Here is a 451235-nt window from a genome sequence, read left to right on the forward strand (position 1 = left end):
TCTGCTCCCATGGTGAATGTGAATTGTCTACAATGTCCAGCAGACTATGAGCACCATCAGGCTGTGGCATTGTTTTTGTTGATTCTTGAGGACACGACACCTAGCATGATGCCTTAGGCAAGTTAGATGCTTGACAAATGTTTGTTAGATGAGGATCCAGAGAATCAGCATCATTGCTAGGTCAGAGGCAGACCAGTGTGGACCAGCCAGATAACTTCTCAGACCACCAGTCTTTTGGAGTATTTGGACATTGTTGTGGAGCCAAAGCACCCTTGGAAATGTACGGTGTTTGTTCATTTTTCATCACTGTCACCAAAATACCTGATGAGAACAACTCAGAGGAGGAAAGGTTTATATTGGCTTATGATTTTAGAAGTTTCAGTCCATGGCTGGCTGACTTTATTGCTGTGAGCCCAAGATGAGGCAGAACATCATGGCCAAAAAGCATGTCAAAGAGCATGTCAGAGGAAAGCCACTCAGCACGTGGAAGCCAGAAAGGGGTGGGGGAGGGGGAGGGGGAGGGACGGAGAGAAAGGGGACCAGGCATAAGACATATTCCCGGAGGGCATACCCCAGGGAGCTACTTCCTCCAACCATGCCCCACCTGCCTGCAGTCCCCACCACTTACCCGTAGTCCACTGAAATGATTAATCCATGGACTAATCCATGGATGAGGTCAGAGCCCTCATGATCCAATCACTTCCCCAAAGTCCCACCTCTGAACGTTGCTCACTGGGGACCAAGCCCTCAACACATGAGCTTTTGGGGAATGTTCCAGATTTAAACCCTAACACATGCCAACATGGAACTAACTCTATTTGTCAGAATTCCCCGCTAGGGAATGGTATATAACATGGTGAGGGGAAATCATCTGATATTCTCCGGGAAATATTTGAGTAACGAGGGTACTAATCCAGCTCTTTATAAAGTACTATTTTGCGAGGTGGCTGTGCAAGTTTGGGGTCAGATCAGAGTTTTGGAGGATCTGGGATAAGACATATTCCCTGAGGGCAGGTTGTGCTGCTCCTAATAGCCCCATTCTCCCCACTGGCTCAAAGCACTGTCATTGTCTTCTATATAGCACAACCTCCTTTGCAGCTAGGTGCAGTCATGTGTCTGAGCTCTCACTATTGAAAAGTAAGCAGATTTGATGTGGGACTTCTGAGAAGGTTCTATAAAGGGGAGAGTGTGAATCCTCTTTGCTCTTCCTTGGTTGCCTGGAATATGAATGCAGTGGCTGGAGCTCCTGGCAACCATATTAGATCACGAGGAAACCATGAAGAATGGAAGCAATAAACCAAGACAATGAACCAGAGAGAAGAAAGAAGCCTAGGTCCCTAATGAGTTTATGGAGCCACTCTAGGAACTCCCTGGACCTCTGTTTGTGTGAGAGAGAAATAAGCCACTTACTGAAGCTAGGTTTCTTACATAGCAAAAAAAAAAAAAAAAAAAAAAAAAAAAAATTCAATTCCTCATTCAGTCTAGTACCAAATGATTAGCTTGCCCTGGGATCCCACAATTCTCAGTTCTGCTCCTGGCCCTTGGTCCAGGACTCTCCCCCGCCTCCCACCCTCTGCTTCCCTTTTCCCATTTTGGCACAGCTCTAGGCACCCAGTGTCTCCTAGGAGCTTTCCATGACCAGCTCCCTCCACCTTGGCAAGATGCCCCCAGTCCTGCCCAACAGTGATCAGCAGAGCAAATTCAAACATAAGCAAGACCCTGCAGAGGCAAACAGAGAGACTTTCTCAGAAGTTTGGATCTTTTTGTTTGTTATGAAAATTGTTTCCTGGAACAAATTGGTGAAATGTGATGGTTTCCTTGAAACTGCAGACACAGACTACCCAGCATGCTCAGAGCACCCTGTACAGTTCTTCCAGGGATCCAGGGTGCGAGGCAGAAGTGGGGAGCGGAGGAACATCATTCTTCCTGGGGGAAAGGGGACATGGGGAGCCAGAGGCACAGAGGTGTAATTTCCCCCCCTGACATCTCACTTCTGATGGCACCATTCTATTTCCCATCATGTGACCTCAATCTTTGTCCGTGGCTGTGGCCTCTTGAAGTGCTCCCATGGATTCTGTGGCCAGTCTGGGAGCCAGGAATGGGGTTCAATTCACTGACTTCCAAGGAAAGGAGAGCATCTCTGAGGGCAGGAGCCAGGAGGCCTTTAGAACAAATATTGCCCAAGGTCACTCAGCTAGGTGGCCCAGAGTCTACTCTGTCATAGTAATTCATAATAATAACAGCAGCAGCTAAGAACTTTATTATTACCATGCCATACAGTATATTAACTTATTTCCTGACACATACTCTGTTTTGTGCCTTACACATTTCAACTCCTTTAATCCTCAGGACAATCTCAGGGCCATTCTGATCTCCAGTTGAGAGATAAGGAGACCAAGGCATCAGCAGATTACACACACCCCTAAACTATGGAAGAATGTTAAGTGTAGGATTCCCCCAGTTAAGAGGTGTGTGTGTGTGTGTGTGTGTGTGTGTGCGCCATATCTCACATGCTTTAGAAAAGGTATCATAGTCTGAGTTCCTACTGAAGGACACGCCTTTTCTTTAGTGTCTTCTGGGAGGGTGTACCCCATCTGCATGGGACCAGAGAGAGGGCTCAGTGTCAGGCTGGAGTCACGTGTAGGGTTGAGGGACAGAATCCCAGAAGTGGAGAGAGCTTCACTTCCTTCCCCCTGCTTTGTCTTTGTCTCCTCTTCCAGGAGGACCTGGAGGGGCAATTCAGCCAGTGACATCCCCAGGGGGTGGTTTGGGTAGATGACCTTTGACCACAGAAACATGGGGACAGGTGAAACTTTAAGCAACAGGTGCACTGATAAAAATCTGGTGCCCCATTTTTACAAACAGAATCCTATTTGAAAGGCACAAGAGGTGTGTGTGTGTGTAGCTTGACTGTGGCGGGTCTTGGTGACTCATTTACAAAACCTGTTATTAGCCCTTTGCTCTATTTTCCTTGAAAATGTTGAGTTTTGATACAAGTATTGTTTAAATCTGAATGTCTCTGTTTTTATGACTCTGAAATATAATCTGATGTTCTGAGGTGGAGAGCTTCTGGAAATTATGACACTACCTGTGATCCCACCACAGGTAAGTGCTCAGGGGCTGAGGAAAGGGATCTGGGCTGGACCATTGGGACCATGGCTAGTGGGGTGGCCAGAGTCCAGCCATGCTTCACTGGACAGGCATTTTGAACTAACTCTCTCTCTCTCTCTCTCTTAAAATCCTTACTCTCAGTGTGATCTTGGATCTTTGAGTGACATCTTTTCACATAGTTCCCCCTGGGAACTTGGATGTCCACTGGGCATCACGAACTCAGTGTGTCCAAAATAGAACCTCTAATTGCCTCCTTGACATGCCTCATCCCTGCTTCCCCATCTCAGTTCTTGGAAACCATCTTTCTCCATTGCAGGACCCAAGCCCTGGAACTATCCTTGACTTCTTTCTCCCCTGCTCAACATTCAGACTTCCAGAATCCTTAGGGCTCCAGATTCCATATTTTCAGAATTTGGCCTGTCTTCTCCACTCTCACTGCCACTGTTCTGGAGCAGGTCACCATCTCTCCCGGGGCCATTGCAATCACCCATGTCCACTCTTGGCTCCATTGGTCTACTTGCAACATGGTAGCTAGAGTAAACCTGCCAAACAGAAGTGAGGTCACGTGGTTTCTCAAATCTCAGAGGAAAGCCATGGTCCTGGCTGCAAGAGCCCTTATGATCAGCTCCCCTCTCCTCCCAGTGCATTGCAGACTCCATCTTCTGCTCTGTCCCCAGCCAAGGCTCTGCTCCAGCCTCCTTGCTGTTTGTTGAGCATGCCAGATCAAGTTCCATGGCAGAGTTTTCACACTTGCCATTTTCCACTTCCTGAAACTCCCTCCTCTCCATGTTCTCTCCCTGCCCTTAGCCACAAGGAAGCTCCCTCGCTTCCTTTAGATTATTTTTCAAAAGCCACCTTCTCAGTGAGGTCTCCCTGCCATTCTATCAAACATTTATCTTCCACCAGCACGACCTCCATTCCTTCTGAAGTAGATGCTGCTGTTGCCCCTTCTAGATTCTTTTCCAGCCAGTGCACCCAGCCCACTGAATCACCCCACTTCTGTCTCAGTGACGTGATAAAGTAAGCAAAAGGAATGTATTCATTTGCATCCAGGTATGATTTGAAAACCAGGCAAGTGAGGGAAGGTAAGAGGTGGAAGGTAGCAGGTGAGGCTGTTCTTCCTTGTTGGAGCAGAGATCAGAAAGTGTGATAGAGGTGGGAATGGCCACAGGCAAAAGGCAAAGCTCTTTTCTGGGTTATAACCCTGCCAAAGCAAGCTGGGAGCCTGACTCATGCTAATGGTTAATTTTGGCACAGTGTCCAGCAGGTGTCTTAGGGCTGTGCTCCAGCCAGCCATACTACCATCTCCTAGGAGTGATTCAGGGCTGGAGATACAGAATCAGACAATCCAAGTGAGGCCCAAATATTGGAGGTTCTGCACTATTGACTAGTCAATGACCTAGTTACTTTTCTGGGCTTGGTTTCTGATCTGTGAACATTCTGTGCTTTTCAATGATAGCCGGCTTTTGAATACTTCTCATGTTCCAAAACCCAGTAAGGTACCAGGATGTTACACGGGCACACACACTTTTACAGAGGAGGAAATAAAGGTTCAGAGGCTTCAGCAACTCACCCAAGATTGCAGAATGAGTTGGTGGGAAACAAGAGCTGGGAAAGAAGAGCAATAGGAAAGGTCTTTAGCAGAAAGGATGTCCATCAGGATGGACAAGCCCCAGCCATTTCCACTCTGCTTAAATTCCAACCATCAAGTGCTGATTGGTCGGGCTCAGGTCAGGTGTCTGCCCCATGGACCAAACGAAGAAAAATGACTTCTCACATTTATCTTTTGTCTTACAAACAATCATCCCCAAACTTAATTGCTTAAGAAAGTAGTGAACATTTATTATGTGATGGTTTCTGTGGGCCAGGAATTTAGGAGCAGCTTGACAGGGTGATTCTGGACTAGGGTTTCCCATGAGTTGGCAAACTGTCAACCAGGATTGCTGTCATCTGAAGTCTTGACTGGGGTTCCTCACACGTCTCTAATCATCCTCTGCTTCAAATAGAGTTTGCTTCAAAGAATATCTCACTCACACAGCTGAGCAGTTGGTGCTGGCTTTTGGCTGGAGGCCTCAGTTCCTTACCGTTTGGCTCTCTCCATGGGGCTTCTTGAGATCTTCATGACATTGGAGCTAGCTCCCCAGAGTGAGCGATCCAGGAAAGAAGAAAGTGGACACTGCCTGTCTTTTATGACATATGCCACTATTTCACAATTTCTCTCTGGTTATGCAGGTCACATCTATACAAGGTGGATGGGGTGTATAAGGTGTGTCGATACAGAAGGTTTCATTTGTGGTGTCCTGAAAACCACTTAACACATTTCTTAAAAGGAAAGAAACCAGAGTATGCTTAGGAGGAGGGAAAAATATTGTAAAACTAAGCCAAAACAAAACACACACACACACACACACACTTGCAGAAAACACTTGTTTCTTACAAGTAACAATGGGAAAATAATAGTGTCTACTTTGTAGTGTTGTCCAGAGAATTAATAGTTGGCTGGATCCTTGGCACCTCGTAGGCAGTAACACATTCTAGCTGTGGTTGTTACAGTTATCCATTTGTTAGTCCCTTCTGGACTCATAACATTCACCCCATCAGGTTCCATCTGTGCTTTGCCCTAATTGGCATCCGTGATTCACTTGTCACTGACTACACTCACTCAGAGCTCGGCCCTCCCTACACTCATGGTCTCTAGCTTGCACCCCCTTCCTCCTACCTGTCCCACTTTGCTTCCTTTTTTCCTGACAATATGCGAGCTACTCCATGTTGTCTTTACTCTGTTTGAGTCTTTGTCTCCATATGATTTCTCTGAATCACCCCATGTCCACTCTTGGCTCCATTGGACTACTTACCTGTAACTAAATTGCTTATATTGTCACCTGGAATTTTATCTGTGCCCAGATGGTAACAGGTCTTAAAAGGAGGCACCCTAAAATTCTTCCCTGCCACTCTAGTGGATGCAGAAGGCAGGCCCGCCCAGGGAAAGCATAATAGTTGTTACCCTAATCTCTACCACTAAAACATCATTTTATAGTTTACAAAAATAATCTCATCTTTTATCAAGTGGCAAAATCTTGTCTGGTAAATGAAGTAAAATCTGTTTAAATTCTAAAATCTTGCTCGAGTGCATAAAGTTGAATTCTTAGAAGTGTATGCCAAGGGGCTGTCTGCTCTAGGCCTATGGAATTTGCTCTCCCTCTAGATCTATTTTTTTAATTAATTAATTTATTATTTATTTGGTACCAAGGATTGAACCCAGGGGCACTTAGCCACTGAGCCCCAGCCCCGGCCCTTTTTTGAAATTATTTTTTATTTTGAAACAGGGTCTTGCTAAGTTGCTGAGGCTGGCTTTGAATTTGTAATCCTCCTGTGAGCCACTGGGATTACAGGCATGCACCAGTGCTCCTAGCTTAGATCTAAAATCTTGACTGGGGTTCCTCACACATCTCTAATCATCCCCTGCTTCAAATAGCATTTGCTTCAAAGATGCAACTTTGCTTGTCCCTTCATAGGGACTGTATGTAACTGTAATAACCACAACTAAAATGTGTTATTGCCTATAATATGCCAGAATCAGTTGTTTGCAAGATAGGCAGAACACACTATTCACTCATTCAACTATTTTCAACGAATATTGCTAAAGAATCTCCTGGGACAATGTTCTGTGCTAGATGCTGGGGATGAATCTGAATTCAGCAGACTCCCTCCCTGTCCTCACAGAGCCTAGACTTTGCAAGTCTAAGGGATGGTGAGGGGGAGGTGAAAGAAACATTAAACCAATAATTACCCAAATATTTCATTCTGTGGTTTAATTCTGACTGTAGCAGAGGAAAGTGCAGAGGGTGACAGCGGAGTGTTTACAGAATATCTGACCTGCTCTCTCTGCCCGCTGGCCCCAACTTGCCCTGGACCAGGCCTGGACTGACCCCTGCCCTCTGTTTCCCACACTCCAGGCCAGCTCACTTCCTGCTTGGTTCAGCCAATGGCAGGCACCTCCAGGAGGCTGGAGGGCAGAGCAAAGGGACAAAAGCTTTGGTCCCCTTCTGCCCTGCCTTGAATGGTGGCTTCTTCAGGGTCACAGCTCCCACTGGGCAGGTCTGCTTCTTAGTTTCTACATAGCTCTGCTTGTCCCTTCTCCTTTTGTCCCCTGCATTAGAGTACAGACAACTCCTGCCGCTGCCAATTTCAGGTTGTCCCACCGACCTGTCTTGACTCCTCTATCACCTATGTAATACATTCCCTGGAGTAAGTTCCTGCATTAGATACAAAGTGGTTTGTTTTCCTAGTTGAACTCAGACTGATGTAATTACCCTTTGTATTTTTAAACCCCAGCCAGGCCTTTGCAGCAGGGCGGGTGTCTGGTGTAGAGCAGGGATGTGACCTTCTCACAGACAGTGCCTGGCTGTGCCCTGTCTTAGGTCACTGCAAAAGTATGCAGCCCAGGGCTGTAGGCAGGAACGGTTGGCACACGGAACAGAAAGCACTCAGGTGGGACAGAGGCAGGGAGAGCTACGTGAATGCCTTCGCTTTCTAGATGAGGAACCTAACCCACAACCCCAAGTTTCCTGACTCTGAGCCCTATATCCTCTCAAAACTCACCTGGCACCTTCAGAGTCCCACCTGTTATGCAAACCTGTGAAATCATTCCAAGCTCTCCTGGCTTCATGGTGAATTCATCAAGAACTATTTGTCCACCACAATCTATAACACCTACCCTGAATGTGTTGTGGTTTTTTTAAGTGTCCAGAGTGGGGTAAGGGGAGAAAAGGTGCTGTTATTTCAGCAGAGCAGATTTCCCAAGTCCAAAGGATCAACTAGCGGTGTGATCAGAAAGCAAACTGGGACTGAGACTGAGGGGCAGGAAAGGGTGACAGTCCTAGATTCTTCCCCCCAGCAGCGATTGTTTCCATCTTTGAGTGACACCGTGCATTTCCATCCAATGTGTTCCCCTGGTCTGCAATCACTGCTGGAGCCCAAGGGAGGATTTTCATCTATCCAAACACAAATGTTTCTCTCATTTAGCTCTGTGCATAGAAAACCTGACCTCCTTAGAAATGGCAGCCAGAAAAACCTACCCTCCTCATAATCCTACAATTTCCCACTAATCAGATGTCTAGACAAGCATAGTCTCTGCCCCCTTTCCTGTTCGCAAATCTGCCTTGACAAGTCATATCCTCTGACAATACCATTAAAATGTTCTTTATTTGCTCTGGGAGCCTTCGGAGACTTGGTTGCTGGAAATGCTATCAGTTCCTGGATCAACTCAATTCTCTTAAAATCACGCTTTGATATTCCTCTGCTTAAATTTCGTTCTCTGGAGAGGAGCTCTGTTAACAAGGCAATTAGCATTGCTTTGAATATAGTAGGGTACTGTGGGTTTTGAGACCAGATGGCCCTGTGAGCCAAACCTGACTCAGGGTTACAGTGACTGGAGAGAAAGTCATTCTGTCTGTAGTTTGAGCCTGTTTAGACAACACAATGTGCTCCTTTAATCTGGTGAGGAAAATGTGTGAGAGAAGTTTGAATTTTCATCTATCCGTTAGAGAGCGGGAGAGACTACTGTTGGTTTCTCCTCCTTGATAGGCGAATTATATCTACCAAGGGTTGCAAAACCACATAATGAGGCTTAAAGCAAGATCTAACTTATATACTTTAAAAATACCACAAGAATAATGGAAATCAAGAGCTTCCAGAGGATGAACACCCTGGCTTCTTGTTTGAGGGGCTGGGCAATCCAGACACTGGTTAGACAGACCTTACCACTTCCACCTTCTTCCAACTCCGCCCAACCCACTCTCAGGTAACACCACCAAGAACTGGACTCAACAATCACAGACCCAAGGATGGTGTAGCTCTCATGGTGAAAAACAGCTGCAGCAACTTCCTTCCACACTGAAAAAAGAGTGTATTCTGTAAAAGTAATATATGCATATGATACAGTAAGCCCCATTCCATCTGAGGTTTTGCTTTCCGCAGTTTTACTTACCCATGGTCAAGTGCAATCTGAAAAGATTAAATGGAAAATTCCAGAAATAAGCAACTCATAAATTTTAAATAACTTAAAATTATATGTTTGTTAAAGTGTTCTGTTTTTATTATTAGTTATTGTTGTTAATCTCTTACTGTGCCTAATTCATAAATTAAACTTAATAACAGGTGTGTATATGGGAAGAAAGCATAGTAGAGGGTTCAATATGATCCATGATTTGGGGCATTCCCTGTTATCTTGAAAAGTATCTCTCACACATAAGAGAGGACTAATATTATAACCTGGTCTACATTGAAAAGATTTGCTGTAAATTTTAAAAAAAATTACAATGAAAAGATCACTCCTCGTCAATCCCACCTATTCTTCTTGGCGCTTTAGCTGTGGACGAGTGACTCATTTGTCCAGCTCCTGCTGAAGGTTGGTGAGGGTGTCCTGCCCCTTTTACCTGGGCTGCTTCAGTCCCTCACTGTGTTTTTTGCCTTCCCTTATTTCCCATGCCCCAGGGGGAGACCCCTTCATGAGGCTCCTCAGGAAAAAGTTGAGGCAGATCCTTGTCTCCAACTAAAGTAAGTGACCAGACGCCCTCCTGCAGCAGGCTCCACCCCTGAAGTCCAGGAGAGAGGAAATCAAGACCCCCTGAGTCCTAGGCAGGGAGGAGAGTGTCACACAGAAGTCATCAAGTTTGCAAATGCATTTAAATGATCTTTGGGCTATTTTTAGAAATCATCCCAAGAGGATATGTTCTGAAGTAGATTATAGACAGATCATAGACTGCACATGTACTTTCAAGTTAATTTTTTTTTTCTTCTGGGATTTGGGTACCAAATACCAATTATTTAAAAATAATTTTTATTTATTTATTTTATTGGTGCATTATAGTTGAATATATCGATGGCATTTGTTGTTACATATTCATACATGCACACAACATAATCATACAATTTGGCCAGCATCACTCCCCAGCATTTCCCCCTCCCTCCCTGCTTCTCTCTCTTTGGTCCCTTTTCTCTACACAGCCCTTTATTTTTTTACATTCTAATTTAGCTTTTTTTTTTTTTTTAATGCTCTAAACTAACACTTAATTTCAGCACCTCAGTGATGATACACCCAGCGGGGCTTTGAACTATAGTGATTTTAGATATAAATAACAATGACATGTTAGAGCATTGTCCAAAGGTTCAATAGCATCACAAAGGACAAGCTATGTCTCAATTTCTCTCTAGATTGGGAAATGCCTTTTTCTGAAGGTTTAGCCTTTAGGCAAATTTTGTATGTTGGTAAATTTGGTTGGAATAATCAAACGCCATCTGGGAGGCAGCTCTGGAATAATCAAGGTCCTGGCTTTCAGCCAGAGAGTCTTCATTTGAACCCCGTCTGGCTGTCTTACCATTTTACAATAGTAGGACCTGGGCTGCCTGACCTCCATCAGCCTCAGTGACCCTCACCTTTGAAGTGGAGAGAAGGTCCACAGTGAGAAAGGAGAGCCACTGTGAGGAGCCTCTGCCTGGAGTCATTCACTGGGGCTCTTCTCCATAGACAGACAACATGACCTGCCTGAACTTCAAGGCCTGTCTCCTCCCTCCAATGCCCTATTAGCAGATCCATGCAGGAGCCGCAGTCAAGAGGAACCCCAAAATAAAAATAGGAATTATTAATTTATAAATAAAATAATCAATAAAATAAATATAAATATTTATTTATGGAATTTTCCATTTAATCTTTTCAGACTTCCCTTGGCCGTGGGTAACTACAGGCACTCAATACATGTAGCTCAGCTCCCTGTTTCTGATCTCTCTGAAGCACACGGTGATGGAGAAGACTGGCTGCATTCCTTGTTTCTCTTTCCCTTTTAATTTTGTCTCAGTAAAATGGGAACGAGGGAGGGAGCCAGGGCCCCCCCGACCTCACAAAGGGCCAGTGTCTGTGGGCTTGGCGATGTCTGGGAGGCCCATTAGGCTGAAAGGGGGTCCTGCCAAGTTTTCATATGGTTTTCATATCAGCCGGCTTGTTTTGACTCCTGCAAGCTTTCTCGCCACAATCCTTCTGGCAGGAAGGAAGCAGAGGATTCTGGAGCAATGGCTGCAATCGCACAGGCAACCCAGAGACAAAGAGAAGAAAACATCTCCAAGGCTGTGCAGGATCCCCCAAAGCTGTCCCCTCCAGGGGCTGTCTCCTCACTCCCCTTCCAAGGCGCCCAGACTCGGGCATGTGTTGGCCTCCAAAGAACTCAGTCATGTCTGCTCCTCCTTCCCAGAGGACAGGCAGGAGAATTTGGCAGACAAACAAAAGCCATTAGCAGTGTCTGGTCTGGCGGAGGCGGCAACAGTTGGGGCAGTCTTCAGGCTCTGGTGGGACCAAGTGGGCTGGTCCCTTCATCAGCTACCCCTGGACAACTGCACCCAGGTCATTTCCAATTTGGGCAACTGGTTTCCAGACATCAAGATGGGTCAATCAGTCCAGGCTGATTCTAGGGGCTGTGTGAATGGAGTAGACTCTAGATGGAGCTTGAGGGTACTTTGCAGGAAAAATAATAATGATGACAATTAATTATTAAGTCAACAAATATTTTTGAGCTCCTACTTTGTGCCCAGTACTTTAGTAGTTCCAAATGAAACAAATAGTCCCTGCCAAGGCTCACTGTGTTGGCACTGACACCAAGCATTTTCGAGTTATATTAATGGATTCGCTGATGTGCCTTGTGAAGTAGATACCGTAATTACTCCCATTCCTCCAATGAGGAAAGATAAGTATCTTGCCCAAAATAACATTACTAGAATGGGAGTCACAATTGGGCGGTGGGCAAGAAAATGAAGCTAGGACCTTGCCAACATGAATGTCTGCCTGAGTCACCTACCAAGACTTCTGCTCCCTGAAGCTGCATCTCATCTTAGAAGAAGAGCAGGAGAGGCCTGTGAAATCCTGACTCCATACACACAATGTCGTGCTGAGCTCTCAGGCCTTTGCACTATAACCTGCACAGCTTTCACTTCTACCAAGTGAAGGTGCACGGGGCCGGGGGTGGAGGGAATGGGGGTGTGGGGGGATTCTCAGCCCAAAGCACATCACCTGGGTCCAGGAGAGCCTGGGCCCCACTCCCATCTTGCAACCTCATCTTGTTCTGAGACTGTCTTCAATGACCCCAAGCTCCTTCTCCCCTAAGGTCCTGGCTTGCACCTCATCTGGACCTGGAGTTCCTCTTGACTGGGGCTCCGGCATGGATCTGCTAATAGGGATGGGGAGGGAGCAGAGAGGCCCTGAGGTTCAGGCAGCCCATGTCATCTGTTCATGGAAAAGAACAGATGACCCAGTGAATGACCCAATGGGTCTATGTGGTGGGAAATGGGAGGAAACTACTTTTCGGCTTTCCGTCCTTAGGGCAATTATCCAACTTCAAGGAAGGGGGAAAGCATTATCTCTGTTGCCCTCATTGTCCACTCTGGACACTGCATCTTTATCATAATCTGGATGTGACCAACAACTCTAGTCTCAGTTTTAACCCTTCCCCCTTCTGACTGACACCTTCCGCTTTCCCAGAACACAATCTCTAAAGCTCAACTCAAACCATCTTCAGCCTCAGTGAGTAGAGGACCCAACAAGATCACTGCCCCCACCCGCCTCCTTTCTCACATCCCTCTGTCCCAAGCTTAGTGACCACAGTCTACGTCTAGAATTACTTACTTGCAAAGACCTGCCAGTCACCTCTTTCTCTTTCTTGTTCTTTCCTGGCAGATCATGAGTTCATTACACCTTCACCTATGCCTGTCTGTAGGCTGCTGTACAAGATTGGAGAGAAACACTGCTATGCTGTTGACCACTGATCTCAAATAGGTCTTGAGACTGCCTGAAAATCCTAATATTCACCTCCCAATTTCTCCTTCCTCGTCCTTATCTCAACTGCTGGCCTTGCTTTCCATGTCACTGAGATGAGGAAGCCCTTGGATAAGAATTTCCACACACTCCCACCATGCCCACCCTCCTGCCTACATCAGTGTGATGCTCTCCCACTCCCCAAGAGGGACAGTGCTGGCTACAGCCCAGGCAAAGATTTCCCTGAAGCTCTAAAGAAACTTCCACTTCCTCTATTTTGTTGACCAGAACTTTGATGCAATCCTTACTGCAGTGGACACTGGGAAATGAGAATTCAGTCCTTTGTCATCTGTTTCAGAAGCAGCAAGGGCCAGGATTGGCCGTTAGATCAGACAGCAACAGTGTTTGCCACAGATAGCCATGTTCATTCATGGCAGCGAGGTGGTTGCCTGTATTTTATGATGTTCTCCTAAGGTTCCCTCCCTCATTGAAGTATGGGGCCCTCATGGTCCTGTTATCCAAGGTGGGGGTACATTTTTTACCCAAGTTAAGAGGAAAGATTTGGCCATTGCAAGCCTGTTGATCCTTGCTCCAGCTCTTAACATTAGTTGACCCTTTATCACTTTATTAAAAGGATCAGATTCAATCTCACAACCTAAACACGGAGGCGTGGTCTGCTTTTTATGTTTCTGTCTTTACGATCCATAGATATTTCTTCTTCATTCCCTCAACTACTCACTTATGTTGGGAACTGAGATGGGTTTATATATTGAAAAAAAGTGTAATGATGCTGTACAGCAAACAATGATAAAGGAACAAAGGCCTAGCAATGAAGATAAGGAAAAGTTACTCCAGAATATTTAAGATATGCATTCAGTTAAGCATGAATCTTAGCTGCAAGTCTTCCAGGAAATGTAAGGAATATTGATTGTTAGTGAAGAATGAAAGGATACCTCATCATTCCATTAACTTGGTTTCAAAACTAAGCAGGTTTTGAGATCTGTGTCTTAATCAGCTCTTTTCTGTCCAGGCCCCCCCTTGGGAAGTCTCAGAGATGGCTTCTCTGGCTGCTGCCATGTTGAAATCATACCCGTGGAGACTCCTCGTTGGACGCTTGAGCTTAGAGATGACCAATGAGAGCCTGAGGAGCCATTTTGAACAATGGGGAATGTTCACCAAGTGCGAAAAGCAAATTGGGAGAAGCAAACACCAAGCGCTCCAGGAACAATTCAGACATAGCCACAGATGCAAAGTCACAAGAAAACCCTGCAAGTGAGCTAAAGGGTCCTGTCTCAAGAGAAGACTCCCAAAGGCCTGCTTAACTGGGCAAGAGCCATTGATTAAGGAAGATACTAAAGAATGCCTCTTTTAAAGAAATTTTTTAGAGCATTATAATTATAGTATTTGGGTTCATTTTGACAAAATAATACATGCAGGGGATTTGATTTCAATCTCCCTCCCCTCTCCCCTTTCCCTTCCCCCCTTCCTCCCCCTGATCCCTCTGCTATCCTTTATTGATAAAAATGTTTCTTTTTATTTTGAGTTTATTTTGAGTGGTAAAAAAGGCTCAAAAGGATTAAAGTAGTGAGCAAGAATAGTTTGGGTAACTTTGAGAAATGATGACTCTGTGGTTACAACGGTTGCTCAGGAGGTCCACCCTGTGAATGGCCACCACGGTACCACAGCCATGGAGCATCGGGAATGTCAGGAGTGTCATGGAGCTCAGGGTTGGCAGTGCATCCACCAGTCCAAGAGAGTCCATGCTTATCCTCCTGGAAATCCACTTATCTGCATGATAAAATGAAAATGTCTCCAGGCAGTTTCGCCACCCCTCCCCCCTTTAGCTGAACAGGTTCTTCTCCCTAAGCTAGAGGCACCAAGAGTTAGTGCTGAGCATTTGAGGAGGATACTTTGGGTGAAACTGTCTCCAAAGATGATCTAAGGACAATAGGTTTAAGTGAGGGCAGGAGGCAGCAAAGAGCAAATTGCTGAATCAGGTTTTCTGTGGAAATTTCTTTTCTTTTTATGTTCCTAAGTAATTAGACATTCTGCTGTGACATCACGGCCAGCTTAATGCCATAAAGCTATCAACATGATGCTAGTCTCAACTTACCCAGAGCATCTTTGTGCTCCCCTGGTGCCCAGTTTGTGACTGTTAGCTTATGTTCAGTAAATCCTGCAGCCAACGAGAAGGAAAAGTCATGGTTTTGCAGAAATTAGGGCAAGGCAGTCCATAAATTTTTACTGACTTCACCTTTCTCACTCAAGTAAGTGTTTAATGAAGTCAAGAGAAAGGTGTCATCACAGGTTGGAAAATATTTCCCACCGTCAGCCTTCCAGAGGGAGCAGGGCCGTTTCATTATCCATTTTCATCACACAGGCTGGAGAATCCTGCTCCCAGCCTCTTCAGATGTCTGGTCTCTCTCCAAATGGGCTGAGCTCTCCTCCAGGGAAGGAGGGCTGCCCACCTGGAGGCTTGGTAGAGGAATCCACCATCTGTCTATAAATGTGTTTTAACCTCCCCCCTGCCGAAGTGGAAGAGCTGCCTTCAACTTTTCTCACATCTACTATAAGTGGAAGGATGAACACAAACAAGCGCTGGCCCAGTCCTGGGGCCTTGTGCATGCATGTCTCATGCTCTATAGCCATCCTATGTTCTTTAACCTGCAGTCTTGGCTGGCTGGCAGGTTCCTTTCTCTGAACCTCTATTCAGCTGCACTACAACACATATTAAGCAGGCAGTTCAGGCCACACTGATGAACAGCTTCAAGAACTTTGTTCGTATTTATTCTACATGGTGTTCTAGAGGTGCCCCTTATACAGAAAATTATATAAATGGGGTCCCCTGAATGACAACTAAGTGGCTGCACCTTATATATTTTGTTGATGAGAATAGATGAATGACTGAATGAATGAAATTCTGGCTGAACATGCTTTCTTGGGCACACAAGGTTCTCCTTTTCTTTCTTTTTTTGAAAAAATATATTTTATTTATGATTGCCTTCTTCTTTTTCTTTTTTTATTTTTTTAATCCTGATAACATAGTTCAAGTTTACTTTATTTTTTTATTTTTTTTTAATTTTTTATTGTTGGCTGTTCAAAACATTACATAGTTCTTGATATATCATAAACAAATAGCCCATTATATATTATATAGAGTTTTTTTCTATGACTCATTCCCAATATTTTACAGGAGTTTAATGGCATGTCTTTTGTATCAGGTGGAAAAAGGTGATGTCACAATCCCCGATTGCAGTTAAGATATTAATTGATACTAGTACATATTCACTATGTGCATCTTCTGGAAATAGGTGGAAGGCAGCCAAAAGGTACCAGCTTAGAAATAAATTATATCTCATTTCTAAGACCAAAAGGAGCCAGTATATTGCAACTCTGAAGATATTTATGTTTGCATCAGCAATTGTGCAAAAACCTTTCACCTGAAATATAGAAACTGCCAATAAAAAAATATATATATATATATTTTTTATTTTTTAGTTTTAGTTGGACACAAGACCTTTATTTTGTTTATTTATTTTTATGTGGTGCTGAGGATTGAACCCAGGGCCTTGCACGTGCTAGGCGAGCTCTCTACTGCTGAGCCACAACCCCAGCCCAAGGTTCTCCTTTTCATTATGTTGTCTATTCTAGCTTGCCTTTTCCTAATACAAACCTAACACATAGTAGATACTCCATAAATATTGCCTGGAGAGTATCAGCTTCTAGATCAAATCTATTCCTATGATCATCTGCTTTCCATTTAGGCAATTTGACTGCTTATCGGAGCTTCTGGACAAGATCTGCTCAAGCAGACAGTTCTTTAGGATTGTTCATGCCCTCACCATCCTTCTTCTCCAGATTAGTGGTTACCCAGGGTTGCTCTTTCTCCTCATCCCATCACTCCTTTACTCCTGCTTGATCCTACAGGTAGATGTCTGCTCCTGGATCACTGCTGTGGTGAGTATTGTTTGTACCTTCTGAGACTCGTGATTCCCAGCATAAGGGCATCGAGAGGTGGCAGGACCCTAAAGATGCAGTTGGGTGGTTAAAGGGATTAGTGCCTTTTTCACAAGGGTTCCCACTCTCTCCAGACTGGATGAGTTATAGCAAGAGCAAGTTGTAATGAAGTAAGGCTGCCTTTTTTGTGTGTTGTCTCAGCCTTGTGGGCCTGCCTGACCTTCCACTTTTCTATCATGTTCTGTTGCAGCATGAGGCCCTCATCAAAAGCTGCCACCAGGCCCTGGGACTTCCCAGCCTCCAGAACCATGTACTTTTCTTTATAAATTCCCCAGTCTCAGGCATTCTATTACAACAACAGAAAACAGATTAAGACAAAAGGGACTAAGCTCCGTGGTTATAGTTTCCTTGTTTTCCAAGAACAAACATCAAAGATGGTCCACAGTTAAGTCAGTCTTTGAATAGTGGCCTATTTCTGAGGTTAGCCAAAGGCGCCATGTTTCTTCTCCTAATTCCTCACTTCCTTCAATCCCTGTGCTTCTAGTGTAATCTGGAGTGCACCTGTCTTGCCAATGGATTACGGAAGGGATGTCTTTTAGTCAGCTTTTGTGTTGCTGTGACCAAAAGATTTGACAAGAACAATTAGTGGAGGAAAGTTTATTTGGGGGCTATAGTTTCAGAGGTCTCAGTCCATAGACGCCATTCTTTGGGGCCCAAGGTGAGGCAGAACATCATGATGGAAGAGTGTGGTGGAGGAGATCAGCTCAAAACATGGCCACCAAGAAGCAGAGAGAGATCTCCTTCAACAAGGACAAAGGCTTGCCCCCAGTGACCCACCTCTTCTAGCCACACCCTATCTCCTACAGTTCCCACACATTAATCCTTATCAGGGGATTAATGCACTGATGGGGTTCAGGCCCGCATAACCCAGTCATTCCACCCCTGCACTGTCTTGCATTGTCTCACACATGAGTTTTTGGAGGATACCTTGTGTCTGAACCATGACAGGTGGCTAACTGCTATGAGAGCTTTTCCTGCATGTTGCAGTCTTGGTTCACACTGAGTCTGGGTGGTAGCAGCCACTAACGAACCGTCAAGTCTGAACATGCCAGCTCCCAGCTTCCAAGTCCTTCGATTATTTGGTTACATCTTATATATTGGGTTTGAGTGCCCTCTCTGTCCTCACACAATTCCTTCTGTCTTCACAGCCTTTCCCCCACCACCACCACAATACCACCTCCATTCCTCCCTCCTTCAATTGCACATTCTCATCAAATCTCATCCACCCTACAGAGTCCAGCTGGATTTCCAGCTCCTCCGAGAAGCTTCCTGCAGCCACTCCAGCACTTATCGATCTTCCTTTTCCTCCTTAAATACAGTCTGACATTTTTATGGCATAATATATAATTCATTCTTTCCTCTGTGGATTATTTTGCCTTCCTCAGTAGATTATAAATTTCCTGAGGACAAGGATTATGTCAAATTACTTCAGTGACTTTCACATTGGCACAAATGCACATCGTGATTTAACAAAAAACCGGACTGATCCTATATTATAGTTAAAAACCTAATATTTATGGGGTATCTCTCCTGGGAAATTTTTATTTTTTTTAACATTTGAAAAATCCTTAACTTTTTCAAATTTTCAGCATCATGGTGATGAGGATAGTATTTGTTAGGGAATAAACTTTCTGCCCAAGTCAGAAGAATGAGCCATCTGCCCATGACAGAAACAGAATCTTTTCCTCCAAACCAGCTGGAGCCCGTTACCTGAACATAATTGTCACATGGGCAGGACATATGAAGCAATCGAAGGTTCTGTTGATGATTAAACAAACACTCAAGTGGAGCAGTGGCATTTGTCAACAGCCACCAGTGTTTGGCAAATGCGTTCCACGTCATTGAGCACTGGCCCTATTGTGAAGCATTATTCCAGTTTTGAATGGCACTGGCATTATGTAATAGAAGGACAGAAAGTGGAAAAAGCAAAACACCAAGACATAGATAAATGCCACTTTTCCTTTTCTAAGCACCTTACAGAATGTCTGGCTTATGGTTGGAGATGATTGAATTGGGACTTTGATGAAAATAAAGAGGTGCTTGGACTGAATGCTTAAATTAAATTCAAAAAGTGACCCTCTTTCCCCCCTCCTCCACTAGGAATAGGCAGAGTCTTGGTTTAGTGGCTTTTTTAGGCAACTGGTCCTAAACTTTCTATGCTCCGACTCGGAATTACATCAGGGTCCTGCTGCTGTCCTGTAGCAGTGATCCACTCAGGTCTAGGGGGAAATACATAAAAAGTGATTTTTAACAACTGCAGGGCCTTTTAGAGTGTGTGTGTGTGTGTACGTGTGCACACACACACACGCGCACAGAGGCTCCTGGACTCCAGCCTCCTTCTCAACCTGCTCTTGCATTGCACACATTCCATTCCAAATACAAACCTCCTCCAACCTGCAAGTCTCAGAAAAGATAAAAAGGGGAGATCAAGGCTGACGATAAAGGGCACCCTGCTGGGTGGTTGCTAGACAGTGGGGCCTATTGAAAAGTGGGCAGCACATTCTGAATTGTGGGTCTCTAGAGCCAGAATGTCTGGGTTCAGATGTTGTCTTTCTCACCTTCTTTCTGCGTCTTCCTAAGCAAATGGCCTGATGTGTCTGGACCTGGACTCTGTCTCTGTAAACAGGGATGACAACAGCATCTAACAGTCTTGGTTTGTTGTGACAATTAAATGAGTCAGCTCGCTTGGAGCACTTACAATAGTACCAGGCACACGTTCTGTGCTCAGTTGGTATTAGTTAGCATTGCAGGGTAAGTTGTGCAAGTCCCAAACAGGTTAGGAAGGGCCCACAGGAGAAAGTGAGTGATAGAAAACTGTATCTGCCAGTTCTTGCATTGACCCTGCCGTCGTGGATGAATTCATCTGCAAGTGGAAGTAAGTGGGAAGTGCCTGCCCCATGCAGTTACAGTCCAGCGTGTGGGCTCAGTCGCAGATGCTCTAATGGGGAGATGCCTCGCCCTGGATGCTTGGTGAGCAGCACAGTGCCTGGCTCTCAGGAAGGAATTGGTACCATCCTCCCCCTGCAGGAAGGCCTCCCATGGAAGCCCTTGACTGACCTCCCACTTCCATTCCACAATCAGCCACTCACCAAGATCCCGGGCAGACCCACCCACTTGGCTCCTTGTGATGCACCTTCTCTCTCTGCTTCCCTCCAGAGAACATTGCTGCCTGAACCATGAGCTCCAGACTCCCAGTTTTTCACTTCAGTTGCTCCTTTGGTTCTTGCTGAAGCATCTTTGGCAGATGTCTTCGCCTGCTCTGTTCTCACACCTTCCGCACCACCGCCCTGCCATTCCCTGTCTCACCTCCCATTCTGAGCCAATGACCTTACTTCTCTTTGTCTGAGACCCAGCTGGCCATCAGCAGCAATCTTTCCAAGCTCTCCACTTGGCAATCAACTCAAACCATGCAGTTCCTCCTTCTGCAGTCAGTGGAGAGTGGGTCAAGGCCAAGCAAGTGCTAGGGCAACCTGAGAACCCTCACCTCCAAAGCTTGTGTTTCATCCCTTCCTCTAACCCCTCTAACCTCCACTCCTGCAGTTCTAGCTTTCTCAGACTCTCTCCAATGCCTCTTTTCTCAATGCCCACAAAATGCACAGATTCATTCATTCATTCACTCACAAATGCCCATGAAGTGCTCACCTGTGTGCTATGGGTTATCAGTTATCCTAGGTTCTTGGGATAGAGTTGTGAACAAAATAAAATCTGTACCTACATGGAGCTCGCAGTATAGTGTGGAGAGCTGGAAATAAAATACCAAGCAAATGATGTGGCATATTGCATGGTAAACGATCAGCCTCTGTGTCTGTGGTTCTGTATCTGAGGATTAAACCAACTGAGAGTCCTAAATATTAGGGAAAATTTTGTATTTGTACTGAACATGTCCAGACTTTTTTCTTGAAATTATTTCTTTAACATTGTAGAATGAGAACTATTTACATAGTTTTTGCATTGTATAACTTATTATAAGTTATATAGAGGTGTTTAAAATATATGGGAGGATGTTTAAAATATATGGGAGGTTAGATGCAACCACTGCACGATTTTATAGAAGGGAGTTGAGCATCCGTGGATTTGAGTATCTTTGGGGGGTCCTGGAATCCATGAATACTAAGGGGCAATTGTGCAACAATTTGCGTCAAGTGGCACTGGGCCTATGTGAGCTGGTGACCAAAGATGGAGGGAAAGAAAGAGGGAGCTTATGCAGAAAAGTGGCCTGTCATAGTTGCGCCAGTTCATGATGGTGAAGGAGAAGTTGTTCAATCTCCTGCTACTTGAACGAATATTTAAGACACTTCTGGAGTCAGCTGCCTTGGACAGTACAACAATCTAAATATTGCTCTCCAGAGTGTTCTGAGGCCTGGTGTGTGCTGTGACCACAAGGAGCCTGCCCTAAAGACACAGTGGGTCTGTTGATAGCACAATGCAATAGCTTGTCCAAAAGGAATCATTCCATCTCTTGCTTGGGGATAGGGAGCAGAGGAATGCCCTGGCTCTTGACTCCCCTGCATGTCTTTGGCAAATGAATGCAAGAAATTCTTCAGCACGGGTCTTTCCTCCTATCTCCTCATCTAGGCCCAGGTAATGAGGAATTTGAGAGAGAACTTGATGAGCTGTAAATACACTGCCTCCCAACCACTGATTAAAGGACAATGCAGGCTGGAAAAATAGCTCTTGGCTTCACTCTCATCACAAAGATGTAAATGTATTAAACTTGTATGACTTACTGGCTCTTTCATATGACAGGTCTCATTGGATATTGAATGTATTGTGTGATAAAAAAAAATCTGTCATAATTTATTTACCATTGAGTTAAATAGATCTTTCTGTTAGCATGGGGGACACATTAAACTGCAAAAAATAAACAAATTCTGTTGTTGTTGCTTGCTTTTAGGGTCTGTTAAGAATTATCTCAAACGATACTGAAGTTTTCCTATCTTGTAATACTTAAGGTCCTGAGGTAGATAGCTTTACATTCCAGATGAATTAATAATAATTACTAATGGGCTTCACACAACGTTCCCACAGAGATGTCCCTGCATACCAGCTTTCATACTCCTGATGCTTGGCATATGTGATTCCTCTGCCAGCTGCATTGTGCCATGTGCAATTTCTATCTTGGGGCCAACTTGTTTCTTTATATAGAAACCAGTGCCTTGTCAAATTAAGTAAGTACATGAGTCATTTGTGCATTTCCTAAAAACCATTACATCAAATTTTTTTCTCATCCACTACCTATTTTATTAATTTTTTCATCAGAAGGAAAATGTACTAACAATGCAAATATGGTGAAAATTCCTAAACACTGGTGGTCTACTGTTAAAAAAAAAAGAGTTTCTGGGTGGTGACTGAATTTCATACTTGTTTAAAAAATGATCGCACCTTCCTTTGCATCATCACCAACCAAGTAACTAACACACCTCTGTCAACTTGAGGCTCAACTTCTATAACTTCACACTATGACCATGATAATTTGGACACTAGTGAATGGCCTGAGATAGTAGCATTAATTAGAGTTTGGAAAGGTTCTGATTTACTGTAATTCTGAGAGCCAGGAAAAGCAATCACGATCATGGATTTGGTGCAAAACAAGACTCGATTTCTCGTTTTCTAGATGAAGTGTGAAACGGGGGAAGTGACACTTGTTCTTTCCCTGGATCGTGGGTGGATATTTATGAAAAGTTCTGATTTCCTTTTACTTTAGATCCTTATGTTAAAGGAGCTAAAGCTCTGGGAAGAGGACACCTACCAAAACAATAAGAATTCCTAAAGTGTCCTTAGATGGCTTTTTCTACATTCGGAGGGGCAGTAAGAGGGCAAATATTAGGTGTGTCCAATCTACTTAGGAATTTGAGACCCAAGGGGTTGGCCAAACAATTGGCTTAATTGTTGGGATTCTTTTATGAACCTTTTCTGCCTGTGCATAGCTTCTGATCACAAAATCAAGTATACCAAGAGTGCCTGTTCCTGTGGACCCAAGGCCAAAATTCATTGCTTTCTGCTCCTTTGTTTTCTGGACAAATCATGGGTTAGTGAGAAAAAGAGCAGGTGAACATGTTTGTACTGTTCTTCTTGCTGGACAAAAAAAAAAAAGATAACGACCCAAAAGAATATTCTCACTGTCTACTTGCAATATTATTAGACTTTTCATTTAACTAAGGGAACTCCTAAAAATGGCTTTATTAATAATGAAGTCATGTCAATTCCTCACATCTTTCAGTGTTCCAAAAGCTATGGGAAAATAGGCACTGAGATTTCTACTCCTAAGTGAAAACATGGGGGAAACTCATTAGTTGTCCCAAGTAATGTTGAAAACTTGAGTTTATTCTGAAATATTGTCATCAGATTGCTTACAAATGGGAGATCTGTGTTCCTAGGAAAATGACTTGGGCTATTAAGACTCAAGTCATTAGAGTAGAAGAAAACCTCAGATTTTGCCCTAAATGAAAAAAGAGAATTACTTTCATCTTTTCTTCATTATTACATTGAAATAGAGCAAGAGGGCAGAGTCAACCTTCCAGAAGAGGACAGATAAAATCTGATTGAATAGCAGGGGAATATAACTGTGCAACACTAGTTCTTCTTTCTTTCTAAGCCTGGAAGGAGGAATTGTGACCTGTTTTGCTACCATAGAAACCCACCAAGGTATGTGAAGGAGGAGGGAGGGTCCATTCAAGGCCCATCCCCCCACCTTGGAACTTAGGATCCCATTAAGTTAAAGTTTTGTAGTCAAGAGGTGATCTTTCTAGTGGCAAGAGGTATGTATGTGTATGTTCCCTTTTATTTGAGTTCCTTCATGTCTACTTTGCCTTTTAAACCTAAAGATTCTGGCTGACTTTCAGTCTAGACTTGACCATAAGGAAGGTTGGCAATTTAAAGCAACCCCCCGCTGAGCACGCTACACGTCCCCCCCGGAGCTCTCTGGTGTGGAATGTGCAGGCCTGTAGGATGTCTAACACACATTTCATGCAGTCACTGCATGACAGCTCTCTGCCATGCCTCATTATATCTGTCCTGTTCCTATTTGTATACTCAGAGATCTCTTTGAAGATAAGTTTTCTAAAGTGAAATTCCTCCCCTCTTTAATTCACAGGCTGTTTCCAAGCCATGTTTTCCCTGAATTAAAAAAAAAATCTGAATGTTAAAAGCTTTCATTGCAAATATTTCCCAACACAGATGCAGGGGCCATGCCTCCCATGCAGCCCATGTCCAGGCAGCTACTGTCCCCATGTCCCTTCCCCACTACTTTCCAAATGCTGTAAAAAGCAAAGCAAAAATGCACCAGGCTTGGGAAGCTGGGAGCACGCCAAAGTCTGTCTTTCTGGAAGGAGGCTGGGGAGAGACAATGTGCTGCCGTGGGTGGTAGGGGTCCCACCCCAGGAAGTGTTCTAGATGAGGTGGGCAATCTCATGGTAGGGATATTGTATGAGAGTTCAAAACCTCAGGGGAGAAGTTGGACTAGATACTCTACTCTCTCTCTCTCTCTCTCTCTCTCTCTCTCTCTCTCTCTCTATATATATATATATATATATATATATTACTAAAAAAGAAAAAAAAAGAATCAGACTACATTTTTTTAAAGAAGTTTTTGATTTACAGCAAAAATGAGAGAAAGGGGCAGAGAATTCCCACACACCTCCCCTCAACTTCCCCCACAATGGTATATTTGTCATAGTTAGCTGGAACCTTATCAACACATCATTATTACTCAAAGTCTATGGTCTATATTAAGGTTCAGTCTCAAGTGCTGTATATTCCATGTTTTTGAAAAAATGTGAAGTGTGTCCACCATTACGGTGTCACATGGAGTAACTTCACTGCCCTAAAGGTCCTCTGTGCTCCACCTGTTTGTCCCTCCTTCCCCTTCACCAGGGCCAACCACCGATCTTTTTACTGACTTTATAGTTATGCCTTTCCCAGAATGTCACATGTAGGGTCATCTCTACGTAGCCTTTTTAGACCAGCTTCTTTCACTTGGAGAATATTGCTCGTCTGGATGGACTAATGGCCTCAATTGTAGGTTTTTATCGACAAACATGAAATAAGAAGGATGTGATGGCCTAATGTCTGTAACGTCTACTGAAGAGAGATGGCGGAGCTGCCGAGTTCTGAGTGACGGGTGTGGCTGATGCTGCAGACCCATCCTAGTATGGCAGCAGGGAGACCATGGCTCCAGGACAATAGGAAGTGTGGGGACTTATTCAGTACAAGTGACAACGACTCAGTGATAACCAGTTGGTTCTAAAAAGGGACTGTGTTGACTCCTGTAACTGGATTTTCAGACATGACTGGATGTAGAGCCAGAAAAGATGCCACTTGGGGTTCTGGCTCTTTCTGTCTCTCAATTTTTGCCACCTTCTAGGCTGGCTTCATTCTCAGACACACTCACACATGAGGCAGCCAAGATGGTTCCCTGGAGCTGCAAATTCACCTTCTACCAGCTCCTTTGGCTTCCATGGGGCATGTTCCATGAAAGAAAGGAGGACCACACAAACCTCTCGGACCTCTTCTGTCAATATGCATGTCTCTCCTTAAAATTCACCAGGGCTCTTCTTTCCGTTCGCCTGCTGGGAACTATTCTTTGTTTCTTGAATTTGTTTTTGTGATGTGAGTGAGCTCTTTGCTTTATTCACTTATTCTTTCATTTCACAGTCTACAGATATTACTGAGTACCTTCTGTCTTTTGGCAGGGAATGTTTCCTCTATTAAGTGCTACCAGACCACCTTCCTCGACTCCTGCCCCTGCTATATCTTTGCATATCCATGTGTATTTGTACATCATACACAACTTTGCAACCTCTCAGACACTCTTTCACACATGCTTTAATCCAGGATGCTGTATCCAGGCTTATAGTCCTGTAACTCCTGAATTTCTCCTATCAAAATCATTTCCTCACACTCTATTGAAATTGCTTGGTCACTTGTTTCTCAGCTAATTGTAATTGCCATAATGGCAAAGATTTGTCTCTCTTGTTGCCTGTGTAGACCCAAGACTCATGGGCATACCTATGGCCCAGAGGTTCAACAAATATTTATTGAGTTTATATTTTGGTATCGTAAGGGCTTCCGGATACTGAATTATCTTTGGGAGCTCTTAGGAAAAAGGTCAGCTCTGAATATCCAAGGAGGTGATAGAAACTTCACATGCTGAATTTTGTTTTTGAGACAAAATCAAAACCTGGGAAAACATTTATTTTTATTCCTCCTGAAATCACTCATATTTTAATCCCCTATCCTTATCTCTTTTAGTTCCACCAGAGACACAGAGAGACAGAAAAAGAAAAAGAGAGACGTTTAAACCTCTTTATAGCATACGATGTAGCAAACCTCTATTGTACCATAGCATACCATCTCATTGTGAATATCCTGGATATTTTAAATATTTTTGATGGAACATGTTAACATGCAGAACCATGAGCCACTAAGGTTTGCTAAGCAGCAGTGGATAACAGCCACTGGAAGAAATGATAGGAGTGTTGTGAAAGCAAAATGAGATTTTAAAATGCAATATCCTTTTCCTACAGCCCTCAATAAATACCAGTTCTCCTCTCCTGTCTCTTTCCTTTTCTTTTATTAATTCTTTGAATTTATAAGAAGGAATAGCTCTGGGTCATCATCTGAGATAGGTGGACTATATGGTAGATGCTTGGCATTTGAATTGCACTCTTTTCTTTTTTCCATCTTTCTTTCCTCCTTTCTTTTTTGTGTTCTTTAAAGTACAGCCAGATCATTTAGGTCCAAAATAAGAATACCAAATTCAGTCTTTGTGATGCAGACAGAAAAATCATAGGTTTGGTATAGCTTCATGGTAGTGAAAATCAAGCCCCAGAAGCTAAAATGATTCAAAGCAAAATTCTTCCCGACGACTTTTGTCATGCCTGTGTGTGTAGGGAAGGGGGGGGTGAAAAGCAGTTAAACAAATACTGTAGACTACATAATTATTTTACCATGTAAACATGATAGAATTGCAAGCTTTTTGGGAGGTGGGGTTTAAAAGTACAAGGTTACCTGTAATTATAGTCTTGCTAAGTTTGATTTTATAGACCAGCAAAACTCAAGTTTGATTTAAACCACACAGAAAGACATGAAGCATATTGGAAATGTTCTTTTTCTTTCTGACTCAAATGGCTGATCTTATTTCATTCTAGTGATCTCCCTAGAAGTGAACCTTTTATTATGGTTATTGCTAAAGTTGTGTCTTGGTAATTAAATTGCCCATCCTAGAAGGCTTGCTACCAAAGCAGTTTGAGATTATCTTTTTTCCCCAAAGGCATAGACAGAGGTTTATTTAGGAAGTAGATACACATTCAATGGAGAATGTGGGCTATCTTGAGAATGAGAAACCTTTGGAATAAAGCAACGGATACACATTTAAGGGACAATGAGTGCTATCGAGAGAGAGAGAGAGAGAGAGAGAGAGAGAGAGAGAGAGAGAGAGAGAAAATTATTATCTTTTTATTTCCCCTTAAATTCCTTCAAACTTCTAAGCTTGGAGACAAGAGAGTGCATCACAGTCTTCACTGGATCAGGTTTAGCAGGTAAATTCTGCTAAATATCTGGTCAGTTAAACCCAGCGTGGAATAGGGTCAAATTGATGCCTGATGTGAAGATAAGGGAATTGGTTTATCATACGTTTACATTTAAATCTTTAATGTGGATATCCACAAGTCACAGAATTTGTTGGAATATTCCACAGGATAAAAGACTCGGGGAAGTCTGAGGTCCAGAAAAGCTGGAAGGAGGGTGCCGGGTGTATGGAGGTGATCAGCTTGAGAGAAGGGTGATGTATTTTGCAGTCAGTTCCAGCTACATAGGGTTGCTTGGAGGAGGAATTTGGCTTGCCACTGAGGATGCATTTCCCTGATGAGAATGTAAGGCTTGGAGCTCGAAATTTTATGAGTGCAGGGCCTACACCTCCCTTGGCATTAAGCCACTTTCAATTAACTCTTCTGGTATCTTGTGCCCAGAGACTAAGTACAGATCCTTTCGGGTTTCTGCCTCCCAATAGAGTCGGCATCCACAGACACTGCATTTGGGGTAACTGTTTTCTTACCATTTCATAGTTCCCCGGAGGAGGTGTGATGTGTGTGAGGCGCTAGAAAGCTTGTTCTATAATTACTTCTTGATTTGCCTCTTGGGGGCAGTACATGTGCTCTGCCGTGTGTGTGTGTGTGTGTGTGTGTGTGTGTGTGTGTGTGTGTTTTCATACCAGCCTGCGCTGTCAACAGAGAACGTGGATCTAGAGCAAAATGGGTGATACTATTTTGCCCCCAAGTCAAACATTACATTTTAGGGGAGTAGGTATGGGGACCAATTATTGTAATTGTAACTAAAATTTATGATCCAGGATGCCACTGCGGATGCATCCAAGTCAGTGCAATCACTCCCTAAATTAGGGAGCCCAGCAGCAGAATGCGAGGGAGCTCCAGTCCCCCCAAAAGCTCATCACACCCATGAGGTCCTGCACTGCGCTGAGCAGGTTCCCTAGGTAGGAGCAGCTGTCCAGAAGTCAGCAGGATTCTGGGACGGGTGGGTTCGTGGGCTCTGGGCAGATGCCTGGGAATGCCCTTCGAAGCCTGGGGCCGCGCTCCCCCCAGGAAGACAGAGAACAGGATACCCTCACTCAGCCGCGGGGCCAGGACATTTCCCAGGGTCTGAGACGCCCGCTACCCCGCGGCCACAGCAGCTGCCCACTGCGGGCGCCGCTGGACCCAGCCCGGCGCTCGCCATTGGCTGAGCGGTGGGCTCCGACCTACACGTTGCTCTCCTCGCGCCCGCGGCCCGGCTTTGCCCTCGCCTCACGGGGCCCAGGCACAGGCTCCAGGCACTCGCGGGGGCGCCGGGAGCGCGGAGCAGCCTTGTGGGCGGAGCTGCGAGCAGAGGGCCCTGGGATTGGCCGCGGGGGGCGAGGGCGGGGCCGGCCTTGGAGAAAACCAGGCGCGCGCCGCCGTTGTGTAGTCCTAGCCCAGAGCTTCTGCTCTCTCGGTTCTGTGCCCGGTTCCTTGCATTTCTTACTTTTTAATTTGTTTTCTTTACCGCGGAGCGCCCCGTCCGCGCCCACTCCTGCATTGCGCCGACCTCCTCCCGCCCCGCAAGTCCCGTCCCGCGCGCGTGGTGCAGCCCCGGCTGGAGCGGCGATGCGCCTCATCCAGAACATGTGCACCATAGCCGAGTACCCTGCCCCCGGCAGCGCCTCCGCCGCCGATTGTTGCCTAGGGGCCGCCGGCCGCAGGCTGGTCAAGATCGCCGTGGTGGGAGCCAGCGGCGTGGGCAAGACCGGTGAGTCCCCGCGCTCAGGAGTTGGCGGGCACGCAGTCCAGGGCAGGACGTGGGAGACCCGTTCCGAGATTTGTGGCTTAACCAGGCGTGGGGAAAGGTGGGAGCTGCAACTGGACCGCTCTCCCGCAGTCCCGCCGGGATTGCTTCAGCAGATGAGGGTGACTGGGATCCAGATTGGCCAGATGATTTCCCGGCCACTACCAGCACAACGGGGGTTAGATCTTTGGGGTTTAGAGCCTTGGGCGATGTCTAGCAGAGAAAGGGAAGTTAGTGAACATAATCCCTCCCAGAGGTCTCTAAAATTAGGGGAACGTTCACTGCTGGAAGGCTTAGGTGTGGCTGGCTGGACTTAGAGGAGGGGGTGGGCCACAAGACCCAGCTGGCAGAGCCATAATTCATCAGGCATGTAACCCCTTCGTCCTGTCTGTCTGGAAGAAGGGTCAAGGAGGTACAGGGTAGGAATTTCCTTCGGTGGCCGGCTGTGGCTTTTTCCAGGAAAGTTGTTTTCCAGATGGGGGGTGGGGTGGAGAGTCATCCAATTCCCGGGGTTAACCCTCTTTCCTCTCTCTGACCTGCAGCTCTGGTGGTCCGGTTCCTCACCAAACGATTCATTGGTGACTACGAAAGAAACGCAGGTGAGGAAATGTGTTGAGGAAGATGCTGTCAGGAGTACTGCCATTCCCATTTCTCAGTGCCTCCCAGGCAGGTTCCTTCAGAGTGACAGTCTGAGAGCATCAGGATTCTGGCACTTACAATTCTACATGTCCCTTTATACGACCCCCCCCCCCAAAAAAAAAAAAAAAAAAAAAAAACAACCCTGCCATCTGCCTCATTCCATTCCAGGCCCATTCATCATTTTATCAAGTGCCTGAAAGTATTCTCCTTGGTATGTTTTAACTATAGGGACCCCAGTTGGAAGCACCCTTTGTACTCCAGGGCCTCTCCCTTCAAAACAGGCCTGCAAAAGTCATAAAAAACATTGGCCAGCTCCTCCCCCTCCCCTCTTCCTCTCTGCTGGCTGCCTTTCAGAAGTGACCTTTTAAAGCAAAGGCCAAAGGACATCAGTTGTAAACCTAAAGTTCTCTTAACAAAGAAAATAACTGGATGGTAGAGTTTTAGAAGGAGAGTTCCTGAATAAATGAGAGGACAAATATTTCAATCCCTGTGATTAAGAATAGCCACTGGGAGGCTTAAGGGCTTTCTACCTATGCTCTTTTAGCAAATTGCTTAAGTCCATAGAGCCTATGAATTACCTATAGGGGATTATTTGAAATGAACTATGCAGGCCATCCCAAGATAAGATATGGTAGCCTTCTGCTTTGATGGAGAGTTGATAATTGTTGTGCCACATTTTTATTACATTTGATGTTAGCTGGGCATTACTAACCATATTTGCTTACTGAGCCATTATATCTCATGGCCCAAATATAAACTTCTTGTCAAAGAATGGTAACATATTAAAACAGAAACCCCACACAGGCTGAGCAACAAAATGTTCTTCAAGGAAACATTCTAGGGTTGAGTATATAATTCAGTGGTAAACTACTTGCCTAGCATGTGTAAGGCTCTAGGTTCTTCTCCTCAGCAACATACATTCACCCCCACCACACACACATGTTTTAAAAGTTTTAAAAGTTGCACATGAAGGAAGATCATAATCTCTTTTTTTGTCTGTTTGTTTGTCTTCATAGGTAATCTCTATACCAGACAAGTCCAGATAGAAGGTGAAACCCTGGCGATTCAAGTTCAGGATACTCCAGGTATTCAGGTGAGAAGCATTGAGACTTACTAGGTCAAAGGGGAGCTTAACTGTAGAATTGTTCAGTTGTTCAGTTGTTCTCAAACTGGAGGGGGAAAAGACTTGAGGAGTCAGGTCTAGACTTTTACATGTTGTTTGACACATTAATTGTATCTGGCTGTTGGTCAATCTTAGCCTGGCCTAATTTGGGAGATTTGGCTAAGAGGCAGAATCCTTCTCTTAGGAAGATTCAACACAGCAGGAAAGACTAAACCAAGCACTTGGAATTGGCGGTGATTCCTTGCTATGGTTAAAAAGGTCAGTTTTTACATATGTGTTTTTGGCATTAAAAACCAAATATCTAGGTATAGTCTCAAATACTTGGAATCACTTTTATGTTATGGAAAGTTACTCTATAGACAAAAGAGCCATGCTAGTGGTTTTTTTTTTTTTTTTTTTTTTTTCTTTTCTCCCTCTCCAGAACTGGGCAGTTATCCAGGTTTAAATGCTTCCAGCTCCTATCTTTACTTCCCCAGACTTACTGTCTAGCCAGTTAATTTCCCATTTTGTGCAACTACAAAGTCTCTCTGCATGGAGTTCTCTGCAGGTCAATTTTCCACTTGAGTGTGGTGAGCTGCACTGTTATTTATTCCAACTCTGTGCAGCTGGATCAACATATTGTCAAGAAAGCTGGAGTGTGTGGGGATCTAACTTGTTTATGACCTGCAGCCCGGCACTACTGTGAAGGGCTCTTTTGAATTTGCCAGCCACCCAAGCCAGGGTACTGTGCGGCACTGGCACTCCAATTCACCCTGGAACTGCCCTTCTCTTCCAGGTCCACGAGAATGGCCTGAGTTGCAGTGAACAGCTGAATCGGTGCATTCGCTGGGCAGACGCCGTGGTGATTGTTTTCTCTATTACTGACCACAAGAGCTATGAACTCATTGGCCAGCTCCACCAGCATGTCCAGCAGCTCCACCTGGGCACCCGGCTGCCTGTGGTGGTCGTGGCCAACAAAGCTGACCTATTGCACATCAAGCAGGTTGACCCTCAGCTTGGACTTCAGCTGGCCAGTGTGCTGGGCTGTTCCTTCTATGAAGTGTCTGTCAGTGAAAATTACAATGATGTCTACAATGCTTTCCATGTCCTATGCAAAGAAGTGAGTCACAAACAGCAGCCTAGCAGCACACCGGAGAAGCGAAGAACCTCTCTCATTCCCAGGCCCAAGTCACCAAACATGCAGGACCTGAAGAGGAGGTTCAAGCAAGCTCTCTCTGCCAAAGTGAGAACTGTCACCTCTGTCTGAAGCAGGCCACTCAAGGGGATTTGGTCTTCCCGGGAAGAGGGCCTGAGGTTCTTCCAGTGCAGGAATGTTGGATGTTGGATGTAGTTCATGGTTCCAGAGAGGGCTGGAGCAGAGGTGCCCAGAGGGCCTAAGGAACTGCTACAGAAAAGGAAGTGTTGTTTGGAGCAGGGGACAGGAGGACAGATGGATGAGGCTTGAGTGAGCCCATTGAGCCGCTCTGAATTATGTGACATATACTGTGTCTTTTCCTTTCGAGTGAAGAGGGGAGCAGACTGGCTTTGGCTTTTGTTCTTTGCCTTGTAAATGATGGTCAGTTGTAGTTTCACCAAATATACTGATGTGATTAATAGTGGGAAGGAAAGAAAAAATTAAGCATTCACAGCCCCCTTTTTTTCTTTCTCCCCCTCCCCCTTTCCTGTTGGATCAGTATGATTTGCATTTTTGGAACACCGTTCCTTATAGAATACCTTTCAAACCTGAAGGATACCCAGATTTCTTTAAGAACAAGGAGGAAGCTCCCCCCCCACCACACACACAAAAGGTGGAGTTTATGGGCCAAAATATTCTGTATACAGACAGCATAAGCTGTGGTTTTCAGGAAGGCGCTGGCTCTCCTGACACAGAATGGGCATGCCTGGTTGGACATGTGTGAATAGCTGTGAACTCAAAACAACTGAAACCCAGACAGACTAATTGTGAGACTGTGTAGTTTTTTTTTTTTTGTTTGTTTTTTTTAACTGTTGCTTGAAGTACACAGAAACAAAACTTGTCAATTAATTTTGGTGTGATTCAATTCAATGGCTCACGGCAATGACGTTAGGTTGATTCCTCAGCCTGGCTGAATCGTGGCTTTGGGTGGCTAACATACAAAACACTATGTAGCAGAAAGTGACCTGATGCCGTGGCTACCCACCAAATCCCCTACCACAGATGCACTTTAAAAAGCCACTCATGTTTTGGCTGAAACTGTAATTAATTTATTTCATGTACAATAAATCTGATTTTAAAAGAGCAGACATCTGACTTAGTCTTTATTGAAATTTTAACCCTCTGCCCTTCAGATAAAACATCACTCAGTATCTTCTATTTCTTGGGCATGTTGAGTCAGGCATTATATACCTTTCGGGGTTATCTCTTAAGTCTCCCAATGAACCATTGAGGTCGTTTGTTGGGGTGTCTTTTATTAGCATCTCCATTTTATAGATGATGAAATTTAGACTTACGGAGCAAGTTGAAGACCTGAAGGGCCACAACCTGTGAGTGTTGTGGACTGCGATTTGTTTGGCACTTTATTTATTCTCCAGAGTAGCTTATGTCTATTCATTTCCTTCATGGTCTTCCAGGTAAACCTAAGACGAATGTCTTACTATGTGAATCTCGCAGCAAATCCTCGAGGGCAGAAATGCTTCTATACAAGATCAGTGCTTCTCTATGTGATTTATTTGGTAAGCCTCTTTGGGTGCGCAGTTCTAAAAATACACTTTATTCTCACTGGAAAGCTCACAGCCACCAATGTATGGCTGCTCAGAGGTACTTCCACAGAGCTTTCTGCCAGTGTGTGTGCGATGACCGCTGGGCCTCTTATCTGCTCCCACCTGGGCCTGGAAGCCTTTTTCATGCAAGCTAAGTGAGTCACCATCTTTGTGGGCAAATAATCGCACCTTCTATTTGAGTAGGGTTTTCACATACCTGATCTTGTTCAATCCTGGGGTAACCCTGTGAGAAGGGCGGGGGAGGTGATAACACCAATTTGCAAATGAGAAAAATGCACTCTGAGTTTTGAGTGGTGTCCTCAGGTTCATAACAGAGGACCTGAATCCGTGTTTTCTGAATATATTCAATGTTCTCATGATATTGCTGCATAGGTTGGGTGGTAGTGTCGGGGGAGCAGCCACTGTGACTAGCTATTGGGGTCTACTATCATGTGGACCCAGATTTTCAAATCTGTTTTCCTGGAGGAAAAATCTGACTGTTCTTGACATTGATGCTCAGGTGATGCTCCAAAGCTTCCTCATATGCACTTGGAGTCTCACCTCACCTCAAGGGTGCATATGTTGGGGACAGGGAGAGGAAAAGTTTCCAAGAGGAGACTAAAAACATCTCAGTACAAAGGCAGAGCCAACAATCTCTGACTGGAGTCCTCTCCCTTCATTTATTCTCATTCTGCGTGGTTGTGTTAACAGTGACCAGTGAGTGGGAGGTTAATCTGTATATTTTTTCACAGGGTCTCTTCCCCAGGTTCTAGAATGAAAGGAGGTAAAAGCTTCCCTGTGGGTGGCTTTCTGTGGCAAAGGTGCCTTTGCATTTGTCACTGCCATGCTGCTTCCCCTTCCTTTCCATCAGCTCCACACCTCTGTTTGCATTTTGCTGGCCTCTGCTCCTCACTTCCTCACCCCTGCACAGAACTGGGTCTCACATGTCATCTCCATGTTCCAGCTTTAGTCCATTTAGAGGGATACAGGGGTTTGTTTCAGGCTATTGGGGGTGGGGAATGGGGAACAGAGGTAGACACAGAAGCAGAGTCCCAGCCAGGAACCACCCAGGGCCTAGTTCTGCCACCATCTCAGGCTGACTCCACTATTTATAAGTGCAGAATACACCATGTTTTCTTTTCTGAATTCAACCTCATGTTTCATTATTTTTCTTATCTCTTTTATGATTAGTATTGTTTCTCATCATTTCATCCCTTCCATTTCTAAAATTTTCTAAACTATAATCAGCTGGCTCTGAAAATCAGCCCTTTCCCTCCTGGGGCAGGGAAATCTCTCCTTTGCCACCTGGCAAGGGAAGGCAGGGGTGTGGATGTGTCTGGGTGTGGGGCAGTGGAGAAGGGGAAGGAATTCAAATTCAAATTTATTGAATGTTTACAACATGCCACATTACACATGCTCTCTTGTAATTTTTTGAAGAATCCTTAGAAAGGTACTATCACTTCCATTTTAAAGATGAGAAAATTGAGGCTCAGAGATGGCCCACTTAGGGCCACATAGATGGTGACAATGATTGCTTCCACTGTGTTTACTGAACATCTAGGTGCTGGGCATGGTGGGAGGTTTGAAATAACAGACATTTTCTACAACTCTACCATGCATCTTTAGTTTCTTCTCCTAAAAAGAAAATGGGAGGTTCACAAGAACCAAGTAGCCAGCCAGGCTCTGAAGTGGCAGATCCAGGACTCCATCCCAGGTTCTTCTGATGCCACAGTTTAAAACTCTGGGGCCCGCTGGTCCCCGTTCCTTGAATTAGACTCCACCAGGGACCTGCCTTCCCCACTCTGTTCTGGCCTGGGCCTGCTTCCTTCTGCTCCTGGCTCCTCCCTGGCCAGTCCCCCTTTGGGGCTAGGCCACATCTGCTCTTGCCATCAGCCAGCTGCTGCTGGCCTCCAGCCCCCTCGGTAATAAAGATGTCCAGGCAGGAGGGGCGGCCACGCAGCCCGTCTGTCTAAGAACCAGCCGGACCCATGTCTGTCGTGATGTCTGGCTTTCGAGTTTCCTCCCTGCCTCAAATCAAAACCATTTGCAGCCTCTGCAGTAGGCCAAGCAGGGGCTGTGCAGATACAGGGATGGCTGATTTGCCAGCCTGGCCAGCTCTTAACCCCAAGGCTTAGGAGCTATGGATGTGTTTATAGAGACATCCTTGTTTAGGAGAAAAATGGGATTTCAACATTCATCTTACACCCCAAGAGGGAAAAAAAGAAATCTATTTTCTGGGCAAATGAACAAGCTTGTGGGCAAATCCCCACAAAGGAGTAGTTGGGAAACTGTTATCTAGACTTGGCTTAGGGGGGATGGGATGGTTCAGAAGTCTCTGTAGAGAAAACTCACGACAGGCCCAGAGCAAGAAGGGGTGGGGGTGGGGGGGGACACAGCCCAGAAGGAATCATGGAGCTTGTCTGGTTACAATAAATAATCCAGGAAAACTGGTGTTGTTGGCACTCCCTTGAAAGTCTAAAGAGAAGATTCCAGAAAGTTCTTATTGTCCTCATTACTCCCGAATTTGAGAAGAGAACTGGATTACAGTTATTGCTGATGATGGCAAGACCCCAGCCACCCAATGCCTTCTTCTCACAGTCTGCAAATCTCCCATCGTCTTGTTTGGTCTCCTTAAATTCCTTTGAAAACAGAGATGGAGTTTCTTGATGTTTCTTGAGCAGGATGAAGACAATGTTTATAATACTGGATTATTTGTTGTTAAGATTTGGTTTCTGGTAACCAGGGTAAAATAAATAATAGTGGTCTCGGGGGCGGGGAGCTTGATGGAATTCTTTGTTATTTAAATGTGGCTGTAAGTAGGGGCCCTAGGAGAAGCAGAATATTTGCATAGGCCTGGCCCTGGGGACCATGCTGGGCTGAGTAGTTCTGGAGCTCTGCCAGACTCTGTTTGCAGAGGAGCTCCAGAAAGAGGCTTACAAAAGTACAAGTCAATTGCTACAAAGTATTTACACCTTTATCTACTGTTGTTTATAAAAAGTGGCCTCTGAGGTTCTTGGCAGGAGATTTGCATGTTGGCATTGACTCTGGCCAGCCAGTTCAGGTGGTAAACACTCACACCAGGCCTGAGACAGAAGGAACAGCACTACCACTCAGCTCTGCATTTCATGTCACCTTTGGGTGGCTGACATGGGGTGGGTGATCCCCTCAGAATGTCACATAGGACACAGGATAGAGGCATGAGGATGGTTAGAAAGGAGACAGGTGGGACAACACAAGAGTAACATAATTTGAAGTTCAGATTTACAAGTCACTTTCACATGCCCTGATCACAAACAGCACTATTAAATCAATTATTAGACCTTGTCCACAGGTACACTAATACTATGCTGCGTTTACAAAAGCATAACAAGGAAGAAAAAGAATACCCTGTCCTGATAATGGTCAAATGGCAGTAAATTACCCCCGACTGGCAGCAGTCATGCCCAGTTACCAACCCAAAGGAGAAATAAAAACACCCTCTTAGGTCATGTCCCTGTACTGTTGATCTCACATGTGGAATGCGCCTGGTTAAGATGGTGCCATCACTTGTGCTCTACTCTGTCTCTCAGTGTGGACTTCTTTCTTTTTCTCAATGAGTTCAGTATGTGCTTCACTTTGACCTGTCCTTAAATTCCTTTCTGTGACAACTTCAAGAACCCTAATGGCTAAGTTCAAGTCCACCTGCCTTTTGGGGATCTCCTTGGAACCCTCATCCCAATGACAAATGGACACATTTGGATAAGGGTGAAATGGTAAATCAGGATGTCAATCTCAGATTCTCTATAACTATTTCTGAGTAATGTTAGTGATGGAGAAAGGACTCTTGGAGACAGATGGCCCTGCACAAGTAATCAGACATTAATCACCTACGGTGGTGACTCCAGTGAATGAGCTTACCTCATGCTATATTCCTGCTACATGTGCATCAGCTCTTTTAATTCTTGCCACAACCCAGTGTAGTAGGCCCATTGTCCTCCGATGTCATTGTCAGCTAAGACCAGGAAAAGTGAACCACTAAGTGAAAGAAGTGGAATTGGAATGTAGCCATGAGACTGGGCTACCAATACTGCTGTCAGGGTTATCTCGTCTTGGAAATGTACTGGACCAAGATATTCTCCATTTTTCATCCAGAGTGCCTTCAAACTTTTTCTTCATTTATTTTTGCTCTCCTCCTGACACTTTAGCATTTTGTAAAGTAATTTCATCGGTGACTTCAGCAGTAAAGACAGACATTGCTCGGGGGGTCACATGCTAAGCCATTGTGTTAGCAATGGCTCCATAGCATGCCTCCCAAGAGGTGGTACTATTATTATCTGTATTTTACAGATGCAGAAACAGGCTTGGAGGGATCCATATTGCTCTTAGTGGCAGAACTGACCCTGAGAAGGCTTCGGAGTTCTGTTCTGTACTCTGTTCCTTTGTAGTAGGTGAAGAAGGTAAATGGCAGCCCCTCCCTTGCCTGAGAAATGAGCACAGAAACAGTAGCAGAGAACTTCCAAGAGGGACAGTGGTTCCAAGAGGTTCCAAGATGTGCCAAGGGGACAGTGCTCCATTTCCTGAACCATCATCTTTTCCCTTATTTACTGAAGGCCCTTTGTGGGATTTATACCAAGTTTCTATGATGTTCCTGCTTTTTAACCAATCAGCTGTGTCCAGTCCTGTGCCTCCTGCCTTCTTATTCAAGGCAAACTGGCTAAGACTCACTTCCTCCAGTTCACCTTCCCTCCAAAGCCTTCTGCTGTCTGCTGGTTCGCTGGCTCAGTTCCTCCAATCAGTGACCACAGTGATGGAAACAGATTATAAACAGCACTTTCTCCCCACCACTGAGAGACTAGGCCATGTTTAATGTGGCCATGTTTAATGCAGTATTGAGACCATTTTCAGGACGTGGTAACTACTACATAGTAACACTTATAATTAGTCACTTTCTCCTATTATTATATAAAAGTAGAAGATTTTGAATGTTCTTCTGTAATATAAAAAAAATTAACTTGTAAAAATACAATTGAAGTCACAAAAGTGTCAGGCGCAGTGGCACACACCTGTAATCCCAGCTACTAGGGCAGCTGAGGCAGGAGGATCACAAGTTCAAGGCCAGCGTCAGCAATTTTGCAAGATCCTGTCTCAATAAAAAAAATATAAAAGACTGGGGATGTAGCTCAGTGGGAAAGTGCCCCTGGGTTCAATCCTCTTCACTGACTACACTCCAAATTTAAATTTTAATACCAAACAAAAATACAAGTTTGGTATTAAAAAAGAAAAAAAAAATACAGAAGTATACAGAAAGCGAGACTCCCTCTTTTCATAGCCCTCCCATTGGATATTTTCCCCTAGAGGTAACCTTGTTAGGAGTTTGGTTCTATATTTCTAGAAAGCTTCCTTTGCCTGTAAGCATATGATTTGCAACTTAACCTTGAGAAGATACTCACATAGGGCCCAGGCACAAAGGAAGCACTAGTTGCTTGTTCTGGGAGTGCCACCGAGTCAGGGATGTGTCTCCTCATGCATAACCATGTTTTGGAACCTAATAGAGGGCCTGGAATGTTATTGCAGGTGCTCACTCAACATGTGAGAATGAATTCAGATTTGAATTATATTACAGGTTTCTTCTAATTATACCGTTTTATAAAATACTAGCCTCTGCTAACATCATAATGTCTTTGGGGCTACTGCCACTTTCTTCCTCATTCTGATAACTTTTAGACTAGCATGATAAAAAATAAATAAGTATATGAAGTCTCTGATTTTTTTTAAATATTTGTTTTTTAGTTTTTGGTGGACACAACATCTTTATTTTTATTTTTATGTGGTGTTGAGTAACGAACCCAGCGTCCTGTGCATGCCAGGCAAGCGCGCTACCGCTTGAGCCACATCCCCAGCCTGAGGTCTCCGATATTTTGCACCAACAAAGCACTAGAGTGAGGGGCAAGAAAATGAATGTCCATTTCTATAAAAAAATCTTCACAGTTTTTTAAAAAAATTTTTGTAATTAAATACTTTTTAGAGAACTAAAATCAGATAAATGAGTGTTGTGGTTTAGTTTTATTTCCTCCACCTGTTCAATTCATGTTAGAAACTTTTTCAGCTTTATTCCCTTGTTTCAAACATCTTTTAGAGATGCCAGAAATTTCCACCAATTGTACACCTATAAATGTCTGGGTTCCAAGCAGGATTTTTTTTTTTTTTTGGTCTTTCTTTTCTTTTTCCCTAGGGTTCTCATATAATTTCACTAGGTGGGTCTGGGTTTTTCTACTTCAGCCAGAAAGAAATTTTAAACTTGCAGAAAAGATATATATTTCAATAGGAACTTGAAATCACAAAGGCCGTGGGGGTCGAGGTCCTGATCTAGACTCCCTGGGACAAGATCTCTTCTACTGGGCCTTCCTCTGTGGGGGAGGAAACCTCTAGGCAAGGACAGCGCTCCCCTCGCCCTCTCTCCCACTGCTGTTCTAAGGAGCCTGGCAGCTCTGCTTAGCCAGCAGGCTGGAACAATGTGGCCCTTTGTTAGGCAGCATGATTTACAGCACACAGAGGCTGCCCCAGCGCCACCCCTCCCCTTGCTCGCCTTTTCAGAATTGTTTCAGATCAAGGGAGAAACAGAGCCTCAGATGCATCTGCAGCATGCCCTCCTTGGTTATGTAATCTTAAAGAAAAGCAAACTTTCCTCACACTCATAATTCTAAAGCATGCCTAAATTTTTCTTGGCCAATTCAGATCAAAAGACTCATTGTCATCTACCCACACTTACCAACAGGCTTTTATTTCGAATTAATGAACTTACAGGAAGAATCACAAATAAAGAGTGAAATTATCACTATTAGGTCAGCTAAAGAGAACTTGACACTTTTAGAAAAATGAAAAAAACAACTTAAAAAAATATACGAGCAATCCAAACAGAGTACCTCGCTGCTCAGTTATCAAGACTCTTCCGGCAGAATGTGGTCATACCCACAATTAGCAACAGGGACACTGGTTTTGGAGGCATATCTGGAATGGGGACAGATGACGGTATTGGTATTCCAGCTTGGGCAGGTCTTATCTTCTTAGCAGTTGTCAGAAACCAAGGTCTGGATGTAGTCGATCAGTTGCAAATAACAGCTCGGGAATGTTAAGTGGCTTCAGGAGCCGTGTGGACAGTAGGATCACCTAACAACAGGAAGGGCAAACACACAGCAGAAATTAGGAAGGTCAATGCTGGGTTATTAGATGATGAGAAATAAAAATGCAATGCGTGTCTTTGGAGGGGTGTGGAGGGAACCTCAATGAAAAAAGCAAAAGGTACAGGTTGAATATTACCTGGTGCCAGTGTCCTGGATGGAAGGAGGGATGCAGTCTGGGGAAGGTGGCCTGAGGGACAGCTGGGATGTTTACCAGACGTTTAACCAATGGTGTACATAGAACAGCTAAGAAGAACCCTGGGTGCACTGGAGCGGCTGGGCCCAGCCACCACCTTGCTGCTGAATTGAATGGTGGCCTTCCCATACAGTAATTTGACCTCAATATTGAGGTTTCTTCCACTTTCAGGAAGTCTTTGCTCCTTGAAGGGAGCAAATGGAGGCGAACCCAAGGTGGGGAATGCTGTTGTTGGGGATGACGATGATGACTTTATTAGTTTCTCCATATCATAAGCCAAATGGCTTAAATAACAGTTCTGGAGATGAGAAGTCCAAGATCAGCCCATAAGGTTGGTTGCTTCTAAGGGCTGCAGGAAGAATTCGGTCCACACCTTTTTCTCACTTCCCTGTGTTTTCCCTTCTACTCATGTTTGCCACTATGTCCAAATTTCTCCTTTCTATCTGGACACACTCATATTGAATTGGAGTCCATGTGAATGATCTCATTTTAACTCAATCATCTGCAAAGACCACATTTCCAAATAAGGTCACATTCACAGGTCTTAGAGGATGGGGTTAGAACTTCAACATCTCTTTTTTAGGGGGAAACATAATTCAATCTGTGATAATCTTGCTGATGATTGCAGCTGATGTTCACTAGTTCTTATGCTACACCAGGTTCTGAGGACTTTCTCTAATCTCCATTTAATTCCTCAGCATACCCTTATGGAATAGTTGTTATTATTCCTATTTTGTAGACAGAAAAACAAAGTACAGAAAGGTTAAGTAGCTTTTCCAGGACAAATGTAAGTGGGTAAGTCAGGAGCCGCTGAGGCTCCAGGATCACCTATCTATCACCAAGGTTCTGGGCATGGCTGCTCTGCTCCTCTAGTCCACATGGACCTTTGGGCTCTCTGGCCCCTTGTTGGGTGATGCTTCCAGCTCCCTTAGCCTGGACTTCACTCTGGGCTGGATTTCTCTCTGGAACACTGGGAGAACCTGATCCTAGGGCTGGGTGTGTGTGTGTGGTATGCTTGGTAAGTGTCCAGTGAGGTTCTGCCCATGCAGGTGCTGTAACCCCCTCAGCAAGGAGGTGACTACAGGAAATGGGGGAGGTGGTACAAGAGTTGGAATTTCCCAAGCCAGCGTCTGAGTGAAGGGGATTCCAGGGTGGCAGCATGACTGGGCTTCACCTGGCGATACTGCCTGGCCCTGCTACTTTGGAGGGGAGCAAGTTGGCCTGGACACATCCCATCCTCCTCTTCCCATCCCCTAAAGTAGTCCTCAGTCCACTGTTCAAAACAATAAAGTAACCAGCTCCCATTTCAGCTGGTTCACTGATGAAAACAAAGTCTACATTCCTGCATGGAGGAAAAGTGGAAGAAACTAAAAAAGGAGAAAAGGAGGTCTTTCATCATTTTCTTTTTTTTATTTTCTCTTTTTTTTTTTTTAATTTTTTATTGTGGGTTGTTCAAAACATTACAAATTTCTTGACATATCATATTCCACACTTTGATTCAAGTGGGTTATGAACTCCCACCTTCACCCCATACACAGATTGCAGAATCACATCAGTTACACATCCATTGATTTACAAATTGCCATACTAGTGTCTGTTGTGCTCCACTGCCTTTCCCATCCTCCACCCTCCCCCCTCCCCACCTCTCCCCTTCCCTCCCCTCCTCTCACTCTACCTCCTCCACTGTATAACCCTGAGGGTCTCCTTCCATTACCATGCAATTTCCCTTCTCTCTCCCTTTCCCTCCCACCTCTCATCCCTGTTAAATGTTAATCTTCTTCTCCTGTTCTTCGTCCCTACACTGTTCTTAGTTACTCTCCTTATATCAAAGAAGACATTTGGCATTTGTTTTTTAGGGATTGGCTAGCTTCACTTAGCATAATCTGCTCTAATGCCATCCATTTCCCTGTAAATTCTATGATTTTGTCATTTTTTAATGCAGAGTAATACTCCATTGTGTATAAATGCCACATTTTTTTTATCCATTCGTCTATTGAAGGGCATCTAGGTTGGTTCCACAGTCTTGCTATTGTGAACTGTGCTGCTATGAACATCGACGTAGCAGTGTCCCAGTAGCATGCTCTTTTTAGGTCTTTAGGGAATAGACCAAGAAGGGGAATAGCTGGGTCAAATGGTGGCTCCATTCCCAGCTTTCCAAGAAATCTCCATACTGCTTTCCAAATTGGCTGCACCAATCTGCAGTCCCACCAGCAATGTACAAGTGTACCCTTTTCCCCACATCCTCGCCAGCACTTGTTGTTGTTTGACTTCCTAATGGCTGCCAATCTTACTGGAGTGAGATGGTATCTTAGGGTGGTTTTGATTTGCATTTCTCTGACAGCTAGAGATGTTGAGCATTTTTTCATGTACTTGTTGATTGACTGTATGTCCTCCTCTGAGAAGTGTCTGTTCAGGTCCTTGGCCCATTTGTTGATTGGGTTGTTTGTTTTCTTATTGTCTAATTTTTTGAGTTCTTTGTATACTCTGGATATTAGGGCTCTATCTGAAGTGTGAGGAGTAAAGATTTGTTCCCAGGGTGTAGGCTCCCTATTTACCTCTCTTATTGTTTCTTTTGCTGAGAAAAAACTTTTTAGTTTGAGTAAGTCCCATTTGTTGATTCTAGTTATTAACTTTTGTGCTATGGGTGTCCTATTGAGGAATTTGGAGCCCGACCCCACCGACTGTAGATCGTAGCCAATTTTTTCTTCTATCAGACGGCGTGTCTCTGATTTGATATCAAGCTCCTTGATCCATTTTGAATTCACTTTTGTGCATGGCGAGAGAAAGGGATTCAGTTTCATTTTGTTGCATATGGATTTCCAGTTTTCCCAGCACCATTTGTTGAAGATGCTATCCTTCCTCCATTGCATGCTTTTAGCCCCTTTATCAAATATAAGATAGTTGTAGTTTTGTGGATTGGTTTCTGTGTCCTCTATTCTGTACCATTGGTCCACCCGCCTGTTTTGGTACCAGTACCATGCTGTTTTTGTTACTATTGCTCTGTAGTATAGTTTGAAGTCTGGTATCGCTATACCGCCTGATTCACACTTCCTGCTTAGCATTGTTTTTGCTATTCTGGGTCTTTTATTTTTCCATATGAATTTCATGATTGCTTTCTCTATTTCTACAAGAAATGCCGTTGGGATTTTGATTGGCATTGCATTAAACCTATAGAGAACTTTTGGTAATATCGCCATTTTGATGATGTTAGTTCTGCCTATCCATGAACAGGGTATATTTTTCCATCTTCTAAGATCTTCTTCTATTTCTCTCTTTAGGGTTCTGTAGTTTTCATTGTATAAGTCTTTCACCTCTTTTGTTAGGTTGATTCCCAAGTATTTTATTTTTTTTGAAGATATTTTGAATGGAGTGGTTGTCCTCATTTCCAATTCAGAGGATTTGTCGCTGATATACAGGAATGCCTTTGATTTATGCGTGTTGATTTTATATCCTGCCACTTTGCTGAATTCATTTATTAGCTCTAATAGTTTCTTTGTAGAGCCTTTTGGGTCTGCTAGGTATAGAATCATATCATCTGCAAATAGTGATAATTTAAGTTCTTCTTTTCCTATTTTTATGCCTTTAATTTCTTTCGTCTGTCTAATTGCTCTGGCCAGTGTTTCGAGAACTATGTTGAACAGAAGTGGAGAGAGAGGGCATCCCTGTCTAGTTCCAGATTTTAGAGGGAATGCCTTCAGTTTTTCTCCATTCAGAATGATGCTAGCCTGAGGCTTAGCATAGATTGCTTTTACAATATTGAGGTATGTTCCTGTTATCCCTAGTTTTTCTAGAGTTTTGAACATAAAGGGATGCTGTACTTTGTCAAATGCTTTTTCCGCATCTATCGAGATGATCATATGGTTCTTATTTTTAAGTCTATTGATGTGGTGAATAACATTTATTGATTTCCGTATATTGAACCAGCCTTGCATCCCAGGGATGAATCCTACTTGATCATGGTGTACAATTTTTTTGATATGTTTTTGTATCCGATTCGCCAGAATTTTATTGAGGATTTTTGCATCTAGGTTCATTAGAGATATTGGTCTGTAGTTTTCTTTCTTTGAAGTGTCTTTGTCTGGTTTAGGTATCAGGGTGATGTTGGCCTCATAGAATGAATTTGGAAGTTCTCCCTCCTTTTCTATTTCCTGAAGTAGCTTGAAAAGTATTGGTATTAGTTCTTCTTTAAAGGTTTTGTAAAATTCTGCTGTATACCCATCTGGACCTGGGCTTTTCTTAGTTGGTAGTCTTTTTATGGTTTCTTCTATTTCCTCAATTGATATTGGTCTGTTTAGGTTTTCTATATCCTCCTGACTCAATCTGGGCAGATCATATGACTTAAGAAATTTATCGATGCCTTCACTATCTTCTAATTTGTTGGAGTATAAGGATTCAAAATAGTTTTTGATTATCTTCTGTATTTCTGAAGTGTCTGTTGTGATGTTGCCTTTTTCATCCCGTATGCTAGTAATTTGAGTTCTCTCTCTTCTTCTCTTCGCTAGCATCGCTAAGGGTCTGTCGATTTTGTTTATTTTTTCAAAGAACCAACTTTTAGTTTTGTCAATTTTTTCAATTGTTTCTTTTGTTTCGATTTCATTAATTTCAGCTCTGATTTTAATAATTTCTTGCCTTCTACTTCTTTTGCTGTTGTTTTGCTCTTCTTTTTCAAGGATTTTGAGATGAAGTATGAGATCATTTATTTGTTGGTTTTTTCTTTTTTTAAGGAATGAACTCCAAGCAATGAATTTTCCTCTTAGAACTGCTTTCAATGTGTCCCATAGATTCCGATATGTTGTGTCTGTGTTTTCATTTATCTCTAAGAATTTTTTAATTTCCTTCTTGATGTCTTCTATAACCCATTGATCATTCAGTAACCTATTGTTCATTCTCCAAGTGATGTATGCTTTTTCCTTCCTTCTTTTATCGTTGATTTTCAGTTTCATTCCATTATGATCAGATAAGATGCATGGTATTATCTCTACTCCTTTATATTGTCTAAGAGTTGCCCTGTGACATAATATATGATCTATTTTTGAGAAGGATCCATGTGCTGCTGAGAAAAAAGTGTAACTGCTTGATGTTGGGTGGTATATTCTATATATGTCCATTAGGTCTAGGTTATTAATAGTGTTATTGAGTTCTATAGTTTCCTTATTCAACTTTTGTTTGGAAGATCTGTCCAGTGGCGAGAGAGGTGTGTTGAAGTCTCCCATGATTATGGTATGGTGGTCTATTAGACTCTTGAACTTGAGAAGAGTTTGTTTGACGAACATAGCTGCACCATTGTTTGGGGCATAAATATTTATGATTGTTATGTCTTGTTGGTGTATGGTTCCCTTAAGCAGTATGTAGTGTCCCTCTTTATCTCTTTTGATTAACTTTGGCTTGAAATCTATTTTATTTGATATGAGTATGGACACTCCTGCTTGTTTCCGAAGTCCATATGAGTGATATGATTTTTCCCAACCTTTCACCTTCAGCCTATGTAAGTCTTTTCCTATCAAATGCGTCTCCTGTAGGCAGCATATTGTTGGGTCTTGTTTTGTGATCCATTCTACTAGCCTGTGTCTCTTAATTGGTGAGTTTAAGCCATTAACATTTAGGGTTATTATTGAGATATGGGTTGTTCTTCCAGCCATATTTGTTTATTTCTGTTACTAAACATGGTTTGTTTTCCTCTTTGATTATTCCCCCCCCCCTTTACTGTCCTACCTCCCACTGTTGGTTTTCATTGTTATTTTCTATTTCCTCTTCCTGTAATGCTTTGGCGAGGATGCTTTGAAGAGATGGTTTTCTAGCTGCGAATTCTTTAAACTTTTGTTTATCGTGGAAGGTTTTAATTTCATCCTCCATCCTGAAGCTTAATTTCGCTGGATACACAATTCTTGGTTGGAACCCATTTTCTTTCAGTGTTTGAAATATGTTATTCCAGGATCTTCTAGCTTTCAGAGTCTGTGTTGAAAGATCAGCTGTTATCCTGATTGGCTTACCCCTAAATGTAATCTGCTTCCTTTCTCTTGTAGCTTTTAAAATTCTCTCCTTATTCTGTATGTTGGGCATCTTCATTATAATGTGTCTAGGTGTGGATCTCTTATGATTTTGCACATTCGGCGTCCTGTAGGCTTCTAGGATTTGGGATTCTGTCTCATTCTTCAAGTCTGGGAAGTTTTCTTGTATTATTTCATTGAATAGACTTCTCATTCCTTTGGTTTGGAGCTCTGTACCTTCCTGTATCCCAATGACTCTTAAGTTTGGTCTCTTAATGTTATCCCATATTTCTTGGATGTTCTGCTCATGGTTTCTTAACAGTCTTGCTGAGCTGTCTATGTTCTTTTCCAGTTGAAATACTTTGTCTTCATTGTCTGATGTTCTATCTTCTAAGTGTTCTACTCTGCTGGTAGTATTCTCCATTGAGTTTTTAAGTTGGTTTATTGCTTCCTGCATTTCTAGGATTTCTGTTTGTTTGTTTTTTATAACCTCTATCTCCCTGTATAGTTGATCCTTTGCTTCCTGGATTTGTTTGCGTAATTCGTTGTCGAAGTGATCTTTCATTGTCTGATTTTGCTGTTTAATGTCTTCCTTGATACTCCAGATCATCTGAAGCATGTATATCCTGAATTCTTTATCTGACATTCCATCTGCTGCAGCTGTTACCTCTTCTAAAGTTGCGTTGACCTGCATTGCTTGTGGTCCTTTCTTTCCTTGTCTTTTCATACTGCTTGCGTATCTTTCCTGCAGGTGCGGGCGGCGGCTCTGCTCTCTCCTTATTCCAATTGGGGTGTCGTGGCTACCACGCCGGCAGGTCACTGGGCCTGTTCTGGGAGCTGGCGGCGGCTCTGTTCTGCCCCTACTCCAATTGGGGTGACGAGTGTACCACGCCGGCAGGCCACCGGGCCTGATCCGCCGGTCGGTTGCAGGTTTGCCTACCCTGCAGGCGCGGGCGGCGGCTCTACCCTGCCCCTACTGCAAATGGGGTGACGTGTCTGTCGTACCGGCAGGCCACTGGGCCTGTCCCGCTGGTCGGTCGCAGATCTGCCCACCTTTTGGGCACGGGTGGAGGCTCTGCTCTGCCCCTACTCCAATTGGGGTGTCGTGACTACCCCGCCTGCAGGACGCTGGGCCTGTTCCTGGCACGGGCGGCGACTCTGCTCTGCCACTACTCCAATTAGGGTGGTGTTTGTACCACGCCGGCAGGCTCCTGGGCCTGATCTGCAGGTTGATCACTGGTCTGCTCACCCTGCGGGCACGGGTGGCGGTTCCGCTCCACCCCCACTCCAATTGGGGTCACGTGACCACCACACCGGCAGGGCCTGGTCCGGGCGTGGGAGAAGGATCTGCTCTGCCCCTACTCCAGTTGGGGTGACGTGTGTACCACACTGGCAGGCCACTGGGCCTGACCCACCAGGCTGTCACAGGTCTGTTTACCTTGCAAGCGCGAACCGCGGCTCTGCCCTGCCCCTCCTACCACGCCCATGTACCACTGGGTCGCGGGTCTGCCCACCTTGCGGTTGCGGGTGGCGGCTCCGCTCCGCCCCCTCTCCAATTGGGGTCACGCGGTCACCACGCTGGCGAGCCACTGGGCCTGCTCCGGGCGCTGGCGGCGGCCCGGCTCCTTCCCTCTGGCTCGACGACAAATTGAGGAGACTCGGGTGACTGTGCCTCACCCCCCCTACCAGGAGACCAACTGCTTATGTCACCACTGGTATTGATGAAGTTCCCTCCTCCGCCGCTTTCTGCAGACATCAGATCTCTGCCATGTTGGTATCCTATGCGAATGGCAGCATTTCGTTCCCCTTGCCGGGCAACCAAAGCACCAGGTGAGTCCTGACCGGCCCTCAGCAGGACCCCTCATCATTTTCTTTTAAAGAAACAACTTTTAACAGTTTAATAAAATTTTGTCTTTTTTTTTTTTTTTAAGAAAAAACACTAGTTATTGGAAACATACAGTTTACTTGTTCTTGAAAGATAATCATTTAAAAAAATAGATGGCTAATGTCTTACGGCTGAATGGTATTTTGGCAGAAAAAAACCCATGGAATTTGTGCTTGAAAGCAGACAAAGAGTATTTGAGGACACTGAGCAAATATTAGCATCCCCTTATCACCCACGCGTGTGGCTTAGACACTGTGGGCCTGGAGAGGGTCTCTTCTCATCCCAGGTCTGCACCAGGCCTAGCAGGTGAGTGGTGATGGTGGCTACTAGGCCAGAGCCCACTGCAGACCCTGAGTGATCCCAACTTCACTGCTGATAGGCTACTGTAGCCTAACTTCAAGTCTCCTCGCCTCAGCTATCACAGAAGGAAAAGAATGGCCTGAGCTCCCAGGATTGTCATGAGGATTACATAAGCTCCCGTGTGGAGACCACAGAAAGTGCTCAGCAAGCGTCAGCTGCTGTTTTACTGTGATGTTTTGTTTTTGTTTGATTGGGTCACAGGCCTCCTTTTGAATATTATGTAAGTTAAGAACTCTCTAGAAAAATACACATACGTTCATATATAACTTTTCAAATGCAGTTTTAGGAGAGGTTGGTGGACTCCTAGGGATTCACAGAACACAATTAGGAAGCCCATTTAAAAACGCACACATAAAGGCAAAAATTCTTTGCACACTCTCTGGAAGCAGAGTCTTCTGAGGTAAGAGAGGCCATTAATGGTTAATATACCAAAGGGCCCAGCAAGGCAGCACCCCCTGTGACTTGCCAGTCCCCATCATACAGCCAGCCCCTGCTGTCCTGATGTCCTTGGTTCTAATATAAAGCTAGTGGATTCCTCATGGGTGTGAGAGCTGCAGCGAGTCTCCAAGGTGGTAAAGTTTGCTGGCAGAAATGAGGAACTGGAGATTCAGTTAATGTCAACATTTCAAGAGCAGCAATAACTGAACACCTGAGAGTGAAGAATCTATCACTCTTAGGTGGCACGCTGGGCTCCTGACCATGGCGGACAGAGACTGTGGATTCACTGTCCACCACTGAGCTGGCACCCAAAGACCAGGTGCCTCACATCTAAACAAGCAAGTATTTACACACACCCCAGGCAACAGCTTAGTGAGAGCTAAACCAGAGTGTCTGTGGCCCACTCTGTGGAGAAGTGAAAAGAAACAGATGGAAAACAGAGGCAGCTCATAAAGTCGGTTAGGTGGCCTTTGAGGATGGGAGAAAGCCAGGCTTTCTCAGATTCTTCCCAGGAGTAAGAGGTTAAGAGTAAAGGTTCAGGAGCACCCAACTGGAGCCGGAACCCAGCTGACCCTGAAGAAGTTGTTTAATCACACAGATCCTCAGTTTCCTCATCTGTTAGGTATAATTTTCATGAGGATCAAATGGGAACATCTGTGTAAAACAATGAACACAGTAGGCTCCAGAGGGGCCCAAGATGGCGGTTCTATCACCGTCTTGATCACCATCACCACCATCGCCACCCTCACTATTTGCTTCCTCTGCTGCACTCCTCTTGCTGCCCTTCCTCTGCTGTGTAGCCCCTGCTGTCACTAGGGCGGTGCAGGGGAGGTGGAGTTGCCAGAACCTTCTTCTCCACCAAGTGTAAATCTGAGGGTATTACTCACAGGCTTCAAATCCTCCGCCTCCTCACTGCCCTTTGATAAGCCCAGCTCTCTGGAGAGTCTTCCAGGCTTCAGAATCGGCTCCTAGCTCAGCTCTTCACACCCCACCCCCTGCCTTCATACCCCTCACCATCAGTCAATGCTCCAGACACCCCAAATTATTAGCAGTTTTGTAACTGGCTTTTCAGGGACAATTTAAAAAGTCTGGAAGAAGTTTCCCCTACTCTTTGGCTGAAGACATCTCAGTTGTCCTTCACTCTGCTCAGGTGTCACCGCCTCCAGAAAGTCTTCCCAGACTACCCTCCCCCAAGACTGTGTCCTCATGGTGGTTTATAATTCACAGCTTTCTCCATTTCCTCCACTGGGCTTCTTAGCACAGTTCCTGATACAGAGCAGGTCCCTGATTTAGTGAGTTCATAAAGAATTGATGAACAGAAACTGTACAGCGAAGGAGGCAGGGAGTTTAGCAATGGTCAACAGGAAGGTTTTCACTCAGAGAAGCTCTGGGAAATGATGCTCCAATGGCTCTGGTTTTCACATGAATTCAACAAAAATCTACTCGTCTAAAATTCCTATTAAAGAGCAAGTGGGGTCCCCCAGCTAAGTTCACACACAGTAAGACAGTGACCCTTAAGTATTTTTTCATCTTAGGCATTTTTGACATTCAGACTGCTTTTGAGTATTTCGGGTTTTTTCTAGTTGGTTCAACTAAAGCCATTTCTGCACAAATGGACTCCAAATGGGGAAGGAAAAAAGACACTCAAAAATGAAAAAGAAAATGCTCAGAAGAGCCTGAGACAGGCCTATCAGATGATGCTTAGGTTTTTAAAACTCAGCCATCAAGTGGGTGACAGGAGACAAATTAAATATTATCTCTAATGTCCTTTTAGAGAATGGCCTGCTATCAGGCAGTGAGAGTACTAACCCAGGGCGGCCCCTGTCCTGGCCACCAGGCCACGCCTGGTCTCTGAGCTGTCTACTCCTTTGTCTCCCTTTTGTGTCTTTGCCCTTCTTCTCCGCCTCTCCTGCAGGGCGACTGCAGGGCGTCACTAAGTGTGGCTAGCAGTTCCATGGCGGAGTGTTGGGGACGTAGAGATCCTTCATTAACAACAGGCATCTGGGACATAGCAGAAATTTGACATGAAAAAAAACTGTGCTGGCTGACTGAGTCAGGGGCAAGGACATTACGTTACCCAGAGCCAGGGAACTGATTCCCCACTCCAGCAGCCTCCGGGCCCCATGCTGGTGGCGTTCTGCTCTAAGATGCCCTGCTCTCAGCACCAGGAACAGCCCAGCCCCCAGAGACACCCAGCCTACTCTCTTGCTCAACTCTCCTCATCTGATATAATTTGTAGGTGCCAGCATCTTGCTGTTCTATTTCTGCTGAATGTGGAGGAAGCAGGAAAGTCTAGGATTTGGATGCTCATAACCCTCTGATTTCTAACACTGGGAATCAAAAGAAGCAGGAAATAATTTTGTTTTCTTCCTTTCTCTTTCTTGAGAGATTTTTTCCCCCACCAAAAGTAACCCACATAAGCACAGGCACCACTATGCATATTCATTGACTTTTTTAAGAACTATTTTTTGAGCACATATCATATTGGAGGCATCATCTAATTCTTGTGTGTGCATACACACCCACGTACACACTCACATACCTGTCTTAATTGTAAAAGGGTTTGATCTTACACCAATGGGACAATAGATTTTCTTTTTTTGGAAAATTCCTCGTAAGCCATTTGACCTGCTTTCACCTTGTCCCAATCTCGGTGTGCTGTGCTTCAGGCTCCCCAAGAGCCTGGAAGTGTGAGATTCAGGTCATCTTCTGTCCCTTCTGATTTTTTGTAGGTAGAGTTGGTGTTTTTAAATTTACTCACCTCCCTCCCTGGGGCTTCTCATCGATTTAAAAATAACCTGGAAGCAGGTTTTAGAGCAGGATTTAGTTCTCCTTGAACCCCAGAAGTTGTGTGCAAAATTGTGTATTTGCATTTTTTGTCTTCCCCTAGTATTGAGGATTGAACTTAGGGGCATTTGAGTACTGAGCCACATCTCCAGCCCTTTTTATTATTATTATTATTGTTTTACTTTGAGACAGGGTCTCACTAAGTTGCCTGGGCTGTCTTCATATTGGTGATCCTTTTGCCTCAGAGACCTGAGTAGCTGGGATTCTAGGGGTGAATCACTATATCTAACCTTGTGAACTTGTATGCCTGACCATACTTTGAATTGCAGAACTGCATGAAAGTAGGGTGGGTGACGAGCACAAGCCACCTCTGAAGAATAGCAGGAGCAGGGTCTGCCTGCCAGCCTAGCCCTCCTCTCTCTTCCTCAGCTGGCTCCTCCCTGTTATTTTCTTCTCACAATCACAGGCTTCTGGACTTGCTGCCACCACCCGGCTGCAGATCTCAGGTGACCAGAGCTGTCTGGCCACAAATCCCACACCAGGCAGCCAGTGAGTGAGGGCACAGGGGCTGGTGCTTGGCTGGGGAGGACTCCCACCTGGTTCTTATGGCTGTCTGGGGTGTGTTGGGGAGTTGCTCTCCTCGATGAAGTCAAGGGAAGAGGGCTTTTTTTGTGGCCAGGAAAAAGGACTTTTCCCAACTTGCCTCCTTCTCTTACCAGCATGTGTCCTGTGACCATAGACAGTGAGAGCAAAGCAAGCATCCCGTGTGAGTCCCACAGTCCTGGGGCCTAGAGGAGGGAATATGTTTCTGGTTCCCCATGTTTCATGCTATTCTTGTCACTCTTTGTGAGAGAAAGTTTGTTCCTGCAGGTGCCTTAAAAGACTCCTATAGGCTTCCTTTGAATAGCTGATCCCTTATGTGCTTTCGCATCTCAGATCCAAAATGCTCTCCTCCCAGGGGAACCTGTGCCATCTGAAGGAAGCTTCTCCTCTGGTTTGCCCACCACAGCCCCCACCTGTATCCTCTGCATGTTCACCATGAGCTGCAGATACTGCCTCTTATCAGTCACTCCCAGTTTTGAGAAAGCAGAAACGTATCTAGCTTGACTACTGCTCACCCTCTGCACAAATAGTGCTTGGCACAGAGTAGATGCTCAATAAATGTATTGTTGAGCGATCAGTTAATTCAATTTAGTAGAAATGATCTTAAGTGTCTCTACTTAGGTCTAAAAAGCACCCACAAATATATAGGATAGGGAAGATATAGATTAGTAGCAATAGATACAGAGATTAAGTGATTTTAGTTGTTCATATTCTCAATATGAATCAATAGGTTGGCATGATCTGTGTGGTCCAGAAAATCTACTTCTCTCTTATGCTACAATAATATAATAAATTTCTAATATTTAGTATCTGACATTCAATGAACATGGATGAATATCCACTAAGTGGCAGACCCTCTTCGAGGTACTGGGAAACGATAGTTAAGAAAGGCAAAGTCCTGAGGCTGGAAGGGAAGAGGTGCATAATAGAAAAGAAGCCCCAAAGGGAGGAGGATGAGACCCTGTGGGGTCTTGTGAGCCATGGCCAGGATGGGAGGAGGTGGCCTAATGTCCTCTGCACTGATCAGTCCACACAAGGGGATGTTTTTTTTCAGTTCCAATTGTGTGTGTATGTGTGTGTGTGTGTGTGTGTGTGTGTGTGAGAGAGAGAGAGAGAGAGAGAGAGAGAGACAAAATGAGGCTGATGACAACAGCCAGGATCACCAGGGACCTCAGGTCTGTGTCACTGGGTGCAAGTGAGGTGGCTATAGGAACTGAAGAGGAGCCCTGGGCGAGGAGAGGCACCAGCTTGGTAGGTCTGCAGGACTGCCGGGAAGACGGAAGAGCCTCATTTGCTTTGAAGTTCTGTGTGGCCCCAGAGCTGAGTGAGTGAGGGCTCTCAGGAGGCTGACTGGGGCTGCGTCTAGCAGAGGTGGCCTCTCCTCAGGCCAGCAGTGCATGGTGTGTGGATCCTGCAGAACGCCCCCTTCAGTTAGGTTACACATATTCTTGACAGAAGTCTGAGTCCCCACAGATAATTGAGCTGGTGCACATGTCATTGTGTAGATGGCTCAGCCACCAGGCCTGATTCCCAAGGTGCCTCTAAAAGCAGGAAACTGAACTCTTAGCTTAGCCGCCAGCCATGGCAGCTGTGAGTCTGTCAGGTGTAGGAGAGGAAAATGCCAACACGCGTGATCCCCCTGCTTTACCGAACTTGGAGAGGACACTGTGATAAATGACCCACTTCCCTTAATGCCTTGGGAATCTTCCCAGGGCCTGTTAGCTCTTTGGGGAGCTTTGGGCACAAAGGACAAGTGGCAAACCATTGAGGCTGCTCCTTACGCCCAAAATTCTCTAAGAAGCTCTCTGGGCAGAAGACTGGGCACAGGATCAGATTGTGGCAAAGCCCTTGGAGGTTGGGGCTGTGTTGTCAAACTCAGGTCACAGGGCTTTGAAGACGCCTGCATTTATCCTTTTACAGCGAGGACTGCCATGTCTGCAGGCTGTTACAATGCATCCTTGTTTTGAAGAGCTAAGAATTGGGTTTACCGAGTTAGGGACAGTGAGAAGGGTACTTTCTAATTTTTTTTTAATGTGTTTTTCAAAAAAGGCAACTGCTTATTAAATAGATCTTTAACATTGCTGACAGAGAAGGTCCTAAATGCAGCAGAATTTACCAATTTATCAGAAGTTTCACCAGCTATGACCGTAATAGGGTATAGTAATGACAGCAGGAATGGTCACAGCTAATGCCTGGTCACTCCTCTATTCAAGTACCTGTTGTAGCTCCCAAGTACCCAGTTCCAAGCTTCTCTAGTTGATTTTCTGGACACCAATAGAGACCAGGCTTGCTTGACTTCACCAGGTGGCCCAATCACTTAACACAGACTAGTCAAAGGCAGAGGCAGGACTAGAACCCAGGCCTATCAAATCAAAACTGCTTCGTCAAACCAGTTCTCATGGAGTCAATAAATACACCAAACTACTGAGTTCCTGCTACATGCTCAGGCCTAGAGAGCCCCAGTTTGTCCTCAGGGAATTCCTGAGGTTGAGGACACCAGGCCAGCAAAGAGAAAGCAGGTATGAGCAGGGCTTCACTGCACAGTATGGATTTGGGATGCCAGGAGAGACGCAGGAAGGGCCTGGCTCAACAGCAGGACATCACAGAAGGGAAAACAGGGGCTCCCATCGCTGGCTGTGTGGACCCTGATGGCAGTGGGTTGATGCAGCACACAAAGATGACAGTAGGTCTCAGGCAGCCATCCCTGGGCTGGAATCCCACGGCCCCATCCAGCTGGTTTCTGTGCAGCTTGGCGGACAGTCCCCAGCACCAGCTGGCATCCTGCCTGAAGCACTGCACCTCTGTTTGGTGTTCTGCAAGCTACAAAGCACCGCCCAGCTGTGTGTAGAGGTGGCTTGAGGCTATGACCTCCAAATGTCAGGAAGATAACACCCTGGAACCAAGTCCCAATCAGGGGTGGGAGTCAAGGGGAGATATCCAGGTGATGCTGAGGCATGTCATACACCATCCCTCAGGGCCCCCAGCAGGACTGGACCTCAGTTGTACATAGTATAACCAGCCCAGTGGTGCACCTTGTTCTGGATTTCGTCCTCTCACTGATCTCTGTTTCTCATCCCTCACTGTTGTTTCTTGGGATCATCTCCTAAGTAAACCAGCAGCTCTCGTGGCCCTGTCCCAGGGAAAGACACAGGGTGAGGGTTTAAATCTTACCAAGGTACTGACTCTGGGTCCCCAGTCAGATTGGAGCATACAGAGGCTGAGGCACTCCTTTTCTGGAAGGCTCTTCACTGGTCCATGAGCCTCAAACCCTCCTCCAAAGCAGGGTGGTGACTACTCGGAAAGGGTGGATAATCACCGTAGCCACCAGTGCTGCCAGCCACCAGTCAGGCACCGTGTCAGAGGCACATTCTCAAACCGGATCTGATTTACAGCCAACCCACCCAGTTTCCTAAGTGAGAAAACAGGACCTTTCTCCCACAGAGTCCTAGGATAGTCAAAGGCAGAGGCAGGACTAGAATCCAGGCCTATAGAACCAAAAGTTCTGTGTTCTGAACCTAGGTCTGCAGGGCAGGCTTCCTGTTTGGGAAATGGGATGGGACCTCACAGGAGAAAGCTACACACTAGTTATTGTCTCGGCGATATCTGTCCCCTAATGGGCACAGTTGGGAGGAGATCTCTGAGTTGTCCCTCAACTATAGAGAGCCTAGAAAGCAGGGTAAACTCTTGAGTGACTAAGCACAGGTTGAATAATCAATGCACTAAGGAGTGATGATAGCGACACCTTGGCCTTGGAACCCAGACGTAGGAAAGGACGGGGTGAGGAGAGCTCTCCTCCCTCTGCTCACATCACCCACCCACCGTCACCCACCTGAGAGCAATTTACTTTGCAAGCAACACAGATTCAATTTAGGGTTAATTTGCTTGATGTGGGAATTAACCTGTCATAATGGACTCTATCTGTGGGGAACGAAGGCCATTCAGAGGGTGCTAGGTTGGATCTGGACAGGAGGCTGGCGGATTCTGGGGCAGGCAGGGGACTGTGCTGGGGGCAGTAGCAGGTGGGAGAGAGAGAAATCCAGGACAGAGAGGGACACCAGGACACCTGCTGGCCCCTCCCACTCCTGCCTCTGGACTCTTGTTCTCATCACCCATGACTTCGTACCTGGGCTCCTGGCTTCAGGGAAGCCACAAGGTCTTTGACCATTTTGGCTTCAGAGACTGTGATGCCACCCACCACGAAGAGGATCAGGAGCGGGTGGTCGCTGGGATGAGGCCGGCTCACCTGCAAAACAGAAGACCACCAGCGTCAGAGGTGGGCCCAGGGCCGCCACCTCATCATGCACTGGGACTTTGAGAGACTGTGATTTATCAGCCATCAGGTGTGTCAGTGCTTAGTGACTGAATTGACCAGGAAAATAACATGGTCCCTTATTACACACATTTAAAGACTTTACCAAAAGAAAGGTCTCAGGAGCTGGTGGCTACCAGACAAAAATGAAGGCGGAGGACAGCACGTTATATTCCTCAGAATTGTTCAGGTCCCAGCGCAAACTTGCTTCCCTTTGTTGTTGCAGTGGTTAGTTCCTTCAGAGCAGGTCCCACAGCCTGCGGCCACCATATTCTCTTATTTGTTTCCTGTTGGCTGTCTCCTGTACTAGAACAGAAACCCACCAGGGTAGGCACCTTATCTACCTGCTCTCTGCAACTCCCAGGATATCTAGTGTTTGGCCCAGAACAGGTGCTCTGCAAATGTGGGTGGAACTAATGAGCAGTCAGAACTCACAGCAGGCGGGGGCAGGGGAGGTGTACAAAGATGGAGACTGGGCCACCCTGGGGAGAGCAGACTCTAGCACAGACCTCGACTTCTTCAAACAGTCTTAGTGGAGAACCCCCACTGCCTGGAACCTACAGCAGATCCTGTAGAGAATTCTTCATGATTACAAATGATTTCACCAATGAGACCAAGTATTATTTTATCCCTAAAATCAAAATGACTCTTTATAACCACTCAGGAAATGCAAAATAACCCGTGAACAGACTTAGCAAAATGACACCAGCCGGACAATAGGGTTTCTAAGAATTATGTTTTGAGTTATTTTTGGAGGCCGGAGTTGAATTGGTAAGGAGTGGGTAGGAGGGAGGGTGGAGCCAGGGTCTGGAGATAAGTGGTCGCCAGCTGCGGGGAGCAGCTCAGGGCCTGGCCAGGATGGAGCACACCTGGGGGCGCGACAGAGGGGCTCCTGTGTTCACTCACTCTGCTCACAGATGCACAAGCCTCTGCAGGCCTTGGAGTGTCCCAGGAGCAGCAGGGTGGGCAGTGGGGCACCAGGAAGTCTTTCTCTCCCTGTCCCAGCTCCTTTCTCAGCTGGGTTCTGCTGTCCCTTGCCTAAAGATACCCATTTCTCAGTCTCTTATTTTAAAAACTCTTAAAGGGATAACACATTAAATATTCCAAGTTTTATAACTTATTGAATTCTGCAGAGAAACTCACAGTAGGAAGGAAGAAAGAAAGGAAGTTGAAAAAAGGAAGGGAGGGAGGGAGGAAAGAAAGGGTGGAAGAAATTCTAAAGGTCTTCAAAATTAGTAATGGTGAATATTGGAAAAAGTTACAAAGCCCTTTCACCTTTAGAATAAGATTGTCGCCAGGCATGGTGACACACGCTGTAATCCCAGAAGCTCGGGAGGCTGGGGCAGGAGGTTCAAAGCCAACCTCAGCAAGAGCAAGACACTAAGCAACTCAGTGAGTCCCTGTCTCTATGTACAATACAAAAAAGGGCTGGGGATGTGGATCAGTGGTCAAGTGCCCCTGAGTTCAGTCCCCAGTACGCCCCTCACCCCAAAAGAGAAAAAGATTGTCAACTCCTCACCCACCTCTAGCATCCTGCTCTGTCTCTCTCCTTCCCTTTGACCTCTTTTCCATTTGTTGACTTCTTTCTTCCAACCCACCATCCATAACACCCACTGAGACCCTGCTATTGTCACACTATCCCCAGGAATCGTTCACACTGAAGTCACTAATGGCCATTATATTGTAGGAGTCAAAGGATACTTCTTTGACTTTATTTAACAGGACATTTCTGTGGCATTTGTCACAATTAATGACACCCTTTTTGGTTACCATGATGATACTCTCTTGGTCTTTCCTCTTTCTTCCTTTCCTTCCCCTCCCTCCTTTTTCTTTCTTTCTTTCTCTCTCTCCCCCTTCCTCCCTCCTTCTATCCTCCCTCCTGTTTCTCTTTCTTTCTTCTCTTTTTTGTTGGAGAGGGCACCCAGGCCCTCATGCACACTAGGCAATTGCTCTACCACTGAGCAACACCCCCAGCCCCGGTTTCTGTTTCTTCTCAGATAAATGGCCCTGCTTAGGGCTCCATGCTTGGTCTCTTACTCTTCTCCCTCAACACACCATCCCAAGGGACCTCATCTTCTCATCTGCCTTTGACAATTTTTTAAATACTTCCCAAGTTTGTCTTCAGCTCAGACATCTCTACGATCCTTGGACATTGCCACCTGGATGCCTCCATGGATTCTAAACTCAGCTAGCTTCAAATTTGATGTGCAACCTTCCTTTGATTCTACCCTTCGCTTGAAACTCGAACCACATGCCATCTTCACAGTCACTTGAGCCAGACGTAGGAGAGCCACCTCAGACTTTGCTGCCTCTTTTGTCTCTCAGGTTGAGTCCTGCCCTTTCTGCCCCTCACGGTCATCAGTATCTTCTGGACTCCCACATCCCCAACTTCTTCACTAGGTTACTGCTACAGCTTTCTGCTTCATCTCTCAGTCCCTGGTCTGGATATTCTGCATCCATTCCCTTCATTTCTACCTAGTAATCTTTCTTTTCTTTTTTTTTGTGGTGCTGGGGATTGAACCAAGGGCCTTGTGCATGTGAGGCAGGCACTCTAGTAACTGAGCTACATCCCCAGCCTATAGTAATCTTTCTAATATACCAATATTTAGAACTGATTATAGTGAGCACAATGCTACTTGTGTGCATTTTCTTTTTTTAATTCTGAAAATATCTTTAGAAGGCAAGTGCAACTATTAATGTATTTACAGATGAAAAGATTGAAGTAATGAAATTATAGAGCTAGGGGCTACAGTCCTACCTACTGCTCAGCTCTGTTATATGTGCAGATTCTCTGCATAGAGTTTCATGGCCACGAAGATGAAGTTCAAACTCCTCTATATACTTCAGTATATATACTTCAGTATATAAGGCTCATATTGCATAGCTTTGGGTTAAGTCTTCATTTCCTCTCCACATTTTTTTTTTTTCTGGAGTCATTCACAATGACTTGTGCATGCCTCAATGCTTGGTTATTTGCATTTTTTGGGAAATTCTGTTGAATATGTGACATTTTATTGAATATAGGCCCCAGAAAGTGCATTCATCACAAGTGTACAATTTCATTTATTTTCACAAAGTAAATAAACCTGCATGCCCAACACCCAGATCAAGAAGTAAAAACTTGTACTTCAAGCCCCCTCCTGTCACCTCTTCTAGGATAACCACCACCCTGACTTCTACTGCTCTACATGGTACTTTGCTTCTTTTGCTTAACTATAAGCCTGGGAGGTTCTCTTCTTCTCTTCTCTTCTCTTCTCTTCTCTTCTCTTCTCTCTTCTCTTCTCTTCTCTTCTCTTCTCTTCTCTCTTAAAAGCACGCCCTTCTCTGAGAAGTTCTCCCCAGATATCTTTCAACCTCTGCACATGATTCCAGCCTGATAGCCCCCTCTGTCTTTGCCTTGGAAAACCAAACTGCTACCCTGATATACCATCTCCTCCAGACTCTGAGTTCCTGACAGGAAGGGACTGCATACATTTGCCTTGAAATTATGGGGCTGAGCATAGTACCTAGTACACAGGAAATGGTCAGAAACTGTTACATAAATAAAACAGAGGAATGAACAAGTGAATGGGTTGCACAGGTTAATGGAGATGCCCTTCTTATCTTAGACAGCTTCTAGAAAGTGCTTTGCTCATGGTTTGTCTGGCTGAATAACTGACCCTGGGATTTCTCCCAGCCCCACAAACAACTGTCGTTTCTCAATCCTGGAACAGAAACACAATTGACTCCAGAGCTTCAGCATGGTACAATATGTTCCCTGTGACATATGCTTTCCATAAGAGAGTCTGGAATCTGTAGTACATGGCAAGAATCTTGGAAAGATGTATTGAAAGATGAAAAGGGGAAAAAGAAACGAACAGCAACAACAAAGAGCAATTCCCTGGAGGAGTGGAGGGAATGCTGGTTTTGTACAAATAAATGGGTCTAATTAATGCATGTTGCTGTTTGCTGTTTGGGTTTTAGTTTAGATTTATGTTTTGATACCAGACTTTCCCTTCAGACCATGTAAGGTCAGCAGGCTGTTGGGAACTGGAGCCTCTTCCACCCAAATAACGCAATCTTTATTAGCAGCCATACATGGCTGGGTCCCATTTGTAAGTTAATTCATGGTGAGACACTTTGAAGATGAAAGATTTGAGCATCATTTCTGCCATCACACATGCACAGATTAATAAAGCAAGTCAGTGTCTCTGCTCTTTCATTTTCAAAACCTTTGCCAGCTGTGACTTTAAGACAGCAGTTCTGGTCACAGAAGATGGTTTCCCTCCATATTGCGTTGCTGCCTTTCCAGCAGAGGCTGTGGGTCCTTTTTGCAGGTGTGGACCCTAAGGGAGCCCTTTGATGTCTAAGTGGCTTCCAGGATGGGGTTGTCAAAAGGCTTTCTGTTGCTTCTGGTTTCTGGGTGCTTTCTAAGAGCCCTGGGAATCCTGTGGTCACTTCCCTCACATGGTGTTCCTTTACTCAATTTCTCTCCCTCTGTGGCACACTTGTCCCTAGAACAAGGAAGGTCAGGTCCCCGATTCTCCATCAGTGGGCAGTGCCTTGTAGAGGCAGAAACCGGAGCATGGGCCTTAAAGAGTACTAAACTCTGGAAAGACCCAGGCTGACTTTGAAGATGGCCCAACAAGGGCTTTTCTTCCACGGGAGTTGGTAACATTGCCACCACTGTCACCAGATATTTAATGTCTAATGCTGTGCTTCTTATTCAGTTTTTTTGTCCATTCAACAAATATTTATTGAGGGTCAGATGCTGCTTGAAGCATCTGGGATTCAGCAATGCACCAAACAGAGAAGAATTGGGGTGTTAGTTAGTTTTAGTGGTAGAACTTAGTTTTAGTGGTAGGGTGGAGGGTGGGGTAAAAATAAATAAGTAAGCTGGTAAGTGCAGAAGGTGGTAAGTGCTATGGAGGAAAACTGGGGAGAGGGGAGCCATTACTCTAGGCAATACTTAGAATCTATGAAGTAGGAAGACGCCCCATTTTATAGAGACACTGAAGCTTAAAGGGTAAGATAATTCAAAGTCACCAAACTAATATGCTGTAGGATTGAGACTAAAATTCAAGACTATCTCCCTGAAGAGATATAAATGTCCTCCTTTGCAATCCACACACTGCCATTGATAAACCAATTCTTCAAACTGAAAGTTCTTTAGAAACATCATTCAATTACCAGATTCCTGTGGACTTGCCCATTCAGTCACATTGCAAAAGGCTGCCATGCCACTACGCCACTCTGCTGTTGAGCTTGACCTCCCTGCTGCATTTGCTGCAGTAGATGGCTTCCTCCTTCCTGAAACTTCTCCCACGCTCCCTCCTCCCTGAGCCCTCCTAAGATGCTGTTCTCTTGCTCCACTTGCTCCATTACATATTGTGCTCCCATCTGGTCTGGTCTCCTATATTAGTCAGGTTTTTCTTGTCATTGTGATCAACATACCTGATAAGAACAACTTAGAAGTGGAAAAGTTTATTTGGTTCACAGTTTCAGAGGTTCAGTTCATGTTCAGCCAACTTCATTGTTCTGGGTCCAAGGAGCATTGTGACAGAAAGGCATAGTGAAGGAAAGCTGTTGAACTCACGGTAGCCAGAAATCAAAGGAGGGTGGGGTGCACTGAGAACATACCCCCAGTGACCTATTTCCTCCAACTATGCCCCATCTGCCTACAGTTTCTACCTAATAATCTATTCAAATCACAAATCCATCAAATGGAAATAATCATCTAATTAGGTCACAGCTGCCATAATCTAATCATTTAACCTCCTGCATTAGCACAGGAGCTTTTGGGGGACACCTCATATCCGAATCATAATACCTCCAGTTCCTGCTCTTTTCCCCACATCCTCCCTAGGCACCCCTCCCCCACTCACAGTTCAATGCCTCACACATTCCAAGGGCTCCAGCTTGCTACTGTTGGACCAGGTTCTGCCAAGCCTAAGGGCTGTCTCCCAAGCCCCTAAGCTGTTCACGCCAAAATAGAAGTTACCTTCTCCATTTCCTGCTTCCCAATAAGAGATAATGTCAACCACATCCATCTAGTCATTCCAGACCAAGCAAATGGCCCTAGACAACTTCCTCTCACTGCCACATTCAATCAATGCCTCCTCATTCCCTGAACCCTGAGCTTAGATTCTCACCTTCTCCCTTTCCCTCCCTGCCTGATGCCAGGTGGGCCCTTGTTTTCCCTTCTCTTAATGCCGCTGGGACTATCTTCATGAAATGTAAACTTGTGTATTCTTAAAAAAACTTTCAATGCCACTTCATTGTTTTGGGTCACATTCCAAACCTCCAGCCCTTATTAATCTAGCTTCTGCTTACCTCTGTCTTAATATTCTTCTACTGCCTGCATGCCACCTTAGCTCCTCACTTGGAACTAAAGCAATTCCCCCCATACCACAACAGTTCATTACTTTGTTCCTGATTCCTATTAGTCTGACAAAATTCAGTGTCTCTGGGAAACTTCCTCTGATCCTGGTTGAGCTACTCCTCTGTGCTCTCATATCACCTTTCCTGCACCACTCCTCTGTCTTGCAATCCTCAGTTTTCTTGGGAATCTCCCCAACAAGCTATAAGAAACATGACCTAGCTGTGCTGTGGTGTCTAATTCACCCTGATCTAGTTCATCTTATGTCTGCCTTCCATACAGCAGAAGATCTCAAGAATTATTCACTTCCAGACAAAGCAAAGCAGCAAGTTCTTGTTTTTTTTGCTTAATGGGTTGTACCAAATGTCCATTTCACTAGAACTTATGGAACACATTTAGCTAGTGTTAGACATCAATCAAACCCCACCTCATAAAAAGGAACTCCAGAACTTGTACTCATTTAATCAACAACTTGAATGCTGAGATGGTTTCCTCTTGTCAGAAACGCTGTTAAGTATGATAGACCTAAGCCAACAGTTTCTCTCTGACTCTTGTTTCTCTTGTGTGACTAAGAAGGAGCTGGACTAGATGATATCCAAGGTATATCTACCTCTCAAGTTCAAGGATCTAACATCAAAATTCACTTGAAGCCCAGTATTTATTTCACTCTTCATTCCAAAATGGGTATTCATTCCAAAATTGGGTATTTCACTGCTGACACCTGCGGTAGATTCCTCTGTAGGTCTCTCTCCAGTCCACAAGCCAGTAGTCCCCCATGCACATGTTTGGAGCCATGTAGTTACAATGTGATCCTGCTGCCCAGCTACAGTTGATTGGTCATGGAATGGAGTCCAGAACTAGGCTAGGCCAACTACAGACCTTTTCCTCTGAATCAAAATTTGAACTAAGACAGATGAGGCTCCAAGCTAGGCTCTCAAAAAGAACCAAGCCATGGACTGGCTACTCAGCCATTCATTCAGCTAGAACTATTGAGCACCTAACAGAGGCTGGGCACTAGCCAGCTCCATACCTCCCTCATGGCTTTCCAGTTCTTAGTCCTAGTCCTTCCTGAGGTCCACTGCATTGCTGTGCTTGAATTCTCTGGGACACCCCTTGGTCCTCATAATTGCCCTTTCTTGGATTAAGTTGTCACAATGTGTTGACATATTAATTGCAAATGAAAAAGTTTCAAATGTTATCTTCTCACTGTGCCCAGTTTTTCAGGGCCTGCTGAGCAGTCGTTCATTTCTCCTTGTGGGTCTTTTTCTGTCACCACCTTGGGCGATGGGGCTTTTGTATCAACTCAAAGACAAAGCTCAGAGGTAAGCCTTGGTAGCTTTCATGAGCTTTTTCACAAATCTCTTATTTTTTCCAATTAAACATGGCCACATAACAACAAAGAACACTACTTAAAAAGCACACAGGATAGGAGGTGAAAGGGCCTCATGCAATTTCGTTAGATAAAACCCACCCTCCTCCTCATGCCGATTCCAGCAGAGAACACATCTTGACAAATCATGTCCTCTAGTCAAAACAAGCCGAGGTCCAAACACATGGAGTAGATATAAAATACATTATTTTCAGGAGACTGAACTCCAACCCACAAATTCCAGAAACGCACTTTAAAATTGCTGCTTATTAGACATGCCAGTTTTAAATTAAATTAATGTGGGGGTGAGGAATGTTTTGATTTATTTATTAGATTGCTATCAAGCTTTCCTCTAAGGAGCTCAAGGTGCTCTGTGCAGAAGAACTACAGAGAGGGAGCTGGGCTGTTTCAGGAATGTCAGGGTTGGCCCTTCACAGTTCTTCCGAGTCCCACAGGAACCCAGTGGGCTTCCTGGCTGCCCTTGGAAGCTGGCAGTCGAATGGGTGAGCCACAAGTGCATCAGGCCAAATTGGAACAGTTTCTTAGAGGTACAGAAGAGTGACCTGGTGGACGTGCTAGCCCTTCTACCCAGCTGGTCTGGTTTACCTTACAGGATTCCATAGAAATTGAGGAAAGTTCTGCACCTCCATTTCTTCGCAGGAAGTTGATTTTGTACTTTTTTCCCCCCTCCTTTTCCTTTAGATTATATTAAAAAACATCCTGGATAAATAGCAAGTTAGCCTTCATCATGAAAGCCTTTCTGGGCTCACTTATTTTGAGGCCAGGTCGGTAGTATGTATGATTTTCATGTCTTCAAGATTGGAGGGAAAACTCCTAGCTTCAGCCCAACACTGCCCTTACCCAGCCGGAGAGTCAAGCATGTATTTAGCGGAGTGCAGACTGCATTTCTCAAGAGTGATCCTGACAATGTTTTCTGTTCCTCATGCTCTTGGTCCTTTTTCAGTCTCTTCTTAAACCTGGGTGTGCATTGGTGTCTGTCTCTCTACTATGGAAGTGATGCTGCGTGACTTTGAAGACTGCATCGTAAAACACAATACAGCTTCCACCTGGCTGTTCCTCTTTGGATGCTTGCCCCTAAAACACAGCTGCCGCGTGTGAGAAAGTTCATTCAAGAGGTCTATGTGGAGAGGGACTGGGGCCCCAGCCCATGTGCATGGTCAAGCTACCAGGAGCTGCTCAGCATAACTTAGTGTCCATGAGAATGAGCCACTCTCCCTGGGGGGTGCACCCTGAGCTCTACCCAGACTGCAGAGTCATGAACATAATGGGGGGTTCGTATTATTAGTCAATGTTTTGGGATAACTTCTTAAGAGACAACAAATAATCAGAACAAGTGGGATGAAAGACTTCTCTTGACACTCTGATTTACACAAGAAGGCTTTGCAAAGAGAGGTTCAATGAATCGTAATATGATATAAATGAAGTTCTGTCACTAGTGAGGGTGGAATCCAGCTACCTTGACTTCCCTGCTCATGTGGAATTTGTTTGATGCAGAGAATCTTAGACACCCAGGCATTTTCATAAAATGCTGCCTATAAAAATGTATATAAATAGACTGGTTTTGGGAGCCACTTCCAAGTGCCTGGAATGGAGGCCTTCATTTGCCTAGCGAGCTGAGGCTGGCCCAAGAGCAGCAGCAAATCTGGTGGACAGCTCCTGCCCTCTCCCAGCGCACAGCAACTATGCTACTGAAGCCTTCTGGGGAGTCAGGGTCCTAAGCCATCTTGGGCTGGGCCTCTGTGTTCTGCATGGCCAGGGTCTACCGCTGTAGGCCTCTAGGCCTTGAACCCTCCTGTGTGGTACCTGTACAGTATTTCGTGGGCTCATCACAATTTGCCATAGGAGGAATAGTGTCCCCCAAGACTGAGGAGCTTGACAAGCTGGACCATAGTGAAGAAAGAAATGAGTCTGGAAAACCACATCACAGCCTTATGAGGGTGACTTCTGACAGACGCAATAAAGGAGGGCACTAAATCACATGTCTTTCTGTCAAGAGAAAATTGCTAGTAAAATCTGCAATGTCTGTGTCTTCTTTGGGGATGGGGTGTCAATTCTATTCTATTCTAGGCATTGAACTCAGGAGTGCTTTGCCACGGAGATACATCCCTGTTCTTTTTAATTTTTTTTTTTTTTTTTTTTTTATTTTGAGACAGGGCATGCTAAGTTGCCCAAGCTGGCCTCAAACTTGTGAACTTTCTGCCTCATTCTCCCAAGTCACTGGGATCATAGGCATGCACTTACTGTGCCCAGCTCTTCTCTTTTATTGAATCACTTATGCACCCAACAGTTTGGCTGTGTATGCCAAATGCCTGAGTACCAGCTGTGTTCAGGGATACAAAGATGCTCTAGGTGGCTGCTTTCTCAAGAGTCACAATTCTAGAAAAGATCAGCAAACGCTTACATAGCACTTACTACAGGCTGTGTACTGTTCTGAGTTCTGTGTATGTAGTCACTCATTTAATTCTCATAACTGCCCTATAAAGTTGGTGCTATTACCATCCCCATTTTATAATTAGGAAAGTCAAGAAAAAAGAGGCTAAATGATGTGCCCAAGGTCACATAGTTGGTGGGGCCCAAGTTCTAAGGCATGGGTGTGACTTCAGATGTGTCACATGACTCTATTGTAAACAGAAGGCAGAAGGAAGTTAGTACAGAATGTATGAGATTGGTGGGAAAGGAATGTGCAAAACAGATAGCCATCTATTATTTACAGAAACTAAAAAAAAAGGAGGCTAATAGAAAAGAGATTTCTCAATTTCTCAGATCTCCCCTGGTATCACTCATCTTCTATCTGACCACTCTTAGGATCTTTCTCTCTCAATTCACTTAATTTCCCTAGCAAATAAGCCCTTTTGCTTCTGTCCTTTTCTCCAAGGAGACAAAGAAGTTGGAAGAAACAGGTTTCTATGCTGTTTGTGTGGAAAGGGGATGAGACTATCATTTGTTTTTGACAGAGGTGGAGGTGGCCTTGCCTCTGCTGTGCACGTGGTGGGAGTGTGATGAGCTCTGCTTTGGGGATTATGTAATGATGACCCAGTGGTCAGCTTCACCTTGCCTAGTAGCCACTAGAAAGGAGGACAGGGACTCCACTGAGGGTCACTGGAGTTGATCGATAAGGCTGCTACCTTCTATACATAGCTTGTGAAATTACCGAAATGAAGCTTGGATTCAGAGCTATATAGTACGCCCCACTTAACTGATCTTTTGCTTTCCAGTTCCACTTACCTATGGTCAATTGCAGTCTGAAAATATAAAATGGAAAATTTCAGAAGCAAACAATTTGGAAATTTAAAACTGCATGCTGTTTTGAGCAGTGTGATGAAATCTTATACTGTCCTGCTTGCACACATTGTTCCTTTGTTCAGAGTATCTATACTGCAGATGCTACCCACACATTAGTCACTTAGCAGCCATACTGGTTATCAGACCAACTGTGGCAATACCACACTGTTTGTGTTCAGAACCCTTATTTTACATAATTATAGCCCAAAGCAGAAGAATAATGATGCTGGCAATTCCAATATGCCAAAGAGAAGCTTAGAAGTGCTTCCCTCAACTGAAAAAGTGAAAGTTCTTGACTTAATAAGAAAAAAATAATTGTATGCTGACTTTGCTAAGACAAATGGTAAGAGCCAATCTACCCATGAAATTGTGAAGAAAAAGAAATCAGTTCTAGTTTTATTGTCACACTACAAACTGCAAAAGGTATGTCTACAGTGCATGATATGTGTTTAGTTAAGATGGCAAAGGCATTAAATTCATGTATGTGTGTATAGAAAAAAAACAGTCCACCAAGGGTTTGGCACTATCTGTGGTTTTGGGCATCCACAGTAGTCTTGGAATATATCCCCCATGAACTGATAGAGTTGGAAAAAGGAATCAGTGAGTTAAAACTGCTGCTTTCTGAGAGAACACTATAATAGGTCCACTCTTAACCTCCCTCCCATCTTTGGTGAGCACCAGTTACGGTTTAGGTATGAGGTGTCCTCCAAAAGCTCACATGTGAGACAATGCAAGACTGTTCAAAGGCAAAATGATTAGGTTCTGAGAGATGTCACCTAATGGGGCATTAATCCTCTGATAGGGATGAGCTGGGAAGTAACTGTCAAATGCCTCCACCATGATTTTGTGTCTCACTTTCAGTTCAAATTTAGGGGGTTGGCCACTTATGGACTGAGACCTCTGAAACTATGTTTCCTTCTCTGAAATTGTTCTGGTTGGGTCTTCAGGTCACAGTGGTGAGAAAGCTGACTAAAACACAAGGCTTATCCAGATGCCAAGTACTGAGAATACAGAAGAGAATCTGACCTAGATCGCCTTCCGCTCTCACAGCCATAGCTGTTAGAAACACAGTTAAATCACACATGGGTGTGTGTGTGTGTGTGTGTGTGTGTGTGTGTGTGTGTGTATATATATATCAGCTCCTAGGGCGTGCTGTTTTACCTCACTAAATGCAATGAATTCTGATCTAGTGTATTCTACTCGTGTCTTTAAAATAAAATGTTGATTACAACCCATTGAAACAATGTCTCTTTCCCCTAATGTGCAATGGACCGAGTTGTGCTAATCTGAAGAAAAACATTAATCTGCAGAAAGAAAGTTAACAAGTGTGATTACAGCATACTGTGTAAGGGTAGCCACAGGAGTGTGTACAAGGCATAGAGCTCTGAGGAGGACAGGAGCCTGGACAACTCTTTCCTGTGCTCTGTTACTGGCCATGAGGGCAGACACAGTGCACCCCGTGGGAATCACTGAGGTCCTATTTCCAAGCACATCTCTCACTGGTTTCCCAATCTTCCCTTGTCTTCTGCACAGTCTACAGATACTGCCTCTGGGTGACCTCAAGCAAACATGGTTCATGAGACCATCTCTATGTACAGAGAAAGAGCAGGACTGGGCCAGCAACTTGGCTCCCTTCCAGCTGATGCTGCACTTCTAGAATCTCCCATTTGTACATAGTGCCCCAGGCAGGGGAAGGGCTCCACATGGATGGTTTTGTTTCATCAGCTCTGCCTATTTATTTCCTCCTGGCTCAGCACTGGGGAGTCTTGAGTGAGAAGTGAGGAGCAGAGGCACAGAATAGGGCAGCAAGTGGCAAGAAAGGCACGAGTGATATGTAGGCTGCTGATCCAGAAAGAAGAGGCCATGTGCAGAGGCAGTTCAATAGCAATGCACACATTTATCCTCCTGGGGTGCACCACCCAAGAGCCTGCGGCCAAGTCCCAGAGGAAAAGACAGGGTGCCAGCAGAACTGGCTGTCTGAGGGACCAACTCAGGCATAGACTTTATTCACAGCTACAAAGATATTGGAAAGGGAAAGCATTTGTGCTTGTGAGTAATTCTGAAGAAAACCAGAATTAATAACATACGAATATTTAACTTCCAAAAAAATGCCTGGCAGTATCTCAGAGCCAAGACATGTGGCCAGGAGCCTGGGGTTTGGATAAATCCTGGTGTCACCACTATGTTGCCCTCTGGAGAGCACCTGAGGACAGAGGAAAGTGAGACACAATCCAGCCTTCTGGAGCTCACTTCCACTGCTCAGCTTTTCTGACTCAGTTTCCTCACTGGGGAGACAGGGATAATGACAGGACCTACCCCTTAGGGTGGTCACGAGGCTTAATACAAGAAAGGATGGAAACACACTGATCACAGGTTATTTCTCAAAGGAGACTGGTAAACCACCATAACCAGGTGAGACAGTGTCTTCCACACCCCTCTCTCCAAGGGCCTTAGAGTGGAATGGAATCTCTTCTTGATGGGTTCACCTCCATCTCAAAGAAGTGTCTTTGGGAAATTAGGGGTTCCTCAAAACCCCTATTGGCTGCAAGTTTATCACAATTATGTCCAAATCCTGAACACATAGGCCACACATAGCTTTCTTTGCCGAGCTCTATGAAATGTCAGGAAAATCCCACCATAGAGATTCAATCAGAAATAAAACAAAATGATTCTTCTTTGGGGGTACTGGGGTAGCAAGGGCTTTCCTACCAGCCTAGGGAGAGTCTCTCTAGCCCAGATGGACAGATGAGATGCCCTGCCCAGAGTTGAGGACCGAGCAGTGGATACTGACAGCTATTGGTAGAACAGGGTGGTCTTCCTCCTCCTGCTTTTTTTTTTTTAATCATTTATGCGGATAGAACTCAGGGCCTCACACATGCTAGGCAAGAACTCTTCCACTGAGCTACAACCCAAGTCCTTTCTATTTTATTTTGAGATGAGGTCTGACTAAGTTTCTGTGGTTGGTCTCAAAAATGTGATCCTGGGCTGGGGATACAGCTCAGTTGGTAGAGTTCTTGCCTTGCATGCACAAGGCCCTGGGTTCAACCCAACACCAACACACACACAAACAAAAAAGTGATCCTCCTGCCTCAGTCTCCTGAGTAGCTGAGATTACAGGTGTGTGCCACTGTGCCCAGCTCTGATTCCTTTTTCTTAATTCACTTTGTGGAAACCTACCTCTGATATCATCTTCCAGCTGCCAGAGTGTTTCTTCATGAGCCCTCACAATGGGGTTTGGAATGGGGAACTTGGGAAAGAGGGAAGTGCAGTTTCCCAGTGCTGGCCCAGGATGGTTCTAAGATTCCTCCTAGGCCAAGTGCATTTAGCATAATGGAGCTTCTGATCTCAGGAAGATGCAGAGTTTAAAGGGTAGCATTAAAATGTGACATCTCCTAGATGTTCCATGTCATGGAACAGTGGTGGGAAATGCCTGTGCGTGGTCCTCCCACAGTACAACTGTGCAGCCTGTCATGCTCCATGGTCACCTCTGAAAGGCACAGGGTCCATTAGCAGGTAAAGCCTGGATGCTGAATGACACAGGTAAGTTGTTTTTTGACCCAGCTTTTTACAAACCTATGTGATCGTGGAACCCTTTTTGCTAATAAACTGTTCTTCCTGTCCAAGGGACATCATTGGACAAGGAATAGAGTCAAGGTCCCCTCTCACCCAAAACTCACCTCTTAGAGTGCAGCAAACTGCCATTTGCACCCTTGGTCAGACCCCTTCCTTCAGGGCCCAACTTTACACAGAGGAGAAGCCTGTCTGGGAAAGGACAGAGAGGCCACTGTGCCATTCTCAGTCCTTACTGACCTGGACCTGAAACTCCACACTTGTTATTTAGTGTCTCTTCAGGAGTGAATGTGAGAATGAGAGAGGTCAAGTGGAGAAGGTTGGAAACTATGCTCAACCTGGAAGTGTTTGAACAAATTAGCAACCACAAAGGGCTAGTTAGGAAGAGGAGCTGCTCAGCGATTCTGGACTTACTGACACTCAATGCAGAAGCCCACAGGTGCTTTTAAGAAGTGGATCTGGGGGCTGGGGTTGTAGCTCAGTAGAAGAGCGCTCACCTAGCATGTGTGAGGCACTGTGTCTGCATCTCAGCACCGCATATGAATAAATAAAATAAAGGTCTGTCAACAACTTAAAAAATAATAATAATAAAAGAAGCCGATCTGCATTGCTTCATTAAAGAAAGAGAAGAAAAGAAAGAGGAGGAGGGGGACCTGTAGGAGTTGGAAAATGCAGCAGCCAGGCATTGCAACAGAAGTTGCTGGTAATTGGGACCAGCAGAACTGAGCCCTGTGTGTCTGCTCCAGCCGTTTACTGCTTGGTTGAGAGTCTGATTGTCTGGCGTCTGTCCTCGGGCTTTGGAATAAGCTGTTTTTCTGGAATATGCATTTATTGAATTCTGAAAGGCCAGATCTTCTATGGAGATTAATTCACGATTTCAAAGACTTTTTGAAACTGGCAAAACATTCTGTTATTTCCAAAAGTTATGACCACTGAAATCCTGGCATAGCCTGGGAGGTCAGCCTGTAATCTTGTTTAGATTCTTTTAAATTTAGAAACTTTATAGTAGGTTAAAAATAGAAGCCACTTGTGTACTTTTCCTCCTTTCATCCCTGCTTCAAGGGCTGTTCAATCATTCTGACCCACCCCAGATATGAGCCAGAGAAGTTCTAGCACTTGTCACTTAGAAGCCTCCTGGACCTAAACCCAAGTCATTCATTTCCAAATGGATTTTAGGTTGATGTTAGTCACAGGACTGTGCAGAATTGCTTGTTATCCTATAACATAAGTTCTAGAGTTAAGAGCAAAGGATTATCACTAGGCCTGGTGAATAGTATATGGATTCATGGTTAAGTGAAATGAGGGTCACAAGGAGAGAAGTTTCCAGTGCTGTTCCCCATGTGGGAGTGGGTTGGTGTATGCCACCTTAGGCTGCACTAGGGGGTGGGAAATGACAGTGCTCAGGTCAGAAGAAGCTGTATGAGGCTGCAAGGTCAGGCTACTCATAACCAAAAGGTAAACAAAGACTGTCCTGATTTTAGAAGAGCTAAAATACAGACAGTTATCTGTGTGGCTCTGGCCAGGGATATCATAGCACCACATTTTCATGCCCAGCCAAGGGAATGTCATTCTCCTCAGGATTACCTCTTCAAGGCTGCTTACCTTCATGAACATGCTAAATCCAGTTTTAAGGAGATCAGTGAGGCCTGAAGACATGTGCTCAATATCAACAGGATCTGGCTTCTCAGGATTAAATATTTCTTCCACAACCTGCTTCAACAATGGCTTATAGATTGCCTGGAAAGACAAAATATTGTGCTGTAAGTGAAAGCACTTGTTGGTTGTGTCTGGAGAAAGGACATCTTATCTGCATAAAGGAAAATAAAGCAAGTTTATTTTGATACTGAGCAATGGCTGTGCTTTGTGTGTGTATGTCTCTGGTTGTGTGTGTGTGTGTGTGTGTGTAAAGAAAATGAAACAATATGGAGTTTCTTTGATACTCTCATCCTAATTCTTTAACACTATGTTCCGCCTCTTACATCCCTTTCTATAAGCAAATCTCTTTTACCAGAGTTATAATTATAGTTTGACTAATTGTTCAATTTTTTTTAAGTACAGGAATTGAACCTAGAGGTGCTTAACCACTGAGCCACATTCCAGCCTTTTTTATTTTTTATTTTGAGACATGGTCTCGCTAAGTTGCTTAGGGTCTCACTAAGTGGCTGAGGCTAGCCTCGAACTTGTAATCATGTTGCCTCAGACTGGCTTCCATCTAGATTTAAAGTGACAATTTTATGTGTGAAGTATGCTGGAAAGCAAAGTCCGGGCCTTTGATGGTCTCCATTTTTTTTCCTAAATATTTTTAGAATTACATTCCCCTCTGCTAGGAACTTGAATGTTTACTGATGATGTGTCATCAACATCCAAGTTTGAACCAGTCCCCCTTCATCTAAAGAGCACAACTCCAAGCTCTGGCCAGAAAAAGCAGCTCAAGATGACAAAACAAATCTGACCGAGGTCAGGGCAGAAAGCAGGCCACAGAGCACTACAGGAATTTCAGCAGAATTAGGGTAATGTTAGTTTACAACAAATCCTAGAGTTTAATAAACGACGCTTTCCTCTTCTCTGACTTGAATAACCCGTCCATCTTTAGGTTGCACTGGGAGGCCGCTGTCTCATTGACTGCTGTGCTTTCCGAGCAGCTCTTTCCTAAGATTTTCCCCATCTCTCTCATTTTTCATTTTCATTTTTTATTTATTTGTTGATTTCGTGGGTGGTGCAGAGCTGGGGATGGAATCCAGGGTCTCAGGCATACTAGGCAAGCACTCTACCATTGAGCTACACAGAACTGATTGATTGACTGATTTTCTTTGCCATACTGTACCCCACCCCTTTTTAAGTTCTCACTGGAAGTTCTTCTGCGTCTTTGCTTCCCCTTAGCTGGGCCACCTTCCTCCCAATGTTGTTGTTGCTCCTGTTGATCAGCTCACATCTGGCACAGTATCTGGCAAATGCAGATACAGGGCAAAGGCAGAAGAAAAGTCTCCCCTCCATGCACTCTCTGATCCACAAAGAGCCGTGGTCTAATGGTCTAACAGGGCACTGTGGGGTGCAGCGGACTTGAACTCTGTTTCTCTCTTTGCGTTGGCCAAATATGTGGCTGCCTGTAGCCGTGGTCACAGGTATTTAGTACACTGACCTCATCCCTGTCTTCACCTTGCTTTTTTAACAGACATATTAAATTTATTTTTCCTTTATTCCAATTCTCTGGAAATATCTTAGAAATAAAGCAATACCGAGCTAATTAACATTAAAAATGTCCATTTATCCGGAATATAGCTGGTCTATTCCTCAGGGATATGATGTAGGGAGAACCAGTATCCGCTCAGTTGAAGATACCACCTTCTACCTTTTGATATTTATTAGTCAAGCAGACCATTGTGTGCCCAAAGATTTCATGATTAAATAAATGATCATGAAGGGCATGCACTGAAAAAGGAACATTGATAGGATAGCAATCTATATAAAGCTATCAATCACCCTTGCTAATAATAAGAGACATTTGAATTAACGCTATAACAAGATTTTTTTTTTTCAACTTAGGCAAGTATCCAAAAGTTAGAAAATACACACTTTTGATGAGGCCCAGGGGTCACAGGCACTCTCTGATGTGGCTGTTTGGAATGTGAATTGTTGCAACCAACATGAAGAACAATTTGTCAATACCCATCAAAACGACGATGCATCTGATGTAGCAATTCCACTTTTTAGAAGTTTATTCCTTGGATATGTTCATGGATGCAAATGAGATCCAAAAAAGGCTGTTTATTGTTTGAAATAGCAAAACCAGAGAAACCACCCCAGTCCTCATCACTAGGAGCTGTTGAATGAGTGAGGTGGATCTACAGGGAGGAAATTCACGCAAGTGAATGGGGGGTGGGGGGGTGGGGGGTGGTGGGAGGCTTCTGCGTTGATGTGGCAGAAAATGGGTGCAGAATCATGCGTGATGGAAAAGGGCAAGATGAGCCACAGGGTATGGTGGGCTGCCATTTGTGTAAAGAGTGGGAGGAAGAACACGACAGTTTCTATTTGCTAAATACACAAAAATAAACTGCTGTGATTTAGGCAAACTACAATCAGCAGAGATCAAGGGAACCAGACAAAGGGAGGAGGGAAGACTTTCCATTGTATCATTTTTATTTTTTTAAGTACATTTTAAGATACCACTATAAATAATAATAAAAAACTACCTCCTATTTGTTATAAATTAATAAATTATTTATGCTTGGGAAAGAGATTAGGGTAAAGCACACTGACATGTTAATCAGGGCTATTTTATTTCTGTGCTCAGGAAGTAGGAGGTATTTATTTCTTATTTTTCCAAATTAAAAGGTCTACTTCTGGATTCATAAAACAATCCAACAAATAGCATGCTAAATGTTAACGCCCACAGAGCGGCCTCTGGTTCTGCAAATACTCTTCCTGGAGTAAGTTGTCTTTGGAGCACTTCTATCATCTTAATCCTTCAGGATATTTATTCTCCTTAACTTCAATTTTAATCTCTTTAAACCTTCTCCAAGAAGAAAGAATCATCAGACATTAAGTTCTTCTTTCTTAGCAATAGATTCCAATTTTCAGTCAGCTGACTAAAAGACTATCTCCTCCAGCCTTCTTTGCAGTGCAGTGTGGCTGTGTCCCTAAATTCTGCGCAATGAGATGTAAGTAGGAGAATCATAAGGGACTTTCAGAAGTCTTCTTTTTAAAATGGAAACACATGCTTTTCTCTTCATTCTCTGTTCTGCTGCCTGGAATGTGGAAGTGATACCTGGAGCTCCAGCAGCCATCTTGGAAGACAGGGCTATTCCTTAGAGATGGAGCAGAGAACTGGGGAAACCTTGGGCAGGGATGATCTGTAGCGCGTCCATAATCGAACACAGATAGGCTAAATAAGGACCTATTCTACGTGACAAAACTTTGTGGGTTTGAGCTACTGTTTTTCAGATTCCTGCCACTGAACTGAATGAATTTCTGATACGAAGCATAAAGGGAATATAGAGTCATAAGAGGCCATTCTTTACTTCTAGGAGCTTACAGTTACTTGTTTTATTAGCGTATATAAAATTTGTTCTTAAACAGCAACTTGACGTGAAAACAGAGAAATACACATAGGCTTCATATTTTAGAAAAAAGATATATACTTCCCAATGAACACACCCACAAAAAGGTTGCTGCTTTTCATTGATTCTGAGGGCTGGGGCTGAGGCTCAGTGGTAGAGTGCTAACCTAGCATGGGTGAGGGAGGCACTGGGTTCAATCCTCAGCACCGCATAAAAATAAATAAAGGTACTGTGTCCATCTACAACTAAAAAATTAAAAAAAAAAAAGAAAGAAAAGAAAAAGAAAAGCAATTCTGACCTAAGCTCAGACCATGGACAAAGGTGGCTCTGTAAACCAAGCTAAAACACTACTCTGTTCTCCTCTGTGCTAGACACAGTATGTTCAGGGTGACAGGATTGTTCTCAGAGTTCCAGAGACTCCAAGGTAGACTGGAATAACAGGCAAGAGGAGGCAGGGGGATTAGGGAAAGCAGGGATTCTGGGACCTTTCTCTCTGCATCTGCCTCTTTCCCTCACTCTTGCTCCACTCTGGGCTGGACTTTGGGGAACAAAGCACCCCTGAGCACATCATACGGGGTGAGCAGAGATTTAGAAGTGCTGCTCCTTTAACACTTTTATTCTTGAGATTTTTGTGGAGAATGTTGGAAGTCTTTTTTATGTTATTTTTTAAGATAGTAGGTGAACAGTTATTTAGAATGAGAAAATAAATAAAATTTAAAATACAAAAAAAGTAATAGATAAAAAAACACATCACATAATCCAAAAAAATAAATGTTTTTATTAACTGCTTGACATGCCCCTAGAATACTCGTTTCTTATGCTTTTAGCTGCATTCTCTCTGGTTATTTATTTATTTATTTTGTGTTGGGGATTTAATTTAAGGTCTTGCTAAGTTGCTGAGGCTGGCTTCAACTTGTGATCCTCTGGCCTCAGCCTCCAGTGTTGCTGGGATTATAGGTGTGTTGAGCTCTTGTCTCTCCATTTTTAAAGTTCCCTTTTAGACTGAGTTCTGTGATGCTGGTCTTTGCAAACCACATATGTGCATAGCCAATTGGGTATGTTAGGCCCTGCCTATAGGGGTCACTAGAGGGAGGCTGGAAGGCAGAAAGAGCAAGCATGATTTCTCCTCCCTGGGGCTGTTCTTCCTGTCAGCATCACCCTGGCAATGGCCTCTCACCAGCAGAGGCTGACCTTCTTCTGGACTTTCGTCATAGGCTCCAGCAAATTACCATTCTTGTTTAAGCCATTTAGAGCTTTTTTTCTTTTTTCTATTTTTACTTATAACCCAAAGATAGTAAGTAATAGAAGTATTACTCATTTAAAGAGAAGTCGATAGCTTTTGTCATCTCATACTTAGAAAAAAAAAAAAAACCACTAAATTTTCTATTAAAACAACTAGACACAAAATGACTAAGCAATATTTAAAAGTACAATTTGGGAAAGACTTTCTCGGGTACAAAGCATTGCTTGTCTTATGCCTTCTTAGGAACTACATCTGAACTTTTTCCAATTAGGGTTTTAATGATGAGAACCTTTGACTCCTTAATTTCAGCCACTTAATTTGAATTGTTCTGATCCCCAAATCATGTTTGAAATCTGAAAAAAAACTGCCTTGCCCATGGCTTTTTCAGAGATGAGATGAGAACCTGATTGTCACAAAATTGTCTACTTAGCCAGGAGCCACCCACTTCTCAACAAAGGACCCTGCGGAGGATGAAAAGGAAGTGGGTATCATTTCTCTGGAACCCTACCAAAAGTTTTTCTCACATGTTCGAAATGGCCAGAGGGTAGATCAGTCATGTTGTTTGCTTCAACTTTAAGAGGGTCAACCACAGTAATTTAAACTTTCCTAATCAAACACTGCCTAGCAGTTCACCTTTTTGCGGGGGAAGGAGAGGAATTAAAAATTCAGACAATTTGCTCTTTCCTTTTCTCATTGGTCATTTATTTCTTGCTTATTTCACATGCTGTAGGAGTGGGTTGGGGTGGTCTGTGTTCTAGACAACCATTCAGAGACCAGGTTCCTGCCACTGAGTGAGGCACAGGAATTCCACACTGGAGACTTCACATTTCCTCAGCAGATGATGAGAGAGAGAGAGATGCTATGGGCCTGGCTTGAAAATGTGTCACTTCTAGCCATAATTCATTGGCCAGAATTAGTCACCCCTCCATATTTACCTACTAGAGAATCTGGAAAATGTACTCTCACTGCATGCTCAGGACAAGTAAATGGAGTTTGGGGAACACACAGTATTGTCTCTGCCACAGACACACTGTAAATTTTGAAGCAATATTAATATAATTATTCCCTTAACAATTGGCATGGTGCATGTGTGAGCAAAGGATCATTAAACCCTTTTTCTCTTCTGCCTAGGAATTTGACCTTTGGTTAACTTTCTAGCTGTTTCCCTGGAAACCTGATAAAGAAAGAATGTCAAACTATGTAGCCAGGCAAGAGTGCTTATGACAAAATGACCCCGGCTTAGTGCACTGCATTAGACTGGGAGAACTACAAATATTTGATAGAAAGCTAGAGCTCTGGGCTCCTAAGTACGATGACTTGAATAATACCTGGGCGTGTCCCTGGGAGGAGCACTGGAAGCTATGCCCACGGAGTTGCTGCTGAGAAATGAGCTCCTGTAAGACATAAAGCTTTAAAACCAGGGACTCCTGCACCCACCCAATGAGCAGCTAGTCCTCTCACTCCTGAACGTCCCCTCAGGACCAAGATGCATTACTCCTTCCTTGATAGCTGCATGGGCTGCTTCATGCTTTATGGGTGATCACGAGGACGACTGCAGGGAAGCCAACCCCTGGTGCTCCTCTGATGGCAAGCTCTGTTCCTGTCCTGGGGACTGCTGTCAGTGGGGTTATGACTACAGAGCCAACTTATCTGGAAGGCACAGGACACATAGACCTCGGGCCCACATTACTTTTCAGGGTCCATGACAATGTCTTAATTTTTTATATCAGAAGGAAAAAAAGAAGAAGCTTTAAGTCAAAATCATGTTTTGAAATGAAATATTAATATGTTTTCCTTTACATCAGTAATAATTATACTGAATGTTTTAACATTTCTTGTTTTTATGGGAAGGAGCCTACAAAGGCAAGAGTGGTCATCACTCGGCTGGCCCTGTCTGCTGGTCTCATGGGGCTGAAGGTTTAGTGGAGCCTGAAGAGATGCCCTGATAGCAGCACACGTGAAACAGCCAAAGCGCCACAGAGCTGATCTCATATCAGAAACTCCTTGCCTTCCATTCTTTAAATGCCTAGTATCTTCTTAAGAACAATCTGGACTTTTAAAAATGCCGTATTTAGGGCTGGGGATACAGCTCAGTGGTTCTGTGGTAGAGTGCCTCCCTGGTATGCACAAGGCCTGGGTACTAATCCCCAGGATCACAAAAAATATATAAAAAATAAAAATAAAAAATCATAAAAATAAAAACTGAAAAGCAAACAAGAGATGCCATATTTAAACAAAATATGAAAAATAAAATACTCATGCCAGTGTCCCCGGTTAATCTTGTGGTGGAGATAAGCAAAGTGTGGTTATGTCTAGAAGACTTTCATTGCCTGAGAAAAGGAACCGGGTACAGCAGCAGTGTCCAACATTATCCATAACAGTCTAACTCCAGCCACTTCTAGAATTTGGTGCACTTTAAACACGGTCCAGGATATCCATTTCCAAGGAAACCTGAACTGTCACCCCAAGCTTGTTTCTCCCTCTTCCACAGAACTGACTCCAAACACCAACTTCTCATGAAACTAGACTTGTAGAGGGTATTCATTTTGTTTCAGTCCAAGATGGCAGAGATAAACATCTGCTTGAAACTGTGGCTTTACTTGACTATTCCACGGCTTATTTATTTTTATTTTTTGCTATACTATGACCTATTATTTTCTCCTTTCATCTTCTTAATGGAAATTGTTTGCAGATTAAATCAACGTTTCATTTGTTTATCTATTCACTCATCCATCCATCCATCCCATCCTTCTATATAGAAGATTATTTTTAAAAAATTTGAACGTAGTCCCTCAACTTCAATATGAGGCAATCAAAACCAAAAGATAGTAAAGAAATTTGCTTGAGTTTACATGGCCATTTAGAAGTAGATGTCAGGACAGGGCCACGTTTCCTGGCTTTCAGTTTTAGTCATGTCCCATGCTGATTCTTTCCATAAGGCCACTTAGCAGGTCTGGGTTTAGGTAGACAGAATCAGGAGAAGGAATCAAACTTAGTCTGGGAACAGCTGGCAGCCAGGGCTGGGGCTCGCTGAAGAAAGAGAGGGGCCTGGAGATGTTCAGAGATCTATTTTTCACTGGGCACAAGATGAATCAAACTTCCTGGGCACTGTTGGGTCTAATGCTCCCGTTCAGCATGCCAGAGGCACAAGAGAAAGCACACATCTGTGCAGAGTTTCTCGGCACAGCTCTGCTCTTGGAGACTTATGCCAAGGCCATGAAAGAGCCATCGACATTTGTCAGAAACACCTCTTGAGCTCCTTGCCCTGAGACCTCTGCTGATATGCTCCTGATGCCACCACTGAGGAACAGGAGCACATCAAACACTGGCACCAACGAAGGTGCCCACGCCTCCATTGAACCGGGACGTGTGCAATAAGAAAAGGAAGTTGGGGCTGGGGATGTGCCTCAAGCAGTAGCGCTCGCCTGGCATGCGTGGGGTGCTGGGTTCAATCCTCAGCACCACATACAAATAAAGATGTTGTGTCCACCGAAAACTGAAAAATAAATATTAAAAAATTCTCTCTTTCTCTTAAAAAAAAAGAAAAAGAAAAGGAAGCACTAAAAATTCTGCAGCACAGGCACCATGGGAGCCGGGGCTTCGCTGGCCGTGGTGGACCCACAAACACAACCTTTTCAGACAGGAGGTAGCACTAAACAGCAGTAATGGCCAGTTTCAGAAGGTCCTCCTGCATAGCTCTCACTCAGTCAAAGGAAAGGATGGATGCTGCAGAAGACGACCAAGGGACCGGCTCTCTGCTCTGCATTTCTTCATGGCTGTCATTGCAAATATTTATGTGATGGTGATTATGTGTCAGATGCTGTCCAGAGAGTTTTATAAGTATTAACTTACCAAATCCTTAAAGCATCTTTGTGAGAGAGTCACAATTATAAGTTCCTTTTTATAGAGGGGAAACCAGGAATAGACAGGGAAGTGAGTTGCCCAAAGTCACTTTGTTAGTGAGGGTTCAGCTGGTCTGTGAACACAGGTACCCTGGCTCTACAATCTTCTGTTAACCTCTGTGCTAGCCTCCTTCTCAAAGAATGAAGAGCACAGGAAATGCCATTCTGGGTGGGGCCCACACTCTGGCATCCCTCCACCTACCTCCCTGCTCACCCATAAGCGGCAAGCACTGGGCCCGACCCTACAGATCCATGGTGAGCAGCACAGAGGCTGCTTCCAGCTGTGCGGCATGTTCTTTACATCAGGATCTTCAGCAGGAGCCTCCTCGACCCTACCATCCCAGTCCCTGACTGTGGCGAGGTCCTGGCTCCCCTGGAGTGCCAGATCTGGTGATGTTCGAAACTTATTTCTGGAGGTCCAGTGCAGATCTCTCTCCTCTGGGTCTTCCAGAGGTTTGATAATCCCTTGTATGAACCACATTCTCCTTCAAAGGCAGGAGTGGGGTCTTCTTTCTGCATCTGAACCATGATGGACACATGCAGGATAATACATGCAGATACAATAAGAAGCACCTCCAGCACCAGTGGGGAAACATGCGTACCTCTGAGAGTTAGCACGTGTGCACCAGAGCAGGAGAGAGGGCACTAGAGAGGGACCTGAGGTGGCAGGGGTCCCAAGACCCAGGGCAGAGAGCCAGAGCACAGCACAGGGCAGATCTGGAATAGGAGCTGATGGCCCGACCAGGTGTAGTGCTTTCCTGGGTGTGATGGGGAGCCCAGGATATCTCTTTTGCAGAGAGATAGCACAGCACTGGACAGAAAGCACAGATTTCTCCTGGAGCCATGGGTTGAGGACCAAACTGGGAGAAGAGATGGATAGAAAATTGCCCAGCCAAGTCCTATCTTCAAAAGTAGAACCAGCACTTTCTATACCAATTCATCCTGTGATCTGTAATAAAGACGTAAGTATTCTACAGAGGATGCATGTAGCAAGTATTTATTAAGCACCCGCTATGTGTAGGACACCTCTTTAGGCACTGAGGATATGGCAGCGAGCAAAACAGATCAGAAGCCCTGTGCTCACAAGGCTTACATCTGTAATTTAAAATTTTTTGAAATTTCAAAATACTTGAAAAGCCAAACAGGTAAGAACGATCCCTAATCCCATCAAAAGGTTTTCCTCTAGATATTAAATATAAAGCAGGAAGTCAGTGTTCCTCCCTGTCCATCCAACTCTCCTCGTCCTCTAGAAGGTCTCTATTTTATATATATATATATTTTTATCTCCATATTGCTTTGCAGATTGGTTGCACGAATTTGCAGTCCTACCAGCAATGTATGAATGTGCCTTTTCCCCCACATCCTCGCCAACATTTATTTTTGTCTGTATTCTTTTTTTTTTTAAATTTTTTATTGTTGGTTGTTCAAAACATTACAAATTTCTTGGCATATCATATTCCACACTTTGATTCAAGTGGGTTATGAACTCCCACCTTCACCCCATACACAGATTGCAGAATCACATCAGTTACACATCCATTGATTTACATATTGCCATACTAGTGTCTGTTGTGCTCCGCTGCCTTTCCCATCCTCCACCATCCCCCTCCCCACCTCTCCCCTCCCCTCCCCTCCTCTCTCTCTACCCCCTCCACTGTATAACCCTGAGGGTCTCCTTCCATTTCCAAGCAATTTCCCTTCTCTCTCCCTTTCCCTCCCACTTCTCATCCCTGTTAAATGTTAATCTTCTTCTCATGCTCTTCGTCCCTACTCTGTTCTTAGTTACTCTCCTTATATCAAAGAAGACATTTGGCATTTGTATTTTAGGGATTGGCTAGCTTCACTTAGCATAATCTGCTCTAATGCCATCCATTTCCCTGCAAATTCTATGATTTTGTCATTTTTTAATGCAGAGTAATACTCTATTGTGTATAAATGCCACATTTTTTTTATCCATTCGTCTATTGAAGGGCATCTAGGTTGGTTCCACAGTCTTGCTATTGTGAATTGTGCTGCTATGAACATCGATGTAGCAGTGTCCCTGTAGCATGCTCTTTTTAGGTCTTTAGGGAATAGCCCAAGAAGGGGAATAGCTGGGTCAAATGGTGGCTCCATTCCCAGCTTTCCAAGAAATCTCCATACTGCTTTCCAAATTGGCTGCACCAATTTGCAGTCCCACCAGCAATGTACAAGTGTACCCTTTTCCCCACATCCTCGCCAGCACTTGTTGTTGTTTGACTTCCTAATGGCTGCCAATCTTACTGGAGTGAGATGGTATCTTAGGGTGGTTTTGATTTGCATTTCTCTGACTGCTAGAGATGGTGAGCATTTTTTCATGTACTTGTTGATTGACTGTATGTCCTCCTCTGAGAAGTGTCTGTTCAGGTCCTTGGCCCATTTGTTGATTGGGTTGTTTGTTCTCTTATTGTCTAATTTTTTGAGTTCTTTGTATACTCTGGATATTAGGGCTCTATCTGAAGTGTGAGGAGTAAAGATTTGTTCCCAGGGTGTAGGCTCCCTATTTACCTCTCTTATTGTTTCTTTTGCTGAGAAAAAACTTTTTAGTTTGAGTAAGTCCCATTTGTTGATTCTAGTTATTAACTTTTGTGCTATGGGTGTCCTATTGAGGAATTTGGAGCCCTACCCCACCGAATGTAGATCGTAGCCAACTTTTTCTTCTATCAGACGGCGTGTCTCTGATTTGATATCAAGCTCCTTGATCCATTTTGAATTCACTTTTGTGCATGGCGAGAGAAAGGGATTCAGTTTCATTTTGTTGCATATGGATTTCCAGTTTTCCCAGCATCATTTGTTGAAGATGCTATCCTTCCTCCATTGCATGCTTTTAGCCCCTTTATCAAATATAAGATAGTTGTAGTTTTGTGGATTGTTTTCTGTGTCCTCTATTCTGTACCATTGGTCCACCCGCCTGTTTTGGTACCAGTACCATGCTGTTTTTGTTACTATTGCTCTGTAGTATAGTTTGAAGTCTGGTATAGCTATACCGCCTGATTCACACTTCCTGCTTAGCATTGTTTTTGCTATTCTGGGTCTTTTATTTTTCCATATGAATTTCATGATTGCTTTCTCTATTTCTACAAGAAATGCCGTTGGGATTTTGATTGGCATTGCATTAAACCTATAGAGAACTTTTGGTAATATCGCCATTTTGATGATGTTGGTTCTGCCTATCCATGAACAGGGTATATTTTTCCATCTTCTAAGATCTTCTTCTATTTCTCTCTTTAGGGTTCTGTAGTTTTCACTGTATAAGTCTTTCACCTCTTTTGTTAGGTTGATTCCCAAGTATTTTATTTTTTTTGAAGATATTGTGAATGGAGTGGTTGTCCTCATTTCCATTTCAGAGGATTTGTTGCTGATATACAGGAATGCCTTTGATTTATGCGTGTTGATTTTATATCCTGCCACTTTGCTGAATTCATTTATTAGCTCTAATAATTTCTTTGTAGAGCCTTTTGGGTCTGCTAGGTATAGAATCATATCATCTGCAAATAGTGATAATTTAAGTTCTTCTTTTCCTATTTTTATGCCTTTAATTTCTTTCGTCTGTCTAATTGCTCTGGCCAGTGTTTCGAGAACTATGTTGAACAGAAGTGGAGAGAGAGGGCACCCCTGTCTTGTTCCAGATTTTAGAGGGAATGCCTTCAGTTTTTCTCCATTCAGAATGATGCTAGCCTGAGGCTTAGCATAGATTGCTTTTACAATATTGAGGTATGTTCCTGTTATCCCTAGTTTTTCTAGAGTTTTGAACATAAAGGGATGCTGTACTTTGTCGAATGCTTTTTCCGCATCTATCGAGATGATCATATGGTTCTTATTTTTAAGTCTGTTGATGTGGTGAATAACATTTATTGATTTCCGTATATTGAACCAGCCTTGCATCCCAGGGATGAATCCTACTTGATCATGGTGCACAATTTTTTTGATATGTTTTTGTATCCGATTCGCCAGAATTTTATTGAGGATTTTTGCATCTAGGTTCATTAGAGATATTGGTCTGTAGTTTTCTTTCTTTGAAGTGTCTTTGTCTGGTTTAGGTATCAGGGTGATGTTGGCCTCATAGAATGAATTTGGAAGTTCTCCCTGTTTTTCTATTTCCTGAAGTAGCTTGAAAAGTATTGGTATTAGTTCTTCTTTAAAGGTTTTGTAAAACTCTGCTGTATACCCATCCGGTCCTGGGCTTTTCTTAGTTGGTAGTCTTTTGATGGTTTCTTCTATTTCCTCAATTGATATTGGTCTGTTTAGGTTGTCTATATCCTCCTGACTCAATCTGGGCAGATCATATGACTTAAGAAATTTATCGATGCCTTCACTATCTTCTAATTTATTGGAGTATAAGGATTCAAAATAGTTTTTGATTATCTTCTGTATTTCTGAAGTGTCTGTTGTGATATTGCTTTTTTCATCCCGTATGCTAGTAATTTTGAGTTCTCTCTCTTCTTCTCTTCGCTAGCATGGCTAAGGGTCTGTCGATTTTGTTTATTTTTTGAAAGAACCAACTTTTAGTTTTGTCAATTTTTTCAATTGTTTCTTTTGTTTCGATTTCATTAATTTCAGCTCTGATTTTCATTATTTGTTGCCTTCTACTTCTTTTGCTGTTGTTTTGCTCTTCTTTTTCAAGGATTTTGAGATGAATTGTGAGATCATTTATTTGTTGGTTTTTTCTTTTTTTAAGGAATGAACTCCAAGCAATGAATTTTCCTCTTAGAACTGCTTTCAATGTGTCCCATAGATTCCGATATGTTGTGTCTGTGTTTTCATTTATCTCTAAGAATTTTTTAATTTCCTCCTTGATGTCTTCTATAACCCATTGATCATTCAGTAACCTATTGTTCATTCTCCAAGTGATGTATGCTTTTTCCTTCCTTCTTTTATTGTTGATTTTCAGTTTCATTCCATTATGATCAGATAAGATGCATGGTATTATCTCTACTCCTTTATATTGTCTAAGAGTTGCCCTGTGACATAATATATGATCTATTTTTGAGAAGGATCCATGTGCTGCTGAGAAAAAAGTGTAACTGCTTGATGTTGGGTGGTATATTCTATATATGTCAATTAAGTCTAGGTTATTAATTGTGTTATTGAGTTCTATAGTTTCCTTATTCAACTTTTGTTTGGAAGATCTGTTCAGTGGCGAGAGAGGTGTGTTGAAGTCTCCCATGATTATTGTATGGTGGTCTATTAGACTCTTGAACTTGAGAAGAGTTTGTTTGACGAACATAGCTGCACCATTGTTTGGGGCATAAATATTTATGATTGTTATGTCTTGTTGGTGTATGGTTCCCTTAAGCAGTATGTAGTGTCCCTCTTTATCTCTTTTGATTAACTTTGGCTTGAAATCTATTTTATTTGATATGAGTATGGACACTCCTGCTTGTTTCCGAAGTCCATATGAGTGATATGATTTTAACCAACCTTTCACCTTCAGCCTATGTATGTCTTTTCCTATCAAATGCGTCTCCTGTAGGCAGCATATTGTTGGGTCTTGTTTTGTGATCCATTCTACTAGCCTGTGTCTCTTAATTGGTGAGTTTAAGCCATTAACATTTATGGTTATTATTGAGATATGGGTTGTTCTTCCAGCCATATTTGTTTATTTCTGTTACTAAACATGGTTTGTTTTCCTCTTTGATTATTTTCCCCCCCTTTACTGTCCTACCTCCCACTGTTGGTTTTCATTGTTATTTTCCATTTCCTCTTCCTGTAATGTTTTGGCGAGGATGTTTTGAAGAGATGGTTTTCTAGCTGCGAATTCTTTAAACTTTTGTTTATTGTGGAAGGTTTTAATTTCATCCTCCATCCTGAAGCTTAATTTCGCTGGATACACAATTCTTGGTTGGAACCCATTTTCTTTCAGTGTTTGAAATATGTTATTCCAGGATCTTCTAGCTTTCAGAGTCTGTGTTGAAAGATCAGCTGTTATCCTGATTGGTTTACCCCTAAATGTAATCTGCTTCCTTTCTCTTGTAGCTTTTAAAATTCTCTCCTTATTCTGTATGTTGGGCATCTTCATTATAATGTGTCTAGGTGTGGATCTCTTATGATTTTGCACATTCGGCGTCCTGGAGGCTTCTAGGATTTGGGATTCTGTCTCATTCTTCAAGTCTGGGAAGTTTTCTCGTATTATTTCATTGAATAGACTGCTCATTCCTTTGGTTTGGAGCTCTGTACCTTCCTGTATCCCAATGACTCTTAAGTTTGGTCTCTTAATGTTATCCCATATTTCTTGGATGTTCTGCTCATGGTTCCTTAACAGTCTTGCTGAGCTGTCTATGTTCTTTTCCAGTTGAAATACTTTGTCTTCATTGTCTGATGGTCTATCTTCTAAGTGTTCTACTCTGCTGGTAGTATTCTCCATTGAGTTTTTAAGTTGGTTTATTGCTTCCTGCATTTCTAGGATTTCTGTTTGTTTGTTTTTTATAACCTCTATCTCCCTGTAAAGTTGATCCTTTGCTTCCTGGATTTGTTTGCGTAATTCATTGTCGAAGTGATCTTTCATTGTCTGATTTTGCTGTCTAATGTCTTCCTTGATACTCCAGATCATCTGAATCATGTATATCCTGAATTCTTTATCTGACATTCCATCTGCTGCAGCTCTTACCTCTTCTAAAGTTGCGTTGACCTGCATTGCTTGTGGTCCTTTCTTTCCTTGTCTTTTCATACTGCTTGCGTTTCTTTCCTGCAGGCGCGGGCGGCGGCTCTGCTCTCTCCTTATTCCAATTGGGGTGTCGTGACTACCACGCCAGCAGGTCACTGGGCCTGTTCTGGGCGCTGGCGGCGGCTCTGTTCTGCCCCTACTCCAATTGGGGTGACGAGTGTACTACGCCGGCAGGCCACCGGGCCTGATCCGCCGGTCGGTTGCAGGTTTGCCTACCCTGCAGGCGCGGGCGGCAGCTCTACTCTGCCCCTACTCCAAATGGGGTGACGTGTCTGTCGTACTGGCAGGCCCCTGGGCCTGTCCCGCTGGTCGGTCGCAGATCTGCCCACCTTTCGGGCACGGGTTGTGGCTCTGCTGTACCCCTACTCCAATTGGGGTGTCGTGACTACCCCGCCGGCAGGTCGCTGGGCCTATTCCTGGCACGGGCGGCGACTCTGCTACCACGCCGGCAGGCTCCTGGGCCTGATCCGCCGGTCTGTCGCAGGTCTGCCTACCTTGCAGGTGCGGGTGGCGGCTCTGCCCTGCCCCTCCTACCACGCCTGCGGACCGCTGTGCCTGATCTGCAGGTTGGTCACAGGTCTGCTCACCCTGCGGGCAGGGGTGGCGGTTTCGCTCCGCCCCCACTCCAATTGGGGTCACGTGACCACCACACCGGCAGGGCCTGATCCGGGCATGGGCGAAGGATCTTCTCTGCCCCTACTCCAGCTGGCAGGCCGCTGGGCCTGACCCGCCAGTCTGTCACAGGTCTGCTTACCTTGCAAGTGCGGGCGGTGGCTCTGCCCTGCCCTTCCTACCACGCCCGTGTACCACTGGGTCGCGGGTCTGCCCACCTTGCGGGCGCGGGTGGCGGCTCCACTCCACCCCCTCTCCAATTGGGGTCACGCGGTCACCACACCAGCGAGCCACTGGGCCTGCTCAGGGCGCTGGCAGCGGCCTGGCTCCTCCCCTCTGGCTCGACGACAAATCGAGAGAGACTCGGGTGTCTGTGCCTCACCCCCCCTACCAGGAGACCATCTATTATATTTTTTTCCCAAAATTTTAAAGACTTATTAAACATACATACTCATATATATTTTTATTTTATTATATCTTTATGAAGTAGGATAATGCTTTACAGAATGATCTGTAATGTTTTTCTCCACCTAATGAATCATGAACCTATTGTAGTTGGACTTTCCCAAGAAGCAGACCTTGGGACAGAGATTCCATATGGCCCTTGCCAGCATACCCAGCTTAAGCCCATTTGTTTTATGGCTGTGCAGTATTTCACTATGTGTTCGTAGCACACTTTATCCCGCCCCACCCCCCACTTCCTGATAGTGGCCATCTAGGGTCTTTGGTGAGTGTATTGATGTTACTGATTCCCTATAAGGGGAGGTACATGCAACAGGCTATGACAGAGGACAGAGTTCTGAGGCCTGGAGGACTGGCAGCAAGGAATCCATCTGGACTGCTCATCATTGTCCACATGATGCTCAAGGTTTATAGCTAATGCATGTGTATGTGAATTAAGCAGGCCAAATCACTTACCACGATGATCAGAAAACGGAAAAGACCTCATTAAATTAGTGGTTTATTTCCTCTTTCTAACTATAGCAGTTATTTGCTTCTTGACTTCTTTGGCCTAAACTTTATCGTACATCACCAGTTCTATCATTCTTTTGGAACTAATCCATACGGCAATATTTAAATTGCTGATTTTTTTTTAAATGACAAAACTGCATGTGATTAGTGATCTGAGTGATTGTATTTTGTGGCAGTGCTATCCTTAGATCTTTGTTTCTAAGTCAGGTGCCAGTTTCTATGGTCTTCAGTATAGTGGCAAGTGATTTTGGATGACCATCAGCACCATCAATCAATACTTCTAGAACCTCCATGAGAACCATAGTACAGAGGAGCAGGAGGTTTTGTGTTGGCTGCAAAGACCCAGAATCTGCCGCTGGTCACTGTGTGCCCGTGGTAGGTCAGTTGACTTTCCCGGGTCTCGGATGATGCCTCTTTGGCTTACTTATTGGAATCCAAGGAAAAACTAAGTGCAGAGTGCTGTACTTAGGAACTTCAGCTGCTATAGGAACACACGGGGGAGAATCAGGATGTGCTAGCTGTCATGGGGAACGTTAGCTTGTCTATACACCCCCTTATAGAGCAGACTTTCTGAAGCTTAGCTTCTCACTGTGACACAGTCCTCATTAAGAGCACATTCAGCACTCTAAGAAGTTTTATCAAATGCAGTGGATTTTACTAAAGATTTCATGGGAAGATGAGAAGATTCCCACAGTCAAAATTCATGATATTTTCCATCAGAAACATCTCTCCTTCCCTGGAAGCTCAGGCTTGGTCACCAGGAACCTTAGAGAGACTCCCCATGCTCCATGGCTACAGCTTTTTTTCACTCCTTGAGCTCCCCTCTGGCTTCTTCTGTGCATTCCCCACACTGAGTTTCATTTTAATATTGGTTTCTCATACTATCTTCCTACTCAATGGTCAAAACATTCTTTGATGTTCTCTTACTCTCCTCAGACAGCCCTGAGGGGGTTTTAATAATAAGTGTTTGCCCCTCACAAACTTCTTTTTCCTTATTATATAATTTTTAAGTATTTTTATTATTCTGATTGTTCAAAATGTTTATAGACTGTTTAGATCCAGAAACTTAGGACTCATCTAGGGGCAGTCCTTCATTTGGCACCTCCCAAAGAAACCAAAACACTTGCCTAGGGCTATAAAATAAGCCTATGACAGACCCACAGTCAATAAACTATGGATGTGCTGGGTGCAGTGGTGCATGCTTGTAATCCCAGGTGCTCTGGAAGCTGAGGCAGGAGGATTATGAGTTCAAAGCCAGCCTCAGCAAAAGCAAGGTGCTAAGCAACTCAGTGAGACTCTGTATTTAAATAAAATACAAAATAGGGTTGGGAATTTGGCTCAGTGGTTGAGTGCCCCCGAGTTCAATTCCTGGTTACCCTCCACCAAAAAAAAAAAAAAAAAACCAAAACAAAAAACAACAAACTATGAGTGAGTCCCAATCCAGTGCTCATCCTACTGCATCCCTCCTAGGGTACAAGTGAATTGAGAGGCTTTCAGAGTCAGTGGAACCCAAGCCCAGAACTAAAAGGGAATAGGCGTTCATCTAGAAAGAACCCCTCATCTTAGGAATTAAAATGAAGGCTTTCCGTACGTATAGTTGTAGCCTTTGAATCCTCAAAGTACAACCAATTAGTCACTTTAGGGCACATGCACTTGCCTGGTGGCCGTGATTCCCAGGGACACACACAGACTTGAACTGTTTCATGAGACTCCGAGCTCCGGCAATGTCCCGAAGAGTACTGAAGAGCTCATCCACGGCAATTTTGGATTTGTGAGATGTCAGGTTAATTGAAGAGTCACAGCCTGAAACAATCCAGAAATATTTTCTTAGGTGAGCAAATTCTTAAATTAAGTTTTCTTCATGACAACTTGAGCTTGATAATACAGTTGGGAATTTTTTAAAAACCCCATTTTGCCCTGGCTGTTTACCAACTGGGTTGTTTCAATCACCCATGAGCAACAAAACATATTGAGTCTAAATGCCTCTGACAGAAGTGGTGCTCAGAATGCTTGGGGTCACAGCCACTGGCTTAGACCCCTACACTGCAGACGGTTCATAGAAAGAAACTCCCTAGGGGCTGCACTCTTCAGAATACAGCTTTGGGAACGTCTAAGGAGCCTCAAAGGAAAATATAAGAGACCCCTTATGAAGCTCCCTTGCTTGAATCCCACTAACTGTTTCCATAAAGTCAGACAGAAAGACTGAAAAAAGATAATAGAGTTGCTCCAATAGCAGAACTTGCTGGGATGGGTATCTGTCTGATGTACTAACAAAGCATAAGGATATTTCAAAAGGCAGCCATTCAGAGCTGAGGAGACACAAAGGGGCCTCACAGAGTGTTCTCGGCATTCATTCTATTTCCTTTTGAATTAGATGGACTCACTCTCTATTTTGTTAGAAGCTCATTCAGGAGAGAAAAGATCAAGAATAAGACAGAAGTTTTTAAAATGGAGAAAGATTAAAATGTGTATTCTTGACCCTCTTATTTACATCAGATGAGCATTGACTCATTACTTCTCACATCGCCCTGGTGAGGTAGGAGCAATTATGTTCTTCATCTTGAGGATGCAGGAACTGAGGTGTAGGTTAGATAACACTCCCATAAGTGGACATTATCAAAATCCTGTCCATATCTGCAGTGTCACCCCTCATGTCACCTGTAGGTTTGCTGAACAGTTCTTGGGCACTTTGAGTGCTTTCTAGCTCAAGTTCCTGCATGTCTGTCTGTCTCCGTCTCTGTCCCTCATCTTTGTCTCTAGTTCTCCTCATCTGGAGTTTTCTCTGGTTGTAAGAGTGTCAAACCTGCACAGGTGCAGACTGGAAGTGCTGGACAGTCCATATACATAGAAATAACTCTACTTTCTCACCCCTTGCAGGGACACTTTTGAGTTGTGGTCTCCATAGCCTTTCTGAGGGGATCAGCCACCCACAGCAGAAACTCATTCATGAACGTCCCCTTGATCAGCCTTCCTTCCTTCCCTGCTGGCTCATTGTGATCAGGGGCTACCTTTACAAATGCAGTAACTGCACTCAAATCCTTGTCTCAAATCCTTGACTCCAGAGCTGCCACTGCAATTGAACCTAGGCAGGCTGCACCCAGAGCTGTCCTCTCCTTTGTCATTGTTGTTTGGTAATAGCTTTATTAATATGTAAATCATTCCCCATTTAAAGTGCACAATCCAATAAGCTTTTAGTATAAGACCATTACCCTCACAATCAATTTTAGAATAGCTTCTATTGTCCCAACAAGAAACTACACAACTGTCAGTAATAAATCCCAATTTTTCCCTTACACTACACCCTGGCAACCACCAAAGTGCTTTCTGTCTATGGATTTACCAATTCTGAACATTTCATGTAAATAGAATCATAGAATATGTGACATTTTGTGACTGGCTTATTTCATTTACCATGTTTTCAGGGTTCATCCAAGTTGTACTGTGTATCAGTGCGTCATTCCTTTTTATTGCCTACCATATTTCATTGAATATACTCATTCTACATTTTATATACCCATTCTTCAATTAAGGGATACAGGGCTCCTGTATCATGCCCACCCTCCCTGATCTCCCCTCCCACCCTTCTCCATTTACTCAAGTCCATTGCCTTTAGCCGAGGCAGAATGGTGGTTTCCATGGCTCTACCAAATGTTAGTTTTGCATGTACAATTTTTTGAGTGGATACACATTTTTCTCTTGGGTATTTACCTAGAAAAAAATTGCTGGGTCATATGACAACTCTGTGTTGAAATTTTTGAAGAACTGCAGACTGTTTTCGAAAGTGACTGCACTATTTGACATTCCCAACAGGAGTATAAGAGGGTTTAGCTTTATCTGTTTGTTATCCAAATTATCCATTTTCTTGATTATAGCTATCCTACTTAGTATAAAGTGAAGAGACACTTGTTGATTTTGATTAGAGAACTTGTTTTTTAGGGAGAAATTATAGAATCAAACAAGCTTAAACTTAAAAAGGAATTTATCTAACATTTATAGAAGCATTCAAAAGAACCCAACTCTATCAAGTAGCAAGGTAACACACAGGTAGCTGAGTCCATGCTCTTAATGACTGTGTGACATTTTATATAATAACTCTCAAAGGGCGGACAAAAATCCTGTGTCTAATCTTTGTCTTCTTGCTTCCAGAAACATCTGACTCATTACCATTAAGAAAAAAAAAATCAAAGTATAGTTGTGCTAATCCATTTTTTATTGTCATAATGAAATACTGGAGACTGGAAACTTTATAAAGAAAAAGGGTTTATTTAGCTCATAGGTTTGGGCTGGAAATCTAATATTTGGAGAATCTCTCTGTTCAGCCTCTGACAAGGGGCTCTTTAGCTATACCACAACATGGCAGATGGCATCATGGTGGGAGAATGTATGAGAGGAAAAGATCACATGTTGAGAGGAGAAGCCAGAGAATGAGGAGAGACCAGTATTTTTCCTTTAATAACAACTTGCTATTTTGAGAACTCTCTCTCTGTAAAACCAGTATTAATCCCTTCCAAGGTCAATGCCCCTAATGACCTAATAACCTTCCACTGGGTCTTACCTCTTTACAGTTTTACCCCTAGTTATATCACCACATTGGAGACCAAACTTCTAACACATGACCCTGGAGGACAACCCACACCCAAATCATAGCCCAGTGAGAAAAAAACATCCCTGTGTTCAATAGACCCTACACACACGGATCTATGAACTGCAGGGGCTGGAAGGGAGCCAGCTGATGGAGAGGATTCAGGGGTCACATGTTCTTACTCCCTGGAACCCAATGCCAAACTTTGTGAGAAGGAGCACGTGTGCAGTTTTCTAAGGGACACATTCATAACTTCCTCCTGATTCCTAAAGAGGTTCATCACCAAGAAAAGCTCAGATCCACAGGTACAGACCATTGAATGACATCACACCATCCTTGTCCTTGGTAAGACACAATAGTCTGTGCATCAGGCACCAATCAACCAGAAGAAGTCCTGGAAGGGAATGGCTTCTCACTAAATCAAGAGCTTTCTTCTTACAAATTCTCAGACTGAACCATTTAAGATGTCAGAAATTATATCAATGATATCTAAAGATCTAGAGTATGTATTGCTATTTCAAATAAAAAAGGCACAAAACTAAGGAGAAAGAAAATGATACTAGTTCTAATACTATGTAAAGTGTTTTATTTCTCTAAAAGACAACCTATCTAACAGAGTGACATTTTTTATTTAAATCAATTCACTTTCTATAGAATTGAGAAATTTATCCAATTTTTTTATATGGCTTAATTTTTTGGAAAGTGAGGAGTATATTTACTCATTAAGCTGAGTGTAATAGAATCATCAGCTAGACTAAAGATTATTTACTAAAAATTCTAGATTATACATGGAAGTTGTTGATTGTACACTGAAGTTAAGCAAAAGCAACAATTAAAGTCAACAGTGAAGCAGGTTGTTTGAAAGAAGTGTTTATAGGTTCTGGTGAATTGAGCTCAAATGATTTCAGCAGGAAAATAAAACTGTCAAATTGCTGGAAGGAAAACAAAAAGTCCAAAATTGACTAATAAAGTAAAAGTCCCCTGAAAAATAGCCAATTACGTCCATTGTTCAAACCAGCCGTACCAGGGCAACTTCCATCCAAATCATTAACTCTAATTCATCTGTTATCCCCAAAGAAGTGTGCAAGGATGTGCATGCTTTGGCGACACTAGGTGAAGGGGATTTGTTTTTTTCAGTCTTTAGGCATTTTTCCTAATTAATCTTCACTAGAAAATCTATTTACCCAAATTGAAAGTTAAACGTGCAAACTCTTTAGAAATATGGTCAGAGAAGATAAATATCTTGTGGGAGATCACATATTGCTACCACCAGCAGGGCCAGGGTCCAAAATGTCCCTGTCTACAGACCTGAACTGTCCATGTACATGGCCTCCCACCATTCAAAGTCTCATCCTTGAAGGCTGCTCATTTCAAGTTCACGTTGAAATTAACAGATAAGAGGGGATGTGGATACAAAAGCTATTAAGTGGGGTGAGTTATTTTCTGAGAGGATAGTAATCCCTATAATCATGGAATGCTCACTCTATGCTAGGAACTATTCTAAGAAATTTATTCATATTAGCATGTTTAACCTCCACAGAAACCCATCAGATACTGCTGTCATTCCCATTTTGTAGATGGAGAAAGTGAGCCATAGAGAAGTTCCACAAGGTCGTTTCTCGAGTCAATGGTAAACCTGAGATTCAAATCCTTGCAGGCCCTCTCCAAAGGTGGTTCTGTGAATTCCCAGTACTGACTGCTGTCTCAGATGTGTTAAGATCATACATATAAAAAATCGATAGTACCCCCCCAACACACTTTTTTTTTTTTTAATAAAATACTTAATTCACTACCAAGCTAAAGAAACACTTTTAAAATGGAGGGAATGGTAAATGCCTCTCTTCCTGGGAAGACCTGGGCCTGTCCTGGGAGCAGATGCTAATTGGTGGTTCAGGTCTAGACCCTGGCCCTTCTCCCTTGGCCACACAAGGTGTGAGGTTTCCCAGGACTGGCTGTGTGGGCTCTTTTGAATCTTTGCTCTGTAAGGTGCTGTATTCAGTTACTTCTAATAAGCCCCTGACAGCCTGCTTTATTAAGCCAGTTCCTGAGATAACAGCATTTTGTAAGGGAACTCTTAAGTGTACAATTCCAGTGAACTCCATTTAATCCACTTAGTTAAATAGGTAATAAAACAGAAGCTGATCCTAGCCTTTAGCTAAGCATAGTCTGTGTACTTTAGTTGCCTACCTCTTGATAAGGGAGGCCCCTGTTTTCTTCCCAAATGGGGGAGGGGATGACTCATTCTTGCAGTTTCTTTCTCTGTGGCCTGGCATCTCTTGGGCAGGGGTCCAGTTACTCCTCAGAGTAACAAAGCAGGGCTCCTGTGTCATGCCCACCTCCCTGCCCTCCCCTCCCACCCTTCTCCATTTACTCAAGTCCATTGCCTTCAGCAGAGGCAGAACGGTGGTTTCCATGGCTCTGTACACGGTGGGCCACATTTTCAGCCACAACAAGGTTAAAATGGAAAGCAGGCTGAATCACTTAGCGATCCTCTTGGGATGGCTGGAATGAAGCTCTGCTCCTTCCTCTATGTGGCTGAGATATTCTATTCTGTACAAAATGGTCTTGAAGGTTTGTGGTTCTTGGGACATCTTTTCATCGTTTCCATGGTTTGATTTTATTCCTTGTGAATTCAAGAAAATAAAGCAAATAAAGCATCTTGTATGGGAGACTTGTCTCAGTCTGGACTGGAACTGAAGTAGCTCTTATCTAAGGCCTTACACACATACACATTCACATACACACACACACACACACACGCAGATTAAACGATTAAACACAGGGCACAGTTACTTGTGTGGCTACATGTGCTGAAAAGCAGGGAGCGTGGCTAGATTAGGATTTGAAATGTTTCCCTATTTACTGATATTATTCTCCTCATAGTTCTAAAAGTTTTTCTGGCCCCTCATAACTTTGGAAAAAGGTAGGGTCAAGAGGCCTGGTCATGAGGCCATTTTTTCTTCTGGCCCAAGGATGTTCTTCTTGTCCTTCTAACTGGTCTGGAATTGAAAGCACAGGCCACTTTCTTGTTTGTCCCCTGCTGGCTGCTTCTCTGCAAGCTGCAGGAGGCCCACCTCGAAGGACCAGTCAGAGAAAAGATCTGCTAGGGGGTTTGACATGGCTGGATAGGGCAGAGCATTGGGAGGTCACAACCTACCTCATCCATCCAGCAGTGTGACAATGCCTATTCTCTCTTTTGAAATGATTGTTTGTAAAAATGGAGTTTTGTTTCTCAGGGCTTTCATTAAATGAGAAAATAAATAAACAAAATAAAAACCAAGAAGTCTTTAGCAAGTGGTGTCACATCTAAAATCTTCTAATGATGTGACTACATAAAATGACTCCTGAGTCAGGTGGCCCTGCCAAGTACATAAGGCAAACAATAGAAACTCTCTTTTCAAGTGTGACTGGGAAAGACAGGAGACTGGGAAAGTTATTTAAAGAGAGGAGCACGAAAAATCAATATCTCATGCACATATCCATATCCATCCATCCATCCATCCTTATACACATATAAATAAATGTATTTTTTAAATTAAAACATAAATGTTGGGGCTGTGGCTGTGGCTCAATGGTAGTGCCCTTGCCTGGCATGTGTGAGTCACTGGGTTCGATTCACAGCACCACGTATAAAGAAATAAAATAAAGATCTATCAACAACTAAAAAAAAATTAAAAAAAAACATAAATATACTCTCATTTAGTAATCCTTTGATGAAAGGCCAAGGTCTATTTTTTTGAGCATTGTCTGCTGGTCACAGTTCTTTCTTAACAACATGCAGGATGCACCTTGTATGATTTCTGATATACCATTTACTCCATTTAAAATGGAACTGGCAGTTAAAGAGAACTTCAGCATAATCTGAGGGCAGAATTCTTTTACAATTTATTGCCTTTGATCCTTTATAGTTGCCTTATTTACACCTAATCTGAAAGGTTTATTTTGTTTGTTTGTTTGTTTGTTTGTGTGGTGCTGGGGATGGAGCCTAGGGCCTCATACATGATAGGCAAGTGCTCTACCACTGAGCTACGTCCCCAGCCCACAAATGCATTTTTAAAAAGTGACTTATCTTTATTTTCAAAAGCATTCAGTTAAGTTTGTCACTAAAACAGTTTTCTTTCTGAATTTCTATTTTATCACTACATGAAAACATTTAATCAAATTTTGCAATTTAGTTAACAAGTATAACTGGCATAAGTAGGTTTGGGGACAAACGTAGCCGACTATTGAGAAGTACCTAACTGGGAAGAGCAAATGTGCATGGGCACACAGAGATGGCTTTAGAACTACGAGGGGGTGAGTGTTTTGGCATTAGTCATATTTTACAGAAGGATTACCAACATTATTTTGGTGACTGGGTCATGTGAAGGCAGGTGAGGAATACAAGAAATGTGTGTAAGTATACAAAAATCTATATTCATTATATATATTATTACAAATGAGAAAAAATCTAAACACATTCCTGAAGTTCCAGTTATACTACCCAGACAGTCTCAGCTACATCATCAATCTCATCTAAATGACCTGGTGTGACTTTTGAGTCCTCTAATAAAAAGAATCATAATCTAGGTTGTCAGATTTCGGGTGTCACAGAGCCCATTTTCTCCTTCATTGTAGAGGCCCTGAGCTACACCACACAGCAGGGGCTTCTCAGCAGGGGTAGAGTAATGTTATGGTTTAGATAACATTTTGAAGTGCCCCCAAAAGCTCACCTGGGAGACAATGCAAGAGGATTTAGAGGTGAAATGATTGGTTCATGAGAGCCTTAACCTAATCAGTGCATTAACCTGCTGATAGTTAATCCGGTAACTGGGTGGTAACTGTCAGCAGATAGGGGGTGGCTAGAGGAGGTGGGTCCTTGGGGGCGTGCCTTCAGAGTATATATTTTGTCCATGGTGAAAGAAGTCTCTCTCTTTGCTTCCTAGTGCCATGTTCCCAGTTGCTTTCCTCCACCACACTCTTCTGCCATGATGTCCTGCCTCACCTCAGACCCCGAGGAATGGAGTTGGCCATCTATGGACTGAGACCTCTGAAACCATGAACGCCCCCAAAACTTTTCCTTCTCTAATTGTTCTTGTCAGGTCTTTTGGTCACAGCAGAAAAAAAAAAAAAAAAAAAAGCTGACTAAAACAAGCAATGACATGAATATGTTTAAGTGTATGAGGTATTCTAACAAAATCTGTGCCAGAAATACCAAAGTGAGGCCACAAAGGGTCCAAGAGAGGTAGGCACCCACGAAGGCTATTTCCTGAAGTCTCTTCATAAGCCTCCCTCTGGCTCCTGCCCATACTGGTTGGACAGTCCTATTGGTTTGCTGACTCTTGCTCTGTATCCTATAATCTCTTATCCTGCAACTACAGTTGTTGCCTAAGTAACAATGGAGGGAAGCAGACAGAAGGACAAGCTTCAATGGGAGCAAGACTCTGAACTCTCCTCTGCTGAACTCTCACTGCTGGTCCCTAGCACCGTACCTGGCCCACTAAATATTTCTTAAATAAATGAATGGGGAAAATAGAGAGGTTATAGGAAAAATAGTGGAATCAGAGTAAATATTCTGTACAGCAAAAGCACTGATTTTCTTGATAATAAACTTTATCTCAAAGATAAACTACCTCTGCAGGAAATTTCAAACAAAGAGCTCCCAGATGGTTTTGAGCAACTGCAGCCTATACTGGGAAAGAGATCAACTCCCAAAAAGGCGACCAGAGAAGAGCAACCTCTGTGGTTGCTCTGATGAATTCTATGCAATGATGAATTCTGTTTGTCTATTTAACACACAAAACTAAACCACACATGGTTTAGGAATATATACATATATGACAAAACTGTTTTTAAAAGAAGCGAGAATGACAAATACACACTTCAGAGCAGTGGTTACCTCTGGACAGAGTGGAGTAGGGACGTGTGTAAGCAAAGGGACAGGACAGGGTGGTGGGTCCATGGGTGTTTATTATATAATTATGCTTCTTAATGTATGTCACCTAATCTTTTATAGATAACAGCTATCTTCGTAAAAATATAAGAAAAAACAGTTCCACTGCTTTCTAAGCCTCCAGCAAATTCAGCTTTTTAAAATAGATGATTAAAGGAACAAATGACAGCTGAATTCTATTATCATCAGGCAGGTTTGGGATGAGTGGAAGACATGGGAAGACTTGTACAGTCAAGAGAGAATGTGACATGCTGCATGTGGATGCCCAAGCTCTGAGGCTTTTGAGGAGAACTCATGTAGGAGGAAGAAGGAAAGAAACTGTTAGGAACATGCTTTGAAATACACCCATTTTTAAGGGTAGCTTTGCCTGGCAGGGTTCAAGGTCAAGTTGTCAGGCCCAGAAAGCAGAAATCCTATCTGAGGTGCAAGCAGAAGTGCCAAGGAGGCAGCAAATCAGATGATACTAGATTATCACAAAGCCATGAAATAACCCCAACTATTTCTAAAAATCCCCTCTAAGATGATTCTGAGAAATATCTCCAAGGTGGCTCTTCTGATTACCATAACTGAAAGATAGAGAATTTCTTTATCTTAAGAATGTATGTGGCTAACTAAGGGAATCCTTGAGAACTTAATAGATGATATGATACTGTATCATATGAATTAATACAATTTCATGTTCGTCATGATGTTGTCTATCAAACCAATCTAAATATATTATAGGCAAAGAGATCCTGAAGTTCACCATTCAGAGTAACTGAAACAGATACAATGTTTGAGGATATTTCTCAAAAAATGTAGGCATTGGATTTTTGATTAGTTACATAATCTTCTATTATTGGGCTTTTACCATGGAAAAATCAGATCTCTTTCATATCAATTTTGACTTTGGGCTGCTTTCCCAGTCATGAAACCTGCCATACAGCCACTTACAGAGCATGTGTTCACAAATCTCACCATCCCCGAGGAGTATGGGCTCCTACTAGTCACAGCCAAGGGCTCAAAGTGGCAGATCTCACTATAAGTGCTTCCTAAAAAGTTGCTTGTTTTTGTTCAGTTAAATTAATTCTACTGAATTACAAGCTTGCCATTTATACTATAATAAGTCCCCTTTCAAAGTGTGGTGACATTTCTGCTGGGTCTGAAGAGCTCAATATGGTTTGCCCACTCTCAGAGCTGCCTTGACAGGTTACCTGGATCTGTTTTTTTTTTTTTTTTAAGAGGGGGGGGGGGGGAGAGAGAGAGAGAGAGAGAGAGAGAGAGAGAGAGAGAGAGAGAGAAAATGAATGAGAGAATTTTAATATTTATTTTTTAGTTTTCGGCAGACACAACATCTTTGTTTGTATGTGGTGCTGAGGATCGAACCCGGGCGGCACGCATGCCAGGCAAGCGCGCTACCACTTGAGCCACCTCCCCAGCCCAGGATCTGGTTGTTTTCAAAAGCTTCCAGGTGGCAGAGCCCTGGGAGCTAGGCTGCACCTTAAGACCACCTGAAGGCCACCCAGTAGAGGAACACTATGACAAACTGTTACTGTGACTTCTCCTCTGAACCAGAAGAAAACAAGGTACACAGAGCAATCATCACACCCTGCTCACAAGTTAAGCACTGCTGGTGATATTTATGTTAAATTTTGCTTACTTTTTTTTTGGTGGGTGGGGCAGTAGCTACAAAAGATGAACTGCAACAAAGATAACACAGGATGGATGAGAACAGGGTTGGAAAAATGTGATCTGCTTATTTTATTGTTCTCTGAATTGGAGAAAGCCTGCCAATCCTTCCATTACAGCTGAGAATAATATTTCCCTGGTGCAAAGTTTCAGCACCCATGGGCCAGGCCAGCATGTCAAAGAGAGGGAAAGGGAGTCCAGATACTCCTTCCATCGATGGTCTTTCCCAGACCCACTGGTGGCTGATCCCACCTGCCCTACAGGAAGCATGTCTGATGTACCCCTTCTTGCAACTAGCTTGTTGCTGTGTTACCCTCCATACCCTGTCCCGCCCTGTTCTCCATCGTCGCAAGGGTATTTGTGTGTATTGGTGGAAGAGGACAAGGGGGCATATTTGGGGACCTGAACAGATACAGCTGCAGCAGAGACTCCAGAGCTCCCCCAAAAGACCACATGGAAGTCTTCCTGCAGGTGCAGGTCAAAAAAGAAGCTGTGAAGAACCACAGTGTGAGGACTGTTTGTGTTCCAGTCTGATTCTTAGCCCATTTCCAGTCTAATTGCTGGTTTGAAAAATACTACCAAAAGCCCAATGCACATGAGGAAAAAGAGATAAGATTGTACTTCACTTTAGAAATGCCAATGAAAGTGGGCTTAAGAGTGTGCAAATAATACAGTGTCATTTCTGGCTATGACATGCTGCTGGGAAATGCTTTCTTACCCAGGTTGCCATGAATGCTGCCCTCTGTAATGCCTGTTAATTACACAAACCTGCACTACGCTAATTGTCCATTTGTAGAAAAGGGTGAAATCAGAAGTTCAAATCATGGCATATTTAAAAGCTTTTCAAATTACTGTCTGGCTGTCTCCAGGCTCTTGTTCCCACTGTCATTTGGAAGATTTCTTTAAACCCTTTGTTTTCCATTTTGTTTTTTGAGCTGCGGCTCCACTGGGCTTGTTATGAGATTCTGGAAGCACAGGGGGACAGCAGTGTCTTCTTACCCTCATATTTTTGGGGGAAGATGAAGTGGTTAAAAATAAGGGATCATTTTCTGATCTCTTTGGGGAATAAGGAAGAATAAAAGGGAAGCTTACTGGCCTAAAGTTTCTTTCATCCCTTTTGTTTCTTAAAAGAATAGAAGAGCAAATGGCGTTTATTTTTCTTCCAATAGCAGACAGATCAAGTGAGGCCCCTCCCTCTCCCCACCCCCATGGGCACACAGCTCCGGGCCTCACTCTAGGTCCCCTGCACCTGTTGTTGTAAATCTCCATTGAACCGAGCCAGCATTGCTGGGCCTGAAATTTAAGCTCTCACTAAATGAGGCCCCTTATCTATCACTTTTCTGTATTTTCTTTTGGAGTGGCGTGGATTAGTGTGTGGGTCAGCCATTCCTGATTCAGAGATGGGATGCAATCCAGAAAGGGCTGCCAATGTGCCTGTGGCAAGAGAGGAGGACAAAAATATCTCCCTGAAACCAGGAAGACGCTTGAGACAGACCCTGGAAACAAAGGCAGAGAAATCAAGGAAAGCTCACAGGCTCAAAGCCACTCAGGTGACACCCCAGTGGTTAGGGTTTGGAAGGGGCAGGACAGAGAGCAGCAGTTCTCTGCCTTGAGGAGTGAGTGAGGGTTTCTTGTCTGCAGCCTTCAAGGGACTCCTTACCTGCCTAACTACCGTCTAGACAGGCTCCACACAGCTTTTACCCCTTTCCTTCAACCTTTGCTGGAGATAACTGAGCTGAATCCCCTGGTCGACAGGTGACTCAAATTCTGTGTACAAAAAGAACTCATCACAAAGATGTAGGACATCCACTCTTCCGCTGGCTTCTGAGCAGGGACATTGTGAAGCCCACAGCTATTTTCACCATCACTCTATAAAGGTGAGGGAGGGTGATTTTAGGCAAGATGGCTGGGCAGAGCTCTTCCCTCAGTAGGATGGGGACCGGAGGGGTTAAAGCACAGAACCAGCTCTGTGATCTGAGGGCAGAAGACACAGCAGCCCAGAGAGGGCTCGACATCTCATGGGCCTTGAAAGAGCCAGTTGGAGTGAATTAGTTGAGAAATAAAGACTGCGAAAAGGTTAGAATTTCTTTTGGCCTCCACTGTGCAGAGAAAACCCCCACTAACCCAGAAGGGCCACCTAGATGACACAGGAATTCCCTCCACACCAGCATATCACTGCCTTCCTTTCTGGGCCCAGCACTCGCCTCCATCCCAGTGAAACTGTGCCTAGGGCTCGGGACCAGCCTTAACGAACAGCCACATCCCCTTTACCCATGGTTGCCACAACAGCTCCATTGTGAGCTCATAAAACGAGCCCGTCTCAGGCCTGCAACAGGTTTGGCGCCTCGTGCAGGGCCAGGCACCCAGGAGGTGGTCCATAAACGTAACATGTGGTGAGATTCAAAATGTGTAATTATTCTGGAAACAAAACAAGACGAAAAAGCCCTGCATGGAAGTTGCTGGCTATAGCTTCAGGCTCCAGATTTTCAGAGGCCATTGCACCGTCTGGTTTGCTTTGGGGCCAGGGGGACATGAAGGTCTGGAAGGTACACGAACTCCAAATGCACCTCCGGGAACTTCTGCAAAGCTTCCCACAGGCATAGTCAACAGGTACTGAGTGCCTACTGTATGCTGAGCTACTTGGCCATATGTGGCTAGTGGCTACTGAATCTCACTGTATGTCACAGAATGCAGATTAAGAAAGAGCTAGAGAAGTGGTGCACACCTATAATGCAGTGACTCAGGAGACTGAGGTAAGTTTGAGGCCCTGTCTCAAAATAAAAAAAAATTCAAAAAGGCTGAGGATGTAGCTCAGTGTTAAAGTGCCCCTGGGTTCAATCTCCAGTACCCCCCACCCCAAAAAAAAGGACTAGAGAAATAAGATAAGGTAAAAGTTCCAAGGGATTTCATAGTAATATTGTTTATAATAGTAAAAACTTGGAATTAATTAAATACCCATCAGTGGGAGGATAAAAATTAATGTGTCTGATCTATTATTGATTAATAAGAGATGCTAGATTAACTGACAAGAGTAGGTTGTTGAGCAGAACTACAGTACCTATGTTATATAGCATATGTCCTATCTTGTACACACACACACACACACACACACACACACACATGTACCCATTTGTATGTACATATACAAAATAATGTATTACAAACTGTTTCACTTATTATTCCTCTGGACTTTCTGCTTTGATAGAAATATCCTGTATCTGTGTTGCCTAATACAGTAACCACTAGTCACATATAGCCACTGAGCTCTTGAAATGTGGCTGGTGTTTCTGGTGAAACATTTAGCTAGTGGCTACTGTGACATACAACACAACAGTAGAACATAAACCCAGAGAGGATAAGGACCTTTGTTTAAATACTGATGTATTTGAACCTTTTAAAATAGTGCCTGTGCTTGAAATGTGGTAGGTGCATAATAAATCACTGTAAGCAGTTACCTCCTAAGGGTTCTTACTTGTGAATTATAAGAGGTTTCTACTTTCTTCTTTATGGGCCTCTGTTCCATTTTGATTTTTTAAGAAGCATATAATTTAAGCATTAAGAAAAATAAAGATATGCTACCTCTGAAAAGCAATCCACATCAATCTCCTTTTACTTTTCATGGCTGACCCAAGTACTACTCGCTTTGGAGGGCGGGGAGGGCGGCTGGCTCTGGGTAGTGGTGTGATTCATTGCTGGGTGCCCAGACTGACTCGCTCCCAGTGAACATTCCTGTGTGTCACAGCTTCACTCACTTAACCCCAGCCCCCTGTCCCTGATGCCTAGCAGAAGCCTGGGCTTCAGATTCATCTTTCACTCCTCAGTGCGGGCTCTCAGCAAGGTCAACAGCAGAGGCTCTATTTCCAGTGGGTAAGAAACCCTGACAGAAAATACTGTCTCTGTCGTTAAGATGCAGGGTCAGGCACATTCCTCTTGGTTATTCACAAGGCCAGTCTTGGACCTGATTTATCACCTTTCGAAGTCAGCGAGTGTCTAAGTGGTAGGATCCTAAGGTAGCTCTCCTCTTCGCCCGCACACCTGTCTAGTCTGTCTGTTCATGAGTCCCCAAGGCACAGTGAATGCCACTGCTTGACTTTCAGCATCAGGCCGGGCCCTTGGGCTCTTCTCCTTCCAAGTCTGATGCGGGAAGCTGACTCAAGACTATTCTGCCCCTCTGCCTCCTTCAGCTTGTGCACCTGTCTGCCACATCCACGTTCCTAAACTTGAGTCACTTCTCAGTCACCTTCCCTTCGGCAATTCCTATGTACTGTCTGTCCCATTACTTACTCGGTCTTTTCCTGTGAGTTAAACCAACTCGTCTATTCGTTAGTTGTAAGCTGATCTTCCTTCCTTTCAATACACCGAGTTACCGAGTGCTCAGTACACACTAGGCACTGGAGGCTCAGTGCCTCCGCTCATCTTATATTATGGGGAGGGAGAACAGACATTTGCACATCAATACACAAACCAATGAATCATAAGGTTATTGGAAAGAAATGCCCAGAAGAAAAATGGAGGTAGATATTTAAGAAATGGCAAAAAATTGGGCCTATTGGAGGAGGTGGTATCTTAGCAGAGACCTTCAAAAGAGTAGGCAAAAAGCTAAGCACTGAAAAAACAACCCAATCAACAAATGGGCTAAGGACCTGAACAGACACTTCTCAGAAGAGGATGCACAATCAATCAACAAATATATGAAAAAACGCTCATCATCTCTAGCAATCAGAGAAATGCAAATCAAAACTACTCTAAGATATCATCTCACTCCAGTCAGAATGGCAGCTATTATGAAGTTTAAGTGTTGGCAAGGATGTGGGGGAAAAGGCACACTCATACATTGTTGGTGGGACTGCAAATTGGTGCAGCCAATATGGAAATAAGTATGGAGAATTCTTGGAATGGAACCACCATTTGACCCAGCTGTCCATCTCCTCAGTCTATACCCAAAGGACTTAAAAACAGCACACTACAGGGACACAGCCACATCAATGTTTATAGCAGCACAATTCACAATAGCTAAACTGGGGAGTCAACCTAGATGCCCTTCAGTAGATGAATGGATAAAAAAAAAGTGGCATATATACACAATGGAATTTTACTCAGCAATAGAAGAGAATAAAATCATGGCATTTGCAGGTAAATGGAAGGAGTTGGAGAAGATAATGCTAAGTGAAGTTAGCCAATCCCCAAAAAACAAATGCCGAATGTTTCCTCTGATATAAGGAGGCTGACTCATACTGGGGTAGGGAGGGGGAACAAGGGACGAATAGATGAATTCTAGATAGGAAAGAGGGGAGGGAGGCAGCATGAGATTAGCAAGGATGGTGGAATGTGATGGACATCATTATCCAAGTACATGTATAAAGATATGAATTGGGTGTCAACCTACTTTATATACAAACAGAGATATGAAAAATTGTGGTATATGTGTGTAATAAGAATTGTATGCAAAAAAAACAAGCACATGGATAAAGACAAGAATTGGCATGAACATACTTTATACAAAGATATGAAAACTGTGCTCTATATGTGTAATAAGAATTGTAATACATTCTGCTGTTGTATATTTAAAAAAAAAAAATCAATAAAAAAATAAGCAGAAAAAAAAAGAGTAGGTAAACACTGCATATACCTAGGAAAAAGCTTTCCAGGCAGAGAGAAAGCAGTGCAAAGGCCCTGAGCTAAGAATATGGAGGAGCTCAGAGATGCAGGCAGGGCCTCATCAGCCACTATAGAAGGGGAGGGGAGAGCACACACATGAAGATGAAGATGGGAAGGACGGAATGCCCACAAGTCTGGCACCTCCACAGGATGCTGAGTGGAGGCGCAGCCGAGGACGCATGGCCTGGAGAGTGGCAGGCCCTCTGCAAGAGGCTGCTGTGGAGACACAAGCTCTGAGTCACAGGTGCCCAGACCAGTCCAACACCCCCTCTCTCCCTCTGACAGTAAGGACACAGTGAAACTTAGTGAGTAAAGCCACATTAAATTACATGACAATCACCCAAACTGCCACAGGAGAAAGCTGCACATGAGCTGGTTTTATCATCACCAGCCTCTGCTCTGAGAGGCTCATATTGCAATGGCAGAGTCACCAACTGAGGGTGTGAAGAGACGGGAAGTCAGGGAAGCCCAAGGCTGGCTGGCATTGCTGCCAGAAGTTGCTTGAAAGTGAGCTGGCGAGGGAGGGGAGGAAGCCCTCAGCTAGAAGGGTTGGGCTGGTTCACTCTGGATCCTGAAAATTCAAGATTGGTCAAGTAGCTTTAAAAGAAGGAAAGACTCTTATTACACACACAGAATCAAGGGTTAGGCTGCTCTTTAAACTGCACAAGGTGGGGGCTCATGCACTGATTCACTCAACACCTGCTTACTGAGCACCTCCTGGCCCATGGCACTGAACACAGCACAGACCAGCAAACAAAACATAAAAAGTTACACTTGCACCAAACTCTCTTTGCATTTCTCCATTGAGCCTGAGAATGATGATAACAGGTAACGTTTATTGAGTACTTGCTATGCACAAAGTACTATTCTAAGTTCTTGATATATGTGAATTCATTTAATCCTCAGAACTGTCCTATGAAACAGGTGCTATCATAATCCCCATTACACAGAAGAGAAAAATGAGGCACAGAGAGATTGATTAACTTACTCAAGGCCACACAGCCAATTTATGGGCAGACTATTATTTGAACTGGAGCCATCTAGACCCAGTGACCAGACTCTAAAATTCTATGTATTTATCACAGCAGGAAATCGATAAACAAACACCTGAAGGATTAAGATAACAAGTATAGCATAAACATAACAAAACAGTTCAAATTTAAACAAATAGTTAGGAGAAAGATCAGTCTAAGCTATGACAGACCTAAATTATGGATTATTTAGAAAGATATCATCTTTATTACCTGCAACTGATACTAGGGCTCATCTGTAAGATACTAACAAGCACAGGAGTCTACTTCTTGTTGCCATGAACATTTAAGACTGGATTTCTACAAAGTGCCCAACACTAACCACACACCCCTCATATCATTAATGTGCTTCATTCTCTCCAAAAAGCTAACAATGCCATTACCATTTTCTTGATTTTACTCACTTATGCAACAACCCTCACTTGATCTAGGTGAAAGGAATTTAAATTAAGATTTCATTGTATAAAATTAGATTTCGCTCCCAGGTTTACTCATCTCCAATGCCCCCGGGGTAGTCACTGGTGTTGAACAGCAGCCGGGGTCCCCTCTTCCCAGTGTGTGGTAGAATTTCATGCTTTCCCATGTGAGGAGGAGCATGGATTGGCAGTGATAGGTGCCATATCTCAGTAGAAGCCTTTAAAAGCCAGTGTGTAGTTCACTTACTTCCTCTTCTACCTGCCTCTGTGCCCACGGAAGCCAGGAGGCCTCTGGCTGCCTGCAGGGCCCCTACAAACCAAGGGGGACACAGGATACAGAGAAATTGTTATCATTTAGATATAAGGTGTCCCCAAAAGTTCACGTGTGAAATAGTGCAAGAATTTTCTGAGGTGCAATGATTAGAATATGAGAGGTGTGACCTAATAGGTGGATTAACCCACTGACAGGTTAACTGGGTGATAACCATAGGCAGGTAGGTATGGCTGGAGGAGGTTATTGGGGGCGTGCCTTTGGGGTTGATATTTTGTCACCGGTGAACAGAGCTCTCTACTTCCTTGTAGCCATGTCCCAAGTGGCCTTCTTGCTCTGCATCCTCTGCCATGACTTCCCACCTCAATGTGGTCCCAGAGCTATGGAGTTGGCTGACCATGGCTGAACCTCTGCGACCATGAGCCCAAATAAACCTTCCTCTTCTACATTGTCCTTGCCAGGTCTTTTGGTCACAGCAATGAAAAAGCTGAATAAAACACCAGTCTGCGTTGTTGTACACCACAACAACATGGCTCTCTGTAACTGGAGGTTCTGCAGGCCTGGGTTCAACCACTGCAGAGAGAAAATTCTTGGGGAAAAAACTGCATCCATATTGAGCATTACAGACTTTTTTCTTGTCCTTATTTCCTAATAATGTAGTGTAGCTACCAACTACATAACATTTATATTGTATTTGGTATTTTAATAATCCAGAGATAAAGTATATAGGAAAATGTGTGTAGGTTATATGCAAATACTATGTACCATTTTATATCAGGGACTTACTTGGACGTTTGAGTATTCTGGTACCTGTGGGAGTCCTGGATATCAAGAGATGACTGTACTGAGATTCTAGGGTTGTTTGTTATTAGCTCAACCTAACCTACACAGATACCAGCACTCTAAATTCTAGATGAAAGTAGAAGAAAATGAATAAAGAATCTAGCTAGTCAACTGAAAAGAAAAATGAAAACATTAAGTGACCATTACTGTATTTTAGATATGTACATGTTACGCACACCTAACCTCAGTAACACTGAGAAGTAGGTATTATCTCCATTTTATATTGAGGAAACTGAGGTTCAGAGAAGGAGGAGAACTTAGTCCAAGTTACATAGCGAGTTAAGTGACAGAGATGAGTTTGAATCCGGGTCTGCATGAATCTGGTGATTACACTATGCTGTCTATAAAAAAGCATGACAACTAGATTGCTCCAAGGGCCAAACATGGGAACGCTGGGAGGAAGGGGCACCCAGGGCAGCTATGCTGCTGAACTGGTGGTGCTCTAGGCTACAGTAAGTTTCAGGATGGCACAAGAAGAGCTGTCTTGCTTGGGTAGGGATTGGGTGGGACTTAGGGACACACTCAGAGGCAAAGAAAGAAGGATAAGGGAACAAAAGAGGGGAGAAGGGAAACCAGGAAAGCAACGAGAAATAATGGCCAAATACAGAAGTCCTTCTCCTCCTGCCCAGATTTGCACACATTTGGTAAGAATATGCCACATGCCTTGCCCTGACACACACAGCTATGGTGGCATGCTGCTACTGCTTGGTGATATCCAAGCCACCTGTGAAAGACAAGTGTTAGCCCCACCCTGTCGTCCACAGCAGCCCCCAGCCCAGCTGGCTTAGGAATTCCCACCAGGCAGGGAGCTCACTCCCTGAGGCACCGACGGGCCTTTGTCTGTCCGTCTTCCTGCTCATTTATAAACTTATCGTATCCACCACACCTTGGACAGTGCCACTGGGCAGACAGCGCAGAGCAGTGGAGTTAGAAAAGTGTCCCAGGAAGCTGAGGGGCTGTGGAGCAATAGTAGGTTTGACATCCCTGACAACCCAGTAACAGATCCCCAGAGTGGCTCATGTTTGTTCCAATTACCTTCAGTGAGGGTGGGCTGGGGGCACCATGGGGATGTTGGTGTGAAAGCAGTTGAGAGGGCTGATTCCAGTGTCAATAGAACCTGAGGAACAGGGAGCTGATTCGGAGAGACATGACCATCTCGGTTGGAGGTTCTGATTTGAAGAGATGGGATCTTGTGGTTGTTAGAAGCAAGGCCTCTGGAACCAAGGAGACTGGAACAATTCCTATCCTCTCTAGCACTGGCTATGTGGGGCTGGACAAGTTGCCTAACTCCTTGGGCTTCATCAATGCATTATGGGAGATAACAGTACTTTTTTCCTAGAGGTGTTAGGGGAGCAGATAAGTTACATGGGAAGACCTTGAAGTGGTGCCTGACCCTCAGGGAAAGCAGCTTGGTCAGGTTACCTTTAGATGGCACTTTCAATGAGTTACACCTTGGTTTGGAACAGAAGGTAGGGGGACTAAGGGACCAGGAGAAAGCATAAACAAGTGGATTAGTGTGTTGATATTCAAAATGTTTAAGCCATCCTGAGCATGTCGACATGAGAATGTCCTCATCAAGATGGGATTTGCCTCTGTAACAAAACATATAGATGCTGAAGACTTGACCTATATAAATCTACCCTGCAAGAAAAAAAAAAGCACATAAAACAAGTATTAAGAGAAAGAGAACTGGGCATTATCTGAATATGCATTACCCTGCTGCTACTAGAGAAAAATCTTCTAAAATGCTTCAGGATGATTAAAATGAAAGAAACGTGTGGGAGTAGCCCACCAATTCAAGATGGTGTCCCTGGCACAGGAGGCTGGCAGCAGTTCCCAGCTCCTCCACACTAGCAATCAAGACTATGCCTCACGGAATGTACTGAATTCTAAATATCTCACTTGAAAGAAATCCTGTTAGTAACTCATGTTTTTTTTTTTTTTTAAATCCCTGTTGAAGGTAGGCATTAAGCTTATGGCTCAGTCCATTCCATAGGACTATAACAGAATACTTGGGACCAGGTAGTTTATAAAGAATAGAAACACATTTCCTCATAGCTCTGAAGGGCAGGAAGTCCAAGATGAAGGTGCCAGTATCTGGTGTGGACCTTCTTGCTATGTCCTCCTGTGGCAGGGGTCAGAAGGGCAAGAGAACTACCTGCCTCCCTCAGGCCCCTTTATAAGGACCTTCTGCTCAGGAAAGAGATGTTCTCCTGGCCTCATCACCTCTGACAGGTTTGGCCCCTAACACTGTCCCACTGGCAACCCCCGAACTTTGGAGGGTCAGATCACAACAACTATATGATGGCTCTGGGTGACCAGCTGCATTTCCTGTCCTCCCAACCCTTCAATGCACCTAAAATAGAACCACATTCAATCACATGGTCTCCTTTTATTTTTAGCCCACTGAGAACATTTTATTTACAAAAGACTCTAATAAAATGAAAGCCTAAAACATAAAAGCACCTGGATATCTAAATGTCAATGGTGCAAACAATTTTCAGCAGATAAACCCTTAGAAATTGACAAGGATAATAAGAACTAAAAATATTCTCAATGGACTTCACTGAATGATAGATAACACTTGTAAATTTAAACCCATCCTGTCTCATCGAGTTGTGTCTGAATTTATACAGTTTTGCATAATTACTATAAGTATTATCTCTTACTACTTATTTTATGTCAATTTGGAACAAGACTGAGAATTCTCATTTCTTTAATCATACAAATGACATATTAGTACTTATTTTTAAAAAAGATTTTCATACTTCCACAATATTATTAAGTTTCACTCCAGGAGCCCTGTGGTTGGGGGAGAGAAAAAGTGTGCTGTTTTTGTAACAACCACGTCTTAGAGATCATGTCTTAAGCTTCATGTCCTCAATACTTAAGGAAGAGACCACAGGATGAAAAAGAATCATAACTACATCATTCTATGCCTCAGAGTTCATGTCAGAGAACTGTGCAATACTGCAAAGAGATGGGTGGCGTGGCCTATATCTGCTGTTTCAGTGACACATTTATCATCTAAAGTTTACGCTCGAGAACAAAATTGACTGGCCTTTCTTATATGTCTTATGTGAATATTATGCAGCCAACAAAAATATCTATATGGGAAGATCTGAAAAAAACTCTTAAGATATATTAAATCAGAAAAGCAAGCTGCAGAACAATATGTTGAATATGATGCTCATATATGCTTTAAAAAGACTTATATACTTTTAAGCATCCCTTTGCATATACATTTGTTATGTGCATACTTAAAAAAGAATGTGGAAGACTGTATCCAAACTAATGATAGAGGTTATTCAGGGAAAGAGGAATGGAATAAGAAAAGAGGAGACACTGAGAGGGACTTGTACTTTCATCTATATTGTCTAAATGTTGGTCAAGGAGAAAAAATCCACACATTCAAGCATCATGAGTCTGACTTAACTACACACTTATTTTTCTTTAAGGAACTTATCCCAGTAACTCTGGCTGCCTTCTTATTTCTAGAGCTCTGTCCCCCATTTAAGATTTTCTACTGTCAAATAATCTCTACGTAAATACATACATTTGGAGTCTAAACTGGCTAAATCATCCTGTATCCTCCTTGTCATGGAAAAAAGTGGGGCTAGAACACTGATCTTTTTACAAATGTTTCTTTTTTCATCAGCACTCAGTGTTGATCCATGGGAAATGTGTTCTGCTTCTGCTAAGTCAAGAATAAAAAACTCCAAATCAGAAAAAACAGCATCTCCACAATAAACAAAAGCAAAAAGATAGGATTCCTTATCAGCAGAAAGCCACAGCTCCCACTAGAACATGACCTTCTCACAGCCCCTGGTGACCAGAGGTCTCTAGATGTACTTTCCAAGAGCACATTTCAAACGGAATGATTCTTTTACTGACTTTAGATTTAACTCTTTTTTTTTTTCCTCTCCAAACTTTAAGTTATGGAAGGATTCAAGAGAACTGTAATACTCCTTTCTCTTCTTTAAGAACAAAGAGGGTGAGTTTTATACATCAAACTTCTGTGTGTGGGGGGATCTGATTCTTATTCTTAAATTAATGGTATTTTAAAAGCAAATCCTGCATCCTTTAAAAAATCATCTTCTAGTTCTTATAGTCTTAGGAGAAAATAAAAGTTGTGAACTTGGAATAATTCACAACAATAGAAAAAGGAAATAGGTTACTTGTAAAAGGTTCATAGAATAAGACGCTTACATCAAAAACTGAATCTCTTGGATTGGTACGCAGGATCTGCATTTTTAGCACCGACGGTCAGTCCTGACGGGTAGCCTGCTATCTTTTCCTTCTTGGTGTAAATGCATCTTCTGAAGCTGTGATTAGCAGCCATAGATAGTCTCAAAAGGCCAAAAATATCCTCAAATTCTCACAGTAAAAGATTTTAAAGTTTCTATTTAAAAATAAGTATATCCCATTGAGTGATTTTAAAAGGAGGAAGAATGCCATATTTCAAAATTACCAGAGCATTCCAACTCTAAAAGAGTTGAGGTCATTTCCGCCCCCTTACTGTTTGATGTCTATACCTCAAATTCATTATTATTTCTTAAACAAGGAGGAGTATTAAGTTCTCATAAAACTTTCTAGAGTTGGAAATACAAATGCTTTACCATGACAATGACTCTGCTGAAGGTCATGAACCAGCATTACCATTCCTGTATCCTCAACTAAAAATATTATTTATGTTTCTATTGTTTTTCATAACACAGCTACATAGTTTAATTTCCATAAAATCTTCAGAGTTAAAATAAAATCGGTTCTCATCCTTTAAAAATTCTCATTTTCCAGTGTTGGAGCCATTGAGAATAAAGGATTGGCATTATTACCCAGGGATTGTTTTTCTTTAGATCTCAGGTATTTATGGTTGGAAAGCTGGGAGAGGCAGGAAAGTACACATCAGAAGAAAAGGGTAATAATCTTTGGAATGAAATTGGCTGGCCTGTCAAACTCAGCGGGCTTGAAGACACTATTGTTGTTTTCCCCTGATGCTATTTTTGAACCTCTTGTCTTGCTCATGCTTCCCAGCTGCTGGCGCCTGTGCACGGTGCCTGGGTGAGTGTGAGTGCGCTCATTCAGGCCACCTTGGGGTTCCAGCTATCAGAGTGGTGCTGGTCCTCGCCCTATTCTTACAGTTTTTTTTCCCCTCTACCTAATTATATATATTTGATAACTCAGCTTGAAAAAACATCTTGGCAAATCACACTACAATCATTTCTCCTTTTGGCTCACCATTGAGAAAACTACATACTGTAATGAACCCGAGATTCAGTCACAAACAGCTATTCCAGGGAGCTTCAATTCACAGAGAAACTGCCAGACAGAAGCCAGGAGTCGATTCATTGTTCAGAGCAAGCTCTGGCTTTCACACACCTGTGACAGATGAAACTCAAGTTCCATCAGGGATTACTACTGTAAAGAAGTATCAGTTCTCCTCAAATTAATCTATTAATGCAGAAGAATTCAATGAAAGTCACAAAGTAAGGGGCATATGTGTAATTTAAAAAGTTGATTCTAAACATCTATGGGAGAGTTTAGGGCTAACAATAACCAATGCATATATGAAGATTAACAGTCATTAAACACATATGGTAATTAAGACAGTATGGTACTGACATAGAGATAGACAAAGAGACAAATAAAACCAAATAGAGGGCTGGGGTTGTGGCTCAGCGTTAGAGCACTCGTCTAGCATGTGAGAGGTGCACCACATAAAAACAAATAAACAAAATAAAGGCATTGTGTTCAACTACAACTGAAAAAAATGTTTTTTTTTTTTTTTTAAAAACAAACAAACCAAATAGAGGGTCTATGAACAGTTCCAGGCATATATGGAAACTTGATATTCAGCCAAGATGGCACTGAAATTCCACAGCAAAAGGGTGAACTACTACTGATCAAGTGGTATTTAGACAAAAACACTACAAAATCTCATCCCTACAATACAAAGTACATGGGGGAAAACTCAGATGCATTAAGACCTACAAGTGAATAACCCGAAACTTGAAAATTTTTTAAAAGAATTTAAGGATACCACAAACCAAGTGAAAAGACAAACCTAAGCTAGTCTAAGATACTTGTAACATATAGAACCAACAAAGGGTTGTCTAAACAAATGAAGAACTCGGTAAGAAAATCAATAGAAAAATGATAAACTTCTGAGTGGATAAGCAAAGAATTCAAACAGGCAAATCACAGAATAAACGAAGTGAACTACAAGAAACACATACATTTTTTTTTTTTTAACACAGATTCAGGAAAATGAGAATGATACACATGTAAAGCCCCTGAGGGATACAGCAATGGCTGGAAACCTCAGGTGATGATGCTGTATTGAAGATAAAAACTGTAAGAGGAAATGGGACAAGGAGCATTATGTCCTTAGAACATGGCAGGGCTTTGCTGACGACACACTTTCTCTTCCTTCTTTACTCCCTGGAACAAGGTTCCTAATACAAGATCAAGACATGACATACACCTGTGGTGCCACAGAAGAAAAGGGAGGTGGGGTGAGAAGACCTGGACTTATAGCAGCAAACTGTGGACAGACTTACAAACTTCGAGCCTCAGTTTTCCCTGAAAGAGCGACAGTGGCAATGAGCTAATGAACTGCAGCATAGACTCTGCACAGCTCCACAATGTAACTCAGGGCCAATATCTGCTACTAGTGGTGACATGCCAAGTCTCTTCACTGCAACCAGTGGCTCACACATGGAAATATCATGATAATTTCCAGCTCCTACTTCTGTGTATGAAGTATGCATCCCAGAGGATGTAGCACCAGCCTAAGCAGCCAACAGAACAGGCTGGAGCCTTTCTGTTTCCTGCCAGTGTGTAACTTCATGGGGGTGGACAGGCTGGATTTAAATCAACAGGCGGGTTGATTCTTTTTGTGTCTATTTCCAGAGTGATAATATACATTCTCTTTCTTCCACATCCTGCCTTCTATTTTCTTCTCCCTATACAGGCACTTTGAATACCAATTTATTAAAAGTGGGCATCTTAAGGGATGGCTTAAAAAGACTCTTGCATCATCAGACTGAATTAGAATCTGAGCATAAAGGCTTCTTATGAAACAGCATGGACAGCCACATGACAAGATCTGGACTTTGACAGATGTTGCAGGGCCACCAACTCTCTGTGCAACTGGGACCACGTGACCTTGCTGGTGCTCCATGTCCCTATCATAAGTCATAATAGGACAGTAAAATATCCTCAGAATACTAGTCTACAACAAACACACATCTAATGCTTCTCTTCATATGTTCGTAATTTAACAGTGAGATCTTTCCCAATATGTACATTATGAAAATCTGGTTCTAGGTTCAGAACCAGGAGCCCAGGGAGAAGGCAGGGCTGCTCTTCATGGGTAGGTTGTGTTAGTCTCTGACAACCATTTGTATCTGCAGCTGTCTCTGAAAGCTGCCACATTCCTTTTTGATGTCCAAGGTTCACCACTTTCCTTTTTGACTTAACCAACAGGTGTTCACTCGTGCATTGCTTTTCTGCATGAGCCATCTTTCTTCAGGGTTCCTTGCAGACAGAGTTTTTTCTACAAGATTACTGACAAGCATGGATAAATAAATCCCCCCAGCCACTGGCTCTGCTCTGAGAGCCGCAGCCTGTTATGTTCACCCTAATCTCCTCCTTCCTCACTTCTTGGAAGATGCCTGGTTATAGGAGTGATCTGAAAGGGCCAGACCCAAATGCTCCATGGAAACAGTGGCACCCCAAATTTTTTATCCTTTGATTTAGGATATTAAAAAATCCAGACCTATACCCCCAAACCACAGGAGTAGGCAAGATATTTGAACCTTGGTGCAGAATCCAGGAGGGTAAAGGGAAGCAGAGCCTGGAATTGTGGCACATGATGGATTGCTATGGAAAGCTGCTCTGGGCACAACGGATGGGCAGATGGGACAGCAGACACATGTGTATGCCCAACAGGACAGCAGACAGGGGATGAGGCAGATGAAGATGCCTTTAGATTAAATTTGGGGCACAGAACAAATAAGTTACCTTGAGAGCATGAGCATGGCGGATGATATTTAAAGTATTAATGGACCACACACACGTGCATGGACTCACCTTTCTTTTGACCTTACGACCCATAACTTCTCTTAGATGTTGAGTTACTAAGTGAGGTCCTGAGGATATTGAGGAGTGTGAAAGAGACAAGTCAGGCTTCTTACCCCGAGACTAGAGAAATGTCCCTGGGTTGTGGATGGTGTGGAATTGGGTGTGGTTGTGATGTAAGGAGAGGAAAAATGTTGGGAACACAAAGTGTAACAAATGTTACAGGATCCTAAAAAAGGGGCCATACTCTACTCTTTATATACCTTTTCAGTAAAGGCTTGGGAGGAGGGAGAGAGTCCTTGGATAGACATATTTGTAGGTCTATAGAACAAAGCGGTCTATGCTTCACCTCTTGGTGATTCAGAGAAGAATTGGCTATGACATGTGTCATATGAGGTCACAGTGTTTTCCATGGCCCAGCACTGTCTGTGGCTCAGGGTGGCAGGGCTGCAGATGAAACCTAATAAAGACTCTGAGGACCCTGGGACTCCCTTGCTCAAAGATTGCAGAACCCAATGGAATTCAAAGAGACTCTGAGAGACAGTGAACTGGCTTCCAAACAGGAGCCAGGGACACCCACCAGGACCCTGTAGACTGACAATGGAAGACCAGTGGGACAAAGGCTGTCTTGGGGATACTGTCAGAAACAGATACCAGCTCTTTATAGCCTTGGCTTTCAGAATATATTAAAAAATGGTTGGGGCCCTAGACTTGCCAGAGAGTAAGTTTCTGCAACCCAGGAGAATGGTAACACAATATATAAATTAAAGAAGTTAGAGGAAAAATATTTAATGTTGCATTTGCTATATACCTAAACATTTATCCTGACACCAGTGCTCACCACAGTGGTAAAAATCAACCTATAAAAGATGAGTCTAGTTTATGATTAACCCACTCCAAGAAGTGGTTTTGACTAACTGATTCTTCTCTTTGTCATTCTCTCCTCTCCTTCCTTTCTTCCCTTCTTCCTTGACTCACCAAATAGCCAGACACCCTGTTGAGTACTAGCAGTACTTTTCCCCTAAACATCTGTTTTCTTCCCTCAAGATTTAGGAATTGAGCTTGGAGTGGGAGAAGCAGAGAGGGGCAGGAACAGGATTCTGAAATTAGATCTAATGCCATATAGTAAGATGTGGCAACATGGATACTGTGGCCTAGGAGCAGAGGAGGGCTCATTAATTTGAGACTGGAAGGTCTTTGAAAATGGGTATCTCTTGCCTGGTCAATAAGAATCCCTAGGAAGACTAACTAACAATCTGAAAACCATAATCTACCCTGTAGTTCTGAAAATTCAAGGAGATTTACTATGGTGGAGACATCATCTGCAGAAAGACTATCCATGTGACCCATCTTGTCCTGTCCCCACTTCCACCCCAGCCATTTCCTTCCCCAGATGGGTACCCCATGGTGGGGCACAGGCAGTGACACATGCCACAGCCAGGGATCTCTCTAGGGGTGATCTGAAAGCAGCTGCTCCCCCCTGCAGCCCTCTGCAGTCTGCTCCCAGGCAATAAGCAGCTAAGGTTTGCACCTTTGGAAAAGGTCGGCAGCTGCTGAGAGAGAAATACTGCAAGCACATTAAATAAGGCCAGTTAATACTACTCTGGAATGAAATTTGTCTTCTCCCTCTCACAAAAAAAGACTTTAAAAGCACTGCCATTATGACTTCAAAGGCTATTTCAACAATATTTTTTATTTTATTTGTTCCAATCAGTTATACATGACAGCAGAATGCTCTTCAATTCATTGTACACAGATGGAGCACAGTTTTTCACTTCTCTGGTTGTACATAAAGTAGGGCCACACCATTTGTACAATCATATATGTGCCTAGGGTAATGATGTCCGTCTCATTCCACCATCTTACCTATTCCCACAGCCCCTACCCTTCCTCGCTTTAGGCCAATCCAAAGTTCCACTCATCCACTCCCCCGAAAGTAGAATTAATCAACAATATCTTTTGAATGCATGGCAGCCACATATAGAACCAGGGAGGTGACTCAAGCAACAGGTTGCTGAAGATGTTTTTCTTTCCTGATATATAACTCCCAATTTAGGAGGAACAGGGTGGATGAGAACTTTGTAATTTGTTGGTGACAAGGGGACACTTGCTGGAAACAGTCCAACAGAAAACTGACAGTATTTCACTCTCCCCAACATTAAATCCCCCCTATATTTTCTCAGATAAATATACAACTCTTCATGGAACCTAACTATTCCCTGGGAGTAGGGCACTGGTAATAAAATTACAACCAGCATCTTGAAATCTGTGGAAGTATCTTTTTAATTGCTACAGAAGAGGGGAGTGGTGTCAATAGCTTTACTGTCCCACAGGACCAACAGCTTACTCTACTGGTGAGGTTGAGTGCAAAGGCCTGTTCAAAAGTAACAGCAAGCAAATAAGAATGACAACCAGGCCAGGATGACAACCACAACCACTGCATTAGCTGAGCATTTACAAAGTATTGGGTGCAATATAAAAATAAAGATGTCTTTAGAATTAAACAACAATAACAAAACCACAGAATGCTGGGTGTGCTCCACGTATTTCCATCCTCAGTCCTCACAGGAGCCTTTGAAGGACTTACTATTATGGTCTCCACCCAAAATTTATCTATAGAAATTTCCAATGCTGCACTCCAAAGAACATGCGTCCAGTTGAGTTTTACACCTGCAGCCTGACTGTCAGTTGATGCCATTGACCACGACTTGGAGTAAGAGGACAACCAGCTTCAAGCAGAACAAACAGAAGGGAGGAATGTCTACTATGTCCACTACGTGAAGAGGTTCAGAGGCAGTGCTGACCACAGTCCTGCCAAGTCAAGTGCCTCCAAGCTGAGAGTGAGCAACATCGGGGGAGGCTAGTGCATCTCACCATGCCACGGTGCCCTGAGCACTAGAGCAGGGCCAGGCAGCTGCTCAGCAATGCTACGTGATTTCTGGGGTGAGCCTCCCTGGTAATCATGGCCATTTGCTCATCTGTAGGTGGCAGCTGCATATCTTGTGGTCTGGGAAAGTCTTTTCCCCTGTTAGAGCTTGGAAATTAATGATTTTCAGCCATTTCTGAACCACCAAAACAATTTCATATGGTTCAAATGAATATTTTCAAGTTTAGATTATAAAGATAAGTTCCCAGAAGAGCAGGAAAATAGCCACCTGCTCTGAGTCCCTGCCACTGAAGAGTACTGTCTGATGGTGACAGAAGCCTGGTTGGCTGTCAGGACATGAGAGCAGCTCCCACCCAGATCATAGTGTTCCGTACCTGCTGCTGCTCTGAGTGCTCCTCATAAGCCTCACACCAACCCCCACAGCACTGGGATTTAGATGTCTCCTGCCATTAGGGAGCAGAGGCATGGAGAGGTAAGGCATCTTGCCCAGGATAACACAGCTAGTAGGTAGCACAGACCAGCTGGGCGCAGGTCTCAGCCACTAGACCACAGGCAAACACTTGAGTAGGTAGTTAAGTGCTCACCTGTCCTTCGTTGTAGACTGCTAATAGCATCAATCAAATATACCTGATATTTGATTCTCATTTGGGGGGTATCTTGGTTGTGTTCATGAATTGGTTTTTCTGGAGAAACTCTAACATAGGTCCATTAGTCATTCTCTACTCGACAATGAACTTCCCCAGGTATGTTAACGACTCCCTCCTCAAACTCATGTAGCTCCTCACGTTTTCAAAATCTTCTTCATATTCATCTTTGCATTTGTTCCTTACAGTCCCTGCCTCCTCCAATTTCCTGTATTTTACCCTAATACCCATGGGCAAACACATCTAAGGCCCAGAAAAGCAGCACGAAAGAGGAACACGCAGTCTAGCAAAAACCAGAAGGGAGAGTCTGAAGGAAAACAAATAAAATAACCATGACTCACGCAGCTGCATCAGCATCAAAGAAATGCATAAATTAAGTCCAGGATCTAATCATGTCCTCCAAGCACAAATACTGGCTCAAGGGTTGGCAGGCTTGCAGATGAACACACTGACTAGGACGTGGGACAAGGAGGGATTCTTCAGGGCCATGAAAGATAGAAGGAAGGGGCTCTGCCCCTGACCCCCACCCCAGGCGACGACCTCTCTCTGCATGGTGCAGACTCTCTTTCATCTGTTGCTTTTCTGCCTGCTCCATTTGATCCCTAAAGGAACCTCACCCACCCACCCTCCTGCTCCTGACGTCAAGCCTTCTCCCACGCTCTACCCTATTCTTGAGACTTTTCTCACTCCATCTGGTGGCTACTTTCCTCCCACCCTTCGAGCTTCACCTTTCATCTCCTCTTGCACAAAGGCAACCCTGGGAAGGTAGCAATACTGGTTGACTTTCTGCCTTGAGTACTATTGTTCCAGAGTGTTCCCTCTGATCTTTGATGAAGTGGGAGGGCTCTGGAGAGGGGTTTCCAGGACTTCTCTCTGCTTAGGTAACTAAGGCACAAAGAGGATCAATGATTTGTTTTAGGGACAGCATTGGTAAGCCACAGAGCTACAAGTCCAAACAGGAAGTCAGACTCCAGAAACCTGCTCTTAGTTTTCCTCTAGAAGACTCTTGAAAATTGCCTCATTTTCCCATAACTTTGTAGCACATTCATATAAAGACCCTGGCAAGTTGGTCATGATGGAGCACACCTATAATCCAGCAACTTGGGATGCTCTCTGGCCATATGAATATTTTCCAGGACCATATCACCCTGGATTGCTGTAGCAAGCTGAGGTGCCTGCTGCTGTGGTTGGCAGTACCATGGGGACTTCATTACAGGCACTGACATTTGTTGGTGAAGTGAAGGCTATAGTGGGCTCAAGTCTTCCTTCCAGTTTCGGGTCTGAGATGCCACAGGAAGGGCACTGGGATAATCTTCCACAGCAGGAAGTATGGAAGAAGCCCACGGTCACTTCTGGAGCTTAAAGAACTGTCCTCTTTGCAGCAGTGGCCACCTCCCTACAGCAGGCCAGAATCGCCTGACACATTTAGAAGGAAAACCTCCTTCTGCTTGGAGACTGGAAGGGGCATGTGGTTGAAGGGCCAGAGGATAGTGCAGTGGCTTCATAACAGAGACCATAGCAGAAGTCAAGGGTTCTACACTAGGATTCTTATTGCAGGTGACCGAAATCTAGCTTAAATCATATTTTATGGCAAACAGTGGAATGAATTGGTTCAAGCAATGAAAAGCCAAGGGAAGGACAGGTGACCAGGCAGGTCCTAGAACACTGAAGTAAGACCCTAAATCCTCCCAGGCCCTTTCATCTCTTTTCTCTTCTCTCTGAGGATCAGCTTTCTTCTCCTACATACTGGTGTCTTCCATGCAGTATAAAACATGGCTGCCAGCAGCTTTCATGAGCATATCTTCTCAGCTTCATGGTTAGGAAATAATGTGCTTCCTTTCATGTCAATTAGTAAAGTCCTAAACAAGAAATCCAGATGGCCCAGTTCAGTGGCAAAAAGGGTGGGGTAGTGTGATAGACAGCGCACTAAAATCTAATGGCTGGAGACAAAGAGTGTTTCCCCATGAAGAATTCTCAGGAGGCTGGGTGCATGGCAGGTGACATCACGATGCCCAACAAAGGATTTTCTAGTACAGAGCCCTCAAGTCTCTGCAGTATGGTGGAACACTGCCCCAGGGTGAGTAGCCAGAGGTTGGCCAAGGTGGAAGACACGATGGGCTAGAGTTGCTGAAATTTTAGCAAAATTCAGCTGGAGGTCAGAATGAATATGTCTTTATAACCCAGGTCTTCAGTGTTTTGGGGAACTCCTATGGCCTGGGAGATTGAAGTCACAGGAGAGAGGAGGGAAGTGGATCAGAGATACCCCAAAAGTCTCAAAACTACTCTGGGCTGTATATTCAAAGGTTGCATTCCAGAGGAGTAGGCTTGCAAACACAGCATTGTAAATGTAAGGGACAGGTGGGGGCACAGCACCTCCACCTGAGCCCTGAAGAGCGGCTCTGACAGCTGGCGTGGGATGCACAGCTGGGTCCACAAGTGCTGGGTGTGTGGTTCTACTTACATCAATAACCGGGGCACACAGTATAAACATCAGATGAACATGAAAGCTGTAACATCTGGAGAACTGTCACCATCTGCCACTCTGAGAGGCAGATTTAAAGAATCAGCAGGAGAGGAGCAGTATGTGGTCTGAGTTAAAAAAAAAAAAAAATGTTGGCAGCTGCTGCCAGCTATCAGTTGCTGAGAATAGCAGTGGTTCTTCCTGACATGGCAGTTTATGGGCTCTCACAAATCCCGGGTGACCCCTCACAAAGGCTGAGGCCCACATACCACACGGCTCCAACAGCCATCACTCACCAAGCGCATTCACCAGGTTTTGTTCTCATCTCTTCCGTTGCTTCACAATGGCAAACGCACACCAGGCCCCAAAACCAGAGAAAAAGAGAGGGGAGGCTACTCATGGAGATGTCAGCAAAAGAATTCTCTCTGCTGTCTGACTTCGACTCAATCCTCATTTGATTTTGTCCACAGAGATGGGACTTAAACCTGCAGTCCCAAGTCCTGGGCCAGGTGGCCCGGGTTTAGATGAAAATCTAACCTGCTGGAGGAATGGGTTTACATCAGACCGAGGTTATATTTATGTCTTAATTTGGTAGTATAAATCTCAGCTAGCCACTGCAAGCAGGACTCGGAGGGCTGTTTTTATTAACTGGCTGGTTGGTGCTGTTTTTAAGGGAGTCCCATTAAACCCCCGCACACAGCTTCCTTGTGCAGCAGAACAGTGAAGGTGATTATGATCCAATGGCCATCTCCAGGCACTCCTCAGAACACAGGCTCATTGTACACAGAAATCAAGTCAGACACAAAGGAAGAAAGGTTCATTTTCTCTCATTGCATTCAAATTGTTCCTTTAGACTAGGCACAGCTACTTTTATTCCCCAAGGTAGGGAGGAAAAACAATGACACTTTAGGTCCAGTTAGAAAGTACACCCAGCATACACATTTGATCCGAGTCTTTATAACAAGGTCATGAACTTGGGCTTACATACTAAAATCTGACTAGGCTAAGAGACCCTTTTGTCAATACAGTAAAGTGGGCTTTATGTGTGTGTTTATTTATGGTTAGGAAGGAGACTAATTGGTCTCTTATTCCAGTTCTGTCACCAACCAGGTACTTTTCTCACTTCTCAATGGAGGAAGGGAAGGTGCTGGACAAGGTAGTTTCCTGAGGTTCCTTTTAGAACTAATATTCTAGAACATGATAGCATTTAAAACAATTCATTTAAAATTATATTGTTATATCATGTACATGTACAAATATATAACAACAAAACACACTATTATGTATAATTATAAGGTACCAATAAAAAACATGAAAAAATAATGCCTAATACAGCATAAATTCTATGTAAAAAAAATTGGTCAATATAATTCCCCAGAGTTTTTCCTTTCCCTCCCTTTGGTCCTTTTCCTCTATTCTATGATCTCCCTTTGATTTTCTTGAGATTCCCCTGCCCTACACCTTACATTTCCTTGTTCCTGTTTAGTTTCCACATGCGAGAGAAAACACACAACCCTTGACTTTCTGAATTTGGCCTATTTTGCTTAGCATAATGTTCTCAAGTTTCTTCCATTTTCCTGCAAATGGCATAATTTCATTATTCTTTATGGTTAACAAAACTCCACTGTGTATATATACCACATTTTCTTTACCCTTCATTCACTTATTAATACCTAGGCTGGTTCCACAATTTGACTATTGTGAATTGTGCTGCTATAAACACAAGTTATGATCATGTACCACTACAGCATGCTTTCCTTTTCTTTTCCATATTTTTATTGGTGCATTATAGTTGTACATAATGGTGGGATTTGTTGTTATATATTCACACATGCACGTAATACAATGATATAATCTGGCTAATATAATTCCCCAGTATCTCCCCTTTCCTTCTCCTCTTCCTTCCCTCAGTCCCTTTCCTCTACTCTACTGATTTCCCTTGGATTTTTGTGAGATCCCTACCCTTCACTTTTCTTTTCCTTTTTCGCTTCCACATATGAGAGAAAACATATGACCCTTGACCTTTTTAGTTTGGCTTATTTTGCTTAACATAATTTCTTCAAGTTCCATCCATTTTCCTAAAAATGACACAATTTCATTTTTTCTATATGTCCGAATAAAACTCCATTGTGTACATATACCACATTTTCTTTCCACGCATCCATTGGTGGACAACTAGGCTTGCTCCATAGTTTAACTATTGTGAATTGTTCTGCCAAACACATGGGTGTGCATGTATCACTATAGTATGATGACTTTAGTTCTTCAGGATAAACACCGAGGGGTGGTAGAGCTGGGTCATATGGTGGCTCCATCTTTTGAGGAGCCTCCAAACTGATTTCCACAGTGGTTGTACTATTTATAATCCCACATGGTGACCTTTTCTTTTTCTTTTTTTAATTTATTTTTTAGTTATAGGTGGACACAATACCTTTATTTTATTTTTATTGAGCCCCGTGCTCACGCATGCTAGGCGAGCTCTCTGAGCCACACCCAGCCGCCATGGTGGTCTTTTCTATGTGCTTGAGGAACACTCATAACTGGTCTTTCACTGCAGTTTCTCCTCCACTCCCAAAACTGACTTTAGTCTCTTACCACCAATCTAACATCTCTGTGTCTCAAACAGATGGACTTCCTCATAGTCACCACAGGCTCAAGAACAAAGTAAAAATTTTCCAAAAGGGAGTTTCTAACTTGGGACCAGTTGAATCCCACATCAGTCACCCACTACTAGCATGGCAGGAGGAGATGTGTGGTCAGGGCTGAGAAAAGGGGTTTTTGTACTTCTTGCTCCCAGAAACACTTTGCCATTCCATCCCAAATAGTATTGATGCCTTCTGGAAAACTACAGGTAAGTACAGTTCAAGCAGGGAGGTAATTTACCATATATAACAATAAGCTGATAATCATACTTGGGTACTAGCTGAATTCATTTATTAGGTAACATGCAAAGTACTTTACATGTATGATATGTAATCCTCTTGGAGATAGGAAACATTATTCTGATGTTACAGAGTAAAACACTAAGGACTAGAGAGGTAAAGTAATTTGGAAGAGGTCTCAGGGTTTGGTGGTGGTCAAGTTGGCATTGGGATCCAGACATTCTGACTTGAGTCCACGTTCTTAATCACTATATAAGATACCTCTTAAGAGAGGCAAAAGAGCAAAGCTTTGGGTGGGGTGTCAGGAGCCCTCCATAGTATTCTAGTCTAATGGCTGTGTGATGTTCAACAGGCCACTTCACAACTGTTGGCTGCAGTTGCTTGGTGCCTGATAACATGATATTGGGCTGAGTCAGTGTTTCCCAGAGCTTGGCAAACCAACCACTCCTGCCAGAATCACCAGATCTGAGCTCCACTCCAGATCTACAAAGTCAGAATCCCTGGGGTAAAGGGATTGTTGAACAAGAACCCAGGTGATTTTTAAGCATTAAAACCTGAGATAACATTGTCTGTGATTCATAAATCCACCTTTATTGTAATGGCCCAAAGTTTCCTTTGGTAAGAGACTTTTCAAGAAAGCAAGTTTTACTCTTTCATTGAGTCCAAAGTTAACCCTGAAATATCTGGAATATTCTTTAGATCAGTTGTATACAACACCAAGATCTTGCTTCTTACAGGAGAGGCAAATTCTTTATCCTTTGAAAGGTTGAAACCATACCAAACAAATTCCTCCCATTTAAAAGGAATGCAAAAACAAGATGACATGACCTTAGCTGAAAGAATTTTCTTAAAGTTGTTTCTCAAATAGAAGTGAATAAACATATGGAACTAGTTACTGAGGAAAGGGTCACTAGATCAGGGACTATTGACAGCACATATGAGAGAGGAGGTGGATTCCAAACTGAAACACTCACACACGAAAACAGGTAAAATTAGGCTGTAAGTGAACAATGTGAGAGCAAATAGGTCTTGTCACCTTTGACCATGGTCTTAACTTTTTCTCCTAATTTATGTTGCTGCTGTGTCCTGAAAATTTCCCCTTCACCCCATTGTCTTCAGTCTTTCCTTTTGGGTCTACTGATTTTTGTCCCTCCCTGCTGAAACTTAGGTCAAGAGAGACCAAATAACCTGCTCTCTATGTTCCCTGTAATTCCATCATCATGCTGCCTGACTTGTAAGGATGTAAATCTCCTCAGCTGAGGCCTTGACCCTGGCCACGGATGGTCAAAGACCTACATCAATTCAGCAGCCACCAGACCCAGGGGCTGCCTGCTGATCCATTTCCACAGAGATGCACTTCTCCTTTACCCATGCACTCATCCCTCTTTCTCAAACACACACACACACACACACACACACACACACACGGGCACACACCAGCAAAAGTCATCCTCAATCTCAAAAATTTATCATGTATCAATGATGCAAAATAAGTTCCAGGGTCTATGAGCAAAACAAAATTGTAAATATGAATAAGATATGGTGTCCACCTTTAAGGATCTTAGCCTTCAGTTTTAGAGTAGGAGGGCTGCAGAAAGTAAGTGTGGTTGGAGTTCATGGTCATAATGAGTAGTCTGGTTATAAAATGGTCTCCTGAGGGACATGGGACCTGAGGCTGGCCTTGGAGGAGAGACCGAGGAATCAGAAAGAGGCAATGTCTGCATCTATTTCCATTTATATTGATAACAGCACATTGATTGTCATTAAACTTACCCTTGGCCCTTGTGGTTCACTTGAAGGATTCAAAACAAGCCATATTTGCTTAAACCATGGGCAAAGAAAAGCTCTCCTTTATCTGGGTTTCCCATTCAGAGGAAGTAGCCTCAGAGCTATTGGTGGTCATTTTGCTACTACCTTGAGAGGGGAGACCAGAGAGGGAAACCAACATAAAGGAAAGCAGAGCCAAGTTGGAGATAGACTCATAAGGACAAAGACAGAGGGAACCAGATGTATCCTTTTCATAAGAGCTGTTTGTTTTACCTTAACTTTTTATTGTGCTGAAATGGGCTTCCACATAAATTTGATGGGTGTAAGTGAGATGAAGGTGACATGATTAAGAAAAAGCACAGATGGACTATGACATGATTAAGAAAAAGCACAGTGGAAGAGGTCATTCTCCTTGGTCACCTCTCAAAACGTGCTGTCCCCCACCCATTGTTTTCTTATTTGAAGTAATATGTTTAAAGGATAGTTGTGTAAATACTCTGATGAGAACAGCTTAGGGGACACAGTATGACTGTCTCCCCCCTAGCCTCCTTCAATCAGCCACAGGAAACCTGCCTCACCTTGATGGCTCTACCTGGCCACGGAATCTGGCTGCCTCTGAAAGAAGTCTAATCCCTTTTACTCAGGACCACTTATCCAATATTTTACTATCTGGGTCAATGTGAATCTTTCTTTTCCAAATTAATTATCTCCATGCATGGCACAGCTGAAGTTCTGAGCTTGGATGAGATCCCAAAAGGACAGAAGAGGAGGAAGGGTCGAGGCCTGAATCCACACAGAGGTGACTTGTTTACACATGGCTCATTGATTGCCTTCTTTCTCCTGCCCCAGCCCAACATGCACAAATACTGGCTTCGTTTAGATCAAGAAGTTCCTAAACAAACACAAGTTTTACTAAGTTGACTGAGACTCTAGAAGTACTCCATTACTACACTAGGGCACTTTAATTACTCTTTTTAAAAAGAACAAATGATTTTCTCTAAATTAGCAACTTGCGAGAAATGTCCTGGTTGCTAATAAAAACCAAAACCAAAAAACAAATGAGATTACTCTGGAACTATTTTTAAATGATACTTGCGTTAATATTCTGATAAGAACAGATAACTTGCTTTTTAATTGAAAAAAAATTCTACCCACTGTCATTTTTCCTGCTGTTATTGTTTTCTTCTGATGCAACATGAGATTGGAGGAATAGTGACACTATGTTGGGTCACTCACCCTTCCTGTTTTAAAAACGTTTATATGTACTTAATTCTTTTGCATTAAGAATTTGCTAAAAGGTCCTTGAACTGCCTTCTCTTCCCTGTTTCTTGGAGCAGGTTCTCAAAGCAATCCCATCTATCTTTCTCAGAGCACCCATGTCCTTGATTTGTCTTCCTCTTCCTCCTGCCCCCCTCCTTCCTCCTTCCTTTCTCCTCTTCCTCCTCCTCCTTTTCTTCTACTTCTCCTCCTCCTCCTTCTTCATCTCCTCCTCCTCCTCCTTTTTCTCCTCATCCCTCATGTTCCTTATGCAAAACTGAACTACTGCAAATAAATATAAGTATCTAAGGCAAACTTACAAAATTTAACTGTCTTCAAGGTCTCCCCATCAGAGCCTGGGGGTGTAGCTCTAATGATCTATTTGGTTTTCTCAGACAGAGGGGGAAGAGAACTTCTGAGACAGGTGTATCTTCTGCAAGTCCAATTAGTAGCAATCAGTCTCCCTCTCTGTCTCAGATCTGGGGCAAGAGGGGGTAGAAGGGATATGGACATGATCCAGTCACAATATATGTATGTATGGAAATGACACAGTAAAAGCCATCAATCTGTACAATTACTATGTGCTAATAATCATAATAAAATTAAACATTTTATAGGCAAATAGAATAATGTGCAATAACAACAAAAAACAGATGTGGAATGAGAAAATTTTGCATTCTGATCTCATCTAAATTGGTCAAGACAAGCATCAGTAAGTGGAACTTGAAAGTTCCATGTTGAGTAGCTATCTGAATAATTAATCAAATACATGAAAATCAAGAGATGTTTAAGAAAAATTAAAACTGGGTGTGAACGATTGGTCATATATTTGTCCTTCACACATTACATTATTCCTCTGTGATTGAGAGAAAGAATAATATAGAGATTTTTATTGAATTATTTCTACTAAAAAGCTCAATGTTGAATTAACTAAAATCAACATATCTTTCCCTAGATTAGGTCACTTAGCAATATTCTGGGCACCAGTTTTAGAAATGGAAAGCCTCCAAGTTGTTATGTTCCAAGATTTTTAAGTTAATTAGTACAGAGAAATTATTTTTATCTATGCATCATGTAAAGATTCAAAAACTAGGTCAGGCTTTTTTCTGTCAGTTGTTTAAGTTCTAGACTGGTTAAAGGCACAGGAGCTTAGCAGAAGGGTGAACAAGTATATATCACCAGGTTGGATTTGGTTCAGAGTTAATTCAGTAGTGATTGCTGACTGCTTTAACCATGATGTTCAATATTTTCTAATTAGAAAAGAGAAATCTTTTATTATATTATGAGGGGCCTCATTTTCTGGAAACCAATATCTTTTTCAAAGGCCTCTGCAGTCCCCTGGTTATCTCCATTCACACTCCCAGGCACAATCTATGAGTTGTAGGCTTGAGTTTTCATTTCACTTAATGAATGGTTCAAAGCTAAACATAATCATTTTGCAATATGAAGACAATATACTCAGCTACTATAATCTACCTCAGACTGTCATGAGAATATGGACCTTCAAGGATTCAGAGGTCACAAAAAAATGAACTCAGAATCAGAAGGGATCCCTGAATCTTTTAATCCCAAACTTCCATCCAGATTAGTTAGTGGTCCAGCCTTCACTTGATTACTTCTAAGGATGGGACAGATTGAAATAGGATGGTCTCGGATAAGCATTTGAAATAACCCATGTTAACTTGGTCTGTAATTTAGAAAATGTACCACTGGAGATTCTATCCCACAATGGAAAAAACCTCACAGAAGCTGAGAAGAGTTACAGAGATGACATTAATCATATTATTCCTGACCACAAATGTCAATGATCAATGTGTCCTGCAATTCACATTAATTCTCACAGCTAGCTGCGTTCTTCATCGACACAATATTTACTTCAAGAAGAAATAGACATATTAATGGATTCCTCTGCTTTAAGCTGCTTGCGGAACTTACCTGGACTGTGTATCACTTATATGCATTATGAACTGATACAACAAATTGTAACAGTACCAGGGTATCTTTGCTGACAGTGTCATCGGTGGTACAATTTTTCCAAGGGCTTCTTACTTGGAGCCATCAATGGCTTGATATCGTGGCATTTTATATCCTCCTCCTTCTGCTTGTAGCAGGTTGTTTATGGTGGATGGCTAAGTGTGTTGGGTCGGTAGTCAAAGACGGGTAAGATCCAATTACAATGGTACCAACCTAAGACAGGAGGCTGACGATTTGAGGTCAGACCATCCAATGACGGGTAAGGACCATATGTAGTATTGGACAACCTAAAACAGGCATGGTCCCTAAGCCATATACTTGTTGTTTAATAAAACAAAAGGGAGGAGATGTTGGGGATGCAAATCAAGTCAAGATGGCGCCTGGCACTTTGCCAGGAGGAGTGGTTTGTGAAGCAACGCCAGTGAGCCATTAAGAAGATGAGGATTCCTTAATGACTGACTGCTGTATCTAGATGATGTTAATTAAGTTAAGCTGTGTGTAATTAGTTGGGTATATGTACCTCTGCTGTCTCGCAGAGAAGGGGCTCCTGCTACCTTGGGTGCCTGCTACTTTGAGTTCTCACTCAGTTCCCACTGAGTTCACTTGCAATAAAGTAGTTCCCGCTTCAACCTTCAAGTTGCTTGTCACCTCTCGGTTATTTTGCCCAGCCCGACTACGGCACACAAATGCAGAATTAATTGTGATTCATGGACATAGAAGATTCACAATAATAACCAAACCTGCACAAAGACACACATATAAGTGTTATTCCCTGATAGAACCTTTGCTCAAAATGCATTTATTGAAAACTAAAAACCTTTTTCTCAGCAAACAACAAACAAACAAAAACAATCAGTGACGTGAATAGAGAGCCTACTAATTGGGAACAAATTCTTACCATACATATGTCAGATAGAGCACTAATCTCTAGAATATATAAAGAACTCAAAATATCTTAACCAAAGGGAAAAAACCCCAAATAACCCAATCAATAAATGGGCCAAGAAACTGAATAGATAATTCTCAGAAGAAGACATATAATCAATCAACAAATATATGAAAAATGTTCAACATCTCCAGCAATTAGAGAAATGCAAATCAAAACCACTCTAAGATAGCATCTCACTCCAGTCAGAATGGCAGCTATGATGAAGACAAACAACAATAAGTGTTGGCGAGAATGTGGGGTAAAAGGGACATACAGAGATTTTTATTGAATTATTTCCACAGAAAAGCTCAATGTTGAATTAACTAAAACCAACATATCTTTCCCTAGATTAGGTCACTTAGCAATATTCTGGGCACTAATTTTAGAAATGGAAAGCCTACACTGCTGGTGGGACTGCAAATTGGTGCAGTCAATCTGGAAAGCAGTATGGAGAATCCTTGGAAAACTTGGAATGGAACCACCATTTGACCCAGCTATCCCACTCCTCGGTCTATACCCAAAGGACTTAAAAACAGCATACTACAGGGACACGGCCACATCAATGTTTATAGCAGCACAATTCATAATAGCTAAACTGTAGAACTGACCTAGATGCCATGCCCTTCAGTAGATACATGGATAAAGAAAATGTGGTATATATACACAATGGAAAGAGAATATAATCATGGCATTTGCTGGTAAATGGATGGAGCTGAAGCATATAATGCTAAGTGAAATTAGCCAATCCACAAAAACCAAATGCCGAATGATTTCTCTGATTTAGGATCCTGATCCATAATATGCTGGGGGGGGTAGGGGGATGGGAGGATTAAAAGAATTCTAACTAGAGCAAAGGGGAAAAGGGAATGGAGGGGAAGGGCAGGGTCATAGGGGTAGGAAAAATGGTGGAATGCGATGGTCATCATTACCCTAAGTACATATATGAAGACACAAAGGATGCGACTCTACTTTGTGTACAGCCAGAGATATGAAAAATTGTGTTCTATATGTGTAATATGAATTGTAATGCATTCTGTTGTAATACATAACAAATTAAAAATTTTAAAAAGCATTTATTGAATACAACTACCAGCTATACACAACATGGCTACTGAAGGCTGAGCTGGAGAATATCAGAAATTTTCATGCTTCTATCCATGCCATTTCTGCAACCTGGTGTATGCCTTTGTTTTTCTGGGAGCTATATTGAAAACATCCTAATCACTTAAGTAGATTATAGAGGCTCAAGAAGGCCCTAATATTGATAGCTTCCTTAGCATATTACCAAACTTCTTAGATTTCCTAACATTAGGGCACACTATTTACTGATTTCTTGCCTTAGCCCAGGCCACATGGCTGTCTGGCAGTCCCACCCCAATGCTCACTTTTCTTCATGCATAATCTCTTTAATTCTGTCCCTGTCAAGCTAGTCATGCTAGTGTTTGTTCTGCCCACACTGTGCCATATTTTCCTACATCCACAATTTCCTTGCCTTCTTCTCCCATCAATAGGTCAGAACCTATGCATGCCCAATTTCTATACTACTGCATAGATTTCAAAATGGTGTCAACATTACTTATAGGTCAGCTCCCAGAAGGAGTGCAACAGGACACACATTGGGCTGTTCTCTGCCCATTCTGTTTTTCCATACTTCCTCTAGTGCCCTCTGCTGTAGCCAGTATGCCTGGCTGGATCAGGCCTGTAAGCAAACACCTCACCACCATTTATGTGGCCAAAACCTGCTCAGATTTGATTTCATCTGGTTTGACAGCTATTATAAAAAGACCATAGAAACTCACAATTCATTCTTCCGTAGTTATGGCAGGAATATCATAATTTGATTCCTTCTTCTGTCATGCACTACTCACAATATTTGATTCTAGTTTCTCCATATGATATTCTGCAGTAATAATGTTACAGCTATTGGGATTAAAACAACATGGATAAACATGCCAAATATAGAACTCTGTGAATGCTAAAAATGTGTTAAACTTGAATCTAATTTATAAAGGCTCTCTAGGGACTTTTAGGGATGAGAATTCAAAATGGCACAATCCTATTAAAATGAATGACTTATAGCATCAGCAATTAACATTTCCGTTCTGACATATTTGGGTACCCAAGTCTTCATGGACATACCAGATCACCAGGATTCTGGAGCCTAGGCCTCATGCCCTGCTTGGTGCCATTTTGTCCATCCCTAAATTGTCAGAGTTGTTTTGCTTTAAGTAAATGCCCAAAGATGCCGGTTTTGTAATTTCCCCCATTTGAAATTTGAAACAACCTAGAGTGATGATGTCTGCTTTTGTGCCTTCCTTCTACAAAGGTGCAAAGGAGGATGAGTGTGAGCACAGGTCCATGACCACCTGGGTCTTTTTCCAGCCAGGCCAGTGATCATCCATTTCCTTGCCACTGTCACCAATCTTCTAAATCTTCAAGTCCCTTTCTTCTTTGTCACATTACTATACAAATCACATTTATAGTCTGTTTTCAGGCTTATAATGATTTCTCCAGAAATCACAACTATCCTTTATTCTAGCTAAAGTAGTTCCAAGGCTTTCTATCTTCTGCATATTTATTTTTTAAAATAAATTTGATTTTGTAGAATTGTTTCAGATTCATAAAAAATATAAATGAGGGAACTGGAGAGATGTCGATCAAAGAAAGCAACATTTCAGTTAGGAGGAGTAAATACAAGGGATCTATTGTACAACATGTTGACTACAATTAATAACAATGAATTGTACTTGAATATTACTGAGTGTAGATCTCCATATTTTCTCACCACACACACATAAGTGTTAACTATGCAAGATAATGGATATGTCAGTTAGCTTAATTTAATAATTTCATAACATATATACCATATATATGTATATACTATATATACATGTACACTACAAATATATACACTTTTTATATCAGTTAAAATAATTGTAAATTGAGAGTTTTGCTGCATGCCTTTACTCCCAGCTATTTAGGAAGCTGAGGTGGGAAGACCACAAGTTCAAGGTCAGCTTGAACTTGTCTCAAAATAAAAAAGGAATGAGATGTAGCTCAGCAGTAAAGTGACCCTGAGTTCAATCCCTAGTACTTGCTCCAAATTTAAAAATTGTAAAGATATACAGTGGTGCATGCCTGTAATCCCAGCAGCTGAGGTAAGAGGATAGCAACTCCATGAGGCCCTAAGCAACTCAGGGAGACCCTGTCTCTAAATAAAATATAAAAAAGGGATGGGGATGTGGCTCAGTGGGTGAGCGCCCCTGGATTCAATCCCTGGTACAAAAAAATAAAACTGTTACAGAGACTTCTCATATTCCTCTGTATGCAGTTTCTCCGGCTGTGGTAATTTGTTACTATTAATGAATGATATAATTTTGTTGCATAATTGTAACTAAAGTCTACACTTCATACAGATTTCCTTAATTTAAAAAAAGTGGTGAAAATATGTAACATAAAAATCTACCATTTAAAAATTCTAAGTGTGTATTCAGTGCATTCAGCATACCCATAGTGCTGTGCAACTATTACTGCCATTCCATCTCCATAATTATTTTCATCTTGCAAAATTAAAATTCTGCCCTTGAACAATGATCCCTGGCAACCCCTGACCCCATCCTCGTGGCAGCCATCATTCTAATTTCTGTCTCTATGGGTTTGAGTACTATAGGTACCTTATGTAAATGCAGTCATACAGTATTTTGTCTTTTTATGAATGGCATGTGTTCAAAATTCACCCATGTTGTCCATATTCTGCATCTTCAACCCACTTTGAAAAGGCATGTTCTTCACATTTCCCATCTTCTACTATGGCTTTAATCTTCCTTCTAACTGATTCTCCACACTGGAGTCAGGCCTCTTCTACATGGAAATCCATCTAGCTTCTAGTTCTGGGACCTTTGCCTAAATCTCATTTAGTAACTGAGTCCTAAGAATGCCTCCTAGATAATAGTTTTGTTTTATTTTATTGTGATTATTTTTTGAGATGAGATTCTCACTAAGTTGTCCAGACTTTACTGGAACTTGTGATCTTCCTGCCTCAGTCTTCCAAATGGCTGGAATTATGGGTGTGTACCACTGTGCTCAGCCTAAACCACATCTTTAGAGTGCTAACTAATGGCAGTCCTTGCTCTAAGCAATTTTACATATACTGTTTTATTTAATCTTCACAACATCCTTGAGAGGTAGGGACCACCTTATGTAATCCCATTTCACAGATAAGGAATCACAAGCAGAGGGAGGGTCAAGAATTTATGAAAGGAATACAGGACAGTCCTGGAATCCCAGCCCAGCAGCTCCAAGCATCCTGTGGTGTCTGTTAGTCCTGGCTGGTCCTGGCTGTCCTTCCACCAGGGAAGAGGTTCGGCTCTCTGTACTCCTCACATATCTCCAAATAAACTCACTTCTTCACCCAATTACAGCTGCGTCTGATTCCTCTTGGAATCCCTTTCTGTTATTTTTTGTCAGTTTGGGCCTGGGGGTGCCAGGTTTTCCTGAGCCATGCCTGAGCTTGCACAGCCTACTAAACCCTGCCTTGACCACCTGGGCTCTGCATGATTCCGCCCCTTGCCCCTCCCCCTCTCTTCCCTATTCCACTTCTGTCAGTGTTGCGTCCCTTCCCAGCTCCAGCATACCTTTAGCCATAGTCCACTAGGTCATTCATTTCTTAATGTAATTATTTAACTACAGGACAGGTGGCTTCTTATGTCCCATCAACACTTTACTGAATAATCTAGAAGGCTGGCAATACACAATATTCAATCCAAAAGCCAAAGTGGTCCTATGACCTGGACATGGACCACAGTGTGCCAGGGACAGTGCTAGGCTGAACGTACAGGTACATCACCCAGCTGTGTAGAGGGCTGCTGCTTGGCATTTTAGATGCTGGGCACAGCATTCTCAGTAAAAGGCATGAAGTCAGAAGTGGCAGCAGGGAGGAGATGGGGTGCTTAGGATGACACCCTGCATTTAAAAGGGAGCAAATCAGAACATGCAGGTACATTAGGTTGTACTATGGAGCTGGGCTTTGTTAGTGCCTGATTTTCTGATCTGTGGCCAGAGGGCAAACAGGTGATCAGATCTGCCTGCCTGTGTGTGGTCAGCATTGATGCAGTTGCAGCTGGCTGACACGGAACAGAGTCTATGATAAATTCTTCACTGCAACAGAGGAGTGCTGAGTAGAGATGGTTGAGAACCTAGCCACAGGACAATGGGCGTGACACAGCTCTGAGTTACACTTCCAATACCGCAAGGCAGAATTGGACAGGGCAAGAAGGAAGCTGCTAGTTTGGGAACTGGTAGCACACTGTGTGTGTGTGTGTGTGTGTGTGTGTGTGTGTGTGTGTGTAAGAGAGGGAGAAGGGGAGCAGGGGAAGGAGGGCATGTGCACATAAGAGATTTCATGTGCAGGCAACCAAACGTTACTTGGGGGTGGTGCCATAAGACACATTCACATACCTGTTCTAGAATCACACACACACACACTGCTTCTGTGAGGAGGAAAATGGTTGAGTAATTAGGGTTCCTGATAGAATATGACACATTGAGGGGATCATAAAGGGCATTCTCAAACACCCATCTCATCCTTCCAGGCACACGGGAGACGTACAACTCTATTCCCTGCAGGTGACCTGGCGGGTGACTCCTGTGGCTGGTGGAAAGCGAGCTGAGATCATGGGTGTTGTTCCAGGCAGAGCTTTAAACCGCATGTCTGTGATCTGCTGTTTCTTCTTCCCTGCTGCAGTGATGGCAGAAGTGCGTGTGGGGACGGGGCCTGGGCTGGGGAGTGAGGGAGTGACTGACAAGCAGAGCCCTCTGCCGACCTGAGCTGGAGATGCAGAGTGAATGTAGGTGGGGTAAGCCCCTCAGATTTGAGGGTTAGCCACTACCATGAGCCGTGAGCGTGATTTGGAAAACATGAATATCGTGAGCCTGGACGAGAAGACAACATGCACAAGTGAAAAGCACTGTTAAGCCGAACCAGGTGATGCACACCTGTAATCCCAGAAACTCAGGGGGCTGAGCAGAAGGATCTTGAGTTCAAGTGGAGCCTTAATAAACTAGCAAGGCTCTAAGCAGCTTAGACTCTGTCTCAAAATAAAAATAAAAAGAGGTTGGGATATAGTTGAGAGACAGAGCATCCCTGGATTCAAGCCCCAGCTCTGGAGAAAAAAAAAAATCAGAATCTCTAAAATATGCACTTTCCTTTAATATGGCTATATTTTCCACTTAAAGTATTTTTAAAGGATAGAGAGCTATAGGGATATAAAAGACAACCAGTAGTTACTAAGATTCTATTCAGGTGCAAATTTGAACTTAAGGCAGAGGCTTTGGTAAAGAAAGCTTCCAGCTATGGCTGTAGAAGTGTACTGCTGTTGAGATGAAGAAACTCCGACCTGGCGGGAAAGTGTCACTTTGATAAACAGAATTTGTTAGGGGAGGTATTTCCCTTGTCTTTCAGAGCCAAGCAGAAAATTTCTTCCTCGGAAGTCTCAAGAAATTGTAGCTCTCCCTTCTCTGGCTCCTGTTTTAATCAGAAGTGTCATCCAAATTCAGACAGCCACTTCCCAGGACTTCACCTCCTCCTGAAATCACAGAAAGTCCAGCAGAGAGTAAAGGCAGCTGGACCACAAACTTAAAAGACAAAGCTTGATGACACTCAGAGAAAGCTGGGCTCAGAGGAGCCACTGTGCCAATGCACCCATAGCATATAAGGAACTGGCATTCCTAAGGACCAAACACTCGGATGCCTCACTGTGGCTATCAGGTGAATCCAGAGTCTACAGCTCATCCCAGCTTTGTTGTTTACTCCCACTGAGAGGGATGACATTTGAGATTTTAGCATTAATCCTAACAGGCAGACTTGATTTGAATCCTGGCTCCACCACTTACTAGTTGGGTAACCTTGGGTAAGTTACTTTACCTCTCTGTGTTTAATTTTCTGATGTGAAAAATTGAGGTAATATAAGTCCTACTTCTTAAGGTTGCTGAAGGACTGAAGAGTCCTATTTGTAAAGTCCCAGCATGGAGCCTCACACACATAAGCTCTGTGGCAGGCCAGCTCCTATTGCTGCTATTATTCTTATCCAAGTCCCTGGAACTCCCTTGAAATGTGAACTTTACTTTGAACTGTTGTCCCCATAGGAGAGTTAATTTTGCCATGTGCCCTTGGCAGCAGAGAGAAACTTTAGGGCCTGTACATAACTGACGATTCTTGGAAGAAATTCAACTATTTTTGTACAATATTCATAGCATTATTAAGTGTCTGAAGGGGCCACTTACACTTGACTGCATTCTGTGGGAGAAATTATGTGCTATTATAGGACCATTTAGGAAACTGAACAGCTGCTAGGGAATCCTTCCCAACAGGGTGAAGGGTCTACCACATTCCAGGCTCAGGTAGAGAGGGTCAGATACAGAGGTCACATCCCTTTCCCTTTCTTAGGGCTGGGAGGTGAGAGCTTTGTGGGAAGAGGCAACACAGCATTATCAGGGAATCATGGCTGCGGCCAGCTGGGGTACTTTGGGATCCACTGATCTCACAGGCCAGACTACAGACCAGAAAAAAGACAGGCTGTCTGGTAGGGAAAGACTAAAAAAGAGGGCATCAGCTTTGCTTCTAGATTATTCCATCCAGTTAAAGATGGAAGGATTGGGGCAGACCCTGTTCAGGAATGATGACTGCAGGACTGGCTGGTTTCTCTTGTTCTGTGTTATGGGGAAGATGAATAGAAGGTGAAGAGAAAACAGACACCGAGAGGCTGTTGGGACCTCCAGAGCCCTGCTCCTGCTTCAGGTGTATGAGTCGGAAGCACAGAAGCCAGCGCCCTCCAAGAATTCTTCCAGCCTGCCAAGGATACACAGGCACACACGCTGTGTCTGGCAGATGAGAAAACGCTCAAGCAAGGGTGTTGGATGTGTTGTTGGTCAGAAGTCTGAAGTGACACAGAAGATGAAAGGGGCTTGATTCTAAACTCAGATTCAGGATGATTTCTTTACCTGCCTGTTTTCTGTCTGTACTCAATGGCTCTATGGAACCGAGAGCTGCACTAAATGGACCACTTGGTTCACTGCTCTACCTCCAGCCTTAGAGCAGTGGTTGGCACACAGGTAGTGCTCAATAACTCCTCATGGGAAGGGTGAACAAAGGACTGAAAGAAGTATTATGGGGAGGGAAGCAGGAAAGCCAATGGCCATGTTCACCAAGGGAGAAATGCAATCAGGAGTCTTGGGGCCAAGGCCTAAAGTGGAGGCTGATTCCAGAAGGTGTGAAGGGTCAAGGCTGAGGCAATGCTAAAAGTACTGTGGGGCAAGAGAGCGTCCTCTTAGGCAGAATAACTGCACGGGAGCCCTGGCCATTGCTCTCCCTGGCCTCTGGTCTTATTCCCAAACGACCCTCTAGGCACTGCTAAGGAACATTCTCATCAGAGTCTGGGAGAAGGGCCAGATTATGTATATCTGAGCCCAACCTTCCATGTGGAAAATTGCAGTGATACATCTTTCAGGGAGGATCAAAAGCAAGAATGTATGTAAAACACCTGGCACAACACTTGGTGTACCATTAGCTCTCAAAAAAGGTAGCTATTATTGTTGTTTTGAAGATATCAAATTGTACCGATGGTTTATTTCTTTAAAATTTGTTTTTAGATTATTTTTGTAATCATTGGATGCTTATTTGGATTCATTTTTTTATAAAAATAAAAGGGCATATTTTGCTTTAAAACAAGAAAACAAACAGAAGGAAGCAGCAGCAGTGGATAAACATGGTTGGGACATGAATCGTGGGGAGCATGTGTGTTTATGAAGAGGGTCTTGGAATATCACCAAGGCATCCACAGCTCTCTGGTTCTAGTAAAACAACACTAAAAATGTGGCATTTTTTTTTTATAAGTATCACACTCAGGGTTAAGCAGGAGCAATCATTAGATTCCCAAGAAATATGTGTTTCCAGACTCTATAAACTATTGAACTATTTTTCTTTGAAAGTAGTAAAAAGTATAAAGTAGAAAAATGGATTATTCAAAGGACTAAGGAAATCCTCTTGCAACACACCACCTGCCTGATCCTGGAGATGAGACTTCTCCCAAGCTGGCGGGTGTGACCCACACCCCCAGAGTGTAGGCTTGCCAGGGACATATGCAATGACACAATCCATATTCCCTTTTGTCTCTTCAATTTTCAGGATGTTCAGAAGTTGTCTTTACAAAAAGATAGATACATGGATTTTTTTTTCTTCTATGTCATTAAAACTTTACACTCACACGCCCTAAAATGAGGTATTTAAAATATACAATAGCACAATGAAGTACTTTCCCATAATCAATAGATCTCATTTATATGCACTTAAAGGTGCATCCAAATTCACTTAAAAGGTCTCCTGAGTGACAAAAAACATCAGTTCAGAAATAACAAGGTCAGTCTTGCCAGACAGAAAATTGCCATAGTAAAAAAAACCGGAACAGGTTTATAAAACCTGTCCTGGCACCGAACCTCACATGCCTCAGGGTATGTTGTTATTGGCAACATAGTCAAACCCAATTATTTGCACTCATAAGACGAAGAGACATATACTTAATAGAAAGAAAATGGCAAATCTAAAATCGTGTTTGTTTTTCCTTTGAAAAGAAGTTAGAGACACTTATTTAGAAACAGAATAATCTGGGTTGGTTCCCATACCCCATGTCTCCCTCAACCCACCCGAGAGCAGAAACCTGAGAGTGGATCAGAACTTCTCCCTTCCCTTTGTTGTGCTTACCCCCTCACTCTTGGTTCCTCAGTACCAATCACGGCTCTATCTGCTCTCCACATCTAGGTTTTCAGATCCCCAGATTACTCCTTGTTGTGCCCTGCTCAGATCTATGGCACACCACAGATCCCAGGGCACCGTTTATATAGACTACAAGGTGGAGGGCATCTCCTGGAGTTGGGAATACCACAGACTTCTCTCACCCCATTGTCATCTTTTAACATGCAAATATGGTTATGGTGTTCTATTTCTTAAATCCTCAAAAAGGGATTAAAACCACGATGTTGAAGATGATAATAGAGCAGGTCCCTGTCCTAATTAAACATTTAACTTGTTTAGTTTTCACAATAGCCCAGTGTGTCAGGCACTATGATTATTCCCATTTTACAGATGACAAATAAGGTTCAGAGGTGTTAGGTAATTTGCCAAGATCATGTGGTTTCTATGGCTCCTTTTCTCTTAGAGGTAGAAGAGCATGGAGCAGGACTTAGGAGGGGGTCAAACTGGGCTGGTGTCTCCCAGGACTGCAGGAGTTATACCATGTAAAGAGGATTTAGTGAGGTCTCAATAAAGTTAGCTAACAATGTTATTATTTGTTTTTTAGGACACTGTTCAAATTTTATGGAGCACATGTGGAACATACCAGGAGCTTCATGACATGGCACCTGTCTTTTTACAATTTTGTCTCTGGCTACAGACGCTCTTAAACTCCAGCTATTTCCAGAGGACACTACTACTTCCTGTTTCTCTGCATACCTGACTCCTTTTCTTGAAATGCTTTCTTCTTTGGCAGGTAAATATCATTCACCCATCATGCTTCGCTTGGTCCTCCATACTGATGGAAGTACTTAGTTGCCCCAGAGCTCACAGAACCTTTCTTTATTACTTCACCCAGTTTCTGACATGATTTATTGATTTATTGATTTTGCATATGAATATTCCTGCTAGACATAGTCTGTACTTGGTATGGTGCCTGGCATCTGGTGGATACTCAGCAAAGTGCAGAAACTGGATGGGATTGATATGCAGAGGGCTCAGTTACTAAATAAACCTATTTCAAAATTCACCTTTGTTTTTCTGGTACACTGATTTAAGAACATCTAATTAGTTATTATCTGCTATAGGCAATGGAAGAATTCTGGTTTGGGACCCTGGGAATCTAAGATTGGAATCTTAACAACACCGTCCTGCTAATGAGAACAGTATAAATTATGAAAATGCACTTTTAATAAAGGATGGTTAGAATTCCAATTTGGATACAAACCCACATGTAAATGCTGCATTTGGATAGAAAAGAGTGAGAGAGCAGTACATTTACTTTCTATGGAAGATGGAGTCTCCTGCCTGTTATAATTGAAGGCTTTAAGGCTTCTTGTATGGTATAAACATCCCTCTATTAATTGAAAACATACATCTCAATTAAAATATACATCTCAGTTTCAAAGTACTGTATATTCCTGTAATATACTTGGAAAATATTTTTCCAATGGCTTGTGGCTAACCTCTTGTATTGTTTCAGGATCAGTGCATGGTAGAGGTTTATTAAAAGACAAATTCAAGAGAACAGCTATCTTTTCAAGGGAAATGGGAAGGTCATTGCTGGAAAGGAATAGCTCTCTATTTCATAGAGGAAGAAATCAAGGCTCAGATGATTAATTTAATTTACTTCTCCAAATCACATCACCTTTAGGCAGAGGCGATAGCATGTAAGAAGGCCCTGAATGAGAACGAATGTGAGTGGGTGCAGGGTGAAGAAGGGGAGATGGTCAGGTTTGGTGGGCTGCCACCAGGGGTATGGGATGCATTCTGATGAAGTTGAAGGGCTTCCCACAAGGAAACAGTAGGTTCTGATCTATGTTTTCAAATACAAATATAGTATCACACTGCTGCTAGGAGGGGAAAGACCAGCTGGAGACTCTTAAAGTTGTGCAGGTATGAGATTATGGTAGTCCAGCTGAGAGTGTGATGATTGAATTGGAAAGAAGGGGTGGATTTGAGATACATTTTGGAATTGGAATCAAAAGGATTTGTGGGAGGTAAGAAGAAGGAAAGATCAAAGACGACTTTGAGGTTTCTGGTTTGGGCAGATGGTGTTCCTGTTTATGAGACTGGAAGATACAAGTACAAGGAATGAAGAAACTGGCTTTGGACATGGTTATGTGAAGCTAGAAATGGAAACAGTGCAACAGAGGTTGCAATGCATGGTACCTAGCACTGAGCAGGCATGATGGTGGTGATGTTATTACCACCAGTGCCCCCATCACTACCACCCAAGGAGAGTTACAAAGGCCCAGGGGACAGATCTGAAAGATGATACAGTTTGGACAAAAGTCAGTTTAACTACACTGTGAGTGACAGGCAACTTTCTTAGTAAACTCATGCAAATGCCTCAAACTTTTGGTATAAAATGGCATTCATTGAAATGACATGATTTTGATGACTCTTCTATATAAGTAGTCAAAAGCATGCTCTGGATTATAACTAGTACTGATCTAAAGTTTGAACAGAATTTGTTACTGAACTTTTCCACTCTTCCAAAGTAAACAGCTTTAATTCATAATAAAGAAAAAATAGCATAAATACTACCATTCCTATTTGATTGGTCCATTCTCTAAAAATGGATATATCTACAACATAGTTCCAAAGTGTCCCTCACTGTCAGTGGAAAAGTGTCTTCCATTGTCATCTTAGGAGAGCACACCTTTCCTGCCTGCCCCCCATTCCTTTCCTGAACATCTTGATTTGGGCAGGCTGAGTGCTTGGCATTCCTCTACTGCTCTCTACTGTTCAAAATCATTCAGCAGCTGGATACATGTCCACACATGGCAATGCACTGGGGAAAAAGTAGCAACCTTTATTTTCTCTATCTATACTTCATCCAAATTTATTTTAGAGAGACATACATGACAGAAATAGTCAAAATAATGGTCCACACGGGACAACAAATACTTTTAAGAAAATCCAGCCTCATGGAATTCCATTGGGCATTATTTATGGTCACTATTCCCTACTCTCTCAGAGAAGGTATTTTTATTGAGCTCCAGTGTGAACTATTTGATCCCTTGCTTTATTGTGATAGCTTTTGACAGTGTTACAACTTGAAACACTTACACAAGGCATTGTTCAACTTACATAGGCATTGTTTCAATCCTTCAACCTAAGGCCTGGATGTTTGCCAGAGAACAGAGTCTATGAAAGTTCACGAATAAAGGGATAGAAGGACATGATAATTCTTTATACAGCCACATAAGGACACCAGATCCTAGAAAACCAAATTCAAATGTTCAATATATACATCTGCCATTTTTGATGCTTATAGAATGGGTTTTAATAATGGACACACCTAAAAGCACCATATGGCAGAGATTTGTGATAATATTTATAACTCTTCTTTCGTGTTAAATGATTTAAAGGGGGGGAAGAGTCACATTTTAAAGCTGCCAAAATAGTTTCAAAACTGTAGTTGTGTGTGTGTGTGTACCTGTTTACACAAATGTTCAAAGGCAATTTATTTATTTTAGCTTAGTGGAAATTTATCTCAAATGCCAAGATCTAAATTAAACTTCTTCGACAACCTACATATTCCAGACAATTATTATTTTTTTAATTTAAATAAAACACAGTGGCTCATAGAGGGTCTGTGCTCAGTTCCAAGAGCTAAGTGCTCAATTTCCTTGATCCTTTCAATAATTTGTCTATTTTACATTACAGAACCTAATAGTTTCTATGTTTTAGACTTTGAAACCCATCTAGATCATGAAAATGGTGACCTCTGCTGGAAAAAATCAAACGAAACTACAGGCACAAACTCTGTCCTTTGTTTCTAGTTTGGTTTCATTATCTGGGATATGAAAAAAAGAACTATTTGCTTGCTTTAGGAGTAAGTCTAGTATCCTTGCTTGCCAGAAGCAGACTCTCATTAAGACAGATGCTCCACCTGGTCTCCTCTGTCCTGGGGAATTTAGACTGTTTTGTGGGACATCTCTTTTCCTAAGTCTCACCTCAATTATTGATTCCTCATAGCTTTCTTCCCTTCCTCCATCTCTCCCTCTCTCTCTCCCTTTCTTCTTCCTTGGTGAATATGGATCATAGGAATTTAAAACTAAAACATGTCACAGAGTTTGATTTTAATCTGGAAAGACATGCTACACTCCAGCAATCAGATTCTGGGATAATCCCTGTATCCTTACTATCCACTTTTAATCTGAGTTGCTTTCAATGGGTTTCTCTTCTTTAATATCAAATATTCTCTAAGACAAGGCATGTTTAAAATTGTCATTTTGATAAATAAATTCTGGGGAAAAAGATACCTTACATAAAATACCCTATCATATTCTGCTAGCATTTTAAATTCTCTTAAAAGAAGTACCATCTATTGTATTTTATTTTGCTTGGTCAATTTTAGAAAAGTTGGTTATTTTTCTTTTTTAAAATTATTATTTTAATTGTACAAATTTATGTGGTACAATGTGATAATGTAATACATGTATCCAGTGTATAATGATCAAGACAGAGTAGTTAACATTTCCATCTTTTTATACATTTGAAATTTTTTTCATTAACATAAAATTATAGATATTCATGGGGTTCAGGGTGACAGTTCAATACATATATACAGTATGTACTGATTGCTTCAGGGTAATTAATGTTCTCCTCTTCTTATCATTACTTTGTGTTTGGAGACTTTAAGTCTGTCTCTTCTAGTTATTCAGAAAATACATAATATGTCATTATAAACTCTAATCCCCAACTGTTCTGGAGAGCACTGGAATCTATCATTTCTATCTAGCTATGTTGGGATGCCTATTGTTCAAGTTCCCACTCTGCTTCCTCCCCACCTTCCCAGCCACCAGTAGTCACTATTATACGTTTTGGTTGATTTTAAAAAAAACAACATATCCACATGGGAGAGAACATCAAGTATTAGTCTCTCTGCTTCTGACTTATTTTACTTAGTATAATGTCCTCCAATTTCATCCATTTTGCTATAAATGACAGAATATTACTCCTTTTATGGCTGAATAATATTCTTTTCTCTCTTTCCATTTCCTTTATCTATTCATCCATTGAAGGACATTTAGGTTGATTTCCCATCTTAGCTATTGTGTTGCAGTGAACATGGGCATACAGGTATCTCTTCGGTAGACTGATTTAAACATCTTTGGATATATGACCTGTTGGGAGTCACCCTGGCTCCAAAGACTAACTTCCCCATCCCCCGAGAAGAGACGTCCAATGGTGAGCCCTGCTGGCTCACATGATCCTAACCCACCAATCAGACTAGCCCTACTGGCTCACATGATCCTTACTCACCAATCAGACTAGCCCTGCTGGCTCACATGATCCTTACCCACCAATCAGACTAGCCCTGCTGGCTCACATGGTCCTTACCCACCAATCAGAAAGCACCTCATGCCAACTGTCAAACCGTTCAACCATAAAACTGTCATAACTGTCAAACCACCCCTGGCTCTATAAATATGCAGAGCTGTTCCTCAATAAATGGGCATTTTCTCTTACGACAAGCCTTGATCGTTCTTTCGTGACCAGAAGTGGGATACCTGGATCAAATGTAAACCTAATTTTTAGTTTCTTGAGGAGGCTCCATCCTGTTCTCCATAGTGCCTATACCAATTTATATTCTCATCAACAATGTATGAGACTTTCCTTTTCCCCACATCCTTACCAGATTTATTTTTTATCTTTCTGATGGAGTGAATAGGGTTATCTCTTTACTGCTTCTGTGCAAAGCAGCTGTAGTGCTTGAGTCCATGGAAGAGAATGTAAGTGAGTGGTAGAGCATTCAAAACGCATGCTTCAGTCCCACTGGGCTAGGTTGCCAAACAGGAAGCCAGTGACATGTGTCATAAATATGACCCCCTGAATGAATTACTCCAAAGGCACTTTTTTGTAAGACTCTAACTTTGGAAAGGCAGAGACTGTGTCATATATGTCCATATTGAAATAAAAGGAAGGAACATATATAATACTAGAATCACTGATAAAACAAGGTGAAGAATTTGAATGTTGGCTTGTCTTAAAAAGTAACTTTTCCTGCTGCTTTATAAAATAGTGATCTCAGCACTCTGTCTCAAAGACACCATTGTTATGAGTGCTGCTCAAACACTCCTATGAGTATCCAACGCCCTTTTATTTCTTTGTCAGAGAAACAAAAAGTGCCTGGCTGATTGACACTGGAATCAAATGCTTCCCAATGGAACTAAACTTGTAAAAGAGCTCCCAAGGGTTCAAATTGCTCTGAAACCAGGGTCTCTTGAGGACATATATGACCTAAGAGTGACTATTATATGATAGAATGAATGGGAAATAGTTTATCAGTTGTGATTCCTAAACAAGTCTAAGTAGTTCTTCTTGTGGTTGATCACCAGTGACAAACCCTTAGGTCAGCAGAGGCCTAAAGTCATCTATCATTCTGATATAAAGGGAGAGGGGCTTGTGCAATGTTTAACCTCAGCTTCCAAGTATTTGAATTTGAGTCCTCTTTTCTTCAGGGACTGTCTTCAACTTTCCAAAACAACTTTAATGAAATGCAGCTGGATTTTGTACCTTTCCCAATAATGTAGGAGATGGGGAAAATTATTTTGCTTACTTGCCCACACCTTTTATAAGGCAAAGTGCAAATGAACTATCAAAACCTTCTGAAACTTATTAAGCTGATTTCTGTCACCAGTAACACATTTTATAACTTAAAAAAAAAAAGCTATGAGGAATTTTGAGCAGGACATGGGTACTTAAAAACACAACTCACTCATTTAATTGGGAACCATACAGCTAAGCCTCAGACAATTTAAGTTTTAAAATTTCTCCTGGGGTTTTAAGAGTATTGATCATAAAATATTTACTTAATATTGTTGGACGGTGTGACTGTTTCCTGGCATTAGGAGTAATCCTTGCCCTGCTCTTATTCAGCTCAGAGAGCTGCACAGAATATTCAGCATGCATTAGTGAAAACCAGATGAACACCCAGCATTCTTTAAAATTTTGGGGACCTTCCTAATGTAGCAAAGTCATTTTAGTTATTTCCAGTAAATATTTATTTCACTTGGCATGGTGCTTAGCTCCATATTTTATTAATTAGCCTTATGTTTCATCCTAAATATTAAAATAGAAGGCTTTCAAGTTACTAAGGATCCTGAATGCATTTCTAATGAAATGCTCATTTCAAATTGGTGACTTTGGGGATTTGGGTGTTGATAAATTTGAGGGTTTGTTGGAGAGGTGTCTACTGCCATGTTGCAGCATGTTATAAAACCATGACAGTTTTATTCTATTAAGAAATTACACCCCCAAAGGTGTTTGGAAAACTTCCTTTAGAAGATTGCAAAATGCCAGATGTAAATGTTTTTATTTAAAAAATTAGTTTAGGAACACAAACATCAAATGTTTGTGGTTTTAGAAGACACAAGTAGCTGTCTGGAATTCTGGGTCAAAGACAGCAGGTTAGGGTCACATTAGGTTTAAAACAGTTTCTCCAAATATGCAACAGATGATGCTCTGCACATCCAGCTATGTTCCCCCATTCTAGAACAAAGCCCTAAACACACTCAGGGGTTTCCAATCAGATAAGCAAAATGCCAAGGAGAGGTGGGGCTATATGTGGAGATTTTTAAAGGTGCTGAAGAGATCTCCAAGGAGTAACTTCTAAGACACCGAAAGGACATAAATGGTGTGCAATTCCATATATTCTGCTCTTGCTCTTGTCCCTCTTGACATTGTGGTGGTGGAGACACATCTGAGCAGATCTTATTCTAGCCACCTCCCTTGTAGCTGACCCTCTCTGCAACCCTGGAGGGAGGATACTGCTGCACTTCTTCCTCTTCTCTCCCTTCCCTGGGCTATAGAAAGGAAAATGGTATAAGGTTTTCTTAAGGTTGCTGATCATATGTAAAGTTTGAAGCTTCTTTATCTTCTATTTTGCATATCAGGGGCAAGTTGTATGCTATGAATCTCACTCTGCGACTTCCATGACTAACAGTGAAGGCCCTGAGTGTAGAATGAGTGAATAAGTATTTTCTCAGCTACCATCGTGTGCTGGGTGCTGCAGGGAATGAGCCCATGAGTAAGACTGCATTCCTTGACTCATGCAGTTTAGGATCCAGTCATGGGATTGCAAAAATACCTAATTTAAAAATTTATATCTCTACAAGGAAGAATTAAGTATTTATGAGAAGAGAAGTAAAATCAAAAGTCTAAACCATATGAAATTATCAACATTTGGACATTTTTTAATCTATGAAATGGAAATTTCATATAGCTCAACCTAATGTTTTGTGAAAATTCCGAGTTTGATATATAATGTCTTGAAATGTTTAGTTGCAAACTAACCAAAGTTTGAAAGGATTTTTAAATGAGTGATCTCTGTATCGCTCCCTCTCCCCCTTCATTGTGCTTTAACAATACAGTTGAGGAAACTCCCATTTCCTATCAGCCATTCCTTTCCTCTTCATGACAATGATTTTTTAGATCTTGCTCTCTTTTTCCTCTCCCTTTTCTTGGAGTCTCTAGAGCATAGGTTCCTATAGAGTTTCTTCTTCAAGAGAGTTCACAGGAAGGTGAGCCATCTATTCTGAGATGGAGAGCACTTGAGACTGGCAATCTGCCATCATTATCAGCACCTTTTGAAAATTAGAATAACTGATAAATTTGTTACTGAACTAACTTTAAGCCTGCTTGGATTCTTTTACCTTTATCTTTCATTTATTTGAATTATTTTTTGTGCTTATTATACTGTTAACTGAGAAGGTGATGGTATATGCAACTAGCCGTCACCCACAAAGACAAACAACAGACAAAACACACAATGCAATGCCCTCTCATCAAATTGACCAATGGCAATAGCCGGAATATTTCTCCATGCAGAGGGACATACATACAGGCAAGAAATCAGGAGCATTGGGGTAACTCAGAAGATCCTCCCAAGGTTTGCCTAGAGAAAGAGCCGAGTACAACATCTGACCAGAGAGCTCACCACAGCATCAGACACCCTGCCCTCCCTCCCCTTTGGCTTTCTGAACTCTAGCTTTGCAGAAATTAGATGCTGCAGTTTTCTCAGCTGTGGGAGGAAGAAGAGAACCCTTAAGGGTAGGAAGAGAGAAGCAGCCAGCCACAACTCCGTCTTCACCTGTGGTAGGCAGAAACTTGAAAACTGAACTGTAATGCATCTTCAAATCCCTGACTACCACATGAGGTTGGACGTACATACTACTAACTCAAGATTACATTTTCTAAGTGTGACCAGGAAAGCATAGTTCAAGACATTATATATCAAAAGAAAACATAGTTCAGTATGATTGTGGACTTTCTCAAATATTCAGTCTAGGCTAAGGAAAGAATCAGGCCCATTGAATAATTTAAAGTAATAGGGAGAAACCAAGTAAGATTGCTTTATGATTTGACCTCATGAGCCACATTTGTCACAGGTTCCATAATTTAGGAGGCTTCTAGGAAGGGTGTAAGTTCAGAGGATCAAGTCCAGGGGGAAATGGCTGCTGCTAATTCTCAGGTTTTTGAACATTATAAAATCAGACTTCAACCTATGTAATACTTTATTGTTTTGTAAAAGCTGACTTGCCCTAATTTTCATCTTAATGTTGAGATACAGATTATGACATTTTTGAGGGATGCCAAACCTTCATTTTAATAACCTTTCATGAAGTCTGTGGCTGGATTTATTCTATTTCTGTCAGTATTTCCATTTAGGTACACACTCAGAGGCGATAGAGGATACATTTCCACTTTGTTATATGATAAATTCACTCCAGAATACTTTCTCATTTATTCTCCTTGAATTAATCATGCTCTCTCCCCCTCCTGCCCCTTTTTTCTAATACATTAATACATTTTCTTTTCTTCTTTTCTTGTTGGAGTAGGGAGCATGTACTAGGGATTGAACACATGGTGCTTTACCACTAAGCCACATCCCTAGCTCTTTTTATCTTTTTTAAAAAATTTTTAGTTGTTGTTGGACACAATACCTTTATTTATTTGTTTATATGTGGTGCTGAGGATCGAACCCAGCACTGCCCACTAGACCAGCACTCTACTGTTGAGCCACAACTCCAGCCCATTATTTTTTATCTTGAGATAGGATCTCTTGCTAAGTTGCTGAGGCTGGCCTCAAACTTGTCATCCTCCTGAGTTGCTGGGATTACAGGTGTTACAATGATGCCTGGAAATACTTTTTCTTGATTATAAGACTGCTGTTCATTACTATTCAACTATTTTCTATAATACAAAATAACAACCACATTTGACCACTCACTTGTTCTGAATACAGGTGGTCCCTGACTTACTATGATTTGATTTACTATTTTTCAACTTTATGAGGTACAAAAGTGAAACATGTTCAGTAGTGATTGCACTTTGCATTTTGGTCTTTTCCTGGACTGGTGATGCTCAGTCTGATACTGTCTTGAGATGGGCAGTGGCAGTGAGCTGCAGCTCCCAGGCAGCCATGGGATCATAAGGGAAAAGTATAGAAACTCTACAAGGGGCTGATTTACTAAATGATGATGTTTGATAGGCTAATTGCAAAACCATTTTTCCACTTAGGATATCTTCAATTTATGAGATGTTCACCAGGATGTAACCCCATTGTAAGTTGAGGAGCACTAATATTTAATATTTTTTATCTCTAATAATCACGATAATCCCAGGGGTAAAGGAGCAATATGTTACAGGAGAAATTGGGACCTTAGAGAGGCCAAGTTAGTTGCTCCAGTTGGTAAAGTTAACACATCAGGAAGCCCAACCTCTGCCTAGTGTGTCCAATACTTATTCTGTTTGTTTCTGAAAGATGCACTGAATGGGCAGGCATTTTAAGAAAGGAAGAGAAATTTTGAATGACACTCCTAGTAATGCAAATGATTCAAGGATTATTTGGTTAGTCTTTTAATGTCTTTTTGTGAAATCAACACCTATTTATTGATTTTAAAGGGATGTTATGAGATCAATATGGCACTATTGATAATGTACACTGAGGAGAGATGATATAAATAGTCTCATTAACAGGCTAACTTCCATTTTGTCTTAATCCACACTGTGATCTCTAATATCATATATGATACATATTACACAATATAATATCATACTATAGTGTTTCAGCATCTGAAACATTTGAAATGTTCTAATTTAGGAATTCAATTATGATAAAGACACTGTAAGTTTCCCTAGTGTGCATGCTTCAAATATAATGCAAAAAAAAAAGATAAAAATGCCATGGAATGGTTCTGGAAGTGCCTGCAGCAGCATAATTTCTATCAGAGAAACCCTTTGCTTCTTTGTTAGATGTAATCTAGTGATGCATATTTTCCATTTTTGGCATTGAATTATATGCACCCTGATTTCTCTCTTCATTTTTAAAATTCTACTTTCTTCCCAATCTGCCCAGTGCATTTTGTTTTCTCAAAACCCTGGCTTTTCTGTTGGGTGATTCATGATCTCTCCCTCTGGGTACTCTGTGCCCTCCAGACACCCCCTCCCTGTGCTCTCTGCTCCGTGTCTCAGGCGGGTGCTCACCTCCCCTGTTTTCCTTCTCTGACTCTCCACCTCTGCCTTGGCTCCCTCCTCCCCTCCCTCTCATCCTTCATGCCTGCTTCAACTTTTGCTCGTTATTGCTGCATGCATAAATAGGCTGAGGTGATCTATCATTTATCTGAACACTCTGAGATAATCTCCTGTGGCATTGCATAGACAGTAGTTAATCTAACGTGCTCATTTATTATCCTCCTAGAATGAGTGCTGAAGCAGGGGTCAAAAATGAAAGAGACATCTTAACATGATTCAGGGGCTCCTGAAGGACAACCAGCTATAATACGAAAGCTGTCTTCTTACATTTAAGGTTGACTGCAAACATGCTTCTAATGAGACAAAGCTGCTGCAAAGATTAGTGAGGACCTGGCAGATTCCAGCACCTCCCCACCCCACACACATGCCCAATGTGTTTTATTAGCCTTGTTTCACCATTACAATGAATAATAACTTGTTACTGTGCACTTCCAGTGTGCCAACCTGTTACTATTCCTTTTTAATTATTCAAAGCAAATTATCAAGAATACAAGTAATAATAAATGTTGGTGAGGATGTGGGGAAAAAGGTACACTTATACATTGCTGGTGGGACTGTAAATTGGTGCAACCACTCTGGAAAGCAGTGTGGAGATTCCTCAGAAAACTTGGAATGGAACCACGATTTGATCCAGTTTTCCCACTCCTTGGTATATACCCAAAGGACTCAAAATCAGCATACTACAGTGATGCAGCCACATCAATGTTTATAGCAGCTCAATTCACAATAGTTAAGCTATGGAGCCAACCTAGGTGCCCTTCAACAGATGAATGAATAAAGAAAATGTGGTATATATATACACACACAATGAAATATCTCTCAGCCATAGAGAAGAATGAAGTTATGGTATTTGCCAGTAAATGGATGCAACTGGAGACTATCATGCTAAGTGAAATAAGCCAGTACTAAAAAACCAAAGACCAAATGTTCTCTTTGATATGTGGATGCTAACACACAATAAGTGGTAGTGGTGGTGGAGAGAACAGAACTACTTTGAACTAGAAAAAGGGGAATTAAGGGAAGGGAGTGGAGCTGGGAATAGGGAAGACAGTAGAATGAATCAGACATAACTAATTATGTTCATATATGAATACATGACAAGTGTAACTCACATCATGTACAACCACAAAAATGGAAAGTTTTACTCCATGTATGTATAATATGTCAAAATATACTCTACTGTCATGTCTAACTAAAAAAAAACAATTTAAAAAAATTTTTAAAAATAAAGTGAATTATTAGTTGAAGGTTCTTCATATAGTTGCACAGTTTGTACAATGCATTAAGGAGTCCTGGCAAGGAAGAGAGCTGATGTGGCCTGCCAACCTGTAGGCACAGACTATCATTTATTCCCACTGTTCAGATGTAAAACATGGGGCACAGATGAATTAGGTAATTTGTCTAGATGGAAGAACCATGCAAATTACCAAGTTTAAACAGTCTATTTGAACACAAATGACAATGACAAATGTATAGTATATTGACCTCTCTCAGCAAAGCATGAACTGAGAGCAGATACTGTGTCTATGTTATGCATTTTTGTAGGCAAGGTTATCTTAGAATAAATGACAAAAGTAAAGAGTAGAAGTCATGAAACATCTAAAGGATTGGTTTTTCTAACAAAAGAGAAATACAGGATCCCAAAGAAACTGGCTACAATTGTAGCTCTTAAGCATTAGCTTCATCTTTAGTTCCATCAGAATGAGGGCTGAGGGGGAGGGAGTAAGCAAGCCTGGGCAGACCCACCTGAACTTGGAGCAGACTGGGCTATAGGTGGGCATGCAGGGAGGGTCACTGGTGTGCACAATTGGGAGATCATGCTGATTAGGAGTGAGCAGGGTAGGAAAGGGGCGAGAGAGTTAACTGAGGGCTACTAGAGAGCATCTTGCAGGGCTAAAGAGGGACTGAGGAGATGTGGCCTGCCAGAAAGCTTGTTTACAGAAGTACAGGGACGCTCAGGAGCTAGGTGGTTGGTGTCTGGAATGCTTGGGAGAGGTGAGTTTAATAACAATAGTGGCTTCGCAGTAATTATTTATGTGTCAGGTCCTGTCTGAAACACTTTGTGAGCATTATCTGGCTTCATCCTCACCAAAACCTCTAGGATTGTACTATGATTCCTCCTGTTTAAACATAAGGAATTGTAGCTAAGTAAACTGTCAAGGTCATAAGGACAGTAGAAGGCAAACTATGGATTCATTTCAAGATCTGCTGATTTCAAAGTCCATATTCTTGCCTTTTCCCCTTAGGCAGAGAGTTTGGGGTCCAGGGGGAGACCTCCCACCACCAAGAAGTACGGGCAAAGGATGGAAGGCTCCTGAACTTGGAGGTTCAGGGAAATCACATGGTTTTTGAGGAGGGGCTCAACTTTGGGGACAGCAAGATTGGCACCTCAGGACAAAGCCTAGTGAAGGTCAGGGGAGAGGGGGGATCATCAGAGACAAAGAAAGCCTAGTTACAAGCTCCACATAGAACAGCTCAAGGTGTTTGGATGCTGCTCCACTCGACTACCCAGAGAGGGAAGTGCTTTTAATTCTAAGGGCAGAATAAATTACGGAACCTGCGGTGGAACCTAACTATGGAAAGCAGGGTGCCCTGTGCAGGCAGAAATCATTTTGTCATTAAATTTTTGAGTTCCGATTGTTCTGTCTGCCAATATTTTTCCCAAAGCTATCTCCAAACTTTTTTGGAATGAGTTGGAGTCTAAACCTAAAAAAACGTACATCTGCATAGTGAATACATTTCCCCAGGCAACCTTAAAAAGTGTTTTTTTTTTTTTCTTTAATTTGACATTGTATGTATGTGCTGCGGCTAAGTCATCCAAATACCTACCGTGGTTCACTAGATGCATATCTAAATGCAGCTCTATGTTTTGGTCTCCAGTGTGTTTGTAGGCTCCATGTTAGTTTTTTTTATTAACTTGTGCTTTTCTCTCCTCCAGATGACTACTTTAAGAATGAAGGAACAGACAGTGGCAAGGAGCTGGCACACAGGGACTGTCTGATGAAAACAAAATGCCACTGCACAGATGCTGGGGGAAGTTGGCAATATTGTTGGAGTTCCACCCCAAGTTTCCAGACAGTGAAGATAAAAATGTCTATAAAATTAATTGAAATCACTGTAACTGTCTAGGACAGGTACTTTTTTTTGACACTGAAATTATTCATAGACTGCTATGTATTTGGCAATCATTGCCCTCAGGAAAAAGAACTGGAGATAGAACTGTGGGAAGTAATTGGGAATGTCAGAAAGATGACAGGCATGGGGTTAGGAACTGCAGGCCTTGGTGGCTGTGCCATGGTGAGGGAACGTGGCACATGTGCACCTTGCCTGCCCTGCGTGTATCTTCCTGAGGCTGCTCCAACCCTGGACAGGTGCAGTGGAGCAGGGCTGCACTAGAGGCCACTGTGGTCAAGAGGGGCAGCTTCCCAAAGCCAGGAGTGGACCACTCAGGGGCCATTCCCGGGGCATTCTTGGACCAGCATCTCTTCTGAATGGTGGGCAGAAAAGATGAAAAAATACCTTGAGGCCTGTGGATCACAGATGGGGGTGCCTGAGGAAGCCCAAGGGTTCTAGACCAGTTTCACATGAACTGTGACTAAATCTGGAGAATTCTCTATATCTTTTTCACATTGCTTTTGTCTTTCACCTTTCTACCAAGCCCTCACATTTCACTAGCAGCTTACGTTATGACCATCCTGGAATTATAAGGGAACGTGGAAAGAATAAAGGACTTAGTGCTAGAGACCTAGATTGTACCTCTGGTTCTGCTAGCACTTCAGGTAAGTGCATTGGACTTTCTGGTATCAGTGTTTTCCTTGGTAAAAGGTAGAGAGTGGACTGCAAGAGCCAGTGCTCAATGAGGAATCTGGAGATCATCTAGCCCACTGGACACAAGACAAGGACCACCTTTTAGAGATGAGGAGAGAAAGGCACCAAGTAGTCACATGCTCCCCTGACATATCAGGAGGTAGAGGTCCTGCACTTAGACTTCAAAGCTTGTGACCAGTGAAGTCCTGTTTGCTGTGAAATGCCACAGAACAGTCTGGCTTGACACAGCTTCTGCTATCATTGCTTATGATACAAAGAAGCTCACTCATTAACAATAGGAAAGAATGAGAGTGTCTATATCTGTATAATATCATAAAGTATATTTACTGTCATCATCATCATCTCATAAAAATAAAACCTTTACAAACACCTACGGTGTTAATAATACCACTAACATATGTTGCTTAGGAAGTTCCTTAAGAAAGGAAGGAAACTGATGCCGTAGTGTCATTACAGTGTTGATTTGGTTTCTTTCTTTCTTTTTTATTTTATTTTATCTTTTTAGATTTGGTTTCTTAAGAGTAAGAACTAACTCCTAACTCCTTTTGTTTGACTAGCACTCAGCAACATGCCTGGCCTTGGTAAGACAGAAAGAGAAATAAAGTTCAGAGATGGTCCTGAAACCTTCCATCTCTTTTTCTTACCACTTCCCAAAAGATCTTTGTTGAAACACTATTGAAGCTCTGCTTGTTTTGAGGAAGTAGTATCTCTTTTGACCCCATCTCCAAGGAAAGGGGCAAGGAGCAGGTAGCAAAGGGGAAAGGAAAGAGGGAAGGGGCTTAAGGAAGTCTGAGCCGAGAAGGCAAGTGGTTGTAGGTGACTATTGGGTTCCATGAGCATCCCCTGTAGTGTCATCTCCCATGCACCAGCTCTGAGGTTGCCATTCCCGCCCAACATGGGAGGCCTTGATGGTCTGGCAGTAAGGGGACTGAGCTAGATTCTCGCTCAATGCCACTTCTTGCCAGAGTGATATCTGTTCCCAAATAGCATTAAATAATGACTGGAATCCTGGTACTGCCTTTGAGTCACTATCTTCCTCTGTCTCTAGTTTAAAGAGAATAAGGCCACTTATTCTCACATCACAAGTCAGACAAGGACCAAACTTTTAATTTGAAATTTTCATGCTAAAGGAGATAGAGGGACCCATTCCAAGCCTCTCTAGCCATTAGGACCCGTTCCCTTCTGGAACTAAAGCAAGGTCTTAGACACTTGATATGCAGACGATAACGGAGTAATGATAAAAACCCTCCAGCTGGAGCGGGCTCCCCTCATCACCTTTGAAGCCCCCATCCCCGTTTCCTGTGTGGTGCATATTGGAAACACATTGGAGCTATTTTCCTCTTTTAAAATGCTGTTTTATGTTTCAGCTTTCAAGATGTCCCAGCTTCTGCCGCGCAGCATCTTCACAGACCGACTCCATGTGCTTCATGTTCACACGCAGAGGGCTTTCCCTCCCTGCCCCTTCTAAGGAATACAAGAAAGATGCTGGCTTCAGGGACAAGCAGTTCTAGGGGTATCAGGGTATGGGGTGGGAAGAGGGATGAAAAAATGAAATTCTACTGCAGCCCTTCTCATCTTGGAAAACCAAAACTTTGTGAATTATTTATGATTCTCCTGACCCTCACAGCAATGCAGGCTGTGGTTCTTGCCAAGAACAAATTAGGCTGTCTGCATCTATTGCTCCTCCCAATCCAGAAGATTTTGTGTGAGGAAGGAGCAAGGTCAGCAGCCAGGACAGAGGATCAGCCCAAGAAAGGGGGAAGATAAGGCCGCATTCCAAGGCTTCTACTGGAAACATACTCTTTGGAAGCACAGCAAATTTTTTTTTCAAAATCCAGAATGAGTACTTGGTTGCATTTTTAAGTCTATAATGCTCAGAATGCCAGTGTCATCAAGCACATTTCAAATGCTGACTTTTGTCTTGCTTTGGGGTCATGCATGATTCCAGGCAGGTCCTGGGATAGGTTTGGCTTCAGGGACGTTGACCTTCCCCCAAAGCCAGGGTCCCTCTCTATCCTGCAATGCTGGAAATCTTTAGACTGCGTCCCACTGAGCCCACCTCAGAACCTTCCCCTGGGCTCTCACCTGTGTACAGCCAGTCATTATTATTGGCTCCATATGCAGATTTGAAGGGAGCTCCAGGCTTCCCTCCTCCCACTCAGCCCCTTAGAGGACGCTCTGGAGTTGGATGAAGGGATAAAAGCTCTTGGGGAAACACAGGTGGGCCCTGATGGTAGGGACTATTGGAACTTTCTGTGGCAGGAATAAATAGGCAAAAGGCCTTTTATAGTGGATTCTCTCATCCTTCCCAGGGGCAGGAAGGCAGGCCTCCTGCTTAAGTAGGGCTCAGTTTGAAGCAGAACCTGGGGACAGGAGGTCTGCAGTAGAGAAGGAGGCGAATGCTAGTCCAGCCCTCAGAGAAAGGCCTTTCTCTATCTCAGAGCACTTATCATTCTCTTTGGGGCCTTAGGAATGGTAAAATATCACAAAGGCCAACCCCAGGGCTTGGGAAAGAGGTCCCTTTTCCTGGTTGGGAAAAAGGCCTTAAGTTACAAGAAACCTCAAGGCATCTGTGTCGTGTAACCCATTCACAAGCGTAGACCAGTGGGGGGGACACTGCATCTTCCATCCACATTCTGGGTGGTCCCTGAGTTACAGGTGGTAGAGAAAGGTATCACACGGATGAACCCTCATTTGGGCAAAAAAAAAAAAAAAATACCAACCAAATATACACTTTCTATAATTTCCCTCTGAAATTTGATATGAGAGTGTTTGAATTATCAATAGAGTTAATACATGGAATTAATTCTTAAGGAATTGAATATTACTTTCCAGAACATAAGATGATCCTTGAGAGTGATGGTGAGTAAGACCCTTGGGGACCTGCTCTCATGAATTGACCAAGATGACACAGAATTATCCCAGCTCTCTGATCCTGAAGTCTATTTGCACTTTGCATTTGCTTTGATGATCTCATTTCAGAGTCAGGACAACAGAGAATTCAATCCAATGTAAGCATGAATTACCATGATTTCAAAATTAATAAAGGATGAATTAATGCCATTATATTCCATTTAATATTTTTTATCAGATTTCAGGATTTTGAAAGGACAGAAGAAAGTTATCTGACCCAAGACATCAGAAATACAATTGAGTCCTCTTGATTTAGTTCATTGCTGGTTAAACCTGGAAAAGTCTATATTTCATATCCTTGCAGCTTTATATTTCCGGCCTGCCTTTAGGATGCAATCTTGGGTAAGCTATGACTTTCTGAAATCACCCGAATAGAGGTCCATGTACTACCTCATGAACAGCATGGTTCAAAGTCAGGTCATTGTGGAGGGGTTCAAGAAGTGTCCACGGGGAATTCCTTGTTGTCCTCTCTGATCCCTCCTGGACTACGCTGGGCAGTGAGAGAGACAGCAGTCTCTGAGCTCCTGGGACACTGGGTAGTCTATTTACCTGTGTGTTTCTGTAAACACCAGAGACTGCATTTTCCTAACCTCTGCATTCCTCCCCCCGCCTCCCCCGCAGCCTCTAGCACAATCCTTGGGGCATAGCAGATGCCCAAGAAGTGCTGATGGGATGCTGGAGGAGACAGCAACTGTGGGGGCAGAGCTTTCACAGGGGGCTCCCTTTGGTGGTCAGGCTGAAGAGATCCCAGGATGGGCAAGGCTAGAAGAGCCTGTCTAGATGGCCCTTGGGCAGTCAGGTGGTGGCATGTGCTTGACTTCTGTCAGAGGCCCCAAACAAGATTTTGCCCCCAATTTCTAAATACCAAAAGATTTTTCCATGCATAGGGATTTCCAGCATCTCTTAAGAAAGCAGATCAAGATGGAATGGAGCCCTCATTCCATCTTGGCAACAACTGGCAGGAGCTTAGCAGGAATGACTCCCTTTAGATGGAACACAGTCTCCAATCCGCAAATCTCTTGTGTTTATACTCTCCATATGGTTCTCTGTGCCATCTGAATTTGCCTCTGTTCCACTGAAGGACAGGTTAGAAAGCCAGCCAGACGTGTATGGAGGAGCCCTAAGTCTCAAAGTTTCTAGGACACAGCACTGAACTTCTCAACGTCAAGTCTTGGCCTGTTTTTCAGGCAGCCTGCTGCTCCTGGTCCTGGCAGTATGTATTCTCTAAGCAGGGATGGATTTTGCCAGCCGAGAAAAGCTAGGGTCCCTCATGGGAAGGGAAATAGCTGTTGCAGAACTGCTATGTGAATATAGTGACCATTTGACGTATGTTTGCTAAATGATAAATTTCTCCTTACATACTAAAACAGACAAAATATTCATATTGAATCATATTATAATTGACTTTCTTTGCATTGGCGAGATGTTACTATATTGGGACAATAATATTAAGATTTAATTATGTTGCACTAGAAGGCTCTGAAGAGATAATGTTCCTTCTTGAGTTGCATAATTAAAGCACTAAAAACTGAGGAGTATAAATGCTAAAAAGGAAAGTTCCACTGGCTAGTAGGCCTTGGTATCTAATCAGGTCACTTCTTGAGTTCAAAGCCTTCTGGAGTTACCCCCTACTTCCAGAATAAAGTCCTAGATTTGACATATAAGACCTTTTGGGATCAGTCCCAGCTTACCTTCCAAGTTACCCCTCCCATCTGTCTGTCTATCTATCTATCTGTCTCTCTCTCTCTCTCTCTCTCTCTCTCTCTCTCTCACACACACACACACACACACACAATCTGAGAACCCCACCCCCACCCCAACTCAGCAATCTGAAGCCTTGAATGTCCCATATTCTCTGATACCTCTACATCTTGTCCACCTGGAAAACTACTCATTCCTCAAGAAACCATTCCTCCAGGGACCATCATAGATGTTAAGGAAGAGGGAGGTGGTTGAGTACCTATGAGCATTTTGTTGACTTCTTGCTCTGACCTTTGAGTCCTCTGAGTTCAGGGCTATGCTCTAACCTTCTTAAATTCTCCACCATGGGGCATTCTGTTAGTTCACAGTGGGAATATAATATGTATTTATATCATATGAGTAAATTCTGCAATGCCAATAAGGTGAAAGAGCAATGGAAAAGAGAAACATGAAAGTAATTCTCTATCCCAAGATGAGTTTGTTTATTCTTTATTTTCTATCTGTGGAAACCAACTATGATTCCTAAGCTACATTTCATTCCAAAGGCTGAGATTACCCAGTAATGGGTATCAGTTAAAAATATCTCTATCAGTTAAAAGTATCATAAAAAGGGTCTTCAGGGTTTTCCCACATATTTAACATATGCCATAACTGCAAATGGGCATGTATAGTCTCCCCTTATCCTTGGTTTTACTTTGCAGTTTTAGTTACCATAGTTCCATCCAACTATGGTCCAAAAAATTCCAGAAATAAACAATACATAAGTTTTAAGTTGTATACTGTTCCTGTTGGTATGATGAAATCTCACTTAATCTTGTTCCATCCCATTTGGGATGTGAATCATCCATTTGTGCAGTGTATCCATGCAGTATACAGTACCTGCCCAGAAGTCACTTCATAGCCATTTCAGTATTCAGATCAACTGAATATCTGTGTGATATCTCACAGAATCACAAGAAAGGTGAGTAGAGTACAGTATTTTGAGAAACACAGACCACATGCACATAATTTTATCACAGTTCATTGTTATAACTGTTCTACTTTATTATTGTTGTTAATCTATTACTGTACCTAATTATCATTAAACTTTATTATAGGTATATAGCTCTATATAAGAAAACATAGTTTGGTACTACTTGCTGTTTCAGGCATCCACTGGGGATCTTGTAACATATCCCCATGGGTAAAGGGAGACTACTATCATATAGTACCACAGATATACATAAGAGATTATATAATAAAACATTTTGTACCTCCTTAGTTGATAGATAAGCAAATTGAATCCTTAAGAACAAGTCTGAAGGACTGAGGACACAGCCCAACATGCACAGGGGCCTGGGTTCAATCCCCAGCACCACACAAACACACACAAAAAAGAAGATGAAAATACAAAAAAAAATTAATAATAAAGAAAAGAACAGGTTTGAGGTCATGCAGCTAGCTGATGGCAGAGACCAAAACTGAGCCCTAAAATTGAGTGTTCTAGAAAGATCTAGAATTCTTCTATCATTGCAGTACTTAATCAAGAACAGTGAATTACACATTATAATAAATACTACAACACTGGCTGTTTTCTTTGTTTTAAATAAATGAGCATTCTTGATACTTCTCAAATATAATCCCTTGCTATAGTAATCAACCTAACTGCAGTTGTGCAGTTGGTGCTGTGGCCACCTTCTGAAGGACATACTCTTTTGCTGGGAGGGAGCACAGGGTGGCGGAGGAGTCTGTAGCTGCCTCCCTCAAAGGCCTGTCCTACAGTGGTAATTTATGTGTGTAAATTGTTGTTTTCTCTACCAGGACAGCCAAAAGCATGCACAGGGGAGGGGGAATTATCCCTAATTACTCTAAAGAGTTTACTCTAAAGTCATTCTACTTTCCTGCCTATTACTGAATTGTGGTTCTAAATTATTATTACTCTTTCTTTATTTGGCTTAAGTTTTGCTTGATTTGCAATGTACAAAAAAAAAAAAAAAAGATAAAAAACCAACCTTTATTTTCTTGTAGGAGGGGTAAAGAATATAAATATGCCCTTTATTACAATAATAGAAACAAACTAGTTTTTCAGAGGGAGGGTAAATTAGTAAGATTACTAGTTTAATAATTTAAACTTTTAATGATGAGACAGGTTTGTGGGGGCAATAATATAATAAAAATTGTATAACATATAATTAAAAGCCAAACACCACAAATTGACTTAAATTCACATGTATTTATGTGTATGGCAATAGTATATGTAGGTATATTCAAGGAGAGAAGAGAGCTAACCTTTATAGGGCAACAAACACTGTGCCAAATACTTCACAACATCTCACATAATTCTCAGTAAATTTATGAGAAACGTTTATGTTATTTTATAGATGAGGAAACTGAGGGTATAAGTGGTTATGTAATTGAGTATACAGTACCTGAGAAGCAAGCTTAGCTAAAACTTGAATCCAAGGTATCAGCTGATGAAATCAATAACTGGACTTGCAATTAAGAAGACCATGGAATAATCTGAGAGCTCGGTTGTGGCTGTCAAGAAGGACAGGAGGGGAAAAGAAAGGCCAGAATGTTGTGGTTCAACAAAAGAAGCATCAGAGAGGCACTGAAAGACCATTTGTGAGAAATCCATGTTTAACAGGAAGTTGGGAGGGGTGATATAACAAGAAATTCTGTCTTTTGGCAGGCAGGGGTGGGAACCTGGGATTGAAATCAGGGATACTTGTCCACTGAACCACATCCCCAACCCTATTTTGTATTTTATTTAGAGACAGGGTTTAGCACATTGATTTTTACTGAGGCTGGCTTTGAACTTGAGATCCTCCTGCCTCAGCCTCTAGAGCCACTGGGATTACAGGCATGCACTATGGTGCCCAGCTGGAATTCTGACTCTTCAAGTGTAAGAAGCTGTATTTCCAAGTCAAGCAGGGAGCCAGAGGTGGGGACATGTCAGGAAAGGCAGATTTTCCTAAAGGAGTTAGAATGCATGCAAGGGATGCCACAGCTGGGCAGTGCCACTCTGCTGCTCTGACATGGAGCACTAGGCAGTGTAACTGATTACCATCACCCATCTTGCATTTATTTAGCATCTGATTCGATTCAACACTTCTTAAGTATCTCCTCTGAGCCTCAATTTGGCTTTAGACAATGGGTCTAAAGGTACAGGCAGAAAGAGAATTCATGACTTCTGGGACTTACAGATACATAAACAAATATATGAACAGATAAATCCCTGCCATTAGGACTTAAAGACTGGTTAAACACACACACACACACACACACACACACACACACACACACACATCCTAAGATGTCCCCTTGGCTTCCCTTCCCTTCCCTTCCTGTGGGCAGGCGCCATCATTAGTGCTGGGAGTACAGCAAGAGAGATCTCTCTCCTCAGAGGCTTAGGTTCTAGAGGTGGCTAACCATGTATAGGTGTTTGCATGTAAATTCAAATTCATAAAATTACAAAATTTGTTCCTCAACTGCACTAGCTACATTTTAATTACTCCACAGGCACATCTGGATAGTGCTACATCGTAGATAATGTAGATATAGCACATTTCCATTACCACAGAAGGTACTATTAACTGTTTTGGAGTGTTATTTTTATTTTTTGTCAGTTCTTCAGAATCTAGCACTGAGCCTGGTAATAAGCACTATTACATAGTTGTCAAATGTTACAATAGTGTGATAAGTACTGATAACAACAAAGGATGTCCCAGTATGGAAACAGCACAGAGGAAGAAGTACTTTGTTTAAGTACTCAAGATAAGTACTTAAATAAGAGAGAGGATTGGTGCTAGGGTTTGAAATAGAATTAAAAGTTCTAGCATGACCAATGTCTGCAACCTGTATACTCAGGAAAATGAAAAATTATATCCCATCTGATTCAAATGTATGATATGTCAAGATCACTGTACTGTCGTGTGTAACTAAGTAAAACAAATTTTAAAAAGATTCAACAGAAAACAATGAAAAAAAATTCTGATATACATTTGGTCAACAGAGGCAGCTTGGAACGATTCTAAGGAGACCATAGTAGCAAAGGATTCCTTTCAAAGCTCAATCACAACTTTAATGATAGCACTAGTCAGATGCTTCTGGATGAGTGAGCTGGAAAGTGAGGAAAGAGAAAGCACACAATGACAGCTTTCAAATCCCTGAGGAATTCTCGTTAGAAGGAAGTCAACAAAACGCATGCCTCCTTATTTTAGGAAATAAACACTTTGCAATAAATGTCTGAATCCATCCTGGTTCTAAATATTACTATGCTCTTCCAAATGACTGCTCTGTGAGGCCTCCCTTTTAATCAGCAAATATGCTAGTCAGAGCCATCTATAAAAAGAAGTGGTACTTAGGCGGCCATTTCTCAGCCACAGAAGGAAGCCGGTAACAACACATGCACGCTATGTGGTCTGTGGGAGACCTCTGGGCCCTGATTCAGAACAGCTCTTGTCTAAAGCTGTCCAATCTGGTGGCTATCCCAGCAACACGAGATCAAGAAGATTGGCGAGTGTGCAAAGGAGACGTAAACAAGTGCCGCCGGGAGGCCAGGTTAGGCTGACTTCAGTGACCAATGTCTGCTGACCAGAGACATGCAGGCAATTATCTTGCATAAAGAGGACCTGGTGGACGGCCAGATACCCACCCACTGACATTGTAGTCAGAATATGTCCCGTAACTAACATTTAGATACTACATACCAGATATCATTTAGTTCATTAAATCCCTACAATGACCTTACAACAGGGGTACAATTATGACCCTTCTGACAGGTGAAAGAACTGTCACAGAAGGTAAGTGAATTGCCCATGGTCATACAACTACGTTGGTAGTCAATCTGGAATTCGAGAGCATTGGCCATGTGCCATGTGTGGTTGGGGACAGACCAGCCAAAGGAAGGAGGGTAAGGTGGTGGGAGGATTCAATGCACAGATACATTGTCAGAGGCATTCTAGAAACTTTCCAGGGTGATTTCCCTGCCTGGCACCATGAGGACAAGCTGTGTACCATGGAAGTGAGGGGAGTGGAGAGGCGGGGAAGCTCTTACAGTTGGGTGGGTAGTTTAAGGGGTTAAGTGCCTCCCTCCCTCACTCTCTGGAAAGCTCTCTATTCTTAAGAGAAATGGGCTTTCTACTCTTAACTTTGGCCAGGACTCCACTCCCCAAGTCCATGGAGGCTAGGGCAATAGATGTTGAAGAGATTGGCCAATTCTGTACTTTTCCATGAACTCCTGAGAGGGATGAGCACCACTTACCCACCATTGCTGATCTCTGCAGATGGGAAAGTCCCTGGCATGCCTCCTGGAGGTCAGGCACCTGAGCCTGCTCAGCAAGGACTGAGAGCTCCAAGTGTTGGCCAACTCTGTACCCCAGTCACTGGCAGTCATTCATGAGGAGGAGTCTGTGAGGTCTCCCTAAGCTCCTCATGTTCCAGCTGTAGGTTTGTATATTACCCACTACAAATATACTTAGTCACCTGGCTTGGGAAAGGTGATTCACTTTCTTAATTGCATATATTTCCTGAGGTCCTTTGGTTCCATAGGAAATGGTAAAGCTATAAAAAGATGGAATAATAAAAGTTGCCATCAAAGAGACCCAAAGAATAGCACATTAAAAAAATAAGGCTTATGTGTGCTTATCAGAGCAGAAGCAAGTTTCCTTGTGTTGAGTTATGAAAACATCCAGTTTCTGATGAAGCTTCTCAAATATGTGTGCATATGCAAATATAAAAGGCAGAGCATTCTGCTGTCCACTTCACAGTAACGATGGTGGCACCTGCCTTTGAATGTTCTCTACTTTGTGCCATATGCTCCATCCCACACTCCAGAAGAAAGTGGGGTGGGCAGAGCTCTGTGTTCCTGAAACAACTTACCCTCCCCGATCCCTGCCTCTTCTTCAAACTCACTGCCTCATGCCATGATCTGCCTCCGGGCATAAGGTCTACCCCCACGTGCCTGCAGCCCGTGTACATCTAACACCTAAGCCTCCCCATCACTCCTCACCACACCTGTTCCCAGTTTGGCTTTGCACATCCCTACTTGCCTTCATCTACCCCTGCACAAGTTCCAGATCTTTGTGCCTGCTGGGATTCATGCCCATGAGGACACTCTCTGTGTCTTCAACTTCTTTGAAACTTCCCTTCACCTTCTTGCTCACCCCAAAAGCAGCCTTTCCACTCTCCTGCAGCCTTCCCAAGCAATGGATCTTCTCTCCCCCAAGATGTGGATCTTCTCTTCTCCAAGTTTCACACCACTGTGACTGGAGTGAGAGAATAGTCTCTTTCAGTGAGCAGCAGAAGCAGCACTGCCAACGGCAATGAGGGTTCAGGAATGTTCCTGGATTTTACATTTGGCTTTATAAGCAGGCTGTTTTAAGGACAAGGAAACCTCTTATGTCCTTATGGAGTTACCTAACCTACCTTAGCTAACTTCAGCAAATCATATTCTTTAATCCATTGTTGTTTTTTTTTTTTTTTTTTTTTACCAATTATAATCTTATCTGTGCTAGGTATCGAGGCAGTTTAAAAATATACACTGTGGGGCTGGGGATGTGGCTCAAGCGGTAGCGTGCTCGCCTGGCATGCGTGCGGCCCAGGTTTGATCCTCAGCACCACATACAAACAAAGATGTTGTGTCCGCCAAAAACTAAAAAATAAATAAATAAATAAATAAATATTAAAAAAATTCTCTCTCTCTCTAACTCCAATGTGGGGAATGATTAAGGGCATGTGAGTGGTTTCCAAAAGACCATATGTAAAAATTATTTTCATGCACAAATCTCAGACTTGATGCCACTAGAAGTCAGGAAGGAGCGTGGATGGAAGGACAAGCTGGGTGAGCCCTTCATTAGAGACAGCATGAATCCCACTTGAACAGGGCAGTGTTTGCATACCTCTGGCCAATTGTGCTATGGCCTCTGGATGCCAACAGCCAGATTTGCCTTTTTTTTCCCCCAAGGGATGCTAGAAATGCAGATTTTAAAGTAAAACATAAATTTTTAGTGGTAACTGGTAATTTGAAAATTTAAAAACAGTGAGAAGTAGTTTGGTATTGGGTTAAGAGCATGGATTCTGGAGTTAGACTGTCTGTATTTAAATTCTAGCTCTAGTGTGTAGGGAGCAATCCATCTAACTATTCTCTGTGTCAGTATTTGTATCTGTAAAATGGAGATATAATAGTTCACACCTCCCAACTCTACAACTTGCTAGCCAGGGCCTGGAGATACTCCATGAAAGTTTGACAATTATAATCATCTACCAAATGTCAGGATGACAACTGGCAACCTCCACTCATTAGCCACCCTTCCTACACAACAGGGAAACACCAGCTGTAAGCACCAGGAGCATTGGTCTTAGTGCATTTAAGTCAATATACAAGAGAACACTTTGGGATGCAAATAAGAAGGGCAGTTTGTAAGGCTTAAGAGATCCCCAAAATAGATTCATGTGGAACAGAGTAACTTCCTTAAGAAGGTGAACTTGAGCTGCCCTCTAATGGAGTTATTGGCTAGAAAGCAAAAACAAAAAAAAACAAAAACAAAAACAAAACAAACCAAAAAACAGAAGTTAGAGGAAGGTGGGTACATCAGTCAAAGCCTCTGCAGGAAACAGATGACATATTCAAACTGGGTAATTTGAGGAGAATTTAATAAAGGTTTATTTACAAATATGTGTGCTGGGTTGAAGGAAACTAACAAGTGGAGGTCCAGTACTCCTGGGCTAGTCACAGGCCAGGCATAGGTCTGAAGAGCCAATGGAAAGAAGAGTCCAAAACAAAAAGAAAGAAGCTCAAAGGAATGGGTGGCCTCATTCTCCCACTAAAGTCTATAGCTAAAACTCTCCATTAACTAATCCCAACCAGAAGCCATAGGGCAAGGGAGCTTCTGTTGTAGTCCACATAGGATTTGTTTCCTCCCCTTCCCATCCCAGAACAAAGCAGAGTGGAGAAGAGTGGGGAGAGGAGGAGAATCAGCACAAAGGGAGAGATGAAGCAAAATGTGAGCAAGAAAGCTATTCTGAACCTCAATTATTTAATCTACCATATTCATTTGCTTTCCCTAAAGTCCAGTAAATAACAGGAAACTTTACAATGTTGGAAGGACATTGTGGCCATCTACACTCTCATGTAAACATGTTTGGTAAGGTAGCGAAGTAAGAGAAAGATGGAAGTCAGCCAACAGGTCAGGAAACAGGGGTGCATGTATAAGACATTTTCCAAATATTAGTGAACAGTGTCTGGGGGTGTTTGTAGGAGGCCCAACACAAGTTAAAAAAACTTGAACTTGAATGCCTAGCCAGGTTTTTGGAGACAAGCTATAGAAAGCAGCTGACACTGTTTTAACGGGCATGAACTCAAACTTAATGGAATATGACTGGCTTCAAAGTCCAAGAGAAGTATTTTCCAATTCTGTATCTCTCTCTCATGCAGAACTGTATACTTGATTTAGCCAAAACTTAAATAAGTCATTTATGTACTTTTTCCTTCAATGGTGCAAAACAGATATGTGATCCTGACAGAATAATCTACACTCTCATGTAAAGAGCTGGGTCTAACAGCAATCCAAAAGCACTATGTATGTGCATGATCATGTTTTTTCTTTGGATTGTCAGCTTCTCCTCCCAATTACCTTTGATAAACCTGTCATCATCCATAAATGGGTATAAACTCCCACTCTTTTTCTGCTAGTATCAGCTCTAGAGCAACACATTTCACAGTGTTAGGCAGTGTTTCCTCTATCCTGAACTAACTTCCTTCAAGGGATCTTAAAGAACTTGGAGTCCAATTTTTCCAAAAGCACTGTCAAAGTCCTCACAGAAACTAAATGAACAAAGGATTCCATGGTCAAACAAGCTGGGGAAATGCTGGCTGAGACCCATCAAGGTGACCAGGTTATATTTAAGGATAACCTTTTGAGAGCTTTTCATATCAAATGTGAATGGTTGGGTGTACTGGAAAACATGGTATGCAGACATCTTCAAACTTGCTTTTTTTTCAGCAAGCACCTTGTAGGAGAGGTGTGTTGGAATCTGGATTACTAAAGAAGAAAGTGGGGTCCAAAGAACTGGAAATGTTTGGCTGAAGACTTCACAACTAATTGTGGCTTTCCCCTGACTGTAGTGGTACTGAGATTTAATATTGACCTTATTCATAAGCTTCATTTACAGACCCAAGTAGGTTCAACCTCCAGTCCTACAGACTGAAGAATCCCAGCTGTTTTGTTTTTTCCCAATATGGCAGCTGTTCTCACTCACCATCCATCCCTGCTCCCCATTTTACTTGCATTTCTCAGAATCTTGCCTGATTCTATCTTTTCTGAGGAACAAGGCCAGGAACAGCATACACATTCCAGGTGGGAACACGGGATGACTCTGTACATGTTTTCGGTCTGGGGTCCTGCACCTTTCCCAAGGACCCCAGCATTCCATTGCCCTGCAGGACCTCAGTGTTCAGTGTGATTTCTTAGGCTGCAAGGAGAGCTTGGAGAGCATCATTTTCTAAGTCCATAGCTTATGTTTCATTTCCTCCCCTAGATTAGGATGCAGACTATCTTATCCTACCTTGTATCTCCCACAGTATCCAGCCTCCCCCATGAGTATGAGTTTCCCAAAGTTTTACCCTTATTTTGCTAAGTTGATATTTTAGAAGTTTCTTCCCTAGGTCTGATCCTGCTCTGGCCTTAAAGAAAACACATTTGTTACATTTCTGTAGCCTTCACAAGATCTTCTTATTGTTTATATCTGACAGTTAACTTTACAATACCTCCAAATTTACAGTTACCTTGTTTAAATTACTTAAAGTTGTTTTGTATAAATTGGGGTTTTTTTTGGGGGGGGGAGGGGGGCTTGTATTGTTACCTAAGTATGACAGATTTATATCCAATCAGAGATTGTCTTTAAAATGAATGCTGGCTTTTATACAATAGCAAAGATGCTGGCAATGAAAGGCACAATCAAGAGAACACACAGACTTCTGCTCACTGTCGAGGCTGACTGCGGAGTCCAGCTGCTCCTTACACACAGCAACAAGGACAGAACATTCTTGGCAGGAATACCTGTCCTTGTGGGCAAGTTGCCTCTATTCAGACCTCCCAGTGCCCAGCACAGTTCTGGGCTCACAGTAGATGCTCAATAAACATACTTTGTGGAATGCATGAGTAAATAAAGGAATGAACAAGAGAACAAAGAAACAATATGGAAAAGAAACATCTTCCGTGTGGGACTGGTCTCTGCTCCCAAGCAAAATTTTTGGTTTTGTTTGTTCCTTTTCATGTTCTTTGGGATCCAACCCCTTCAACACATGTTTTTATACTCTGAGGCCATTCCTCAGATCCCAAACACAGCAGGGGGTAGTCTAGTCAGTCATGTCCTTAGAAAAATGAAAATTTAACATTTTTGCACCTCTTTTGTTCCAAGGAGAATTGATGCCATAAAAACATTAATGAAAAACCCTGAAAAAATGCCTTTAGGAAATAAAGGTTCCTAGAGAGTACCTGGAAAGAGTATTCAGTTCAAACACTGTTCTAAAGCATGAAATATGTCTGCTTTAACATTTGTACTTGAACTCTATTTTTCAAAAAGCAAAAAAAAAAAAAAAACAACAAAACCCAAATAAACAAAAAACCAACAACAGGCAAAAAGACAGCAGAAAACTGCTTGCCAATTCATGGAACAATTGTTATATTCTGTATCTGTTTCTATGAGGATACTGTTATGGGGCTGTGTTCATAATAAAACCTTCATCCTAAATCTCTGTGCACCTTATGAATTTCACTCCATCTTGGCTTTTTTTTCCTAAAAAAAAGTCCCTCAGGTTCCTTTAATAACACCAGTAAAAAGCTCCAGGCTCCCCCAGCTGCAGAGGTTTACTGTCCTGAGAGATTTTCAATGTTACAATTCAAGCTTCCAATCAAAACAGTGACAGAGTTGACATGATTTACCCAAAAGAAGGACTTGATTAGGGAGCAGCACACTACCAAGCAAATATTAAGCAACTACAGGGAATTTTTCATATGCAATATTCTCTCTGTTCACAACAAAAACAAGCCAGAAAGAATTTCCTGTGCTACGGCTAAGTGAGATGGAAGCTTATTTCCAAGGGTCCTCGGGAGCACTGCTCATAGTCGAGTGAAGCGGCCTTCACCTACGAGAAGCACGGGCTCCTTAAATGATTCCATCCTTCTCCATTCAAATGGAAACCAGCTGTACTTCTCAACTGTAACAAGAACACCTATCCAGGAGGTCAAAACTGGGCTGGGAGTCACCTCACTGAGAAATGTTTCAAGCTTCTTTCTCTGTGTTACAAGTTTGATCTGCTGTGTATTGTCAGTGACAACCTGTTGCTGGGAATTTAATCCCTTGATGCTTTCATAACATTATCTTTCTTCCTCTCTAGAAGGACAAATAAGCAAATAATATGCTGTGAATTAAAGACCGAAATGAACGTTGACTTCCAGAGAGAGAAAAAGATTCTGGGAAGACAAATTTAGGGATTTTCCACAGAGAATAATTAATTTTGGAAAGCCAGTTTTAGACTTTTTTAAAAAAAATCTTTTAATTTAAATGGCTTGACTCTTTCTTTAGGATAATTTGAGAAGAATCCATCCCCCACTCACTGCCTACAAATTTCCAAAAACAACAGTAAGAAAAAGGTCCTGGCAGAAGTCAAAGGGTCAATGGACCCTAAATAGCTTTCAGGTTCAAGTATGCAGCATAAACAATGAGAAAAGCCCAGCCCTGTTATCATGAGTCACCCCTTGACAAGAGATTTCAAACCATAAAATTGAACAACTGCGTATGTAGCCCTCTGAACTGCCTGACTTACAAATCTCAGGGGGGTAAGTTTGAAATCTGGAGAGGCTGGGATGTCTCATTAGCATAAACACACACACACACACACACAGAGCAGAGATGGGAGGTGGATGCCAAGGCTGTGCTGGGACGCCCATCAAGCAGGCTGGTCCTCTGTGAAGTGCTCCCCACTTCCAGGAGAACCCAGGGCTATCTGTCTGGTCTGGGCAGAGGCCACATTAATGGACTGTTTGATGCAATTCTCCTTAAAACAAGATTTGAAAAAAATCTTTCCTTGCTCTTTTTCTTTCATTTCTTTGTTTGCATGGGATAAAACCCATGTCCCTCTCTACCCTGCTTCATTTTCTTAGCATTTTAAAAGAGACGAACTTGTGTTTTTCTAATACTGCTCACAAGCACCTTCCATCCAATTGGCAAAAAAGGTATATGCATTTAGGGAGTTAATTGACATCTTATTAATTTTGCTTAGATTCTCTCTTCTACCTCCCTCTCTATTCTTTTTCTCTCTCTGTTTCTTTTTTTTAAGAGAGAAAAAGCTAATGAAAACCATGTTTATGTGCTCAAAGGCACAGAGGAAATTCATTACTCTGAGGAATAGCACACTCCACAAGTGAAATGAAAGTAATCTTATTTATGACAGGAAGGGGCCCCCACTAGACTGCACTGCGCCACACTGAGATGGCTGCATAGGAGGAGGCTGCGGGGCTCCCGCACCACTTCCAAACAGCAGCCTCGCTGAGAACACGTGTTGCCTCTGCCTTTGAGAACTGTTGGAAACTCTAGAAAAATAGCCATCCTAGACACGGGGAAAGAAAACCTGTTCAGAATGGATTCTTCTTCCCACCTTTCACTATCTTCTTGGGACTCCTTTTCACTAAATTTCAAAAAGAAGCCACATCAAACTGTTAATCCACAACATTTGTCCATGTATGGCCTGTAAACACAGCAGTGCTGGTCTCGTGGCCTTCATTCTCTTATTAGACAAGTTTTTCCCTGCACATTCATGGGCCCTAACCTGTGTGAACTCCTTAAATAATGCTTTTACTTCAAATGTCCACTTGTACCCTTGTGGCCAAGTCTCCCTTTCCTTCTTAAAAATTCCGACAACAGTGTATATATTTCCCTTTTTATTATTTGAGCTTCTTCCATATGGCTTTTTAAAAATCTAATTCTTTCAGTTACTCAACAAAATTCTTGTGTACTTGGGGCTGGGGTTGTGGTTCAGTGGTAGAGCACATGCCTGGCATGTGTGAGGCCCTGGGTTCAATCCTCAGTACTGCATATAAACAAATAAATAATAAAAGAGCCATTGACAACTAAAAAATTTAAAAAAAATTCTTGTGCACTAAAGTCTGCTTGGGAGACAGTTTCTTCACTTTTTTTTCTAGAGAGTTTGAGTCCTCTATGAATCTTAATTAACATTAGTGGGGTCTTGGCAGTGATAAGATGGTTTTGTAGTGTTTGTCATTTGGCTCCAGAGGATGACTTTTGCTGGAGGATCCTCTATTATCATCAGACCTAACCCTCAATTATAGATAGGAAACAGGCTCCAGGGAAGATCCTGGACTATATAGCTTCCTTTTTATTTCAGAGAATACACTTCTTTATACTCTAAGAAAGTTTCGATTTTTACCACCAAAGAAAAGATATTGTGAGTTCTACAGAGTGAATATTCCTCTCATCTATATGAGAAGTGTTTTCTCTTCCTTCAGTATAAAATTAAAAAGCTCAATAAAAAATATCTGGTATTTTGAAGTGACATACAGAGATGCTATATCCCAGAGCCAGTGGCAAATACATTAATTACCTAATTTGACCAACACATCTTTGCTAAGCTCTGAGGTACCAAGCAAGGGTGAGGAGAAAGGCCCTGGAGAAACACCACACACCCCCTTGTCCATGTGTAGGGGAGATTAGGCACACACTCTGCCACATTATGGTGTGGTAAATGCCATGATGCAGAAGCACAGGCCACCGTGAGAGAAAAGGCTTCCTCCAGGATGAAAGGAGGAGTGGGTCTGTGGACAGACTGGCAGTGATGCTGCAGGCAGAGGGAAAAGCTTGTTAAAGATCTGGAGAAGAAAGTTTCAGAATTTAAAAAGTCAATATCAGTAATCCACAGTAGAGGAGGTAAGAAAGGAATTACAGTCAGAGCCTGGTTTCTACGGGCCACACCTAAAATCCAAGCGTTCTTTCCTGGCCTTGCCCAAGTTAACATTTTTAGTTTGGTATGTAACATTATTTTGTAGCTATTCTTCTGTAACCCCAGGGACTATTCTCAGTTCAGCTTCACAGCACACAGGTGATACACTTTGTTTGGGAAGGCCCCAAATCAAGCATGTATCAAGCACCTCACACAACTGCTCTCCCCATGTATACGCTCAGCCCTGTGTGTGTATGTTCTTCCACTAAGGCACAGATCACATTGCAGGAGGGCACCCTTGGGTCTCTTAGAGGTGCAGGAAGGACTATTTTATCCACTTTCAAAATCCTGAAACAATGCCAAGCATAGAGTAGGAGATGAATAAATGTTTATTGAAATAATACATGAGTTTGGTGAGTACAGTTCAATTTTCAAAACATAGGTCAATGAGCCTTTTAAAAAAAAGTATCGTGAGGACAGAAAGAGGAGATACTACAGACTGAAATGGAGTGAATTAAATTCTATGCATGAATATGCCAAAGTGAACCCAACTATTATGTATAGTCATATAGACCATAATTCACTAATAAAATCATTTTTAAAAACCATAAAAAAATTTTAAAAGTATCCTACACAATGTATCTTATGTGGATGGTACAGGGGCAATCAAACATGGTCAAGGATCCCTATTCTGTGAAAATGAGCATAACTCAGACTCCCTGCTATTTGGGTACAGGCCTATTTTTTCTCTGAGCCAATGGTATCCACTAGAAAATGTTACTGGTGCATTACTGGATGGCAGATGTTTTGAATAAAAAGTAGACATTACAGGCTAATGATTTAGCAAAATAAACCAAAAGTCAGCAAGTCAGGAGGGAGAAGAGAAGAACTATGTTAAAATGTCCAGCTTTGTTACAGGGTCTGCTATTTGCTACCTCAGTTTCTCATTAAGCAAAGTTCACTATATTTAAGGCAATTTTAAGAGTAAACACAGAAAAACACAGTATAAAAACTAACCATATACTCAGATGGTCAGAACACAGGCCACGATTATGGATGTTAGGTCTGTGATCTACCACTGTTGGTCCTTAAACACCCATAATTCATCCAGCATTTGATGGGGACCTAGTTTGCACCAGGCACTGGGATGTGCATTGGGAATACAGAGGTAAGAAGACAACAGTTCTTCCCTGAAGGAATTTACAGTAAGGGAATTTATCAAAAAGTCAAAACTAGCCCAACCTTTGGAAGAGGCAGTAGGAGAGCCAGGTGGGCATTCCCAGAGTGGCCACATCTCTCAGGTGCATGTGGTTAACATGGGGTGGATCAGATAAGATGCAGACAGATTAGCATGTGTCTCCCATCACTACTAGAAAAATAGCCCCCAAGCACTGGGTATGATCCAGAGTCATAAAAGAGCTCGACGTGCTCCACACTTGGTGTTCAGACTACATTGTCAAGCAGAACATTTATTAAAAATGTATTCATTTGCTTTAAAAAAATCATTAAGGTTGGTGAGGGGAGGAATGGAGAGTAAATTAAATTGGTGAACAGTTTGGAAGCTTTGAGTTCCTTGTGCAGTAACCTATTCTGGCCACAAAGAGGCACTCTGGATTAAAGAATGAGCCTGCTTCTCTCTCCCAGTACGTCCTGTGAGGGACTTTAAAAGAAAACAAGGGTTTATCTAACATCAGAAGGCCAGCAGCTCTTGTTGGAAGGCAGATGTTTGTCCAGCACAAAGTACAGATGTTTTTGACTGAAGTTCCAACATAAGTCTTATTTATGAAAGAAGAATTAAATGAAGGTGAAGACTGAATTTTTTTTTCTAAAGCTAAAAATAACCATTTTTTTTTTAACCCAGTTACCTGGGGTGGGGAAACAAATAAACAAAACTAAAACATGAAACAACAATAACAAACAACAAAAAACCCTCACAAGCTAAGACAAAGTTCTGGAAACAATGAGGACTTTTTTGAAGAGGACACACTGCTGGAAGCCGCTCTGATAATATTCCCCTTGGCATTGGTTTTGGATGATCCTATTCTAATAGGAATCTTCCTTAACCTTCATGTTGAACGAGCCAATAATCTCATGTTTGTAACATTACAGTCAGTTGCCATGGAAATAAATCTGCTGTCACAAATTCAGCTTTTTGGTTACAACTTCTGGATCATACAGAAGCAGAAAGCAAGAAAATCCTATCTATCCTGTGAGAACATTTTCATTTTTTAAGATTTCAAGCAGATTCAGAAAAACTGAAAAAAACTGCATAGTATGAATTTTTAAAGTCTTCCAAATCTATTTGCAAATTTTCAAAACTCTAGCACATTAAAATTTTTATTTAGCTGCAATTCCTGAGCTCTTTAAAACTACGAGTGAGCACTCTGAATATTCTTTGTACTAGACAAAATAAATGAATTGTGCTAAAGATGAGTAAGAGAATATAATCAGAAGATAAATGAAAGAAAACTTATATTTTTCATTTTTAGTTTTAAACTGGATTTGTATGAAGTTTTTGAAAAGTCTCCTAGAGCACTTGAAAAAACAAGAATCCTAAGATTTTCCAAGTATTTCTGGACATTAAAAAATGACCAAAATATCCTTCCTCCTGCTTTCTATCCTCATTCCTTCCCCTAAAAGAGAGAAGCAAAAGTTCTTGCTATAACAATCATATTTGGGTGGGCACCATTGACTAATTATAACACAATAGGCTATTTTCTGCTTCCTAAAAATAAGGAGAGCAATTATCCAGGGGTGGGGGTGTTGTGCAATGGTACCACATGGACCACACTTTACCCACTAAAAATAAACATGGAAAACATTTAAATCACATATGAAAAATAAGGAAAGAGACAGGATGAATAAAAACAAGTTAAGTAAAAACACACTGTGTGAGAGTGAGGTAACTTGCCCAAATTTTTGATGATGGTGATGTGATCTGTTTTATATCTATATTTAACTTGAAAGATGAAACAGTAAGTGCTGTATGGGTTTTACAAACCTAAATAAAATCCTCAAAACACTTGATGGAACTTCATCTTTGAAACCATTTAGATTAACCATTTAGATTCCATCAGAATATGGCACTTTAAAATAACCAACATTAGTACGATGATCTTCTTTTAAGATAGATTTTTGGAAAAAAATAGTGAGCTATTTGTTGTAGTATAAAGAGCAGTGGGCTGGGAATCAGGAGATGATTGAGATCAGCTGTATAAGCCATGAGTTATGTCCTCTGGGGAGGTCACTTTATCTCCCTGGTGGGTGTCTGACTGACCCTTATCTGTAAAATGAAGGGGTAGAACTGATGATTTCTAAGGCCCTTTCTGGCTCCAGTGGTCCAAGATTTTAGTTGTTACAATCAAACTCTTATTAAAGTTGTAAGTATCAACATTGGCAAAGAAAGTCAGCTAAGAGTTACAGGTTGAAGGCTGAGGAGGGTAAAGGAAAACTTAAAAGTAATTTCAAGAATAAATTTTATATACAATTGATCTTCTACTCAAATCACTAGTGACCCTATCAATTCTCATTCCTCCTGCATTTCTCTGTCCAGGTAGCCTCCCAACATTACACAGGCCCTCTCCTCAACACTTCTCCCCTCCTCTACAACCTCATTCCAGCGGGTGCCTTGGCTTTCTGCTTCTCCAAGAAGCAGAAGTCTATCAGATGGGGCCTTCGTGTGCGCCTATCTCTCCTCTTCCTACCTCTGCACCTGTGCCCACATGCTCATCCTTCCCTCCTGTGTCTAAGGATGAACTACTGCCTCTGCTGCCAGTGAAAATCAAAGTCAGATGATGTCAATACTCTGCTGAAAAGCCTCTGTGACCTACTTTTCATGAAGAGTCAAAGCAAAAGTCCCTGTGAAGGCCAACCAGTCCTGCCTACCCTAAGCACCGCCACCTCTCCTCCCGATCCTGCTCACTCATTCTGACCTCCTGGCTGTTGTTCCTGGAGGAGGCCTAGGGAGCTTAAGGGCCTGGGCATTTGTTTTTCCCCAGACCTGGTAGGGCATTCACCCCCAAATCCCAAAGCCTCATGGTCCTGCTCCCTTCAGGTTTGTTCAGATGTAACCTTCAAGGAGACCCCTCCTGATCTTGCCATGTAAAATAGTACCCCCTATCCCACTCCATATCCTCCCTGACAATCTCCCCTGTTTTTCCTCCAAAGCTATCATTAGATGGGAGTTACTATAGACTTCATTACTATATTCCACACCAGAATGTAAGCTCCATGATGGCAAAACTTCATTGGTTTTATTTACTGGTCTAGCCCCATAAGTAAATGATCTGATTAATTTCTATGACATTATTAAGCATATAAGAAAAGTTGATGAAAATCTGATACTCTAGCAAAATAAAACAAGCATTATTAACTATTATAAATTTGTTGTCCGTGGATTACTAAAATGGAAAAGGAAATAGGTAGCACATGTATAGCTAGAGAAAGGTAGGTCTAAATCTCAGAGCAACTCAGTGTTGCTCTGAACAACATTCGATCCAAAATGAGGTAAAAACAACACTTCTGACAAGCATCGCTCCTGACGGCAATAATCCAATGCTCTCACACTTCAGAGGCCAATTTCCTTCTGGTGATTTCTCCTCAATTCATCCTAAGTAGACAGAATCACTCAAGTCAGAGTGATTTATATTCAGTCAATCAATTTTCTGTCAGCAGGAAAACTGCACTCGGCCTATGAAGTGCAGTTTTCACGCTTGGAGTTCCCTTTATTGTTAGACATTTCTGGGAAAGAGACCCAACATATCAACCCTGAGGACCAAAAGAGCATCATCTGGGATGCTGAGGATGTCTAAACATAACAAACTCATATCAGCCTGACTTTGTTCATTAAGAACAATGTAAGGCACGTGCTCATGCAGGGCACATTTTAGATAGCTATGTCTGCTCTTGTTAGCCTTTAGACTGAGCATGATCACAATGAAGTTTGTTATAATAGCCACAGTACGTATTTGAGGTGAGCAGGTACTAAGAAGAATACTCCATGTAGCTACATAGAGACCAGAGAACATCCAATTTCTACTTGGTGAGTAAAGAATCATACTCAATGCTAAAATGATTTCGGTAAGTCAGGCCCTCTTACATCCAGATGGTGGGAATAAACGGCAGCAAATGTCCTGAGGTAAAATGGGACCCACAGTCATCAGGAGCCTTAAGAAGGATTGTAACCTTTGACCTCATAGTTCCATTTCCAGGACTTTATCCTAAGGAAGTAATCTAAGATAAGGACAAATATTTATGCACAAGGATATTCAAAAGCTAGAAACAACTGAAATGTACAAAAATAGAAAAATGCTTAAATAAATAATAGTAAATCTTAGAATATAATGCAACTATTAAAAATAAATTTTTGAAAAACAAAAAACCCCTGATATAAAGATTAATTTTTATTTAAAGCCTGTTTGCGTGTATGTATATACATATGTGTATATATTTTTATATTTACATATATTTATGTATACATTCCTATGAACTAAGAAACTTACCAAAATATTTAGAGTAATTATCTGTAGATGATGGGATTAAAGTTAATTTAAAATTTTTGTCTTCATAATCTTCCACCATATATAGATATTGCTTAATTGTCATTGGCCTGATTATAAAAGGACACTCTGCTTTCATGATCAGGAGAAGAAAGAAATAGTAAAAATTCTACTTGGATTCAAGGGGATTGGACAACTTCAACCCTTGAAAAATATATGCTTATATTGGTGTTGCTAAAATCCTCTTACTCTATCAGGCATATTACTTTTGTCAAAAAAGTCACTTCCAAACATAAGATATACAAAATTATTCAGCTATGCTACTTGGCTGCTTGCCCCCACCTTCCGGTGGGTTCTCTGGTGGCCACTCTTTGATTTAATTTAGATTAATATGGTGGGTCTTAGGTGACTGCTCTGCTGTGGATCCTAAGCAATGCTAATTATTATCATAAAGAACATGCTAGTCAGGAGGTTTAAGGTTTAGGTGCAGAAAGCTCTGCCTACATTTCTGCCACTTGGCTCACCAAATTACAAGAGTCTGGCGAGTCAGTAGGAAAGACTCCAAACACAAAGGTCGTCTCTGGGCTACTGATCTTGTTGACCCCACCTCAGAGCCAAGAATTGCAGAGCCGTTTTCTCCTCCCACGCCAAAAACCATTAGCAACCAGCTTGTCCTGGCTGATTCTTTTACAACTATCTTTGAATAGGTAATAGCTCTTCCGGTGCCCACACACTAAATTAGCATGTCATTTCATGATTTTCTTCATTGTAAAGGCCTTTAATGTATCAGTACAATACTGTATTTGCTAATGTTAATTCATATTAATTAGATGGTATTCTCTTTCAAATCAGACCTCCGAAAGTCATATGGTAGAGAGTGGAAGTGAAAGCCAGTTACATACATCTGGTGACTAAATGGGTCACTGTTTCAAAACAGTTTTGTGATAGGACAAATTATTCAGAGCCTATTCATTCATTTATAATAATTTTCAGACAGCTTAAAAAGAAAGCCCAGATATGGAGAAAGGAGAGGGTACTGTCTATCCTTTGTGTATTTTTTGCCTGCCTGCCCCCGCCCCCCATCTAGTCAGTCACTAAATCCTAGTGATTAAACATTGCTACTGTGGGCTGGGGTATGGCTCAGTACTTGCCTAGTATGCATGAGGACCTGGGTTTAGTCACCAGCCCTGCAACAAAACAAAACATCTCTAGTATCTGTATCTTCCAGTTCACTTCCATACTGTGGTGCCTAGAACAAGGTTTCCTGAAAGATGATTCCAGATCTTAAAGACTAAGTAGCTCATTCACTGGGGTACTTTCCTCTTTCCATGAGGAATCCCATGTTTCCAGCCTCCCCTGTCAGTGGGAAGGTCCTTGTGACTGACTATGGGTGCCACTGACATGAGCACTGCCACACCTGGCCCTAAAAACCTCCCCAGTACTGTAGTAGGAACCAGGTATCAGAGAAGATGAAGGCAGGTATCTGGGTTATGCTTGCATGAGGTTGATCCTGAGGACCTGCCTTAGCCCTTTCATGAAAATGTGGTGCGAGGGTCTTAATGCCAGGGCAGATGGTTTGCTTTAGTACAAGTCAAAATTCTGTCCCAGACATTCCTTCCAGAATTGCTGCTGCAGCCGCCTCATCATTTCTCCCTAAATTGTCTAAGCCAGCCTCAAAGTGGTAGCTCTTTTAAAAGTCTTATATTCTTTTCGAAATAATTTCTACCATGACTAAGCATATGCATCTCTCACATGATATACTTATGTAGTGAAATTTTTAATTAAAGCAGAAAGCCATTTTAGAATGACAAGCATGAATTCAGGTCATTTAATTAATGATGGTCAGCTGTTAAACGTCTGAAGCCAATTTTAAATGATACTGAAGAGTTTCAAATAAAAATTTCAATTGTTTTAAAGTTTTTTCTTTAAAAAGATATCCTAAAATCCCAAACACTGAAATTTCTAATCCTAACTTTTTACAAAACATCTCTAACTATCGTGTTTTTTATAAAAACTTTCAACATATTTTATTTCTCTAGGCTTATTTTCAAACTAATGGAGAACCCTAATATTTTTCTAAACTTGCAAATCACTTCCTGAACGGAAACATGCTGTATGTTATGAACTTTAAAAGATGCAATGGCTTTTCTCCTTTGAAGCCTTTATAGTCTAGTGGGAGAGGGAAATACAAATAAATAACAGCAATACAACATGGGATGAAGTAAGTTCTCCAGGGGCACCTAGAGGGTGAAGGTGTTGGGAAAAGCTCCTTAGAGTAGGTGACATTTGAGATCTGTCAGGATTTGAAGATGTGGGGGAAGAACAAAGGTAGAGAAAAGCCTTGCTGGACTTTTTGACCAGAATTTTCTCCCAATATTTTTTTCTTTTATATACTTCAGCAAAATCTTGTTTTGCTCATATAAACAGTGCCGACAGATGAACACGATAGTTATTTTTCTGTAGTGCCTCTATACTTGGCCCTAGAGGCCATAAGACAGAATCCAGGTGACATTCTATGATGACTGGTGCCAAGCCAGCAGATGGAAAACATTACTTAGCCCATTCTACCCCAATGACTGGATGCCAGCATCCCCATGTGAAAAATGAGGAGGGGGTCACAGGTCCATGTATCAGAAAGCATGATGGTTAATGCCACTGGGGATGTTGTCAAGTGATTTGTGGGATTGTCGGAAGCCCTTCTACTATACTCTTTTGTTATTTAAACTTTGGGAGTAGGGAAAATATTATCTCTAGTAGGTTGGAAAAGGAAACTGAACTATGTAAGGATGTCAAGTGCAGGTTAACTATTGAGAGATGCATGTAAAAAGGAAGAAACTTTGAAAAAAATATTTTTCTTGCTGGGGCATGGCTTTTTAAAAGTTGATAGTGATGAGGAATACGAGCACAGTATCTTTCTGTTCTTCTCCTCCCATAAGTCAGTCCTGAAAACATGCTGGGGCCCACAAGGTCAGGGTCTCAAAGGTCACTAGAGACCTACATTAAATCAGATAGCAGGTATAGAAAAACCCCTATGTTCTGATTGTTCTTCTCTATTTTCTGAAAGATATGTATATGGCATACACATATAATGTATGTCATTATAAACTATTATGTCATAAATAGCTCATATAATGTTATATTAATATAATGTCATAAATAGCTCTTTATCTTTTTTGATCTAGCAAATTGGAAGTCAGAAAAAAAATAAAAATCATAATTGTGAGAATGGTTTAATAGAGAAAGGTTAGGCCTTAGAGTTAGTGGCTAGGTTTTGAATCCCAACTCTGCATAACCTTGGCAAGTTTAAACTTTTTCCTTGTCTCCAGAGAGGGGATTAATTCCTGTAAAACTACCTCATAGGGAATTTAGAGATCAAAATAGAAATGAGATAGTACTTAAGAGACTCACTGGTCAGCTAGAAAAAAGTGCAAGGAGAGTTAAGTTTTTCTTCTTAATGTCAAGTAATAACAGCAAAATAATAATTGTAATGTACGTAGAGATTTTGACATTTTTATTTATTGCTTTATCCCCAGTGCCTGGCACAGTGCCTGGCAAAGAGCTAGAGTGTAAGAATTATTTATCGAACAAATAAACGAGTGGGCCCAAGGTAAATCTACAGATTAAGCAGTGCTTTCACAGGCTTTTTTTTTTTTTTTTTTTTTTTAGAAGTATCCAAAAGGCTAAAGAAAGCCACATTAAACCTCTAAGTATATCAGTCAACTGGTTTAATTTATGGTGCCCATGGGTAGTTGTATCTTCTTGAGACCTTTGTACATAGAGAGCTCAATAAATATTTAGACTCAGGGGTCAGGGGTTTAAATGTAGAGTTAGACTCCAGGGAGGGAAAACCCTTTCCTGAGAAACTACACCTAATTTTGAATTGCTAGTTCACTTCCCTAAACCTCATTCCTTCCTTCTGATTTGAATTTTCCCGCTAAAAGATGAATATTGCCGGGATGAAAAGTTGAAATTTGTAATTGAATTATGATTCAAATTCTAACACTGTACTTGGAAAAACTAGGACATCACCTTCCAAAAGTACACTTTGGGAAAATGAACCATGGATCCATGTGAACTCTAAAAAATATTGCTATAGCCACAGGAAGTACCAATAATCTAGGAAGCACAGGGTCTATTTTGAGGGGTATAGTCTAGGTGGGCATGATGCTATGACATTAATCACTTCTTTTCTAAGATCCCAAATTCTAACCAATCTTAGTTCCTCATTTTTTTTAGCTCCTAGGAAGCTCTGTGATGAATCTAAACCAATTTCAATCATATAGGACTTTATGGCTTTTGCTTTATGGCTTTTATCTTATGCTTTATAATTATACTCAGTGGTTTTCTTTATCATGCCTTTAGCTTAATTTTATTTTATGTTTTTATTTTTTCTTTCCCTGGTATTATCACTTATTTTATAGTATGTTTCTCTATAGCCACTTTGGCTCTCTTTTGAAAAGAGAGGTATTATTAATAAATGCAACTTCCAGTGCCAGCAGCCCTGAGTGTGAGCTCTGCCCCACTGGTTGTGGCATCTTCTTACCATGTGAGGGTGATCATTTAAGGGGCAACTTCATCCCACATTGGAAAGGCCTATTTGCATGAAAGATTGAGGGTGAGAGGGAATCCCTATTGATGGAAATCCAGAGTTCTAGAGACACTGTAAATTAAATAAATCTGAAGCTGGCTTGGAATGTAAATGCCACAATCAGCTCTGGCCTTTTTGAAGGGCCTCCAGAACCAACCAACCAATGGAAACCTGCTACTCTCCGTGTGTCTGCTGCCATTGAATTGTGGCTGTGTTTCTAAAACTCTAATGGCAAGTCAGCAGTCATAAGGAAGGCTGAAGATTCACATATCTCCCCAACATGAAGGATTCTAGGCTAAATTGTGGCCACAGAAAAGTCCTCTAAAGAGTTGATGGCTGGTCAGTCTTTTCTTATTTAACACAAACTGGACAACAAATGCTGAAAACCCAATATTCTCTATTTAACTTGTTCCACGTAACAGGTAAGCAGGATTTAAAGCTCTGTTTTTAAAAACAGCATGATTGACTTGGAGGAAGATACTGAAGGAAAGGTCTGGGGGAGGGGAACAACATAGAGGAGGCAATCAGTAAATATTTGATGTATGAATGGTTAAATGAATAAACAACAGGCCAGGACACTATCAATTGTTTACTATCAGTTGTTTGGTTTGGCCTATTTCGAAGACTAGCTATGTAATATCAAATTGGGGACTTTACTTTTTGCTGAAATAAAATAAACAAATAAATAAACAAATAAAATAATCATTTTTTTCAGAAATCACTGGTAGCATTTTCATTAAAAGTTTATTTTAAATATCTCCAGCCATTTCCTTTGGCATCAGAAACTCCAAATAAGTTTTTAGCTGCCCCTAGGGATAATGTTACTATGAAAGAGTTCCATTGTCCCTTTAACTCTGTCCTGTCACCAACTCAATAAACACACATGGCCCAGATTATCCCAGGGCCCAAACAGTTTGAAGAAAGCAGTCCTTGGTAACTTGGAGACTGGTACAGCTTCTGAACTTCTTCTCCAGAGTTTCATCTTAGACTCTGCTAATATGCACTACCCTTAGCCCACTAGTTATTATTCTATGCCTTAATCTGGTTATTGCTGAATGGGAAACATTGTGATTAATTTCACCCTGTGAGCCTCTCCACAGCCCTACTGTGGACTTTGCTGAAAGCTTCTATTATTATAACCTGGAATAAAGAGAATGGAATGGAAGAAGAGGATAGAATGGAGGGAAGGTGGCTTAGCCCTTCTGGGTGGTCACCTCTGAAAGAGAAAACTATACTTGCAAAAATCCTCAAATCATATTTATATACTTAAAAATGTCTTTTTTCCAAGTTGTAGATGAAGCACAGATGGGAATATCCATTTTACAACAAAATGAGAAAAATCAACACTAAAGCAAACATTTCTGTTAATCCATAAAACTTTTTTTAGTTTAATTGATACCAAATAGCATAGATACTTCCAAACCAAGAAACACATCAAAGAAAACTGAATATCCTCTGTGTTATTAAGGAAGAATGCCTAGTAAGTACAATTTCAAGATGATCGTTAGAGTACTGGGAGACAGCCCTTCCCCAATTTCCATCATTTTAGTTAAAGCACAAATTTCCCTACCAAAGTCAATCACTTTTATGCTTTCTCAATATATTCTATCATGATACTGCCCATTATCCACGAGCAAAATATCTCCATTGCAAACGCAAAAGACTCAAGTCAAAAAGAGAAATAAAAAGCTACTCAACTCATGCAGGAGAAACAACCATACTGAAAGTTCTTTGAAGACAAGAACCTTGTCTTACTCACCTCTGATGGCCCATGTGGCCTGCAGCTGGGCACCATAGTAGACCCAAAACTCTTATTTAATGGGAGGCATGTCACTTGTCTTCTGGATTGAATTTGAAATAAAATTTCTCTAAATCTAACTTTTGTTAAATATATGCACAAAGCTGATATACTTGATTTGTACAAGGCCAGTTTCACAGATTAAAATTTTCAAGAAATCTTTTTACTTAGACTGAATTATGTTCTTAAAAATCTACTTTAAATAAAATAGATGGAATAAATGACTACCGTTTTAGTTTTCTTATTTCCCCTTCACAGAAAAAAATTCCACATTTTACAAAAATGATTCCATCATTTGGAAAAAAAAATCAAAAAACCAAAAACCAGAATTCCTTCTTGTAAACTGTTACTTTTTATTACAATGTCCCCTCGCCACCCCCCACAAACTGTTTTAAGTTAAGTTACTCCTGGTCCCCCTTAGAGATACCAGGAAATTCTCTGCTTTGGGGAATAGAATATTCCAGTTTTAAGCCCCTTTCAAGAACATCCAGTCTAAGTTCTTCACTTATAGAAAAAGGAAACTTGTCCAGAGCCCATTGCCAATCAGAGGCATAACTGAAGTTTTACAGTGCTGGAACTGTCACTGTGCTTCCAAAGACTAGCATGACACTTGGTGCACAGCAGTCATTCAGTAGATACAGCTGGATAAATGGATGATTTAACAGGAGCTAAAAAGGCTGCCTCAGTTTCTAGTCAGGTCTCCACAGCACTATGGACAAGTCACCAGACCAGTTTTGCAGTGGTGCACTGAATGAAAAATGATAACCTGGTCCATTTACGGAGTTAAATTAACCTCTTGTCAGTTGGTAGACACTGGGATTAAGTTATAGTGAAAACTCTACAAGTCCATACTAGCTTATCATTGTGTTGCTGTTGCTAACCTCTAAGTTCTAAGTGATCACACTAGTAGCCAGATCCTTTTAGATGTCTGAAATACTTTAAACTTCTAGGCAACCAGAGTAGTCACAACTGCTACTACTTGAAGGTTGTTGGAATAGGGTGTACTACAGGCTGGGTGAAAGAACCAATGAGAAGCAAACTTTTAAACTTAAATCACTGTGCAGGGGGAAAAGCAAGAAATGGAAAATACAAATTCCAAAGCTGAAAATGATTACTAAGCCCTTCCAGATTTTTCCTACTAGTAAAAGTGTGAAGTTTCAAAATAATTCCTCTGGTCAAATTAGATGTGTGTGTTTTGAAATAGCAATGAATTAACTGTCACCCTAATAATCTGACAGAATTAACATAGACCAATGTAATAGATCCCCTTAAGTTCCTAACTAACTACACCACCAGTGAGAGAACCAGTTTCTAACTGAGTCAGGATCATCCAGAACCATAGACTTATTTCACTGGAGTGTTCTAAACTCAAGAGCTCTGAAAATACATTCTCTCAGCCCACTGTGTTCTTCCCATCCTTCTAGGTCTTGTTTGTCTGCCCTCTCCACACAGCTGCCCGGTCCCACACATCTTTCTTTTGCAACTGAGCCCTCAGAAGTCATTCACAGAAAAGGTCTGGTCCAGTTCTGAAATGTCCTGGGCAGTGATGTTGGAAAAGTGGGCCAGCTTGCCTGTGCTGGTCTCCTGATAGGCATGGGTAGGATGATTAAAGAAGTCACCCCCAGCCCCAAAATCTATAGTTCCATGTACTCTCTTAGTATGTGTCACTTGGTAATTCTATAAATTCCTCACTTGGAAGTCTCAGGTGTTGGGGTGATTTGTTGAAGAATATGAGTAATGGATATACATATATTGAATGCAAAGTAAGTAAATTTTTGTGCTAATTCAGATTTCATTATTTTCTTCTTTCTAGACAGACTAGAGGTAGCAAGCATTAAAATGTTAAGAAAAACATGAGAGAAATGCTTGAAGTTTTATCCATTAACTTCTTTTTTGGCAAATTAGACAAAAAGGCTATTACTATTTTTATTTGATTGATAAAAATATCAATAAAAAGTAAAATAAAGTTAGCACCTTGGTAAAGTTAGCAATTGCAGAATAATTTTTTGTGAATCATATTATAGTATTATTTACCTGACTTGTGGATATATATTCTCAATATATGTTGTCCAACACAGAGAGGGATTGTGTCACATTCCTTCTGTGACTCCCTCATAACATGGCTCAGTGATACATGCTGAATATAGAGGAAACAGAAGAGAGGGAAGGAGGGGGAAAGTATAAGGAAGAAAGCTCTTTCCCAGGGTTCTAAGTTTTCCCTCCTCAAGCATTTAATGAGGTAAAGGGGGAGTGATTGCTTGACTCTTTTCTAGTTTGCTGAAGTAACTTTTTTCCTGAATTCTACCACAGAGTTGATTCAGTCACTTGATGAAATGTCCTTAGGGCTTATGAGGGTTGGAAAGGTCCAGTGTATTATAAATTGGCAAACTGGAGAGGTTTTCTGAACATTTCATTGATAAATGCATGTTACATGTAATTTACACCTTGCTTTGACATTCAGTTCTTTGAAACAAACAAAAAAAAAAATGTCAGTTTATAATACTCTATTCCAATACAAGAAAAAAGGCAAGCAATAGTAATAAAAAGAATTCTATTATTCAGGGCTCAAACAAATATCAAATGTTTTTGAGTTATAAAATTTTCCTTTTAATGTGGTGTGTGTGTTTGTATGTATAAAGGAAAATCATTCTATAATTTTACACTTTACCTATTAGGAAGAATCTGGAAAAGTTTAACACCAATCTTCATCTTTGGAAAAATCCTACCAAAAATATTTAACCTCAAGTGTGCACACGTTGCTTTTCATTAGCTTTGTTCTTCTGCCTATTCAATTTCATCGAGTACCAAGTCCTATTCAATTGCTGAAAATGGCAAGAAGGGAACAAGGCAAAGCCTTTTGGTAAGCATGTAGTCAGAGGCCCAGAGAACAGGATAGAAGCCCTAGTATTTTCTTCTGCACTCTTTTGGAACATCTTATGTGTGCACTGTACTTTGGAGACCTGCTCCTTAATTCAAGTTTTTATTACTTGAGTTTAATTACAAAATGCCTTCACTATAACTTTATTATTCTATAAACAAGAACATGGTCTGAATGGAGTTTGGTAGCTTCCTTTCTTGGAAAAAAATTAGAAGCAATATGGTAGATCTTTAAAATTCATAACTCTGGAACAGAATAAAGTATTCAGAAATATACCCATACATATATGAAGAACTGATTTTGATAAATATGCAAAAGCAGTGCAATGGAAGAAGGAACATCTTTACGACAAATGGTGCTGATATTATTGGATGTCTGTAAGCAAAAAAAAAAAAAATCTAATTAATACTTTATACCTTACATAAAAATTAACTCTAAATTGATCAACTCTATGGTAGAATTCAGGAAAAAAGTTACTTCAGCAAACTAGAAAAGAGTCAAGCAGTCACTCCCCTTTAATATTTATCTCATTAAATGCTTGAGGAGGGAAAACTTAGAACCCTGGGAAAGAGATCTGGATATAAGAGATAAAATTATAAAACTTCTAGAAGAAAGTATAGGAGAAAAATATTGGAGGTTTTATGTTATGCAAAAATTTCTTAACTGATATCAGAGCCATAATTCATTTAAAAATGATGAATTAGATATCATCAAATTTAGAAGATGCAGTTGAGAGAACAAAATTACAAATGCAGTATGAGAGAAAATATTTGCAAAACAATATCTGATAAAGAACTTGTATCCAAAAAAAATACAAAATACATAAAACTCAATAAGAAAACAATCAGTGATAAAAAAAAATGGTCTATAAGATGGTATAGATTAAAAAAATCTGACAGTTTTTAAAAATCAAATATATTTACTACATGACTCAGTAATCCCAATCTTGTGCATTTACACAAATGAAATTAAAGCTTGTGTTCACACAAAAGCCTTTATAACGAATTTATTCCATAATTTCAACAACTGGAAACAACTCAAATATCCTTCATTAGTATTGGGTAAATTAACTGGCATCTCTATACAATGGAAGACTTCTCAACAATAAAAATAAATGAACAACTGACACATACAACGTTGGTGGATCTCAAATGCATTATGCTTAGTGAAGGAAGCCATATTCAAAAGACTATATTCTGTAAGATTCCATTTTATGAAATTATGAAAAAGGCAAGATTATAAGAACAGAAAACAAAATAGTGGCAAGGGTGATAGTGGGAGAAGGGCTTGACTACAAAGAGACAGTATGGGGAGACTTTTGAAGTGATGGGACAGTGCTGTATCTGGATTGTGGTGGTCACATGACTGTGTTCATTCCTAGAACTTTACACCAAAAAGTAAAGTTTATTATACTTAAACTAAAATGAACAACAATATTTCATGTAAATACCTAACAGCTGAGGGCCATTCAAATGAATTATGAGAAAAATGAATGAAATATTCCTGTCCAGGTATAAGATAGATTTGTATGCACTTGCAAGAAAAGTTGTCTAAGAGAAAAGAAAGTTATAGAAGTTTAGACATATGGTTATTCCATCTTAAGGAACACATGCACATGTATGTTAGTAATTGTATAGGAAAAAATAGACGAACATATTCTCCAAATAGGGAGAAATTTTCTAAGAAATTGGATGATAAGAGACTTTCAAATTTTCCATGATTTACCTATTATTATAGAGTTTTTTAAAAAAGATTTTTCATAATATAAAAATATAAAGATCTAACATGTCTCAAGCTGAAGATATGCATGGATATTCCAATAAAAACAGAATTTAACTGATATCATGCCAGCCACTTAAAAATGTGTTTTACCTATAATTCAAAATGGAATCTTGATTTTTATTTAAAGAGTCAGATTTGAGAGTAAGACTGGCAGTTTCTCCTTGAGCCAGAATTTGTATGTCATTTAATGAAACCCAATCTGATAATATATTATGGAAACATTTGGGTTGCCAATCAGTAAATGCCTGCCAAGTTTAAAAGAATGTTTTATGAAACCAATGACAAACACAAACACAAACTAATCTGAGACCTATTCTGTAAGCACAGGTGTATGTAAAAGCACAGCTTGCACAGCCCCTAAACTTAAATCTTTTTGGACACTTATGTTCTCTTGGATTTGAAGTTGTCTTTTCACAGAAAATGTCTAATCTTTTAAAATTGTATCCATCCACTATAGGCCAGAGAACTCATCTGCTCAAGGCCTAGGAAAAAAAAATCTACAATAAACATGACAACAATCCAACAATGAATGTAATGTCATGGTCCAACCAAACCCTGGGAAATATAGATCTTGGATATTTTCTTGGAACACTACACTTTATTGTAAGCCAGAATATGGAAGTTTTTATTAAGACTGCATTCAATGAAAATAAAATGGTGGTGCTACAGATCTTTTTAAGAGTGTTGGCCAATGTTAGGCTGTAAATGTAATATTTTTGAAAATTAATTGAAAACACAAATTGACACTAGAAGAGCCACATGGTTCCCAGAATTTTTCTTAATAAGAACAGCATGTTGAAGAGATACTTCTGAAAAGAAAAAAATGAATACAAGTCTAGAAAAAGTCATGTTTCCTGATTTACTAAGCTATTTATTGGCATTCACTGGAATCCAGTAAGAGAACCCCGCCTCCCTACAGTTGACAAATCCTCTCATGAGTCTCAAGAAGGTTCCATGGACCAGAGAACCTTCCCAAATGCAATCACCTTTCCCTGGCCCAGCCTCAACTATAAAGGCAACTCCATCTTCTTGGATATAATTTTTCAGATTGATTACTGGGCTTCTTTATGGTTCCTTACAAATGTTCAAATGTTCACTGAAGAGTTTGTTTAAAACTGCTCTCATTAGACAGTCTGGTTTTGATGAAAATAGAACTGCAAGGAGAGTTTCATGTAGCAAATGTGCCTTCTGTCTGAAGCCTCTAAGCCACGGCCATTACGAGTTTACCTCTAAGTACAACAGCATACACAGAAAGAACCCAGAAAAACACCAGATTCTTCACCAAAATGTAAATATACTTTAATATTAACAAATATCTTCTTAGATTCTCTCTCAAGATGGTAGTTTGATTGGAATTTGACATTTTTTTTCCTCTAATCATACCTTAATTTTATAAGATGGGGTAATTCAACCCAAAATTTAATTACTATAATGCAATGAAATGAAATAATCATTATTACTTTATGTATGTATGTGGCTGTATGACCAATGTGATTCTACAATATGTATACTCTTCTGAGAAATTATATCCCATCTATGTATGATATATCAAAGTATATAGTGCATTCACTGTCATGTATAACTAATTAAAAGAAATAAAAAATTTAAAAAAATCTCTCAATTGTACAATATTAACAATCCCTATTCTTTAGGTTTCCTCTATTCTCTGCAAACCTCAGCCATAAGTGTTCTTACGTGGGGCTGGGGTTGTGGCTCAGCTGCAGAGCCTAGCACGTGTGAGGCTCTGGGCTCGATCCTCAACACCACATAAAAATAAATAAATAAATAAAATAAAGGTATTGTGTCCAACTACAACTAAAAAATAAACATAAAAAAGTGGGTTTTTTTTTTTAAAGTTCTTATGCCTCTTAGGAGCAGGTTCATGAATCTTCAATATTGCCAATAAACACTGTAATTTTTAATTATTTAAAACTTACTGATAAATTTTATAAAAGATCTTTATCAAGAGTGAAAATGATAATTTTGAAAACAGATTAAGACATTTTAAACTTGTTGGTATTAAATCTTTTGTGAGCGAGATAAAACCCTTGCTGAACTTAAATAATTGCTCAGGTTTTGGGAGTTTACTCATTTCCCTTATTTGGTGAAGGGAAGTTAAAAAAAAAAAAAAAAGGAAACCACAGGGTCTACTCAGTCTATAAATCTGCTATTAGACATATGCTGTGCGTATTTTCATAAAGACTTTTATTATGTGGTCTGCAAGCAGCATAGCCATGCCAGATGGGTGGACTGAAATATAAAGCACATCTCTCAGAAGAAGCTATTATTGGGTCAGTAATGTGCTAATTAAAAGGGCTTATGCAACCATCTGTGGGATCCCCAATGGCAGAGGCTTATTTCTAGAATCGTCCATGCTGTTGCATCCTATGTTGCCTCCTATAGTTTTTGGATGCCTGAGACGTTCTCACTGATGGGAACAAAAGTGTTGGAGAATCTGGTGGATTTATAAGGTGTTCTTACACTTGACTAGTATTTCTAATCATTGCACAAGACTTGGTAGACTTTAAGAGTTTTTATGTGTTTTGTTGTTGTTGCTCTAAAAACAATTCTATGCAGAATACATCAACATCCCATTACAGTTATTGAAATAGCATTTAAATCAGGAGATGAGCTGCCTCGTGTAAGTAAACAAGTGAATAACTTGCATATCACAGTCTCCAGGTCTAAATGTAAGAATTTAGTTTTACAAGAGTATTGGGTGAAGATAAGAGCAACAAAGAAAATGAGCCACATTGTATTTGCCTTTGAAAATAAAAAAGGCCACTTGGTACATGTGGTTTAAGGTTTGGTTGATATAACTCTTAAGAAGTACATACATTGTTGCTTAAAAATCCCTGTTTTGGGCTGCAGCTGTAGCTCAGTGGCAGAGCGCTTGCCTAGCATGTGAGAGGCATTGGGTTCAATCCTTAGGACCACCTAAAAATAAATAAATAAAAGAAAGGCATGCTATTTATCTACAACTATTTTTTTTTAAACCCCTGTTTCACTATTTCAGTGGTAGTACAATTACTTAGAACTGTTGGTGCTGAAATTCTTAGTTTTTGTCCTTGTCTGACATTCTGTAGCATAGCCCAGGGTCTACTCAGTTCTTCAATTTTATTATCCACTATCCTTAGGAGTTTCCTTAATTTTTATATATGTCCAATTTTCAGTATAACAGCATGATGCATAAATGTTCCACTTTGTTAAGATAAGCTGCAGGACAAATAGGCTCTGTCAAAAAGATAAAGCATATCTCAACATACTTAAGAGCCCATACCTGGTCTCCTGGGTCTAATTAAAGCATGGATACACTTCTTTCAGCAGAGCTCGACTATGCTTCTGACAGATGACTTCTGGGCCCTTTAGTCATTCACAACTCTGATGTGGCTTGCAAAGCCATTCTTGATGGGGACCACTACATGGCTTTTCTCTAATTCTCAAAACATCATGGTGGTAGAAGTACCAATTTCCCAACCCAAATGTGGAAGTGCATGAAGCCATTACATTGGTTTCACCAACCTGACATCACATTTATTTTTATGTGAGTAAATAAGGTTTCTTTTTTTAAAAAAAATAAAAAGCTGCAACAACAGTGTGCCCTCATTCCCACCAGGCCACAATAAGCCAGAGTGGAGGAAGGGCCAGTGCTTGTGTTATAGCCCGGCATGGTTCAACACACCATGTTCTTTGCCTTTCTTGATCCAACAGAAAATAAAAGGAGGTATGTACTAGAATTCCTGAAACTTTGAAGCAGGGTCTAAATATCTTCATAAATAAATAAAATAATGTGTACAGGAAAACATATATGGGAAATTTCTGGTATCAGACAAAAGTTCTTGCACATATTAAAAATTGAAAATACTTGCACATATTAAACTACTCTCCTTTTTGTTTTGTCTCAGTCCATATTTTCCATCTGAGTGTCAATCCCCTGTATTCTACTTTCCTCTATTTATGCAAATGTTAGATTTCCAAAAATAGCAATACAATGGAGCTCCAGAATCCTTGGAGCCTATCCCCTTTCTTGGAGCAGCCTCTTGTGGTTTCTTCTTGGTACCATGCTGCTGCCATCCAACTGGGATCCCTGGTTTATCATGGAGCAAGGTTGGGCTCAACAGTCAAAGCCAGAGGTGGCATGTCTTCCTCTGTCTTTTGTGACAGAAAAACCAGAAAGCACCTAGACTTTATAAGTTAGAACAATAAGGGACCACAGGCACTGTTTCTAAAAGTAAGTCCCACTTTACCATTTCTAACCATGGCAGTGGATTTGGAAACCAACAAAACACAATTATGTTAAACATTAATCAAGAGGCTTCTTATTAAACAGAGCAGGAGTGAGAGGAAAGGAGGCTAGGAAAACATCTCCATAAAGCTCTGCTTCAAAGTGCTGTAGGCAACCCCAGATCAGATGGAAGCAGGAAAGGCGCTGTGGGGAATCAGATGAAGCCCACATCAGGGAAGAGTGGAGCAAAAGTGATGGCGATGAGCCAAAAGGAGGCAGGAAGCAGATGGCAGTGAAATTAAAGTGTCATGATTAGGCTGGAGATCTTAGGTGGCTGTCAACTAACAAACATAAATGAGTTAGGGAGATTTGTCATGAAAGAAACTGTATTGAAAAGAGAAAACAGCCATGTATAACTCTAAATGATTGTTGACTGAAATTTCATGCATTTGTAAATAAGAATTAGTTAAATAGCAGAAATATAAAGAAAAGATAATTATTTGGAAAACAATGTTTGGATAATCATATCAAAACATGAGGATTAGAATAGGAGAAACATGTTAATAAGTGTTCAAGGTCTCATCTTGTTAAACACAAAACAATTGGCAAAAAGTATTATTTTTAATATTGTTCCACTTTTGTATTTAACATGTTACACATATGATATATATGTTGTACATATATAATATGTACTTATATATGAAAAAGCTGTGTGAGAACACATACCATATATTTCAAGTAGTAAAGGGAAATAGAAAACATCTGTATACTTCTGTATTATTGGAAAACTTTAAAAAAGACACCTTTTAAAGTTCTTCTTCAAATAAAAACATAAAATATTAAAAAATAATAAATTTCCCAAAATATATTTGCAAAATAAGGAATCTCTATTATTTTTGGACATTGATATGCAGATGGGGAAGGCACTGGACTTGGCCATTTCCTCCTAAATCTCCTTTAACAGGCAATCTTCACTCCTGAATTCCCCTGTGGCTGTTCTCATCTTGTCAGACCTGCACCAGGGTCTGAGGTCCTCCCTCCCTGATCAGTCTTTCACTGTTGTAAGATGGACATCACTGAAGGTATCCCTGCTCCACTCTGCTCTGCCCCATTAGACACACCCCACAGGCACTCTTCCTCCTCCTCTTGGAGAGCTCCTCTCTACCCCAGATTCCATTGCAAAGGCTTTTTTACTTCTCTCTCTTTTTTAAATTTTTTAAAATTTGTTTTAATTAGTTATGTATGACAGTAGAATGCATTCATGCACTTTGATATATCATACATAGATGGGATATAATTTCCCATTTTTTCTGAGGATACATGTTGCAGAATCATATTGGTCATTTAGTCACATATATACATACAGTAATAATGTCTGTTTCATTCTGCTATCTCTTCTGTCCTCACATCCCCTCCACTCCCCTCCCATCACTCTCTCCAAGGTAACACTATTCTTCTCTAGTTCCCCCTGCCTTATTGTGAATTACCATCCACATATTAGAGAAAACATGTGGCCTTTGGTTTTGTGGGATTGGCTTATTTCATTTAGCATGATATTCTCCAACTCCAACCATTGACTGGCAAATGCCATAATTTCCCTCTTATTTAAAGCGGACTAGTATTCCATTGAGTATATATACCACATTTTCTTTATCCATTCATCTATTGAGGGACACCTAGGTTGGTTCCATAGTCTAGCTAATGTGAATTGAGCTGCTATAAACATTGATATGGCTGTGTCACTATAGCATGCTGATATTAAGTCCTTTGGGTATAAACCAAGGAATGAGATAGCTGGGTCAAATGGTGGTTGCATACACAAAAATCAACTCAAAGTGGATCAAAGACTTAGGCACTAGAACAGAGACCCTGTGCCTAATAGAAGAAAAAGTAGGCCCAAATATGCACCACGTTGGTCTACGATCTGACTTTCTTAACAAGACTCCTAAAGCGCAAGAAGTAAAATCAAGAATCAATAAATGTGATAGATTCAAATTTAAAAGTTTCTTCTCAGCAAAGGAAACAATTGATAATATGAGGAGAGAGCCTACAGATTGGGAGAAAGTCTTTACCATGTCCACTTCCAATAAAGCATTAATATCTAGGATATATAAAGAACTTAACACTAAAAAACACAAATAACCAATCAATAAATGGGCTAAGGAACTGAACAGACACTTCACAGAAGAAGAAATATAGTCAATCAACAAATATATGAAAAAGTGTTCAACATCTCCAGCAATTAGAGAAATACAAATCAAAATTACTTTAAAATTTCAGCTTTTTTACTTTTTTTTTTTTTATTTTTTATTGTTGGCTGTTCAAAACATTACATAGTTCTTGATATATCATATTTCACAATTTGATTCAAGTGGGTTATGAGCTCCCATTTTTACCCCATATACAGATTGCAGAATCACATCAGTTACACATCCATTGATTTACATATTGCCATACTAGTGTCTGTTGTATTCTGCTGCCTTTCCTATCCTCTACTATCACCCCTCCCCTCCCCTCCCCTCCCCTCTTCTCTCTCTGCCCCCTCTACTGACATTCGTTTGTCCCCCTTGTATTATTTTTCCCCTTCCCCTCACTTCCTCTTGTATGTACTTTTGTATAACTCTGAGGGTCTCCTTCCGTTTCCATGCTTTTTCCCTTCTCTCTCCCTTCCCCTCCCACCTCTCATCCCTGTTTAATGTTAATCTTCTTCTCATGCTCTTCGACCCTACTCTGTTCTTAGTTACTCTCCTTATATCAAAGAAGACATTTGGCATTTGTTTTTTAGGGATTGGCTAGCTTCACTTAGCATAATCTGCTCTAATGCCATCCATTTCCCTGTAAATTCTATGATTTTGTCATTTTTTAATGCAGAGTAATACTCCATTGTGTATAAATGCCACTTTTTTTTTATCCATTCATCCATTGAAGGGCATCTAGGTTGGTTCCACAGTCTAGCTATTGTGAATTGTGCTGCTATGAACATCGATGTAGCAGTGTCCCTATAGCATGCTCTTTTTAGGTCTTTAGGGAATAGACCGAGAAGGGGAATAGCTGGGTCAAATGGTGGCTCCATTCCCAGCTTTCCAAGAAATCTCCATACTGCTTTCCAAATTGGCTGCACCAATTTGCAGTCCCACCAGCAATGTACAAGTGTACCCTTTTCCCCACATCCTCGCCAGCACTTGTTGTTGTTTGACTTCATAATGGCTGCCAATCTAACTGGAGTGAGATGGTATCTTAGGGTGGTTTTGATTTGCATTTCTCTGACTGCTAGAGATGGTGAGCATTTTTTCATGTACTTGTTGATTGATTGTATGTCCTCCTCTGAGAAGTGTCTGTTCAGGTCCTTGGCCCATTTGTTGATTGGGTTGTTTGTTCTCTTATTGTCTAATTTTTTGAGTTCTTTGTATACTCTGGATATTAGGGCTCTATCTGAAGTGTGAGGAGTAAAGATTTGTTCCCAGGATGTGGGCTCTCTATTTACCTCTCTTATTGTATCTTTTGCTGAGAAAAAACTTTTTAGTTTGAGTAAGTCCCATTTGTTGATTCTAGTTATTAACTTTTGTGCTATGGGTGTCCTATTGAGGAATTTGGAGCCCGACCCCACCGTATGTAGATCGTAGCCAACTTTTTCTTCTATCAGACGGCGTGTCTCTGATTTGATATCAAGCTCCTTGATCCATTTTGAATTAACTTTTGTGCATGGCGAGAGAAAGGGATTCAGTTTCATTTTGTTGCATATGGATTTCCAGTTTTCCCAGCACCATTTGTTGAAGATGCTATCCTTCCTCCATTGCATGCTTTTAGACCCTTTATCAAATATAAGATAGTTGTAGTTTTGTGGATTGGTTTCTGTGTCCTCTATTCTGTACCATTGGTCCACCCGCCTGTTTTGGTTTTTTTACTTCTTAAACCATGAATCTCTCCTGATATTATGGATTGTATAGGAAGCAGGTATGTGATCCATCCTGCACCAATAAGCATTGTAGCATATCATAAATTATCCCCATCCCCTTTTATTTTTGAGATTATAGCTGTTTATTAAAAAAAATTGTTATTGGTGCCCATCCCCTCTTTATGCTGTGTGTGCTAGCTCAAGTAGGGTTCTAAGACTTGTAACCACATCTCCTAACTACTACATTTAATGACCAATTTTCTCACTTCTAGTACATTTGTATGACATGAACATCACAGCTGAAGGTGTCCCTAAAACTTTATGGGAATTCCTGAAAGGCACATTGAAAATAAAGTATCTATAAAGAAAGTACTACTTCCCAGTGATTTTCATCATGAAAATACAAGTTTACACCTTTAAAAAGTTTGAGACCTATAAACAAGGACAGTGTGAGGTTTGGGAATGAACACTGAAGGAGCCTAAAGACCTGGTTTAGAATATGAACACTGAAGGAGCCTGAAGTCCCGGGTTATATGACACTGGGAAAGCCAATTTACTATTCTGGGGCCTAACTTTGTGATTTTTTAAAAGTGTGGATTTTAGACAAATTTATTTCTAAGGTCCCTCATAATCTTATAATTCTAGATCTGCTTAGGACTGTTTTGCCAAAGATTATGACAGTGAATAAAATGTACAATGTGCTCAATAAATAATTTAGTTTGAATAAATTAATAAGCCATTAGAAACTTTGAGCATAGTTTTGAGGACTTAGAAGCAACTAAATTAAAATATTTAATCTTGTAGACAAAGGAAATATGATTCATTTTTTTTTTTTTTTTGTCTCCTTAAACTCTTATGAAGTTTCTGGGATTCTGTTTTCTTCCCCTTCTAGCATTTTAGCTCCTCTTAGAAGCACCCTCATCCTTTTCACTAATTCCTCCTGCCAAACCCAAGCTCAAGATAAGCTCCTTTCCTTACCTTCCTGTCCTGTGTCAGATTCGCTGAGTGACAGGCGTTAAAAAGTACTATGCAGTAATAATATATTTTGTCTGTATTTATTTGTGTTCATCTCCACCAGCTATAACACAGGCCTGCAAAGCCACGGAGATTTGTTTCATTCACATCTATATCTCCAGTGCTTAGCACACGGTGCTTCACAGGTACTTAATGAAAGCTTGTTGACTGAATGAAAGAAAGATCATTGTGAATATGGGTTTGAGTTATTTGGGCTAGAGACATAAATGTGTGGACTTCGAATGGGAAATAAGGAATGTCAGAAGAGGGGAGGGGCAGTTGTCATTTTAAAAAGGGCAGGAAGCCATCTAGCAAAGACCTGAACAGGTGACAGAAAGAGCCATTCTTTTTCTTACTAAGGTCCATGGGTTTGGCTCTTGGCTTGAACACAGGCCAAAGCTACTACCACACCACCAGCTCCACTACCCCTACCGGAGGCAGAGACCGGAAGGTGCGGAGGTCCTGAGGAAGGAGCAGTCCTGGCAGGTTTGGGGGATGTAGAGAAGCTAATGTAGCTCAAGTGGAATGAACGAGGTAAGACAAGGAGGAAGCGAGGTCTGAGAGGTTACACATCTCATGGGCTCCTAAGGCCACTGGGAGACTTTGGTTTTTATGCTGAATGAGGTGGTAAGTTACTGAGGGCTTTTCAAATAGAAGACTGATAAGTTTCAATATATGTTTTGAAAGGACAATTTTGGTTGCTATGATAAGAAAAGATTATAGGAGAGCAATAGCAGGAGCAGGGAGACCAGTCTGGATATAACATAGTGACTCCAGTTAGACAAATGCTCCACAGCCTGTCCAAAGCCACTGAGCCAAAGTCGAACCCACACTGTCCTTCCCAAACTTGCTTCTTCATCTATGTGTTCCACCTTTAAAAAAACAGCATCACTCAACACCCTGTTGCTTAAACCAGAAGCCATTTACAACTGACACATATTCCAATGGCTCTCCCCCAGGCACCTCTTAGAAGCCATTCCCTCCTCTCCACCAATGCAAGGGCTCTCATCAGCACTGGCTTGAACCCAGCAGTATCCTCCTAACAGGGTCTTCTTTCCAGTGTTGCTCTTAGCATAGTAACTTTTGAAAACCCAAATGTGACCACATTAGTCTCCATCTTCGATGACTCCCTACCACTTAAAGAATAAAATCTGTTCCGCAGGGCACGCAAGGCCTTTCAGGAAGTAGTTTTTGCCTAGCTGCGCAGACTCTGCACTCACTTCCTGCTCTCATGTACCCTACTGTCTAGCCTGAGTAGAAAAGTTATTGTTCAAAATACCCTAACCAGAGAAGTTGTGACACAGTAGGTCCTAGATTTCATTCTTCCTCTTCCTCCTCCTCTTTGCTCATCTGAGTTTTGCAAAGTTCTCTCAGTGATTCAAATGCAGCAATGATTAAAGTCAGAAGGTCCTATAGTATCATGCTATAGTTCTGTCTCTGTTTTTACATAGTGAGTCTACTGGGAGGCAAGAGTATTTCTGCTTCTTTTTGCCAGCTCTTATTTGCATTCACTGCCTCCTTATCCAATTCCCACCTCCATTCGCCTCAAAAGAAAAACTGCCTTGAGTCTTGGCTGAGCTGTAGAACATACAGTCACCTAATACAATCGTTGATAAAAATGTACTAAAACTAAACAATGCTATTGCAATTTTAAAAAGTCAATAAATCTGTACCTGCATTCAGTGGACAATGGCAGGAGAAGCGCCACTCTGCTCTAGGAGACAGCATGGTGCCCCAATACACCACAGCACCGAGTGAGCTTCACAAAGACTCAGGCTACCCAAAGAAGAATTCAGGCACATTTTTAGCATTTTATTTTTTTCTCTGTACTAAGTTTTACCAATATTGTTGTTTTGACTTCATGGACTCAACTGGAATTCATTAACATTTGTTTTATATTACAGACTTTCAGTTATTAGTATTCAATGAAATATGGTAGTGGTATTTGCTTTTCTAACCCTACAGGAACATCACTGGCAGGGGCACTTCATTTGTCAAAGTAATTTGTGTTTTCTTGCTATGTACTATTATGCCAAGGCCAACACATTTCTTATTAGATATCTAAGTCAGCCTTAAAAGTGTAATTTTGAGTGTCTGTAAAACATATTACTATATCTAGAACTTAGGTATATATAAAAATATGTTATATATGTGAATACCTTTTTCGCTCTCTGCCTAATGAAACATTTAAAATTTTATTTTCTCTCAAATTTCTTTATAAAATTAGATTGATTCTTATATATATGCATATCTTATATCCTTCCAAATAATGTATTTTTCTTTGAATGTTTATCATAAAACTTTTGGCGTACACACACACATATATATATATCAGTGTTCAAAATGCTTAGTGGAAAAGTGAATAAATTAGTCTATCTACCAGTTATTTACATATTTTGGAAAATCAAAAATAGTCTGTGGCTATATGGATAAGTTCCTGTCAACTTAGAAAAAATTTAATATGCCCTAAAATGCTCTTCATAGAGAATTCTTTCATAGTTATCCAACTCCTTAAAATGTAGAGATTTGCTAACTATCCATGGAATTAAAAAACTTCATAGCTTCATATATCTGAAAGGTACCCCAGATCATTTAGCTGAACACTCATTTTAAAGATGAAGGAATCAAAGATCAGAGATGTCAAGTATATTCCCAAAGGCTACACAGGTACAGAGGCTGGACCAGAATCCAGCTCGCTGCATCTTTAGTTTAGTTTTTATTTTTCTTCTACTGTGAGGTTGAAAAGTTAATACTTAAAAGTATTTTCAGTACAAATCTTCAATGTTAAGATGATAAATTTGGGTATGGGCACACATTATTCTAAAACATGTATCTTTTTTTTAAACAGCACAGGTTGTTTATTATTTTGATACCCTGAAAAATCACTAAAAGAGAACAAGTTCCAGAAAATAATGTTTCAACTAGAAAGTTCTGGTTTCAGTGATACTTTACAGTCCCATTTTAACAATGTCATGTATTACAGCAAAAATGTATATAGTAATTATTTCCCCAAGTTTTTATTTTTCATATTTCATTCGATAATCACTTACTGAGTGCCTACAACATTTTAAGAATTTTTCTACAACTTGGAGAAAGAGAATAAAAAGAGAAAGAGAAATTTCCTGCTCCCCTGTTATTCTTGCAAGTATAAAACACAATTCTTCTCATGGATTGCTTCCTCTTGCCCATTAACTGTCTGTTCATAACCATATCCACCCCACCCCCAGCCCAATCTGCACACATCCACAACTAGTGCACACGCACATGCACACGCAGGCCAATACTTCTACCTTCTCACAATTTTGAAATTCAAAAATCTCCCTACTTTTGGCCTTGAGGTTCTACTTAGGTTGTTTCTACCCAAAGAAGGCCATTAAGGACACATTTATTTCTCCCCAAGAACCCCATAAAGCTTGCTTTGCTATTTTGTTTACCTTGGCATAATGAATGAAGTTAAAACCTTTCTGAACAGGAATTTCCAAGTGGGTAACTCCCGGGATCTCAAATGATGATATTTTGCAGAGGTTTTAGTTCTGAAAAAGTGACTGGCTGCAGGCCTGACAGGCCTCCTGCCCCACATAGTCGCAGAGGCGAGGAGTTTGCCTTATGTTTGGTGATGGCTGAATATGGCTCAGGCATTCATTCAGCCTTTCCACAAGACCCAGGAGCATCTGGGGTAAGGTAACTTGAAGATACTTTAAATACTCTAAAACTTAGTGGCTCACTTTAACCCTTACAGTATTGTTTTGACCTAAAAAAGAAAAAAGATAAAAATACACTATTAAAACATCAATTCGGGGAGTGATTTTGTAGCTTGCAGAGCGAATCAAATGAATAGTAAATGAGAATTAGAAAACATGTCCCAAAGACTAAGTACAATAAAATGGTGTATTTGCTTTTAACCCAGGTCAGTTTATTTAACACAGAATACATCACAGACTTATTTCCATGTGGAAAAGCATTTTCTTCTTGGGAACAAATTTAAACCTTTAAGAATCTGGAATTTATCAAAAAGGGCAAAAAGCATAATTATGATGCCAAGGGCTGGAACTTTGTCTGACATGCATAATCTTAAGGTGGGTGGGTGAGGAGAAGAAATGTACAATGACCCGGGGGGAGGTTAGTAGTAACAGTAACAACAGCAATAATGCAAACACTGCACAGCGCATTCCATGTACCAGGCGCTGTGCAGAGCTCTTTTCATATCCTGAACTGAATCATTTCACCCTCAGAACGTCTTGAGGGTAGGTCTACAGACTGCAGACGCCCACAGGAGAGCACCAAGAGCCCTAAACCATGATGCTGACCCCTCACTGCCATCACACACCCCTACTGCCCAAATAACAAAGTGACATATAAACGTGAGCAGAGAGGCAGCGGGGTATGGGGTTCGGGGAACGCAGCAGTTGAAATCATGGATCTTGCCTGACTCTGCCCCTTGCACCAAGCTGTCTCATCTCAGTTTTCTAATAATAAGATCTACACGGACCTCATGCCAGGTAATTTCATAAAATATTTTAGAAAACAACCATAAAATATTTCTTTAGAAAAGTAGCATACAAAATGATCTATACAAACTATGTAAAAATGCACAGGCAAAATGTTCTCCTTCAGTGGAGGGATTATGGGTCATTTCATAGTTTTCTTTTAGGTCTGTTTTTTCTGTTTTCTTCTTTTGGATTTTCAATACTTTAAAACTTTCTTCAGCTGACATGTTTTCATTCATGTACTTACTCACTCAGCAAATGTTTATTCCTGCCATAAAAGTCTATAGAGATTAAAAAATAAAATGGAAAAAAGAAACAATAGAAGATATTCTGATAAGTGTATGAAAGTCCATAAATACTCTAATATGACATGTAAACATAGTTGTATAAAGTAGGTAAAAAAATTTTCCCTTTAAAATTCTATCTTTACTTTTTTTTTTTCCTATGGCTACCTTTAAAAGCAGAAAATTTTAAACTATTGATTATTTAAGAGAAGCAAGACCTTACCGGAGATACTTCACCCTCCCCAATAATGGTTAACAAATGAGATGTCAATTCAACATTTTCATAATGGCGTGTGAGGCAGTCAGAGGCACTGCTTTCTACTAGCTCCAGATTAAGTGGCGGCAACCCTTGCCAGCAATAGTCTGGCTAAATAGCTGACGTGATTAACTGGATTGAGACAGATAGTAGAGAGGCCATGAGGAACATTTCAAGATGACAAAGAATTCAGAATTGGATTAGATTATTCTACTTCAATAATACAGATAACATCTCCATGTCTGGAACTGAAAATCACTGTCCATCCACTGGAGCCTGAGAGTTTTACATACAGTGGTAGGAGGTTCAGAGGGAAGAACAAGAACCAGGAAACGCCACACAGATAAAGCACCTGACTGCTGACACCATCCCTGGCCTCACTCCAATCCACTCTCAGCAGTGAGATCAACGTTTCATAAAACACAGATGTGGTCATGTGACTCCTAGGCTGAAACTCCTTCAATGGCTTTACCTGCTTTAGTACCCCAAATGTTTTATTTTCATGGCCCACCAGGCCCTGGGTTGTCTGGCTGCAGCCCCCTTCTCTTTGGGCTTCGGCTGTGCTTCCTTCAGTTTCTAGAAGCCCAATGCACCTTCTCTTGCTCACTCTGAAAGCTGCCTAATACTGTCTCAATTCTCTGTCATCTCTTAGTGACAGCTTATCCACATTTGCCTTAGAGGGACCTTCTCTGAACACTTCTTTACTACGTCAGGTCTCCTGATACATGCGTGCTCATACCTTCTGGCCTTTAGAGCCCTAATTTCAAATTTACAATTAAATTTTTATTTGTGTGATTGCTATATAAATTTCTGTCTCCTGGCTAACCTGTCAGATCCTTGAAGGCAGAGATCGCATCCATCTATTCCTCATGCCTGGTTCAGCAAAGGCACTAATGAAGACTTATTGGATAAAAGACTGAATATAAATAATTGCAAAAAGTAAGACCAGCTTTAGCACACTTTATGTCATTGTGGTCAACTGGTGAGATGAAGACTCCTTCTTATTTTTTTTTCTTCCTGGTACTTGGAAGACATTCGTCAGCCTCCCTTCCAGTGACGCTCTAGGGCATGCAGCTGTGCTCTGGCCTACCAAATACAGGAGTGATGAGAGCTCCTCCCAGACCTAGCAACAGAACACCCTGTCCAATCTTCTATACCACTCTGATCCCCAGCAGTATGGTGGGAGGCTGAAGATTCCAAGCTGTGAGACCGCTTAGGGCCAGGAGAGGTATCACCTGAACACACCATGTTTTGCTTAAGTGAGAAAATAAAAATTTTATTAGGGCAAGCTGCTTTAATTTGGGTTTTCATTACAGTAGCTAGGGTAAGTTATGCTTACTAGGATAATTGCTGGGATCACTAATGTGCTGCTCCACCTGAATGTAAAGCCAAGCTCATGCACTAGGATAAACCACTGAGGCTTCCGTGCTCACCTGCCTAAAGTTAAAATCCTGACATTTATCCCGAAGAAGCCTGTTTAAAGAAGAAAGTAAGGGGCTGCGGCTATAGCGCAGTGGTAGAGCACTTGCCTAGCATACATGAGGCACTGGGATCGATCCTCAGCACTACATAAAAATAAACAAATAAAATAAAGGTATTCTGTCTGTCTACAAGTACCAGAAAGAAGAAGAAAGAAAGGTTTTAAAATTTGTTCTCCTGGGTGCCTCCTTCACATCTTAGTCAAAGGGGAGAAAGTTCTCGAAGTAAGGAAGGTAAAATATACAGAAAATATCTAAACACATCAATAAATGAGATGAGGATGGAGAGAAGAATGGTCCCAGCTTGCTGTTCTGGTGGGCCCAAATCTGGGGCTCGAATACTCAACACCAGGCCCCCTCTCCTTTAATCAAAGCACAACAGGGAATCTAGTTTTAAAAGGTAAAATTGGGGGGGCTAGGGTTATGGCTCAGTGGCAGAGCACTTGCCTACCATGTGTGAGGCACTGGGTTTGATTCTCAGCACCACATATGAACAAATGAATATTTAAATGTTCATCAAAATCTAATAATTTTTTTTTTTTTTAAAAAGGCAAAATTGGGCTGGGGTTGTGGGCCAGTGGGAGAACACTTGCCTAGCATGTGTGAGGTACTGGGTTCGATTCTCAGCACCACATATAACTAAATGAATAAAGTAAAGAAGCCCATCAATAACTAAAAAAATAATAATAATAAATTATAAAAAGTAAAAATGCATCATATAACTTTCCTTATTGAGTCTTTCAGAGGTTTTCCTTGGCCTTCATAAGAAAATCCAAGATCCTCACAAGATCATATCCTGTCTCTGTCCCCACCCTCAACTCTGTCTCATCTTCCTCCTCATTCCACACAACCAACTGTTTCAGCTTCTGGAACTTCAAGGGTTTTCTCCAACTTTACAGCCTCTGAATATGCTGTTCCTTCTGGTTAATTCCCACTCAGCCTTTGGTTCTCGGCTCAGCTGGCACTTCTTTGAGAAAGGATTTCCTAACCTCTAGAATAGGACAGAAATTTGATTGATTGCTCACTACAATTTTTTTGTCACATGTCCCTATGTCTGCCACCTAGTAAGTTTTCAAAAGTCATTTAATTGATGGGATGGAATCAAACTTAAAAGCTTCTTCACAGCAAAGAAAACAATCAAAAATGTGAAGAGAGAGCCTACAGAATGGGAAAAAATCTTTAATGTTTTATCTGAGGTACATGTGGTAATCTCCAGGATATATAAAGAACTCAAAAAACCTAACATCAAAAAGTCAAATAAACCAATCAATAAATGGGCAAAGGAACTGAACAGACACTTCAGAGAAGAAGAAATATAATCAATCAACAAATACATGAAAAAAAATGTTCAACATCTCTAGTAATTAGAGAAATTCAAATCAAAACTATACAAAGATTCCATCTCACTCCAGTCAGAATGGTAATTATCAAGAATACAAGCAACAATAAATGTTGGCAAAGATGTGGGGAAAAAGCTATACTCACATTGCTGGTGGGACTGCAAATTGGTACAACCACTTTGGATAGCAGTATGGTGATTCCTCAGAAAATTTGGAATGGAACCACCATTTGACCCAGTTATCCCACTCCTTGGTTTATACCCAAAGGACTTAAAATCAGCATACTATAATGATGCAGCCTCATCAAGATTTATAGCAGCTCAATTCATAATAGCTAACCTATGGAACCAACCTACATGCCCTTCAAAAGATGAATGAGTAAAGACAATGTGGTATACCTTAAACTCTACTACAGAGCAAAGATAAAAACTGCATGGTATTGGCACCAAAATATATATATGAAAGTCAATGTTACAAAATAGAAGACACAGAGACAAACTCATATACATACCGTTATCTCATACTTGATAAAGGTGCCAAAAACACATTGGAGAAAAGATAGCCTATTTGACAAATGGTGCTGGGAAAACTGGAAATCCATATGTAGCAAAATAAAATTAAACCTTTATCTTTCACCCTGCACAAAAATCAATTCAAAGTGGATCAAAGACTTAGGTATTAGAACAGAGACTCTATGCCTAATGGAAGAAAAAGTAGGCCCGAATCTTCTTCATGCCAGGTTAGGACCTGACTTCCTTTACAAGATGACTAAAGTAATGGAAGCAAAATTAAAAATCAATTAATGGGATGGATTCAAACTAAAAAGTTTCTTCTCAGCAAAGGAAACAATCAATAATGTGAAGAGAGAGCCTACAGAATGGGAAAAAATCTTTACCACATGTACCTCAGATAGAGCATTAATCTCTAGGATATATAAAAACTCAAGAAACACAACACAAAGAAAACAAAGAACCCAATCGATAAATGGGCTAAGGAACTGAACAGAAACTGAACAGAAGAAGAAATACAATCAATAAACAAACATAGAAAAATGTTTACCATTTCCAACAATTAGAGAAATGCAAATCAAAACTACTCGAAGATTTCATCTCACTCTGGTTAGAATGGCAATTATTAAGAATAAAAGCAATTAAATTGTAAACCTCTTCATGTTAATGGTTACTTTCTATTTACCTTTGAAGTATATGAAGTTTTAGTGTGGCTTTTTGGGAACCCAATATTTATAAAGGGCCAAAAATATTTCATGAGTATAACTTAGGAGAGAGAAAACTACACCTATCATAATGCTGGGTACACAGTCATAGAAATTTTCAATATATTCTCTTGCTACACATAAATACAATAAATAAGTGAAATAATACTAAGTAGCCTAGTATTAATATGGATAATTAATAAAGGTTACATTCATAGAATAAAGTTTGTTTCACATTTTTATTTGCCTTTATTTTAAATGAGCTACGTGAAATTTCTACTTTATCTAGGTAAAATGAATATTGTAGTTTCTTATTGCTCAACTCAATATATTCTTATTTTTTATATTTTTCTAATTTAATAAATAAAAATTAACTTTTCCTTCTAAAAAAAGAATAAAAGCAATAATAGTGTTGTGAGGATATGGGGAAAAAGGTACACTCATACATTGCTGGTGGGACTGCAAATTGGTACAACCACTTTGGAAAGCAATATGGAGATTCCTCAGAAAACTTGGAATGGAATCACCATTTGACCCAGCTCTCCCACTCCTTGGTTTATACCCAAAGGACTTAAAATCAGCATACTACAGTGATGTAGCCACATCAATGTTTATAGCAGCTCAATTCACAACAGCTAAACTATGGACCAACCTAGATGGCCTTCAACAGAAGAATGGATAAACCAGATGTGGTACATATATACAATGGAATATTACTCAGGCTTAAAGAAGAATGAAATTATGGCATTTTTAGGTAAATAGATGGAACTAGAGAACATCATGCTAAGTGAAATAAGCCAATCCCAAAAAACCAAAGGCCAAAGTTTCCTCTGATAAGCAAAAAAAAAAAAAAAAAAAAAAAAAACTGGTCCATAGTAGTGGGTAGGGGGGCTGTAAGAAAGAATGAAGGATCTTTGGACTGTGCAGAGGTTAGTGAGGGGAGGGGTGAGGCTGTGGGGAGGGGTGGGGCTATGGGGATAGGAAGGATGGTAAAATGAGAGACATTATTGCCCTATATGTATGCATGATTACACTACTGGTGTGACTCTGCACCATGTACAGCCAGAGGAATGAGAACTTGTGCTCCATTTGTGAACAATGTGTCAAAAAATGCATTCTAATTGAAAGCCGGCAGTTTGGGGACTCACTAGACCAAATAGTCTGAATCAGGCTCTTGACTGAGTTAGGAAAATGCAATGCCTAATACCAGAACTACATCGAATTTCCCTTCATGTCCTGAAACCAGGAACGATTCTGTCTGCTCTTGTAAAAAAAAAAATGGTGCTTTAATAAACACTTTTAATGATAAAAAAAATGCATTCTACTGTCATGTATAACTAATTAGAACAAATAAAAAAAATAAGTAGAAGGGAGGTCAGTAGAATAGAAGAAGGGGATGAGGAGGAGGGAGGGAAGGGATAGGAAAGGTAATAGGGAATTAAATTGATCAAATTATACTGTTTTATTGTGTGCACATATGAATATATTACAACAAATCCCACTGTTATGTATAATTATAATGCACCAATAAAAAGGGGAAAAATGTGGTATATATGTAAACAATGGAGTATTACTCAGCCATAAAAAGAATGAAATTATAGCATTTGCTAGCAAATGGATGAAGCTGGAGAATATTATGCTAAATGAAATAAGCCCAACCCAAAGAATAAAAGGCCAAATGTTTTCTCTGATATGTGGATGCTGGTTCACAATAAGTGGGGGGGGGGGTCTAGGGAAAAATAGAGGTACTATGTATTAGACCGAGGGGAGTGAAGGAAGGGGAGGGAGTATGGAGATAGGAAGGAAAGTAGAATGAATCAGACATTATTACCCTATGAGCATATATGATTACAGGACAGGTGTAACTCTACATCATGTACAACCAGAAGAATGAGAGTTACACTCCATTTAGGTATGATGTGTCAAAATGTATTCTACTGTCATGTATAACTAATTAGCACAAATAAAAAATCGTGTAATTGATGAGTTAGAAGGCCATGGGAGGCTAAAGAGTAATGAGATAACTGAAACACTCTTGAACAGAACTTCATGGTCTTCAATGTTCCAACTACTGACAGATCCGTACTCCCTCAGGTGGGAACATGTGACAATTCCCAGCTATGTACCACATGATGACTGGGGCTTATACTATGAGCATTTTGTAAAGAGGGTTAAAATGAAAGTGGATAAAAAGTCCATTCTAAGTTTGTTTTCAGGTAACTAAAGGTCAACATGTGAAGGAAAAAATTAGTCACAAGTGGCCGCAGAGGTATCTTCATAGGATGCAAGTTACAAAACAAAGGTACTGCTACACACAACAATAGAAATGGATCTCACAGATGAAATAAAGACGGAAAGAAGCCAGAAATGAAAGAGCACGTATTGTATGATTCCAGTTATCTGAAGCTCAAAACTGGCAAATTAACATATGGTGACAGAGGTCGGAAGGTGGTTGCCTCTAGGATGTGGAAGAGGGCTGCTGTGGTGTTGGGAAAGTTGTCTGCACAGGTGAGTGCTCACTATGGAAACTTCATCAGGCTGCACACTTAGGATCTGCATTACCGTATGGGAAGTAGAAGCTGCAATGGCTCTCTCACAGCTGGGGACAGCAAGCCTTGCTCAGCAAGGCTTATAAAGCTCTTATTACCCAGACCCTCAATGGTCTCTTCTCAATTCCTGACACCCCACACTCACACACTATGCTCCAGTCACACCGCTCCTACTCCACAGCTCACCTTCATGCTTTGGGGTTCATTCTTCCCTCTGACTAGAGAGGACAGGCCTGCCATCCTCCTGACACCTTCCTACCCACCAGGTGTGTCAGTCAGCCTCACATTACAATAACAAAATACTTGAGATGATTTAAAAGGAGGAAAGGCTTATTTTGGGTTATGGTTTCAGAGTTTTCAGTCCATGGTTGGTCAGCCCAGTTGCTTTGGGGCCTGTGGAGAGATGTACCTCATGGAGGGAGTGTGTGGCATAAGAAGCTGCTCACTTCATGGTGGACAAAAGAGGAGGGGAGGGAAGGGAATTCAGGATCCCAATGACAACTTCAAGTGCACACCCCCATATGATCAGGAAACTTCCAACTAGGCCCACCTCTTAAAGATCCCACCCTCCCCCAGGTTGGTGACCAAGCCTTTACACACAGGCTACTACAGGACACTTATCCAAACCATAGCACAAGGGAAGAATGTCCTCATAATTCCCTTGGTGAAGACTCCCCTGCTTCCCTGGGCTGGATCAGGAGTCTGCTCTTGTTCCCCTGTGTATTTTTCATTCCTTTTCTAATGACAACTAGCACTCTGTATTGTAGTTGAATTTTTAGGTATTTGCTTTTCCCAAGCTTCTATAGGGCAGAATCTTACACAAGTCATCTCTGTGTCCTTAGCTCCTGGCATGGTGCCCACTAAACAGAAGGTGCCTGACAAATATTTGTTGAACTCAAATAGAAAATAAAAAAATAATACAGAGATATAATGGGTAACAAAGATCAAAAGTACAGTTTAAACAATTTTTGATTTAAAAAAAACTAAAATGTTTTAGAGCACAAGAAGCTGAAGACAGATGAAGAATCAGCATGAATAGCTTAATTATCAAAAATAAGTTTGTTTAAAAAAATTAAATTCCAACTTTAAAAATATAAATTAAATAGGTTAAATTTAACAGGAAGAGAAACAATGACAGCAATTATGGGTGGGTTTAGGGCACAGGATAGGACATTCACAGCAATAACAGTGATAACAGCAAAACTGTGGTGTCTAACATTGATTGTTTACTATTAACTAGGAAATTTGCATTCATTATCTGATTTAATCTTCATAATAACCCATTGAAGGTCTGCATTATTCTCTATTTTACCATATTAGAAAAATGATCCAAAAGGGTAACTTGCTGGAGGTCACACACAGAGGATGTGGTAGAGTTCAAATCTAAGCCAGGCCCATGAGACTCCAGAGCCTGAGGAAGAGGGACTATGGCCAGGATCCCTCTCACAAGGGCCCTTAGAGCCCATCATGGTGGATGACAGGTAGAAAAAGGACCCAGCCTGTCTCCCCTGTGTCTACCCACAGCATTTAAACCTTCACAGCTGCTAGAGAGCTACCCCTGAGAAAGAGTGCCTCAGAGTCCCAGGGGTTTAGAAAGCAGACTCAAAACAGGCCCATTACGAAATCACACGTGGCACAGTGTAGTGATTTCCTGTAAGGTATTCATCCCAGTAAATATTAGGGCAAAACAGAACCACCCTGGAGGAACCCACAGGATGAAAGATCTGAAGAAATAGCTACTGGTGTCCACGTACAAGGAAATAAAAAGAGGAAAAAAAACCCACCAGAACTCACCAGTCTTATGACAGATATATGGGTCCTACAGCAACCCACAACAAACATTCTGGTAAACGCCCTGGCACACCAAATGCCATCTGGTTCATTTGGGGCAGATCTTGGGTATAGTATATTTAGTGTGGCTTCCTAGGGTTTTGGGTATTGGAGCATGTGTCTACTTCTGGGTCTCCCTCCTGACTAGCTGAAGTGAAAATCATCTCTCTGGCCAAAGCAGACTACCATCATGAGAACCACCAGCCTCGTGGTGGCTCTTCATGTGGTTTACTCCTAGCCCCGACACTTAACTAAAAAGGAGGGATAATGACATACCCCAAAATGAACATGTGTATCCCTGGCACTTTTACCAAATCATGTTGCCATATTTTTTTTATATGTTATTCCTCAAGGTACCTTCCAAAACCAACATTTCCAGGGTGTCCTGCTACTCTGTAATATAACTAAATTTTTTTTTTCAGGTCATAGGGGAAGGCAAACAGACACATTTTTTACATTGACAGGCCTAAAAAAAACAACAATGCACAGCCTGTATTATACAATAGGAGCCTTGTATTTTTACAGCTAAGCTGCATTAAAATACAGCGAGTGGATCTAGACTAAATCAATTTAATGACCCTCAGGTGAAGACCCAGGGGGATGTCCATTCTTACAGCAAGTCCTAACCATTCAACCTCAGCCATGGTTTAGCACTAGGCCCCATCAACATCTCTAAAATGCTAATGTGAAATGTATATGTTTTACCTCTCAGAGAAAGGACAGCTCCTGAACTTAGAGAAAGAGTAGATTTTATAAGCAAATGCTAATTCTATTTTATCCACAACAAATGGATTCACATCAAACATTTTCTAAGCATTATTCAATCAGAATGCAGAATCATGCATGATGTACATTTTGGACAATAACAAGTAGTATAAACCACCATGACACCAACTTCAAGATTGGATTTTCTGTAATATACTATTTCTTTTAAACTTAGCTTCTCTAGTAACCATTTTTAGCCACCAATAAATTATGTTTCTATACTTTCCCCATCTCCTGCAGCTTTAGAATCTTATATACACTACAATACAGTAATGATGGGGAAGGAGAGGGGACACCTAGTGGGAAGACTATAAAGAATGGAGAAGGAAGAGTAATGAAGACATGGAAAGAAATACTGGGAAAGAGACCAAAGTCAGGTACAGTTAACCAACAATATCAGGGACAGGGTACTTGCTATCAAGGCAGGGGGTAGGTGTGATGTGTCTTCAAGGTTTAGGGGGAAGGTCACTAGAGGCTTTTCATTAGTTTTCCAAATATGGTAGAACATAAAACTTAAGCCATATATACCTTGTGCTGTGTTAGCTTTTAAAAATAAAGTTATCAGCACTAATATTTAGCAGCTGCTGGGCAACACAAAGACTAGCAAGAACTTGATGTCAGCTTACAGAGTGAAGATTTCTAATGGCTAGAAAATTACTCAGCACTCCCTATATAAACCATCCCAGAATTTGACAAGAGGAAAGTTATTCTTCCTCAGCAGAAAATTTTCCAGTATAAATAGTGCTATCAAATAAAACCTGACCAACCAACAGGCAGCTGAATTTGTTATTAGCTAATTACAAATATATTTCATTTTAACGTTCTATCATAAACAATGCTCAGTCAGGAAGATATAGGTGGTAATTTTAGTACCATTATAGTGCTATTATATTTAGTGCTACTACAGAGATTATTTAAAAAAGAATCCTATTTGACTTATACGTAATACTTCATGAGTATATTTCCATATAATTGTGAGGAGCACAGTAGGAGATTCATTTGTGTTAAGAAAAGTATTGATGTCATATTTAGCAAAATATGTTGAAAAATATTTGTTTGATTGCCATAATTTTTTATTTTGATCAAATTATTTTTGTGGCACTGGAGAACCCAGAGCCTTGCACACAGTAGGCAAGTGCTCTACCATTGAGCTACACCTCCAGCCCAACAATGTTTTTAATAGACGAACCAATCATACATAGACAGTTCAAATACATACAGTATCCCAAGAAAAATGACAGAAGTTTAGGATAAAAGTCTTCATAGCAGTGGTGTCACTTGGGGAGCTTCAAAAATTACTATTCCTAGGTCACACTCCAGGTTAAGGACATCAGAGACTCTGGGGTTGAGACCAGGCACCAACAGCTGTAAAGCTCCCCACATGATTCCAATTTGCAGTCAAAGTTCACAACAATAATTACCAAAAAGGAAAGCAAAATCACCCCAACAATTTGCCCTTAACTGGATCTTTTTGTTTGGATCTTTAAGTCTGGATCAACTTAAAAGGAAATAACAGTGAGAACTTTTAGTTAAGTGTAGAAGAATAAATTCATAAGCTCATATCTGTTTATTTCCCAACCCCTAAAACTACCAGTAAAGTATATTTAAAAAAAGTTACTAACCTACAAGGACAAAGAAATTGGGAAGGAGGTGAATTTGATTCAAGGTAGACTTGGAAGATAGCACGCAGAAAGTGGTAAATGACTTAGAGCTAAGGAAGCCACCATGTGGCATGCCATTCAGTGCCACAGCATCTCAGAAATGCCCAGGACCACTGTGGGCCAGGGTACAGAGTAGAGCTCAGTAGAAAAAGTGGTTTAAAGTCTGTATAGGAAAATCCTGAATAAAATGAAACACAGAACTCCCAAAACCAAGGACACCAGAAACAGAGAAAGTTTGTGCTTGTTAAATCCCCCTACAACTGTGCGAGGGAGGTGTCTTAACCCCTTCTTACAGGTGAAGATGCCTCTTTATACTAAAAAAAAAAAGTAAAGAACTTTTTTATACTAAAAATAATGAGAAATCTCCAAAAACTTTTGTTTATGTGGGTTTTATCTACTGTTGGTTAGAAATTAAACCTGAAAATAATAACCCATTACATGTTAACAAAGTTACTTATTTTTATATCTTTAAAAACTATATTTCCAAAAGCAACAAATATAGTGAATATATTTCAAATTTTTGCAAATTTCCTAAATCTCTTGCTCAAAAGAAGGCAGATAGCATCTTTTATTTCCTTTTAGATTCAGTCTGTTGTGATATCACCCCTCAAGCAGCCACTATGAGCTCATGAAAACAAAAACCAGAAAGGCAGACAATGTATAGTCTTGTCACTTAACTATGGGGATGCATTCTGAGAATGTGTCATTAGGTGTTTTGTCATTATGGGTGTATCATAAGTATATTTACATCTAGATGGTTCAGGTCCATCTCTCGATGCGACCTCTTGATACATACAAGAGGCGGGGTGACATGGTGTTTGTGAAGCTGCTGTCAGTGTAACACAGTATGCTATCATATGGTCAACAACTTGTATTAAGTATAGTATAGTAAATACCTAAACCAGAAGTCTCAATGATCATATGAACAGTTCAAGAACTGCTGCTATACTGGCTCATACACATAGAAGGAACTGAGAATTCAGAATTTATCCCATGATTACTTTTGAATAGCAAAAATATGTTGCACTATATTTTTGGTTAAAAGCATTAACCAAGTACTTCTATAGATAGCATATAATATAAATTTATATTAAACTATACAAATAGAAAATATAAATATCTAAAATATACCATCATTTTTATAAGCCTGTTTCATCATTTCTTTATTAGATGTGCTAAGAACTTTAAAAGAATCAAATCTTTCTTGAGTTCTATAACTATTAGCAGAGAAAAACACAAAATTGAACATTTTGTCATTTCCAATTCTAATGGCTAATATTTACTGCAACCTTCCTTGAGCCTGGTCTGTTTCTAAATGCTTTCCACTCGTTCACAACTGAGTCCTCACAATGGTGCTCAGGGAGGGGACTGAAGCCCAGAGAGGTTCAATTAACTTGTCCAAGGCAGGATAGTTGGTATATGGACCCAGGCAGTGTCTAACCAATGCCCATGCTTCAAACCACTGAGAGAAGTGTTACAGAATAATCCTGCTTGGCAGAATACAATGCAAATGAGGAGAGGGAAAACACAAATCAGAGAGGCTTTTAAGATTATGTCAGGCCCATAATGTAGCTGGGGGTCTATGGTTCTGCCTTCTGTTGCTTTTACATTGTGGGTTCCTTTAGGGCAGAGTTCTGCTTACTGCAGTTGTGTTATTTATTCATTTGGAAAATAACACCCTATGTGTGAAGTGCTTCAGGGCTGGGAGATCAGATGGTAGTTTTTAAGGACTTTTTCCCTGGGGAGGTGTGTCACAAGAAATTCTCATAAAGGCAATATGTCCCCCGTCTCCATTATGCAAATCTGATTGCCTTAGTCTTCCTTCAGCAACTTACAAAGAACTGTGACACTAGTATACAAGTTGGTACAAAAGGGACAATAGGTCACTTTTCCCAAACCCACAGCAGGACAGAGGGCTGATGTTATTATATCCAGATGTGATGCCAGCCTTTAGTTCAGGGAGGTAGCAAGATGCTATTAGGTGATTTAAAATATATATTATTACCATTATAATTATATGAGATAGTATGCAAAAGCATAATAGTAACAGTAGTAGTAGTAGTAGTAATGGAGGAGGAGGAGGAGGAGGAGGAGGAGGAGTCGCGCGTGGAAAACTTATGCTCAAACTCTCATCCTAGTTATCAGAGAAGCAAATGAAGAATTAGAGGTACTTTTGCTGAAGCATCACAACATGCCTACTAGCCAAACATCATTTTTCTTCAGCTGGAAAATTCAGGAGCGGAGAGACCAGTACTCCGATGAACAAAATCAAGAGCTCTTTGTACTTGTGCAAACGTTTTAAAGCTTGCTCAAACTTTAAGCTTTATCCTGTCATAATATAAATATAATATAAGGGTAAAATTATGACTTAACACACAAAAAAAGTATTTTTACTTCAAGTGAGAGGTTATGCAAATCACATCTGTGATTTAACATAAGAAAACCTGGATTTTTGAGTATCTTCCTGGGACTTAGTCTCTCAGGTAACAAGGCTGGCATTAGTACATGGAACCCATATAATTTAACAGGTACATGATGACATGAAAACACTAAAATGTGAAATGACCTTGCCCTACCAAAAAAATCATTGTCTTGCAATTTCCTGAGTTCTTTTGACATTGAGATGTCGAAGTTGAAGTTTCAATTTTAAAATATATGTTCACAGCTAAATACCTAAGATAAGGTCCTGCTCATAAAAATAATTGTTTACCATATACTTGTTAATAACATGGTAAAGATTAATTTAGCAATTTCATATCCTTCACTATTGGAAATATGATTGGGAATAATTCCTTTTTGGGCTTTAATCTTTATAAATCTGATCTCATGGCACTCAACTTCAAATATGAAAAACTGTTTTATCTATCTTTACATTAGAAATTCTAACCCTCCATCCCTTTAGAGAGAGAGAGAGAGAGAGAGAGAGAGAGAGAGAGAGAGAGAGAGAGAGAAAGCAATTTTTCTGTATACAATTCATCTTTCAATGTAACAGTCCTCCAAAAGCAGTAAGAGAAGCATATTTCCTTAGAGGAAATGTATCCTAAAATACATTTAAAATAAAAATTCTGATTTTAGAATGAGATAAAAAGGGAAGGGAGAGGCCTGATTTCACTATCAAATAATTCAAATAATATAATTATCTCCTTTAACAGGTAAGAAGAGTGAAGCCCAGAGAGGCAATGCCACTTGCCCAAAGTCTCAAGTCTGCTCAACAGGAAGTTAGGGTTCAATCTCGATCTCAAATCTGTCTTGAGTCCAGTACAATAGTGATGATAATAATAATCTTTCATTAAATGAGAAAAGTGAGAGAACATTACATCACCTGAATATGATGTTTTTTTTTTTTGTTTTTTTTTTTTGGTTTTGGGGATAGAACCCAGGGGCACTTAACTACTCCCACATCCTCAGCCCTTTTTAAAATTTTATTTAGAGACAGGGTCTCACTGATTTGCTTAGCACCTCGCCACTGCTGAGGCTGGCTTTGAACTTGTGATCCTCTTGCCTCAGCCTCCAGAGCCGCTAGATTGCAGGCATGCACCACTGTACCCTGGCACGATTCACTTTTGAATGATGATATTCAGAATTTATTCTCTTCATTGAAAGTGAGTTCATCACTAAAACTAGAGTCACTTGATTAAAGTAACCCTCTGGGGGAAACCCCAGATAAGCATGATCAGCTTTTGGAAAAGGGTATCTTTGGCAGTTTCTATGCTTATCAGAACTTGTTGTTATTACATTGTATACTTCTATTTTTTAAAAATTTTTAATTTGTTCTTTAGATATACATGACAGTAGAATATATTTTGACTTAGTATTCATACTTGGAGTCTAACTTCTCATTCTTGTGGTCGTACATGATGTGGAGTAACACTGGTTATGTATTTACATATGAACATAGAAAAGTTATGTACAATTCATTCTACTGTCTTTCCTATTCCCATCCCCTCTCCTTTCCCATCATTTTCCTTTGTCTAATCCAATGAACTTCTATTCTTCTTCCCTTCTCCTTATTGTGTGTTAGCATCCTCATATCAGAGAGAACATTTGGCCATTGGTGTTTGGGGATTGGCTTATTTCACTTAGCATGATAGTCTCTAGTTCTGTCTATTTACTGGCAATAACCATGATTTCATTCTTTATGGCCGGGGGTTTTAGTCAGCTTTTTTGCTGCTGTGAAAAAAAGATATGACCAGAACAATTTTAAAGGAGGTGAAGTTTATTTGAGGGCTCACAGTTTCAGAGGTCTTAGTCCATAGAAGGCTGGCGCCATTCCTCAGGGCTTGGGGTGAGGCTGAACATCATGGTGGGAGAGGGTGGCAGAGGGAAGCAGCTCACATCATGGTGACTAGGAGGCAGAGAGAGAGACTCCACTCTCCAGATACAAATACATACACCAAAGCCACGCCATCCAGCCACACCCCAACTGCCTTTAGTTACCACTCAGTTAATCTCATCAGAGATTAATTCACTGATTGGGTTAAGACTCTCACAATCCAATCATTTTTCCTCTGAAACTTCTTACATTGTCTCACACATGAGCTTTTGGGGGACACCTCATATCCAAACCATAACACTGAGTAATATTCCATTATGTATAGATAGCATATTTTCTTTATCCTGTTGAAGGGCATCTAGGTTGGTTCCACAGTTTAGCTATTGTGAATTGAGCTGCTATAAACATTGGTGTGGCTGCATCACTGCAGTATGTTGATTTTTAAGTCCTTTGGGTATAAACCAAGGAGTGGGATAGCTGGGTCAAATGGTGATTCCATTCCAAGTTTTCTGAGGAATCTCCATACTGCTTTCCAAAGTGGTTGCAGTAATTTGCAGTCCCACCAGCAATGTTCTCACCAACATTGTTGCTTGTATTCTTGATAATTGCCATTCTGATTGGAGTGAGATGAAATCTCAGTGTAGTCTTAATTTTCTTTTCTCCAATTGCTAGAGATGTTGAACATTTTTTCATATATTTGTTGACTGGATCATCAGAATTTATTCCAGTTAAGCTCAAGGCATCGGGCATTTACCCTGGATTTTCTATTGTTTGTGGCTAACTTTGAAGAAAACTGGTCTCATGTCCCCTTTCCATCTTCCCTCTCTCCCTTCTTTCCTTTCTCCTCCCTCTTTTCTTCAATCTCCCTCTCTCCCTTCCTACAGAAGTTTGCTCTTTATATGAAATATCCGTGTCAACTCAAGTGTACTTTCTTTCTTTGGTAATGGCTCCCAGCACATCCATTTTTGATCAAACACCTGAATGCAACAAGAAAGCCACACTTTGGAGAAGATTCTAACAATATCCTGTTACTGCAAATGGTCTTTTGGAAATCGAAAATGGGGGAGCACTGAATTTATTACTAGGGTGAGTGTCCTGAAGACACTCACTTGTGCCTCATTTTCAAAACTACAAGCCACATTATTAACTTTCTGAATATATATAAATATATAACAAAGATTGTTATAAATAACAATCTTTGAAAATCCTGACAACAATCCAAGTAACAGTCCCAGATCTCTGAGAAAGAGAGAAGGGACAGGAAGGCCTGATGTTTGACAGTGATGCTCTGTTACTCAGTAAGCCCCATCAGAAGATATACACTAATGCAATGGAATTATCTGGAAAAAAATATAATCACAGTCTTAAAATATGTCCTTTCAAAGTCTGGATTCCAGCTCCACCACTTACTATTTATGAGCCTTTGGACAAGTTTACTAACTTACTTGAGCTTCAATTTCCTCATTGGAAAACAGGCATAAAAAAGGGAATGATTTCATAGGGTTCAGTGAGGTGATTCATGTAAGGTGTTCAGCTTAGTGTCTGTCATGTAGAAATGATTCAATCAATCATGATTTATAATTAATAATGCTCTTAGTGTTTTTCTTTGGGGACATCCATAATTTTCCAATAGAATGCACACTTCTACAAGTTTACTTATGAAAGCATGTATCTTTTTAGAAAAGATTCAATTTGTTTTTCCAACAGTCCCAGAAATTAAAATTTAATCAGAACATACCTTGAGAGTGACAAGGACACTTTCAGCAGAAGCTCATCCTGGTAGAATAATTACTACACAAATGAAAGGCACGTAACTAGAAGTGGTCACAGATTACTTATAGTAATTAGCACAATAAATTTAATACAGCTTTTATGTGTTAAGAATAGTTATACTGCAGGATTTTAATGCAAAAAAAAAAAAAAAGAATAGTTATACTGCATATAAATTACTTCAAGGATATAGACCAGGGAAGTAACCTGGGGAAAAGGATAAGAGAGAAAAACTTTCATATAAATTTAAAAGGAAATCTGTAAAAAGTAATGAATACTTATACTGTAAGAACACTCACTACACAAATAATAAGTCAGATGTCAGATTACGAGAGAGCATGGAAACCTCCTCAATACTACTGAGAAACTATCATAGCAAACCATCAATAATACTCTGCTTTATCTAATAGAATATATTATTTTTCTTAAACTACAGTCATATTTCAAGACATTAAATGCTTATTGTTTTTAAATTATTATCACACCTCAAAGTACAGTCATAGTATATTTTAGATTAACATTATTCAATAGCATTACTATTCTAGTTCAGAAAATTTTATTTTTAAAGAAAGAATATATGATAATTTTCTATTTGGTTTCTGTTACCATATCAAAGTAAGAGTTTTCTTTTTAACTTAAAAAAACTCAATATATATAATGCTTCCTGTAATGAACTATAGTTCATTTAAAAAAAAAAAAAAAAACGCACAGTATAATCCTCAATTTGCAGAAGTGAAACACATTGTGAACTGAAAGTTTCAAAGAGGAAATATCCAGCAGAGCCCTTGAATAACAATACCATATATTTCACAAGTTTTTACTACTGTATTCACTGAACAACTCTCACAGAATAAAACTTTAAGAAACATAAACTGTGGCAAGAGCAGACAGAATATTCTGGAATTATGCTTTGAAATAAAATAATTCCTTTAACATCAGGAGATTTAACACTACCATTTCACCATGAAAATAATCACAGGTGAATGTTCTGACCAGGACTAATATTGTCTTTGAAGTTCTCTAAGTTCAAGAAAAATGGTGCTTGACAAAACTTTCACCTTACCAAAAGGTTACAAAGAAAACAATTTGTGGGTAAGGCCTAATCTTTTTTGGCTAATAGCTAAAATCAAAGCTGTAACCTTAAGCAAATTTTAAAAGTATATAAAAATCATGTTATTGTGATGACCTAAACTTGAGAGCCTGACCTTTCATCCTTATTTTACAGTTATCAGGATGATGGAATAACTGCAGGGTGACAGCAGGCTCTTAGTAATCAAAATCAGAATAGTCATTGTGTGTGCTTTTTCCTTGTGATTGTTTATGATATGTGTTCAAATTCTATAGCAAAAATCGCAGCTGTAAAAACAAATTTTATAGCTGATACAGAACACCCAAAATAAATATAATAGGCTCAGAAGAACATTTGCTTGCACCTGGATGAGTCCTGTGGGGCTGTTTGGAAGTTGAAACATTAAAAATTGAAGGCTGTTCAGTGATCTGGGAGCCTCCATCCAATCAACAATATTAAAAAGAGCTTTAGCACATGCTGTTCCTTCTGCCTAGAAAAACTTTTGCTCCCTCTCCCTGGTTCACGCCAATTCTTCCTTCAGGTCTTGGCTGATGTGCTATTTCCTTGGGGGCCAGATATCTGACCTGCCAGATTCAGACCTTCCCAATACTGTATGTACCTTTCCTCCACAGCACTTGCCCCAGTTCCAACTTTACATTATAAAGTGTGTTTACTGGCTCAGTTCTCTCCCATTCAACCGCAAGCCTCAGGAGGGAAAGGGGCCACAGATGTTTGTTCTCACCATTGCAGCCCCAGAACCTAGGGCAAAGCCGGGCATATACTTTGACATGTGTTTATGAAGGATGAAAGAGAAAAGGGGAGTCATTACCACTTAGCTAGTTATTACTGGTCGGTTAGGTAGTAATAATGATTAGCATTCTACCTGAGAGCCAAGCACAGAAGAGTAGTGTACCATCCACCAATCATCCTTTATTTCCTTCCAACTTCTATCTTCTCCTTCCCCCTGTCTTGCTGCAGGGAACACGGGTGGAGAAAGAGAAGTCGGGACTGGCATGGAGGTCTCAGTCCCATCTGTCTGACCTCTAGCTCTTGCATTTATCCCAAACATGCTGTACTCATCCTGGACCTCACACCTTGATTTGGGGTAGTACAATTAGTATTCATATTTACATTTCAATAAGGGCTCTCTGGGGGCTGGGTCATAACCCAAACAGTGGTGTCATAGCACTGCGCAGCTTTACCGAATGGGCCTGTGCACTGGGCACAACAGAACCTCGGAGGACCGTGTCCTCACCAGTACGCAGACATCCAGGGTAAAGAGACAGCTTGGTCCTTAACCAGGAAAAAGGCAAGGGCTGATAGAGTCTGGGCTTCAAAAGGCCAGAGGAGCCAGCCAGGAGAACCAGCAGGAAGAAACGGCCCTCAGAGTGCGCAGCCAGTCCTGTTCTTTCCTGACTGTGAAGAAATTAAAGATGGCCAAAGCAGTGCAACGGAAAGGGTCTTTTAGACTTTTCATAATAGGCTTTTTTTAAAAAGAGAAGTTTTAGCTTCACAGAAAAAATTCAGCAGAAACCACAGAGAATTCCCATATCCTGTCCCTCTATCTGCTTCACCGTGTCTAAAATATTTTTTTTAAAAGATAAAAAATGTAACTATTAGAAGTAAGATGTTCTGAACTATGTCCTTTTTTCAATTAACTAGTAAATGTCCTATTTTACACAAGTATAATTGCTAACTTATTTTAAATGACTTAATTTTTAGTTTATTTTGAAAATTCAATAAATAGTGATGAAGTGGGGAGAAAGAGAAAGAGCATAATTCCCTAATGAAAGGTAACTACAAAAAGTGTGTTGGAGTATATCTTTCAATGTAATATTTTTTTCCTGTGTATTTTTTAAATTTTAAGCACAAAATAAGATAACGTTCTACATTGCATTTTGGTTAAATAGATGATAGTTATCATTATCCATATAACAGAATATTCTGACAACCTTTGCACTTCATTAATTAATTCTTCAGTGCTATTTTTAAAGGCAGCATAATATTCCAGCTTGGAGGCCCATAGTCTTTAAAAACCTGTAACTCTGAGCTTACGACATTCAATATTTATGTGTGAAACTACAAGTATCTATTTTCCCCAATTCATTCTCTTACACCTCTTTAAAGAACAGCACTTGTAGGGTGGGAAAATGAGCACAGAGAAACACTATATAATTTATTTCAATCTTTATACAAGATCCTAGTGTTGGCAAGACAGGAGAAAAGAACAGCTCTTCCTATGACCCTCGTTTAACTTAAGACGGATGTACATGGTCCAAGGCCAGCAAAGCAATAAATAGGTTTTGGCAGCTCACTCTCTCTACCTTGAGTAGTATTACAGTGTGCCATTGGAGTGGGTCATTTAGAACAGGAAGCCAGGGACACTGTGTGGTGTTCTCCCAGGGTGAATTCACAGATACCTCATAGAAGGCTTTGGCAGGATTCTCAGTGGGCACAGAGAAGCATAGAAGTGGCTTTATCTTTGAGTCTCCAACTCAGCTGAAGGATTCGCTAGGGAATCCAGTAAAAGGGAAGGCCTGGGCTTGGGTTAAAAGAGCTGGTTTATTCTTGCTTGTACAGTGCACAAAAGCTTTACTGATTTGCCCAGCAGTCATCTGCTAATCTCACACCTTAGGATAAGTAATACCCACACATCCTCATTAACACTGAGTCCTCGACTCTAAAGGGAAGGATATTCAGGAGACCGAATTTCTAATTCACATTGAATTGAGTTTCTATATTTTCACATCTTAAGGCAATTCAGCGTAGCTATTGCCATTCAGCCCACACAGGCAAAGCAAAGAAGCCTCATCAACAGAAGCAGCTGTATATCACAGTACTCACTTGGGAGGTGTTTGATTTTACCTAAGTGGCTATTTCATTTTTAGAAAATAAAACTGTGTGGTGGGGAAAAACTGCTACCTTTATTTATAGATTTCTTATTACTTTTCTCCAAAATGAAAAAAGCTTGTGAGTTTTTCTCCCTAGTAATAAAAGTACTGCAACATGATACTGTAAAAATCCATAGAATATAGAAAAGAAACTCCCCAAAGTAAAAAAAAAAAAAAAAAAATCACCTCTAACCCCATCACCCAAAGATAGCTGCTATTAAAAGATTGGATAGCTGGTGTATACTGTGAGAGATTGTTTTCTCCCTGACACTTAAATATTTGAAAAAACACATTAGAAACACTTTTTAACCTTTTCTACTTTAACAATTTACATATATATGTTTCTGTGTCAATCAACATTGATTTTTTACAGCTGCAAAATTAACTATTCTTAATACTTGTAAAAGGCCTGACATATTTTTATTTCAGCAATTAAACTAGTAAGACCATTTGAGGGGAGTTATGTGTTTCATGTTGACATCTGACTTTTTCTAAAGAGGGAAATTTCTTAGTAGACATTAATTAAAATAAATAACCCAATCATTTATAGCTACAAAGTTATGCATAGCAAAGAAGACTGTATTATAAAAACAAAAATAAAACAATTAAAATGTCCAAAAAATTTATTTTCTTAGAATGGGTTTTTATCAGTTGCTTACTTTTGAATGAATTAAATAAAATTTTTGAGATTTTATGTATTGCCCAACATGTGTTACTTAAAACATGAAAATAAAAAGATCAGATTCTTTGTACAAAGCAAAAGCATTAAAAGCAAAAATTCAATTAAACTAAGAAAAATGTTCACTGGACTTTATTAATTTGAAATTAAATTATTATGAAAAGCAAAAGTCAATTAATTCTCAAAAGAAACCTTGATTAGTGTCCAAAATGATGAAGGGTGTAAATAAATTTTAAAATGAAAAGGGTGTAAATAAATTTTAAAATTGTTTAAGAATCTTTTAAGTAATATATCATAAGCAGAGTGCATGAAAAAGAAGTCTTTGGCTTATGATGTGTGAAGCAATTGATTTAACAGGGCAAATTAAAATAATCAGCAATTATTATCAAATTTTATCCATGCTGTGTACATGGCAGCACCATATCTGGGTTTGAGAGTGGGGGAGCATGGGGAGGAATAGACAGACAAAGGCAAAGCGGGGGAGGGGAAGTGAGAGGGAGGAGGGGAGGAAAGGAAGTGGAATGAGATGAACATCAAGTGCATGTATGAAGACATGAATGGTGTGACCCTACACTGTGTACAACCAGAGATATGAAAAATTGTGCTATATATGTGTAAAATAAATTGAAATGCATTCTGCTGTCATATAGAACTAATTAGAATACATTAAAAAAAAAAACTACCTTTCTTAGTTGAGCGTTTGGCTAGAATAGCCATGTGACTAACTTTCAGCCAATGAGATATAAGCATAAGTGCTGTTACTTCCAGGAAATGTTCTTAAACATGGTCTTCTTTCACTCCCTCCTCTGTGACTTCTTCTTCTTCTTTTTTTCTGTTACAGCATGTTTTTGTAAAATTTTTTCCCATTTTTTAAAATTTGTTCTTGTTAGTCATATATGAGTAGAGTGTATTTTGACCTATTATACACACATGGAATATAACTTCACATTCTTGTGGTTGTACATGATGTGGAGTTAAACTGGCTGTGTATTCATATATGAACATGGAAAAGTTGTGTCTGATTCATTCTACTGTCTTTCCTATTCCCATCCTCCTCCCTTCCCTTCATTCCCATTTTTCTAATCCAATAAACTTCTGTGTCCTCTTTATTGCTGGACTGAATGTAATGATAACTTGGAGCTTGAGCTATTTTGGAATATAAGAAGGAAGTCATAAACTTAATAAAGCAAAACAAGACAGAAGGAGCCTGAGTCCCTAATTACTGAACCAACATGCTTGGTCTAGAGGCTTATCTTGAGTTTGTAGGTTTGAAAGGGAAATGAACTTAACATTTCATGAAGCCACAGTTACTTTTAAGTGTTCTGTCACTCATAGCTGAACTGCTTATTAACAGATACAGATGTAAACACATGTAAGTTTGCATATAATTTTAGGGTGTGTGTGTCTGTGGACCCCAAATTTAGAATATTACTTTAGGGATATGCATAGGATACACTGAGCGCCACTAGTGTCTGCTCTTTAATTAGCAATTTTTTCATGTCCATTTTATTCCTTGATCTTCACAATCACCAATGAAGTAAATATTGTTTTAAATCTCATTTGTTTATTGATTTAAAAACAAAAAATCCTGAAGCTCAGCGTGTATCGCTTGTACAAAGTTAAAAATGGGGTGAAAACTATAATCAAGGTGAAGGATTCCAAATCCCATGCTCTATCATTTCTAATAACTGCAGTACATTTACAGGCATGCCCTACTTTCACAAAAACTAATTCTTAAAAACAAGTAAGAAAGGCAAATGCATACAACTTAAGTGTAGGGATTATGTTCTAAAAGAGAGTTTCTATTCCCATATAACTAAAAAAAAGTGTAGAGATTATAAAGCTTTTTTTTTTTTTTGGTGGTGCTGGGGATTGAACCCAGGGCCTAGTGCATGGAAGGCAAGCACTCTATCAACTGAGCTATATCCCCAGCCCCAAAAAAGCTTTTGATTATTTAAAATTGTTTTTAGTTTTCTGTATCAGATAGTAATAGAATTTTCACATTATTAAAAACATAAAAAGCAATTAAATTTTTGCTTAACATACAATGCTGTAATATCACCACCAAAATCCTTTCTAAGAGTGCCATAGGCTGACAAACAAGCCTTCAGCATGTGGGCTCTTGGGCAATATTTAAGATCCAAACCATAACAAGAATGCCAAGAATTACATGATAGTACATGTAGTATGTTAACCAGGACCTGTCACAGAGTGAGTAAATACTGAAATTTTTTTGTGTTCATTGATCCAAGACCAACTAATCCAGAGGCTGGGCTGAGTTAGTCAGACTTTTTTTCTTGAGAATTTGAAATTGGGATGCAAATGAGTTGGTTAGCTGTGGAGAAGTGAAGTGTAAGATTATGTAGAATACAGACAACTCTATGTGATACACCAACACCCTGAGTGAGTGGGCTAATGAAGAAGCAGAAACCAAGAAAGAAGATGATCCTGGTCTGTAAAGGGGACAAGCACATACAAAATTGTGTGTGTACTACCCAGAGAGAGACTGCCTGAATGAGACTAAAAGCCCAAAGGTTAGAGCTCCCCTGAAGATTGGCTGCATTCTGCAACGGGACTCCAGATGGTTCTCCATTCTTTATAATCAGTACCCTTTCTCTTGATCTGGTTTGGGTTTCTGACCTTTGTTATCAATACTTCCTTTTCCTCATATTATTGCAACTTACTCTCTACTGCTGGTTAGTATTCTAGTTCATCCAGCACAGTATCCCCAGCATAGAACATGCATTAAACACTTCCTTAGGACTTAGCCTTCTCATCCCTTCTGCTAAATTTCAGACATGAAAGGAAGCAAAATTCACATCTGAGGTGACTACCAACACCTTCCATAATTACTTCCTGGTAAAAGTCAGTGCTACTGGGGCTCCTTTTAGGCAAATTTGTCAGGTATAACGGATCAAGTTGGATTTTTCTGGTGGTCATCAGAATACTAGTGGAAAGGGATATTTCTTTGCTTCAAAAATATTACTTTAGGAATATGCATAGGATACACTGAGTGCCACTAGTGTCTGCTCTTTAATTATCAAAAATTACACTTGATATCACATTTTACTTAATGGGGTTATGTTTTTCTTCACATTTATTTTGTCTTGAAATCAGTTTCTTTCTGATGGTGCTCTGCATTCTTAGTACATAATGCAAAATCATTTCTTAAACTTTTGTAAATGGAATTATCTCTATTGACTCTAGCAGCTTGCCAGTTATTCTCATTGTCAAGTAATAATAATCTGAATATAAATGCAGAAGGGTATATAATCACTTCCTACATTGTATGCTTATAATGATTCTATTTTTACATATTAGGGATTCTTAAAGTAGGATACAAGTGTGTGTACATACCATGACAGAATACATGTATTATTTTTCCTTCTATAAATGTACAAAGCTTTGAAAGTTATTCATTTTCTATTGCTTAGATAAAGCTAATTTCATGGGTCTAATAAGGCTGATTGGGTCCCTATAATTTACCTGTGCTTTGTTTTGTTCCTAGTGGTAAATACTGGCTGAATGAGGCTGGCATACCAAGCATTCCAAACCTTCTCACCCTATGAACTACATTTGGATTGTCCCTCTGAAAATGAGATCCAGATGCTAAAAAAAGGAGAAGACATTATTTTTCTTGCCAAAGGGTTTATAGATATTCATGAATAAAATGACATATATGTGCAGAGATTATTTACAAGAAAAAAATAAGAGAAGCAGTTATACAGCAAATGGTAAAATTTCTTAATGACATTTAATGAAGCCTGAGCCTCAACAGCATTGTTCTCTTCAGTCTTAATTTTCTTGTATTACAAAAGAAAGCCTCTAGGATAGTTATAACTTTTCACATGGACAACTGGACTAGTTATTCCAACCCCTTACATTCTTTTCTAAAGAAATCTTTGATACAACAAAAACATTCAGTTATTTTCTTTTAGTTGAAAAAACAACACCCCATCTTATAAAGTAGGTGTTCTCTACAGCATCAAGGTTGATGAAAAGCATTCCCTTGAACAGGAAGTGTGGAAGACAGAATGGCAGACAAGAGCTGACCCATCTGTGTGGAAACATGTCACCATCCTGCGAGGCCAAAACCACTGACAAGAGCATACCATTATTTACGAGAAGCCTCTGCTCCCTGGCTCTTGTCAGGCTCATTCCCAAGCCGCTGTGGGGCTGAGTGAGCGTGCTGATATCTGCCTGGCCTTGTGTCCTCGTTACTGTCAGGAGCAGAGGTGCTAGTGAAATGTTAAGGGGAAAATGAGGTGGATGGACCAATCACTGGCAGAAGAAGGCATTTAAAAAGCTGTGAGTTAAAAAGGACCTGCCAACTCTGAGCATTTAAATACAGTTCTCCATCCAATTTAATGAACCTTCAAATGGTGATGAGCAAGGGGTTCGGGCTTCTCAGCAGCATTTCACTAAACTGGCCCAGAGGAGGCTGCTGGCCACACTTGGATTTAGCCAATGTTTTATCTCATTTCCTTTTTTTTTTTTTTTTAAGAACAAATTATTTCCTCATTCAGCACCAGAATAGAACCTGGAAACAATAGGCTTGGTAATGGCACTAATTTTAATACATAAGAAGTCATTTTATATATTGCTCAAAGTTTGCCAAGAAAAGATTGAAGAGTCAGTTCAGTTGTAAAGACATATCTCATCTGAGCATCCAGTGGCATCTCATAAAACTTACACTGTTCTTCTTATGAGGAAGAATCTCCCTTTGTTCTTCTAAATGAATCCAGTTCTAGGGTTAAGGCTACATGCATAGGTAATCAGCCTAAGATTTAATTTTAGATTGCACAGTGTAGCAGGAAAATAACAACAAAACTAGAAAAGATAAATGGATGGATAGGTAGATAGATAGATAGATACATACATAGATACATAGATAGACAGACAGATAGATAAAGGTTAAGGAGGCTGAGAAGTCCTATGATCTGCCATATAAAAGTGAAAGAACCAGAACATCAGGTAGTGTCATTCCATCTGAGTTTGAAGGCCTGAAAATACTGGGATGAGGGGGTGGGGTGAGGAGAGGCGAAAGGACTGACCATATGAGTCTTAGTCTCAAAGTCCACGGAACTAGAAGCTGGAACATTCATTTCAAACAAGGAGCAATTTTGTTCTATTCAGGTCCTTTGTGAATTGGCAGGTGCCTACCCTCACTGGTGAAGGAAATATTCATTTCTTATTCTTTCAATTCAAATGCCATTCTCATCTGCAAACAACTGCACAGGCACATCCAGAAATAATGTTTTATCACCTCCCTGGGCATCTTTAGCCCATCAAGTTAACACATAAAATGAACCATCACACTGAATTAAGATGGAACAGAATAAGGTGCAAATCAAGCAAGAACACAGCATTGCCATGGATCTGAAGCAGGTTTCCACAGGTATCCTACAATTAGGCACCACCACAGGCTATAATACCTAGATAGAGGGATCTAGATAGATGTAGCACTGAGAGTTTATCGACCTCTATGGTGCCCCTGCTTTCTAAAAGTTACTCCTCTTTCATCAGGAGGGATTCTGATCTGGACTGGAAACAAAGCGAAGGGGAGAGATTGTCACAGGCATGTGATAAATCTAATGTGAAAGGATTTTCAAATAACAGGGATTCAGATTGAAATTAATGTTAGAGTATTCAAAGTACCTAATAATCATTACTATATGGCTCTCGGCACAAGAATCATTAGATTCTTACTCATGTTGATACTCCATTTATATCTTGTTTCATCACTTGTATTTATTATCCAATTTCAAATCCTCAACCAAAAAGATGAGAAAGTCATTCTCTCCATTACAAATCACCCTTAGGCTAGGACCCTAAGGAATAGTTGATGGATATATGGCAATATACAGATACATATCCGTGCTATACAGAAAACATATATAAGACGATTTATATGCATAAATATACATTTTAATATATACATAAAGAAATTCCTTTCTTCACATGGGAATAGTTAGGTATTCCTGTTGTGTAGCACATATGGACAGATGGTAAGGATTAACATATTTGTTTAAAGGTAATACCAGTGACGCTTTGCCTTTGGAGAAAAAGACCATCACATAGACCAAGTGTTTTAAGAATGCAGATTTTCCCTCCCTACCCCTTCCCCTTGACAATATCTTCTCAGCCTGCTAATTCTGAGTTCTCATTTCATGTTTAGATTTATAAGAAGTATGAACATTTTTAATAACCAGGTTCAGTCTGTCTTTAAGGGTAAAACAAATATTTTGTAAACAATGGATTAATAATATCATCTCAGTCTCCACTCAGGAACCTAAGATTTTTTCTGGTTTAAAAGTCCTTAGAGAAGACACTCAAGCAAAACTTTAACTTTCTTGTATTATAGGATATTTTAGCACAATTAGAATATGTTATGGCAACAAAAACAATTAAATTATGCTGTAAAATAAAAACACTGAAGAAATTCAAGATTTCAATTGAAAATAACATATGTAGAAACAGAAATTTTAAATGTCAGGGTAAGTTTCCACTTACTCCTTCAAACCACCCAAAGTAACAGAAAAGAATCTACCAGTAGGAACTGTGATAGGACTTTCTCTGGCCCACAAAGAAACTAAGTCAATCATTCTCAATATTCACTGTGCAAAAAGGACAGGGAAGGGGTGTGGGAAGCCTTCCTTTAACCTCTGAGAATTATTATTATGCAATTAGGAGATATGTCAACAACCGGATTTTAAAACCTCAAAATAAACACAACACTGGAGGAGCACTAACAATGATATTTCAATATAAATAGCTCTTTAGGGAACAGAAAAGCTAATCTGGTATGGCTGACCACTCTACAAAGGCACTGGAAGCAAACACACAATACAAAACCACACTTTTCACCACATTCAAGGCACCATCAATTCTATGTTCCATCTCAAAGACATTAAAATTTGAAAAAAAAATGCATATTAAAGTAGACAAAATACAGCAAGTATGTGATAATTCTAGCTTCCGGGATTATCTAGTGTATTATTTCAATTACTTGTTGCAAACTATAGTCTACTTCCTAATGTTCTATAAATGCAAGACATAATTAAGTCTACACTTGAGCACACTTGAAGCAGAATTTCAGGCAATTACCTTACTGGCTGGGTTAAAAAAGTCTAGGTGATCTCTATATAACCTACCATATAAACCCTAAGAGGAACATTTTTTTTGTCATACATAACTTATTAATAGGTAAAAATACTTAAGAATATAAGACTTTAGGAGGAAACTCTGGGTGAGTGATTATTCGTTGGAGTATCTGGATGATTTGTTGTTGTTGTTGTTAATTGATTTTTATAGGCTTCCTATGCTGATTTTTCTTTTCTTTTAAAAATGTATTTAACTTCTTTTTTCTTTTGTTTTCCTTTGTTCTATACTGATTTTTTAAAAATGGGACAATTTACATATTAAAATTTACCACTTTAAATTATGAAATTCAGTGGATTTTATCATATTCACAAAGTTGTACAGCTGTCACCACTATCTAATTCCAAAACACTTAAATCATCCTTTAAAGAAACCCAGACCCATCAGGAGTCATTCCTTTCCCCCTTCCTCCTCCCTCCCCTTCTCTCCAGTCCTCTGCCAGGCTCTGGCAAACACTAATCTTTCTGTCTCTATAGATTTTCCCATTCTGGACATTTAATATAAACGAAATCATACAATATGTGGTTTTCTTGTGTGTCTGGCTTCTTTCATTTAGCATAATGTTTTCAAGGTTCATCTATGTTTTAGCATGTGTTGATATTTTATCTATTTTCTTACATTGTATAGATATAATACATTTTGCTAAACTGTTCATGAGCTGATGAACATTTGTGTTGTCACCAATTTGGGGTTATTTTGATTAATAAAAATGGAATACTCATTAGTAAGACTTCTGAAGCTTGAGAAAGAATAGAAAGAATTAATAAATGGAGTGGCATCATATTAAAAAGTGTCTGCACAGCAAAGGAAACAATTAAGAATGTGAAGAGCTCCTACAGAATGGGAGAAAACCTACTTTTCTGAGAGAGGATTTATATCTTGGGTAAAGAGCTTGAAAAAAAAACTACCCCTAAAACCCCAATTAATAAATGGGCAAATGAATTTTTTCTCAAAAAAAAAAAAAGAAATACAAATGATCTATATCTTGAGCAATTAGAAAAATACAAATGAAAACTACACTGAGATTTCATCTTACTCTAGTTAGAATGACAGCCATCAAGAATTTGAGAGAGAGAGAGAGAATATACAAACAATAATAAATGCTTCAGAGGATGTGGAGAAAAAGAAACACTTTTACACTGTTGGTGGGATTATAAATTAGTAGAATTACTTTGGAAATCAGTATGGAGGTTCCTCAAAAGACTAGAAATGGAACCTCCATATCCCCCAGCTATACCACTCCTTGGTATTTATCCTAAAGAACTAAAGTCAGCATACTATAGCGATATGTGCACACCTATGTTTATAGCAACACAATTCACAGTAGCTAAACTATGGAATCAGCTTAGGTGTCTGTCAATGAATGAATAGACTTTTAAAAATATGGTTTACACATACAGTGGAGTTGTATTCAGCCATAAAGAAGCATGAACTTATGTTAGTTGCAGGAAAATGGATGGAAGTTAAAAATTATACTAAATAAAATAAACCAAACTCAAAAGTCAAGGATCATATATTTTCTCTAATATGTGGGAGTTAGAGAGGAAAAAGGAAAAAGAAAAAGTGGGGTGGGGAATCTCATGGAAATCTAAGGGAGATCAGGAGAGTACAGGAAAGGGACCAGGGAGGAGGGGAGGCAAAGAGCAAATAACTGGGAATGATATTGGTCAGATTATATTATTAGATTGTATGCATGTATGAATATATAACAATGCAGACCACCATTATGTTTAATTATAGTGCACCAAAAATACGAAAAAAAGAATGTACAGGGTTGGGGATGTGGCTCAAGCGGTAACACGCTCGCCTGGCATGCGTGCAGCCCGGGTTCGATCCTCAGCACCACACACAAACAAAGATGTTGTGTCTGCCGAAAACTAAAAAATAAATATTAAAATTCTCTCTTTCTCTCTCTCTCTCTCCCCCTCCCTCTCTCCCTCTCTCTTTAGAAAAAAAAAAAAAAGAATGTACAAGCTTTGAGTGTGCATACATCCTCGATGCTCTTGGGAGTGGGTTGCTGGATTAACTTCTTGGAATACAATTGCTAGGTCAGATGATAATTCCAAGTTCAAATTTTCTGAGGATTGCCAAAACATTTTCCAAAGTGGTTGCACTATTTTATATTCCCACCAATGGTGCACAAAGGTTCTAATTTCTCCAAATCCTCATCAATATTCCTTCCCCTACCCAAATTACTATAGCTATTGCCATGGGTATGAAATGATACTTTTTTATTGGGGGGGGGGCACCAGGGATTGAATTCAGGGATACTCCCCAGCCATATTTTGCATTTTATTTAGAGACAGGGTCTCACTGAGTTGCTTAGCACCTCACTTTTGCTGACGCTGGCCCCAAACTTGCAATCCTCCTGCCTCAGCATTTCAAGCCACTGGGATTACAGGCATGTGCCATGGTGCCTGGCTTAATCTGATTCTTATTGTGATTTTAACTTACATTTACCTATAGGTTAATGAAGCTGATCACTTTTTCATGTATTTACTGGTCATCATCTTTGAAAAATTGATGCATCTCACTTGTATGCATGTATGAATATATAACAATGCAGTGTAGAATGAGAAACCTTATGTTGAAGATGTCCACGTAGGGCTTTCATAGATAGACAAGCTAAGGGATGCCCAGAAAACTGAGGAAACATTTGTTTGAGGTTACTTGCAGAAGACATAAGCATTTGAATTAGTAGACTGAGTAGAAAGATCATCTGAACAGTGAGGTAGGCCATGATCACAGCCACTGAGGGCCTGAACAAAACAAAAACACAGGAAGACCAAATTTAGTCTGTGCTTGAAAGGGGACATCCATCCTCTACCCGGGGACAACAGTGCTCCTGGTTCTAAGGCCTTCAAACTCAGGTTAGTTGGCTCACTTGTTTCTAGGACTTCAGATTTAGATAGACTCATTCTCCTGGCTTTCCTGGACCTCCAGCTTATAGAACGTGGGGTATGGGATTCCTCAGCCTTTATAATTGCATGAGTCAATTCTTCATAATCTCTGTCTGTCTCTGTACATTCTATTGGTTCTATTTCTCTGGAGAACCCCCTGACTAGTAACAGATGTTAATACAGGGAGTGGAGTGCTGCTATAATAAATACCTAAAAAAGTAGAAGCAACTTTGGAACCAGGTAATGGACAGAACCTGGAAAAATTTCAAGGTGCATGCTAAAAAAGGCTAGTTTATCATGATAAAAACTACAAAAGTGATTCTTAGGAGGGCCCAGAAAGGAAAAGAGAAGGGCTATAGAGAAAGTCTCAATCTCCTTAGAAAATACTGAATGAATTGTGAACAGAATGTTGGTAGAAATATATGGATATGTAGAGCTGTTCTGGTGAGGTCTCAGATCAAAATGAAGAAGTTATTAACATCTGTAGGAAAGTCCGTCCTTACAAAATGGCAAAATTTGTGGGAATGATGTTCATGTCCCAGTATTGTATGGAGAGTGGAACTTTGGAGCAATGTACATTACAGGCACACCTCATTGTATTGCACTTCACAGATACTCTGTTTTTTACAGACTGAAAGCTGTGGCAAATCAATATTGAGCCAGTCTATCAGTACCAATGCTGTTTTTCCAATATCATTTGTTCATTCTCGTCTTTGTGATACATTTTTGTGACCTTCACAATATTTCAAACTTTTCATAATTATTATATCTGTTATGGTGATCCCTAATGTTAGCCTTGTAATTGTTTTGTGGCGCCACAAATCATACCCACATAAAATAGAGAATTTTATTGATAAATGTGTGTGTTCTGCCTACTTAGCCCACCAGCCATTCCGGTCTCTTTCCCTCTTCTAGGCCTTCCTAGTCCCTGAGACAAAGCACTATTGAAATTAGGTCATTTAACCCTGCATAACCTCTAAATGTCCAAGTGAAAGAAAGAGCAATGTATCTCTCATTTAAGTCAAAAGCCAGAAATGATTTAGCTTGGCAAGAAAGACATACTGAAAGCCAAGATAGGCTAAAAACTGGACCTTGTATGCCAGAAAATTAGCCAAATTGTTAATGCACAGGAAAAGTTCTTGAAGAAAATTAAAAATGCTATTCCAGTGAACAAATGAGTGATAAAAAAGCAAAATAATCCTATTGCTGATAGGGAGAAAGTTGTAGCAGTCTGGAAGAAAGATCAAACCAGGCACAATATTCCCTTAAGCCAAAGCCTAATTCAGGTAAAGGTCCTAACTGTCTTCAGTTCTATAACGGTTGAGAGAAGTGAAGAAGCTGCATAAGAAAAGTTTGAAACTAGTAGAGATTGGATCATGAGATTTAAGAAAAGAAGCCACCTCCATAACATTAAAGTGCAATGTAAAGCCGCAAGTGCTCATGTAAAAGCTGCAGTAAAATTTCCGGAAGATCCAAATAAAATAATTCATGAAGGTGGCTACACTAACCAACAAATTTTCAGTGTAGAATGAGAAACCTTATGTTGAAGATGTCAGGTAGGGCTTTCATAGATAGACAGGAAAAGTCAATGCCTGGCTTTAAAGTTTCAAAGACAGGCTGGCTCCCTTCTTAAGGGCTAATGCAGCTAGTGATTTTACGTTGAAGGCAGTCTCCATATACCATTCTAAAACTCTTGGGGCCTTAGGAATTATACTAACTCTACTCTGCCTGTGTGCTATAGATGGAACAGCAAAGCCTGATGGCAGCACATCTGCTCACAATATGACTTACTGGATATTTTAAGCCCACTGCTCAGGAACAAAAAAAAAAAAGATTCCTTTCAAAATATCACTGCTCATTGACAATGCACCTGGTCTCCCAAGAGCTCTGACAGAGATGTACAATGATGTCATGTTGTCATAAGGTGGACAGCTACTGTGGGTAGTTATTTTTCTGATAGATCTGGGAAAAATGAATTGAAAACTTTCTAGAGAAGATTGGCCTTTCCAAATGCCATTAAGAACTTTGGTAATTCATGGGAGGAGGTCAAAATATCAACATGAACAGGAGTTTGCAAGAAGGTGATTCCAAAACTCATGGAGTACTTTGAGGGGTTTAAACTACAGCTGTGTTAGGAATAGCAAAAGAATTAGAATTTGTATTAGTCAGCTTTCATCATTGTTAAAAAAAATACCTAACAAAAACAACTTAAAAAAGGAAAGATTTATTTTGGCTCACAGTTCCAGAGGCTTCATTCAGTCCATGGTCAGATGGCTCATTGCTTGGGGCCTGAAGTGAGGCAGAACCTCAAAGCAGAAGGGTGGGAAAAATAGAAGGGTATGGTGGAGGAAAGCTGCTCAGCTGATGGCAGCTGGGAGCAGGTGTGAGGCGGGCGAAGGGAAGGGAGAGAAGGGGCCAAGAAAAAGATACAGTACCTGAAGACATGCCCCCAAGGACCCACTCCTTCTAACTAGGTTCCACCTCCTACAGTTCCCAACATCTTCCAATAGTCCATTCATCTATGAATACTTTGATTGATTCATCCATTTATGAGGTCAGAGCCCTCATAATCCAATCACTTCCCTAAATCTCCACTTCTGGTCATTGCTGCACACTGGGGACCAAGGCTTCAGTGCATGAAACTCTGAGGGACACAACATATCCAAAACATAAGAAAATTAGAAGTAGAGGCTGAAGATATGACTGAATTGCTATAATCACATATAAATTTTTAATGCATCTTTTAATGCTGCTTCTTATGGATGAAAAAGAAAATAGTTTCTGGAGAGGGAATCCAATGGAACCTGTGAAGACACTATTGAAATGACAACAAAGGATTTAAAATAGCTCATAAAGTTAACTTATAAAGCAGTGGTAGGGTTTGAGAGGTTTGATTCCAATTTTGAAATAGTTCTATTCTGGATAAACTGCCATCAAACACTATCACATGATACACAGAAATCTTTCATGAAAGGAAAAGTCAATCAAAGTGGCATACTTCATGATTTTCTTATTTTACAAAATTGTCACAGCCACCCCAACCTTCAATAACCATTACCTTGCTCAGATAGCAACCAACAACACTGAGGCAAAACCCCACACCAGCAAAAAGACTGTGACTAGCAGAAGAGTCAGATGATTGTTAGCAATTTTTTTTTGTAATAAGCATTCTTGAATTAAGATATATACATTTAAGACAGTAGTATTGCATTCTTAATAGACTACTATATAGTGTAAGCATAACTTTGATATGTCCTGGGAAACAAATCCATGTGACTCACATTATTGCAATATTCACTTTATTGTGGTGGTCTGGAACTGAACCTGTGATATCTCCAAAGTATGTTTGTTTTTAGCAAAAGCTGTTTCAAAGCAAAGTACTGAAAATGAGGTTTGGCTCCTTCTCATTGTTTATGGTAAAACGAGAGAAAATGGAAATGTTTAAAGATGAAAAGTAAAAAAGGAAGTGGAACATTAAGATTTGCAAGATTCTCAACCTATTTTACTGAAAAAAAAGAAAAAAAAAAAACAGAAAAGTAAGGGTATGTCCAAGGAACCACTTGACAAAATTATGGATCAGACATCTCAACAGAAGCCAAGAGTAACCACAAAAGAATGATACTGAAGTAGATTCAGAGATCATTAGGCTGCTTCCTTTATTTCAAAAGTGTGGGATAGGGGGCAGGAGTCCACCCCACCTTCCAAAGGCCCGATGACCTCCATGCAAAATTGTGAGGGCAGGGCTGCCCAAAACAATGAGGGCAGGTACACTTAACCCTTGGGGTCCCAAGCCCTTTCTGGCAAGGCTGCAGAGACAGGACCCCCACCCAGTAGCTTTGCTCTAGTTGGTCTGGAAGACAGAGCATCGAGCCAAAGAAAATGATTGTTGAGCCCTATGATCTCAAGGAGTTTGAACTTATTTAGGATCCATCACCCCTTTCTTCTTTCCTATTTCTCCCTTTTGGGATGGAAATGTCTATTATATGCCTTTCCCACCATTTTATTTTAGAAGCATATAAGTTGTTTGGTTTCACAAGCTTATTGCTTAAGAGAAATTTGCTTCAAAATGAAGCATACCTTGAATGTTGTCCCTACCTGATTTAGATATTTAGATGACAACTTGGATTTCAGATTTTAGAGTTGGAGCTGGAATGAATTAAGACTTGTGGGTCTGTTGAGATGTAATGAAAGTCTTTTTTACATGTAAGGACATGAAGGAGGGGGGCGGGGCAATGGTGGATGCTATAGATTCAATGTTTGTGTCCTCCCAAAATTCATATAAGGAGGAGCCTTTGGTACGTGATTAACTAGGTGAATGGGATAAGTGTCCTTATAAAAGAAACTCTGGAGAGCTTCTACCATGTGATGATTCAGCAAGCAGATTCCATGTATGAACCTGAGAGCTGGCCCTCAGTGGACATTGAATCTGCCAGAAGTGTGACCTAGGACTTCCCAGCCTCCAGAACTGTGAGAAAAAAATTTCTGCTATGTTTATACCACCTAGTCTTTGGCTTGCTCATGCTTAAGTTGTATTATTTACCTCTTTAATTTTTGAATAATAAGAATTCTTTATATATTTTGAATGCTAGATTATTATCACATATATGATTGAAATATTTTATCCAATTCTTTTGAGTTGTCTTTTCACCCTCTTTCCATTGTCCTTTGAAGCAAAAAAGTTTTTAATTTTGATGAAATGAAATTGTGCTTCCCCATCCCACCCCTGGTACTGAGGGTTGAACCCAGGGGAGCTCTACGACTTTGAGGCACACCCCCAGCACTTTTTATTTTTTATATTGAGACAGGCCTTGCTAAATTGCTGAGGCTGGCTTGGAACTTGCAATCCTCCTTATTTAACCTCCCAAGCCACTGGGATTATAGGTGTGTGCCACCATGCCCAGCAAATTATGCTTATTTTTAAAATCATAAAATTCTTTATAAAATGTGTCATTATGAAAATAGTAAGATTAAAATATAGGGCTTTTAAGTTATTTATGACAAATAACTAATGAAGCAGCCTACAATTTCTCTACTGGCACAAAAGTGAAATTTTTTTCTGTTTAATTCTCTAGTTATAAAAGAGATATCTATGAAATAACAAGTTAAAAATTTCTTATTCAGATGACACTGATTCATTTTGTCATAAGGTCATAAGACATTTATAACAAAAGTATGTATATATATATTTGTGTGTTATGTTTGTGTATGGATATATATATTTGTGTGTATGTGTATAAATTGTTTAGAAAAGCATTAAAATAAATCCTATAGGGCCATCTTTAGATAGCCTATCTGCTTAAAGAATTTCCATATTTTTAAATTAGCTTTATAATTTAATCAGCATTTGAACTAAATGCTAATATTAATCCACAGAAATATTTGCTTGGCATCATTTCTGAAGTTGTAAAGATATACAAATATTTCCCCTGTGACATTCCAAAACATGCTTAACCATTAAAATAAAATTAATTTAAAGACATCTGTGCCAATATGTGTGATATATTTGTTTCTTCTACAGAGAGCTCCACACCAGAGTTTCGCTCTGGTAGTTATAAAGTATGCTATAGCGACTTCCAAGCACTGTACTGTTTTGCAATGAAAAACAAGTTGGAGAAGCTTTGAAGGTTTGTCAAGAAACTGTGATGTCTGGGTGGCAAGTGGGATTTTGCTAGGCCCAAGGGACTTTGTGAAACCCTCTTCCAGGCCATCTGTTGCTTTGTATGTACAGTTATGCTGGAAGCCAGTCAAAAAAAGGATGACAAGTGAAAACTATTTTGGCAACAAAACAAAAAATAAAAAACTGAAAACAAACATCTTCCCATAAACATTTGGGCTTTCTGTTGGATCCAAATTATACGTGGCAATGCTTTCTAGAAGGTACACATGTTGAACTCACTGACAATGCTGTAAAAGAGAGGATGGAGAATGAAAAGGAACCAGCAGGGGGGCCTCATCCAGAAGCCGGAAGCAGCAGGTCTGTTTTTCTTTCCAAGACAAAAATATGGGGATAGGAAGGATAGTCGAATAAAACAGACAGTATTACCTTATGTACATATATGACTGCATGATCAATGTGACTCTATAACATGTACAATCAGAAAAATAAGAAATTATACCCCATTTATGTATGATATATCAATGTGCATAAACAGATTCTTTAGCCATGTTTACTAATTAAAACAAATTTTAGAATTTTTTAAAAACCTCCTTGAGGGCAGAGATGAAAACCTTTACACTAGGTATTTTTAGGAGCTCAATGCTAGCTAAATAAATATGTGAACATAGGGTATAGGAAAGAATCATAAGATCTGGATAGAAAAGAAAGAAGCTTCCATGAAAAGCTTCTACAGTTTGTGATTTGGAATGAGAAAGAGTCCAACTGATTACATAGTAGTATTCCTGAGTAAGGTCTTTAATAACAATTCATTCACTTACTCATTGTTTGTGAATCTACTATGAATAGTCTTAGATAATGAGAATACAGCTATCAACAAAACAGACCAAATCTCTGCCCTCATGAAGCTTACAATTAAAGGCTAGTAACTATGGAACACTGATATGTGCTAAGCATTGTACTCAGGGCTTTATATGTCTTATCTCCTTTGATCATCACATCAGCCCTATGAGATATACACTATCACTTCCCATTTTACAGGTGGACAATCGAAGTTCAGGAACCAGTGACTCAGACACAGGCCTGTCTAGGCATTCAGTCCCTGTTCTTCACAACTGCCCAAGCCATCACTGATTCATCATGTCAACCCAAGACCACAATCATAATTGCTGTACCATACCGCTTGATTTTGGGTGCCAATTATACAAATGGTTGTTATAATATCTTATTATATATTATACATTGTGGTCATTAACAGATGAGAGGGAGTTTCCAGATTTGTAAAGCTTAAGTCCAAGGGTTCAAAGAAGGCAACTTTGTGCCTTTGATGATTGTTGAAAGGACAGGGTTAGGAGATACAAAGTTAAAAGAGATGGTTATAATGCAAGAAAATAATATTATGAGTTTTTCTGAGATACAAGGGAGCTCTCTCCCAGCAGCTTAGGAGGCTGAGAAAGGAGGATTATAAATTTAAAGCCAGCCTCAGCAATTCAGTAAGGCCCTAAGCAACTCAGTGAGACGCTGTCTCTAAATAAAATTTAAAAAGGATGTGGCTCAATTGTTAAGTCCTCCTGGGTTCAATTCCTGGTACCCCCTCCCCCCCCAAAAAAAAAAGAGGAGGAGGAGGAGAAGGAGGAGGAGGGAGCTCTTTCCCATGAGGGATAAAGAATTAACTCTTAGAACATAGGGAAAAGAGAAAAATAGGTAAAAGAATTCTGGCAAACTATGCTAGGGTGGTATGGAAGACTCAAAAGTGATTATTAACAAGAGATTAAAAACATAAAGCCTAAAAAAAATCATCTGAATATGTATTGTCTCTGATTATCTTCCTTTAATCCAGACTCTGGAAAAACCTTATAAAAATATTAACACAATCCTCTAGGAATATCTATATAAATCTTATTGCTAAATAAAAGTTAATTACAATTTATTGTTCCATAAAATGTCAATTTAGTTCAACCTCAATAGTTCAAATATAGGACACCTAAAGTCCCTCCTGAGTGCAGAGGCTACAACTTTTGCAAAAATTGCTTTGGCAGACCTGAGGGTTTCTTAGAGGAGAGATGTACTCTCACATCTGGATTATATAAGACTGCTGGAATATGGAGTCCAACACTCTCAATTTCATTTTAGCAATGTCATATCTTCCATGTTAATACATTCTATGTCATATTCATTTTCCATTTACAATAACTTGAAGCTTCACCCTTTAAAAATTCTTTTAATTTACATTCTGCTGGGATAACAAAATTCTATAAGAGACACCAATTTGATAATTAAATATAAATCCTCCAGAGTCAAAATCAACATAATTGTAGGTTTTTAGGCAAGTGGGGAATAAAAGGAGACATCAAAATTAGAATATTATTCATGCGAAATAATCCCACGGAATCAAAGCCACATTAGAAATTATCACATTAATAGGCCATATTATAGCCCATACTTGTGATTCATTTCATTCAACAAATATTTACACAATACAACATGTCATGCTAGACCTTGTGCTAGAAATGTATGTGTTTTTATATATATATATACACACACACACACACACACACACTGACAAAATCTCAACCTTTTTTGAATTACAATATGGCTGATAAAATACATAACATGACACATAATAAAAAGCTCCCTTGTTTTTAAAACATCTTAAAAGGGAAATGATCTTAATTATGCTGGTTGAAATGTAAACTGATATTGCCATTCTGGAAAATACTTTGGCAATTTCCATAAGAAATAATTGTATACTTACCTGACAACCCAGCCATTATACTCTTATTCATTTATCCTAGAGGACTGAAAACTTATATTCACACAAAAACCTGAACACAAATGTTCATAGCAGCCTTGTTTGTAATAGCCCAGAATTGAAAATAATCCACATGTCCATCAATAAGTGAATAGTTAAACAACTGTGGTGTATATATGCCTAAAGCTCAATAGTGAAAAGCAAGATGCGGGATGCCAAAGGAACTATTGGGACATGACACAACTTTAACAGATTTCAGTGGCAGAAATTTGAGAAAAAAAGCCAGTCTCAACAGGTCACTTACCATATGATTCCATACGTATAATATTCTTGAAATGATAAAATTATAGAGATAGAAAGCAGATTATTGGTTTCATGGTGTAAGAATAATGAAAATTAAAATATAGTATGTGAGATGGCAACAAATATTATGGTAAAAAATAAAGGAAACTGAAAAAAAAAAAAAAAACCAAGGGCCAATTTGGGGATAGGAGTTATTGCGTTTTGTGTAGGCCGTTCAGCAAGACTGCTTTGAAGGAAGAAAGAGTGAGACAGTGGTTCTGAGGAAGAGAAGATAAATATGATTTACCTTTAACAAAAAGGATGGGGAAAAGAGATACATGTATTTGTGTGTGTGTGTGCATGCGTGTGTGTGTGTGTGTGTGTAATGTCCCCACAAGAAAACACAAGATACTGAGGTATCTGGTGTCTCCAGGAAGCATAATGGTGGTGGTAGGGCTGGTGGAGCAGGTGGAGTAGGCTGGGAGGAAACCATTTCAACTGTATGTAATTTTTAAACTTTGAACTAAGTGACTAAAAATGAATAGCACTGAAATTATCTTTCTTATTTGAAATAGGTTATTCATATACTAACATAAATAAGAAGGGGAAACTTAAGAGAAAGAAAATTTGGCTTTACTAGGGGTATAACTTTAGCCAAGCCACACATCCTTTCAGAGCAGGGAGGTTGACAGTGCTGGGGATATAACTCAGGGGTGCTTTACCATTGAGCCACATCCCCAGTCATTTTAAATATTTTTCTTGAGACAGGGTCTTGCTAAGTTGTTTAGGGCCTCACTAAGTTGCTGAGACTGGCCTCAAACTTGCAATTCTCCTACCTAAACCTTCATGAGTCTCAATTTTCTCATTTGTAAATGGGACTCTTATAGAGTAGCCTTATTTTATCTTAAGTTATTCTCCATTGTGCTTTGCACCCAGCCCCTTGTCTATTCAAGCATGTGGTTTGTATTAGTTTGCAAGGGATGCCATAATAAACACCACATACTGGGTGGCTTAAACAAGAGAAATTTATTTTCTCACAATTCTGGAGTCTAGAAGTCTGAGATCCAGGTGTTGATAGGATTGCTTTTTGTAAGGCCTTTCCCCTCGGCTTGCAGATGGCCATCTTCTTTCTTCCTGTGTGTCCACATGGCCTTTCCTCCGTGTGTATCAGCATCCTAATCTTTCCTTATATTGGTACTAGTCATACTGGATTAGGGCCTACCCTAATGACCTCATCCCACTTTAAATTAACCTCCTTAAGGACACAATCCTCAAAGTCACATTCTGAGTTGCTGGATGTCAGTGCTTTCACATATGAATTTGGGAGGGCTGCAATTCAATTCACAACTTGGCTCTAGCACTCTACCCTTTTGTTCCAATATCATCATTTTTTTTACTCTCCAACAGATAATTTCTTCTTCTTCTTTTATTTTCCTTATATACAGTACTGAGGATTGAAACTAGAGTGCTCTACTAATGACCTACATTCCCAGCACTTTTTATTTTGGGACAGGTTCTCTCTAAGTTGTCCAGGCTGGCCTTAAACTTGTGATTTTCCTGCCTCAGTCTCTCAAATTGCTATGATTACAGAATGTACCACCATTCCCAGGTATAGATCATTTCTATTGGCATAAAATATGCTTTTATTTCTCTTATCAAATATATATGCATTTATTTCTAAATATATATGACTCCACTTTCCCTTCCTACAACCAACTATTTCTTCTGTCTCCTTTATAGATTAAGTGTTTCAAAGAGGTGTTCATAGTCAATGTCACATTCTTGTTTTCTAACTGTCTATTAAATGTAGTCCTACAAAACCTTGCCCCCTTGCTATATTGAAACTGTTATTTCATTTGTCAACAATGAACTCTATGTTGCAAAATACAGTGGTCAAAAAGTGGTCCGTGTCTGATTAGCAGCATTACTGATATATTTTAACTTGGCTTTAAAGATAACATATTCTTTGAGGGAGTACTGGAGATTACACTCAGGGATGCTTTACACTAAGTCACATCCTCAGTCCTTTTTATTTTTTATTTTGAGACAGGGCCTTGCTAAGTTGCTGAAGCTGGCCCCAGACTTGTAATCTTCTTTTTTTAGCCCCCTGAGTCACGGGGATTCTAGGCAAGCGCCATTACCCAGCAAGATGACATTCAATTGGGTTCTCCTTCTACCTCACTGGTTGCTCTTTCTCATTTTTCACTGCTGGTTCCTTTCTTCTCCCCTTCCATTTCACGTAAATCTTTGGTTTTGCTTCCTTCTCTAACTATTCTTACCCACTGGTGATATGATTCAGTCTTATGACCTTATATAACATCTACATTCCAATGGCTCTTCAATTTCAGCCTTGGATGCCCAAACGATATGTCAACCTCAGCACAGCCAAGGGGAATTGATGTTTTTCTTTCAAAAACTACTTATATAAAGCCTCCTTCATCCCAGCTGACTTTAACTCCAATCCTTCTAGTTGTCAGATCAAAAACCTTGGAGTCATCTTTGACAGCTTTCTTTGCTTTATGTTGTATAACCATTCCATATCCAATCCTTAGTGTATAACCCTCAAAATAAATACAGAAACTGATCTCTTTGAACATCCTTCACCGTCCTGGGCCAGGCTTCCACCACCTCTCACACAGGGCACTCTGAAAGCCTCCCCTGGGAGTTCCTGCTTCTGCTCCTGCTTCCCTCTTCAGTCTCTTTTCAACAGAATCCACAATGTGATCCTATGAAAATAAAGTCAGAGGGGTCTTTTCTTCTTAAAATGCCCCAAGGGCTCTATGTTTCACTGAGAGTTAAAACCATAGCCCTGTAAAGGGCTCACAGGCTTCATGGTATGCCGTTATCTTCCCCTTATCTTGCTCATTCTGTTCCTTAAACTTTCCCGACTTACCCAGCTTAGAAGCTTTGCTTTAAGCATTCCTTCTGCCTGGAAAGCTCTTCCCCCAGATAACTACTTCATTACTCCCTGAACCCTTTAAAATCATTTTTCTAATCTCATCTTCTCAATGCACTCTGCCTGGCACTTCTATTTAGTACTACCCACGTGAGTGCACACACGTGCTCTCCAGATTTCCCTAACTCTATATTATTAGTTCTTCCCATAGTCTCAGCTTCCTTCAACTACCATACTATTACTTTCCCCACATCCCCTACCATCTAGTAAGATACTCTGTCATCTACTCATCTATCTATCCACACAGTTTGCTTATTTCTTATTAAGTTTTTCCTTCAGCTAAATTGTAGGCTCTGTGGGGAAAGGGATCCTTGCGTGTGCTGTTCACTGCTATATCCTGGGCATCTCAGCAAGTGCTCAAAAGCTATTTTTAAGTCAGTGAACACAAACACCAACATGATTGGTTCCATCACTTGTACCACCACCATTAATGTTAGAAATACATGAATAGTAAACAATTACAAATCATCACTAGTTTTCCAAAATCACTAAAGTCATTCACAGGACTATTTATGCAATCTGTTTCTTCCAAATGGGTTCATAAAATTTCACGAAGCCAAGAGTTTATCATTACATTCCTCTTACCTTGTGCCCACTAAGCACGCAATTGTTAGCTCTTTTCCTCACAATATCCTCTAATGGTTGTAACTCTTTCGAGGGATATTGTTACTTAACAAAATAAGGATTTATTAGTAAAAGGCATATTAATGTTCATAAAATACTGGACAAGACTGAATTGAACCTCATTCGAGTTCAGTGACATAGATAGTATAAAAGGGGAAGATAATGTAGTTTAGTGGCACTACTAAGCGCAACCCCCAGCACAAACAGGAGAGAGAAAGAGAGAAAGGAAGAAAGGGAGGGAAAACTAGTTATGAAATACCAATAAATTATGGAACCAACAAAGGAAACCAAAAAGAATATGGATATCAGGGAAGTACTGAAATAAATGATAATAACAGCACTCTAATATCTTTTAAATTTTAAAATTTAAAAAAATTTATAATGGGAGATTTCACTTTGGCTCTTATAAAATTCATGTCAGACAATGTAAAAGGAGACATATGCACTTGAAAATTATATTATTATTTCTGAAATGTTATTGCCATCAGGGGTCACATATATTTTTATACATACCTATATAAATACTTTTATGCATGTTTCAGGACTAGTACAGGGACAATATAATCATGGTTTTCCTATTGTGTTTCATACTAATTCTGAAACTGTTGTGGGCAAAAGTTAAAATTAAAGAATTAAATTAGATTGAATTAAATTAAAGAATATCAGAAACTTTAAAAACACAAAAGTAATAGGGCCGGGTACAGAAATGTACAACAAACATTGTCTATTATTATTATCTATTAAATTCCAAAAATATTAACATTTTAGTGATGGCCCTGAAGTTGTTAAGAATCAGAAGTACCATCACAGTTAAGAAAGATAAAACAAATTATGCAAGCAAATAAATAAATGTGCACATACATATGTGTATAGTGAGAGAGATGGTTTCTTTTTTTATAACTTTATTCTTTTTTATAACTTTATTATGGATATCAGGGAAGTATAACTGATAACTTTATTTATAACTTTATTTATTTTTATGCAGTGCTGAGGATCAAACCCAGGGCCTTCCAGGTGCTAGGTGAGCTCTCTACCACTGAGCCACATCCCCAGCCTGAGAGATGGTTTCTTAATCTGATCAATTAATCTATCCATGCTAGACAGCAAAATTGAATTGCCTTCATTAAATTAGGTGTTGAAAGGTTATTAGGACTATATTATATTATAAAAAGATACTTTTATAGGTATTTTGAAAAAATCATCTGTGAGAATAGGCTCTGGATGAGGGATGAATGGATGGGATGCAAAACCAGATGCACGAGGCTTCCTATGGAACCAAATATGACCTCAGGCCAAACCCAACAAGTATTGAGAGTGAGTTTCTAGTTTTACTTCATCATTATTCTAAAAATGTGTGAGTTGTTTTGTTTTTTTAGTATCTATCTTTGGTAGTGAATGCAAGGTATACCAATGCTAAAAGTGAACTGTAAAAAATAAAATAGTTTGCAAGTTTCCTTAAATCTCATGACTATGGAACTATTCCAGAACTTTTGCATAAAGAACCACCATCCCTAACCTGTGTTTCAGAATAAATCATGCAACCCACAGCTGGGAGACTAGGTATAAAAAAGAAAGATCTGCACTTCTGGCACAACTTCAAATGCCTGAAAAGAGACAGAAAAATGTCAAATGCAACGATTACACTGAAGCACTGCAGCTCCCAGGGACAGGAAGAAACTACCAGTACTTTGTGTATGGCAAAATACTTAACCCACGTCACCTCTGGAAAGGCTGGCTTGTAGAAACTCAGAACCAGTGGCTGTCTGGATTTACAAAAGTCACTCCTATGCTGTTGAAGAGCTGTGCTACCACATGCTGACGCACCTATAAGGAGACTGGGGCCTTTCTCTGGTCATTTTCCTGTCTTTGATTCCTGTCAAAACATTTCTGTTGCATTAATCCAAAGAGCAACCCACAGAGTTCTTGAATTATATTCTTATTTGATAGTAGTTGTTTTTTTAAGTTCTAGATAATGAAGGGTTTCAGTAGATTCCAGCTCACAGAACATGTGTGAAGTTTTAAACTTATCTACTGATGTAAAGGATGTTACTCATGGAAGAAATATTTTGATGCTAGCTAGCATAGAGTCTGGATGTACTGAGATAGTTTGAAATGACAAAAAAAAAGTACTATGCATTGATTTTTAAATGAAAATTCAAAAAAAAAACTAATAATGATAGAGAAAACCCTATTTACAATGACATGGAAAAAGAGATAATACTTACAAGTAAACTTTAAAGTTCCAAAATATATAAATAAAACACTCCTGTGAATACAAATGTAGACTTAAATGGATGGAGAAACACTTCTGATTCTTAGCCAGGATATTTCAGCATCAATAGAAGACGTTTGTTATCACTAAGTCAATATGTAAATTTTGTGAAATCCTAGCTTAAAAAAAAAGAAAAAGAAAAAGCCTTTTTACCCTTCCTGAAAAAAGACAAATTGACTTTACTACATCTTAAACTTCCTACAAAAAGAATAACCAAACAAGAGTATCTAGGAAAACAATGAAAAGGAAAAGCTGTGATGAAGGAATATCCATACCAGAAACATTAAAACCTACTAAAAGTCTCTATAATTAAAATGGTATTGTGCTGGAACACAAAGAGATACACAGACCAATGAATAGAGAACCATGAGTCCATAAAGACAGTCAACTGCAGATGGAACAGGAACATCTCAAAATGCTGAGACAAAGGTAGACTTTTTTTTTTTTTTTTTTTTTTTTTTTTTTTGGTACCCGGGATTAAACCCAGGGGCACTTAACAGCTGAGTCATATCCCCAATACTTTTTAATATTTTTATTTAGAGACAGGGTCTTCCTGAGTTTCATAGGGCCTAAGTTTCTGAGGCTGGCTTTGAACTTCTGATCTTAGACTTTATAACAAAAGGTGATGAGACAACTGAATAGCTATTTGGAAAAACAAATTTTTATCAATTTCTCATGCCAGCCATAAACATGAACTCCAAATAGATCTGATACCTAAATATAAGACTATACAATTAATTTTTAAGCTGCCAATTTACTCTATAACCTGAATGCAGAAAGGTTTTCTAATTCTGAGTTAAAAGCCAGATATAATTTTTTCAAAAGACTGATACATTTCACTATCAAAATAATGAATAGCAAAATATCATAGGCAAAGTCATAAGACAAATAAATTAGAAAAAATATTTGAAAATATACCATAAGAACAAATGTTCCTAATTTATAAATAACTTTACAATTTTGATGAAAAGAAACCAAAAGTACTATAGAAAAATGGGCAAACAACATGAATAGACAATTCACATAAAAGATAAAAAGTTACTTTAAAATAGGAAAATATATTCAACTTCCCTTAAAAGAGAAATCCATAATATAATTACATCAAAATACCATTTTTCACTCAGCATATTAGTGAAAAAAAAATCTTGATAATACAGTTGGTTGGTGAGATTGGAGGAAAACTAGCCCTCCCTCATGTGACTAGTGAGAAGGCAGACAGTTACAACAATGTACAAGCATTTCTCAATGTCTAATTAAACTATACACATTAACCTTTATCCCACATATCATGACTACAATGACCTATTTAGAAATTTACTTTGATAATATACTTTCAAAACATATATACAATATTCTCCAGTAGATCATTATTTGGAATCATAACCTAAAAAAATGCCTAAAATTTCAAACATAGAATATGGTTGAATTAACTCACACAATTGAAAGCTAGGCATATAAGAAAAAAGTTTTCTATGAACTGATACAGAATAACTTCCAGGATATATTATTCATTTTTAAAAGCACAGGAAAAAACAGTATGTATGTATAACATGGTACTTTTTAATATATGCGGAAATAAGACAGCATAAATTTCCTCTTATTATTTTTGAAAAAGAAACACAAAATAATGAATCAGAAACTAATAAAATTGGTTACCTAGAAAGGGATTAAATGGCAGGAGCACAGGATAGAGAAGTGAATGACATTTGTGATTGTACCTTTTTATACAGTTTTAAATATGGAAGAATATTAATCTTTTACATATTGAAAAAATACAATTAAATCAATAAGCATAGGTAAAAACCCTAAGTTAAAATACAAACACAAACTGAATCCTGACTGAATTATAGAACCACATTGGGAAAGACGGGTGAGGGAAGGCTAGAGAAGAACTAATCCAAGTACCATTAGAATATAGTATTTTAATTAATACCCTCAGTCTGGGGGAGGGGAATCTGCAAGTAAATCTTAAACTATTTTTGTAGACTTTCTTTGGGGGGTTGGGAGGGCAGGTACTGGGGATTGAACCCAGAGGTACTTTACCACAGCCCTTTTTATTTTAAATTTAAAGACAGGGTCTCACTAAGTTTCTTAGGGCCTTACTAAGTTGCTGAGGCTGAACTTGAACTTGCAATACTCAGCCTAAACAGTTCCCTGATATGAAGACAAACAACTAACACCACCAACATCCATGTACACACACACACACACACACATACACACACACATACATGCACACACAACCACACACACACAAGCTCTGATCTTGGGAATCAATGGGGAAAAAACTTGATGAGAAGCACAATATTTGTATGGTCTCAAAATAAATGACCATGAACCACGTATTAGTCACAAAGGAGAACAGTAACTTTATTATAGGAACAAACTAGATAACATCTTGACCATCAAAATTAACATCATAAGTGAAGAGGTGGCTCTAGAGACATATCCTGAGAGGCCATAACTTCACTTATGTGCTCTTTCAGGTGAGATGGGGGTGAATCTAAACAATTTAATAAATGGATGATGGTGGGAGCCAGATTTTTTTACTGTTGGTATGGAAGTGTACAGACATATAAGGATATGAGGCTATAATCCATCCATTCACATAGGTAATAAATTAGAGTTGGAGATATCAGTATAACCAATGTTGAGCTTAACTGGAGACAGATGGTTTCATAAAGAAATATTTTAGATATGTGCATCAACATGGATCTGAAAAAAAATACACAGATATACACACACACACACATACTTGCTCTATAAGCTAAGAGGATTTAGAAGGACAATGACTTCTTAGTAGTAACAAGCATACTTAGCTCTTGATCTTGATTTCTAATACTCTTCAGTGAAAAGAAACAACCCTTCTTGAAGAAATACCTGATTCTAGGACTAGGGCAGGAAATATATAATGAGTCTAGATCGTTTTGTAGTTCCTGAATGAAGGAAGAAAGGAAGAGAGCTACAGAGGGAAGAAGGAAGGAAGGAAAAGAGGGGAGGGGGGGAGGAAGATGCATAAAGATGAAGAAAACAGAAACTGACAAAAGTCAAAGATAAAATATTAGGAACAACAACAAAAAGAAGTATGGGATTATAACCCAAAGTACAAAATACATGCCCATAGTGAAATAAATAAATAAGAAAATCTCTTTTATAGAAAAACTCCAAATAACTTACATAAATATTTTGCCATCAAGGAGGCAGAACATAATTCCCATTCATTAGTATGCTCCACAAAATGACTTCCTTCCAAAGAGTGCATGCAGTATGTAAAGGGGAAAGAAGAATAAGTGCATCATGGAGAAAACAGGACTCTACCAAGTATCAATGTCACATTTATACTACATACCCTTGATACAATGTGACATAAGGATACATGATTACTAAATTTCATATGGTCCTGGAACAGAAAAAGTATATTAGGTTAAGTATTAAGGAAATGTGAAAAAATTAGAGACTGTTGTTAATAAAATATATCAATATCTGTTATTGGAATAAATGTGCATATTAACATGTGATGTTAAAATGTTAGCAAGTTTGAGAACCCCATATTAGCTTTGCAATTTTTCTGTAAATGTAAAGCCATTATAAAAAGTAAAATTTATTTAAAACAAAAATAAAATCCACACCAGCTGAACAGTTTGTGCTAATAGCTACTGTAGAATATTAACACATAACAAAGACCACTTGTCATTTCCCCACAGTTCCCTTCTCCAAAGCTCATGGGGTCATCCAGCATAGCATAGTTAGAGACTTAGTGGTAAAAAAGGAAATGAGGCAGAATATGACCAATAAGACATATTATTACTTAATTTTCTGATATATATAATTTCCATTCTTTTATCATAATCTTGTTTGAAATTATTCTGAGTTATCTCTGATTTTTTTCATCTTTCAAGCAAAACTCTGTGACACTTAGAAAGGCAAAAATTAGAGCAAACTGCAGATTAAAGATTACTTGGTAGAAAAGCTATTCTGGATCATAAAGTCCTGGGTACCAAGTGAGTCTTTGGACATATAATTGAGAAATGAAAAGGAAATAAATTATATAAGTTGAATTTTTGTACTTCTATCATTACTCATAGCATTATTGTTAATTTTACCATTTAAAATTTTTCATATTTGAATATATTGATTTGGGTTTCTGATTGTGTTATCTGAAATTTTTATTACAGATGATATTTTAAGACTATTTGTGTTTCAGTTTATCATACTGAAATTTCAATGCTATAAAAAGATCAGAATGAAACGCCTTTCATCCCTCTATTCTTGGATGTATTAGGAAGTAACTGTGCTTAATATCAAGATGAGTGTATTTGAGAAAAATAAAAGAAGTATAAAAAATGAGTTCCTCATTGTCAAGGAGAACAGACTACAAAGGGCAGTAGGGGGTTAATCTAAGACAGATGAGCTTAAAACAGCCTCATGAATGCAGGTCATTTAGTACGGTAGGCAGAGGCTGAGGAAGGTTCATAAACCAGTCAATACTGAACTAGATCTTGAATTTTTATGTCAATAGAGAAGATGGAATGGGGCTTTTCCACAACAATTTTAAAGATCACCTTCTAAATGACCTTGCCATATTGCCCCAGAATAGATGTCACTCAGGAAGTGTTTGATGACCAAATGGTTGATGAAGAAAGAAAAAGAGAACAGAGAATAAGAAGGGAGTGGGGATGAAATTAGGAATGACTATTCAACTAAAATCTTTAAGGTAGTTTAACCAACTCCAAAATATCTTATAATACAAAAGACTCTAGTCCTAATGTATTAATCAATTCAAATGGAAGCATTTAAATATGATTTCCAATTTTCTTAGTTTAATGCCACATCATTATAAAGTCATCTGGAATTTACTGTGCAGCTGGCATGGCTCTAAGGTGAGCAAATATCAGTGAGTCATGACATCTGCCATCAAAGGGTCTGCAAACTCCACCTGAGCCAAGTCAGAGCCCTGAAAGTTTGTACCCTTTTTCTATTACAGGAACATAAAATAAACCTCAAAATAGTCTGCTGAAATAGTGTGACAGAGCACAAGTCTTGGAACCAGGCTCAGGTTTGAATCCCTAGTTTGGCACCTAGAAGCCCAGCTCTGTTCTTTCTCCAAGCTCGTTTCCTCACTGAGAAGACGTGGTCAATAGGTTCCTCAGAGTATCTTGTCTAATCTCTGTTTCTCCAGTCTACCCACTTCTCTCAGTTGTCACCGTCTAAATCGAGTCTCCATCTTCTCTAGCTCTATGGACCTCAGCATCCCCACTGGCCTACCCTTATTCATTCTTTACCCCACCCAATCCTATCTATTCACACCAGCCATGGCATCCTATCAAAAATACAGCTGAGTCTTACTCCACTTAAACCCTCTTATTGGCTTCCTGTAACTCTTAGGATAAATGCCCACTCTTTAAGCTCGCTCACAGGCCTGCAGTTAGTCTCATCACGTCGGTCACATTTGCCATTTCACCTTCTTTCTACCTCAGTCCCTTTGTCTTCTGCTTCAGAATTCAAATCAAACATTGCCTCCTAAGGAAACCTTCCCTGACCTCAGGACCAGCCTGGCAGATTTTAATGCTGCTCTCCCCAAAATTTTTTATTTTCCTACTTCACAGGAAGAAAGGTAGGACTACACTTCTCATAGTCCAAGTTAGGGGTGACCATGAGCCTTTCTGTGGCCGCTGAGGCATGGGCAGAAGCTACTGTGTCACATCTGGGCAAAAAGTTTAATCACCAGTCCTGTTTACCTTGCTCTTTTGCTTTCCTCTGGAGAATAGCCACGTATTAGTGCTGCTCTGTCCATACATTTCTGGAGTGAGGAGGATGAAAATAACAATGGAGTACAGAGCTCTCAGTCCTCTGATGAACATGTAGGATAAGCCAGAAATTTATTACTTCAAGCCACTGAAATTTTGAGGTTTTTACTTCAAAATAATCTATCCTATCCTAATTGGTAGGCTTCAGTTAGAAATTCCACTAGAAGGCTCTCCCCACTAACAAGTCTCCTCTGCAATACTTCTTACCACTGCGCTCATGTGAGTCGTCTGTTCAATGACTCTCCTGCTAGAAGAATATAATCACACCAGGATGGGTTTGTCTGTTTACTTCTGGAGCTCTAGAAACTATCACAGTACCTGACACAATTCTCAATAAGAGTTGGACAAAGGAACATATTCATTCTATGACATAATGTATATAATGAGGGAATGCATATAAAATAGAATAAATCAAGGATACAGAAGGTTTTCAATAATAATGATGTATTATTTGTCCTTGTTTTTGTTGTATAACAACAAAAAACAAATTAGAGGCATCTTAGTGTAATGATTAAGAGCTAGACTTTGAAACCAAATTCTCCAGGTATTTGAATCCTGGTTCTACCACTAATTAACTATATGACTTTGGTTAAGTTCCTTCAACTTTCAGTCATTCATTTCCTCCTCTGTAAAGTATGGGACAATAATTGCATTGGGGAGTAAATAAATTTTTAATACACCTAAAACTATACCTGGTATACACTAAGCACTAGGTGTTTGTTAAATGTACACACACACACAGCATACATAATTATGAACATAAAAATGTGTTTGGTAGCTTTTGTTGAACTATATACCCAGGCTTCTTCAAAGCAGATGTACAGGGAGGTTCTGTGTAATATGAAGTCAGCATACTCTAACTTTTCTCTCCCACTGAATTCCACTACAAGATTTGGACAGAGTATTTAAGCTCAGGATGATAAAGAACCAACTTTGAAGTCTCATCAAAATTATGGTGAGTATACCATTTCTTCCCTTCTGCTTACCCAGCCTATACTCAATGAAACCAAAATGCAAATTCAAGTTGATTTAGGATTTCACATCAGAATCATAAGCCAGAGGAAGTAAAACTGTTTTAAAGTACTAAAAGAAAAGAAATACATTCAGTGAAACAGACTTCATAATTGCAGGTGAAATAAATTTTTTCAGATGAAAGAGGAGAATTTGTTGACAACAAAATTATTTTTTAAAAAATTTGCTTTAAAAAGTTATTCAGATTGAAGGAAATGATGTCAGGGAGAAAGGTGTAACATTAGAAATTAAGGCAGAAAAATAGACATGGTAAATATATTGGTAAATATAATAAATTATTATAGGCAGATCTTTAAAAGATGTTCAATAATTGAAATAAAAATATAATATTAATAAGCATAATTTAAATGTATGTAAATATAATACATAAGAGAATTACAACATAAAATAACTTAAGTACAGAATGCTTCTACATTATACCTTGAATAGTAAAATGTTGACTGTCAGGATACATGTTAACTTTGTGTATGATAATCCCTAAAAATAGAATACAAAGAGATAAAATCAAACACACAATATAAAAATTGAAATTAAATAGTAAAAAGATGTTAAAAAAAAACCTTAACAGTAGTCAGGAAACAGAAAATAGAAGAATGAAAAAATGAAATAAACAGAAAAATAATAAAATGGCAAAACTTAATCCAAACATTTCAACTATTACAACAAATGTAAATGGCCTATACACACGAAGCTAAAAGGCAGACAGTAGACTGGGTTAAGAAAACTAAAAGCAATGTAGGCACATAGACAAACTGGAGCGGCAGCAGAAGATATACTAGGCAATATAGTTAGGAGACTTAGAACTATCTCAAGAAAAAACTGAAAGAAGGTGATAAGAATAACCCTTGGCGAAAAGACTAGGACAGAACATCTTTAAATTTGTTTAAATATACAGCAAGAAACTGTTCTTTACTCAATGCTGCTCAATCCTAGAAGCTTTCACACTCATAGAAGTGGTATAAGATTTGCTTTCTTCCTGATTCCTAGTGGACAAAATTAATGAGAGAGGAAGACAGATCATCAATCACCATAAGAATACAAAAAGAGAGAGGGCAGACTTACCCTCTCTTTGGAGGTATCTTTCCTAATGCTAAACACATGCTGAAGTTGTAGGAATGCTGTGGAAGAAACTGGGGAAAGCAAAGCCAGTCATGTTACTACTTTAATCTCATGTTTAATTACTGATGATTGGATTATGGGACTGGCAGGATATTTCCCCTTTGAACTTGCAATTTAAAAAAAATTTCTCTGACACATATATATGTGTAGCATGGCAATAAAGATGATAGTCAAATTCTCTTCAAGATGATAATCAAATTCTCTTCAAGATGATAGTCAAATTCTCTTCAAGATGATAGTCAAATTCTCTTCAGTAGGTTTGTACAGACACTGCCTTTTAAAAGATCTAAGAATAGGATTTCTGTTCCAGAACAAAAATAAAATGCCGCAGAAATTTTTCATTACTTCTCAAGACATAAAAGATATATTTCATTTAAATCTGACCAATATTTATCTTCCACTTTTCTGAAATCTTTATTTCTTTTGGGTCCCTACATCTCTTTCATCTGGCCATGAACATTGGGTGGGCTGATTTCCCCTTGATTCAAGGATAAAGATGTGACACTGGTCTGATCAATCAGAACTCTGAATTCCTAGACCATGAGTTTGGTTCAAAAAATGGGAACATCAACTATCATGGCTCCTTAGAATTAACAGGAGCTAAGGGCTGTGGGGCATGCTTGTAATCCCAGCAGCTTAGGAGCCTGAGGCAGGAGGATCACGAGTTCATAGCCAGCCTTAGCAACTTAGCAAAGTTGTAAAGAAACACAACGAAATCCTGTCTCAAAATAAAAATATATTTAAAGTGGGGATGCTAGGGATGTGGCTAAGTGGTTAAGTGCCCCTGGGTTCAATCTCCAGTACCAAAAAAAAAAAAAAAAGGAAATGCTGGGAGTAATATTGGTGGTGAATTGTGTTTTTTATATTGTGTACATTTATGAATATGTAACAAAAATATTCAATCAATATGTACAACTATAACACACCAATAAAGGAGCAAATAAAATAAATTTAATCAATAAAATGAAAATTTGGTGGGGAAAAAAACAGAATTAATTCTAGGACTCTTATTCAAGCAACCAGGAGAGAAATACCTTTTGTTTTAATTTGTATATGAACCTGGAGTGTGTATAATAGTTAGGATAGGCTAAATTATGTTGCAGTAAAATACCAAAACCTCAATGCAATTATAGTTACCCCTCACACTATTATCATAGATCAGAAGGGGAACACTCCACTAAATAAAGTCACTCAGGGACTTTTACTCTTAGAGGCTCTGTCTTGACACATTGTCCAAGGATTGCAAGGCAGGGTGAAGAGGACATAGGGAATAATGCACTGGTTCCTAAACTCCTGCCCAGAAGTGACACATACCTCAGAGCCCAGTTTATTGATAAAAGCAAATCACATTGCCATACCTTATATCAGAAAACAAAGAAGCTTAATCCTACCATGTACCAAAAAAAAGGAACTCTGGTAAACATAGTTGGTAAACAACTAACAATTACACAGAATTTATTACATAGTCCCCTACACTGGAAGAGGGAGGGAAAGATTACTCTGGGCATCTGAATCCAGCTGTGCCTAAAGCTCAATGTCCTTGGACTACTCAGTTATGTGAACCCAGTAACTCCCTTTTCTGTTCAATTCACTTGAGTTTGCTTTCTTAGATAACAACTGAAAGAACCCTAAGTCACATACTTCCCAGTGAATAACAGAGTTAGCACAGTATTTTGGTGTTTTGAGGAAAATGGAAGAAGGCAGAAAGAGGTTAACAGATTGAAATACACACAGGTCATTAAGCAATCACAGAGCCTCAACACAGATGTCCTGAAATTCTGTAGGGGATAAAAGTTGAAGCTGTTGAACACAGAACACAACAGTTGCATTAATTTTAACTATACCTAAACCATGTGTCGGCATCTTAGCTGAGAAATCCCAAGAAATAACCATGGAAAGGAGGGGTTTTTCTTCTTCACAGAGGTGAGTAGCACTCTCCTGGGACAAAGCCACAGAACCTGAGGGAATCCCAGACTGTGTTGACTGCTCCTATGACCCAACTGCGGAGAGCTGACACAAAAGGGACCACTCTTCAATTCACTACTTCCTGTGATCTGCCCAATTAGCCCCAGAACAGTGTGGAGGAAAAGTCTTGATACCTGTAAGGCTTAACCAAGATTATCCATTAAGACAAGGAGGGACATGTCCTTGTTCCCATATAGCTTTGAATTTAATTTGGGTTCAAGTTCTGCCTCTGCTACTTTTCTACTGAACATTTTTGGAAAGTTCCTTAACTTCTGAGCCTCAGATTCCTTCTATGGACAGTGGGGCCAATAGCATCTCCCACCATTTCTCAGGGGTAATAGATGATTTTAGGAAAAGGTAAAATGTTCTACACAAGCCTGACTCACAGAGTGGGAAACTGAGAGGTAAGAGCTTGCCTCCCTCTTGCCTTGCCTTTCCTGTGCTACTGCCTTGCTTTTTTCTGGAGGTGAGGAAAGGGAGGCTGCTGGTGTACAGGCAGGGTAGGAGTTTTGTATACATTAGAGAAAGAATTTGTCAGGCCGCAAGGTCTAGAAAGTTCAAGGATAAGTCCACCAACCATGGTTTGTATCTTTGTAAAACTTCCTTTAACACAGTTTTTGATATGCTCAAGCATCACAGGCAATTTTGTATAAATGGTATCAAAGCAAAGAACTTCTTCAAACAGAAAGAAAATGGTAGTAGTCAAGATCTATTTTTCCATCTAATCAGACTGATGGAGATTATAAATAAATAAAACATCAAGACAAGTTAGCCTTGAATGAAAAAGCTTAGATCCTTTTTTTTTTCCTTAAAGAAAAATTCCCAGAAAGAGAACATTGGACTTCCATTTCAATTAAGTTGCACTCAATTCACCTAGAATTGATGTAGGGTACTTACTACATGCCAGATACTATGCAGTGTGAGAAAGACATAAATATAAATAAGTAATGTTGCTATTAAGACAATCTCTTTGAGTTGGGAACAGTAGTACTTACCTATAATTTCTAGCGGCTCAGGAGACTAAGGAGGAGGATCAGGAGTTCAGAGCTAGCCTCAGAAACTTAGCAAGGCCCTAACCAACTAAGTGAGACCCTATCTCTAAATAAAATATAAAAAGGGCTGGGGATGTGGCTCAGTGGTTAAGCGCTCCTGGATTCAATCCTCTCCTGGATTCAATCCTTAGTACCAAAAAAAAAAAAAAAAAAAAGACAATCTCTTTGAGGGCAGGGACTTTTCTAGCTTCTTATTCGAGCCCTAGAACCTCCTCCCACCTGTACATGTGTACATGTAGGTGCTCAGTAAATAAGAAATAGCTTGATGAAATGATTAGCTCAAGAAGTTCATGGTTTCCTGGGAGTTAAGAGTAAGCAGCATCTGTCATAATGGTGACTGCATTTCTTCACCTATATAGTTACTGATTAGACAGAGTTATAGTGGTCAATGTGATGTGAAAGGATACAGGATCACAAAAAGAGATCATCTGAATATTCTATAAGGAAAAAATGTGCTTAGAAAGTGCTTTGAGACCATGAGATCCCATAATTGTAATAGTAGAATACTCTTAGAGGTTCTGTCTAGAGTAAGACATGGGAGGCAGCATACTATTAACTGTGGGCAGGCTCCTCCCTCCTCTCTGTGAGGGTGGTGCTCCACATTACTGACTCCCAAAGTGGGAAACTGAGAGGTAAGAGCTTGCTAAGGTCACAGCAGAACTGTGATACATTCAATTCTGACTCTTTACACCCCCTGCTGCCATTTAGCCCCACACATTTCCTGTTATAGCCTGCAAGGCATCCCCCCTCCTTTTTTTAATGGAAGGCTTTTGTTCAGTGGAAGCCATATCACATGAGGTACAAAAGCCACTCTGGGAGTCAATTCTAATTTTGATTGAAGGCACTATATCTTGGTAGAAAGCTGAAAGGAGACTTTAAGAAACTAGAAAGCAAGAGCCTGGCATAAATATTTTCTTTATGATGTTGCCCCTGAATCAAGTGTCTATTCAGAATAAGTAAGGCGTGGATCAGAAGGAGGTGGCAATGAGGCCAGCAAAAAAAAAAAAACAAAAAACCTGTGCTTTGATGGCTAAGAAAAAATTAAGTCCCCTTAAAGTCAGCATACATTGTCAAGTTTGCCAGTATTTGGGATAGGCAAGTCTTACCCCTCAAGTATAGTTTCACTTCAAAACTTTTTATAATCCTCTGGGGAAAACAGATATGCTGAGGTATTCTAACAACACAGATGAAACCCAGAACCCCAGGGCCAATCAGCAGTTACGTCACCCAGCATTCCAAAGTTGGCCTCTCACTGCAAAGGGCTTAGGCAGAAACCAGAGCCTTATTTTCCTTCAGCAACCAGGGATTAGAAAGTGTTGGGGTTTTAAAGAGTAATTTTAATGGGAGGATAGTCACCTTCCTTCAAACAGCCTCATCCACCTTCCATAACCAGGAAAGCAGCGGGCTGACTCCTTGAATGCACACCTGAAAGGCTCTTGCTTTGCCATATCGAACTTGGGGAAAAACACATCCGATATTTTTACAGTCTGATGATAAAAGGACTTGGCAATTCTCAAAGTAATAAGTGCATTTAAGAGAAATCTAGCACACTTTAACAAATACCATTCTATTTGTCAAGTATACCTCAATAAAACTGGGGGGAAAAGAGAGATACAAAAGAATTTCTTATTGGCTACCTCTCTATAATTTAAAGCAGATATCACCATTGCAATCACTACCCCACTAGAGCAGCAGCTGCCATTTGCTGAGGTCCACAATATAGCAGGCACTGTCCAACAATTCTATCTATCTCCAGCACCCCCAGGATACCCATTTTGTAGATGAGAAAATTAAGCCAGACATGTGATACAACTTACTCAAGGCCATAATACAAATAAATAGTAGAACCAGGATCTATTGCCAGGCAACTAAGGAGCCCTAGTTCTGAACCACTGTGGTAAGAGCAGTATTAACTTTTATGTTGACTGGTGGGGCAAGGCCCTGGTGTTATTAACAAAACAAGGATTCCAAGTTACCACCAAAATTCTCTGGGGCCCAGAGACACAGAGGTCTGTGTTTCATAGCCTACAGTGGGAGAAACAGACAGCATCAGGTTAGAGAAACTATGTGGCCCAACTGAATCCAAGAGGACATTTGCTTGGATGAAAAGAAAGAAAATTTGTTGAAATTTAATAAGGTCACCAAAGTTTAATGTCCCCAAAAGGGCTTTGGGATACAGTGGCCAAGGTATCCCATCACAAAATAAAAATAAAATCCAGTTTTTCATGGAAATGGAAAATTGCTAGTTGTCATCCAAACTCTGCATGTATTTAAAGAACGTCATTAATATCCCCGAACTGCCCCATTATGTCTCCTCTTCCAGCCAAACAAATGACCCCGAGTCCCCAAGCACTCAGGGGTTCTAGTCGTAGATTCATTCATTTAACAGATGTTTGCCAAGTGGCACATCCTGTGCTTGATACATTGCTGGGCCTCTAAGGACACTCATAGCTGTGTGGATTTCGAGTTCCTGTTTGCAAAAAAAAGTGACAGAATATTAAGTGAGCCATTTCCAAATTGGTCAGAAGTGCTGCTAATTATATTCCTCCATTCCACCAACAGGAGGGTGTAGGGAGCACACTGCAGTGACGGTGAAGCAAAGGCCACCAGATGCACTGTGCCTGGGACCACAGGTAATAACTGTAGAATATATCAAGGGACAGATTCTGGGGCAGGATGAAGAGCACAGACTGCTTCTAAGGGGCAGCCACCACCCAGCTCCAAAAGTTCCCACATTTTCAGAAAGAAAAATTAGTAATTAATTAATTAAAATCCAACTATTCATGAGAATCTATTGTTCAAATGGGTCTTTGGATTGAAAGTTAACATGAACCCTGAGTAGGCCAAGCAAAACAAGCCCCAGAACAGCAAAGGCTTGGTGGTTGTAAGTCTGGGATACAGTTGCTTCTGAGGTGTAGAAGATAAGAGCTGACCGAATCTGGGAAATGCTGGTGTGAACCATTCCTTCAGGTTCCTTCCAAATACTCAGAAGAAGTGACCCTGGGGTTAGTGGCACAGCTTGCAGAGGGCTATGCTCACATCTTGACTCCTTGGTGCAGCACGTGACAGTCCAGCCAGGCTGCCTACATGTGGTTTCATGTGACACAAACATAAACAAGTGCTTATAACTTGTACAATGATTAAAACTATATTGCCAGTGTGCTTTTTAAAAAGTAGACATTAAGGGGAGGGAGGGGAGGGGATAGGAAAGGCAGCAGAATACAACAGACACTAGTATGGCAATATGTAAATCAATGGATGTGTAACTGATGTGATTCTGCAATCTGTATACGGGGTAAAAATGGGAGCTCATAACCCACTTGAATCAAAGTGTGAAATATGATATATCAAGAACTATGTAATGTTTTGAACAACCAACAATAAAAATTAAAAAAATAAAAATAAAATTAAAAAGTAGACATTAATCAAGAACACCAACAGAAGCAGCTATCAATATAACTCTTATTCTTTTCAAAAAATTAGTCCTTCTTTCTTATATGTCAATGCCATTATCACATCGTGTTATCCATTTAAACTCAATGTTTACCAACTGGGATCACTTACAGAATCCCTTTCCAAGATTCACTAATGGTGGTGCTAAATATAAGGAACCAAGGGGAAAAAATCCTGGACCTCTGAACCCTGACACACTGCCAGCTCCAATTCCAGCTCGCTCATGAAAGGGAAGGAAGAGTAGGAAGAATTCTTATTTTGGAAGGAGCTTCAGCCACTAAACAACTTCATCACAACAAACAATGAAAGAAAAACAGATAAGAAGGAATTGCTGGAGTGGTTCGGCCCAGAACCAGCCGGCAAGACAGCACAGAGATGAAGCAGCCTTGCCTTGGCCCCCTGGCCTAGGGTTGATTTCTGACTCTAGCATAATAGCAGTGTACATTAGATATAGGAATTAATCCTCTTCTATAAAACCAGTAGATTAAATGAGGTAAGTACACAAGGTATTTTATAGGCTTCCACTAAATGGTGGTTCTGCTTTTGTTTTTTTGCTGTGCTGGGGACTGATCCCCAGGCCTTGTGCATGCTAGGCATGTTAGGCAAGTGCTACTACTGAACTACCCTCCTCAGCTTTACCTATTTTCATATTATTATAGTAAATGTGTAACTTATTTGTGTAAGAAAATTGAGACATTTCTTCACTGTGAGATTATTCACAATGTGTCTGTAATTCACATCCAATACTCCCCTCTGTTCCTGTAAAACTCTATAGAAGGACTACTTTGCCGACCCACTCTCCATCTAAATTATCATCACAGATCCACATTTTCAATGAAGACTACTATGTAGGATATCCACAGTCTAGATGTTAGTTGATTCATTTTCATTTCCACCACTGATGTAAAGTATGCTTCCTTCCCCTACCATTCCTACCTAACCCAGTCTGACAAGTATATGCAAAGATATCATCTTCTAAAGAAATAAAAAACAACATGCACAAACACTTCATCACTAAGTTTAAACATTACTAGTCAAAGTGAAAGTCAAAAAGATTAGGCTGCATACTAGAACAGCTATCTTTCCCCACTCTCAGAATGGGTTTAAAAATGTTTCAGGTGAGCATGGGACCATGCACATTTCTACAGTAAACACTGCTCAGTGTTGGGCAACGCTGAGGAAACAGCCAACCTGAGACCAGGTGGCAACCTTGCTGCTAACATGGGATGGGGACACTGATGGACACAGCCAGTGTTAGTTGAGTGCCAGTGGGAAGCAATGCTCATTGATGCGCAAAAATCTGTTCAGACCCTCTAGGCAACCCCTCCAAGAGGGAAATTCCCACCACCTTGTTTGTGTGATTCACAAGAGAGGTTGAGGTACGGGCTACATCAAATGGAATAATATTTCAAGGAAAACCTCTTCTCCATCAAAAGGACTGCAAAAAAGAGCACACAGTTCCAGTTCCATACAGAGCCCCTAAACCACCTCCTCAACTTTCTGATTCAGTAGGTCAGGGAAGAACCTGCAAATGTATATTTTTAATGATCATCTCAGGTGATTCTGATACAGTTGCTTTGCAGAATAGTGCTTGAAAGCCACTGTATCTAAAAAAGAGTTCCTACTGCATCCCTGTACCTAGCACCACCTCAGATGCCCAATTGTTCCTCTATAGCAACTGGTTGAAAGAAGAAAAACAGGAAGAGAGGAGGGAAAAAAGAAAGAACAACCCATTTTGAAAGCCTAATTGTACATCAAATCATAACCGTTTGCAAATGTTGGGCTACGATGGTAGAATGCACCTTCCTTCATAACTGGTCTGGAAGCCTCTTCACACTATGTGAGACAAATGAGTTATCTACATAACTACAGAGGTGTTAGGTAATGATTAGCTGTTAGTTGCTGTGTGGATGAGCCACAACTGGAGAGAAAATGGGATTCCCAGGATCAGCTCTTATCAGGAAACTTTCCTACCCTCTGTGAGTTCTTTTCCACAAAATTTCTTTGGTTTGTTTTACTCCTATTGTGATCAGGTTAGAGAAGGATTTTCAGAAGACTGGAGGGTTAAAATATGGGTCTAAAATGTTTTGCACTCTAAGTATTGGCAGGAATGCTCAGTATCTGACTAGGAAAACAAGATGAGGGGAACAAAGGGGGGAAGGGAAAAACAATAAAGATGAAGAAAAAATGGGAAAACAAAATAGCTAATTTAACCAAAACGTCCAGAATTTAAAAATCTGGTTGCATAAAAATATCAAAGCACAAAAACAACTATTTCATTAATGATTGATAGTTGTTTTCACTGCATGAAATATTTTCCTAAATATATTTCAAATAACAGTTTCAAAACGCTGTTCATAGCTGTGGCTTCCTTTGATGTTCCATTTTCTTCCTCAATCAGCCTTTCAATTCTCCAAGGCTGAGTCCCTCTGGTAAACCTGAAACATATTTGCCCTGTTGCAGAGTCAGAGTAAACCCAGAAACTGAGTGAGAGTTTCCTTCTTATTCTCTCATTCATTCAATTAATAGTAATGAAGAGCCTACTGTGTGCCTCCAAATATGATTGCTGTTTGAGATATGACGGTGAGCAAACCTCGTGGAGTTTGTGGTCTGGGAGGGAAGGCAGCCACTAACTGAATGATCACACAGCTATATAATAAAATGTATTCACTTGAAGACACGTAACGGTGTTGGAGGTGCCGAGCCAGGCTGGAGGGTCATAGACGGGCCTGAGGAGCTGGGATTTGGGCTGAGCTCTGAAGGGGTTAACTGAGTGGGGCTGCGGAGGTGGTTGCAGAGAACTGCTTGTGTGAGGACCTCAGGTCTGAAAGGAGCATAATATATTTAAGGAAATGAAAAGCCTGTGGTTAGAGCACATGAAATAAAAGAATAAAATGGCCTCAGAGTGAGAAGGTAACCATGGGAAAATCACATTCTGCTGCTCTGAAAAGGTCAGTACAGAAGGGTGTGTCACTTTGGTCCAGACACAGAGGACACAGTGGGTGTATCACAGTGTTTGGTAACTGTTCCTGGTTCCTCCCTACCCTGGAGAGTAATGACCTAGATTTTTTTTTTCAGCCTGATCATGTGCACTTTTGCTATTATTTTAGGCAAAATATTGATTGTTTTCACTGACAAACTTAAAAACAAGAGCCATGTCCTAAAAAAAATAAGTCAATAAAACAATCACTATATGGGGCTGGGGTATAGCTTAGTGGTAAAGCACTTGCCTAGCACGTGCAAGGCCCTGAGCTAGATTCCCTGTACCACACACATGCACACACTCACACAAAGAGCCAATATATGTATGTTCTCAGAATATTTTTATGATTTTTTACACATTGAATCTGAGTTTCAAACACATTCAGCCATGATTTGGCTCAAGAAATAACTGCAAAGATATAAACAATAAGGAAGTAATTAAGGAACTGATATTTTGACTTATCTTTGCACAAGCCCTACCTAAAACCTCCCAACAAAAATACCCTGGTGGCTTTTGTTCTGTTCTGAACTCTGTGTACGAGCAGCTCAGATACATAACAGCTTCAACACCTCCATCCTAATATCTGGCAGGGCTGCTGCTCTGAAATGCTATAATCACCCTAAAGTCAAAAGCCATTAAAAAAAAATGTCCATTCCTACAATGAAAGGGTTGTACTCATCTCCGATGATGTCATTTTGTCTGGACGCCTGCGTTCCCAAGGAGAACAACTTGAAATCATCAGGGAAGTGTGCAAACTTCCCAAGTGTCGGGGGGTGTGCAATCTTTCTGATTTCTTTTAGGTGTGAGATTAGGAATGGAAGAATGGTGAAGGAGAATAGTAGGCAAGAGATTAAAGCTTAAACATAAAAATAAAGAAACAATTACAGACTAAATTTATGTCTTGGAATCAGTTTCTTGAAACTAAATTTAAGGCATTCTATATTATTTAATATACAAAAAACATGTGCTTCATTTCTTGTACATGAAAGAGATGACCAAAATACTACACACTATAACCACAAGTGTTACTGTTTACTTGGTAAACTGTTTCTACAATTTTACAGAAAGGATTTGCATCTCCAGTTAAACACATTTTAACTGTGAAGAAACTGTTCCTGGCCAAAGATTAAATTCCTTGTAAGGCAGAGATTTGTACAGAAAAGTAACCCTAAATCCTACCCCACTAAGTGAAAAGAACAGTTTGGATTTAACTGATTTTTCTCACCACCACAACAAAAATAAGAAAATAAAGAGTCCGTAATTTTAGAGTATAGTTTGGATAAAACCACAGTTTCTAAAATTAAAGCCCTAAACCATTCTGCATTTTAGAAAATGTAAATTGTTAATGAACACTGTACCATATCAGTTTCCTGTTCCAATTGGCTCTCTGTCAGGTTGGCAGCAACTCAAGAGCCTAAAGAAGAGGTGCAGGCATATGTTTTGTGTTTTAAAAAAAGAAGAGGAAGAAAGAAGGGGGTTTCATTTTATAAACACTTGAGTGAAAATTACCATTCCATTTGGGACCAATTCTATCCAGGTGTTAAGGAGGAATAAACAGGCATCACATGAAGGCAGGAAGAGGCAGGCTTCTGTGGGAATTGGCTTCTTGGTTACATTTAAAACTAAACTTCAAAATACAAATCAATATCACTGTGGTTGCACATACACATTCTCCTTTTAGTTTTTAAAATGCTCATCTTCCACTTTCACATCATATAAGATCTTGTTGTGTCTTTTAAAACATTTTTTTTCCTACTGAAATTTTAGGCTGAATAGTTTGTTATTTAAATGTTTTTCCTACCATCCAAGATCCTAATGCTTCTCCTTTTGGGGTTAGAGGATCCTCATTATTCTCCAATTAAGGGTAATTTTACTTTGCAAGAATAATGTCTCTTAGAAGTTGGGACACAGATGTTGGGACACTAGCATTCTCAACAACTTCCTTTCCATTGCTAGTTGTGAGATCTTTATGTTGATAATACATATATACATAAATATATAAATAAATATATATGTATGTGTGTGTGTATATATTTATTTATTTATTTAATTCTAGGCACTATGACCTTAGTAGATCAATTGCAAAATAGATGTAAAACAAAATTCCACTTGATACCTTCACCTAGGAGTATGTCTGGGATCTCTCTACATACCAATTGATTTTGCACCAGATTTTGCACCAAATATACATTGAAATACCAACAGTCATTTTTCTCTATAGTGAGTTTAGAGGTAATTTTAAATTTTATTCTGTACCTGTTAAAGAGCAAGAGATCTTTCAAGTATTCTTTTTTTTTTTAAAGAGAGAGAGAGAGAATTTTAATATTTATTTTTTAGTTTTCGGTGGACACAACATCTTTATTTGTATGTGGTGCTGAGGATCGAACCCGGGCCGCACGCATGCCAGGCCAGCGCGCTACCGCTTGAGCCACATCCCCAGCCCCTCTTTCAAGTATTCTAACAAGTTTGTCTTCTGTAATAAGGAAAAAACTAATTTATAAATATTTTTAAGGAATATGTAAAACTCCTGAATGAAGTTTTAAATTTTATCCAAAGGAGAATCCCTGCCCTTCTAAAGCTCATATTGCAAGAATTACACATAGTTACACAGCCACCCATCACAGGCACAATTACAGAAACTTGAGGGTTGAGAGGCAATCACAAGATGAAAGCACCTTTAGGTCTAAGAATTATTTTAATTAACAATTGCTCTGACACTGTTTTTCTAAGAGACTGTGTAGAGAAAATCCTATATAATTATTTTTTGGCATGAAAACACCGACTTTTTAAGCAGTTATTCAGGTATCGGTGATATTTCCTTCCCCTTCTACAGGCAAAACAATAAATTTGAGAGAGAGAAGAAAAAATACTTACATTTTTTTAAAACATAAAGATACAAACCTGGTTTACTAGTAAATGTTCTTATGTTAAACATCTAATTTTTCTATGTCAATAACTCCTTCTTTTATGGAATCATTCTGACTCTTACTCTAAGTAACAAAGATGGGACTGTCGGGCTGGGGTTGTAGCTCAGTGGTAGAGCACTTGCCTAGCATGTGCAAGGCCCTGGGTTCAATCCTCAGCACCACATAAAAATAAATAAATAAAATAAAGGTATTGTGTCCAACTACAACTAAAATATAAATATTTTTAAAAATGAGACTGTCAATCACAGTATTAATTCCAAAGTCCATTTCTACAAATCCCAGACTCCAGTGCCCTCCCCCTCTTACACACACACACACACACACACACACACACACACACACACAGTCTAGCAACGTGGCCTGGCCAAAAGGTACCCCATCCCCTGCAACAGTGACTGAAAGCCAGTCACTTTCTTTCCTGGGATTGGAAAAAAGCACTCCTTTTCATGGGTTGCTATTCTGTAATGACATAAACCAGGAGTGTCTGGGAGGTATGAGAGGTCATACTGAGCAGCTGTGATAGGGAAGAATAGGACCAATGCCTAAAGGGAAGTTTAGAAGATGCAGAGTCCTAATCACATTGTTGCTCCTGCCTCCACTTTTATGTATACCCTCCCACCCCACTCCCACTCTCTGCAATTCCCAGATAGGCAAATACAAAAGGCAAACCCCAACCAGGAAAACATGTGACTCAGTATTAAAAAAATTTAAATCCAAGTGCTCAGATCTGAAATCATTAATCATATAATGAACAATTCAGTAGGAAAAAAAGGAAAAAAAGGGCCATAGCAATAATCAATAAGATAAAACTTGTAAGTATCCCCTACATTATTCTGTTTCCAAATTTTCTACAATGAGAATGATTGATTATAATAACCAAGAAAAATCTTAGATGCATTAATATACAAAAATAAATTTGAGAATGTTTGCCTGATAACAGCATGCAGGATGAAATCTAGGGGAGGCGGCCATGGGCCAGCATGCCTCTGGGGGAAAAGGAGCACCTTTGGAGAGATGTGAACAGGATCTCAAAGGAAACAGAAAAGGGCTGCAGAAAGCAGCCAATGACAAGGGGGTGAAGCTGAGTCAATGGCTCCCTTGCTTCTCCCCAGAAATGATGCCAGGATCCCTGAAATGACAGACTGTATGGAGGAAGAGCTGATTGGGAAGTAGGGGAAGTACACATTGATTCTGGTAAAAATAAAAAAGTCCATGGAACTAGAACCACAGAATGGGTAAACAAAGAGGAGACTTAAGATGTGCCTAGTACAGATTCTCATGTTTTGATAAGGATACTGAGGCAGCAACAGCTAAGTGACTGACTTGTGAGTTATAGAAATACAGGCATGTTTACAAGCATAAATTGGGCCTCTTCCTCCCCACTGTTTTCTGCATAATCCAATTTCTCCTTCTTGATTCTCAGCTATGAGTTCAAGAAAACTACCCTTGTATCCATTTCTTCTTCCACAATTGAGAAATGTATACATTCAATATATAGTTAAGAAGAATCAGTAATGATTAATCTTAAAGAACTAGATAATCACATTCAATGAAAGTCACAGGTCTCCTAACAATGAGGAATGCGTTCTGAGAAATGTAACATTGACAATTTCATCATAGTGTGAATTTATATAAATCTAGACGGTATAGGTCAATCACTCAACATGACCTCTTGATGCAATCAAGAAACACAGTAAACAAAAGATGGAATTGCATGGGACCACCATCATACATGAGCTCAACTGTTAACTGAAACCTTGGTATGTGGTGTGTGACACTGTTGGCATTGTGTGCAGACCCAAAAATTAATGACATGGACATTATGTCACATGCATTTGTACAAATATAAATATGAGTACAAGATCTGTTCCAGTTTCTTAGTTAAGAATGATGGTTTTTATGACATGCCATGGAAAAATTAAGTATTTAAGAAAGTAATTTGTAGGGATCCCTTAACACATTAAGCACAATTGCTTTTCTAGTTAGCTACCTCAATAAGCAGCTCAAATTTTCTTTCTTTCTTCAAGCTTAAGATATATTTTAAATATGTACTAAACATTTGAAACTTCACTTGATATAGCTGTTTAGTAATGTGTGCTGTGGTTAACTATTTTAATATGTTGGATAGTAAAACGAAATGTAACAGTTCCAACATTTCTCAGGGGAGTGATTTAGGGCAGACATATGTTCTTCATCAGAGTTTCCAGCAGAAATCTTGGAAATCAAGAGGAAAAATAGACCCTATTTTACCAAACAGTGTTGCAAACTACAACAGAAAACAAAAACGTTCAGAGCTATTTTGTTTTGGCAGGCCTAAAACAGAAATCTGAAACACTAGAAATGAAGGTATGTATGTTCCTTCATAGAAAAATCTAATATCAGCATGCCATAATAAATGGGACTCAAAAATATGAACCAAGAGATGGGGTGAAACTTTCTGAAATAAATCTTTTTCTACATTTTGAAGTCTTCTTTCAGTTTAGTTAGTGGATTCTACTGTCATAGTTTTATTCACTGTCACCTACTGTCACAAGCTAAAGTTTCCATTCAGATTTCAATAACATGAAGATTGGTGATGGACTTTTAAGATCACTCTTCCAGTTACCATAGCAACATCCTTGTCATTGCCAGGCCAGGAGTATGTTCAAGGTTTAAAGAATAAATTCTCAAGGGACATATTTTTAAAATCTTGAAAACTGTTTTTCAGTTGGAATAGCATCCTTAAGCATATAAATATGCAGAAATGCATATTCCTAAACTTGACAAATGACTGAGGGAAAACTGTGAGATGAAGGTGGAATGCAGAGGTGATTGATAGTAAAGGAAGATTACAAGGAGAAATTCTTATTAGCTCCTCATTTTTTATAATTCTCTGTTTGGGAGTACTTCATAATTTATTTAAAATTCTAACTTTATACAAGACTATGAAAAAATACCTGGCCCAATATGAAAAATGCTTTGTTTGAAAGCATACCTCCTCTAATATAATAAACAGAATGTCAATGCCCTGTGCTAAAGGAGATGAAGGCTTTTATATCAAATAGCAGTCATGAATAGCAATAATGGTTTTATAGGACCTATGTTTACTTGAATTTCTCAAAAACAAAAGATGCACTGTCATAAACAAATGATTGCAAATAGGTTTTTACTGTTGGTTGCAGAATGTAGCTTTGCTTTACATGGATAAGAGCATATGTGTGTTTTCCACTGGAACATAGACCTGAAAATGTCATGAGCTGCCTTCCACAACCCAAAGGAAAACAGATCCTTGACTCCTTCCCACATTCACAGTGGATGAGAAGACTCCTTTTTGAGATTTCCATGAGGACATGCAATAGAACCCCAGCTGAAGCTCACTGGACTATGCCTAGCTTAAGTGTCCTTAAGAACAATACCATCTGTCTATCTATTGCTGGGCACTTTTTCCATCTTGGCTGCTGTCCATAGTGCTGCAGTGAACACTAGAGAGCCAACATCTTTGAGAAAATGGAATATTATTCAGCCTTAAAAATAAAATCCAGCAAAGGTAACAACCCAGATGAACCTGAGGACATTTACACTAAGTGAAATAAGCCAATCATTAAAGATCTATGCTAGAGGATTCCACTTATATGAGGTATCTAAAATGGGCAAATGTGTACAATGAAAGAGCAGAATGGTGATTACCAGGGGCTTGGGAGGGAGTTAAATGGAGATAAATCAATGGGCATAAAGTTTCCATTACACAAGATAGAAATGTTCTAGAGATCTGTTGTATAACATTATGCCTATGTTTAACAGTATCAGAATGTACACTTGAAAATTTGCTAAGAGCACAGCTATCCTATAAGTGTTCTTACCACAATGCAATAAAATTTTAAAAAGAAGAGTGCTTTCTAAACTAAATCCGCCTTCCTCATTTGTTAATATGCAGTTGATTTAAAAGAAGACAATGAAAGGAAACAATCAAGAATGTGAAAAGAGAGCCTACAGAATGGGAGGAAATCTTTGCCACCTGTTCCTCAGATAAAGCATTAATCTCCAAGATATATACAGAACTAAAAAAAAATTAACACACAAAAAAACCCCATTCAATAAATGGGCAAAGTAACTGAACAGGCACTTCTCAGAAGAAATATGATTGATCAACAAATATATTTTAAAATGTTCAACTTCTCTAGCAATTAGAGAAATTCAAATTAAAACTACACTGAGATTCCATCTTAACTCCAGTCAGAAGGCAATTATCAAGTATACAAGTAACCATAAATATTGGCAAGGGATGTGGGGGAAAAGGCACACTCATACATTGCTGGTGGGACGACAAATAGGTGCAACTATTCTGGAAATCAGTATGGAGATTCCTTAGAATATTTGGAATGGAACCATCATTTGACCCAATTATCCACTCCTCCATATATACCCAAACAACTTAAAATCCATGTACTATAGTGACGCAGCTTCACCCATGTGTATAGCAGCTCAATTCACAATAGCTAAGCTATGGAACCTTTTCAACAGATGAATGAGTAAAGAAAATGTGGTGTGTTGTTGGGAGCTGCTCTGGACAGAAGCTATGCACGCACCTTTAAGTCCCAGGTAAGGAGGTACTGAACAGGTATTGCACCCTGCAATACAATTTGGACTTTACCTCCACTGGGATAAAGAGGTGCAGTTCCAGAAGTGGGCGTCATCCAATGGGGTTGGATTACACCCACTTGTTTGTTGTAACCCTACCCCTTGCCTCATTTGAATGACTTCTTCCCAACAAAATCCGGGTTCAAGGCGTGCTCTTTGTCTTTCTTGCCTGCCTTGCCCCCCTTGTGGGAGCTGTGGCTGAGGAACAGTCACTGAACCCAAAGAAAAGGTACTTTCTGTGTGTCTTTATTTAGTCCCCAAATTCATTTGGAGTAACCCTGACAGGTTTAGTCATGTATCATGATAGTGTATATATTCACCTGTGTAAATATTCAATGGAATATTTCCCAGCCATAAAGAAGAATGAAATTATGGCATTTACTGGTAAATGGATGGAACTGGAAACTATCATGCTAAGTGAAATAAACCAATCCCCAAAAACCAAAGGCTGAAGATTCTCTTTGATATACATATGCTAACACACAGTAAGGGGGAGGAAAGGAAGGATAGAAGTTCACTGGATTAGTGAAGGGGAATGAAGGGAAGGGAAGGGAAATGGGAATAGGGAAAATAGCAGAATAAACTGGACATAACTTTCCTATGTTCATATATGAATACACAACCCATGTAATTCCACATCATGTACAACCTCAAGAATAGGAAGTTATATTCCATGTATGTATAATACGGCAAAATATACTCTACTGTCATATATATCTAAAAAAACCAAAAAATAATAAAACAAGGTAATGGACAAGTGAGACAGAACAGAGAATAAAAACTTTAATAAACAAAATGCTTTAAAGTCAAAAAATTTTAAAGCTTTTAAACGACTTTTAAAAATTAAGCATAAAGGTAATTTATACATTTTATGCAAATCAACATGGAGTTTTTGATTATTCTAATTAAGAGTATCGGGAGTCCCTATCTCATTATTTTATGGCAAAATTTTAGGTATGATAAAGCAAAGGAAACATAATTACAGATCTATCTAGAAGAATATTATCTTCACAGAATTGAAAGAAAACTTCATGTACTTTCTACAAAACTCACTCTTCACATTCTGTAGGTACTTGAAAGTCTTATAACTCAATTAGTACAATTCCCAGTGCAAGTTCTTTGTGCTGGGAAGCTCTTCTCATGGGGTAAGTCAGACTTTCTGGATGGCTTTATTTTCTAGAATTATCTTCCCTTATATTAAACCCAAAGCTGCCCCTCAGCATTTTTTGTCCAATAGACAAGATTTCTGTGAGACATCTACTTCCACTTAAATGGTATCTTTACAGAATCTATCTAGAAGGAAAAAATCTATGCAATCTCACTAGTAATCTTATGCCAGATAAAAATTTTTAAAATATGATTTTTAGTTTTAGTTAAAAGAGGTAGAAAAAGGACATCACTATATTCCTCCTTTACTTGCATGCTTTTTTCTTTATTATTATTGTTGTTTTTGCAATAACAGAAATAGAGCCCAGGTCCTTGCACACATGAGGCAAGTATTCTACCATTGAACTACATCCCCAAGCCCCCTTTCCTTTGCTTTCTCATGAAAACTATAGCACAGCATTTCATCCATATGGATCTTTTAGATTTCTCATAAGTTCAGGAGCTAAATATCCAGTTACAGATTCAAAAAATCATTCCTCTATGAATCAATATTAGGGCAGGATCTCTAATATAAAAATTGTAACCTGCAAGTCTACAAGTTGAATCCTATTTTCCAGTAATATCTTAAACTTACACAGTGTTTAAGAAAACAAGCCAATTTCTTAAACTTGGATGATATCAATTTTCTTTTTTAAAAAAATCTAGATTCCTGCTTTCTTGAGAGGTTAGAATACTAGATGCTCCCCTGGAAAAAATAAGAGCATCTTCAGTTTGCCACAATCTCTCCCTCTTCCTATAGTCCACTTCAGTAAGACTAACTTTATTTTGTCATTTATTACTGTATTTTTCACTTTCGTTTTTCAAAACCTGAACTACTGTACTAATTTATATTACTTGCTACTCCCTGAAGGCATTTGAGTTTGAGATTTCTATTATAATACGTGGTTCCCATTTTTAAAGGATGTGTGATGTCATATAATCATGCTTCAGGTATCTGTTAATTGGAGGACTCAAAGGGGGAAAGTCCTATAAATTCATCAATATCTTTAAATGAATTAATCTTTTATAAATCACAATAGCACCTAAAATATTTGTATACTTATATGTAAAGAGTAATAGTTTGTGGGTGACACATACAGTACAAAGCAGTGAACCCTTGCTCTAAGTACTATGTTTTTTTTTTGTTTTTTTTTTAATTTTTTATTGTTGGCTGTTCAAAACATTACATAGTTCTTGATATATCATATTTCACAATTTGATTCAAGTGGGTTATGAGCTCCCATTTTTACCCCATATACAGATTGCAGAATCACATCAGTTACACATCCATTGATTTACATATTGCCATACTAGTGTCTGTTGTATTCTGCTGCCTTTCCTATCCTCTACTATCCCCCCTCCCCTCCCCTCCCCTCCCCTCTTCTCTCTCTGCCCCCTCTACTGACATTCGTTTGTCCCCCTTGTATTATTTTTGCCCTTCCCCTCACTTCCTCTTGTATGTACTTTTGTATAACTCTGAGGGTCTCCTTCCGTTTCCATGCTTTTTCCCTTCTCTCTCCCTTTCCCTCCCACCTCTCATCCCTGTTTAATGTTAATCTTCTTCTCATGCTCTTCGACCCTACTCTGTTCTTAGTTACTCTCCTTATATCAAAGAAGACATTTGGCATTTGTTTTTTAGGGATTGGCTAGCTTCACTTAGCATAATCTGCTCTAATGCCATCCATTTCCCTGTAAATTCTATGATTTTGTCATTTTGTAATGCAGAGTAATACTCCATTGTGTATAAATGCCACATTTTTTTTATCCATTCATCCATTGAAGGGCATCTAGGTTGGTTCCACAGTCTAGCTATTGTGAATTGTGCTGCTATGAACATCGATGTAGCAGTGTCCCTGTAGCATGCTCTTTTTAGGTCTTTAGGGAATAGACCGAGAAGGGGAATAGCTGGGTCAAATGGTGGCTCCATTCCCAGCTTTCCAAGAAATCTCCATACTGCTTTCCAAATTGGCTGCACCAATTTGCAGTCCCACCAGCAATGTACAAGTGTACCCTTTTCCCCACATCCTCGCCAGCACTTGTTGTTGTTTGACTTCATAATGGCTGCCAATCTAACTGGAGTGAGATGGTATCTTAGGGTGGTTTTGATTTGCATTTCTCTGACTGCTAGAGATGGTGAGCATTTTTTCATGTACTTGTTGATTGATTGTATGTCCTCCTCTGAGAAGTGTCTGTTCAGGTCCTTGGCCCATTTGTTGATTGGGTTGTTTGTTCTCTTATGGTCTAATTTTTTGAGTTCTTTGTATACTCTGGATATTAGGGCTCTATCTGAAGTGTGAGGAGTAAAGATTTGTTCCCAGGATGTAGGCTCTCTATTTACCTCTCTTATTGTATCTTTTGCTGAGAAAAAACTTTTTAGTTTGAGTAAGTCCCATTTGTTGATTCTAGTTATTAACTTTTGTGCTATGGGTGTCCTATTGAGGAATTTGGAGCCCGACCCCACCGTATGTAGATCGTAGCCAACTTTTTCTTCTATCAGACGGCGTGTCTCTGATTTGATATCAAGCTCCTTGATCCATTTTGAATTCACTTTTGTGCATGGCGAGAGAAAGGGATTCAGTTTCATTTTGTTGCATATGGATTTCCAGTTTTCCCAGCACCATTTGTTGAAGATGCTATCCTTCCTCCATTGCATGCTTTTAGACCCTTTATCAAATATAAGATAGTTGTAGTTTTGTGGATTGGTTTCTGTGTCCTCTATTCTGTGCCATTGGTCCACCCGCCTGTTTTGGTACCAGTACCATGCTGTTTTTGTTACTATTGCTCTGTAGTATAGTTTGAAGTCTGGTATCGCTATACCGCCTGATTCACATTTCCTGCTTAGCATTGTTTTTGCTATTCTGGGTCTTTTATTTTTCCATATGAATTTCATGATTGCTTTCTCTATTTCTACAAGAAATGCCGTTGGGATTTTGATTGGCATTGCATTAAACCTATAGAGAACTTTTGGTAATATCGCCATTTTGATGATGTTAGTTCTGCCTATCCATGAACAGGGTATATTTTTCCATCTTCTAAGATCTTCTTCTATTTCTCTCTTTAGGGTTCTGTAGTTTTCATTGTATAAGTCTTTCACCTCTTTTGTTAGGTTGATTCCCAAGTATTTTATTTTTTTTGAAGATATTGTGAATGGAGTGGTTGTCCTCATTTCCATTTCAGAGGATTTGTCGCTGATATACAGGAATGCCTTTGATTTATGCGTGTTGATTTTATATCCTGCCACTTTGCTGAATTCATTTATTAGCTCTAATAGTTTCTTTGTAGAGCCTTTTGGGTCTGCTAGGTATAGAATCATATCATCTGCAAATAGTGATAATTTAAGTTCTTCTTTTCCTATTTTGATGCCTTTAATTTCTTTCGTCTGTCTAATTGCTCTGGCCAGTGTTTCGAGAACTATGTTGAACAGAAGTGGTGAGAGAGGGCATCCCTGTCTTGTTCCAGATTTTAGAGGGAATGCCTTCGATTTTTCTCCATTCAGAATGATGCTAGCCTGAGGCTTAGCATAGATTGCTTTTACAATATTGAGGTATGTTCCTGTTATCCCTAGTTTTTCTAGAGTTTTGAACATAAAGGGATGCTGTACTTTGTCGAATGCTTTTTCCGCATCTATCGAGATGATCATATGGTTCTTATTTTTAAGTCTATTGATGTGGTGAATAACATTTATTGATTTCCGTACATTGAACCAGCCTTGCATCCCAGGGATGAATCCTACTTGATCATGGTGCACAATTTTTTTGATATGTTTTTGTATCCGATTCGCCAGAATTTTATTGAGGATTTTTGCATCTAGGTTCATTAGAGATATTGGTCTGTAGTTTTCTTTCTTTGAAGTGTCTTTGTCTGGTTTAGGTATCAGGGTGATGTTGGCCTCGTAGAATGAATTTGGAAGTTCTCCCTCTTTTTCTATTTCCCGAAGTAGCTTGAAAAGTATTGGTATTAGTTCTTCTTTAAAGGTTTTGTAAAACTCTGCTGTATACCCATCCGGTCCTGGGCTTTTCTTAGTTGGTAGTCTTTTGATGGTTTCTTCTATTTCCTCAATTGATATTGGTCTGTTTAGGTTGTCTATATCCTCCTGACTCAATCTGGGCAGATCATATGACTTAAGAAATTTATCTATGCCTTCACTATCTTCTAATTTATTGGAGTATAAGGATTCAAAATAATTTTTGATTATCTTCTGTATTTCTGAAGTGTCTGTTGTGATATTGCCTCTTTCATCCCGTATGTTAGTGATTTGAGTTCTCTCTCTTCTTCTCTTCGCTAGCATGGCTAAGGGTCTGTCGATTTTGTTTATTTTTTCAAAGAACCAACTTTTAGTTTTGTCAATTTTTTCAATTGTTTCTTTTGTTTCGATTTCATTAATTTCAGCTCTGATTTTAATTATTTCTTGCCTTCTACTTCTTTTGCTGTTGTTTTGCTCTTCTTTTTCTAGGATTTTGAGATGAAGTATGAGATCATTTATTTGTTGGTTTTTTCTTTTTTTAAGGAATGAACTCCAAGCAATGAATTTTCCTCTTAGAACTGCTTTCAATGTGTCCCATAGATTCCGATATGTTGTGTCTGTGTTTTCATTAATCTCTAAGAATTTTTTAATTTCCTCCTTGATGTCTTCTATAACCCATTGATCATTCAGTAACCTATTGTTCATTCTCCAAGTGATGTATTCTTTTTCCTTCCTTCTTTTATCGTTGATTTTCAGTTCCATTCCATTATGATCAGATAGGATGCATGGTATTATCTCTACTCCTTTGTATTGTCTAAGAGTTTCCCTGTGACATAATATATGATCTATTTTTGAGAAGGATCCATGTGCTGCTGAGAAAAAAGTGTAACTGCTTGATGTTGGGTGGTATATTCTATATATGTCAATTAAGTCTAGGTTATTAATTGTGTTATTGAGTTCTATAGTTTCCTTATTCAACTTTTGTTTGGAAGATCTGTCCAGTGGTGATAGAGGTGTGTTGAAGTCTCCCATGATTATTGTATGGTGGTCTATTAGACTCTTGAACTTGAGAAGAGTTTGTTTGATGAACATAGCTGCACCATTGTTTGGGGCATATATATTTATGATTGTTATGTCTTGTTGGTGTATGGTTCCCTTGAGCAGTATGTAGTGTCCCTCTTTATCCCTTTTGATTAACTTTGGCTTAAAATCTATTTTATTTGATATGAGTATGGATACTCCTGCTTGTTTCCGAAGTCCATATGAGTGATATGATTTTTCCCAACCTTTCACCTTCAGCCTATGTATGTCTTTTCCTATCAAATGCGTCTCCTGTAGGCAGCATATTGTTGGGTCTTGTTTTGTGATCCATTCTACTAGCCTGTGTCTCTTGATTGGTGAGTTTAAGCCATTAACATTTAGGGTTATTATTGAGATATGGGTTGTTCTTCCAGCCATATTTGTTTATTTATGTTACTAAACATGGTTTGTTTTCCACTTTGATTATTTTCCCCCCTTTAGTGTCCTACCTCCCACTGTTGGTTTTCATTGCTATTTTCCATTTCCTCTTCCTGTAATGTTTTGCCAAGGATGTTTTGAAGAGATGGTTTTCTAGCTGCAAATTCTTTTAACTTTTGTTTATCGTGGAAGGTTTTAATTTCATCTTCCATCCTGAAGCTTAATTTCGCTGGATACACAATTCTTGGATGGAACCCATTTTCTTTCAGTGTTTGAAATATGTTATTCCAGGATCTTCTAGCTTTCAGAGTCTGTGTTGAAAGATCAGCTGTTATCCTGATTGGCTTACCCCTAAATGTGATCTGCTTCCTTTCTCTTGTAGCTTTTAAAATTCTCTCCTTATTCTGTATGTTGGGCATCTTCATTATAATGTGTCTAGGTGTGGGTCTCTTATGATTTTGCACATTCGGCGTCCTGTAGGCTTCTAGGATTTGGGGTTCTGTCTCATTCTTCAAGTCTGGGAAGTTTTCTCGAATTATTTCACTGAATAGATTGCTCATTCCTTTGGTTTGAAACTCTGTTCCTTCCTGTATCCCAATGACTCTTAAATTTGGTCTCTTGATGTTATCCCATATTTCTTGGATGTTCTGCTCATGGTTTCTTAACAGTCTTGCTGAGGTGTCTATGTTCTTTTCAAGTTGAAATACTTTATCTTCATTGTCTGATGTTCTGTCTTCTAAGTGTTCTACTCTGCTGGTAGTATTCTCAATTGAGTTTTTAAGTTGGCTTATTGCTTCCTGCATTTCTAGGATTTCTGTTTGTTTGTTTTTTATAACCTCTATTTCCCTGTATAGTTGATCTTTTGCTTCTTGGATTTGTTTATGTAATTCATTGTTGAAGTGATCTTTCATTGTCTGATTTTGCTGTCTGATGTCTTCCTTGAGACTCCAGATCATCTGAAGCATGTATATCCTGAATTCTTTATCTGACATTCCATCAGCTGCAGCTATTACCTCTTCTAACGTTGAGTTGACCTGCAATGCTTGTGGTCCTTTCTTTCCTTGTCTCTTCATACTGTTCGCGTTCCTTTCTTCTTGGTGAAACTGTTGTGCTATTGAATTTTCCCCCTATATATTTATATTGGTCTTGTATAGTTGCAAAGTCTCCCTCGCAGGCGCGGGCGGCGGCTCTGCCCCTCCTCCAATTGGGGCAATGTGCCTACCACACCGGCAGGCCGCTGGGCCTGCTCTGCCAGTCGGTAGCAGGTCCGCCGACCTTGCAGGCGCGGGCGGTGGCTCTGTCCCTCTGCGGGCCGCTAGGCTTGTTCTGTCGGTGGTCGCAGTTCTGCCTACTTTGCAGGCGCAGGCAGCGTCACTGCCCCTCTGCAGGCCTCTGGGGCTGTAGTGCCAGTGGGTCGCAGGTCCGCCTACTTTGCAGGCGAGGGCGGGGGGGGGCGGCTCTACCCTTCCTCAGGCCACTGGGCCTGTTCTGTCTCTCGGTTGCAGGTCTGACCTGTTCTGATGGTGGTCTCAGTTCCGACTACCTTGCAGGCGCGGGGGGGAGTGGGCGGCTCTGCCTCTCAGCAGGCCGCTGCTCCTCTTCTGCCGGTGGGTCGCAGGCCCGCCTACCTTGCAGGAGTGATTGGAAGCTCTGTCCCGCCGCGGGCCACTGGGCCTTTTCTGTCGGTGGTCACAGTTCCCCTACCTGGCAGGCGCGGGGGGTGGGGGGCGGCTCTGCCCCTCAGCAGGCCGCTGGGCCTGCTCTGTGTTTGTTCCCAGTTCCCTCTACTATGCCGGCGCAGGGGGAGGGGGCGGCTCAGCCTCTCAGCAGGTGGCTGCTCCTCTTCTGCCGGTGGGTCGCAGGCCCGCCTACCTTGCAGGAGTGAGTACTATGTTTTTACAGATCTAAGAGCCAAAGGTTGAGAATCACTGTTTTAGTAAAAAGAATTCTGGAATGAGAGAGAGAGAGAGAGAGAGAGAGAGAGAGAGAGACGAAGACTCCAGCCCCATTCCTGCACTCGACAGGCTATTTATTGGTTGATTGTTTAAGGTAAGCCAGTTAACATTTGAGGTCTTGATTTCCTCATGTGCAGAGTGAACAGACTGGATAATTGCTGAGACTCTTTCTATTAAGAAAGCATAACAATCTATACCTTATTAGCTCTTTTTTGTTGGTGGGGGAGTACCAGGGATTGAACTCAGGGACACTCAACCACTGGGCCACATCCCCAGCCCTATTTTGTATTTTATTTAGAGACAGAGTCTCATTAAGTTGCTTAGTGGCTCACTTTTGCTGAGGCTGGCTTTGAACTCGCGATGATCCTGCCTCAGCCTCCTGAACTGTTGGGATTACAGGCGTGCACCACCATGCCTGGCTCTTATTAGCTCTTATACCTAACATAAAAACCCAGGTAACTACAGGACCTCCCAAAAGTGTATCTGGATTTATTAGGGGAAGGAATTGTCATGGAAAAATGAAAACAATGAAACCTGCAACTCTACTATTTTAAATAAAAATATAATTTTATCATCTGCCCCAAAGCATGTTTGAAAAACTAGTAATTTGTGAATAAATGATCTCATAGAGAAGTTAGCATAACAGACATATTTAACTTGAGCTCAGATGTTTGGGGATATATGTTTATTACACATGCAAGCTTATGTGCTCATGTATTCCATTTAAGGGATTGCATATGAAAGTGATATCAACACTATATTGTTATTACCTAGGCTCATCAGGTATTATAATGCTATTACCTGGTATTACCCTGATCCTTGTCTATATGGGATTCTATTTGGTGAGACTTAATACAAGAATGTCAATTCTTTATTCATGCATATCATTTAATACCAAGTCATTGTGACATTCATTTTCACCCATTTTGGATGCTTAACTTCTTATTATGATATTTATCATGTTGTTTTGTGTGGTTTTCTATGTCAGTCTTGTCTCTAAAACAGCTTTGAAAACTCTGAGAAGAGACATTTCCTGATGATTTTAACAATGATAAAAATAACAATAATGGTAAATGTAACAATGATGATGACACAGTTAGTTAATATATACTGACAATACATTATGTTTCAGGATCTGTGCCAAGCACTCTATTTTATTTCATGAGTTTGGTTACTATTATTACCCCCACTTAATTTATGAGGAAAGAGGCTCTGTGAAGTTAAACCATCGACTCAAGATCACACAATGACAAAGAGCCAGCACCCAGATCCACCTGACTCCAAACCCTGTGCTAAAAGAGCCACAATACTCTGTACTGCTGCCCATGTGTTCTACACATGGAGGGCTTATGCTAGACACCTACCCATGTTAATAAATATCAACTAGTTGAAAATGTTGGTATATAAGACCAATGAGCCAGCACAATATTATCTTAGTATATTCTTTAAAATAAATTTCCATGTCATTTTACTAAAATGAAGATACATAGCAAATACCAGTTTCTTACCTAATATCCAATCTCACATTCTTTTTTTCCTAAGAAAACCCTAACTTTGTTCAAGACAATATATGCACTCATAAGACTGTCTTGTAGCTAGCGGTAACTGTGCAATGCAATTCTAGCCAAGGATACAAGTCTTCTAAGTGAGGTTTTCAAGAAAACTATTATTTTTATTAGAAAAACTACTGTGTGGGGACAGACTCAGCTAACATATTCCTTTTTTCCTTCATCTCATCTTTCTTGCCCAATGCATGGGCACGATGCCTCAGCAGAAGTGATCCCCTTGTGACCATGAAAAAACCACATCTTCAAGACACTGAAAAAGGAAGTAAGACCCTGAGGTCTGCCTGTCTCTGTGCTTTTGGCTGAAAATAAATCCTGATTTATTAAGTTAATCTGGTACATTTTCTATTGCACACATCTGGGTGCAATCCTAAGGCAATGACGACAATTGAAAATCCCAGATTATCAACAGGAAGTCAAATAAGAGTTTAATAAATGTAAATGACAATTTATATGGTATTATCATGCCTCTATCATGAAATAACAGAATTATGAGATACTTCAGATCATTCATTCTCTTGCTTAACACTATGCCTAACTCAATAGATCTGGCCTTTATTGACTTTGTCTTTAAAGCTACCATAAAAATGCTGGGGAAATAAATCAATGAGTAATAAAAATTATTGTACCAAAAAAATCTTCCAACCACCATTTTCCCCAGCTATCCCACTTCTCAGTTTATACCCAAAGGACTTAAAAACAGCATACTACAGGGACACAGCCACATCAGTGTTTATAGCAGCACAATTCACAATAGCTAAACTGTGGAACCAACCTAGATGCCCTTCAACAGATGAATGGATAATGAAAATGTGGTATACATACACAATGGAATGCTGTTCAACATTAAAAGAGAATAAAATCATGGCATTTGCAGGTAAATGGATGGAGTTAGATAATATTATGCTAAGTGAAGTTAGCCAATCCCAAAAAAACAAATGCCAAATGTTTTCTCTAATATAGGAGGCTGATTCATAATGGGGTTGTGCGGGGAGCATAGGAGGATTAGATGAACTCGAGACAGGGCCAAGGGGAGGGAAGGGAAGGGAGGAGGCATGGGGGTAGGAAAGATGGACATCATTACCCTAAGTACATGTATGAAGACACGAATGGTGTGACTCTGTGTACAACCAGAGACATGAAAAATTGTGCTCTATATGTGTACTCTGAATTGAAATGCATTCTGCTGTCATATATAACAAATTAGAATAAATAAATAAATTTTAAAAATCTTCCAAATAGTTTCCTGTGTCAAAAATAATATGGAAGTTTTGCTTCTGTTTCTTGATTCAGAGTTTTCTGACCAACCTGCCTTAGAGAACTGGTTTGCTCTTAACTGGCTACAGGTGTGCCAAGCTGCTGCTTCACCTCAGTCCAAGGGTCAGCTGGGTAGGAGGACTGCCTCTGACCACTGCAGTCTTATCTTTGCACACACCAGGTGAAAGGCTTGAAACGCTATCAAAATAATGATTACCGACTGACAATCCCAAATGGGCCCCAAATTAGTTCACACACATAACATCATTTTATTCTCTGTAAAATCACAGCAGTCAATATGGCACCTATGTTTCCTGTCAAGTTCAAGACGGGTGATTCGCCCACAAGCAAACAACACAGCTAGGAAACAACAGAGCCTGGACTTTCAATCAAGGATCCAAACCCTGCATTTTTCTCTGATAGATCTCTCTGTATGATGACATTCCAAAGCCTATACAGACCTTTAAAAATAGCATTTGATTTCATTCTCTGAAGTTCAAATGGTTTTCCTTTGTTTTCTCTTGTGACTGCCCTGCAAACATTAACGTATACAGAAACTGATACTCTCTTTGAACTTAGCAGGACTGAGAAAGCATAACATTAATCAGCATATTTAGGCTGTACCACTTTTCTTTTTACAGCTCCCCACTCCCAACCTCCAGAGAGCTAATCCTTGTTATTTTGTGTGAGTTGGGGAAAAAATTTTTTTTTTTGCTCACCACTCTAGAAACATCCCCCAAAGTAGCTATTATAAAGAGAACAGATTAAAAAGAAAATGTCATTGGCGGACATGTTAAGTTTTTGTTTTGCCAATCACAACTTCTTATTGCCCTTTCTACTTGATGACAGAATACAGAAAAATGAAAGAAACTGTCAAAAATAAATTACATAATGATCAGAAAAAAAGGGAACTATGAATTTTAAACACAGGACAATTATTGTCAAGAGATATTACTGAAATCAACAGAATTTATATTTTCTACTTCTGCTTCAAAAAACTAGATAACTGTTAGATTTCAATGGCTGGAAATAATATTTCAATTTCTTTATAACAGGGCCAAAATGAAGAGGATTCATGTATGAAAACAGGAAGGTATGGAAAACATCTACAAGTAGCTAATATAGACAGATAAAAAAGCACAGGCAATATCCAAAATATTAATGAGAATATTAATTCTCCATTCAGAACCTCATGGGACAGTTGAGCACACATGGTGTAAAACAATATATATACCCAACCATGAGTTACAGAATATGGTAACTTCAAAGGTTACAATGGTCTTAATCTTGAGAAGTACAGAAAAAGGGTTACTTTCTTGATCCTATCCACAGTTAAGAGGGAAAACTGCAGAAACACATAAAAAGTAGAGTACTTGTATTAATTGTTTTCAAAAATTCTTAACAAAATTTTCATCAACCACAAAATATGCACAAGGCATAAAATAAATTCTGCCATTAATAACACGAAAGTCAAGAATGTACACTGGAATAATGTAAACCCAACATTGTAGGCAAGTTCTTCATAAAAGCCAGGTTAACCTAGTTCCGGATATGCTGAGCACATTTGAAAGGTAATTCAATTATCCCAATATATTTCACAAAACTGAATCACCCAATATTATGCTATTACTTTTTATCCCAAGATGTACCACATTCTCCTCAGCCATCTTAACTGTAAATATAAACCCTTCTATTTAGAAAATTTGGCTTCTCAACATATTTAATAAGGGGCATATCCACACTGGCCATTAAAAAGTCTGTCTTCAGAAATAAAGTCCTGTTGGTGTCTACAGAGGCTGATAAACATCTCTGTGTGTGTGTGTGTGTACATGCATGTGCATGCGTCTGTTTGAGTGGTTAGTTCACTTATGTGAAAGTTAAGTAACACAACTTCTCCACACTGTTTAAACTGTACACTCCAAGTTAATCCAGGCATAAATGTATACTTAATATTATAAAATATCTCTGAAATTTAAAGATACTAAAATTTCCACAAATTCTTGTTTTTTAATCTTCAATTTTGAGCTTACAAAAATTTTTCTAATATAAACATGAACTCAGACATATTTTAAAAGCAAGAAAATGCAATATTCTGAACAACCATAAATAAAGAAACTAATAAAAAAGGAACTGTTGGGTCAATGAACACCTTTAGTGAATGCTAAAAGAACACTCTTACAGCATGACATTACTTCCAAAAATAACATGGAAACATACAAACGTTATAAAAATCTATCCAAATGACCTCAGTTAAAATATATCATCTTTGTTGTCTGTTTCTGAAATTATGCTCTTAAGAAGAACTTCCAATTAAATTCACCTAGCATTAAAATTTACTTTAAATTAAAGCTCTGTTCTAAGTACTGTACAAACCATATTAAATCTTTTTAAGTCAATATTCATTTATAGCCAAACAAAAAACCCATGTAATCACGTATAGTGCTGAACTTAATGAAATGGAAACAAATTCCACAAGTTTTGCTCAAGTAGATTTGAAGCTGGCCAACAGTCTCTATTCTAAGCAAGGAAATGTTTCATTTCTGTGGAAACTTTGGTTTCCATCTCATCAGGGTTTCACTTTCCAAAACCAACCACAGGAAAGGTTAGCAGTGGGCACAAAATGAAGCACATATGCAGGAGACACCATGGTTTATGGCACACAGTTCTGAATAGTCTGGAGGCTTTCCCAGGGAGAACCAACACAGGACAAGGGGAAAGTGGAGGAAATTCAGTCTGCTTCAGTTGAGCCTTTCTGAATGAAGAGGTCTGTATGCATCTGAACACACACACACATACACAAACACACGTACACATGAACAAAGGGAAATTTGCTGTTTTTAAAGTACTGATGTTTTACATATAAGTTTTAATAACTTCTCACTCCCAGACTTGGGCTCAATCCATAGGAATAAAAATATGTTTTAACCAAACTAAAAAGGACTAGATTGAATTTGACACAAATGGGTGTTTTTATGAGTTATATCATAGGTATTGTTGGAAATGAAAACATATGTTATGTTATTTAATTATATATTTCCCCCAAACTGACATAAACTACTTACTGTAATGTTAGGGCATCATTTGGGATAATAACAATTAATTCAAATTGAAATGAAGTATGAAAAGACAAAATATGAGATTATTCCTGAAAATGGCAATTTTCAACCCTGTAACATTGTATAACATGTTAAAAAAAAAAAACAGTGTTAAGTTTGAAATGACAATCTCAAGAAAAACATGCAATAGAAACCCTTAGTATAAGATGTGCCACATTTTCTTTTTTTCCTTAAATACAACATTATTCTCATAAGGAAAATGAATTCTGATGCTCATTTAGAAAGAAAGCCATTTCACTACCACAACTAGAAAAGAAAAACACCACAGTGAAAACCTGACTCTACAGGTGGCTGGCATTCCTCAGGCCTCAAGAGATTCTGAATGATGCCAAGGGAGATGCTTATATCCTCTTCTTGAAATAGCCTTTACTTTTAACTCTGTTTTCTATATCATTGGTGTTTATGTCCTATAACTTTGTCGAACACTGACCTGTAATTTTTTGAAGCAAAGGTGACAACTCGGACTCCTCACAAAAAGCCTGAGCCAATGCTTTCTTCACTTTTTCTTCAGTATCTCCCAGGTCTTTGTCCACCACAAATTCTCCAGTGACAGAATAAATATATATGAGGAGGATCAGCAGCTCCTCAAGGTTATAGTCATCATTGGTCCTCTGGGTTGAAGGCTTAATCATAGGTAGTAGCTGACTTAATACAATAGACATTGATGATTCCCCAATGCTCTGAAATAGAAAGTGATAATAGGAAAATATGTCAATCTCATACAAAGACACAATTTATGCACCACAATTAGTCCAAAAATAGCTTGCAAACAAGTCTATGATTCTCACTGACCACACTGTTTTTAATTTATGTTTATTTGTCCTAGAGAGAATATTGCAAGAAGTTTGTCGTAAAAGTTGTTGTTTTGTGAGCTCTAGTTTTGTAAAATGGCTGGTTACTATTGCTTAAACAAACAAGAGTCCACTAATTTTAAAAATAAAATGTTAAGTATTTCAGACACTTGAAATTCTAAATAAAAATAATATATTGTAAAATCATGTAATTTTTAAAAAATAAACAAATATGGCAGATCTATACACACAAATTAATGCTGACCCTCCCTTATAGAATCACCTCAGATTTTGCAACATTCTTTTTTTTAAACTCTAATCTGTTATATATGACAGCAGGATGCATTTCAATTCATATTACACAAATAGAGGGCAATTTTTATATCCCTGGTTGTACACAAAGTAGAGTCACACCATTCGTGTTTTCATACATGTACTTAGGGTAATGATGTCCATCTCATTCCGTCATCTTTCCTACCCCATTGAACCCCCTCATTTCCCTGCCCTCCCCTTGGCCCTATCTAGAGTTCATCTAATCCTCCCATGTTCCCCCCCACACACAACCCCATTATGAATCAGCCTCCTTGTATCAGAGAAAACATTTGGCATTTGGTTTTGGAGGATTGGCTAACTTCACTTAGCACAACATTAAAATCATGGTATTTGCAGGTAAACGGATGGAGTTGGATATTCTCTTTTAATGCTGAATACCATTCTATTGTGTATGTATACAACATTTTCATTATCCATTCATCTACTGAAGGGTATCTGTGTTGGTTCCACAGTTTAGCTATTGTGAATTGTGCTGGTATAAACATTGATGTGGCTGTGTCTCTACAGTATGCTATTTTTAAGTCCTTTGGGTACAGACCCGAGGAGTGGGATAGCTGGGTCAAATGGTTCCATTCTCAGTTTTCCAAAGAATCTCCATACTGCTTTCCATATTGGCTGCACTAATTTGCAGTGCCACCAGCAATGTATGAGTGTGCCTTTTCCTCCACATCCTCACCAACACTTATTGTTGTTTGTATTCTTAACAGCTGCCATTCTGACTGGAATGAGATGAAATCTTAGAATTTTTTTTTATTTGCATTACTCTAATTGCTAGAGATGTTGAACATTCTTTCATATATTTGTTGATTGGTTGTATATCATCTTGTGAGAAGTGTCTGTTCAATTCCTTGGCCCATTTATTAATTAGGTTATTTGTTGTTTTGATATGAAGATTCTTTTTAGTTTTTTATACACCCTAGAGATTAATGCTCTATCTGATGTGTGTGGTAAAAATTTGCTTCCCAAATATAGGCTCTCTATTCACCTCACTGATTGATTGTTTTGCTGAGAAGAAGATTTTTAGTTTGAATCCATCCCATTTATTTATTCTTGATTTTTATTCCTGTGCTATAGAAGAATTATTATGGAAGTCAGGACCTAATCTGACATAATGGAGATTTGGGCCTACTTTTTCTTGTATTAGGTACAGGGTCTCTGGTTTAATTCCTCGGTCCGGTCCTTGATCCACTTAGAGTTGAGTTTTGTGCATGGTGAGAGACAAAATTTCATTTTGTTGCATATGGATTTCCAGTTTTCCCAGCATCATTTGTTGAGGAGGCTATCTTTTCTCCAATATATGTTCTTGGTGTCTTTGTCTTATATAAGATAACTGTAGTTATATGGGTTTGTCACTGTGTCCTCTATCCTGTACCATTGGTCTACCAGTCTATTTTGGCACCAATACCATGCTGGCTTTGTTACTTTTGCTCTGTAGAATAGTTTAAGGTCTGGTATAGTGATGCCACCTGCTTCACTCTTCCTGCTAAGAATTGCTTTAGCTATTCTGGATCTGTTATTTTTCCAAATGAATATCATAACTGCTTTTTCTATTTCTATAAGGTATGTCATTGTGATTTTGATTGGAATTACATTAAATATGTATAGTGTTTCTGGTAGTATGGTCATTTTAACAAATTTAATTCTTCCTGTCCAAAAACGAGGGAGATTTTTCCATCTTCTATGGTCTTCTTTAATCTCTTTCTTTAGTGTTCTGTAGTTTTCATTGTAGAGTTCTTTTACCTTTTTTGTTAAGTTGATTCCCAAGTATTTTTTTTTTAGGTTATTGTAAATGGGGATAGTTTTCCTCATTTCCCTTTCGGAGGATTTGTCAGTGACATACAGAAATGTCTTTCATTTATCTGTGTTGATTTTATATACTGCTACTTTGCTGAATTCATATGTATTCATATATTCTTAGTTATAGAAGTATTCTTGTGGAATTTTTGGATCTTCTAGGTTTAGTGATGCCACCTGCTTCACTCTTCCTGATAAGCATTGCTTTAGCTATTCTGGGTCTCTTATCTTTCAAGGTGAATTTCATGACTGCTTTTTCTATTTCTGTGAGGAATGTCATTGGGATTTTGATTGGAATTGCATTAAATTTGTATAGTGCTTTTGGTAGTTTGGTCATTTTGACAATATTAATTCTGCCTACACAGGAACAAGGGAGATATTTCCATTTTCTAAGGTCTTCTTTAACTTCTTTCTTTAGTGTTCTGTATTTTTCATTGTAGAGGTCTTTTACCTCTTTCATTAAGTTGATTTCCAAGTATTTTATTATTTTTTGAGGCTATTGTAAATGGGGCAATTTTCCTCATTTCCCTTTCAGAGGATTTGTCACTGATATGCAGAAATGCCTTTGATTTATGGGTTTTGATTTTGTATCCTGAATTCATTTACTAGTTCTAGAAGTTTTCTGGTGGAGTTTTTTGGGTCTTCTAGGTATAGAATCATATCATCAGCAAATAGTACTAATTTGAATTCTTCTTTTCCTATCTATATCCCTTTAATTTCTTTCATCTGCCTAATTGCTCTGGCCAGTGTTTTGAGAACTATGTTAAATAGAAGTGGTGAAAAAGGCATCCCTGTCTTGTTCCAGTTTTTAGAGGGAATGCTTTCAATTTTTCTCCATTTAGAATGATATTGGCCTGGGGTTTAGCATAGATAGCTTTTACCATGTTGAGATAGGTTCCTGTTATCCCTAGTTTTTCTAGTGTTTTGAAAATGAAGGGGTGCTGTATTTTGTTGAATGCTTTTTCTGCATCTATTGAGATGATCATATGATTCTTATCTTTAGGTCTATTGATGTGATGAATTACATTTATTGATTTCTGTATGTTGAACCAACCTGGCATCCCTGGGATGAATCCACTTGATCAAGGTGTACTATCTTTTAGATTTTTTTTTTTTTTTTGTATTCGAGATGCCAGAATTTTATTGAGAATTTTTGCATCTATGTTCATTAAAGATATTGGTCTGAAGTTTTTTTTTCTTTGATGTGTCTTTGTCTGGCTTTGGAATCAGGGTGATATTGGCCTCATAGAAAGAGTTTGGAAGTGCTCCTTCTTTTTCTATTTCATGAAATAATTTGAGGAGTATTGATATTAGTTCTGCATTAAAGGTCTTGTAGAACTCAGCTTTGTATCCATCCGGTCCTAGGCTTTAATTGGTTGACAAGCTTCTGATGGCATCTTCTATTTCACTGCTTGAAATTGATCTGTTTAAATTGTGTATATCATCCTGATTCAATTTGGGAGAATCATATGACTCTATAAATTTGTTGATGCCTTCGATATTTTCTATTTTATTGGAGTACAAGTTTTCAAAATAGTTTCTAATATCTTTTGTATTTCTGTAGTGTCTGTTGTGATATTTTCTTTTTCATAATGTCTGTTAGTAATTTGAGTTTTCTTTCTCCTTCTCTTCGTTAGCATGGCTAAGGGTCTATCAAGTTTATTTATTTTTTCAAAGAACCAATTTTTTGTTTTTATTGAGAATTTTTGCATCTATGCTCATTTTTTCAATTGTTTATTTCATTTCAATTTCATTGATTTCAGCTCTGATTTTAATTATTTCCTGCTTCTACTAATTTTGGTGTTGGTTTGTTCTTTTTTTTCTAGGGCTTTGAGGTGTAATGTTAGGTCATTTATTTGTTGATTTCTTCTTCTTTTAAGGAATGAACTCCATGCAATAAACTTTTCTCTTAGTACTGCCTTCATAGTGTCCCAAAGATTTCAATATGTTGTATCAATGTTCTCATTTACCTCTAAGAATTTTTGAATCTTCTCCTTTTGCAACCCATTGATCATTCAGTAGCATATTATTTAGTCTCCAGGTATTAGAGTAGCTTTTATTTTTTATTTTGTCATTGTTTTTTAGTTTCATTCCATTATGATCTGATAGAATGCAGGGTAGTATCTCTATTTTTTGTATTTGCTAAAAATTGTTTTGTGTCATATTATATGGTCTATTTTAGAGAAGTATCCATGTGCTGTTGAGAAGAAAGTATATTTGCTTGTTGAGGGATGAAATGTTCTTTACATGTCAGTTAAGTCTAAGTTATTGATTGTATTATTGAGTGTCCCAAGATGGAGGTGGATTAGGCCTGGGCTCCTAGGTGGGGGTGGGGGGTTGGCAGACCCAGACCTACCCTGGGCCTGTGTCTCATGCAGGTGGGCAGAGGAGGATCTGGGCTAGACCTGAGCTCCATTGGGTGTCTGCTAGTGGCAGGATGGACCCAGGCCTCCATCATATTCTTTAATATTATTTTTTAACATATTCTGGAAAATATTGCTCAGAAAATATTTACAACAACAAAGTCATTTTCTGCTAAATTTTATTAATAGAATAAGGGGTAAAACTGAGTAATGTCACTTAAGGCTCTAGATTTGTTTCAGTGAATGTGAAGGTAGTTCACCTTAAAATTTTAAAAATTTATATTTTATCTCTCCATCAACTTTTTCAGTGATTCTTTAGCAGAGAATTTTCAAATTTTTTTCATGTGATTATAGCATTGCATTACTAGAAACTACATAACTCCCAAGGAACTACACTCAATCCTAATATAAATTTTTGGTGAATACACAAATTCTAATTTTAAAACTCATAATTTAATTTCACTTATAAAACAGCCCCATAAAATTAAATTCCATTATTTGTATTTATATTCAGATCAGGGGCCAAATTATTACAACTTGCAACTTACCTCAGAAGTGTTCTCTGAGCACCTACTAAGTTCCAGCTACTATTCTAGGTCTAAGGATATAACAGTGAGCAAACATTCCCTGCTTTCATGTTGTTTACATTCTAATGGGAGAAACAGATAATTAAAAAGCTAAAGAAGAAAATACATAGTGCAGTAGCCAGTGGTAAGTGCCATGGGGCCTCAGGGGTGTGTATATGTCATGTACATGTGTGCATGTATATGCAGCCACTATTTTGTATAGGTTGAGCCAGGTGAAGAGGAGAGTACTGGGAAGGGCAAAGACTTGTAGAAACTCTCAAGAGAAAGTTAACAGTAAACAGCTGAATGTTGTTCCATACTGGAATGAGCACGCCAAGTGAGCTTTTCTAGTCATTTCTACACCTGGACAAATTTGGATAGATCATGTTGAGGTTAAGGTTCCCAATTATATTTTGTATACACATAAAGACATACCCAGAGAAGTACATCTGTTGCCATTTATTTCCACTGAAAGTCTTGGATGTTCGTAGTGTACTGCTCAAAAACAAAATGCTAAGTATTTGGACTGGATAAGATAAAAATGGAAAAGAACAGAGATTTTACTGGCATATGGCGACAGGGATGATTTACCAAGTATAAACAAATACGCTCCTCACAAGTAACAAGGCCGAAAGGCTGCAGGCACTCTATGACTGTCCCATCGCCCAGAGTGTCTAGAGAGGAAACCTCAGGGGCTCTTTCTTTACTAGCTGCCAAAGTAATTTAAACAAAAGGAGCCATATGGTTGACCTGTTCAAAAAGGGCCACGAAGACTGCCACTTGCATTTTTGCTTTTGACTCTCCAACTCCTTGGATGTCAGTGAGCACTTCCCGTCATTGCTTTATATCCCATTTCTAAAAAGCAGGTATATACCTAAGTATCTAACCTATAGGAGCCCTGTGGTTCTCTCCCCAGAGTAGAAAGTTTTTCTAAAAGACCATTTGAAAAAGTAAACCAGGGTAAGATAATCATCAATCATTTGTAAGATTTCACACACTACCATCTGACTTTCTGGACTTCACGTAAGTCAGTGGTCTATGATAGGGGCCAGAGTGTAGAATCCCCCCTCAGTGAGACTCTAGCAGACTTATGCTACACACCAATTTCAAAACTTACATTTGAAATCTGCTTATTGCAACCCCAGAAACCAAAAATTAAGTTGAACACAAAGCCAAGAATACAAACCAGAGGCATAAAGTATGGTGGGGAAAAAAAAAAAGAGAGAGAGATTCCATTTCAGAAAGTGAGATTCCAATCCTGATTCTTTCATTAACTAGTTCCTTGACTTCTTGGGATCTTTTCATCTCTAAAATGACATGATCTGACTAGAGGAGGGTAGAGCAATGAGTGACATTTTGCTCAGATCTTCATTTTCATTTTCTTCGCTCCCTCCCCTTCCTTTTTTTACTTTAGCATTGGTAGTAGAAGGCAGCACTTTGTATTCTTAATATTCACTACTCAGCAAAATTTAAATGCTCAGCAAACAAAAGCTTTACCATAGATGTGGATAAAGAAGTTCAGAAATAGCTAAAGGTGCATGTGTAATGTGGGTTGGCACATTTCCTAATTTTGCCCACTGAAATGATCTGAAAGTGATGGCACCTCAGTAGCAATAAGCACATCTGGTAGCCAGACCTTGGTTTCTAATATCATTCTCCAAGAAAAGAAGCCCAGGATCTCCAGAAAAATGAATGATTCGAGAGATGGTGCAGGAAACACACAAGATGAACCAACTTTAGAGGCAGAAATCAAGAAAATGCTCAAAAAATGAAAGAATCAGAACCTGTCAAAAAGACACAGGAATCAACTAAAAGACTTCCAAATGACTGAAGCTGGGGTCATTTGAACAACAGTTGTATTTGTTTAAACCTAAAGTATACAATATGGGCTACGGTTGTGGCTCAGCAGTAGAGCACTCACCTAGTGCTGCAGTCCGGCTGCAGCAAAATAACCGGGAGGTGACGAGCAACTTGTGTACATTGATACAGCAGGAGTGGGAGCTGTTTATTGTAGGACAGGAGGGGTATATATACATTACACACAGCTTATCTTAATTAACATAAACTAGATACAGCAGTCAACCAATAAGGAATCTCCACACTTAATGGCTCGCTGGAGTTACTTCACAAACCACTCCCTCTGGCAAAATGCCAGGCACCATCTTGACTTGTTTACAGACTCTAACATTTCCCCCTTTTGTTTAATTTAAATAACGACCATAGTGGTTTTTACACAAACACCACAAACAATCTGCTATAAGCAGAAGGGGAGGATACAAAAATGCCACAATACCAAGCCAATTGATGGCTCCATGCAAGAAGCCCTTGGAAAAATTATGCCAGCAATGACACCATTTGCAAAGATACCGAGTTACAATTTGTTGTAGATTACAGTTTGTTGTCTCAGTCCAGGTAAAGCAGTTCAGGTAAGTTCTGTAGGCAGCTAGCTTAAATCACAGTCCAGGTAAGTTCTGCAGGCAGCTAGCTTGATCCGAAGTTTCGTCCGGTTCTCAGCAACACTGGAAATTATTCCACCCTCGTCCTCACCGGCACTGGGATGAAGGCAGGAACTCCGGCAATGATGCTAAAGAAAATCAATCCCGTCTTCCGCCTGCAGCCTCCCAGGCAGACCCAGATGGCCCCGGGGAGAGTCCGGGGAGTGTTCCGGACTCAAACTGCCACTGGGCACAGGGAGCAAGAGCCTGCGAGACTGTGCCTCCGGGTCAGGTTTGGATTTGAGCTCTCGAAGTGGCGTCCCGCTCCCCGGGCAGGGGGCGGGGAAGAGCCGGCTGCCACCGCTTGGAAAGTCCTTGCTGCGCCATGACCGGCTCGCGCACGTGGCAGCCGCGGGCCAATTCACGCACCCTCTGGTAACGAAAAGTATTCAGTAATAGCCTTTTGCTGCAACTTTTTTCCTGATAATCCTTCCTCCTCTGAACTTTCTTCTTTCTGACTAGAGTTCCTGGGCTTCTGTCAACACATGCCCTAACTATTCTTGGTTCCACTGGGGTGCCTCTTTCCCTTATCAATTTACTTAACACCCCTTCCATATTTTCATCACAAAGACAATACAATGAGACAAAACAAGACACAAACATACTGTATCAATCCTCTCCATTTTCTCGAAATGGCCATTTTTCCTCTCGCCCTATCTGTCTAGGGACGAGCAGATTTGCTTCCGTCCTATCTAGGGACGGGCAGCATTTTTTCGTCACTTACCCCTGAGTGTCCCGGGGCTCCCGGTATGGGCCACCATCTGCAGCAGTCCGGCTGCAGCAAAATAACCGGGAGGTGACAAACAACTTGTGTACGTTGATACAGCAGGAGTGGGAGCCGTTTATTGTAGGACAGGAGGGGTATATATACATTCCACACAGCTTATCTTAATTATCATAAACTAGATACAGCAGTCAACCAATAAGGAATCTCCACACTTAATGGCTCACTGGCGTTACTTCACAAACCACTCCCTCTGCAAAATGCCAGGCGCCATCTTGACTTGTTTACAGACTCTAACACCTAGCACCTGCAAGGCGCTGGGTTCAATCCTCAGCACCACATAAAAATAAATAAATAAAATAAAGGTATTGTGTCCAACTACAACTAACAAAAAATTTTTAATAAAAATAAAGTATATAAAAGACATCCATCAATCAATAAGTATAAATGTGGAGAAGAGACAAGCCTTCCTTTAAAAACTCCAAATTACTTATGTAGATACTCTCTCCTTAGGAGATGGGGCTTATTTCTCCGAATCAATTGTAATGTCCATAGTCATTTGTTTCTAAAGAAGAGAATATAGAAAAGACAAGAGCAAAATAACTTGACCTTATCTAGGAGAACAAGGTTGACATAACCAGTGGTGTCATATTATTAACCCTAACCATGGACTTCACTTTTGCAGTGTTCTTTCCCCAGACCCATAACTCAAGCCCAACCATAACAAAAACATCAGACAGATCCCAACTGAGAACACTGTATAAAATGCCTGACTTACACTCCTCAAAATTGTCAAGATCATGAAAAATAAGGATCAACTGAAAAACTGTCACATAGCCAATGACACTAAAAAACCATAACTACAAAATGTAATGTGGCATCCTGGATGGGATACTAGATCAGAGAAAAAAGGAAGAAAAACTAATAAAATCTGAAAAGTCTGGAGTTTATAGTTGATATTAATGTACCCGTGTTGGTTCCATAGTTTTAAGGAATGTACTACAGCAATGTAATATTATAATAATAAGGTGGAGGCTATATAGAAGCTATATCTGTAAAATGGAAAAAGCACCACGAATACCTGATTATTAGGCAATGCGATAACAAAACAACATGTGTATAACATTGAGACAAATTGTTTCAACTACTCTGTGGTTTAGAATAAAGCACTAGCACAGTCTTTGGAAGGATTCTAACATAAGGTGACACCGTCTTTCCTGAGGACTAATTTAGCAGAAAATACCTTATCTTATTTAGGAATACACAATCACAGATTTGCTTCATCAGGTTGTTTTGGAGATATAATGACAAAAGTAAGCCACCCAGCCCAGTGCTCGGCACAAAGCCCCTTATGAATATCAACTGTGATTGCTACCATTCCCCCACCAGGAGGGCTGATGGAGGAACAGCCTACCTTCTAGGAATAGGAAGTCGTCTCAAAGGAGGGAAAGAGCCTACAAATACTGGGTTTGAAACTACACCTCAGAACTCAACTGCAGCCCTTAGTAAAAGGTCAAAGGAAAAATAAACATTATTAAATACCACCACTGAAAACAGAGAAGCGCAGCAAGCCATGACCAGTCAGGGGAAAATGGCTTCTTTGTAAAGTACCTGTGATGAAGTTTCTCAGTCACTTTATATAAACAGGCTTCCTAGTAGGAGCAGGGAACTAGAGCTGAGTCTAGAGTGAATAGACCTCTGTTTGTCTGCAGTCTGTAGCTCCTGTTGTTCTTGAATCAGTCCCCAATGACTCCACACAAAAGCCTTCTGTAAAATGTGTTATCTTTAGAAAAGCTGACTTTTTGGCTGAATTAAAACACCTCTGAGAAGCTTAGTCTCTGTTCTGGCATAAGCAGCATACTCCATATGACTGCAGGGCAGGCCAGGCCAGGCTGGCCCTACACCTGCTTCTCTGAGGCCAGAACCTGGAGACAGTGGTCGAAACTCCACGCCATGGCTACAGAACCTATCTCTGAAACTCCTCCCGGCCACGGTGTGCACAGGCATATGGGATGTTGCCAGTGAGGACCCAAGAAAGTGCCCAAGGGCCTTCTTCACCAAAACATCACTTACCTAAAACCTGTCACAAGGCTTTAAACTCCTGTAACTAAAGCCACTCTGTTTCTTTGGGCAATGGGCTTATTTTCATATACTCCAGCAATATGCAAAACTATAAATTAGTATGTGTAAGATAATCATGGATGTACTCATGCATCAACAAATACATCAATACATATTAATTGTGCACACAATATGTGCCAAAGCCTGTGCTATGCTCTGGAAATACAAGAACAAAGCAAGACACAAAATTTAAGGAGCTCACTGGTGAACAGTGGTAGGAATCAACTGCTATGGCAGTATTAGAAATAAGTTCTTTAACAGAGGTGTACATTTAGTTTAGAAACACACCTAAATCCTGGAAGAGGTGCACCTCAGCTAACTCTTAAAATAGTTAGCATCTAATATCAGGGAAGATCAAGGCTCTAAGAATGAGTAGTGGAATGGAATCCTCCCTTCATTCCTTTAACAAATATCCAATATGCAGTTATTAAGACTGTACAATAATTATGGGCCTCCAAAGAAGCCCATGCCCCAGGCCCTAGAATCTGTGAATGTGTTACTTGATATGGCAAAAGGGACTTCGCAGATGTGATCAGAGCTATAGATCTTGAGATGGGGAGATAAACCTGAATTATCTGAGTAGGTCCAAACTAATCACATGAATGCTTAAAAACAGAGAACCTTTCTCTGCTGTGATCAGAGAGATGTGATGATGAAGGGTTAGAAAGATGCAGCGTTGCTGGCTTTGATGGAGGAAAAAGAACTACAAATGCAACGGGCCTGTGAAAGCTGGAAGGGGAAAAGAAAGGAGTTCTCTCCTACAACCTCTGTTAAGAAATACATCTCTGATAACATCTTCATGTTAATCCAGTAAGACCTCCAGGAATATAATGTAATAGATGTCTATTGTCTTAAGCCACCAAGTTTGTGGTCATATGCTGGAGCTGCAGTAGGAAGTTAGTGTCGGTGGTTTGTGTGAAGTAGGGTATGAGCCACTGCACCAGAGCAGAGAACTGGCCCCTGGTAGGCCTGGATGTTTGCCCCCTCTAAAGCTCATGCTGAAATTTAATTGCCATTAATACAGTACAAGAGATGGATCTTTAAGAGGGATCCACCTTTGGAGTGGAATTTCTGCTACTATAAACAGGTGAGTTCTGCCACCTCTTGTTCACTCCTGGCCCTTCCACCTTCCACTAGAGGATGATGCAGCAGGAAGGCCCTTGATAGATGCAAACACCTTGATATGGACTTCCCAGACTCTAGAAGTATGAGCCAAAATCTTCTATTCATTATTAATTACCCAGTCTTGAGTGATCTAGTACATCAGCACAAAACAAAGCAAGATGTAGGGCTCAATATATGTTTGCCAAATGATTGCATGAACAATCAAGAGCAAGTGTGAACAGGACCTCAGTGGTACTTCTTTCTTTTGTACCACTAGAGCCAGTGAGTACCTTCAGAGATATGATAGAAAGGGAAGGCTTCAAGACACTTCAGAATTAAAACCTTCTAATTAATGATTTTGCCTACAACTACTCAGTCCAAAACCATGAAGTCTCCTAAGCTAACATTTATCAGATCCAGAATGATCACATAGGACAGTGGTTTTCCAAGTGGGGCACTTAGATCCCTGAGATCCCTGAGACCCTATCAACAGGTCCATGAGGTAAAAATTATTTTTATAATAATACCAAAACCTTCTTTGCCTTTTCCATTGTGTGGACACTTGTACTAAAACTGCAAAAGCATAATGGGTGAAATTGCCAATAACTTAACACAGACTAAGTCTGTGGCTCCAAACTATGCTAATAGTTACTATTACACTCTTCTACGTATTCACAGTTGGAATTAAAATTCTGAAAAAAGATGGTTTCACTGAAGAATTTAAGTTTCACTGAAAAGTGTCCCTGATGAGAGTAAAATTATTAACCTTATGAACTCTCAATGCTTAAATATCTTTTTCATATTCTGTGACAAAAAGGAAACCATATATGAAGCACTTTACTGCATACCACTGTATGGTGGTTATCTCTAGAAAAAGCCCTAGTGCAACTGTCTGACTTATGAACTGAACTCACTGCTTCCTTCCTGCAAAATCCCATTATTTGAAATAGTGATGGAGAAAGTATGATTATTAAGAGCTGGGTATTTGGCAAGCACGTTCTCAAAACTGAGCAAAGTGAGCCTGTTCCTTCAAGGAAAACAACTGATGCATTTATTGTAAATGACAAAATTCTGGCTTTTAAGCGAAAATTGAATTTTTGGAAAACTTGTATCTGTCATTGCCAGATTCTCTATTCTTAAAGACTTTTCTGATGAGATAAGTGGTGATGTTAAAGTGTGATTTTTTTTGAACTGTAAAATAAAATGTATCAACATTCAGAAGATCTATAAAATTCAATTGACCAATGCATTCCAAATGACCAGGCACAGGAGAAAAGATCCATACAAAATAAAGGTAAGCCAGTGTACGTAAAGTAAATAGGTACAAAAAGCTCATTCATGGTTTCCAGTTCCACATCACAACTTACCTTTAAGAGATCACTATCTATAGAGTGTAAATATGGTATCAAAAAAGGATGTCTATAAACATCTGAAAAGGTGATCAAAATATTCTTCCCTTTTCTAACTATGTATCTGCATGAGGCTGAATTTTCTTCACACACTTCAACCAAAAAAATATGGCAGCATATTGAATGAGGAAGCAAATTCAAGAAGCCAGCTATTTTCAAGCAATAAGACATTTAATAGATTTTCAAAAACATAAATCAATGTTATACTTGCTTTCTTTTTTATTTTGGAAAATAGTTACTTTTCATAAAATATGTTATTTATATTAGCATGTAAAGGGCTATTACTTTGTAAAGGAATAAAATAATATTTTTAATTTTCTATTCTAATTTCTAATATTACATATTCATATTAATATTTAATAAATTTCAAGATGTTACATCCTAATGGGAAAGTTTATTATTTTCAACTTCCCTTAGCAGAACTGTAGAAAAATGGTGGCAAACCAGCTTCAACTATGTTCTTAGAAAAGAAGGCCAAGCAACAAGATAGAAGGAAGATAGGTTCCTGAATCAGGGCTTCTCAAAATTCAATGTGCATATATATTACCTGAGAATTTTGTTAAATTTATTAGGTCTGGGATAGGCCCTGAAGATCCTGAACTCTTCACAGGTTTCCAAATGAATGTCAATGCACCCAATTATTTCTAGACCACAGCATAAAAGTGAAATAAATGATCCTATTTGAGTCACTCACTGCATGTGTTCTTCTGATACAGAACACTTTAACTTGAATACTAAATAATATGATTCATAAATGCATCATCTCTAGCCAAATTTTTTCCTTTGTTCCAAATCCAATCTATTAGACTTTTCCATTGTATATCTCACCTGCAATTTTAATTCACTTTGTCTAAAACTGAAATCAATATTCATATCCCAAAATTTGAGCTTCTTCTGTATATCCTATATTATCATTTAGTACTATTATTCTTCCAGCTGGTCAAATCAAAAATTTGGACTCTTCCAGTATCTCCCTTATCCTTGCCACAGGACATCAGCCACCAAATACTGATGATTTTAATATCCATTCTCTCTTCTCCAACCCTTTTTCTACTACCAAAGTTGCAAATATCATTACCTCATTCTAAAAATTTGATCTATTTGGATTTATTTAGTGACAATAAAGGCTTCCTGATAAAGCCCTTACCATTAACACAGACATTCCTTTTACCCCCGTGGCCCTCATCCATCAGGAATCCTCTCTTCACAGATCCCAATTCAGCTTTCTGAACTTTTTCCATTTGCCTCTGAGCATTTGCATAGGCTTATCTCCCTGCCTAAGAATGTTCTTCTGCCTCTTCACCTGGTCTCAAGAGTCAACTCAAGTATTATCCTCTCTGAACTTCCCTTTTTGGATTAAATATGTCCAGTTAAAATACAAAATAAAAGAAAAATAAGTAAGTATGGCATTTGGTTTATGTTTTTTAAGATCTTGTTCAGAGAGGCTGATCTCAAAATACAAATTTTCCCAAATTTAATCCCTACCAGAAACAAACTGGCATTCTGTGTCCGAGAAACAAATTATTCTGTGGCAGTGAGGTATAGTGAATTCCTCATGAACACAAAAATACATTCCATAAATTTTCTCTCCCATTATAAATGCCACCAGATTTAAAAAAAAAATGTGAGATATTCACACAATGGAATACTATGTAGCAATGAGAATGAATGCTCTACAATTTCACAAAACAAGAAAATCAATGAATCTAATAAAAACAATGTTGAATGAAAAAGTTAGAAAAAAAATAACATATTATACAATACCACTTGTTCAAACTATAAAAAGCAGGGAAAAATAATCTATGTTTTTAAAAATCCCTACCCCATGGGAAGAGGGAGCAACTGTGAGGCAGCAAAAGGGGCTTCCAGGGTAGCTGGTAATCTTCCAGGCTGATCTGGGTGCTGATTACACAGCTGTCTTCAGTTAGTAAAAATTCATTGAGCTGTACTTTTCTATATTATATTTTACTTCAATAAAAAGTTTTTAAAATGCCATTATACCAGGCCATATTTCCTGTGTCCTGGGAAGAACAGAGCTATCTACTTAGAGTTCTTATTACAGATTAGCATTTATCCAAAGCAAGAGCAGGAAAACACAAGAAGCTTACAGGATTCATCAAATAATCTCATTGGGCTACGCATACCTTTGGCTAAGGGGACAGGGAAAGGTCCTGATTTCAGAGAGAGATGGAAAGAACAATTTCAAAGGCTGCTCAGTTTAAAATGCACATATGTTTCAGGGGGAATATAAACTTTCTTGTAATGTTTTTCCCCATTATGCTGTGCTTTAAACAGAACTGCCAAGTTTAAGAAGCTGTGTTCTGTAAACAGGCTAGCAGGGCCTTAAGTCGCATGAAATGAGGGACAAGTGACTTCTTCCGAGAGCAGAACAGAACACCACGGGGAGTTGGGAACTGTGCATCCAACAAAACCGCCAGCCATTTGTCTTTATCTGGCCACCTTTAATGATTTAAGAGCTCTTGTTGTCATGTTATCATCAATCAATGACAATGATGGAGCAGCCTCTAAAATCCAGAGTTTTTAAAATGCAACTATCCGTGACCTAAATTTCCTGTGGTTCTGTTGGCCCCAGGTTAGGTCTGTTTGTCTATCATCAAGGGAGCCAATATAAATAATAAAAACAGGTCAATGCTGGGCCTTCCAAACTCTCTACAAAAAAAAAAAAAAAATTTAAAATCACACTTCTCAAATCAGTGCCTACTTAAGATGCCCACTCTTTGCTTGAGCTGTTATAAATTCTGCCCCTAATAACAAAATATTCCACAAAATTTGTATATTATTTTAAAACTTATTTTGTTTTCTTCTTTCCTTGCTTGCTTTTTTTTTTGATCTGGCCAAGCAACAATTTTGCAACTCTTAGCAGGCAACAAAAGTGATATCATTTCGCTGACTTCACAAAAAGGAGCTACATTTTTGGCAAATTAGGAATGATAGAAGATAAAAATACAAATTTTAGCTCTTTTAATGGAGAATGTGATACCTTGTTCCCAAGTCCCTGCTAGAATTTGACTTCAAGAATCCACAGAAAGGGAGATCCAACATGGAGGCGGGCGCGGAGAGATCAAGTCTCTGACCTCTTCAGCTGCGCGGGCATAGGGAGTCATAAATTGTCTAAATGCTGTTTGCTCAGGATCACTACGCAATGCTGAGCTGATGTGGATCTGGGGCGAACAGTCTGGGCCCCGCAAAACACACACACCGAGCCCGGATCGGCTGCATTCAAGTTCCGGTTTGCCTGCTTCTTGTGACTCAGCACTAACAACCCCGCTGAAATAACTGGCCGGCCCTTCTGAACTTACAGAGGTAAAAGCCAACAGAGCCTTCATAGGCAGTGGCCACAGGATTGAAACGGGGCTTGGGAGAGACAGTCAGGACCCACCCGTTGCATTGGTCACCTGGCAAAGGGAACGAACGGTCACCATTTGCATGGGATACCACCATGGCAGAGAACTGACATCACAGGTGGAGGAGATAACTTCATTGAAACCAGCGCGACAGGTGTGTAATCCCCTAGCCATCTCTCTCCACACAGCGGGGAAACCTTAAGGGCCCCTCCCAGCTCTCCTGTGAGCGCGATAGCCAGACCAAGGGAATCAGGAGTGGCACGGGACTCGCAGCGAGGAACTCCCGGCTACCACTCCCACCAATGCTGACAACTGAGGTCTCTTGCACCAGCTACCGGGGGCGTGGCTACCGGAGGGCAAGCAAATTCGCTGGGGGTTCTCAGCCCCAAGCTCTACAAACTTAGGGTCTGAGGGAGGCAAACAGGGAGAGTGTGCCCAGGCGTTCATGAAAACAGGGCTCCCAGGAGCAGCACACCTGGCGTGTAGCCAGTATTGTGGTGAGCGTCACAGGTGAGCGTGGCCTGGCTTGAGGAAACACAAGAGAAGGCCCTAGGCACTCAGGATTGGAGACCCGCCCAGTCTGGGAGGAAGAGCTGCTGCACAGTGATTGGTTCCCACCTATTGAGAGGAGAAGCTTGGCCCAGTGGGCACAGCTCCACCTACTGGAAGAGAAGTTAATCAAACTCTATGACTGCATTTATTATTATTTTTCTTTTTCTTTCATTTTCATTTTTTTTGTTGTTGTTGTTCTTTAACTTTTTTTAATGTTTTTAATTTTTTTTAATATTTTTATTTTATTATTATTATTATTATTTTAAATTTTAATTTTCATTTTTTTATTATCATTATTTTTTTAAAAAAATTTTTTTCTTTCTTTTTTTATTTTCTATTTTTTTCTTTTGTCTTTTCATTTCTTTTCAATTTTCTTATTCCCCCTTCCTTGAATTCTACCTGCCTACTCTCATTCTCTTTAGTGACTTCTTCCCTTCCCTTCTAATATCTTTCCTCCCAAGCATCAAATAAATTTATAAGAGTAAACAGTAACTCAGCAGTCAAACAGAACAAGAAGTAACATGAGCAGCATAAAAAAGCAAGGAAGAAAAGGGGTACAAACAATGAAGGACAGCCTAAATATTCAGGAGGACCTAGAGTCAGCAGAAAAATGGTCATATAAAGAACTCAAGGAATACCTTAGACAGATGGAATGGAACCTTAAAGAGGATATGAGACAGCAAATCCAAACAGTGAAAGAACACTTTGAAAATGAATTACATAAACAGATAAAAGAAGAAGTTAAGCATCTTTATCAGGAGATAGAGATTATAAAAAAAATCAAACAATAATTCTAGAAATGAAGGAAACGATAAACCAAATTAAAAACTCAATTGAGAGTATCACTAACAGAGTGGAGCAAGTAGAAGCCAGAACGTCAGATAATGAAGACAAAATATATCATCTTGAAAAGAGCCTAGCCAACTCAGAAAGGCTGGTTAAAAATCACGAGAGAAACATCCAAGAGATATGGGATAACATAAAAAAACCAAACCTACGAGTCATCGGGATAGAAGAAGGTACAGAGATTCAAACCAAGGGAATGAGTAGCCTGCTGAATGAAATAATTACAGAAAACTTTCCAGAAATAAAAAAGGAAACGGATATACAAATTTTAGATGCATACAGGACACCGAGCACACAAAATCACAGTAGACCAACGCCAAGACACATTGTTATGAAGATATCCAATATACAGAACAAAGAGAAAATATTAAAAGCTACAAGAGAAAGGAGGCAGATTACATTCAGGGGTAAACCAATAAGGTTAACAACGGATTTTTCATCACAGACGCTGAAAGCGAGAAGATCCTGGAACAACGTATTTCAAACACTGAAAGACAATGGATGCCAAGAATTCTGTATCCAGCAAAATTAAGCTTCAAGTACGACAACGAAATAAAAATCTTTCATGATAAACAAAAGCTAAAAGAATTTGCAGCCAGAAAACCAGCATTGCAAAGCATCTTGAGCAAAACACTACACGAGGAAGAAATGAAAAACAATAACCAAAACCATCAGTGGAAAGTGCCTCTATAAAAACAGAGGGCGGAGGGAAAGCTAACCATGGAGAAACAAACTAAATTAAATTTAAAAAAAAAAAGAAGATAAATAATCAAACATGGCTGGAAGTACAAACCATATATCAATAGTAACTCTAAACATTAATGGCTTAAACTCTCCAATAAAGCGACATAGGCTGGTAACATGGATTAAAAAAACAAATCCAACAATATGCTGCCTCCAGGAGACACATCTGATTGCAAAAGACATACACAGGCTGAAGGTGAAAGGTTGGGAAAAAATATACCACGCACACGGTCCTCGTAAGCAAGCAGGGGTGGCCATCCTCATATCGAATAAAATCGACTTCAAGACTAAGTTAATCAAAAGGGATAAGGAAGGACATTATATACTGTTAAAAGGAACCATTCACCAACAAGACATAACAATTATCAATATTTATGCACCAAATAATGGTGCTGCGACGTTCATAAAACAAATTCTCCTCAAGTTCAAGAATCAAATAGACCACAACACAATAATTATGGGTTCTTCAACACACCTCTCTCACCATTTGACAGATCCTCCAAACAAAAATTGAATAAAGAAACTATAGAACTCAATATCACAATCAACAACCTAGACTTAACTGACATATATAGAATATATCAACCATCATCAAGTGGATATACTTTTTTCTCAGCAGCACATGGATCCTTCTCAAAAATAGACCATATATTATGCCATAGGGCAACCCTCAGTAAATATACAGGGGTGGAGATAATCCCATGCATTTTATCTGATCATAATGGAATGAAACTGGAAATCAATGATAAAAGAAGGAAGGAAAAATCCTACATCACATGGAAAATGAACAATATGTTACTGAATGATCAATGGGTTACAGAAGACATAAAGGAGGAAATCAAAAAATTCTTAGAGATAAATGAAAATACAGACACAACATATCGGAATCTATGGGACACAATGAAAGCAGTTTTAAGAGGGAAATTCATCGCCTGGAGGTCATTCCTCAAAAAAAGGAAAAACCAACAAATAAATGAGCTCACACTTCATCTCAAAGCCCTAGAAAAGGAAGCGCAAAACAACAGCAAATGTAGCAGAAGGCAAGAAATAATTAAAATCAGAGCGGAAATCAACGAAATTGAAACAAAAGAAACTATTGAAAAAATTAACAAAACTAAAAGTTGGTTCTTTGAAAAAATAAATAAGATCGACAGACCCTTAGCCATGCTAACGAAGAGAAGAAGAGAGAGAACTCAAATTACTAACATACGGGATGAAAAACGCAATATCACAACAGACACTACAGAAATATAGAAGACAATTAGAAATTATTTTGAAAACCTATATTCCAATAAAATAGAAGACAGTGAAGACATCGATAAATTTCTTAAGTCATATGATTTGCCCAGACTGAGTCAGGAGGATACTCACAACTTAAACAGACCAATATCAATAGATGAAATGGAAGAAGCAATCAAAAGACTTCCAACCAAGAAAAGCCCAGGACTGGATGGGTATACAGCGGAGTTTTACAAAACCTTTAAGGAAGAATTAATACCAATACTTTTCAAGCTATTTCAGGAAATAGAAAAAGAGGGAGCTCTGCCAAATTCATTCTATGAGGCCAACGTCACCCTGATTCCGAAACCAGACAAAGACACCTCAAAGAAAGAAAACTACAGACCAATATCTCTGATGAACCTAGATGCAAAAATCCTCAATAAAATTCTGGCGAATCGGATACAAAGGCACATCAAAAAAAATTGTGCACCATGATCAAGTAGGATTCATCCCTGGGATGCAAGGCTGATTCAATATACGGAAATCAATAAATGTTATTCACCACATCAATAGACTTAAAGATAAGAACCATATGATCATCTCGATAGACACAGAAAAAGCATTCAACAAAGTACAGCATCCCTTTATGTTCAAAACATTAGAAAAACTAGGGATAACAGGAACTTACCTCAACATTGTAAAAGCTATCTATGCCAAGCCTCAGGCTAGCATCATTCTGAATGGAGAAAAATTGAAGGCATTCCCTCGAAAATCTGGAACAAGACAGGGATGCCCTCTATCACCACTTCTATTCAATATAGTTCTCGAAACACTGGCCAGAGCAATTAGACAGACGAAAGAAATTAAAGGCATCAAAATAGGAAAAGAAGAACTTAAATTATCACTATTTGCGGTTGACATGATTCTATACCTAGAAGACCCAAAACGGTCTACAAAAAAACTACTAGAACTAATAAATGAATTCAGCAAAGTGGCAGGATATAAAATCAACACGCATAAATTAAAGGCATTTCTGTATATCAGCGACAAAACTTCTGAAACGGAAATGAAGAAAAACACTCCATTCACAATATCCTCAAAAAAAATAAAATACTTGGAAATCAACCTAACAAAAGAGGTGAAAGATTTATACAATGAAAACTACAGAACCCTAAAAAGAGAAGTAGAAGAAGATCTTAGAAGATGGAAAAATATACCCTGTTCATGGATAGGCAGAACTAACATCATCAAAATGGTGATATTACCAAAAGTTCTCTATAGGTTTAATGCAATGCCAATCAAAATCCCAACGGCATTTCTTGTAGAAATAGATAAAGCAATCATGAAATTCATATGGAAAAATAAAAGACCCAGAATAGCAAAAGCAATTCTAAGCAGGAAGTGTGAATCAGGCAGTATAGCGATACCAGATTTCAAACTATATTACAGAGCAATAGTAACAAAAACAGCATGGTACTGGTACCAAAACAGGCAGGTGGACCAATGGTACAGAATAGAGGACACAGAGACTAATCCACAAAGCTACAACTATCTTATATTTGATAAAGGAGCTAAAAGCATGCAATGGAGGAAGGATAGCATCTTCAACAAATGGTGTTGGGAAAACTGGAAATCCATATGCAATAAAATGAAACTGAATCCCCTCCTCTCGCCATCCACAAAAGTTAACTCAAACTGTATCAAGGAGCTAGATATCAAATCAGAGACTCTGCATCTAATAGAAGAAAAAGTTGGCTCCAATCTACATATTGTGGGGTCGGGCTCCAAATTCCTTAATAGGACACCCATAGCACAAGAGTTAATAACAAGAATCAACAAATGGGACCTACTTAAACTGAAAAGTTTTTTCTCAGCAAGAGAAACAATAAGAGAGGTAAATAGGGAGCCTACATCCTGGGAACAAATTTTTACTCCTCACACTTCAGATAGAGCCCTAATATCCAGAGTATACAAAGAACTCAAAAAAATTGACAATAAGATAACAAATAACCCAATCAACAAATGGGCCAAGGACCTGAACAGACACTTCTCAGAGGAGGACATACAATCAATCAACAAGTACATGAAAAAATGCTCACCATCTCTAGCAGTCAGAGAAATGCAAATCAAAACCACCCTAAGATACCATCTCACTCCAGTAAGATTGGCAGCCATCATGAAGTCAAACAACAACAAGTGCTGGCGAGGATATGGGGAAAAGGGTACTCTTGTACATTGCTGGTGGGACTGCAAACTGGTGTGGCCAATTTGGAAAGCAGTATGGAGATTCCTGGGAAAGCTGGGACTGGAACCACCATTTGACCCAGCTATTGCCCTTCTCGGACTATTCCCTGAAGACCTTAAAAGAGCGTACTACAGGGATACTGCCACATCGATGTTCATAGCAGCACAATTCAGAATTGCTAGACTGTGTAACCAACCCAGATGCCCTTCAATAGATGAATGGATAAAAAAAATGTGGCATTTATACACCATGGAGTATTACTCAGCACTAAAAAATGACAAAATCATGGAATTTGCAGGGAAATGGATGGCACTAGAGCAGATTATGCTTAGTGAAGCTAGCCAATCCCTAAAAAACAAATACCAAATGTCTTCTTTGATATAATGAGAGCAACTAAGAACAGAGCAGGGAGGAAGAGCAGGAAGAAAAGATTAACATTAAACAGAGACATGAGGTGGGAGGGAAAGGGAGAGAAAAGGGAAATTGCATGGTAATGGAGGGAGACCCTCATTGTTATACAAAATTACATATAAGAGGTTGTGAGGGGAATGGGAAAATAAACAAGGAGAGAAATGAATTACAGTAGATGGGGTAGAGAGAGAAGATGGGAGGGGAGGGGAGGGGGGATAGTAGAGGATAGGAAAGGTAGCAGAATACAACAGTTACTAACAGGGCATTATGTAAAAATGTGGATGTGTAACCGATGTGATTCTGCAATCTGTATTTGGGGTAAAATTGGGAGTTCATAACCAACTTGAATCTAATGTATGAAATATGATATGTCAAGAGCTTTGTAATGTTTTGAACAACCAATAAAAAAAAAAAAAAGAATCCACAGAGAAAGCAAACACTACCAAATGTTTTCAGAGGAGGGAGATAATGGCCAACAAAAAAGACCTGTGTAGGGGCTGGGGTTGTGGCTCATTGATAGAGTGCTTGCCTCGCATGAGTGAGGCACTGGGTTAGATGCTCAGTACCACGTAAAAATAAACAAATAAAATAAAGATACACACACACACACACACACACACACCTGTGTAAAAGCTGTCTGTGAAAAACAATTATCTTAAGTATTGTTTCAACACATTTCATATCACTTGTTGGGAAGTAGAGAAGGGCACTCAATGGTCAAGGTCTCAGGCTCCTCTCTGAGAGTGACCAGCAACACAGAAATGCTACTCTGCAACAAAGCACTGTTCCTCATTCACGACCAGCCTATAGAAACCTGCTAGCAGTATAACTGGGACAAGATCCTGTAGTCCCCTCCCAGAAGTGTCCCAGCCAGAAGCCCTTCAGGCTGAATCAGCCTACTAAGAAGCAATTCTGGAATGTTCTCTCCTCCTGAGGGGAAGTATGGACAAAGGCCTGAAAGGTAGAATGGATAGCAAAAATCATAGAGTAAATTTGCCTTTTATGGTCTCCCCATTCTCTCTTGCTTTGATTCTCTGTCCCCATCCAGAACTCACTGACTTCTTCCTATGAGCAAATAAGCCCATTCTTCCTCCAAGAGATGAATGACTAGGTGGCCAAACTCATCCAAGAAAAGTCTGCATTTAAAAAGAGGAGAGAGGGCTGGGTTTGTGGCTCAGCGGTAGAGCACTTGTCTAGCACACGTGAGGCACTGGGTTCCATCCTTAGTACCACATAAAAACAAATAAATAAAGGTATTGTGTCCATCTGCAACTAAAAAACAAACAGAAAAATTAGAAAAAGAGGAAAGAAAGAACCTCAGAGGATGTGGAGCTAACTCCTCAATGGAACTCTGTTTCAATAAGAATTTGGCAATAGAAAGCCTTTCTGAACCTACCTCAAATCACATTCTATAGAAATTAACTGAAGAGTACTTATTACCGTTTTCCTCTTTTGAAAATGCACTGGTACAGATTCAGAAGGTAAGCATCTCATTCCCTTGTAGAATGAAAGACTGCAATTTAAGTCACACTGTACCTCTTAGCCATAGCAAAGCAGTTAACATCTCTGAGTCTTGAATTCTTGATACAAAATAGGGACAATACCACATACTTCACTAGGCTTTCATGGAATATAAACGAGATGAGCTCTTTATAAATTTTAAACAATTATATATTTGCTTTATTACTACATTTATTACTATTTTTTCAACTTTTCTCCAAAAGGATGCTTCTATGTAGACAGGGGAACCAGATGTATTTATATGCCCCTCAAGATTTACCTGCACCCTGCCCTCCAACCACCCAACCAAGCCTTGGCCACTTGTTCAATGGAGTCTCTGAGCTACTGCTGCCCTGCCTGGCCCAGGACTGCTGAATCCTTAGATTTCCCTGGGGAAGACAATTTTGTCATGATTACATCATGCCCATGCAAGCTACTGCAGCTCCTTACCAAGATCAACCCCAACTGGCCTGCGGGAGGCTCTGGCTTCCTTCATGATCACCTAGAGGAACCAGAGGACACCATCTGGAAGTAAGAGTGATTGACATTCTTTGAGAAAAACTTTAAGGCCAATGAGACATAAGAAGACAGAAAAGAACTGGCAGATGCACCCCTCACCCAGACGCTCCCCTGCTAACTATCTCTGGCAGCAACAGTGCTGTGGAGCCTTCTTCAGGTTGTCGCATGATTGAATAACAAGTGGTGTTTCTTGTGAAACGATGGCCATTTCAGTCATGGATCCTCTTGTATTTGCTTCCTTTCCTTCCTTCATCAATTTTCCTTTTCCCCTTGCTCTCGCTATTCCAGGATTCTAACCCATCTACTTTAAAGAATTACCATACAAATTTTGCCCCAGAGTCTGTTTCCTAAGAAAATAGGACAAAAATACTTAGGCCACAAAGCTGAATTAGGCAACAAGAAGGCTCCTGGTACCTCTGAGCTGTTTGAGCATGTGTGCGCATGTGTGTGTGTGTGTGTGTGTGTGTGTGTGTGTGTGTTGTCTCTCTAAGTATCTACTTGTATGAATTTTTAAATAGATAATCTTGAGGACAGAGGAAATCTCTGCCTGCACTGATGTAATGAATGAAAAAACAAATTCTTCTCAATGTGATATGAAAGGATCTTGAATATTGTTTTGAGTCTAATGGAGATTTAATCCTAGAGAGATATGGAGTGCACTCTGCATGGTTCTGCATGATGGGCCCTGCCTCCCTTTATCTTAAACCACTCTTACTCCCCACCCCTTCCTTCTGTTTGCTCCAGCCACACTGCATTCACCCAGTCCCCCACCTCTGCCTTCTATTTCTTCATAGAAATTGTTACCATCTTATCTACTATAAGCTTTACTTATTAACTTTATTTATTATCTATCTCATCACTCTAAAATGCATGTGAATAACAGGATTGTTTTCCATTTTGTTCATTACTGTGTCTCCAGTGTCTAAAACATATCTAATACATAGTAGGAACTCAGTGTTTGCTGAATGATTGGATGACTGAGTAAATGAACCTTCTGACATGATATGATTTTCTTCAACTCATCATTTCTCAGACGTAGTTTTTTTTCCCTTTTTTTTTTTTGTGTGTGTGGTGCCAGGGTTTGAACCCAGGGCCTTGTGTATGAGAGGCAAGCACTCTACCAACTGAGCTATATCCCCAGCCCTCAGATGTACTTTCTTTATTATTGTTGTAAAATATATGTAACACAGATTTACCACCTTGATTTTTTTATATTTTTCTGTTTTCCTTGAAAGATCTTTTTTATTAGGGCATTATAGTTATAAATACTAATTGGTTCATTTCGACAAAATCATACATGCCCCAAATTTAATTTACTTCACTTTAGGCCCTAGTGACCTGGCTTTCCCCTCCTCCTCCCTTCCCATTTGCCCTCCTCTATTTGTCTTCCTTTTTACTCATTTATTTATCTAATTTTAATTGGTGCCCTACAGATATAAATAAAGGTGGAATTCATTATATCTATGCATGCACATGGTGTAACTCATTCCACATTTCCTCCCCTTTCTCATCTTTGTTCCCTCCCTCTTTTTTTTTTTTTTAGTTTTGTTGGAGTTTATTTAGAAATGCATGGATTTATTTCTATTTTTCCTAACTAAAGCTATCTGACATACTGGTACACTACTGTCCTTTTTCCTTTTTCTTTTCTTTTATTTATTTATTTTTATGTGGTGCTGAGGATCGAACCCAGAGCTTGAACATGCTAGGCGAGTGCTCTACTCCTGAGCCACCCCAGGGCCCTTTTCCTTCCCTCTTGATCTGCATCTTCTACTCCACTGATCTTCCATTTTTATGATAACAGACACCCTACACACACTTTCTTTCCCCTTATTTTGTTCTAGCTTCTGCATATGAGAGAAAACATTCAACCCTTGATTTTCTATGTCTGGTTTATTTCCCTTAGCGTGATGCTTTCCAGTTCCATCCAATTACTGGCAAATGCCATGATTTTATTCTTCTTTATGACTGAGTAAAATTCTATTATATATATGTATATCACATTTCATTAATTCATGCATCTATTGACAGGCATCTGGGCTGGTTCCATAACTTGACTATTATGAACTGTGCTGTTATAAACATCGATATGACTGTGTCACTACAGCATTCTGATTTTATTTCTTTTGGATAAATACTGAGGAATAGGATAGCTAGATCACATGGCTATTCCATTCCTAGTTTTTTGAGGAATCTTCATAGTGCTTTCCAGAGTCGTTGTACTAATATGCAGTTCCACCAACAATGCACAATTGTCCCATTTTTCCACATCCTTTCCAACAGTTATTACTATTTATTATTGTTTGTATTCTCGATAATCGCCATCCTGACTAGAGTGAGATGAAATCTTAGTGAAGTTTTGATCTGCATTTCCCTGATTGCCAGAGATGGTAAATGTTTTTTCATATATTTACTGGCCATTTATACTTCTTTTAAGAAATGTCTGCTTAGTTCTTTTGCCCACTTATTGATTAGGTTATTTGTTTTTTAAGTGCTAAGCTCTTTGAATTCTTTATATATTCCTTCTTGGTTTTATTTCTTGAGCTTTAGGGATCTTGTTAAGGAAGTCAGTATCTGCACAAATGTGATATTTTTTAAGTGTACAGTCTCTATAAATTGAACCACACTATACTCTTCTAGAAGTGAAAAAGACAATTTTTCTCTTGTAGCTTATGGTTTATTCCACTTAGCCTAGTGTCTTCTGGGTTCTTTCATATTGTAAAATGTGTCAGAATTTCATTTCTTTTTTTAATTTTTTTTGCAGTTGTAGATGGATAGCATGCCTTTATTTTATTTGTTTATTTTTATGTGATGCTGAGGATTGAACTCAGTGCCTCACACATGCTAGGCAAGTACTTTGCTGCTGAGCAACAGCTCCATCCCAAAATTTCATTTCTTTTGAAAGTTAAAAAGTATCCCATAATATGTGTGTAACATTATGCTTATGTGTTCATTTGTCAATGAACATTTAGGTTGTTTCTTCCTTTTATGAATAATGCTGCTATGGATATTGGTGGTTCAGATGCACTTTCATTAAAAAAAAAAAAACAGAATGAAACATCAGAGATCATGACATCCAATCCTTGCAAATATATCAATTCTCTTTCTTTGCCTGAGTTACAACAAGGAAAAAAAATCTATGAAAAAGGTTGCTTGCTGAATAGGAATTATTAACTCTGCATTGGTACTGTCTGGTACACTACCGTCCTTTTTCCTTTATGTGTTCTTGGTACCTCTGTCAAAAATCAACTGATAGTGCTGAGTAATATTCCACTGTGTATAAATGACACTTTTTTTTTTTTATCCATTCATCTACTGAAGGGCATCTCGGTTGGTTCCACAGTCTAGCTATTATGAATTGTGCTGCTATGAACATTGATGTAGCTGTGTCCCTGTTGTATGTTCTTTTTAGGTCTTTTGGGTATAGTCCGAGAAGGGGAATAGCTGGGTCAAATGGTGGTTCCATTCCCAGCTTTCCAAGGAATCTCCATACTGCTTTCCAAATTGGCTGAACCAATTTGCAGTCCCACCATCAATGTAAGAGTGTACCCTTTTCCCTACATCCTCGCCAGCACTTGTTATTGTTTGACTTCATAATGGCTGCCATTCTTACTGGAGTGAGATGGTATCTTGGAGTGGTTTTAATTTGCATTTCTCCGATTGCTAGAGATGGTGAGCATTTTTTCGTGTATTTGTTAATTGATTGTATATCCTCCTCTGAGAAGTGTCTGTTCAGATCCTTGGCCCATTTGTTGATTGGGTTATTTATTTTCTTGCTGTTTAATTTTTTGAGTTCTTTGTATACTCTGGAGATTAGAGCTCTATCTGAAGTGTGAGGGGTAAATATTTTTTCAGGGAAATGGATGGCATTTGAGTAGATTATGCTAAGTGAAGCTAGCCAATCCCTAAAAAACAAATGCAGAATGTCTTCTTTGATATAAGGGGGGGGGGGGGGACTCAAAATAGAGCAGGGAGGAAGAGCATGAGAAGAAGACTGCCATTAAATAGGGACAAGAGATGCGTGAGAATGGGAGAGAGAAGGGGAATTGCACGGAAGATGGTAGGAGACCCTCATTGTTATGCAAAATTACATATAAGATGGTGTGAGGGGGAAGAAAAAAAGAGAGAGAGAGAAACGTGTCACAGTAGATTGGGTAGAAAGAGGTGATGGGAGGGGAAGGGAGGGGAGGGGGGATAGGAAAGGCAGCAGAATACAATAGACACTAGTATGGCCCTATGTATAAACGTGGCTGCATAACCAATGTGATCCTGCAATCTGTACATGTGGAAAAATAAGATTACGTACCCCATTTGAATCAAATGTATGATATATCAAGATTATTGTAATGTTTTGAGCTACTAATTAAAAAATTTTTAAAAAATCAACTGATAGGCAGGGTACAGTAGTACAGCAAGCCTGTAATCCCAGTGGCTTGGTTTTATTTCCTGAGGCAGGATGATTGTGAGTTCAAAGCCACACTTAGCAACCTAGTAAGGCCCTAAGCAAAAAGCAATTTAGCAAGACCCTGTCTCAAAATAAAATATGAAAAAAGGGCTGGGGATGTGGCTCATTGGTTAAGTACCCCATGGTTCAATTTCTGATATCAAAAAAAAAAATCTTTAGAAATGCATGGATTTAGTTCTATTTTTCCTAACTAAAGCTATCTGACATGATTTTTAATCCTCTTCAATTTATTCAGAGTTTGTTGTGGCCTAACATATAATCCATCCTGGAGAATATTCCATATTCACTTGAAAAGATTATTCTATTAATGTTGGATGGCATGTCCTGTACATGTCTGTTGGTCCATTGGTCTAAAGTATGATTCACATCCAATGTTTCTTCATTATTTTCCATCTGGATGATCTACCAATTATAGAAAATCTGGCAATGAAGATTCCTACTACTACTACTACTACTACTACTATTATTATTATTATTAATTTTTTGTAATCTATCTTTCCCTTCAGATCCTTTAATATTCTCTCTATATATTTAGGTCTCCAATGTTGGGTGCATGTACACTTATACTAAGTATGTCCTTTTGGTGAACTGATCCTTTTATCATTGAAGAATACCCTTCTTTGTCTCATTATAGATTTTGCCTTAAAGTCTATTTTTGTGTAAGTATAGCTATGCCTTTTTCAACCCTTCACTTTCAGGTTATGTGTGTTGCTAAAAGTGAGGTTAATTTGTTATAGGCAATTGTGGGTTGTTTTTTTCCCCCATCCATTCAGCTAATCTATATCATTTTTAAAAGAATTTAATCCATTTACCTTCAAGTAACTATTGACAGGTAAGGACTTAATACTGCTATTCTGTAACTTGCTTTCTGGTTGTTTTGTGGATACTTTGCTCCTTCCTCTTTTGCTGTCTTACTATCTGATGGTTTTCTGTACTACTATGCTTTGAATTCTTTCTATATATGTTTTGTGATCTACTATAGATTTTTGTTTTATGGTTATTGCTATGAATTTGGGTGTCGTGTATCTTTAAGGGCTCATGTGTTGGAAGCTTGGTCTCCACTGTAACAATGTTGGAAGGTGGCAGAATCTTCATGAAGTGAGGCTTAGTGAAAGGTATTAGGTCACTGCAGGCACTGACCCTGAAAGGATTTATGTGTTTCTCATGGGATACTGGTTAGTTCCTTTAATGGTGAGTTGTTAAGAAAGAGTGAGCCTGACTCCTGAACGCCTTTCTGTGTTCCTGTCTTGCCATATGATCTCTCTCTCACACACATGTACTACTATCATTATGCCATCTGCCATATTGCAATATAGTCAGAAGGCTCTCACTAAGGCTAGCAAATGCCAGCATCATGCTCTTAAACCTCCAAAACCTGTTACCTAACTGAACTTCTTTTGTTTCTAAAACACCCAATCTCAGGTACTTTGTTATAGCAACAGAAAATAGGCTAATGTTAACATGAGGCTTACATAAAATATTTTATAGTTGTTATTTAATCTGATAACAACTTAAGTTTAATCAAATAAAGTAATTCTACACTTTCATTCCCTATCCCATACAATACAGACATAAAAATAAACCATATAGAAGACTCAGATCCTAGTGACTTAAATAGTGGAATTGTAAAATATATAACTATATTTAAAATGTTCAAAGAAATAAAAGATGAAAACAAAACAATTAAGATGGGAAGAAGAGACTGTCAAAAATAACCTGAAGTTTAAAAGAAAAAAAATACAAGTTTTTGGGCTGGGGATGTGGCTCAAGCAGTAGCGCACTCGCTTGGCATGCTCGTGGCGCTGGGTTCGATCCTCAGCACCACACACAAATAAAAAAAATAAAGATGCTGTGTCTGCCAAAAACTAAAAAAAAAAAATATGTATATATTAAAAAATACAAGTTTTTAAAAGTGAAAAATATTTGAAATAAAAGCTCAAATACTGACTTCAAATATGAAAAGGACAAATAATAGGCAATAAGGCTAAAGATATTAACAAAATTATGGCAAAGGAAGAAAAGACAAAAAACCCAAAGATGAATACCAAGTGAGAAGGTCTAACACATGTTCAATTGGGATTCCAGAATTTTTAAAATGGAGAAACGTATGTCATTTGCTGGTCAATGGATGAAACTGGAGAACAACATGCTAAGAAAAATTAACTAGACTCAAAGTCAAAGATTTACTCTCATATGCAGAAGCTAGAGAGAAAAAATATAAAAATGATCTTATGAAAATAGAAGGGAGAATAATAAAGGAAGAGTACACAGGTGGAGGGAGTAGGGGAAGAAAAGTGAAGAGACTGAGAAATAAAATCAACCAAATTATGCTATGTGCACATATGTAGATATCACAATGAATCTTAATTTTAGATATATCTGTAATACACCAATTAAAATAAATAAAGAGGATAAAGATCAATAGAGGAAGATGATCAGGGGGGAAAGAGGAAAGGAGAGAAAGGGAAAGAACTAGAGAATGAAATGGAGTGGATTGTGTTATGTGCAATGAACTCTGGTATTATTGATGTATTATAAGGACATGATAAAAATGGAGAAGAACCATAATGTATTAGAATTTTCCAGAACTTACAAAAAACATAAATCTACAGACACTGAATATACAATATATGCCAAGCAGGGCAAATGTAAAGAAATCCAAAATTAGATATAATATTGTGAAATTGCAAAACACACATATACACATATACAAATCTGAAAATCAAACAAAATGGATCACATACAAAGGAACTGGCATTACAGTGACTGCAGATGTCTCAACAGTGACACTGTAAGTTGGATATAGTAAAATAAAAAGTGAAAGTACTAGTCATCTTTGTGCACTTAGCTTCTATTGTAGTCATACGCATATTAAAGAACCCAGAAAATGCTGGTATAATAAATCAGATCTATTTTCCATCTCTACTTCAATCAAATGATTAAATTAGGCATTGGGATACCATTAATGAAAATACCATTAATGATATCTGAAATTGGCTTAATTCCTCATATTGTTAAGAGTGCTAGGGCTGATGGCAAGGTACACAGTTACAAAGTGAAAAACATCTGCTAATAAAAACAGTAAGTCCCCACACCCCCACACCTTTCTCTATGTCCTCAGTTAAAAGAAATGCCTTTTAGTTAGTACAGTTTGCCTTTGAGACAGTACAGTTTCTTTTATAAAAAAAGATTCATATTATCTATGAAAATGTTTTTGCCCGTGCAGGTAGCATAGGCCACTGTTTTGCATGTTGTGATGGATGAATGCATCATGTTGACTACAGAAAGTCTTACTCAGCTCCAACTTCAGTTTACTTGGGGGTTTCATATTCTGCTGACTACAAACAAAACTTTACCCCCCAACAATGGCTGCATATTTTAGCCATCCCCATAGAATTCCACAGGAATGTGAACTGAAATACAGGAACTCAGAAGGTACCCTAACAAACAGCAAAATTTTCAAATCACTTTCAGAGTTAATAACTTTTTCCCTGAACTAAAAAACAAATATTATTAGAAAAGAAATAAATTTTCTTTCTTAATGTAATATGATATATTTTAGCTTGGTTTGAATTTTTAAATTTCCTGTTTTTAGAAATGAAGAAATTGGATGTACAAATTCACTTGAGACAAAACTGTAATATTTTCCAAGTTATTCAAATATAACCCAAAATAGCCAGGCATGGTGGTGCAAGCCTGTAATCCCAATGTTTCAGGAGACTGAGACAGGAGGACAGTAAGTACGAGGCCAGCCTTGGCAATTTAGCAAGGCTCTAAGCAACTTAGTAAGACACTGTCTCAAATTAAAAAATAAAAACAGCTGGGGATTTGGCTTGGTGTTTAAGCACCTATGGGCTCAACTCCTGGTACAAAATAAAAAGCAAACAAAAATAGCAAAAATATTACTAAATTTAAAATTTTACTTGCACATGAAACAAAACTAAATAATTATTTTAATCTGCAAGCAATTCAATGAGCTTGCATGATTACTATGTATTTCTGAAATCTTTCCATTGTCTGTAGCATTTAGACTGAAATTAACTCCTAAGTTAACTTAAATACTACCACGAATTAGATTCATATCTGTTACTAGCTTATTTATGCCCTATTTTCTCAGAAAAGGTGTAAAGCAAAAAAGATCAATGACTGGTTTAGAACACTTTGGCATCCTTAAATTTGCCTCCGTGGACTATTTCATCAGACTGCATAACTACAGGCCCTAAGAGTCTCAAAAATGGAAAAGCACTAAACTAACAGGTAAGACAACTGTCCCTTTTAGTGACTTTGGATTTGTCTTCTCAGGTATGAAATGGAAGCACTGCCAAGAGGATCCTCAAGGTCCCAGTTCTACCTTTATAGTTCTGTAATACCTACGGAATTTTCATACCTTCCATGCCCCTGACTTCCTTCTCTATTCATTAAAGATCGAACACCAAAACTGTGAATTACAATTATGACTATGATTTTTCTTCCATTCCATTCTTTAGATCTCTCTACCTTGCACATAGTAGCCCATTTTCAATTTTTTTCCTATTCAAATGATTTTTTTTTCACTTTATTTCATAAAACAGGTTCATTCAATTGGGAAAGATCACTCAATCTGAGATAATAATGGAATGCAATATGGTAAAAATGTGTCATTGAATACTTAGATTTATACTAAGTAACACAGATAGAAACACATCCACCTATAAACAACTCTTTCTAAAATCTGTAACAAAATACAGGAGAATATATTTTACCAAGTCTAAAAATACCACATAGATTTTTAAATTAGTAATGCTTGAAAATACAGATGATATTCAAAGGAAATTTACTCTTGTGAAGTAGTAAAACATGATACATAGTTTAAACACATTATTTAAACTTTCCTTAAATCTCTTGGGGCTTGGCTGAGCACTGTGGCACAGGCCTGTAATCCAGCAGTTTGGGAGGCTGAGGCAAGAGGATCATGAGTTAAAAGTCAGCCGCAGCAACTTAGCGAGGTCCTAAGCAACCTAGCAAGACCCTGTCTCAAAATAAAATATAAAAAATGGGCTGGGGATGTGGCTCAGTGTTTAAAAGCCTCTGGGTTCAATTCCTGGTATCAAAAAAACACATTATATACATATATGTATACACACACAAACACACATACACCCTCCAACACACACATTTTCTATATATATCTCAAGGCTCCCTGGGAGTGAACTGATGAGACAACCTGGGGAGCGAATGGACTATTACCTGGCCAGTGCATCAATAAGCTGACACAGAAATGCTCCACGTCCACCAAACCTAAAGCACCTCCGATTCCTACCACAAGCTTAGAGGAAGGACCTGAATAGAGAGGAAGGAACAACTGCCATGGCAAGGAAGCAGGCATCACAGGGACCAAAACCTTCTAGACCCTGTACTGAATGTCCTGTCACTTAGGTGCATCAGAGAGAAAGAACTTTAACTATAATGACTTAATGAAATCAAAAGTTGTTCTCCCATTTCTACTTCTTGTCTCCTCAGCCCCAATCCCTCTCTTTTTGAGAAAGGTCTTACTTTGTTGCTTGCCTCAGCCTCCTGGCAGCTGAACTACAGACCAGCACCACCGCACATGGCTCTCTTATTTTTCCTTTGTTAGCTTTACCTCCCACCTCTTCCTTCTCTACACAATTCATTCTTTTTTTTTTAGTTGTAGTTGGACATATATTTATTTTTATGTGTGCTGATGATCGAACCCAGTGCCTCGCACGTGCTAGACAAGTGCTCTACTACTGAGCCACAACCAGCCCCTACCATTCATTCTTAATATCTATTTAACCAGTGTGTGTTTAGTATTGAGGGCCACAGACAAGTCAAGATGGCGCCTGGCACTTTGCCAGGAGGAGTGGTTTGAGAAGTAACGCCAGTGAACCATTAAGATGATGGAGATTCCTTAATGATTGATTGCTGTATCTAGATGATGTTAATTAAGTTAAGCTGTGTGTAATTATTAAGATGATGAGGATTCCTTAATGACTAATTGATGTATCTAGATGATGTTAATTGAAACAAGCTGTGTATAATGAGTTAGGTATAAATACCTCTGCTGTCCTACAATAAAGCGGCTCCCGCTGTATCAACCTTCACAAGTTGTTTGTGGTGTCTTTCCTAACAGGTGCTATGTAGGAGCACAGAGGATGCATCAGTTCTATCTAGTAAGAAGATGGAGGGGCTGGGGCTGTGGCTCAGCAGTAGCGCATTTGCCTGGCATGTGTGAAGCACTGGGTTTGATTCTCAGCACTACATAAAATAAATAAAGGACTATCAACAACTAAAAAAGTAAAAATTAAAAAAAAATTTAAAAAGAAGATGGAAATCTTCACCAAGGAGGTGACTTAAAAAACAGGTCTTGAAGGATGAGGCTTCATATATGGCATCTTCAAGAATAAAGGATTGGTACAAGGGCCAGGGCAAAAGTTCTCAACCTGAAGGTATTATCCTTCTAGGAGGCATCTGGAACTGGAGACAGAATATTTTTGGTTGACACTATGACTAAGGAGCACTATAGGCACTCAGGTAGTCAGCAGACAGTGTGGCCAGGGGCACTAAATATCTTTCAGTACCCTAGACAGTCCTGCACAACAATGAACTGTGCTGCCCAAATGCCAGAGGACAGGGTAGGTAAAGTTATATGGTGTGATAAAGGAGAAAGCCTTTTCAAAGTGGCCTTTACAGTTTTCCTCCACTGTCTCCAATACCCAGCCTTCACTTTCAGGGCATCAACACATGGTTATACACCATATAATTAAGGGAGCACTATTCAAACCGTAGACATCACAGATTTTTATAGTGATTGTGGCAGTTTTCAGAGAGACACACTGGCGTGTCTGGAGAAAGCAGAGTCTTTTGTTACTCTTATAAAGGTTAGTTAACTTGTTAACTAGTAGCAGTCCTGTGCTTTTCCTCTCTAACTCCATAACTATCCAAGAAAAACTGGTTCTAGTAAAGGAGAAAGTGATGGTTCTGATGGGTATGCACAGAAAGGAGAACAACAAGGAATCGGTCCACTTTCACATTGGGTCCCATTCTAATGAACCACGACTGTTAAAGGTCACCCACCAAGGGCTGCAAATAGTCTCTAGTCTACCAACATTGCTCTTATACATGAACCTACTTCCTCTTGAGTCCTGGTGACTTCTGTTTCCAAGGTTTAATGGATAAGGGCTTATAGTCATCATCCACTTGACCTAGTCAGTGCTGCTCTCAAAATTCATTCTGGGCTCCAAGCTTCCTGCTTCCTGATCTCTGTTGCTGATTACTATTCCCTGGCAAGGGTCTACTGCTAGTTAGGAGGGTCCTCCAGACACCCAAATATCAACCAATAGCAAAGACACCAAACATGGTTTTCAAATGTTCTATTCAGTATCTGAATTAAACTAGAATTACTATAATTCATTATTTTAGGCAATTATTTTAATACTAAGTAATAAAAGGCATGTGCATGCATACACACACACACACACACACACACGTCCCTGTACATGAAGATATTTCAAATTAACTGTGATTACAATCTGTAACTGAGACTTTCAGACTTTCTTAATTAAACTTCTTTCTAAGGTTAATGAACATTTTCAAAATAAAAGCATGCTACATAAAATTTGATAAAACTGGCTCCAAGTTAATTAAATTCATTTTCCTTCAGTAATAACCTGCCCTCCTACAAGCACAACATAAATAGCTTTGTAAGAGCAAGGCAGAAAACCATGGAACAGACAAAACAGCAACTACTAATGTAAAACATCAAGGGAGATACTCTGATCTGTAAGTAGAAATCTACAAGGGCGGACTTACTCTACAATCAGCACTTTTCAAGATTTTATTTGTGATCATGAAAAGAAACACTTAACTCTTGACTGTATGCAAGTCACGTCCCATACACTTTACATGTATTAACTCATTTGATCTTAACAGCCATGTGATATGGCTGCATTATTCTCCTCATTGTATAGTCTGATTTTTCCCATCCTTCAAGGTCCTTCATTAATTACTCCCATCTTCCCCCATCAGCTCAAACTCTTTTCTACATCTCCCTTTCTCCACTCTGTTATGTTTATCTCTTTTAGAGAAGTTATCATAGTTCACCCTAAAGCTCCTTCTGCATGGCTTTTTTTTTTCCATTACATCACAAGTTTCTGGAAAGGCTGATGACTCTACCTTATTGATTTATTCATCCCTACAGTGCCTAGCAGAGATTCTTGCACAAAGAACAGTCCAGAAAATGTTTGTTGAACTAACACTAGCATTATCATGGGAAAAAGAAGAAAGGAATTTAGCTACAGCTTTAAAAACAAAGAGTAGTGAATAAAAAGCAACAAGCAATTATTCTTTGTCTGCACACCAGAGAACAAGAGATCCCAGGGATTATGGGATAAAATATTTAAATATGAAGTAAGTCTTAAATCATAATTATAATGAAAGAAAATACAGGTGAATGTTTATATAATCTTAAGTGGGAGGCCTAAAATGACACTAAAAGCAAAATCAAGCAAGAGAGGAATTAAATAAATGGTCATGAGAGCCAGTTCTGAGTCAGGCTGTAGGGATTCAATTCCCAATTTGGTGTTTGTAGAGTCAGTCTCTTCATTGGTAAAGTGAGGTTGATAACAGTGCCTGATGCACACAGTGGTGGGGTGGAATGAATGAGAGAATGACTATGAAGTTCTTAACCCAATGCCTAATATAATGTCTTCCATAAATGCTGAAAATCAAGCCAATAAAGAAACAGATAGATCTGACTGAATAAAAATAAATAAATACCAAAGGCCAAACATGAAAAAAGATTATATTCTAAATATAGGAATAGCTTTTACAAAATAACAAGAAGATAAAAATCTAATAAAAAGGAGACAAAAAAGAAAAATGGAAAGCAGAATGTAGTATTTCAAAGACTATTAATATTGCAAATGAAATAATCAAACATAAAAAATCCATGTTATTTAAGTAATTAGAAGGCATTAGTTAAGGTTTTCGCTTGTTCATTTTGTTTTTGTTTTGCTTATTAAAATAGCTATAGATATGGTATAAAGTAATGAGCATGCTTCTGGATCTTTGTATAGAGCTTAAATTGGCATATTTCCAAAACATATTAAATTGGCATATTTTACCAAGAACCATCAAAAGCCTTAAAATGCACAAACATTTTGGGCTAGGAAATCTAGGTATTTATATCAAGAAAATAATCATTAATATGTACAAAGATACAAACTGCAGATTTCTATATAAGAGTGAAAAAGTGAATATAATCTAGTGATCCAACAAGGATAGTTTATAAATTATAGCATAGTTATAAAACTGTGATCAAATGCTGTGATCTTGTGGTAGAGGAGGTTAGCAATGATGGTGGAATGTGATGGACATCATTATCCAAAGTACATGTATGAAGACATGAATTGGTGTGAACATACTTGATATACAAACAGAGATATGAAAAATTATGTTCTATATGTGTAATAGGAATATGATGCATTCCACTGTCATGTATTTAAAAAATAAAAGCAATTTTAAAAAAAAGCAAATTGTACAACAGCATTATCATATTGTTCCTTTTTCATTAAAACAACTATAACAAAATGTGTATAGGTTCAAGAGTGTACACGTACATACACATAAAGAAACATCAAAATGCTAACAATAATTATCTCTAGGTAATAAAAATCTCCAACATTTCCTAAACTTTTTAGAAAAATGTATTTTATAATTAAGAAAATAAGAAAAATTACCTTTTCCAAAAAGAAAAACTAAACATTAGGAGATATTCATGAGTCATCCAGATATCCCTGACACTACACTATGTTTTCAATATATATTATATTATATAGTGGCTTCTTAGAAAGGCATACAGTATGTAAAGAGCTTCTGCCCACAGGTTTTATGGGTAAATAAGCAATCTAAGTAATTCAGTGAACAGTTCAACTAAATACTAAAAATAACTACTCAAGGAGACATCCTATGTTAATGGCTAAATGGCATGAAAAAAAAAAGAAAGAAAGAAAACTATGTAGTGCTACAAAAAGTAAAGACTTTCATCTCATGTTTAGTCAGCAGCAAAAAGAAAAAACAAAACAAAGCATTAATTATTGAAGATTTAGTGATCTGTATGGTTATAGTTCCAGAAACACTTCCATTGTATGTTTATCTATGCTGTAACTCATTTGCTTTCCACAAATTTAAAGAAACCTCTTGGTTAATAGTTCAAATGCTTGTTCACAGCTGAGGGGAAAAGAACCCATTTCAACCACTTCAGAAATAGGCAAAAGGCAAACATTCTCATGTTTCAAAAATGGCACATCTGGCCTTGAACTATTCTTTAAGCTCTTGGGAAGGAAGCAAGTTCTTTCTGAGTTCCATGCTGGGAAAATATAAGCATATTGCTGCTGGAGACCTCTTTGTTACCACTTAGAAAGAGACTACCAAAACTGAAAGTAATAAAGGGACTAGAACTAAGAAACAAACTCCTGATAAACCATTTTAAAAATCTGGATCCAATCATGCCTGAAGCTGTTAATTACCATTTGATTTAAATTTCTGTCACATGAAACCAAAAGGAGGCAATAAATATGGGAGAAAAGGAGGTTAGAGGATTGTCTCTTTTCTCCCCCCATTTATCTACCTGTCTTAGTCAGCTTGAGCTGCTACGCCAAATCCCACAGACTGGGTGACTTAAACGAGACACATTTCTTTCTCACAGTTCTAGGGGCCGGGAGAGTTCAAGATTAGGGTGCCAGCATGATCAGGTTCTGGTGAGGCCATCTTTCTGGTTTACAGACTTTGCTTCCTTGTTGTTGTATTTTCTTGTGGGAAAGAATCTTGTGAGCATGCACATGTGATCTCTCTGGTCTCTTTATTCGGGCACTAATTCCATCATGAGTACTTCATCCACATGACCTCATCTACACTTTGTTTATCTCCAAATACTATCACATGAGCAGGGAAGCAGGTAGAGCTTCCCTGAATGAATTTGGGAGAAACACATTCAGTTCACATTATCTAAATTGTTTTTAGACACACAAAAAAAAATAGTTTGGAGGAGGTTATTTTATGCTACCTCCAAGAAGATCCACATAGCCTTCATTGTAGCAGAACATTTCACTAGAATGTTGGCTACATCCTTAAGTTCATTTTTCTACTTACCCCAAAGACTAGTTTAGTTCCTAGTCAGAATATCATTCAATAAATATTTGATGAAAAACATATATGTGAATTTGACACTTTCAATACAAACTAAACAATAAGATGAAAGATAAAATAAATGTATCAGCAACATGATATGAACATACAAAGGAGGAGTCCAATTCTATATGAAAACCAGAAATTCTAGAATCACATTCCAATTCTAATTGATCTGACTCCCTCCTGTTATATTCAACCTATCTCCTCATCTTTTCTTTAGCCCTATCTTCAACAAACACAAACTACTTTAATAATGGAGAATAATCCCTAATAACTGGTCTCTTCTATTTAACTACCTGAAGAAACAGCTCTGAAATGTAGATGGAGACGTGTGTGTGTGTGTGTGTGTGTGTGTGTGTGATGACAAGGCCCCACCTGAGCTTACTTCATATGCTCTTGCTTCTTTGCCCCAGCCACATGGACCTCCTTATTCATTAAAAATACTTGGCATCTTGCATGTCAAGCTTTTGCTGTAACAGCTGCATGCAGATGTCCTATGTAGCCTAATCTCATATCTCTCTTTAGTCTTTGCCTAAAAGTCATCTTCTCATTGAGGCTTTCTTGACCATCCTATTTATAATTGTAAACATCTTCACCACTAACTTCCCGTTGCATAGCCTTTATACTTCTATAACATTATTCTTCATACTTCTATAACATAATTCACTTATTGATTTTCATGATTTGTCTCTCTCCACATTAAGAAGGTAAAATCTATGAAAGCAGAGATTTTAGTCTGTGTTTTATTCTATTTTGAACACCAATGCCAATGAAATAGTAGGTATTAAATAAATTAACAAAGGGCAATGAAACATGATAACTACAAATGGATCTTCAAATGCTCTGATCAATATAAATATTTTATAATCCAGTAAATTACAGATTATGCCTATGAACTCTTGTAGAAGTTGAAACCAGAAAATTGCTACAAATAAATTTAATATCAGAATTGCCATAAAACTGTTCCAGACAGTACAGAAATTAAGACATAAAATCATTTAAGAAACACATTATTGAAGAAAAACTATACTGATAATCAGAAAGCATAAGATTTATACTTATTGGCTTTAGAGCTAGAACAATATAAAATATAAAAAATAAGTAATATTCGTTTGCAGAAAAATCAAGTCTGAAAATATTAATAAACTTAGATATATCAATCTAATATTATATTACCTCACATAGAAATTAAATCAAGACATCACAGCCTGCTGCCCCAGAGAGGTCTGACCCACAAGGCAGCCCCACTGGAGAGGGACACCACACCTGCCCAGAGAGGAATACCACACCACGGATCCCTATTCACCAATATGTGGCTCCACCCAAACTGCCTACATTTTGGGACATTGCAGCCACCGCCATAGCCCTCCCCACATGGTAATTTCCACCATGGGATATCGGACAGGGCCAGGAGGCAGCTGCCTGTTGCAGCACGACAGGCACACTGCAGCATCACTGAATAGGCCACCCAATGCCATCCTACAATCCATCCTTCTAGCCTCATCTCTGAAAGCAGTTGCCTCCATCTTGGGACACCTCCACTGCCATCTTGGGTTTCCTCTGCTGTCACCTCTGCCATCTTTAGCTGAGGCAGCTTCCACCTTGGGACACTGACTGGGACCTGGAAGCCCAACATCAAGGTACCTACAGGACTGATGCCACTACAGCCACCAACTAGGGATATGGCCACTTCCATCTAGGGACAACAACCAGGACTTGGAAAACCATCACCAAGGTCCCTGTGTCCCAGCTGCACCAGATGTATCTCTACCAGGTGTGCTAACAAACACCATCCTGTTGCAGAGGTAACAGGGAGCCTTTCATGGGGTTGCCCCTCTCTCTTTTTTCTCCTGCTAACAGCCAACTTCTTTTGATTACTCTTTCACTAGTTCTATAATCTAATACCTCTGTATTCTCACATCCTACCTAATAAACATCACAGCCCCTACTTACCATTAGAAACTGTAAACCATTATGCAAACCTACTGGCTAGATGATAGAAGACAACTGAACTCATCATTTCTGTTTATAGCAACAAAATTGTAAAGGTCAAAATAGAAGCTTCTTGATTTATGGCTACATAGTGGTTGCATTGAGTGCGGTAAATACTGATATTTCCTGCTTAAAGGTGAAGTATTGGTAACCTGAAGGGACACTATAAGACTCTAGGGTAGAAGCTGCAATACCTCAGATCTACACCGCAAGAGAAGAAAACACATAGACAACATGAAAAAATAATGGAAGAAAGTGCCCCAAACAAACCAAGATACTAAATCAATAGAATACATGGGCAGAACAGTAGATGAAATATCAGAGAAGGAGTTCAGAATGTACATAATTAAAATGATCTGTGAATTAAAGAATGACGTAAGTAAGCAAATACAGGCAAAAATTGATCAGTTCAATAAAGAGATAAGAGAGTAAATACAGGCAACCACTGGTCACACCAAAAAAGAGATAAGAGAGCAAACACAGGTAGCAAAAGATTACTTCAAGAAAGAGATAGAGATTCTGGAAAAAAAAAAAAAAAACAGAAATCCTTGAAATGAAGAAAATAAACCAAATAAAAAACTCAATAGAAAGCATCACCAACAGACTAGAAAGAAAGAGCCTAAGATAATGAAGACAAAAATATACAATATTGAAAATAAAGTTGACCACATAGTGAAGATGATAAGAAACCATGAATAGAACATTCGAAAATTATGGGATAACATCAAAAGACCAAATTTAAGATTTATTGGGCTAGAAGAAGGCACAGAGATTCAAACCAAAGAAATGCATAATCTCTTCAATTAAATAATACCAGAAAATTTCCCAAACATGAAAAATTTCCCAAACATGAAAAATCAAATACAAGAAGCTTACAAGACACCAAATGTACAAAATTATAATAGATCTATACCAAGACACATCATAATGAAAATGCCTAGTATACAGAATAAGGATAGAGTTTTAAAAGCCACAAGAGAGAGGAATCAGATCACATATAGGGGGAGACCAATTCATATCCCAGCAGATTTTTCAACCCAGACCCTCAAAGCCAGGAGATCCTGGAACAGCATAAACTAAGTTCTGAAAGAATATGGGTGTATCCTGTTGTGTGTTTTACTAAACTCCCACCCCTTCTACTCTAGATTTAAATCCCACTGCAGAGTAACATGAAATCAAGGTCAGAATTGAATTTTCTTGTTCTCCCACTAACTCCGACTGTGTGACTATGTGCAAGTCACTCAATCTCTCTCCCCTAATCTATGAATGAGGACGGTGATTCCTCTCTGTTCTCCTCACAGATTTGTTGCGATGATTAAATGGATAATTGATATAAAAATGCTCTGCAGAGAAGAGGTATAAATGCTAATCTTTGGATAGGAATGCATATTTTTAAAATATTATAAAGCAGTAGCACCTGATATAAATCTTTAAGGGTGGTACACTGAGAGAGTTTGATTATCTATTTGGTTAGTGGCATAAAAAAATCAAGCATAAGATTACATAGTCTTATCGCTTCTCGGCCTTTTGGCTAAGATCAAGTGAAGATTACATAGTCAGGAAATGTAAAATATTCATATTAAAAACCATTTCTTTATTTTACAAAAATTTTGAGCATAAATAGCACCTAATTTGTCAATGCTAAACTGGGAAATGACTAAATTTCCTGAGAACTAAAAATAAGTTTACGGTCAAACAAGTTCAGCTAAATAGGTTTTCAAGAAAAATATATACAATCAAAAAAAGTCTATCTAGGAATGAAAAAGAAAAAAAATGAGCAAGAAAAGTCTGTAAAGGAAACAAAGACAAATAAATGCTGATATTAAAATATGTGTAATGAGCTGAGATTCCTACTACCTCTAAAGAGACCCCAACAGGATTTCGTTAAGTAGTTAACCAGCTTTAAGATCCCAGACAGTCAAGGTTGCTGTGATTATCTGTTGAAAGAAACAGACCTTCAGAGTACAAATATTTTCTAGTAACAGTAACAAAAAGACAAAAATAATCTAAGAAGTCCTTGAGGCTTCCTGTCACTACATCCATCACTTAAATCTATGGACCTCAGTAATTTGGGATTGAAAATTAATCAAAATGGTCCACAGGTCATTGGTCAGGTTTTTTCAGTCATCAAAAAAGCTGGCCTAATTAACCAAATGGATTTTTAAAATGTCTTTTCTGGAAACCTTCACCTCACCAACAAAGGGAACTTCTAAGACTAAACAAAACCAAAGCAATTTCTCCTATGCTGTATTCTACTTAATTTCTCAGATCTCTGTTTAAGGGGCAGAAAAGGACAATAGTGTACATGACAGGATTTATTTTTCTTGTCTTTTTAAAAAGGTAGAACCTTAAGTATTCTTTTCTTTCTACCACTACTATTTCAAACAAATTTTATTTTTATCAAAGGAAACATGAACATGGTCCATAGGATTTCATACAAATAAACAGAGTGATCTATAATGAAAAGCAACATCCTCAGCCCTTACCAAGCCTGCTCCTCCTTCTTAGAGGAAACCACTTTTGTTGACTGTTGGTTTAGTGTCCTCTGAAGATTCAGCATCAATCAAATGATGTGTCATAATTATACCACTTATTTTACAAATCATGATTGCTGACATTATCCATTGGCTTTTCACACACACAACTCACACACCTACAGACAACACATATTTTTATCACAGCTTTGGTTTCTCTACTGATTAGCTTCTTAATTTTAAACACTGAAAATACTGTTGCCATCTTTGTTTCTTCTTCAATCAACTACAGACCATACTTCTTATCTCACAGGTTTTGTTAATCAGCTCTCTGTCACTGTGACAAAGAACTTGAGAAAATCAACTTAAAGGAGGAAAAGTTCATTTTGGCTCATGGTTTCAGAGGTTTCCATCCATGGCCACCGGGCTTATGGTGAGGCAGATCATCATGGCAGATAAAGCTGCTCATCTCATGGCAGTCAGAAAGTAACACGAGAGAGAGAGAGAGAGAGAGAGAGAGAGAGAGAGAGAGAGAGGGAGGGAGGGAGGGGAGGGGGGGGAAGGGATAGGGTCATTGGTCAGGTTTATTCAATCATTAAAAGAGCTGGCCTAATTAACCAAATGTATTTTTAACAGGTTTATTCGATCATTAAAAAAGCTGGCCTAATTAACCAAATGTATTTTTTAAATGTCTTTTCTGGAAACCTTCACACTCCCAGTGACCTATTTCCTCCTACTAGCCCTACTTCCCAAATGTACCACCAGCTGGAGACCAAGCCTTCAACATATGAGCCTTTGGGGACATTCCAGATCCAAAGTATAACACAGCAAACATACTAACAAGAGTAGGGTTTTTTTCCTCCTCCTCCTCCACTCACTTCTACTACCACTAGTTTACCTTATACCTCAGAATGTTTTTTTTTTTCCTTTTGGTCCATGCTTATGCCAACCATGAAAAGAAGAAATTCACTATTATCTATCACAACCATCTTGAAACTTATAATTACATAAGCATTTGTGCATTAATACTTTTTGTAATTTATCAAAATAAATCTATTGAAATTCAATATCCACTGTTAATGCATAAAGATCAGCACCTGATATAAATTTTTAAGAACATTTTTGTTTTCTTTTAGCACAAAATATAGTGGAATAAGTTAAAAAAAAAAAAAAAGAGTAATGTCAATTACCTGAGCTTTAGAGGGGTTTTTGTGTTTAAGAAAGTATTATGTGGGGCTGGGGATGTGGCTCAAGTGGTAGCGGGCTCCCCTGGCATGTGTGCGGCCCGGGTTCGATCCTCAGCACCACATACAAACAAAGATGTTGTGTCCGCTGAGAACTGAAAAATAAATGTTAAAAAAAAAAATTCTCTCTCTCTCTTTAAAAAAAAAAGAAAGTATTATGTGATGAAGACTGTTACTATTCATTATATTCTTTTCTTCGTATTGCAAGTGAACATGGGTAAAATTTCTCAAGGACCTAAATTTTACGCATTCAAGGAAGCAGTAGTTAGAAATGATTAAGAACTCTTCCGCCTTCAACTTAAGGTCAGTGTATCTTTGAAATGAGAGGCCTTCCACAGTAGAATTCTACCATTAGAAAATATTACAGATTAAGGTTAACTTAATTGTTTGGAAAGATTAACTACCTTCAGATTAACAGGATTACATCATAATCCTCTACACAGAATATCAGCCTCCTTGACCAAAGAGCCATCTTCGTCACCATCTAATGACCTCTGGCACAGCCACCTTATATCCCCTAAGCCTCCAGCCCAGTATACAACAGAAAAGAATCCATTCTCATTTTCAAGGTCTCTCATATGGCATCATGGCTTTAGATATAGATAAAGCTTCTAATTAAAAGTCCACAAATCTTGCTGGGCACAGTGGGCATGCTATGATCCCAGCAATGGGGGAGGCTGAGGCAGGAAGACTGTGAATTTGAGGCCAGCCTCAGCAATTTAGTGAGTCTATTTCAAAATAAAAATTATAAAGGGCTGGGTATGTTGTCCAATGGTACAGTGCTCCTGGGTTAAATTCCTGGTACAAAAGAAAAAAAAAAGTCCATGGATCTCAATAGGACAGGGTTGGACATTAACAGGATTATAAATTACAGATGTGATGTAGAAACCCCATGTGACATTAAAATCAGAAAATGATCCTGCACTATGTAGTGATAAAAAAGGCTAAGAGCTTGGGCTGAATGACTGGTTACCATGATCACTGCCACACACAGAGGTATAACCTGAGCATGTGATCCAAGCCTCTATATACCAATTTCCCCATTTAAAAATTGAGTTGTTACAAAAAATTAAAAATGATGTCTGTAAAGCAATTGGCATGGTATACAGTTACTTATAAAAGCCTCACACAGGAGACCCACTAGTGTTTCTGGTCAGAAAGCCTTAGTTTGACCTCCCCAATTTTTTTATATTGGACCTAACTACATCTTCCACCTCTGCATGCCTGATAAAGTCAAATGAATGACTTTCCTTTTCAGAAATCTGCCTTTGTCTCTAAAATCCATCAAGGCAAATAGGTCTGTTAGGCAAATAGCCTTAGAAGATCCTTCTTGGGGCTGCACTTCCTGAGACTTTAACCCTCACAATCTTCCTGCAGGCCCTAGTTTCATGTTGTATCTCTCAAATGCTTTCAACATGACATTTCTTATAGTCAGTCTTTATTTTAAGGTGCATTTGGAACTGGCTAAGAATGCTAAAAACAGATGTGCTATCTTTCAGATAGACTGAAGAAATCCTAAGAAAATACTGATTCAGAACTACCTGGATTGTGACTAAAATCCACTAAATAGTAGCTACTATTAACAGCACAAAGAAAACAAGTTTTGGTGCAGTGTTAAACAGATTTGAGGGCAAAGGAAAGTACATTTCTATGGAAATTTTTAAGGTACTACAAATGAAATGAAAACAGAAATTTAGTTCATAGACCAAAATTCACCATATGTGAAATATCAAATAAATAGCTACTCTAATCTCAAATAGTAATCTTTCCTTTCAGCCTTTCTCATTTTATTGGACTAAATATTTCAAGCCTCATCTATGTTCTATTACATTCCCAAAGACAATATGATATCTAGGCTAGTGCTTATATATAAAAATCATTTTAAATCAGGAGGTGATATAAACTGATAGCCAGATTCCGTTGTCCTCATGACTTTATATAATTATATTGTCTTTTTTAAAATCCTGAGATGATCATTTTCTCCTTCGGCACAGAGTTTTTTGGCTCTACTCTTGATGCCAACTTAGTCTCATCATGAAAATAAATTAAAAGTAGGTGGTCTGGTTAGTTTTCACAGTGCTACATTTTAATCAGGCAAAGCACTGAAGAAGACGATTGTAGAAATGCTGGCATATCATCAAACAACAGTGCATGCTGTCCATTTTACTCACAATGAAAAAGCTCTTCCAGAGATTTCGATAAAGGTTTCCCTCCTACTCGCAGTCCACATTTGTAATGTTTATATAAGTGGGGGATATAAATCTTTCTCCAATGAACCCCATGGTTTTTAAGGCAGACTTCTTGTTATAAACTGCCTGTTTCCGATTTGCCTGCCTAAGCAAGCCAGGCAAAGCCCATTCGCGAGAGACTGGAACTAATTTAATATGCTCCAGGTTTAAGCCCCCGGCCTCTGCGCCTTTACAGGGAGATTTTACACAGTGGATTACTGCTGACTTTAACAATGATTCATATGATAAGTGGCTTTCGATTTGTTTTTTAATGTCAGAAAATATGCATTGGCAAAATAAATGTCATGAAAATCATTTTTTAAAAGCAATACCCATAAAAAAAAGGAAAAAGAATTCATCTTTTCCCCCAAATAAAAGGCAGTCAGAATGTTTTTCATGCCAAAGGCTTGTTCACATGAATTTATAGTTTACTCAATGCAAAACAATACAAAGTTGTTTACAGTTACATTTAAGATTGGATGAACCCCAAGATGACTGGTTGAATCGATATACTTTACCACAAGATTTGTATCTGGTATTAAAAATACCAAAGCCACACTGAAGATAGACAAAAGCATCATTCTTCATCCAGCCTCAATGAATTTGATGCTTTTTTAAAAGATGCAAAATTCCTTGAAACCAACACTAATTAAAACAAAAACACATTCACAAAACCTTGAGTAAGATCCGTTGTCTCCAAGCATGTCAGGAGAAGAAAGTTTTCTCTGTTTAACCCAAAGGAACAGAGTAGCAACAACATTAAAAGAATACAAACTGAAAAACAAAAGCATGCATTATGCTATTATTCTAGATTTCTTCTTTTAAGGGGACTGAACCGCTTTTCCGAACAGGATTTTAAATGCCAAATGTAATGAGATAAACTTGTCCCCAGTCATCTGTTGGTTTCTGTTTTCCCCCTTGATGTTCCTTTGGAAGGGCCACACAAAGTCTTACAGTAGGGGGCAGTATTGTAACATCATGCTCATACTTGAAGGGACTGAGGCCAGATTAAAGGAGGAAAAATGGCCATTATTCTTCATTAAGATTTAACTGTGCTGGTATAATCACCCTCATTTATTACAAAATTTCGGGCTTTCCCCTAAAGCCCAACCTGTTTTTTTCACCACCTACCTCTTTAAAATAAGATATCTTAAATGATACAAAAAGCAAAATTTTTATTAAAAAAAAATACATATCTGAGACATGCTGATTGTTGTTTAGCAGTGGAAGGAGAACTATTCATTTAATGTCATATTTCAAAGCATGAAAACTTTTCCAAATGAAAATATCCAGATGTTCTTTATTGTAAATATAATATCATATTGGGAGATGGTTAAAAAATAAATGAATGAATATTTCATCTTGGTACAAAATGAAATGCAGAGCTAGTTTGTAAACACAAGCCAATGTGCCCCATGCTAATTAGATGTTAATTTCAAAAATATGGGGTAAAAAAATATTTACAAGTACAAGGATGTCTTCATATTTTCCAGAAATAAACTTTTTCTTTCCATTTGCCTAGGATAGCTCTTGGCTGGCCTATTAGGAAGTATGGAAAATGAAACTGTGCTGAATGCTTGGCTTCTAATTCTTACAAGGCTTTAGGGGTTTGCAGAGGGAGAAAAACAAACAAACAAACAAACAAACAAAAAACACAAAGTCTTTTCCAGGTCCCAAGAATAAAAGAGAGAGATAGTAGTAATTTTTTAGCATACCTAATGGTAATCCATATGGATTTCTCTTGATTACTAAAAATTTGAGTGTTTGAAACACTTATAATACTTGAAAGCTAGTTACTAAACAAAACAACTAATTATTTAACCTTAAAACAAACATCCTACAGACTTAGCAAGTTTTATGTTCATCTTTGTCTTCAATTTCAACTCAAAGGTTTATTTGCTTACATGCTTTAAGAAACTAGGGTGTTATTAACTCAAACAAGAGGGTTTTTTTTTTTACAAATTTCATAATTCTAATAAAAACTGAATATTATAATTGTTGATAGATACATAGGCTAATATTGTTAAATGTGCAAAAGGAGAGGCTAAGAATGCCAAAACTATTCTAATATCTTAAGAAACCAGCAAGAATGTATAGAACCATATCTAAATGCTCTCAATTTTAATTCAGTACATTCTTCTTACTATGGTACACTCTATCCATTTGTGTAAGTTGTTTTGGTGATGGGGGTTTCTTGGTTTTATGTTGTGCAAGTGTGTGGGGACATTCACACTTGTGTGCATGGTATTTGTTTAAAGGTACCAGGAGGCCCTACTATGCTGCTACCTGGAGAACAGGATCTGTCCCTATGCCTTTGCACCAAAGTTCTTTCAATTGTGCTGATAGGCTCCTTTTCAAGACTTAACAGAAACACTGGCCTATAATTACCACCACATTTCCCTCAAATTGAGCTAAACATTTAACTTGCCAGATGGTACATAATTCTTCATAATTATTGCAAAAAAAAAAAAAAAAGAATTGTGACAGTTGCAACAAAGTAATTGGCTAATGGAAGAGCAGCAGGTATGCATGTCCCAGAAACATCTGTTTGAAACTCTGGGTTATTTGAAGAGTTTGTACAAGGATCCCATCTTCTAATTAGTTTCTCACTAACCAAAATATCACTGTCAAGGTTGTTTGAGGGGCCAAGGTTCTTCTGCAGCAAAGCTGATGTAACCGCTCTGTCCCTCCAAGGGCAAGCACTTGTTTTACCTCTGGATGATGGCATTTGTGATGAAAAAGGAGGCAGCATTTTCTCCTAGCAATAACACATTTTCCTCATTATTTAAGTCATTTCTCTATCACCTATAGTCAAAAAGCTTCCTGACACACTATATTAATGCTTACTTTCTTGCCTCTCTTCGTTTTTTATGTACCTAATGATTGAGTGAGGAGATGATCGCAAACAATAAGGTATGAGCTTTGGATTAAATGGCATAAGAAATCAATTTTGCCTTTGTCCTTGTTCCTGGTAAAAAGCTCCCACAAACCCTTAGAATTTCCTGAGAGACAGAAATGTCTTGTTATTTCTAATAAGCCCCTTTTGATCACACCTGAGTTTAGGCTAATCAATGACTTACTGTGGGGCCCCTAGATGGTGTCAGCATGGATGGGGCTGGTCACCGGAAAGACCAAGTAATTAGAAGGCTGGAACTTTCAGCCCCATCCCCCAGTCTATCAGGAGGGGAGTGGGGCTGGAGATTGGGCTCTACAAAAACTCTTGAACAACAAGATATCAAGACCTTCCTGGATGTGAGGGCAAACTGGCTGCAACATCTGTCACCCATTGGTCACCAGGGTTAATTCTGATGATCTCGCTGGCTAGGCAGGTGTCCATTTTCTCCGTCATCCCGATATACGTTTCCTGAGTAGGAATGGGTTAAAGCCAGGCTGTCTCCCACATGACTGATGACAGACTTTGGAGTATATTAGTCAGCTTGAGCCATACCAAAATACCACAACTGGATGGCTTGAACAACAGAAACTTTATTTTTTCACAGTTGTAGTAGCTGGAAGTCTGAGATCAGAGTGCCAATATGATCAGGTTCTGGTGAGGGTTTTTTCCCCCTGGCTGGCAGATGGCTAATTGCTTACCATTTTCTCAACATGGCAGGGAGTGAGGTGGTGTGGGACATAAGTGCTTTTGTATCTTTTCTTAAAAGAGAGCGAGGAGAGTCACATCCTTATAACTTCATCTAAATCTAAATACCTCTTCAAAGGCCTCATCTCTAAATATAGTCACTTTGAGGATTAGGACTTTAACGGGATTTTGGGGGAGACACAGTAGTATATAGTGCTAAGGCTGTTGGCCAAAATCAGAAATAGAGCTTGTAGTCAGGAATAATTCCTCCAAGGGATGAGTGTTTATTCTGCACCTGAAACCTTTGAACTAGAATCAAAGACACTGAGTGAATCCTAGAGTCAGGGTAATAGAGGCTTGTCTTAATCCCTACTGAGCAACTTCTGTTCTTCTTCCCATCCCTCCACCTCCAAATTCACCCTCAACAAAAAACTCACTGTAGAATACATAAAGTAGCACAAGTAGGAATATCTGAAAACTTTGAACTATTGTGGATTGAAAATTTAAAAAATTACTGCAGCATCCTGATCTGATCATATTTGAAAGGGAGCATAAACACTGTCACCATGACTAATGACAGAGTTTTTCCCTCTACTTATGGTAAAAGCAATAATTTGTTTTCTGTTTGGAGAATCAGGAGATGGAAGCACTCTGCTAATAACCAAAAGAAGTTTTTCTCCACAAAGTAGAGTCTCTGGTTTGGGCAAAATGTGTTAAAATCAGATCCTCACTATATATTTATTGAGAAGTAAATGTAGATAAAAGTACATTCTGTCTTAATGACATGCATTTAATCTACATGTGACCTGTACAACCTCTAACAGACTCAATCTGAACACACATGCATGCTGAATGAATTTGCTTTAGTCACTCAGTTCTGTGAACATTTAATTTTCCACTAAGATTTCATCACAACCATGTAAGCTCATTTTCCAAGTTAAAAGTTTTAAAACTTAGAAAAGGGTGAATATTTTATAGAAAACAAAATGTGTATAATCATTTATAAATAATAGGAACTTGAATTTCAAAAAGAGACAGAATGTGGTCAGATAGTCCTTTAAATTTATATTTGACTCCAGTAAGATAATTAGGCATAGTAGAAGATTTGCAAGTAAGATTGTCAATTTTAGAAAGATAAAAGGAATTCAGCATTAAGATGGCAAACTAAATGCATATACATAAACAAAGTCATTCACAAATCACTGCTAAAATCACCAAAAAGAACAAGGTTTTATTCTTTATTCTTATTTTTTAATAAGTATTCTCTATTTTTTAACAAGTAAACTCATAAATACAAGGATATCTGGAGAGGATATGATAGAAACAAAATTTCAGAAGCTGGAAATTTAATGGATAAGTGCTAAAGGATTTAGAAGAACCAAAAAGGCCAAAATCTAGCTAATAGAAAAGCTGAGAAACAACACTATACTACTAATCAGGAAATGGCAGCAAGAGGTTCCTCTGAAATTAGAAGGGAATGGGGGTGAATTAAGAGTAAATGAAAGAAAGTTGTCTGAATCAACTGGATCCCTAAGTTTCTTTCAACTCTCCTTGTCACTTAGAAATTGCCTCTCTCTTACTTTGACAGCAGACCAGGGGTTTATTCTTTAGAGACCATAAGACAATTGAGTTTTAGTCTAGGGATTGATTGGCAAAAACTTTACTGAAGATACACCAAAACCTGGATACTAACCTTTCTTCCATATGAATCCCCAAAGATGCCTCCATTCCATGATGAAAATTGGAAAGGCACTCATTGAGGGAATATGTCTATCTAAGGAGGAAAGTCCTAATACTAATTTTGATGTATTATGGTTTAGATATGAGATCTCCCCCAAAATCTCATATGTGAGACAATGCAAAAGAGTTTAGAGGTGAAATGATGGGTTATGAGAGCCTTAATTTAATCAGTGCATTCACCTACTTGTATGGATTCACTGAGTGGTAACTATAGGCAGATAGGGTATGGCTGGAGGAGTTAAGTTACTTGGGGCATGCCTTTGGGTTTTATATTTTGCCCTGGATAAGCAGACTTTCTCTGCTTCCCAGTCATCATATCTTAAGCCACTTTCCTCCTCCATGCGCATTTGCCACAAGGTTCTCCCTCATCTAGGGCCCAGAGCTACAGAGTTAGCCATTTTTATATGCACATATAAACACCCTCCCCAAAATCTCTGTGTGTGCGTGTGTGGTGATGGACCTCACACATACTAGGCAAGTGCTTTACCACTGAGCTATATACCCAGCCCAAGAACTCTTAAAATTAAAATGTGATAGCAAAAATAAAATTAAAAGCTTAGAAGATAAAGTTGAAGACATCTCCCAAAAAAGCAAAAAGGAAACAAAAGCAATAGAAAATAGGAGAAAAAAAATTTAAAAATTAGAAGACCAGTTAAAGAGGTGAAATCCAAATAATAGGAATTAAAGAAACAGAAAATAGAGAGAATGGAGAAAGGAAATCACACACACACACACAAAAAAAAAAAAATCAAGAAAATTTCCCAGAGAGAAAGACTATGCAATTGTATACTGAAATAACACCCAGCAAAATAGATGAAATTAAATCTACAGCATTGTGCATAATTATAAAATTTCAGAAAACTGGCAACAAATATAAGACCTATAACTTCCCATAGAGGGAGAAAAGAGTGTTACAAAGACTTCAACATCAGGCGTCTCAAAAGCAGCTCTGGAAGCAAGAAAACAATTGAGCAATGTTTTCAAAATTCCAAAGGAAAATTATTTCTAAACTGGAATTCTTTACTCAAATTATCAACATCTGAAAAGATACATCCTTGTGTTCTCTTTCTCAGGAAATTACTAGTCAATATTTTTCATAAAAATGGGTGGGGGGGTGTTAAGATAAAGTAAGATATGGGATGGTAAAAAAACAGGAGATCCAACACACACCAAAAAAAAAAAAGAAGAAGAAGAAGAAGAAAAAAAAGGAATCTGCAAATAGAGAAGAAATAATATTTGATCACAACTGTGCACTAGGCATATAAGATAAGTAGTCCAGACTGGACCCAGTGGACAGGCATGATGAAGGCTGTCATCATCAATGTACCCTTTACCACTCTGCTGTCTATTCAACCTGCCAAATAACTAAAGGATAAGCTCTACTGAATCAGAAGAGTAAACCAAAAAAAAAAAAAAAAAATGATCCAATAAAACATGATTCAATTTCAGGAAAAATGCAATTGAAATCTGAAAGTTGACAGCAAAGAATGATGATGCTCAGGATGAAAACTACGCAGAGATAGAAAGAGAACAGAGGTTAGAAAAAGAAACCAAAGCAGAACAGGACTGCTTAAAACCCTGTCCCTAATGTGTTTAACTGTAGGGAAAATTATAAAACCAACAAGAGAAAAAAAGAGTATTTAAAGATGCTCCCCAAATTACTAATAGATACAAGGCAAACCTAAATCAAAAATAAGATAGTTTATTAATTGAAGAAAAATAGAACATAAAAATACAAGCACACTCACAGTATATTACAAGGCTCAGCTGTGAATACTATTTGCTTGGTCATTTTTAACACTAATTATTAACCAGCTCAAATTTCAGTTACCTGGGGATATTAACAGGGAGTAATTATTAAAAGTACAAACCTTACTGCTAACTCCTCAATCCACACATTACTGCACAAAAACCAGACATGCATCAAGATCAGTGACTAACTGTGTCACTTTTTTCAGGGTAATCAGTGATTGGTCACTGTCCATCTGTTATCCAGGTCACACAGAGACAGCAAAATGTGTGACGGTTAATTGCTCATCATCTCACTGATGAGCCCTGTGACATTTTTACCAAACTAAAAACAAAAAAACAAAACAAAACAAAAACTGAAAGGGGAAATTGGTCAATGAAGATGAAAGTGCAGTAATAAAAAGTAATACCACTAACAGTGAAACACAAATAGAATGCAGAGTGAAGGCACACTCACCCATATGAAACAGGAAATTGGTTGTGATGAAGAGGATAAAGAGGTTCCAGAGAAGACAATGCAGGCAAAAAACTCTCACATGGAAGCCAATCCCCCAAAACCAAAGGCTGAATGTTCTTTCTGACATGTGGACACTAACACATAATAAGGGGGACAGGAGTAGAAGTTCATAGGGTTAGACAAAGGGGAATGAAGGGGAAGAGGGGGATGGGAATAGGAAGACAGTGGAATGAACTGGACATAACTTCCCTATGTTCTTACGTGAATACACGACCAGTGAAACTCCACATCCTGGACAACCACAAGAATGGGAAGTTATACTCCATGTAAGCATAGTATGTCAAAATACACCCTACTGTCATGTATATCTAAAAAGACTAAATAAATAAATATCTCACACTGAAGAAACTCTAAGAGACATTCATGGTCTTGACAGTGCAAAGAGTAGAATGTTGTAATACTAATTTCTCCATACAAATACTGCCAAGACTAAATGAGTTTTTAACATTTTGACCAAAAATTTTAAAGTTCACGGAACAATTATATTTTTCTCATTGATTAATATCACTTTACACAGTTTCAGTTAATTGTCCTCACTATAGTCAAAGTGAAGACTGTTTATATTTGACCTTTAGAATAATATGCATGTATTACTTTGATAAATTAAATTAACAGCACCTGGAAAAGCCTAGGAATTTAATATAGTTTTTTGGGGAAAAGAAGTATGAAAACAGGAAGGAAGAAAAAAAAAGAGCTCACATTTTCAAACTGCTGTACTGATAAAACCAATAATCCTTAATGTCCAGAAAGGGTCAAACCTGAAGAGATCCTGGACCAACAAAAACACGGCTGAGCAGTTTCAAAATCAATATTAGAAATGTTAAGTACTAAGCCTGGCATGGTGGCACACTCCTGTAATCCCAGCAACTCAGAAGGCTGAGGCAGAAGGATCACAAATTCAAAGCCAGCCTCAGCATCAGCAAATTAGCAAGACCCTGTCTCCAAAAAAGTGGGGTTGGCTTGGTTATATAGCTCAGTGGTTAAGTCCCCCATCCTGAGTTTAATCCTCAGTACCAAAAAACAAAACAAAAAAGAAAATTTTAAGTGCTTACATCTGGAAATAACTGCTTTTTACATATCTTATATAAAATGAAAATTCTGATATTGGAAAAAATAGCTTATCAGGGCAGTAACAAGTGGATAATTCATATATAACAACAATGCTTTTACAGACATTTATTGACTAATCTAGTATATGACATACACGTTCCTACAAATTATTTGCTGATATTCTGAACAATCTTGAGACATTGCAGTTTATACAGTCAGCACTCTATATCCATAGTTTCCAAATACAAGGATTCAACCAACTGTGAATTGAAATTTTTCAAAAAAAAAAATAATAATCCTGGAAGTTCTAAAAGGTAAAACTCACATTTGCTGCTCACTGTGCACTAGGCTGAATCCATGCCAATGAAGTGGTATGCAGGCATACCCTGCATTAACCCCCTGCCACTTATGATTGTGTCTGTACTAACATGCATGGAATTTTTTTTCCTGCTATTGCTCCCTAAAAATACAGTATAACTCTATTTACATAGCCTTTATATTGTATCAGGTATGATAATTAATCTACAAATGATTTAAATATACAGGAGGATACACATAAGTTATATACAAATATTATACCATTTTATATAAGTGACTTGAACATTCCAGAATTTTTGTGTCTGAGGGCAGTCCTGGAACTCATCCCCAGCAGATACCAAAGGATGACTAGACTTTAGATGGCTAATATTTGTGTTCATATATTCCTGGAGAACTGAAAGCTGAAGCAGGAAAATGTAATGATTCTCCTTAAAAACACTAATGGTCAGTTCTTCCCTGAATGTAAGAATGTCCTCTTGGCTATTCCTTCCTGTAGTGCTAACAGAAGAGTCAGAAATCATTGATAATGAACAGATTTCATCATGTAGCCTCTGATTCATTAATTTATTTATGCATGCTCTCCCTGCATATTCAATTAATAAGCTTTCACAGACTATCTCCAATAGCCAGACATTATGTTAAGACTAAGAAAAATATGACAAGACATGCTGTCTGTCCTGAAGAAACTACACCATAAAAAAGTGGAATACCTGTGTTTTTAGAGATTATATATTATTTTGAAAGTAACTTGAAGGTCTTACTCCATTTTTTAAAAATACAAAATTTAAAAGAGTAGATGTTGCATTTTGAGTGTGCCTTATGCCGAGGTCGGAGAATGGCAATCAGCAAACCTAAAGACAACCTGGAACTACATTAAAAGTTTGGGTAAGCCCAGCACAGTGGCTCACACCTGTAATCCCAAATACTCAGCAGGTAAGGGAGGAGGACCACAAGTTCAAGCCCAGTCCGGGCAACTTAGCGAGACACTGTCTTAAAAACAATAAACGTAAAAAGGGATGGGGATGTGGCTCAGAGACAGAATCTTCCTGGGTTCAATCCACAGAGAAAGAAAGAAAAAGAGAGAGAGAGAGAGAGAGAGAGAGAGAGAGAGAAGGAAGGAAAGAAGGAATAAAAGAAGGAAGGAAGGAAGGAAAGAAAGAAAGAGGAGGGAGGAAAAGAGAGGGTAGAAGGGAGACAGAGAATTATGGGTGAATAAATGGATATACCATATATATTGCACATTTTTAAAATGTTGATGTATGTATGTATCTTTTTTGTTCTTCTCCCTTTGAACTACTTTCCAATTAACCTGGGCCTGACGACTGTGGATAACTTCAGAAAGTAGGATCACCCATTCTCAATTAACCCTTTGCTATTTTCATAGATCTTGAGTAGAAAGAAAGAAAAAAAAAAACTCTTAGAGAGACATCTGTACTATCTATTTGCCTCTAATGCTTGGGGTTCTAGTCCCCAAACTGTAGATAGCTAGGATAACAAGTGTGTGGAGGTGGAAAAAGCAATGGGTTAATACTTAAGTGTGGTTGGGAAGATTTGCTTTGGCCAAGAGTTCTCAAACTGTGGTCAGGGAATCACTTAGGGACTTTTCCAGGGGGTCCTTGAGGCCAAAATGATTTTCATAGTAATACTAATACATTATTTGCCTTCTCCACTCTCAGTCTCTCAGGAGCATACAGTGACGCTTTCCAGAAGCTCTGTGTGTGTAATACAACAAATGATTGAATGCAGAAGTGGATAGGAGAATCCAGCTGTCTTCTATTAAGACAGGTATTAAAGAGATGTGTAAAATACAAAACGATGCCATTCTTCTCACTAAATATATGTTTTAAAAACTGTAATTATTTTCATTAAAAATATATTCATGTTAGGCATTCATAAGATATTGTTATTTTAGTGAATAACACTTATTATTATAATATTTAATGAATAAAAATAGCTCTGCTTTAATTTCTAAAATTATTAATATCAGTAGATATAAGCCATATAAACAAAAGTTTCTTGGCATCCACAACAATTTTCAAGAACATAAAGGGGCCCTATGCCCCAAATGCTTGAGATCCACTGGGTTAAACCACATACTAATTAGCCAAAAACACCAGCTAATGATTATGAATGTTAGGTTCATCAAGGACAATTTCTCCCTAGGATTTTACTATTACACTTTTGCTTTTTCTTTCCCTCTTCAGTTGCCTTATTTGGGTTGGATAATATATTCTCCAGCTGTATTTTAGAGTGCCCAGTCATGCACCTCTGTTCCTTCTATTGGAAAATAGTCCCTGACCTTAATATAATTCACTGTTGGGAAAACATTCCCTTACCCTCAAAATAAAATGCTCCTTTCCTTCCCCTCAAAATAAAATGCTCCTTTCCTTCCCCAAAGTTGGTAAAGTTAACCACATAGAATAACCTATAAAGGGCCAGGACTGGCAAGGGTCAAAACAATACAAATGTTGGATACATGTTCACGTTCAGCACACCCAAGCTGACAAAACCATGAAGCAATCACCTGGCTCATCTCACTTCCCAAACCAACAACGCAATCCAGGACAGGCTGCAGACAGTGTCCAAATCAAAAGAGAGCAAGAAGCTATTGCACATGAACAGAGACTAGCACGATAAAATATTAAGGAGATAGCGAGGGAGTGAGGGAGTATTTGTGTGTTGTGGGAGATCAGAATTAAGGTATAAGGAGAACTGTTCGTATTATAAGTGGGCCTTTAGAGTAGTTCTTGTGATACAACTGTTACATGAAATCTTTTTTTCTCTTAAAATGGTGGCAGTTTTCAAAAGGAAACCAAGTGAACCATTCAAATCCTACTTCCCAGGTGAATCTTAATTCATTTACAATAATGACATCACTATATTTGGTTTGTTTATTTTAGCCAGCACATTTTACTTTTTTCTATCTTGTTAGCAAATATAGTTAATTTTTTAAAAACAAATCTACACATGAGAGAAAACCAAATAGTTAACTAGATGTAAGTAGAAAGGCAGCCAAGGAACATGTTCAGCTTATATGTACCAGGATGGCTTGTTCTATTTAAAATATGGAAACACTTCAATAATAATGATAAATGAAGTATGTATAAACACAGATGGCACACATACATACTTTCCAGCAATGATGACTGCATTAAAATTATTTAGTAGGCTTAGTATAAAAAGCATTACCTTTATTATAAAGTTTATATCTCAAGACAACCCAACTGCATAGAAAATTTCAGATATGATTATCTCTAGCATAAGCATAAAGACACGAGTAAAGACAGAACTCAAGATCACTATCCTTTTATGTTTTATTGCTGCAGGTGTATAGGGAAAAAATTCCCCTTGATGATACACAGCACCAGAACAAACCCTCTAAAAGCTACTTTGGAATAGAAGAAGAAAAAATGCCTCTGACTTAATTCATTTCTCTTCAGGGATGTGAATTTGATACAAGAAGGGTCTGAAATTGAAACCAGAGTGAATATGACCTCCAAAGTCTATCTGCTTTCAGTCAACCCTGGGGGGAAAAAAAAAACTTTTGTAAAAACTTTTAAGAGTTTGTATACAAAAACTTCATGCTAGTTCAAGCTAAAATACACTTAAGATGTTCAGGCAAATATCAAAGCATAAAAGAGTAACAGTGGAATTTTGCTTCAAATTTTCTCATTCATCCAACTAATAATGTCTTGTTTTTAAGGTTTTATGATACGTAAGATCAAAATATAAGTGAAAATAATAATAATGGTTACTACAACCAACAGAGCCAATAAGGCCTCAAACTTTGCCCAGCCATTCTTCCCTCCACACCTCCAAGCTTAGGCCTACTCTAGCATATAACCCAGCAGTGGCCTCCAACCTGCATGAGGATACACTTTCCTTCCTGATGTTTCTATCTAGAGCATTCTCTCTCCAGATGGCCTCTCTTCATTCAGGTCTCCTCTCAAATATCATTTCTTCATTTGCACTGCTCCGGGCCTGAAGTAAGGCAGAACATCATGACAGAAGGTTGCAGAGAAGGAATATAGCTCAGAACATAGCAATCAGAAAGTCCTCACTTGGGACAAAATAAAAACCCCAAAGGCACACTCCCACTGACCCACCTTCTCCAGCCATACTCTATGTGCCTATAGTTACCACCTAGTTAATCCCTATTAGTGGATTAGTCCACTGATTAGCTCACAACTCTCCTGATCTAATCGTTTCACCTCTGAACATTATTGCACTGTCTCACACATGAGTTTTTGGCAGACACCACATATCCACACCTTAATAAGAATATAATGTTAAGCAAAATAATCCAAACTCAGAAAGCGAAAGGTCCTATGATTTTTTATATGCGGAAGCTAGAGAGGAAAAAGAAAAAGAAAGGTAGGGGAGTCTCATGAAAATCAAAGGGGAGATGAGTAGAGTAAGCGACCAGTGGGAGGGAGGAGCAGAGGGAAAGGAGAAATACTGGGGAGTGATTTTTGGCAAATTATATTGTCACATTGTTTGCGTGTACAGGTATGAGTAATGAATACCACCACTATGTACAACTATAATATACTAATAAAAATACGAAGAAAAAAAGAGTAAGGTGACACTGATAACTGCTGACTCTCTTCAAGGAAAAGAGGAAATAAAATAGTATCTCATTAGAATGATAAACTAAGGAGCAATGAATTTAAAGACTGAAAATCAGCCCCTTTTATTCCTGATCAAAGGAGCCCTATTGAGACTAACTTGTTTGTCTTTAATTTTGCCAAGATCTTGCCTTATAATAAAAATTGTAAAATTAAATTAGAACCCCACTCAATCCAAGTCTTATGAATTAAAAGACCTTTCTAATAATTTATTCTTGACAATACTACCACAGTCTGGAATGGTAACATCACCCCATCTCTAACTCCTTCTCCAGTGGTGATTTGCCATGGATTTTGATCTAATGGATATTATCCAGGTTTCAGTGATATTTTTTTATGATTGCACTGATTGCTTAGTTACTTTTTTACTTATTGCCCATATAAATTTCAAATCAAGATTTATTATACTATAAGAGAAAATCAGTTTCAGATTAAAATAGCACTTCCAGGAGACAAACTGGATGAAAGTAAAACCAGATTAATTTTGCTGGAAGATGGAAATGAGAAAATAAGAAGCAGGGAGAAAGCAGAAGCTCTGTACCTCAGGCAACACTTCCAGGCCTTGAACACCAGCAAGCACCATGAGAAGCTACCAGAAGAGGCAGCAGAGGAATCACAACAGAAAACTGCTCAGTTCCACACATGGAACTGATTCTGCTGACTGTGTCCCTTTGTTCCTGGGGTACCTGACATTACGTTGAAGGAGTCAAATTTCAATATCAGCAAGTTTCCTGAACATATTGTTTTCTCATTAGGAGCATTACTGAAACAGCTTTTCACAGCATCAGTTAACACCTCGAAAATCTGTTCCTATATAACTATCTCATCTGGATTATGCCTTTCCCCTTAGACCTTTAGTTTCTTCAACACAGGAAAATGTACAGATTTTAATCATGTTCTAAAACAGTAAGAGAAGCAACAATGACTCAGTGAGTTAAAATACACACACACACGCATATGTATGTGTGTGTGTGTGTGTGTGTCAGTATTGAAACATGGAATCCTGATTGTGTCCCCACCACAGAGAGCAGAGAGAAAACCACTGAATACATAGACACTTCAACATTCTTCTTAAGGCTTTTACTGAAGAAATTATTTTTAAATTATGCAAATATACCACCATGAGTGGTTTGCCAAAAGGCTATTCTTTTATGAATAGGAGAGTGGATATCTATGATAAGTTTAAAAAATATTGTTACAAACTTTTGTTAATAAAATCTTGAACTCACTTTTTAAAAATTTTTTTTGTTGTTTAATAACTTATTGTGGTAACTACTTCAATGACAGTTCTGGAGGAAGAAAAAAAATGACTTGGAATTTTAACACCAATTAAATTCATTAAAAGTTGAAGACCTATTCCAAATAGTATTTTTCCCCTATAATATTGATTCCAAATGATTTTCCCAGTACAAATGAGTACTAGTTCTGGTTACCATATTTAATCATGATTTCAGAGAGATGTCAAAACATCAAAGAAGTATAGTCATAAGTAATATGCTAGGAGAAAAGATCTGGTGCCAAAAAGTTTAAAGCCCTAATTTGTATTGTGTCCTATCTAGTTACTGTTATCTTTGAAAAGTAATACAACTTCAGCTTTATGCATTTAATTTGGGACCCAGATATCTGCAGTAGCAGATTCTACAGAAATGTATTTATGTAGTCCCTCAAAGGAAGTTTTGTTTTCTTCCCCCCAGAAGAGCATGGACTGGTCACCAGATGTGGAGCCCATATGGCATATGCACACAAGAGCCCTGGGACAATAAGAAAGGAGCTAATAAGCTCAACAGGCAGGAGCAACCATTCTAAGATGATGGACAAATGGCTGCTTCTACTGACTTTCTGGAAAAAATAAATAAATCACTTTATTTTTAAACACAGAAATATGCCTTGGTCAGTCATTTCTCTAACTCATTTTTTTAGTTTGAAAGAAAATTTATCCACATGTAGTCTATTGCTTGGTCTAAATTCTGTCTTTTTCACATGAAATTTGTGGTAAAGGAAAGAAAACTGAATCAGGAACAGATAGTAAAATTGCTTTAACTGGTGAAGAGTTAAATTCTGTTTGCTTGAACTTTCAAGGATCTGTTACAGCAAATCAGTCACTAAAGGCCTATATATTCTGTTTCTGACTTACTCTTGGATTTAATCCTTCGTCTCCCACTTTCAGCCCTTTATCCACAAAGGTGTACCTTAAAAACCCAGCCACAGTAAAAGGTCCTGAGGTCTACCGTGTGCTATTGGGACTGTGCCCTTGTGTGTATAGTCCTCACTACCTTGCATGTCTTTCCTAACCACCCTAACTAGCAAGTTTCCTTCCTTCAGAACATAGTTTAAGTGGTAACTGCTAATGGAAAATGTTTTTGACCTGCCTACCCCAAATTATGCCTTTTTAACACCATTTAAAATGAGCCACTGGAAATAAATTCACCAATACTTTTCTTTTTTATTATTTTTTAGAGCATATAGAGCACAAATTTTTCATATCTCTGGTTGTATACAAAGTGTATTAACACCAATTTTTATTTTCATACATGTACTTTGGATAATGATGCCCATCACATTCCACCATCATTTCAAACCCCATGGTGCCTCCCTTTCCCTCCTACCCCTCTGCCCTATCCAGAGTTCATCTATTCCTCCCATGTCCCCCCTCCCTACCCCACTATGAATCAGCCTCCTTACATCAGAGAAAACATTTGGCATTTGGTTTTGGGGGATTGGCTAACTTCACTTAGCATTATCTTCTCTAACTCCATCCATTTACCTGCAAATGCCATGATTTTATTCTCTTTTATTGCTGAGTAATATTCCATTGTGTATATATATATATATCACTTTTTTTTATCCATGCATCTACTGAAGGGAATCTAGGTTGGTTCCACAGTCTAGCTATTGTGAATTGCACTGCTATAAAAATTGATGTGGCTGTGTCCCTGTAGTATGAAGTTTTTAAGTCCTTTGGGTATAAACTGAGGAGTGGGATAGCTGGATCAAATGGTGGTTCCATTCCCAATTTTCCAAGAAATCTCCATACTGCTTTTCATATTGGCTGCACCAATTTGCAGTCCCACCAGCAGTGTATAAGTGTACCTTTTCCCCCACATCCTTGCCAACACTTATTGTTGTTTGTATTCATAATAGCTGTCATTTACCAGACCTTAAACTATACTACAGAGCAATAGTAACAAAAACACCTTGGTATTGGCACCAAAACAGACTGGCAGATCAACGGTACAGAGCAGAGGACACAGAGACTAACACACAAAATTACAATTATCTTATATTAGACAAAGGTGCCAAAAACATGCATTGGATAAAAGATAGCTTCTTCAACAAATAATGCTGGGAAAACTGGAAATCCATTTGCAACAAAATGAAATTAAACTCCTATCTCTCACCATGCACAAAACTCAACTCAAAATGGATCAAGAACCTAGGAATAAAACTAGAGACCCTGCGTCTAATAGAAGAAAAAGTAGGCCCTAATCTCCATCAGGTGGGATTAGGCCTCAACTTCCTTAATAAGACTCCTGTGGTGCAAGAATTAAAATCAAGAATCAATAAATGGGATGGATTCAAACTCAAAAGTTTCTTCTCAGCAAAAGAAACAATCTGTGAAATGAATAGAGAGCTTACATCTTGAGAGCAAATTTTTACCCCTCATACATCAGATAGAGTACTAATCTCTAGGGTATATAAAGAACTCAAAAAGTTAAACACCAAAAAAAACAAATAACCCAATCAATAAATGGGCCAAGGATCTGAACAGACACTTCTCAGAAGATGAAATACAATCAATCAACAAATATATGAAAAAATGTTCATCATCTCTAGCAATTAGAGAAATGCAAATCAAAATGCCTCACCAATACTTTTCTATTCTCAAAAGAAGGAAACAAAGATAGATACTGATGAAAGATGACATTTATAGAGGTCTCTATGGCATACTCCATGCAAATTGTTTTATGCAAGTATCATTCAAGGTTATAGAATTGATATTCTAAAAGCTCCTACAAATGTATAAAAAGAATATATCACAGATCCTGCAGAAACACAAAGAACATAAAAATTATTCATTTCAGCTGAGGTAGGATGAAAATGGTGACAATTTCTTCATTTTTCTCCTTTAGGAAGTGAAGTTTAATTTTTTCCCTTTGGCTCTGTGATAGTCTCTTCAAGTTCTGGAACTTCCAAGGCCAAGTTATAAGAAGGCTTGCAGTTTTTACCTATCTCCCCAAAACAATTTCTCTGGGCCACTTAGCCTCCACTTGAGAAGTCAGACTACCCTGAGACTGCCATGTTGGAAAGTCCACTGTAGGCCCTACAGCCAAACCCATCCTTCTGTTTCCTATGTATACCAAACAAGTGGCAGAAGCCATCTTGGGTCCTCCCTCCACCATAGGAGTATTACCAAGTTACCTCAGTAGATGCCATGTGAAGCCAGAGAATTGCTGAGCTGAGCTCTGTCTGAATTCTTGCCACACAAAATCATGAACTATAACCAAACTCTTACTTTAAGCCACTGAGTTTTGGGGTAATTTGCCATGCAGCAGTATATACCTGGAAAACCTATTGCTCATAAATAACTACAATAATCATTTTGATGTGTATCCAATGTTTCTATTAATTCTTTCTAAGCACCTAAGTTCCTTCTACTGTCTTCATGTTTTTAATTATATAACAGATGAGTTCATATATATATATGCAGTTTTATTTTTCATATCCATATAAACTATTTTTCCATTAACATGACATAACATATCTCCACATCATTAAAAATATTCTTCCAGGGCCCAATTTGACCACATTTATCCTGTTATTTTTCTTATCCATAAGTGTCATGTATATCTATCTTTGTCTTCATGGAAAATGCTGTTCCCATTTTGTTTTCACATTAAACAAATCAACTTACAAAAAACAAAGAATACATCATCCCTACATAGACTAACTAGTAAAAGGAAACTTTTGTACTCTCTTGTAAAACCACATCATAGATGTTAAGAAAAATCACATGAATGGATTACAAGAGCTCCATGAGTCAACGTGGCAGCCTATCAATTTTCAACACATATTTTCCCCTGGAATAGGCTTTTGGGGAATTTAATTTTGCTCATTTACTATGTTTTTTAAATAACTTTAAATTGGAAGATTAAAAAACAGTGTTTCCTATATATGTGTTAGGGAAGGCTCCTATTAAAATATATGGTGTGACCAATGTCACTGTGGGTTTTTTTTCCACAAATATAAAATGATATGTCACTCTAAAAGATGTATTTCCACAATGTTTGTAAAATGATACCACAACACCAGACTGCAGGTTATAAACCAGTACTGCTCCCACTGCAAGCACATAACAAATGGTCCTCCTTAAGAGCGCCCCTCTGTGCAGCTCTGTATCATTCCACAGTCATCACTTCAGGCACCCACAATCTCTGGAAAGAAAAATCCAGAGTGAGCCGTGTCCATTCAACACTTCACACTTCTGCTGTCAGCTCGTTGACTCAGAAGTAAAAAAGTGACAAAGGGGACTGCCAAGGCACACACATGCGGTCAGCCACTTCAGGTAAGCCAGATTCAACCATATCCCCAATGTCCCTGGCCAGAAAGGAACTGGAATATTTCTTGAAATATTCCTCCAATTTTTGAACATTAACAGCCCTTGACCAAAACAAAGCCAAACAAAACACCTCAATAAATAACTCACTCTATCTAGCCTTTGAGAATAGGAAAAAAAAAAATGGAAAACAGAGGAGAAATCTATGCTCACACTCAAACCTACTACTGTCTAGCCTCAGGACTCACTAGTGTTAAGCTAAGTTCTAGCACCCTCAGAATGATTATATCAGAAGTGCTCTAGATAGTCAGCCAGCTAAGGGACAAGCCACATTGATACTTAAGAATCCAGATGTTTAAAAGAAGAGAAAAAAAATCTCAGCAACCACTAGGGTGACCAGACTGGTACAAACAGCTAGAGGGAGTGGCTCAGATGGAAGATGGAATCAGTGCAGGGAAGCATACTCTGTTATTATTTCCCTTGGTCAAGCAAACCAGAATGGTACCCTTCTTGTTTTTTCCCAGATGAACCCACCCACATTCACCTTCAGTCCCTGGCATAAAGTCTGTATTTGAAACTTTTTTGGTTGACCCATAAAATACTTAGAACTAAAATTGTTAGCCTTGAATTTACTTTGCCTGATTACTAACTCTGGCTTCCAGAGTTAGTAATTCCAGCTGGAATAACACATGATATCACTGCTTCTAGGGCAAGCCCAGTTTAAAAGCAATAGTTCACAGAGCCTACGCATTTGACTCTCATTTCTAATCAGGTGCTTGGCACAAATTCACCTAACTCCAAATCTGGCAATGTGTCCATCCTGGGTAAAGGAATAAGAAGTTCATGGATATTAGCTTCTCTATTTTTCCATTTGTCTCTCTCCTTTATTATTCAAAAATACAATATTTTAATGCATTAGAGAACAATAATAAAATATTTTGCATAAAACAGTAAAATTGAATGATAAATATTTTTAAAAATGTGTAAGCCTCTTAAAGTTGAAATAAAGGCTTGGTAAGGAGTGAAACTCAAGATGAAAATCTAACTTGAATGCAAAACATTTTTAATAAACATTTTATTTATTTTTTAATTGGTGCATTTAGTTATACATAAAAGTAGAATTTATTGTGACATGTTCATACATGCACATGACAATAGTTTGGTTACTTTTATTCTGCTGTTCCTTCCCTTCCCCTTCCCTCCTCCTTCCCCCTCATTCACTTTCCTCTACTTCACTGGTTTCTCTTCTATTTTCATGAGATCCCTCCCTTTTAAAAAAATTCCTTATTTTCCTCTAACTTCTGCAGGTAGGAGAAAACATTCAACCCATGACTTTCTGCATCTGGTTTATTTCACTCAGCATGATATTCTCCAGTTCTATCGATTTATCAGCAAATGACATTTCATTCTTCTTTATGACTGAGTAAAACTCCATTGTGTATATTTACCACATTGTCTTATCCAATCATCTACAGAGGGACACCTAGACTGGTTCCATAGTTTGGCCATTGTGAACTGTGCTGCTATAAACACTGGTATGCATGTATCACTACAGTATACTGATTTTAGTTCTTTTGTATAAATACCAAGGAGTGGGATAGCTGGGTCATCAGGTGAGTCCATTCCAGATGTACTAATTTACAGTTCCACCAACAATGTTCCCCACATCCTCACCAGCAGTTATTATTATTTGTATTTTTGATGATTGCCATTGAATGCCAAACTTATAGATAGATTAAGGATCAAGGAAAAGCAAGTTAGTAGGAAACTTTGCATTTTAGTGATTCTGGAACTCATAATATCATCAATTTAAACACATAAAAATTTGAGCTTTTATTAATGAGTTATATAGACCTTTCATGTATTAAGAACTTTTTTTTCCCTCATACCTGAGAATAAGTATGAAAGTGGCCAACAGCCATTCTGATGCCTTACCCCAGGACAAATATTCCAGTAGTGCATAGTAGTGAAGAGCCTGGCTTGAGAATCAGACAGACTTGGCTTTTAACCTGACTCTGATACTAGCAAATGGAATCAAATTCATGACATGTCCAACCTCTGCTATGCAGTTCACAAGTTCAAATCAGCAATTTAAGAAATGTATTTAAGAAAATTGGTTGATCAGAATCTAGGACTTTCTTATAGAGGCAATACTATTGATACAAAACTTAGGTACTCAGACCAACCTACAATATTCTATTTGGGCCTGTATCCCTGGTGATGGCACAAATAGTGCTAAGGTGCCTATTTCTAATCCACATTACAAAATAAGTTGCAGCATAAGCAAGAGACATTATATGTTTCGGTTTTATAATTTCACTGTTTGGAAGACATAACACGCTCAAAAGATGGCTATTTCATGGAATACAACAGAATAATTTCTTTTGGAAAAGGTTTTTCAGCATTTTCTTTACTCATTTGGGGATGACACCTCTAGCAATGAATTAGAGGGCAGAGGCTTCCCTGGAGAGAAAAAAAAGTAATTAGAAGATTTATGTTTCTGAAAAATAGTAATATGTATGTATTAACATATATTGTTATTATTGTTATATATGTTATATATATGTTATATATATTATGTTATATGTTATATATGTTACATATTTTTATTTATTATATGTTATAATGTTATTATTAACATACGTTATTATCATATAATATAATAATATGTATATTACTAGTTATACATATATATGTTGTAGGAGAACACAATACCTTTATTTTATTTTTTTAAAACTAAATTTTTTTTGACACAATATCTTTATTTATTTTTATGTGGTGCTGAGGATCAAATCCAGTGCCTCAAGTGTGCGAGGTAAGTGCTCTAACACTGATCCCCAGACCTAGTAATGTTTATTAATTATCCTACCTATATGAGAGTGCCCCCCAGGTGTTCTGAATTGCAAAAAGGAGCAGAGGAGTAAAATCCTATCACTTAATAAGAGTCTAATCATGTGAACACTTGAGGAATAAATATGTTAGGCTACTCAGATCTCAGATTAAATTCCTGCCATTAATCTGGGAACTTTTCTCAATTTGTCTGGAAAATTTTAAAACTCCAATAATTTAGTACTGTGCTAAGATAAATAAATCTTCATAAAGTATGAAGATGAACATATTTGCATATGAAAATACAGATAAGCAAGACTAAATAATGGAATGTCTGTAAGCCAATATGTTACTCAAAATCAGACAACCTCCTCCTCCCAGTTACAGGCAAGCCTTGGCCAGAGCAGACCTCCACTGAAGGCACAGGACAGACTGACCACCCCCTGTTCCCAGCTCACTCTAAAGAAAGAGTAGAGAAAGAATCAGCAGCTGCTACCCAGTGAGAGCAGATCCTAACCCTGAAGAGTGGCTCAAGGACCCTCCAAGAACAATAAAAGCAGAGTTGAGCCTAGCCAACCATCCCAAAATTACCAGCCAGACAAAACACCTCTGTTGCTAGGAGAGGAAGGAGTAGAATGTCAGAAAGAGGCGAGAGTGTGCCTAGGAAAACCCTTCGTCATGGAAATCAGGAGAGGGAGAAGATGGTTTTGCTCCAATACTTGCCCCTGCAGTTATTCTGAAGCAGTTTTGTGAAAAGCAAATTTCACAATTTGCCTTCTCAGCAAAAATCCTATCAAAATCTTTCCCTCATCTATAAACAGTGCCCAGGTCTGGTTTAGGAAATCAACTTTCTCTGTTCTTTCCTCACCTTTTTTTTGTTTTTAAATGATATAACAGATGTGTTTGCAAGTGACAACATACCATGGTGCTGAATGACTCTGGATATTAAGGTCCTTGCCCACCGAAAACTAACTGGTAAAAACTTCCCAGAAAAATTCAATCCCAACTATAATCAATAAAAAATAAATAAATATTTAAAAACAGGACCACCTAAGGGGACAGTGAAGTCAGGAACAGCACAAAAATGAGCTATTCTATTTTCAAGCCAAGCCATATGGCTTCAGAGCTAATAAAAGCATTAGAGAACTCAAAAGGCAAAACCCACCAAATTGTTACAGAACAAGCAAATACAGTATTATTTAGTTTGTATGAATTTAGTTTGTTTTAGAAAAAGGTAATCTAAAATTTAATATATTTTAAAAATGAATCCTACCTATGAAAAACTACTTTGGCAACTAATGATATAGTATGGTCTATGTTTCATTGCAAAGAGAGATAAAACTTAAAACTAAAGCAATATTATACCTGTATTATCTTGAGTGGCTTTATAATTCACTTGTATTTTAAAGTCATTTTCCAAGTTGTATTTCTTGATGTAAAATATAAATTGTGCCTAAAGAAATAACTAGAAATGTATAATACATATATTTAGAAAGCATGTGCTTTAGGAAACATAAACACAGCTGCTTCCTCTACTCCATATAGTCTGCTAGTATTTTATAACCACAGTAAATAATCCTACACCCAATAAAAGTTTTTCCTGTTACAATTAGCATAAAAACATCAGCTATACATTGCAGGTTTAAAAAACAACATTGCTAAACATTATCAAACATATATCAAAATATAAGAAGACATTAACATTTTTCAAAGTGACAGACTCATTCTTCCTCAATAAATTTTAATTTAGGAAAACAATATTAAGGTAAGAATATTATTAAGGGATTACTCACATAAAATAAGTTGGCATTTTTAAATATTTTGGCTCAGCTAAAAGAATAAATAATAATTACCATTTATTGAGCAATTGGTATTTGCCAGGCCCTGAAACTTAGTGATACAGACATATGATCTCACTCAATCCTGAAATAACACCGGAGAGTAAATGCTTTCTTCCTACTTAGATGAGGAAATAAATTCAAAGTCTTTGCTACACTGTAAAAAAGGTATTCTTCATGTCATTACCAACAAATTAAATAAATCTGTACTCTTAGAAAGCAAAGTTATGGGAGTAAGAAATTCTGATGTGTTCTTACACTGTAGGTAACTATAATTTACTGTTTCAAAAATGTTAGAAGAAAGGATTTTGAGTTTTCACCATAAGGAAATGATAAATGAAGAGATGTGTTTAACTTAATTTAAACATTATACAATTTATACATGTAGAAAACATCACATTATCCCATTAATATGCATGCAGTTGTATGTTTTTATGTATTCATTAAAAATAAATTGAATTTAAATATTTTTTTTAAAAAAAATCAGTGTGATGCCCTAATTATAAACTGATAAAATAAAAGTAATTTAAAAGAAAAAAAACAAAGAAAGCAAATCTACTTGGGGAACATTCATTAATACCATAAATGTTTCTGTGTTCAAGTTAAACTTGTTCCTTTTTAAAACAGAAACATAATGATTTGATAATTAGCATACATATATTCACTGCCTAAAATACTGTCTGTGATTTTGGACACTAAAGAGAAAAAAGAGTCACGAACATACTTTATTTCCTTTGGCTTTTTAAAATATATTCATATGCTAATAAATGAATATTTATATAGCATTTTATATGTTCAAAAGAGGAACTCTGAAAAAATGAATATTTTCAGAGTTCCTCCTTTGAACATATAAAATGCTATTTCTTAATAGAATTCCTAAATCACTTCTAAGAGCCTAAGTCAAATGAGAGTCTTGTGAACAGTCCTCAGCTCTGTTGCTGACTCTCATGAGATCACCAGAACCTGTGACCCATGAGCTAGCAGTGAGTTGAAGAAATTCTGCAAAACATTTTGAGTTGTAGATTTCCAAGACTGATTTCTTTTTCTTAACCAAGGTCGCCTATAAGGTTACTTAGGCCATAAAGTCAACACTGAGGTTTCAGTGATGGAGGCCTGGTAGAAAATAGTAGAAATAAGTCTTCCCAAAGAAATAAACAATTTTTAACATTAGCTGAGCTTTCTCAGTGGCTCTCAAGCCCTTGGGAAAAGCTAAACATTGCCCTTGTGCTCAAAATAAACTCAAATGCTCCATTTTCTAATCAAAGTCTGTAAAAGAGACAGCTGACCATACATTATAACCTGTTACACTAATGGATGAGTGTATACTGTATAAAATAAGCATGTTCATAGACAAAGAGCAATTATAATGGCCAGTTTATGAGTTTGCCTATGCTAAAACCCTAACTTTTAAGGATCCAGAAATGACTAACACAGTGCTAGCCAGGGTGATATGCAATTATGATGAAAGTAGAGTCTTAGTATTTTAAATGTTTACTTCTTTTCCCCAGTCCTTTTTTCTTTTTTCTATTTGCTGAAAGCAAAACACCAAATACCGTGTTCACATTTAGTAGTCTAACAGTCTAATAGGAAACAAAAGATTCTGAAAGTTAATTAGAAATAAATTAAAATATTAAGAGTTTGTCAAATTTCTTCAAAAACCTCTAATAAATTGACAGATTATCTTTCTTAGGAGAAAAGCTCTATCTACTCTTGTTTAGAAACACTTTTATTTGGTTTGGGGCTACCTACTCTCACTTTGGAGCTACATTCTCCAGAGTGAAGGGTTTGTGTCCACCTGGTAGGGCAAGGGTCAAGAGGGAGGTTGCAAAAGTAACTTAAAGCAGGTTATCAGAGCACAGAGGGAGTCTATAGGGAGAGGCAATCACATCCCAGTGCAAGAGACCAGGGCCAAAGCTAGTGAGGAGGTTTTCTATGCACAGGTATGCCAGGGTCTAGTGCAGGTTATTGAAGCCCAAGGGAATAGAGGGGGCATCCACATGAAGGATGAGGTAGGCAAGTCCCAGTGCAAAGTACAAGAACCTAAGCAAGTTGAGGAAGGTGTCCACATGACTATCAAGGACCAAAAGTGGTAAAGAAGACATCCTGGGGAGACGGACAGAGATGGGATTATGCAGCAGCAGCCCTGCTTGGCTTATCAGAATCAGAAGGTCTCCATGCAAAGGCTAGGGGACAGCAACTAAATCCAGCAATGTTTGTGTGTGTGGAAACATACCATTGTGTGTGTGTGTAGGACCAGAAATACAATAAAGACTATTTAACATTTAAAATTTTTGAAGTACAATTCATCATATTAACAGATTAAGGGAGAATAATGAAATAGTCACCTAAAATTTCCAAGTCTACATAACATAAAATTCAATACTAGTTGAATTAACAAACACAAAAACCTCATCAAGCTAGAATTAGGATAGAATTTCCTTAGCCTGAATAAAAATAAAATAAGGGGATGAGATTGTGGCTCAGTGGTAGAGCACTTGCCTAGCATGCATGAGGCACTAGGTTCAATCCCCGGTGCCACAATAAATAAATAAATAAATAAATGTAGTGTGTCCGTCTACAACAAAATATATAAATATATATTATATTATATATTTTAACATATATATGTTAAAAAATAAAATAAAACCTCAGAAAATATAATATCAAATCATAAAATTCTGGAACATTTCTTTAAAGTCAGAATTAAGATGAAGATGCCTAACATCATGACCTGTTTTTAACAGTGGCCTAGTATTCCTAGTCAATGTATTAAAGTAAGAAAGTGGTAGCAAAAGTGAAAAGGAAAAAATAAAACTGCCATTATTTGCATGTGATATTATTGCCTACATAAAAGATCTAAAAGAATAAATGAATAATAGCAAGAAGTAAGGAAACAAGTTTTTTTGGTACATAATCACTATCCAAAAGCTGAGCTATTCCTTAATGCCAGCAATCAACTACAGAAGAATTGAATTTTAAAAAACCAAATTCAAAATAGCATTAAAGTCTTTAGAATATCCATGCACAAATCTAATAAATCTCTTTTTCAGAGAAGAGCATAACACTGGACATACGGACTCAAAATCCCTGACCAATAAAATAGACTAGAAACTAAAAACTATAACCTACTTTACATGGCAGCTTAATACATTATGGATCAATGTGGAAAAGATAAATATATTTTATCTTTAAAACATCAACTAAAATGGCTTAAGTAATAGAATAATTATTGTTATAGTTTGGATAAAGGTGTCCCACAACAAACCCAGGTGCACTTCAACAGATGAATGGATAAAGAAAATGTGGCATGTATACACAATGGAATATTACTCAGCCTTAAAGAATGAAATTATGGCATTTGCTGGTAAATGGATGAAACTAGAGAATACCATGCTAAGTGAAATAAGCCAATCCCAGAGAACCAAAGGCTGAAATGTTTTCTCTGATATGCAGATACTAATTCACAATTGTAGGGGATGGAGAGGGAAGAACAGAGGTACTTTGGATTAGACATAGGGGAGTGAAGGAAGGGATGGGGATGTAGGGGTAGGAACAATAGTAGAATGAATCAGACAGTATTATCCTGAGTGCATATATGATTACACAACTGATGTAACTCTAAATCATGTACGACCAGAAGAATGAGAGTTATACTTCATTTATGAATGATGTGTCAAAATACATTCTTTTGACATGTATAACTAAGTAGAACAAATTTTAAAAAGACTGAAAAAAAAAAGAGTCAGTGGCCACTAAGTTACAGTTAGATCAAAGCTAGAAGTTCTGGGGCATATTGTATTGTAGGGTGACTGTAAATAACAGTAACATGCTATCACGTTTTGAAAAGCTATAAGAAAGGATTTTGAAAGTTTACACCATCATGGAATAACAAATGTTTGAAGAGATAGATTATGGTTAATCTGATATGAACATTACACATTTATACATGTATCAAAACAAAACATCACAAAATTTAATTTTTTAAAAACTTTACTCAAATGAGAAAAAAGTCAATTATATTTGTTGTCAAATATGTTTATATGAGTAAAACTTTCAAAATTTAAAAAAAAAAAAGCTTACCAAAAGCTCTGCTGGAAGCAAGAGGTGTAGTGATTAGATTATGAGAGCTGTAACCTATCAGTAGATTCATCCATTTGATGGGGATCATTTTAAAGAACTGGGTGGTAACTGTGGGCTGGTGGGGCGTGCCTAGAGGAAGTGATCACTGAGGTATTCTCTTGGAGGTTATGTCTTGATCCTGTCTCCTTCTCTGTTTCCTGGCTGCCAGGATTGGAGCAGCTTTCCTCCCCAACCCCTTCCACCATAATGTTCTGCCTCATCTCAGGTCCCAGGAGGTGGCCAACCATGGATTAAAACCTCTGGAACCATGAGCCCAAATTAAACTTTTCCTCTTCTACATTGTCCTTGTCAGATATTTTTGTCATAGCAACCAAACACAATTATCATGTCACAGAGCAAGATATTTTGAAGTATTCTCAAAGTCATCACTTAGGACCCAGACCATTCTGTCTTCCTCAGGATGCCAGTGAGCTTCCCTTCTTATCACAAAGTGTGTAGAGTGTCACAAACATACATTAGGAGGCAGAAAAAGTGACTTGCTTCTATACTGTATATCTTTTCTATCAAAACAAAAGAAAACCCTCCCTAGAAACACCTCCAGTAAACTTCACTTTGCCTCGTTGTGCCTAGAACTGCTATATCAATCACCAAGTATGGAAATAGGAAGAGCAAGGTAATCTGAGATCAAACAGGATTTGCCTGAACCATATGGAAAACAGAAATTGAAACAAAATTGGTATTCTGCCAACATGAGAAAGAGAAAAATGACTATTAGAGAAGTAATCTACAATATAATAGAATATTCCATAAATAGTATAGGGAGATTGGGCTATCTATGTGGAAGACAAAAAAATAGATACTAATTATATCATAAATGTAAATAAATTCCAGATGGATTAAAAATTTGAATGTCAAGAATAGAAGTTAATTTACAGTGGAAAATACCAAACAATATATTTAGAAATTAGGGGTAGAAAAGGATTAATAATATAAAACATAAACACAAACTATAAAGAGTAATATTTAACATATTACTTATATGTTAAAATTTAAACTTTTATATAACATATCAAAATTAAAGTTGAAAGACAATCTGAGAGAGTATTTACATGATATAACTTTAAAATGTCTAACATATAAAATGTCAGACCAGATTTTCGTGACACAACAGATAAAAAATAGGCAAAATACAAGAATGAATGATTCAGAGTAGAGAAAATTAAATAGCCAAAAATAAAAGATAAGATGATCAGCCTCATCGGTAGTCTAAGAATTGCAAATCTATACAAAGAAACAGTGATGAACAACTATAAAAATGGTTTAGTTTTATTCATATCATTTTTATTTATATACATGAATATGTGCAGGCATGCACACACACACGCACACATACACAAAAGCACCAGTTGAACAGCTTAACTAAACATCAATATGGATTAGATAAATAAATTGTATATTTGTGGTATAGATTAAATGAACAAACTAGAACCTTAAATAGAGCATATTGGGTTATCTTAAAAATAAAATATTCAGAGGAAAAAGCAAGTAGTTTAGGAATATTTATAGTATTATGTCACTTAGGTAAAAATTAAAACCTATAACACAATATTCTGTATTCTTTATGAAAAGTAAATACTTACAAAAATACCTCTGGAGAAAGTAAATGGAGAATCAAATCAGAGAAGGGTTCAGTAACAAGGATGCCTCAACTTTATCTCTAGTTGTATTTCTTTAGTGAAACAAAGTTAAAAGATAAATATTTTTAAATGGTAAATTACACTGAGACTATATAGAGAGTCCATAGACGTTTGTCCTTTCACCTAAGTTTATATTTTAAAGTACTTTATACTTTAACAATATTTTATAATTTAACAATATTTTATAATTTTTAAAGCACAGTATAATTTATACTTTATAACATAAAGAATGTCTTTTTAAAAAAGTTTCCCTCCATGTACAAATTTCTGCATAAACACTACAAATGGAGTTCATCTCTTTTCGTCTTTTGCTAAACATCATTAAGGCGCATGCTCTATGTTGTTTAAAGATTAGAGATTAAGTAGTATCAGAAAAAATGTAAATAGCAGTGCTATTTTAAAGGACAAATTGGAAGGATTGAATAAAGATGCCATGAAGATCAAGAAAGGTCCAAATGGCACAAAATTGAAAGGAGGTTTCCAAAAGTGAGTCAAACATTCAAAAAATATTCCCAGTATTGAGAAGCCAAAGATGTCACTGTCGAAAAAATTCTAGAAACAGGTCTGGCAAAAGTTTCTATCAAATTTTAATTTGGAGGTGCTTACTGAATGTGATGCAGCACACATGTCAACAATACATTACTGAAACTCTAGTAAACATCAAAGTTTTCCCTGTAAGTCAAAAGCTCCCATAGCAACATACCTGGAGAAGGAGCCTTTCAAAAGCTAGAAAGTTGTCCCACTTGGCTGTCTGTGGGTGTTTCAAAGTTTGAACTGTGGCCAGCCCAAGCTGCAGGAGTCCACAATGATTCCTTAGAGCTTTGAGATTGTTCTTGAAGAGCTGAATATAGGATGTAAGCTGTCCTGGCGAGACTCTCCCTGGAGAAACATAATAATTAATCAGCATACTCTCTTCTGGGAGTAGGAAAAATAATGATGCCATGAAAAACACCATTGTCTTATATTTGCACAGAACTTTAGAACTGACTGCACGCTTTCCTAAGCTGCTGTAATCTTCCCAACAGGAACAACAGCAAAGATGTTACCTGCATTTTTCAAGTAAGAAAACAGATGTTAAGGGACCAAACCAAGGTCACATGGCCAGTAGAATACATTTTAAAATCCTGTGATAAACTGTAAACAATTTTCAAATAAATATCAGTTTTATGTGACTATAGCTAGAACTTCAGATTACCACTCCATGATATATGATATAGGAATCCAAAAGGTCAGATTCCTAATTATAGGTATAACATAAAATAAGAGAAGAAATATGTTATGACTATAGCTTAAATTTTATCATTGATATCAGTGGGTTCATAAACACTTGTGAGGATAAAAACTGTTACATGGAACAAAAATGTATGGAGAAATTGGGTGGCAAAAACACTAGACAATGAAATATCAGAAGAAAGGGTTTGGTATGACATGTAGCACATTTGCTATACTGGTCACCCAGATATAGAAAAGGTTAGAGATTTTACAAGATACACATAGACACACATGCACACAACAATTTGTTAATTCATTCCCCCAGACCCCCTAAGTCCAATTTCTTCCCATAGCAGTCTTTGACTCACTCACTGCCACTCTCCAATCTTAAACTTCATCCCTGCCATTCACTGGTGCTTTGCATGAAGTCGCTGGACACCAGATTTCCATCATCAGGCATAAAGAAAGCAATGGGGTCAACATAGCTGGAACTCAAGTAAATCATTCCTATACATTTTACCCACCTCCTCCTTGTGGGCTGTTCTTTGATACTGAAATTCAAGTATGTTTAGTTGTTATTTCATACACATGCTAGGCAAGCTCCCTACCACCAGCCATAGCCCCAGCCCCACCATATGTACATTTTAAAGGTAAGAGTGTCATCAGTTAAAAAACATAGGCAAACTTTTTATTGTTAGCTTTTCCTGGCTAAGAGTCAGACTCAGTCACTCAGATTTATATAATGCTACCTTCCCATATAAGGCATGTGATCTAAAGAAACAAAGTGGGTTATTTCATAACAGGAAATGCCAACAGAGCACAACACTGTGAACTCTGCAATTATTCACCATTCCTGCTCTATTTTGTTCCCCTTTGCACAGTAAATCCTTTTCTCACAAACACGTCATTAGATATGTCCTAATAATTTATAACATGCTAACTGAAATTCAATAAAAAAGTATTTCACAAAAATGCCTTAAAATATAGGCTTGTGACATGACACTTTCAAAATTTTAATTTAATCACAAAAAATGTAATTCCAAAAAATGGAAATCAATGAATTGGCTACCAAAAATGTTGTAGTAAGATTAATGACTTGAATAAAGATTCTTAGTTCACATCAACTAAAACAATGAGCAACTAGAACCAGGTGTTGAAAAGTAAAGTGCAGAACATTTATCCATACCTTACTTTTAAAATAGGAAAAAAAATAACTTGTCAGGCAGATTTATATGGTGGTTTTAAAATGTCAACCCAGAAGGCTTTGCAACACATTTTTAAAAGCTATAAAACAAGGATTATTTTATATCAAAATTGCATAAAGTATAGTAACTCTTTGAAAAGTGACAATTTCACATTTGAAAAGTGGTTTTCAAGCAAGAAATGCTATTGGGGTTTATTGTTCTTCTTTTTTAATTTTAAGGAAAGAAATAAACTTCTGATTTCAATTTAGTTAAGAGAAAAATACAAAGCTTATCACCAATTCTATACATTTTTTAAAAACTCTTACTGAAATATAATTATCTTTTAGGGGAAAGGGTTCAGATCTGGAAAATAAAAGAATTTAGTATTGTATTTTAATATTCTCTAAAACCCTTTCAATATTGAATTCAGTTAAATTCAAATGAATTATGGAGATTATTCTTCCCATTACTGCATACACAATAAATTATAGTTTGTTCAACCTGTTTTGTAACTTAGTAAAATTAAGTAAATTACCTACATATATTTAATTCTCTATTGGAATTCTTAAAATAAAGAGTATTTTCTTAGTGCCATGTATGATTTAATCCCATAACTGTTGTGGTGGGAACAAATAATAACCAACAAAAATTTTGTCTAAAAATAGTACATTTAGCTATTTTTTAAAAATCTCTTGATATAACATATAACCATACTGTCATTGCACATTTTTCATTCATCATATTCCCACAAACATGAATGAAAAACCCAATGTGTACAGACTTTATATTTTTAAGACTCACATCCCCAGAAATCAAATATTGGCATTTCATTTTTCTCCTTTCTCAATCATTTTCTAATATGATAAAAACAAAGCATATGGGAATATTTAAATATAATATACTCTTCTAAGACCCTGTTCATTATTTCATACACAATTGGCAAAACAGAATAATATTAACATTTCACAAAAGTCACACCTGTTGATTTGTGATTTTTTTCCTCATTATTTTAATATTTGGTATCACCAAATAACAGCAACTGAACACAAAGTAAATGAGCACAGCTGGATTCTGCAAGCCACAGAAGGAACTAAGTATTGCATGAAGTGCCCATTCATTCCCAGCTCTTCCTCTTGGCTCTGCTGGCCACATGCCCTATCTTAAAATGTTTCCTGTTGGATTTGCCTGATCTTCAGTTCATTTTGCTTTTGCTTCCATAACTAAACAACTTCAACTCCTCTCATACTACCTTGCAATGAGCTATCTTCAACTCTTTCATCCACATCAAGTCCTACATTTGCTCTAACATTTACATATATAAATTGGCCATGTCTTTCTAAATGTACTAGTATTTTTATCAAGATTTTTGTTGTTTGGTTTGTGCTCTGATTACAAGGTTGAACAGATTTTTTAACAGGCTACTGCCAATTTATATATATATATATATATATATATATACACACATACATACACACACACATACACACATCTCAATCATGAGCCTTGACACCTAGCACATGATTTTGCAAAACAAAAATTTTCCCTTCCAAAGCAGGCAATTCTGCTAAAATTATTCACTACACCATTCAATAAATTTTGAGTGTTAATTCAACAGTTAACCGAAAACAGCCTGAATTCCGTATATGGTTTAGGAGTTTTGTTAATAATGTACAAAAGGCTCAAATGGCTACCCTGAGAACATGTGTTTACATCTATTTCTCAGGAGATCTCACCAGAATTACCCACCAGAATGATAGAAAGCTGTAAAAAGGGGTAGGAAGATACCAACAAAAAGATCATCACACAGCCCGAAAGCAGACAAGAGTTCAACACCTTCTTCCCCCACTTATTGGTTATCTTTAAAACTTACATTACATGCCAAAGCTTTCTTTTTTGCTGTCAACCACTGAAGGTATCATATGGCTGTTCAAGTTCTAAGAAGAGGATATTAAGTCCCTGATCCTTCCCTTTATTTCTTTTTCCCCCTTTCATCTTTTAAATCATCTTTCATGTTTTTTATGTTTATCTGCCCAAAATTGGTAGCACTACTTTTATTCCATAACCATGATTCAGTATTATCTGTTTTTGCTATATTTGATTCTAAAAGTTCAAACTCAATCTATACTATTTACATCATTGTTAAGTATGTAACTATTCACAATTTACTTATTCACAAAGAATATTTTATTTCTTTTTAGAATGCTCAATCATGTTTTTTGTTCTTTAGTATTTTTATTATCTTCTTGAACAAGCTCTAAACTATTCTAACCTTGAATACACTGTCCTATCTTTGTAGTTGATGCTTTTCCCCATTCCCAGAATACTCCACTGTGGCAGTTTGTTCTCTAGGCCTATCTACACAGCCATCAGCCAGAATTCCTTCCATTGCTCGCTTCAGTTGGATCTATATTTTCTTTAAGTCCCCAATTTTTCTTTCTTAATGAACCATACTGTTTTGGTGAATGTCCTTAAGCTGAATGGAAAGCAAAGTATTTTTATGTCAGAAAATTATTTTTTCCTGCCTTCACAGTTAATGACAATGTATCTGAATCTAGGATTCTTGGATTGAAAATAATTCATTGTTTCATTGTCTTCTGATATTGAAGGTTGCCAAAGAGAAATGTGTGCTTGTCTCAGTCTTGTTCATCTGCATATGAGCTTCTCTTGGGGTCCTTAAGATTTTCTTACTCTTTGGTATCTGGGGAATCACAGAATCACAGTGTTTAATTTAGAGGGTTTTAAAAAAAATCTTCTCTACTTGCTTGGATAAGACTATTTAATTTGAAATTTTTTAACACTAGGAAAGATCACATTTTTTCTTTGCTAATTTCCTGTCCTCTACTTCCTCTCTCTGAAACTTTTAATAGTTTGGGGACCCCTGAATTCATTCTGTGTATCTTTAATCTTCTTTATTTTCCCTCATCTTTTCAAAGTCATCTTCTTTTTTTCTTACATTTTAGATTTTTCAGAACTTATCTTCAAACTTTTGTTGAATATTTTATTTCCACAATGATTTAATTTCTAAAAGCTCTTTTTAAAAATAGCTTTGCAGAGATATAACTCATATATCATCAAATTCACCCTAAAAACGCACAATTAAGTGGGTTTTGGTATATTCACTGAATTATACAAATGCTATGTAATTTCAGAAAAATTTTATTACTTCAAAATAATTCCCCATGCCCAAATGAAAAAGTACCATTCATATTAGAATATAACTGGAACAGGACATCCATCTGGGAGATATACTGTATTTAGTTATACCAAGAAACAGAGAAGCAATAGAAATGAGAAAAAATCAAGTAGTAATAATTGAACTCTTTTTTATATATAGTGAAACAATTATTATGCATTTTAATCTAATGAAATATAATTTCCTGAAAGGCAAAAGAGGAATGTAAGAGTACTAATTGATAAAGCAAAAATCATCATTATCATCATCATCATCATCTGCTGCTGCTGCCATCTCCATAAAAGACTTTACCTGGAATATGTGAAAAGACCCTGCATCAAAGAGGAAGCCACCTTTCCAGAACATTAACTCCAAGATCAGAAGCCTCTGGTATAAAGGAGTTGGTAAGTGAGGAGCACAACATGCATATAGTAAAGCACACAAATCTTAAGTACATAGTTCAAATCAGTTTCACATATGTCTGTCCATATAATCACCTCCTGAATCAAGGTCTAGCATGTATTCTGTATCCTAGGAGATTCCCTGGAATGCTTATCCAGTCAACAATTCCCAAAAGGTACACCAGTACTTTGCTCTCTATTACAACAAATCACATTTTGTCTGCTTTTGAACTTCATTTAAATGAAATTCTACGTATGTACTCGCTTTCACCTGGCTTCATTTGCTCCATACTATCCAAAAATCCATTTTGTTACTGTGTTTTATTGTTCTGTATGACTACACTAGTTTCTTTATACATTTTGCTATTAAAGCTCATTTATGTTTTATAGTTTGGGGCCATTATAAAACATTATATGTTCATTATTATGAACATTCTAATATATGTCTTTTGGTGGACATAAGCACTCATTTCTACTGGATACACACCCAGTTGTAAAACTGCTAGATTTTACTTAATATGGTATAGTAGTTTCCCATGGCTGTATCAATATCCTCATACTTAAAATATTATTTGATGTAACAATTTAACATGATTTTTAAAATAGATATAAGGTTTAAAATGAAGCGCAACTATATAATTAAGTTTCCTCATGGTTTTTATGCTGGGTAGCCAAAACTCTAATAAGAGGGAGAGAGAAAAATCAGAATGGAAACCACATTACTATACTATTAGCAAGCACCTTGATTTTGTTTTCTCATTTTTGTTTGTTTTTTTAAATTTACTTTCCTAACAATTTACATAGACAGAAGCTTGGAAGGCAAATATTAATTTGATTAAAAAGTTACTTCAAAAAGCAGGGTAGTGGGAGTAGTGGAATGAAAGAATTATATGTTCACTTTTTATTTTACGTGTATTGTCATATGAATTTTTTATAAGCTTGAGCTAGTGTAACTTTTAAAATAATCTCTTGGCTCTAAAACAAAGTAATGTCTGTTTCTTGTAGAGTGGACAGATATTTGTTTTTCTCTGAGAAATTTGACTTTATTACTATCACTGATTTGTGCAATGGATAAAGCATGGTCTTTCAACAAATAAAGAAATAGAAGAGTAATAATAACTGCCTGCTTCTCACCTCAATTGAGGTCAAAGGGTAAAGAAATATGGTTAACATACAGGTGGAGAGATTTAAATCAGACCTGGGGTAAAAATCTTGATCATGATGACTATGAGACATTGAAATAAGTTATTAAAGGGGAAAGAGGGAAGAAATTACAAACCTTCTCCCACAGGGATTTGAAGGGCAGTATACACAGCCATCTGTATAGTGAAACTTGGATAAAGCCCAGCTGTGAATTAATGTTCATTTTTATAACACCATAAATATTGAGAAAAGTGTTCTGGTATATCCTTTAAATAGTATGTGTTTCTTGTTACACAAAATTTTTTTTTAGCTCTACAACCATTATAATAATAGTAGAAGAAGAAACTAATGTGAAAAGAGTATTTTAATTACATAAATCAACTCAATTCCATGGGTCCAAAATTGAGAAATGTGCTATATGCTCTATTTCCAGGTTATTATGGAATAAAGTAACTGTTGCAGGATCAGGGGTTACATACAGAAAATAAATAGTTCTCCCTGAAGTTATGCAGAACAGCGAAATATAAAATCACCAGAAACATTTATGATTTGGCTTTCTGTGGAAATGTAGCCTTCCTAAAGCTAACTTAAACACTGGTTCAACATTTATAAACGATGTATAGAGCAAAGAAGAAAAGAGATTCTCCCCCAGCCCCACACCCTGCCCCCAGTTATCCAGGGCAGAACTCTAGCTTGCCAGAGAAGAAGCATCTCCTTGATGGTCCACTATGACTTGGAAAGGAATTTCTTCTCCTAAAGGAGAACCTCCCACCCTACAGCCATGGGCCTTCTCACCACCTCATGCTCTCAGGGATTTTCAACTCCTGCCTAACTCATAGCATAACCTTCAGGATTCCTTATGTTGAGAAAGCCTAAGAGGAGTAATAAGCAAGATGGCCGACTAGAGGTGCTCAATGCTCGCCCCCTCCTCCTCCACCCAGGGGAAGGATCAATAGAATGAATAAACAACTGCTCTTTGTAGAGAGTGACTAAGAGGAGACTACTGGAGTCTACAGTACAGGAAAGAAGCAGCAAAAATCCTGTGAAGCACAAAACTTAGGATGGCCACATAGAGAAGGAAAGGAAACATTTTGTCTGTGTTGCCCTATGCCCCAGTCTGAAACAGAAGGGTGGGTCTTCTCCCTACAGGAAAAAGGTATGCAGGAGGTTTCCAGCTGCTCCTGTTCTCCCAGACACTTGCTGCCTCAACTACTGGAGAATCCTACAGGCCTCACAGGTCCTGAGCTCAGCTTAGGAGCTACCTGGAACTGCCTACAGTGGAATGCAGATCACACTACTCCAGAAAAGTTCATATTGTGTCCTGCCCACCATGGCTCAAGCCGCTAGTATTTTGTGCATCTTCAAGCCAGAGCTCCTTCTAGAGTTCATCCTGCTCCAAAGGCCAGTAGCCACTGCATCCCTTCATCCCTAAGGCTCTGCCATCATAGCACCATGTATGTACATATGACAGAGCACCATTTCATGGCCAAGCTATCACAGTTTCAACTGCAGACAGTTTCAACCGAAGTACAGCACTGTTCCCTGCAAGACCAGCCTCTCAGAGACCTGCAGCCCTGGTCCAGCACAGCATTTGTACCTCCAGGAACCTGAAATGATGTGGTGTCCTTCTCTTCATGGAAACATTGCCTTATCCGAGCTGTGCCACCCACCCTCTGGTCCAGAGAGCTACAGAGCTACAGAGCTCTTGGATCTGAACTAGTCACCAGAGTCTGAACTGATGAGGAGTCTCAGCTCTCTGGGCAGTACACCTATCATTTCACTTCCATGCCCCTTCCCTTTTGCCATTCTGAGTTTTTCATGCTGTTTTACCCAGTCTCACAGAGCCAGACTCACTTCTGGGTCTCATCACCCTGGGGTCTATAAACACCTCAATGCAGTACTCCTCTCCTAGTGCTCCAGTTACCACTGTACCCTGTTGACTCCAGAGCCCAAATTGCAGCTGTGCTCTGCTACCCAAGATTTAAGTCTCTGGAACATTCCTTCTTCCCCAGGGCCATTCCAGGGTTGTTCTCCAACCTCCAGGATCAGAGTCACAACTATACCCCTCCCTCCTAAGCCCAAGCTACAAGGGAATTCTTCAAAGCCACAGTCCCCAGTTTTTTGGAAAAGTTGCATCTACCCATGTATCAGGGATTGAAACTGTGCCCACATTGCAGGTATCCCAATAGTTCAGCAAGACACTAATCCCCTGACCCCAGTATCTACAGCAACTTTAACCATCTATTGTGGGAAGCCATTCTCACACGTGATTGGGCACCTCCCTGACTGGTTGTGAGGCGTTCTGGCCAAGCTGTGTCAGAACTTATCCCCACCCTTTTTAGGTGCGAGAGCCCATCCGTGTGGGGGTGTGACTGACCATTGACCCTGAGACCAATCACTGACCCTGACCTTGGAATGCTGTCCCCCTCGACCTTCATTGGATGGAATTTTCCCCTGAATTTCTTGTTCCCCAATAAAAGGCCACTCTCTGGCGTGCTCCTTCCTCTCTCCTGCTAGTCTCTTGTGTAAACCTTGCTACCCCACCAGGTAGCTCGAGGTAGGAGCCAGGAAGGGCCATCTCTGAACTGGTCAAGAAAAAGGTAAATTGAGTTTATGTGTGTTTATTTTGATCTCACTAGTTAACTTCTATGCTTAGGACCTCTAGCATGAAGCTAGTCACACGTGCTGGTCACACGGCAGAATCTATGCCCTGGAACATAGCACTGCTGTGGTTGTGTATAGGTCACATCAGACCTGATACCAAGAAAGATGCCCTCAGCTAAGTCACCCCTCAATAAGAAAAAGAGAATTGGAATACCCCTAAAATTCTTGCTGCTGAGAAGCCTAACAATCTACCCTGCCACCACTTCTGCCAAATATTCCCACAGCCTGGGCCACTAAGGTACCTGTAGCCATTGCTGACATTGAACCCAGCTGAAGAAGCTGCACGAAGATAATTCTACTGGGTTCACCTGGAATCAGAGTCAACACACCCGACCAAAAGATATCCAAGGGCCTATCTACAGGGGAAAGTCTCTATGAAATCCATTCTAACTTTGAAAGAGGATTAGATGCACAAGTATCAACACAGAGGCAAAAGAAACATGTAAAAGTGAGGATAGCACCAAAAGAACATAATACTTTTCCAGTAATTGTTGCAAAGAAAAGGAAATTTCCAAATCGCCTAAAAAGGAATTCAAAATAACGATCTCTATGGAAACTAAGAAACTCAGTGAATTACAAGAGAATGCAGACAGGTAATTTATTCAAATCAGATAAATAATTCATAATATGAATAAGAAATCCAACACAGATAAATATCATCAAAAAAGAACCAAACTGAGGGCTGGAGTTGTGGCTCAGTGGTAAAGCGCTTGCCTAGTATGTGTGAAGCACTGGGTTTGATTCTCAGCACCGCATATAAACAAATAAAATAAAGATCCATCAATGACTAAAAAAAAAAAAAAAAAGAACCAAACTGACATCTTGGAGCTGAAGAATTTGATGAATGAGATAAAAAGTAGAGAGCTTCAACAGCAGACTAAATCAAGCAGAAGTAGATCTGTAAACTTAAAATTCACCTTTTAAAATAATCCAGTCACAGGAAACAAAAGAAAATGCAATGAAAGAGTAAAAAAAGTCTACAGGACTTACTAGACACTACTAAGTAAACAAATGCAAGTAATAACAAAAAGAGAGCAAGAGTTACTATATTTAGATAAAATAGTCTTCAAGTCAAAACTGTTGTCAAAGACAAAGAAGGACATTATTTAATGACATCAGGGTCAGGTAATCAAAAGGATTTAACAGTTGTAAATATATATGTGCCTAATATCAAAGAATCTACTAAATATATAAAGCAAATATTAATAAATCTGAAGAGAGAAATAGGTTCTAATACAATAGGTTCCAATACAGGAGACTTCAATACCCCTTTTTCATCAATGAACAGGTCAGCCAGACAGAGAATCAATGAGAAAATACTGGAATTGAACTAAATTTTAGACCAAATGGAGCTAACAGATATATGTAGAGCATTACATCCAATAGCACGAAACATGCATTCTTCTCTAGCACACATGGAGCATTCTCCAGGATATGTTACATTACAAAATGTCTTAACAAATTTAAGGGATGAATCTTTGAAAATTCACAAATATGCATAAATTCCATGTTCCTGAGCAACTTAGAGATCAAGTAAGAAAAAAAATAGGAAATTTTAAAATATCTTATTGAGACATAAAACAATAGAAACATAACCTATGGGATGCAACAAAAATAGTTCTAAGAGGAAGGTTTATGCCAATAAATAATTACATTAAAAAAGAATAAAGATACCAAATAATAGCCTAACATTATACCTCAAGGAACTAGGGGAAAAAAATTAAAAACAAAGTAAACCTTAAGTTAGCAGAAAGAGGAAAATAATAAAGATGAGAACAGAGCTCAATTCAACAGAGTACAGAAAAACCATAGGGGGGAAAATTGATAAAATCAAGAGTTGTTCTTTTTTCAAAATATATAAACAATATTTACCAATTCCTAACCAAAAAAAGAGAAAAGACTCAAAGAAATAAATAAAATCAGAAACAAAAGTTGAGACATTACAACAGACCCCTCAGAAATAAATAAGGGACTATTAAGACCAATGATATAATAAGAACTGGATAACCTAGAGGAAATAAATGTTTCTAGAAAAATATAGACTTCATTGAATTAAGAAAAAATGGAAGGCTTTAATAGCATTCTCCACCCCTACCCCGACCAAAGAAGCATAGATTTAAGTAGTAATGTTCAAATTTCTAACAAAGAAAAAGCCCTGGACTAGAAAGATGGCTTCACAACTGAATCCTACCAAATATTCAAAAGAAAAATTATTACCAATAAACTCTTCCAAATATAGCACTTGAGGGTTATGTTTACATATATTTTATGATATCAGCAATACCTAAGCTAGACAAAGACATTATTAAAAAGGAAAACTATAACTTAGTATCTCTAATGAATACTGATGTGGTAATCCTCAATAAAATATTAGCAAACCAAATTCAACTACATCAAAAAGATTAAATATAATATCTAAGATTTATCCCTGTCATGAAGGCTGATTTAAGTGTGCAAATAATCAATGTAATACAAATCATCAATAGAATGAAAAATACAAACCACAAAATTATTCTCAATTGATGCAAAAAAAGTACCTGACAAAGCTCAACAGGCTTTCTTAATAAAAAAAACTGTTAATTGTTTAGGAATATAAAAAAATTCCACAATGTAATAAAGGCCACTCATGAAAAACCCAAAACTAACACCGTAATCAGGAGAAAAACTGAGAGCTTTTCTAATAAGATCAAGTACAAGGCAGGGATGCCCACTGTTGCCACAACATAGTACTGTAAGTACTAGCAAGAGCAGTCAGACAAAAAAAAAAATGAATAAAAGGTATCTAAATCAGAAATTAAAAACTTACCTATTTGTAGATAACACAATCCTTTATGTTAAGTATCACAAAGATTCTACCCAAAACACTGTCAAAACAGGAGCTGAAGCTGGAGCTCAGTAACAGAGTGTGTGCCTAGCACGTGCGGGGCACTGGATTCAATTCTCAGCACTACATATAAATAAATAAAATAAAGGGTCCATTGACAACCAAAAATAATATTTTTTAAAAAACTGTCAAAACAAATAAATGCATTAGTTAAGTTGCAATATACAAAATCAATATATGAAAATGAGATTCTTTTCTATATACAAACAATAATGTAAATGGAAAAGAAATCAAGAAAACAATCCCATTTATGATTGCATCAAAAAATTACTTAGGAATAAATTTAAGAAAGGAGGTGAAATATTTGTACATTGAAAACTATAAAAATCAATGAAATAAATTTTTAAAAAACAAATAAATGGAAAGATATTCTGTGTTCATGGGTTGGAAGAATTATATTGTTAAAATGTTCATGCTGCCCAAAGCAATACACAGATTCAATGCAATCCTTATCAAAATTCTAACGGCATTCTTCACAGAAAGTGAAAACACAACCTAAAATTCATGTGGAACTACAAAACAAATAAGCAAGCAAACAAACAAAACAAAACAAAAAACCCTGAATATACAAATCAATACTGAGAAAAACAAAATTGGGGGGCATCACACCTCCTAATTTAAAATTAGATTACAATGCATAGCAATCCAAACAGAATAGTACTGGTACAAAAGCAGTAGGATCAGTGAACCAAATAGAAAGTCTAGAAATGAATCCAAACACAAGTCAACTAATTTTCAGCAAAACCTCAAGAGAACATAATGAGAAAACAGTGCTGGGAAAACTGGGTCTCCTCATGCAAATACACGAAATTGGACCCTTTTCTTACACCATGTTAAAAAATCAATTCAGAATGGATCAAGACCTCAACGTAAGACTGAAAACAATAAAATTCCTAGAACACAAGACACTGACTTTAGCAATGATTCTTTGATATAACACCAAAAGTAGATTTTGGTTGTTTTTATCACAAAAAGTAACTATATGAGAAATATTTTCATTTGATTCATTGCACTAATGACTTTACTATCAAGATATTTTTATAAAATCATATTGTAAACCTCAAACATACATATAAAATTCATTATTTTTAGGAAGCAGATAATAAGACATAAAAAGAGGAAACATCTATTTAAATTAAAAGTACAGAGCAAGAGAGTAGATGTTTAAAGGACATTAGAAATTCAGATTCCCATCTACTGATGAAGAAATAAAGAAACAGAAGCAATAAGTGCTGCTATAGGTGATGGAGTATAAGCTGAAGCATTATTTAACAATCTTAAGACTCTGTCTCTTTCTCTAGATTCTCTTCTTCTCCACACCTCCTAAATGGATGTATTCCTTAGGGCCCTGATTCAACCTCTTATTAGGTCTACCATTTCTCTTAAATCAACCTTATATGATACGTATTTCCTTCAGAAATTCATCACTCAGGTTTCAATATAATCATTAGGCAACTAATCCAAATCTTACTCCAGTCACACTTGCCAACTAAAGGAACAATTTCTACAGATGGAGTGATCCCACCCATAGATTTGATCTGGTAGAGTATTCTTCATATTCAGTTGCAGGACTCTTGGTCATTATTTTTATATCCACCCAGAGATAATAATTTCATCACGCTATATCCTCACTTTACTCATATCTTGAATTCTTTACAAATGCTATGTTCCATGTAAGTCATTTCATCTAATTATCAGATTAACAAGTACTAGAATCCTTCCTTTATAGATAAACAAACTCAGCAAAGTTAAAAATTTGCACATTCAAAAACAAGATATTTTACATGTTTTCTATCTACTACAAAGACTTACTATATAGTAGGCACACATAATATTTTTTGAACAAAGGAAAATAGCCTGTTATCTCAAACTCGGAATAGCATCTAGAGAAGAGTTCGATGAGCTTTCTCATCCTTTCTGATATTCAACTGATTCCACTGATCTCTAGGAAATTGTGCCAATAGAAACCCCAGAGAATATGACCTTCTTTTAAGTAATGGTTCTCAAAGATATTCTACAAACCCCTGGGTCCTAAAGCACATTCTGGCAAAGACAAACAATCTTCATAATAAATAATACTGAAGTTTTACTTGATTTTGTTACTATATTATTTGGTGGGTAAAAGTGTTGATGCTTAGCATAAATCCAGGCACCAAATTATATTAGTCAGTGTCACTTCCAAATGACATCAGGAAACTATAAATGTTATTAATTTTATCAAATCTGAACCCTTGAGAAAACATCAATATTCCACATAAATAAATGGGAAATACGCAAGTGGACTTCTGGTACATACTAACATATAATGGCTATCTTGAGAGAAAGTTCTGGGGTGGTCACTTGGATCATGAACTTAACTAGCCGTTTTTCATGCCAAACAGAAGAGACAACTAGAAGACATGTTCTTCAGACATCTCCTAAAACATGAATGAAGTAAGCCTGTCACTTTGAGAAAAACTATTGGCATTTATATTGCCAATGACAAAAGACAATTTTGTGTGTAAAAAACTAGAATGTTTGAAAATTTGTATTTGTTGCTGAATCTTTATATTCTCACACTCAAAGATTTTCTAATGATATCAGTGGTAATATCAATAAATATGATTTTATTATATTGCATAATATATGTCAGCATTTGGAAAATTGATATAATTTAGATAACCAATATTTTCAAGACACTAATATAAATGATTCATTCAAAGTGCAAGAGAGATGAATGGATTTTTTTTTAATTGGAGCTTTATAGTTACCCGTAGTAGTTGGGTTTGTCCTGACAAACTCATATACACAGGGAGCTGGATTTCAGTTCATGATCTCCCCCTCTTCCCTCCCAACCTCCCTCCTCTCTCCCATTCTCCTCCCTCTACTCTACTAGTTTTGCATTTGCCTGTCTATTTATTTGTGTTTGATTGGTTCCTTTTGCTATCCTATCTTCTCTTCCCCCTTCCCTTTATTTTGCTCAAGTTTCTGAATACAAAAGAAAACATTTGATCATTGAGTTTCTGGGTTTGGCTAATTTAACTTATCATGACATTCTCCATTTCCATCCATTTACCAGCAAATGTGGTAATTTCATTGTTTTTAATGGTTAAGTAGAACTCCATTGTGTGTATGTATATTTGTATATGTATGTATACATGTGTATGTGAGATATATATATATCACAATTTCTTAATTCATTCATCTATTCACAGATGCCCTAATAACATAATTCAGCTATTGTCAATTGTGCTGCTAAAAACATTTATGTGGCTGTGTTCCTGTAAAATGCTGATTTTAGGTCTTTTGAAGAAATACCAAGGAATGAGATAGCTGGGTCATATGGTGGTTCCACCCCTAGTTTTTTCAGGAATCTCCATATAGCTTTCCAGGATGGTTGTACTAGTCTGTAGTCCCACCAACAATGTATAAGTGTACCTTCCCCCCCACCACAATCTCACCAGCATTGATTATTGTTCATATTCTTTTTTTCCATAGCTTTATTGAGGTAAAACTGAAGTACAATAAAATGCATATATTTGAAATATGCAATTTGATCAGTTTTGACATGTGTGTAACCAATACAATAAATAAAAAAAGCATTTCCATTGCTTTTTTAAATTTGAAATCATACAGACTGTGCTTTCTGTATGATTTATTATATTAGAAATCAATCATCTTTAAATATATAGAACTCCACACCCATATTTCAACTATTTCAAAATTAAGTGGTGCACTTATAAGTATCTCAGAGATCAAGGAAGAAAGCACAAGAAAAGTAAATAAAAATTGCTTTGCACTAAGTGATAATAAAAGCTTAAAATATCAGAATCTCTGGGATGAAACAGTACTTAGATGAATGTTTATAACTTAAAGTACTTGTATCAGAAAGGAGCTAGAATAACAATTGTTATTCATGTTCTTAATCACTGACATTCTGACTGGAGTGAGATAAAATCTTAGTGAAATTTTGATTTGCATTTCCCTGATTGCTAGAGATGTTGAACATTTTTTCGTGTATTTGTTGGCTATTTGGGTTTCTTCTTTTGCGAAGTTTCTGTTTAGTATTTTCACCCACTTACTGATTGGGGTTTTTTGTGTGGGATTGTTAAGTTTTTTGAGTTCTTTGTATATTCTAGTTAATCCCCTATTATAGGAGTAGCCAGCCAAGATTTTCTCCTATTCCAAAGGCTCTGTCTTCATGTTTTTAATTGTTTCCTTTGCTGTGCAGAAGCTTTTTAGTCTGATGGCATCCCACATAGTACTTCTTGGTTTTATTTCTTGTGTTTTGGGGCTCTTATTAAGGAAGTCAGTGCCAGCACCTATAAGATGGAGTGCTGACCCTATCTTTTCTTCTACCAGTTGAAAAATTTCTGGTCTAATTCCTAAGTCTTTGATCCATTTCATTTTGAGTTTTGTGCAGGGTAAGAGATATGGGTCTAATTTCATTTTTCTACATATGGCATCCAGTTTTCCCAGCATTTATTAAAAAGGCTATCAATTTTAACATTTTTTTAAAAGGCTATCTTTTCTCCAAGACATATTTTTGGCACCTGTGTATAGTAGCAGATGGCTATGGGTATGTGGATTTGTCTGTGTCTTTTATTCTATTCCATTGGCCTTCATGTCTATTTCGATGTCAGTATCATGCTGGTTTTGCTACTATACCTCTATAGCACAATTTCAGATCAGTTATTGTGATGCCTCCAGCTTCACTTTTCTTGCTTAGTATTGCATTGGGTATACCAGGTCTTTTATACCTCCAAATGAACTTAAGAAATTATTTTTTCTAATTCTGTAAAGAATGTCATTGGTATTTTGATGGGGATTAAAGATGATTGGATTTTAATGGAACACAGTATAAAAAATTCAAAGATGTTTTCATATTTCAAACTGCAACTACCATATAAGAAACTACCTTTTGTAAAGTTAATGTAATATCAGAGAAAGAGTGTCTGTGGTCTTCTGAAAAGATTATTAAAATACTCTTCCTTTTCAAACTTTTAACTTTCTTTTTTTAAGTTTCTTTTTTAAAATACCTTTATTTTATTTATTCATATTTTTTAATGTGGTGCTGAGGATTGAACCTAGCGCCTTGCATGTGCTAGGAGAGTGCTCTACCACTGAGCCACAGCCCCAGTCCCAAACTCTTTATCTTTCTAAGGCCAACTTTTCTTCATATGCTTCATCTAAAATGATACAGCACAGTAGATTGCATGAAGAGACAGATATTAGGATGAAGACAGTTGTATTTTGTTAAATTAGACAGCAGAAATATGCAAACGTGTAGAGTACTGCCCCTCTTCTCATTGCTTTAGAAAACAGATTTTTTTTTAATTTTTAGATGTTGATGGACTTTTATTTTGTTCATTTATTTGTATGTGGTGCTGAGAATCAAACCCAGTGCCTCACACATGCTAGGCAAGCGCTCTGCCACTGAGCCACAACCCCAGCCCCAGATTTTTTTAAAATATTCTTTTTAGAGGCTGGGGTTGTGGCTCGGTGGTAGCATGCTTGCCTAGCATGCATGAGGCACTGGGTTCGATCCTCAGCACCACATAAAAATAAAGAAAATAAAGTCTATCAACAACTACAAAAAAAGAATTAAATAGAAAATAATTGTTAAAAAAAATTTTTTTAGTTGTAGTTGGACACAATACCTTTATTTATTTATTATTATGTGGTACTGAGGATCGAACTCAGGGCCTTGCACATGCTAGGCGAGCACACTACCATCGAGCCACAACCCCAGCCTCAGATTTTTTTTTAATAACTGGTAATGGTTTATTATCTTTATATAAATTAATAAATATTTACAAAATGTTTCCTACTTTAATTCCCAATATGATATCTTCTACCTACTCATCCCTTCATTTATCTATCCCGTACATATCAATAGATATAATTCACATAAACCAAAAGCCTGTCAGCATCCTCAATAATTTTTTTAAAAATTGTAAAGGAATTCTGAGATTAAATAGTTTGAGAAGATATGTTCTAAATCAACATTGAACTTGGTTTCCACAGGAAAGTAATAGAAAATGCAACCCATTAAATAGATGATAAATCTTGACACTGATAATTCAAAAATTTATTCATTCATTTCATAAATACTTATTGAGCATATAGCAAGTTCAAGGTCCTGTGTTAAGTACAAAGAAAACGAAGAAACACAGATAAGAATTCCAAGCCCCAACTACTCAGAGTCTGGTAGTAACTGCTATAATAGCAGAACAAACAAAAACAGTACTGAGAGGAATACAAGATGTCATCTCTTAGAGAAGATGGTATGGGCTGGGATATAAAGGAGAAAATGTTGGGAAAGAATTGTAAAAGCCAGGAGACAGAATTGTAGAAAATGAGTGTTCTTGTTTTGGAGGGAGTGAAAGTAGGGGAAGGCTTTAAGATCAGGAGCAGTCACTAACTGAACATCTATATGCAAAATATGTACAAGGAAACAAAGACATCTATAGTCTTCTAGCGAACTAGAAGTAAGGAAGAGAAGACATGAAACAACTAGGAAGAGGAAGCCATCAAAACCGCACAGTGATATGAGGACAATAGGAAAAAAGCCCAAGAAAGAAGATGTGAACAGAGGAGTACAGAGACATCAAGAGGAACAAGAAATATCAGAAAAGGAGAACTGTAAACACAAATAATAATACTAAAATTTAAAATAGAAATATTCACTGTCTATTCCACACCACAATTACTGCCACACTTACTGAACCAACAAGTATTGAGCCACCCACTATGTACTAAATTCTTCAAATGGCCAATAAAGAACATGACATAAGGTTTTGGACTGACACACATTCAACTCTATTACACTGTAGCAAGTGCTAAGGAAGCATCAATAAAAGAGCTGTATATCCTAAGGAGTCAGAACAATCCATTCAGCCCACAAAGAGGGGGTGAAAAGCAAGGAAGAAAGGACTTAGATATAGCTCCACAGAGAAAGTGACAACTATTATCAGGTCATGAAAAATAAGGTGGGTTTTAACAGGAAACAGACAAAAATGTGTGTCTGTATTTGTGCACACATGCACCAGGGACACTATTTGGAAAATGAGTGTTCACAAAGTCAAGGCTGTGGCAGCAAAGAGCATTCTCAAGCAGTGAAAATAAGGAGCTCTTAACAGAGACAGTTCTTATGCGAGTGGAAGCTGGGAGAAATCTAAAGCTTTAATGAAAACCAACAAGGGAAGGATAGAGGAATGCAACCAACTGCATCCTGGCAGGAAAGAAGCCAAGTGAACAAGACCCTAACCCAACTGATAGGCAAAGGACAGTCAAGCCTTTGAGGCAGCCCATAAAAGTCAACCTCCAGAGTCACAGGTAGAAAAGAGTGCAGAGTGGAGCTCGAGGAAAAAGCAAATCAAAGTATTTCAGCAAAGGCAGCAGAGACCTGGATCTGCAAAAGCCCATGTTGGGGAATGGGGAGAAGAGAAATAAAGCAAGGGGAGTGGACGGGTGAAGTCAAGAGGCTCAAAGGCAGAAATTTTTCATAAACGGCATGTTTGAACACTATCTTGAGCCAATGGGGACCCCTCAAAGAGTTCTAAGCAGGAGGATGGCACGATCATATCTGCATTTGTAGCTCTGTAGATGCCACCCCCACCCCAATCATCAGATTCTCTATCCAAAAAGAGTCTTGAGACAGAAGTCACGTAGACTCAGGTTTGTATCCTGGCTCATTCGCTCATTGGTGAGTCATTTCAAGGCCCAGTCAGAAGGCAGTCAACACACCAGCTTTTGAACAGAGAAAATCTACTACAAAAAAAAAAAAAAAAACAACTGTGAACTAGGGAACTGAAAAGATGGAAAATCTCTAGGGTATAATGGAGGTAAGAGCAGTCACTACCACTAGTGGTAAGAAAACTGAGAGGAGAGAGAAAAAGAAATTGGAATTACTAAAATTTACAAACTCAGGAACCTGTGGGCTTAAATTTGGAAAATTTGGACCTCCAAGAATAGAATGTTCATGGACTGGGCTGGGCTGGGCTGAGCTGAGCTGCGCTGGGCTGGTGCCTCTGAGGTGTGAATGCCATGAAGTTGCATGTGTTGCCAGAGCTGCAGACTGGATTCAGTTGCTGCCACAGGAAGCCCCACCCCACCCCCGCCAATACTGTGCACAACACAAGCAGAAGCAGAGTCTCTGGCAAGCAGACAGGAAGCCCCAGGTTGCTCCTTCACCCTGGAGCTTTGCAGTCTTCCTCAACACTCTCCATTAGCACAGCATAAAGGGGGCCAGCCAGGAGGGCAGAAGTGTGCTCTGCACAGTCCCAGCCCCAGCAGCACCCAGCAGAAGGGGGAGTTTTGATCTGAGAGACAACAACTTAACAACTGGCACAGGAATCCTGGAAAAGGGAGCCAACCTTCTGGGTCTATTTTCCTTCTTGGTGAAATGGGAGTGAAACGGGAGTACCAAATTCACAAGATTTGGGGGAACATTAAGTGAACTATGCAAAACTTCTGTTATAGCACCTGAAATAAAGTAGCTATTTGATAAAAATTAATTCCCTTCCCTATTCCCAAAATTGTGGTAACAACCAAAACATAAAGATAAGGATGAATGAGAGTTGAGAATCAATGTGTCTTACAAGGCATCTTCTGTAAGTTACTATATATCACATTGCATGTTGTTCTTATTAGGTTTTAACCTATCCTTTTTACAAAGTTTGCCAACTTCCCATTTCCCCATCTGTTTTGTCCTTTATCTTTCTCTCTTTTTACACTGTCCCTCTCACACACACAAAAATGTGCATTCATACATGCTCCCCTTAATTCCAGACAAAATTCTCCATAATGACAGCAAAAGTCACAAATGTAATCAAAACATGGCTATTATGCTGCCAAAACTGTGCTAATTCAAGTACTGTGGGAAGCCGTTCTCGCACGTGATTGGGCACCTCCCTGACTGGGTGTGAGGCGTTCTGGCCAAGCTGTGTCAGAACAAATCCCCACCCTTTTTAGGTGTGAGAGCCCCTCTGTGTGGGGGTGTGACTGACCATTGACCCTGAGACCAATCACTGACCCTGACCTTGGAATGCTGTCCCCCTCGACCTTCATTGGATGGAATTTTCCCCTGAATTTCTTGTTCCCCAATAAAAGGCCACTCCCTGGTGTGCCCTCTCTCTCTCCTGCTAGTCTCTTGTTTAAACCTCTCACTACCCCACCAGGTGGCTGGAGGCAGGAGCCAGAGGGGGCCGTCTCTGATCTGGTCAAGAAAAAGTAAATTGAGTTTATGTGTGTTTATTTTGATCTCACTAGTTAACTTCTATGCTTAGGACCTCTAGTATGAAGCTAGTGTGCTGGTCATACGGCAGAAAGTACCAAAAAACAGGAAGCAGAGGACTCTCAATAATGTTGGAAAATGACATATTGAATAAAATTTTAGAGTGTTTTGATTTATTGCTATTTTTTAAAACTAGTTGAAATTGCTAAACGTTAAAAGCTGGAAACAACAGCAAGCAAGGCATTGGGGGACGGGGACAAAAACCACTGATCTTATGTGGAACTTGATTAAGAGGAGTGTGGTGTCCAAAATAGGGGAAGGCCAAGACAGTATCTTTGTACAGCTGAGAGGTTAACTAGAGCTTTCCTACTGGTTCGGAACTAGAGGCAGCCATGATGGTACAAGGTGGGCAGGCTTGTCTGTTCACAAATGGTTCAAAGAATTCATCATAAATTATTTGGAAAAGAGAAAATGGTGGTGAATAAACAGGGCTGACACTAAGGTGCCCCAGAACTATGAGAGCAAATTGAGAAGTATCACAGCATAGTGAGTTGGATTATGATCTAGAAACGTAACTCAAGAGATTTTTCTATAAAAGTGTGGACCATAGAGGCACAGGAATTCCTAATACAGTCAAGGTGAGATAGGGTAGAAGTGAAGATGTGAATGGAGTTGGAGAAGAAGTTAATCATAACTAAAGTAAAGTGAAAAACTATTCAGAATTATGTATAAAGAAAGACTTGGTTAAACCAGCCACCAGGGTACAAATCTGTAATCCTAGCTACCCTGGAGGCCAAGACAGGAGGATTACAAAGATGAGGTCAGCCCGGGCAACAATAAGACCCTATCTCTTTAAAAAAAAAACAGAAAGGAAGAAAGGCAGGTGCTTCTAGAAAGTAGATATTCAAACACTCAGCATAAAGCCTAGAAAAAGACAAGTGAAAAAGAATGAATAGTATGTTCCTCTCAAAGAAAGAAGACTTTTCCACAGACAGCACACAAATTCCAATTTGCTTCAAAGTGTTAACTACCACTAAGATCTGAGTTTTCATTCTCTTTCAATTTCCAGGAAGTAGATATTTCTCCCATTTTATGGATAAATAAATATGTTTGTCTAATAAGTGGCAGACCTGTGATTCAACCCCAAGAGAATTAACTTGGTACTCCATCAAAATCAGGAGGACCAAAAGTCACAGAAAACACACCAATGAGAAAGAAGCAATAGCCTAGAAGTGGATGCCATAGAGAAGCCGAGAAGAAAAAAGACTGAGGAAGAAAAAATCTCCTTAGTTTTAGTGTCTGGGAGACTTTTCAGTAAAAAAGTACCAGCACCTAGACTGCACTAAATTATAAACAATAAAACAACAAAGAAACAGGCATCAAGTACAGAATACTCTCAAGAATTGTAGCTGCTAAAGAAAGGACAGTATTATTAAGAGATCTGTTTCCCTTCAGCTCTAACAGGATATTCTGCTACAAATTATAAACTGAGGAATGTATCTCTTGTTCACAGAGCTGTAGGGCAGACAGGTGAAGATCTCTCGACCACCATGACCACAATGGTACTCCAGAGAAGATTCTCTCCAAGGTATCAGAGTTCAAGACAGGCATCTTCTCATTTCTTCTCTAAGTGGCTATTTTGGACACAATCAAATAGATTCTTAGCATGTATTTGTTTCTTACTTTCAGAATACATTTTCATTATGGAATCCAGTAAGAAAAGTACAAGTCATTCTTCGTGTTTTTTTTTTAAATCACTCTTCTGAAACATACTGCTTAACTGACAATTTAATAACAAGCTCTTAGAAAGATGACTTATGTTTATATGTGCAATGATAAAATGATTTTTTTATTTTAGCAAATAAACTCTTATCATTTAAGAGAGTGGTGTTTATTTCTCTTGGTGCTCATAATGTTTAACATGAACTTACCTTGTACTGAGAAACTTTATATTTAAGATCTAAGGTTTCAGTCATGAGATCCTTCTCATTGAATTTACACAAGAGAATCCTCAGTCTAGAAATAAAGTCTGTTTAATGTCTAAAAAATACCAGAAGCCTCCATTGTAGTCAGGAAAATTTATACTTCAGTAAGAGTTACAGCAGGGGTGGGAGGACAGTGCATAATTTAAAGTGCACTTCATAGTATTTCATAGTCTTAAATGCTGCTAGAAAAAAGCATTTAAAACATTTAAGAGAACAAAGCTTCATTTTTTAAATAATAAGCTTATGATAGGCAGTTTTCAAAATTCAATGTCATTATGATTAAAACTTTCAGCTCTTTTTCTTACTTGCATGGTTATATGCCTGTTTATATATGGAAATGAGACACGTAAGAAATTCCAGCTAATGATATGAAGCAGAAATGGGTAGCTACACTGTGTTATTTTTTTACAAAATTATAATTGGCACAAGGATAGAGTATGAGCCAGTCTTGCTAGCAATCACCTATTTCTTTGTTTCTTTCTTCCTCTTGGATTCCACCCTCATGTGTGGAGTTTTGGGATAAAGAAAACCATTTTACCTAATATGGGGGAGAGGAGAAAATGCAAACATTGACATTTGATTTCCTCATGGGGAATCTGCCTTTTTATTTTTTTCTGGCTCTTCACAAAAAGTAAAGTTTCTTGATCTTTTGAGAGTCCTACAGTGAGCAATCAGAATTGATTCTGCTCTGTGACAGCATCATAAGGTTATGTCACTGAAACACAACGTAAACTAACCTTATCATTAAGACCCCTTGTGCATTCCTACTTTTGATGATTCACAATACAAATTAGTTCTTGTTTCAACATGTTCATGAATAAGGGATTCTAAAAGGTAAATACACTTGTTAGTAATGTATACCTAAGACTGGAAATAAAAGAGGGAGGGAGGAAAAAAAGAAAGAAGAAAGGCATAAGAAAAGGAAGGAGGGAGGGAACTAAAATTGGTAATTAAATGCCAGAATGCTCTCAAAGCAGTAACTTTATTTCTACCCCAAACAACATGTAAGACTTCTGGCATTGGTTACATGGAATTAGCATAATTTTATAAACAAAGTGTACATCCTCTGCCATCAGAATACTTGGATTTGAATTCCAGTCCTACCCTTTATCAGATGTATGATCTTGAGTGACTTAATTTTTGTTTGTTTCCTCATCTGAAAAATAGGATATGTGAATTGTTCCTAGCTCATAGAATTACTGTAATGATTAAATAAAACTACACATGTAAAGAAGTAGAAACTCTTGGCACAAATGTTAATTATTTTCACTTTTCTTATCATCACTATGTTCTTCAAAATTCTCACATATAGTCACTTAATATATTAAAAGTCATAATTGCATTTTCATGTAATGACCCTATAACTTTTTTCTTCCTAGGCTCATCTACATTGTTCTATTTCCAAATTTTTGTTCTATTTCAACTTGATAGTTTGACTTTTAATTATTGTACCATAATTAAAAACTTAGGCTACCCTCCATGGAAAGCAGTATGCAGATTCCTAAAAAATATAAAAATAGATCTACCACACTATCCAGCAATTCTACTCCTAGGTATCTATCCAAAATAAAGGAAGTCAGTGTGAAAAACATATACCTGCATACCCACATTTATTGCAGTAGTATTCACAATAGCCAAGGTATAGAATCAGGCTAAATGCCCATCAACAGATGAGTGGGTTAAAAAAATATATGGGGTATACACACACACAATTGAGTTTTATTCTGCTATAAAGAAGTATCATTTGAATGGTCTGGAGGTTTTCATGATTAAGTAAAATAACCAGACATAGAAAAGTATCACAAAAGTATCATATTACTGAAAATAAAAGACAGACTATCAATAAACTAATATTTAGTAGATATCAAAAAGCAGATTATAAGAAACCTTATTTTTAAAATAATTAATTTTTGCAAGTTTCCAGAAATAAATTCTACCTATTAACCATACTCAATAGTCATATTTAAATATTTCCATATTCAAATTTAATGTATTATTAAAAACAAAAAACTTTAAAAGCCAAATTTATTTTCTAAAATAAAAATATTACTTCTGTGATTTTTTTTTACTTTTTGGTAAAAAGAAAAAATATTTTAAAGAAATTTCAGCTGCAGATGTACCTCAGTGGTAGAGCACTAGAAAGCACAAGGCCTTAAATTCAATCTCCAGTATCACAAAAATAAATTAATGAATGAATTAATAATGTTTAAAACACTTGAAATTCATTGCAGCCATATTCTTCCAAAGACAAAGTTGAATGTTAGAAAGAGAGAGAGAAACATGAAGTATGTGATCTATGGTGAAGAAGAAGTAACATTCATGTGACTGGACAATTAGCAGACTGCTCTAGGGTGAGGGCCCAGGATAGAACATATCTGTCTGCTCAGTTGCTTTTTCAGAATAATAGTTCATTCATTAATTCAAAACCAATGAAAGAACTTTCATCTACTATAAGTTGGACAGGGAGAAAAAGGGGAGTAGGGGTGGAATAGAATTAAGGGAAGATAGTCCAGACTGATTTTGATAGTTTTAGAATCAGTTAAGAAACTAAAAGAATTATTCTTTGTAAGCAAGAACTTTCCTAAAGTTCCCAAGAATTCTAAGAAAAGTCATCAATGCCAAGCCCAAGGGCAGTGTGCACATAATTCTTCCCTATTCTTTCAGCAGTTCACAAATGCATTCAGTATTTTCACCACATTGGCTAGACTGGTACACAGTTCAGAGCAGGCTTACAGAAGCTTCCTAGGTGGAGTAGAAAGGCTTACCCATACTCATCTTGATTGGCAGGTTTTCTCTGCTTGCTGCTTCCACTAGATGTCTCCGAACTTCCATCACTGCCTCTTTGTGCTTGGTGTTCAGTAAGGCTTCCCACAGGGCTTTCGCAGCTGTGTCACTGCAACAGAACAACCACAACAAGAGCTTTAGAATAAATTTATACCAGAAAATGTAAAGGGTTGAAAGCACTTTTGAGCACTAATACAGTTTTTCTTACCAACAGACTCATTAGGATTAGGATTCAATAAGGAATATCTAATTTGTTTAATTGGCACAAATTATCGAGAAATTAGGAGATCATAAAATCAAAACAAAAAAAAAAAAGGAATAAAAGTTATATTGTGCCATGAGAAGTATAGGAAACTACATAAAAACTTTTTTGAGATTTTTCACTTGAAAGTACTTCAGAGTGTAATTCAACTTTACTAGAGTAACATAAATGTTAAGCAAGTCAAAATTAGATATTTGTCTAAAAATTACTTTATCAGTGATTATAAGCCATGTGTCAATTTAAAATAACATACTTTTCTGAGAAATACAAAGCAATCAGCAATGAGAATTCCGGTTCAAAAATTACTCAATAGACTTCCTAATTAGTAGGCTTCTTGCTGAATAAAAAATCAGGACTAGCACTAAGAAACCATGGGCTAAAGTATTCCACTTTGGGCCTTAGGTTGGAAAGATGGCCCTTGCAGAAGCCTTTACAATTAACTGTTTATGACTGCTCGAAGCATTGCATTATGCAGGGTCTCATCTGGGTTTCTTCCCCAATAGCCCTCTGTCTTACCCAACATGCCATGTCCAAATTATAAATGAGTACAGTGTTCTTTCCAGAAGATATCTTCCATGTAGCCAAGTATACACATTTGTAAAGTAACATTTTCAAAACAGAACATAAAGAAACAAAGATGACTTTTGTCCCTTTTTAAGGACTTCTTCCTCTATTTAAAGCACCACTAACTCTTCTACTATCCAGTTAGCACTCGTTTGAAAATGAATGCATTTTTTAAATCTTAGTTTTAAAAGTTTAGCTTTAAAGTTATACCTAACAAAATGCATCTTTCAAGTTTGGATTTGAGCTGGAATGCTGAAATTTCATAACTTAGCCCTAATTTTAATGTCTGGCACACAGTGATCTTTCATTAAACAGTAGTTGCTTTATTATCATCTATTTCCCCATAGTGAAATGAAATCACTGTTCAACATACTCTTCTTGGTTTAATCTGATCAAAACTTTCATCATGATTACTCTTGTGATGGTTAATCTTGGCTGTCAACCTGACTGGAATGAGAGACAACTAGAAAATTAGTAAAGCATATTTCTGGGTGTGTCTATGAGGGTGTTTCCAGAAACACTGGCATGTGGGTCAGCCAACTGAGGTAAGAAGACCAACCCTGAATGTGGGTAATATTATCAAATAGAGTGGGGGCCCAGATGGAACAAAAAGCAAAGGAGGAAAGTCAGTCACATGCACAGTGAGTGGTTCTTGAGCAGGTGTGGCTTTTGCTGCTTCCATAAGACATCAGCCTCCAGGTTCTTCAGCCTTTGAATGTGACTCACACCAGCAATTCTCCAGGGAGCTTCCAGACCTTCAGCCTGGACTGGGGCTACATCAATGGACCCTCCTGTCCTGAAGCTTCCAGTTTCTTGGATTGAGCAGTTACTGGTTTTCCCAACTCTCCAGTTTATAGATGGCCATTGTAGGAACAGCATCTAAGCCAATCTAATAAATCCTCCTTTATAATTATATACCCATTCTATGGTTCTGCTCACTTAGAAAACCCTAATACAACTCTGCATCTATTATAAGTGTAATTTAAGTGAGGAAGTAAACTACATGCCAAGCCTGGAATCTGGTTGGAATTAGATTCTAAAAACAAGATTTCAATGACTTAGTCTGAAAGAGAAATTTAAAAAAAAAAAAAGTGTGGTAAGAGCCATGATCAACACTTGCATAGATCTTTATGCAAATCTAATCCTGTCTAGGAGGTGAGGAGCTAAAGGAAGGATTTCAACTGGAAATGATGAGCAAATACAACAAAACCCAAACTCCAAAAAGCGGCCAAGGAAAGAAGTTATAACTCAATCTAGGAAGGAGAAGCCGTGAGGAAAGGCTTTAAAGAAAATATAAAATTATAGTCACAGAAGAAAGTAGGACATTTTGGAATACACAAAGTCCTAGAACTGTTTTGTTCTATGCCAAGGTACAAGGGGAGGGACAGAAGAAGTAAGGGCAAAAGAGGATGGGAGCCATACTATGAGGGCCCTGTATTTCTTGTCAGGTCTTTTGGCTTCAATCTGTAAGGGACAGGATGCCAAGGAATTTGTAATTAATTTCACACTGTAAGAAGAACAACATAGCTTAGCAGTTTTGAACATAGTCTTTATCATAATTCAAAAGCAGGGTTTTCAGAAAGACACAATTTCTCTAAAACTCAGCAGGCAATGGAAAATCACTGTAGAGTTCTGAGGGGGTAAGTTTCACTCCCAGTTTCCCTAACTTATGGTCCATAAATATACCTTACTTTTATTCTCAGAAGGACCTCTCCCTAGACCACAGAGATGTCTCAGAGAACCTCCCCAGCATAACATGTCACTACCCTTTTCCTTGCCACAAGAATATATATTTCTCTAATATAGTATGTGCCCAAGATCACAGTGAGTTAGGTAATGCTGTGGTTGACCAAATTAGATTAGTGTAGAATTAAAACACGGGCTCTGGAGTCCAAACATTATCTTCTTTGCCCACTCCAAATATATGGCCTCCCATATCATCCTCCCAAGAACAAGAACCTTTTCCCCTCCTCTACCAGGAGCACTCTTCCTGAAAACATTCCTTTATTCCCAGGTATCTGCTGAAATGTCACATTATCAGAGAAGTCTCCCCCACCACGCTAGATAAAAGAGTGATAAAGCTCATCTCACTACCCCATCCTTGCACTCTTGCCTCCTCACTTGGTTTTACTGCTCCACATAATCCTTGCTGCGATTGGACTTACTGGATGTTTCCATGTTTGTTTGTTTGTTGCGTATCTTCCTCATGAAAGGTGAGACCCTCTGGGAAGGCAGAGATTTTGTTTAACTCATTGCTAATTCCCCACTACCTAGAACAAGGCAGACCTGTGGACGGCACACTCAATAAATATTGAATAAATAATACTTGCTAGTTGTGTACCTTTGTGCACATAATTTGTTTTCCTCATCTACGAAGATGAAAGTAATAAGAGTAACTTCACAGAGCTGTTGTAAGGAGTAAATAAAATAATGTACCTTAAGCAATTTGATTCACAATAAATTTTGAATAGATGTGTGGTTGTCACTGTGGTTGTTACTACTATTATTGTTCTTATGAATAATATTGTCCTATAATTTTTAATTCAGTATGCTCAAGTCTTGGCAATATACTGTGCAAATTCACTTAATTACATTGAGGTTTTTTTAACCATAAAGTACATTGAGTTTTTTTTTTTAATATTTTTAGTTGTAAATGGACACAATATATTTATTTATTTATTTTTCTGTGGTGCTAAAGATGAACCCAGTGCCTCAATTGTGCGAGGAAAGGACTCTACCACTGAGCTACAAATCCAGCCCCTACTTTGATTACTTTTATTCATAAGACCTTGATTAATGTCATACAGTATACTAACGTCACTTTGGGCTTGAACTTTCTGCCTTTTATCTATTAAAACATTTTAGGAGAAATATATAGTATCCATGATCTCTGACACTGACATGTGGACAGGATATGTTTCTTTGAAAATTATTTTGTTTCTGTAAATAATTCTGTAAATAATTCCAGAATTACGTCTGACTTACTAATATCTACTTCCTCTCCTAAACAGTTTCCTAAATATCATACTAACTTCCACATCACATATGGTCACTTTAAGTTGATCAAATGAACATTCATGAATTAATCCAGGTTCTCTGAATGACTGACACTGAGGACAATCAAAGCCATACTATCTGGCTTAAATTAATCATCCTTCACATCTTCAGCAGGACTAAGCCCAACCTGACACAGACAGATGAAAATCCATTTGTGTTTATTTTTTTTCTTTGTTTTGTGCTATTAGGGATTGAACCCAGGGTCTCACACATGCTAGCAAATGTTCTATCATTGGTCTATATCCCCAACCCTATTTGTATTTTATTTTAAGATAAGGTCTCACTAAGTTACCCAGGCTGGCCTCAAACTTGACATCCTCCTGCCTATGGAACTCTGTGGAGTCACTAGGATTACATGTGTGTGCCACGATATACAGCTGGCTCAATATCTTTTTAATAATCAGGCCCCTCATTGTCTCTTTTCTGGGGATGGTAGGGTGGTGGTGACTAAATTAAGAAATAGTTTTGAAAAGTAAATAAAGTATAACTATTTTATATTAAGATCTACTTTCAAATACCATCACTGTACCCTATTTTAAAAGCATTTACATACATGTATAAAAGCATTCACATACATACATATAAAAGAATTTACAAAATACCTTATATATCTCATTTGATCCTCACCTTATGAGCTAAGCCATTATTAGTGACCAATTAGATCCTCTGAGATGCCAACTGACTTAAGTACACTCAACCTGTAAATGGCAACTCAACCTGGCAAAAACAGGACTCATACCAAGATAATCTTTCTACTATAACATGCCTTGTTGATGGTAAGCAAATCATCAAAGAGAATCAATTATGTAGAATGTTAATTATTTTCAACTTGGTTTTCTCTTCTAATCCTTAACATTCATTATTTTTCTTTTAAACTCAAATGTGGACCCCACATAGGATAAAATGGAAAAGAGTAAAAAGTGAAGATCTACATAAAGTTATAAAGCAGGTAAAGCTCTCTCAGGATTCTGCATTTTTTGTTTTAAATAATGTCATACTGTTACCCTTTTTTAATATCTCTGGTTGTATACAAAGCATATATAGTCATCAATAGCCACTGCTTTGTTACACAATACTAATTATTTCCCACTTTTACTCAGCTTTCTTTTTTAAATATTCAGCTTTTCTTGTTTCTCTCCAAACAAAACATTGCTGAATTTTCAAACATCCTACTTATATCATTTATATAACCAAAACACAAAAAATTAAAGTCTAAATTGCTTAGAGGTATTATTTTCAATCTAGCTATTATTTTATCTTCATTATAACCTCAGGAAAGAGTAGGGGAAATATCCTCTAGAAACTTTATGACCCATAAACTGAGACAAAAATAAAACCACTTGCCTAACATCTCGTTTTTTTTTCATGCCTTATGTACTTTTTTTAATTTTATTTTTTTATTCTAATTTGTTATATATAACAGCAGAATAGATTACAATTCATATTACACATATAGAGCACATTTTTTAATATCTCTGGTTGTATACAAAGCATATTCACACCATTCGTGTCTTCATACATGTACTTAGGGAAATGATGTCCATCTCATTCCACCATCTTTTTTATATCCCTTTCCCCCTCCCTTCCCCTCCCTCCCCTTTGCCCTATCTAGAGTTCATCTAATCTTCACATGCTTCCCCTCCCAACCCCACTATGAATCAGCCTCCTTATATCAGAGAAAACATTTGGCATTTGGTTTTTTGGGGATTGACTAACTTCACTTAGCATTATATTCTCCTATTCCATCCATTTACCTGCAAATATCATGATCTTATTCTCTTTTATTGCTGAGTAATATTCCATTGTGTATAAATGGCATTTTCTTTATCCATTCATCTACTGATGAGCATCTATCTAGATTGGTTCCACAGTTTAGCTATTGTGAATTGTGGTGCAATAAACATTGATAACATCTCATTTTTAATAAAAATTTTTCAATAGAGCTCAAGTTCAATGAGCTCTTTCTGTCACTTTGGATAATTCAATTAATCTTCTTGGGGCTTCTCTTTATAGGTGCAACTCATTTTTTTTTCATTTATTGAGAGCTCAATATGTCATAGGCAATATAACTATTTTATCTCACTAAATAGCAATCTCCCAGGATATGTATCATTGACCCCATTTCATAAATAACAAAGCTGATTCTTACAGAGATGAAATCATCTGTCCAAAATACACAGCCAATAAATTAGGGTTTGAACCTGGGTCCCTAAAACTCCAAAATCTACTTTTTACCATGATTCTACACCATTCTATAAAATTCAAGTTCTGGTTGAACTAAAATGTCAATGTTGAGGTTCTTTGGGTCCCAAACAAACTATAAAGTTTCCATTATGTACTAGAAGTTCACATTTGTGAATATGCCTGACTTTGCCAACCTCAGCAGAAGATGGGTGGATATCTCACAATGCTTTTATTAAAACCTTTTTCTTTTTTACAAATCTAGTGACATTAATTAAGAGAGTTAACAAAAGAAACTTCCCAACAGCTCTATAGTATATAAATGAAACAATTTTCTATCTTCTTCTGTTTTTAAAGTTATATTTTTGGGGGCTGGGGTTATATGTAGCTCAGTTTTAGAGATCTTGCCTAGCACATGTGAGGCCCTAGGTTTGATCCTCAGCACCACATAAAAATAAATAAATTAAATAAAGGTATTGTGTCCATCTACAACTAAAAATATATTTTTAAAGTTATATTTTCCAAAAAGATAAACTTTGATTCATTGCAGCTACTAGAATACAATTTTATTTGTTATAATTAACTCTCTGAAATATATAATAAAAAGTACTATATTTGAACATCCAATATATTACTATGAAATGCAATTAGTTTCTATATTTTCATTAACTACATCTGATACTAAATACATATCAAATGCATGTGCCTTTGATAAACTGATCGTTGTATCCTTAGAAATCAAACTACTTTTGACAAATTATCATCTTTGAAGACCACAAACCAGTAACATACACATATTAATAAACTGCTAAAGGTCATTTTTTAAAGTCTTTCAGAATACTTCTCTACATGAAGATATGGTTCTTTTAGATCATTCTAGACTTTTTATTCAGCAGTTTTTCTCTACTTTTAATGAAATCTTAGAAATGGCCTTGGTTTGGCATGTATGAAATGTCAAATGCAGAAACAAACAGGAAATACTCATCACCAAATAAAACATAAAGAAGACAGCTTTAACTCTTAAAAGGTGGCTGACTGGTGAATCATGGTACTACCTCAGTCAAGTGGAAAGCATACAATTAGGAGACTGACAACTAAATGTGAATGTGCACAATCATCTTGTGACTAAACTCAGAGAAATAGCTTTTTAATGGCATCCACAGGAAGCTAAGCTTACTCACAGAATTTGCAATAACAGCGACATTATTCCGACAGAAACACAATGACAAAAAAAGAAAAAAATATATTTTCAACTAATTTTAAACAGAAAGCAAGCTGAATCGTTTTATGCAGCAGGAAATTATTGCTTCCATCAATAGTAAGCTTAATAACTCTTAAGGTAGTTTTGTTCATGAAAACATTCACAGTGACTTCATTACTCATCTTTTCTCTTAATTACTTTTTTAAACAATTACTTCATCTTTAAGAAACTTATCCATTATGTGGAATTCATATTATCAAAATGGCCATACTACTAAAAGCAATATACAGATTCAATGCAATCCCTATCTAAATACTAATGACATTCTTCACAGAACTAGAAAAAAAAAAATAGTCCTATAATTCGTTTAGAAAAATAAGAGATCCAGAATAGCCAAAGAAATCCTGTGCAAGTTCAAAGTTTAAGTCTTTACCTATAGGAGAATGAAGAGCCACTGAAAGAATTTCCCAGGGTAGCACTAGAATCAAATTTACTATTACTTTCACAGCTGAATGAATACATGTACCTCCCAGCCAGTGAATATAATCTATCAGGATTTTGCTATTGATGGTTCTTCTTTGGGGTTTTGTTCTTTAGTTAACAAATATTTATTAAGTGCCTACCATGCACCACACACTGTTCTTGGGACTAGGATACAGCAGTGAGCAAAGCAAACATAAAACCACTGCGGTCATGTAATCCATGTTTTGGAGTTTATTTTCAGAACATGATAAATAGAAATCTTAAAGAGGAATTGAGATCTTCCAGCAGTTCATTAGAAATTATCTCATCTACCTTCTTTCTAAGAAGAAAACTGTGAACATGATATACTAAGTACTTTGCTCAAGACCATAAGGTTTTGGTGAAAAAGACACCATACCACTATTAAAAAAAAAAAAATCAAAAACTGTACAGAAGCCACTCAAGGACACACACATACACAATCATCAACAGAAACAGCCTTTCATATGTGGTTTAGTAATTGATAGGAAAAGAACTATATTTTAACAATTTTTGTATCCACTGTCACATTTGTTAAAAAATGTCTCCATAACTATCAAATACATTCAAAAGAAAAAAGACCAATTTAAAATATTAAATATAAATATCTCCTTGTAGTAACATTTTGGGAAGAAGCAGAACAGAATGAAAAAGCCTGAACAGTTCATTCTTTGGAGAAGTCACTTCTATCTACCTTTCAGGTCTCATTTATACTACAGGAAAGTAACTTTTACTATTTCATTCAACAAAAATAAAGCATCATACTAATTTAACATGTATTGTTCTAACTAAGGGAAAATATGTTATTTCAAAAGCATGAATAAATGTCTATTATAAACATTCAATTAGCATAATAAGCTTGTTGTGAATTATATACTTTTGGCTTGGTATCCAAAAATTTAAAGATGTCCTAAAAGAATTCAGGCTCCTTCTGCATTAGTCTATAGCTAAGAGAAAATCCATCTGTGTGATTAGTTCCAGATTATAAATGCACTAAAATATTTTTTAACAATATCAAAACCACAACCACGTGTTCATAAAATTAAATAAAATTCAGGATAAACACCAGATTTATAATGTTTGGAATATGTGAGCAAAGTTTCATCTCTTTCCGATATATACTCAATTTCATCATTTCTTCTTTCAATATGATGCTTTCATTCAGCACTGTCACAGACCTGTGAAACCTCTTACAAAGTAGATCAAAACATAACAATAGGGCTGGGGTTGTGGTTCAGTAGTGGAGCAACTGCCTACCAAGTGGGAGGCACTGGATTCCATTATCAGTACCAAATATAAATAAATGAATAAAATAAAGGCTCATCAACATCAAAAAATAATTTAAAAATCAACAATATATGAAATGTTTAAACATCATATAAAATAACTAAGGCTAATTGGGCTTCATCTCAGTGCAAATAAATATCTTTTATTCCTAATCCTACTCTACCAGTTCATTAAGGGAAATGCTATAATCCACACAACTCATTAACAATGTCCTCTTAGCAAATAATAAAGTGTAGGAAAGACTGTTTTTCATATGGATGATCTATAAATTTAACTCAGTATGAAGATGTTAAATCACTAACACAACTAGCTTACTTGAAAAAAAAAAAAAAACACACAACCCCTTTATGCACATTTTTCTACCTCCAAAAGATTTACTTTTGAGTCCCTGCAGGTCACCTCCCTAACCCACTCCAAAGGCCAGCACTTGCTCCACTGAAAAACCCAACTCTAGACTCAATTGGTTACAACTGGTTGTTCAGGCTCACATTCAAGATTTTATGGAAAGTTAAGGACTAATTCCTGTGTCAAGGAACTCTTAGAAGATTAGTGACAGTTGTTTAGTGAATCTTAGAAGCAAACTTTATTTGCCTGCTTTACCCATCACTTTACTCTATGAAGAATGGTTATTTCAACATCACCATAATCTATTGTACTATTAAATACACAGTGATTCCAGAATCTATCACTCTGTTGGGTGACACCATTGTACCCAAACACATACATATATACGAAACTTCAAAGCTACTAAATTGGGAAAAGTTGATCTGTCAAAATTATTAAAGTCTTGATTTTTCCCTCATTGTTTTTTGTTTCAGTTTTGGTTCAAGTGGATATAAATTTGTTTTGCTCCTATTATTTACTACCTTAATGCTCATAGATTTTGGTAAGGTATTTCATGCCACCTCCCTTAATAGCATAGGAGTTTAGTGTTGAGGTGTTAATAGAAATACAATCCTGAGAAGAGCATAATATACAGTAGTTCTTTAAATAAAAGGTTTTTAGGATTAGCAATCTCTTTAAGGGAGAGAAAAGAGGATTTATTTTGAAGTTCTATTGGCACAGTAAGTGTACTATTTTTACTTAGCATAAATGGATGAAGTTGGAGAATATCATGCTAAGCAAAATAAGCCAATCCCAAAAAACCAAAGGCCAAATGTTTTCTCAAATATGAAGATGTTAATTCATAATGGGGTCAGGCACTTGAGTAGAAGAGATTTGGTAGAGGGAAGTGAAGGGAGTGGAGTGGAGTGGAGGAGATGTGGAAATAGAAAAGAAAGTAGAACAAAACATATGTTATTGCTTTATGTATATATGTGACTGCATGACCAATGTGATTCTACAATATGCACACTCAGAAAAATTAGAAATTACATCACATCTATATATGATATATTGAAGTGCACAAATGCATTCTACTGTCATGTATAACAATTAAAAAAATAAAAATATGGGGCTGAGGATGTGGCTCAAGCGGTAGCGCGCTCGCCTGGAAAATGCGTGCGGCCCGGGTTCGATCCTCAGCACCATATACAAAGATGTTGTGTCCGCCGAAAAATAAAAAATATTAAAAATTCTAAAAATAAAAATAAAAATATTTTAAAGAATGAAGTAGAGCTTCTTGAGGAGCTAAATTATTCACCTTAAAGCTTTTTTTGCTTTAAACAAGATAAATTGTGTATGTACGTGGGTCTGGGTTTTGTGTAGTAAAAGAACAGGACCTTACTTGACCCATAAAAAGGAAGGAGCTCTGTGTTGTTTCATTTCTCTGCTTCATAATAGCCAAGTCTGAGAACCACTTCAAAAAGCTCCAGGCATAAGGAATAAAGACAAACCTTCAAGGTTCTTTCCAGGTTCTTGTTGTGAAAATTGCCCCACTAGTAAAGGAGAGTCAAGGCAAAAATCCAAAATGAAAGGATACTAGGCACACATGTCTGGCATGTCTTCCACAAGGAAGAGCAAAATTCAAAGGGCTGGAACAACTAACACTCACTCATTTTTAGTCAATCTTCGGCTGAGCAGCACATCACCTCCTAAAAATCTCTTTAATATAGTTCTAAAATGGACCTGAGATTTATTTTTAATCAGTATGGCAAGACATACTGACACTAAAATGACTGTCAAGAAGAAAAAAATGTTTATACTCACAGAGTCACAGATCCCCTAAAACAAGAGGCTTGTCATGCCCTTCCAGACCATGCCAGGCCACAGGGGAAGCATGGGGCTGGTGAGGAGGCAGAGGGAAGGAAGCAATACAGAGTCATAGAAGCATGCCATCATTGTGGTTTAGTGTCATTGTGTTTTAGTGTTTAGGGTTTAGAGTGATTTCAGTGGGCTTTAAAGAATAGGGGGTGCCCCCCACTCCAATTGTTTGGTACCTAACTCTGGGGACCTTAGAGTAAGGAAACATCGGCCTGGGGTGAACACCCCAGAGAAGGAGGTGGGTATGCCTAGATGTATGTTAGTTCACACATGAAAGGCACATTTCCAGCTAGTTGTTTGCTTTCTCTAGGACCCATATCAAAGCATCAAGAACACAGAAAATAGAATACTGTTAATACAAACACTGAGATTACTTAACTGTGTATTAATAAGTACAGCCTGGGAAAGTAGGTTAATAAAAATTATAGCAGATGAGAAAGGTATCTGTGGCTAATCTCAACTAAAGATACATATGACACTGAACCAGCAATCAGGGCCTGTTTTCCAACCCTAATGGACCTTGCAATGCCCCTTTCTCACTAGAGAGACTATAAAGTTCTCTCTCATCTTTTTGCCTCTGAAATACATTTTCCTTAAGTACCTGATACAATCCAGAAAATTATTGTGTGTGCGTACACTTGAGTGCTCATATATATGTGGCAATAAAAGAAGACTCGTTGCCTTTCCAGGGAAAACAGATGACAAAAACTCTCAACATAATACATTCCTAGAAGAAAGTAAAGTATATTTGGAAGTTGAGACCCAGCAAAACATAAATGATTAACAAAAATAATTAATGCATTGTTCAATCATATCACAAAGAATTAGAAGAAAAGGAGAGAAAGATGAAGGAGTAAGAAAATAGAAGAAAGAAACAGGACTGGTCTTCAAGAGATACAATTTAGGTAAGCATTAAACCAAGAAGGTTCCAGAATCATTTTGCCAAGGCATATTGTGAGACTCACTGAAAGCAGTTTTCAGTAAATACATAAACAAATCTGAAATCCCAAAGGTAAGATAGGTGCTCTGAAGGAACTAGGCAAAGCATTTAACTTATCTTTACCTTCTTTGAGGCTTGCTGAATAAGATAGGATGGATTGATAGTAAAAGAGGAAGGCAGTTAGGCCAATGGGTCCCCACGAGGCTTCTCTAAATGTAAAGACCACTCCATGAAATTAACTTTTATAAACATTCCAAACATCCAGCTGATTCCTTTGTCTTAGAGAGGCAGGAAAAGAAGAGTAGACCAGACCTGAGTGAAGGCTACAGACTCAAGGCCTAAAAGCACACAACCAATCAGAAAGGTCATGGGCTGAACCAATAGCCCTAACACTTTCGAATACCTGTTTAACACAGATACAGACCAATAGACTTGGCTCTTTTCCAATACCTGATTAGCAGGATTTTGATCAATGCCCCTACCTGGTAACCATTTTAATCTTTAGACTAGTACACTTAAGTAGCAACCAGTGGCAATCAGGTTCCCTCTCACCAGTGAAAGTGCTGCTTCTTTTCTTCTCACTTAAATAAATCCTATTCTGATGTGCTTTCTCTTCATTGTGGATTTCATTCTTTGAATTTGTGAGACATGAACCCAGCAAGAAATCTTCAGTGAGCTTCTGGGGTCTGCTGCAATACTAGGGGACATACCTGCCACTGGGGTCTGCTGCAATACTAGGGGGCATACCTGCAACATACCACTGCAATAGTAGCAGTGAAGAGTCCAGCTTTCCCAGCTGTGATCCATAGAGCTGATGCCAGTATGCATTTCCCTGTTCTGATTAGCAGCTCCCACTAAAATGGGCTTTCTCAGCTACAGAAACCTATAACTTAGGCAGACTTCCCTCTGGCAATTACAGCAGCAAAAGAAGAGAATTTAATTTCATCTGCAACTCCAGTTTTATTACAACCATATATCGCTGGCATTATTATAAACCAGTTTTCAGATGAGGAGTCTGAAGTTCAGAGAGCACAGGTAACAGCAACACTTCAAACAATATTTGTTAAGAGCCTTTCAGGATACTGGAGTTCAGACTCCTAACTCCTCCCCAAAATCAATCCTGGAGGAACTAAAGAAAAAATAACAAGACATGAAAAAGTCTGTGAGAAAAATAGCAAACTAAATATGTAAGAAATAAGTCAAGGATGGCCACCATTACCACCCTTGTTCAACATCATGTACAACAATAGAAGAAATAGAAACCAGCTTCTTGTTACTAGAAAATATGGTTTAATATCAGTTTTATTAAACATCAAGATCCAAATTCCCCCAAATTCAAAACTTAAGTCAACTTTAAATGTCATGAAATAAATAACGTAACCTACAGCTTCCTAAACATGCAGTTGGCAAGTTGATTTCCATAGATGAACTGATTAATTTTCATTATATTAATGTAAACCAGAAAAAAAGTAAGTAGCACATGAAACCCATGACTTTACAACTACACAGCTATCATTTCTTAGAATAAGGTTAACATCAGGTACTCCTCATTTAAGTTTAAAAAGCAACCAACCAAACAGGATCTTCCTTTCTTTACAAGTTAGTCCTAATAAAACAAAAACTCCTTCCTCATTTAGTTCCATTAGGTGGTACTTCACAAGAGAGGCATCCTGATGGAGCATCAGAGGTTAAGTGTCAAGTAGACAGACAAAATCTAGCATGGAGTGCCGAAGTCAGAGAGAGGTAAGGAGCAATTTCAGGGGGAGGGTTCTCTGCAGAATGCAGGGTGTGGGAACCCAAGCAAGAAGAGAGGGGCATCTGCATGAAGGGATCAAGGGCCCTCTGGGAGCATCAAAGCATAACCAGGATGAGGACCTCCACATGGAACAGTGGGTAGCAGCAGTTTGACTCAGGGAGGCAGACCCCAAGTGGGATGAGAAAGGTATCCATGGCTCAGATGTCCAAAACCGAGTGGAATGGTAAGGATACCTTCACAGGTGTCCAAATGAAAGGGGTAAAGAGGGGTACAATGCCAAGGCAGGCCAAGCCAGAAAGTATCAGAACCTGAATGGTACAAAGGACTGTCCAGGCAGTGTGGGGTGGATGCTGTGGGTATTAGAAACTAGGAGGAAAGAAGAAAGCGCTGATACAGAAGAAGAGGAAGAGGTAGCACTGATGAGAGTATATTGGTTAAACACAGGGGACTGAGCAAATAAGTATGTTGAGGGGTAAGAAGAGCCAACTTACCGAGTATATATATGGAAAGCAAAAATTTAACTTGTGATACTGGCCTGAAACTGAAGTATTATTGTGAACTCATGATGTTCAATACACAGAGAAATCTGTGTAAATGTGTGTGTGTGTGTGTGTGTGTGTGTATTAATTCCTTAACTGTGTCCACTGTAAAGACCTGGGAACAACAACCCTCCAAAAACAGCAAATACACTGAGCACCCAGATCTTCACTGCTAAATAAAGTTCTCCACTAAAAGAAATCGGTGCTCCCTAGAAAAATGACTGGTTCTAGGACTATAGAAGGAAAAGTATAAGATGTACCTGAACTATCTGATACCAGAAAGTAAGGGAATATTCAAAAGAATGATGATGATATATCCAAAGGACATAGAAGAGTGGACAGTGTGGAGTGTGGATTGTCTCCCCTGATGATCCTATGGCTGGGAGCTGTGGCTCTCTGCCACTGTCTCATATCACATAGAGTATCCTACCAGATATTGTTAGCCCAGGAAAAAAACAAAATTCCAAATTCAAAGTAGTTTCTGCTAAATGTGTATTGTTTTGATTTTGTTTGTTTGGGTAGTTGTTTGGGGTTTTTTTTTGGGGGGAGGGGCTACTGGGAAATGAATGCAGGGGCACTCAGCCACTGAGCCACATCCCCCCACAGCCCTATATTTTTGTATTTCATTTAGAGACAAGGTCTAACTGAATTGCTTAGCACCTCACTTTTGCTGAGGCTGGCTTTGAACTTGTGATCCTCCTACCTCAGCCTCCCGAGCTGCTGGGATTACAGGAGTATACACCATGTCTGGCTGAATGTGTATTGTTTTTCATATCATGGTAAAGTCAAACATTTCAAGTGTTGAAAGAAAAGAAATGTCAACCCAATCCTATACCAGTGAAAGTTTCACTCGAGAGAGTTATGGGGAATTAAAATATTTTCAGATGAATAAAAGCTAAGTAATTTTGTTTCCAGTAGATCTTCTAAAGAAAATTCTTTAAAAAGAAAAAGAAATTAGAAATATTTGAGATATCAGAAAGGAAGAAAGAACACAATAAGCAAAAATAAAGGTAAACACAATAAGCATTCCTTCTGAGCTTTCTAAACTGTTTGATGGTAGAAGCAAATATTATAATAATATCTGATGAGATTAAAAATGTATGTAGAGGAAATATTTAAGATGATTCTAAGTGTGGAATGGTAAAGGAAAATAAGAGGTAAGATTTCTACACTTCTCTCAAACAGGTAAAATGACACCACCAGTAGATTGTGATACTATAACATCCAATTATAGTATATAGAAATGTACACATAGTATGTGCAAATATGGTATATATGTGTACATACATATGTGTGTGTGTGTGTGTGTCTTACAGGTAATATGTTATTTCATGTAATACCTAGTGCAACCATTGAAGAGTCATACAAATAGGCAGCTCAAAAACATTGAAGACAAATCAAGTGCAATTCTAAAAACTGTTCAAGTAACCTGCAGGAAAGCTAGATAAAAGAAACAGAAATGAAAAACAGTGGGCGTAAAAAGAACACAAGAACAAGAAGGGTAGATTCAAGCCCTAACATAAAGGCAGTTCCATTAAATGCAAAGTGTCTAAATACATCAATTAAAAACAGAGATCGGCAAAATGGATTTAAAAATATGACCCAATTATATGATTTTTATAACATACTCCCACACATAATGATAATGGCTAATTAAAATAAAAGAAAATAAAAAGGTTTATCAAGCAAACATTAAACAAAAGCTATAATAAATCAGACAAAGTGATTTTAGGACAAAGAAAATTACCAGCAACAGAGTGACATTATCTAATAATTAAAAGGTCAATGCACCAAAAAGACAATATCAGTCCTAAAGCATATACATCAAACAGCAGAGCCAAAAACAAGGAGAAGTACAATCTAATAGAACTAACATGAAAACTTGAGAGATCACAATTGTGGAATTTCATTACCCCCGTATCAACAATTGATAGAAAAACTAGAAAGAAAATCAGCAAAAATGTATAAGCACCCAACAACACCATCAACCAAAGGTTCAATCAACATTTATCAAATACTCCACCCAACAACAGCATTATACACGTTCTTTACAAGTGTTCATGGAAGAAATATCAAGGTAGACCATATCCTGGGCCATAAAACAAACATTAAATAACTCAAATCATACAGAGGGCATTCTCCAATGCACAATGGAAACAAACTCAAAATCAGTAACAGAAAATAAAACATGAAACATCTCCAAACACTTGGAACCTAATGGCACGGTACTAAATAATCCATCAAGCAAAGAAAAAAAATCACAAGGATTGCCATCAAATAGACTGAACAGAGTAAAAATGAAAATACAGCATGTCAAGATTTGAGGGCATGAATAAATAAATGCTGAGATGAGTTTTATAGCACACATGTATACATTAAAGAATAGGAAAAATTCTCCCACCTCAAAAAACTATAACAAACCAAACTCAAAACGAGCAGAAGAAAGGAAATAATGAAAGAATAAATTCACAAAATTGAAAACAAAAACCAATACAGAAAGTCACTGAAACAAAGAATTATTTCCTTAAAAAAAAATCAGTAAGATTAACAAACTTCTAATAAGGCTGACAAAATGGAGAAAATACATAAATTGCCAATATCAGTGATGAAATATGAAATAGCAACACAGAAAATATGTACATCAAAGGGATGATAAAGGAATATTACAAACCATACTACACATGTAAATTTGACAACTTAGATGAAATGAGCCAATTTCTTAAAGAAGTATCACAATCCACCCAATGTAAAATAGATAACTTCAAGATGGTGGGCTAGAGGGTGGCTGCATTCTGTATCACTCCGGGACCTGGGATTCAAGTAGTAGGAATATTGTTTCTCTGCGAGTGATTTGCACAGGATTCCCTGCCCCTCTTCCATGCAGGTCCTCTGGGTGCCCAAGTAGGACCACCAGCATTAGCACCCATGGAGGACTCATGGCTACCCACCCGCGCAAGAACTCCAGTAGCCACTCCCATGTGGATCCAATATGAGGATCTACCAATATGAGGTTCCTTCAGTCGCCCCCATCTTGGGGCACTGCAACCACTGCCACAGTCCCCTACACACGGCAGCTTGTACCTGGGGACATTGCACCAGGTCCACAGACAGCTGGCAGCCACAATACTACACATATCTGAAGACGCAGCTCAGTGTCACTGCACAAGCCCCACCGGACCTGACACTCCATCACTGAAAGCAGCCAGCTCCCTCTTGGGACACTTTTGTCACTATCTTTAGTTAGGGCAATTCCCAGCTTGGAACACTGGCTGGGGCTTAGAAGGAATATAGATGTATGGAAAGTCCCCAACTCCCCCCTCTCACAGGCAGCTGCTAACCAAGCACAGTGCCTGCAGCTACACAGCTGGTCTGGAGCTTGCAAAACCAGGTCACAAAACTGGATCCTGAGCTGCCCAATATAAAACATCTCTCAGCGACATCATACTCAGCCCCCAGAGCACAACTCACAAGACCTCGGGAGAGAAATGTCCCCCATTAGGAAATAGAAAAGGAGAGGGTGAGTGAGATACAGTTTAGAGACTAAATTAGAGATCAGGAACTGCGAGGTCTACAAGAGATATGAGGAGATAAGACCAGGCACCCATATCACACGAGCAGGTCCCAAAGGAGATCCTGGGGTGCAGTCTCCCATCAAGGACTGGCAGGTACCATACCCCACTTCCAGGTGCCCTGTACCCAAGACCAACCCTTCCACCCTGGTAACCTTCATCATACTGAGGATGCAGACACCAGCAAACAATAGACAACCCCACCTATTGGATGAGAAGGGAAGCTGGAAAGATACTGATCTCCATCTAAAACAATCCTTGTTTCTTCCTTCAAGATTTTTCTTTTTTCTTCCTCTCTATTCTCCTGCCCTCACATCCCCAACATTGCGAAACCAAGTACTTTGCATGAACCAGACTACTAAGGACTGGGATACCTGAATAGTATATTACAGTGGTATTGTATATTCTTTTATCTCTTATTTATACATTTTTTTACTTTTCTGTATTGATGTTTGTTTGTTTATTGTACTCTACTGTCTTCCCACTTACTTGACTCCCCAAAGTAACTTTCTCTCTCTTCTCCTACTACTAACAAACTTCTTTAGATTCCTCTTTCACACTTTCTAAGATCTAATAGCTTTATATCCTCACCTCCTACCACCTCAGAATTTCATCCTACACCTCACCCCTGGTTCTGCGTCCACCATCAGAAACTGTACACCCTTTTGCAAACCTGCTTTTTATACTGAACTCACCATTTCTGTATATTGTGACAAAACTATAAATGTCTTAATAGCAACTATTTGGTTTAAGGTTGTCTATTGTTTGTATTGAGATCTGTTAACATTGTTCCTCCCCTTAAAGGAGAGGTATTGGAAACTAGCAGGGGCACTAGAAGCCAATAGAGTAAAAACAGTAATGCCTTGGATCCACGATGCTAGGATGGAAGACACAAGAACATGAAAAACCAAGGGGAAAAAGTACTCCAAACAAATCAAGATGCTACATTATTTGAATCCATGGTTAGCACAACAGAACAAATGACAGAGAAGGAGTTCAGACTGTATATAATTAAAATGTTCTGTGACTTAAAGGACAATACAAGAGAGCCAATACAGCAGCAAAAGATCATTTCAATAAAGAGCTACATAAGCAAATACAGGAAGCAAAAGATTACTTCAATAAAGAGACAGGTTCTGGAAAAAAATCCTTAAAATGAAAAAACAATAAACCAAATTAGAAGTCCAACAGAAAGTATCCCCAACAGACTACCATTGGAAGATAGGACCTCAGACAATGAAGACAAATATATATAATCTTGAAAATAATGTAGATTACACAGTGAAGATGGTAAGAAACCATGAGCAGAACATTCAAGAAATATGGTATACCATAAAAAGACCCAATTTAAGAGTTACTGGAATAGAGGAAGGCATAGAGTTCCAAACCAAAGGAATGAACAATCTACTCAATTAAATAATATCAGAAAATTTTTCAAACATGAAGAATGAATTGAAAAACTAAATATTTAAGAGGCTTACAGGATGCCAAATGTACAAAATCAACAGATCCACAGCAAGGCACATTAAAATGAAAATACCTAGCACACAGAATAAGGAGAGAATTTTAAAAGACATGAGAGAAAAGAATCAGATTGCATATAGGGGAAACCAATAAGGATATCTGCAGATTTTTCAACCCAGATTCTGAAAGCTAGAAGATCCTGGAACAACATATACCAAGCTCTGAAAGAAAATGAATGCCAGTCAAGAATCTTACATCCAGCAAAATTAAGCTTTAGATTTGATAATAAAATAAAAACCTTCCATGATAAACAAAAATTAAAAGAATTTACAACTAGAAAGGGTGCATTATATAGAACATCCTTGGCAAAATATATCATGAAAATGAAAAAAACAACAATAAAAATCAGCAGAGGGAGGTATTACACTATAGAAAAAACTAATAAAAGGAGAAACCAAGTCTAGTTAAATACCAAAAAAAAAAATGGCCAGCAATACAAATCATGTCTCAATAATAATCCTGAATGTTAATGGCCTAAACTCACCAATCAAAAGACATAGACTGACAGATTGGATTTAAAAAAAAAAAAAAAAAGAGGACCCAACAATATGCTGCCTCCAGGAGATTCATCTCATAGGAAATGACATCCCCATACTGAAGGTGAAAGGTTGGGGAAAAAAACATACCACTCGCATGGACTGTGGAAATAAGCAGAAGTCTCTATCCTCGTATCAAATAAAGTGGACTTAAAGCCAAAGTTAATAAAACAATAAAGAAGGACATTTACACTGTTCAAGGGAACTATATATCAACAATACATAGCAATTATAAATATATATGCCCCCCAAAATGAAGCATCTACGTTCATCAGACAAACTCTTCTCAAGTCCAAGAGTCAAATTGACCACAACACAATAATTCTGGGTGAGTTTAACACACATCTTTCACCACTGGATAGATCTTCCAAACAAAAGCTGAACAAAGAAACTATGGAACTCAATAATACAATCAATAACTTAGACTTAACTGACATATATAGAATTTTTCATCCATCAACAAGCAAATAAACTTTCTTTTCAGAAGCACATGGAACCTTATTTAAAATAGACGAGATATTATGCCACAAAAGCAATTCTTAGTAAATACAAAAAAGTAGAGATACTATCCTGCATTCTATCAGATCATAATGGAATAAAATTAGAAACCAATGATAAAATACAAAATAAAAGCTACTACAACACCTGGAGACTAAATAATATGCTATTGAATGAACAATGGGTTGCAAAAGACATAAAAGAGGAGATTAAAAATTCTTAAAGGTAAATGAAAACACTAATACAACATATTGAAATCTCTGGGATGCTATGAAGGCAGTACTAAGAGGAAAGTTCATTGCATGGAGTTCATTCCTTCAAAGAAGAAAAAGTCAACAAATAAATGACCTAACATTATACCTCAAAGCCCTAGAAAAAAAAGAACAAACCAACACCAAAATCAGTAGAAGACAGTAAATATTTAAAATCAGAGCTGAACTCAATGAAATTTTTTCAATGAAATTGAAAAAAGAAACAATTGAAATTGACAAAACAAAAAGTTGGTTCTTTGAAAAAATAAATAAAATTGACAAATCCTAGACATGCTAATGAAGATGAGAGAGAAACTTAAATTACTAACATATGTGAGGAAAAAGGAAATATCACTAGAGACACGACAAGAGTACAGAATAATTAGAAATTATTTTGAAAATTTGTACTCAAATAAATCAGAAAATATCAAAGGCATCAACAAATTTCTAGAATGATATGATTTGCCTAAACTGAATCAGAATGATATACACAATTTAAACAGATCAATTTCAAGCAATGAAATAGAAGACACCATCAGAAGCCTACCAAACAAGAAATTCCCAGGACCAGATGGCTACACAGCTGAGTTCTACTAGACCTTTAAAGAAGAACTAATGGGCTGGGGATGTGGCTCAAGTGGTAGCGCGCTGGCCTAGCATGCATGAGGCACTGGGTTCAATTCTCAGCACCACATAAAAATAAAATAAAGATATTGTGTCCACCTAAAACTAAAAAATTTTTAAAAAGAAGAACTAATATCAATACTCCTCAAATTATTTCATGAAATAGAAAGAGGGAACACTTCCAAACTCATTCTATAAAGCCAAAACCAGACAAAGACATATCAAAAAAAGAAAACTTCAAACCAATATCTCTAATTAATATAGATGCAAAAATTCTCAATAAAATTCTAGCAAATAAAATACAATAAGAATATCAAAAAAAATAGATAGTGCACCATGATCAAGTGAGATTCATCCCAGGGATGCAAGGTTGGCTCAACATACAGAATCAATAAATGTAATTAATCACATCAATAAACCTAAAGATAAGAATCATATGATCATCTCAATAGATGCAGAAAAATCATTCAACAAAATACTGCACCCCTTCATGTTCAAAACACAAGAAAAACTAGGGATAACAGGAACATATCTCAACATTGTAAAAGTTATTTATGCTAAACCCCAGACCAACATATTCTAAATGGTGAAAAATTGAAAGCATTCCTTCTAAAAACTGGAACAAGACAGGGATGCCATCTTTCACCACTCTATTTAACATAGTTCTTGAAATACTGGCCAGAACAATTAGACAGATGAAAGAAATTAAAGGAATACAGATAGGAAAAGAACTCAAATTAGCACAATTTGCCAATGATATGATTCTACACATAGAAGACCCACAAAAATTCCACCAGAAAACTTCTAGAACTAATAAATTAATTCATCAAAGTATTAGGATACAAAATCAACACCTATAAATCAAAGGCATTTCTGTATATCAGTTTACAAATCCTCTGAAAGGGAAACAAGGAAAACTACCCCATTTACAATAGCCTCAAAAAATAAAATACTTGGGAATCAACTTAACAAAAGAGGTGAAAGACCTCTACAATGAAAAACTACAGAACACTAAAGAAAGAAATCAAAGAAGACCTTAGAAGATAGAAAGATCTCCCTTGTTCTTGGACAGGCAGAATTAATATTGTCAAAATGACCATACTACCAAACGCACTATACAGATTTAATGCATTTCCAATCGACACCCTAATGATATTCCTCATAGAAATAGAAAAAGCAGTCATGAAATTCATCTGGAAATATAACAGACCAAGAATAGCTAAAGCAATCCTTATCAGGAAGAGTGAAGCAGGTGGCATCACTAAACCAGACCTTAAACTATATTACAGAGCAACAGTAACAAAAATGGCATGGTATTGGTACCAAAATAAGACTTGCAGACCAATGGTACAAAATAGAGGACACAGAGACAAACCCACATAATCACAGTTATAAATATATTAGACAAAGGTGCCAAAATCATATATTGGAGAAAAGATAGCCTCTTCAACAAATGGTGCTGGAGAACTGGAAATCCATATGAAACAAAATGAAATCAAGCCCCTATCTCTCACCATACACAAAACACAAGTGGATCAAGGCCCGAGGAATTAAACCAGAGATTTTGTGCCTAATAGAAGAAAACATAGGCCCAAATCTCCATCATGTTGGATTAAGCTCTGACTTCCTTAATAAGACTTTTATAGTGCAAGAATTAAAATCAAGAATCAATAAATGGGATGGATTCAAACTAAAAAGCTTCTTCTCAGGAAAAAAAAACAGTGAAGTTAATAAAGAGTCTACAGGGCAGCAAATTTTTACCACATGCACATCAGATAGAGCACTAATCTCTAGGATATACAATGAACTCAAAAATCTTAACACCAAAAACAAAAAAATAACCCAATCAATAAATGGGCCAAGGAACTGAACAGACACTTCTCAGAAGATGATATACAATTAATCAACAAATATATGAAAAAATGTTCAACATTGCTAGCAATTAGAAAAATGCAAATCAAAACAAAGATTTCATCTCACTCCAGTCAGAATGGCAGCTATTAAGAATACAAACAACAATAAGTATTGGCAAGGATGTGGGGGAAAAGGCACACTCATACATTGCTGGTGGCACTGCAAATTAGTGCAGCCAATATGGAAGCAGTATGGAAATTCCTTGGAAAACTAGGAATGAAACTACCAATTTGATCCAGTTATCCCACTCCTCAGTCTATACACAAAGGACTTAAAAACAGCATACTATAAGGACACAGCCATATCAATGTTTATAGCAGCACAATTCACAATAGCTAAACTGTGGAACCAACCTAGATGACTTTCAGTAGAAGAATGGATAATGAAAATGTGGTATATATACACAATGGAATATTACTCAGTATTAAAAGAGAATAAAATCATGGCATTTTCAGATAAATGGACAGAGTTGGAGAATATTATGCTAAGTGAAGTAAGCCAATCCCAAAAAACAAAATGCCAAATGTTTTTTCTGATATGGAGACTGATATATATAATGGGGATGCTGGGGAGAACATGGGAGGAAGGGGAGGGAGGGAAAGGGAGGAGGCATGGGGGTAGGAAAGATGGCAGAATGAGATGGACATCATTACCCTAAGTATATATATGAAGACACAAATGGTATGACTCTACTTTTTGTACAACCAGACACATGAAAAATTGTGCTCTATATGTATAATATGAATTGAATTACATCCTGTTGTCATATGTAACAAATTAGAATATAAAATAAAATAAATAATAATAATACAAATAAAGCTACAGAATAATGTTCCTTATGGATATAGATGCAAAAATCTTTAGCCAAATATTAGCAAATAGAATGCAGCAATATGTAAAAATAAATATATATCATGACAAAATGGAGTTTATTCCAGTGATGGAAGGCTGGTTTATCACTATTTGGAAATGATTCAACACTTCCTTAGTTTAATGGCCCAGTTAATGATGTAAATACACTCCATTCCCAGGTTGCTTAACAATGTTGAAGTTAAATTGGTTCATAATTGTTAAGGCTCAAGCTGTTGGGTTTGTGTTTGATCTGCCCTGTATATTACATTGCTTTATAGTCTAAAAACAGAATCCTATCACCAAACTAAAAACTAACATGAAAAATGGACTTAAAATACTATTCTTGGCCTGGGGGAATAGCTCAGTGGTAGAGCACTTGCCTAGCATGTCCAAGGTCATAAGTTAGACCTTAGGTTAGCTACCAAAAAACAAAAACAACACAACACAAATTAAAAAAAAAAAAAACTCTTTATAAACCAGATATTCATAATTTCTGAATTCATTTGTTTTCTTATATGTACATTCAATTAATCATGTGTCAGAAAGTTGGTATGATATGGTACAAAAGGCATGTGCCTTGGAATTAAAAGAGAAAAAAATTTCAAGATCTGACCCAGTCACTTACGGAAAAAAAAATTTTTTTAATATTTATTTTTTAGTTGTAATTGGACACAATACCTTTATTTTATTTATGTATTTTTATGTGGTGCTGAGGATCGAATCTAGGACCTTACACGTGCTAGGCCAGCACTCCACCACTGAGCCACAACACCAGCTCTCACTTAGGTTAAATTTGACTTAGATCAAGTTGCTTAAGACTCTTCTCTCAACTTCTATAAAAACAACAACAAAATAATAATAATAATATCTACCTTCTATAGTTGCTTTTGAATTAAGTGAAACAATAACTAAAATATCTAACACAATGCCTGACAAAATTCAGTTACTGAATTTCACTTACTTTCTTCTGACTTAGACAATGCAGTGCATTTGGTAAAGAGTACACACAAAAAAGCCTGTCCTACAGAAACTTAATGAAAGAAATAAGAGGTGCTCATGGACACACTCACAGACACACACCATATAATAACATTTCAATCAACAATAGAACACAGAGATGATGGCAGTCCCATAAAATTTGATGGAGCTGAACAGTTCCTGTATGTCTAGTGACTCTGCAGCTCAAGGTGTGTTGGTGGTGATGCTGCATTACTGCATTGCCTGCTGTATGAAGTATAAGAAAGCAATTATGTATAGTACTTGATAAACAACTAAACACTGTTACTGGTTTATGCATTTACTATTCTTTACTTTTTTTTTTTTTTTTGAAGTAGAAAATTTATCTTTTTATTTTTTTTTTATTTATTTTTTATTTTTTTTATTGGTTGTTCAAAACATTATAAAGCTCTTGACATATCATATTTCATACATTAGATTCAAGTTGGTTATGAACTCCCAATTTTACCCCAAATACAGATTGCAGAATCACATCAGTTACACATCCACATTTTTACATAATGCCCTATTAGTAACTGTTGTATTCTGCTACCTTTCCTATCCTCTACCATCCCCCCTCCCTCCCCTCCCATCTTCTTTACTTTTAATGTTAAAGTGTATTTCTTCTTTTAAGTTTATTGTTAAATAGTATGCATTTAACAATGGCAATAGCCTTATACATCCCATATCCGTACCTCTTCATTTCATCAAGAGGACATGTAGAGTGATTGACCTAAACTATCTAGGTTTGTGGAAGTACAAGCTGTGATAGTTTCAAAACAATGAAATCACATAAGGACAAATTTCTCAGAGTAAATCTCAATCTTAAGCAACCCATGGCTATATATATAAATGCCAATCAAAAATGCTCTTCAATGACTTAAGTACTGAAATGAGGCATATAAAGCTTTTCAAGGATTTATGGCATTATTTTTATATTTGGCCTCAAATCTAATGTTAAAATTTATTCAAAAATATTTATTTGACCATTTATTGGTTGTTTTATTCAATTCACTAGCACCTCTTTGAGTGCCAGGATACAATTACTACTTTCAAGGAAGTTACAATTTAATAGAAAAGAAAGATATAACAATTACAATGTAGCATTTTAATAAACCTTTTAAAAGAAATAATAGTTCACAGGGGAAGGAGGACCGCATAGGCAAGAGAAGCTTTCTAGAGGTTGAAAAGTAAGAGAGGTCAACTTTCTTTCCTAGGAGCAGAGAACTTGACCTTAAGAAGAAGTAATGTTTTTATTGAAATATTATTTCTACCTATTTTTAATAAGATATATATTCATATGACTGAATAATCAGAACACAAAAACTAATAAATATAATAAGATACCCTCTTCTTTCCTCCATCTTCACTTCACTAACTTTTCAGTCACCTAACAACCCTCTATGGAGAAACATAATGTCATCAGTACCTTGTACATTCTTCACATATATTTAAAGTATCATAAGTAAATTTGAATATTTTACAAATATTTTGCTAACCTAATGACTGTTTAAAGATTTAACAATTACAGTCTAGAAAGTCCATTCTCTATTTTGGCTAACTCTCTCTTAGTCGAGTAATACACTCCCCCCATGTGTCCTGCCCTGACAATAGCCATCACCATTCATTCCTTTCAACAGGTATCTCTGGAGTGCTGGTAGTATCTAGGCAAGGGGACATAGCAGTGAATAAAAGTGACAAATATCCCTGTTATCGTTAAATTCTCTAGTGGAAAACACAACATAAATAACTATATTCAACAGTAATAAGTGCAGGAAGAAAAAAAATGAAATAGAGGAAATTGAAGTGCTAAGATGGTCATGAAAAGACTCACTAAAAAGGAAGAAAAGAAATATGAGGCAAATGTGTACCTGTGGGAAAAAGGATCTACGTGTGGGGAACATCAAGAGTCAAAGCCCTGAGGCAGAACCCTACATGCTTCATTGGAGGAATAGCAAGGAAGCTTGCTTATGTGGCTGGAAGAGTAAGTAAGGAGGAAAGAATAAGTTAAGAGAGGAAAAGGAAGTCAGATGGCACACAGACTTTAGGCCATAGTAAGGCCTTTGGCTTTCAATGGGAGGCATTGAGAAGCAATAAGAGAAGGGGACACTGGATTCAGCAGAACCAGCATAACCATGGGTGAGTGGATAGGCCAGAGCTGGGGCACCAAGCACAGATATTGTCAATATAGGAAGGGAATTGAACAAAGGTTGCTTAAGGAGTTGGAAAAGACTAATGGGTTAGAAGAATTGAGCTGGGGACAGAAAATAAAAACCTACTTCAACAGGAGGAAAACATAAGAACAGAAATACTCTGCCTCTTTCTTGCCAAAAATATTCCATATAATCCAGGGAATAATAGACACGTACTGGAAAATCATGTTGTAATGCATTTAAGTTCTCAATTTCACATTTGCATTGGCAGTAACTTCAATTGCAATAATTACAAACAGCCTATTATAAAAATTATATTAGCAATAAATTTTTATTCTGAAGGCTTATATCATAGTTAGAAAGTTGATTTTTAAAGATTATTCCACTGCATGCACATCTGTTGCCAAAATGCCCATCTGTTTTGCATTTTAGTACTAAATGTTTTTATTCTCACTCTGGTGTCATTGAGAAGTTTCTGAAGAGTTGTCAGAGGTGGTAGTGGTTACTGATACTTTGATAGACATACAGTATATTCTAGAAAAAGTGACTTGTTTCAATTCCTTCTTTGCAGAGAAATTAATTGATGAAATTAAGTCTTCCAAGAAAGACTGAAAAACTACCACTTTCTCCCAGTAAACTGCTTTATGCCATTTGTTTTAGTCAGCTTTTTCACTGCTGTGACTAAAAGACCTGACCAGAACACTTATACAGGAGGAAAGGTTTATTTAGTGGCTCACAATTTCAGAGGAATCAGTCCATAAGATGCTGACTCCATTCCTCTGGGCTCAAGGTAAGGCAGGACATCATGGCAAAAGAGTGTGGGAGAGGGAAACAGCTCACATTTTGATTAGAAAGCAGAGAGAGACGTCTCCACTTGCCCGTTACAAATATATACAGCACCACTTTTTCCACAAAAAGAAAATTAAAATCTCTCTTAGTCTGTCTTTGATTCAAGTTTCAGGTGTAATGTTGTATTATGTTAATTGTTAAAAGCCCTGCCTTACCTAAGATAAGGCTCTGCCTCCCACCTTACTCCATGTTAAAATGGCTCAAAAATAGGCTAGACTTCAGTTCATTTAAAGTTGTGTTCAAAAGATTGATTTTTGTTATAAAGATTACTATGGTCTCAAACAGGGGAAATAGGTATAACTAAGTAAAGGTTCAAGATTTTTCTTTGTTCATAGCTATTACACAAACTGAATATGTTTTTGCTCTGTAATTTCATTTTTTATTTTCCTTGTTAACGTTATTAACTGTTGCCTATTAATGTTGTGTAGAAGTACTGCTTCTAAAAAAAAAAAAAAAAAAACCCTTGGGCTAATTTGAGATAATAAAGCCATCACCTACAGGAAAAATATTATATAATGCTGATTTCCAGTACTAATACCCAATTAAATGAAAGGGGTGACTGTAAAAATATAGATATTGAAGTTATAACCTGTTACTCCCTTTTTAAGTCTGGTGAAACTGTTTTGCTGGGTGTTTAAAACCAAAACCTTGGAGACCAAAGACAAGAAAGTAAAAAGGCCAAGGAAAAATCATTTTGTCACTTGCACTCTACAGTCAGCCAGGACCCAGAGAACAACGCGACCCCTCTCTGGCCTACAACTCTGTGAGCCACCGGATCTGCTGATCAGGGAAATGGAGAGGACCCTAGAGAATAGGAAGCCAATCAGTGCACATTCTGCAAAATGGAGGGTCTTTAGAGACATAAATGTCCCTGATGCTTCCAAGAGAAGCCACATGTGGTCAGCAAGACCCCAACCCATCCTGGCAAGTGGCACCATGGGTAGAGAAAAGCTAAAAGATCCAGGAAGTTTCACACATGTCCCAAAGAGTGATCTCTGAGGAATCTCAGCTGACTCTTAAGAATAAGTAGGAACAAAGTCATTTTGACCAACTTGGTCTTAAACACCTGGCAGGAGAGTATAACCTAAAAACACAGTCCTACATGGACCATTTAAAAGGAAAAACAATGTTGTTTAAATGTAACTTAAGATGCACACTTGTGTCAGTTCTACCAAAAAGTAAGTAAAGCTGGAGTCTATAAAGAAAGGGTTCTGGTGTGAGAATGAATAATAGTATTGATCACAAGAGTCCCTAACTTGTCCCGAGTTAATTTGAGTCTGATTTCATAGAGCTACAAATCTTCCTAACCTCCTACATTGATGAACTTGATCTGTTTTTCACTCATAATACTATGAGTCACTGTCCTCATGGTTTTCAGAGACCCTGGCTGAAATATCAATAGTTTTTGTTCTAATTAATTACAAAAATGTAATGCTTTGCTCTTTATTGTTGTCTTAGCATGATCCCTGCCTTAAGTATGCCTTGTCCAGTCACCTGCCATCTGCCATGTGGACCTCTGGACTGCTCTGACGCTAGATGCTCTTAACTGTCCACACCCCAGCTGATAGAAAACAAGGACTTTGGGTTACTTCCCCCAACTACACCCCCTCAAAGGGGAAATAGCTTAGAGATGTCATCACCCACTTTCCACAGAAATGGAAGCTAGAAATTGACAATGGGGAATTATAACAGGAGTTCAGTTGATGCTTTGACTATATCCCTTGTGCCTTTGAAACTTACATGTTTTTGTTTTCTTTTTCCCAACCTTTTTCTCCCTGATCTTCTCTTCCCTGATCTTCTTTTTCCTAACCTTCTCCTTCCTAATCTTCTCCTCCTTGATCTTCTTTTCCCTGATCTTCTCCCTCCTGATCTCTCCAATCTCATTTTCTCTGAATCACCTCGTTAAAACCCCCCTGTTCCTGCTGATAGGTAGAATCACAGACTTTGGGGCAGGAGTCCCCTGTATTTCTCCTTTGCTAGCAAAGCAATATATTGTCTTTTTCCTTTTTCTCAAAGTAAAAAATACACACACACACATACACACACACACATACCAAAGCCACACCCTAATTCTCACCTCCTCTAGTCATACCTTACCACTTTAGTTACCACTCAGTTAATCCCTACCAGGGGATTAATCCATTGATTGCGTTAAGACTCTTACAACTCTTTCAATCATTTCTCATCTGAACCTTCTTGCATTGTCTCATATGTGAGCTTTTAGGGGACAGCTCATATCCAAACCATAACACTATTTTTGCTTATAATTTTCTCACCACCTATCTCTTTATCATGTACAACCTCACTTCTAGTTTCACTATTTCATCAGAATTGTTCTCATTTTCTTCTTCATTCAGATCCCTCTAGAACTCATCTTTGAGATTTGTGAACATACTCTCATCTTTGGATGGCACTCAAAGCCCATTGTCTAGGATTACATTTGTTCCTAATCTATTGAGAAGAACACCAATGGAGAAAAAGAATTATAAGAAAAAACACATAAATGAACATACTCTAAGTGTTGAGAGGTGGAACTGAGTCACAGCAAGGGTTGAGTTAGGATGGATTATTTTAAGGGCAATAAGAGGCTTAGAAGTCAGTTAAAGCAATGTCTTTGTTTTATAGATGAAATAACAAGGTATAAAAAATGTGCCAGGATTACAAATAATAGAAAAAAGCAATTTGGTTTGGTTTAAACAATAAGGAAATGTTTTCACCCACACAATATGAGCTCCAGAAAGTACAGGGGGAAAACCGTAGTGCTCTTTGCAGCAATCTTTGTCACGGTACCTTCCATGGGTTAGCATCAACTTCTGGGCATCAGCAAGATGGCTGCAGCAGTTTTGAGATTTACATGAGAACCCTCGGGAGTTGGGGGAGCAATGGGAGCAATAGAAGGTTCTGTATGTCTCTTAAATCGTTTTTAAAAAGCAAAGAAACTAATTTACATTTCCACCAACAGTGTAAAAAGTGTTCCCTTTTCTCCATACCTTCTTCAGCATTTTTTTTTTATTATTATTATTATTATTATAGAGTTTGAACCCAGAGGTGGCTTGATCACTTAGCCACATCCCCAACCATTTTTTGTTCTATTTAGAGACAGGGTCTCGCTGAGTTGCTCAAGGACTCACTAAGTTCCTGAGGCTGGCTTTGAACTTTCTATCCTCCTACCTCAGTCTCTCAAGCCTCTAGAATTACAGGCATGCGACATCGTGCCCGGCTTTGTTTTGTATTCTTGATGATCGCCATTCTGACTAGAGTGAGATGAAATCTCAGTGTAGTTTTGATTAACATTGCCTTAATTGCTAATGATATTGGACATTTTTTCATATATTTGTTGGCCATTTGTATTTGTTCTTTTGAGAAGTGTCTATTTAGTTCATTTGCTTATTTATTAACTTTTTTTTTTTTGGCCTTAAGTTTTGGGGGTTCTTTACATAGTTTTGGATATTAATCCTCTATCAGAAGAGCTCCTAGCAAAGATTTTCTCCCATTATGTAGGCTCTCCCTTCACATTTTTATTGTTTTTTAGGGGGTGGGGGATTGGAAATTAGAGCAATCACTGTGGAAATCAGCATGGAGTTCCTCAAAAGATAGGCATGGAACTACCATATGACCCAGATATACCACTCACTCCTCAGCATTTATCCTAAAGAATTAAAAGTCAATATGCTACAGTGATATATGCAGACCCTTGCTTATAGCATCATAATTCACAATAATCAAACTATGGAACCAGTCTAGGTATTCATCGGCAAATGAATGGAAAATGTATGTATATGCAATGGAGTTTTATTCAGCCGTAAAGAAAAATGAAATGTCATTTGCAGCAAAATGGATGAAACTAGAGATCTTTATGATAAGCAAAATAAGTCAAACCTAGAAGGTCAAGGGACATATGTTTTCTTTGATATGCAGAAGCTAGAGAGGAAAAAGGAAAGAAAGGTGGAAGGGGACCCATGAAAATCAAAGGGAGATAAGTAGAGTAAAGGAAAGGGACCAGGGGCATGGAGGAGGGGAAGAAAAGATGTGTACCAGGGTGCAGTGGTACACATTTGTAATTCTAGCTGAGATAAATCATTGTTACAAGCAAGAAAAGGGTTCCTTAAAGGCTAGAATGATATTTTATATACTTTTATTCCTTCATATATTCCTGCTCAGTATTTCTGTTGAGAGCCACAGCCGAAGGGGCCCCAGCAAACTTCCAGCTGCCAGCAAACTTCCAGCTGCCGGCTGATGATTGGCTCACAGCGGCCCCAGCAACATCTAGCTGATTGGCTCCTCTGCGGTGATGCTCATTGGGCTGTTTCCCTGCCCTTTCAGACCACGGAGCTGCTCATTGGGGGACTTTTTTGGCTCCGCCCACATGACCCAGCCAATCGGCCTCAAGAGCAGGAGGATTGTGGGAGGTGGAGAGAAGCTTGTGTGGGAGAGAGAGGCTTGTGGAAAGCCGGTGGTGGCAGTTGAGGCTCTGAGGGTTTTTCCTGAGAGGCTGTTTTGTTTGGCGTGTGTGGTTCTAAAAATAAAGTTAGTTTCTTTTGACAAGTGGCTCCTGATTGTGCCCAGCCAGACTGCGGCAATTTCTACTGAGGAATGATATTGGCCAAATTATATTGTTATATTGTGTACATTTATAAATATATAACAACAAATCACATCATTATATACAATTATAAGTACCAATAAAAAATGGGAAAAAAGAAGAAAAGAAATCTGAGCAGGAAGTCCTAAGAAGACTCCCTCTTATCATCTGCTCATTTCTCCATCAATCACTGGCAAGTGATATGGGACTTCAAGACTGACCTGGCGGGCTGGGGATGTGGCTCAAGCGGTAGCACGCTCGCCTGGCATGTGCACGGCGCTGGGTTCGATCCTCAGCACCACATACAAATAGAGATGTTGTGTCCGCCGAAAACTAAAAAGTAAATATTAAAAAAATATCTCTCTCTCTCTCTCTCTAAAAAAAAAAAAAAAAAAAAAAAAGACTGACCTGGCTGACACTTGAGCTAAGCTTAAGATAGAATGAATGCTTGAGAATCAAAATTAAATAAATTGGCCATATGAAAACATATGTTATAGATCTCGAAGCCACCTTTATTCTAACATTTGCCTTATTATACTTCTAAGAATTTGTGTATTTTCCTGCTCACTAAAATTGATGGATTCAACACCACTCTTTTGCAAACTTCTCTGGGGAGCTTGCTTGCTCTTGTTCTACAGTTGGAAGTGGTGGGCTCATTTCCAGCTCTACCTCTATACACTTAATATGTTACTTAATGTTTCTTTGCCTCAGTTTCCCTACCTATAAAATTGTAATGGAATGATAATACCCACCAATTTGGGTTTCTGTGAAACTGAAAATGACTCCCCAAATGTAAATGCCTGGGAGTATCTATGCCTGGCATGTAATATGTCCTGAAAAATGTTCACAGAGTTGATGGCAGCAATGGTCCACTAAGGTTGTCTCTCTTCTCTACACCCCGTCACTACAGACCCTATGTTTCTATACCTGTGTTCATGCTAGTCCCCTCCTTTTTTCTATATCTCTCAAGACATAATCAATTCAAGCATCACCCCTTCCACAAGGCCCAGACTGTCCCTACAAAGACAACATTATCCTGATACTTCACTTATAGGAATTATAATTTGAAGCACAGACACATTAGTCTTGATTTCATATCATTTTGAGTTTTCTTGTTCTTATTATAGCTGGGATAAATCATTGTTACAAACAAGAAAAAGGGTTCCTTAAAGGCTAGAATGATATTTTATATACTTTTATGTCCTTCATATTACTTAGCCTAAAATAAGACTCACAGTTAAATCCTTAATAATTAACTTCTGAAAAGCCCTCTAATAGTGATAAGTATATACAACCACAGTTATTTCTAGGTTTATATAGCTGCAGACCCTTGGTCTATGATTTTATTATATGTTCAAGCATTAAAAAGAAGACAGTCACCCAGGGTGCAGTGGTACACATTTGTAATTCTAGCTACTTTGAAGGCTGAAGCAGGAGGATTACAAGTTTGAGGAAGCCTGAACCATTTACTGAGATTCTACCTCAAAATAATTTTTTTTAAAAGCTAGGGGTGTAGCTCAATGATAGTGCACAACTTGGCACAGACAAAGCCCTGGGTTCAGTCCCCAGTACCTCCCCCCACCCACACACACACACACACAAGACAAGGTCTAGAATTTTTCATTTTCTTCCCATGCTGATCCATATGCACGCTCTGGGCATCTGTTAAATGTTATTAACTATCCACAAAAAAGTTAAAATTTTAAGAGTTTCAAATAAATTATGTATATGGTAGGAAATTCCAAATGTATATATTACTGTTAAAATTTAAAACTATAATGCCAAAAGATTCTTATTTAAAAACAGAAATAAGAGAAACAGTTTTAGACATCTTTTTCCCTTTTTGTACAATTTTTAAAACAATAATAATTGTTTTAAATAATTCTGAAATATTGTATGGTTTCAAGTATTCCATGTTTTTTCTTTCTTTATTTTTATTTTTTTTTGTTATATGTGTATGTGTGTGTGTGGTTCTAGGGATTGAACCCAGGGCCTTATGTATGCGAGACAATCATTCTACTAACTGAACTACATACTAGTCCATCTTTCGTTGCTTTAAGCATGTAAAAATAATATACTTACAAACAAAAACTTCTCCCATTGATGCCCAAGAGCATATCATTTACTTATTAAAAGATGGCATTGATTCATAGCTATATGTGTCACTTTTTAGTCAAATGGGAAAAAAAATGAGGAGGCCTAGTCACAATTCCATATGAAACTATCTGTAAAACTGAGATACATCAACTGATTCAATTGACAATAGAAACAAGCTTATATCATCTCCAAGTAACACTTCTGTAAAATGCCATACTCTGTGGCTTATTGTTATGTTTAATGGATGTAATTATTTTTAATTTAAAAATGATTCTTTCTAAGGTTATCCATTATGAATTTTTCAACTATACCAACTCATCAGTGTTTCTTTGAACGTGGATACTCAGTGAAGAATAAGAAGAAACGGAAAAGAGAGAACAAGAGAACAAAACTACACAACTTACTTGGATTGTGCAAGACAGCCTGGTGCAACCACATTCTGATTCTCCTCTTCCTGCTGGAGTGCAGTGAGCTCTACCATATTAACCATCACATCATTCGTGTGGCCTGGAAGTTGTGGAAGCACCGAAATGATCTTCTCTACTAAGTTATCTCCATGATGTCCAACAGCTCCTATTTCAGCAGAAAGAAAATGTAAACTCACAAACCGGGAGGAAAAGGTTAACTGGATAAATCCTTTATAATATCACTTCTATAAAAAATAATAGTCATTTTTAGTTTCTGCTACACAAAGCAAGTACATAAACCTAGTATTTTGGCCTTTGTAATACTGATCATATTAATCACCTCATCGATGTGTGCCTCATGGATTGACTTAATGCTCTATGAGGACAGGCATCTTATCTTCTCTGGTTACTGCTATATCCCTAGCACCAGCACAGTGCTACATATAGCAGGTGTTCATAAGTATTTACTGAACAAATTTTCAGCATATAGTCAATCAGTTAACTAAGTATCATAGGATGATATTAACCTGAAAATTTAAAGCAGTATTTGATTTTTATTGACAAAGACACTAAAATCCAGGACTTAGGAACCTCCACTATAACCTCATCTTCATAATGGCAAAGGCCCTGTTTATATAGTTCACCTACAGCCCACCATGTCTAGCATGGAAATTGGCAGCTAGTTGTCTCTTACTAAATATTTGTTGGATAAAGGAAAGAATAAATAAACAAATGGTAACAGCTAGCAATGACACAACATTTGTTGAATGTTTTTTGCGTACTAGGTACTCAAAGAACTTTTCATGTGTTAGTTCTATTAATGAATGAATGAATGAACTCAAATTAAAACTCAACACTAAACAAATCTTCTTTCCAAAAGCCATCATCATTTGAAAGACATTATTCTATCAATGGGTGGTATCTGCCATCCGCTTCAAATCAACCAATATTTTGCTTCCTAATGTTATTTTCTGTCAGGTCATATTAATGGGACAGAAGAACTTAGATAGGAAAGCCCAAACCAGGAACCCAAGGTATCATCACCATCCTCATCTTCATGAAAACAGCTAATAGTTATTGAGGGCTTATGATATACCAGATGCTAAGTTCCATACAGTACATTTACTATCAACTTAATTCTTACAACACCTCTAATATGTAGGTATTGTCATGTTCAGTTACATAATAGAAGATTAAATCACTTTCTAAAGATTAAGTAAATAATTAACTTGTTAATTAAAAAGAAAGAATTCAAACCCAGGAGTCAGATAATTCCAAAATCCATGTTCTTCATTAAAAAAAAAAATTGGCCTCACAAAAGTGATTTAAGATAGAGCCAGTGTGAGTGTTTCTAAGGTAACTCTTTATGTTAAAGAATAGTTGCTTGTACTACCCGCAGAATATTTACTTATTCAGGGCAGAAGGAATATGGTTATCTTATTTATGAGAGGTCAAAGTGTCTAAGTGAATTATGTCTTTAAGACCAAATTGGAGATACAAGACTTGTTCATAACATCATAAACATCTTTTTGTCTCCACTAGTTTCATCTTCAATTACTAAAAAACTTTAATAAATCTCCAATTATCACCATAACTTTTCTTTGATACTGATGCCCAAATTCTGATCTCTTCTCCCAAGCTATACTTAATTTTTCCTCTGTCATTCATAAAAATACAGTATAAATAAATGTTCTGTATGTGCTCTTGCTTTCCAGCTTATTTAGCCGCACAATCTGGTATCACTCAGTCCTCCTTCTTATCCAAACTTGGGGATCATCAGCAATTCTCAGTTCATTAAACCCTCTACAAACTGAAACTGTTGACATTCTCAAAATTTTCTGAATATGAGAAGCCCAGATATAAAAATGCTTGTATTTTTCTTAAGGTTTAATGGCTATTAACTTTACAAAACCAAAACATCACATCCTAAATGATCACAAGTAGAGAAAAAGGTTTGTTTTTTGTTTTGGCTTGTTTGTTTGTTTGTATCAGGGATTGAACACAGGGGCGCTTAATCATTGAGACATATCCCCAGCCCTCTTTATTTTTCATTTTGAGATAGGGTATTAATAAGTTGCTTAGGACCTCGCTAAGTTGCTGAGGCTGACTTTGAACTTGCGATACTCCTGCCTCAACCTCCAGAGTCACTAGACTTGTTAAGGTGTGTGCCATCATGCCCAGCTGAGAAAAAGCTTTCTCAACTTGCAATATATTTATTGAAGCAGTTCTCAAATTAAGATTTTAATTCCACTGTATTTATGCAGAATTTCTAAACTTCCTATGGTGAATATATATCCCTGTTGTAATAAGAATAAAAAATGTACTGTGTACACACACACACACACACACACACACATAAATATCCCAAAATCTTAAATCTTAACCAGGGTTATATTTAGATCTAAGATTATGGTTCTACCAAAACTTCAACTCTCTCCAATATTTGCTACAAAGAGCACAATTTAAAAATTTATGTTCTATTAAAACTGTTCAAAATAATCACATCAGAGGAAAAACAAAATGCTGATCTGAACTGACTATGATAACTCCACTGCTTTTTTATGAATATGGTTTCTCAGATGTCCAGCTTTAGAGGGCTCAACATTCATCTTTAAAATTCAATTAGTGCCATTTTCACTTAAATGTAGACTAAGTATTTGGGCCTATCAATGTTTTCAGAATCTCCTTTTATGAAATGAATAAAAAGCCAAGAGTTTTATAACACTTACATCTTCAGGGAGCTTAATTTTTCCTTTATTAGAAAAAATTTAAAATATTGTTTGAGCTACTCTGGAGTGGAAGTCACCAGAACCCAGTTATTTCTTCCTTTTCCAACTTTGAATATGGTCAATAGCAATGTGGTCCCTAATCTGAGCAAAGAATGGTTCAATTCTCAATGCCATCTTTTCTTTTTTTTGCAGTGCTGGGGATTAAACCCAGGGCCTTCTGCATGTGAAGCAAGCATTCTACCAACTGAGCTATGTCCCCAGACCCTAATGCCATCTTTTTCAAGGAGGTGTAAATTCAAAAAAACAGAGACATGTGCTCAAGTGGTTCCTTCCTCTACTAGTTTTTTTTTTTTTTTTTGGGGGGGGGGTTCTCTTTTACCAATCTAAAAACTCAGAATTGGTCCAACTGACACCTAGGTTATCTTTGAACTTCAGGATTTGAGATTGTACATTAATAAGCTACTGCTTCAGGCTCAACTTTTCAGTTAACAGTCTCAGAAAAATACCACTCCTGTGAATCATAATGTAATTACAAACATTAGTGTCATTATAAGGTATGTAGCATCTTCACTTGCCTTTACTTACAAAGGATAAAGCAAGAACTAGTGAGTCTTCATAACAGCTCAATCACACTATAGTGGAGCTCAACAGATAAAAAGGCGACAGCAGCAATTTCTACATATCACAAACAGAATTTTGGGGGAATTGTTCCCCTTAGTCCTTTGTGGTGAGATCTGCTACCATATATCAAGGATCTACCTGAATCCCCACATTCCTTACATACATGATCCTGTATAACATAAATATGATCATGCCACATCACAGCTCTAAAACCTCCAAGTGTTTTCCCAATGTACTCTGGCTTGTATTCTAAATCCTCATTTTGCCCTATAATGCAGTCCCTTTACCTATCTCTCAACCTCGCCTGTTATCACTGTTCCCCTGTATCACAATACTTCAGCTACACTGACCTCCCACTGCTCCTCAAACATGTCAAGCATGTGCCCACTTCAGACCCTTTACAGTTGCCATTCCCTGGGTCTTATATGTTCTATCCATAGATAGCTTCCCGACCTGCTTACTCTCTTATTTCAGTCCCTGTTCAAATGCCACATCTTCAAGGAGGTCTTCCTTAGCAATGTTATATAAAATGAAAACTCCATCATAACAATCTCTAATGTCTTACCCAGTGTATTAGTTATATGATATATAATATATTTTGCTATATAACATATTACCCCAAAACTTAGCAGCTTAAAACAAAATTTACTTATTTCACAGTTTCTGTGTACCCAGGAATTCAGAGTAGCTTAACTGGGTTCTGACTCAGAGTCTGTCATAAAATTGCTATCAATATGTCAGCTGGGGCTGCAGTCATCTGAACGCTTGACTGGGGATAGAGGATCCACTTCCAGATGACTCACTCAAGTAACTATTGCTAGGAAACCTCAGTTCCTAACTAGCGGGTGGAAAGAACCCTGCATGGGCCTCTCCACAGAGCTGCTTGAGTGCCCTCACGACATGGCTGCTACTTTCTCCCAGAAGAAGTGATACAAGAAAACAAAGCAAGGAGGAGGGAACATGCCTTTTATGATCTGGACTTAGAATATGTACATTGGCATCTCTACTAATGCTAATGTGAGAGGGCAAGTGGGTCACTATACCAGCACACACTCAGGAGAAGGCAATTTAAGCTCCATTTCTTGAAAGATGTATCAATGAGTAGATACATTTAAACTTACACCTAGCTTCATTTTTCTTCATAGCCTTTATTACTACCTAATATTATGTAGTAATTTCTTTACCATATTCTTCCTCTAATAAAATCTAACCTTCATAAATATAAGAACTTTGATAGTTTTAGCACTATTCCTCCATTCCTCAAGCAATGATGTTCAACACATGTTAAATATATGAATGATTTCATGTCCTTCCAAAAGATTGACATTTTTCCTTTATTACAAACGAGAAAACTCTTCAAAGGCTCAGTGAAGACCATACAGCAAGTTAAGTCACTAAGATAGGAAATGAGGTTACACTGATGTGGATTTATCGTCAGCAAACTAGTTAGTGCTTTATGTGGCCCTCCAACTGTGCCTCAGACCTATGCTTAAACAGTACCATCTAAACTCTAAAATGAAGATATTAGTTGGTTAATTCACATTTGTGGAAAAGTAGATAGGGGAGGGGAATTCTATTTTAAAAGTTACTTTTTAAATAGATGCTTTAATGAGCAGCACTTAGTCAACAATTATGCTTAGTATCTGAAGCTGCTAACTTCTGGACACCAAATCTGTACTCTCTCTACTATTCAGGACAAGGATTCTGAAACTCCCCACAGCCACACAGATGAGAGAGCTCATGGGCACAGGCTCTGGAGCAAACTGTCAAGGTTCAAATTCTGCCTGTACCTAGCTGTGTGATCTTATGCATGTTACTTAACTCCTCTTCAGTTTCCTCATTTGTAAAATGGAGATGGCTATAACACTTACCTCAAAGAAATATAGTGAAAATAGTAGATGATTACATATGCAGAGTGTGGAAAAAAACACTATACTATTAAATATTTGCAAGTATCAATAGTACCAAATTTCAGTACTTCAATGAATAAATATACAACTATACTTTAAAGCAATGATACCCCAGAACCAAGAACCACTTAGTGAATCAAAACTTAATTTTTGCCAGGTGCAGTGGCGCATGCCTGTAATCCTAGTGGCTCCGGAGGCTGAGACAGAAGGATAGCAAGTTCAAAGCCAGCCTCAGCAACAGCGAGGCACTAAGCAACTCAGTGAGACCCTGTCTCAATAAAATGCAAAACAGGGCTAGAAACACAGTGGCTTAGTGGTCAAGTGGCCCTGAGTTCAATCCCTGATACCAAAAAAAAAAAAAAAAAAGTTAATCTTTAATCAAATAACTTTGATTTAAAAGTTCAAATCAAGCTAGACTTCAGAAGAAAAAATTTAAATCCCAAAATTACCATCACTGCCTAACTTTTGATTTTGAATTTGAAGACTATTAACCTAGCATTCTAGATAATCTCAAGAGCCAGACCCTAATATTCTAGTGATGCATGAACCAATTCTTCCTTTTAATTGTGTCTGGAGACAAACCAGAAGTCAGAGCAGGCCACAGAATAGAGTGTAAATCTTCTGTGCAAATATGCCTGAAGCCTGGGTATCCAAGCTCCTGGGTAGCCTGAAAATGGTCAAAGCAATGCAGAATCAAAGGGATAGACAAATATGTGGTCACTTACTTCTCAGAAATTTTAACAAACATTCCATATGTTTTAAGTCCTGAGAATTTATCAACTGCTTCAGGAAGGCAAGGACCTTGTCTGTCTTGCTCACCACTGAGACTTAATGTTCATTTCCTTTTGGTATCTATATGAAATTGCTATCAAGTGGTATAAATTGAAATTTCAGCCAGACTCAGTGATGTACACTGTAATTCCAGTGGCTAAGGAAGCTGAGGCAGGAAGATCAAAAGTTCAAAGCCAACTTCAGCAACTTAGAGAGGTCCTAAGCAACTTAGCAAGAACTTGCTTTTTCTTTCTCTTTTCAATTGCTGCCTTGAATCTACACACACACACACACAAAAAAAAAAAAAAAAAAAAAAAAAAAACCCTCCAATTTTGTCCCTTGGAGCAATGCCCTTTCAATAGTGAATAGTTTCACATGATTTCATGAACCTAACATCTCCCCTCATACCAACCTGCCTAACTAGGTAAATTCCCTAATTTAAAAGACACTCTGGAAGTCAGACAACTAACAGAAGGATCAGTAACCAATGTACAGAAAGTGAGGACTTCACAATAACAACATTTACAACTCTCCCTTGACAATTCTAAAAACACAAGTAACAGAACTTAGACATTTATAGAAATACTGAAGCAGGGCTGGGGATATGGCTCAAGAGGTAGTGCGCTCGCCTGGCATGCGTGCGGCCTGGGTTCGATCCTCAGCACCACATACAAACAAAGATGTTGTGTCCGCCGAAAACTGAAAAATAAATATTAAAGAAAATTCTCTCTCTTTAAAAAAAAAAAAGAAATACTGATGCAGTATTTTCACACCTGTATAGCTACTTAATGTTCATACTTTTTCCAGTAAGAAATAAATCTTGAGCCTTAATTTCTTTGTTGTTAACTAACCTAACTTGTGAGAACATCAAACAAGGTAATGTGAAAGTGATTTTAGCCATAAAATACTCACATGATATGATTAATTAATATCACAATTTACTTTCTCCAGTTTTACTGTGTGCCCAAACTACAAAATGAAAGAATATTAAGAATCTGTGCACCTTAGTGCATACCTACTGTATCTGTGGGAGTGACTAAAAAATCTCAAAAGCAAATAGAATGTGTGCTAACATGTATGAAAGTTTAGTTGGCAGCAACTATTAATCCACTTTCATTCAACAAATATTTGATGAATTTCTACTGTTTTCAAAGTTCTCTTCTGAGTTCTGGCAAATAACTATAAATTAAATAGAGCCCCTCCTGCACAAGCTCGCCTTCAGGTGGGAGGAGACAGGCAATCATCACTTGGCAGTGCCAGGCAGTTGGAAAAGCTATGACAAACAAAGCAGGGCGAAAGGATTAGAGAGGACAAAACAAATGGTCAGAGATGGTCTCTGAGGAATTAGGAACGGGCACTTGATCAGAGACTCAAAGAAAGTGAGGTACAAAATAAAGTGGATGCCTGAAAGAACATTCTAGGCAGAGATACAGAGGAACTTCAAAAGCCCTGAACCCGGGGGATGGGGCTGCAGCTCAGTGGCAGAGCGCTTGCCTATGCATGAGGCACTGGGTTCCATCCTCAGCACCACATAAAAATAAACAAAAAAAAAATAAAGGCATTCTGTCCATCTACAACAACAACAACAAATTTAAAAAAAAAAAAAAAAAAGCTCTGAGAATGGGACATGCTTGGCATGTCTGAGGGGTGACAAGGTGGACAGTGTATACCCAGAGTGTAGGTGTGAGGGGAGATTAGAGAAAATGCATGACATGCATGGTCCTGAAAACAATGGTAAAGACATTAAATTTAAAAGTAGGAGTGAGATGGGGCTGGGGTTGTGGCTCAGTGGTAGAGTGCTTGCCTAATACTTGTGAGGCCCTGGATTCAACCCTCAGCACCACATAAAAATAAATACATAAATAAAGGTATTTTGTCCTTTACAACTACAACTAAAAACTAAATTGTCCAACTACAATTAAAAACTAAAATTAAAAAAAAAAAAGGTAGGTGTGAAAGGAGGCTATGTAAGGACTACAAGCAAACAAATGGAATGTCAGATTTGTGCTTTGATGAGATTACATAAGAAACTGGCTCCATGGACTACTTATCTGTATATTTTTTGAATTTTTATACATTTTAAGCTATTTGTTTTACTGTTTTAATACTTCTTTGAGGTTCAAAAAAGGAGGGCTGATATTTGAACACTAAATTTGGTGATGTAGAAATCATTGGGGGCCCTGACAAAGATAGTGTCTGGAAAGTATTGGAAAATAAAAACCTAATTTAAGGGGAGTTGAGGGAAAATTGAATCAAATGATTGTGGAGACAGCAAATACATAAACTCTTTCAAGTCTGTTATAAAATGAAGCAAAAAAATCCCCAAATGGACTGAAGTTGGAGAAGCAATCAAGGGTCAAGAGAGGAGATGTTCTCTCCTGCTTGGATGTAATGGTGAAAATTCAGAGAAGAGGAAAAACTTAATCTAGATAAGGGGTATTTGACAAAGATAAATTTATGAGAAGTAAAAATAGAGAGGGTCTGCATAGGTGAAAAAGTCAATGTTTGTAGCAGAGACAGTATATTCCTTTTTTTCTCTCTAATGGTACAGGGGGATTAAACCCAGGGGTGCTCTACCACTGAGCTATACCCCCCAAACTTTTTTGTTTTATATTTTGAGACAGTTCTCACTAAACTACTGAGGCTTGTTTCAAACTTGCCATCCTCCTGCCTTAGCTTCCCCAGTAGCTGGGATTACAGGTGTGCACCCTGAACTTGGCTACTTGCCTTTTTAATATGAAGGAAGAAAAGAAAAATACATGTGTAGAGATATAGAAAAGTTGGTAGAGGCCTGGGATGTAGCTCAGCGGCAAAGTATTTGCTTGCATTCACAAAGTCCTAGGTTCAACTCCCAGTTACAAAAAAAAAAACAAAAAACAAATAAATAAAAAAGAAAAGGTGTTATTTGGTGATAGAAAATAAGGAAGTTTTCTAATGGCTTCTGTTTTCTCAGTGATTTTACAAGCAAGAAAGCTGAGGGTGAGTTGGGGATGGGGAAGAGATCTAGAAACTTCCCTTGGAGAAAGTATGAAATGATTGCTATGGCGTGCCAATTTTGTTTTTCCATGGGTCCTTATTTTCTAAGTCTTCCTTGACTGCTTTATGCTACCACTTTTACAGGGAAGAAGCTATGCTTACTTCATTTATTCTATATGTGAAAAAAAAGCATGTACAAAGATTAGATATTGAAGACATAAAAAATTATTGCTATGATGCCGAGCAGCCAGAGCACTGAAGTCTTAGAGGGAAATGAAAAAAATATACAAACTTCCTGATTAACTATGAAATAATAAGTCACATTTTTGGCATACAGGAAGAGATGCATAAACATATATACAATTCATTAAATATCTTAACAAGCATATACTCATCAAGTATTATAGTTTTAATCCTCTAAGCATCCAATTATGTTACAATTATTACTTATATTTAAATTACAGTTTCACATTGGACACCTGGTTTTCCCAGTCACATAGTTAAATTTCCCCCTCAGTACTACCATTGCTTCACATTTTATGATCTAAAAATTCATCTTATTAAGGTAAAAAACTCAAATACTTTACTATTGTTTATATAACTTCTTTCAACCTTTTTAATTACCTACTAAAGGGAATGCTTTCCAATGTTAGTTTCCTGAGTATTCTTCCTAAACTTGTATGACTAGCATTTACTACTAGTAGCATTGTATCTACCTAGTTACAGAAAAATAAATGTAACCTTTGAAAATAAATACACACGTCAAGTATCACAAAGAGCTTTTCTTTAGCCAATTTCAAGGTTACATTGTCCCTTATGTGTATAAATATTTAATACATTATTATGATTGAGACTACATACCCAATTGTTAACAAAATGTAAACTAAAGAAAGATCCGGGAGTGGTGGTATACACCTGTAATTCCAGCTACTCAGAAGTCTGAGGCAAGAGGATCACAATTTCAAAGCCAGCCTCAGAAACTTAGTGAGACCTGTCTCAAAATAAGAAAAAATTAAAAGGGCTAGGAATGTGGCTCAATGGCTAAGCGCTCCTGTGTTCAATCCCCAGTACCAAAAACAAACAAAAAACCTAAGAACAAATTAATAAATATCTGAAAACATTTATATACTTCTGTTGCAACTAATTTACTAGGAATATTTATGGGTAGTCTCATCTTTTAACATTTACAGGAAACTAAACTTCAACTGTCCATTATAATTTCATGTTTTGCTTTATAGTTTTCCTTCCCCTGTGTCATCTAACACCTCTCCAATAGATCAGAATCCTCTTATGAAAGATTTTTGTAAATGATGGCATCTTCAAATTTTAGAAAGCTTCCAGGTGGACAGTTCTCCGTGTGAGCATAATTCCATTCTCCAGTCTCATGTAGAGGCAGTTGTTTTAATATGGCAATGAATATAGAAGCTATGTTTACCCACTGCGCACACTCAACAAATTGTATTATAATTGCTAACTTTCTTTTCTTGATCTCCCTTCTAAACTAAACTCTAAACTCTGAGAAATCAAGGACTGTGTCCATTTAGATCATCTTTGTCTCCTCAATCTCACATATAGTGAGAGGCCAATAAAACATGCTGAATCAATGAAAGTGCCTGCACTGTAGAGAGTGAATATGAATAACTCCATAGCAATGCCACTTACCTGTGAGATCCAGAGTTCTATCCACAAAGACCACAGATGCCCTGCCTGTAGCATTCTTCCTTCTGTTCTTGGCAGGAGCATAATTGGCCAGATCTGCAGCGATGATCCGACTGAGGGAACCCACAGCAAAACACTCTTCACGTACCCCTAAATGCTCACACAAAGAACTGAGACCCGACACCAGGCACCTGATCTGCAGCAGCAGCTTTGGAGTCAGGGTAGAGGCATCCACCTCACCCAGGCTTCCCAGCCTCCTCTTGTCCGGTCTGGCACTATTAAGGAGATGTACATCCTGGGGTAGCAGTGGGAAAAGGGAAGCAAAGGCCGGAGTTAAGGCAAGGTGCGGAGCAGCAGGGGCGAGCAACAATGGGACGTGCAGCACCTCGGCTGTGTAGTTCATGTTTCCCATCCATTCACACAGCTTCTCCTCCAGCTGCTCGAACACCGGATGCTGCCCCTCCAGCTCGGCAGCTGCAGCCGCTGGGACATGGTTAGCCGTGAGGTGGACAGCGTGGCTCACTGCTGTGACCACCACACAATACTGGAAGTGACTGCGGCATATTATGTCCCTTATGGTCTCCACAGTCCGACCTTTCAGCAGGCAGCTCAACACAAACACTGCCTTGGGCTGCTTGACTCCTCCACCAACTGCATCAGACTGGAACTCCCTCAGGTGAAACTCGGGACCACCCACAGCCTCTAGGAGCCGCGTGGATCCGCAGCCCCAGTGCAGGCTCTCGGCGCAGGCGGCATCCAGGTAGACCACAGCCCGTTTCACTTTGGCCAGCACCTGCTCCCAGCCTTGCTGGGTGAAGGACACCACGCCCGGGGCACTCATGGCCGGGATTCGCAGCCTCGGGAAAACTCGGGTGCAGGAACTTCTGGCAGAACTCACAGCTTCCGGAAATTGGGTGTCCTCAGACTTTGACAGTCAACACAGTACACGTGGTCCTGTCTGTGACGCGCCTGGTGACCGCGCACGGTGATGACGTAACTGAGCACTGATTGGCTAGTTAGGAGGCTAGAGGAAGGGTGGGCGGGACTGGGAAGAAATGGGCGGAGCTCCGTGGCCCTGGGCTTCCGCAAAAGTTCCAGAGAAGAAAAGGGGCTGTCTAGGAAAGAGCTGACCTACGTTACCTTTGTCCCCCATCTGTCTGCTCAAGTTACCTTTCCGTGCTCCCTGAGAAGTCTTAGGAATAATAAAACCTGATCTGAAGTTTAATATCTTTCTCGGATATGAACACATCTCTGAAATTACAGCCACTTTCCCCATATAAAAACAGCAACTGCTATGTAATAATTTGTAGTTGATAGGCTGCTATCACACGCGTTATTGTGCACACAAGCCTGTTTTTTGTTGTTGGTGGTGGTGGGGGTTTTTTGTTTGTTTGGTTGGTTTTTTTTTACTTTTTTTTTTAGTTGTATGTGGACTCAATGCCTTTGTTTTTATGTAGTACTAAGATCGAACCCAGTGCCTCACCCTTGGGAGTTACAACTCCAGCCTGCAAACAAGCCTCTTAATAAACCTTATTTCCCTTTCTCCATCTATTCACCTGCATCTCATTATCACTAAATCTTGACGTGTTTCAAAACTCCTAGAAACTAGTTCTACCTCTCCATCCTTGCTGTCACATCACTCAGCAATATCACTCACCTGGACTAACACAATGATTGTCCCATGATTTCCCAGTTTTCCATCTCTTCCACCTTCGATTCAGGTTTCTTCCTAATAAACTAAGATGGTCCTTCCATTTTACTGCTTCAAAGCTTCACCTGGTCCAGTTGCCTATAAGATATATCCACATTCCTTCAAAGTTACCAAATCCTTCATGATTTCTCAATTTCTCTGCACTGATTCTCCCAGCCTGGAACATTATGTACCTGCATAACAAAATCAACGATTGACTCTGGAGAGTTTCACAGGCTCAGTTTGTTCAACCAATATTTATTAAACACTTAAGTGAAATCACTGTGCCAAACTCCAAGATGAAATGATTAATAAATCATAGGACTCACAAAGAATTTGCACCTGATAAACTCTTACCCTAAAAAACCATTCCAATTATACATTCCATGTGAGTGTTTTCCTAACTCACTACCTCTACTACCCTGTCCTCTTCTAAGTCTGCTAAGTACTTGCAACATCATTGGGTAAGTTTCAACATACCTATTTTCCTTAACATCTATTCTACTAGATTATGCACTAGACACCAAGGAATTCCCCAAATTAGAAGATAGTATGTGTTCTATAAGTGTTTGTTGAATGCTCAATTAATAACTTTATATAGGGCAAAGGGGAGGGAGGGGAAGCAGGGTATAGGGTATGGGGGTAGGAAAGACTGTGGAATGAGCCAGACATCATTATTATAAGTACATGTATGAAAACACGAATGGTGTGACGCTATTTTGTGTTCAACCAGAGACATGAAAAATTGCACTCTATTTGTGTAATATGAATTGAATTGCATTCTGCTGTCATATATAATTAATTACAATAAATAAATTTTAAAATTAAAAAATCCATATAATAAATATTCAGAAAACTTTTAATGAACTTGTACAGTATTCCAGACCCTGTGTTGGGTATTCAGGATATGAAGAGAAATAAGCTAATCCTTGTCTTCAAAAAGAATTATACAGAAATAAAAGAACTCATACCAAGTGCAATAAAATATCACAGAAGCAGTGATTTTAAAAAATACATAGGAGTTACTAGGGAAAGGAATAATAAATTCTGATTGAGTGAAAGAAAAAGGGAAGTGGTCAGAAGAAGTTTCATATAGAACATGAGTTTTTAGTTTCTTTCAAAGAAACCAGGTGTTTTGCAGGTGGACAAGATAGGGAGGAGTATTCCTGGTAGCCCAGGCAGAAAGTGCAACATGAAAAAAGTTGTTGAGGTATGAAACTGTAAAATGTGTTCTTAGGAACTACAAATAGGTTATTTTAGCTGGAGTGCACTGCATAAAGAAAGGTCTAAGAAAAATATGAACACGTAACTAGAAAAGGAACAGACAAGATCATGAAGCATCTTATTTTCTATTCTAAATAGTAGCAGCCAATTGGAAACTGTTGAAGTCTTTGGGTAGAAATTGCTTGTTCACCTCTGGATCTTATTTACTTATTTATTTATTTTGGTACCAGGAATTGAACTCAGGGGCAATCAACCACTCAGCCACTTCCCCAGCACTATTTTATATTTAGAGACAGGGTCTCACTGAGTTAGTTGCTTAGTGCCTCGTTTTTGCTGAGTCTGGCTTTGAATTCACAATCCTCCTGCCTCAGCCTGCCACTGCACCCTCCTGCCACTGCACCCAGCTCACCTTTGCATTTTAGAAAAATAGGTTAGTTACCAGCAACAACTATAGCTAAGAGTTGTTAGGGATAACAATAAAAGAGAATGACAGAGGGTGGTGTATAAGAGACATTTAAAAAACAATGCCAGGGCTGGGGTTGTGGCTCAGAGGGAGAATGCTTGCCCAGCATGTGTGAGGCACTGGGTTCAATCCTCAGCATCACATAAAAATAAATAAATAAGGATGTTGTGTTCATCACTAAAATATATATATATATATATATATATATATATATATATATATATATATATATATATTTAGTTGTAGTTGAACATAATGTCTATTTTATTTATTTTTATGTGGTGCTGAGGATCAAACCCAGCACCTTGCACATGCTAGGCGAGCACTCTACTGCTGAGCCCCAGCTCCAGCCCCCCAAAAAATATATTAAAAAAGATATCCTGTCTACATATAACTAAAAAATAAATATTAAAAAAAATAGTGCCAAAAGGTTTGGTGAGTTATCTAGCAGAAAAAAGGATGCAGCAGGAGAATTTTAGGTTAGCACCCAGTGTGTGGATCACTGGTAAATGGCAGTGAATTATATTTGAAAAATCAGAAAAGCAGCAGATTGGGGAATAATATACTGAATTCAGTTGGAACATTTTTTAAAATTATGAGAACTTATGCATATCATAACATTTACCACATTAGCTATTTAAAAGTGTATAGTTCAGGAGCATTAAGTACATTCACACTGTTGTATAACAAATATCCAGAACATTTTATTTTGCAAAACTGAAATCCCATACACTTTAGACAGTTCTTCATTTCCTTCCCAAGCTTCTGGCAACCTCCACTCTACTTTGTTTCCATTAGTTGACTACTCTAGTATTCCACATAAGTGGAATCATACAGTATATGATTTGTTGTCTTATTCTAGTTAGCATAATGTCCTATGTTCATCTATGTTGTAACATGTGTCAGTATTCATATCCTTTTAAAAATTGATTAATATTTCATGGTATGTATATATAGTATCTATCCATTCACCTGTTAATGGACATTAGTTGCTTCCACCTATAGGTTATTGTCAATAATACTGCTCTGAATGTGTGTACCAATCTCTATATCCTGTCTTCAATTCTTTTGTGCATATATCTAGAAGAAAAAATGCTGAATCATACAGTAATTCTATTGTTAATATTTCAAAAACATTAGTTCTGTTTTCCACAGTACCTGCAACATTTTATATTCTCTATGACAATGCACAAGGGTTCCAATTTCTCCACATTCTTTCCAACACTTGATACTTTCTGTTACTTTTAAAGTGGCCATCCTAATAGATATGGAGGCATATTGTTTTGAAGATATTTGAGGGACATCTGGGTAGAAACATCTAGTAAGACATTGGATATATGATTCCGGATTGCAGGAAATAAGTCTGGTATCTGGGGAGTCATATGGTATGCTTGAGTTAGCTTTAAAGGAGCATGAAGAAGAGACATGATAATGATAGAAAATGGAGCAATTTCTCTGGGCAGGCAGAATTACAGTCTGTGTGAGAAGCCATGGGGGAAAAGTGTTTCCAGAATAGCATGATCCATGGTGGCCAAATGTCAGAGAAGGGGAAAAGGAGATAGAATCTGAAAAGAATACACAGGACTTGAACCTGTGCAGGAAGAAATTACAGACATGATGAGGAGCAACAGGGGTGCAGGTAAAATCTTTCCAGGCTTCATGGTACAATCAGGCAAAAGATAATGGTGGGCATGTAGTATAAAAAGATGAGAAATGATGTCCTTGTCAATAAATTTTATAATTGAATATCAGTTTAAGTGAAAAGTAGGGTCATCTTTCTGCTAAATGTTTTCTTTCTTCTTTTTTGTGTGCTCTGCCATTTAGCCACACCCCTTTACAGCCCCTGATCCTTTCTACTAAAATATGAGATTTCTCGGAATGCACACTAAATGGAACAAAGGTAAAGACTGAATTAAATGCATCATTGGGAATCAGATCTGCAAGAACTGGAAAGGAATAAGCATAGATATTGTCTCAGTTCAAGCTGCTAAAACAGAAATACCATACACTGGATGACTTGAGCAATAGAGATTTATTTCTCACAGTCCTGAAAGCTGGGAAGTCCAAGATCAGAGTGCTGGGATTGACCAGTTCTGGTGTGGGACCTTTTCCTGGTTTGCAGATGGTTGTCTTTCAGTCATGCCATCATGTTGCAGACAACAAAGAGGAAGGGAGCAAGCTCTCCTGTCTTACGACGGACATGATATTCCTCCCTATCAAGGAGGGCTTCTTTTCTCCCCAAGGACCATCTTCAAACACCAGCATATGGTGGATTAAAAGGTTTCAACACAGAAATTTTTTTGTGTGGGTGGGGGACACAAACATTCAGTCCATAGTAGAGATGTGAAGGAACGACACTACAATGTTGACAAAAGATGATGAAGAATGGGGGGATAGGGAAGATCCCTAAACGTTGCTTAATGAATAGCCTGTGTAGCCTCATGAAACTTTAGGACATACCAGACCATGAAGGAGCTTGTAGGTCCCAAGGATTTGCATTTGACATGTCAGAGGAAGCCACTGAAGGGTTTTGTGTTACTTGAATTTCAGTATGGTAGTAGAGGTGGAGAGAAGAAGACAGATTTGGGATATATTTTGTATATATTTTATGAGAAGACCTAAGAGGATATTGCACAGTATGACAGAGGCAGATGAGGAAAAAAAAAAAAGAAGAGGAAAGGGAAAAAATGATTCTTTGGGTTTGTGTTGACATAATTATTTGAATAGTGATTACTAATATGAAAATGGTGTTTTAATCAGCCTTTTTTTTTTTTTTTCATTTGTGGCCAAAAGACCTAACAAGAACAATTAAAAGAGAAAAAAGTTTATTTGGAGGCTCACCATTTTAGAGGTCTTGGTCCAGCCGGCTTCATTCTTCAGGGCTCCAGGCTCGAGGTCAGGCCGAACATCAGAGCAGAAGAGTGTGGCAAAGGGAAGCAGGTCAAGACCTCATATCAGGAAGCAGAGACTCTACTCACCAGACACAAAGAATATACCTCAAAAGCACGCCCCCAGGGCCCCATTGTCTCCAGCCACATCCTACCTGCTGTCAATTACACCTAGTTAATCCCATCAGGGGATTAATGTACTGATTGGGTTAAAGCTTTCATAGCCCAATCATTTTACCTCTGAACCTTCTTGCATTATTGTCCCACATGTGAGCTTTGCGAGACATCTCATATCTAAAGCATAAAGGAAATCTGGGGAATATGGCAATAGGATAGGAC

General features: G+C 39.0%; 2 protein-coding genes across 2 annotated transcripts; one reads left to right on the plus strand and one right to left on the minus strand.

Moving 5' to 3' along the window:
- The first annotated feature begins 28903 nt into the window (after nucleotides 1–28903).
- Rasl11b (RAS like family 11 member B) lies at nucleotides 28904–33261 on the plus strand. Its single transcript, XM_027937570.2, has 4 exons — nucleotides 28904–29206; nucleotides 29785–29841; nucleotides 30898–30974; nucleotides 31780–33261. Exons 1-4 carry the CDS (start codon nucleotides 29065–29067, stop codon nucleotides 32248–32250), a joined length of 747 nt encoding a protein of 248 aa, XP_027793371.1. The 5' UTR covers nucleotides 28904–29064; the 3' UTR covers nucleotides 32251–33261.
- Nucleotides 33262–40461: 7200 nt separating this feature from the next.
- Nucleotides 40462–445597, minus strand: Scfd2 (sec1 family domain containing 2). The gene is made up of 9 exons (XM_027938291.3): nucleotides 444635–445597; nucleotides 433963–434131; nucleotides 398605–398732; nucleotides 372681–372856; nucleotides 294138–294387; nucleotides 92170–92315; nucleotides 73647–73781; nucleotides 57259–57378; nucleotides 40462–40868 (listed from the first exon to the last, which is right to left on the minus strand). The coding sequence occupies exons 1-9, from the start codon at nucleotides 445470–445472 to the stop codon at nucleotides 40776–40778; spliced, it is 2055 nt and encodes a 684-aa protein (XP_027794092.2). The 5' UTR covers nucleotides 445473–445597; the 3' UTR covers nucleotides 40462–40775.
- Nucleotides 445598–451235: the final 5638 nt, after the last annotated feature.

The sequence above is a fragment of the Marmota flaviventris genome, chromosome 7 (assembly GCF_047511675.1).
Source record: "Marmota flaviventris isolate mMarFla1 chromosome 7, mMarFla1.hap1, whole genome shotgun sequence".
Lineage (NCBI taxonomy): Eukaryota > Metazoa > Chordata > Mammalia > Rodentia > Sciuridae > Marmota > Marmota flaviventris.

What these genes read in the sequence shown, in the direction of transcription:
- Rasl11b (XM_027937570.2), top strand. Translation starts at nt 29,065, where the DNA reads ATGCGCCTCATCCAGAACATGTGCACCATAGCCGAGTACCCTGCCCCC. An exon ending in TGACTACGAAAGAAACGCAG is followed by an intron (nt 29,842 to 30,897) that starts GTGAGGAAATGT and finishes TTGTCTTCATAG; the next exon opens with GTAATCTCTATACCAGACAA. An exon ending in AGGATACTCCAGGTATTCAG is followed by an intron (nt 30,975 to 31,779) that starts GTGAGAAGCATT and finishes CTTCTCTTCCAG; the next exon opens with GTCCACGAGAATGGCCTGAG.
- Scfd2 (XM_027938291.3), bottom strand. Translation starts at nt 445,472, where the DNA reads ATGAGTGCCCCGGGCGTGGTGTCCTTCACCCAGCAAGGCTGGGAGCAG. An exon ending in GCCAATCAAGATGAGTATGG is followed by an intron (nt 372,857 to 398,604) that starts GTAAGCCTTTCT and finishes ATGTTTCTCCAG; the next exon opens with GGAGAGTCTCGCCAGGACAG. An exon ending in CCCTGAAGCCAGGAGCCCAG is followed by an intron (nt 40,869 to 57,258) that starts GTACGAAGTCAT and finishes TCCTGTTGTTAG; the next exon opens with GTGATCCTACTGTCCACACG.